The sequence below is a fragment of the Thermobia domestica genome, chromosome 5 (assembly GCF_964235325.1).
Source record: "Thermobia domestica chromosome 5, izTheDome1.hap1.1, whole genome shotgun sequence".
NCBI classification, from domain to species: domain Eukaryota; kingdom Metazoa; phylum Arthropoda; class Insecta; order Zygentoma; family Lepismatidae; genus Thermobia; species Thermobia domestica.
Genome location: NC_137458.1, coordinates 35,373,885 through 35,905,543, shown reverse-complemented (window position 1 = coordinate 35,905,543; position 531,659 = coordinate 35,373,885). Strand labels below are relative to the sequence as shown.

Below are 531,659 nucleotides of genomic sequence, written 5' to 3'. Positions count from 1 at the left end.
GCAAGAGAGTATAGATAGCCAAGAGAACTAGTTTGATAGAAGCTAGGATCATTATTTGGTAAGTGTAATTTTCTATTTTTACGACCTTTGTCCTGGAACTTTTATGACAAAGGTTGTGCAAACTGTGTAGTTTCATCCTTTTATAGTTTTCTTTTGAGAAATATTGATGCATTGTGTTTTATGTAGAAAATAATACTGTTAAGTAATACACATATATAAATAGATACATGCAATAATAATCTTTTTTCAGTTTGTTATGAAGTACATTGAAACCATTCATAAATTTGATTAACGTAAAATTTCAGATACGTATAGGTGTACGGAATGCATTGTATTACTTTTGTACGTCGGAGGTTTCAGTATATGACACATGCATATATCATATTGAATTTGTGTATACAATTGTTACTTACTAACTTATACAGGGTGTTTCTAAACAACACCGACAACGTATTGGAGGTGATTCCTGACACCAAAATAAGACAAAAAGTATAGACCAACCTGGGTGCACAAATGCTTCCTTTCGAAGTTATAGGCTACCGAACACATGGAAAAACGAACTTTAAAGGTCAATAGCTCCAAAACTATGGGATCTACAGTAGTCGGGTCAAGATTTCAAGATTTCACTTAGGAACTATTTTGCGCCCTATCCAAATATCCATGTTTCAAAATATTGCTGTACTTCCTCAACAATTTTTATAGAGGGAGTTTGGTTACGGGCATTTATTTTGAAGTACTCACCACCTACCGCTGTAAAAAACTGTTGCGGAACTGTTGCGATTCTGAAAATTGGATATTTGGATATGGCACATACTAGTTCCTAAGCGAAGTCTTGACTCGACTACGATAGGTCCCATAGTTTTTTAGGTATGGACCTTTAAAGTTCGTTTTTTCATATTTTCGGCAGCCTATAACTCCGAAAGGAAGCATTTGTGCACCCAGGTTGGTCTATACTTTTTGTCTTATCTTGGTGTCAGGAATCACCTCCCAAACGTTGTCGGTGTTGTTTTGAAATACCCTGTATATGCAAGCTTTACTTGCTTCTTATATATTCATAGCATGAATAAATTTGATTGCAAATAGTTTAAGCTCACTGATAAATTTTACTGTACCTCCACAACAGCTACTTTGATGACTGTTCGCTTCAAATTACGTCTTCTCACCCAGATGTATTCGTTACTACACTCCAAGCCATAACGAACACTCCACTCACCATACAGAGAAACTGTTAGACTATGTTTGGGAGACACTTGATAGACTTCAAATAATTGCACGTAGTCATTTCCTCTTCTCTTCAGAACAAACACTTTACTTTCGAACGGAATGAATTGTAAATTGATCGATGAAAAGTCGTTCCCAGTAGAGATAGCTGTGTACAGAATCCATGTTGTTCTGGTAACTACGTACCTGTTCTGTAATACCTGCAATCGGTGTCGGAAATGATATAAAATTGTTGAACGATTATTTTTAAAGATGCATAAATCAGAAAGTACTCTAAAAGGAAAACAATACAACTAAAATTACGACATTGGTAACAATTGATTGCCTAGAACCGTGTCGAATTTCTGGTACCAGTACCTTAATTATTCTTCAATAGATCTTGCACATTAACAGTAATGTAGGGTCCCAACCGACCCCATTCAGACACTGTTTACCCTTTCAAATTAGTTTTCTTATTTTCCTACTACTAAGAATAAATATATACTTCATTGTTTACCTGCAGAAAAGAATAGTATAAATCAGGGGTAAAAGTGAGGGAGAACGCGGGGGGCGTCTTCTCCCACTTTCGAGATACATCTATTGCCTTCCCCCAATTCCTAATTAAATTACAATGGGCAAAGATAGGCAGGGGGACGCCATAACGTCATGCGTCTCCCTACCTTTTCAGATTCACTTTTACCCCTGGTATAAATCACGTAATGCTTTGATAATATCAATACTGCAGGCTCAAACTTCTTGACATTCAAGGTGTGTCCTCTTTTCTTTTTGCAATACCCAATGAAAGTTATATGAGTGCTTGGCAGAAATATTTCATTGTAAGATTGTTTCTTCATGTACAAGTCAAGCTAAACCAGTATTTATTTTTTCACCTTCTCGGTTTGAAGCGTTTACTTCGTTCTCCCGTCTGTGTTTCACGGAAGAAACGTCTTACGTTGTACTTATACACGAAAGGAAAAGAAATCCGAAAACGTCGCTCTTACATGCCATTGACTTTCGCGAAACGTCAAGAGGTTTGAGCCAGACAGTAATATCATATCAAATTGTAAACAATTTAGGCTTCCAGAGTTATGAAAGAAACATCACGCTTTCGTCATCTTAATAATTTGATGCGAATTTGATACGATCTCAATTCGGTTTTAAAAATTCCAGCGGCGCGCTCGAAAGCAATGCGCGCATTTGTTTGGGAACTTTTCACTAGCTGAAAAGAAAAGCTGGTAGTAGATCTATGACATTTGGAGAGCTCTTTGATTTGATTTTATTTTTAGTTAAGCGTCCCGTTCAGCAGCGAGGCTCTATGAGACGTGAACCTCCAGTTTAATGTGGAATCCGAACCACATGAGCTTCCACTAGGAATCGAATCTGGGTTTCCCACCCTAACCACTTAGCCACAAGGGAGCTCTGACGAATGTTTAAACACCGTATTCATTTCACTATGTTAGATACTTTTCTCAGAGTAAGTTTTCATGTGAAATTCAAGCAATACGGTTGTCCATGGTCTTGTAAAACTAAGTGAATTAGGAAAGCACAGGATAATATTGAGACAGTTTTCATGGAACGATTACATTGTGTATAAAATCCTTAACACAGTATTTTGCCCAAAATGTGCATTGTTTTGTTCTTATAAATAACATTACTGAGCTCAAAACTACTCGTAAAAAAACTGCCCTTTTGCACAATGTTTCAATTCTGCACAAGGCTATGTCTACTAACTTGGACCAGTAACGTGTCATTCAAGTTTATTTTAGACTTCTTCTGAGCCATATTTTGTGTCTTTAGTGAGAACTACAATATATTTGTATGAGCTTCTTAATTACTTGCTCTCAAATTAAATACAGAAAACATCACCTAGGGTTCCAGAAAACAAACTTAGATTGAAGCGACATTTTCTTTCCCTCGACTTATTCCGTGAGCAATAATGAATACTCTTCATCGATTGGAATCAATTCATTGTATTGGAGGAAATATCCAAGCATTAATAGAGTGTTTCGAAATGAATATCGGAGTTTTAAGGCTTTGTAGCGTTTATTATACATCAAATAATATATCAAATGAAAGAGCAGCTCAAACAGTTTTATATGCAGGCAGCACTAGTAGCAAAGATATCGACTAGTTGCTGCATGACGATGAAGATTTTCTGGATCGTGTCGTTTTCAGTGATGAATCGACATTTTACCTAATTGGCGATGTGAGTACTCATAATGTTAGCATCTGGGGGGTCAGAACTGAATGTGCTTTGTAACATATCACGGCGGAGAATTTATGGGCCTTGTTTAGCTTGATCTCCACATTCATTAGATCTGACGTCATGCCGATCTTTTTCTTTGGGAATTCACAAATGATCATGTGTATGTGTCTCCGCTACCAGTTGACCTACCTGACTTCAGAAAGAGAATTTAAACAGTTGTTGCAACAATTACTCCAAACACATTGATCAATTTTTGAGAAGAACTCGACTCGGTGTGTGTCGTGTGACGAATGGTGCTCACATTGAACTCTTGTATCAAAAACTGTTTGAGTTGCTCTTTCGTTTGATGTATTATTTATAATTGTACGTTAAATGTTTTTTTGAGCTCTGTTAAGCCAGCAGACAAGAACCACATGAGATGACGAAACGGAGATAAGGCAACACTATTCAATTGACGTCTACCATTCTCCACACGGATACATAGCTTCCCTTTCCCATTCAATCATTGTAGAATAGCCCTCATGGAAAGGCATTGAATGTAATCAAAGTGCCCGCTAAGTGTGGCCAAGTGTGAACTATACTGTATAATGAAATTCGATTTTTCCAGGCGGAAGGGCATAATACAGCCCCAATTCATTGTGGCATGAGTAAGAATTACGGCGGGGACTTTGATAGTTGTGTGCACAAGTGCTGCAGAGAGTTTAAAGAAGAACTTACCAACGTACACGATGAGAGTACCCAAGGGTGGAAATCTGTTGCACCGGACGACTTTGCTGAACGCATAAATCGTATGGTCCGTGAAAGGCGAAGATTATGATTTCTGAACTGTCTGATCTTGGAGTTTCAGGGAAGTCAGCAGTCTCCTAAAGAAATCGGATAACGCCATCCAGTACACACTTGGTGGGCGCTTTGATTACACTCGATGTGTTTTCACGCTCGTTAATTCACAATGATTGAATGACAGTGAGGGATGGGCAATTTCCAACGAACAGAGTTACTTTTATCTCCGTTTCATCATCTCACGTGGCTTTTCTGTGGTGGCTTAATGGAGGTAGAAAAAATAACTCTCTTATTAATTTCTATCTGTTTCCAACATGAAATACTGTTTGAAGTTAATTGAAACGTGTCCAAATGACACAACTTCATAGTACCTGCCGTGGTTACTTTCGAGAAAAAAAAATGTGTGCACAGAAGAAATCACCGAAATAACTTTCCCATATTTTGCATGTTTCGAAAACTCAATTGTATGGTTGGCATTGGTTTCACGTAATTTGCTTTTAGTTTTACTTTTTATTCAACTGTCTGAACGGAAGAGGTTCTCTGCATTATTTCTCCACAATGTGTGCAATCTCGTATCTGAGCACTGGTCACTATCACCATCCGAATTTGGTCAGGATCGATTAACCCTCGAGAAGTCGCGCTGAAAAAGTAACGCGAGTAGTCGCGCGCGGTCAAAAGGACCGCACGAACATAATGTGTTGCAAATATCGTTTTAAACATTTTTCTTGTATTAGAAACGTAATTTTGTATATTTTCTGACTAAAAGGGAATAACATTTTTATTATTATAATACGTTTTACAGTAATAACTATTAAAGGAACCTACAATTAGGCATGTACTGTCTTTTTATTTCTTATTGTAATATTTTTTTTTCGTTACATATTTCTTTAGATAGATAGCTACGCACTGGTTTTATTGAAAATTCTAAATCTGATGACGATCTTTTGTTTTTGCCAACTCTGGTTCGTCTAAAATTAGGAATGCAATAGTAAATTAGTAAAAAATATACTGTATAAAGATAAAACTAAAACAAAGCTTCACAGCGCATTTTACATTCAATTAGAGCTCACTCGTAGCTAAGCGGTTAGCATACGTGCCTTTGGCGTAGGACTTCCGGGTTCGATTCCCGGTGGGAGCTCATGTGGTTCGGATCCCACGTTAAGCAGTAGGTCTACGTCTTACATAGCCTTGATGCTGAAAAGGGCGCTAAATTGAAATCAAATCAAATTTACATTGAATTATTTTACGGTCCTGTTATTTTGAAACTCCACCTATACAGCACTATATTGAATTATTTTAGGTTATCTTCAAATTTACACTGTTCTACACTTCGTCGTCGCTTATTTCGTCCTCTCCTGCTGTGACTACATTCGGGGAATTGCTGGTCATTTCTGGGTTTACGATCTTCAGACTCGCTTGCAGACTCCTCACTTCATCATTCGTGTTTATATATATATCGTTCTTTTAAGCTGTTCATTTCTAATTTTCTCTTTTTTCACACTTGGTATCAGTTTGTTAACTCTGTCGACCTCTCTTCCGTCTATTAAAATAATATGTATATTTAAAAACCTTAAAACATCTCCAAAGCAAAGGTCACGTGCAGAGCGAAACACTGAGAAAAAACATTACACGGTTAGTCGCGCGCGGTGGAAAGCACCGCAGAATCACTAAACAATCACTAGTACTAAAACTAAACAACGGATAACGGAGTGATTGAGCAGGAATGTTCGGGAAGGTGAGGGGTAAGATTAAGTAGACGGAGATGTCTGTCGGACGAACAGAATGGACACACGATCAAAAATAATTTCCCTGCGGTGCTTTTGACCGCGGCGCGACTACTCGAGGGTTAAGAGAGTTAAACTTTGTAGGAAGAAGAGATTTCTTGGTTACTATTCCTTCGTGAAAGTGTGCTGTCAGCATACAGAATATGGTCAGGAGTCAGGATTGATTAAGTGGTTTGAGCTCTGTAGGAGAAAGTGTGTATTTGGTTATTATTCTCTCGTGGTGCCAGCAATCCCACATTTGACTAGCATTTCCATCAGTTGTATCTTCGCAATTTACTGAGAATTGATTGCGCAACCCAAATGTTATGCCTGAACAACAAATATATATGAGTTTTAGAAGAATACAATTACGATCCCTTCGCTTCAATTATTTCTAAAAAAAGAAAATAAGAATCTTACCCTTTGCATGAACGTAACAGTATTGAGATCTGCCGAAATGATAACTTGCATGGTATGAGTTTCAAAATTCCTGAACATTGCCACTGTGGATAAATCGTAACTCCCTACTTGAAGTCCATTTTCTGTAAGACATTTTATTAAATCTACTGCACAAGCTTTTATATCTGAAAATAGGAGGAAAACACAGCAATAGAATTTGTATTATTTAAGGACTATATCTAAAAGATTATAGAGTAAACATAGATTAACTACACGATTTAATATTGCTAAAAGTGATTGGTTGGTTGCATTAAAGTTTAGCGTCCCTTTCAGCAACGAGGCTACATGCGACGTGAACCTACAGTTAATAAGAAAACAATCACATAATCTCCAACCAAGGAATCGAATCCAGGTCTCCGCCACCGAAGACCCGTATGCTAACCATATAGCCACGAGGGAGCTCTGGCAAAGGCGATGTTTCAACCATACAATATATGAGTATTTTCTCTCAAAAGATTTTCTCTTTGGTTTATTGCAAAAGGGAAAATCAATGACATATCTAAGATTGTATTTCAAATACATAGATTGGCATAATTCACCTATCTCAGGTTTCCGGCGGAAATTCATGTGGTTCAGATCCCACTTTGAGTCAGATCCCCGTTTCATAATTATATCCTCGCTTCTGAACGAGAATCTAAACAACAATCCAATTCACTTACTACGCCATGGTATGTTCCAAGCCCGTGCTGAGGAAGGAGAAGAAACCTCCTGGGGGCTGCGCGCTGTATGTATTGTGGAAGTCCGTATGTTGCCGAGGAGCAAATTAGAATTCGAGAATTGCATGGAAACAAGTTATTCTCGTTATGTTTGGCTTGCCCCACTCATGGATGGTTGAGAAAACCAGGACTGGAATCTACTGGTGGATTTGATGCTTCGGCTATCCCCCGAAATGGGCGACTAAACCATGTCGTTGGATCCAGAAGGATACGTGCGAAACCTCTCACAGCCTCATCGAGTAGGTAGTGAGAACTGACGCTCCTACCGGCAGAGATTAGTCTATTTCTATTCTACTAAATGGGCAACTAAATCATACCTTTCGGTCCGGGAGATAAGGCTATGTGGTGTCTCAACACGCATGAGAGAGGAGGAGTGGAATACACGAGGATGATAGATCGTGCGCATCCACACCCTATCGGGAGGATGAATTAGTATAGCACTCAAGCGCGTTTTGTACGTGCTCTTGGGCCCGGGATAGGACATCCATATCCTAAACCACACTGGAACCTCAAGAGTATATGAAGTAGTGGAATCGTTCGTCCCTGGTAGCCCATACTGGGTGTAGGATACACATCTCTTCCAGGGGAGACACTGCTCTCAAATAGTAATTGTCTTTATAGAAAGATAGTCTACATCAGTCATTGGATCTGGTAATTACGGTATACGTCTTCCTTAAATATAGGAAGTTCTGTGTTACATGAACGGGCCCTACCGAAGAAAAGTGTGGTGGTCCCTTTCAATAGTGGCCTACACGTGCACTGGATTCTGAAAGTAGATTAGCTACAACGTGTAAATGGTACCTAAACACGTTCAAGATAGGTATCCCCGTGTTGCTTGGGCGAGCCTGCCAGGAGAGGTTCCCCAACTACCAAATGAACATATTTGTCCAACATGCTCTACATCAGTCATTGGCTCTAGTAATGCACGGTGTACCTCTACCGTAGTTCTGCATTGCTTGGACAAATCATACCGGAAGAGGAATGTTAGTCTACTGCCTGAAGAGGGACAGAATAGTAACTGAGGAAATCAGCCGATCCTAGGTTCTGGGTAAAGGTTTCCGATACCAGAAGGAGGGAAGAAACTCTACAAGAATAAGAGGCTAGCATCAAACTCAAATGGTGGCTTACCATTGAAGCAAGGATGAGATATGAGAGTATCTCGACGTGTACGCGGTACTTCTACTCAAGTAGTGGTAGCCAGTGAACGATAGAGCTAGACAGAGCCAGGAATGAAAAAGCCCTCGGACGTGCCTGAGGCTTCCGGATTGAGTGTGACTCTGCCAGGCTGTGGTCATACCGTGGGATCCGGTAGTCTATGTGACCTTATCCTATGATTCTGGGTAACGGCGAGCACAGCCCTGAGATGAGCTTGTCTTACAAAGTTCGGGTACCATGTTTGCAGAGCAGGTAGGCCTTTACTCACTTATAAGGACACCTCGACTGGTATATAAATGGTAGGCACTCAGGACTCTGTCTGGCCGCGTAGTGGGCATATCCAACTCCCTTAGAGAATAGGAGTTACATGGCTAATTGTGAATCCAAGTCGAGGAACAAACCATAAAGGCGCACATTTCGCGCAACGACAGTTTGTCCAAATATAGAGGAACTATGGGTCGGATGCATCTAGTGATGCCGGTCCATAAATTAGGCCACATGGCTTCAGCTCATCGTGGGCGGCAAGTGAATTGTTGTGGTAGACCACTTCCATCAAACTTTATTGGATTTTTGGTACCTCAAAATGAGTTGTGAGGTAGTAAGGTAGTCCTTCGTTCCAGTACTTCTACACCCTCCAGATGCAGTAATTCGGGGAAGCGGCTGCTCTCAAATGATTAAGCCAGTCGACAGTCTACACTAGTCATTGTGGCCAGTAATGTAGCAGTACATCTATAGTAATAAGAGAAAGTCTTATATTGCTTGGCTGTCTACCAAGAGATGAAGCCTTGGCAGATCCCCAAATGAGCATGTCTGCGAAATGGGAGAGTTGACATCAATCATTGACCCTGGTAATGTAGATTATCCTGCCGTAACTATAGGAAGTTCCGTATTGCTTGAACGATCCTACCAGGTGAAAGGGTAGAAAGCCACTCCACTGCCTGAGTGGTGACTAAACGGCGACTGGGGAAATTTTCCTATTCCAGAAATCTGGGTAACAGTTGCTGATCGCAGGGGAAAGGAGGAATCCAACTAGGATAACGGATCGGTCCAAAACCCAAATGATGACTTGACATGTACGATTGAATCAGCGATGAGGTACGGGAGTATTTCAGTGTGTTTGTGGTAACCCTACCGGTAAAGAGGTGAAGGCAGAGCAGGCAATGATCAAATCTTCCCTCTGGATTCGCCAGGGGCCTCCGGAATTGAATTGGATTCTTCCGGATTGCTCATACCGTGGGATTCGGTAGCTGATACGTGTACTGGCGAAAAATAAGATTGCCTTATAACGATCGGGAGCCATACCTGCAGAACATGGTAGGATCTGAATTGTTAGCAGCACAGACTCAACCAGTAGGATGAACTAGTAGGCACTCAGGACTTCAATCTGGCCGTGAAGTGGTCTCATCCCATTCTTATTGTATGAGAATAGAGGTTACATGCCTACAGGCATAAAGATCGAGGAATAAACCTTGATGATATACTAAGTGCACGAGGATTCAAGTTCAAAGATCGGGGAATTACGGACTGAATGCGTCTAGCGGTGTCAGTCCATTAAATAAGCCGACAATTCGCAGCTCGTTGTGACAAGTGAAAGTGGTGGTAGATCACTTCTATCTATCCAATTCATTTACCTGGGCTAAGTAGTGGATAAAACCGGTGACTGTGGGACAGAAATAAAAGGCGCACTGCACTGGGACTTACCACTATGCAGAAATTATGGGGAATAAAGAAAATAAGTTATAGCTCTTGACACAAAGAAGAGACACGTAGATTTACTTGACTTCTCCATCTTCCTTTATGGCTGTGAAACTTGGACAGTAAAGGCTAAATACAGAAAGCGTATCAATGCTTTCGAAGTGTGTGTTGGCGGAGGTGGTTAAGAACCTCATAGACTGCCAGAAGGACAAGTACATTCGTCATCGAAGAACTGTGCATAGAAACCCACCTCAGCACTCTTGTGGGCAGAAAAATACTATAATTCTTTGACTACATAAAGAGAAGAAAGAATAACTTGGAAAAGGTATTTTTTAAAGGCAAAGTTAATGACTTGGGACCACATTGACGAATAGTAAAATGATAGATTACCATAAGACTGCGATATCACAGTACTTCCGATGAACATTACTGAGAAGAAGATCGCGAAGATGACGGAGACCAAAAAAGCCTTTGGGTCAAGATACTTAATCATGAGTGAATTATTAGGAAGATATACGAACCACTACAGTATATTAAAATACACTTAAATACTATTTAGGAAATTAAAAAAATAGGAACTTTCTGAAGTATCGAAAACTTGCCTTTTGCTTACTACTGTCCGAATTGTATGCCCTGACCGCCTATGAATGATAAGTTTTCATTCTCTCCAGGCTTTCCTTCAGAAATAATGTTCCAGGGGGGGCACACTTAGTATTCAGAGGGGCACATATTATTACTGCTCTATTTATTATTATATTATAGACTTATTATTTTGGTCTCGTCGTGGGGGGGCACTCTTAGAGCTCCAGGGCACAGTGTCCTCCAAAAACATGTCTGGAAGAAACACTGATTTTCTCCCTTCTCCTTTTATGATCAACATAATGGTTTGAACTGTGTTGGCAAACTCAACATGACATTGCAAGAGTTGAAATGAGTCAGTCTTATTTCACACTAAAACTATGGTAGACTTCCAAACCATGCGAATTTACTACTGAAACCAAAAGTATCAGTGTTGTACCTATTCTCTGCATTAGTATAATAGCTTTCTCTAGGCCTGTATCCACGGGGGTCTAGGGAGGCCCGCCCCCCTAAATTTTTACTGACCCCCTCATCAATTTTCACGGTAGGCTTGGGAAGGAACAATAATATTGTAATGAAGTAAATGAACTATAATATGATTGGATCGTCCCCCCTAACTTCTACCGGTCCCCCCTAAATTTTTGGGCTGGCTACCGGCCTGGTTTTCTCCTATAGTTTCTACTCTATGGAGGTCGATATCGAAGTGTCGTTCGGGGGAAGACGCATCTTTCGTTCTCACTGCGTGACCCTGAATGCAATTGGTAGTATGATACATTGAATGTTTGTGGAGGTGACTTGGGAAGAAAAGTTGGACGGCACATTCGCTGGTAAGTAAAAAGTTATGTTTTATTCTGTTAAAAGTAAAATTCAATCTCTTTAAAAGACACAAAAATGAAATTAGGTGATAAGAATTTGCACAGAAATATATATCATATCGGAATGTAAAGTGGTAATATGTAAATACATGAAAGTTAGAAGGGCAATTTTCCTTTCTGCGCTAAGCTTCCTTGATTTCCACGTGTACTTTGCTCACTAGACATTAATGGCATGTTCCCCCGACTGTTGGGAAAGATGCATCAAAGTTCTTTTTTTCAAAGATGCCATCGATCTGCTTCGGGGAAAGATGCCTTTCTGATTATTTCCGAAGAAAATTAATGTTAACTTTTTAGTAAAAGTACAAGCACCCTGCCTAGGTAGTCGTAGGAATCCGTATTTTCTGTGCTAACGAAATATATTATATTGAATGTTATTATTAGTAAAATAAGAAATAATTTAAAAATCCAAAATATGTTGTAGACCAGACCATTTTATAATTATCTGTGTTTGTTACAGATTGTTCTTGAGTCCACAATGCCCCGCAACTACGAAAAAGTATCCAATCATGGCCAATGAAATGCAATAAGTCTTCAGATGCCCGCTGAGTAAGTTCCTACAGAAGGAATGACTGCGTTTCAGGCTACCAATTTCTATGGCATTTCATATCGAACATTTAAAAGACGTAAAGCGAAAAGCACAAGAATCCTCGAGAAGCAGAGCAGAAACTATTAATCGGGAACATATTGGCAAATATTTTGGCTTCCAATTAAACTCCAGACCAGAAACAGTAATTGCTGCAAAAGGGCTCGAAATGAGTAAATCAGATAACTACAGTTGAAAAATGTGAAACTAGCTTGTTGATTGCGTGTTGCACGCAGAACGTCATTTTCTACCATTAAAGTATTTTGAAGGGAAAGAATAAAAAATCTGAGTGGGAAGATGGTCTTCCCATTGGTGCACAAATCGTTATGAATCAGATATCAGTTTATGTTAACTCTGACATATTTATGCATAGGTTGCAAACACACTTCATTTCCAGGAAACCTCCCGGACGTGTGATTTTGGTGTTGGAGGACACTCGTCACATCCTACTGATCCAGACATGCTGCAAACAGTGTCAGACAATGATGTAATATTATTGTTTCTTCCGAGTTATAATATGCATTCGTTACAACAACTTAACCAGTTACAACCACAGGTCGTTTCTCATACCTCTGAAGCACTTTTTTTCTTTTCTTTCTTTTTTTTGCAATTTTTTGCGAAACTGGCAACGTACTCATCCCAACACGAAAGTCACTCGGGCGTAGTTTCCTTCACTTTTGAGAGAAGCATGGAAGAAGGCTGTTACCAATATCACTACAGTGCTGCTTGTGGGATATATCCGTACAATCCTGAAGTTGTACCCGATGGAGCTTACACAATTTCAGACATGATAATTTCTGAAGGGATGTCAATCATACAGAATCCGTTTGCGAAATAGGGGTTATCATTTTCAACATATATAGGCCTACGAACACCTTTACACTCTAGTAAACCTTCATATGAAAGTAGTAGATATTCAACTCCAAGAAACATGGCTCTCTCTTCACGCTTGTTACCTGCCCTTACCTTCACTAATTCTCAGACAAACCGCAAAGGCCAAGTTAAAATTCTTATGTTCTCAGATCACAGGGAAACCCCTAACCATTGCAAGGAAAGTAAGACGAAGAGATCGTCACGGCCTCAAACTACAAGAGACATTACCTATTTCCCTTGTGAAACTACAAGTAATGGAGATCAGTGTTCAAAAGAAATTACACCATCACGTGAACTTCAAGTACCTTCGGAATATTACTGAGCTTTCTATGGGCGATGCTATTATAATTCTAATGGTCTTTCGGTTGAGTGGCAACAATGCATTGAATGCAAAGTATGGTTACATGAAACATGCACCAAACAACCAGACATTTGCGATGTTTGTTTCAAGAATAAGAATGCTGAAAAAAATATAGTGTAGAATGTTTGCCCAAAAGTTTCAACGGATTATATATTATTGTCATGGACATGAACGATAGACTCTAAAACTAAAATAACCAAACATTACGTCACCTATGCTACTTTATATGCTAGTAAGTTTCATTTATAATACGGTATTACATATTGAGGAGTGTAAGCATACTTGTTCGGAACAACAAAAATAAGTATTTTTAGTTCAGTACATACTTTCTATCACGTAATCTCTTACTGTAGTTCAACCTCACTTTGTATTTTATTTTCTTAAATTAAAAGTGAATGCAGGCATGCTTTAGTTTATTGTAAATAAGTGTTTGAATCATATATTTTTATATATTACTTCTGTTCCTTTCCTAATATGTGCGTTACACGATTCCGATTTCCGAGTAATCTTTCCCCGATTGATGAGGCATCTTCCCCCGTATAGTTGGGGGAAGTTGGCAAATTGTAATGTTGTGTTTGTCCTTATCCAGCGTTTTGACTATGCAATGTTCTGAAACGAAACTTTATGTGCAGGTTACCAAAGGACCAACCTTCAAAATTGTTCCAATTGTTTTTTTTTTTTTTTCTGTACACAATTTTCAACGAGCTATAACCTTCTAAACATAAAATTAGGGTGTCTTCCCCCGAACCACTCAAAACGGAATTTGTAGTGGTACTATTCTATCATGACCTGTTATATTAGAGAAATAAAGCTAGGGATGGAATTCATTCTTGCTGTACTGAATCATCAATATTAAGAAATACTCTTCTAACTATAAACGATCGGTTTCTTTAGTACTACGATAATCGGTGTTGAAACCAGGAATTTAAGATCTTCACTACTTTCGCTTTGAATAGAGGGGGAAAAAAGATAAAAGTTATTGTTGGAATGCGCAATCCATATCAATACATTGTTTCTCGCTGTTTCGTACAGTTTTTGCCGTTTGGAAATGAATGCTGAAATTGAGCGTAATAGTGAATTATTACTACTTCCAGGTTTAGTAGAGACAAGAGCAGAGGTAGAATCTATTCTTGAGACTACTGTTTCTTCCAGACATGTTTTTTGGGGGCACTGCCCCCCGAGCTCTGAGAGTGCCTCCCCCGGAGAAGACAAAAATAATACGTCCATAATACAATAATAAATAGAATAGTACCAGCAGAATCCCCCGGAAAATTTTTCTGAAAGAACGACTGCTTGAGACGCTGAATCGATTATTATTAATGATAATAATATCCTTGTTGCTGTCTGTTACCGTGTTTTCTGTACCGTGGTCAACGTTGAAACCCAAAATGATTTCTTCCAGTACTTTCGGCTTGAATCAGGGTTGCCAACCGTGCCGATTCTGTCAGAACTGTGCCGATTTCTGACTTATCTGTCCCGCGTCCCGACCAAACATTCGTCGGGACGCATATTGTCCCGATTTATCGACTTTCAAAGTTACTTAATATTTTACTGGGCCATTTTCACAAAGAAATAAATTATTTTTTTACACCCACAGTTTTATGTATAGAATCAATTTAACAAATTTATGATTTGACTCATGAAAAATAGATAGCAGCTCGTCTTTAATTTATAGTTATTCCCTAATTGTTTTGAGTTGATATTCCAACCGATTATGATCATAGTATATTCCATGCAGTGCTAAAATATTCTTTTTGCAAACTCTACATAAAAGTGACTGCTATCTCAGTGGCAATAACACTAGCGCTCACTTCAGCGGGTAGCCGCCACGCTAACTTTACTGAGTACCGGCCGTCTGCTACCAGTGTCGGCATCTTCTACTTCACTTTTGGTTTGGCGCGCAATCGTATTGTTTACATTAACCTGTGCTGTGCAGTATTATTCTGTTCTTCGACGTTAAGCTATAAAGTTATTTTTTTACATACAGTTCATCATGTGTTGAATATCCGGGATGGGGTGGGGCTCCTACACCGATTGTCCCGTCCCGATTTTTTCTTTATAAAAGTTGGCAACCTTGGCTTGAATAGAGGGTTAAGGGAGGATTTAGAACCTATATTTTGGACGCTGAATCGATTCTAGAAAACCATTTCTTACCATTTTTGCTCGATAACTATCGACAAACAGACAAACGGACGAACGGACACAGTAGCATTCTGACTTTCTATACTTATGCATAGTATAGTTCGGAAATAGGAAAAAAAGTTATACACCGTATCTAAAGTTAACCATTTGCGCTTCAAAGAGTGTGTGACAGAGAACGTTGTACAACAGAACAACACCTATGATATTCAAATATTTTTCTGGATGAACTGACTATCGTGGCATCGGTTGAGGAGAGAAAAATGCAAATTAGGTAAACAAGCATTGACGAAGGGTCGTATTTGAAAATCTCACTTTTTCAGACATAAAGAAAGAAATATAATTCTATAGAGGTGAAAAACGTTAAATATGTAATAATTGATCGATAATTCCAAATAATTATTATCTGGAATAGCTGACGAGTTATTACATATTGAACTGCTTTCCTGTCTACGTAATTATTATTTCTTTCTTTTTGTTCTGATAAAGTGAGATTTTGAGATACCACTCTTCGTCAAATAGTTGACAACTGGCGCGTTGAAACAAAATATGCTTTCAGTATTGCTGTTAGAATGCGTGTACAGGCTTATACTAAATCAATGAAAAATAAAAAATGCTATAAAATTACCTTGGGAGTGATCCTTGCGGTACACAACGTCTGTTTTACGAATTAACCATTTGTTGTGTAATATTACTATCAAGTCACATGGGAGGCTACATATGTTAATCGTTCCATTTGAGCATGAAATTTCTGTGCACAAGCATAGCAATACAATAATACCTGAACACGCAAAAGCCTGTATTTTGTTTGACCTTTGCAGATTATATTTATTAAGTGGAAAACTAGCAAATAGAACATGTTCCATCGTTACACTTGATTTACTGTAGTTGTTCTGTAAATATAAATAAAAATAGAAGTAGTAATAAGTAGATTTCGCTAAAGAAACACAAATGACAAATGTATCATTAATTCTTAATAGAATAAAGGTAGAGCCTTTCCATTTCAAGTATGCCCTCGGAAAATATGTGAAACATACTTCGGCCCCACCCTCGCCGTCCTCTTTCGGAGAAAACCTTCCTTTTACTTTGGTGAAAGAAGTGAATAACCTCGGCTGTGTTGCCAATTTGTCATTAAGTCATTTAGTCTGGATGAGCGAAGATTATAGCTACTTAGAACTGCTAACAAGGCAGGGCACAGCGAAGCGTGTGAACTAATTCAATATGGCAACCTTGTCTGCATCTAACCATTCAAGGATCTCGCCCACAGCAACTTGTCCCTCGTCCTTCGAGGAAGATACGGGAAAACACACACTGACAGCAGCGCCAGCAAGGGCACACTTGAAACAGAAAGGTTATATTTGTTAACTCTACTGCTTTCTTGCCGAGCACCAATAAATCTCGCTAGCAGGCAATTAACACATTTAAAATTACTGTAACGATTTAATTCCAACTTAAACTGTATTATTTTGATGTAATTATTTAACAAGTCAAGGTGAACCGAATTCAGAAGCTCCCAGTATGCAAAGCTTTGAAATTTTTGCGGTCGAATCGAGCCTGTTCCTGGCTGAGCTCTCACACCAAACATAGCAATCTTTATCCGTCAGACAATGGGCACCAATGTTTGTTCAGATCCGGCCAATAGTTACAAACAAATAAGGTACTATATACAAGACAAAACGAGCTCTGCCACCAAATATAGCGATACTTGATTTTTTAAATGATGGGCTACTTGGCCACCAAATTTTGTGCAAATTTAACCACTAGTTTCCGGAAAATAAAGTAATGTCGAACCGATCTTGTCCCTGGCTACTAAATACTATAGCGATTTTTATTCCTTAAACCACTAAATTTGGTTCGGATCCGGCCAGTAGTTACCGAGAAATAAAGTATTACACAGACACACACACACACACACACACAAGATGTGATCAAATAGTACGTTTAATCATTTTTTTCTACTAATAAAGTAATAATCTTACATAAAACATGAATCAGTCTCCATTAAAGCAGTCCCTTTGGGTTCGATGCACTTATTGAAACGTTGATTCCACAATATGAAGCACTTTTGGAACTTTTCTTTCTTCAGAGTCTTCAACTGCGCCGTCGACAACCTTACAATGTCGAGAATGGTGTGAAAACGTGTTCCTTTTAGAACGGTTTTGATTTTTGGGAAGAGCTAGAAGTCACCTGATGCCATATCTGGACAGTATGGTGGACTTGGACAGACAGGAATATTTTTCGGCCAAAAAATCGTGGTTCTAAAGCTTCGTGTCGGGAACAAATTTCGAACTCACTCTTCTCATTTGAAAATCGGCGGTTAAAATTTAAAATGCTTTCACGGATCCATACGAAGTGTTCAGTTCTTCAGAAAGCTCTCGGATAGTTATTTACATGTTTGAACGAATCATTTGTGCCACTTTTTGCATGTGTTCATTTCGATCAACTCATTGCTACTTTTGAATCACTCATACTCTTTGTAAACAGATTTCGATATTATCATTTCATCGCCATTCACTGATTTTAAAATTTCGTAAGCTTTTTGGCACCTTCTGCGGCTAAAAACAAAACTTAATGTTGACGAGCGGTGGACATTGTTAACACACCCTCATTGTTCTGGTTCTGGAAGCCAATTGGCATGTCACAATTCGTTCAAACTCGATATTGACTGTGCCAAAAGTTCAAGCTGCCAGGCTTACTAGTTGACTGAAACTATAAGCTTTGATGTGCTTACGTCGAGAGCTAAAAGTGGATAGCGAGGAAATTGAAAATGAACATGCTTCGTTGTTAATTATGAAGAAAAGTACCGAGACCATAATTAGATTTGAGCAATAATATTTGTGTAGACGAAAGCTAGTTGGTGGGCAAACTAAAAGAAAGTTAAATGTTAGCAATTAGAACTCTTAATAAGGCTCAATTTTAACATACAGTCGCGGCCACCGACAAACGTCCCTTACCCATACCCCTCGTAAGAAACAGAACCTTTCGCAAAGCAGAACCACAAGTGACCACAAAAGTCTTTTCCGCACGTGCTGAGGGACAAGATTGTCACATTTTTTTTCTTGAAAATGTGTGAACAGCATATGCTCTTCTCTTCTAGAGAAAGCTATAGAGAAAACTGTAGTAGAAACATATTTACACGTTAATTATGTGACGAAAAAAAAAAAAAATGGTCCAGGAAGAATGGTAAGTGAACCAGTGCCTACAACATAATGCAAATAGGACGAAAATATCCAAATTCAACACAAATCATTCTTTTTTAAAATACATGCTTGTATACACTATTATATATAAAAAAGATTAAAGTGATTTACTCATCAATAACTAACTCAAACTATTATAGATAGAAACATGACTTTGTACAGAATGTTCCTTTGTCACAAAATCTAGAGCTAAGAAAAGATTTCTTTGAAATATGTCCTATAGGGAAATAAAAGTGGGTTTTGCTAAGAATAGGGTATCTCACGAATCCTTGAAGTTATTTTACATTAGAAATTCCGTTGCTCAGAAGAGGAAATAGGGTCATTTTTATAAGATTATACCTAAAATTTTAGTTTCATCAAAGATAAGTTCCAGGTAATTAAAAACAAATATTAGTGCAAAATATCAGAAAATTGCAAATTTGATTAGCACTTGGTTGATAAAGCTGTCAGTAAACTAAACTTAAAATAAAATTTAAAACAGGTTATTGTGAAAACGATGTATGCAAATATTCTACTATTGTATTGAAATTAATATAATTGAATCGCTTGCAAATGTCTTACATGAAAACGTATCCTAAGGTTAGTGGCTTCTGATGGGTTTATGGTTCTCATCATTGAAGCCAATAAATAGGCGATATTAAATGTTGTTTATATTTATTATATATTATTCTGATATGTGGTCTCTTTTCATTTAAGTAAGGCTTCTGGTTTAGGAGGTGCGAAAACAAGTTAACTTAGTCTCGACTAGTGTTTCCCACGAGAAGGGACGTCTTGTTAAGTTTGAAAAAAATCTCGTCTCGATTATCAAAGAATTCTTTTCTGCCTCGTCTCGAAAGAATTTTCGGGACCGCGGTGGCTCAGTGGTAGAGCGTTCACCTCTGGTGCTTGGGGTTCCGGGTTCGATCCCAGACCCCGCCAAGTGAACTTTGTGGTGGACAAACACCGTGTGCGTGGGTTTTCTCGGGGTTCTCCCGTTTCCTCCCACTTTCTTCATTCCACCATTTCATTCATTACTCATCATCACCGTCTCCTTTAGCCTAACCGGCATAACCGTGGGACGTAAAACTTAAAGATTTTCGAAAGAATTTTCATCTTGTTCAGTAATTTTGTATTCTTGACTTTTAAAAGTAATCTTGGTAAATATTTGCATTTAGCAATAAGAAATTTAAATGCTTTATAGGGGTGGGTGTTAAATAATTAGCATTAATTAAAAAGATACATATCGCCCAGGTTTTTTAAAAACCAATATTCATTTCGAAACCAGATCTATAGCTAGGGTGGCTAGGGAGATTTTCTCCTCCTCCACTACCTTCAGCTCTTCTGAAACTTTCACTTCTTTGTTGGTGTATATATCAGATAACTGTTTCTATGTTATTTTCGGCCTTCGACTAATGAATCATAAAAGATAAAAGGAATATATTGAACTGCCAGTGGCAAAAAAATAAAACTGTCACGCATTACTCTAACTGTATGTGAATACTTCAACAAAGGAGGGCGTTATTAAACATATTACAAAAAAACTTGCAATAAAATATATAAATATATTAAACTTATTATATAATTATTAAAATTAATTAGACAAACTATTTTTAAACAGGAAATTCTGTAAAAGCGTGGGATCATGTGTTCGCCCGTTCGTGAACACAAATATTTTGAACAAGAAAAAATTTAATTAAACAATAATCAGCCAAAAAATTTATAAGGTGCATGATCTATGAAAATAAGAGAATATTAAAAAGTTTGAAATACTGTCTTACCTCGGAAATACTGTCCTACTTCTGATCTAAATCAGAATCGTCTGTTGACGAATCTGTTATTTCCACTAAAACTCTGCTTGTGTTATTGAAAACACTGAAGATCTCTGTAACTGTCTTCAATATCCTCCACGTGTTTTACGTAGTTTTTCCAATTGTAAACACTAATTCTGCTGAACGCACTATTTAATAAAGACACCAGTTTCGGTAGGGATTCGCCTTTCAAATTTTAGGATAATACCCTATCCGTTTTCATTGGGTTAAGTTAAAACAGCATGCCCATATGATGCTGTTAGTTCGTCTATTGCGTATTTTTTTCTCCTTTCGTCCACAGGCAGCTGTTCATCAATAATTTGGAGAAGAACAAGTATTATCGAGACAGGACTAGATATGGCGATATTGTGGATTCGCATATAATTAAGAATAGTTTCTTTTCTCCACGATGTATTAGGCTTCGGATTAATTACACGGCTATGGTAAGGGGCATTATCCAAAACTATAATTGATGGTTCCGCTAAGCGTTTTAGTATAGACTTTTCAAACCAATGCTTGAGAATTTCTGAGGGCCTCGGTGGCTCAGTGGTAGTTCGTGGCTGGTAGCCGAGTGAGCTGGTTCTCGGCGTGGTTCGCTCGAGGTCACTGGTGTTTCTTTCGAGCAGCTACTACTGCTAGTGTAGTGTGTCGATTCCTCTTTCTTGTGTGTGTGTTATCTGACTGAATTTAATTGTACTTTTCACCTGTTCTTATTATTATCACATAGCATTTTTTTTTGTTTTGTTTTGTTCTTTTGGAATCCAGTTGTCTGACTTAAGTTCGATATGAACACGATTCGCCTCAATACACTTCGTATCAGTTTTCAAAGTGTGGTAAATGTGCAGACTTCTATTATTTTACATGAGTGGATTAGGGATACCTTTGGGTTACCGTTGGAAACTGTGCTCAGCATAGAAATGGATTTTCCACGTAAGCTATTATATATTAAATTAAAAACTCAGGAAGATTGTGAACGCATTTTAAATGAATTTACAGATACTGTTAAGTATTCTGATGCGGTAGGTTCGTATAACCTACCTATTGATTCGGCTTCATATTTGATTAAATTGGTCCGCATTCATGCGGTTCCAATGGAACTTTCCGATTTACACCTTAAACAAGTTTTTCTCTCCTATGGGGAAATTCTAAGTCTTACCGATGAACTCTACTCTACTGGACATTTTTACCCGGTGCGTACCGGGCGGAAATTACTTAAGATCGTCCTCAAAAAGAACATTCCGTCATATGTCACAGTTCATGGTCTTCGTTTATGGGTGACATATCCTGGACAAATTAAAACTTGTGCGCGATGTGATAGTGATCAGCATTTGATTTCGCAATGTGATAAACGACTGCCTAAACGTGCTCCTGTGACTGTTCCGGTTTCTGGAGGTTCTCGACTACCTTCCGAGTCAAATTCCCGCTTGGCTCCGCCTCCAGTGCAACTTAAAACTGTTCCAGATGTTACTAACTTCAGTGTTTTTCCTGTACTTTCTACTTCTTCCCTAGTCAAGACTATTAGTGCTGATGGTGATGTGGAAAATACCCCTCCCTCACTTAGTACCCCTGGAGCTCCTTCTTTTGAGAAATCTTCTGTAACTATTTCGCCTGCTGATGTTTCCAGCAAAGGTGTGATACTACCTTCTATTACTTCTGGATTGAATCAGGTAAGTTCGGATAATACTTTAGAGGCTGCTGCTGCGATGTCGTTAGTAGTGGACTCGTCTCTTTCAACGCCCTCAGTGAACGTTTCAAGTGACCACTCAGTACATGAACAACACTCTGCAGTATCTAGTCCGGAACTTGTTACCTCTCCTAGTGTTTCTGTTATTCCCACCACAAATTTGCCTAGTGTGATGAATGTTGAGATGGTACCTTTGGATACGTCGAAGAAAAAGAAACGCCCTCTCCTTGACAGTAAAGCTCCTAAAGTTCAGAAAGTGCTTGACTCATCTCTGTCTGATGAACCTAGTATTGCTCTCCGCACGCGATCTAAACAACTTTCGCAACCACAGGTGCCCCCTGCATCTAATGAACATTCCTTTTCGTCCAACCAAAATGCTGAAACGCCGTCTTAATTTTTGGTTAATTTTTTTGGAGTTTAAATTTTTGCGGTGTGGTAATTTATCTGCTTCGTGCATAGGCTTTGCATTTTGTATATTACTCCCGTATGTTTTACATTTTTACTTTTCTATTTTCCATATTATGTATGGTGTTAGGATTGGCACTATAAACTTTAACGGACTTTCTTCCGCTACAAAACAGGATGCAGTTGCTGCCTTTATTAATGCTAGAATGATTGATATTTTGTTTGCCCAGGAGGTTAAAATTACTGATTTACACGGTTTATATAAATATAATTATACTTTTATTAGTAATGAAACTGTAGCAGGCACAGGTACTGCACTTATTTATCGCAGTGATTTACACCTCGATCAGGTTTATAGTTATCCTGATGGTCGCATTATTACTGGCAATTTGGAAACTATATACCTTTGTAATTCCTATAGTCCATCTGGCTCGCAAAACCGTATTCAACGTAATAATTTTTTCAGCGATGACGTTGCTACTGCATTGCATGCTGGTACTCGCTCTATTATTTGAGGAGGTGATCACAATGAAGTTCCCGGTTCTCAAGATTCCTTACAGAACCGTACTCCTTCCACTAATTTGCTTCATGTTCTTACTCAATTTGGTTTCGTGGATGTTTGGCGTCATTTTCACCCTCACGACCCGGGTTATACGTATGTTCATTCTCAAGGAGCATCTCGCATCGATGCTTTTTTCATCTCTGCATCCTTGCTTCCTCATGTTCAAAGCATAGAACTGGTCCCAGTCTGTTTTTCTGATCATCATTCTGTTATTTTAACTGTTAATTTACCTGTAACACAATATCTACGAAAATCTTTTTTTTTGGCATCTTAATACTAGTATTTTGTCTGATCCATCCTTTCAAGCACTTCTTCGACAAAAATGGAATGAAATAAGTAAGCAATCTTTACGTAAGCGTAACATTATGCAGTGGTGGGACTCTCGGGGTAAACCTACCCTTAGACGTCTCTGTCGAGACTATTGTCGTGAGCGAAGTAAAAACTTTCATGAGCAGTATAATTATTATTACCGACTTTTGCATGAGTACCATCTTGCTTATCAACAAGGGGCTCCTGTTTTATCACAAATTAAACAGGTGAAAGCTTTTCTGTTATCATTACATCGCACCAAGTTATCCGGTATTAGTGTGAGGAGTAAACTTATTTCGAGTCAGCCCACTGAATCTCCCGGTCTGGTTCAAGTAACTGCTGAAAGACGTCGGGGCAAACAACGGCTAATCGGTAAGATTCAAGATGAGGAGGGTCGTTTATGGTTGGGAACCAATGTTGCTCCTTGTTTTACCCGTTATTATACCCGTCTTTATAGCCGACATCCTTCTTCTCCGTGCCCTGATGATTTGTTTTCTGAGTTGACTCCCTTAGAACCTGCAGCTCAAGATGTTTTGAATGCCCCTTTTACTGAAAATGAAATCAAGCATGTTATAATGACCACGCCAAAACATAAATCTAGTGGTGTGGATGGATTTCCTTATGAATTTTATCAAACTTTTGCTGATATTTTTATTCCTTTTTTTACCGAAATTTTTAATGATTTTCGTGTCAACTTACGTTTAGGGACCTCTCTTACGCATAGTATTATCGTTTTACTTCCGAAGCAGTCTCAGTCCCCTTGTGTCACTCAGTACCGGCCTATAAGTCTTACTTGCTGTGATTATAAACTTTTAACCAAGGTTCTTGCCTTTCGTTTACGTAATTTCCTCCCAAATATTTTACATTTTGCCCAATTTGGTCATGATGTCCAACACCCCCTATATTTGGCACTAGCAAATATTCGTGACACCATCGCTTTTTTTGAGCGTTATCCCACTCGCGCCACAGCAATATTAAGTACTGACTTTTCCCAGGCGTTTGATAAAATTGATCATGACTATCTTTTCCGTGTTTTGGAAGCATTACATTTGGGCACCAGTTATTTTAATATGCTCCGTGCTCTTTATCGAGCTCGTACGGCACAATTGAAACTTAATGGAGCGCTTACTTCTTCATTTCGGCTTGAACGTGGTCTAATCCAAAGGTGTCCTTTATCCACCCTTTTGTATAGCATTGCAGTTATGCCTTTTATTAGTAAAATTTATCGTGAAATTGATGGCATTTGTCTTAATAAGGCGGTTCTCAAACTACAAACGTACGTTGATGATTTTAGCTTCTTTTTTCATTCTCAAAGTGACCTTGATACGATTCAATATAATTTGCACTTATTTAGTCAAGCCTCAGGTGCGACCCTCAATGTTGAAAAAAACAAATTGTTATGCCTTTCCGACCTAGCACATACGAGTTTTGTTTCCCCCTTCACATCTGTTTCTTGTCATAAAATTCTTGGTATTACCTTGTATCCATCCGTTAAACATACCATCTCGGTAAATTATAATCTTGTTGTTTCAAAGTTGGTTACTTTATTCTATCAACATAAAACAAGAAATCTTACCCTTTTTGAACGTGCCACTTTTGTTCAGGTTTATGCTCTCAGTCTTTTATATTTTATTATGCAACTTTTCCCGCCCTCGGTTGCTATTCTTAACAAAGTAAACAAACATATGTTATATTTTCTTTGGTATCAACATACTCTTCGGGTAAATCGCCAGGTAGTTTGCAGTCGACCTTCTGTTGGAGGCCTTGGTATCAAGGACATTGCTTTACAGGCCAGATGTCTTTTTCTTCATAGAACCTGTAATTGTGGTTGACAATTACAACGGCTGATCTCTTTCTTCATCTTTCTACGGATTTCTCCCCGGATTTATACATTTCTTGGTTATCTTATTCTCTTTTGCGTATACCTGTTCCACAACGTCATCGCTGGTTTGCTCAGTATTATCAGGCGATCTATTAATTTTTTTTTTTGCTTTAACTACTGGTATGTTTATTTTTTGTATTTCTTGTTATTAGTTGCCTTTTTCTAATTGTTATTACTGTAACTATTATGTAAGTGCTCAATAAATACTATTAAAAAAAAGTGGTAGAGCGTTAACCTCTGGTGCTTGGGGTCCCGGGTTCGATCCCAGCCCCCGCCAAGTGAACTTTGTGGTGGACAAAAACCGTGTGCGTGGGTTTTCTCGGGGTTATCCCGTTTCCTCCCACTTTATTCATTCCACCATTTCATTCATTACTCATCATCACCGTCTCCTTTAGCCTAACCGGCATAATCGTGGGACGTTAAACTCAGAGATTTCATTTTCATTTTTTTTTCGAAAATTTCTGCGTTTTTTGTCCCATGATAATCGGCAGGAGCATTAGACATTTTCTTGTGAGTTATAAATAAAGCACTATCCAAATCGGCCACCACAGTGCGTAATAAGAACGAGCCTTTTCCCCTTTTTTGCCCGAAGTTGCAATTGTGCAATTGTCAGAATCGTCGGACCAATTTTTCATAAGGCAAGTGTTGCTATCGTACCAAGTTTTGTCTAGGTATGAGTCATAGTATTCTGCGGAACGGTAAGCTTTAATTTCTTCGAGATAACGGTATCTCCAAGCAATAACTTCATTGGGCTCACATTTCGCGCTTTTCTTGACACTGATTTATACGAAACCCCACACTATGTAACAGACGACGTAATGTTCTGTGGAATAATGAAATTCATAGTTAGTCCCGGATGTCTTCTCACACATATTTCGAGACAGCGTTTTGGCAGTAGGTGACACTCCTTTCTTATAGGACTCATATACCGTACGTCGCAGCAAATCGCGAATAAAATCATCTATTTTGCAGACCGGTAACTGCTTTCTGTTCACGTATCGTTTTCTTGGTGTTCGATAAACACTGGGATCTGGAATTTGTAAAATATTTTTTATTGTTTTGAGTCCAATCCACGTAGCGTTCGATTGATAACGTTTTTGCTGGGTAAAACCAGCTTTTCGAATAACTTCACGCAAAAACTTTTGTACATTCCGCACTATAAGGACACTTTGCTTCCTCAGCTTTGCTCCACTCCCAAGTACACGAAACCTCCTTACTGTTACTTGGACTTCTCTGGCCAGAAGGACCAGGTTGTGGAACATTTGATACTCCCGAACTACTTATACATGGCCGAAAGAAATTGGACATTTTCACTCAGTGAGAAAATACTAAGACACTAGCACAAGACAATTACTTTGAACAAAGTGGCGAGGGAAACTAGAGAATTCAAATTTACCAACTGACAACTATTGACAACATTGGTAGCAGCAAACAATAAATTTAAGCGTTCTAGAGGAAACTTGAGAAAGCATTTTAAGCTAAGATTTTCCCTTCTTTCTATTTGCTTCTTTAAGTTTCAAAACAGTAAAAAAGACTGTTTTAATTTTTTTTATATGTTACTGCTTATTTATGGATGAAGAAGACCTAAATGAAAACTGTCTTTCTTTTTTCCTTTCCTTTATAAACTTAAAACAAATCATGTTTGTATTTACAACGATATGATTAATCTTATTATGGTTTGCAAAATCTGAAAAACTATAAAACTTAAGAGGAAAAAAGGAAAATCACCTTACTGGCTGCCTTAAGTTGTAAATTATAGCACCAAAAGTAAAGTCTCTTGCAGGAATTGAGAATAAATATTTACAACATTTGCACACTTTTCTTTTCTTTTCTTTTTTCTTAAATGCCATCCTGAAGGAAAGAAGATCATTTTTAAAAAATGAGACCTTTGTTAGTTCGTTTTTCGGTATAGATCTTTTATGGCCAATACATAAATATGCCACTTCATCGAAAACTTTCGAACACTAACATTATGCAAGTTGGTGTGCAGGGTAAACTGAAAAATCAGTTCGTACTTTTGCGTCCTCACATGACAATCTGGAATAGAAACCTTCAAACAGGGAGAAACAAAGTCATTCAGAAATCTGGCAGCATTGACTCCTTCGCGAACCCTTGTGAAGTTTGCGGTTGCTAAGCCACAGGAGCTAGATGAAAGTCTTTCCTATTCCAGGAAAAATAGTCGTTTATCAATGGCCCCAAGTTTTATAGTGTACAGCAGGCTGAAAGCTGGGTGGCAACAACGATTATATGCAAATACATTACAATATCATTAGTTTGGTCTAATCAGAAATCATAGGATTTATAAAAATTTGGATAAAGCAAATGGCTCCCGGTTGGGGCGCTAAAAGGTACGACAATGTACATTGGCTTTGGGCGTCCATGTTGGGAGGCGGAGGCTCTATAAATTTTCCTTAAGCACCCTAAGATCTGGACATATTTGTTTGGATCATCGCATGGATATATAACAACCAAACACACATGCTTGAATGGGTTCACACCAAATTATACAGCAATCGGTAACGCTGACGCTGGTAGGCTACTCTCACTTGTCAGTACAATAGCGCGTAACGTGTAAAAGAGGTTGAAGGGGTGCTTGTCCGACAACTCGACCTCCTGCCATTCAGCACTCAGCGACGGAGATCACGTGCTCAATGTAGCCTGAGGCTTCTGTGGTTCTGGGCTAATGGAATTCGACAACATGTGTGTAATCAGCTCACCTTTCAGTGAACGTAATCCAGTCGTCAAAAGAGACAAATCCCCGTCCATTGCCATGCTCCACTCAAGCTAACATTGTAGGCGACGCTGAAGAGTCAGTCTCGAACATGCGTACAATTTGTACGTCATGCCATTGTGTGGTCTATAGCACAGTACACTGTGCAACCTTAGCTGCATAAGGTTGTCTTCTGTTTATTGCTTTCACAAACGCATTATTGTCGTGTCCCCAATCTTGCCATGCACTTTGGGCATATCAATTTCTAGGTACGAGAAATTGCCTTGGAGTAGGGCGACTGTGCTGCCCGGTTTAAACGTAGTCGTCTGCACGTCCTTTGACATCTAGGGAACCGGAACGTAGTGACGCTTCCCACATATTTCCTGTTCACTTGTCTATGTTCTTACATAATATTCCTTTTCGTGGAGCTAGTCCTCGTACTTAACCAAGAGCACTTATGAAGTCAAGTTTCATTCGCACCTGTGCTAAATCGTTAATTGAAAACAGGGTTGGTGCCGTGCAATAATACAGGGACAGTCGGAAGACTTTAAATCTATCCTTTTGTCATAATAAAAATTTAATCATTGTAAGGAACTAACAAGTAAGCCTTATTATAATGAGTAAATGACATACACAATTAATTATATTTAATTTAATAGCTCCTAAATTTGGTTCGTTAGCCCGTAGATCATAGAATCTATGTATTTCAAACCAGTGTAGCACCTGGATGTCTGAAAAATCAACTGTATTATGATTTTCAAACAATGTTAGCGATAAAAGTTAGGAAAGCAGAAAAATAACATTAACATGTATGAGAAATTTTACTACTTACAAATAAAACACGCGTATTTGAATTAAGATAAACAGGATTACTTATGCTTCTGTACCGCATAGGCTAGAGAATCAAATAAGCACAATAAAATATCGATATGTTGTAGATTATTGTGTTTACTATTTTTTGGATTCAGTACAATGAGATATTTTTCTTTTTTAAAAAAACGTACGAACAAATGAGGAATAGATTTTGTTATCCACACATGTAACAAAGGATTGAGGAACAGGTGGTTCTGACAACACAGCATGCACTCAACACATCAATGGGCCAGTACTAATTGGAGAACGATAAAAAAAGAAACATTCAGTGGAGTTTTTCAAATATTCGACAATAAAAACTAGATTTTCAAGTTTGATGGACAGGTCTCCAGTCTTGAATGCAGCTTAGAGAGGTTGAAGAGGTTGAAGCCCACATGTTTCTCACATTATTCACATTCACAATTATTATAGGCTATTTGGCATTTATACAACAATCTGTATGTACTAATTTGCTACTTCTTCCCTTTCTCTCCTCTTCTCCTTCTATCAATAATAATAAACAGGAAAACAAACATTATTGATTTTTTTTTTTAAAAAAACACACATTTTCAAACTACGCTATGCATAAGTATCGGTGGTCTTCTAAAACTGCCATATCCGTCAATCTGTCCATTGGCTGTCGACCGCAGGACCGGCCCTAGGCAATTTGCCGCCCCGTGCAATAGCATCATTTGCCGTCTCTTTCTCCACAAAGAACAATTCTTAAAAGCCACGATTTTAAGTATGCTACTCCATCATGAGCGACAAAGGGAAGAGAAGGAACACTCGCACTCAGAAAGGCCTAAACACTACAAATACAATCTCGTTCCGCCTTATGCAGAGTCGTTTAGACTTACAATTAGCATCATACTAAACTATAGACTACTGCAGGAGACTTATGTTAGTCGAACTTTTTAGTATGGCACTAATCGCGCTTCAAAACGACTCTGCATAAGGCCCGTTCTGTTTTTTTAAGGCTAGCCGGAGGCTAGTATCCTTTTAGAGGGCTACACCCTCTTGTAGGTATAGGATGTGAGAGAATAGTTTAGGTTCATAGGAACAATGGTTGGGCTAAGTGATATTCTTTAGGGGTCCTTTATTATTCTTATTTATCTGAAACCAGGACATTATGATCTTTGGGACCATAATCATAACGTTGGGAAAGGTATTGTACGTTTATTAGACAGAACTTGCAATGTAGATTAAGTGATGTCGCACAGAAAGATATAATAACAATGACTATGACAAAATACATACAGTAACAATAACTATTAAGGTAAGCGCAACATAATGGGAGACAGTAAATGATTATTATTTGATATGAACACATATAAAATAATTAACATATAAAGTATTAATCAGATAATAATGAAGGCGAAGAATGGGATGAAGTGCGATACACGGGACAACACAGGGTTATGTTAGGAAGACGAATGAGTGTTATCTTCTGCCTAGGGGCATTCTCGTTCTGTCTGTTTTCTTTTGCTTTAAACAATAATGTACAGTATTATGTTGTAGATTATTGTGTTTACTTTTTTTTGGATTCAGTACAATGAGATCTTTTTCTTTTTTTAAAAAAACGTACGAACATACGTACATACGTATATATATATATAATTCAATACAGAGCTTCAGTCTCAATATATCAGTTTGCAACTCCAGTGCAACTAGCTCTCTTATCTTTATTTCTTGATTTTCCTTCTACATATGTTAAAAAAAAATTAAAAAAAACCTTTCCACCTTCAATGATAAGAAACTTGTTTGTGACAAAAACAAGCTAGTTTCTTATCAATACTGTGATAACTAACTAAATGGAACAGGTGTTCGCTAATGTTCGAGAATTGAGTTCTTGTATTTGACAACAATCAAGCAATTCATACTGGGATTTGTTTGATCCATTTGCTTTAGCACGGTCTATGTGACCTTAAACTAATGCCACCTAAGCATAATTTATAATGTAGTATTCAAATAGAAGGCCAGCTTAATAAATTTAACTACGACCATCATGAAGTCTGTTTCCAACAAGAAATATTTATTTTAAATAATACGTATAGTTATGAGAGATTTTGCCGTCCCTCGAACCTTGCCGCTCCGCGCAAATGCACATGCTGCACATATTGTAGAGTCGGTCCTGGTCGACCATCTGTCTACAACGATAAGACCAAATACTGTAAAAGGAAGAGCCAAACGGTTTCTTCATATAAATTCAGGATCCGAAGAATAGGTTCCATTTCCTCTCTTAACCAATTAATTCAAACCGAAAGTGGTAGATGTGACAGGCACGTAGCCAGGATTTCGTGAAGGGGGGGGGGGGTCCGTGGCATGAAATACTGTGGTCATCACACTAGGGGCTCGATCATTCTAAAGAATTTTACTGGGACATATATTGATTCGTTTAGCCAGGATTTCGTAACGGGGGGGGGGGGAGAGTGACATGAAATTCTGTAGGCCCAAGAGCTCGATCAATCTAAACTACTTTACTATCAACATGTTTGTGAGGATATGTTAATAAGTATTTTAATAAACTATGAAGAAATCTCGAGTAATATAATAATAAAAAAAGGTATTGAAAAAGATTATACAATTCAAATATAACAATTTTCCTTTCATTATGACCTCAACTATTATAAAAAGAACATATTCACTATTATAAAAAGTACATACTCAATAATGTCTTGTAAATTATTTTGCAATATCTGCGTTCTTTTTCTGTTGAATCAAATGTTAACAGAACTTTCTTTCCACATATACTTTTGTTTTTATTATTCTGTCAACTACTGTCTGGTTCAAATGACAGGTTAAAGGAGTAGTAGAAAATTGTTTTTGAAATAACATGTTTGATACTGCAAGGATGCGATGACGAAAAATTATGACAAAAAATGTCCACGCTGTTACACAACGACACTATACTTTCGGAAGCTTGAAATCTCCTTGACTAGTAGCAGAAATTCTGAGAATTCCGCAACTTTTCTAGAAATTTCAAATTCCCTGACTCTTCCAGGATATATCGCTCAGCTCGCAACCATGTATTGCAAGTAATACAAATTTCCTCATAAGAAAGATTAAGCAAAAGCTTCCTGTAGTTTATTTTTAACGCTGATCCTTCTTTTTCTCATTTCATTTTGTTTCATCCTTCCTTAATTTCTTCATTTCTGGTCTCGAAGGGGGATGTCCGGACCCCCGGACCCCCCTTGGCTACGTGCCTGGATGTGAAACTATTTCCAGTTTAAAACGTTCATCATCACAGAGCAAAAACGATGATGGATAGCGAAAGCCAATTTTCTGATCCAACTTGGGTCAATGTATTACCTCAGTAGTAGAGCGTTCACCTCTGGTGCTTGGGGTTCCGGGTTCGATCCCAGTCCCCGCCAAGTGAACTTTATGGTGGAGAAATACCGTGTGCGTGGGTTTCCTCGGAGTTCTCCCGTTTCCTCCTACTTTCTTCATTCCACCATTTCATTCTTTACTCATCATCACCGTCCTTTAGCCTAACCGGCATAACCGTGGGACGTAAAACTCAAAGATTTCAATGTATTGGTGATTCGTATAGACGAGTTATTGTTGTTAAGCAAAAGTACATAGCATATTTGTTCAGTGTAGGTCTAGGACATCTCTTTAGGTATTTTCGTTGATACGTAGTGCTAATTTAGTTTATTTACGCAATATTCCCTAATTTAATATACAGAATGATGACAAAATCCCGTTACTTCTATTATTACATAGATGTTAATAAATTCTTGTTTCTTATTGTTGCATGTGCTGAGATACATCTAAGTCATGACTGATGGGTTAACTTACACCATGGAGAAACGGATCGTAATGAGCACGTGCTCTCACCAACGCCCCCATACAGAAAAATCAATGAGAAATATTGAGCATCATTTTACTCTAAGGTTTCAGAAACCTTTCCCTCCAAAATCAACTTTTTACGGTGGGAGAAAAAGCTCTTTACAACTGGTTGTATAAAAGATAAGCCTCGCTCAGAACGACTACCAACACCACAGGAAACGTGTCTAGATGATGCAGTGCCTATCGAACGTAAAGTTCATGTGTAAACGGTGTTCCATATTCCATACTCGACATTACAAAAACACAAAGGATTTGTAGTTAAAGGCATTTAAACCTTCGTTTGTAAACTAATTAAGTGATAGTAACATGGAAAAACGTCAGCAGGCTTGTGGGTGAATGTTCGATGTCTTTAGAACTCTTCATTCAAGCGAGAAAGTGTTTTTTTCTCGGATGAGTGTGCAATATATGGCAGCGCAAAAGCCACAAACGTTTACGCCTGGAGTTAATAAAACCCACATTTGCATAAAGAACTTCAACACAACCCAGCGCATGTGATGATCTGGGCTGCAATGTGTGCAACGCAAGTGGTAGGTCCATGCTGTGTATCAGATTGCTATCTCACCATGTTACGGATTGGTTTATTCCATACCTGCAAAATCGGGGACTGTTCGATCGTGTATGATACCAGCAAGATGGAACACCAGGCATATGCTATTGCCGTTAGAGAATATCTCAATGAGGTATTTCCTGATAAAAGTATTGGACGTGGTTCTGTCCATTTCCCTGCACCTTTTTAGCGGTAACCCCGAAATTCTGATCTGTCATCTTGCAACAACGCATTATGGGGATTCATTAAACAAAAGGTTGCTGCCATACGTTACGAGACAATTGACAAACTTAAGAATGCTGTTCGACGTGCATTTATAGCCATCACGCCAGCAGTGTTGAGGAGAGCTTCACATCGTACATGGAGGAGAATCATACTCTGTTATGAAATCGATGGTGCACACAGGCACTCTCGAATAAATAGTAAAGAATAGTCGCATTACCTCTCCATGATCCAACATTAATACAATGCGATCATCTATGAATATGTGAACACCTGATAGAGATTAACGGGATTTTCTGATCACTTTCTGATATAATTTTTTTTTAAAAAATCGGTCATACCAAGTTGAACTTACTGGGTCAGTATTAACACTGGAGATCATTTCTGATGTTATTCACCTGATTATGATTTAGAACAACAATCATGAAGAACATCAGTTTTAGTATCCGTAATAATAGTACTAAACAAGTCTATGTACTCCATATTGAACTGATGAATCATCTTCATTGAACCATAATCCTTTTGTAGGAAGTTTAGAGAACTCGTTTGGAGCATATCTTTCAACATTGCTTGTGTACTAAATTTGAGAAATATTCACGTCAACTTTCATTAAAAGCTGGGATATTTTAAGAGCATCATCGTGAAACAAAGATTACACAAACTAAGAGTTGAACAGACAGTGGTCAATCGAGCCCAGGGCCGGGGGGACTTAGGCTCCCCAGTTTTTCGGGTGACAAAAATAATTTAAGCTATATTAATGTATTTTTAAAAATTTATAGTAAACACATAATATACCTATCATAATCTAGGTTCTGGCTGTCCCCTGTTTTTACCTACTACATCCGCCATTGTGAACAGACACAGAAATGTCGATTGAATCGAATAAAACATAAAAGAATTCCCGTGCCTTAGGTTTGAGTAACGCAGACAGTAATGTTAGAAAAATTTTAGTTTACTTTTGTATCCATATTTCAGTACTTACATATACGAACTATGTATCTAGTGGATCTGTATGCCCTCCATCGTGCTGTGTCCTCAGATGTATGCATCTATGTTATGGAGAATCTGTGAGGAGTTATCGTTCGACAAGCTTCCTCCGCACTTTCGCGCAATTCTTCATTTGTTATGTACTGATGAGGAGAAACATGTGATCTGATTGTTCCTCACGAGAGTTGTCTTGTGTTGTAAAGTCCGGCCACCATGGGGGTCATTAGAGTGGGGAACCCTAAAAGTCTAGCGTACTTTTTCGCTTACTAGTGTTTGATCTACTAAATTCATCTCATAAAGGTTACAAATTCATATAATATTGTTAGGGTTTCCCGTATTTGTCCTGCTCTCAGCTGGTGACTTCTACGTTCAACTCTCATGTCCACAAACAACAGGCTACGAGAGGAAACATTAACACGCTACATTCCTTATTTTCGCTTAGAACGGAAACGATCGTGTGCAGTGTCACCAGGTGGAAACGTCATTTGGGTTCATTTAACCTAATTTAAATCTAATATAATTAAATAAAATGAAACTATTCTTGTTTGTGATTCATATCACAGAAAAACAATTGACCCATTTGAAACAAACTTTGAAACCTAGTTAGTACCAACCTTCAGCTGAGTTTTTATCAAGCCACTTTGATTATAGGGTGTACTAAAGTTATAAGAATAGTAGAGGGTCCAAAATTTATACCACAAATAATACACCTAATTATCTTAGTTTTCATTATTACACTTTCATTAACATACGTACCCTATGCGGACAGGGAGGGTTCAAACAGTTTGCACAAAGCTCTTCTCGTGAAGTGCTAGCATTTCACCTAGCTTTTGATAGCATTATTCTCTTTTAATTATTTACTAAAATTCAAAACCGTTGTAGAGAGAGTAGAGAAGACTCTTAACAAGCTTTCAAGAAAACAGTTGACGTTATCATCAACAACAACGTTTGAGAGGTGATTTCTGACACCAAAATAAGACGAAAAGTATAGACCAATCTGGGTGGCCTATAAAAGTATACCCAAACTGACTCTATAAAGATTGTTGCGTTAGTACCTTAGAATTCTGAAACATGTATTTTTGGATAGCGCACATATTAGTTCCTAGGTGAAACTTTGACCCGACTACTGTAGTTCCCGTAGTATTGGAGCTGTGGACCTTTAAAGTTCAATTTTTCATATTTTCGGCAGCCTATAACTCCGAAAGGAAGCGTTTGTGCACCCAGGTTGGTCTACACTTTTTGTCTTATTTTGTTGTCAGGAATCACCTCCGAAACGTTGTCGGTATTCTTTTCAAACCCTCTCTCTCTCTCTCTCTCTCTCTCTCTATATATATATATATATATATATATATATATATATATGGTGTTCTAAGAATCGCGCCCCCATGCACAACACGGTGGTATTCATCAGGTCAAAAATAAAGCGAAAATATGATATACTAGTATACTCTCCAGGGTCTCCTTCAGCTGCTATAGGGAAGCAAGAGTTTCACTATGTGGCAACGTCACATATTAACTTAGAACCATTGTTCTACAAATTCATCAGTTACATCGACTATCGACTGTTACGCTATACGCTAATAAATGACGTTAGTGTCAACGTGTATCGACTTCAACTGCCATCTGGAGAGAATCGATGTAACTACTTGATAGATTGGTAGATCTACTCTATGGTTCTTTAACTGCGACTTTGCAACGAAGTTCAATTCGTGTCTATAAACAAGGGTTCCAATATATATATATATATATATATATATATATATATATATATATATATATATATATATATATATATATATATATATATATATATGGTTCTAAAAACTAACTTGATATAAGGTAACTCTGTTATTATCAGAGTTACAACAAAATATAAGACAGAAAACCGTCTCCAAACATGATGTATTCAATGTAAAGTGAAGGAATATTTTAAAATCGGATTAGCTGTTTGGGCTGTACACTCTTTATGAGCCCAATATTAAATGAAAATACAACGTTACATTTATCTGGACCCACAACATAAGTGAATGAAGTTACTGTCTTTTATGATAACGTGTCGATGGCCAGCCTCCATTTCAAACTTTTTAAGTTATATATAAAATTGAGAATGAATGGCTCCCCCTGCCTTGACTGATGTTAACCCTAAGTAAAAGACCATATTTGGAAGCCTAAAAGCGTCTACTTTTAAGGAAAGTCATATCGATAAAAATTTAGAGCTTGTTTCGCCTATCTGAAGAAAGGAAAAAAAGAAAGAATCAGAAAGCTGAAGAATCAATCAATACAAGAATCAATACCTTAGGTAAGCTTCTTTCTTTTAGCTAGTAGCGATAAAATTTGAATTTTTACAGATCTGAATTTCCTCAAGAACCGCTGCTACTTCAAAGAAAGCGCATGATATGTTTCATAATTTCGAGGGAAGAAATATTTCTTATTTCACTCTAAAGATTGAGTGAATCTAAAGATAAGCTCTTTAATTTAACAAAAAAGAAATACATTTAAGCTGGCAATATACAGTATTTATTTCAATTTTCTCATAAGCGTTAAATTAGTCAACTAATATATTTTAATAAGTGGTTGCAAAATTTATTGATCAAACAGATAGCAAATGCAATAAATTTGCTAAGGAAAAACGTAAATTGTAAAATAACCCAAAAAATCGATTTTTGAAAATAAGTATGCAAGGTTTCCAATTCAATTCTTGTTTCTTCAATAGTAATTTAACGAAAAATTCAAAACGTTATTTTCTTATTTACAAACATTTACAACACTAGAAGTTTTAGCATAATTGATCTGAAAACAAATTACATGGTAAACATAAAAGTCCATTGCTTAATTTTACAATTACTTACTACAAAATTGACTTCAATAGCCAAATGCGAATTTAAATTTTAAAGCACGAAGTTATGTTTATCAAACAATTCTCCGACATAATGACTAACATTTCTGTTTCTGTATAGAAACAAGTTAATTAGACCTGAAGGAAATTCATAAATAAATTCATTTGTATTACAAACGAGTTTACTTTTGCGTTTTCAGAATAATTTTCGAATGTATTCAAACTACTCCTTATAATTCTTAAAAGAATCTAGTTTGTCAAATTGGTTCCTCGCCTAATTCATTCAGGTACACATTTTAGAGGTGTGACACATTTGTGCAGACATATTTTGAAAAGTACTTATAAACGTTAATTGGTAGGTACAGAGTTAAAGTAATACGTGATATAATCACAAATAAACTTAACGGAAAGTTTATTATAAATAGCAATTAAAAATATAGTTAGTGACTCTGTGTAATGAATTTGGTATAGGACAAATACCCTCGCGGTTGAAACATCGACACCCAAAATCTTACGGACGACAATCTTGCTTCGCCGAAATCTTCCGCCCAAAATCTCGTCTGACCAAAACATTACGTGGAAGGTACTCCCCACCCAAACTCTCGCGTGACCAAAACACCACGTGGAAGATACTCCTGCCCAAAACTCGTGGGCCAAAATATCACATGGCCAAAATCTTGCAGACCAAAGTCTCGCCTAGCTACAATCTCACGTGACCAAAATGTTGCCTGGCCAAAACATTGCGGAGGAAATCTCGTTGAGCCAAAAACTCGAAGGTTGAAGGACAAAATCTCGCCATAACACTATAGCTATATAAAAGTTCAGAGTTCAAAATAGTAATAATAATAAAGTAAGAAGAATAATAATCCGAAAATTAATAATTTAGACACTAGAATTGAACAAAAAAAGATGGTTCAAAATGAATGGATATATAATCGTAAAATACATCTAAATAAAGAGAATTCCTATTTATTGAATCTATTCTTGTTAAATTATTTGGTGAAAGAGTACTGCAAATCCCAGCAGGTGTTCACAATTCATGCCAACAATCTAGTATACCACAAATCCCTTTAAACTTCTCATTAAATGTAAATTAAAGCGTGTCCCAGCGTCTTCTACCTGGTGGGGAGGGGGCAAGGAGACTCTTTCTCCACATTTAAATTGAAAATAAAATGAAATCTTTGGGTTTTTCGTCCCACGATTTTGCTGGGTGGGTTAAAGGAGACGGTGATGAGAATGAATGAAATGGCAATGGTATGAAACAGGAGAATCCCGAGAAAACCAACGCCCATGGCGTTAGTCCACTGGCGATTGGCGTTAGCTGATATCGAACCAGGGACCCCACGCACGGAAGGTAAAAGTTCTACCAATGAGCATCCGCGGCCCGAAGAAATTTATTCTGCAAAATGGAAATTCTCTAAAAAGGAAGTATAAATTGATATAAGGATTCCTTGCTCGGCACTTTAATCTTCTGAATTACATACTATTGACTAATTCAAGTGTAATTTCTTCTTGTGCAGAATTCTTAGTCTTATAAATTAGATGCTATTGATTAGCTAAAGTATGATTTCTCCTTGCGCAGCATTGTTAACTTTTTGAATTAGATATACTGACTAATTCAAATATGACATCTCTTTGCGCAACATTATTTACCTTTTGAATTAGGTGCTATTGATTAATTCAAGTGTAACTTTAATTTGTACAGTATTCTTAACTTTTTGAGTTAAATAGCATTGATTAATTCAAGTTTGACTGCTCTTTGCAAAGCATTCTTGATCTAAAGGATTAGATACTATCGACAAGTTCAATAGTGACTTTTGCTTGTGCAGCATTCTTAAATTTTTAACTTGCATACTATTGACTTTAGTAAAAGTACAGTTTCTCTTTGCATAACATGTTCAACCTTTGAATTAGATATTATTGACTAGCTCAAGTATAATTTCTTCCTGCAGAACATTTTAAATTAGATACTATTGACTAATTCAAGTATGGCGTTTCCTTGCGAAGCATTCTTAGCTTTGTGAATTACATGTTGCTTACTAATTTAGGAATATCTTCTGCTTGCGCAGCATTCTTAATCCTTTTAGTTAGATGCTATCGATTAGTTCAAGTATAGTTTCTTCTTAAATATTCTTAACGTTTTGAGCTAGACACTATTCACATACCCTTCAAGTGCGTCTTTGTATTTTTTTTTTCGTTTTTGCCGCTTTCTGTAAAGGTAATAAATAGATTTTGTGTTATTGTCCATTTTTTTAATTTATTTTAAGAACACTATAACAGGATACTACACAATTACAATATTCTAGGTTACAGTAATAATATTAATGATATTATCTAGTTGGAACAAAGTAACACAGTATTGTTAAGACTATTCATGTACGTTAGTACTAACATATAAGATATACACAAGATACTGTTTATAACATATCTAAACAAAATTTATCATATTGTACTCTTAATTTATTCTTAATGTCATTAAGAATATGTGTTGTCGATCCAAAGTAGTGAACCTAATTATAGGAAGCACATATCCGCCATGTATGAGATATTTTTAAGATATTAATTTTAGCTTTATTTGCAAAAGAATAAAACGTTATTTCAATCTTGCGTTTGTGGATGAGGCACCCTAAAATGGATTTTTTGTAACAAGTCAATATAGCCAATTCTATTGTGTAGTATTTTATGATAAACCACAAGATCATGAGTAGATTATTCCCTTTCCAAGGGTGGTTAATGAAAATTAGCCTTTAGTTGGGAACCTTAATCATACTTGGGATAGCTCTGAGTCTGATTGAAAATAAGAAATCTTTTAAGTTAGGATTGTATGTTATTAGTGTTGCGAGTGTATTTGATGTATTCCATATTTAAGAAATATATTCCAGTTTTGACCTGGCGTACGCGAAATAATATACCTTGAGAGATTCAATTTTTCTGAAATCCTTACCGACTCTTCTAGTCCACCTACCGTCCCAGCCATGTTGAAATCACCTACAACCCAGATTGTGCTTCCTGGAAGGCAATTTTTCTCCGGATACAAAAACAAATTCATAATAATCTGTCTTAGTGTCAGGTTGAAAATATACACAAGACAAAAATAAAACTTCAAGAATTGATTCAGCGCTGCAATAAAAATAAAATCAATTTCCGAAAGTGAACTATTAATTATGTTATTTATAACATCATACCTACGATCTACGGCAGAATAATCACACACCTCCCAGCCTTCATCTTCCAACTGCTTCAGTATTACCTTCTTTACATAACTTTAATGAAGCTCATATATCTCGGTAATTATTGAGTGTATTTCAAGCTAATGTTTTACTATTATTACTCATAAATACTATTTGAACTACCTAATAGTAATAATTAAACACTATCACAAGATTATTAGATGACTAGCAAGAAATAGGAGGACACATTTTACTGAAACAATTAATGTGAACGTTACCGGATAAATAATAACAAAATGAATATAGTTCAATACATTTCATGTCAAAAATTCTGATTTTTTAAATTAGAGCACAATGAATTTCTAACAATATTCTGTAGAAAAGTATATGCAGTGATCGTTTAGTTAAGATAAATTAGTACTTAACCAATCTAATTTACTAGATAAACATTGTTGACCTGTAACTGAAAAATTCCGAAATTGGTACAGTATAGTATACTTTGCAATGTCAATATGTAATTTGTCAGTGTAGTACACTATGAATGTCATACATCCGTCACACCTACTATACAGAGTGGTCCAAAAGTAGGTATACAGCACCGTACTGATTTGCATATGCCATTTTATATAGTTCCTTATTGTTATCCATACAGATATTGACTCAATTTATTTTATTGTTTATTCTTAACTTCTTTTCACTTACATCTTAATCACGAAACAGACTGAAGAAAGTAAAATTCATATTTTCATAAATTAAAATGTCATTCTTGATCAATGCATGGCTGTATACCTACTTTGGGGCCACCCTGTACTAGAAGAATAATACAAAGGTATTAAAGAAATGCATATTGTTATGTTGCAATAAAGATTTAACTTTCTTCTGTTTTGCAGGTTGAACTAGAAAAAGATGAAGAATCTGATGATATTTATGTTAATTTTTCGCCTTAATTGTAGTACTTTACTTAACCTCAAGAAGCAATCAAAAACATTTTCGATACTTTTATCTAAAAAACCACACGAATCAACCTTTAACTGCCTGCACTTAAGTTTACAACCTACTTTTGACTCTCGAGATTTACTTCGTGAGATATATGATATTCGGTATCCAATTATGTCTGACAATGCTACTTCAAATGAAAGTCAAATAATTTCTTACAAATGCTCAATTAGTGTCACTTTCATCAGCTTAAAAACTGGAACTGTAAATTCTGGTCTTGATATTACTAAACTTAATAGTAGTAGCAATGATATCTACGAAACCATGAACAATGTTCCAAATTGTCTATATAGGAACTATGAAGTACATTTTATAGTATTATGCACCTCAGCTGTATCATTGAAAAATATTGTACAATCTAACATCTTCAATATAGTTTGGGTCCAGTCTTGTAATATGATTACTGAGTATCGCATAGGTTCATCTCTTTCATGTGATTGCAAAGTTTTCAGAATAGAACCACCACAACAAGAAGAAGCAGTATTACGAGTAGCATTAATTGAATTTCCGCCACATGTAGTGGTACAAAATTCTAGCAATGGCAAAATCTACGATGGAATTGACGGAAGAATAATACAAACGCTGACGGAGAAGAATAATTTGAAGGTAACATTTCAAACTCCCAAGGACAATGAAGCTTGGGGAAGGAAATTGGAAAATGAAACTTTCACAGGATTAATGGGTGAAGTTGTTCATCGTGGGGCGGATATAGCAATCACCGGTGTGTATGTGGCTATTAGAGAATATGAAGCATACGATTTTAGTAGCACGTATGCTGCTTCGAAGTATACATTCATGTTCAAGCCAATGGTGACCACTTATTGGTATGCTATGTTTAATACATTAGATATAACAACCTGGGCGTTGTATGTGGTAGAGGTTGCTTTCATGACTATTGTTTGGTTTGTCTTTGCTCATATTGAGACAAGCATTTTAAAAGCAAGTTCTTCACCAAGATTTATGTTTCGACGCAAGTTTGAAGGTTTTCTATTGGATACTTGGGAAGTTGTTGTACAAGGACATCTGAGTCGGGAACCTTTGGAGCATCCACAACGTCAACTCATATACTGGTGGATTATCACGTGTTTCTTGATCAGTTGTGCTTATACATGCAAACTTATATCGTCACTGACAGTACCCCAAATCATTCCTCGTGTAAATACTATCAAAGAGCTTGCTGAGAGCAACATGTCAATTATAACTCGCATCCCAATGACGTATGATTTCTTCTACAACTCACAAAATCAATACAGCAAACAATTAGCTTCAAAAGTCCTTTTGGTTGATACCAAAGATCAGGCACGAAGATTGTTACAGGACAACAACTATGCAACTTGGTGCGAAGTCATGGACAACAAGTACATTATTGGAGAGACTTTTATTTCCCAAGAACATGCACATTTCCAAATCCTTAAAGAATCAGTGGCCAACTACCACGTGTCCATTGGGATGAAGAAGAATAATTTCAGATATAAAAATGAGTTAAACTCGATAATCAGGAGTATTGTACAGTCTGGAATTATTAAGTTTTGGGAAACGGATGTCATGAGATTGGTTGATGAAGGGTATATACAACAAGTTTCCTTCTCAATAGGGCCCATTCCTTTAGCCGTTCATCATTTACACGGACCTTTCATGTTACTTGGTACAGCATTGCTCATCTCTGCTTGTACATTTATAATGGAGCATGCCCACCATCGCAGACATTGTGTTCAAAATTGATTTTACGGTTAGTTTGTTGAAAAGTCTTCAGATTTCACTTTACAAGTAGTATGTGTGTGTCACTGTTAGGAAAATACGAATAACACCAGATACTCTGGTATATAAGAGTGTATTTTTAATATATGTTGTAATGTTCTGTAAGTAGAGTCAATAATATACACAGAATTTAGCCCTTTACCGTTTAATTATAAAAAATATCTTATATAATTTTTGTAAAAAAAAAAACTACAAGTTTCTCTCTAAGTCTATATTCACTCTACAATGTTTTCAGCATAGGATATAAAGAGTCCCTCGGCAAGCGATGTTGCCTCGGGTAGATAGCATGATGACCTAGCCCACAGCAGCCTCAAACAGGACCGGTGATTCCGTAGTCCATAGTGACTCAGGAGTAGGTAATGTCTCCGTCGCCCAAGGCGGCCTCAGCAGAAAGTTTGTAGATTAAGTCTTCATAGCCCATAGCGGCCTCAAGAGAAGGGAGTAGCTCCGTAGCCCTAGGTATTATAGGTGAACGATCAGCACTGGCACTGATACTTTCTTGGTCCCGTCATCCTCTTTTATAGCCGTCGGTTTGGAGGGAGAACTTGTGGAGGGGTCGTCGGATTACTTCGTGATTTCTCGTGTCCTCTTCGTTTCTTCCTGATAGTGCAGTTTCCTTCTGTCGTCTGCCACTGCTTGTTTATAATTTGTAAACACACGTGTTTATAGTGAAAACATGAGGCTTATAGTACGTGTGGGTGTACGGATGATTGCAACATACAATACATAAGCTTAAACAAATAAATGGTCTGTGGCAGCAGAATAAAACAATTTGGCGACGAATGATATACTTTGTAGCACCATCAAAATTGGGTTTTTTCCACTTTTTCAAAAAGTGCTAATGAGAATTTACTTCCATGTATTGTTTCTTTATTCAGTTTCATGTGATCTATGTTTTGATATATGTCTAATTCATGGACAATATTGTAATGAAACAAAAATTAAATTAATCATTATTTTAGGCTATATCACATTAACCATACAGTGTACTGGCGTACTGCTAGTATTATAAAGAACTTTGATGAAGATATACTTCAGGATCAACTTAATCGAAATAAGTGGCTTGGTACCCATGCAGCCTCAATGGTTAGGTACAATTCGTTTTTTTTTTTCTGTATTTTCTCGAAAACTACACACATGAGAATTTAGACTCATTTATATAAGTTTATTCAGCTCAATGAGATTGTTGGGGGGCGCGGTAGTTCAGTGGTAGAGCGTTCACCTCTGGTGCTTGGGGTCTCAGGTTCGATCCCAGCCCCCGCCAAGTAAACTTTGTAGTGGACAAACACCGTGCTCGTGGGTTTTCTCGGGGTTCTCCCGTTTCCTCCCACTTTCTTCATTCCACCATTTCACTCATCTCTCATAATCACCGTCTCCTTTAGCCTAACCGGCATAACCGTGGGACGTTAAACTCAAAGATTTCATTTTTCATTTCATTTCAATGAGATTGTTCATTGGTATATATCTCATCTTTGGTATTTTTTTTCCTGTCAGACGTTAATGTTGGATTTATTTCATGCAGTGTGCGAGCTCAACGTACAATGACTGATACAAATTCCTGCCTCCAACGAACTGACACAGCTAGGTACTTGACTGATACATTATGTCGTCCATAGATGGCATTACATGCCATGAACGGCTTATTACGTACCAGTAGTACATTTCAGTATCAGACCAGATACTTTTGGAAATACCCTGATATGCTTCGTATGAAACGAAACTATTACTAAAATTTCTCAAAAGAATAAACGTTTCAAACAGAAACCTGCTATAACCTACAAATTGTTTTATACTATATCTATAAAATACTATAGAATATATAGATTCTTACTTATGGATAGATAAGAATCTATAATCGATATAATAGTTATTACTATAATTACAGTAGGTTACCGTTTGGAATGCTTTTTGATTCACAAACATTTTAATAATCAAATTGAATGTAAAACTATTTTAAAATAAACATTCGAGTACATTGTTTACTAAATGAAGATTTATTTTGAAATTACATGCCTTGATGATATGGAACGTACTGTATAAACTAAAAAATATATATTGATTGTGCAATAATAGAAATGGCTATTATTTACTAATACTATACTTTCAATATATGTTCCGTAGAGGATAATTTTACTGGTAACTCAAATGGTCCAAGATGTCGCATGTATCGTTGTTCAGCATTGTGCTTCAATTAACATTTCATCCTAAGTTCTGTTACATGCAGATTCAGTGCTTGGTGTCCACGTGCCTATAGTCCAGAAGGTATAACATCATTGGCTTCCCGCGCTTGGACCTGATCATCACTAGGGGTGTGGTAAGAGGGTAGCCAATCACCAGCAACCATCTACTGCGCTCAGCGAGTCACGAGTAACCAAGCTGGCCACTCCCCATAAACGTCACTATAACTTTTCGCGGGAAGCCAACGACGTTATACCTTTCGTACTATAATTATTTCAAAAGTGATGCGGGACGAATTAGTGTCTATAAGTATACGGATATTGAATCAGTGATCTCTGAGGTCGAGAATTCCATGGATATATTTTAGTCTTAAATCTATAATTGAAATCTAATTTCGTAAACTTCATGAACGGGCCTCATGACGTGGCTTACTTCTGTTAAGATTATGATTATATAGGATTATTTTCCCTTCGTTCCAATAAATAAATAAATGAGAAGATGGACATAATTGTATTAGTAGTCTACAGACTTAAGTGGATAATGTTTTGTACCAATAAATCTTATTTTGATTCCTTATCTACTAACAATTAAGTTAACATTGTCAAATTGGTGTCTCAGTTTAGTTCGCAATCACAGTAAAAATGATGTCAAAGTAGAATTTGTTGATATAGTATTATCATCTGAAATTCTGATTTCTTGTGACAGGAATGAAAGGTATTTTTGATGTTAGGAATATTCAAATTGAACGATTTCTTTATGCAAACTGTACACAAGATCAAAAAAGTCATCGTTTTCTCTATACTCACTCTGATCTGAATAACAAGAAAATCGAGTGATGAAAGAGTTGGCAATCTCGACGTATTTCCTTCTATTCTTCTTCTGCTTTTCGTTTCACAAAATGTCAAATATACATGTAATATGGAGTATGGAGAATCTATTTTGATTAACTTAATGGAAGCTCAAGGACAATCTTCTATCCATTCCATCACTTCAAAGAAACTGTCCCTTTCGACTTCAACATATTTTCATATTGAAAATGAATTATTACATATATAAACAGCTTCGTGGAAGTTCATGGATTTCAGAAGAGGGAAGGCATCATTCAGCAAGTCAGAACAATATTTCTCGACTAACTTGCATCTGTTCATACAACTGTTTGGCGGAGGCTAAATATAATAGAACTGTCTGTATTAGCCTTCAGAGGTAGGTTGGTTAAAATATTATAGAGAGCGAGGTCTGACGAGGAAAATATTCTGAGCATATGTTCAAAGAAATAATTCACTAAAGGACATAATAGCAATAACAATCAATCAGCAGACCGTTCATACATTAGCATTTATTAATATCTTGTAAACATTTGTAGAAAGAATATTACCTACTGATCCGCACAAAATTTTGTTTCGTTTTAAATGTTTTTCATTCTACTCATGCACTTTGGTAACACTATACTATTTATTGGCGCAAATGTTGAATCTTTTATAGTCAATTGCACCAACCAGGCTAAAATATTTGACCATGGGTTATGATATGGTCAAGTAAAAAAGTTGTTGCATAAATCACGTTCGTCGTTGGGCCTGGTTCAGCTAGCTGTTGATCCTTGATCAGTTTAGAACGTCCGATGACATATTTCAGACATAGTAATCTCAAATTAGAAAATGTCTGACGAGATATCTTGATATTAAAACCTTTTGTGATAATGGAAACAACATAGAGTGAGTTCTATACAACATACAAAAGGCTGTGACAGCGCACATGCCATACTTTCCTCAAGAGTAATACCAATTATATAAGTTTACCCGACGTTACCACCTCCATTAGAAACCCGTTTCTAATCAAGGCGCTATATCAAGGCTGAAACCATAGAGAACTCGGTATCATTGCGGGTACAAACATATCTCCTCGAAGCTTTGAACTTCCAACTTGTTTTATATAGGCCGTCTCCTTGGAATTTCAAATGTCTTTCACACCAAGAATTTAATTAACAGAGGAGTTGTGAGTTGAAATTGTAATAGACGAAGTCGCGATTTCGTACAAGATAACTTCGGCCATCTTTGCGACAAGTTTAGAGAAGGGTGATTTTGGAGATTTGATAAACGCAGACCAAAGTGTTTCAGTTTTGAATGGTTATGAATAAATCGCCGATTCTGCAAAGAAAGAAAGTGATGAATATGTAAGTGAAGTTGCGAATCCGTCCAACTGTGACAATGACACTGAAGAATCGGATTTTATTTTGAGTTTAGCGTCCCTTTCAGCAGCGAGACTACACTGAGAGAAAAATTGCTGAATTTTAGTCTAGAATATCTGGATTGACGAATTTTAGAAGGATTCTGTATCACACAAATGATTTTCTGCACCTAGGTACGTATTGGTTTGTTGCTTAGCCACGACCAATCTGTACGGCCGCCAATAGACGTAAATCATGTACGTTCCCCGTCCGGACGTGCAGGATACAGAAAGTAATGTGTGTACACAAGAACAAGAGTCTAGTTTTGTCAAGACATTTCACAGTCACAGGCATGTCCCATAATGCTCCAGATTTTCCTTCTACAGGAAAAATGCAAATGGCGGACGTGTAACAAACAGTTTTCGTCTCGTTAATTTTACCTTGAGTAATTTTATAAAAGAAGATTGAACACTGGCAAAATTAGTTACATTGTGAAAGTTAATTATGGCTGTTGACGAAATTCTACGTAAATAGAACTTCGATCACCTTATTCCCATATTTGCAGGTATGTTTTATCTACATCAGCTTTATTGTTTTCGCTTGGTACTGTACAAACGTACGTTTTGTAATAAAGAATACTGACTAAAAGATACCAATGAGTAGAAATAGCCTATACTATTACAGTCAATCTAGCATGTGACATTCAGTGTAAAACAGTTTTCACTTTTAGCGCACCACTCGATATTATTGTTGAAAAAGTAAAATCGTTCCGCTAATTTCCTTATTGTCCCCTAGAACATCAGCGGCGGGCGACATGAAAATTTGTCACTTAGCATATATAAAATTTAAGAAGGCCACCAGAAGTAATTATTGAAAAATTACATTTCTTTTATGATTTGCGTATAAATACGGCTTCCGAATGTATGGCATAAACACTATATTGCAAAAAAGTCGACCTTTGTTTCGCGATAGGAAGCCAGCTTTTTTACCTACCTTTTTGCGATGTTCTCACATTTGGTCATTTTATGATTCGATACGTTAAATTAGGTTAGGTTACCAATATTTAATTCACACAGTATTGCCGGACGAGCGTCAGCGAGTGGAGATGGGTTAGAACCCCGCAGGGTACGTTGTTTTCTATCTTTGTTACTAATAGTTTACTTTCTTTGCAATATGTTTAGTACAAGGGGTCCAGAAGCACGTAAAAAGCACAAAATTTACAGGAGAAATGAATGATGCAAGAACTTAGACGTAACGGAATGTAACCAAATCTAACCTAAAGTAACCTAAGCTAACCTAAACTAACCTAATATTAGTAGCAATAAGCGAAATTCTATCATTTTTTGGAAAATTATGCTGGACCCATACACTATTATAACATAAACTAACCTAACAAACTAATCGAACCTTACGTAGACTAACCTAACCTACCCTATTCTAACCTAATGTGAACAGAAATTACCAAAATTATAACATTTTTTAGAGGAAAGAGCTGGACCCCTTCTGCTAAACATAGGCCCTTTCTTTTTCCACATAAGTTACTTCTACTTATCTTTACAGTACTGCCATCAGAAAATTGTGTAGGATATATTCTTGAGTAACTGAACATCGAAACAGCAATATCAACTAACGTGTCCTGCAAATCATCCTGTTTTTATCTAATTTCCCCCTCCCCCTCCTAATTTCTGGCAACGTGTTACCAAAAACTCAAACCAACCTGTACTAGGTGGCCACTAGAAAGTACTAATGCAATCTAACCGATTCAGGACAGGGCGAAGCTGGTGGCCATGGGCGGGTGTGTATCCGAAGGGCGTAGGCGCGACAGCGATGGTAGGTATACGCATAAGCAAATGTAGTAAAAATTAAAAAGTTGAGTTTTGGCAATGGTATGAGTTTCAGTAGCACTTGTCATGGGTTCATGTTAGTAACGTTCCACTTATTAACATAAAATACAGTTCTGTACATTGTGCAGAAACAAACCGCAGGTTGAAAATAGCATTTAATAGGGTCATCTTTCATACACACTCACTTATTTTATCCGCCGTAAAGCACTTGTAATGATTTTACACTGGTAACCCTAGACATGTTAACCTACAATTCAGCCGTATTGCTGTGTATTTAATTCTGTCGTCTGCAGAAATTTGTTTCTTATAAATATGTACTTTTATACAAAGTATTCCATTTTACCTATAAATCTTCGAAAATATGCTACGCTAACACTACGCCAGCTACATTACATGTATTCATGAAACAGTATCAATTGTATTTATAAAACAGACAAAAAAGGTCTGCACAACAGAGTGCGATATCTTGAGGGAATGGGTGAATAAAGTGAAATTGTGTCAGAAGTTCGCCAAATATGTACAGTAATTCGGCAGAGGTCTAGAACACTGACCCCGCTCTCCACTGAGTTATAATAAATATAGAAAACAATGTGCCCTGTTGGGCTACTAATTCGCTATCACTCGCTTGGCAATACTGTGTGAATTGGGTATTTAGCTTTGGTACAGAAAGGAACCGACCTGACTACTAACCTATATGGGGGGAGGGGGCAGCGTTCTAGAACCTACAGGAATTCGTGGAGCTCCTTTTTAGTAAGCAGTTAGTGTACGCACCTTTGGAGGTAAAGGCCTCGGATTCGATTCCCGCTGGGAGCTCATGTGGTTCGGATACCACGTTAATAAGTAGGTCCACGTCTCATATAGCCTCGCTGCTTAACAGGACATTAAACTTAAAATCAACTCAACTCGGGTAATTCGCATATAATAAAAATGGGCAAAATTTAACTTTGGGTCGCTAAGTAACTTGAACCGATTGTTGGAAGTAGAAAGCTAGAGCCCTGTGGCTCAGATGCAAACGGAATAGTGGATCAGAAGCTGTAGATTCTATTCTTCATCATCCCACTGTTGCATAAGAATGCTAAGACCAAACAAAATTATTTCTTTCCATATGTCTTCTAAGTAAATAAAGTAATTTAGGTTAATGTGGAGTTCGGTCTCGACCTCGATAACTGACCACAACTCAGTACCACTTGAGGTCGAGGTTAAACTAGCTCTTTTTCCGCACATTCGATGACTTTCATTTCAAAAGTATGCAGGCGCTGGTGATTATCTACTCTTAACTGTAGCTATGTAAACCAGATAACCTTTAAGACGTTTACGATTTTTACCTCATATTACAAATGTAAAGTAGGTTTAATTTCGTGGGAACAATCACCTACAAAATCAATCTGAATATTTGACTATTTATACTAAATTGAAAATATCAAAATCTCATATATTAATTTCCATAACTCACGGTCCCATGTTCAGAGGCGCTGCATCATTTGGTTTAGATCAAGCCTGAGGAATGCTGAATGGGCAGACTATAAATAATTCGTTTTCTACTGGTAAGTCATTTGTGGAACTGGTAGGTCTATACGACCTCGAATTTGACCGAGCTGCGGTCACTTCTCGAGGTCGAGACCGAGCTCAATTGAATCAGCACCCACAAATTATCTTTATTCATTAAGAAAAAATAGAGGTTACGGTTACTCCGCTTTAAAAAAAAAAAAAAAAAAAAAAAAAAAGCCGGTTGAAAAAGGCAACCCTGGCTGTAGACACATGCGTCATATCACCAGGCTGCTATAAGAGGTAGTAATCTGCAGTCGATTTAATATTAAGATTCCCTTATCCACTATTCAGTGAACTAGGAGTTATACTCAGTTGCAGTGGTGGCTCATGAGGGAAGTCGGTATCGGTGAGGATTATCATTTCTTCGCTATAATCTTAAAGGAAAATATTACATTATGTACTAATTCTTAAAGTTAGTAACCTCCCTTTGTGGACCGGAAGTAGTTAGAATTTCGTAACCTTACAGGAGAATTTGAAGCAGTAGGTTAGTTTGTAAGCTGAAGATCTTGAATTGCATCGAGTGTCCGGTATCATATTTTTTAGTCTGTTCATATCACATTACTGCAATATATATGAAGAACGAATATTCATTTCATATTTGCATGCTCTTTTATAGAAAATGATGTCGATGTGGAAGCATTAAAAGTGCTAACAGATTCTGATCTTCAACAATTAATTCCAAAAGTTGGATTAAGAGCGATATTCAGAGCAAAATGGAACGAGTGGTTGTCTTCTATGAATGACGAGGTACCTTCCAGTATTGTAAGATTTATTTTATTATGATGTGTATTGTTATTACGTCTTTGTTGGTCGTTTATTGTTACAAATCATTTGGTGTGATATTTTCTGGAAATGAAAATTATTTTTTGAATTGCAACATCTCCTTGATTGCACGGCTTCTGACTTATCTAAAAGAGTCAGGGAATCCAGCGTATGAATATATGCATTTTCCACGTATAATGTCTTAAACTTACGAGGAAGGAATTTTGGAAATTCGACGGCGAAGGAGTTGAAATACAGGTAACAATCATTTTAATATGAGGGCGGCGGTGGCTCAGTGATAGTTAGTTTACCTTTATTTCGTGGCGTCCCTGGTTCGATCCCAGCTGCCGTGAAGTGAGTTTTGTGGTGGACAAACACTGCGTGCGTGGGTTTTCTCGAGCTTTTTCCAATTCCTCCCACTTTCTTGTTCCACCATTTATTTCATTTCTCATCACCACGGTCTCCCTTAACTTTGGTGCATAAACATGGAACGTTAAACTACGCACTTCATTTCAGTAATTTTATTTTTATCTATGTCACCGATTCCCGTGAGAATAAGACTTAAAATTTTGTTTTTGGACTTCTCTTTTAAAATAATTTGACCTGTGTTTTAGGTTTTTTGAGTTTTTATTTAGATATGGGAACAAAAGAGGAGAGGAGATATCAATTATGAAAATAGGATACTCTATCTCAGGTTTATTTAAGTGACATGGAATTTTCTATTTAGACTTTATATATAAAAATAAGTTGGCACTGTTTCTTCGTTTTAGTATTAGGAATTATATTTCTGGGCTTTCGGCATCTACGGCCATTTAGCTCGTCACGTATAAGGAATGATATCCCTTGGCGAGCACACTATCCGGGGAAAGGGAAGGAAGAAAAGATTGGGGAAGCAAGGACCTGTATGGTAGGTACTATCCCGGCATTTGCCTGGTAAGAGTGAGGAAAACTCCATTCAGGATGGTTGGCCTGAAAAAGCCTTTTACACTTTTTCGACTTAGTGGCCTCACCGGGAATCGTACCCGCGACCGTTCACACTAAAGGCGAGAGCGTTTGCGACTACGCCACACGGGGCCACTGTTGCTTTATTGTGTCATGTTTCAATTACAAGAGGAAACGAGACAGGCATGGGGATTTCAATTATTATAATAAGGTGTTCTATCTCGGGATCCCTGAAAGATAGAGACATAAGATTTAGTACGTAGAATTTACGTAAAATAATTAAACTTTTAATGTTTTTTTTTATTTCACCGTAAACAACGATTTTGTCCATTGGCCACTCAGTCCAAAAGTACTTTTCGTGCAACTACAATTTGTCCAACGTATATTTTCTTCAAAGATATTTTTAGCATTTGTATTTCGTGATTGTTGTTGTGGAAATTACAATGTGTTTAGTAATTTGTTACTATGTTTGAAACACCATACATAAGCAGATCATATAATCGACAAAGAAAATACTGAGGTATTGGGGAAAGATGTACAAATGCTATGCACAAAAAAAAAAAAAAAAAAAACACGTCTACTTAAAATTATGCTGATTAAAGCACGAATATGTATAAAAATTGACAGTACGTTTCAGTGACCTTCTCATCTTCATCATTTTTATAAAGCACAGAATTGTATATGTGATTATTCATTTCACTACAGAAGTAAATTAATTTAGAACTCCCTTGAATCACTGCTATAAAAATTGTTTAACGAAAACCACTCCTTCCTCCTGAGTTTTTTTTTTTTTTTTTTTTTTTTTTTTTTTTTTTTTAGAACACAAACGACGTATCTTCGTGTTAATAAATAATGATGTTCGGTGATTATTCAAGAAACTTTTAAATTATTTCTACAGTGGAAGCAAGTGATCAGATATACAGTTCTACAAGGAACGTAATTAAGAAAGAAGAAAAAAGTGAAGAAGGTGACAAAAGGTCCTTGAAACGTAGTGTTAATTATCCAACATTTGGGTGCTTTAATCAGTATAATTTAAAAGTATGTATTAATATTCACCTTATTACATCATGAAGTAACAAGGGGGCTCAGTGGTAGAGCGTTCACCTCCGGTGCTTGGGGTCTCTGTTTCGATCCCAGCTCGCGCCTTGTATACTTTGTGGTGGACAAACACCGCGCTCGTGGATTTTCTCAGGGTTCTCCCGTTGCCTCCCACTTTCTTCATCCCACCATTTCATTCATTCCCCATTATCACTGTCTCCTTGAGCCTAGCTGGCATACCCGTGGGACGTAAAACTCAAAAATTTCAATTTATTTTAATATATGAGTTTGTTTTTTAAATCTCTCTTTCTCCACTTTTTTACAACGTGGACTGCCCCATCAGGTCTGAGGAGTAAAATCCGTCGATTTTCCTTACAAATTTGTTTATAAATTAAAATTATTTAATAAGAATAGAGTAGGAACCCTATGGGCAAGAAATGAGCGCTGTACCACTAACCCACTGTGGTCCCTAGTGTGGCACGTGAAGTTGGGAACTACGCTTTCACATTTCTAGGTGTGTAACACGGCGCCATGTCGTCGTGAAAAATGTCATCTCGTGTAGAAAACGATGTCTGGACCACTAGGTATACTTGCATACACCTGCTAATCAATTTCATATACAGCAACAATGGGACCAAGGGAATTCCAAGAGATTAGGTAGCTAGGTGGGCACTAACAACCTGCCATCTTTGTGAGTCGGAGAGGTCACACATGTTCACTCACCAACAAAATACCAAGAAAGTACGAATCAACTGAGGCCAGGTGATAAGTAAACACACGCACACACACACAAAAGGAAAAAAATCGCAACATGTGACCGACAGCACCCATTTCAAAAAATGCTACCTTAATACTGCTGTTTACATCATTTTCTCTACGCTCTGCACAATCTCAAGCATAATGTTTTGTCCTTAGAACTTTTCCCCACTCCTATTACACACCCATATTGTTTATTTGATCATATTTTGCAGCGTGTGACATTTATTAGGATATTCCCACCGCTTTTTGAAACATTTCTAAGAATGATACACTGACGTGTGATGATGTATTTCAAATGTATCAACTGTTCCTTTTATACGTGATTTTCAAACAGTTAATACAATGGAGAAGCTATAGATTTTTTTTTTTTATTATTATTTTCAGAAGATGATCCTGGCACCAGCTACTCAGTAGCACTTCTTCTCTTACCATATGTGCTTACTGTTCCTCCGGCTAGAAAGTGTCATGGGAAGCCGCTGTGGAAACCTTCAAGAAGTGAAATAAAAGAAGCGTTTATTCTTCACGTGTTTGCAGAATCACAAGTACAGCCAGCTATACTAGCAAGAAAGAAAAAGTTAGAGCAGTTGGGAAGGACATTTCAACCGCAAGTCATCGTAGTTGGAGAATCACCAGTATCACCAGTGTGTGCATTTTGCTGCGTAAACAGTATATACTACAAGGTAGGAACATTACTAGAGGCCGTGGACATTACGTTCAAGATTTTCCAAGCAACAGGAGCTAGTTACAGCTATGAAGCGAATCACGTATGGTTAGTTGTGCAGAGAGCACTCTACCAAATTGTAACGCCTCATGATCGGCCGAATCAGTCCGTAAAAAACTTACTTGCTGATATCGGGGTTTTAAGTTAATTCCTCGAGTGAAGTTTTTTTTTTTTTCATATGTCCTATTATTTCTTTTCCATTATGATCGTTTAGTGTGTTAAGTAATATTTTGAAGGTTTTATATGTTACATATTATATGTATATCTATTTGTTATACATTGCGATAGATCATTTAGAGGAAAATATTTCATGTTTCATTCATACAAGACAACATGTACAGGTGCTACGGTTGTTCACTGACATTTGCAACAGTTTCCATGCTGATAAAACACATTCGAAATGCATGCCCGAAATTAGCTACTTCCAGTGAATTTCACTGTGGTGAAGAGACATGCTGTCGACATTTTACAACGATAGCTGCTCTTAGAAAACATTTGAATAGAATGCATTCAGCCGAGGCTTCCACCTCTCATTCTGTGTGTTCCTCTTCGAACCCAAATCAGTTTCAAAGTGACACCGCTTGCAGTTCAGTTGAAAAGTCGGTGGACCGAGTTACTACTTGTGCCGATAGTGAACTTCAACACCATGTAGCATCTTTTGTATCTTCACTGTATGCTAATCCGACTATACCGCGTAACACGGTGCAGTTTGTGATAGAACAACTTGATAAATTTTTGGTTATTTCAAAAAACATGTTGCAGTCCAATTTGCATGAAGTAATTCGTAGAGACCATAATTCACCCAATGTAGAGGATGGCGTAAATAAAGTTTTATCTGACTATGCTGACAGTTTATCAGTAGTCAAATCTGAATATAAACGAATGAAGTTTTTTGAAAATAATGGAACATACATACCTCCGGTAGAAGTCACTATTGGTCAACGGATGGATTCAAGAGGTTCACATATTGGTGGGACGTTAGTGCCAGTTCCTTGCACCATGCAAATCATTCCAATCCGGGCTGTGCTGGAAAAGTTCATGTCAGTGAACGATATAGTAAAGGATATGTTTGAACACCTCCATTATTTGAATAATATTGGTAATAGTGTAGAAAACATCATCCAAGGAAAGATCTGGCAAAATATTGTTTCTCAAAATGCTGGGAGTCATTTGAATCTCCCAATAGTAGTTTTTTTTGATGATTTTGAAGTTAGCAACCCACTGGGCAGTCACGCTACGATTCACAAATTAGGGGCAATTTATGTATCCCTGCCTTTTTTGCCTAACCACTATGTCTCACGCTTGAATAATATTTTCTTACTAGCGCTATTCCATTCATCTGATAGAATAACATTTGGTAATAAAGTTGTATTTCAGAAAGTCTTTGATGAACTGAATGATTTGCATTATACTGGTATTTCTGTAACAACTAATGTATTCACAGGAGTTATAAAGTTCCATGTAGCATGTTTAACTGGTGACAATCTCGGTTTGAATGGAATTCTAGGTTTTGTAGAAAATTTTAACGCGAATCATTATTGTAGAATATGTATGGCTAATAGACAATTGACACAGCAAATGTACTTCGAAGACATGACTTTGTTGAGGAATTTGGATAATTATGAGACATCTGTCTTGTTAAATGATCCATCAGAGAGTGGTATAAAAGAGAGATGTGCTTTCTTTGGGTTACATGGGTTCAACCCCTTTGAACATGTTTCAGTTGACATCGTTCACGATTATTTAGAAGGATGTTGTACTTACGTAATGACTTACATTATACATAAAATCGTACAAGAGTCCAAACTTGTTGACATACATATTTTGCTCGCTACAATATCTACATTTGACTATGGCCCTGATTCTGGTTCAAAGCCTTCAAATATATTATCACATGAAGGTAGCACGATCAAACTTAAAGCCTCTGCATCGGAAATGCTGACGTTCGTGAGATACTTTGGTTTAATTGCTGGGTACTATATACCTAGAAAACATAACATATGGCAGTTATATGTAGCTCTTCGTAGAGTCTTGGACAGGTTACTGAATCAGAGAGTTAGCACCGAAACTATTTCGCAATTGAAATTCTTCATAGCAGAATTGAATGAGTTGTACCACAATCTAACGAAAACTTCATTGAAACCAAAATTTCATTTCCTTGTTCACTATCCAGAAATGCTTTTAAAGTATGGGCCCCTCACTCAAGTTTGGACGATGCGTTTCGAGGCAAAGCACAGAATCTCAAAAATTGCAGCTAGAACGTCTTGCAGCAGAATAAACATATGCAAAACTATTGCCATAAAAAATCAGCTAATGGTAAACGATTTTCTTTTTTCAAATAGTACCTCACGTTACCTATGGAAAGAAAGTAACGGTTAAAGAGAGAACTACCCAGATCATTCAAGATCAGTTTAGTTTGAATGGCACAGTTACAGACTTATTTTCTGTACGATGGGTAAAGTTACAGGGTGCTAAATTGATGATTAAGTCTGTTGTGACAGTTGATCTCGATATCACAACTTTTCTACCTGTGTTCGCGCAGATTCTAGAAATAGTAGTATCTAATGATGAGCAGGTGTTTCTTTTCTGTTCCATTTTTGAAACTATTGATTTTGATGTTCACTTTTTTGCGTTTGAGGTTCGCAAAACGAGTGAATCGTTTTGGCTACGAACTGAAAAACTTCTGACACTCATTCCCAATACGTTAACTATTCACAATGATGGTATATTATACGTTACACTTCGAATGCCTTTAGATTAGATTTCATGTGAATAAAGTTTAAGCAATCATTCCTGGGCAGCTGAAGGATTTTCATATAATGTTATTTCACGTTTTTTATATGTAAGAAGTGGAATTTTATATTTCCATAAAGTTAAGTTTGTTTTGTCTGTTACAAATTCCATAATAAATTGTAGCTCCGAATTTTCAGACATCATTGTGCCTAAGCCAGGTTAACATGTAATGAGTTAAGCGCCCTAAGGACATAAATACTTAATGATATAACAGGATATATACGAATACTTCATTGAAATTATATTAAATTAAGTACCCAATTGGAAACAAATAATATACATTTCAGTGAACCCTTGTCATCATCTTCATGCGTGTGTTTCTTAAGTGGTCACTCAAAAATTACTGGAGACTTAAGAGCTAATTTTAAACTAGGTTTTAGAGAAATTTTTGTATCACGGTTCAGTGACTGATTTATTCAAATCAACAGAGATTGGAAACGTCGGAAAATAACACAATTTTTATTAGCACGGGGACACGTCGTTCAGATGCTCCAGCATAACCTTTAGAAGAGTAAGGAGTGATTATCGTTAAAGAACTCTATAATGCTAATTCAACGAACTTTAAATTTATTCGATCAAAATATGTAGTTCTATATTAAAAAAAAAAAAAAAAAAACGAATCATTGAAACATAGCATCTAGGTAGTAATTAAAATAATAATAATAATAAAAAAAAACGCATGAGGAAGACAAGGGGTCATTGAAACATTGCATCTATTTTTCTACATATAGGGTGTTTCATTTAGTGTAATTTCACTACAGTTCCCTACTATATGCCACAGAAGAAAGAATATCTAATGAAGGTTTTTAAACATACACAGAGTGGCCCAAAACTAGGTATACAGACCCACATATATAAAACATACAGGACTGTATACCTACTTTTGGGCCACTCTTGTATATAGGCTTACAAAACAGTCTAAAAGTAAGTCTTGATTTTTCCATTCTTTAACTTGTCCGCATTCCTTTTCCATCCAAAAATGTTTCGTAAATGTATACTAAGTTTTTGTGTAGCATAATTTTTGTTTTTTAATGTATCTGTTTCACTGCTGTATGAGTTTAATGCAAAAAAAAAAAAATTGTAATGTTACATTATTTCTTAAGAATAGAAAGTATTCATTAACTACACAAGTCTCCACACAATACACAATGTAACTTTTTCTTTTGTCATGTATTTATTTCAACTTTGTACAAGTTTACTTTGAAATAAATGTAAGTGATAATGTCAGAATATCTTGCTTTTAATGTTAACCACTCGATTCGTAATTATATATATTATATTCGTAATTATATATAAACCTTACGTATGTGTTTATAAGTAGAAGTGAAACTTATGAGGAAAATGGTAATTACAGCATACTATGCTAATATCGGTGTTCCTAGATCTTGTATTCTCCAGTTTCAGACTACTATTCAAGATGTTTCTTTTTGATGTTATTCGTTTTCGTGCTTATGTTCGTTTGGTAACATAGATTAATACATAATGTATTCCTTTAATATAGTTTAGGCAAAATCTTAACACCCTCTTGGTCTGTTCTATTCATTAGTCTTCGCCTTGACCTGGGGCGGCATTCGGCTCCAGAATCCTGCTGGCTCTTAAATTTTCGAGGGGTAACTGGAACACCCATGGCAAAATAGATTATACTAGGAGACAATTGAAATGTGATTAGCCTCTTGTGGCATGAGAAGGAAGTGTTAAGATTTTGCATGAATTTCTGCTCCACTGGTTTTAAATTATTGGGCGATTTCAGAAGACTATATTTCCACTATTACTGAACATACGTGCATAATTTTAGTGTCATTAGAAAGAGAATTATTTCGCTTTTTACAGTAACAATAATATCATGTATTCATTTTCTATACTAGTGGAAATACAGCCTTCAGAAATCGCGCAGTAGTTTGTAACTACCCTGTAGCACTCGGAACACAAATGCAATCTTATTTCCAGGTTCTGCTATGACGGTGTGGATTTTTGTTTGAAGTTCCATATGTTATACATTTCGCTACAGATTCGGTACAAATTGTGGACGGTAGTCTACAATTTCTACATGATATCACAGATTTGAGACGACGGTACTGTTCTTTCTGGATGAAACATACATATACTTGCATACACATATACGGGATAATTCATAAATGAGGAATCACTTCTACATCAGAAAGAACGATTTTCAGATTCGCCTTTTTATCATGATGTTGCTGTGATTCCATATTTATGAATAACTGCTTGTATATATGCATGAAGATGTATGTAAGTTACATTCGGAAGGAGCAGTAATGTCGTCTAGGACAGCTGTGACACCATGCAGAAAATCTGGACTACCATCCACACAACATGTAGCACACTCTAGAAAATCTAGACAATAGTCCAGGCATTCAAAACCAGTGGTCTAGAAAATCTAGACCGGCATCTAACAAATATGTAGCACGGTCTAGAAAATCTAGACTAGTGTCCAGGCATTAGCAAGCAGTGGTCTAGAAAATCTGCACCAGCATCTAGAAAATATGTAGCACGGTCTAGAAAATCTAGACTCGTGTCCAGGCATTAGCAAGCAGTGGTCTAGAAAATCAGTAGCATAACCTAGAAAATCTAGATCAGCGTTTAGGATACCAATTGTATATACCTGAAATTCTAGACCAGCACCCAAACAATCAAGACTACCATCCTTAAAATCTGGAGTAAAAATTGCGCCATTTTTAACGGTCAAAATTTTCTTGAGTTCCCTCAAGAAAATCTTGTGCAGTGTCCTGACAAGCAGAAGTATCATCCAAGCCATCAGTACAAGCACCTAGAATATTCCTGGGCAACGTGGAATTCATTGAGAAAATCTGTATGTATCCTACGTACCTGGACGTAGCACCATCTAGAAAATCTGTACGGCGTATGTGTGCACCATCTAGGCTGGCATGGCCTTGCACCATCCTTCACATTACTGAAAATCTGTACAAGCGTCTAGTTTTCGCTGCTACTGCATCGGCAGGAGCAGGTACAAGAAAGCCGCCTGTAACCGGAGTCTACGTATTTTCCTTCTAAATGCAGCTAATTTTTCTCTCCGTGTATATGAGACACGGATCCGAACAACATGAGCTCCGCCAGGAATCTAACCCGATTCTCCCACGCCAAAGTCACGCATTGCTACTGCACAGCCACGAGAGAGCTCACTGATGATCCGGTCCTCTACAGAGATAAAAGTTACCAGTGGCGGACTGGGACGTAATCAGCATTGAAACTCGACGTAACGACATTGACATAACGAAAATTGAAAACTCAAAAAGTCTCATTATTACTGACAAAATATTCGTATCTTACTGTTACTGGGCTCATTAGCCAAGAAAGTTAACGTACGCGTCTTTGGCACGAGAGGCCCGAGTACAATTTTAGGTGAAAGGTTATGTGGTTCAGGTCTGTGTTAAGCTGTATGTCCGTGTCTCATTTAGCCTCGGTGCTGGAAGAGACAACTCCAAGGCAACCAATCAAACAAATCTAATCCATACCTAGCCATTAGGAATAATATGTAAATTAAAGAATTTTGCAAACACACAGAATGTATCCTTACCTTATTTTTGAAAAAAGAGTGTTATAACTTTTAAGATATATTTAGTTTCCTTAAATGTTAACTTTTTTTGAGTAACTCAAAATTTCAATTGTAAAGCTATCCAAAATTGTACTTTATATATATTTGGAAATTTGGAAGAATCAGAACTGGTGTTTCGTTAAAAGCAACAATGTGATTCGGGTCATTCAGAAGAATTTTCAACGGAATAGAGACGAACTGATTTGCAATATCGTATTTGTTATTCATTACATGGACTCTCAATCCCTATGATGGAAATGTACCAAACATGTTAAATCTTTTAACTGTAGGATCATGGATTTTAGTTGCTTAACTACTGAAATCATTTGCGAAGTGACTGGTCCGTAACCATCAATACACTTTTACGAATTTTACATTGTCCTTTACATTAGATTTCTCCAATTCATTCATGTTGCGCAATATAAGGTTTATTTCCTCGTCTGTGAAGGGGAAAATCAAAATGCTTAAAAACAGTTATCGGTCCAATTGTGCCTGTAGTTTCATGTAATATAACTTCCAGTATCGAAGTCCGACAGTTTCCAAACTATTCTTTTTACGGTTTCATGATGCAGTACAGTATTCCCTTAAAGTATTCTTACCGGCATTGACAGTCATGAACTTTTCTAGAAATAACTTGAAGGTTGGATGGTATGCTCCATCGCGTTCACACACAAATCAATATTAAATTTTTGCGAATTTTGTCTTCAAAAATCTGACTGCTTGAACATAATTCATAATACCGGTAGTCGGATGTTTTTTTTTTTTTCCTTGAAGATTATAGAATATAGCAATGAAAAGGAGAGAAAACGGGATTAGGGCTAGGTTAAGGAAGAAAAGATTCAAAAAGGAAAAAGAATAAAGGATCCGAAAAAAGGAAATGGGTACTGCAATATTATCTCTATTCCCATCCGGAGCCAGTATTTGGTATACTTGCCAGTTTAAGTCGTCCCCAGCCGGTTTCCCTTATACTCAACCAGAAAATCTACCCCAACCGCTAAATAACACTCTAAACAAGCCATAATAGGCGCGAAGGTGGTGTCTAAGGGCAACAGATATATTTTGCTAATATGTACCAATAATAATTATAGTATTAATAATATAAATAAACACTAAAGTAGTCCTTTAAAAAAAACAAAAACAAATCAACATATTAAATATCAAAATATGTATCTATAAACATCAAACAACGTGTTGATTAAGTTAGTACATCACTTTCTATAGAAGATGGCAAAAAAAATGAAACATGGCCTTTTTGTCAGCTAGTCAACCAGAAGGTCACCCTCGAAAAGAAGGATTTATTGTGGAATATCCCTCTCATGTATCAAAGAACCATATGAGTTACTTTAATAGTGCACCGCTTCCATTGAAGTCGTCTGATAATGATTTGGACTCGCCGACTTTGCAATGGGTACTTTATGATAATCCTTTCGTGCTCTAAAAGGAAAAGGCGTGCACCTAAAATGCCTAACTCTAGTAATGACACTTCGCTGTTTCAATTTGAAGCAATCCTGTACGAGTGTCAGTCCCAACTAAGAACAGCTCTAGGATGCCACCATGAAACAACAAACACTCATATTTCAGACTTCTTGTGCAACTTTTAAGGTTACTGATGAAATGAGCATTGTATCATCCTTTTGCTTCTAAAATATTAATTGACTGTTACATAATAGACTCCATGATCGAATGAAAGAAGAATACCAGTGTTTAAGGATAACTATTTCATCTAGCAATTACCATGATCTCATAAAAAAATTGCAATAATAGTTTTAAAAAAATAAAAGAAATATACAAACAAGTGAAAATTTATTGAATATTAGCTCGAAGACGTTTACAAAATCATGAACACACTCTATTTGATGAGTTAAACGATATACAATATTACAGTTATCTTCGATTTCATAATAAATATATAAATAAATAAATAATAATTTAATGTAGAAAATACGAAAATATGGAATTCCTAGTATGTATTTAATCCTTGATAAATAGATCGAATAAACAACTTGGGATTTTTCTAACCAAAATAAATCAAGTTGAGCTTCCATCTGATAAATTTTCCAAAGTGATATTATCTAGAAGAGAAAAAGAATAAAGCAGAACATAACATAAATATCTTAAATTTCGTAAGCAGTAAATATTCGTAGACTGTGGCTGCGTGATCATATATCTAGTCTATGATACCACAACCAGTGGTGGACATTGAGGGAAGTCACTTCGATGAACATTAAAACTTTATCTCTGAAAGTTAAGGGAACGAAGGAGTTAGATGAGTTTCCATCCCTTAGTTTTAGTCATAAAAGTTTGATTTTTATTGATGTGACTTCCCTCAAGATCCGCCACCGCGCACAAATATACCTACCAGTTATAGTAGAATATATCTATACACCTATCTATCTATCTATATTTATTTATTTATCTATCTATCTATTTATATACTACAAGTTCCATTGTCGTCATGTGTACATCGTGTGTAGGAGTTTGGATTGCATGTCAAGATATTTTCTCAATATTGAAACCAGAAGTTTTAGCATATTAATACCACTTCCGGTGTATGTAGAGAAATTATAGTGGAAATGGAATACGAGGAACGCTTGTATTTTTTGAACGCTTAATGAACTGGACAATAGCTCTTCTTGCTATATGTTACCGTGTTCACCTTATACAACATTAAAAGCAGAAATGATTAATTTCTATCTCTTGGTTCTAGTAAAGAGATTAAAATGGAGAAGGAATATGCACATTCTTGGGACAATCACTTGATTTTTTTAAAACTGTCTCTCCCTATCTATTACCATTTTTACTCTGTAGCGAGCAACGTTAGAACCGGGAGTGTTTGATTTCCCATTTCCAGTTTGAATACGGGGTTAAAAGACAAGATGGTACCTATTCTTAGAACACTAAATCGATTCTCACTATCGATCATCGTTTTTGCTCTATGTAGAGCCATATTGAAACCGAGGATTCTAGTAGACTTCTACCACTTCCGGTTTTGGTGAGAGTTAAGAACAGTGATGAAATGTATTGTTGCGACGCTTAATTAATTAGTAGGAAATCAATTCTCTCCAATTCTCTCCAATCATTCCTGGGACGCTTAATTAATTAAAAAAAACAAACAAAAAAAAAACACTTCTTGCTTGCTATTACCCCTTTCCGGATCCTGTGTTTTTGGGGTATTTTTTAGACTTTCAGTCAAGCAGCTACTGCATCGTCACTATTTATCCTAGGATCATGGTTCATACCTCATTCTCTTCAGAATAGATCTGGCTTTCAAATGGTACCAATTGCATGCTCATACCATATACCAGGAGCGGGAAAAATGATGTCAAAGGGAAAATTTCGGAGGAAAAATATTTTTTGGCACTTTGGGCCCATCTGGAACGGCCCTGTGTGAACGTAGCCATCTAAAAAATCTGATAAATAGTACTTGGTATACTGAATGTGTGTGCCAAATTTCAAGTTTCTATCTTGAATACTAAGGGCGGGAGAAATTTTATCAAGAATTCCCACAATGCCCCAAATTACCACAAAACACTATGATCCCAGGGAAAAATTTCCTGAGACATCCCTAATTAACCTAGGGTTATGTTTCGCCCATCATTCTCTTCAGAATAGAACGCTCTTTCAGGCGGTACCATTCACATGTCTCCATCATGTATCTAAGGCGGGAAATTCCCGAAAAAGGGATTTTTGGGGTAAAAATATCCCGTTTTTCAACTTTTAGCCCCTCTGGACCCCCCTGTTTTAACGCAGAGATCTGAAAAAATCTGATTAATACTACTAGGTAGGCTGAATGTTTATGCACAATTTCAATCTTCTAGTACAAAAATAAGCCCACCAAAAATATATATATACCGACAATGTACCATATTCCCGTATACAGAGGGATATTTTTTAAAAAAATCCCTTAGACATCCCTAATTACCCTAGGGTCATGTTTCGCCCATCATTCTCTTCAGAATAAAACTGCCTTTCAGTCGGTATGACTCACGTGTCTCCATCATGTGTATAAGGCGGGAAAATCCCGAAGAAATGGATTTTGGGGGTAAAAGTATCCCTTTTTCAACCCTTGGCCCCTCTGGTTCCCCCCCCCCCCTGTTTTAACTCACAAATCTGAAAAAAAAATCTGGTAAATACTACTCGGTGGACTGAATGTTTGTGCAAAATTTCAATCTTCTACATGCAAAAATAAGCCCGCCAAAAAATATTGAACAAAGGCTTATTAAATAAAAAAATATATTTTAGAATTATGACGTCATCACCTCCTATGTCTCGACGCAGGAAGATGTGAAACCATACGTAAGGTCTTTTACAATGCTTCTGGACTTGGAAAACAAAATAACCGGACGAAAAAGCTCAAATAGGAGAGTTATAACGCAATGTACCATGAAAAACGCGTATGCGATGAAAAGTAAAGCTGGAAGTAGTTCATTTCTGCGATTTTTGCTTTAAATACACGGTCAAGAGAAAAGATTATGCCTATCCTTAGAACGCTAAATCGATTCCAAAAATTCGTTTCTTGCTCTCTGTTATAGTTTCTGTTCTATGTAGAACAATATTGAAACCGGAAGACATAATGGATTTAATAGATAGCTAAAGATTGAGATAGAACGTCTTCTTCGGACGTTTAATCGATTGCAGCGAATCGATTCACGCTCACCATTTACTATTGTGTTTGCTCTATAGTGGTTAACGTCAAAACAGGAAAGTCTGGTTCGAATATGATCTTAAGAAAATCATAATAATAAAAACGAACTTGACTCAACTTTTGACCCTGTAAGTTCTGAGCAAATTTAGTTGTGATTCATCAAATAGTTCTGAGATTTTTAGTCTTTCTGAAGGATGGAAGGAAGCATGAACGGAGCAAATATATTAAAACGTGTTTTGGTCAATCAAACACCTTAATATCAATACCTCGGTATAACCAATTTATTTTTGCTACATATATTTATACACTAAACAATTCTTTCTTAACTTGCCTACAAAATTATTTTTGATATCCACCTGAATATAATCAATTTTAGTATCGTTTACAAATATTTATCATCTCACTTAAGAGAAATTTCCGTTTATGGTTTCCATTACCACAACAAAAGCACTTTTTGGGTAGGGATCTTTTGATATGATAACTGCTAGTGACAACCCATACCATCTTACAAACATGGAATACAATTGTAGATTGTTCAAAAATTTTATCCTGAAGAGAGGATATTAAATTTCACTATTATCGTATGTCTCTTTCGAATGACTAACACAAAGGGAGGAAATTTGATACAAGGATGATCTTCGTTTACAAAATACAGATATGTCATTCATTTGCGGATTCAAAGGGAAGGAGAAAGCTTGTTTGAAGTAGACGCACGAGATTTATGCATAGGTCAAGCATGGTGTACTTCTGCCATTGTATCCTGGTGCTAACAAAGAAATGTGTTATATGTGGAGCTTACAAGGTTACAAAAATGAGTCATAAATTTTTCAATATTCTGGTACACAACATACCTGTATTTATTACAGTACAATGAAAGCGAGTTAACATAAAGAAAAATAACATAGCCCCTCCTGTTGGACTGTGTGCAGCCACCTCACCTTCTTACCAGTTCCTCGTTTCAATGTCGATACCACGTCTTGTTCTTAAAAGCAAAGAAGTTAATCACTGACATTTGCACCTTCTGCTGGTTAGTGAAGCTTCGTGATTTCATGAAGTGCATCATGGACCGAAACATGTAGTAATCCAAAGAGGCAAGGTCAGGACTATATGTTGGGTGTGGTATCAGTTGGATACCATCAAGTTCCTGCACTTTCTGTTGCTTTTTTCGAGTCGAGTATGGTTTTTCGTAATCCTCTTGCAGCAAAGGTAAGCCTTCCGTTCATTAACGCAAGAAATTCTTTGCATAATGCAGCATATATCCGCTTCACCTGTTCAGAATAAAGGTCGGCATTGATGGTAGCTACGACCATTAGGAATGAACTCGAAATGTATTACCCGCTCGTAGTTTCACCACACATTCAGAGCATGTCTTTGTGCTCAAAATGGCTCCATTTGACGAGCGGTTTTGGAAATTCGTCCTTGCTGAATCACTGTCTTTGCACATTTGGAATTCGAAACAAGAACTCTTCATAACATGTGACAACCAGTTTCAGGAAACGTACATTACTTGGATTTTGGAGCAGTTATTGTAACACATCTACCCTCTCTGGGTCTGAGCTGGGTTCAACTCATGTGGCACAATGCAGCAGCTGCTGATGGTTTTCACGAGTTCGTAAAAGTGACTCACAACAGTGGGCTGGAAAATACCGGGTTGGTTTGACATGCAACAACTAGTGCTTTCAAGGACATGAAGTCATAATTAGGCAATGACAAACGCACTGTCTCCTGCTTTAGACGGTGGTGATACGTGATTGGAGAACGGTTCATAGAGAGGCTCGAATTATAAAAGAAGAAACTGAGGGCGGGCTAACCAAATAGCTTTAAACGACTAAATTTGCATTGACTTTAATAGATTCAATATGGAAAGCACAAGAGAGGGGAGGATTAAACCAAATGTATATCTATAATAACATGTTACCTTCCAAAGCATTGCTAGCACATAAACCTATACAAAAGACAACACTGCTTTATCCATCTGTTGATTGACCCATTAGGCTACGGCGTGCTTTTTTTACATAGTTTTTTTTCTTCGAAAATAGAATACCGAAGGAGGAAAGGGGAGTAAGGTCTAATTTTACAATCATAACATATTCTGCCGGGGGCGCCTGCTCCAGAGGTACTCCAGTGTTTGAGCACCGCCCGAATTTCTGTAGGAGTGCTCAGCACACACGCAAAAAATAAAAAAAATAAATAAAAATACTTAATAAGAAAAGGAAAGAAAAATAAGTTTTAATCTGTCGCCGTGTTTCTTAAATGATAGTAGCTCTCAAGTCTTTCATAGAGCGGAAGGGGATTGGAATATAAAATTTGAGCAGCGGCTTTAACAGGGATAAAAACACAAAATTTTGCAACTAAGGATCAAAAAAAGATAAAAATCCTTTTCACTGTGTGTGTGTTTTTTTTTTCGGTTAACTTATTCCTTTTAAAATTACAAATTGAAGAGGTATTTTTTCTTGTTATTTTCACGTAAAATTGTTTATTTCATATTTCTTATTTCCCAAATCCACAAATGGTCAGAGTTTAGAATACCGTAACAGCAATTAAGATCTCTGACTCGAACCTTACAATCTCCCTGGTTACGCCACCGTACTCTTATTAAAGAGTACAAATTTTCCACTGTGAGAAAAAAAAACACGAAAATATTTTCCATTTTCATTCAAAAATTATCTGAAACTGCATTTTGAAGAGGACAAATTTTCAAAATTCACGGGAACGAGCCCCAGAACACCCCCTGATCCCTCTTTTATAAACTGTGCGTAAGAGCATCTCAACTGATTTTTGAATTCCGGCGCCCTTGAATTTTTGAAATTAAAATATATTTGCTTATCTTCAATGCAAGTTAGTTACCTTATTTAGAAAAATATACCATCATACAAGCATACCACTATAACGCAAAACATCCAAGAGGAAATATGTAATTTAACTACCCTTACAATCAGTATCTTTATTCTATAAGTTGGCTAAACCTGTCTTACGCGAATGAGCGCTGGCCAACACAGATATTTACTATATACTTTTTAGCTTGTTTAATGAAACTAGCTGAACCTGCGCCCTCTACACAGCGCATCATTTACATATGAACACGAATCTCCTTGTTATTCCTTACATCTGTACATGTCCCTTTACAGACACAAGTGAAAGACGTCTTGATAAAAAAATCAGCAAGGGGTTCCGTAAAGGGGAGGCTTTTTTTGATTCTTTTTTCAATATCTCGCACCATTTTTTAAGTTTTGAACCAACTTCAGGTTGGAATTTCTAATTCATGTATAACCAGTGTTTTCTTTCTTCTTGCATGCAGTATGTAATAAGCAAATACATTACACACACAATTAATTATATAATCAGTGATATATGGTGTTTACTGGGCAAAACATTTTAAACAATAAAGATTCATCTTAGACTGGAGAAATGCGATTATTATTTGATTATTATTTGTCCATGAAACAAATGCTGGAACGATACACTAACTCTGTATACAATTATGTGCTGTTGGAATGTATATATCGTAGGATGTGATGCTTTTTTTTTATTTCAGCACTTCCAGTATATCCCTAAAAATGTAATAAAGAAATAACGGCCTGTTTTTTTTTTTTTTTAATATTCAATTAGAAATGCATAATCTACACAAAATTTGGAAATGACCAGCGAAAACGGCACGTTTCTGGCACTTATGGTTTTCAAGATCTCATTTTCGAAAAGATTGGAGACACATAAACTTTTCTTGACTACAAATATATAAATCTAACTTTTTAATATGTAGATAGTTAACAACGTTTTCGTCCAGGTGGCAGCACTTGTAAGATGCAAATGAGAAGCTGTCCCTAGATGGCATAAGCAATGCAAATTGACTTAGTCTATAAAATCACTACAAGAGGCAAGAGGGTTAGCGGGATAGCGGTGTCATTCATTCAGTCAGCGCAGTGGTTCTCAACTTTTTCCGAGTCTAGGGCTCCCGTTATCTTAATTCAATGCATTTATGCTATGCAAGGACGAATGTAAGACATGGACGAAGCAGTGTAAGATTCAGAAAAGGCTTCAATTGTTAAAATCAGCTTTAAAGTAGATAACTTACGCATATGTATAATTTGTCTTACATTATCCGTATTATCCCTCACACGCCCCATCCAGAATTTTTTGCTCTTTTTAAAAATACTCTCGCCCTCCACACTCTGCAAAAGAAAGAAACCAACGAACGTGTAATTGACTGATTTCCCTTAGAACTATAACAACCAAACTTTGTGTCGGATGGATAGTTTTGATCATTACAAAATTTATATAAAACTCAGGATTTAAATGTACAGCAAAAACTTAGGTTTATTAAATGATTGGTCGAAAAATAAATACTGTGATCCTACTTAAATCATGCGTGGGTTTTAATTGTTTTCAATGATGTTGTGAAAGAAAAAAATGCGGATAATAACTTATGGATAAATAAATTTCGTTTGACATTTCGAATGTTCTGCAATCGAATTCTCAGACTATACGCCATTCGGGTGAAACGGAGTAGCTCAGTATTACCAGGCAGTGTTGCTAGTTTGGAGGGAAATTCGCTAAATCTATGGAATTCTACTTCCAGGCTAACGACAAAAGTAAATTTTTTCGATTAACATCTTTGGTGATTTTTAAATGACGATTTGGCGATTTACTTAGAAATCTATAGCGACTGCTATAATGCGAACAAATTGTCCTTCTGTAATGAGGTTCGATGCAATTTTAATATAACTTATGTTGGTTTTCTTTATGTTCACTTGAATCAGCGCAAGCGTCGACAGATTCGGCAAATGTACACCGTGTGACTGCCCGTCTAGAATTACGCGTAGTTTTCTATTACCCGTTGCCAGGCCCGTAGCCAGCCCAAAAATGTAGGGGGGGGGGGGGCGATCCAACCATATTGTAGTTCATCACCATGTTCATATTTTAGTTCATTTGCAAGCCTACCGTGAAAATTTTAGAGGGGGCAGCAAAAATTTAGGGGGGCCCAGCCCACTGGACTCCCCGTGGATACGGGCCTGCCCGTTGCTCTCTCATGGAGAACAATTCCAAACTTTAATGCCCTTTAGTTTGTAGAGCTTCCGTTGAGAGTCACAAATTATAGAGCAGAAAGTCGAAGACGATTAGCTGCAGAAGATTGAAATAAATTAAAGTAAGTGTACGATATTTTTTCTTTCTAGACTTCTGTCCAAATTATTTTTCTAAACTCATTTCTGATCTCATAAAAGTGAAATTGAACCTAAAGTAAAAAAAAGAAAAGAAAAATGTACGAAAGAGAAAATTATTGTGAAGGTACTGTAATCTGAATGACATATTGTTAATTATATATGATTCCTTCCATTAGTTTTTTACTTATACGTTTCTGTACCGTACCTAGGACAGAATTGAAACTAAAAACTGATCACAGATATACTATCCTATATATATATATATATATATACCGTAAGACAGAGTTACTTTGCACAAAATATGAAAAGAGTTTCACAGCCTTCTGTCGGCAAAACTATGAATAGAAAAGAGGAAGTTTCAACTGGCACCGTAAAATAGAATATTTAACTGTATTCTGGCTATAATGTTGGCGGTTAATGTCAGATGTAATTACCGAGAGGGTTCATTGTTGTAGAGGTATGGAAAGCAGTCACTGTAAAGGCCGCCAAAATTTGAAAGATATCACGAACAAGATTTTCCGTCGAAGTTAAGTAAGTTTCGTAGAATACTAATGTGTATAATAGGACTTTGATGCAATAATTGAAATTGAAATGTGGAACGTTTTAAAGTCATAAAAAAAAGTAAAACTGGGAGAAGGCGGTTTCAGCCTCTACCCGGGATTACTTTGCACCGGTCCAAAATACCGCTTAGAGAGGAAATTATTACTACTGGAACCTCCTGCATTCTAAATTTATATAAATTTGCTATTTAGAAAGATGTCGGAATTAATTTCTTGTTGGACAATAAATTATGAACAGTGCTGGATCCAGAAAAGTAGTTTGAGTGAGGGTTCACTCACAAAAATTTCGTTTTTTTTAAAAAAAAAAAAAAGAAATTACTAGACTTGGGGGGGGGGACTTGTAACTTAAATGCATAGGAATGACTAACATTAGATTTAAAAAAAAGAACATGCAATTTGGGTGGGCTTCAGCCTGAAAGTCCCAAATCCCGTAAATCTTCCACTAATTACGGTTGGGATGATATTCTTGGATATAAGGAATAACCAAGACAAATCAGTTCACGGGATTTTTTTTTCTGTTCCTCAGTTGGCATTTTTGTGGGACATATGCTAAACTATTAGAATGCGGTTCCTGTGCTGGTACCAGATAATACATAATTTTATTTACAAATATCGATAATTCAAACTAAGCACTGATACTGGTAGGCCTACCATCATTCTAATATCAATATTTGTAGACTGCTTGCAGTTTTGTGTAGAAAGTAAAATGTATAATGTATAAATATGTATAAATACTGAAGGGAAAACATTGCACAGAAACGTTATGTTCGTATGTTGAACAAATTTTTTTTGTACGTTGTGCAAAGTAACTCCAGCTATGGGGTTACTTTGCACCAAAGTTTATACTTCAATAGCTATGGTTATACTGAATGTTTACTAATGAACTTGCCCTAATGTTTTCCTTATATATTTAGCTATTATATGTTTAAAATACAGTGTTCTAAATCATTACGGTTGTAAGTTACATGCGATTTTCGTTAAAATTGCTTAAATCTTGTGCAAAGTAACCACGTCTTACGTTATATATATTACAGAAAGAGAAGCGTAATTTGACGAATAATTTTTAACGACTTTTTATGCCAACTTTTTGACAATACTAACCGGACGAGTCCTTCATTTTTTCGGTGCTATAATGACTACCGTACGTGCCTGTGCAGTTGGTAACGGTCGATTTTTAGTGAGTAGGTTTTGAACGCATTACGATGAGTTGGATTCCACTTAAAATGTAGATCGATGTCCCATATAACCTCGGTGCTAAAAAGGGACGCGTCCACATACAGAAACAAACTCAGAGTATCCTGAAATGACACCTTGAAGTACAGTTTTGACCGACTCCTTGTCCAAGATCCTTTGCAAGTTTCACGGTTTGTTTTGTAGTACATGAAATGAAATGAAATCTTTAAGTTTTACGTCCCACGATTATGCCGGCTTGGCTAAAGGAGACCGTGATGGTGAGAAATGAATGAAAATGATGAAATGAAGACAGTGGAAGGAAACGGAAGAACCCCGAGAAAATCGACGCACATGGTGTTTGTCCACCACAAAGCTAACTTGGCGCGAGCTGGGATCGAATCGAGAAACCCATGCACCAGAGGAGAACGTTCTACCACTGAACCAACTCGGGCCCTGTTTTATAATACAAAACGTCTTCATAGGTTTTGTGGGCTTTATTAATAAATAATATAATATTTGAAGAATGTCCAATACAATGTGATGAAAAAAATTAAACAAATACGGAAAATGCAAAGAAAAAGTAAAATTAGAGGGAAGCTAAACTCTGAAAGTTAACTGGAATCTTTTTTCCTTCCACATCTTTCTGGAAAGCATTACGTAATGAACAGGAAAGCATGTTTGAAAAGTGTACATTTCACGAAGCAATTTATTTGACTTTTAATTCTCCAAACAGTTTTGCTTATTTTCACGGGCTTGGCTCCATGGCAACATGCTAAAGGAACAGCGTGTAACTGAAATAAGAAAGAAGGAAAGAGAAAAGGGTTTTTTGTTTGTATGTACTCACGTGGGTAGATGAATAGATTAATCAATGCAAGCGAAAAATCGTTAGCAGTTCTTTGGTGAAATGCTTGGAAGGGAGTTCCTATTTTAAGGCTTTGTTCATTCATATACAGGATGTTTACAACTTCCCAGTCACTAGTCAATTGAAGGTGTTAATAATAAAAATTCAATGAATAATCTTAACAACAGGAGTGTGGACAGTAATTTTCCATTAGGGAAAACCAGTGATGTTATGCTAGATTTTTTGGTAGATATGCGCTCGACCGTTTTCAAAAATAGAGCGTGTACCCACCCCCCATATAGGCTTGTTTTTTCGCAGAGTATACGCTGGACTACAAAAATGTTAGGTGGGTATACGCTGCATACTGCTGTTTACTCTCCATTACATCCCTGGGAAAATATTATTTCAGCAGGAGGGTTTGTTTATACTTCCAAACTGCCCTATGTATAAAGTATAGAAAGTCATATTGCCTACTCTGTCCGTCTATCCATCTATTTGTAGACAGGTATCAACGCAGAAACAGTGATACATAGCGAAAATAGATTCCATCTTAGCCCTTACCATTCTTAGCAAATGGACGTGATAGGAATCTAGTGGGTTTGATTCCCGGTGGGAGCTCATGTGGTTTGGATCCGACGTTAACTTGTACTTCTACGTATCATATACCCTCTCTGATGAAAGGGACACTAAACCCAAAATCAGAATCAGAAATCTAGTGCTGATGGAAATGGTCCCCATAGAGCAAAAACGATAAGATTTGATTCAACTCCTCAAGAATGGATTCTATCTCCTGCACTTGCCTCTGTTCGAACCGGAAGTGGTATTGATTAGAATTTCCGGATTCAACATCTTTAGCCATACAGGGTGAGTCATAAGTTTCCATACAAATTGTGAAAATGTTTATTTTCTTTTTACAAATGGGATTATATTATGCCAGAGTTAAAGGATAGGTTCCATCTCCAATGATAGGAGCTCTAACCAATGCGCATGACACTACATTGATTTTAATTTTCGCGCGGAGGCATCGGGTCTCCTTTATCGGACTCCTTGTCATTGCTGCCAGCACCATTTTTGACGTACCTTCGTCTGTTGCTGTCTTTGGTCTTTCAGATCTGCGTTTGTTGGCGACCTGCGACGGAACCTATCCTTCTGAATTTCTTGATAACTTTGGTCACGTTGCCATGGGTAATCTGCGTTCTGTTTGTTTCATTGAATCAGTGACAGTAAAAACTGGAGAGCTGCCAATTTATCACTCAAAAACCTGGGGGAGCTTAGGCCCCTCCAGCCCTAAGTTAGATCCACCACTACATTGAATGTATGTGCTACATGACAGATGGTACTATTTCCAGCCAAAAAATGATGTCAATCCGTTCTTCCTTCTTAGTGGTGTCTTTTTTTCATTGGATCACTTTCCTGAGACGGACAAATAAACATTATTCACTATTTTCAAGATTTGTATGAAGACTTATGAGTCAGCTTGTAGGTCAGAAACAGTAAGAGAGAAAGAGAGAGAGAGAGAGAGATAAAGAAAGAGAGCAAGAAAAGTACTTGACATGCGTTCAATAACAGAGTATATTTTCTGCACTTTAGCCGCGTTGCATAATCGTGGGACGTTAAACTAAATAATAATAATAATAATAATAATAATAATAATAATAATAATAATAATAATAATAATAATAATAAAATAAAATAAAAAGTAATAGCTCTACCACCTTCAGTTTTAATATTGAAATTCCACACTTAGGAAGTCTGCTATAGTTTTATAACCTGAAACGTAGCGTTGTCACCTGGTCTAGTGGCTAGCCGAGAATCTTTGATGTACGTGGTCCTGGGTTCAATGACCGGTGCGAGAACACTGAATACATTACAGTGGTTTGGATTCCATCTTAAACTGTAGATCCACGTCTCATATAGTCTAGATGATAAAAAACGACGCGGTACGTCAATAAAAAGACAAACAATGTGAAACGAACCCCACACTTTCCTCATTATTATGGTGTTCCTAAATTAATTAGCGACAATGTATAAATGCCTATGAAAAAATATTGTGACTTGATTCTGATGGCGGTAAGGATAACGCAGTGTGCGAATTCACGGGGGCAGACGTGCCAAGGATTTCACCCCTGACAAAAAAAAAAAAAAAAAAAAATATTCCCCACTCATGAAAATTTTCATCCCTGGAAGGGATAAGTTATTCCAGCTCTATAATGTTTTTGGATTGGTCATGCAAATTTGCATTTTTCTGTCAGTCCATTTTTAGTTTGGATACACAAAGTTGTTTCTGGCTGGGTTGGTACATGGGTGAAGTTCATCCCCCTGGAAAAAATATTCAATTGGTACTATGGCGAAACGCGTTGTATTTAACCTTAGTTTTCTAATAATCTTTTGCTCTCTGCTGGCAATCTTCCTGAATTGTACAGTTCCTATTATTCCAGGGGTGTACATAGAGTCATGGCACGTGTAAATTTGTTGTCAATACTTTTATTAAAACGTGTCTATATTCAAACTCGCAAGCCAAGTTTTTTGGGCTCAATCGGCCTCGAGCTGAATACTCGAGCACGAGCCACTATTAGCACGAGTTTACCAACCTTCATGTGAATAGCATAGCAGACCCCGGGTCCGAGTGAGCTCGAATCCCAATGAAAGTAATGAACGGGAGCACGAGCGAGTGCAAACCTCAAACCTATTTTTCATTAATGATTGCGAGCCAATATTGCCAACTGTAGGAACATATTCCTAAACGCATGAACATTTAGTAATTGTTGCTAACGAATTTCTTAAATTGGTGGGAAACGTACGAATTTTTAAAATTGAAACCTAGTAAGTGAAAATAAAGTTTAATTAACCGTCATATTCGTTATATTGGTAATTAATTCATCAATGTTAGCGTGCTTTACACTGTCCTAACAAATTGTACCAACCCTGGTCGATCGATTCATATCCTAACTTCCGAAAAGAAAGTAGGGAAATACCATAGAATTTGAGTTGGCTGCGACGAATTTTCTCCATATTGAGTGTCACTAAATCAAAGTTAAGAAACAAAATTGGGGCGGGCTTAAGTAGGGATGCGCACGAGACAAGATCTGTGGCTGTCTCGTCTCGAAAATGTGCTGTAAAAGCGATGTCTCGACTCGAAAAGTGTATATTTCTCTATTGGAAGAGCCGTGTCCCGACTCGAATTTTGTCAGGAAAATCCTGTCTCGACTTGTCTCGTGCGCATCCCTAGGCTTAAGTTCATTTTAGTTGTAATTTCCCTTTCTGAAGACTGTAGAACTCTTGACATAACGGATCAGTACATATCTTTCCACACACAAAATATTATAACCTACTGGTAAAGGTTCACTTGTTCTTTAGGAGATCCGAACCCAGTGATAGAGCGTACTGTAAAGAGCTACAGTATGTGTAAAATACAAACTTGTCTCTCAATACTTCCAGAAAAGCCTAATTAAAGAATAGATCTGCATGCATAAAAGATTTCTGATGTGTAAAAGCACATATTAGATACATAATTTTATGGAGTGAAGTTATATGTAAGGATATTTTTAATACATGGCAGGGGTGCCCACAAAGGTGTCTTCCCACTTGCGACACTCCTATTAGCGACAGGAACTGTTAACTGTCCTATGAGCGACCGATTCGATCTGTTAACTGCCCTATGAGTCACCGATTCGTTCATACTAAGATAATGGAAGAAGATAATGTTCTCTCTTCTTTAACTTGTATCATGCTGTGATTTAGAACCGAACAAAATGTACTATGAAAAATTTCGCTCTACCTGATTTTAATACGTGAGAATGCTCTCATTACATTAACAATCTTTTATACGTTTTTGCTAATATTATATTTTTGAATTAATTTCTATGAATACATTGACTATCAAGTATCAAGGGGAAAACTAACTAAATATTTAGAGTAATGTATATGATTCTAATATACGTAGGGTATAATTAAAATTTTCATATTAAAAAGATACGGAGCATAAGTTTAGATTGAATATGTTTATGGCATAAGAAAGAAATCAGAAAGAGGTAGGGGCGCCCGAAGAAAATTTTCTAAGGAGGTGCATCTCCATGGTTGCTGTATCACGTCTGGTATATCTGGTATTTAATATACGTGGTTTGCTATATTACCTATACATTTTTGTGAGCCAGGAGGGCGATCCCTGCCTTCCCATCGGGCGCCCATGGAAAGAAAGGTGTTCACCATTTGATTATATCAAAGAAATCTAAAAACACGATGTATTCGAAGAAATTATTACACAAGTTGCAAATTTCTCGCAGGACTTAACAGTTCGTCTGGTTATAAGAGATTATTTCAGATTGCTACACGACAAGTTTTTATTTATAAGTCAAAACAAGAGAGGAAGGCAAATGAAGCAATTAGTTTACGTTTTAGTAGGTTACAATAGGGGGGAAGGTAGTTTAAAGAATTTGTTTACCTTTTGGGTTGTTTAGAGTGAACTGCATTGTAATTGATGGGATTGGTTGAGATTAGCCAATTAGATGTAAGGGATCTCAAAAGCTGTCTTCTATCATTTTTTTCATTTTATTCATAGTCTTAGGAAGTCTAAAAAGTAGATAGTTGGAGAAACTGTTACATGTTTAAGTTTTTCAAAATAAAATATATTACTGTGCTTAGTGAGTAATTAGATTTGAATCAAATTAAGTACAGAAAACAGAGCTTTTGAAGAAAGGGGATGTTACAACTGGATTTTCAATAATTACATAAGAATATGCTTTTTATGGAAAATCCCTGTTGTCTCGTTAAGTTATTTAATATGTTTTATGTCAAATCTAACTCAAAATTAAAATAAGTTTTATTTGCACTCACAGTAGAGGAAAAATGTATTTGACGAACAGTATCACTGGCCCGTACATATTTCATACCAAGGTTGTTCCGGCGCTAATAACGCCAGAGGCATACATATTTTAAGAGAAGGAATCATATCATCTTCCGTCATCTCAATGCAAATGAATCGGTCGTTCATAGGACAAATAACAGTTCCTGTCGCTAATAGGACTGTCGCTTCTGGGACTAATTCCCCACAAAGGGGGGCGATGACGCAAACTGCGTCATTGAAATATTAGGGGGGGTAAAAATCTATATAAATATGATTGAGGGGATGTAAAAATTAATCGAAAAGATTTTTTTTTCATGGAAGAACACCTACGGATAGACAATTGATGGGGGGGGTGCGTCATGGACATGAGGGGGATGGGCACCACTGTACATGGTAATATATTATCTTAAAATTTCCCGTAGAGACTATTGGGTGTAAAGTGGAGACATTTTAACTGAGTTATAGAAACTTAGACAAAATATTGTTGGCATCACTGTTGCGAGTATGAACTCAAGTGAATACAAGTCTGAACTAATGCAAAGCTTATTGAGATTACTGGGCGCTAACTTCATCGATTGATAGTGAGCCTAGGTCCACGCAAACCCTGATTTGAAAATAGATACTTTTGGCGTGGAATGTCATTCACTTTACTTCCCTCACCTGTCACCCCACACCATTGCTAACTTTTCCTGTTTGATTCATATCAGAAACGAATTCAACCGTGACTAAAGCAACATATAATTTATTACCAGGTGTTCTGTTCCTGCTTATAACAGACACATCACGCATACAAACAGATATTTAGTTCTTCGGCCTTGGAGTCAGTATTGCTACGACGCATAGTGGCCGGACACTTGAAAAAAGCGGACAAAAATAGTCTATTCCGAAATAATGGAAGTTGACGGACGTCTGCCATTCGTTCTATACGTAATTGTCCCTTCTAAATCGATTGCAACTACAGCGAAAGTGATTCGAAGAACCTCTGCTACAATACATGCAGTTATATATATATATATACAGGGTGGTCCAAATGTGTGGAATACCTCGCATAAATGTCAAATACTGCAAAATATAACGAAAGGAACAATGTAGGGGAGTAATAAAGGTGAGGAACAATTGGGGAGGACATAGAACAATGAAAGTCGCCATCTTGAAATCCACCATCGTGAAGCATATCATACATACAGTTTATAAATTGAAAACATAACATGTTGACGCCTTATGTGAATTGGACATCGGTAGTCAGTACGAAGTTATGACAGAAGTTAATATGCATTCAAGAAGTGGTTACAGGTTCAATGTGCTCTCCCTCTAATTGTATGTGCAGCTAATAAAAAGGTGCAGTAAAACAAATGAATGTTTGGCCTTAGGATACAAAATTAAAGTTCGCGGTTTTTCACCCGCACCATCTTCGAAGAAACACTAATACTTACCGGAATGTAATTTAGTTCAGGATTATGTTGTTTCGTTAAAATTAAAAAAATCAATATAGAATCTTCTTATATACTACTGCACTGATGTTTAATTTACAGCATCTTCACATGACTGATAGTTTATCACTGCAATATGTATGAGTTCACTACAACTTTGATTCAGGGACGAAGGACAATCCAAATTACGTACAAGACAATATCCCTTTTCCCTTTGTAAGGCTCAGATAATAGATCTCAACTGTGATCACAACATTATTCATCACGCATTTCCAGTTAGATGGGACTGAGTCCTTCAGGAGCACCTGGGAGCAGCTATTTCCAATGCTCAATCTTTGCACTACTCATGGTCAACACAATAAGCCTTATTTTGTAGATAAGGAAGGATAAGGTTAGACTGTAGAGCTAATAACATCAGCGTATATGTAACTTTTTGGTAACACTAACAAAGCCATCATATAAATGATATGACAATGGATAACAAATAAAATTCTTCACTAAACACACAGTATTTGAGTCCAAGGTACTATTCAAACGCTTTCATCGACCTCAAAAACAATATAAATGGTTAAAACATATCATATTGTTTGTTTCATTTTATACTGATTTGTCGGCTTTTTTATTTGTTCGTGTTTACATGCTTTTTTGGACAGCGAAAATATTCCTATGTCCCGAAACTCCGGGTTTGGAAGCAAGAGAGATACTTATAATCAAATATCAATACCGATTTCATAGGCGGCGAAGTTGACAAAATCGATTTTTGACCGGTTTTTCCTAGTTTCCGACCACTGTGCGACGGTATGAGTGAAAAGGTCTAAAATGGAAATATTTTGATAGAAAAATCTAACGATCACACCACCAGTAAAAAGAGTCCACATTTGGATAAATTTCTTACTGCGCTTTATATACTAATTTGAGGATGGCGAAATCAACTGTGCTATTGTTAAACAGACGCGTGTATGTGATGCCTGAAAAGGTGATATACAGGATGATGCAAGGAAACAGAAAAAATTAATTAACGTGAAATGCACTAATAAACAGGAAAAACAATACATTTAATGATGAATGCATGTATATCGTGTTTCAAGGAAAGTTAGTGATTTCTTCTCCAATCTTGTTTCAGTCAGCAATAGTTACAAACCGTGTGCTGTATGCTTTGGTTTTGAGATGTCCTCACAGATATACCACAGAAAGAAATAGCAAACTCTCAAATTCAGATCTCGGAGGTCACGAAATATCATCACTACACAAGGGCAGAGTGGCCAGGACTATTAGGCCGCAATTGCGGCCTAGGCCCTCTCAGAAAAAGATTAATGAAAACAATAAAGAAAGAAAGGAAAAGAGAGAAAATCTAAAACAGAAGAAAGCTAAATAATTCGGTAGATCACTGGTTATTATGCTGCCAATACACACACCTCTTCCATCCTTTCACCAGCAAGTTAATTTTTTCAATAGGTCCCTTTTGTTACTGGATTTGTGGCTAGGCTCATCTTTCACTATGGTCTTTTATTATTGGAAACTGTGATTTAGTTTGTGCCTGAGGCCTTGGGCCCATCTTTCATTACATTTAGCAGTTGAGGCCCTGGGCCTTTTATCTTTATGTTAGGCAGTTGGGGCCCCGGCCCTTTTTTCATTATGCTGGGCAGTTGGGCCCTTTCATCGTTAAGACTAGGGCCTGGTTTGTAGCTGGGCCTATATTTAACCACAAGCTGATTTGTCCTTTATGTATGTTAACACATCTTGTAGGTCTATATTTGATAACTCAAAAATGGAAAAGCAGTGCATTTATAAAAATGTATTTACTTTTGCCTAGTCCAAATATCGAGTTCATTTAGACAGAAAACATGCTTCGTTTTTGAAATTATTCACTGGAGCTTATGCTACAGTGCTGACATGGAATATTTTCGCCAGCATAAATACCATAATTCTATCCAGCACTGGAATAAAAGTGCTCTATCACAATCATATCCAGTAGACGATAATGCAAATAAAGTACGGTACGAGATTGAAAATAGTGGTGTAGATAATTACTACAGTAGGCCCAAAATAACGTGATTGCTAATCAGAAGACAATGCATGACGTTTTAGAGTAGGGTCGTGTTCAGAATAGACATAGCCCTGCAGTGAACAACGCCTCTTCCTTAGCGGCCGTTATTATTTTTGTGTCTACTATATGAGGTTGATTCACGTTACGTCACAGAGGTGTTTTGCTCACGTGTGGATCTGGAAAGGTAGGGGGACGGTAGGTAGCGGCATGACGTCACGCCGTCCCCCTGCCTATCTTTGCCCATTTTAATATTTTAGGAACTGGGAGAACGCCATACATATTTTTTGGAGGTGGGGGACGACGTTCTCCCGCCTTCCCCTCACTTTTATCCCTGGTTTTGATCACATGGTGGCGGTAAAAACATCCAAGGTACATCAGCAGCATTTGAAGAATTTTATACAGGTTACCTCAAACAATGTAAACAAATGACGTCATTGTAGTCTCAGTGAAATTTTTCTATCGATCTTGGAATGTTCGATCTATATTTGAAGGCTGACACAAGGGTGAATATTTCAACGTCAAGTATTTGAGAGGCTATTAGCAGTTGTCGTAAATAGTGACACTACAGGACAAGGAACTTATAATGAAATCAAAATGAAAGAGTATTTTCTGCCAACAATGTTTTGATGTTTGATATGGTAGACTGCTCTTTCGATGGAGCTGCTAACGTGAATGGATGTTATAAAGGAGTTAAAGTATTACTGGAGAAGGATAATCCAGAAATCATTTAGACCCACTCCATGGCTCATGCTCATAATTTGGTTATGACAAATTCGACTGAGCAGATCCCTGAAGCTGTAAATTTATTTGGCGTGGTTCAAACCAGTACTGTGTTCCTGTTTGAATCCTACAAAAGAAAGGATGCTTGGAAGAAAATGATTGATGCAAGCCACGAGGAACATGACGGACTACGAAAACTTCAAAAAGTTGTTGCAACGCAATGGAGAAGCAAAAACAAGGCACTGAATGCGATAATCAACACTAACGAGTGTTGCTACGAAACAGGAAGCCAAGACGAAGACGATTGTCCATCATCATCACGATTTCTTACATTTTTATTGTTCCTCAGTGATGTTGTACAGGACAGACGCTTTGACGCGAAATCAACATTTCAAGCTGAGACTTTGCTGAATAAATGGACAGAATTTAACAATGTAAGGATGTGCTCTGTGTATCAGGACTTGTTTACAGAAACGGAACCTGTTTTAAAACATCTGCACTATCACGGATTGGACTATCTTATGGCCTGGAGACTTGTAGACAATTTGCAGAAGCAGCTTCAGAATTAAGTAGAGGCAAAAAGAAGATGTCTGTTTAATGTTTTACGAAAATACAAAAATATTCTGTGAGAAGATAAATGAACATCTTGCGCAATCTGGTGTAGAGATAGAAATGAAAAATTTCAAAGAAGAAGAAAATGCCAGGAGAGCTTGCCGCAGATGAACTGGAAAAGAATATAAATGTAAATGAATATGATTTCTTCAGAATAAGAAAAAAACTTCCACGAAATTCTGAATACAGATGCAACATGTGTCAGTGGTAGATTTCAGCAGCGCAAACACTTACTGTCTGAACTTCAAATGCTGGATCCCAAGCACTTTTCGGAAATCAACAAGAATGGTGTGCCTGCAGGAGTTTCCAGAGTTCTTGCGAAGAAACTAAATATAAAACACGATTAAATATGCAAAGCGCTCCAGCAGTTATGACACTCTGCCACAAAACGTTCTGCTTTTTGATGATACTGAAGAGAATGATGCCGCTGAATCCGTAGAAGAAGAAGATGATGATAGTGATTATGCATTCTATGCGAGATGGAACATCTTTGGATGGGATTCGCGGCAAGAGTGATAATAATGCTGCGAACACCTTGTGTAAAAATTGTTTGTCATGTCCAAGGAAAACTTTGTACTAATTTCTATGTCAGTCTAGTTGTTTTAATAATTTATACATTGTATACAAATATGAATTGTCTTTACCACACACACAAATGACATGTGAAAGGTACTTCTCAAAGTTAAAGTTGGTGAAAACAACATTCAAAGCTAGTTTGTCTGAAGGCATTTTGGACACATTTTTACTAATGAGTATGGAAAGAGACGTATTTAATTTAGTGTCTGTGAACGAAGTTATTCAGGAACTCTGCCATTCATAATCTGAACTGAAAAGAATCTTAACTTTTTAAAATTATTAGTTGTTTAGTGGTTCAGCAGTGTTTTCCATTTTCAGTAAAACTGTCGTGTTCATTCCACAGTCAAACGTTATTAGAAGTTGAGTGTTTCAATTTTCAGTAAGCTCTCCTGTCCATTCCACAGTAAAAAGTTATTGACTATTATTTGTTTAGTGGTTCAGCTACTATATGGCAATACAATAATAATTATAAAATATTCTCTCGAGAGTTTATGTTTCTGGAAATCCTGTACTTTGCTGTTTTATTAAAACTTGCTGTGACATAAAATTTCCAATGACCAATGATAAATCATAGCTTGCAAAAACTACCAAGTAACAACAAATTTACAACCGCATAATGCGATAGCCCATCGAAAAATGTTCATTGTACGCTATTTTAGAAATTTGTGTTATAGTCTGAGGGCCCTTCTTGGTAATCACGGCCTAGGCCCTAATATACCCAGTCCGCCCTTCTCACTACATGAAATGATCTACAGTGCCTTCCACAAACACGTGTTTCGTACCATTCCAGTGTTCGATTATTATTAAATGGCAGAGCTTTATCAATGATGCCACATCGGTCCCGAGCAAATGCAGGCGCTACAGTGTTGCTAATCCTAGGTTCATTTCCTGTCTCTCTACGCCACCCTCCATGAATATCTCACAAGGAACCATTGCGATTTGATGAATTCAATTGCTGAAAATGATTGCTAGCACTGGATTCAGTACTAAAAGAAACAAAGAAAAAGAGAGTGTTTAGTGGCAGACCGTATACAGGGTGGGAGATAAGTGAGGGCAAAGTGTGAAGATAGAACATAGAAAAGGTCTAGAAATGCCATGTTAATTTTGGAACGAGTAGTGGGATTGAGGTCAAATATTGGATATGAGGAATGCATGTAGAGCTCCACTCAATAGGCGTAACGTGAATCATACGGGACATCTGAAAAGCCGCCATGTTGGAATTAGCGCAAGAAGAATATACGGTAAAGGAATCATGTGACATGTGGCTCTTGACGCACATCGTCTATTGAAATCAATAGTCGCTAATACAGTTGAAGACCTCTGTAGCAGAAGGCATTCCACGCTATGGTAATATATCAATACTGTCGTAAAGGTGACGTGAATGATGAACTATAGGGAGCCTGTAGTATGATTCATTAGCACGTTGTATGCACGTGGGGTAGAAAGAGAGAATCAAATGCTGGAACGTCAAGAAGAATGTTTGCAACGTGTAACAGAATGAGAAGTAGTTCCAGTGGATGAATGCTGGTCTGGTACGTTGCACAAAGGCACCTGTCCCATTCAAAGTTCTGATATATTAGTTTCTAGACCAACAAAACGTGCCGGTTGTAACACTGGTGACTCTTCTCACAACCAGTTACATACAATTGGCAGTTAAAATACTTCATATTACACCTCTTCAGTAGAGCCCTACATGTATTCCTCATATCCAAGATTTGATTTCAATTCCTCCACTCGTTTCAAAATTAGCATGACATTTCTAGACCTAGATATTTTCTACGTATGGCATTTCTGGACATTTTCTACGTATGGCATTTCTGGACATTTTTTACGTTCTATCTTCGCACTTCGCTCTCATTTATTTCCCGCCCTGTATATGGTCTGACACTAAACATCCTCTTTTTCTTTGTTTCTTTTGGTGCTGAACCCAATGCTAGCAGTCATTCTCAGCAAATTGAATTCACCAAATCGGAATGGTCCCTTATCAGCTTTGAGACAATTTTTCTCGGGACACCATGGATGGATAGATTTGGAAATACATGTAGTTTCATTGGATTCATCATCTTCAATCTACTATAAAACACACAATTTATCTAAGCGTGGGTAATTTTTACTAGTGGCATGATCGTTAATTCTTGGACAGATATTTCTCTTTTCCTTTACTTCAGGTAGGACATAGTACCGAAACGCACTTGATACTATTTTAGCACAGTCAATTGTAATTAAAATATGAGGTGCAACTATAGTGATCGTGAGAAGTCGTGAAGCTTGACCTAAATTTACCAATTTCACCACACAATAAGAACGTGAGAGTGTGTCCTGGTCGTGAACCCTCACCCATGAAATTTTGTCAGTTTTGTCTCACGCGCAATACGGAGAACATCTCCTGAGGGTACAGTGTTGCCAGATTTGCGTTAAGTTTTGTTTTGTTGTTATCATCGTTCTCGTTATTTTATATTTTTTCTATCATTATTGTTACCGTCTAATTCGAATAATTGTTACTGTTCGTGTTATTGGTTCTTAAGTGCTGTTTCTTCTTTTTTTTCGCTCGTTTGCCATGTTTTCTAAGTTTGGCAACATTGTTGGTGAAATTCTGTTGTTTCACGTTCTCTCAAGTGTGTGTTCGGAAGGCAGCTCCACGAGTCGTACCGAATTCTGTTATACCTAATGCACGTGTACGTGGCCCTGTGTTTGTTCGCTGCTAGAGAGCATTAAATGCATTATGATGATTGGGAATCCACCTTAAAATGTAGTTCCATGCAAGGGCGCCGATTTTTCTGTAAATTTGGAGGGGGGGCATTCAGATGCAGAAAGCATATATGAGGATTTTAAGACAAATTACATTCAAATTATGACAAATATTGTACATTTATAAATACAATAAGGGGCCCACATGAGCTTTTGGGTTCCCCGGGCCCCCTCGGCCCCCCAGGATCGGCGCCCTTGGTTCCATGTCTCGTATAATCTCGTTGGTGAAAAGAAACGCTGAATTTTAACGATTAAACTAAACCATCAAATCACAGCTTGAGCTACAGGTACAGAGGGTGTACGTACTTTACCGAAAGCCAGTGGCTTAATTAAAAAAACAAACGTGAAATTTATTTCACATCACCAATTGACATTAAAATTTAGCGGTGAACATTTTACGCACGCCACCAAACACCTTCCTGAAATTATCAATATACTCAATGCTCTATATAAAGAATCTATATCAAATTCTCCCTGGTTATATTGTTAGCGTAGTACCTTCAGCGAAAGATATCCGGTTCGATCTCCAGGCAAATTCATGCAAGTCCAATCCAAAGTTAATATTCAGGTCCATGTCTCATACTAACATAAGTACTGAAAACAAAGACTTAAAAAGGAAACCTGTTCTCTTTATCTCTAAAAATCGTAGATCTCGCAAGATCTCGTAAGATCTAAGTATCATTAGCTAAATTGGTTTACATTAAAATTGGTTTGCAAATTTATTGGAGAACCACTGAGTTTTATTTCGGGGTTTTGGCCACCAAATGTTCTCTCTTGGCTACACAAGTGCTTAGAAAACTAACAATTCTATAAGATTTTAAAAGGAAAGTGTATGTGTTTTTTATCAAACAATCTCAACAAAACTTTGCAGTCTCTCCTTTGTTGAACTATAGAGGCATTTGATTGAATAGTGTTCATGCATTTACGTGATATTATTATTACTAGCATTATTGTAAATTTCGTTTTTACTGGTATACTCACAAGGGAAGATCTTATATTGATAGTAGTATTGCCCAATCAAACAATGTGTAATCGATAGAGGAGTGAAGAAAAGTGAGAAGTCCGAAGTTTTACGGGCCGACACCCAAAAATACAGGAGATACAGAGGAAAGAAGGATCTAGAATCATGTGAAGATAGCAATGTAAAACATACACTGACACAGAAAGAAGTTCAAAATTATTAAAGTAATCAAAATGACATTTACACAACAGTATAGTAAGGAACTATTGTACCCACAGACATGCTCAATAACATCATATGTAATTCAGTGTTGCCAACTTAGCACAAAAAGAAGTTTTGTTAGATGACACGGAACACAAATTATAACATGTATAAAATCTAAGTATGTGTAGAACCATACTTATAGAACCATACCCATATTTAGATTTTATACATGTTATAATTTGTGTTCTGTGCCATTTAACAAATCTTCATTTTGTGCTCAGTTGGCAACACTGAATTACATATGATGTTATTGAGCATGTCTGTGGGTACAATAGTTGCTTGCTATACTGTTGTGTAAATGTCATTTTGATTACTTTAATAATTTTGAAGTTCTTTCTGTGTCCGTGTATCTTTTGCATTGCTATCTTCACATGATTCTAGATCCTTCTTTCCTCTGTACCTCCTGTGTCTTTGGGTGTCGGCCCGTAAAACTTCCGATTTCTCACTTTTCTTCACTCCTCTATCGATTGCACATTGTTTGATTGGGCAATGCTACTATCAGTATAAGATGTTTCCTTGTCAGCCTGGAAATATAGTTTCTAGGTTTAATTTTTTTTTGTGACCAGAGGAAATAGCTCATAGAGATTGGCAGCATCGGTAACGCATATCTATCGAGTGATTGGACCAACTTTCAATGCTCCAGCATTGAAGTCTAAAGCTGGCCGTACAAATCCAGCCAGCTATTGATCCATCTTATTGATCAGAGGATAGGACAGCCGAGCCCAGGGTCAGTACTGGAAGCAATGCAACAAAGTCTCGTACCGAATATTTATTTGAACACCTGCTAGACAAAGGCTCTCCAACGTTGTGAAGACTGAAACACACAGTCAATGTACTCAAACCATTCTCTGAATAACTTATTCTCTCCAGCCTCCTTCTGCTTCAGCTTTGCTGTCCTTCCTCTGGTTAATGTGCGCCCAGCCTAACTGCTTCACGCTGTGTACTATCTTGGTTGTATCTTTATCATGTACTAGACTACTGCAATAAAGTTTTGTGTGCTAAAGTTGATTAAATCAGCCACGGGAATTCATGACTTGCCACAAAATGGTTACGATCATGAAACATTGTGTAGAACAATTCTCAGTCTGTACTCATATATTTCTACTAGAAATTCTATTGAAAATTCTTTGTATGCATTTACATTATCACATGAACTTAGAAATACTGGAAAGAGCAAAAATTATGCAAAACGCCTGAAAGAAAGAATGATGCGCATTGGTTGTATATTTGAAATAGAACAAAGCTGGAATCTTCTTTACCTCCATTTTCCCACAATCTTGCTTGATGCTCACCCAAAACCACGTCTTCCACTGCTTTTACGCTATCATATGTACGTTGAAGATCAGCGATCTAGAATTAGAAAGGAAGTAGAAATTAGATGTTTTGTTTCAACATTTACATTTCAGTATGCTATACGATTAGTAGATCATAACAACACATTGAGTAACATTGAGTTTTAAGTTAACTCAAAATAGAAGATACGTTAGGGGAAGAGTAGCATGGTTTTATAAAAGGGAGATTGAGCTCTATCGTCGCTAAGCGGTTAGCTTATGTGCCTTTGGTACGGGAGACCCTGATTCTATTCCCGGCGTGAGTTCATGCTCGGATCCCACGTTAAGCTGTATATCCACGCCTCATATAGCCTCGCTACTGAAAGGGACGCTAAACCCAAATCAAATCGAATCAAATCAAGAGAAGGGAGCTCAACACGTGAAGGATATACTGATAGTGTTTATCAACATCGGAAAAGCGTACGATACGATAAAAGGGGGAAAAGTGAGGCGATACGATAACCACGGAAAAAGTGTGTCGTGAATGAGAACCAATAGGATTAGATAATAAGTACATAGAGTGCATAAAGAAACAGTATAGAAAACGTAATGGAGCGTGGAAACAAAAGCAGGAATAACAGAATGGTTTAACATAAAGAAAGACCTAAAGCAAGGTAGCATACTGTCACTAATATTGCTCAATATTATACTCAGTGGTGCTATTCTAATCTTTCAATAACCGGTTTTCTCTCTCTCTCTCTCTGTATAGATAGATAGATAGATAGAAAGATAGATATAGATATATAGGGTGTCCCACCAGGAAGGTACCATATTTTGAGGAATGATATTATTGGTCATGACCGGCAATCGATATCGTTGAAAAGACCACTTTATTTCGTACATATTGCTTCGAAGGTACATATCGTCCCTTTCCGGCATTAATGCAGTAAGCGACATTTTGAAAATTTTACAGGAGAGCCGAAAAACTGAAATTTTGACGGTTTTTCTTGAATAACTTCTTTGTTTTCTGGACTATTTTCGTAAGAAAAATACAGCTAATATAATTAAACAAGCTCCGTGCTCAGCGGCGGCATATCCGGGAGTGAACAAGATAGTATTACAATAGTGGACAATATTTTCGAAGAAACTCATAGGCCTAATTTTAATTTCTTTAATATGCATTATATTCCAGTTTCCGAGTATTTCTCATGTATTGGCGTTTTTTTTTTTTTTTTTTTTTTTTTTGTGTGTGTGTGTGTAGTACGTTCATAAATAAAGCAATTTGTACATTTCGAAATGAAACTTACACATTCTTTTCTCTCAAAATACTGGGGTACGAAATTAGGAACACTTTTTTTGAAAATCAAAAATTCGTACTTTTTAATATTTTTCAGTAGTTCTTTTATTTCATTATTATCTTTCCAAAATCCAATACGGCATTTCTTAACTAAGTGTCCAAACTACAATAGTATGTTATTTCTATGTGTCTAAACCTATTATTGTTCCAACAGCAGTAAAAGAACCCATGGCGGACGAAAGTTGGGTACTTTCCCCTATCGTTCAAATGACGGGCTAAATGGCCATAGATGCCGAAAGCCCAGAAATCTAAATCCCACTCCTACTCCCTACATGCATTCAATACGATAACTCTAGAACGAAAGCGAATTTTTGAACCCGCGTAAGCTCGTTATTGAAGTCAATCCGCTAACATCTTAACGGGTAACGATGACTTTATCGGTAGTTATCCATATTTCATTTTCTTCTATTGAAACAAAGGTAATGCAAGTTACACATCTTGCCGTTAGATGGATGCAGACATCGTTCAGCAACTGACATCTACCGGACGTAATTGAAACTTCTTAAACTCTTTTTACTTTCTACCACAAAGTTTTTTTTTTTTTTTTAACCTACTATACAGTACTCACTCCTTAATTTCTTATTATCTCCTTGATATTCCTTGTTCTGTATTAAAGATTATTTGCGCCATGTTTCATTTTTTTACTTTCTTTTTTCCATTATTCAAAAGATTATTTATGTTTGTAGTATGGATTATATCTAAGTCTGATCTTTTTTTATTTGATTTGATTTTGAGTTTAACGTCCCGTTCTGCAGCGAGGCTATGTAAGACGTGAACCTATAGCTAAGCGTGAAATCTGAACCACATGAGCTCCCGTCGGGAATCGATTCCAGATCTTCCACGCCAAAAGTGGGTACGCTAATCACTTAGCCACGAGGGAACTATAAGTCTGATTTTTAATCCTGTGTATAGGTAAATATGCAATATTCTTGGAACATAGTATGGTTTATAGCATTATAATACGATTTTGAACTGACAGAAATAGTGGGCCTGTTTTATTTTACTTTATTTATTTATTTATTTATTGGTTTCGAATTGTAATAGGAAATCGTTCTTTGTATTTTAACAAATCGTGTTACGCGTATAAAAACCTTAAGGTACCGGTATACAAAATTAATTACGATATTAAAAATCATAGCAACTACAAACATTTAAAAAATATTCCGTATTGTACTGAAGTATACTTAAGAAATGCCTATTAGTAACACAATTTAGCTAAAATTTGGCTACTGGGCAAAAAAACTAGTAATGGTAGCAGCATTAGCTCCTGAACGTTCTTCACTAGGAAAGTAATCTTACGAATTTATTTTAACAAAAAGTTAATATTTTATGAAGAAAGAAGTCAATGCATAACGAGATTAAACAACCAAAGAAACTTACTAGATACACGGGATGCTGGGCTCTGCTAAACTCTTCCAATGTTAAATCAATCAGGGCTCCCATTTCTTCAATCTACAGATTAGAAGAAAACAAATAATACTATGAATAAAATGCGCCTATAGAAGATACAAATCAAGAGGGAAAAAATAATAATTTATCGAAACCTTACCAAATTCTAAGCTACAATATTAAGAAAACAACATTGAAGATTGTCTATAATAAAATAATAGGTTCTAGTATCTAGGATTTGATTTCAGTTTAGCGTCCCTTTCAGCAGCGAAGCTATATGACACGTGTACCTACAGCTTAACATGGGATCCAAACCACATGAGCTCCCGTCAGGAATCGAATCCGGGTCTTCGATGCCAAAGGCGCTTACGCTAACCGTATAGCTACAAGAGAGCTCTATCTATGATTTGTTTTTCTTTAAGTGGTAGAGCGCTTATCTGTAGTGTATGGGGTTTCTGGTTCGATCCCCGTTCAAATAAGTTTGTGGTGGACAACAGCGTGTCCGTGGGTTTTCTCGGGATACTCCTGTTTCTTATACTTTCGCATTCCACCAATCATTCACTTACTTTAATCATCATCTATCTTAGCCTAAAGAGCATAATGATGGACGTTAAACTCAAAGATTCCCTGCACAGACCTTCGGTTTCTGAATTATTGGCTGTTAATGGTAGGATTTGGACTTTAATATTTTCTTCTATATGACCCCAAAACTTCTATTTATAATAAAGATTTACTAAAACGGTAATGAAGAATTTTTTTTCTCGCAATTGGGAAATTTACTATTTTTTTTTTCGTTTTGAATTACCTTATACGTATAACATGATAATTGCCTTACCTTATTTGAAAGCATCTCCACATGATTTGCGCATTGCTCTGCCTGTAAAATAAGATACAGAACAATATAGTGATTATTACATAAAAATCATATTTCCTAATGATATTTCAACACTAAAAAAAAGTTTTTTCTTCAACAAATTAAAGAAATATACTATGCATTTTCAGGAAAATTAGATCAGGCATTAACGCAAAAAACAGAAAAAAAAAGAAAACTGAGGAATGAACAGATGTTTAAATTCCAATATAACGTATTTTTCATTACTTGTATACCTTCGTAAATCCTGTTAGAAATTTACTCTACCTGGCGTCTTTTTTTCCCGCTCGAAGCCAAAAGCACGGCAAACCTGATAGGATCGGCAAGAGTTAGTGTTTGATGAAGCCAAAGTGGATAGTTGGCGAACGTGCTATACATTATAATAAACGTATTATTTTGCTCAGGGAGTAACTCAAATCAGATTTGAAAACTCAAATTCGTGAGATCCAAAAACTGACGAATGCAATCTACATTGTTTCAACAGAAAATATTGTCTTACAACTTAAACGATTTGAAACACGAACGGGGTTCTGAAGCGGATGAAGTTGAGGATCCTAGCATTATAGACGAGTAAAATTGAGGTTGAACCTAAAAGTAATTGTAATAAAAGCTATTTTTATTGTTTCTGCTCCTATTGAGTGTCCTGAATAACATACAAAAATCTGACTACGGGAAAGCCGCCATTTTGGGCCGCCATCTTGCATATTTTCATAAACCACTTTGATAAATGTTTCTTGTAATATCTTCGCAATGAATCAAGCTAGAGACCTGTTTCTTGTCCCAAATCGAAACTAATAAACAATACAATCACCGAAATGTACAATTGGTATAATCGTATGAAGGATTGTTTAAATATTGTTACTGTTAGGATGAAAACGTTGTTGAGTTTGTCTTATTTTGTCACTTTCATGGGTAATAACTATGAAATGCTCAGAGATACTGGAAAACACCCCGAAATAAAACTAATAGATCCCAGTTTTACCTTTCCATCGACACCAAAACTGTTTATCTATGTCTGAAAGTAAGGGAGCTATGTGGTTTTATGTGATGAACGGTGTTATATTTTGAGTCGCTCACATACGCAATTCAGGTACTGTGGTTAGACATCAAAACAAGAAGGAAGTTTGTAAAAACAACAAATAATATTTTGGATCTCTGGATTAAAAAAAAAAAGCTGAAATACTGTGGAACATTTCACGTCTTCTAAAGTCAAGTGTACCTGACTGGCAGCGCGTGAGTCAACTGGTTCACAAGAATGAACATCATACTGTATCATCTGTGGTTCCTATTATCAACATGGATCCATTCTGTCAACGCTGTTATTTATAGCAAAGTATGCAGCACGTTACAACCAAGTTCCCATAGTAACATTTGATCAGCCGTTGTAATTTTGTACTTGAAAACAGTTGCAATCGTAAGCAACGAATCACAAAGTAGTCTGTTAAAGGTATGTATCATCAGACAGTAGCGTACGCAGGAATTTATTTCGGGGGGGTCTAAACTCATTATGAGGGTATTTTATATTTAAATTCCTAAAATTGCCCCTAAAATTAGGCTAAATTTACACAAAAGTCGAAATTTCAGGGGGGTCCGGACCCCCAGGACCCACCCCCTGCATACGTCCCTCTCCTTAGACTAGGAGGTATGCACACGATTATCAGTTTCCTTGGGTGCATTGGTTTGGTCATAACAGGATCCGGTTTGGCTGAAATTCTTGAGGTTATGTATGCAGGAAACACAGTGAAGCATATGTTGTCGGGCAAAGCAATTGCCAGATGTATTAGTGGCCACATACTGGTGTCATCAGTCCTTAATACTATTCTAGCTAATTAAGCAGTAAGTACAGAACCTGAAAGCACTGAAATAACCACAGCACGATTAACATTTAAACGACTTCTGAAAGAAGAAATGTTGGCTTCCGAAATTTCTAATGATGTAATCAGCAGGCTTTACAAACAAGTACAGGATAAAAATGGTACTGAATAAAACAGAACAGCTGCAATGTGGATGGTGTACATTGAAATGGTGGATATTCTGAACTCATTTATTAAAACTGAAAGAACAGGCAATTGGGAAACGCATTTACATACGGTAAATGAAATGCTTCCTTTTTTCGCATTATGTAGCCATAATTCGTATGCATATTCAGCATGAATATACTTACAAAGCATGTTAGAACTTGAAGATGCGGCTCCAAACGTATACGCAACTTTCATGAGTGGATTATATGTTGTAAGGCGGAGTAATAGGTTTTTGGCCTTACTCTCCGCGGATTTGATAATTGAGCAGATACTAATGAGGAACATAAAAGGCATCAGGAATGGCTTAACATATGGTAAAAGGATGATCCAAGAGCAGCAGCTCGTATGGGTAATGTCGCAACCCAATTGTGCACTCCTCTACCAGGAGATACAAGAGTTTGTTGGGATTCAACAGGCGATGACTGAGCAACATATAACTCTGACTAAATCCCGTGTGAAGAGGGACTGCCCTGACATACAAAAAGATATGGAATTTGTGGAACAACTCAGCGCTTTCCATCCTGACCCAAATCTAAGAAACGCAATTACAGGCATCACATATTTTGCAGAAACAAATCATGAAATGACTGGTGAAGTATGGAGTAGAATTCTTGTTGATATAAACAATAAATTGGTTATACAATTTTCGTTCAGGGGGGAAACAAAATGGTGAAACCAATTAGGTCAGTACAGGTAGTTAAGCCGAAGGACAAGGCGTTTTACATAGACCCACCCTCAACTGCTTTTCCAGAATCTTCTCATTTGCACAGAAAGCAGTGAATGCGATTTTAAAACATGTTTTCCATTACGAGCTATGTACTGTACATACTCAGCTTCGATATTTGACACAGCTTCGACATCAATGAGAGATTCTGGAAAGGCCTAGCTTACAACATACTTGTAGTGATGAGCAAATGCAAGACCAAGACCAAGATCCGGGTGATCTTGGTCTTGGTCTTGCACATCCAGTCTTGATCTTGGTCTTGGTCTTGGTCTTGCTGCAAGAGTCTTGCAAGTCTTGCTTTTAAGAAATCTTATGCCTTTCATAGGGAAATTTTACTCTGGATAAATTCTACAATGTGCCAATAGTAGCGGAAATACAGTGTATGTTTCTAAATGAAATATAGTTTACCTTCGTGTAAGTATGATAATAATATACAGCATAGCTGATAACCTTTATTTTTTTTCAATGGGTACCCACGTTTTACTACTTATTGGGTAAGTTACAACGTTTCGTAATCTTTTTATATTTTTTAACAGATTCAATACTCCACTGGCTCCCAAATTGGGGAGACGCATAAAAAAAATCAAGACGGCACAGATTACTGAAATACCATAAATTACTAAATTATATTTACACTCTAAGGGCGACAGATATATATATATATTAACAACCTTCCACCGTCGTGCCTATTTAGCCTGGGGATGAAATGTTAAATGACGGTCGAAGATCGCTGCTACTCACCATCTAGAATGAGTAGGTACAGGATGACGGAAAGAAACCACATTGAATTAACTTTGAATTAAACTTTGTATTTTCATTAAAAGCTTGTGTACTATTGTTGTTGATCGTAGACTGAGTATAAACGCAAGATCACATATCTTTAAGCAGCTAAGAAGTTAACCACGAACAACTCAAACATAGCTGAGATACACGTACCTTTATACAACTGTTGTCTGGAACTGATGTCGATGCTCGTCACAGCGAAGTAACTACTGTGATATAAGTCGCAGTGGATCTCTATGTGAATACTCGATGTATGATGGTTCACCTCTGATCCTGTAGACTGATCATGGAGACTGATCTCTAAGACTGCTCCAAGACTGATCCCAATCTCTAAAAACCATGAGGTTTTATACTAAGATTCCAGACATCCTGGAATTCATTGTCGTTGACTTTCTGTATACCGGTATCTCAGCTATTGGTAAAACGTTGGTTTCACCCGAATTACATCGTGATCAAATTCTCAGACTCACAAATTTCTGCAAACTCAACGATTATACCACAGTCAAAGTGTGTCAATGTTACGATGTTACAATCTGATGACAATTCAAAAACATTACAAATACAAATTACAATAGCTTACGAACTGACGACCAAGCGTCTAGCCGTAGCGAAACATCACATACACAAAACATTGATGTCAACACATAAACACACACACACGTGTTTACGTTACATGATAACATTGAGTTTCTTAACATTCGATTAATTAAATATACTTCCTTTACCAAAAATAATATCTTTCTGAATAATATCAATGACATGTATCAACATGCCCTACCTTCAAAATGAGAGAACTCCGTTCTCGACTCAATTTCTTCCCTGAAATTGACCGTAAAACAATTAAGTATATTCATCCATCACCCTGTATATATCTTTATATTCATTTATCACATTTAAAAGAAATCATAAAAACATTATTTATTTACATTCATTGTTTTCTTTTTTTAAAAAAATACTTGTCAAGAGTCCTCATAAAAGTATGGGCTCCTGCCATCTGTTGAGTTATCTATCTAACTATTTGTAATTGTCTAGCACATCCTGTGCTCTTGAATACACATACATATATTTTCTCGCTCTCGTTCTCGGAAACTTCCACTGTATTCGGTCGCAAAGTCCAACTCAGTGTTTATTGTCTCCGCACATTTTCCACTAGTATCAGTGTCCATATCACTGATGCTTTCAATATATATAATGCACTTCATTATACACTATATATGCTGTTATAAACCACTAATACACTAATGAACAACGTCTCTTGTCGTTGCGAGATTTTAGAACACAAAAATAAAATTTGAAAATATTATTCACTTCACTTATGGTAAGTTTGCTATCTGTAGAGTTAGCAACTCTGATGCACTTCCTTCCGCAAAAATGTTATGTCAGCAACGTTTCTGACACTGATCTTGAAAATCTCCACGTCCCATCCTGTTTGCTGCGTTGCTTGGATGGTTAAAGTTAACTTTGAATACGTGCTCCGCACTTTTCGTGAAAATTTCGAAATCGAACCTAGGGCTTTCCACCATTTTCAAACAGGGCTTCCAACAATCTCCACCAATATCACAAATGTGCCTGCCTTAGAATCGAACCTAGGGCTTTCCACCATTTTTATGGTGGGTTACTAAGAATTTTTCTAAATATTAAACCTCCCGGAAATCGAACCAAAGGTCGCCTCCACCATTTCAACCTCCCTGCATCGGGTCTATAAGTTAATGAGAGCGTAATTGCTTATTTCGATGCAGTTCGGCCGCTTCTGTCCACTATCCGGAATGGACAGGAATCACCATAATTTCAGCGAGAGGTTAATAACAAAAGAATGAAATCAATTAGCTTTAAATATCAAATATATTCTGATTAATTAATTTAAAGTGTATTGTGTGATGTTTATGCTTTTGGATATAACATGACACTCTCAGTCGCAGAACCTATAAACCTCTGAGAATTTAACATAGGCAACAACACAGCCGATGACATACCTGTTGAGACTGTTGATGGACCATGGACGATGAATGAACTGGAACTCGTTGTCTGGTATTCAGTTGTCACCCGACAACTGAACGTCGGCTGGTCTCGAACCTGCGACCGAGGTATCGTGGAACCTCGTGCAGCTTCTTCTTAGGATGTTCGCACTTCCAACGCTCTATTCGAACTTCCTCCTTCTGACCCTAAATCCAACCAAGAATAGGTTTTTATTCCATCTTCCAGACGATGGAATGTGTCCCCTCAACTTTGGAATGACGTCAAAATGCCACAGCTGTTAGAAACTTTCATTTCTCGATTGTTGTGCCATGTCCAAAATTCTCAGACAATTCATTTCTGCTTAACTGCATATTATGTCATACCCGAAATGTGTTTTTGTGAACAAAGCTGAGTACACAAACTATTTTATAACAACATAGAGCTTACACGCTCTTTTCTTAAATTCTGTCATTTCATCGTTATTAACACATTATGTCTAGACGACATATAAACAATAACAAACATCATGTGTAATTACTTACAGCATGACATTGTTTACTTTTTCTGATTCTGATTACACACAACATAATTTTATCTTATTAAGTTTTTTTGAAAGAAATTAACTTTTACAAAAATAACAATAAAATGATATTAAATATTGATTACATATCGGATCTCTCTACAATATATATATATATATATATATATATATATATATATATATATATATATATATATATATTACTTTCAACCAAGAGTAGCTAATCTTTGTATTGAACAAACTTCCAATTAAATATTGAGAATTTATTTTATTTATTCCAATATGTATTCTATAGGGCAAAAACGTGGACATTACGCAAAAGCGATGAAAAAATATTGGAGGCTTTCGATAAAAGGACAGAATTGTGTGGAACGGAAAACGAATGAGGTGTTAGAAATAGTAACAGTAGGGAAGAAAAGAAGACTTTTAGATGTAATTAAGAGGAGAAAAAGGAACTGGTTGGGACATCGGCTGAGGAGGAACTTTATTATGAGGGACATGCTAGAGAATTTGGTGGAAGGAAAGAGAATGAGGGGCAAAGGAGATTGTAGTTGAAGGCAGGTATTAAAACAGAAAATTTCTACGTCAAAACGAAGAGATTAGCTGAGAACCACCGTATATCGAAGCTTCTGAGTTGCAAGAAGTGACCTGCCAATAATAGCAGAATAGCTATGATGATGATATGTTAGCAATATTGGCCAAAAAAAGAAAGAAAGAAAAAATAAAAAAATAAAATAATAACGATGATAATCAAACCTCTTAATATTTTAGTATAATTTGAGTAAAAACTGAAAACGACTCAACTGTACATGTCTTTTGTGTAAATACTTTTGACATATATTAGAAATACAAAAACACAACATCAAACTCCAAGTTGTTTGAAACAACTGTACAAAATCACTCTCACTTGTGAATATAGATTATTTATTGTTGTGTAATGTTATATCGCTCAATCCTCGTGTGCCATATACCTGAGGAGGCTAAAAGTAATATTGATAAACAATTATTCAACGTATAAGCACCCGCCCATGAAATCAAACTTGCGGTCACAGACACAAGTTTTTGTCAATGTCATGAAAATATTACAAGTACAGTGGAACCTCTCTAAAGCGGACAGCCATGGGGAATAAAAAATTGTCCGCTATAGAGAGGTGTCCGCCTTCAAGAGGTTTCAGTATTTTGTTATGTAAAATAGTGAGCAAGGTAATATACAAGTAGAAAAAATATTTTTGCATGAATCACGTATTTACGAATATTACATACATTATCCTCTGTTATCCAATACTCTATGTTCGAGGCATAACATGAAAATAACATGTTATAGTTCTCTGCACTTTACACGTATCAGTACTTACTTCGTTTTCAGTATGGCGCTATAATTTGTGGGGCAATTGCAGTCCTGAAGTGTCCTTTTTGAGACAATATATATACCTGAGGGCAAAAAATACTAAACTTATCTTCTGGTTGGTTAGGGACTCCAACGAGACAGTAGCATAACGTGTCATCCCTAACGGCGGGCAATTGTCAATCACTTTTGTGTCTAAAACAGCTTGGGTGGGAGTGGGATGCAGGCAAAGGACATAAGAGTGTTGTTAAACAGAGAGAGCAGACAGTTGAGGAGGCAAAATGTTGTCACAGTGCTTCCTTGGTGACACATGTATGAATTACTAAAAATGTATTTTTACTACATTTTCAACTTATTTCTAGAGAAAGTGTCCATAATACGTAAATAATAACTATAAGAGACAGAAAAGACTGTCCGTGTCCGTACTAGAGAGTGTCCGCTTTAGAGAGGTTTGCCAATGTTTTTTCCTATTACAGTGTTTGGGGATTACAAAATATGTCCGTTAAGGGAGGTGTCCGCTTTATAGAGGTGTCCGTTAGTAGAGGTTTCACTGTATTTCGATATTAATTTTTTGAGCATAAATAATTTTTTTTAACGGATCCTTGATCCTTGATCCATGTAGACGGCACCTATGGTGTACGGAATTACCCATGTTCAATACTACATTTCTCTTTAGTTTTAGAAGAAGAACACCACTAATATATTTTGAAATGATGTAATTTCTACCGTAGTTTTACGTGCCACGATTATGCACCGAGGCTAAGAAAGATAGTGACGATGGGAAATGAATGAAATGGTGGAATGAAGAAAGTAGGAGGAAACGGGAAAACTCCGAGAAAATTTACGCACACCGTCTCAATCCACCAAAAAAGCTTACATGTGCAAGCTGGGATCGAACCAGGGACCCCAGCACCAAAGGTGAACACTCTACCACTGAGCCAGTACTTGTGCAAGACTCTTGCGCAAGAGTCTTGGTCTTGGTCTTGCAGGTATGGTCTTGGTCTTGGTCTTGCACCCCTTGGTCTTGGTCTTGGTCTTGGTCTTGCATGCAAGACTCTTGCAAAAACTGCACGACCAAGACTCTTGCGCTCATCACTACATACTTGCGCGTCCAATGCCAAGCTACCCATACAATACCAGGAAATTTGTACTATATCGTCGTGGGTGGTTGCATAACGTTCGCCTTTGAGTAAGCAACAAATATTTGAAGCATTATTCCTTTCATATGTACAGTATGTTAAGTCAAAGTTCGGGCAAGCAACTATAATATTTGATGCCTACCAAAGAGAACGCTTATCCACAAAGTCGGAGGCTCAATACAAACGCAACAGAGGTCTGGAGGGACCAAAAGTGCATGTAACTCAGTCGACGGTTCCCGTCATCTCCAAGGACACGTTCTTGAGCATCAAATAGAAGAAGCAGATTTTTGTAACACTGTTGGCTGAGAAGTTTACGGAAGCTGGATATGGTATCAAACATGCTCCTGATGAAACAGATGTGCTGATTGTAAAACAAGCTATTAAAAGATCGCAGGTATGCCCGACAGCAGTTATTGTTGAAGACGCCGACCTTCTAGTCCTGTTAATCGACTACTTCTACTACAAACTCAGTGATGTCTTCCTGTGTTCTGAACCAAAGAGAAGTTCCAAAAATGTGATGGTCTACGACATTAGGGCAATTAAACAAACGATGAGTGATGCCGTGTGCTTTCACATACTCTTCGCTCATGCACTAATGGGATGTGACACTACATCCAAACCATATGGGTTAGGAAAACTGCATTCCATTCTACTCTTGCGGAAGAACGAGTGTTTCCGAGCACAGGCCACAATCTTCATTACTGCAAGGAGAACACAAGAACAAATCTAGACATCTGGTAATAAAGCTATGGTATGTCTATATGGTGTCGAATTGGTGAAACTCTCAATGACATTCGCTAATACAAGTTCATCTCCAAAACAGTTAAATCGACAGTTCGAGTGACGCCTGAAGAATTGCTGCCTACTGAAGATGCCTGCAACTATCACTCTTTACGTGTATATCTTCAGGTTCAGGCCTGGCTTTGCAATGACCTCGATCCGCTCCAATGGGGTTGGGAACTCCGTGATAGACATCTGTTATGGATGAAGATGGTCCAACTCCCGCACCTGAGCAGTTGTTGAAGTTCATAAAATGTGGCTACTCTACAACTCTGTAATGCAACTGCAAGAAACATGAATTTGACTGATCAAGTGCCTGCTCTGAATGCCATTGAATCACATGGTATAACTAAACAGATGCGACAAAAGTGGAACTGGAAAACAATGATGACTAATTCTGGAGTCACTGCTTCCCCTGCTGCTTCCTGCAATTGTGATTGAAGAAAGATACTTTCGTTTGATTGTGTTTTTTTCCTTTTCGATCATAATAAATTATGAAAATAGTTTATATTATTATTCATGTATTCACTGAGTTACTTTTGTAATTTTTAGTTCATATCAAAGCAACCACAAAAACTGGTTTGTTCATTTGAACATATTTTTAAGTTAAATAAGAAAGCTCTCTTGTTGTTCATCTATATTTGTTATAACAATTGTGTATGTTAATAAAAATATTACGTATATAAATTAATCATTAGTAGAGATAATGTTGGTGGCCTTGATAAACGTACATTATCGTTGGACTACTCAGCTTCGTAGTGCAATATATGCGAAATGCGAAAAATATGTACAAATTAACTTTATCATTGCGGCATATAAGTTTTCTACATGATGTTTCGTACATACAGTGTAATGAAACATATTCAATAGCACATGTAATTGTAATTTATTGAAAATCCATGTTTATTTCTTTCATCTATGGCTTATACCCTTTACTTCGGCACCAACTAGATGAAAATCGGCCTTATGGAAGCGGAGTTTAGTTACGTTTTTTAACCCAGCGATCCAAAATGTTAAATGTTGCAAACTTCCTTCTTGTTTTCATATCTAACCACAGTACCTGAATTGCGTATGTGAGGAACTCAAAATACAACACCCTGCATCATATAAAATCACGTAGCTCCCTTACTTTCAGACATAGATAAACAGTTTTGGTGTCGATGGAAAGGTAAAACTGGGATCTATTAGTTTTATTTCGGGATGTTTTCCAGTATCTTTGAACATTTCATAGTTATTAGCCATGAAAATGACAAAATAAGACAAACTCAACAACGTTTTCAGACTATCAGTAATAATATTTAAATAATTCTTCATACAATTATATTAATTTTACATTTCGGTGATCGTATTGTTTATTAGCTTCGATGTGGGACAAGAATCAGGTCTCTAGCTTGATTCATTGCGAAGATATTACAAGAAACATTTATCAAAATGGTTTATGAAAACATGCAAGATTGCGGCCCAAAATGGCGGCTTTCCCGTAGTCAGATTTTGGTAGACTTTTGATATGTTATTTAGGGTACTCAATAGGAGCAGAAACAATAAAAATACCTTTTATTACAATTACTACTACCTTTTTTGGCCTAAATTTACTCGCCTACTAAGGGATTGGCTGATCGGTGCCAATAGACATTAAGAGACCGGTGTATTTTGCTTCTCGCCGCAGCATCGTGTTATACATAAGACATTAATAAACACAATCAGAAAACTATTCAAGTTTCAGCATGAAAAATACGCCTCAGTCAATCAGCGAGACGTAGCAAATACAAATGCGGATATTCTATTAAAAATGAAGTATGGATTTTTTTTTTTTTTTTACATGAATCATGCACATGGTTGCGCATTGCGTCGTGAATGCAGGATTGTACGCAGTTTGATTCGCTTTCTTTTATCTCAAGAGTCCACTTGTAGCGTATACATATATACTTATCTCTTAGATAATTTGAACTTCTCGATCTTATGACTATCAATAAAGCTGATACGAATAAGTATACTGTAAATAGATAACTTTATATATCAATTGGAGTCATCCAAAGATCAAAACAAGTTTACAAAAGAGGACACTTCATACATTTGGATTATTGATGGCCAATTAGGGAATTTTTACTTTCCGGAAAATAAAATCGAAAAAATCCGGATTTCAGGAAAATTCCGGCATTCGGAAAAATTACTGATTTTTTCCGAAATCGGAATTTTCTAAATTCCGGATTTTTCAGAATTCCGAAATTTTTCCGACATCGGAATTATTGCGAAATCTGGATTTTCTCTGAATTCCGGAATTTTCCGAAATCCGGAAATTGAAATTTCCAATTCCGGAATCCGGATTCCGGAAACTTTTAGCCATCCCTAATTTGGACTGTTACTGAAACTGGCTAATAAAAGCTGGATATTAACATTTATAAGAGTATTATAAACAACAAATTCTATTTTGGTGGTTTTCAAACACATCTATATAAAAATGAACTTGACTCTAATGCTGAATGCTCTCCTGGAACGGATCTCAGGCAGGGGCGGATCCAGGGGGGGCGATCGGGGCGATGGCCCCACTTCCCCAAGAAGAGCAAACTTTTTCTTTTTTTATAGATAAACAAAACCCATCCCAGAGTTTGGAACTCTCAAAAGTAGCTTTAAGTGGCAGTATCACAACTCACCGCCCCCCCCCCCAGAAGTCCGTCCTGGATCCGCCCCTGATCTCAGGGAAGAGTGGATAACAATCCAGAATAGATTCTCTTGGCATACCATATAATCCATTGCTAGGTCTTGTTTTTGTGACGTGTTAACCTTCGGAGTACCTTAAGCCCAAGAGAATGTTAGAATATGAAATTGTGGCTATTTCTGTTGGTGAACGACTATTTTTTTTTTTTTTTTTTTTTAATTTCCACATTCATTGAAGCATAACTTTTCAGGTCAAAGACTTTATCGCGTGTTCGTAAGCTTCCTAAATTTTATTTATAGTACGTCTGTGTTCCTTAATGGTCTCATTCTGTAGTGTTTCATTCTTTCCTGACAGCTTCCGCTTTCGTAGTAGCCTGCGATCTTATCTACCTATCCGTGATTCCTTTCTCTCTCTTCAGAGCTGCTTTTTCAAATTGTGTTAACAAAGCAAAATGCTGCACTGATTCGTATTTCTGAAACAACAAGCTGAAGTACTCGTGCTTCAAATAGGCACTTTAAAGTGTAGACAGTAAGTGAAGCCATTTTAAAGTGTAGGGCAAAATAGTAATGAATCATTAATTATTAACATAGCACTATATTTTATTTGAATAACCATCGCATTATTTCAACGTCCCTACCTCACATCACCTAGGATGTCTCCAATTAAGTGTGCTGACATGGTTTCGAAAGATATGGCTTTAAGCTTGCTCAACAGCTGCTATTTTCAGCTAGATGATCTGTTAGCCGCCGCACATTCACCAGAGGAAAGGACAACCAATCCAACATTCAGTAAGCCTCATACCGGACAGTCACTCAAACATGTGCTAGACAAGGGCGTCTCCAACGTTGTGACTGAGGGCTCTCTCACCGCATCTTCTTTTCCCTCCCCTCTCCATCTGCTGGTCCGTCCTGCCTCTGGTCAATATACGACCGTCCTTATTCTTTTTGAAAAATCGAAGTGAACTGAATGTTGACAAATACGATGGTTATTAATTACTGCTTACAAAGTCAGAAATAGTGTAACTATAATTCGATGTGCCAATTATACTTCAACTAACTGAAAGTTGTCTGGTAGGTCATAGTCCCTCTTGGGATACGAAGATTTAATACTATTATTGAAACTCCGAGTCAAGAAGATCCGAAGAATTTAAGCCAAATGCCCGCTGAAATGAAAATATCTTTCTCAATTTTACATTTCCGCTTATACTGTATATTCTAAAGAATACAGTGATAATTATAATAAATGAAACGCTGCAATAAAGAAAATGGAATAAAACAGAAAACCCAAACATGCACACGGTGTTTGTCCATCAAGTAGTCCAATTGGCGCGAGCTAAAATTGAACCAGGAACCTTACAGACCAGAAGTGAGCGCTCTACCACTGAGAAGTTGAGGGGCATGTAGTGACCACATCAAGCGTGTACCATCGCCGTATTGTTATTTTTGACCAGATTATTATTATTATTAACACTACAACGACAGAGGACCTTTCTTACAAAATGCTAAAGTACTATTGTACTACCAAGTTCTGTGATCCAGATAGATCTGGAGACGACGAAATTTCATTACATACGTGGAGAATATCTATTAAGATACAACTGTACTTATATATGTATAGTAAATCTAAAGGAAACGATTGTCTCTTTTCTTCTTTCCTCACTAAAACGATAATTTTCTTAATTTCTTGTGTGTATGTGTATATGTGCTTGTCAAATTATTGCATTGAAAAGTAGCTACAAGATCTATCAGAGTACAAATGTGTGGGGATCGCAAAAATGAAACTCCCAGCCATAAGCTTTCCTTTAAGAGGGATAGTCGAAATTTAATCACGCGAGCCTGCGAAACTTAAGATATGTATCTGCCCATATAGTGTTACGTTGAATCTGACAAGTCTTCTCAGTGGTAACAGTGGTAGAGTCTTACGTTGTGAGTGTATATGACAGTCTGTATTGAATACCATTGCATTACTATTCAGAATGGGAAAACGAATAAACACGTGGTTATATTTAAAAAAATCGATACATAGTATGCCTTAAGAAATGTCACATCGGGAATCAAACAAGTGAATATTTGAGCCCGTGTAGCGGAAATAATTAATCCAGTACAAAATTTTGCAGTTGTAGAGTTGATATTTTAGCTGCTTACGGGTCATCTGAAATATCCCGGTTGCCAGGTATTTCCAGGTTGCCGGGTCTGAGAAGTGAGACCTAGATCTGAACAAGGTCCTGACGCAAGTGATCCGGTGACCTGTGCTACCACTGCTCTTTATTGCTGATAAGGTTTAGTTAATTGTTTCAATGTTTTTTTAGTTAGGAAAATTTAATTTTAAATTGAATGTTTGGATGTATATTAATTAACTGATAACATTTTGGCTATTCTTCCTCACATGTCCAGTTATTATCGTAACTGCCAACGTTGGCCCAGCTGTAATTGACCGCTTTGCCGAATATTGGCCAATCAAATCAATTCTTAAAGTAGCACTTCCGAAAGGAGTCAGATTGTGAGATTGGAAGAGCGAGATAAAAATTGTTGAATAAATGACTGCAAATTGTTGGTTGGACAACGTGCACTTTAAATTATGTTGCTCAAACATATTTTCTAGCTTTACGTTGCAATTCAAACCATACGGACTATTTGCCAACATGGAGCCACAACATTCCTTTCGAAATTGCCAGCCACACGGGCTATTTGCCAACATTGAGCTACAATTTGAATTCTGCAATTCAAAAACATGCCGATCATTTGTAAACAACAGCCACAATTTAATAATTGCAATACCCAACCATACCGATCATTCTTCAACATAGTTTCACAACTATATTTTCCAACATAAACTCTCTTGAATTTCCCAGCCATACTGACTATTTGCCAACCTTGAGTGACAACTATATTTTTGCAATTTCCAAACACGCCGACCATGTCAACGTAAAGAAACGACCTAATTTTTGCAATAGCGACCATTTGCCAACGTAGAACCATTTTTGCAGTAACCAACCGTGCCGGCCATTTTCCAATATAAAGCCACAACTTTATTTTTACTATTCCCATCCATACAGACCATTTTCCAATGTACATCCACAACTTAATTTTTGCAATACCCAACCATACCGACCGATTTCTAATGTACAGCCACAATTTTATTTTTTCAACTTCCAAGTATGCCGACCACTTGCCAATCTCGAGCCACAACTTCATTTTTACAACTTACAACCATATCGACCATTTGCCAACGTACAGCCAGACTTTACTTTTGCAATTTCTAACCGTTCCGACTACTTGCCAACGTAGAGCCACTACTTTATTTTTGCAATTCTTAATTATCGACCATTTTCCAGAATAGAGCCACAACTTTATATTTGCAATTCACAACCATATCGACCATTTACCAACGTAGACTCAATCAAGTGTGAAGCCAGATTATAACATTAAATTATATTTTAAAAAAGAAATGTACAAAACTTAAGTGAGCAAATGGTTCCCTGTTATTACCTTATATTAAGCACTATTAAATAAATCCTAAGTAAACGTGTTACGTAGGGAGATGAATACTCAAACATTCTCAGTTAATCTTTCAGATATTATAGAACAGAAATATTTGAATTAATAGTTACAATATTCATAATGTAAGAAGTAGCAGTGTCACGTGTAAACCACATAAAGAAGTTCGAAGTTTGGTTTGTATGGCAATTTTTTCTCAATTGATATTGAACTGAAAGTACTAGAAGATTTCTACCATTTATACTTTTACTAGAGATTACACTGGAAGTGGAATATGTATTCTTGAGAAGCCTAATTGATTGCACAAAACCGCTTCTCGCTACCTATTACCGTTTTTACTCTACAGTGATCAATACTAAAACCGGAAGGGGTTATTTGCTGCCACCTCCAATGTAATTATATAGTAAGAGAAAAGATAGTGCCTATTCTTAGAACGCTAAATCGATTTTTTTAATGTTTATCGTTATTTCTTATTATTTTTGCTTAATGTAGATCAATGTAATATTTTGAAACCGAAAGTTGTATTGAATTTCTATCACTTCCAGTATTAGTAGGTAGTTACGAATTGAGACGAAATGTATGATTAAGATGCTCAGACGATTGAAGGAAATCGCTATGCTATCTATTACCGTTTTTGACTTACAGTAATCTGCATAAAAACCGGAAATTATTGATTTAAAGCACTTCCGATTTATACGAGGTATGTTTTTTAAAGCAAGTACCGTTTAGAAATTAAAAATATATATATATATACTTTTCGTAAAAGACTTATTTTTACATAAAAGCCTGTTTCTTATTCTATTTTTCTACATAGTTTCCACCAATATTAAGGCAATTATCGTATCGTACAAGCTTTTGAATACCATCCTCGTAGAAGTTTGCTACATGATTTGGCAAGCAACTACAACACGTAGCGTGATCATAACTCGCAATAATTTGTGTTGTCACAATTTCATAGAGAACAGCTCTTGAAACCTGAGGAAACTTATCAAATAACGACGAAATCGTAAAGCGTCTGTTCTCTTTCACGTTTTAGTCAACTTTCTGCACCAAGCCTTCAGTGATGATAGAAGGTCACTTAAAGCTCTACCATTCTATCGCTTGTAATGTTTTCTTCATATACTTCACTAATCTGGCAACGAATATCAACCGCTTTCTCGCCTGAAACACTAAGAAAACGAATCACAACACGTATTTCACAGTCGGTGGGATTCTCAATTGGCGGAGGCATTTTAACTACTTACAAACCTACGTAAATACTGTCGAATGTTTCCGTAATAGCGTCTGTAGATTGCCAACAGATGTACGTACGTATCGCGCATGCGCCGGATGCCGACCGCAGCGATGCAGCGGTCAGGTTTTGAAATAGTACTTACTTAAAAAACACACCTTGTATATCAGCTCGTTCAACGAAATGGATTTATAACGTTTGACCCTCTACATTCTGGCTGCAATTGATGATAAACCTTTAAGAGGCTTAATCACTGCCAAATTAAAATACCATTAATTTTACAGTAATTATGTGATATCTTCAAATAGATAAAATATAATCGAAATGTGGAACAATAGCGCGCTAAACGCTTTTGTATGAGGTACTGTTATCACGAGTCACCTAATAGCTATTCGTTTCCAGCCATTTAAAACGCGAAAATAAATGCTGATTTTCTAAATGGCTGGAAATCGAAAGAAGATAAATGAGTCGCGATAGCGGTATCTCATGTAAAATAATATCGTCTAACGAGCTCTTGTTCCACTTTTCGATTATATTTTATCCATTTGAAGATACAGTGAAACCTCCCTTAACGGACACCTCTCAATAACGGACACTTCTATAATACGGGCAGAGTTTTTCGTCCCGGCAAATTTATATGTTCTCTTATGGAACAAAACCCTCCCTTTAACGGACACTCTGAGATACGGACGCGGACAGTCCTTTTTTCCCCCAAACTTTCAATAACCTCTTCATAACGGACAGCAATTATTCTCGGTTCCGTAATATATTACAGTAGACAGAAAAGTATTTTCCCCTAAGTGTATCTATCATGAGTCTAGACCTGGTGAACCATCAAACAGAACAGCTTCAAGCTGAACTTGAAATTCTTCTTTGTTTATGCCCGCAATAAACTGCTTTCTGATGGAAATCCTAGAAAACCTTCAATAAGTAATAACACTCATGCAGGTCAGTCGTAAGGCCAAGAATTCTACGCGAAAGATCTTCCCTTCCCTAACAAATTTAGCCGTTTTTCATCTGGGCCTTGTATCTTTCCCGACAATTTCTTAAATAACAAAATAATGTTTGTTTTACAATAACATTTTCAACTAGCAATGTTTCCTCTCTTACTTTTCTGGAAAAGTAAGTTTTCTTTTACTTATGACACTGGAACAAGTCTGGGTTTGGAGTTTTCCCGGCTTTCTTTTCACTTCCACTAAGAGGATATTCCTTGTGATTGGGACTGGGTCAATAAACATATGCACTTCCAATAACTTGCCTTTTCATCCAAAGAACGAATATATTAACACATTCCATAGTAATAATATTATTTAACAGAAATGAATTTCTCCTTCATCCCTCCCAGTAATTTAAATGCGTACTAAATAGAATATTTTCATATTTAATTTTAAGTATCTACGCTCATACAAAATGCAGTTACTGTATATTACTGCATACAATTACAATTGTGAGATTACATTTCTGTAACCTCTCTGTAACGGACACCTCTCAATAGCGGACAAAAATCCATGTCCCATTAGTGTCCGTTATTCAGAGGTTTCACTGTATTACATAATTACTGTAAAATTAGCGGTATTTTATTTTCGCCGTGATGGGGCCTCTTAAGCAGTTTTTGAGATGTTTTGTCTCTCGCGGATGGAAATATAGGGGAAATAGAAAAGGAGTTTTGGTAAATCAAAATCCTCCACCTAAACATTATTTATCCCAAATCCTGTTTGAAAACAAAATACAATAATCTTACTAACATCTCTTCCCCTACAGAGGGCGTAACCATCTTCAGTAAATTGCTAGCATGAGCTAGCGGAAAAAAACCGAACTCCTTAAAAATAGTTCTACAACTAGAGAACTACAGTTTAATTATAATTCTATCGCTCTCGAAGCCCTATCATAAACGAAACACCAGCGGATTTCTTTTTGTTGGAAATATGAACTGCAGAAGTGACACGAAAAATGTTCACTTTATATGGAGTATGCCCTTAATATGCACATACAGTATATTCATTGCTAAAATCCCAAGAAGCTGAACGACAATAGTCAATAAAGGCACGTGTATTACACTCACACGACATTCAATTGATTCCAATGCCAGAAATAGCTTATCAACAAGTTTGTAACTTTTGCAATACCACTTAATATTGATTCTTTCTCCATTGTCAAGACCAATATCGAACATTTGTTACGTATTTTGTAACAGATGGAGATGACAAATATTGGTTGTTGGCTCAATTCTTTTCTGTCGCCCTCATATGGTACGAAAACTATATTATGATGTATGTAACTTAAACGAGTCATGCGCTTATGAGGAAATAAAGGAAAGATAAATGAGGACAAGTGTGTATTACAAAATATAATATTTGGTCTAGGAATTAATTCGTGCGGTTGGTACGCACACATTGAAGCTGTAGTACAAACACAAAATACATAAATACCTTAAGAAAAATATTGTCCATCGCTAGCCACCACTTTCGCCCATCTGTCAGGCAATGTACGGATTCCGTGGCGAAAGAAGTCCTCATCCTTGGAAGCGATCCAGTCAGAGACCCATGTTTCGATATCTTCTGAAGAAGTAAACCGCTGTCCAATCAAATCGTTGTTCATGCAATCGAACAAGTAGTAGTCCGAAGGAGCAACGTCTGGTGAATACGGGGGTTGGGGTAAAACTTCCCATCCGACATTTTCTAAATAGTTTTTGACCGGTTTTGCGACATGTGGGCGAGCGTTATCATGTTGAACAATAAGTTTATCATGTCTGTTCTCCCATTCTGGTCGTGTTCTGGCCAGAGCTTGCTTCAAATGCATTAATTGTCGTCGATAACGTTCTCCATTCATAGTTTCACCCGGTTGCAGCAGCTCATAGTACACCACACCTTTCATATCCCACCATATGCACAGCATAACCTTTGCACAGTGAATATCTCGTTTTGGTTGTGATGGACCTGGTTCACCTGGTTTCACCCAGGCCTTTTTTCGTTTAGGGTTCTCGTAATGGATCCACTTCTCATCACCCGTAATAATTCGATGCAGAAACCCCTTTCTGCTCTGTCGTTGAAGCAGCAATTCGCAAATGGTTTTTCGTCTTTCAACGTCTCTGTCTTTCAATTCATGTGGAACCCAATGTGACATCTTTTGAATCATTCCCATGGCTTTCAAGCGTTTGGAGACTGTTGTTTGATCAACGCCTAATGCTGCTGCAAGTTGTTCCTGCGTTTGACACGAATCCTGCTCGAGCAATGCTGTCAATTCTTCGTCTTGAAATTTTTTTGGCTGTCCAGCTCGCTCTTGGTCTGCCAAGCCGAAATCACCACTTCTAAACCGTGCTAACCACTTCTGACACGTTCGCTCAGCTAGAGCATGGTCACCATACACTTCCACCAAAATACGATGACTTTCAGTCGCACTTTTCTGCATGTTAAAGTAATGCAGCAGGACACCCGGCAAAAACACTTTATCAGGCACAAATTGCGCCATGTTTACTTAACTACAAACTGGTGTTGTTGACGCTTTAATCCACTGCCCTATACTACGAACGATACGCGATGACAGGGGTTTGCAACACATGTGTGGATACATCCCAGATAGCATGTAAGCTTAAATCAAGGGTCGCTTTCCCTTGATTTTGGCTTAGCAATGTACAGTTGATGCGACAAGCGACAATCAACGTTTATTTTAGCTTGTTTTTAACTTGAAAAGAAGCTTGAATGTGACAAGCGACAATCAACGTTTATTTTAGCTTGTTTTTAACTTGAAGAGAAGCTTGAATTTATCAACTTTCTACTAAGCCTATTTCAAGCTTGATTCAAAACGCTTGACGTTTGTCGATTGTTTAGAAAATGGAGCCATCTGTAGGATTGGTGAGTAGTCTTAGATATTTGGTGCTTGATTTCTTCCAAAAGGTAAACAAAGGTAAGCTCTGTGTATAAAATGTAATAGTAAGCCCTAATTTAGTTTTAGTTACAAAATAAAAAGGTGATTTTTGTTTTAAACTGGCGCGCTGAGCGCTTTTAGGATAATTTTATACACTAGTGTTACTTCATTACTTTCGAAATATGGATGGAATTTTATGCTTATACTTTTTTTTTTTGTAAGTATGTGTTCATCCGTATAATGTATACAATTTTTAGTCATTGGATTCTTTAATGTCAGTGATGGCTCTTGACAATTAACATCAGCATGGGCGCCCGAAGGGGAGGGCAGGGTAGGACCCGGGCCCCCTTCTGGCTTACAAAAATGTATACGTAATATAGCAAATATAGCATCCATGGAGATGGGCTCCTCCCTAGAAAAAAAAATTTCGGGCGCCCCTGAACATCAGTACAAAAATTAGAGGGTTAACTTCAGCAGACGGCTTTACCATATTAAAAATTAGAGGTGGAATACTTGATAACATGTTAAGGCATTACTTTAACAGACGGCTCTACCATATTTATATCGATTTTGTGGTCATTTTTCACTAGATTTGAGATAATACTGTTACGTATAGATAATTTTGGAACTTGGGGGCCAAAATCAGGTAAAATCACCGTGTTTACAGGAGAAATGAGTTGGTGTTACGTAACTGTAATTACTAACATAACTAACCAAACCTAACCTAAATCATCAAAAACACAGAAAATATAGGAAGAAAGTACGAATTCAGGTAAAATCACCATGTAAAAATTATTGCGGATATTTTATGTATTTTTTCACTTTCCTCGTTTATGTGCATATCCTCCGTCACTGACATGCCTGCTCTCTACGGACGCAGCCCCTCGCTCCGCTCGGGACCCCCTGCTGCGCTCCTGCCCTGACTCGGTTAATGACATTCGTGCTTTTTTTGGGCCACCTAGCACAAGTTGGTTCGTGATTTATGCAATAGCTCCTCATTTAGTAGATATTCTAAAAAAAGAAACCGGAAAATGCAATGTGTGAACATTTGGTAGAACCGTCTGCTCGAGTAATGCCCAAGTATCTTAACCCAGCCTAAGCTAAACTAACTTAGCCTACGTAAACAAAAAAAAATTACAGAATATGTAGTAAGAAAGTACAAGATTTAAGCAAAATATTGCCCCTCCCCAGTTCCAAAAATATGCCGTTACATAACACTTTACGTACCATAGCTGAGCGAGCGAAGGGGAATAGAAGCCCCGCACGGCTCGTTTTTTCCTACTTTTTAAGTTACACACGTTTGGCATTGCAACCATTGCAGACGGTCATTTTCCAAAGCTTCATATGTACTTATTGCCATCTCATTCCTTGCTTGCATTCATCTGCTTACCGCCTTGTCAATTAGATCCAGCAAAACATACTTAATTTCCCATTTCGTAGGATTCTATATAACAGATACGATTTATTAAGTCTAAACACATTAAAATAAGTTATTTAATTAGGTAGAGCCATCTGCTAAAGTTAACCCCATATTAATAGTGAAGGTAGTTAAATGATAATGTAAGTGTTTTAAACTCAATAAATTATATGTGCAAATTAGTATACATGGGAAAGTAAGTATATTATGGTGGGGCTATTTGCCAGGGCGGAAGGCGGTTGAATACAAGCAAGGAACGAAATGCCAGTATTTGTATGTTAAGTTTTGGAAAATGACCGTCTACAATTGCTGCAATGCCAATCGTGTGTAACTTAAAAGATAAGGAAAAAATGAGTCCTACGGGGCTTCTAATTCCCTCCACTCGCTCAGCTGTGGTTCGTAAAGCAATTGTAAAGTAGTGAAATCTAGTGAAAAAATCAACAAAATCGATATAAATTTGGAGAGCCGTCTGCTAAAGTAATGAAAATTACGTTTTATCTCTACAATCGAGAAGAAAACTGCTTTGAATTAATACATTGCCTAAGCTTGCTTGTTTTAGCTTTCACCGATACACTACAAATTTTAACTGATGTGGCTTCCCCAAGAATCGGTACGGATTATATTTAAATACAGCAAGCCTGGACATTTCACTCATTTTAGAATGCATCATGCCTATTTTCGTTCCTTATGTTCTTCCATATTTATTCGGAGGTTGGTGGCAAAATTGAAATAGTTCAAATGAAGAATATAAATACTTATGTCCGACTTTATTTGGTAACAATTACTTATTCTAAGGTATACTTCATCAATCTTAGATTAAATGATATCACTCATTTCATCGCTTCACAATAAGTGCAAGGAAAGGTTCGATCAGGTATGGACTTTTGGGTTTAGGGTAAAAGAACGATGAATTTCGAAAAATTACTTATTAGATATTAACAATAACTCAAAATGGATTATTACGCGAAAATAAGTTGGCATATTAGTTTGAAGTTTGTAAGGTAAGAAGTCGAGGGTGTAAGTTTGAGGAAAACTAGGTTTTTCGTTGCTTACATTTTAATCTTTTTATCCTCTAAAAACAGTAACTTCTGTCTCTTGATTGAGTTTAGTGGTTTTGTTTACTTTTTTTTTCTACCAGCTGAAGTCTGAATCTAAAATCTCAGAAAAATATTTGCAATCTGAACGGATGTAATAAAGAAATAATGCTATTTTTCAGGATTGGCAAAAACCGTGTTTTTTTTAAAAAAAAACTTTTTTTCACTTAAACCGGAATTTTTGCTTCAAACCAGGTTTCTTTTATTTAAATAGGTTTACCTTAGATTAAAATAGAGTAACAGTTGCGCCCCCTTTTTTTAAGAGTAAAGGTAATTTGAGGCTAATGATTCGATTGAACAAGGTCGCAACCTCGAGAAATGACCTCAACCCGCTCAAACTAGAGGTCGTAGGTCAACTAGTTCTGCAAACGATTTACCAGTACATCATAAATTATTCAGCAGTCTACTCCTTCAGCATTGGTTAAGCTTGAATTTTCCTTGTCGGAGGCATGATCGTCCACAAGTTGAGTGGGGGTGGAATTCGTGAAAAGTACTTTTTTAACTTGTCTCTTTAATTGTGATTTTATTTTATCAAGTTTGGAGTTCCCGCCGAACTGCCTCTAGTGTCTGTCACACTAGCGGACGGTCACAAAACTTTTCCACAGAAGCTGATCAAGTGTCTAAATTTATAACATTGGAAAGTAGATCGACGAAACAGAGATTTCTGTTAGGTTTGACTGGTTTGTTAATAATAATAATAATAATAATAATAAAGGTTTTATTTAGAAAGATAGTATGAATGGTTCAAAACTATTAGTCACTTCTGGTATTGATTAGCAAATTAAATTAAGCCTATATTTCTGACTTTGACTAAATTAGATCTTCTGTACTATGTAGTCTTTTAAAATTGTCCATTGATTTAATGTGTATAACTATAGAGTGATTCCACTTTGCAATTCTTTCCCTTTTGGTTCTTAAGTGGCTCCTAAAATATTCACAAGTATGCAAGATCACTGCAACGTATTTCTATCAGTTGACCTCCGTGGATGATGAGTCTGTGGATTTATCATCTTTGTTATCAAGGGATTCTGGTTTCGAGTTCAAATGAAGAACAATATCTCTCGAGTGCAAACTGAGTAGTGGTTCGGATCTCACTTTAAGCTGTAGGTCCCGTTCTTCATAACCCCGCTGTTATGTCCTTAACCATAGAAAGACGAAGGTTGGTCAAATTTACCCGCACTTTCTTTTTCTCTTTGTCAACGTTTGAAATTTTTTGTATTTTCTTCTGTAATCTAAACTTAAATTTAGTTTTATTAGAAAGCACATTATTGTGGTAGTTTTTTTTTTTTTTTTTTTTTAATAGCGCAGGTGACTAAATACATCTTTTTTTGCAACTTAGAAGTGTTAAGAGAAGTACAGTTTTACTTTAAAAGGATCATTGTAAACTTATCTATTCTTTGAATGGATGACTAAATTAACATAATCTACTTTTATACATTGAGCAAACTTAATACTCTCAGGTTTAGTATAGTAACTTGTCTACACAGGCTAATGTATTTAAAGCTACTTCATGTCTGCTAACCAAATGCGGTAGTAGTCTGTACTGGGACTTATATTTGTAATATTTCCTATTAAAATAAAATTTCACAAGTCTTAAAATAATTTTACAACTCACATTTATTAGTAGCAGCCATTAAATAACTTTAAAATACATTAGTAGGGTTAAAATTGGAATTTACAACCGCGAGCAAAATTGCCCCCCTTAGTCTTTCACAGGGACGGCGCCAGGAACGCTTGATGGGGTGGGCGGAAAGAGGCGGACCTAGTTGCTGGGTGGGCGGACAACGAAAATGAGAACTGGGCAATGTAGACATATTTTGACAATAATTAAATTTCAATTTTTATACTCTTTAGTTAGCTAAGGCTCAGACCGAAATAGGGGAGAAACAAGGATGTGGAAAACAGCTGTGTTGGCCTTATAGAAGGTGCCATTCCAGCATTCACCTGGTAAGACTGAAGAAATGCAGGACTTAGGATGGGCTGCGGGAGTTCGTGGCAATATGCTCGACCTACCGAATTCCGCGTGGCACACACACTACCTCTACTTTCAGCTTTTTAAACAATAATAACGGTGTGTTCTGTGTAGTCGAAGAAGTTCAAGACTGCTTTACCTCCTCTCCCTCCATGAATGCATAGAAATAAAAGAAGGTTCAAACAACGCACACTCTCAGATAATACTCTACTTTTCGTTAATAATATAAAATACACAATAAGTAGGTAAAGTAAAACAAGGATAAAATAGGCTGCTGCAAACATTTTTATCTTTGAAGTATTTATTACAAGAAAGCAAGAGACAAAAAAATATAAATGAGTAACTTCAGAAGCAATGCTTTTTAAACAATAATAACGGTGTTCAGAAGTCTTCGCTCTCTCCAACATCTAGTTCATTTTCACTTTCCTCGAAATCGAACACTTCAAATTGCGAATCCTGGTTGTCACATGTATTTGTATTTTTTGTCTTTTTCCCCATTGAAGAAGGATTATCACTAACATCAACGGATTGAAAATCGCGCTTCTTTGAACACGAGAAAGACACCGAGCCTGAGAAGAAATCGCTAAATTTTTTCGACATATTAGCTGAACAAGCACCGACCGCCAAGACTTCTGAACGCAACAGAGATCAACTCAACAATGCTATAATAAGGGTTTTTACAAATCTGTTTAATGCCACACGGGTAAGACATGTGGTACATTGCTGTAAACAATTGCAAGTTGGAAACCTCTTATAAGAAGCTATCGCGCCAACACAAAGCAAGGGCGCCGATTTCTCTGTAAATGTGGAGGGGGGGGGGCATTCAGATGCAGAAGGCATGCATGAGGATTTTAAGACAAATTGAATTCAAATTATGCCAAATATTGTATATTCATAAATAAAATGCGGGGGCGCACATGGGCCCGGGCCCCCTTGGGCCCCCAGGATCGGCGCCCTTGACACAAAGCCCTACTCTCCTCCCTCTCTCAAAATGAGACAATAGATAATACTGGCCAGCTCTGATCATTATTTAGTTGGCTTTTTAAAAAGCACTTTTTTTTTTCAGTGCAGCACATACAAACACTGGTGTTTCAATAGCACGATTGTGCGTGTGTGTTAAACTTCAATTCATTAATCACGACTTTTGGCATCATTATATTACTACAAGTATCTGTCTTAAAATCATTGTCCATTGCAGAGTTAAACAGAGTCATAGAACCTATTACATTACAATCGAAAGTAATACCTATTGCTTGTGAAGTACAGGATGTCACCTTCAGTGCCGGATTTGCGTATAAGCTAAACAAGCTATAGCTCTCTTGGGGGCCCCAAAAATTTTAAAGAAAAAGTGGCTGTAATGTCATTTCCAAATAATAAGAAAAAGCAAATAAGATAAAACGCACATACAACAACGGTGTTCTGTACTGTTATGTATTAAGCTCTCATGAAGCAAGTAATAGGGCCCTGTTTTCCAACCCGCCTGCAATGGGATTTCTGTTGCCCAGCCCCGCTTATAATGGAACCCTCGTTTCCCAGCTCCGCTTGTAATGGGGATTTTGTTTCAGAGCCCCATTTGTAATCGGGACCATGTTTTCCAGCCATTACACTTAGCTACTTTAATAAGACTTCACAGCATAAGTGATACAGTATCTTGTATGCGGATAGAACTCTAGTGCTACCCTTTCTTGTACTATTTGGAATTCGACAAGAAATTGAGTCTGGTAACAGTGGATGCTTAAGAAGGCATGAAACGACAAGCTCGTGAAATAATAGTAAAATATAAAGGAATTACAGCCCTAAGCGGCAATAATCTTTACATCGCGAAATTATAGCTATTTTATTTCGCTGTACGTAAGTATGAAAAGTAGTTTGCAGAAGTATTTTCATAACTTTCAGAACTTGGCACTGATTTTCATAGTGATCTATAGAGTTGAGTTCATGTTGAGTTTAACGTTCCTTTCAGCAGCGAGGCTACATGAGACGGGACCTACTGATTAACGTGGAATCCGAACCACATGAGCTCCCACCGGGAATCGAACCCGGGTCTCCCACGCCAAAGGTGCGTACGCTAACCGCTTAGCCACGGATGAGCTCTAAAGGCAGGGGCAGATTCAAGGGGCGATCGCCCCCCAGAATTGAATGTTTTTATTTTAAAAATAAAACCTATTGACTTCGAACGACTGCCCCCCTAAACATTCAGAATGGATCCGCCCCTGACTAAAGGAAAGAATAGGAGCACGAATCGTAGTGATTTCATCCATTCGTTCTAGGCATATGAGTCGTTCGTTTGTATATATTAACAGTATTTTATGTATTGTTACGTTCAGAACTGCCCGAATTTACCTTGTGTAAGTTAGTATGCAACAGGCTGAATCCAATAGGTTATCGGCACTAGTTACTACCAGTGGCGTATTTACGATTTTGTTTCGGGAGGGGCTTTGCTAACTTTCGGGGGGGGGGCTTTGCCTGGAAATGTGAACATTCTGCAAGATATTTCATTTACTTTACTATACTAAGTGGTTTCGGGGGGCTTAAGACCGGAAGCCACCCCCTTAAATACGCCACTGGTTACTACATAGCAAGGCAAGGTACCAACATCTTTTCACGTCGCAGTAAAAAGATGCTACCTACATTTATAGGTCTTATAATAATTTTAGTGCAACAGTTAGGTTTTTTAACGATGTTTTTATGATTTTCAGCCAGAGACGTATCTAGCCAGGGGCCGGAGAGGTCTACGATCCCAGTTTTTTGAGTGAAAAATAATTGAAGCCATTACTTACATATTTTTGAAAGTTTAAAGTAAACTCACGATATATCTATTATAATCTGGGTTTTAGTTGCCCCTTCTCCAGTTTTAACCTTCTAAGTTCGCCTCTGGTTCCAGCGAATTTGTGTCGTATTACACCTTGTGTAATCTTCGAGGGTTGCATTCCATTTTGAGTTACTCCAGTAACCTGACCTGGAAAAAGCTCACACGATTAGTTGAGCTTCAGGCAGTAATTACCAACCCTGGATGATATTTAGACTGTATTTACTTACACGGATCCCTGGAAACGTTTCAAACTTTACCCAACTGAATAGAAACAACTTGAAATGAGAAATGTCGCGGTCTCCACATATTGTAGAAGCATGGCGTGCAGCGTTGATCATAGTTGGTGCAAAAAGATCGGCAAGGGACTTTATTGGTACCAAATTAAACTACCGCTAATTTTACAAATTTTACAGTTTTTCTGTAATGTATTCAAAACAGTAAGTTAACGAAATATACACGAAAACGTATTTACTTAATAGATATGTATTAGGTCCATAAATTACCATATAGCATATATTCAAACAGAAAAGGCGAAATTTTGTCGCTGTAAAAGAATGCTAGAAATAAATTGGCCCCATTATCTTCAATAGCTTAGGGCCCCATCAAACCTAAATCCGGCACTGGTCACCTTCATTATTCTACTTCTGTTGCAGGGGTGTCATTTCAGACTTCGCTTGAGGGGGCAAGAACACCAACAACATAAGACTTTCACAGTTTGCACTAGTATATTAGTAGACAATCGATAAAGTATATGTATTCCTCAAAATCTTGCGGGGGGGGGCAATTGCCCCCTCCTGTCCCCCCTTAATGACACCCCTGTTCTGTTGGGGTGGGCGGATGGGTGGGCGAGGCCATCCATCGGGTGGGCGGTTGCCCACCCCCGCCCACCCTTAGCGCCGTCCCTGGTCTTTCACGTGACCAATTATAGTTTAGTCTTCCTAGGGTTAATGTTAAGATACACGGATGACTAATGATAGTGAATGATTATGAAGGAATTAGTGGCATGAGAACGGGAAAACCCTCACGAATATGATATTGTCCATCATAAACTCATGAGGCCGGAGATTGAACCAAAGATCCGTCGCACCAAAAGGCTACGTTCTACCTCTGAGCAATCAACCCTTTCCTTCCGCAGTGCTAATGAATGACGTCATACTCTAATGACCTGGTCATAATTCTCCAACGTAGTGGTCTTCTACACACGTGTTCCTAATTGTTCCCCACTCCCCCCCCAAGATTTCTAATTAAATGAACAGCGAAATCATATTAAAATAAAATCTTTGAGTTTTGTCCCACGGTTATGCGGGGCAGCCTAAAGGAGACGGTGATGATGAGAATGAATTAAATGATGGAGTGAAGAAAGTGGAGGGGAACGATAGAACCCTGAGAAAACCCACGCACACGGTGTTTGTCCACCACAAACGTACACTCATGTCCAAAATTATTGTCGCATATCTATAAATATGTTATTTTACGAATAAAATTTGATAACGAATTCGCCCTGTATTTCTTATAATGTTGGTATGTGCATTATCGGCAAAGACATGTATATGGCAAATTTCATGTCAAAAGAGCAGTAAATAAGAATAATAAAACGAAAATAAAACTTTCTTGTCCATTTGTTTTACTCATTCTAATTTACGTGCTTATAATTCTTTCCCTACAAAATTTTCTACAAATATACATTTCTCGATTATACACATAGTATCGGTATTAAAAGTATCCTGTAAAATCATTATCAAATTATATTCTTACAAGAAGACAGTTATAGATATGCGACAATCATTTTGGTCATGAATGTACATTTTATTGTTTCAATGATTTGTGAAATAGTATATTTTCTAGTTATATTAACACCTTCAAAACAATATTTCCTAAAATTTATTGCAGATATCAGAATGGTATTTGGCCAAATGCAATCTACTTTAGCTGACCTTAGTGAAAGAGTATCTTCCGTCGAGAAGAAAGTCGACACACTTCTAAGTAATGATGTGAGTGTGAAAGCAGAGTCCATAAACGAAGAATCCGAACTTCTTGGCCTTCTGCCTCTGCGAACGTTGGATGATTTTCAAACATTTGAGAGAAAGCTTGAAGTTCCTAACTTCGGAAAGAAATATGTAAGTGTCCTATCAAAACTGTACAAGTTATGAAGCAGGTTTCAAATCTTTGTTATATCTTTTAATTTACGTCTTTTTCGAACATCTCTTTTTTTGACTAAATGTTAGCATCAACTCCATTTTGGCCAATTTAGCCATTATCATGTGTATTAGCTATGGACTATAATTTTGGCAGTAGCGGGTAGTAGTCTGTACAAGCACCGGTTGCAATGTTGCAATATCAAAGGTATGTAGGTACGCGCAAGTGTCCCCCTCCCCCCAAAAATATTCAGGAAATATGAAGAGGAAAGTTTTTTAAGCTCTATTTATATATTATTGATTAATTTGTTTCTCTAATATTGATTTAATATATAAGCTATTTCCTTTTTTTCAAACAACCACTATCAATGTACGTTTATACACTATTTATATACAAAACCTCTACACTCATGTTATTGAACACGAGATAAATCGAATATATAGTAGGTGCTGTAAGCCATGAATGATGGCGTTAATCCGAAAAGCAGAAAAAAAGCAAGAAAATTGCATGCACGCAGTTAAACAAAATTATTTAATTATATAATCTATGCATTATTTTAGAATGGAAGGTCTTTCTTCGATCTTTTGGGCTTCAAATTTTCTATGACTTTATTGAAATCTGAAATGCTACTCGCCAAGTTTCTCTGAATAGAAAGCATCGCTACCGCAAATATTTTCCGCTTTATTTTCTTTATGGTCCAGAAACACCTTTCTCCTCCGACAATATGCATTTTGTTAGCATTTCTTTGTATAAATATACGGTACAAAAAGTCCACTTTCAGAAACCACGTATTTTTGTCTGTAAAGAAGCATGAAATCTAAGATGTTTTCCTTCGAAAATGAAAAAAAAAATATTTTAACATTCCAGCAAATTAGGCTAAAGAAGACAGATGAGTATTGGAAGTGAATGATTTGATATTAATTTATGCTCTCCGCCGGAAATCGAACACAGAATCATGTGCACGAAAGACACAGAGCTAGGAATTAGACCAGTAGTAAGACATTTTCTTCTTCGAGACTCGATCGATGTCCCCCCCCCAGAATAGGTTTTTTAAAAAATAAATCTTATCCCAAGAATTTTCACTTTTGTATTATAAATGTTAAATAAAATCTATTGACTTCGAACGACCGCCCCCCAAACTTTCAGCTTGGATTCGTCCCTGCTACCACCAAACTTATATTTGTTCTTTGCGAGTTTGTTTTGTGAATAACTTCTTTTTTCCAAGCGTCTGTATCTCCCTCACCCTATGAATTGAGTCAAGCGCTGCTAAGCGGAGGAATTTGTAACTATTACAGAAGCTGACCAGTTGCGGAAGAAAGGCAACCACAAGAAAGCTATACGGGAAGATAGGAGCGATGCAAGAATAAATCCACTTCCCCATGTTAACAGATAGGAGCTTGCTGCCATATGCTCGATATTACTGCTTCCAGTGGCAACGTTCGCTGCCACCGGAAATGTAAATCTCTTTCTTTCTTTCCGTTTTTTAATTTACTTTTTTCAGAAATGCATCAATACTGTTTTTGCGCTCAAGAGCAGAGGTTTATTTTTTTACTGATACACTACATTAATACTTAAAAATAGTTTTAGTATTAAAAAATATCCGGTTGCACAACCATGCAACATATAGGGGAAACTGTTGTACCTTGAGCATAGTGTACCTTGGAACATTCGCATGTTTCTGAGTTGCTATACTATCTTGTGGTGATTGAATGAACTATATGATGCTTTGACATTGTCAGACAGTCCCAATATGGCTTTCGTTGTGCTCAGAAGCATATGTGATTTATGAAAGTGAAAAAAAATTTTTGTGGGATAAAACGAACTATTTAGAAATTGAAATATTGTATTTTAGTGCCATTACTGTTTGTTGTTTGTTTAATCTGTAATAATGTATTAGTTCAGGGAGATTAGGTGAGCATTTTTGTGACTTGTTTTTCTACGCTGAAGGTAGCGTTAACATTATTGCGGCATTTTAGTAATTGTCTACAGCCTCTTGTACCATGAAACAGAAACACATCTTGTACCTTGGAACATGTTCCAAGGTACATGAACTCATTGTCAAGTGTATTTTTTGAACATTCTTTTATTATCGTTGCAGGAATCGAAATGCCAAGAGGCAAGATAGGAAAGAAAAGGCTTGCCATTAACCCAAATTCAATCAAGAACACAATTAAAGCAGTCATTTCCGAGCCTGAGAAGCGTATTTCCATTCGTGAAGTTAGCAAAGTTTACCAAGTGTCTTTAGCTATTTTATCCCGACATCTGAAATATTTTAGACAGTCAGAGGAAGAAACATTTGAGCATAGTGTGAAATGTGAGGACGGAGGGGAGAGATTAACTATATACATAACAAATGTGGCCAATGGCCACATCGATAACCATGAAACTCACTTATCTCTCGAGGCTGTTGAGATGACTGCTGAAGCTAAGGTTGTCATGCTGACTTCCCATTCCCATACTTCAGGGCTACAACCACTGGATGTGGCTGTTTACGGTCCTTTAAAATGTTTTTTATAACTAAGCTGTGGAAGAATGTTTACATAATAATCCAGGGAAACATTTTGATATTTATGCTGTGGCCGAAGTGTTGGGAATTATTTATCCGCGCGTGCCTTCAGCATATCAAATATCACCAGTGGTTTTCGTTGTTCAGTGATTTATCCTATAGATACAATCATTTTCTTGGAGTTAGACTTTTTACCAGCTTCACTAACAGACCATCGGCCGGATTGTCATCTAAATGATATATGTGAAAAGGTCAACATTCTGTTGCATGAACGAAGCGAAACAATTGTGCAACTCGTGCAAGTTTTGCCTTCTACATCAGTTTTTAAAAGAGGAAGCACATTCAAACCAGAAAGCACAAACTCCGTAAAGTACAAAATGTCGAAGAAAGACTCTCACAGGTAGAAGTAGAGTAGTAAGAAACACACTTGCAAAGCAAGAATTGAAAGATAAGAAAGAGCACAGAGCCACACAGAAAGGAAATAAGAAGCAAGAACAGCAAAGAAAAGGAAAAAAAAACAAATCCAATAGAAAAATTAGTTTCGAAACATCTGATGAAGAATCTGAGAACATAAGCCTGTATGAAAATTATGATAGTGATGTTATGCTTGCAGAACTGATGAGCACAGAAGTTGAATTAGACGAAAGCATTGAAGCCATAATGTCAATCCGGATGACTATGTGTTGGTGCAGTTTAAGAAAAAACGAAGCATTGAATTTTATACAGGAAAGATTTGTTCAGTTGAATCTAATTACAACGAATTTAAAATCAAGTTATTTAATCATATTTCAGGTACTGCAAATAAATTTTATGAAGAGTTTGCAGGACAGTCTGAAGTGAATGCATCTGATATTATAGTGGTACTGCTACCACCCGTTCGGCCAATAGGCTCCAGTAGAATGTCTGAACAATTGTGGTTTCAAGTGGATTTGGTTCGTATAATTGAGCAACATTGAGGTACATAAGTAATAGATCACGCAGGCCGAGACCGTTTCCACGAATAAGTCAATATTTCCTAATTTAGCAATTCCATATGTTATCTTCTGATAGGCCTGTCTACTTTACGTGCAAAGAATTAGAAAATAGTATGCTCAACATATGATCAATTTTGTAACTGTTTTAGAACCTTTATTCTTTATTTTTTTTTCTTCTTAAGGATTTTAAGAATAGACTAACAAATAGAATATTGTTATAGTGTCTTTTTCATACTTTAGTTATTGCTAAGCTTACGAATTTTTCAATAAATAAATAAATAAATAAGGTTAACCTTCCGATTAATATTAGGTTCAATATGAAGGTAAAAGCCTGATTAGAGTAAGTATTAAAATTTCCATTCTTTTCTTTCATACGCTTCTGTATATCAAAAACAACAAATCTGGATATGCAAAATAAATCTTAGAATAATTATTTGTGACTTTATCTCTGTGAATTACCATATTAGAAATATATGTTTCAAGGTACATGAGGCTGTGTTCCAAGGTACATGAGCATTTGTACCATGGAACACTTTCTTGGGAATTTTTGAAAGCTTAAAAACATAACGAAGAACGAAAATAAAAACTTAAATAATGACACAATTTCATTCAGAAAACATCCAAGTTTAAATGCGCTGCAATAGAATTGCAGAAATAACTGTTGGTAAGATTATATCTTGGAAACCGCAAAAAGTGTTCCATGGTACAACAGTTTCCCCTAGTACCAGCCGCCGCTGAATTTTGGTCAACTTGCCATTCATACTTGCTAATATAGTCATTTAGGCGGCAATTAAATCTTTTGCAGTCAATTTTTTTAGAACATATGAAAAACCTAAAAAAAGTAGTTTATCTTGGTATTTTTCTAATTCTTCTGTTTACAACAGCACTTACATTGTCACAGTAGATTAGATATCTTTTATCAGTCTCACCTATCCGTCACGGTAAATTGGGATTCCTGAATCTGGTTTCTCCATAGTCAGTTGTTTGATTAGTTTCTAGTGTATTTTTAGTTTGGGTTGGGTTTTTCTTGTTAAGATGCGTGCACGTGTATGTATATATTTTTGTGATAGATCAATAGTGTTATCAAGACATACCCAGCATTTGAAGTTGAAAATAATTAAAGAGATTTTATTACTTCTAGTCAATGAAGGAACAAATTATATTGTGAAACTGTTTGATTTGAGGATATCAAAAGATAATATTAGAACATCTATGTAAACTAGTAGACAAAAAGTACCAAAATTTTACTTTCTTTGTTCCTAAATTCTGTTACCTATAATTTAAGGTAAGTTGAACCATTATTATCTATTTTTTGTGCGTCATTTAGCTATTTTCTGACACTACTTGTTGGCAGCACTGATTAACCCACTGTTTCTTGTTACTTTTGGAAGTGTATGTAATTTGCATATACATACACACACACACACACACATATATATATATATATATATATATATATATATATATATATATATATATATGGTATTTTTTCTAATTCAAACGGACAATGGTCCTTTTAAATAACCGCAATTCCGATATAAAGCTGAAAGTTACCAAATAAATCCCAGGCAAACAGTTTTTGTTAGTCACGTAGCCCATTTGATACGGCCTTCCATGAAACTCAGAACTCCACGCCCTTTTTTTTCACACTTCACATTACGGTATTTAAAAATTAATCTAGTTTCATTCATGCTTCGTTTTTTTTCCACTGGTAGAAAAACATAACAATACGGACTCTTATATATATTGTTTTTCTTTTCGATTTCAGCATGCATTAGATCTAAATAATTTTCTTCTTTTCAGGTAAAAGTATTACTGTCAATTGGTGGTAAGGATTTAAAAGGTTTCGCTCACAATGCAATAAGAAGAACTTTGTGCGACAAGCTCGCAATGGAATTCTCCTACTCTGGCAGGAAACCAAGGATCATGAAGCAAAAAAGCACACCTTTGGGTCCACCCAAATGTGCAAAAAGATCCACAGTAAGTTGATTTGAAAAGTTGTACTGAAATATTTAACTTCATTTATTTATTTATGCTAGTAACCATACAAAATTCCAGTTTGCTAATTACTAAGTCTTACTTCTCTCGTACTGGACGTGTGTTCTCATATTAGTATGTCCCGAGCAATCAGAAGTAATTCTTCATGAATAAAGTATGCTTTGAGTATTTTAGGATGCTTTTACTGTCAAGTAGTATAATATGTAAATGTGTTCACCCTTACTGGGTGAATATAAAATCTGTGTAGAATATATAGGAAATTCAATAACTAATCCAACACTCTATGTTGTAAACAAAGCTTTACTGGCAAAGTACAATTTAAACAAATCTTTGCTTGAAAAAGCATTCAAAAACAATTTGTAAGGTGTACGGAAAACCTAAAACCAAATAAAATTCCAATGTAGGAATGATTCCAGGGCTAAATAAAGTCAATAGTGTCAACGAATTTAAATTGAAGTACAGTGTAGGAATCACTATGTGAAGTATAATTTTGCACCAGACTTTTCGTGTATACCTGTAAATTTGATACTGTCTACCACACGAATATAACTTTATTGGGTTGGCAGCACTGGTAGCCTGGTAGTATTACATAGTATTCCAAACTGTGTCCCCTGTCGATATTTTAAAGGTGCAAAATTTCAGAGCTCTTTGTCTAACACTAGAACGCAGATAAAACACTAGAAGAATATAGCTTTCGAAGTTACCACAATTTCAGTATAAAAAGAGAAAAGTTGCAGGCTTTCAAGACGGCGAATAGTCAAACTTTCGTCTTTTTGTCGTCTTCGTCTTTCAAATTTTCGTGACAACGAAGTTAGCCAAAACCTAATGGTTTTTTGTAGTGTTATTTAAGGTGACTTGAAACGTTGATTCAAAACCATATCACCACTAACGGAAGAAAGTCTTGTTACACTTGTATAGAAAAATGTAACTTTTCCATTATATAATATACCAAAAGTGTGGTGAAAGATAACTTTCTATAGTACCCTTACATAAAAATCACAAAATAGGGGCCTAGCTTAGGTGACTTGAAAAATAATATAGGAATTAGTTTCAGCTCTAGGTATCCACGTTTACAAACCATACCATAATTCCGTAAAGCTATTTAAGAGGGAAATTTATTTCAAATGACTTTTTTTAAAAAAAAGAATAAAAATCGCTAGTATTTGCTTGAAATTCTATCTTTCTTTTCAGCTGCTGTTCGTAAGATGTACACCGACGCAACAGAAGAAACGGTGAAGGAAGTATTGGGTCTTTTGCTGCAGCAGGCGAAGCCTAGACTACTGCGTAGGTAAATATAGTTTTACCTATTTTCCTTACAATCACGAGAGAGATCGGAAAGTTCTTACCATCACTAAATAAGCTAGGGATCTGCAACTTAGTGAAATGAGATAAAATGTTTACCTTGTATGTCCTTATTATTTTATTATCCCTTATAATTTAGCAACTTGCCTGTTACTTTCCTCGGAGGGTGGAAATTTTAACTAAAATCGAGATTCATTACTGTTTACATTTTTATTTTCTTGTCTTCTGGAAGAAAGTACCTCTGTTAGTTTAATTTTATTTTTTGATTACTCCTATCTGCTGATGAATTTTTTTTAAGACTAACGTTTATTCCTTGATTAATTTTGGTGTTGACTACTTCTTTTCTATACTGAAGGAAATTTCATTTTTTTGAAAACTGCGATGTCACAGTAATGGAGAGAGAGACACTTACTGTTATAGTTGCCTTCTAAAAACATTTCCCACCTGCTGCATGAAAAACAGAAAGCAACTAACCTCTTTTTGTCTTGACTAATTTTATTGTTATTTTACATCTTTTCTATCTACTGAACGAACTCATCTCTTGAGAGAAAAACTACAATACCACCCTCTTTCTTGATTGATTAGAGTTAATTACTTCTTTTCTATACTAAATGAAACCATCTTACATTCTGGAAAACTCTGCAATGCCATTGTAATAGAGAAATATGCAATTGCAGAATCTTTCAGACGATAAGATTATTTCGTTTAGTATAGAAACAAGCAATAAAGCACTATAATTAATTAAGATACAGAATGGTATTGTAGTTTCTTTTCCTTCTCAGAAGATAAGGTTTCATTCAGGAGATAGAAAAGAAGTAAAATAACATTAAAACTAATCAAGAATTTTTTTTCCTAGAAGATAAAGACTTCAGCAGTTAGAAAATTTTGTTAAAAGACAAAATAATAGTAAATGCACATTTCTCTCTTACAAAGACATTCCCGAGTTTCCCGGAAGATAAGACTTCATTCAGTATGAAAAAGAAGTAGTCAACACCAAAATTGAACAAGAAACAAAGGTTAATGTTTTATCCACAAGATAAAGACTTCATTCAGCAGTGGCAGTAATAAAACTAAATTTAAAAAAAAAAGTAAGAGTAGTTTTTTCCCCAAAGACAAAAAGATTTCAATAGGATGGAGCACGCCAAAGTATGCGTATGCGTAAACACTCAACAACAAATTACCAGGAAAATAAATAGGGAGACATAGGTCTTAAAATGCATTCAGAATTTGACTGGATTGAAGTAAATGAAGTGATTTGCCTGCTTTGTGCCATGTACACTGAGAAATGTTTCTGCTTTCAAAGATGGGATATAAAGAACTAGGTCGATAAGTTGCAGGAGTATTTATTACTTCTCTATAATGAATTGTGAAACGACGCTAATGATTCCGACACGACGTTCCATGAATATGGGTCAAATAAACTTAGTGTTACAGTTACGGTAATGAGTCATCCCTTCTTCATTTGATATGTATGATGAAGGCAATATGCATGTCTTCCTATCAGTGATTCTTGTGTTTTGAAAGAATGAAACGTTGCAAAGATGTATTCCTCCGCTGTAAGGCTCAGGATTGAAATCCGTTTGTTTTACTGTCACAAATAAATCCAGAGAATTGTTGCTCAACACCTCCTTACGTTTTAGTCACCAGTAACTTTTTTTTTATATTTTTAAAGAGAAATATTTCATTGAACCTCTAAGGTATGTTCCAAACTCGTTGCAAAATGGTACGAAGTTGTCCGTGTACACGGTACCTATTTTAGTAAATTCTTACGCTTTTCCTGTAAATTGCGAACTACACTTTCCCATGCGTTCTGTTGTACATTACGCAGGATAACGCCTTGTAGGTCATCATCTATCATTTGTGTTGCTCCGTGAAGAATACAAGGTATATAGGTTCACACGCTTATGGCCTATCTTTCCTGTGAATCGTGAGATCAGATTGCATTTCATACAAGGCATGGAGAGAAAATTAAAGAAATAAGTAAATATTTGTTCTTCCATCCCTCAGTGATTTCTTATATCAGTGGTCACTTCGTTTGTTTTTCGTAACGCCGTACTTATACAACAGTACCGAGTGAGTCAATATGACATTTTCTGGATTTATCTCAATTGATGCTCTCACAGAACAATGCACGTTTTCAGCTAGGAAAAAACTTCTACTGAAAATTTACTGGCACTAGAACATTGAAATAGGTAAAGTGAATAAATACCATGCAGTGGTACCAGTGATGAAACGGGTCACATACTTCGTGACTCGTGATCACGAAGTATCAGATCCCTGACCCTGTTTGACCCAGACATATCCGTGCGATCCCGAGACGACTAAATATCAGACTATGGGAGAGTATGTTGTAATTGTAACAAACGCGATTCTTTCCTTTCAAGTGTTTCTTATGAGTGATCGTCAAAATTTAATCGAATAAGGCTGTAAAACGTAAAATGTAGAATATAAGGGACTCCGCTGAACCGAAATAGTGTTTGCGTAATGTTTGTGTATAGTAGTGTTTAAAATTACTTTATTAATTTTCAGTATGAGAAGATGAATTATATTTTATTTGACAGTCAAGACACTTTGAATAAGAAGTGTCACACTGCAAATCTAACATCTGAATAGGTGAGCTCGATTAGGGAATATTAATTCACTATAAAAATTCTAACGTAATGCTATAGAGATCATATTTGGAGTGCTTCCAAGCCATATATCACCAGATCTGAGAAACGAGTGCCAGACTCTGTTGCTTTGTGTGGCACTTACTTCAAAGAATAATAATGTATTTTAATGAAAGCGTATTTATAAGGTAAACAATATGAATGTTTTCTTTTAACTGTGCAATCAATTACATGTTTTTCAGTACGTATTTATGATCGTTATTTTGCAGAGAACGAAGAAATTCAAAACCTGTAGTGGAAGGTGACACCGTTGAAGTTGAGGAACCCAATTAAGGAAATAAGTTAGAAATAATACAAAAAATGTAAATAAGTTCAATAAATAACATTGTAATACAAGCTGATTGTTTTCATGAAACCTTATATCAGTTATTGCGTAGAATGTAGGGATAATTTATTTCAATTATGTAGCAGCAGGATGCGAAATAATAACAGTTATGATCGGGGAGAGAGAGGAGTAGATAAATAAGTAAAAAAAAAATGCACTGGAAAGTTTTGAAATGAAGATTTCATATATTGAACATCCAAAATTATTGAACTATGTAAGGTTAGGGATAATGCTTAACCACTAGGTTGTCCACTAACTGCACAGATTTACTGTAAATAGTTTGTATACTTCTGACAGTGTCAGTGTCACCATATCTCGCCAGTAAATTATTGAGGATGAATTTTCTTCCAAAATTTTGAAGTGTGGAAATGGCCATCCTCAGTATTTCGCACCCTGTGTAGCAGTGGTTCTAGGATTTAATTTATATTTCTTTCCTGAAATCTGATAATTTAAAAGTTTGCTTAGCCCTTGACGTTTGTCTAGTGGTGTACGTCTTTGCTGCGCCTGGGGTCGTGGTTGATTCTCAGTGGAAGACCTTACAAACACTGAACGCATTACTGCGGATTCTACAGGTCAGTGTCTCATATAAAGCTTTGTGCTGAAACGGGACGCTCAACTTCAACATCAAACTGTGGTTAATGGTAAACTAATTGGATGCTGATCTGCCAGGTCGCATAGTATATTCACCAAGGAACTCAGGAAAAGTGTTGCTTTCTATATTGAGATAAGATACTAATTTCAATAGACTGGAGTATGGGGTATATATTCAACACCAATGTTGTGTGAGACATGGATTTATAATTTAACATGATATCTCAATAATGTTACTCAACAGAAATAAACCTCGTGCTGCAAAGACGCATAATGGACGAAGGAAAGAAGCATAATACAGATTGTGAAAGTATACATATTTTGCTTTCATTTTGACCGAACACAACTATTCTTTTTCAGAACATTGCTTATGTAGGTTTAACAGTTCTTTCGTCCTCACCTTTACGTTTATTTTTGCAGAATTGTTGTATATATGAGCTTGATTTAATTTTGTATAAGGTTTGAAGTGAGGTCCAGTAGTGTCAATCTTGATACATATTTATTTCTGCACGTGAGAAAATGATTCATCTGGTTGGCGTCATGTATAATGTTTGATGTGAAGGTTAGTATAATGTTCAGTGTGTAAGTTACTTAAATGATGGTGTGTGTTCTTTTGCCATCTGAGGGTGTTTGGATATTGCCACCACTTTATTGGCATTCTTTTAAAAATATTGCAGAAACCATAGCCTACTACTATGTTTACTATTAATAGTAAGTATGGTATGGTTTTCCCTATATATATTTAAAAGAATGCCAATAAAGTGATGGCAATATCCAAACACCCTCAGATGGCAAAAGAATACACACCATCATTTATGTAACTTACACATTGAACATTATACTAACCTACAGATCAAACATTCTACATGTCGCCAAGCAAATGAATCATTTTCTCACGTGCAGAAATAAATTTGTATCAACCTTTACTGAGAAGCTTGCAATAAACGAGACATATTAAGCATGTGCTAAACTTGAAGTGAACAGCTTGAAATAAGCTTGAGGTGACAAGCCTGTAGCAAGCATTATGTACCAAGTTTGAAATAGACTTGAGGTAACAAGCCTGTAGCAAGCATTATGTCCCAAGTTTGAAATAGACTTGAGATAACAAGCCTGGAGCAAGCATTACGTACCAAGTTTGAAATAAACTTGAGGTAACCAGCCTATAGCATGCTTTATGTAACAAGTTTGCAATAAGCTTGAACTGACAAGCTTGAAACAATCTTGCAGTACAAGCCTACAATATGCTTGTCGCCTGTCAACTTCGTCGCTTGAATCAGCCTTGATATACGCTTACAAACTTGTCGTAACAAGCTTGGGACAAGCTTATATCCTTGTCACGACAAGCTTATATCATGCTTGTGGCAAGCTGTTTCTGCTATCTGGGATGGAACTGTGGGACGCTCCGTTCGTTGCGCCATCTCTTGTCCACCCGCACGAATTAATTCCTAGACCAAATATATTAGAAATGAAAGAGGGAAGATATGTTAAAACCACTTTCTAAAATATGGTATGAGTTACATTACACACTGATAGCTGTCATGATGGAAAACTTTCATACATGAGCAGGAATGTACGCAGGATTTCTTCCAAGGGGACAAAAGACCGACAGACACGGAAAATCGCGAATACGAACACCTTAATGGACATAATATTACATGTAATTCGATTGTTATTGAAGCACAATTTATAACTTTATTAACTACAATAAAGGTAGGAAGTGATGTGTAAGCCAATCTAAGTGTATGGCTATACGAAGATGCGTTTCCGATGCGTTACCCCCTGCAGCGAACGCGCCCTAGGTGACTACTCAGTAATTTTACTTTCGCCAGAGTTATATATCATACTGTGAGCCAGTCAGGGTTTCCAGACCTTACTGCCACACCGTTATTCTGATTCATGCGAATCTCGAGAAATAACCCTATTGTGCTACATAGATTTTTCGGTGATTAGCTAATTTTTCGTAATTTTCTTGTATTTTTGTGAATTTTCTTTTGTTATACACGCACATACTTTATAATAGCAGAGCTCCAATACTCTACACAAAACATCTTCCTAGCAGCTGTTTCTTGTTAAAATCCCCTTGGCTGGCAACACATCTTCCCTTTTTTCCCTTCCTTTAGACATCTTTCACTGATTCCGAAACAGCAGACGATTTTGTTCCGAAAACGCACCAAATATGATCGAGCCGACGTTTTCTACGCGTTTTTATTGCTTTCGCGTTTAGAGCGCATTGTGATCAGCCGTCCACATTTAAATACATGGTCAGCGTATTCCAAGCGTACGCATGAGCTAGAAAAAACGTGTTGCGAACGCATAGAATAGCCGTGCACTAATATGCTTTGACATGGACTTCCAATTTTGAAAATCCAGTATAAGTACCGGTACTTGCCCTTTTTTGCCTCCAGCTGCGGTCGCCCATTAATATTAGTACTTATTTTCTCCAAGGTTATTCGAGTGGAAAAGACCAAACTTAGCGTATGCCAGTGATCGTAATGTAGATAGTTTTGAAGTAAAATAATTGCCCTAGTAGTAAGAAATGTTTCGGCCAGTTGGAGCGTGCTTGGCTTTTGGCTTCCTACACTTGCACTTGAAACGCATGCTTTCATACAATCTATCTTTTGTATGTAGAGCGTTTGTAGAGCGTCATTGGCCGTTGATTGGCTATTGACTTGATGACTTGTAAACAAACTTGAATGGAACACTGAATACAAGGTTGCCCGAATGTAACTTCGTTACTGGAATCCAGCTTGCGGCATGCTTGGACGTTTTCCAATCAAGCTGGATGCAAGCTTAGTCGACTTGCAATTCAAGGTTACAGCAAGCGGTTTGCAAGTTGTCTCTGGTACTAGGGTGCTATCGTTCATGCTTTTGGGGAATGGTGTCTGAAAATATGTCCCATCTGTTAAAGAGAAAGCATTAGCATTTCCTGATCAATCTATTCCGAACCGATTTAACTTACACTGACTAAAGTTTGTACGTTGATTGTAATAATAGGTAGGGGTATTCAAAGCAAAATGCTTATGACCAATATAAGCATCATGTATCTTCAAATCATCATTCAAGATTAACCCTTACTTTATAGGCCGTTTCTCACCACACTATGTCGCCTCCAAGATAGATAGATTAAAAGAGCATGCTACCAGCCAGGGATTAACATACAGTTTCCTTCTTTATCATACTTATTTTCGAATTTTGTCATTGTCTTTTCATATGACAGAACCTTCCAAAAACAGATCTGTATTAAAATTATTACTTTAAAACGTGGAAAACTGAACTTTGTGCATTGTTCGTCTGAGATTTACAAATATCATTTTATGAGAAAACAATTTTTTTCCTAATAAAAATTATCATAATAAATGTATTCTTACCTTCTTTTGCTTTTCCATCAGATTCTGTTTCAAATTTGAGAAATAATTCTTCCTTCTTCCAACCTGGTAAAAGATTATTGAAAGAAAGTAGGTTAGTTAAACTGCATTTGAAGTGCGTAGCTAACTAAATAATTTTTAAAAAGTAGAGGAAAATACAATGAATTTGAACTATTATATAACTATACCGGTTGATCGGTTTAGATATACGTATATGTCACCAATGTGGCAACACCACTTTCTCTGTATAGTTACGCTAGAAAGGTGGAAGCGATATAGTTATCAGAGAGCGGTGTCTGAGCTTGCAGGTCTCAGAGTGCCGTGTTGGTGGTGGTGATAGTCAAAAGCCAATGAAAATGAACCGTTCTTGGGAAGAGTACATCACGGTTCATTTTCCGCGCACATTTTTTGTCAATGAATAGTAAAACAGCGTCGGGAAAGTGTTTAACCATCGAAGTGACCGCAGGTGAAGATACCGCAGCTAGGCAAACATAAATGAGGTCAATGCATAAACACTTACCAACACAAAGGCCCCATTGACGGTTTTGCTTGCGAAAGTGTCTCCTAAAGTACTTCGTAGTAGTTGTCAACTGGCAGGCTCCCGAACATGTCTAGGTACTAAATCTGGCACAGTCCACTCTCAATCACGTCATTTGTCGCCATCTTGGCCAGCAATCCGTTCATAAAGGGCCGGATTGGCAACCTCCTCCTGTATGACTGTTGTTTCGAGTTGATTGTAAAGCTGAATCACATTGGCTGCTGAAAGAGCTCCAGCGCGTGAGGTATCGTTCATGAACAGGATGGAATCGGATGAAGAAAGCTCGTATCGCAGCTACTTGCAACCAGGAACTTGTGTTATGTCGGGACTGGAAGCAGTTTAAAACATCGATGGTTATGCTACCAGAAACATAAACATCGGTGTGCTTACAATGGCTGTGAATCATCTAACGAGGTAAAAGAGATGACTGTGTAGGCTGAAAATGAGTGTTCTGCAAGCAGATAACATGTGCTGAGCGGTCACGGACCAGCTTTTTAGCCATTAATGTTCCATTGTGGAGGAAACGTATCTGAAAAGATTAATATTTAAGACAAATCTTGCCTCGTAAGCTAAGCACCGTCCAGGCATTTCGCTGTCCAGCTCGACTATATCAGATTTCAGTGAAATTGGAGCTTCCGAACTGATGGAGATTTCAGTTTATTCTAAGAAAGGATAGGATCATTAAGACGTCAGGAATGTATTGCGAGTGGCGATACGGTGGCGTTAGCTTCACACCACCATTACGAACACAAGGTGTTTTGCAAGATTCAATACATAACATAATAACTGAGGTTTTCGATTCAGGGCTTTTACAGCAAGCGTGTTGAGTGAAAACGTCAGATGTCTGGGTAGCAAGAAATTTCCGATAAATATTGACAACGGAAGGAAGGTTAGAATGCTCTATTTTAGATGACATTTATCAATCTGTAACAAAATCAACAGTACAATTGAACCAGGAATCGTGAATGAACACCCAATTACGTCTTTGGTTTGTGGAATTATGTGCCAGAGACATATTGTTAAAAATAAGTCCCGTGGCTATTCACCAACAGCATGTTCTGGTTAGCTCCTTAGAATTACGTGTAAGTGGACCTTTGGAAAACGTGCAATTGTAGACGAGTTAGGGATACAACACGTATTGTTGATTAAGAGCTACGTGCAGGATAAGAGGAAAAAGTTGAAGTCATGAGTGCCGCGTAAGTTGACCCCGACCAATAAAATCACCATATCGAGGAGTGCGGCGGAATAACCGGTAACGTTTCCTGCATCGTACTGACACTTCTGATTTTAAAAAAATGGAATGTACTACGACAGTTGTAAACGATTAGAACAATAGTTGGATCGCGATAGTGTCCAGGATGACTTGCAAAACCACCCTTCCACCAGCGAAAGGTGTTGTTGTTGCTGGTGTGGTGGTCTGTGGCCGGGATGATATAACATGCCTTTATTCGTCAAGGCGCGAAAGCATCATTGGTAATTGCGGACGTTACAATGCTGAACCTCACGAAAAACAGGACAAATTTGTCCACAAATATCCAAGAATTGCCAAGAAAACCTGTATACTCATGTTGCATCTAAATGTATGTCCAAATATCACCCAAAGGACAATCCTGACTCTTCATGAATTGTAGTATAAAATCCTTCGTTACTCACGGTCTCCTCCAACGGCAACCACCCCTTCTGGCACCGCGATGGCCTTTTATATAAATACTAAGCCGCTTGGGTAGACGTTTCGATGCATAGTACAAGATAAAAAGTAATATTAGAATTACTTACCGCATCGAGTAGAGTTTCAAGTTCTTTTTCTGTTGTTCGTCTCACCCGGAACAATCTCGACCTCTGTAACGAAGAACAAAAAGTAATGTTTGGAGAGCTCAAAAGAAAGTGATCATGAGTACAGTTATGATGTGTGTGAAGAAAATTTTTATAAAACATGAAGTGAATAATGCTAACGTATAAAAAGAATGAAACATTCATACGGATTTTTCGTGGGTCAATTTAAGAGGTCTGTATTTTTTGAAAAATGAAATTAAGAAATATTTTCCAGGCAGATTATTGTAGGAAATGTATCAGTGTCGCTATCTGCAACTATTACTGTAGTGGTTACACAAATTGTATTGCCTAAAAATGCCTAAAATATTATTCAAAGAGGGGCAAAATGTTATCGGAATGGGGCAATGCTGAACAGCGGGGCAATTCTGAACAATAATAATGTATTCATAGCTAATTTACTTGCCCAATTTTGTGTCTGATAATGGCGCATAACAAAACAATTTACGTAGAAAATGGTATTGATTGATATTTTTTATGATGAACATGAAAATCGTAATGCATTAAAGTTGGACAGTGGTTATTGGTTAAATACTTAGGAAAGAAATCAGTGGAGAATTTTGTTAGCCAAGTAATTCAAGTAGTTGATTCTTTTTATGATGTCAGAATTGTTCGCAAAAATATGATTAGTACTATGTTTTACTGGCCAGAACGAGAGAAGGTGAATACTGTTTCCGCTGATGATGTGGTCCTGCTGTTGCCTCAGCCTGTGCTAGACAGAAGGCACACTATTATGTCTTTTTCCTTCTCATTTGAGGGTCTGAATGTACAGTAAATAAATGTGCATACAGAAAATAGATGCTCATACACTAAATAGATTATTTTTGATAGGTAGCTCAACGTTTTTGTGGCAAATCTGTATATTTTGTTTCAATTATGCTTCTGTTAAGCATTGGTACTTTTTACAAGCACTGGTATGCTGCTTCTTTCACTTACTGTGTGAACTGCCTATTATATATATATATATATATATATATATATATATATATATATATATAAGGTGTTTCAAAACAACACCGACAACGTTTGGGAGGTAATTCCTGATACCAAGATAAGACGAAAAGTATAGACCAACCTGGGTGAACAAATGCTTCCTTTCGGAGTTACAGGCCGCCGAAAACATGAAAAAAATAAACTTTAAAGCTCCAAAACTATAGGACCTATCGTAGTCGGGTCAAGGCTTCACTTAAGAACTAGTATCTGCTCTATCCAAAAATACATGTTTCAGAATACTGCGGGAGTTTCATAACAATTTGTATAGAGGTAGTTGGTAAGTGCTTCAAATTATATGCCCATAGCCAAACACCCTCTACAGAAATCGTTGCGTGAGTAACTTAGGGTTCTGAAACATGGATTTTTGTATAGGGCACATATTAGTTCTTAAGTGAAGTCTTGATCTGACTATAATTGATCCCGTAGTTTTGGAGCTATGCACCTTTGAAGTTCATTTTTTCATGTTTTCGGTAGCCTATAACTCCAAAAGGAAGCATTTGTGCACCCAAATTGGTCAATACTTTTCGTCTCATTTTGGTGTCATGAATCACTTCCCAAACGTTGTCGGTATTGTTTTGAAACACCCTATATATATATATATATATATATATATATATATATATATATATATATATATATATATATATATATATATATATATATATGCTACAGGTATTGTACATAACGGCTCAACAGCAAAAGTACATTACATTAATATGTGTACTGCATTCACAGAAGCAAAATAGTTGTATTTGATTTTATTTCTTTTTCACTGTTTAAAGTTTTTTTTTTTGAATGTATAATTTTTGTCAGATTTTATTTTTTGGAGAATTGTCATGCTCTTTGGTACAATAAGTTCTCATGCTGAAAGTATTTTGGTTCAGTTACACTATTTTGTTACCCAATTCGCCTAATAAAAGTTCTATCTTGCACAATTTCCATTTTTCATGTGACCCAGGGATAAAATTGAGGGGGAACACAGGGGGACGCCGTCCCCCTCCTCCAAAAAGTATGTACGGAGTCCTCCCAGTTCCTAAAAAATACAATGGGCAAAGATAGGCAGGGGGACGGCGTGACGTCATGCCCCTACGTACCGTCCCCCACTGTCCCTCTACCTTTTTGGATCCACTTTTACAACTGATGCGACCTATATGTAAAAGGAAAAAAATTGTCAGAAGTATGTCATGTTACATACAGAATAAGCTAAAAGAGTACTTTCTGCTGTGTCAGTATTGCCCCACTAACAGACACCTACGTCAAGATAATGGCAATTTAACTGATTATGCTAATTATTACTATTTCTGTAATATGTTACCACTAATTAATCCCATTTTGTATTAATGTGAAGATCTAGGAAGGATGTACATAAAATAATTTTCTTTGCAATCCCAGCTGTAACCATTTTGAAATTACGTAACTTTTTACTGAAAAGTGTATGAGCATTGCCCCGTTTGACAGTAACATTATTGAACTCTTTCGCCCGCTCTTTGAAGTTTGGTGTTTTGTATTTGTATTTATTTATTTACTCCATTTGAAACCAAGATACATTTGGTGTTTGGAGGGTTCACACATTCCTCTTTCTTGTTTCTGATACACTTTAAAAAGGAAACATGTTACACTATTTACTACACATTATTGCAAAGATAATCTTGTACGCTGCAATATACTTTATGCACCAGGAATCTCTTGAGTTTCTTTTTAAAAACATTTATATTTTCTTCATTTTTTATTTCTCTGGGCAGCTTATTGTAAATTTGTACTCCCATATGGCTTGGGCCTTCCTGTACTAATGTTAGTTTTGTAAAATATTGTATTCTTTCATTTTCCTGTCTGGTATTATAAACGTAACTTATTTGGGTTCCATCTTTCAATTTTGCTGCATAGATTGCAGTTTCGTATACATACAAAGATGGTAGGGTAAGGATGTAGTACTGTTTAAATTTATCTTTCATGATGTTCTCATGTGTAGACCAAGTATTACCCATATTGTGTGCTTCTGTTTCATGAAAACTGCTTTGCTGCTTGAAGATTTGCCCCGGAAAATGATGCTGTAATTTAGTATAGGGTGTATAAGCCCGTAGTATACTTGGAACAAAGCTTTAGTGTTAATGTTTCTTTTAGTATCCTGAGTGCATGAAGTCTGAAATTTAATTTTACTATTATTTCTTTTACATGGGTTTCCCAAGTAAGATTTTCATTTATATTTAGTCCTAAAATTTTAATTTCATGGGAGAAATCTAGTTTTAGATCAGTCAATTTATTTTTGGTTTCTTTTATTTTTGTTTTGTTTTGTGTGAAATAGTAGGTATTTTGTTTTTGTGTTGTTTATGCATAAGCAGTTACTTTCGAACCATTTTTTGGCTTGTTCTAATACTCTATATGTGTTGTTTCTTAGCTCACTTATGGTTTTACCTTCCACAATTACGCTAGTGTCATCTGCATATAAAATTACTTCAAAATTCTTCAATATTCCAGGGAAATAACACTGTTTTTGTTTTTTAGCACGTGGTGAAAGTACTATTCATCGCAAGTCGCAGCTTTTTATACAGACAGGAATATTTGATATTTCTAGTAAAAACGAACAAAGTGATATTGATGTTCCCTTAGTGGTTGCGGAGGAATATTTCTTTTTAATGATTAGCTTAAAAATATCATCTTACCCCACATATTGGGGCAAGGTTATATGGGCAACTTGATACAATATTAATGCTTTACACTAAAATACAATTGCTGAGCAACGCAACGTTTTATTATAAAACAATAAACTTATAAATGTGACAGTTTCGGATACTAACATATCCTTCTTCAGGCAGATTTTAGATAGTGTCTGAAGGATATGTTAGTATCCGAAACTGTCACATTTATAAGTTTATTGTTTTATAATAAAACGTTGCTTTGCTCAGCAATTGTATGTTAGTGTAATTTATTGAATAAAGCAAACTTAAATGAATCAGTTAAATATTAATGCTTCCTTTACATATAAATAATATATAATTTTGTCATCTAAAAGTACAAATAAACCTATATCGAACATTTTAAATTTATATTAGTGGTAAACACAAATGTTATACTGAGAGATCTCAACGATGCAGATAAAAAATACTAGGTCAGTACTGTATTTGTAATTTGAAAATAAATACCTGAAAAGGATTAGTCCACTCATAGTCTATATTCAGATTATTCTTCTAATCTTGTAACTTTAAAATAAAACTGTCATTACATACTCTTCGTTGGCTAATAATTTTGATGAAAAGCGAATTAACTAATTCTGAAGTAATATACAATGTAAATGATAACAATAAAACTAAAATAAAAATTAAATGGAAGGTGAAACTTGAGGTGTGCCGAATTAATATTTCTAATCATTCACCACTTATAGATATCATTCATCACTACAGATAAAAGGACTAACGCCTTTATAATTTGTTCAGTTCTTATGAAACCACTGTTTGCAGTCACAACACTCAATCCAATGAGTGGACGGCAGATCGACATATTTTTCTGAACATATTGGACAGTAATATCCACGTTTGGGTGCTGATGTCTTCTTGATACTTTTCCACAGAATGCGTTTCCCCTTCTTATCCTTTGATGCAGTTCTTTCTCTATCATTTTTACTAGCTATTAAAATCGCGTACAGGGTTATATGCCCTCAAGGAGAAAAGCATAAGTTTCCGAACTTTAGATACGCTCTTCTGAATATAATTTACAGAGTGTCAATGTATTTCTTCCCTTTACCCTTCATATAAATAATAATGGGGCAAGATGATACATGTACCATTCCCCCCCACGTCTTTCTGTATTAACTTACCCCGAAGTACACTTGCAAATATTTTTCGTTATTTTCAAAAACACTGCTTTTAGCTATGGTGCCATGAGTCATATATGTCTTTGTTCCCAACACAACACTCACCGGTTCTCGTTGTAATGCTTAGAATTTTCTCATATATAAACTAATTTATGAAATACTTTAGTATTCATCAACTGGAATTTATAGTCACACTACCATTTTTCTTTTATATTAGTTAAACACATTTGTTTGTAAAGCAAATTCGCCAGCATTCGTGCTGTTCCTCCGCCTTGATATCTTCTTTCTTAACTTCTACGATTGCTTACTGCTTACAAACATAGCCACTAGAGGGAAAATACCATCTTATCCCCTTTCCGTATAAATACTTTTCAGATTTATATATTTTGTTTTACGCAGTTAGAACTTTCAGAAGGAAAAATAAGGAACATAATTATTAAGACAAACCACAGAAAAGAGTTTTCAAAGTAATGCTGATATCTAATATGTGGCTCAAGTTTGTAAATAAAGCCAAGTACTTTGTTACTATACAAACAAGCAGATGATGAATATCAGCATTACCGATAGATAGGACACGTGACTAAAGAGGAACCACCACCCACAAAGAGGATAAAGAAGTCGCCGCAGAACCTCAATCGGCATCAATCTACTCTGGGACTGATCATTTTTACCTGCTTCCTCCTGGTTTTACTGGGCCTCGAGAACTACCATAACACAATCTTCTGGCTGTGACTGGGTCTTGAGATTACACTTCTCTCTTGGTTGCGACTGGGCCCTGGGAGACATCCATCCTTTCCTCTTGGCTGCGACTGGGCGCTGGGAACATCTTTCTTTTGGCTGCAGCTGGACCCTGAGAATTCCTTTCTCTCTTTCTCTCTCGGCTGGGACTGGGTCTTTAGAGGCACCATATACCCACCACTTGGCTACGACCGGGCACTGAAATTCACCCTAACCAGTTCCTTGGCTGCGACTGAGTCCTGGGATATCTTATTCATCAACAACCGAATTTAAGGGACACTATTGGTTTACGATCCACAGTCAGTTGTATTATATTTGTGCACAACTAGATTTTGATAAAAGGTTGTGGGATAAAAGTCCAAATCCCGTATAATAATTGCTCTACCTACTGCCTTAGCAGGGTATCTTTACACGGTAGAAACTTAAGACTCAATCCAAATCAATTGGATTGGACCGAGGATCTTATAAATAGAGGATCTGCCCTTACAATAAAATCTTGAAGCCATACGTCACAGTTTCGCCACCCCTACTCTGCCCACTCCGCCCAATAGGATCGCAATGTTTTGAGCCAACAAACATGGCGGAAACGAAAGTAGCCAATCAGACGATGTAGGAAACGAAAGTAGCCAATCAGACGTGCCGATGATCGGTTGTTTTTTGGCTTCATTATTTAATAGGATGAAGATATATATGGGGCAGATCCTCTATTTTATAAGATCCTTGGATTGGACACTCATTTACAAGATGTTTTTTAATAACCAAAACCTATTAGATACGTGCCATAGACTTTTGCTTTGTTTTCTTCTTCTTAAAAGTTTAACTTAAACTGTCTGGCAGGACTTTATGCCACCGACTAGATTTAGAAAGCCCACTTATAAATACAATACCGAAAATATGATTGAACACGGTCCCAGACTACCATTCAATATCCCACATTTAACAAAATGCTCCGGACGAATAACCGAGAATCCTGATTGTTGTTTTTTTTTTTAATGTTATTTGATCATTTTGGCACTACTTCAGTCGTCGACTATGGAGGAAAAGAAGAAGTTACTTTCTCTGTACTTAGAGGATGTTGCAGTACTGGACTTAGTTCTTCCATTAAAAAATCAAAATCAATTGGATAGTCTTACATATGAACAGTTAGAAAGCAAATTAATAACACTAAGTAGTTCCAAATTGCCGACTTACGTGGAAGAATTCGAAATATATCGAATACAGTAGAGTGCAAATGAACCCATGACGCATACTTTTTTAAAAAGGAAATTACCCGCAATAAGACAGGTAATGCCGCAAGCAAGGCAGAAACAAAAGAACCATTATCTATCTTTAGGCCTAAAGAAAAACCTACAATTATAATAAAAACATAATACTATAATTTTTTAAAAGATTTTTTAAAAAGGAATTAGCCATTTTCTTTTCAACAATTTAGATTCGAAAAAAATGAAGTATACTTCTTACGGGAAAGAGCAAGAGTCTCCTTCCTTGGGAATAAAATGTTTTAAGGGTTTGTGAAAGTTCGAGTTATATTTCAAAAATCTGACTGTTCGAGGTGCTATTACTGCTGTATTTTGTTCAATATATCCAACAATATGACACACTTTTATTCTATCATATTTAATGATTTTTGTTCTTATATTTAATAGTTTAATGTAATATTAAGTAAAGATTTTTCTAGCACACACAGCTTCCTTCTTACTTGTATATTTACATTAAAAAAAAAATGTGACTCAATGCCCTCTTTGTTCAAAATTGCCGGGACATTCCTCCTGGTGTCTCGGTGTTAATGCTGCCACTAGTACACATAATTGTTTTGGACCAAAAAAAAAAAAAAAAACAGTTTGTCTTGCTCGACAAACGAATAAGACGATTTAATGTAAGTTGAATCTGAAGTAATACCTCAAAGATATTTGAGGCGGTAATAAATAAGTAGATCAACAACATAGAGCAGAGCAGACACAGGAGCTGGATCGGCGACAGAACACTGTTGAACACAACTTGGGAGACAGTTTTTCTGTAGAAATTGGTCTAGCGCCCACAAGCACCTCGAAATAACATTCCCCCAGGAACTTCAACAATCTCACCATATGGCTCCGAAGACACTAGTGATGTAGCTGTTTAAAGGTATTCAATCGCATCTGGCCTGAGAAGACTTCCCATCTCAATTGTGCAAAGCTCTGGTTCTTGTAATCTTAAAGAACAGAGAAGGGCAACAACAGACACGACCTACAGACCCATTGCTCTTACGAACTGCGTCTGTAAGCTTTTCGAACTAGTGGTGAATAGGCGTCTCGTTTGTTATTTAGAATCAAACTCTGTTGAGCAAGTTAGTGTGGCTTTTCCGTCTTCCGATCGACGACAGACAGTTTTGCTAACCTCGAAAGCCAGATTCAAGAATCTTTCTTCCATTGCCAGCCACTTCTTGATTTTGGCTTCCTCTGACAGAGGAACAGGGTCATAGAGCCAATTATGATCTTGGAGCGAGCTTCGACAAACAACCAGTTTGTAAAAAAAAAAAAAAAAAAAAAAAAAATCTGATGTTGGCAAGACTGCAAAATAATAGCACCAACCATTTTTCACATTCCTTGATTAATTATAGTCGTAGTACTATCTTTCTTTAGAAACTGTTAACATGTTGCAGTCAATAAATAATTCCATATATAATACTGCAGTAAATACAAAAAGTTACACAATTCTGTAGGTGATGTTAGGTGACGTTAGGGTACATACTAGGGATGGCCAATTCCGGAATTTTTACTTTCCGGAATCCGGAAAAAAATCGGAAAATTCCGGAATTCGGAAAAATTCCGGATTTCGGAAAAAATCCGGAATTCAGAAAAATTCCGGAATTCGGAAAAATTCCGGATTTCGGAAAAATTCCGGAATTCGGAAAAATTATTTTTTCTTTTTGTAATTCTAAGAATTTTGTTCAAATGCAAACGAACAAATCTCCTTTTTGTAATCCTAAGAATGTATGATGCAAGTTAAGCTGAAACTTACATCCTAAACTATACACTACTCAATCTTCCCATGGTTAATGAGATGTAGTCCTAAAGTACGATGTACTCCTAATATTTAATTTTTGTTTTACTGTGATATTGTCCAGAGGTAAGACATATATCACACTGAGATAAACAACTTGACATAATGAAGATGTTATCATACGTAGTTTTCCAGAAAATCGTGAGAAACGATTTTTTATGAAGTTAAAATATGCGTCGCTTGTTGCCAGTGTGATGCAATTGATAACTTTTATGCTGGAATAGTCTTATTATTATTATTATTATTATTATTATTATTATTATTATTATTATTATTATTATTATTAATCGTTTATGTACTGTAGAAGAAAAATATGAACCGTTAAGTAGTAGATTTTATCTGTTGTTTTTTGATATCTTCTAACAGTAATAACAAACTGCTTGTAAATACGCAATGATTATCAAGGACAATGGCATATTAATGTAAGGACTACTCTGCAGACTAGCAATAAACAATAAACAATAACAGATAAACAATAGTCCCCCCCAAAAAAAGTAACTAACTTGGGCACGTCAGAATGTTCGCGAGAATATAGGGACGCATTGAGACTAGCAAAAAACGTGGTGTTATTATTACTCAAAGGGCCGTACGATGGAGGCATTAACGTTAATGTTAATGGCACCAATGAGCACTTACTTCCTCTAACGGTTAACCTCATTTTTGAGATGATTCTTAGAAGTGGGCGTGTTGGAATGCAGTTGGAGTACTAACGATTTGCGTCACTATCGAACACTAACGTAGCACTAGCGACGTTTAAAGTCGAAATTGGAGTCTGACATAAGTGGCTTGTCAACTTCACGGACATTATATTTTCCTTGAATGCGAGAATTTTGCGCCCGGGAAATTTGCGCCCTACCACAAATATAGGAAAAAATGCGCTCGCAATATATTTGCACTGGGATGTTTGCGCCCTACCCCAAAAAGAGGGGAAAATGCGCCGGCTATATATTTGCACTGGGATGTTAGCGCCCTACAATTCAACTTATTATTGTATTGTGTAAAGTAACTTCCACTCGCACTTGAACTAGGCTTGCCTCTCATCGTCTCAGTGAGTTACTCCATCCGTTATAATATTCCGAACAAATGAAAAAAAATACAATTTTAGTTCACTAAAGGGCAATCCATACAAATACAATTTTTCATTATACTACAAAATTTACAATAAACGTATAAATTACTGATATATAATTATTTATTAATATAATCAAAGAGTATAATTTAATCTACAAAAGGCTGTTTGGCTCTACCCAGATATCTCTGTTCACAATCCTTGCGAGTTGTTTGGCTTTTCAGGTCACAAAATATAGAAAAGAAAATGTAAAGTGAATGTAAAATCAGTTCAGTAATATTATCAAGAAAACTATGTACAGTGTGTTTACTTGCTGGAATTACACTTCAAACACACAATTGCGTTCAGTCGTTCTTTCAGGAAAAATGTTCCGGGGGGCACATTTAGTATTCCGGAGGGGGGTCACTGCTGGAACTATTCTATTTATTATTATATTATAGACGTATTATTTTGGTCTCCTCCGAGGGGGCACTCTGAGAGCTCTGGGGAGGCCAGTGTTCCCCCAAAATCATCTCTGGAAGAAGCAGTGATTGCGTTGATCCGTTGTGTTCTTTTGGCTTATATTGAAGTTTATTCTCCCCTTATATAGCCACAATGAAAATAAATCACAAATGGCATGGTTGTGGGGGGAGGATTGTTTATGCTGTAATGTCAGCCCCTCCGAGCAAATGCGTAAGCTCCAATAGGTTCTTTTATTTCGCAGGGCTCAAAATTCCCGGTGGAGGTACATCGCAGGCGCAATTTTCCCTGTTCTTGAGGTAGGGCGCAAATTTCCCAGACGCAAAATTCTCGACACCGTTCGAATGACCTCGGAAGACGATATCTTTTTCAATACTTTTTAAATATTCTTTTACTCGAGATTTCTTCATAGCTTCTTATTAAAATACTTACTGATATATATCCTCATTTATTTGTCCTAACCAATCAATATGGGTATGTTGTCAGTAAAATATTTAGATTGATCGAGCCTCTGGTGTGTAACCACAGTATTTCATATCATGCCCCCATTAGAAATCTTGGCTAAACGAACCAATATATGTTGCCAATAAAATAGTTTAGAATGATTGAGCCCCTGGTAAATAACCACAGTATTTCGTGACAGACCCCCCCCCCTTCCTATTACCATATTCTAGCTACGTGCCTGACTCAGCTAATTCTCTACATTCTCTACCAAGCACACATTTTCTAAAGCGGAAAATGCTCTCTAAATACCTAAGATCATTATTTTCAGCAGATGCACAAACTGGGTAACATTCTATCTACATGAATGCTATATATGTCGATTACTGGAAACCGCTTCTCGCTATCTATTACCATATTTACTATATAATGATTAACGTTAAAACCGGAAATGGTTGATTTGTACCGCTTCCGGTTTGAATATTACATTCATCAGGGAACTCGATTCTTAACTATTGACTCTGTACATCATGGCCAAAATTGATTGGTAATCCATCAAATAGTTCTTGAGACTGTTTGTTTCACTGACGTTCAGAATGAATATATGGCTATAGAGTTTTGATAAACTAAATTCGTTAATGAGTGATGATGGAACAAATATAAGAAAGGGAACCAAGAGTACCACCGGGAAAATTTTCGAACACAAAATTAGCCATCGAAAACCCACATGTCCTGGGTTAGAATACCATAGATGAAAACTCTTCCACTGAGTCATCAATCACCCGCTTATTAGTTTTGTTAATTATTATATTAATATAAATTAATGAATGCCTGCTTATGTTAATTATTGAACAATTACATTGTATACTTCGTAAAGTCAAAAATTATAAATTTGTATTTACTGTACATACAGTGAGCACAGAAAGTGTTCGTACACCTATGCTATTGAAATGAGAATGCCTGCAAAAAAGAAACAGAAAATTTAAGAAGTGTAATAAAACACACAATATGAATAATGAAAACTAAGCTTTATGAATATATCAATAAAGAACCACAAAGACAAGTTTAATGGTCAGAAAGTAAATAAATTCCGTAGAAAATGTATAGAGTAGACGCAAAAAGTGATCGTACACCTGATGTACGAATACGAAACAAAGATACCACAACTGGGGTTCACTAGTATTCACCTGAGTATACACCTCTGTATAGCATGACGAGTAACAGAATGAGTTTAGTTGTGAATAGGAGTGAAAAAACTGCACGGTGGGCTGTCGAAATGGGAAGCAACCGAACAGAAACAAATGAGGAGACAAGAAAAGTAATTATTAAAGTGCATAAGAAGGGTAAGTCTTTGAGAAAGATAGCAAACCTCAGGGGCAGATCCAGAGGGGGGCGATCGGGGCCATCGCCCCCTTCCCCACAAGAGGAACCTTTCTTATTTTATATATAAATAAACCCATCCATAACAAGTTTGGAGCTCTTAAAAGTAGCAGTATTACTGCCGACCGCCCCTTCCCCAGAAGTCCGTCCTGGATCCGCCCTTGTATAGAGTAGCCACAATCGAGTATTTTCCGCTGTATGTTTGGAGTCGTTGTCTTGCTGAACAATAAATTGTTTTCAAGAACCATCTTCTGCGCACTAGTATGGAGATATTCCTTTAATATGTTAATATACACTTTGTGGATCATCACTCCATCGATAAGGTGGAGACGACCCACTCCTGAGGCACTCATACAACCCCAGACGAGCACGGACCCTCCTCCGTGTCTTACTTTAGGGACGAGATTTTGAGGGTTCATCTCTGTATTCACCTTGCGCCATACCATACGCCTCCCATTGGACTCGATAAAATTAAATTTACTTTCGTCCGAAAATATGACCCTATTCCAGAAAGAAGCCTGATCCCTTATCTTTATACTCTTTTTCAAACTTTAGTCTCTTTATATGATTTGTCTTGTTCACCCAGAACATTTTCCTGGCTATCCGACCATGATACCCTGCAAATATTCCGCACTGTACTGGCTGATACTTTAACACCGCGTGTTTCCAGATCCGTTGCCAATTGCACAGCACTACTTTTTGGAACTTTTTTTTTTCTTTCCCTAATAATGTAACGTTTAACTTGTTCACTCAACACTCTTGGTCTTCCAGTTCTTTTTATTATTATTATTATTTTATTATTTTTTTTATGGTTTCGCACAGTGATAGAAACATTATACATCGCAATTATTGTTTGTACTGTTGAACGAGGCCTGTCTGCAAGGTTTGCCAGGGGCGGATCCAGGACGGACTTCTGGGGGGGGGGGCGGTCGGCGGTAATACTGCTACTTTTAAGAGCTCCAAACTTGTTATGGATGGGTTTATTTATATATAAAATAAGAAAGTTTCCTCTTGTGGGGGGGGGGCGACGGCTCCGATCGCCCCCCTCTGGATCTGCCCCTGACTCTATAATACCTTGAAACAGCTTCGCACACCTCCCCAATCCCCAGACATGAACCCCATAGAACATCTATGATCTGTTCTGGAGACAAGAATCAGAAGGCACAGCTTGTCTACTAAAGAAGGCCTAAGAAAAGCTATTCAAGAAGAATGGGACATAATCAGTCCCGAAGCTACAGAACTACGAACTACTACAGGTGAAATCAATGCCACGAAGACTACAGACAATCATTAACGCACAGGGTAATCCCACAAAATATTAAATAACGTAATATACTTTATAAGCATTAATTCAAGCATAAGTGTACGGTGACTTTTTGCGTTTACAAAAAAGGAATTCTCTCTTTTCTTCTGAACAAAACAGTGATTGTGTTTGTTTGGCCTTTCTCTTGTATATAGAAATAAAATGTATGAATGTGTAGTCTTAATTCTGGTTATATATATATTTTCCACCTCCCGTTCTCATGCTAGCTGTTTTCAATATAAAGTATGCACGGTGTACGAACACTTTCTGCGCTCACTGTAGGTATGTTGACAATAAGCGAATGTTATTAGAATATTTGTTGAGATTTATTTTCCTTCACTGCCTTTCGCCTGGTTAAAAAGTAGTTTGCAGTGCTTCGGAGCAGCTGCAGGTGGGAACGCGATAATGTTTGAGACATACCGGCGACTTTTGTGTGTGTGAAAATAAGATCTTTCTCATAAAGTAGTAAATAACTGCAGTAGCAATTGTCTACGTAAATGATAAAGACATATCCAACTACAAGAAATTAATACAGTATATTCATTATTGTGTACATCGCAGGCGCAATTTTCCCTGTTCTTGAGGTAGGGCGCAAATTTCCCAGACGCAAAATTCTCGACACCGTTCGAATGACCTCGGAAGACGATATCTTTTTCAATACTTTTTAAATATTCTTTTACTCGAGATTTCTTCATAGCTTCTTATTAAAATACTTACTGATATATATCCTCATTTATTTGTCCTAACCAATCAATATGGGTATGTTGTCAGTAAAATATTTAGATTGATCGAGCCTCTGGTGTGTAACCACAGTATTTCATATCATGCCCCCATTAGAAATCTTGGCTAAACGAACCAATATATGTTGCCAATAAAATAGTTTAGAATGATTGAGCCCCTGGTAAATAACCACAGTATTTCGTGACAGACCCCCCCCCCTTCCTATTACCATATTCTAGCTACGTGCCTGACTCAGCTAATTCTCTACATTCTCTACCAAGCACACATTTTCTAAAGCGGAAAATGCTCTCTAAATACCTAAGATCATTATTTTCAGCAGATGCACAAACTGGGTAACATTCTATCTACATGAATGCTATATATGTCGATTACTGGAAACCGCTTCTCGCTATCTATTACCATATTTACTATATAATGATTAACGTTAAAACCGGAAATGGTTGATTTGTACCGCTTCCGGTTTGAATATTACATTCATCAGGGAACTCGATTCTTAACTATTGACTCTGTACATCATGGCCAAAATTGATTGGTAATCCATCAAATAGTTCTTGAGACTGTTTGTTTCACTGACGTTCAGAATGAATATATGGCTATAGAGTTTTGATAAACTAAATTCGTTAATGAGTGATGATGGAACAAATATAAGAAAGGGAACCAAGAGTACCACCGGGAAAATTTTCGAACACAAAATTAGCCATCGAAAACCCACATGTCCTGGGTTAGAATACCATAGATGAAAACTCTTCCACTGAGTCATCAATCACCCGCTTATTAGTTTTGTTAATTATTATATTAATATAAATTAATGAATGCCTGCTTATGTTAATTATTGAACAATTACATTGTATACTTCGTAAAGTCAAAAATTATAAATTTGTATTTACTGTACATACAGTGAGCACAGAAAGTGTTCGTACACCTATGCTATTGAAATGAGAATGCCTGCAAAAAAGAAACAGAAAATTTAAGAAGTGTAATAAAACACACAATATGAATAATGAAAACTAAGCTTTATGAATATATCAATAAAGAACCACAAAGACAAGTTTAATGGTCAGAAAGTAAATAAATTCCGTAGAAAATGTATAGAGTAGACGCAAAAAGTGATCGTACACCTGATGTACGAATACGAAACAAAGATACCACAACTGGGGTTCACTAGTATTCACCTGAGTATACACCTCTGTATAGCATGACGAGTAACAGAATGAGTTTAGTTGTGAATAGGAGTGAAAAAACTGCACGGTGGGCTGTCGAAATGGGAAGCAACCGAACAGAAACAAATGAGGAGACAAGAAAAGTAATTATTAAAGTGCATAAGAAGGGTAAGTCTTTGAGAAAGATAGCAAACCTCAGGGGCAGATCCAGAGGGGGGCGATCGGGGCCATCGCCCCCTTCCCCACAAGAGGAACCTTTCTTATTTTATATATAAATAAACCCATCCATAAAAAGTTTGGAGCTCTTAAAAGTAGCAGTATTACTGCCGACCGCCCCTTCCCCAGAAGTCCGTCCTGGATCCGCCCTTGTATAGAGTAGCCACAATCGAGTATTTTCCGCTGTATGTTTGGAGTCGTTGTCTTGCTGAACAATAAATTGTTTTCAAGAACCATCTTCTGCGCACTAGTATGGAGATATTCCTTTAATATGTTAATATACACTTTGTGGATCATCACTCCATCGATAAGGTGGAGACGACCCACTCCTGAGGCACTCATACAACCCCAGACGAGCACGGACCCTCCTCCGTGTCTTACTTTAGGGACGAGATTTTGAGGGTTCATCTCTGTATTCACCTTGCGCCATACCATACGCCTCCCATTGGACTCGATAAAATTAAATTTACTTTCGTCCGAAAATATGACCCTATTCCAGAAAGAAGCCTGATCCCTTATCTTTATACTCTTTTTCAAACTTTAGTCTCTTTATATGATTTGTCTTGTTCACCCAGAACATTTTCCTGGCTATCCGACCATGATACCCTGCAAATATTCCGCACTGTACTGGCTGATACTTTAACACCGCGTGTTTCCAGATCCGTTGCCAATTGCACAGCACTACTTTTTGGAACTTTTTTTTTTCTTTCCCTAATAATGTAACGTTTAACTTGTTCACTCAACACTCTTGGTCTTCCAGTTCTTTTTATTATTATTATTATTTTATTATTTTTTTTATGGTTTCGCACAGTGATAGAAACATTATACATCGCAATTATTGTTTGTACTGTTGAACGAGGCCTGTCTGCAAGGTTTGCCAGGGGCGGATCCAGGACGGACTTCTGGGGGGGGGGGCGGTCGGCGGTAATACTGCTACTTTTAAGAGCTCCAAACTTGTTATGGATGGGTTTATTTATATATAAAATAAGAAAGTTTCCTCTTGTGGGGGGGGGGGCGACGGCTCCGATCGCCCCCCTCTGGATCTGCCCCTGACTCTATAATACCTTGAAACAGCTTCGCACACCTCCCCAATCCCCAGACATGAACCCCATAGAACATCTATGATCTGTTCTGGAGACAAGAATCAGAAGGCACAGCTTGTCTACTAAAGAAGGCCTAAGAAAAGCTATTCAAGAAGAATGGGACATAATCAGTCCCGAAGCTACAGAACTACGAACTACTACAGGTGAAATCAATGCCACGAAGACTACAGACAATCATTAACGCACAGGGTAATCCCACAAAATATTAAATAACGTAATATACTTTATAAGCATTAATTCAAGCATAAGTGTACGGTGACTTTTTGCGTTTACAAAAAAGGAATTCTCTCTTTTCTTCTGAACAAAACAGTGATTGTGTTTGTTTGGCCTTTCTCTTGTATATAGAAATAAAATGTATGAATGTGTAGTCTTAATTCTGGTTATATATATATTTTCCACCTCCCGTTCTCATGCTAGCTGTTTTCAATATAAAGTATGCACGGTGTACGAACACTTTCTGCGCTCACTGTAGGTATGTTGACAATAAGCGAATGTTATTAGAATATTTGTTGAGATTTATTTTCCTTCACTGCCTTTCGCCTGGTTAAAAAGTAGTTTGCAGTGCTTCGGAGCAGCTGCAGGTGGGAACGCGATAATGTTTGAGACATACCGGCGACTTTTGTGTGTGTGAAAATAAGATCTTTCTCATAAAGTAGTAAATAACTGCAGTAGCAATTGTCTACGTAAATGATAAAGACATATCCAACTACAAGAAATTAATACAGTATATTCATTATTGTGTTTCTCTTTTAACAGCTACTAGCTAAGGATGGCCAATTCTAGAATTTGTACTTTCCGGAATCCGGAAAGTAAAATCGGAAAAATTCCGGATCTCGGAAAAATTCCGATTTTTTTCTAAATTCCGGATTTTTTCCGAATGTCGGAATTTTTCCGAAATCCAGAATTTTTCCGAATTCCGGATTTTTTCTGAATTCCGGATTTTTTCCGAAATCCGGAATTTTTTGAATTCCGGAATTTTTCCGAAATCCGGATTTTTTCTGAATTCCGGAATTTTTCCGAATTCCGGAATTTTTCCGAAATCCGGAATTTTTCCGAATTCCGGAAAGTAAATTTTCCGATTCCGGAAAACAAAATTTCCGGAATCCGGATTCCGGAAAATTTTGGCCATCCCTAGTACATACAATTTCAAAGTAAGGTTAATAATAATATCCATTTGTTTCTCAAAATTGCACATCAACCGGCTGTATCCAATAACTTTTTTTTTTTTTTTTTGTAAAACTTATGTTGACAAGTATACAAGTGACCTTCTTGTTGTGCTTTCTATTTGTGTTGTTATGCTTTAGATAGAAATGTAGGAACAGTTGATCCGTTGTTAAATACAGCCTCTATTGTATATACATCGCAACTTTATATTGTAAGTTATTAATCCATTAACAGAACAATTCAATCACAATCAAAAGCATTAAATTTACTAAGATGTCTTGGAATAATAATTCAAAACGATCCAAATATTGGTACAATGTCAGGAGTCATAATATTTAAAATTTTTCGAAGAATATTACGGACAGATGCGAATACAATTACGTAGTAACCTCGAGTACCCTATACACAGCTAAAGTACCTTATCGCTCACTGTTATCAACGCGTGGTTCCACAATCAGTCCACAAGTAATGCAGTACTGGTAGTGTAGATCATACGTACTATTACACACAACTGGAGATAGAAGATAATACCCGTGTTAAATTGTCTGCATGCTCACCATATCTCAATCCTACTGTGTGTTTGGGATGCTCTTGGAAGAGTCGCAGACTACATACCCGTCCTGATATAAGAAAATCCTGTTTAGAAGAGGATTCTGTATCCACCAAGGGTAGATCGTCAACCTTATCAAGAACACGAACATTCACCGACAGGTTACATGCTGTCTTATTTAAGTTATTGTAATTGATTCAACGTGCTAGTACTTCTCAGATTTGCCGCTCCTTATATCATACTGCAATGTCCATGTTTATTATCGTTGCTTACTGCATGTATGTAGGTAGTACTTATTAGTGTTCTTGAATCACGTGAAAACTGTTCTTTGCTTTGATTTACTTCTGTCACCTTTGAGTACCCCAGGAGCCTCGTGTCCGATTCTCAGTGGGAGAGTCTTTAAAAAATTTGAACACATTGCGCTGCTTCGAATCCCACTTAACTCTTCCGGTCTCTATGTCCATCCCAGTGGTATCGTGTTATTATTATTATTATTATTATATATATATATATATATATATATATATATATATATATATATATATATATATATATATATATATATATATATATATATATTAAAAAATAATGATATTGCAGTGAAATACATTATAAATTGTGGGATGATCTGTAAATGTGTGGTTGGCAACACTATCACAATGGTGAGGTTGGCAACACTATTGACAACAAAAGGCATGGAAATGGCGACGGTCAAGTTTCTGGTTACCAGGAGTGTTTATGATAGGCAAGAAAATGGTCGGTCGCCAGTAAGTCCAAACACGGTGCGAAGGTTGCCGACAGCCTGAAGAGAAGTCCAAGAAAATCGATTCCGCGACGGTCGTTGGAGTTGGTAATCCTTCAGTCAACAACGCACAAGATAACGCGTAAATATTTGAAAGCCAAACAACACAAGATTAAATTTGTGCAAGAACTGTCAGAAGAAGATCAAGACACGAGACTGGAGTTCTTACTGATGCTGAAATGACTGGATGATGACAGGGAACTCCTGCAGTTACTCATGTTCTCAGATGAGGCAACTTTCCATATTTCAGGGAGGGTAAACAGGCACAACTGTCTTGTTTGTGGAACTGAAAATCCTCATGAATATGAAACGTAACAAAGAGACAGCCCGAAAATGATTGTGTGGTGTGCTGTATCAATGGACCACCTCATGGGCCCGTTTTTCTTCGACGGAAACACTGTGACACGGGAGACATATTTTCAAATGCTTGTACAAATTTCCTGATGCCCGAATTGGTTAGGTTGGGAATCAAGGATTGCAAGCAAGACAGAGGCTCTCCCCCTACATTTTGCACAAGTCGTCAGGGACTACCTTGACCATGAGCTACCTGGCAGGTGGATTGGGCGCAGAGGCTCCACTCCTTAGCCCCCAGGTCTCCCGATTTGAACTCTATGGTTTTCGGTTATGGGATCGCGTTAGGACACAGGTGTATATGGAAAAACCAAAGGATTTGCAGGATGTGAAAGCTAAGATTAGTAAAGTGATCCATAACAATACTGACGACGCCAGACAGAATAGCATTCACAGATTTCGCAGGAGGTTGTAGGAATGTATGGTTGTCAGCGGAGTCCACCTGAAGGTGTGGCGATGATGGCAGGTATGTATCTAGGGATGAAACTACAAAATGTAAACCTCAATAAAGATCTTAACATTGATAAAAATAGTTATAAGCATTTGTTTTATAGCAAGGACTTTATAACAACACTGTATAGAAATATTTCTTTTAACGATTACAAGAAAATAATGTTGGAAAGAGTTAAATTGTAGGTTTACGTTTCATGTAGCCTTGATCCTTGAAAGGGATGGTAAACCTCATTAAACAAACAAAACAAATTGTTCCCTTTGAGTAGTTTCAGTTTTATTTAATATTGTTTATAAATAATTTTATGTTCCTTCATTAATAACATAAATTATAGCTGTAAAGAAGTTCAGCACAGGTTTTCAGTCATTGTTTCTTAGTAGTCATACGGTGTTATTGAAATAGAATGAAAGGCCTACCACGATTTTGTTCTTTAGGCTAAAGGAGACGGATTACTAATGAAAATGAATGAAAATGAATTAATTGATGGAATGAGAATGTGGAAGGGAACGGGAGTACTTCGAGAAAACCCATGGACACAATGTTATGCATCACAAACTTGCGGGAATTGTATCAGAAATGCCTTGTACCAAAGTAGTATTCTATCACTGAGCCACCGAAGCCCCAATAAGGTGTTATGGTTAGTATTAATGAGTATTTTACTTAATGACGAAAGTTAGATACTTTTATTTGCAAACATTACAATACTATGAAGCAGCGGCGCCAACTTTCCAAAATTTATCTGGGTGCATATCAATGGCAGGACGTGTTAGCCTATTTGTTTTCAGGGAAGCCTCGATATTTGATTAATTTATTTTTAGTTAAAATCTTTTATGAACACGGTCATAAAAGGCTGTGCTGTGATAAAGTAAAATTACTGGTACTATAAGGATAAGTTGGGGTTGCCCTAGCTCAGTCGGGAACACGGTTGTCTTAAATGCAAGAGAAACTTGTTCAAAGCCGGGTCCAAACTAAAAATCTTGTGGGGTGCGTCGCACCCGCAAGATTATTTGTGTGGGTGCCGGAGCCCCATAGCACCCACGTAGTTGGCGCGCATGCTATGAAGACTGTTGAGTATTTGAAACAATCGTGACCAAAACTATAAGTAAACTATTTTATTAAACTGTCTTCCAAAAGATCTGCAAACACATCATATTACTAGTAGTATGGGCCCCACTTTGCCGAACTTTTTGGCCCCTGGGTCCCTGCCCCAGGACCCATGGTCCCTGGCCCGGGGTCAAGGACCTAGGGGTACATAGCACCACCCCCTAAAATTTGGCAGGGGTACATAGGACCAACCCCCCAGGACCCATGGTCCCTGGCCTGTGTCAATGACCTAGGGGTACTTAGGACCACCCCTCTAGATTTTGGCAGGGGTACATAGGACCACCCCCTTAAATTTTGGAAATTGCCAAATCTAAAAATTTGGTATGGTAGCCTGGGACCATAGTATGTACCTCTATCAGTATTGGGTGTCTATGTCGTTCCCTTTTAGGGGTACAAAATTGCCAAATTTTAGTACAACCACATGTTTGGTTTTTTGGCTCATTTTATTCCCTTGGATGAGGTCCTATTACCTTATATAGTTATATGGGTGTATACAGGTGTTTATTTCCTATTGTAAGACATAGGTACATTTGTGCACCCCTTTAAAATTTGGCAGGAGTGCCTTGGCCCACCCCTTCAATTTTGGAAATTGCCCAATTTAAACATTTTGGTACAATAGTATAGAACCCTAGTATGTATTACTATAAATTTGGGTGGTCCACATCGTTCCCTTTTAGGGGTACAAAATTGCCAAAAATTCAAATTTCGGGGTTTTTTGGCTCATTTTATTCCCTTGGATGAGGTCCTATTACCTTATATAGTTATATGGGTGTATACAGGTGTTTATTTCCTATTGTAAGACATAGGTACATTTGTGCACCCCTTTAAAAATTTGGCAGGAGTGCCTTGGCCCACCCCTTCAATTTTGGAAATTGCCCAATTTAAACATTTTGGTACAATAGTATGTATTACTATAAATTTGGGTGGTCCACATCGTTCCCTTTTAGGGGTACAAAATTGCCAAAAATTCAAATTTCGGGGTTTTTTGGCTCATTTTATTCCCTTGGATGAGGTCCTATTACCTTATATAGTTATATGGGTGTATACAGGTGTTTATTTCCTATTGTAAGACATAGGTACATTTGTGCACCCCTTTAAAAATTTGGCAGGAGTGCCTTGGCCCACCCCATCAATTTTTGGAAATTGCCCAATTTAAACATTTGGTATAATAGTATAGAACCCTAATATAGATCACTATAAATTTCGGTGGTCTACCTCGTTCCCCTTTTAGGTGTATAAAATTGCCAAAATATAAACGTAAGCAATACGTTGTACCACGTGTTTGGGTTTTGACCTAATTCATTTCCTTGGATGAGATCCTATTACCTTATATGGTTATATGGCCATGTATAGGAGTCCATTCCCTATTATGAAACATAAGTACATATGTGCACCCCCGGGAATGGTACCTTGGCCCGCCCCTTAAGTTTTAGAAATTGCCAAATTTAAACATTTGGTATCATAGTACTGGACCCTAATATATATTACTACAAATTTGGGTGGTCCACCTCGTTCCCTTTTAGGGGGCATTTTGTTCCGCTTTAGGAGTGAACATGGATACCTTGGAATCGTCCCGAGTTTGATTCTTGGAAATGTTGAATTTAACGTCCCCGCGAAAACGGTGATAGACCGAAACAGGGAAAACATGAACTTACTTGACTGAGGATTGAAGCAGGGACCTCATACAGTAGAGACAAGCACTGAGCCATCGTACACGTGTGTTGATTACTATGCAATGGTCCCGAGTTTGATTCTAGGTGTTAGTTTCAGGAAATGTTAACGTTCCCTTGAAACGATGAAATGAGAAAACATCATAAACTTACTTGCTTGCGGATTGAAGCAGAGACCTCACACATCAGAAAAAAAACGCTGAGCCATCATGCCAACTTCAGTGCGAGCAGTTTTGCGTATGAAAAGAACATGAACAGATTATGTTACATTACTACACATTTCTGCTCGTTGTTACGCATAGAAGCTTGTTATTGTGAAATTGCAGAATCTGCTTATACTACATCAGCATTTTTTTCTCAGCTGACGGACTTTTAAAGCTCAACTTTACATTTATGTCAAAGACAGTTTCGTAACATATCGATGAGTGTTACATTTTTTCAATCAAGTTTAAGAAAAATGAATCACATTTTAGATGTGGTAATTTGAATGTCGTAAGAAACTAACGAGTCAACGGTATGATGTCATTATCAAAATTGCGATACTAGATGTCGTAACGATTGATGTGTAAGGAGAAAAAACGTGAATAATGTCACAACCAATCAGATTGCTTCTTACATCACGTTTCGGCTCATGATACATGATGAAAGCTGTGTTTTCATTGGTTCTCCGTGATGTCATTGATTCATTTCCTCGTTTCTGATTGGCTGATAGTGTTGTCACTTTATAGTTGAACACGTTTCAGACCTAAATAAAATTCTTAATTTCATTTTCAAATCCTACTTCCACGAAGATCTTGAATGAACGTAGATGTACCTCTAGTGACAGCGTGACTTTACTCCGTTCCTTGAATTTGAGGTAAGTATCAACCGCGTTTTCTTAATATCAATGGAGTGTTTTTGCATGAGGATAACATTGTTATCACTGTTTTTTTTTATTTTAGCATGAATTATTTAGCAAATGGAAGAATAACCCTCACTTACTTGACCGGGGATCGAATTAGGAATCCCACACATTAGAAGTAAGCACGAGAAAATTGTTGATTTTGGTTTTAGCGTCCCTTCAGTAGTGGGGTGCTAGGAATACAGCTTAATGTTGAATCTGATCGCATACTGGGTGTTGAACCAGGGCCAGCGTTGCGTAACGTTAACCACTTAGCTCAGTTTCTGAAAGTAAACAAAGAAACTACGCACGATTTTGTTCCTTACAACGTGAGACGTGGACCTACAGTTTAATGTGGGATCTGATCTCCCGCCGAGAAACGAATTCGAGTATTCCTTGTCTAACCGCTTGAAAAAAGCAAGCGCATGAGATGTTGTTTTCGTTTCATGTTCGTCATACGTTTAAAGTTCAGTGTCAGAGGAAAAAATGCTTACTACAATGATTCTTTCAGCACAGTTAGAAAAACAATTTCATTCATTCTTTTTTATCACTACAGAAACTTAGGTCATTTACATGTTGATGTTGGTCCGGGTTTGATTTCCAGTATGACGACAATAAAAATTTTAACAGTAAAACTATTTGAGATATCATCATTCTTTTAGGATTGATCGTGTAGTCATTTTGATAATGTAGTGATCTCTGAATTCAATTTTAATTCGTGCTTTTTTTTCTCTCTCGTTTTAGATATTTGTTTTCTTTGCCTATTCCTTTTTTTTGCTTACCTTACCTTTTTTCCCTATTTGAATATGGCTACTTCTGGCTTTACTGTCTTGCGAGAAATCAATAGACATTATCGGCGTTTTAATCTTGAAGGACGAATGCTGGAAATTCAAATTAATGCTCCGACCAGTGGCACCGATATTGTGGAGTGGGTTCAGGCCTCCTTTCAACAGATGTTGGATTATTTATTGGAAAACGTCGACGAATCATCGATGGTTGGATTATCGATTTTATCCCATGATGAGAAGAACAAGCCATTTTATCTATCTTTCCGGCATGCAAGTAATTTGACACTGGAGACTTTATGGGCTTCCTTTGATCGCATCCTTCAAAGTAACGATAGTTTTCTCATGAACGAACCGTTCATTGTCCATTTTCATCATGTGGATGTGCCCCGTGGATTTGGAAGAATGCGTCGAGGTCTTTTATCAAACGACGAATTATTAAAACGCAAGAAAGGCATTTTACGTGTAAAAAACACCGACAAGAAATGTTTAGCGTATGCAATTGTGATTGCTATTGGCCTAAAGAAATATAAGGATACGAACAAGAAACTGTACAGACAATACCAGGACCAGAGCAAGTGTGTCGTTCTCCCAGCCGTACATGAACTTTTGTCTCGATCCTCAGTGAATTTAGAGCATGGGGGATCCGTGGAAGAATTACGACAATTGCAACGCTACTTGACAAATTATAAACTTACCGTATACACTAGCTTTTCCGGAGAAGATATTCTGTATGAAGGACCGGGTGGCGAAGACAAGATTCCAATCAATTTAATGTGCATCAATTCTCATTATGACATCATCACGTCATTAACAGCCGTTTTTTCTACTAAGTACTATTGTGCTGCATGCCACAAAAATATGATCATCTTAATAGACACGTTAAGAACTGTTCGGCCATGTGTGAGAAATGTTTGCAGAAACCGCCATGCAGTAAGACCAATACGGAGAAGCAGTGCCTAGAATGCAATCGTGAATTTTATGGTGAAACATGTTATACAAATCATCTGACTGTACCATACCATAAGGGCCAGCCAATATGCAAGATGGTGAAACAGTGTGCCAAATGTCTACGCATTTATTCGTTTGTCCGTACAGGGGAAAGACAACATCATTGTACAGATTATTTTTGTAATGTGTGTCGTAAACACGTTACGTCTACCCACCAATGCTACATGAAGCCTGATACGACTCAATTAAAACCTGGAGTTCCATCAGTGTTACATGCCAAGAAGGCTATGATTGTCTTCTATGATATCGAAGCCACACAGGATACTTTCTTCGATGAAGACACGTTCATTCATAAGCCCAATTTACTGGTGGCCCAACAAGTATGTTACAACTGTGTTCAAGATGAAGATATACATCATCCGTGTGAAGTTTGTGGACAGCGAGAACATATTTTTCAAGATGATCCGATCAATGCCTTTCTTGCGTATTTACGTCAACCACGACCCAACATCAAACTTATTGTATCTTTGGCACATAACTGTAAGGGCTATGATGGTCATTTTATTCTTAAATCTTTAGTGGAAAAACATGAATTGAAACCTACTTTGATCTTGAACGGAGCAAAAATTTTAAGCATGAAAGTGAATCACTTATCGTTTATTGACTCCTTAAATTTCATGCCAATGGCTTTAAGTAAATTATCCAAGGCATTTCATTTACCAGCGACCAAAGGATATTTTCCACACTTTTTTAATACTGCTGCAAATCAAACGTATGTGGGAAAATTACCGGACATCCATTATTATGGTGCAGATGAAATGAAAGTGGATGAACGAGAAAAATTCATGACATGGTACAACGAACACCAGAACGATACGTTTATTTTCCAAGAAGAATTGGTAAACTATTGTGTCCAGGACGTCAACGTACTTCGATTGGCTTGTATATCTTTCATGACCACTTTTGAACAAGAAACTCACGTCAATCCTTTCCTGGAGACTATCACTTTGGCGAGTGCGTGCAATTTAGTATTTCGACGAAATTTCTTAAAACCCAATACTATTAGCATTCTTCCTGCACGAGGATACCGTCACAAAAACAATCAGTCACGGATTGCTTTGCAGTGGCTTGCCTACATGGAAGAAAAAGAGGGTCATTCAATTCTGCACGCTGCGAGAGGAAAAGAAGTTTATGTTGCTGGTTTTCATCTGGACGGCTACTACAAAGATCCCAACACTAAAGAGGAACACGTGTATGAATTTGAAGGGTGCAGATTCCATGGCTGTCCTCTATGTGTCCCTACAGGCCGTGATCAACCCATTTATGAGAACTCCGAAGAAACAATGAACTATCGCTACGAGAGAACACAGCGTAAAATGAAATTATTACGATCCATGGGATATAAAGTACATGAAATGTGGGAATGTGAATTTCGTCAAGTGTTAAAATCCAATCCAGCATTGGCCTCTTCTTTAAGCACACATCCTTATATTAATAAGACACCATTAAATCCAAGAGACAGCTTCTATGGTGGCCGTGTTAATGCCATTAAATTGTATCACGTCGCAAATGAAAATGAAGGCGAAGAAATAAAATTCTTGGATATCGTTTCCCTGTATCCTTATGCGAATAAATGTGGACGGTATCCAATAGGGCATCCACGAATATATCTACAGGGAGATCCAGAAATGCCCGCCATTCAAGATGTCAACGGATTAGTCAAGTTGAAGATTTTGCCTAGCAGAAATGTGTTTCATCCAGTGCTGCCATTTCGTTCAAATAAGAAGTTGTTGTTTCCACTTTGTGCTGCCTGTGCCACAGCATTAAATCAAGATTCTGAATGTACACATTCGGACAGTGAACGAAGTCTAACAGGAACGTGGGTGTCCTATGAAATTCAAAAAGCCATTGAACTTGGGTATCAAGTCATTGAAATTTACGAAATTTGGGATTACGACATCACCGTATATGATCCAGAAACCAAGACTGGTGGATTATTCAGCGAATACATTAACACATTTTTGAAATCGAAGCTGGAATCTTCTGGATGGCCTGCCAATTGCGTCACCGAAGAAGAAAAGCAGCAGTATATTCAAGTGGTACAACAACGGGAAGGCATAACTTTAGATGCAGCAAATATAATGACAAATTCAGCACGTCGTAGTCTTGCAAAGCTCTGTTTGAATGCCTTCTGGGGACGACTCGCTATAAGAGACAATTTCAGCCAAACGACCATCATTAACGACCCCAAAGAACTGTATCAGAAATTAACTGCTCCAGATATAAAAGTCAACCAAATTTTACCTGTTAACGATTCGATGTTATACCTTTATTGGCAGTATGAAGATGATGTTCCAGTACAAAATCACAATGCTAATGTTGTCCTTGGAGCATTTACAACGTGTCAAGCTCGTCTGGAACTCTACAAATATTTAGAACTGCTGCAAGAAAGAGTACTATATTTCGATACAGATTCCGTAATATTCACGCAGCGACCATCACAGCCCACAATAGAACCAGAAGTATTTCTTGGTTCAATGTCAAATGAACTGGAATCAATTGGACCAAAAGCATACATTAAAAAATTCGTGTCTGGTGGCCCAAAACAGTACGCCTTGGAAATCTACAACCCCGACACGAAATCAACCAGTTATGTATGCAAAATTCGTGGGTTTACACTCAATTATACTGCAAGTCAAAAGCTAAATTTTAACAGTCTGGAGCAAATGATCATAAATCAATCGAATGAAAAAATCTCCATTAGCACGCCGCACAAAATTTACAGAACCCACGATCATCATCTTGTCACAAAACCTGAAGAAAAGAAGTACAGTTTCAACTATAAAAAACGCCGATTAATACCAGACACATACGAGACATTGCCCTATGGGTATAAAAAAGCCAGAACAGAATAACAGCCATATTTTTCCCTAATCCCACCAACATCACCTCCCAAAGACGGGGCAAAGAATCAACGCAACACGGGACATGCTTCAACGAGGCCACAGCGGAAACAAAACTCAGATGACATCACCTTGCAGAAACCCGTGGAGAAAAAAAAGGAATTCAGGTACGTCACATTTGCGTTTCTTTTCTCACCTCACTCTCTCTTGATCAGTTAGTTCGATGTTAATAATCTGTTTTTCTTCTTTCACAGGAAACAAAAAAAATATTACCATGTATATTCATATGTTTTATTTTCTCTTTACAGAATTTGTACCCGTCACGGACACGTCTTCCTTTGAAGAAAAAAGAAATTCTGTATTCATTTTCACATGCTAAAAATAAATGTACAAAAACATGATTCTGTGTTTTTTATTTCACATCCTAAAATCAAATTCTTTTTCCTGTACTGCGATTTCAATTTCTCTTTCTGAATCAGTTTACCGGTAAAATAAATCAGTTTTACGAAAAAAAATCAAACTAAATTTTTGTTTCAGAAAATTTTTAGTGTACGAAAATAAAAAACTGATTCAGAAAATTTTTGTATATTTTACGAAAAAAATGTTTTCAGAAAAATTTTTTTTTGTACGAAAACAAAATTCTGTTTCAGAAATTTTTTTGTGTGTACAGAAACAAAAACTGTTTCAGAAAAATTTTTATGTACAAACAAAATTCTGTTTCAGAAAAAATTTTTATGTACAAACAAAATTCTGTTTCAGAAAAATTTTTGTGTGCAAAACAAAAAACAGTTTTCGTCACGAAACTGCTCCGACTAAATGAATCGATTCATTCTGATAGTGTTGGCAACACTGGAAAAATTTCGGTAAGTATCGCTCAGACCCTGAGTTACAGCGAACACAACTAGATTCGAACCAACAACCTTAAATGTCTGATTCATCTCTAAATACAGCCAACTAAACAATAAGATTATGTGTATACGTCAATGCTTTGCACTGAGTCAACAAGGTTTTCTTCAAGGTCAAAGTTGCACACGAAGTAAAAAAGATGACAACGCAGATCTTCTATCTTTCTATATGAAACATAAACCTAGTATAAACTGCTCGCACTGAAATGTGTAATGTAACATAATCTGCTCGTCTTCTTTTCATACGCGAAACTGTTCGCACTGAATGGAGTACGGCGGCTCAGCGCTTCAATCCACAACGAAGTAAGTTCATGTTTCCTCCTATCATTTTTTCATCATCGTTTCAAGGGGACGTTAAACTCAACATTTCTTAAACTAACACAAAAATCGAACTCGGGACCATGACATAGTAATCAACAAACTGAACTTCTCAATGGGCCATGGTGACTCAGCTCTTATTTCTGATGTGTGAGGTCTCTGCTTCAATCCGCAAGCAAGTAAGTTTATGATGTTTTCTCATTTCATCGTTTCAAGGGAACGTTAACATTTCCTGAAACTAACACCTAGAATCAAACTCGGGACCATTGCATAGTAATCAACACACGTGTACGATGGCTCAGTGCTTGTCTCTACTGTATGAGGTCCCTGCTTCAATCCTCAGTCAAGTAAGTTCATGTTTTCCCTGTTTCGGTCTATCACCGTTTTCGCGGGGACGTTAAATTCAACATTTCCAAGAATCAAACTCGGGACGATTCCAAGGTATCCATGTTCACTCCTAAAGCGGAACAAAATGCCCCCTAAAAGGGAACGAGGTGGACCACCCAAATTTGTAGTAATATATATTAGGGTCCAGTACTATGATACCAAATGTTTAAATTTGGCAATTTCTAAAACTTAAGGGGCGGGCCAAGGTACCATTCCCGGGGGTGCACATATGTACTTATGTTTCATAATAGGGAATGGACTCCTATACATGGCCATATAACCATATAAGGTAATAGGATCTCATCCAAGGAAATGAATTAGGTCAAAACCCAAACACGTGGTACAACGTATTGCTTACGTTTATATTTTGGCAATTTTATACACCTAAAAGGGGAACGAGGTAGACCACCGAAATTTATAGTGATCTATATTAGGGTTCTATACTATTATACCAAATGTTTAAATTGGGCAATTTCCAAAAATTGATGGGGTGGGCCAAGGCACTCCTGCCAAATTTTTAAAGGGGTGCACAAATGTACCTATGTCTTACAATAGGAAATAAACACCTGTATACACCCATATAACTATATAAGGTAATAGGACCTCATCCAAGGGAATAAAATGAGCCAAAAAACCCCGAAATTTGAATTTTTGGCAATTTTGTACCCCTAAAAGGGAACGATGTGGACCACCCAAATTTATAGTAATACATACTATTGTACCAAAATGTTTAAATTGGGCAATTTCCAAAATTGAAGGGGTGGGCCAAGGCACTCCTGCCAAATTTTTAAAGGGGTGCACAAATGTACCTATGTCTTACAATAGGAAATAAACACCTGTATACACCCATATAACTATATAAGGTAATAGGACCTCATCCAAGGGAATAAAATGAGCCAAAAAACCCCGAAATTTGAATTTTTGGCAATTTTGTACCCCTAAAAGGGAACGATGTGGACCACCCAAATTTATAGTAATACATACTAGGGTTCTATACTATTGTACCAAAATGTTTAAATTGGGCAATTTCCAAAATTGAAGGGGTGGGCCAAGGCACTCCTGCCAAATTTTAAAGGGGTGCACAAATGTACCTATGTCTTACAATAGGAAATAAACACCTGTATACACCCATATAACTATATAAGGTAATAGGACCTCATCCAAGGGAATAAAATGAGCCAAAAAACCAAACATGTGGTTGTACTAAAATTTGGCAATTTTGTACCCCTAAAAGGGAACGACATAGACACCCAATACTGATAGAGGTACATACTATGGTCCCAGGCTACCATACCAAATTTTTAGATTTGGCAATTTCCAAAATTTAAGGGGGTGGTCCTATGTACCCCTGCCAAAATCTAGAGGGGTGGTCCTAAGTACCCCTAGGTCATTGACACAGGCCAGGGACCATGGGTCCTGGGGGGTTGGTCCTATGTACCCCTGCCAAATTTTAGGGGGTGGTCCTATGTACCCCTAGGTCCTTGACCCCGGGCCAGGGACCATGGATCCTGGGGCAGGGACCCAGGGGCCAAAAAGTTCGGCAAAGTGGGGCCCATACTACTTTACTCGATCTCCAAAGCAAATATAAAAAGCGTAGAATATCAAGCAAAGCACACATAACTTACCAAAACACCTGCAAACTTTACGGTAAATCATTGAAAACTGTTTACAATATAAATTTCTTATCCATCAAAAGCATAACTCCAGAATATAATTTAAGTTACCTTATGTTTACAACATAATAACAATATCCTCCCAACATTACTATTACTATTACTACTATTACTACTACTAATAATAATAGTAATTCCATTAATAAGGAGACGAAGACAGAGCAGGAAGGATAACCCAGCCATCAAGTAGGCCTACACACTCCCATAAAACCTTCCTTTGTTTTCTACTATAGACTATTATTTATCGTATCTAATAATATTTATGATTTTGACAGATTTCCCCTCAACATCTTTCTTCGAAGTTTTCCATACGATAAAAAAGATAAATACGAGAATAATAATAAGTATAAAGATGTAGGTGCAACATTGAGATGGTACATATTTACAGTACGTACATGTTTCTACACTCACTTGCATAAACATCACATTATTAAATATGTAATTACCTCTTAGAACATCTGTTACAGAAATAAACATTAAAATGTAGGGTGGATTGGTTTCATTCCCACTTGGATATCGAAATGCTTCATGATTTGATCCTTGTATTGTTTGTTCAACGTCTTTTCCTTCACGAGATTGGTCTAAAAGTTTGAAACTTATTGTTCCCCGAAACGGCCAGTCTAAAAGCGAATCATATTCGCCTCGCAATAGTTTCGTAGACAAAGATACTTTTCCTTCATTTGTATTTACGTGCAAGCATGTTTGCAATCGGTACCCATAATTGTTAGTATAAAATATAGGACAACATATGTTATTGTTAATGTCATTTGTTTTCAATAATCGACGAAAGTCACTAATTTTACAAAGCATTTTACCAATTCTCGTGTGTTCCAACTGTGACTCTGCTTCTTGTAATGTACTTTCAATTTTACTTGTTGCCTGTACCAATTCATTTCGTTTCTTTTCTAATTCATGAATATTCATTGATAGCTCTTCTGACTCGCGTTTCAACTTTCCAACCCTTGTCTCAAATTCTTTAGTTCTGTTTTCTTGCTCGCTAGTTATACTCTTAACTTTTGTTTCCAAATTTTGAATTCTGTTTTCTTGTTTACCATTCTCAGAGGTCATATACTTCACTTTCTTCTCCAAATCTTGAATTATAATATTTTGCTCACTATTCTCAAAGTTCGTTCTTATCCTTTGATCAATTAGTTCACTTGTTTCTTTCAAATTATTTTCGAAGTGTTCCGGTGGTGTTGCGGAGAACAATAAACGCAGCATAACACAGAATATTAAAATGACAAGTATCTGTCGATATTCACCTAGCTTGGTAAGAAAGTCATCAGGTAATTGAGGCTGCAAATATTTAATGATTTTCTTCATTTTATTGCGCAACATCCAATTTCTCTCATCTATCAATAGTAAATGATTCCAATAATCGATCAATCGGTTCCAACATATTCGATACCATAACTGTTCGTGTTTACTATGATCGTCTTTTGGCATGTTTATTGCCCACACACGTTTACTTTCAGTACACACAGTAAACAAAGCACACACAAGTATACCTAATACGATAACTTTGATTTATATACTGCATATCTCTAGTCTGCTATCGTGACTCTTCATAACTGTATTGCATCACACTAATTACCACATACAAAATCTAACTACCGATTATATGTGTGTTGTAGAGAGTTTTGGAATTTACTTCTTTCTCCAAGAAACAAAATAAAGAAATACAGCCACAATATTCGCTTTGGTCTTTAACTGACGCACCTGCTTTAATGTTATCTGTAAAATGCGTGTAATCCATCAGAGCATTTTATAGATAATGCATAAATACTACCAGTCATTTTATCTTTAAGAGCAATCTTTAAAATGAGGAGATAAGCAACTGAAGGTGGGATTGAACTTTCCTTTTTCAAATAATAATAACACTATCAAATCACATGACACTTACCAGCAGTGGTTAACGAGATAGGGGAAATACCTATCTTTTCGTCAATTATATATAACAGGATATGTGAAAATGTTTATATTGTAAACTTATTTAATTAGGTCTACATATGACGGAATTTAATAGCATACCGTCACTGTATCTCAGAAAACTGTTATATGATATTTTCCTTTAAAAATGAGTTATATAGTACAATTTGAGTAGAAAGTCTTGTTGCATCTTCTCTTATATTCTTATATGTGAATGTTTAATAGTCTTCTCGTAATAAGGGAACAAATCTGTTACTTCCCTAGTAGCAAGAAAACTTTAGGCCAGTTGGCACGTACTTGGCTTGGCTTTCTACGTTTGCACTTAAAAGGCATGCTTTCATACAATCTGCCTTTTGTTGTACTTGCAAGCGATGCTTTAGACCCTTCGCAGAGCGTAATAACATCACTGGCCGTTCATTGGCTATTGACTTGAAAAACACGTGCGTCAAGCTTTAATGGAACACTAAATGCAAGGTTGCCCCGATGTAACTTCGTTACTGGAATCCAGCTTGCGGTATGCTTACACCGTTTCCAATCAAGCTGGATGCAAGCTTAGCCGACTTGCAATTCAATCTTACAGCTAGCGGTTCGCAAGGTGTCTCTGCTACTAAGGTTATTAATAATGCAAGTGATGATAAACCACCCTTTTGCTTTTTTTCTGGAAAGTTACCAGTTTTGAATTCAGTAGTTTTTCCAGACGCAACGACAATATGTATATGATGGTTTTCTTATTCGAACAATAAAAAAATAAAAATAAAATGAAGTACACCGTGTTTCAAAAAGAATGACCTGATTTTGGACGGTAAAAATGTGGAACATGGGAAAAGCGTTTTGTGTGCTGAAGATTGCAAAGACTGAGTCAGTGATTTCGGTCCAGCGTTTTGGCATTGATCCTCTTACATTCAAAAACATTCGTCGTTGATATCGCCAATTTGAAGAGATATTATGCTGTGAACGCCATGACTGCCGTAAACGCAGATACTTTGTGTAAATCCCGGCGGGAGCTCATGTGGTTCGGATTCCACGTTAATCAGTAGGTCCACGTCTCATATAGCCTCGCTGCTGAAAGGGACGCTAAACTACAATCAACTCAACTCAACTTTGTGTAAAGTTTATGACGAATTTGCTATCTCCAAGATGTTGTTCGTGCTGTTGGTGGTAGACACATAGTGTATTTGTAATAGCATAGCTAAAACTTGAACATTTTGTGAGTATTTTGAAATTTATCCTGTTTTTAAAATATGATTTTATCAATACATGTGGACTTTTAAAATTAGGTCATTCTTTTAAAAACACCCTGTATTTAACGGCTAAAGTTTATGCTCTTTAGGGTAAAGTATACGAACAATTAATTAAAATCAAAGATTATGAAGAATTAGTAGCATGAAAATGTAGAAGGAAACGAGAGATTCTCAAGAAAACCCAAGACACATAGTGTTGTCTTCTAAAAAACTCACTTAGCCTGGCTTTGAACAACAGACTTCTCGCCTCAGAGCTGGTTGTTCTAGTACTGAGCCACTCTGGCCCTCTCTTAATAATACTTCTATTAGTTGGACGTTTAAGGTCAAATCAGTAACAAGGCAAATTGTCCCCACATAAGATCGTCCAGTGAGCAACACTTTGTATACGAACAGCCTTATTATCAGATATAAAGTACGGGACAAGAATAAACAACCAAAAATGACATTAAAACTAATGACGTTTTTGGTCGTTTATTCTTATCCCGTACTTTATATATATATATATATATATATAACTGCTGACATACGAAGAATATGTATGTCAAAATGTATTTGGTCCGTTCCGTAACTCACTGAGTATAGGATTTTGCACGCATGCTGGCATATTTCTTATTAGTTATTGCGGAAAATTTGAGTCACAAGTTTTTGGTTGTTTTCTATCTACCTGAAACTATCTGAAACAGTAAACCTTGTTGACGAAAAAAAATTGAAGCAGGAGCAACAGCGAGTGAAAAGTTTTAACGTTGGAAGCGGTTGCTTACACTGAAACAAGCGAACGTCTGCAGAAGATTTATAACGACTCTGCTCTCCACCGGACATTAGTTAGCAAATGGGCAAATGAATTTAAAGGTCAGGTAAGCACTGATGACCTAAAGATTGAACGATCAGCAACAGTTCAAAGAAATGAAGAAAGAGTCAATCAGATTGAGAAAATTGTGATGGAAAACTTCTCAGCAGTTAGAAAACATCCTGAAGATGTGCCAAATCCATTCACAGCATCATTCATGACTAACTACGGATCTGTCAGGTCTCAGGACGTTGGATTCCCAGCAAGTTGACAGATGCCCTCGAACAGGAAAAGCATAACATCTCTAGGAAACTTTTGTCTCGCTATGCTCCAGACGAAGAGACCTTTTCCACCGGATTTTGACTGGTGATTGTTGGGATGGAAACAGTTACTAAATTTGTGTAATAACGCAAATTATAAGCAAGTATAGAAAATAGCGGCAAGTGCTAGAAATTAATAACTAAATCATGTATACTGTGGTAATAGTCTGTGTATGTTTTGATGTTCCGGTGTTTTCGATAAATACATAATGAATGGAATCTAAACATTATAATTAGGCTCTCAATATTTCATATGTGACGTTTCCGGAATCTAATATATGTTAAGATTGTGGTTTCATTATCTCTATTCAGAGGTTATAATTATTTCTAATTTCATTTTGACAAATATATATATATATTAAAAAGTTGCTTTCAAAGTGGTATACTGATTGCTTATTTTTGAATAAGTAGATACAAAACAGCACTACTAACATTAAGTGTTTAACGCTACAATTGGCGCAAATACTAGTTACTGAGCTCTACATGTTAGAACAGTAATTAACCATGTCTCATCTTAATCGTGTGAATGCGTATGAAGTGAAGTGGAGCACAGTAATATTCAAAGTTATATTGAAGTAATTGAGCAAATGTATTTGGCAGCTCACATAAAGGAGAAAGAAAAAAAGGATATAGTATACGTAAAGCCGCGTCAGTTCCCGAAGGAGCTGGACGCTCATACTTTCAGGGATTATTCATTGAGTATCTACGAACTTACCAAGGGGGTAACAAAGCGACTTTGATTTACTTATCGACTGATACAAAAATAAAACAGAACGTACCTGTACTTCATATCTGCATGTGTAGTGCCCTTGTACTTTATCTATGACTATGTGTGTGTAAGGGGGGGGGGATTTAACGCATATCGCATGTCTTGTGTACATGGATACTTCTTACTATTGCACTAGTTAGAAAATTTATGGTATTCCATGTAGAAGTGGTAATAGAACACAGAAGAAACGCAGATCACGACGTTCTCATGTATACTATTACCGAAAAAAATCCTAACCTATTACAAGTATAGGTGACAGACAGGTCATTTGAAAATCTGAAATTGTTGACTTGGATGGATAAACCTGCTAACAAAACGCATAATGAACTAAAGATGTTTCTCTTTCTTTTACACACTGAGAAAAAAATGTAGGTGGCGTACTTAAAAAGGTAGGTTACATGCGTAATTCTTGTAGTTTTTAGACTTAAAAGTACAGCAGAGGTATAACTGAAAACGCTTGTTTCACAATAGTTTCCCTATAAGTGCTCCATCTATACGTACTTTCCGTATGAAACAATACAGGCGGTCAGAATTTTACATACAAATGGACGTATATCGAAGATTCTAATTTTAAAATAAGACTAATAAACTACAGAACACTTCATATAGAAAATCTTCATAAAAATTTTTGTCGCCCTCCCCACATTTATTGTGAAGTATTTTTGATGGTGCGAAACACAATCTTCTCCAACATATTGTTCAAGAATGATAAGAAATCCTTACCTATATCCTTATAATATGTTTGCTTCTTAATCGTGATTCTACTTGTTTTCCGCCATTTTTGAAGCACAGTCCCCGGTGTTGATTGGTGACCTCTAGTGCAGTGTAGAAGTGACAGACTAATACGATGTTGTTTCTCGCTGTTGACATATTTCTTCAAAAACATTATGTAAAACAAGTGAAAACACATCGCGCGGTTTTCATGTTAAAATTTTGCGTATAGCTGGATTTATTAAGTATTTATTTCTATTGTGTTTGTCTATAGCTTCAATTCGTTAGCCTTTATAATTACATGGCAAAAATATTTGGCAATCACGCAGAAAACAACACCGAAGATTCTACACTTGTGTTAATTTAACACACAGGTTGTGTGTCATTTCAACTACCGGCATTTGACACATAACTCCAAATGAAGAGTGAGTTGTTCTAACTAACTGTTTGTGTTATATTTTAACACAATCGTGTTAAAACACAGGTATGTCGTTGAAATAACACAACGATTTTTTATAGTGTAGAAGCATGCGGTCTGAAAAAGTCGCTTGCATGATACTTCAAGATTTTGCCACAGCCTGTGCTCCCATCTACTGCAGCTGACAGTAGTGCGACAGTCATTTGTTTAAAAATGGTGTCAGCACAGCAGAAAGTGGAGTGTGTGTTGGTATCATGAACAAAATCTCCCGTCAGTTCAACGAACATTCAAGGAGAGAGTATGGACAGCAGCCACTGGATGTTAATAGCATAAAGGAATAGTATAGCAAGTTTATTCCAACAGGAAGTGTTTTGGATCGTGATAGAAGCGGCAGACCGAGTGTTAGTGAGGAACGTGTGGAAGCTGTTTCTGTTGCTTTAACCCAAAGCCCACGGAAATCCTTGCGTTGTGCATCATGTGAACTGGACATCCCAAATTCAACTGTGTTGAAAATTTTATACAAATGCTTGAAGTTATACGCATATAAGGTGCGATTGTTCATATGTTAATACAAGAAGTTTAAGTAAGTTTCCCATGTGACATCACATGAGCAACTAATGGAGCACATGTGAAAATTTTCAAAATAAGGTTTTAAAAAAAAATCCTCTTATGCGCGAAGAGTACGAAAGTCTAGAAAGCACCAGTGTATCATTTAGAGCAAGAATAACGATTAATTCTTGGTCTGCGTCCATTTTCTTAATGTGCACGAATAATAGTAGTGCTGACTTCAGGCATGTTCAAGGGGTCTGAGCCTACCTTAGAATATATATTCCCCCCCTAGAATATCTATACATATGCATTGGAATATATGTTTTTTCTTGTTTAATTTTTTGGAAATAAGGGTCTTAAAACCAAAGATTTTTTTAAAAAAGAAAAGAGAAAATTAGTTTCTTCTTTTGCCCAACCTAATTTTTCTAATTGACAAATTGCTTTCTCGTATAAAGTAGAAGTTAAATAAAAACTTGGAAATTAGATACAGACGCATATAAACGCTTTACAACGTTAGAGAAAAATATGTTGGTCATTTTGTAAATATTGCACGAAGAGAGGAAGGAGAGCTAGGATTGGCATGAAATGTTGATATAAAAAGGTTGGGAGGTGAAGCACTATAGTAAGGACTTAGTAAACAAAATAAAACAGCCCCGAACAAGATTCAAATTATCTTTCATTCTTCTGACTTATTCTTCACGTATCTATTACGTAGGTTTCGAGACGTGTTGTTTTACAAGTCTTCTTGCACTGGTGGGAGCAAAGGAAGAATTCAAAAAATCGCAAAAGAGAGTCTCTCCCATGGAAGTGTAATGTAAGGGTTCTCCACACTAGCTTTTAAAGTATGGTTTCTGTGTTTCGTACTTATGCATTCCGGTATGGTGGGACTACGGAAATTCTTTGGAAAAACTTGATTTGGAATGGCCTTGCAGGACCAAATCCGAGAGTGTTTTTTAAAATGTACCCATTAAAGTTTTACTGCCCCCCTTGTACAAGTCTGAATTCAAGACTGATAATAATAATAGTAATTGAATTATATATTTCTATTCTATGTACATAATTATTTTTCAAGCCTTCGAGTCAAGTACATTATTCCTTAAATTGTTCTAGCTTAACTAAACCATATTAGGGTAGATCAGTATCTTGATGCAAATGTCCTCAGTGAAACATAATTGCAGTACAACCAGGATAACAGCGTTGTCAATCTACCACTAAGTTCTACTTTATAAAGCAGTTCTACGTCAGGTTATTTCATAATGCAAACCTACATGTAAAACGAAAACTTACAATTCCATTCTTATTATGCAGTGTTTCGGAGCAATGCCACAAACATCGAAAAACAACGAAATTTCGGAGGTTTCTACAACAGTAATGACTTACTGAGACGGACGAGCAATGTATATTGAAATCAGTTTGCTAGTGCAGGTAATAGGTAGAGCTAGGTTGAGTAGGGATGCGCGCGAGACAAGATTTGTGACTGTCTCGTCTCGAAAATGTGTTGTAAAAGTGATGTCTCGACTCGGAAAATGCATATTTCTCTATTGGAAGAGCAGTGTCTCGACTCGAATTTTCTCAGGAAAATCCAGTCTCGACTCGTCTCGAGCGCATCCCTAAGGTTGAGCGAATCAGAGTCCGAGATCGACTCCCACTACCGGTTTATTATAAAAGTCTTCTTATACTAGCAGTATTTACGGAGAAACTTAAATACAATTCTTTCTATTATGAGATAGAAATTAGGTAGCCCAAGACCGTGTGGCCAAAGATGGGATCTTTACAGAGCTCCGGACAAGCTAGGTAGAGTGGCATAGGAAACCTTAATGTTCCAGGCAAGCAGTGACAGGGTTAAAAAGTCACAGAGCCCCGAAGCAGACTAAGCAACTGAGGTTAGGATCCCGACAGAGCTCCGAGCAAGCTAAGCCAGGTAGAAGGGAAGCCAAGAGTCCCGCAGCTGATTAGAGGCTTTGTGGTTGGGTTACTCCTAGTGCTCCAGGTAAGCAAGAGAAGGGGGAGACCAATCGAAGACTGGTGCCTATCAGTGTTGCCACAGTCCTAGCTCTGAAGTGGGCTGAAAAATAGTACCAAATTGAAACAAAAAGGGCTGAATTTTATACCAGTGTAATACACGGTTCTATAACACGAAACTGAAAGAGGTAATGTTCTAGAACAACCCCTCTCTTCTAAGAGCACAAATCAACGTGTCGATATAGATCTATGAAGGCAGAAATGTTTGGATATCTTTATATTCGTCAACATGGCGTCACTAATAAACAACTTAGTCCTCTAAGCCAGCAATTATGTCAATGTATTTTTCGTGCTATTATCTTTCGGTGTAGAATCTTTGCTATGACACAAATTATAGATTTTCTTGAGCATACACTGGTCTTCTTCAGGATATTCAACATTTGATTCAATGTGTTTGTGTGGTTTTATTTGTTTTAAGGATTTGAAGATATTTCCACCACACTGCTTCCTTCTCGTCTCCTTCATGCGTGGCGCGCATGCGCCCACCTAGCGTCATTTGTATCCCAGTATTGTTCGAATTAGGAATTTTCCACACAAACTTCCTAAGTGTTAAGCGGTGCAACGCCAAAGGATGCAAGTTCAACAGCATTTTTTAAGAGTCCAACACACAGAACAAGTAACGCGAAATGCAGGAAAAGTCTTACTCACATTAGAAAATGTGACAAGTATTTGTTAAATGGTGCTGAATTGGGTAGAATTGTACCAACTTTTTCACAAAAGAGGCTGAAAATGCCAGCGTGGTACCAACGGGCAGATGAATGACAAAAAGGGCTGAATTTGGTACAATTGTACCAAGTGTGACAATACTGGTGCCTATCCACGGAATGTTTTCCAATATATTGGTGCTACAGGTGGTGGTGGCGCTGCTGCTCCCATGTTGCCATATGGTGCTGGTGGTTCGTCATCTACTTCTTGTAGTAATCCCATGTGAGATGTAGTACTCCAACGTAAATACATATGGTTGATGTTTACTAACAGGAGCAGGTGACATTATTTACAAACACTAGCACATCGTACATTACAATATCCAAAGTACCTTAATGTCGAATACTACGGTAGTCATATTACGTACTTCGAACAATTAGAAACAAAGTTAGAAGGAATTAAAAATTGGATTTTTTTCAAAGGACTTTTATTGAAAAAGGGTCTAGATAAGTATGGACATCGTCATAGGGTGGCAACGAAAATTCACTTTTGCATTTTTAATGGGCTCAGGGTCAAATTTTATTTCTTTTCATCTCAAATGTTTACCACAAAAATTTTGAAACAATTACACAATATTTAGTGGTCGCTCAACGCTTCAATAAATTCGCTCAAAACCACTAATATATGAAAATTCACATATAAATACTATGAAATTCAAAAATACGCTTGGAAACATTTTTTAGTATAATTTATGTTTTACGAAACATATTTTTTTTTTCAGGATTTAAGTTTACGAAAGTATATTCAACACAACAATTAAAAAAAAAAACTTTGATTGGGAATAAATTTACTTGGGGTGAGGAAAATTCTTTTTGTGCTGTTCTACAACTTGGAGAAGAAATTGGACCTGATCTTCCTGATTGGTCAGTTTTCTACTGAAGTTTTGAATCAATGCAATTTGTCGTTCTGCCAGATCATTTACAACATGCAGAGCTTTCACACGCTCTCGAGCCAGAAGGAAAGTATCGTTCGCTTCCCATGTTTCAGGATTTTCTAATAAAAGAAATACGTAGAGATATCCAGTGCTTCAAACAGATTTCTGGTGTTCCTGGAAACGAAGTCACTAAGGGTTTTATCTTCATGGTCTTCTCATATCTCAAGCGCATGAGTTCTTCTTTACTTCCCTTTCTAAATAACACGGTGACCATGTCTTTCTTTATTGCTGCTTGAACTTCAGGATCAAAGAAACTGAGACCAGTAAGTGGCTCGCTCAAATACCACAGGTGTCGTGATAAACTGTGCATTGCTGTTTCTGTAATTTTTGCAATAATATTCTTGTAGGATTTAATGTGCCTTAAGAGATTCAGGTCATTCCTTGTAGCTGAAAGCGGAAGAGGATAAGAATACTATGCCTTCAAATACACTGCGACGTGAAATATGTTGAAGTCCCGAAGCCTGTTCAGCTCACGAGATGTAAGGTGAAACTATGATCGGAAAAGATATATCTTTAGGCAATCACCATTTATCGTGCACAATGGTAGGCTCCAGAAACGTAGAATGTGATACCTCCTGGAAGAACTTCGCCAAGAAATATGTGAGCAAGTTGTTAAAGTTCTCTGTAATCATCTCTGGGTTGACGGTGCGTCAGTTGTGCTTGAAGAAAGATACTGGGGTCAAAACCTCTGCGACAACTTCGTCCTGGATTCCGGTGTCGAACTTCAGTTTGTCAATTGAGTTCCATGCCTAAGAGAAACGTTCAAAGAGTTTTATGTGTGGACCCACTGAACCACCAAAAACCATGTCGAACACTCTCGCCACAATTAGTTCCATTGTGTAATGCCAGCAAGGGACCCTGATCAGACCCTTCTGCATTTTCTGTTCCAGCAGGGTATAAGCTCCATTTTGTGACCCCGTGGCAGAGCCGTAGCTAGACGGGGGCCAGCGGGGCGCTTGCCCCGGGCGCTGATAGCAAGGGGGCGCCGAACGAGCAAGAAGAAAGGAAAAGTGTTGAAAATGAATAAACGACGCGGCGCCCCGTAAAAGTTCTGGCGCCCTATTAAATCGATATTGTCGGTTAGCAAAGAAATGGATTTGTTAAAAATTTTCTTGCTCGCTCCGCTCGCAACTCAAACGTTTCAATAACAGTCACAAGTTTTTTACTTATTATAGAAAGTTATTATATATAATTTATTAATAACGATGTGCCGAGTAATGTCTTATAGATTACGCAGGAGCATTTTCAAAGTCAAACGGTCAAATTCTGAACTCTGTTTTATGGTGATGAATTTGCTTAGTTAATTACGCCTTTCTACCCAATCGGGTTAATCACGATGGTGAGAATGAAGGTATGAAAAGTAGAGTAAAGACAACATGCAAGCTGCTGTTTGCACAGGAATATTAAAAGTGAAAGTAAACAAGAATAATAAAATTTTCGAACTTGAAGAAGTTGTAAAATAGGGGCTTAAGAGGTCAGAACTTACCTAACTATTTTGTCTTTTCCAAAGACTGATCACTACCAATGATTTTTAAAAATTCAATTGACATACGAACTGCTTCCAATTTGAATGTTTTATTAGAATCATTTCTCCATAAATATTTTTTCTGCATATGTATCTAGTTGTGATATTTTTACCTATCTACATACATACAAAACATACACACATTATATATCCGAACGTATTCCGTTACATTTCACAAAAATATTTTTTACCGTAAAAGATTAAATTAAAATACTATTCAAATAGAGAATAAAAATACGAAAGTTTATAATTATTACTGGAAATCAATGATGTCACCCATTTTGAACATTTTAAAAGAACATAGTTTCTAATGTATTGAAATTTCATTACTTATGGCTAGTTTGAAACGTTGTAAATAGTTGTAAAGAGCCTGGAGAAAATTCAATTAAAATCCTCCTACAATTCTGAAGCCGAGTTAGACATGGAGTTAGCGAATGCAGATGGTGGCGTTGGAAAAGTCCGGGTCTCATGAGCACAGTGCTGATATCAGAAACCGGGCCTCAGCCATGAGGCTCCAGAAAAATGGAGTCCCAAAGTTTTGGGCACGGGTTCTTTTTATACGCCTATTAAACATGGATTTGTACGTGGGTGGTGAAGTTGGAAAGGTTCGGGTCGTCTGAGCATAGTGGTAATGTCAGAAATTGTCTCAAAGGACCAAAAATGATGTCCCGAAATTTTGAGCTCGGCTTCATTCTATTTTTCTTTTAAGCATAGAGTTATTGGACACAGATTGTGGGTTGGAAAGCTCCGGGACCAATGAGGTCCCAAAAATTTTGGGTTCGGGTCCCGTTTATTTGCCAACTTAACATGGTGTTGTACTAGGGTGTTGGCGTTTGAAAGGTCGGGGTCGATTAATGAAAGTGGTAATGTCAGAAATTGGGCCCTGGTCTCGAAGCCCCAGAAATAAGGTTCCGAAATGTTGGGCTCTAGTCCACTCTATTTCTCGTTTAAGCATGGAGTTGTTGCATGCAGATGGTGACGTTGGAAAGATCCGGTTTCACTCAGCAGAGTGGTGGTCAGGAACCGAGCCTCCACCATGAGGCCCCAGAAATGGGGTCCCGATGTTTTGGGCATGAGCCCTTTCTATACGCCTATTAAACATGAATTGTTATACGAGGGTGATGGCGTTAGAAAGGTTCAGGTCGTCTGTCAGAGGTAATGTCAGAAATCGGGACCTGGATTCAAGGTCCCGGAAATGAGGTCCCGAAATATTGCTTTCGGGTCTCTTACATTCGGCTATTAAACAATGTGTGTTTGGACGCAGGTGATGGCGTTGGAAAGGTTTTGGTCCCTTGAGCAGTGCGGTGATGTCAGAAATCAGGTTCGGGTCCCGAAGTTTGGGTTGTGTTGTAAACCTTTGCAATGGCTCAATCTCAATACTTGATCGCGAGAGATAAAACCATCAATTCATCTATTAATATGGTTTTATCTTGTACAATCAGGTATTGAGATCAAATTAGACAAAAGGTTTACGACACAAATAAAAAAAAAAATGGGAGCCCAGAACCAATTCTCATCAACATTGTGTTCAAGGGACAAAGACTTCCAACGCCACCACTTTCATCCTACAACTCCATGTTTAATAGGCAAATAAAATGAACCCGAGCCAAAGACTTCGGGACCCCATTTCTGAGCCTTCAGTGCCCAATCCCCGGTTTCTGACATCACCGCAGTGCTCAGAAGACCCAGATCTTTCCTACTTTAGCATTCTCGTCCAACAACTCCACTTAAGGCAAATAGAATTGACCCGAATCCAAAATTTCGAAATCTCACTTCTGAAGCTTTGAGACCAGGGCCCGATTTCTGATGTTACACTGTACTCAGAAGTCTAGGACCTTTCCAATGCCACACCCGTGTCCAACAACTCTATGTTTAAATGAGGAATAGAAGGGACCTGGGCTCAAAACTTCTAGATCCCATTTCTGAGGCTTCGAGGCCAGGGTCTGATTTCTGAGGTTACACTGTACTGACCTTTCCAACGCCATCGCCCGCGTCCAAGAACTCCATGTTTAATAGTCGAATAGAAGAAACTCGAGCCCAAAACCTGGCCATTTCTGGGGCCTCCGGGCCTGGGCTCGATTTCTGACATTACTGCTATGCTCAGGGAAACCGGATATTTCCAACGCCACCACCCGCGTCCACCAACTAAATGTCTAACTCGGTTTCCCTGGCGTAGGAGAATTGGCTCCATGCTCTTACCATAACTATTCTGCAAATGGATTTGTATACAACCAAAAGTAGTTTTGTCAAGTTAAACAGAAAGTACAAAATAAGCATCTTGAAAGCAGCTCTTATTTCTAAAAGGTTACATAATGATCGCTTTTGGCTGTTGCAATGGTTTGTCCAAGGAGATTGATAAAAATTTAGCATAACAACAAAAGATGCTTCTCTTGAGAGCAAGTAACAACTTCTAATCCCAATGCATTGTAAGTGGACTACCAGATGGAAAAGACGAACAAATTTTAGTAGTGATTTCCTTGCGGTTCTTTCTGCGCAAATTTTCCCTCTTCTAATAGATTCCTTAACTCAGATTTCTCGTGAGCTGTGACCCAAAGCTCCCGCTGCAGCAGCTAGAACACGAGTGGCATTTCTGTTGCTGGTTTTTGCACTATCCAGTGCTGAAAACAGCTCTGGAGTAATGATTGGCTGGTCGACATAACTTTGGCTTTTTTTTTTTTTTTGTTACGGACAGCCTTCGGGATACAGGATCCGTTTCGTACGCAATTTCCGTCGATTCTCTCCAAAATTTATTACTACAAAATAATCTTATCTAAGAGATAGCGTCCATCAGCGAGTTCTCCTTGGAAAGAACAGAAATATAGCGACCGGGAACTTAATAGAATTACTTCCACAAAGTGTATTCATGATTTCTAAAGAGTATTTCACATTGTATCTGGTTTTCAAATGTCAAATAATTGTAATAGGTGCTAGATTTGAGAAGAAAATGTCAGGTAAAATGAGAAAGTCAAATGATATCCCAAGCGCCCAATGTAATATACTCGTCACGCACACTATATGTGAGACCTCTAAACATATCATCCCCAAACTTTAAAATACGTTGTGCATACATCCGCAGGTCATATACTAAAAGTGTGAAAACTGTTTCTCAAAGAGAAAGAGTTGGGCTCTTCCCGGTTAAGACACGCTGAGTTTCGCATGTAATGCTTAAGTAACGTAAACGTAGCTATAAGTTTGAGCGCATTGAGCGACCTTTAAATATTAAAATACTTACATGAAATTTTGCACGCATTCTTAAGTAACCAAAAGGAATAAATTTGGGGGATGAGAATCTGTTAAAAATAAATTTTGAAATTTTCCCATATAACTGGTTGCCACCCTTATATATATTTCTCAATAGACATAATGCCTCTTACATAAATTTGATATTTTAAACGATCCCGATTATATTTAGGGATGCGCACGAGACGAGTCGAGACAAGATTTTCCTGACAAAATTCGAGTCGAGACACGGCTCTTCCAATAGAGAAATAGAGTCGAGACATCATTTTTACAGCACATTTTCGAGACGAGACAGCTACAAATCTTGTCTCGTGCGCATCCCTAATTATATTTAAAAAATGGCAAAATTTGATATATTGCTAAAAATGGTATTTGTTGGAAATTTTGAAAACAATTTTTGATTTACTTTGCTTCTATGATATTACAACAATATTTTTAGTAGATAGTTTCAACAAGTTCTCGGAATTACTTAATTTTAAACAGTGTTGCAAACGTACTATATTTATCATATCTCCAAAACGGTTTGATATATCAAGTTATAAATAGCATTATGATCTTTACATGTATTGAAAGTCTTCTATGGAATTGGATGAGGTACTTATTTCTGCAGTTTTTCGAAATAAAGGCTTCTGAAAAAAAGTAAAATTTTCAGTCACTTGTATCGTTGTCCCTATTCATTCGAAATCCGTCATTATATGATCATAGTATTAGAAATTGAGTACGTGAGATGTAAATTGTCCCGTCCGTCTAACTTACGTTGTTACTGCTGTCGAGACCATTAAAATTTGAGTATTTGTGATAACGTGGCATTCTTAGTTTGCAACACTGAACAATAAACCTGATATTGTAAACTTTTGTTTATCATGTAGATTTGAAGTACGCAACAAACTGACAAAATGCTATTTGAAAATAATATAACTTCATGTTTGGTTGGCAATACTGTTAACGTGGTTGTATTACATACTATGTAAAAAAAAAATCGCCCTGTCAATATTTGCATGGTACAAAATTTGGGTTAAGTTCCAAAGTTGGGCGTCCGTTTCGAGCAAAATTTTTAAAATTTACAGGAAAGATATGGATAATTTGATCGTTTGTGTGCTTGATAATATATAAGGGTCTCGAAAAATCTGTTTATTTGTTATATATAAGCGGTTATAAGCAAAGGACTATATGGCGAGAGGAGGGAACTACTTGGCGCAAGGTAACCGAACAGTTGCATTGTGGGAAAATAACGAGCATTTATGTTATCAACATGGCGAATGTACAAGGGCAATGAACTAAGAGTTTTAACATTACGTTGCAATACGTTGATAACGAGCAAAATCTTTTAAAAGTTTGTGAAGAGCACGGATTAATGAACCTAATAACAAATTGCAGGAAATGTGGAAAGGAGATAACAGCGAAAAAACGTGGCGAAAGCGGACGCCCAACTTCGGAATAAATGCCCAAAATTTCAGCATTGTTTGTTTATTATTTTAAAAATTATATGGCGTATCAAAATATATGGTCCACCCTGTATAAACTTTTCTAAGAAAATAAGGGTAAACTTACAATACATGCTCCAACTATGCATCTATAAGTATTAAAGCTTTAAAAGGATATAGTAGAGTAGAGTTGTGTAGAGTAGAGTAGCGTGGGGATAGAATCGGTTATCTTAGGATTAGGGAGTTTGGACTCATTTCTTTAAAATTAATCGAGTATAATTTTTCATGTCTGCTTAAGGATACCAACTGGAGCGTGCATTGTATAGTTCACCCAAAATAAAAACTCGTAACAAACGAAGACAAATGTATAACTTACCAAAATACGAATCAATACAAGGTGTACCGTGATACACACAAGTGGAACAAACGAAAAGTAGGTTTGAAAATCCATGTTTTTGCCCTTTGTCCTAAATAGAGATACCAGCTCTTGCAATAAACTTGAAATTAATTATTGCAATTACAAAGGAAGAAGATATAAACAAAAACCATAGAGCTTACATAGATAAAGTTAAAAAGTATGAAAAACAAAATAATGTGAAAGATTATTGATATTTTTCTATCTTCTTCTTTTTTTTTAATTTTTGTACCACATTTATTATAGTATTACTCCTCTGAGCAACTTAATTATTAAATTTTATATTTGCATTTCTGACTTCCTGTAAAGTACGGATTAACTCAGAAAATAAAATGTAAGATGTCAATGTGAGGTGATTTTTAAAATTTCTTCAAAACCTTTTAAATATATGGATATGCATATATATAAAAAAGAGAGGGGAGGCCAAAATTTTCCTTTAAAAAACTCAAATTCAATGGTCACTTTACAATTGTTACATAAGAAGAATACATGACTTGGGTGAACAGTGAGAATATTTTCGTGCTTGAAATAAAAATCATCTTTATATTCTTAGGCTAGATCCAGATTAGAGTTAAAATTTCAAGAAGTTTATGAACATGTTGATCTACATTGTGAGCTCATTGCCAACCTTAGAGGTAATGCGTAGAGGATTCATTTCGTTTGGTCCATTCATTATTTATTTTTTTCTTTCCGTTGATTCTAAGGTTAAATATTGGACGGTGTTATGCATCAATTGACCAAGCACCATTTTTTCGATTTTTGAGATTTCAACATCAGTGTGTAGGAGCCAATGTAAATAATGTAAAAAAAAAATGTTTGAAATCCAACTATTTGCTTAAACGCTCAGGAAAAGCTATTAGACCAAGCGCCAAGAACTAGATTGTAATAGTAACATGTTTGTGTTTCATTCAATATTACAGAATCATGTTTTGGCGCTTCGTCAATTGATGCATAACACTGTGTGCATAGAAACCCCCTACTGTGATTAGATGCTCAAACTTTGGACCCAGAGCCCGAAATGTTTTATAAACACGACCTAGCCAGTTCACATTCTCGATCGATCGGATGCAGGGACACATTCCTCTGCATCACGCTTCCTGAGAATGCGGATAACAGAAGATCAGTTGAAAGTGACAGTGATGACGCCGAAGATTTAGTAGATGATGCCAAGGAAGAAAGTAGAGCTGTACTTCATTCCATGGAGATTGATTAGTACAAAGTATTTTATTAGATATGTTCTTATTGTATATTTTAATTAAAAATTTTGTTAACATCGCTTCCGATTCATACTTCCGCTTCATAATATATATATCTCGTTACCTTATTTTTTTCTAAATATTCCTTTTATCGGTACAGAAATGATGATTTGAACTTAGCACCAAGGGTAGATTCATGTGCCTCCTTTCCTCCATCAATATAATTTAATTGCAAAAAAACATTGGTTAAACATACCATAGATGTAGTGTGTCAGTGGATCATGAGTCAAATGAATCAAGATTTGTGAGTGAGTCAACATAACGTGACCCACTCTGACCCACCGACACACTATGACAACTTACCCACTCTGCTCAGTGCATTATAGACAGTAACTTCTGAACATTGGTGAACTTGTCTTCAAGACATTCATCTTTCTTCCTTTCTCATTTGTTTCTACTTACTTACCTAAGGTGAGTATATCTAAGTGAGGAAGAAAACTTCAGGCACTTTCGCATATTGATATTTGTAATCGTAATAATAGCAATAGAATTTACTACTTGGCTTTCGAGTTACATCGAATTTTATAGATTTTTTCCCTATACTTGACCTACTTTACCTTGATTTGAAACTCAAATTTCAAACTATTTTCCTCTTAAAGGTATCTGTCATTCAACAATAAAATAATTATATATGTTAATTAAATTGAAATTCATAGTAAGTGGCCCATAACAAAGACGTTACCATTTTATATCGTAAAGGTCAGATCCACTAATATTGTAACAGATCGTTGCTTGAATGATTGACCGTAGAAATTCAAACTCCGATTAGTGATAATTTCACAGCTTTGTTTTATTACAAGTGTAAACTCTTTATTCAATTAAGAGGAGAACGTGGATCATGGGTCAGAGTTGATGACAATGGATTTTGGTGGATCTTCCTGGGTCATGGGGGGTGGTCGACCAGAATATGTCATGGTAGATCAGAGTGAGTCACTGGGCCATGGGTCAAGTTTTCATTGACCCACGCCATCTCTGAAACTTACGTATGTCAGTAGGTATTTATATATGTTAAATATAAATATGTTAAACATAATTATATATCACTTAATATTTATTTTATCATATGAACCTAGTTTTCTAAAAAAATATTTTGCTATGTATCCAGTTTTTCAATGTTAATACATAAGAGGCGTTTTCTTTGCAGGTGTGTGTGTTGTTCTTTACTAATTGTTGCAACGAAAAACTCTCATGGATTGCTCAATCTGAGGGTATTTGTATCACCATGACTACTACAACTCAGCAATACTTTATTATTTCAACATTGTTAATTGTTTTCAATCAGTCGACGAAAGCGGATCACCATGCTACTAATTATGAGCAACGCACAACTATTTTACTTAATATGATGGATGATCTGAAAATTAAACACATTACGTTATTGTGTCCGGGCGAAAACTTTACAAGTAAGCATAGAAACAAAATCCACACTAATTTATTTCTAACTATATGAAATAAATAAATTTGTTAAACTTTCATAAAATCAGTGCAATAATTTGAAGTATATGCAAGTATAGAACGCATAACCATATAACACTGGTTCTCAAATTTTCATTTTTTTAATATTTTTTACAGAAACGAAAGTAACCGAATGTGACGGTTAAAATTGTCTCCTAGCTCACGGTTACAAGTAAATAAGGTGTTTATGTTTCACAGTCACACTTATGGTATATTATAAGAGCTACATGCAAAGGCATTGTGACAACGGTTCCTCTGCGACAAGGGAGTGAGGTGGACGCTTCCCGTACAATTTGGCAACACTGCTTTACACCATGACTCATGCGTGCACCATCCAGTCACGTGAGCATTGTCGAATGTAAAAACCAGATGTGATTTTAACTGTCGTTGGTTACGGCCGCAAGGTATAACATCGTTGGCTTCCCGCGACATCTGGTGGTGATTGGGTACCCTCTTACCACACCCCCAGTGACGAGCAGGTCCGAGCGCGGGAACCCAACGACGTTATACCTTCTGGACTATAGTTCACTTATTACTGGAATGAGTGTCATGGCGATTGGTTGTGAATGTATGTGAAGTGTTGAAATTGAAGAATTGTGTTATTGTCTGCGTGTAAGCTTTAAAAAAAACGCACCTGCTGTAACAAACCCAGTAACTTTTGTTACATTTGTGCAGATGCTATTTGTGGCTCTAGAAGGCAACCATTGACTAAAGCAGTAGAACAAGGATAAGCCTTGTATTTCAAATGTGGAGTTGGAGACCAAGAGAAATCGTGGGTTCTTCACGTGTGTTGCCCCGCAATCGTGTTCGTCTACATTGAATGCTTGGATGCATGGTAAAACTGCCTCTATAAAGTTTGGCGTGTCTGCTATTTGACAAGAACTCACAAAACATCCATCGGATTGCTACTTTTGTATGGTGTCTTTCTTGAGGAAAGCAGTCAATACCAAGACGAAGAGGAATATTCAATACCCTGACCCCTGTGGCTCATGGCGAAGGATTGCCATTTCCTGTTCCCCCACATGTCCCACCATCAAGCAGTGATAGTGATGATGCTGAACCGACACATACAGCCAAAAACGTGTAATCATCCACCAGTGAAACTGACTTTACAGTTACACCAACATCGTCATCTAGAGAACCACACAAAATCACACAGTGTAAACTCAGTGATCTGATTAGGAATTTAGATCTTCAAAAGCGTAAAGCCGAACTTTTAGCCTCACGACTGCAGCAGTGGAATCTCCTCGCTGACACAGTACATCTGTCTGTGCTTCAGGGGCGTCATAAAAAACTTGAGGATCATTTCAGTACTGAGGGCGACATTATTCTGCAGTGACATTAACGGTTTGTTGGAAGACCTGAACATTACATACAAACCGGACGAGTGGCGACTTTTTATAAGTGGCTCAAAAACAAGCCTAAAGGCAATATTTTTACACAATAATAATGAACGGCCATTCATCCCTATCGCATATGCTGCCTTAGCGAAAGAAAGTTATACCATGTTGAAATTCGTTCTAAACTTTGTTATTTACAATAAGCATGAATGGCCGGTATGTGGAGATTTCAAATTCCTTGCTATGCTTTTTGATTTGCAAGGGAGCTATACTAAGTATTGCTGCTATCTGTGAGAGTTTACCATGGTTCAGAGAAACTGAACACACATAAGTTAAGAATCTGGAGCTCAGAAAAATCCTATTTGAGGAAGCAACTTCGCAGAAATACAGAAGTTGTGTATTCCTAAGGTGAGTTGTGGGGCGGGATCATGTGTAATCGAATCATAGGTTCATTATTCTACGACTCCGGTCACCTCGTTGACCAGATACCACTTCCCTGCACTTTCTTCTATGGGACTATGTTAAAGATATCTTGTGTTGAACGAAGATACGCTACATTAATGGTCTGAAGCAATAAATGATTTTGCCGTTGCCACTACAACCTTGATGGCGCTATGCTAAAGACAACATTGCAAGAAATTAAACAATGTCTTGATAGAAGTGTACCAAATAAAGTAAATAAAAGTTCAATGTCCACTCTCTTCGTTTTGTAGAAAAAAGTCCTCACTGACTGAATGATTGATCAACGTTCAGCCCAAACCGCTTAAGCTATAAAGTTAAAATTTGAACAGTGCATGGGATTTGTGATTTAAATTCCACTAAGGAAGGATTTTTGGACATTCGAAGGGCAAGGAAGGAAAGAGGGTTGGCCATTATTATCTTAAAATGTCCAAATGTGAGAATATTTGAAGGTTTGAGACATGAAATTTGATAGTTAGACTTTTCATTTAAAATAATTAAAGATGTCTCAACGCTTTGATTCCAGTTTATAGCGATAGAGTCACACGGTTCAATTGCAATAGCTGGAGGAACTAATACATCACTTAAGCTTCATCATTACTTTTCGAGGTAGCACATCGGTTAGTCGCACCATGCTTAAGAAATATTGTACGAGGAGAAGTCAAAAAGTAAAGGGACTTGAGAAGAGGTACACGTATTCTAATTATAGAAAACTGAAACATACATTATTTTTCTACATAATCTCCCTGTACTTCAACGCACTTGCCCAAGGTTTCATTAGTTTTTTGATTGTAGGGGAAAAAAATGTTTTTCGATTGTATCTGTAACCAATTTTGCACCACACTAATGACTAGCTGATGGTTAACATTTAAATTATTTAATTTCTGGTGATGATTTCGTCCACCGTGATTCTTTTGCTTTCCATCACCATACCCACAACGACTTTCAAATTTGTCCTCCGTTGTTGACGTCGATGACCTGTCCGATCTTTCCTCGTCACATAAAAAAATTCTTCCTTGTTTCAAACGCTCTATCCATTCGTAGATCTTGCTTCGCGATAAACAGCTGTCACCGTACTGCATTTGCATTCGAAGAATAATTTCCGCAGGTTTAACACTAGGGATGGTACCGAGACCGAGACGGACTTTTATATACCGAGACGAGACCGAGACCGAGACGGACTTTTACATACCGAGACGAGACCGAGACAGACCTCTATAAATCGAGACGAGACCGAGACGAGACCACGGTCAGTCTCGAAAGTCTCGGTCTCGTCTCGAATATTGATAGTTATTTTGCCTTTACTCAAAATTTGTTTCGTTGCTGTATGAGATAATATGGGAACGGTTGACTGATGAATCTGTTCAGTGGCGTATTTTGGGGGTAGGTATCGGGCTCAAGCCCCTCCCGAAATAAATTTGTAATCATTTTTTCGCATTGCACGTACAACACAAATGTTTGTTACCCGTTCCTCAAGCCTCTACTGAAACAAAATCCACTGCTGTTGTATATAATCTTCTCTCTCTCTCTCTCTCTCTCTCTCTCTCTCTATCTATCTATCTATCTATATATATATATATATATATATATATAGTGGCCCATTTTAGTATTTCCACGGAAATATCTCGAAAACGGTTGAACATAAATGAACTGAACACAAACTAAAATAAGAAATACCATGGGGCAATCGAATGGCGATGTCATGGTGCCCCCAGGGCCGCTCTTCAAGAGCCCGAGGCCCAACTTTAAAATCTTAAATTGAAACATGGGCCGAGGGACACCTCGTTCGATAGGGCTTTAAAAACTAAAAAGCGATGTGGTAAAAGATTTTTCATATCGGTCACCGTATTCAAAATAGCCCCCAAGATATGTTACCTGCATCAGACGAACGTCTAGTAGCATTAATATGAAAACGGTTGAACATAAATGAACCAAAGAAAACTTTAAATATTAAATCCACGGGGCAAATCGAATAATGTTGTCGCGGTGGCCCCCAGGGCCGGCTTTTATGGGGGCCCAGACCCAACTTAGAAATTTTAAACGAAAATATGGGTCAAGTTATACCTCATTCGATAGATCTTCATACACTAACCATCGTTTTGGCAAAAGATTGTTCATATGGGTAACCGTTTTCAAAATGGCCGCCAAGACATGGTGCCTGTATCAGATAAAATGTCCAGTACCACTAATATGAAAACGGTTGAAGATAATAACTGATGAACAGGATAAAACTCCTATAGGAAATCACAGAGGATATTTATCATTCCAGGACTCGAAAATGTTGCAACAGAGGAGAAGATGCCTAGAGTAAAAATGCCATAACACAAAGGAGGAAATCTAGTTCCTAGAAAATCATCGTTCCAACGTCCTCCGTAAGTGGGTGAAGCGGGACGGAAAGAAACGGTGAAATTGCAAATGAGAACTTTAGTTTTTGCAAATTGTATCTACACAACAAAATTATCTGAATTGTGATTTTATAACAGATAGGTGTCTTTAAAAAAAAAGGTAGATAAAATTCTTGTTAAATATTACTTTTCATTTTGATTGCAGGCAATGATTTGTGCAAAAATGAATCAATTGAAATGCGAAACCAATTTGTCGAACAATTCAATTTTAGAACAACGTGTACAAATGTTGGTTTCTCAAAAGTCGTCTGCACAGTATTGGTTCATTACTTTATTACAGTACCAGTCACTTGTAGATCCAAGTGTTTCAGACAAGCCATACCTATTACAAATAAAAGTGGGGTTCTCATTTGAGATTTTACCATTCATTACGTTTCACCCACTTACGGAGGGAGATCGGAAAGATAATTTTCTAAGAATTAGATTTCCTGTTTAGCATTATCTCACTTTAATAATCTTTTTCTCCGTTGGAATGATAAATACCTTCTGGGATTTCCTATACGAATTTTATCCTATTCATTTATCTCCAACCGTTTTCATATTAGTGGTACTGGACGTTTTATCTAATACAGGCACCATGTCTTGGAGCCCATTTTGAATACGGTAACCAATATGAAAAATCTTTTACCACAACACTTTTTAGTTTTTAAAGATCTATCGAACGAGATATTACTTGACCTATGTTTTTTTCCATTGACAATTTTGAAGTTGGGCCCCCATATAAGGCGGCTCTGGGGGTCACCACGACATCATCCGATGTGCTTTATGTCATTTTCCTGTTTCACTTTTTGTTCTGTTCATTGTCACAACTCTGTTTAGTGTTTGAAGGTCTATCAAACGAGATATCACTTGCCCCATGTTTCCATTTAAAATTTTAAAGTTGGTCCCTGGGCCCCAATGATGGGTGGCCCTTTGGGACACCGCGACAACACCATTCGATGTGCCTTCATGGCTTTCCTATTTGAACTTTTGTTTGGTTCATTTATGTTCAACCGTTTTCATATTAGTGCTACTGGACAATTAACTGATACAGGTAACATAATTATCTTGGCTGCCATTTTGAAAACGGTAACCGATATAAAAACATCTTTTGCCACATACCTTTTCAGTTTTTAAAGATATATCGAACGAGGTGTCACTCCCCTCATGTTTTCATTTAAAATTTTAAAGTTGGGCCCCGGGCGCCCTTGAAGAGCGGTCCTGGGTGACTCCATGACATCACCATTCGATTGTCCCATAGTATTTCCTATTTCAGTTTTTGTTCAGATTATTTATGTTCAACCGTTTTCGAGACATTTCCGTGGAAAGATTAAAATGGGCCACCCTATATATATATACAGGGTGGGCCATTTTAATTAATCCACGGAAATATCTGAAAAATGATAAAACATAGAAGAATTTTTTGAAGTACACGTTATATATTGCTAAGGGGGAAAACCAATTCCGCCAAAAGTACCCCTCGCCGCCCCCCGTAAATGGGGGTAACTTTGAAATGTCAAATGGGAACATGGGTCGAGTAATACCTCGTTCGAAAGGCCTTGGAAAACTAAGTAACGCTGTACCAAAAGATGTTTCATATTGTGCACCAGTTTCAAAATGGCCGCCATGATATGGTTCGGAAACTCCAGTACCCGTAGTATGAAAACCATGGAAGGTAAATGAATGGAACAAAATTGAAATACGTAAATATCATAGGGCATATCGAATGATGTAATCCCTGTGATCCCAGTGGCTTCCCTGAAGGGGTCTTGTGGGCTAACTTCAAAATTTCAATGTCCGACCGGACAACGGTTCGGGCGTACGCTTGACCTACCCAATGCTGTTTGGAAGGCAGACTTCATGCATAGAGAATTGGTGCACTAAGTTAACGCGGATGGACACAGTTACATTTTGATTAACTATTAGCATTCATGTCATATCGTGAGCTTGAGGGACGAAACGGTGTGTACGTATATCCCCGAAATGCTTTCTGAATAACCAGCACGCATTGCATAAAAGTTTCTCTTTTTTTAGTCACTACATCGTCATCCTTACAAACAAATGTTTCAACCACACCATACCTATTTGTAAGGTTAGCCTTAATTTACGAATTAAAGTAGAGTTCTCGTTTGAACTTTCACTTTACTTTCCACCCCCATTCACATACAGAGCGCAGGGAGAGATTATTTTGCAGGACTTGGATTTTTCTCTACACATTATGGCAATTTTACTCTAATATTTTTATCTCTGTTGTATTATTCTCGAGCCTTGGAACGCCTCCGTGGTTTTCCTATTTAATTTTCGTTATTTTCATTTATGTCTAGCCGTATTCATACTATGGGCACTAGACGTTTTCTTAGACACAGTCACCATGTCTTTGCGATCATTTTGAAAACGGTGTCTCTTGTCGAAAATTTTCTTACAGAAGCTGTTTGATATTAATTTGTCTATGTAACGTGATGTTACTCGCTTCAAGCTACTATTTGAAATTTTCAAGTTGGCCCCGGATACCTTTCAGTTGGCCCTTGGAGTCACCCCGACAACACCTCTCGATGTGCCTTACGTCAGTTAGCTACTCCAGTTTTCCTTTTGTTGATTTATATCCAATCGCTTTCATACTACGGGTACTAAACCTTTTCTCTGACACGGATACTATGTTTCGGCGGCCTTTTGAGAACACTGCCATTTCACATCAATCGTTTTCTCCTGCAATATGTTAGATTTTGCAAGATTTATCGAACGAGGTACCACTCGACTCATGTTACTATTTGAAATTTTGAAGTTAGCCCCCAAGACCCCTTTAGGGAGGCCACTGGGATCACAGGGAACACACCATTCGATATGCCCTATGATATTTACGTATTTCAATTTTGTTCCATTCATTTACCTTCCATGGTTTTCACACTACGGGTACTGGAGTTTCCGAACCATATCATGGCGGCCATTTTGAAACCGGTGCACAATATGGAACATCTTTTGGTACAGCGTTACTTAGTTTTCCAAGGCCTTTCGAACGAGGTATTACTCGACCCATGTTCCCATTTGACATTTCAAAGTTACCCTCCGTTACCCCCATTTAGGGAGGGGGCGGAGAGGGGTACTTTTGGAGGAATTGGGTTTCCCCCTTAGCAATATATAACGTGTGCTTGAAACATTTCTTCTATGTTTTATCATTTTTCAGATATTTCCGTGGATTAATTAAAATGGCCCACCCTGTATATGTACAGGCGCGGATCCAGGATATGATCAAGGGAGAGGCTAAACCATTGTTTGCCTCTTTATCCAGTGTAAAGCAGGATTGAAGCTCATTTTGTTCAGTGTAGCTATACCTGAGCGTTAAGGGGGTATATAGGCCCTTTTACCCTTCCCTTGGATCCGGGCCTATATATAAACAAGCATGTTACGAACGCCAAATAAAGTTATATTTTCTCAAATTGCACTATGTAAGGTATTACCTATTTCTAATTTAGATATGAAATAAAACCACAATACCACATATATTATTCAGTGTAACAAAGGACAATACAGTATCACAAACATCAACATTTTGGAGATCTCTAATAACTCAAATAGCATAGACGGTGCAATGCGCATCATTTGTATCTTAGCGTCAAATACTATGATCATGGTGTAATGTATTTCGAATGAATGATGGACAAAGTTACAAGAAATGAAAAATTTAACTTTTTCTAAATACTTTACTTCGAAAACGTGCTCACATATCACGTCTCGTCATGTAGATGCTTCCAAAAGACTTAAGTGATCATAATGTCATTTACAAGAATTGTTATTTCAAACCGTTTCAGAGATACCAAACACATGAATAGTGATTGTTTTATTGCTTAAAATAACGCATTTGTGTTAAGTTTTTACAATGATTGTTGTTTTAGTTTGCTTCTATAACATTACAACAATAGTTTTTGGTTGTTTTAATTAAAACAAGTTGCAGTTGCAATACTTTAAGCAGTGTTGCCAACATAAATAAATTGCTAAAAATTATTCTAAATAAGTGCAAACAACGTAAGCTGCAAAATATTTTAATAACTCGTAATTTCCTTTATGGTGCAAGAATGGTTTCAAAAGATGACATTTTTCATAGTCTTTAGGCTATTTATAATGTTAATGTCAAAGTTTTCGTTACGGCAATACATGTAAATGCAAATTGTAACTGAAATTAAATGTAACTGATAACTTTTCAGTAACACTAGTTGTTCCCCTAAGCCTTAGGCCTGATGTACACAAAATCATGCTTAATTAAAAGTTCTAAATACACCTTAGTTACATTTCACTTGTTTTAGTTTGACCACCGTCTACCTCAAACTCGATCCATACCATATAGCTATATGCAATTATTCAAGGACTTACAGTTAGTAATATACATTGTGTTGATTTTTAGTTTGGTTTGTTTTAGTTTAACGTCCCATGATTATACTAGGGCCAGGCACGTAGCCAGGATTTCGTAATAGGGGGGGGGGTCCGAGACATGAAATACTGTGGTTGTCTCACCAGAGTTCGATTATTCTAAACTATTTTATTAGTAACACATTGGTTCGTTTAGTCTGGATTTCGCAATGGGAAGGGGGGAGGGGTGTGTGACATGAAATATTGTGGTTATCACACCAGGGGCTTGATCAATCTAAACTATTTTACTAGCAACACATATTGGTTTGTTAGGACAAGAAAATGAGGACATGTTCGTACGTATTTTAGTAGCAAACTATGAAGAAATCTCGAATAAAAGAATATTAAAAAGATTTTAAAAGATTTTACAATATCTACATTTCTTCTTCTGTACATTCATATAACAATTTTCCTTTTATTATGACCTCAACTATTTTTAAAAAAAGTACGTATCGAATAATGTAAAATATTATGTAATATCTGCGTTCCTTTCTCTGTTGAGTCAAATGTTAACAGAACTTGCTTTCCAGATAACTTTTTGTTTTTATTATTCCGTCAACTACTGTCTGTTCCAAATGACAACTAAAAGGAGCAGTTGAAAACCGTTTCTGTAATAACTTGTTTGATCTACAAAGAAGCGCTGATGAAAAATTATTTTTATTTTTCGCTTTTTATTTTTAATGCTGATTCTTCCTATTTCTCGTTTCTTTTTGTTTCATCCTTCATTAATTTTTTTTTTAATTCCTGGTCTTGAAAGGGGGGATCCGGACCCACCCCTTGGCTACGTGCCTGCTAGGGCGCCTAAAGAAGACGTGGAGCTAATGATTATAATGGAAACCGAATCACTTCGGTCGTTCAACTGTACCCCCACCGGAAATCGAATCCTGACCACGCGAACCGAAGTCAAGCGTGCTAGCCGCTAGACCAAATGGAGGTCTTCACATTGTGTTGATTTAAATCATTGAGTCAGTGTTGCCAGATTCGAAGATCAAAAAATAGTGTGTCTGTGCTCCAAAAGTAGCGGATTTGAACTATTTGTAGGGCAAATATATACAGTACAAATGAATTATTTGGCAACTAATGACTGGTACTAATGAAATGATTTTTAATATGGACTGGAAAATGTGCTGGACATATTGCAAGAAATTATGATCGATGAACAAAAACAATTCTAGACAGGATACCACGAGATAAAAACAGCCTAGGAAACGTCCTTATACAAGAAGGTTTGACGAAATCAAGAACAACTGGGGAGTAACCTGAAAAAGAATTGCTCAAGATAGATAGTTGTGGAGGAGACTTGGAAAGACCTTCAGCCAGCAGTGAATTGACAATAGTTGATTATGATAATGGCTATGATTTTATTATATCTGGACCTCAGAGGTAAACTAAACCAAGTCATAATTTCGTAATTTTACAAGAGAAGCGAAAAACCAGTTCCTTAAATAAGACATATAGTACTGTTTTCAAACTATACTAAGTAGTTACAAAGTAATAAGATGCTTTTAGACTTATATTGTTACACCACTAGAAAGAACATAGTCTATTAAAAAAGTATTCTTAACTCAGTTTCCACCAAAAAATTACTTAGTATAGTCTACCTCTAAAGTTCATGTATATATATATATATATATATATATATATATATATATATATATATATATATATATATATATATATATATATATATATATAACTTTCACCAGGTAAGGTAGGGTAAAATCAGATCCAAAATTTAACGAAATTCGTACAGCGAAAAACAAATTTGATCCTTCATATTGCAGCAAAACTACGAAAATTAATACTAAAGAAAAGCAGAAAGTTAAGAATCACTTGTTTTGCCGGGACAGAGAAAAGAGATACATATAGCTCGAATTACCTATATACTTACATAATATGTATGTCCATGTTTCGCAAGCAATTTTCAAGCAATATAAAATTTCAGCGTAATGAACGCATAATTAGTTTTCTCGAATAAAGATCACATGCACCGCTGAGAAAAGTGAAACGAAATCTTTGAGTTTTACGTCCCACGGTTATGCCGGTTATCCTAAAGCAGACGGTGATGAGTAATGAATGAAATGGTGGAATGAAGAAAGTGGGAGGAAACGGGAGAACCCCGAGGAAACCCACGCATACGGTGTTTGTCCACCACAAAGTTCACTTGGCGGGGATTGGGATCGAACACGGATCCCAAGCACCAAAGGTGAACGCTCAACCACTGAGTCACCGCGGCCCCATGCACCGTTGAGAACTCAGGAATAAGCTTAATCTATGTTACAGCACTGGACATATGCTTATATAATACATTACGACCTTATAAACTTATATAAGAAACAGAATGTACCTAAAGTGAAACGCGAACTATACGAAACATAAGACTTTGAATCTAACTTGTTTGGTGATCTAACCCGAGACCACAGATAGCAAAGATGAGTGCCATAGCTCCCACCATAAGGTTAAGGATATGCCTGTTTTAAAGTGTCAATTAAACACTGAGATGTGAAACGGTAATAAAGCAATTGATCAATTGGAAACAAAATATATGGTAGTAATAATTTACTCTATTCGTTAAGATAATGAACGTTATATTCTGTTTTTAAAATGACAATCAAAAAAAATTTCAATTTCGGTCCGATTAAATACATTCGTGCTGCTATGTGTTGCGTTATCCGTTAGGAGGTATTAAGCAATTGTGATTCAAAGGAAGTAAATAAACTACTGTATAGTACTGGAGTTAGTTTAATAGAGTTTAATTGTATAGGCAGTACTGAAGCTATTTGAGACAAAGTCTATTGCTGAAAGTGAAATATGGGTTACTATTAGGCTTTTATCCCAGGTATGTTGTACCCACTGATGATTGAACCCGGAACACACGCATGGAAAGCATTAACGCTAGCAAATTAGCTACGAAGAAATACATCATACCATAATTCTGTCAAGAATGAACGCAAAAAGTAAGAACAGAAAACGACAGACTGTACGATAATAATACTTTCACAATTTTAATTTCATACTATTTGTTTCGAGACTTTCGAGACGAGACCCGAGACGAGACCGAGACTTGGCCTTCGAGACCGAGACCGAGATCGAGACAAGCATCTGTTGACCGAGACGAGACCGAGACCGAGACGGCGATTTTTGACTCGAGACGAGATCGAGACCGAGACCGCTACTTATCAACCGAGACGAGACCGAGACTGTACAAAGTCTCGTCTCGTCTCGTCTCGATACCATCCCTATTTAACACCTTCCTCAAACAAAAAGCGAATCACTGCCCTCATTTTCTAATTAGTGTAGAACGACAAATGGAGCTACCATGTTTAACGGCCTGCTACACTCCAACGACTAACACGGGAATAATAGTGACACGTTACATAGAAGTGTTGCAGATGACACTAGTTTAGCACTGGATACTAGCAGTGTTACCAAACCCTAGTGCGAGGAATTCAAAAAAATCCCTTTAGTTTTTTGTACTTCTCCTCGTACTTTGTTGAGATGACATCTTGCTACTGAAGTAAGGATTTACTGTACGGATTAAGTCAGAAAATAAAATATAAGATATCATGAGGTGATTTTTAAAATTTCTTCAAAACCTTTTAAATATATGGATATACATATATATTTAAAAAAAAGAGAGAGAGGGAGGCCGAAATTTTCCTTTAAAAATCTCAATTTTAATGGTCACTTTACAATTGTTACATACATTCTCGATCGATCAGAAGCAGAGATACATTCCTCTGCATCACGCTTCCTGAGAATGCGGATAACAAAAGGTCAGTTGAAAGTGACAGTGATGACGCCGAAGATTTAGTAGATGATGTCAAGGAAGTGAGTAGAGCTGTACTTCATTCCATGGAGATTGATTAGTACAAGGTATTTTATTAGATATGTTCTTATATTTTAATTAAAAATTTTGTTAACATCGCTTCCAATTCACACTTTCGCTTCATAATATACGACACTAAATCAGCACTGGATACTAGCAGTGTTACCAAGCCCTAGTGCTAGGAATTCCAAAAAATCCCTTTACTTTTTTTTTTTTTACTTCTCCTCGTACATTGTTGAGATGACATCTTGCTACTGAAGTAGGGGTCTATATCCATTCACATCCCTACAGAATCTTACTTCTTTTTCCTTTCTTCACCAAGATTCATGTGTTAAGACTGTTCAAGGAACATCTTTGATTTCACTGAATTCCATGTCTACCAATGGTTATTATAATTAGGACGTTTATGTTTTCTTTTTCTAGGTGAAGCTACGTATATGCTTCAATCTCTGAAAAGATTGAAAAGATTTATGTCCGTACAAAGATTTGTTCAATTGGCCTCATGGAATTCGGAAACTTATTTTCATTATCAACAGGCAAAAACTATGTATGCAGTAGTGTGTTCTACATTCGAAACAGTTCACTACTTTAATAAAGTAAGTAGCCGAAACAATATACAAAGCAAAATTGGTGCTCCGTAATCTAGTTAGTAAATCTTCAGACTATCACTGAGTGTAATGTTTACTGAGAATTATTTCCTTGCTAAGAACTCATTTTTGTTCCTGGTTTTCTAAAATGACATAAGGAAAGCCACTTTGAGCATGGTGATTTGTTGTTGATTATCGATACATGCAAGCTGTCATCTTCCAGAAATTTTTGTCCGGCCGGATATTTTTCATGGACATTTGTGTTTTCCTTCCCCTTATCCTCCGGAGTAGAGAGGGTGCACTAGACGTTATGTATTAAAGGATGTCCCTGCACAAGAGTGACAGGTACCAGTAATGGTATTTTAATTTATCTTAGCTCCTGAAGCCATCTCCGGAAGCAATGGTGAATTTGAGAGGATGGCCCAGGGTCAAATTTCCTGGAGCTACAAAATTTGCCAAGAGGCTATATCTTCTATCGTTCTCAATTTGGAATCTGTGTGTTTACGTAGTACTACTTTCACCCGAAATCTGAAATCATAACTATTTCCCCTGTTCCCCATTGTTATAATGTTCAGTTATATGGTTGGAAGAAACATTGGATGTATCTTCAATTCACCAAATAGTAAAGCACTAACGATATTGATTTTATCTTAGTAACAGTCATGTGAAATAAAGGGTGTCCCATAAACAGGGGCGTCATTTCAGACTTCGCTTGGGGGGGGGCAAGAGCACCACCGACATAAGACTTTCACGTTTTGAACTAGTATATTAGTAGACAATCGATTAATGTATATGTATTCCTCAAACTCTTGGGCGGGCAATTGCCCCCTCCTGCCCTCCCTAAATGACGCCCCTGCCCATAAAGAACGCAACTTTTGAAATTCCCGCCATTTCTGTTCTAGTACGTTGGAAGGACTGAACGTTACACGACTTTCATCTGTTATCTTTGTGGTTAGGGGCCCCGAATAGCGCATGATCGTCATCTATTTTCTGTACGGATAGGAATCAAGGATGTTATAAAATAGGGGATCTGCCCATACAGCAAAATCGTGAAGCCATACGTCACAGTGTCGCCATGCCTACTCTGCCCGCTCCGCGCCACTAAGATCGCAAGGTTTCGAGCCAACAATCATGGCGGAAACGGGAGTAGCCAATCAGACGTGCCGACTCAGACGATGCTCGGTTGTTTTTTGGCTTCATTGAGTTCATAGGATGAAGGTATGTATGGGGAGGTCCTCTATTTTATAAATCCTTGGTAGGAATGGAGCTTTTCTCGATGGAGCAGCGGTCACCATGTTGCGTGGGTTTTTCGGAGTTCTCTCGTTCCCTCCCTCTTCCTTTATTTGACCCTTTCTTACATTTCTCATCATCACCGTCTCCTTTAACCTAGCCGGTATAACCGTGGGACGTAAAACTTAAACATATCATTTCATTTTTTTCATTATATATGGCGAATGTTGTACAGAGATTAATGAATGTTTGACGATGACGATCATGTCCTATTCGTTGCTCCGAGACTACTAACCACAAAGACTACAAATGAAAATCTTGTAATTCAGTGCTGCCAACTTACTAGAACAGAAATGGCGTGCATTTCAAAAGTTACGTTCTTTAGGATACCCTTTATAATTAATAATAATAGTAAGGGGAAAATTTCAAGTGACAAGATGAAAATTCTCAATGATATTGTAATTAAATGTGTTTTGTAAATAACAATTTTATTATTTAAAGATATTATTGCTTACAAATATGTCGACTAGATGCAATGACAATGACGTCACTTGTAACTTTTTTGTACTGATTCAAATGCGCATATGTGTGCTAATTCTGTGTCCGAAATATACCCAATTTTTCTGCCTTGGTTCCCCTTTGTTATAAAATTTAGTTATCAATATTAGGTTTTATTTTTAACACAATTTAGTTATCTAATTTTCTGTTTCTCTAATGATGGAGGTTTACTTCTTTTATTATGTATGTGCGTTGCAGGTACAATAATTCGAAATTTAATCTTTCACTAATCTATTTTCACTTTATTTGAGGGTACTGAAGGAGAAAATTTTATTTGAGAACAAACATTACATATTGGTAACTCTTTTTACTTCTATTTTTCAAATATATTTGAAAACATCATTTAAAGCTAAAAATATATCTCTCATTTTACAGATTAATCACCAAGACAAGCGCCATGTTTGGGTTATCTTTACTGAAGATGATAACCACCATTTATTATCTAATCTTTCAATAGATTTTGCAAGCCAAACATTTTATGTAAACAGTGAAAACTCAATTTTCGAGTTGTACAAACTAAATGCTACGTCAACAGTTATAACACGCAAGATTGCTAAAAATGGCCTATCTAAAGCTCCACTTGATAAATATTACAAATGGCGACATAGAGATAATCTCTACGCTGCAGTCTTTAATGTCACAAACAATGAGGTATGTTGATTTTATACGCATATTGTGCGAGAGACATTTACGTCTAAACTTCTTCTTTCTTAAATAATAGAAATAAAGAAACAGAAGTGTGATCAATAAGAAGTAATGTTGTCCATGAAATGAGAAATACCTTTTTAAGTTCGAGACGAGACAAGGAATGCAATAATTACCATTTCGTTTTCGAGACGAGAAATTTGAATATTTTCGTGGGAAACACAAATTCACCCAAGCCTTACATTTCAAATATTGTTTTGGTGTGATATGATTCATAGTATAAAACAGTGGTTCCCAACCTTCTTTACCCTACGCCCCCTTTCGTAAACCCTGCATACTTCTTGCCGTCCCTCCTTTCAGCTAATTGGTCCTATGTCCTTTTCATCTTACCCCTTCTGCGATTTCAGATGCAGTATTGAATTCTCAGTTCTCCATTACTACTACTACTACTACTACTACTACTACTACTACTACTACTACTACTACTACTACTACTACTACTACTACTACTACTACTATAATAATAATAATAATAATAATAATAATAATAATAATAATAATAATAATAATAATAATAATAATAATAATAATACACTGACAAAAGCAGATAAGCACCTGGAAGGAGTGATTCAACGTCGATGTAATTTTCTACATATGCGTACCATCAGCGGACAAAAATCATTAGATTTGCAACGATTACAGTGCATTAGTGTTGTCACCACCAGACTGTGTTATCATGCCTAATAGAGTATATATGTGGCGTGTCCAGCATCAGATGGTTATTGAGCACTGTGAATTTGAACCACTTCCGTTTTTGCTAGAGTGTTGGGTATAGTTATAGTACGTTGCATTGAGAGGCTGAATCGTTTGGAAAAGAAAAATTCTAGATATCTGTCTGGCGGTTTCTTTTATGGCTATAAATGTTGAAACCGGAAATTGTTAGTTTTAACCACTTCCGATTTGAATAGAAGATTAACGAAGCAGATAGAACCTTTCCTTGGGACGTTGGATCGATTGTATAATAGAAAACCGCATCTTGATAGCATTAACCGTTTTTGTTCTACGGAAATCAGTATTGAAGCTGGAACTAATAGTATATTTGACCCATTTCCGGTTCTAGTAGACTTTTGTAGATAGTTATGATATATTGTGTTGAGACGCTGAATCGTTTACAAGAAACAACTTCTTTCTATTTGTTACTGTTTTCGTTTTATGGTGATAAGTGTTGAAAACCGGAAATAATAGTAAATTTGAGCCACTTCCGATTATGATAGAGTTGTGGATAGTTATGAAATATTGAATCGTTTGTAGAAAATCATTTCTCAATACCTGTCACCATTTTTGTTCTATGGAGATAAACGTTGAAGCCGGAATTGACTAATTTGAAATAGTTCCGTTTTGAGTAGAGAGTTAAAAGAGGAAATGGAACCTATCCTTGGAAAGTTGAATCGGTTAAAAAAAAAGAAAACAAAACAAAAAGAAAAAAGAAAAAGAATGGAAAGGAAAAAAGAAAAAAAACTTATCTCGATATTTCTTACAGTTTTTTCTCTGATACCTGTTGACAGACGGACGGACAAAGCTGTTCTGCAAGACTTCCGACTTATGCATAGCATAGTTTGGTTGTCTAACTGAAACATATCGTCCAGTGGCAATGGTCTTAAATGTGTTAACTGATGGGATGATTACTTCACTGTTAAGGAATTGTGTCCTTCACTATTAAACAATACTCAGGGGCGGATCTAGGACGGATTCCTGGGGGGAGGAATGATTCCTAATTACCAGCCTTTTACAGCACTGTGCCTGTGCCGCTGCTGGTTGAAAACGACCCTTCGCCCCCCTGGATCTATCTAAGACAATATTAGCCTATGTTTATTATTACAGTGTTTAATCGCCAGCAAAAAGTCACCGGTGAAACAAAACGAATGTTAGGATGAGAGAATAGTCATATAAAACTACTGACTTCCATCACAATGAATTATCTTCAGACACCGAATTGTGATTTAAAATAGGACGTCATCACTTCCAGAAGAAGCCAGTGTTGGCTATGACTATCAACACGTCTGAACGTCAAACGTCAGGATTTGTAATTTTGCATTGCTGAAGAAGTATATTATTTGGAGAATTGGGAGCTTTATTAGTTATACATAAATAGAGAATTTTATATCTATAGTGCTGCCAAATATGTATCTCATAGGCAGCATTCTCGCCTACGTGTTACTCACTGCAAATCGGGATCCCAGAAACTTTCGTCTTCTCAGAATTAATTTCAGTACCTTGTCAATTAGTGTAGATATAAGTTATTTCAATTATGTTTTCGACTTTGGCTACTTTTTGCGTTGTGCTATATTAATTATACACCAAAATATAGCTAGCATTACCGCAAAAATTGGAAATGATGTTTAAATAATAATAATAATAATAATAATAATAATAATAATAATAATAATAATAATAATAATAATAATAATAATAATAATAATAATAATAATAATAATGGATTTTAGTACTAATCAATGACTGAGGAAAACGTACTGTAAATAGTTGATGTGTAGATGATGGAAAGAAGTATTTGATTTCAGAATATTCTTAAAAGCACCACAGTGTATGTAGCTTATTTCAAGTTAGTACTACACTAAAGTTAGGAAATGTTTTCCTTATTTCATTTTTAATTCAGCTAGCTATAAATTTAGATATATTTAGCTAGATTTTGTGTGCTATTTAGCTACTTTCTGAAGATATCTATTGGTAACACTGGAAAAATGACTGATAATACACATAGTTATTGTATGAAAGTACTTGGCACTAAACATTTTGTAGGTAGTGAATTTGATATTATATATATATAAAAGTAGAGAGGAGCGTACTGACAACTATTGAAAAATCTATACAATAAACTGAGTAGGACAATACAGGTATATCAAATTCATTCATAATTCAACAGTTTTCTTTATTGTATAAGGTAACAAAATACTAGCTTTGAAATAGGATCATGTTCCAATGAACATATAGAACTAACTTTTCTTGGTTTTAATACCTTTTTTCTTTCATTTATTTTGACAGTTCCCTCCCCTTAGTATGTCTAAACGTTCAAGAAATTCGAATGTAGATCTTGAGGGATTTGTACCTGATATTCTACGCACGCTTGGAGAACGACTTAATTTTAGGTAAGGTTTCAGTTGGATGTAGCCTAATTTTTGTCAAATAAAATTATTGATCATGTAAGTTGTTTTCACAGACGGAAATATTTTGAAAGTATATACTTTCAATATTTCTTTTCTTCAAGAAATTCAAAGAAAATACCAATCAATACAACCTCGCAACATCAGTGAACGTCAAATTATGGGCTGCCCATATTACAACTTTTTTAAAATTTAATGTTTTACCTTAAAAGAAAAGAGTACAGCTCACAGATGACGAGAAGAACCCTAGCAGAAGTAGTGTGACTTAGGTATGGGCTCGCCCACTTTTTGCACGGGGATTTCAAATGACACTACGGAATACCACACAGATAACTACCCGGAATAGCAGACGACATCTAAGTATAGACCACACCTCAAAAACCGAAAATGTACTTGACCGTGTCGTTGACCTTTCAACGCTTCCCCTGTTTTACGGTTCTTCTCGCCATCTGTGAGCTGTACCTACGTATGAAATTAACGTCTCAACATTTTAAGTTGATTAATTAATTGAAGGGTTTAACCTCCCTTTTAGAAGCTGACCTCCTTGTAGAAGAGTTTAATCTCCCCATGGTGCATAATAATTGGCCAGCATCAGAGGTGGAACTTCAATTTGCCCAAGCAAGAATTTATCTCAGAACCATTTACAAAAATTATTCTGAACCTCCCAGTTACAAAATTTTCTCATGGCCCGTGTGCAAGTTGAGTTTTACAACTTGTGTTTTGTTAATACACGAAGATTTGAAAGTTCATCATAATTGTCACTAGTCACACACATCACTAGACGAAGCTCTATTGACTGCATAACAATGCTCCAGCCCACACGGCTGTTGTTGCGAACGACTGCACTGAAAGACTGTAACTTCGAAGAAATTCAGCATCCGCCTGTACATTAAGACTGGTGCAGCTAAATGATTTTTTAGGACTTCTGTCGGTTAGAGCTTATGCCTTCTAGTACTTTCATTTACTTGCTTTACTGAATAGTTCTCAAATTTGGTACGCTGACATAAAATACAACAGTACAGTTGTTGCCCCAATGCTGTTACGAACGTAGGTTATTCCAACGGTAACAGCTATATTAGAAATACTAAAACTGTTATTATTCAAATTTGACACAATCTACTTGTAGGTCTAGTATAAATGTTCTTTAGAACTTTCCAATTTTTACCGAAAATACCATTACTTATACAAAAATTATGTATAGGATATTTGAAGCGTAGGTTAAGACCCGTCATTTCCCAAAATATCAATAATGAGATTATACAAGATGGCCATAATTATGTATGATGTTTCAAAGACTGCGGTAAAGAATCTAGCAACATAACTTAAACATAAACATATTACTCTCATACCTTTCCTTACAAATTTTAATCTCTGGACTCCATGGCATGGTTCACCAACGCATCATCCAAATCGATACATGCCATGGCAAGGTCCACCAATGCATCATCCAAATCGATACATGCCATGGCATGGTCCACCAATGCATCATCCAAATCGATACATGCCATGGCATGGTCCACCAATGCATCATCCAAATCGATACATGCCATGGCATGGTCCACCAATGCATCATCCAAATCGATACATGCCATGGCATGGTCCACCAATGCATCATCCAAATCGATACATGCCATGACATGGTCCACCAATGCATCATCCAAATCGATATATGCCTGGAGACGAAGAGCAGGTTGTAACAAGCAACTTGATAGACTCGTATTGGTACCCTGTGGTACTCTTGTGTGACAGTTATCCGCAGTTCGGCCAAATTGTGAACGTGGTGTTCATACACTTTCTCCTTTAAAACACTGCAAAAGAAAAAGTCAGTGGTGTCAAATCGAGGGATCGAGCTAGCCAATCCACAGACTCACATCAACCAATCCAGCGGTTCGGGAATGTTTCGTTCACCCAGTCTTGCACGGGTTTAGTGGCGATGCTTCATCTGCTAACGGTTCTAATTCCAGTGACCGTTATCCTTACTCTCAGGCTACACAGTGTTGTCATATCGAAACTTTTTGTCCAGAATTACAGTCAAACATCACATACATAATTATAGTTCACCCTGTATATTTAATTATACACAAATTGCTATCGCAGAATGTTCTCCTTTATTTTTGGTATACTCCTTCTTCCACACACCGATTCAATTGATAAGAAACTTGGCTTGACTTGAAAGTAAAGAAATCAATTAATCAGAGAATTGAAGAAAGCAACGTAAATGAACTAGGCAATATGCTTCGTAAAAAATGTATGGCAAAACTTTATTTTGTGCCGTGGACCTTCTCGATTCGAAACATATATGCTGGGTGATACTTCATCAATTTTTGTTGAACATCTTACATTTATTTTACTGATAAATATTTTATAGGATTATATTATCATATGTAGGCATAAAGTTTTCTTCCCGAAAATGTTGTCCGGGGGAGCAAAATCAAACCGTGAGGGACTGCACTGGAATTTGTATTTGCTCTGTACCAGAGTAACATGTAATCCTAATTAAATCTATCTTAGCTCTGAGAGGAGACCCTCCTGGGAGCATACATGTAAGAAACGCTGGTAAGAATGGAAAGATTTTCGGATCATTTTCTACGTTATGCTTATCAACTTTATATAACTATTGTAATAACAATATATTTCTCTTTCCATTTAGCTATAATTATTTTCCCTTGAAGAAGAACAAAATTGGGCATAAGCTCTCTGACGGTAATTGGAGTGAAGGAATGATACGCACACTCGTAGAAGGAAATTCTCAAATAGCTGTTGGCTCATACGCTATGACTCTGGACAGAAGCTCTGCAATACAATATGGTGTTCCTATTATATTCTCCGTGTAAGTTGACTGACATATCAGAATAATAAATGTTTGTTTGTTTAAATATATACAGGGTGTTCACTTATTATGTAGCCAAAATTCACTGGTGAAATCCTCACACCTAAACAATGAAAAAAAGTCCATGTGAACATAGGGCGAAAAACGCGTTGTTTGAAAGTTATGAGATGTCGAAATCGAGAAAATTGTAACTTTGAGGCTGCCTAGCTCAAAAGCTATGAGAGATATCAAAGGCGGTTAGAAACATATTAGAGGAACTAGTACATTGTCTATCTAAATAACCATGTTTCAGAGTTGGGACATATCGGCGCAACGAATTTTATAGAGGGAGCTGCAGTATACGTTCTGCTCTTCTTCCTCTCTCTCTAAAACCATGTATGCCGTTACAACCCAACCCTGAAACATTGGTATTTAGATAGAAATGAAATGAAATCTTTAAGTTTTACGTCCCACGATTATGCCGGTAAGGCTAAAGGAGACGGTGATGATGAGAGATGAGTGAAATGGTGAAATGAAGGAAGTGGGAGGAAACGAGAGAATCCCGAGAAAACTCACGAGCACGGTGTTTGTCCACGACAAAGTCTACATTTCGTGAGTTGGGATCGAACCAGGGACCCCAAACACCGGAGGTGAACGCTCTACCACTGAGCCACCTTGCCCCCAAGTATTCAGATAGACAGCGTACTAGTTCCTCTAATATTTCTTTAACCGCTGTTGATATCTCATAGTTTTCGAGCTAAGCAGCCTCAAAGTTACAATTTTCTCGATTTCGGCATCTCGTAACTTTGAAACAACCCGTTTTCCGCTCTATGTCCATATGGACCTTTTTTTTTTATTATTGTTTAGGTGGGAGGATTTCACCAGTGGACTTTGGCTACAAAATAAATCAACACCCTGTATATTGTTTCTTCTGCTTCCCTTTCTTATTGGAGGGGGGGAGGTAGGTGTGGGAATAACAAGTTTCACTTATTATGTTTTAAGATATCTTATTATGTCTTAAGATTATGTTTTAAGATGAAAATGAAATGAAATTTTTGAGTTTTACGTCCCACGGATACGCCGGTTAGGCTAAAGGATAGTGATGATGAGAGATGAATGAAATGGTGAAATGAAGAAAGTGGGAGGAAACGGGAGAACCTCGAGAAAACCCACGCACACGGTGTTTGTCCACCAGAAAGTTCACTTGGCAGGGTTTGAACCCGGGACCCCAAACATCAGAGGTGAACGCTCTACCAAAGAGCCACCGCGGCCCCCTATATGTTTTTAGATGAATCTTAAGATGCATCATTAGGAGTGTATTTCTGCTTTCTATTTATTTCTTTCAAGTGTAAATTTTTTGATTGTTTATATACGTATAGGCTATATACAGAGCGAACCATTTATCAAGAAACACACTTGTAACGATTTTAGCTAATTAAGAAAAAAACACGTTTATATTTTGTATCCTGCAAATCCCAGCAAGGGGATACTCTTTGCCATACTATGCTATACCAACAAATAACACTGATGCCAACCCAAGATAAAATTATATACTTTTAAAAAAATGGTACTGCAATATGTTATTACAAATTTGAAATCTACGTATTAAACAAAAACGTATCATATTAGATCAAACTTATTGTTCAGTGTGGAAAACTGAGGGTACTACAATACCATAAACATTCACAAATGTCCAAATTTTACAGGCTTATACAACAGTAATAACGTAAATGAGAGTGACAGGGCTATGAACATCCGGAGTACCTTAGTGTCGAATACTATCATCATAGTATGAGACATTTTGAATAAAAAGCAAGAGAAGTAAGAAATAAGTTGAAAATTCGATTTTTTTTCGAAAGGTTTTCTTTCGAAAGAAGTGCGTAGAAAGCACCACACCCAAGCACGGTAAATAGCTTCGGGAAAGCTTGCAAGCAGGAGTGGGACGATATAAGGTGTTCCTTAGTACAACTGTAACGTAGTCTGCTGCAGTTGAAAGTGCGATGTAGCGCAATGGTCCATACAGATGGTCATTACATCGAGCTTGATCGATGATGGAGAGGTGGAATATCGTAGGAAAACATCTTCAATATTTTGCGATGGAGATGGATTACCCTCTATAGTTCTATCATACTTAATTTATTTTTTAAAATCAATCCTCGCTTTCCTGAAACACCTCTTTTTTCGTATTTGTTGTGGATCAAGTGCAAACAAATTTTAGAGACGATTAGAAAACAGATTCAAGAGAATTTTAGTTTAGAATCACTCCTTTAGTTCAGAAACACACCCTCTTGTTCATAAATAGTACTAAATTAAAAGAATAATATTTTAATATACGAAATAAATACATGCATTCATAATTATAATGTTTTACATTGGATTCTGATTTCCCAATAGTGGGTAACTCACACTTGTATGGTACAGTGAACGATGGTTGTAAGGGATTATTCCCATGAGAATCGAAATAATTCTTTCGGCAAGCGGCTTTCTATCTGTAATCTTTCAGCACCCGAGGTTGGTTGGCATCTATTGTTCTAGCAGTTGTTGCAATTGCTTCCTGTCGAAGCAGTGAAAATTAACCACTTCCGGTTTCAATAATTCTATGATACTAAATTTATATCACAAAAGAGATTTTTCACTATTTCTTACTGCTTTTCTGTGATTCTTGTAAATTGACAAACAGAATCGAATTATGATTTTGAATTTTCATGTTTAGAATGAAGTTGGAAAGGAAATCTACAGTGCTCTGAATCGAATCAAGGTTTTCGACTTAAACCTGCTTGGAACCCACCGAAACCTTCAGTCAGATTTAATCAAATCTGGAACCAAATCACTAACCCATTACAACATTTAGGATTTTGATATGAGATGTAAGTTTCGAGTCATGTAAACATTGTATTTAATTTAATCATGTTAATCTTTTTACGTGTATTTAAAGTTAGTTATATGTTAAATAATTGGTTCTAAATAATACACTGACGAAATTTGTGTTTTTTTTTTCAGTACTAGAATAATATACAAGCAACCTGAACCAAATTTTACACTGGATTCATATATGAAGCCGTTTTCAATGAGTATGTGGATAGTTATAGTACTAGCTATGTTTATATGTTCTTCGCTGTTAGCCGTTGTCGCAGCCATGGTAACACATCAACAGCTGACACAAGATGGAAGGCATTTCTCTTACAAAACTTCAATCATGGCGGTTTACGGAACCTTCTGTCAACAAGGTGAGTTATTGTTTCCGGGTGAGTCCTTAGTGAGTGAGTCAGAACTAAAGGTGGTCACGTTGATCCAACTTCACTCTACCACGCTGTTATTCCGACACCACGTTCAGTCCACCTCAAGCTTTCATAATCGTTTCGACATTGCGCTCACTGAACCCAGGACCGGATTTCCATGTTTTGGACCCATGGCTCCTCGTAAAATTGCCGCCTCTAACCACACCAAGCGATCGTTCTCTAAAATGTTACTTTTACGTTTGTTATTAAATAATAATTATTACAATTGCTAGTTATTACTGTTCTTATTTTACTTAATACTTATTTTAGTAATACATTTTAATTCCTATATCTGGCCAGCATTTGGAGTATATTCGTCAAAACTTACCTGCCTTCTACCTAACCTATTCAACATTACAGGTGTAAAAGACAGCAAAATATAAAACAATCTTAAATGACATAAAGAGTTATAATATATTATATATAATTATATCCATATTATATGAAGAGTTATATTATATAGAGTTTTTATATTATTAAAACTTTACAACATCACGTTTCTAAAACTTTTGTGTATCAAAACTGTTTACGTCTTTCTTTGGCGTTAGTAAAATCATTAATAACGTCACTAAAATCAAGTTTAACGGTCAAGTCGTTTTCGATGGCTAAAACAGCTAGATGAACCAGTCTCTTCTGAGAAGGAGTAGATCTAAAATTAGATTTTGATTCTTGATAGTAGCAAATGATCTTTCCGCCGCACACTTAGTTGTTTGTGTACATAAAAACACTTTAAGGCAAATACGTATGTTAGGATATAAGTCCTGAAGATTCTCAATATGAGAAATCGTTAAGTTACGATTTCTTCAGCACTTTCACACCAACTTATGAAAGTACGAGTGTCGAACTGCCTACTGCCGCCCTTTTCAGCAGAGCCACCAACAACTGATCAAACCACCATAATAACAACTGACTTATGACAATATTTGCTACGACTAATCTGCTACAATATTATCATAGTAGCGGCCATTTAAAAAAATCGCTTTCGCTTATTTTATTGAGCCATTGGAGAAATATGTATTTTCAATAGTTTTATCACTTTTTAAAAAAATGCCGCCCTGGTTCCGTGCCCATGTAGCCCATGCCTAAAAACCGGCCATGACTGAACCTCATGCTCAAATCACTAGTATGACACCACACTCATTTGACCGCACACTGACGCCATCAGTCTAACATCACGCTCACAATATGATTTCGATACCACACTCATGTCCCCACACTCATCACACTCACTCGATCTCAAACTCATATCACCAGTTTAATCTCACGCTCACACTATTTTTGCATAACACTCACTCGATTTCACGCACACATCACTAATTTAACATCACTGTCACATCTTTTCAACATCATACTCACATTATTATGACATCAAGCTGATTCAACCTCATACTCACTTTGCGAGGTTGAGGCAGCTTTAGCGTGAGTATCAAACTCTTGAGTGCTAACCTCGTGAACTCGGGAACCTTTGATCAAAACCATGTCCCTTTTCCCCAGGAAAGTTCTCAAGCTTCGAAAACGTTGGATTTAGAACACCACGTCTTATCCAGGAAAGAGAGAAGGTGTTTTGTTACTATTTTTTTAAAAAAGTATGGAACATTGGCATTTGTTTTCATATAAACAGACCACAAGTGGTCCTCAAAGTGTGTACTTGAAGGCGGTCCTCTTAGAAGTAGTACTGGGTCATTTTGGCAACTTTAGTGCCTCAGAGTCCCAGCCTCAGGAGCCACGGTCCACGGTGCATATGACTACCCCATGTAAAAATTTGACAATGAGTACGTTGGTCCACCACCCAAAAGGAGTGAATAGGGTGTACCTCAAAATGTTTGGAGGTCCATCTTGTCCCCCTTTATGAGTATAAAATTATCAATAATTCAAAATTTGAAGGTTTCTGACCTAATGTATCACCTCTGACGAGCATTTATTATATTACTGATAAGTATAAGGTCCATTGTTACATTAACGCCTCTTTAAAATTTCGGGAGGTAGATGTATAGACTCATTCTTAAACTTAAGAAATATCCAATTTTTAAAAATTGATATGTTAGTATATGAGCTGGTATGTATCTGTAAATTTGAGTGATCTGCCTCATTCCTTTTCATGGGTAAAAAATTGCTAAAAATATAAATTTGGATAGTTTTTGACCTCAAGGATCATCTTTAATGAAGATTTATTACGTTTCCTTGGATGAGTATAGGCTCACATTGTCTTTCGTACAGTAGGGGTATATTAATGTACCATGTCAAATTTTCTAGAGCAGTGTATCGGCTCACCCTTAAATTTTGGAAATTCCCAAATTTTTAAATGTTATGATAGTAGAGGACTATAAAATGTACCTCTTCAAACTTGGGTGATCCATTTCGATCCCTTTCATAGGTAAAAACTTCCCATGATCAAAAACAGTGACTGCCCGAAATCATGAATAAAATGCATGACAGTATTCTTGAAAATCGCAGAATTTCAGCAAAATGTAGGCAGAGATTGTGGAGATTTCTCGGGAACGCATCGGCATAATTCATAATGACTTAGGTATACGCAAGCTCTCGGTAAAATGGGTTTTTCCCCCAAAATCTCACCAGATCAAAAGCATGAAAGAGCGAGGGCAATAAATGAGATTATCTCCCATTTTGACTGCAATGTCAACCACTTTCTGTCATGAATAGTAACTATAGATGAAGAATGGCTGTACCACTACGATCCTGAAACAAAACAACAATCGATGGAGTGGTTGAACTCAGGTTCCTCTAGGCCTAAATAAGTTCAAGTGTGGAAGCTGGGCAAGCTGGGAAAGTATTTCAACATTCTTCTGGGATAAGAATGGAGTCGTGCTCATGAAATGCCTGTCCAAGGGTCAAACATTTAATACAGAGTATTATTCCGCATTACCTACAAAACTGAAAAACTAATTGTAAGTGCAACGCCACGGAAAATCTAAAAAAGGAATTATGTTCCTTTAGAACAATGTCTCTTCCTATCGAGCATTGCAAACACAAGTGACATTGAATGATCTAAGGTTTCAGTTTCTACATCCCAAACTCAAACAACAGTTCATGTGGACTTTGTGGTGGTCAAACACCGTGCTCGTGGGTTTTCTTGGGGTTCTCCCGTTTCCTCCCACTTTCTTCATTCCACCATTTCACTCATTTCTCATCATCACCGTCTTCTTTAGCCTAACCGGCATAACCGTGAGACGTAACATTAAAGATTTCATTTCATTTTTTCAAACAACGCTTGAACGGACCCCATTTGGATCTGACAAGATGGTGATTAGTGATACGGAGCAATGGTGCGAGGAACACTCTTTCCAATTTTTTTAAACAATTGATCTGCAGAAATTGAAGCACCGTGCAAGGAAATGTGTTGAACTTCGGGGGAAGTATATAGAATAACTGTAAAATTTCACTATTCCACGTGCACTCCCTCTGGGTTGGGCTTTGAACTTCTCAGCAGCTTCTTGTATATTATCAAGTACCCTTTTTATAAACATTCTATCAAATAATTATTCTGCTTGTAAGTTCTTCTTTACCCCAATGGTGATCCCAGCACTCATACGTATTAGGATAATAGTTCATTTTAAATAATGACCATGTTGATAATTGATCAAAAAATTAATATGCACTTTGTATAACGTTTCTACTGAATAACTTCACGAGTGAGATAATTTCTTTATGTGGCGTTGTTGCTGTCATCCCAGTTTGTAAGCAATAAAACATGATTAAATTTATGTACACTAAAATCCCTGTTCGTATATGCCACGCCCCTACAATCACTGCTCCGAAGCATTTTTAAAATACTGAATTAACTATTTTTGTATCTTCCTCACAGGATTGGACCAAATTCCCTCATCTTGGTCAGCACGACTTGTCCTTTTCACATCACTGGCGCTTGGCTCTGTTCTGTACAATTCATATTGTGCAATATTGGTTTCCCGTTTAACTCTATTTGTTGACGGATTATCTTTCAGTACTTTACAAGGAATGTTACAGAAAAAATCATATAAACTGGGAACTATTGAAGGATCAGCTTTCTTGGATATTTTAAAGGTAAAGAAAAAGTTCAAAAGATATCGCTAAATTTTAATCATAAATTGCCATACCAACATCTGGAAGTACATATTTTAAAAAATTTACAGAATAAATATGTAATGTCATGTTAATAGAACATTGTGTAGCTAATCAAAGTGTGTAGGAATCTTACCTCTCATGTAAATAGTAATGTAAAAATTGGTGAACGACAGTGAAAGGTTTTAAGCACGTATTCCTTCATAAGGAAACTATTACGAAGTAAAATGAAGTGAAGTGAGAAGGAAGCGTGTTAACTCGTAATGTGTAATCATAAAAGTGTCCGATAGAGAATGGATCTCGAAGTAAAAAAAAAAAAATGTCGAAAATAGTTAAGTACATTCTACATAAAATATTAAATTATAAGCTAATTTCTTTTTTCTATTTCTTTTCCCATTTGGTTTCTTTTAGGCGCATTATGTATATACCTTTCTTTTCCTGCATTTTGTATTATTTGGTATGCATATTTCAATCGTAGCCTTACTATGGTATATTTGTTCTTCTGTCATTTCTTCCTTAGTGTGATTCCTCCATGTCTCATAAAGTGTCCAATCACTCTACCTCTTGTTTTCGAAATATTTTTCAATATACTCCTTTTTCCTCTTAACTATTTCCAATACTCCTTCACTTGACATCTTATCTAGTTAAATAATTTTCAACAACTTCTATAATACCACATTTTGAAAGGCTACGTTCCCCGTTTTTCTTCTAATGCCCATTGCCTCACATTCGTATAACACCACTCAATTTAAGGAGCAAAAATTAGGACTCACTCGGGGAGGTAATGCTCCAGGAAATAGGAACTAAATATATGGTTCTGATTGGTTGGTGTTATCCGTTTCTTGGCACGTAGCTTACATATAGCAGAAATCAAACGCTTGGTGCTGTCGGCCCTCGTGATCGAGCGTGCTACTAATGGAAGTATCTTTTGGCGTGGGTTCAAACACGGCTCAAGGAAACTTTTTAAAATTGTTTTCATAACACTTTTTCCATTAAAATAAGGTGAAAATAATACTCAAGAAAGGATTTACTTTTGTGCAGATAAGTAGTAGTAGTAGGTACGGGTTAGAAGCCCCACAGGGTTCGTTTTGTCCCACCTTGACCCCCATGATATAAACTTTGTGACCAACTTAAAAGATTTGGCTAGGGTAGCGCGTAAAACAGCTGGCTAGAGTAGAGCGCCAAATGGTTACTTCCGGGAGTATTATTCTCCATGGGCGGGCCGTCAAAAATTGTTATTTTATTGTTAAGAAAGGAAATGTGAATTCATCAGGTGCAAAGTGCTTGTAACATTTATAAAATGCAATTAATAGAACCTTTCTAAAAGTTCAGGAAAAGATCACAAATACCAAAGCCAAAAGTGATTTAAGACAACCAATCACAGCGCATAAAAATAAATAAGTGAAATAGAAATAAAAAAATTTTTACCGCGGTGCAGGTTATTTTCGAGTAATCTTTCTCCCTTCCTTCCTCTCCTTAAATTTTAAAGATGTGGCTTATTTTCTGTTAAATACAGTAAAGATACTCGTAATAAGATGATGCTTTTGTTACACTTTATAATCACATTTTTCAAAACTGAAACATTGAAATGTATTCCAGGAATCTCCTGTTTTATTTTATTTATTTATTTATTTTGTTTTCAGAGCGACACCGAGGGCAGTGTGTATGGAAGAGCCTGGAACGAGCTGATTTTCCCTTATTTGGATTCTGTTTTGGTAACTTCTTATGCAGAAGGCTTCAAGAAAGTGTGTCAAAGTAACAATTATGCTTTCCTCTCAGATTTTTTACTCGCCAAATACATGCAAAATGTACTACAATGTCGACTAGGTCATTTAGTGGACGAACATTTAAAAGGGTATCAGTACATGGCAATGAATAAAGAATTTCCATACAGAGAACTGCTCCATTTTTAGTAAGTAATTGTTATGTGTTTCGATTCCCGTTGGGGCACTCGGTCGAAAAAGTGTAACACGTTTTTTCAGGCCAGCCACCCTGAATGAGGTTTTCCTGGGTTTTCCTCATTCACACCAGGCAAATGCCGGGGTGGCACCTAACTTATATTGGTCCCAGACCGCTTCCTTCCTTCCCTTTGCCCGGATAGTGTGCTCGCCGAGAGACGTCATCCCTCATACGGGCTAAATGGCCTTAGATGCAGAAAGCCCAGAAATCCAAATCCTCCTCCTCCTCAATGACTTGCTATTAAGTTTAATTTGTATAAATGTGTTCGCGGTTTCCTTGTTAGGGTTTTGGTTAAGAGTCTTCACTACCGTGAAATTAAACTACTGCTAATTTTAGAGTTTTTTCTGTAATATCATCAAAACAAATAAAAAAAATATTCGGAAAGCAAAAACGTAGTGAACTAGACAATACGATTTTGCTTGTGATACCGTTATCACAACTCATCTCTATCTTCTTTCGATTTGCAACTGTAGATAGAGTTAGCATTTTTTGCGGGTTTTGTAAATAGCGGCATACCAAAAGCAGATAGGTGAATTGTGATAAAGGCATCACATGCAAGATCGTATTGTCTAGTTCACTGCGTTTCTGCTTTTCGAATATTTTTATTTGTTTTGAAGATATTACTGGAAAACTCTAAAATTAGCGGTAGTTTAACCCTTAAAGGATCCTGGCTTTTGGGGCTATTTTTTAGACTTTCAGTCAAGCAGCTACTGTATCGTCACTATTTATCCTAGGATCATGGTTCATACCTCATTCTCTTCAGAATAGAGCTGGCTTTCAAATGGTACCACTTGCATGCTCATACCATATACCAGAAGCGGGAAAAAATGTCAAAGTGAAAATTTTGGAGGGAAAATTTTTTTCTCGAACTTTGGCCCCCCTGGACCCCCCTGTGATCGTAGCAATCCAAAAAAAATCTGATAAATAGTACTTGGTATACTGAATGTGTGTGCCAAATTTCAAGTTTCTATCTTGAATAGTAAGGGCGGGAGAATTTTTATCAAAAATTCCCACAATGCCCCAAATTACCATAAAACACTATGATCTCAGGAAAAAAAAATCCTGAGACATCCCTAATTACCCTAGGACTATAATCCGCCAATCATTCTCTTCAGAATAGAACTGTCTTTCAGGCGGTACCATTCACATGTCTCCATCATGTATCTAAGGCGGGAAATTCCTGAAAAAAGGGATTTTTTGGGGCAAAATTTTCCTTTTTTCAATTTTTGCCCCTCTGGACCCCCCCTGTTTTTACGCAGAAATCGGAAAAAACTTCTGGTAAATACTGCTCGGTGGACTGAATGTTTGTGCAAAATTTCAATCTTCTACGTTCAAAAATAAGCCCGCCAAAAATATATATATACCGACAATGCCCCATTTTTCCCTATATAGAAGTATATTTTTTTTAAATTCCCTGAGACATCCCTAATTACCCTAGGATAATAATTCGACCGTCGTTCTCTTCAGAATGGAACTGCCTTTCAGACGGTATGACTCACGTGGTCCTATCATGTATGTAAGGCGGGAAAATGACGAAAAACGGGATTTTGGGGGTAAAAAATCCCTTTTTTTTTTACCCTTTTGCCCCTCTGGTTCCCCCCTGTTTTAGCATTGACATCGGAACAAAAAATCTGGTAAATACTACTCGATGGACTGAATGTTTGTGCAAAATTTCAATCTTCTACGTAGAAAAATAAGCCCGCCAACAAATATTGAACATAGGCTTAGAAAATGAGAAAAGAAATTTTTGACTTATGACGTCATCACCTCCTGTGTCTGGACGCAGGACGGTCTGAAACCATACGTAATGTCTTCTACAAGGCCTCTGGACTTGGAAAAAAAACGAACGAAAAAGCTCAAATAGAAGAGAAATAATGCAATGTACCATGAAAAACGCGTATGGACGCGGAAAAACAAATTGTACCATAGAATCCCCAAAGGGTTAATTTCGCTTTAGTGAAGACCCTTAAGTAAACAATAGAATGCATGATGCGCTTATCACAACACGACCACGCCTCTGTTGAAATAAGTCCTACTGTTACTTCTCACTACATTGAATGTAGTAATAACATAAGGCTGATTGCTATCTCGCTGCTACAAGAGATGTAGAAATATGACCTCGTATATATAATGTTAAGTCTTATGGGTAAAAGAATGATGAACTTACGATAAGAAGGTGGTCAATAATACAAATGTGTCTTAGAATATTAAATAATTCTCGTAGATTTATTATTCCACTATTTACGAGGGTGGAGAGAAAGTAAAGCCACCCAATCACAAAGTTGTTCATAGACAAGTAGGAGTCTTGCTGCTCTCAACATCTAGAGGAAAAGCATAGCTGTTCAACACATTCACTGCTGCTATAGTGATCGCGAGGAGTCGTGAAGCTTGACCTAAATTTACCAATTTTAGTACCCAATAGAACGTGAGGGTGTGTGTCTGGTCGTCAACTCCCATTCACGAAATGTTGTTAGTATTATCTCTCATGCTATACGGAGAACTCCTGAAGGTGCAGTATTGTTAGATTGTCGCTAAGATTCGTTTTGTTATTATTGTTGTGGTCATTATTTTATATTTTTGCAATTATTATTATTATTATTAGAGACCGGATATTTACTCATTAAAAACCTGAAAAATAGGCAGGCAAATAGGCACTTAAATTTTTTTTTAATTCAGTAAAATAAGCACTAAAATTTAACTCGAAATAATGAAGATAAACACTCAATATAATTAAATAATAAATTCAAGACATAGATAATGCTCATAGAATATAGAGATATATCTATTTGTTAATTTTTTTTATTTTATATATAAAAAGGAAGCAAGCTTGACATGTATTCCATGTATATTTGGAAAATAAATTCTCTACAGTACGTTATCACTGCACATAACAGTCCAAATTTTATACACTTATTAGTAAACACAGCAGTTTAAAGTTTTACAGCACTTTATCAGTACACATAGCAGCCCAAAGTTTTACTGTATTTTGCGGACTATACGACGCTACGGACTATAAGACGACCTTAAGTTTTTTTTTTTAATATCGTAACATTTTCACTATTTTTATTATTAGATGGCATAGCGGGAGGAAGACAGTGTTAGCAAGCTTGTGATTCCCCGCAACTTATGTTCGTCGCATAGGTGCACTGCTACTGCCAGGTGAATCCAATGTTTAAAGATAGAGATAGGTTTCCCGCGGCATCGAATATATGCCCATTTTTAGGACTGGCGGGAATTTTTAAATCAAACACGGGACATTTTTTATTAATTTCAAGTATAAGACGCGCCTTAATTTTGAAGGCAATTTTTCGAAGAAAAAGTGCGTCTTAAAGTTCGTAAAATACGGTATATGAGTATCTTATCACTACAAACAACACACATTTCTCGGAAAAGGCAACATCCTTTCTTGAAATACTAAATTATATATTTTCCCTTAATAAAGTCTTATTTTGAAGAAAATGCATAGAATAGGCGACATTAGGCACTGAAGTAACTATTTAGGCAGGAATGGGTGAAATAGGCAAAGGAGGCAAAATAAAATTGGCTTAAATTGAATCCCCCCCCCCCATATAAACTTTAAAACGTTATTTTTGATCATATCTTTAATATTCAAGAATAGGCATTCTACCTAACATCCGTCTCTAATTATTCGATCTATTATTATCACTTTTTAATTCGAATAATTGTTAGTGCTCGTATGGAGTCTTCTTCCCACATCCCTTAGATACACTAGTTGAGACGCATTTATAAGAGCCTTTCTGTGTATATCAAAATAAACTATGTACTATCATAGTACTTTGTGTTTAATTGACATAACTTTAGGCCATTCATTTTATTTATACGAATTACCCTATATAACGATTGATTATAATAATGGTGATGATTTTTTGGGTACAACATGACGTGATGGACAATTTCAGACTCAGCAACCCAAAATAAGCAAGAAATAACCAATATATCCCGGGTATAATTTTGGTTGAAGAGGTGACCGAGGTAACCTCGGAAGAGGTTACTGATAAACCACCATGCAATATGTTTTAGTCAATATGGCTTTTCCTACTAAACGATTTAAATGTATATATTTTGTTCCTTAAATTTTTCTATTACTCACTTACTGTCATGACCCACCATTGGGATCATCCCTGTCCTGAACAAAATGTTAAACATCGCAAATTTAGTTTTAAATTTGAGAACAAGAATAAATTATCTATACATTTTAATCTAGAAATGAGGTGAAACGAGATAGAAACTACACTTTTAGAGACAAGAGATCACTTTCATGACAACTTTCCGAGACGAAACAGTCTCAACTCATGTGTCATCAGCAGTCGTGTGTAAGCTCCTCATGTAACGTACGATGGTATTTCCAAAAGTTTTCTTCCGGACTCTATCGCGCTACTGCACTGGTACTATGTCGTTCATAACACACAGTGCCATCTATAGCAGAAATAATGTATCAGTTTCTTCTGTCTAGCACTGTTGCCAATTTAGTGACTTTGTAGCTAGATCTAACGACTTCTCGTGCTCTTTAGCAACAAGAAAAAAAAAAAAAAAACTATCCGTTATCCACAAATATGGCAACTTACTTTTAAAAAAATGCAATTGTGTCATTATCAAAAATTTCCTGTAATATGATAATGTAAAATACTGATCATATAGCACAAAAATTAGTACTAGAATAATACATCTAGAACTCCGGTTAGTACCTCTTTAATTAATAGGAATGGCAAGGATTGTGCTTTACACAAATTTAAGTTATGGGACATTTCTGTGAATATCAACACGTAATGGTTACATCGTGTTTGTTACATCATTCCTACCGCCAGAATTGATTTTCATACTTCTGACATTGAACGTCATACAAATCCATCGGGCAAATCTCGACTATAGCTTTGATTGTGCGGCCAACCCCATCACAAGAAGAATCACAGTTTGAGAAAGAGAGAAAAATAACAAAACATCGTCTTAAGTTATTCAAAGAACTGGAGCAGGGTCTTCCTCACAATGTCAGAATGTTTTAAGAAATGTCATTATACGCTAGAATGTTAGTGAAGCATAAAAACTATACAAAAACATTGAAAATTATGAAGTTGCCCAAAAACTTAGGTTTGATGCAGAGTAAATTGATAAGATTGCTCAACACTGGCGTATGTCCACTATGTCATTTCTGATATAAGTAAGTAAATACTACGATGCTGGGCATATAAGTCCATACAACCATTTGTGAAATTTTGCTTTCATACTTTTTGCCTCGCTGGAACTCAGTAGTGGAACGAGTAGTATGAAAATAGTGAAATGCAAATTGCGTAATAAGCTTGGACTGCTTATGCTAAATGCCAATTTAACAGTAGACTACGTCATTCCTTAAAATTATTTGGACAGAACCATCACACCTACGAACTGTCACAAGAAACCAATAAATTAATTGTAACGATGGCTGTTTACACTCCCTTATCACAATAATCCTCTACTTTAAATGCTATAGAAAGCAAAGATAATGAAGAATTCGAGGTTTTCTCCTACTCTAAATACTTGTCTGTACTTTATTACTTGTAAAAGATCTTGTTAACATATGTTTACTAATTATTTTTCTTGCTTAGTGACAAATCTAGCAACTTACAAGATTTCATTTGATGACAAACTAGTATTTTTTTTAAATCTATCTAGCGGTTGACTTGGTGTACTCTTGGCAGCACTACTGCCTAGAAGCGTCAGTTCATTGGGGGCACTCCTCTGAATCCAAGAATGTTATAAAATATATAATTTGCCCATAAAACAAAATCGTGAAGCCATACGTCACAGTTTCGCCACTCCTGCTCCTGCGCCCAATAAGATCGCAATGTTTTAAACCAATATTCATGGCGGAAACGAAATTAGCCAAACAACGAGAGTAGACGTGCCGATGTTCGGTTGTTTTTGGCTTCATTGAGTTAATAGGATGAAGATACATATGGGCAGGTCCTATATTTTATAACATACTTGTCTGAATCAGTCGCTGTGCGTTGAACTCACATTCTATAAATACATGATAATGCTTCAATCCACATAGCTATTGTTGCCAAGGCTACAGTGCTAAATCTGGTCTGTAGGGTGGATACTGTATTTCCTTGCAAGACGCCACAATCTTTCATGCAGCTAGACAGTTCTATAGATAGTACTCTATGTTATGATGAATGTGTAATTACTAGTGGCGCGATCTTTTGGTGTCAGACGGAAAACTTTTGGAAATATCCTCGCACGTATCAGGACAGAAATGGCTGTACTTTTTAATTAGCTGCGAGAAAGTTTGGATAATATGGTAGAATACTGAGCATTAGGTAAACAGTGTCAATTTTCCAAAATATGAAAGCCTTCTTCATAATTATAATAACATATCAATCAATATGAAGGTGAAACTATCCTTTTTTGGCTACTTGTATTTCCCTATAACTATTCTGTCAGGCCTTGTTTCTATATTGTCAAACTAAACATAACAACACACTGACCAAGGCTATGTGATAAAAAAAAGTATGAAAACACAATCACGTAACAGTTTCAACACATTGGCTGTGTCTTCTTCAGAGTTCCACTCTTTCTCTCCGAGTGGAAGCTTGATGAAGACACGGCCAATGTGTTGAAACTGTTACGTGATTGTGTTTTCATACTTTTATTTTTTTTTATCACATAGTATCGTTCAGTATGTTGTTGTGTTTGTGTTTCCCTACAGATGTAAATCTATTTTTTCTTCTTTGTCTTTAGTGGTGTGAAGCTGCTGGAAGGTGGTATACACGATAAACTGAAATCTGATTGGTGGAAGAAGACGTTGGAACCGCCAAGAACTAAGCTGAGCTACCAGTTGCAGTTGGAAACTGTCCTGTTTCCTTTTCTTTGTTTAGCAGGAGGCATCGTTATCTCTGTTACAGTTCTGGTTTTGGAACGTTTGTTGTACTATTATGTAACTATTCAACCATGTTATCACTATCGAAATTCAAAAAACAGTAACGAAACTTAATAATATTGCCCACTATCAAAAAATAAAATAATTTTATTTTACTATTATATTTGTTTATAAGTAAGTAGTAAATCCTATGTTTTACCCATTACTACAATTATTAAAAATTATGTCCATTTCATTTTTACAATATTTAACGCTTTTGTGGCAAGTGAATGAATGAAATTGTACTATTATTGTTAATGATTGTAAAATAAAATGCTATTGAATTTCATTCTCACACCAAAATTCTGACTGTTGTAATGTGTGGTGACAGCATTTAGGCTTTTAACGCCAAGGACTTCTGGAACATCTAATAGCTAAATTGGGAATACCACGTATCTGTTCGTCTAGGCAACAAAAGAACATGGAGATTGTGTAGAGCCTTTTTATTTTAAGCGTGCTCTACTGGTGCTGCTACCGATGTATGTTTTTCCGTATCTCCTCCGAAAGAGGAGGGACAAGTTGCTGTGGCCGATATGCTTCAATGGTTTGATGCGGGCAGGGTTGCCACATTGAATCACTTCACAGGCTTCACTGTTCACCGTGTTGTTAGCCATTCTAAATAGTCTGCGATCTTCATTCGCCAAGACCAGGCAATTGAATGACAAATTGGCAACACAGCAGAGGTTATTCCCTTCTTTCCCCAAAGCAAAGGGAAGATTTCTTCCACAAGAGGGCAGCGGGGTGGGGCCGAAATGTTTCACATATTTTCCGATGGCATACTTAAAATAGAAAGACTCTAACAATCTACATTACATCCTACGTTACAAATTTCTGAATACAAACCGGTAACAGACGATTAACTCCTCCTTATGCCTACAAGACTAAACATTTGTCTTCATTGTGTTATTGGTTGATTGAATTGGGATTTACAGTTCTTTCAGCATCGAGGCTATATGAAACGTGGACCTACAGCTTAACGTGGCACCCGAGTCACATGAGCTCCCCTGTGAATCAAACCGGGGTCTCCCGTGCCGAAAACACGGATACTAACCATATAACCACGAGAGAACTCTCTTCCCTAGTTTAGTGACCCATTTTTGCAAGGCCTTCCGTTCTTTCTGTTTTGGTTTCTTAGTTGTTTACAAACGTAAGATGGAGTTTGATTTGGAAAATATTGAGCTCCAAAGAATGACGCATGATGTCGCCGTATAAAAGCCAAGGGGAAAAACTAACTCCGATAATGTGGAAGTGAGGAGAATTTTACAGGATAAGGAGCTACTTCAGGGTCCCAATCCCGAGCGCCCACCAAAGTAAAAGTCTGTCGAGTGTCCAGATTCCTAAAGTTGAAGAATATAAAACGACATTAATAAACTACTTTATTACAACAACTAGATAATGATTAGCAAAGTGTATCTTTAAATCAAATTTGTTTCTTATTAGAGAAGAAGTACTTCATAAAGTTCCTTTACAGGAGGTAAAGTACCAAGAACCGACGACACGTTGCCACGTTGGATAAAAATAGCTATGAGCTGTAATAGGACAGATGTAGAACGAACTTCGCCGGCAACGCAAGAAATGCATCTCCCTGCCTGGCTAAAGGAGATTTCTAGTAATATGAAGGCTTCTTGAACCCAAAGCGCCACTAGTATCGATAGCAATTGCAATGGGAAAGATGTTCAAGGAGTTTTTTTCTTTTCGACTTCCCTGTGATTAGCAACAGTTCCAGGTAGAGGCAGGGTCGAATAGAGAGAACCTGGGATTCCGATTGATTTATTCATCACATCCACCGCAGTAGTCGGTTGAGCACCAATCTCGGCCTGTCCGTCTATCCAGCCCATTCACTTGTTATCCAAACTCTTCAATATTTCGTCAGTAAAGTGCAGGTGTCGTGGCCGCCACGTCTCACAAGACTGTCCGCTCCACATTGTTGTGTCTTACACGACGAGTCGCGAGTACCAATACCAGTGGACAGTAGTCAATACGCAGAAGACTTCGCGTTTGTGTTAAACTCTCCAGCATCGCAGTTTGGACTAGTGATAGTCCATTAATTCAACCCTCCCCTGTGTTGGATACTCGTCAGCAACATACTCCTGTGACTAGTGCCAGTACTCTTGCAAGTAACTCGAGTGTTAGCGTCGCTCTGACGTCGCAGAGTGCTAAACAATCAGTCTAAACCTAAAACGTTCGACCAGTCTTCATCTGAGTTTCTCATTAAGAAGAAAATACAAAATGGTGAATCTTCAGGTCGATCGAAAACTTCCGATTCAAGTGTTGTCTTTGTGGAATCACTCAAGACCCTTATTAAGCACATTGAAAAATGTCCCAAACACAGCAGCAGCTTCTCCAACAACAAGGAACTATGCTCCCAGGAAACCACGGAGCAACGTTCCATGTGGATGCCGCAATGGTTTACCTGCGCTCTAGACTGAACGACCCTACTGTGGGGCGCCAAGACGCCATTGAACTCCGACATATCAACATCTCTTTTAACTATCTCAATCAACTCATCGAAGAAGATAAGGCCTCCGCATTGAACGTATACGCTTGCTATGCGTTGCCCTGCAATACAACTGGAGAGTGGCAGCAGCAAATTCCACAGTCATCTCAATTCCAGGTCTCACTGTTACTATGCCGCCACAGCCCTTTCAGTCTTCGGCCTCGACATCCGGTGCGGCGAAGAGAAAGACAACGCCTCAGAATGCAAAGAAGTCCGAAAAATAAAGTTGTTGATTTTTGTACGCCTCTTCCCGTTGAAGGTGTGGGGCCGCGGTGGCTCAGTGGTAGAGCGTTCACCTCTGGTGCTTGGGGTCCCGGGTTCGATCCCAGCCCTCGCCAAGTGAACTTTGTGGTGGACAAACGCCGTGTGCGTGGGTTTTCTCGGGGTTCTCCCGTTTCCTCCCACTTTCTTCATTCCACCATTTCATTCATCTCTCATCATCACCGTCTCCTTTAGCCTAACCGGCATAACCGTGGGACGTAAAACTCAAACATTTCATTTCATTTTTCCCGTTGAAGGTGCCCCAGAAATCCTCTGAAAGATGCTCCAGATCAGCCTTGATTATTGAGGGCCCCACTTGCTGATCTGATAGCAGAATTGGATCTTCAACCACAAAACGTACGTTGGCCACCGGAGGACCCGAGAGTGCTCTTCTTATACATTGCTCAAGAAGGCAATTCGGATGCATTAAGGGACTTCAGAATACAAGAACCGTGGTATTAGTTACCTGATGATTGGGACTTTTCGCGTGAATTAATTAACCAGTTAAGTGTATGCCTCGGCATGATACTTCCGATGAAGAGGACGAAGAGGATCAGGCTAAAGACACCCAACACCAGCGGGATTTTAGTGATAGTGGACTAACTAAAAGTGACTTGAATGAGTATATGTATGAGCGCATGTAAAGTCCCATAATAAACATTTACTTCTCATCCATTTAACCAATAACATGCCAATGGCTCACTTTCCATCCGAACGACAGCAGTCAGAGGGTTTCCGTATTGAAGGAATTCCAGCAGCGTTAAGGGCTCGTAGTTTTATATCATTAACAGAAAAGTGTCGTACGTTCATACATGAAAGGCCATGCAGGCCAAGTTGGTCAAGCTGGACAGCGATGAAACTGACAAGAAACTAAACCTAAACGTTAGGCAACAGCAATCCGAAAGCTTTCATTTTACAAATGAGAACCTGAAGGCGGGAAAGGTGTTGCAATCAACCATACATCCGCTTCGGGAGATGAGGAAGCAAAGAGCCTGGCTTTATCTTTCGAAACAGCAACAATACATTGTAACATATGTATGAAAGTGAGATGCAATTGATGTATACAAAGATGACTGATAACGTCTTGTTAATTTCTGGAAGGTTTGTGTCTGGTAAACTTACCCACCTATTAGAGCCTGCTTGAACTGAATCATCTGGGTTCAATCAATAACTCTGTGAAAGGAGAGCTTTGACTAAACAAAAGGATACATGATAAAACGCCAAAAATGTAGAATCACCATTTCCACAGCTTATCGACTACCAAGACCACCCAAGCCAACAGATAAACGGTCTTGTATCCAAGAGTCGTCATTTAAAGAGTGATTCAAAATTGATTCAAGGCCATATTTCAGCAGCAAACAATAATAATTATACTTCACACATAATGTATAAGCGATTTCTATCATTTGCTTCTCCAGCTTCAAATTCCATTGTCTAATATTCCTTTTAAGTGCTTTGGTCGTACGCTTCATTTCAAAAACAACTGTTAAGAATCTGAAAGTTGTAATGAAGTAGGTTTGGGTAGGAAGGATACTAGACATGGATTCTTAAATGAGTAATGAACTCTCAGATAAACTGAGACCTTAGTCTCGAGAAAGTGTGAATTTAAAAAGCAATTTGATATAGAGAAAAATGATAAAAGATATATACTACGAGTAGTCCCCTTTAAATACACGAGAGAGAAACTTGCCTCCCAAATTTAGGGGGAGAATCACCAAGTTGGCAAAATTGTTTCAGTTCTTGGAGCCAAGAATAGTTTGTTGAAGTCATATGTTGTGCAATTATACTTAATATTGTAAAATTCTTCTGAATCAGTTTAAGACGAAGTCTATTGCTTTTGTAATCATGTTGCACTACGAAATACATTTTCAGAAGACAGTAGATAAAAAGAATATAATCATTGAAAATAAATTAGAAGATAAAAAATTTTCACTTGAAGATTCTTCAGCGTTTGTACGATTTATATCCATGTCAACAGTAGGTGTACGATTGACTCAATACGTTTGATTTACCACCTTGTTCATAACATTTATCACTTCCTCCTGATAAGATAAATGTAGAACACTAGTCTGAAAGTAGGCCAGTAAACATTTCACTGATTCTTTGAAATAATTTTGTAAATTGCGTATACAATATAAGATCTCATAATCTCTTATTTTATCTTTAAAATATTATAATTGCAAAATATAAAGTTACCTTTTTCCTCTTGCAAACCTCTTTCCTTCCCCCAGTTCTTTGAAGCAAACTCCTAGAGAATACCTTTGATACACCTACCTATATTTATATCAACATATCTATATCTTTCTTTCACCGGTTTAAAGCATCTTTCCATTCTTCCTTATCCTGAGCCAAACTTTTCATTTCTATGTACCCTCTTTTCACTGGCTTAACGCAGCTTTCCATTCTTCCCTATCCTAAGTCAGATTTTTCATTTCTATGTACCTTTCTTTCACTAGTTTAACGCAGCTTTCCGTTCTTCCCTATCCTGAGCCAGACTTTTCATTTCCATGTACCTTTCTTTCATTAGTTTAACGCAGCTTTCCGTTCTTCCCTATCCTGAGCCAAACTTTTCATTTCTATGTACCTTTCTTTCGCTAGTTTAACGCAGCCTTCCGTTCTTCCCTATCCTGAGCCAGACTTTTCATTTATATGTACCTTTCTTTCACTAGTTTAACGCAGCTTTCCATTCTTCCCTATCCTGAGCCAGACTTTTCATTTCCAAGTACCTTTCTTTCACTAGTTTAACGCAGTTTTCCGTTCTTCCCTATCCTAAGCCAGACTTTTCATTTCCAAGTATCTTTCTTTCACTAGTTTAAAGCATCTTTCCATTCTTCCCTATCCTAAGCCAGACTTTTCATTTCTATGTACCTTTCTTTCACTAGTTTAACGCAGTTTTCCGTTCTTCCCTATCCTAAGACAGACTTTTCATTTCTATGTACCTTCCTTTCACTAGTTTAACGCAGCTTTCCGTTCTTCCCTATCCTAAGTCAGACTTTTCATTTCTATGTACCTTCCTTTCACTAGTTAACGCAGCTTTCCGTTCTTCCCTATCCTAAGCTAGACTTTTCATTTCTATGTACCTTCCTTTCACTAGTTTAACGCAGTTTTCCGTTCTTCCCTATCCTAAGACAGACTTTTCATTTCTATGTACCTTCCTTTCACTAGTTTAACGCAGCTTTCCGTTCTTCCCTATCCTAAGCCAGACTTTTCATTTCTATGTACCTTCCTTTCACTAGTTAACGCAGCTTTCCGTTCTTCCCTATCCTAAGTCAGACTTTTCATTTCCATTTACCTTTCTTTCACTAGTTTAAAGCATCTTTCCGTTCTTCCCTATCCTAAGCCAGACTTTTCATTTCCATTTACCTTTCTTTCAGTAGTTTAACGCAGCTTTTCGTTCTTCCCTATCCTAAGCTAGACTTTTCATTTCTATGTATCTTTCACTAGTTTAACGCAGCTTTCCGTTCTTCCCTATCCTAAGCTAGACTTTTCATTTCTATGTATCTTTCACTAGTTTAACGCAGTTTTCCGTTCTTCCCTATCCTAAGCCAGACTTTTCATTTCTATGTACCTTCCTTTCACTAGTTAACGCAGCTTTCCGTTCTTCCCTATCCTAAGTCAGACTTTTCATTTCCATTTACCTTTCTTTCACTAGTTTAAAGCATCTTTCCGTTCTTCCCTATCCTAAGCCAGACTTTTCATTTCCATTTACCTTTCTTTCAGTAGTTTAACGCAGCTTTCCGTTCTTCCCTATCCTAAGCCAGACTTTTCATTTCCATGTACCTTTCTTTCACTAGTTAATGCAGCTTTCCGTTCTTCCCTATCCTAAGCCAGACTTTTCATTTCTATGTACCTTTCTTTCAATAGTTTAACGCAGCTTTCCGTTCTTCCCTATCCTAAGCCAGACTTTTCATTTCCATTTACCTTTCTTTCACTAGTTTAAAACATCTTTCCGTTCTCCCCTATCCTAAGCCAGACTTCTCATTTCCATGTACCTTTCTTTCACTAGTTTAACGCAGCTTTCCGTTCTTCCCTATCCTGAGTCAGACTTTTCATTTCTATGTACCTTCCTTTCACTAGTTTAACGCAGCTTTCCATTCTTCCCTATCCTAAGACAGACTTTTCATTTCTATGTACCTTTCTTTCGCTAGTTTAACGCAGCTTTCCGTTCTTCCCTATCCTAAGCCAGACTTTTCATTTCTATGTACCTTCCTTTCACTAGTTAACGCAGCTTTCCGTTCTTCCCTATCCTAAGTCAGACTTTTCATTTCCATTTACCTTTCTTTCACTAGTTTAAAGCATCTTTCCGTTCTTCCCTATCCTAAGCCAGACTTTTCATTTCCATTTACCTTTCTTTCAGTAGTTTAACGCAGCTTTTCGTTCTTCCCTATCCTAAGCTAGACTTTTCATTTCTATGTATCTTTCACTAGTTTAACGCAGCTTTCCGTTCTTCCCTATCCTAAGCTAGACTTTTCATTTCTATGTATCTTTCACTAGTTTAACGCAGTTTTCCGTTCTTCCCTATCCTAAGCCAGACTTTTCATTTCTATGTACCTTCCTTTCACTAGTTAACGCAGCTTTCCGTTCTTCCCTATCCTAAGTCAGACTTTTCATTTCCATTTACCTTTCTTTCACTAGTTTAAAGCATCTTTCCGTTCTTCCCTATCCTAAGCCAGACTTTTCATTTCCATTTACCTTTCTTTCAGTAGTTTAAAGCATCTTTCCATTCTTCCCTATCCTAAGCCAGACTTTTCATTTCCATGTACCTTTCTTTCATTAGTTAATGCAGCTTTCCGTTCTTCCCTATCCTAAGCCAGACTTTTCATTTCTATGTACCTTTCTTTCAATAGTTTAACGCAGCTTTCCGTTCTTCTTTATCCTAAGCCAGACTTTTCATTTCCATTTACCTTTCTTTCACTAGTTTAAAACATCTTTCCGTTCTCCCCTATCCTAAGCCAGACTTCTCATTTCCATGTACCTTTCTTTCACTAGTTTAACGCAGCTTTCCGTTCTTCCCTATCCTGAGTCAGACTTTTCATTTCTATGTACCTTCCTTTCACTAGTTTAACGCAGCTTTCCATTCTTCCCTGTCCTGAGTCAGACTTTTCATTTCTATGTACCTTTTCTTCCCTATATCTTATATTATTTGGTCAGTATATTTCAACCACGACCTATCTCTGGGTGTGTTTCTTTTGCCATTCTTTCCGTAACAAATAGTGTGTTTCCTTTATATCATATAATGTTTCAATTATAATTACTTTTTTCTTTTCGAAATAGTTTCAAGTAGACTACTTTTTTCTTTTACAATTTGCATCACTCTTTGGTTTGATACCTTATCTACCCATCCAATTTCCAATATCCTTGTATAACTTCACGTTTCAAAGACTTGTGTTCTCCGGTGTTTCGTTCTCTTTGAGGCCATGCCCTACATTCATACAGCACCACCTCCATACATATCTTTTTATCAGCCTTTTTCTTCAGTTCTATGTTTCCGGAATTAGAATCTTTTGTTTCTCTTTCGAATACCTTCTTCGCTTGCGATATTATGGGTTTTTCATCATATTTGTATCTATTATTGCTTGTCATTTTACTTACTAAATAACAAAATTTCTGCATATCTTCCACTAGGTGATCGATTTTAAAATTATTATTTTTTTTATTGTTGTTTGTTTTCTTGTGCATCTTATCACGTTTAGTTTGGCCTTATTAATCTTCATCTTTAATTTGCTACAAAGCATCTTTTGCATTACATTTAGAGTTCTTTTATTTTTCCTCACTATCCTCTCCAAATCCCAAAATATGTATTTTCTGTCCATCAAACTCACCTATTTACATAGTCTCCTTTCCCTTCTTTGTAATGTGATTTCCAGCATTCATTCAATAATCGCGATTCAGAAAATATTTCCCCATCATTCTATTTTATATAATTATTTTTTCATTTTTATGATGTAAAGATGAAATATTAATTATATTATATATAGCGATTTAAAAGTAACCTGAATCATGATTATTTAACGAATTCTGAAAATCCCATCACGATGGAGGGAAAGCGGATATTACACTAAAGTGACATGTTTCTTTTGAACTGTTGGACAACAAAAAAGTTTGTGGTAAATAGTTTTCTTCTTTTTCACAGATACTTATGTATTAATAGAAGTATGCCATTAATTTGTATGTAGTCAATGAAGGACACAAAATCTACCTATTTACTGTATCATCCCCACATTGTTACTCTCTCGTCCAATAATTCTTCCTAAGACATCTTCTTCCCGGAGGTCCGATATGTATTTCGGGAACCATATTTTGAGCTACAAAAGAATATATGTTCTATTTCTATTGACAGCAAACTAGTCAAAAATAGTGTGGTGGTTTCCCGTTGCTTTCCACCCCGCAGTATCCCAGCCGTTAAAATCACTCTGACCACGCCTGGGACTAATGTCCAAGTTGCCGTACCAATCACTATGATTTCCGCCAACTTGACTACTGGAGAACTACTGCCTTCCCTCAAAACACACTTCGTCTGGCTTCTCCATTCAGACTAATTCGCTAGAGGGTGGCCCTTGTGTTAGTGAACTACCGCCAACATAACCCTAAATTTCACTGTAGCGTGCAATCGTCCCCACCCGACATATATGTATCTTTGTATAGGTGATGTTGATCGGGGAGAACGCAAAATATTAACTGCAATAATAATTCACATGAACATCTGTAGCTCTTATTAAATTATCTTGAGAAGTAAACACTAAAGTGACTAGAGAGGAAAACATATTAAACTGTGAACGGAAACAGTAACTAAATAGTAATGAATACATTTAAAAACCATCGAAGTAGTGACTTTACAGAAACAATAAAGGGGATATTAATGACACTTATCAACTGCTGACATAAACTTACCATTTTACTTTTTGGATAATCGTTCCCCATGACGATGGTACAGCTTTATTTTCCCCTTCCAGAAGCAGCAGATAATCTGAAAATTGTGATGTCCATCTTTTAACCACTCAAATTACCCAACCACCTTTCGAACACTTTGAACACGGCGACAGGATCCAAACTACTTGCATGTAGTCCAATCAGCCATTCTATTATGACCTCATGGAACCCAGTCAGATACAGAAACACGCCATACCTATTCTTCTTCGCGATTGCACTCAAGGGGGGCTCAACGAGGTAGTACCACCCCTCCTTATCCGTTCCGATGCAACGTCCAGAAGTCCCGCCATCATCAAACTGTGAGAAGAGATCTTCCAACGTTAGAACTTCAATTTTGTGTCTTACTAGGGATGATTCCATTCCGGGACCAAATACCTGGGGAAAACCTATATATCGTCTGAAAGCTCTTGCCATGAGAAGTACGAAACCGTTTTCAAATCACGGGCAAACCCACAACCTGATCCTATAAGGGGTCAGTTTTTTAGTGTTTGTGATCCTATGCATTGCATATTCGAGGGAAGAAAAAATGAATGTTACGATGCATCATACGTAAACGCCAGAGCCCATCATGTTCCTTTTTGGCTCATTGCTAGAACGTAACTCGGCCAAGGGTTTCATAATATCGCTTTGCACCCATACATACCTATTTTGTCAGTCTTGCTAACCAACTGTAAATACAATGTGGCAGATGGTTCCTGTACCACTGGATATATATCCATGAAACGTGGCATAAACATCATTTGTCACTAGAAAAATATTCTGTGAACTCATTTCTCTTTCAAGGAGCCCAGTTTGTCAGTGTTGCCAACCAACTGTAAAAATGAGAATGTGTAAAGCAGGTTTCGTACGATGAGATGTTTATGCGCCAAGATTGGCAGAAACATCACACGAAATATAATTCATACTATTAGACAATATAAAAATACCACGAAGCTGGTATACTACTATTTGAAGAACTTCTATTTTGAAAACGTTAGCAATACTGACAGACTGGGGTGCTTGGGGAATGATAACAACCACAGATTGTTCGCTTTGTGTCAAATGATTTTTATGCCAAGTTTTGTCTATGCATGCAATGATCAGGCAACCTTTCGAGAAAATATATTTTAGAATGGTTGGCAACACTGCTAAAGTGGAGTGCTTGGGCATACTCACACCATGTTTTCCATTGTCCAATGCTACTTCTGTCACATTTATTCTATATTCGTTCAATGGCACGCACCCCATTTGCAACATTGTGATGTTTACATTTTATTGTCAACACTGACAACCTAGAATGGTTGGAATATGGCCACACTCAACGTCTTTTTGCTATAATGTAGTGTGGTGCTTCTGCCAATCTTGATGCATAAACGTCTCATCGTACGAAACCTGCTTTATACCTTCTCATTTTTACAGTTGGTTGGCAACACTGACAAACTGGGCTCCTTGGAAAAGAAATACATCCACCGTATATTTTTCTAGTGGCGAATGATGTTTATGCCATGTTTCATAGATATATATCCAGTGGTACAGAAATCATCTGCCACATTGTATTTACAATCAGTTGGCAACACTGACTAAATACGTATGTCTGGATACAAGAGATATTATGAAACCCTTGGCCGAGTTATGTTCTAGCAATGAACCAAAAAGGAACATAATGGGCTCTGGCGTTTACTCGTGATGCATCGTAACATTCATTTTTACTTCTGTCGCATATGCAACATATAGGATGACAAACACTAAAAAACTGACCCCTTATAGGATCAGGTTGTGGGTTTGCCCGTGATTTGAAAACGGTTTCGTACTTCTCTTGGGAAGAGATTTCAGACGATATATAGATTTTCCCCAGGTACTTGGTCCCGGAATGGAATTACCCCTAATTAGTGCTGATTTAGTGTTTTCTTTTTTAATTCAAGTGTTCAATTACGGATGCATACATCCTCAGTGATTTTCAATATCAAGTTATCATTGTGTAAGCAGTGGGCAGTGAATCCGATGAAGTGCACAAATTTTATTTGCTGTTCTACTAAATTTGATATATTTTGATATCTATTCCCTACACGAGTTCTCAGTATTCATCGAATATGCAAAAAACGTAAGCAGTTCACAACTGTGACCGACATCCGATCAAACGTAATACTGCTTCGTCTAGATTTTTTTTCTGTGTTTTCACTAACACACATTTGAGACAACCATCATGGTTATCTTGCATTATTATGATTTCAATGGTAACTTTTCCATTAGAAAAAAAAAAAGAAAAAAGAAACAGCATAAGAACTAGAAACATTCTAATAAAGAGCTGAAAACTTTATTAATGATCAATAACCAACTTCGATATTATGTCTTCGTATACATATTGTATCTGTATTTCTTTTGTATATTTTAGTATGTTGTAATTATATTTTATTGTTACAGGGTGGTCCATAATAACTCTAGTAATATGTTTTGTAAATAAACCGGATTATCATCCGATTTATTTTCTGAAGAATAGGCAGTGTGGTGGATACATACATTAATAATTAACAGGTCAGACAATATAAGAGTGTACGGAAACTAACTTAAGAATCTGTTGCATTGTTTGAAGCCAGACTTCCGTGTAAAGAAATCTTTATATGCACATTACTCCGTAGACTTCACAATCAAGGAAATATATAAAACATTTGTAAAAGTCTAGAGTCAGGTATAAGGAAGTCTTCCTACAGGGAAAGACAATTCAGTCATCTGCTAAGTACTTGTAGTGGCAGGAATCTAAAATATTGCAAGAAATACAAAAAGTAATTTTCAACCTGCATGTAGAACATAAGGAGAGCACTCTCGGTTAAATTCTCATCTCACGAGGGAACCTATTCAAGTGCAACTCTGACTTCGAGTCGAGACTATGGTCGTTGGATACCTTGTCCCAAAAGAACATAACACGAAAAGTGATACATCCTCGATCGCAACCGTTGCAGAGATATAAGCGTGAAAAGTTAGAAATTGAGCTCCATACTATACATTACAAAGTCAGCTTCCGGGTCAGATTTTTCGGAAACGGTCAGGTAAGGAAACGCAGCGAATACATATCAAATTTGTGTTGGGAGCCCACCACCTTTTGAATGAAAACAATGTTGCCCCCGGGGCACTCGCAGGGTCCCAGGCGGGGTCCAACTCAAAATTGGCAAATGGAACCGGGGTCAAGTAGCATATTGTATGAAAGCTATTGTTAAATAAAAGAAGATAGAACAAATCTCAACTCTCTATGATGACCCTGTGCAAACGGGCAACTGGTCAAAATGTCAATACAACCTACATCAGAAAATCTATGGCCACGCTTCTAAATCCGTTAAGTTGTGACAATAACAACACAGCAGAACACGTTTAAAAGTACAAGGTTTTGAAGTAAAACAAATTGCTGCAGAGTCTCTCTCACAAAAGCATCCTCCGATATATTTTATTTCTGCACCATTATTCCAGTTTTCCCCAACCCTCCGATAGAAATTTCACGGTGCAATCTGTGAATCTGGGGTCCCGATGCGCGAAGCATATACGTTGCCTTTTGACCTTCTCACCCTCCACGACGGTTGCGATTTACAATGTATCCTTTCTCTTCTAGGACACGAAATCCAATGGTCATGGTCATTCTATGGTCCATTGGTCATTCGAAGTCACACTTATACTTGGATAAGGTTCTTTGTGAAATTCTGTGAGAGACTGAAGCAATTTGCTTTACTTCAATAACTTGTACTTTTAAACGTGTTTTTCTGTTTTGTTATTGTCACAACTTAACGGATTTAGAAGCGTGGCCATAGATTTTCTGATGTAAGTTGTATTGACATTTTGATCAGTTGCCCGTTTGCACAGGGTCATCATAGAGAGTTGAGATTTGTTCTATCTTCTTTTATTTAACAATAGCTTTCATACAATATGCTACTTCACCCCCGGTTCCATTTGCCAATTTTGAGTTGGACCCCGCCTGGGATCCTGCGAGTACCCCGGGGGCAACATTTTTTTTTCATTCAAAAGGTGGTGGGCTCCCAACACTACTTTGATATGTATTCGCTGAGTTTCCTTACCTGACCGTTTCCGAAAAATCTGACCCGGAAGCTGACTTTGTAATGTATAGTATGGAGCTCAATTTCTAACTTTTCACGCTTATATCTCTGCAACGGTTGCGATCGAGGATGTGTCACTTTTCGTGTTATGTTCTTTTGGGACAAGGTATCCAACGACCATAGTCTCGACTCGAAGTCAGAGTTGCACTTGGATAGGTTCCCTCGTCAGAAAAATCCCGGGAATTCGGCTTCCAAATTTCTATATCTTTAGTGATTATAATTCCAACACCTCTATAACAGGACTGGAATACATCACCAGCAACCAGGTCAGTAGTTTCTCTTGAGATGTTTAAGTTAAGCAACTATTGTCAGAACCAAACGATCTTTAGCTTCAACCAAGGTTAACTATAATTAAATATATGTACTTGTGTTCAAACCGTAAACTTATGATTTTTAAGAAAGAAATAGGAAAGTAGCTAATAGTCACACTGCCCATGCAAGGCCGTAAGTCATTATTGATTTAACTGTTATGAGGATTAAGAATAAACGATTTAATAACATACGTTAAGTGTAGTCATTTAGTTGGTTAAATTATGATAATATTAGCGGCCACTGATTAACCTCTATTATAAATTATCAGCATCGAACTGTAACCATACGGTTCAGCTCAGTCACTTTTTAAGGAGAAAATTTTAACTTTTTAAATGAACCTCGTATAATAGTGCTTCCAAGAATTTTTCTCTCAGCCAACAAACGAATGTGCATATATGTATGTGCGTTTCGACTGCGACGGCGATCGCAGAATTCCCCTCTCCTTCCCATATAAGGAACTAAAATTCAGCACAATGGACAAACGTCGTCTCTAAAAATTCCAATGCAGGGATTGTCATAGTTATTTTTAGCTCTTGACATCACCAAACTGCGTAGCAAACTGATTCTTTTGCCTAGCAACCAGACGAGACGGAAAGAAAAGGTGCTTTAGTCTGACTTACGTACACGGGGAAGCAACCACGAATGAATTAGCTGGAACAAATATACGACAAAAATGAAGTATTTGTTACATACGTTTAGTAAACTTCTACTTAGATACTAGAACGAACTACCGAAATGAACGAGCGACGTTGAATAATATCGTTAACAAGTACAAATAAAGTGATTTTGGCAGTATGGAATTGGAGAACGGCATGCAATTCAATTCGCCTTAAAGAAGATGAGAAGAAACCAACCCGCAACCTTCTGGACATACCCTCAGGAGCCGCCAATGGCAATTCCTTTTCAATTGTCACAGTGAGTAAACAGTGCTAGTGAATAACAAAATCAACCATGTGACGAAATATAACGAATAATTCGTGTCTACCGCGACATCCGCGTCTTTCGTATTAAATGGGCCTATATTATTGGTTATTAAAAGTGAAGTGCCACTGTTTATGTATTATATGTTCGTAAAGCTTTAGTGTTGTGAATTAAAAGCAAAAATCCAAAAGTTGAGTATCCTTTGAAAATAATAGTTATAATTTAAATTTACATGTGTTAATTTTAAGGAACAACTTAATTCATTTTTCTTTACAGCACGAGTGATTAGCGCCTAATGCAACTTAGTAATACATACATTAATAAATTGCATTAGCGCTATAGAATACAATTGGAGTTAACTTTGTGCCGGTTTCCCGTAACGTTCTGACCGAACTCTGAACCTGTTGTCCGACGGCTATATGGTCAGTTGCAATGGTCGATCAAACCCACTAGATAATGCTAAAGAAGACATTCGAGCGGTGGAGAATCGAACCCCAGACCATAGTAAATGCGTAAGCCCACTTTGGGACCGTAGGACACGAACCACGTACAGTAATAAAAGGGTTTATCCCGAAAGGGAGTGAGTAGAGTTGACCTCAATACTCTAGTATACGGTTGATCCCTATGTGAGACGTACCTGGATCGAACCCAGTACTGCTATATATAGAGAACAGACAGGGACAGACGAGAATCGAACCCAGGACTGTAATATATGGTTTTCTCACGGGAACGTACCAGGAATCGAACCCTGATACTGTCATAAATGGCGCCCGAACAGGGACGTTCGGTAAAACCGCATAAAAGCAACGTTAATTGTATTTTATTGATTAGGTAAATTGTAGTGCCTTATTAGTGTTGTTTAATTTTGTTGTTCTGGCATTAGTAAATTAATCATCATGTCCGTAAACAGAGAAATAATTCCTGTCTTGCATGAAATGCGAAAAATATGGAAATAAACAGAGTACCTAATAGTAGAAAGTCAGTTCAGATATAGAAAAGAACCTTTTACATTGTTAGAAGTCGAAAATGCTTTAAAAGTAGATCAGGAAGTTTGCAAAATTCGTAAAAGAGCTAAACAAGAAATTGCAAAATTTCTTTTGAAAAGGAACATAGAATATAGGGCCGAAATTGAAGATAAAGTTGTTGCTAAAATGTGTGAATTACGCAAATCTGATTTCTATCGAAAGGTCAAAGATGAATGTGTTCTTGAATCAGAATTTATTTCCTTGTCAGACATTAAATGTAAATTGAAAGCTCACTATGAAAATTCAGACATTGTACGCACTGCAAAAGAAAGGTTAGCTGAAGGGATATACAAAAGATATTCAAAGCTTTACAATGTTAGTTGTAACAGGGATTCCAGTGATAATCAGAAAATAAATTGTCAAGTTGTACCACCGAAACGGGTTAGGTTTGCTGATCCTCTCGAAACTGCAACTTTTGCGCATCCTTCTGTGAAAATTAATGAGTTAAAACATTTTCAAGATCATGAGAATAGTAAAAGTAAAACAATACCATTAAAAATAGAACTTGCTGAAAGTAATTTAGAATTTGTTGAACGTGAGTTTGAAGGTATTTTGTGGGACTTTGCCCCCGTAGCTCAGAAAGCATACGCACGAACAGTGAAAAATGAGTGTGTTGAAACTTGTACAATTTTGCCATGTGTTAGGTCTCAGTCACCACCTATTGTAGTAAATCAAGCTAATATTGAATTTCTTGACAATGAATTTGAACAGGTTGAAGAAATGTCTGAGAGTGAATTAAAGGTAGAAAAACAAATTATTCCTGTTGTAAGTCACGTTAACATTGAGTTAGGCCAAGCCAAAGAGTTTGTTTTGTCTCTGTCGAATAGTTTTGTAGGAAGAAAAAAGAATAACAACCCAGCTGTCTTGCAAACCCTACCAACCAAGTTGATCACGTCTAGCGTAGCTCTGTGTGTGAGCGAGCGATCAGCTGTTCCAGCTGTCATTTGTTTGTTTTGTAAGGGGACAAAAGGCATTCAGGGATGCGATGCGTGCTTCACTACAGAAAGGTTTACTAAAGTGGTAATAAATTGCGTTGAAAAGGGGAATGAAAGTAGCCCATATGCGCAACCTTGTAGTGTGATGTATTTTTTAGAGGAAAATTGTTTCTATGGCACCTTCCTAACCAGTAAATTAGAATGCGTTCCGTTTCACAAAACTTGTTTATTTTTTGCGTCTGTTAGGGTTGTAAAGATTTGTAAGGTGAAGAGTAGTTTTTTAAGCTGTGAGTTGAAAGTTCCAAATATACAGATAGAACAAATGAATTACGTCATTTTTTGTATCGTTACTTGCACTCAAGTTGTGTACTTAGAAGATAGTACAAACGGCTTTACGCCAGATAGGCCTAATGGTAATGAACATAACTCAATAACGTGGGAAAAGAAATTGAAAACCTGTCAAGAATATTTTAGTAAATTACAAAATGTTGTTTGTCAAAGGGCAAGAAAATATAGTTCACAGGTTCAATGTGGCAAAAAGCACCGGCAACATAAAAAGAAAGTACGTAAAGTCAGACGAAAACTAAAAAGAATTAAACGTATGCTGTATTGTTTTTCAAAATTTTCCAAGTTTGTTCATAAATGTTCTTTGAGAAATAAGCATTACAGTCGCACCAATGCTCTGGCAAGTAGTTGTAAATGTCAAGTTGTGTCGTCGCATCACGGTGATCAAAATTCCAAATCAAATCACACTAGTAACTTAGCGATCCATAACGTAGTAAAGGGGTCAGGTGCTGACCACTCATCACCTGCAGACAAACATCACGAACCTTTTCAGGAAGAATGTGGTAACTGGGTGAATAAATCTTTTACGTCTAATCGATTTGAGAGTGAATGTGACAGTAAAATTAAATGTCAATCACCAACTATTGTCAGTGATGTGCCGTCAGCTGATCGTGACGTCGTAACAAAAGCTAAGCATACAGGTAAATGGAAAAACCTAGTGAATCAAAAAATGCAATTTAGGATATACTCTGAATACCGTAAAACTGGTGCACAGCGAAAATTATCACAAAAGAAAAGTAATTGCAACTCAAAAAGTGATAAATTAGTCAATTTCTTGTGCTATGCAGCAGTCATACATGTTGAGAAACCATTCACGCTATTTGTTTATTGGCAAATGAAACCTTTGAAAATTGTTTTTGTGTTGAAAAAACCTCGAGTAGGTGTAGGATAAACGAACAACTTCGTTAACCCGGACTGCTTGTACCGTATGAAACCGACACTTGCAATGGTTTTGATATTTCAAAAAAAAAAAAAAAATCTTGATATTTCAAACATACGTAATATGAAATTACTTGTAATAGTATATTTTTTTTTTGTTAATGCCTTCACGACGAAATTTAATTTTTTGAATCATAGAAAATATAGTGTTTCTTTTCGAAGTGCAAGAGTAAATTTGCGTAGTGAAAATTCTCAAATACAGTGAAAGGAAATAAGTTTAAATGGTGAAGACGTAGAAAATCTATATAAAAATATTTCATCACAGTGTTGCAATTTTACAAAATTAAAATGTTTTGAACCACAAATTTATATATTTTGGTAAGAAATCTTTTGGTAATAAAACCTGAATAAGCATACTTTAAATTAACGAATTAAAGATTTCAATTTTAAATAACAAGCGTGCGTCAATTAATGATAATGTATACTTACGATGTGTTACGTCAATTTCTTTGTTTTAACCAATCAGTATGCCTCTGGGATTATTAATCAGCTGAGGATACTTGAATTTTGGTGTGGTAAGTTATTGTGGTAGTATGGTTTTATACTTGTACCCACCTTCAGGCGCGTTGTTAAGTTGAAAAGAATATACAATGAGACATCTTACTATAAATAAGTATCAAGTAAGTTGTGTATGTAATAATTGTTAGCAACCATTGTTGCATTTACTTTGCATTAATTTTTTCGTTGAATACGAAAACATTTCAAGTCTTAACTTGAAGACATTGAAGCAAAGGTTCCTCCAATATTTTGGGTTATTCATATTATGTAATGCCCGGAGTAGGCAATTTTCTTATTAGTCCCTTCTATATTATTTTTGAATTTTAACTAAATATACTATCTTTTCACTTTGCTTCGGGGATGGAAATAAATGATATTTTAATGTGGGTAGGTATCTTCGAAATTTCGGAGGGCAGACACTTTGAAAAGTGTAATGGTTTGACAAACCATCCACTGCTCAGTCCATTCTTGGTTAATTTTTAACCGGAATGTAATAATTGTAAATATTATGATATTGAATGTTGTTGCAGATTTAAGTAAGAATTTTCATACTGTAACCAATATTTTAAAAATATTTACGTGTGCTGATACTTGAATTTAATTTGTGTGTTATATATTTGATTCATAGTAGTAATGGTAATTGAAATAATACTACTAATAATAATAACAATAAATGAAAACAGATATACAGTTATTGTATTAGTTTTCAAAAATGTCGGAAGTTGTTTTTAATGAAAATAAATATTGAAAATGAATGCTTTTTGAAAATAGTAAGAAAATAAATTCATGTTACACTTAAAGGTACAAGGCACTACATTAGTAAATATTTTAGATTACAATAATTATTAAATATATTTGTAAAGATAATATTTTGTGTTTAATGGTAAACAATGATAGTAATTAGTTACTCCAATTATTAAATATGTTATTTTAAAGGAAAATACCAATAACTTTGTTTATATTTTGATGTGTTTGAAATTGTGGCACTTAAATATTTTGAAACAACAAATAATAATAAAATGAAAGACATTGATAAACTTTATTGAAATTATGGCCCAACCGTAATCCGAAATTCGTTTCGTATGGCCCACGTGTTCGTTACCGTATTTCCGAAAGGACTTTGAAAATTTTTCGTTATATCGTCACGAGAAGAGTTAAGTGATGTTAACCCTTTGAAGACCAGTGGAAGAAATTTGGTGACACTAGTGAAGTGATCAGTGTTGCAGGGTTCTATTTGTTTTTCTCTCTCCCTCAAAACAAATGTCCTGTCGAGCGCCAATGTAACCATACGGTTCAGCTCAGTCACTTTTTAAGGAGAAAATTTTAACTTTTTAAATGAACCTCGTATAATAGTGCTTCCAAGAATTTTTCTCTCAGCCAACAAACGAATGTGCATATATGTATGTGCGTTTCGACTGCGACGGCGATCGCAGAATTCCCCTCTCCTTCCCATATAAGGAACTAAAATTCAGCACAATGGACAAACGTCGTCTCTAAAAATTCCAATGCAGGGATTGTCATAGTTATTTTTAGCTCTTGACATCACCAAACTGCGTAGCAAACTGATTCTTTTGCCTAGCAACCAGACGAGACGGAAAGAAAAGGTGCTTTAGTCTGACTTACGTACACGGGGAAGCAACCACGAATGAATTAGCTGGAACAAATATACGACAAAAATGAAGTATTTGTTACATACGTTTAGTAAACTTCTACTTAGATACTAGAACGAACTACCGAAATGAACGAGCGACGTTGAATAATATCGTTAACAAGTACAAATAAAGTGATTTTGGCAGTATGGAATTGGAGAACGGCATGCAATTCAATTCGCCTTAAAGAAGATGAGAAGAAACCAACCCGCAACCTTCTGGACATACCCTCAGGAGCCGCCAATGGCAATTCCTTTTCAATTGTCACAGTGAGTAAACAGTGCTAGTGAATAACAAAATCAACCATGTGACGAAATATAACGAATAATTCGTGTCTACCGCGACATCCGCGTCTTTCGTATTAAATGGGCCTATATTATTGGTTATTAAAAGTGAAGTGCCACTGTTTATGTATTATATGTTCGTAAAGCTTTAGTGTTGTGAATTAAAAGCAAAAATCCAAAAGTTGAGTATCCTTTGAAAATAATAGTTATAATTTAAATTTACATGTGTTAATTTTAAGGAACAACTTAATTCATTTTTCTTTACAGCACGAGTGATTAGCGCCTAATGCAACTTAGTAATACATACATTAATAAATTGCATTAGCGCTATAGAATACAATTGGAGTTAACTTTGTGCCGGTTTCCCGTAACGTTCTGACCGAACTCTGAACCTGTTGTCCGACGGCTATATGGTCAGTTGCAATGGTCGATCAAACCCACTAGATAATGCTAAAGAAGACATTCGAGCGGTGGAGAATCGAACCCCAGACCATAGTAAATGCGTAAGCCCACTTTGGGACCGTAGGACACGAACCACGTACAGTAATAAAAGGGTTTATCCCGAAAGGGAGTGAGTAGAGTTGACCTCAATACTCTAGTATACGGTTGATCCCTATGTGAGACGTACCTGGATCGAACCCAGTACTGCTATATATAGAGAACAGACAGGGACAGACGAGAATCGAACCCAGGACTGTAATATATGGTTTTCTCACGGGAACGTACCAGGAATCGAACCCTGATACTGTCATAGAACCAGATACCACAATAATAATAATAATAATAATAATAATAATAATAATAATAATAATAATAATAATAATTTAACTCCTCACCCTATCATTTTATGCATCACGCTAATTTCTAATGGTAAGCAATCACGCTAATAGGTATCGCTAGCTGCCCAATCGCTTGTCTGTCTCACGCTGTTGCATGTTTCAAATCAGCATAATGTTGTGTAAAACTAAGTTCTTAAACAACTGCTTGAATATAGTAAGGAGTTTGGGAAGTTAGTGGGCAAACTTAAAATACAAATAAATAAAATAGAGAAATCAATAAATAAATCAATAGAATAAAAAATAATTAAATTTGTTAAATAGAAAGCAAGATGAACGGAACTCAGAAACCCCCGACGTGCAAAGCTATAGAACACAGCCTCTGTTGCTGAACTGAATCTGTTCCTGACCGAACTCGGTCACCAATTTAGAGGTCTGCACGGGCTCGGACCGAGCCCGCGAACTTAGGCCGTAATTTTTAAATATACAACCATATTTCTCGGACCTCTTCGGGCCTAACTTTGTAAGTATACTGTACAACGATGTTTATCGGACTGTTCTTTCTGGAGAACTTTTAAAACGCAACTACAAAATAAAACTTCTAATTGATGTAAATAAAAATAGAATTTTGCGTTAATTATTAAGTTTCTGTAATTCGAACTTATTTCGAGCTCATTTGATTATCACACGGGCTCGGTCCTGAAGGCTAAAACATATTTCGGGCTCGGGTCGGGCCTCACATTATAAAATCACGGTCCGTGCCGGGTCCGTGTAGACCTTTAAACGATCTTAAATTGAAAACTGTAACTGTTTAATAGCTTTCAATGTGAGCATACGAGAGCTTATAATTTTGCTCTATGTGTATGTATGTATGTATGTGGTTAGTGTACTGCAGGCCGAAGGATAATGCATAAATTTATGTGGCTTATGCATGGATAATAATTTGTCACTTGGCATATCACGTAAGCTATTTGTATTATGAAACCTTTGTACGTATTGTGCGCCATCTTCAAACAAACAATTCAACTAACAGTTGGTTTCGCAACGCTAGAAATTATTCAAAAAGGTGACAGAGAACTGAATGACGTTATTTATTCAGTTGTCTCCATTCATGTGACATATAACCCTCTATGTTCTGTACTTATTGATTAATTTGTACAATGGAAGATGATATATGTACAGGTGTTGTGATGTTAAATTGCTGTTTGCTTAAATACACACACGACATTGACACGGTGAGAGTTCGCCACATTGAAACCATTATGACCAATTTCTCATTTCGAAACTACAGTAAACAGTTCACCTAACGCTTTAAAATGGTCAATTAAACGGTTTTAAAGCTCCTTTGTGAATCATGAAAGGTTGTTGGGAACATTTGAGGACTTCGTCCTTTCAGAAAAGACCTGAATAAATATATAGAAATGTTGTGTACTGGAAATATGGTTCTCTCGGTCAGTTTCTGTAATTTCTTACTTGGTGCTGTGATCCTATCTTTTTCCATTCTTGCCTCTGATTTAACAGATACTTTATCTTTAAAACATAAAAAACGAAATCTTAACGATATTACTATCGTATATAGTGATAAAATATTTCCAGGTAATGTTTGTTTCTGTTAAAAGCATTCTCATCGTATGTATGTATGATGAATGATTATGAGTGTCTACGATATCACTCAAAAGTGTGATGGTTATTTAACAAATATTTATATTTAATTGATAAGCAAGAATAACTAGTTCTTGATAATTATTTGAGTCATAATTAAGTTATCAAAGATCGCCTACAGGTCTATGCGTATTATCAAGAGTTTAAGATATTGTTAAACAAAGTAGTCCAGCTTCTAATAAGCCCCTTTCCAGCTTTAAATGTTGTACTGCTTTTACATCTGATGATTAGGTCCCAAGCTTAAGGAAGACTGTATCGATGTTAATGAATGAAATGATATAGGATTGCCATATTTCAGCATTTATGTGGACATGTCCGCATTCTGACAGTAAAAATTTCCATCTGCATACATTTTCCGTAACTCTCTGATCTGCCTGCATTTTCACGTTTAAGTGTATTGGCAATTCAATTTCCATACGCGCCTTTGGCGTGGGAGACCCGGGTTCGATTCCCGGCGGGAGCTCATGTGATTCGGATTCCATGTTAATCAGTAGGTCCACGTCTCATATAGCCTCGCTGCTGAAAGGGACGTTAAACTCACAATCAAGTCAAGCAATTCAATTTCAGACATTTCACATGTAAACATAAGTTTGGCTATTTGTTTTCAAAGAACGAGCTGTCAAAAAAAGATCAGATCTCTTTAAAAATTTGAATAGAAAAAATTAACATGATGTTGTGTAGCCGTTATACATTTCAACATATTTTTTACAATGTTTTAAATACGAAGTTTAGTGATAAGGCATATCACTTTTGTATCAAAAGTTAATGTTTGTATAAGGAATTAGCCAGATGTACATATGCTAACATCTTGGCATTTGAGAATGCTGTAGCCCTAAAATGGTGGAATGAAAAAGTGGGAGGAAACGGAAGAACCCCGAAAAAACTTATGCACACCCTCCTTGTCTGCCACGAATCAGGTACCCATGCATCAGAGGTGAACGCTCTACCACTGAGAAACCACCCATTTTCATAGTTTCTGTGCCTGCTATCGCTAGGACACTGTCCTTCTGGTAGAACGCTTGGAAATTGTTTCACTAATGATAAGCAACATTTTGATCAACATTGAGGTAAGTCCATAAATAACAACTACATACAAGAATCTTTATGTGGTAAAGGGATCGAAGTAGAATAATGTTATTTAACAGCAGTGGCATATTTAGGGGGCTATCGGGCTCAAGGTGCTCCTTCCCCCCTGAAATAAATTTGTTAGTTTTTCGCATTTCACGTATAACAATAATCCTTCTTACCATTTCTAAGAATTTCATTGTCTTTCCATTTTCTTATGCTCTTTGTTCAGAAATAATACTGTATTTGTCAAATTTCATTCCGTGTAAGAATTGCTTTCGTTGTTTCTTTCGTCCATTCTACTCTTCTGTTTCTATTTCTTAGTTGTTACTTTCTTTCGTTTCTCCTATCATACTTTCGACCGATTTTAGTTGTGATTCAAGTCGGCCGTCATCAGTAATACCAAAACTAAGAGGAGCTGATAAGCGGAACTGGTGTTACACACCAACTTGCACGGATATCAACATTACAGAACTTTAGTTATTATAGCAAAGGAATATTTACATCGTTTAGTTAAAAGAAAGGTAAATATTTGAATTAAAGAAAATCAAGAGGGGAGGAATAAGTAGCCCGGGAAATTATGTAGTCCAAGAGGACGCTTCCTTTTTCTTCTATGAATAGAATAAAAGGTTAGTTTCACTGCTAAATTCTTGTGTGTATCATATCACATAAGATTCACCAGTCTGCAATTCTTGTCATTAAAACTGCAATCAGAATATTTTAGCTTCAACTTGTCCCGACATTTTCTTTAGGTAAATAACATACACAGATAAAATTGAATATTTCCATTTTTTTTTCTAAAATGAAATCAGTTAAGTTGAAATGAGATTACAAACATTCAACGTGTGTTTGCAGGAGCATCATTTCAGATTTGCCTGGGAGGGGGTGGGGGTAAGATCCTCCACCGATATACGAGTTTTACGTTTTTTCCTAGTGTATTAGTAGACAATCGATTAAAATATATTTAGTTGTCAAACTCAGGTGGTCAATTACCCTCCTCCCGTTTCCCCGTGTTGTGCATATCCCACTCCCGAAACAAAATCCTAAATACGTCACTGTTTTACCAGAGACATAGTTGTTTATGATTGCAATTTTCTTAATGTATTTATGGGCTCCTTAAACTAGTTTCTCTCAGAAATAAGATTTATGCACTTATAGCGTTATGATATTGACTTATTGAAATAGTAATTACAAAAAATAAAATTTGGACTATTACAAGACGAGAAAAATAAGAAACAAGTTCAGGTGTGAAAAAATAGGCATCTTTCTATTTTTTTCTTTTTACGAGTTGCTGCTGAAAAATTCGTAGCCCAATCCAGAAGGAGTGCAATTCAAACGATGAAATTGTAGTTTTAAAGAACATATCTCTGTACAATTTCAAATTTTTATGTTAATAACTAAATTATCATTGTGTTTTTCTGGTCTCGGAAGTGATCGCGTGTGCCAACCAACAAATTTCACGAATATCGAGATCAGATCTGTCATCAAATTTTTGTTCCAGCAAGAAAAGTGACCGAAGAAATTCATGAGAAAATCAGTGAGACACTACGGAACTCTCCTCTCATTTGCAGTGGTGAAGCAGTGTTGGCACAGTTTAAACATGGCGATTTCTCAATAGATGATATTTCATGTGCAGGAAACCAAAAACAGGTATGTCCCCGAAATCTTGGGTAAATGCATGACATTATTCTTGAATATCAGCAAAACATGTGCCTAAGAATATGAGTATTTCTCGGGAACGAGTCGGTAACATAATTCAAAATGACTTGGACATACGCAAGCTCTCGGCAAAATAGGCTCGCAAAAATCTATCAGCAGATGAAAAATATAAAAGAGTGAGGGTATCAAGGGATGTATCTCCCATTTTCATGACAATGCCAACCAATTTCTTTCACGAATAGAATCCATGGACAAAACATGGTTGTACCAATACGACTCTGAAATGAAACCAACTAATGGAATGACGGCACTCATGTTCCCCTCGTTCCAAGAACTTCAGGAGCTACAAGTCAGCTGGGAAAATGTTTGCAACATTCTTCTGAGATAAAGTTGTAGTCGAATTCATAGACTACCTGCCCAAGGGAAAGACATTTAATTGGGAATACTCTTTGTTGCTCACAAAACTGAAATCGCAAAGCCGCGGAAAATTGAACAAAGGAATTTTGCCCCTGTCCATCAAGCACTACAAACACAACTGACATTGCATGACCCAGAGTTTCTATTGTTTAGATCATCCTCCTTATTTCTCAGATCTAGTTCCGTCAGACTATTTATTCGCCAAACTCAAACAACACTTGAAAGGATATGATTTTGGATCTGACAAAAACATGATTAATCTACGGAACAATGATGCGAGGAATAGTCTTCCGAATTAAAAAAAAAAAAAAAAAAAAAAAAAAAAAAACTGGTCCGCAAAAAAATCGATCAGCGTGCAAGGAAGTGTATTGAATTTCGGAGAGAGTGTGTAGAATAAGTGTAAAACTTCATCATTCTACGTGCACTCACTCTGGATTGGGCTACGAACTTTTCAACAACTCCTCGTATATATGGCTGGCTATGACGTATGGTGATATGAACACGAAACTTCACGATCATGGTCATAAGAAACATTGCTTTTTATTTAATACAAGCTGCACAATCTGATCCTTGTTTGACTAATATAGTCTATTTCTTTTAAAATAAATAATATTGAAATCCTTCAGTTTTTTAACACACAATATGATTGGTAAGAAAGATTTTTATTCTCCAAGCTTTGTAACAGAGATCAGTTGTTGGTAACTGTTATCTCTAAACTGTCTTTCAGAATGTGAATGTCGTAATTTCTGGTTGTCTTCTGCTCAACTGGTTGCGATATGGAAACTGGGCCTTCGAGTCTCTGTTGTCAACAGCCGAACCTTTCAACAAGAGCTTAACAGCAGCACGAAGTCTCTGATAAGAGATTATCTTCTTTTTCTAGACCAGAGAAACATGAGTGCTTCAATCAACGAGGTAGATATGCATATTATCTCATACAGTAGTTTGGTTCGGTTAGCTTGGATAAGTTTAAGAATAGCGACGCTGACATACACTAACCAAATATATGATTTTGAAATTTAAAAAAAAAAATCTCCGATGATGTGTTCGGAGGTTCTACCCTATTAGAATTTTATAGCCCCTCTTTCCACCTGTAGGTTAAAACAGCGGCACCACAACTCGTGGATTTTCTCAACTTTCCCACTAACCACATAAAAATTTCGTTTTTTATACAGGGTGTCTGAAAGGTCCCCTGACATATGGTAACTCTGTTATTATGAGAGTTACAACAAAATGTAAGAGGGGGAACCGTCTCCAAATATGACGTATTTAATCTAAAGTGAAAGAATTTTTTAAATCGGACGAGCCGTTTGGGCTGTATACTCTTTATGTGACCAACGTAATATGAAAATGCAACGTTGCCATTTACCTGGACCCACAACATAAGTGAATGAAGTCTTACTATTTTTTATGCTAACGTGTCGATAGCCAGCCCTCATTCACCATACTCTTACAAAATTTATCCACCTCCCAGTAAATGGCAAAGTTGTATTTTCATTTAACATTGGGCGCATAAGGAGTGTACAGCCCAAACGTCTCGTCCGATTAAAAAAAAAAAAAAATCCTTCAATTTATATTGAAAACATCCTATTTGGAGGCAGTTTTCCTTTTTACAATTTGTTGTAATAACAGTTAACAGTTAACCTATGATAATAACAGTTAACCTATGTCAAGGAACTTTTGAGACACCTTTTATATAGTTATATTTTAGCTAGTTTCTAAATTTTAAAACTTCTATACATCGTATCGCACATACGATATAAACTGCTTAACGAATGTACATATACATGGTGATTCAAAAAACACCGCAATGTTTTGGAGGTGATTCCTGACATCAAGATAAGACGAAAAGTATAGACCAACCTGGGTGCACAAATGCTTCCTTTCGGAGTTATAGGCTGCCAAAAACAAGAAAAAATGAACTTTAAAGGTCCATAGCTCCCAAACATTGGGACCTACCGTAGTCGGATCAAGACTTCACTTAGCAACTAGTATGTGACCGATCCAAATATCTATGTTCCAGAATCCTAAGGTAGTCACGCAACAATTTTCATGGAGAAAGTTTTTCTGCGGGCATAAAATTTGAAGTACTCACTAACTACCCCTATGAAAATTGTTGCGGAAGTACCGCAGGATTCTGAAACATGGATATATGCATAGCACACATACTAGTTCCTAAGTGAAGTCTTGATCCGACTACGGTAGGTCCCATAGTTTTGGAGGTAAAGACCTTTAAAGTTCATTTCTTTATGTTTTCTGCAGCCTGTAACTCCGAAAGGAAGCATTTGTGCACCCAGATTGGTCTATACTTTCTGTCTTATCTTTGTGTCAGGAATCACCTTCCAAACCTTGTCAGTGTTGTTTTGAAACACCCTGTATATAAGAGGTATTTTCATTTGCATTTGATACTATTGATATTGAAAATATTGATAGAAAGGCATATAAGAAAAATTTACTTACTAATTTTCACTCCTGGTATTTGTCAGGATGAACTTTGTATTTCAAGGTTTAAAATAGGTCTACAATTATTTTCAGCTGTTTTGAGATTTTTTAAAGGTAAAGGATGTATTAAGGTTAGTAAAAATATATTAAAATTATTAACACTTAATATAATTTCTAATTTCTTTCGCTGTGTATATTTAATCCTCATTAGTGAATTCAAGATACTTCTTGTCACGTTCCAAACTTTGTGTACTTATAGGTCCGAACTGATGACGCCAATTGGTAATGTCTAAGTTTACTCGTATTTTTCAGAGGTGATAATCTTCAAGAAAAGAAAACAAAGAAAGGAAAGAAAAAGAAAGAAAGAAAAGAAAAAGAAAGAAAGGAAGAAAGAAAGAGATGCATTTTGTTGTATGATTTAAAAATGGTTCAAAATATAATGAGTATACAGATTATACAATAATTTAGCAATATCATTCCATGCATATGGCAATGAAATAAAACGAAATGTTTTACATAGTTTGTTTTCAATGTCCACTTCAGTAAGATTACCGATAGTTCTAAATAAATGTCTTGCTACTGCAAGACACCAAGAATGGGAGTACTTTTGGGTTCTCTTGGGGCAAGCATGTTTGAAACACGCCCTAAAGTTCACACGATTATTGTACTTTCTGCCTCTTTCACAAGTAGGGATGCGCATGAGACAAGATTTGTGGCTGTCGTCTCGAAAATGTGGTATAAAAGTGATGTCTCGACTCGAAAAATGTATATTTTTCTATTGGACGAGCCTTGTCTCGACTCGAATTTTGTCAGGAAAATCCTGTCTCAACTCGTCTCGTGCGCATCCCTAAGGGATACTCAGAATTATTTTTAATTAATATTAACAAACAAGTAGAAGGGTGACGTGTACACCACGCGAAAAAGATTGGTTTGTAATGTGTGATATTGTCTCAACTACTATTCAAACTGAAAGTGGTAGTAGATTTTTATCGCTTCCGGTTGACTAGAGAGATTAAAACGCAAAGGGGATATATTCTCAAAATGGTTCATTAGTTGCAAAAAACTTCTTCTCGCTATCTAGACCCTATTACCATTTTTATTCTACAACGATCAACTTGAACACTAAAAGCGTTCGATTTCTATTACTTCCGGAAATGAAATCTGAGTTTCTACGAGCTTATCCCGAGTAGGCTAAATGAGACCGTAATGATGACAAATGAATGAAAGTGGGAAGAAAGGGGAATGAAGAAAGTGGAAGGAGCGGGAGATTCCCGACAAAAACCACCACACGGTGTTTGTCCACCACAAAGTACACTTGGCGTGAGCTGGCATCGAACCAGGGATCTCATGCACCAGAGGTGAACGCTCTACAAGTGAGCTACGCGGCCCTTTGCCACTTCCGGTTTTAATATAAAGTAGAGTGGGTAGCGTACGCGCCTTTGCCTTGGGAGACCCTGGTTCGATTCCCAATGGGAGTTCATGTGGTTTGGATTCTACGTTAATCAATAGGTCTACGTCTCATATAGACTCGCTGCTGAAATGGATGTTAAACTCAAAATCAACTCAGTAGCGGATATATTGAATATATTCTTGGGACGCTTAATTGATTGAAGAAAACCGCTTATCGCTATCTATTACCGTTTTTATTCTATAATGATTAACTTTAACAAAGAAAGCGTTTGATTCTGCCATTTCCGGTTTTAGCAGAGAGATTAAAGTGCAGATGGGATACATTCATGGAACGCTTAATTGATAGCAGAAAACAATTTTTCACTCTTGAAACGCTTAATTGATAACAGAAAACAATTTATCACTCTTGGAACGCTTAATTGATAACATAAAACAATTTGTCACTTTTGGAACGCTTAATTGATAGCAGAAAACAATTTTTCACTTTTGGAACGCTTAATTGATAGTAGAAAACAATTTGTCACTCTTGGAACGCTTAATTGATAGCAGAAAACAATTTGTCACTCTTGGAACGCTTAATTGATAGCAGAAAACAATTTGTCACTTTTGTAACGCTTAATTGATAGCAGAAAACAATTTGTCACTCTTGAAACGCTTAATTGATAGCAGAAAACAATTTGTCACTATTGGAACGCTTAATTGATAGCTGAAAAATTTGTTACTCTTGGAACGCTTAATTGATAGCAGAAAAGAAATTGTCACTCTTGGAACGCTTAATTGATAGCAGAAAACAAATTGTCACTCTTGGAACGCATAATTGATAACAGAAAACAATTTATTATCGCATTTTCTCTATAGTAATCGACATAAAAACTAGAATGGCTTATTTGTATATACCTCTTTCGGTTTGATTATCACCTCCAATTCCTAACGTTTAACCCTCTACACCCTGGTCAAAGTTGAATGGTGATCCATCCAGTAGCTCTTGAGGTTTTTGTTTCTCGAACAGACACACGGATAAACAGAGTAAATATATAAACAAAGTTTGGTTGTTAAACCAAGCTTTTTAAAAATTAACATTAAAATTGACGCTACTATTTTTAGAGGTGTATTTTATTCGGAAAGATCACAATAAAGAAAATATTCGAAGGTAATTAATTGCAAATACTGAAAGTTATCGATCCTTCTCAATAAAATATAGAAAGAAAACAGGGCCATAAAATTCTGTCTGCATCACAACGCGATTATTTCCTTGGATTTCAGCATTTTTTTTAAAAAAATGTATGTTTCCTAGTTAATAAATTTTGTCAGAAAATTCCCTACATTAGGAAGATTTTGCAAAATCTCAGAAATTAAACCTTCCAAAGCTTAATTCTTCTCAATAAAATATAAAGAAAACAGGATCATAAAATTCTGGTAGAAAGTCAATGCAACAATTTCCCTGGGTTTCAGTATTTTCATTGAAAAGTTCCCTTTTTTCTCTATTTGTTTAATTTTGCCATTAAATTTCCTACAATTGGTAAATTTACCTTAATCTATTTTACCTTAATATATCAATACTGAGCGGCACATGATGGCGATGCAAGGAATGATGTAAACAATTTGCTTTGTAGTTTTGGAACTGAATATACGAATTGCGTATACGAAAGGAAATTAAATACAATGTTAAGTTGTGTGGTTAAAAAGAAAAAAAAACGAACGATGTCAGAGTCTCATTACGTGAACTAATGTAGGGTTAGCCTAGATGATTCATCGGGTTTCTAACCACTGTTTATTTACAAGTATACGACGTGCAAAGACGGATGATACATGAAAAGATAGATACGCTCACCAAGTTTAAAAGCCACCCTCGTGGCTCGCATGCAAGCTAAATAGCAGGCCTGTGACAACACTGTACAAAACGACGGCAATGCAGGAAAAGAGTTTTTGTGTGTTAGAATATGCGAAGTGTTCGTCTAAGTGTGCATTCGTACACAAATACGGAAAAGATGCACCTAGTCACTAAAGCATTTTGCGTTGGTTTCGTCAATTTCGTGATGTTGGTTGTCTGTATAAACGGTAAAAAGCACAAGGCGACAGTATTTTCGCAGAAGAAATCGTGGAGCGCGTGAGACAGAGCTTTGTGTCCCCCAGGTCACCAGATCTCACACCATGTGATTTCTTCCTATGGGATTATGTTAAGAACAAATTTTGTGTACTTCCAATGCCAACAACGCTGCAAAAACTGCAGGAGCGCATCACTGCTGTTGGACAGACATTGACGGAAACATTCTAGTGAACGCATGGATGACATTGGATTACCGTTTGGATGTGTACCGGGTGACCAAGAGCGCACACATTGAAGAAATTTGTAGAATATATCAGAAACTTGGTGAGTATATATACTTTTCCATATATCACCCGTCATTGTAGGTAGTATCCTTGTAAATAAACAGTGCTTTGAAACCTGATGAATCATTTAGGAACCCTTATATATATATTATTTTACTTTTGCAGGTATTTACTGATTTCTCTTCAGATATGGCAATGCGGTTATGCTTAATGCTTTCAATTAAAGATTTAAACGAAATCATCAAAGTGTTTGAAGGAGTAGACATTCCATTTGGAGTGCAAGTGATTGCAATTATACAACAAAATGTATTCCAAATTCATCAAATAAGCGGAAGCATGCCACTTGCGATAGCAATAGAAGAACAAGATTCTAATATCCCTGATAAGTGGAAGTATCTTTGGCAAAGAAAATTCAATCTTCAAGAGATGCACATTGTTGCAGCTACTGAAGAGGTAGAGTATTATTTAATTAAAGATTTCTCAAGGACAGTGACGTACACAGAAGTTTGTCAGGGATAGGAGGGGAGTTCAAGCTCGCAAGTTTATATACTGGTTGTACCGGTTAATGATGCAGGTTTTTGTCAATAGATGAATTTATAGTAGAGTATTTTAGATCTGATGTGATATGTATTCTATATTGTTGCTGTGCCAACAAGCTTTTTAAACCTCATAAGTGAAATGATCCGAAGATCTGAACATCATAGATATTTGTACTGTAAAACATGTCGACGTTCGTGAAAAATTCATTTACGGGAAGTGTAAATTCTTATTTCATTTTGAGGAAAAGTGCTGCTGAAAGTTCCCGTATGCTTTATGGAAATGCTTCATCTCAGATTCGTATTGAACGCTGGTTTCAAAGTGACGATTTCGAAGTTAAAGAACAGAAAACTCAACTGAACAAGTTTGAAGACCAACACTTACAAGTATTATTAGATGAAAATGCATGCTAATCTCAAAAACAACTTGCAGATAGATTAAATGTTGCGCAGCAAACAATTTTCAATCGTTTACAAACAATAGAAAGCTTTTAAAGGGAGGGTAATAGGTGCCATGGGTGCTACATCAACTGACGGAAAGATAAAATTGTAAAGACATCAATAACGAGATGAAAGAAAGCCCCTTCTGCATCGAAAAGATATTGATGAAAAAACTGAGTTCATTTTGAAAATATCAAACGCACAAAATCATCGTTGATCCAGATCAGCTACCAAAGTCAACTGCAAGGCTAAATAGCATCTGAAAGAAGAAAATTCTTTCTGTATATTGGGATCGGGAAGGTGTAATGTATTATGAATTTCTAAAACTAGGTGAAGCCTTAGTAGTGATCGCTAGAGACTACAAAAATAATCAATTTAATTTACGCTTTGGTCGCAAAATGAGCACGATGGACCAGATAATACGGAAAAGTAATTTTGCTTCATGGTAATGCATAATCACACACTTCAAAACCAGTTAGATACACTAAAGCATCTTGCCTGGGAAATATTAACCCATCGCCGTATTCTTGCGCCTTTGGATTAACTCTTATTTCGATCGATGGAACACGCACTTTCTAAGCAGCAGTTTAGAACGTAAGAAGTGGAAAAGTGGGTCTCTAAATGCTTTGTTTCTAAACAAGCAATGGTCTTTTGAAACAAGCAATATTTATTTGGTTATTTTCATTTAAGATCAAACTTGCATGTTCCAACCATAGAAGCTCCGGTAACTTTTTTTTTCTGATATCGCCTACATGATACCAATCATTCGGTATGTTTGTTGTACTCTTTTAAAGATAGAGTTACAAATTTAATAGTGATTTTTAAAATTTTGGGGTAATTTTTCACAATTTTTAGGCCATTTTTCCTTGCTTTTAGGGTATTTTATAAGTAATACATCCATATTTTTAGACTATGAATTTCCGCCTCCTAATTATAAGCAAGAAGGACATACGACATATATATATATATATATATATATATATATATATATATATATATATATATATATATATATATATATATATATATATATATATATTTACGTAATTCATAGAAAAAACTCTCTGTGGTGTTTTAAAGTTCTGTTTAACTTAGAGTTTTTGTCAGTCTTTTTTTCTCCTACTTGTATGTGGCAAATATCCCGTTTCTATTAATATCCAGGACTGACGTCACAGCACGAAACCGATCACTCGCCCTAGAGAGTTGCTGCTGATATCCGGAAGGTAATACATCTGCACATGCTCCCCGAAGCGTGCGCCAGTTGGAAACAAGAGCTTGGCTGGGAAAGACGCGTGGAAACGTGTCTATTGCAGTGTTGTTGTCGAAGTGGTAAAGTGGTGTTGTGGAAGTGCAGAAATGGAGAAAAGGGTGAATATCAAATTCTGCTTCAAACTGGGCAAAAGTGCGACAGAAACACATGAAATGTTGAAGCAAGTGTATGGGAGCAAGCATTATCCCGTTCCCGCACATTTGAATAGTATGGACATTTTCGGGACGGGCGCGAAAGTGTTGAAGATGACGCCACACCGGAAGGCCGATTTCCGTGCGTACGCCTGAAAAAAATGAGAAAGTTCGCGAGCTTGCAACATGGGATCGGCGACTGACTATTCGAATACTTGCCAGTGAACTGAACATCGACAAAGAAATGGTTCGCCAAATTCTGACGCAAGACCTACGGAACTCAAGGTGTGTTCCAGATTTGTTCCACACTGTTTATCGGACAAACTAAAGCAACTCGGAATGGACACGTGTGATGAACTCATCGACAACGCTGACGCTGATCCTGCTTTCCTGGATTCGATAGTAACAGTTGACGAATCTTGATGCTACCAATACGACCCTCTAAACAAGAGACAGAGCTCAGAATAGTGGTCTTACAGCTCCCCTAAACAGAAAAAGTTTTGAGTTCAAAAATCAAAGGTCAAAGTCATGTTAATCGCTTTCTTCGATAGTGAAGGACTTATTCATCATGAATTTGTTCCGCCTGGCACTACAGTATTACGCAGAAGTTCTTGCCCGACTCCGACAAAAAATTCGCAGAGTACGTCCCCGTTTTCGACAGAATGGGAGTTAGTTTCTGTTGCACGACAATGCCCACCCCCACATTGCGTTGTCAGTGAAGCGGTTTTCGGCCAAGCATGAGGTTGTGGAGCTGCATTATCCGCCATACTCTTCTGACTTGGTCCCGCAGACCTTTTTTTTGTTCCCACAACTCAAAACTGTGATGAAAGGAACATGGTTTATGGATGTTGAAGACATCAAGAAGCACGTGACGTCGACATTGAAGATCCATCCGAAAGAGGACTTCAAAAGTTATTTCCACAACTTATACAGCCGAGCACGGAAGTGTATTACGGCAAGTGGGAATTACTTCGAAACATAATCTGTTCATCGACATCATTCTTAAAAGGGTACGCTTTTCACATAATCTGTTCTGGTGTTATTAGAGCAGTAATGGAAATTAATAGCCACATCTTGTAAAATCAAAAGTTAGAGCCGCAGCCTACATGTCTTGTAATTAAAGAGTACTTTAAATGTAAGAAGAAACGTGTAGAAGCCAATAAAGGGAAAGAAATTAACATTTTTACCTCAATACTCTTTACTATTGGCAACACAGCACTTTATGTATTGATACTAAGCAACAAATACCTCTATTCACGAATGCTTGCGAATTTGTGACTCAAACTAATGCTGTACTTCTTGGTCTCAACAAAAGATGAATTCTTAAGAGTTTTCATCCCGGCGAAATTAAAATACCGCTAATTTTACAGTAATTATGTGATATCTTCAAATAGATAAAAGATAATTGAAATATGGAACAAGAGCGCTCTAAACAATATTATTTTGCGTGAGATACCGTTATCACAAGTCACATAGTGGCTTTCCGTTTTCAGCTGTTTAGAAACGCGAAAATAAATGCCGATTTTCAAAATGGCTCGAAATGGAAACCAGATAAGTGAGTCGTGATAACGGTTTCTCATGTAAAATAATATTGTCTAGGGCGCTCTTGTTCCACATTTCGATTATATTTTATCTATTTGAAGATATCACATAATTACTGTAAAATTAGCGGTATTTTAATTTCGCCGGGATGAAGACTCTTAAGTTTTTCTTAAACTCCCCAAATAGACATAGGGACCCGTAGAATGCATGATAAGGTTCTCCCAATGAAGAATTGTTGCTGTATGGGATCAAGTGTTATCGAGCAGCAGGATAAACCTTCCTCGTGAGATCACACCTCTTCATCTTGATATCCTGCCGCAACAATGCTAATGTGCTGATATACTCGATGTTTACTGTCACACCTTACTTCATGCCTTCCTTAATAACAGGACACGGAGACAGAAGAATAGTGTTATTTGGCCAGTTTCGATAGAGTTCCGTCTGACAACGTTATATAGAATATATAAACTATGGTAGCGGTGATTAAGAATGTTAGTGCTAAATGAAGATCAAATTGATTTACTAATTTTTTCTTTGCATTTTTGAAGTTTCTGTGCAAGTATACAGATGGATACATACCTAACCTTTTGTTCCGTTAATTTTGAGCTATTCTCAGCAAATAAACATTAAAATACGTCATAGCCAATTAACAAAAGATCAAAATAATGCCTGTACGGGAGCATTTTTGTAGAAACCTAGATAAAAAAAATAATACTACATCTTATATTTGTACGCATTAATGTGATACAGTAGTTACATTTGTCTAGATACGTAACTTTAAGTAATTAAAATTTCTTACCTTAAAATTTTAGAATTATTTTTATGTACTTCATTAGGATTCTCCACTTGTCATGCTGGAAGAGTCAAGTGATAGTCTTCAAGTTTTCGGTTATATCCCGGATTTATGGCATGTCCTTGAGGAAACTTTGAATTTCACGTGAGTAAATTGGTTGTATACAGATGCAAATAATGTAGGGGTTATGTAGAGGACTGAGAGCAAGGGAACCCGAACTCAACTTTTATATGGCGAGATAATGAAATTTGTAATTTTCAAATTTTCATTTAGCTATATCATTAAGATAGTCGTACATAATCAGGAACGCCAACAAACTTCTGTTTGTTGGAACTTGATACTATAGTTTATTGAGAAAACAAAATGGCGAATCCAATATGGCGTCTTGGTCTTAGAATAAAAATAATTCGATTAACATGTTTCTGATTTAATAAATTAATGACAAAATAATCTTATTATTGCTTTCTTTTGCATAATATTTTTTTTTTACTATTTTAGCATCAAACGAAAATAAAGCACGAAATATTCACTTTAAAGCGAGTTTAAACATGGTCGCACAACAAAACCGATAGCACAAAATGGGGGAAGCGAAGCAGCTACCTTTTCTTATACACAACGATTTAAAAAGCTAAAGAGAGCTTGAGAGTGAGATCTTGTAAGACTTCTGACTTCTGTACATTTCACATACTTTTGTTGATGCCATAATGGTTTCGATTGTTTGTAAGAGGATTTATATATTGGCAGCAACACGGAATACTGTAAAGAACCCACTGGAGAATGTTAAATTTGGGAGTCACAATGAAAAGTGTGGGGTAGAATGATAATTAGGGGAGACAATGGTAAATTTGGGGATTTCCTCCACTTTAACTTATGTGGAATTTACTTCATACCATTTTTCAAGTAGAGGTGTTGATGATGGTTTCTACACTGCAATTGAATGTTTATGCATACGACTTACATTATGCTTAGCCATTACATATCTGTATAGTTGTCTTGAGTGTTTCGTTGTCCATGATTTGTAAATATCCCTACGCAATGCATTCTGAGTGAGAGAGATAATCGTTATTCCTGAATTTGTTTAACCACCGTTCATTTAGCATATCCTTACCGAATGTCTGACAATTTTTCCTGCTTCATTAGTGTTTTGTTTCCATTTTAAAGTATCAAAAGAAATACAGCCCCGTATAATGGTGTTTGCGGTTCCAGTGTTTGACGTGTGCTCTAACTGACGTTCATGTTAACTGAGACGATTATAACCAGCACGCCACGAATGGTAACAATCAGTAATGCATTCCTTGAATCGAAAGGTATAAATAAAGAGAGCGTCCAAAGCCAGATCCTACCATGTGAAAATCTGAAAGAATATGTTTAGGCACCTATGTAAGTGAAATACTGCAATAAACCTCACTAATAAAAATACAATAATATTAATGCTTCACTCACAAGTCACTGAGCATCTATAGACAAAACAAGTAAAAGTGTCACGAGTGTTAAACCCCAATAGCATCAAATCAGATTTTGCTTGGGGAGGGGAGGGGAAAATCTCCAATACAATTAGTTTTTCATTAGTATATTATTGATTAAAATGTATAGGTATCTCATCTCAGTGGAACAATTGTCAGCAGGGAGGCCCAAATGATACCATTGTTTAAAACTACCAGGTTACTGTAAAAATGAACTTATTTAAAATGTCCAAATTCTACTATTACAATAGACGACACTATCTTGCTATTATTTGTGCACTTTTAGGACTACATATCGTAGATCTGTAGACGGTCTCTGGGGAGAACAAGAGGAAAATGGTTCCTGGTTTGGGATGATAGGAATGTTACATCGTCGCGAAGTGGACGCCGCAGTAGTGGGTATTACGAACAACCCGGCCAGGCAAGAAGTAGTGGATTTCACGACTCCAATATATTCCAGCAGGTAAAACACATAAAATAAACTTGCTTCTTTCCTAAACTATTGGAACATCTTTCACATATACGAGGCGCATCCTGAAAGTAAGTTTCGAAAGTGACACAAGATGATACGAATGGTCAGAGCGAGATGCGCTTATGCAAGAGTGCAAGAAAAACGTGTAGCCATAACCTGACATGAGTACAGTTCTGTGAAATCAGTGGCCAGGGAATTGTGGTACGGTAAACATGGCTGCACACATGCAGTCTTCCGTTGACTGCGAGGTATGCGTGGTAATCAGATTTCTCGATGCTAAGAAGCTGTCGATGTATGAGATCCACCAGCAGTTGTGTGAAGTGTATGAACTTGGTGCCATGAGTGAAGATATGGTCATATGGCGCAGACAATTCACAGCAGGCCACACTAATATGCACCGTTGGTTGGGGTATGCTTGGCCATTCCCCTTACAGTTCCAACCTCATGACTTCACCTGTTCTTTCGCCTGAAGTGATTTCTGGTGGACAACGTTTCAACAGCGCAGATGAATTGAAGATGGTTCTAACATTGTAGTTCCAGGTCTTTGGCGACAGAATTCTTTGACGCAGACATACAAAAGCTTTTATGATAAGTACCTCAACAAGGATTGTGCATATTTTGAAAAGTAGGTTATGTAGGGTTTATCATTTCTCCACAGTAATAAAACTAATTTTCTTCTGATGTTAATATTCCATTGTACAGACAATGACTTACTTTCTGGATGTGTCTAGCATCTATATTAATGAAGTTTCTTCTATTTTAATAAGCATAGAATTTAGAGCATTGAATTGTGAATGTTTCTCCTCGAAAGTCAAGGTCTATAGATGGCATTATTCAAACAAAGAACAAACCTGTTTTCCTTGCTATTTCTGATTCCCGGCGGGAGCTCGTGTGGTTCGGATTCCACGTTAATCAGTAGGTCCACGTCTCATATAGCCTTGCTGCTGAACGGTACGTTAAACCCAAAATCAAGCTTGTTATTTCTGGTGGCGATAGCAACTGGCTAACCCTTTGTAACCTACATTGGCTCTCCTTACTGAGACTCTGCTCGTGGTCGCTGATGTCTCTCGACAGTTTTACTGTGAATGAGAAAAGTTAGTTCAGTTTGTAACTCTAGTTACGTCATTTTGTTTGTAGTAATCTATATTTATCATGAACAGGTTCATAATTAGGTATTTTATGTGCCTAGACCCAACAAAAATTTGCGCACTTCCCTCCCGTTATTGTTCATATTGAATGTCTAAGCAATACGGCCGCGGCCGTTTACATTGAGCCATCAGTAACGGGAAAGAGAGTACAGAAGCAAATTCATGGATTACGCTAGTAGCCAACAAGAAATAGCCCTAGATGCTTTTTAGCGTTGTAACGAAGAAACTCGGTTGCAGTAGTATACCTTTGCTCGGGCGTAAATACGGGTCTGACGTTGAGTATATAGAATATTCAAAGCAGTTGTAAAATCTAGATCCAGCATCACTATAATAAGCAGACATTGTGTTCATTTATTGATATGATATTGGAAGAAGTGATCCTGAGGAACAATCAATTCCATACAATGTGAAGATCGGAAATACGCTTCCCTTACCGGGGATAAAATTAAAACAAATCTTGAATTTAACGATCCACGATTATATCCATTATGCTGAAGGAGACAGATGATTAACAAAATTGAATGATTATGGATGAATTAGCGGAATAAGAATGTGTAAGAACCCGGAGAAAAATCACGGACACCATGTTGTCCACCACAATCTCGTATGGCTTGGAACCGAACCTAGAGACCCTTCACACTAGAGGTAAGCGCTCTATCAATATTTATCGTGGTCCCTACTTCACCTTTGGGAGGGAATAGTCACTGCCACGGCTACTTTAGGACCACGTATGTTGATAAGACTTCAAATAAACACTGAATCATTAAAAGAAATTGCGTTCAAAGAATGGTACCAGACGTGTGGAACTTGTTCTCTATTAAGATAATTTAATATCCACTAGTCTTTAGAATAAATCGAGATTTTGCAGACACCTTTTATTTTAAAATGATTCAATTTAAAATCTACAATTTAAAAAAATGTTCGAAACAAATTTTGATTTTAATAATTGACATTTTCAGCTATCGACTATACTTTCGTCAACCAGATAAACTGATAACACTGTTTGCCTTTCTGTTACCCTTCTCCTGGGAATTATGGGTAGCAGTATTATTTGCCATCCTCTGTCTACCTATGATTATTGCTATTATTCTACATCTGAATGGGAGATACTTACGAACTTCATCTGGACTGGGTGTATTTAGCATTTATGTTCTAATCTTCGGAGTATTTTGCCAACAGGGTAAGTATTTACAAGTGTATATATACCTCAACTACATGAATGCTCCGGGGTTGAAGCACTCTTTCCATATTGTTAATTCCTACTTTTAATTGATTAGCACCCATTGAGGTTTGAGGTTAAAATTAATGCCCAAATTTATTTTGAAGTTGTGAAAGAAGAATTAGTGCATATGATCTCAGATTTGATTTCAGGTAGGGACGTATATGCATTCAATAAATATTTATTAACATTTATTTTAAACTTTTTAGTATACTGATATTTTAAATATAGGCCCCTATATTTGACGTGTAATGGGATTTAAAATGCACAAATTTATTGAAACTTTCAATTTGATTTTTTAATTTTTTTTTTTTTTTTTTTTTTTTTTTTTTTTTTTGTAAAATGCTCCATTGACGTTTTGAATTCGTTAGTTCTGGGATGGCTCGAAAAAAAATAATGAAAATGACTTTCTCAAATGAACAAACGAAATAAAATATTCACGATCACATTTATACTCTTGCTTCTTGTATTGTTGATTTTCTTTTTTCTTTGTTTTAGGCAATGTAAACATCCCTCAACCTTTGTCAGCTCGTTTGGTTGTTTTGGCATCTTTCTTAACTGCCATTGTTGTTTACAATGTGTACTCGGCTGTTCTAATATCCAGATTGGCAATCACAAGATGGGATTATCCATTCACCACTCTGCCAGAACTTCTAGAAAACAGAGATTATTCTCTCGGAATGGAAGACGGAACAGTTTTCATAGATTCCTTGAGAGTAAGTCTTAAGCATTAATATATTTAATTACAACACCTTATTAATAAATTTTTAAAATGTGTTTCAAAGGAAATCTTTACTATACTCGGCCACATGTATAGATGTAGCTAGAGTGAGCCAGGGAGATTCAGGTCATTTCTTCGGAGACCATAATTTGTAGTTCAACTCTGTACTGATGAAATAGAGATAAACGGAGAAGACATTAAGTTTTCTTGTTAATTGTAGAAAGAATCAAAGTTGTTTACTTTGGAACCTCAGACATATTCTATATTCCATCTCTCTCTCTCTCCTACTCTGCTTTTTCTTTTCTTTTTTCTTTTTCTCTTTTATTTTTTATTTTATTTTTATTTTATTTTTTTTTTTGCGTCAGCACAGTGAAGTTTCACTAATCACAGGGCTGCAAATAAAAAACTATTTAAAACTTGTTTTCGTGTGGACAGATTAATTTAATAGTTTTTGACTTCCTGATTCCGAACATGAAATCTATTTTTCCTCATCACTCCAGGTTTTTCCGCAAATTGACGTTAGAAATCCAATCTTATACCACAAAATCTATATGTATATATTATATACCTAGGTATAGGAATTATGCAGATGCCTACACACAAATATTTATAAATTTATGCGTAAATGTCAATATATTCAAGAATAAAAGTATTTTATTTCTTAGATAGGTCTATATCTCACACATACAACAATACATCTTATGAATATGCAAAACGAAGAAATAATCATCATAAACCATGCGATTTTTTCTCGTATATTTTCCGTTGTGATCACAAATTTGCGTGAAGAAACCATAGCTTATAATGTCCTGTCCTCATTCAAAATTTTCTCGCTAGTTCCGCTCTAGCCCCAATCATGAAGAAGTTAAAATCGTTTGTTTGTCATTGCTCCTCCCGCTTTCACACAAACCCAGGAAAGTAGTCTACTCATGAACCCAATTTAAACATGTTTAGTGAATGTAATATTCATTCCATTTAATTGTTAACGTCAATCTTGTTGTCCATGCATGCAAATCCTGTTTTAAAATGTTTGCGGTATTTGGGAGTATACTCATGTGTCAATAGTCCGTTGCTGAAGATATTTAATATATCTAATTTTAAGGGCATACACAAGGACCAATGCCCGTGCGAAGAAAGGATCCTTAATTTCACAACATACTACAACATACTTTTTTCGAGTATGCCTGCAGATCAGAGGTAAAAGTGGATCTGAAAAGGTAGGGGGCCGCATGACGTCACACCGTCCCTCGTGCCTATCTTTGCCTATTGTAATTGTTTAGGAAGTGGGGGTATGACGATCCTCCTCGTTCCCTCTCATTTTTACTCCTGCTGCAGATGCTTCATACCGATGTGGATTGCTATCCAGTTTTTCACTCGTTCATCTTGGCCGAAAAGTAAAAGTTTGCCTTATTAGTAATCTGCACTTTAGTCTTGCGTTCAGGTTCCTTAGTAGACAAGACTTCAAACTGTCGTTTCGTGAAAGCAATGTCTTTTCTGAAAAAATCCTGTCTCGTCTAGCATCTCGGTATTAAAATTACGACTTCTTGCCGAATTTGCTCTGTGATCCATTTCGGTAATTTTAATCAGAATGATCTTCAGAAAGGAGAAGTTGGAGCTTATAGAGGGTACCCGTTATTCAAGGACAAGATATGCATCATCGAAGTGTAGCTAACACTATTTTCACAGGTTACACGCCGAATGCTTCGTTTAAGACTTTGCTAATATGATCAGCACTGCTATTGATATTACATCATCAATCGATACGTAGCACTGCATCTTTATTTGGGCCAATTAGCATATCGATTTCAATAATTTTTGCAAGTACTTCAGAAACGGTACCATTACTTATTGAGTCTCTGTCTGAACGATGGCGGTTGAAATCATTTTTGCGCTTTACTATTCTGAGATCAACACAATACCAATTCGTTTCGTGTGCCTCATTGCCTTTCTATATTAGTACGCCATGAATAACGATACATGAAAATCGCTCCGTGGTTTTTTCCCGTAGTGGTGATTGCCCGTTCGTGACTTTCATGGTTTTTCCCCGAAAGAAGTATGTTACTGTGGCTTTCGTTCGGAATGAACTGGTCTTGGTCAAGGGAACAAAAATCAATTATAAGAGAACGATCAGTTACATTTTGTAATATATAATTTTAATCTTCACTGAATTTAAATCTTGCACTATTAATAAGGGCCTATGATTACGGTTTAAAGTTAACTACAGCCGATAAAGAATTTCTGCACGCTGGAATGTTGAATGTAGCAAAATTGCGCAATATAATTCCTCCAATTTTTCTCACAGTACTTAAGAACAACTATGATGATAGTAGATATCGTAATAATTTATAGAAAAGTGAAAGGACAGTTACTTGGATATATGGCAAAGGATTCATCTGAAAAATGTAAACAAATGATTGGTTGTGGTTGGCCAAAACTGGAAAATTTGAACAAACCATTATCTCTGATTGGTTGGTCTCCTGTCCACGATTTTTAAAGATAACTTCTAGAAAATTTTATAGTTTTCCATTTAACTGCCAATAATTGCTCAAAGGTGAAATATAATATTCTCCCTTCTTTGCTTGTATGAAATCTAGACACTTGATTATAGAATTAACCATCGAACAACTTGCCAGCGTCAGAATTAAACACAAAATTACTCATTTTGATCACATTTGTACATTGTTATAAGCAATTTTAGGAAATATTTGTGTCAGAACTGGTTTGGAATCTGCACAAATTTCACATGAATTAAAATTATAGAGAATAACAATAAAATCACTTATCATAAATAAAAAGTACAACAAAAGGATTGAAACTGGAAAGAAAATCATTGAGATAAGGAAAACTACAATAAAAGAACTCATGTCGCAACCAGTTTCATGTTTTTTTAAATCACTTGGTAGGAGGAGGCACGAGGCACTATCACCAAACACACTAACCATATCAACGAGTGTCTCCATCGATTTTAGGCCTTTCATTAGGACTAACTCGGGAGAGTAATTCTCCCGGAAGTAGGAACGCAATTCTGATTGGTTGGCTTTATCCATTTCTTGCCACGTAGCATTCAATAACAGAAATCAAACGGTTGATGCTGTTGGCTTTTGTAGCCGAGCGTGCTAGCGCTACTTGCTAATAACGAACATCGCTTTTAGCTTGGGTTCAAACTCGGCCCAAGGAAAATTTTTTTTATTTTTTAAAATTTTGAAAACACTTTTTTTTTCAAAATAAGATGAAAATAATACTCAAGAAAGTGATTTACTTACTTTTGTGAAGATAAGTAGTAATAGTAGTAGTAGTAGTAGTAGGAGGAGGAGGAGGAGGAGGAAGAGGAGTCAATGGAGTAAATACGCCGGGGCTGCCGGGGCGGTGCCCCAGGGCTCCAGAGTTTTTGGGGTGTTTGGGGAGCCCCGGCTCCGTCGAAGTAAATGAAAAACTCAAATGCGAAATTCAGTCTGTCACAAAAGATATTTTGGGAAAACGAAAAAAATATATACTGTAAAAACGTGATAATGATGCTACATTTAGGGCCGCGATGGCTCAGTAGTAGAGCGTTCACCTCTGGTGCATGGGGTCCCGGGTTCGATCCCAGCTCCCGCCAAGTGAACTTTGTGGTGGACAAGCACCGTGTACGTGGGTTTTCTCAGTGTTCTCCCGTTTCCTCCCACTTCCTTTATTCCACCATTTCATTCATTACTCATCATCACCGTCTCCTTTAGCATAACCGGCATAACCGTGGGACGTAAAACTCAAAGATTTCATTTCATAATGATGCTACATTTCTCGACCTCCCTGCTCAGTACGTAATAATTGATCCTCACGTTTACTCGGAATACGGCCTTGTACCTCTTAAATCCGCAATGATACCAATTTTCAAGTTTTTTTTCTATTTCAACTATCTAAAAGATAAGATTTTGTATCCCAAGAAAACGCCCATTTAAATAACATGGGAATTTCTTCATCCCTCTTTTAGACCCATTAGAAACTAAAAATATTCACTTTTGGCAATTTTCCTGTAGGTTAGTCCCGGAAGGCTACAATCATGCGTAATTTTATTAACCTAATCCTGCCGGAAGTGCCTAAACATTTTGGGGTGTAGAAGATGTCCCATATAATTACATGGGGAATTTCTTCATCTCCCCATATATATATATATATATATATATATATATATATATATATATATATATATATATATATATATATATATATATATATATATATATATATATATATATATATATATATATATATATATATATATATATATATATATATATATTAACAACCTCCAACCGTCGTGCCTAAATTGCATGGGGATAAATCAATGTGTGACGGTTGAAGATCGCTACTACTCACCATCTGTGATGAGTAGGTTCGAAGCGGGAACAGAAGAAAACCACATAAATTTAACTTTCATTTAAATATTAAACATTTTGGGGTGTAGAAGATGTCCCATATAAATAACATGGGGAATTTCTTCATCTCCCCATATATATATATATATATATATATATATATATATATATATATATATATATATATATATATATATATATATATATTAACAACCTCCAACCGTCGTGCCTAAATTGCATGGGGAAAAATCAATGTGTGACGGTTGAAGATCGCTACTACTCACCATCTGTGATGAGTAGGTTCGAAGCGGGAACAGAAGAAAACCACATAAATTTAACTTTCATTTAAATATTTGTATTCTATGAAATATCATGTGTTAATGTTGTTAACGTAGACTGTATATAACGCATCAGATCATATATCGTAAGCATCTAAGAAGTTAGTCACGAATAACTCGTGCATAGCTGAGATACACATACCTTTTAATAGATGACTGCCTGGACTGGATGTTGAAGTTCTTATAACGATGAATAGCTCGTGCTGCCAATAGTCTATCCTCGCCGACTATTGTTCAACCATAATCCAAGTTAATGGTTGTACTGGATAATGCTAGATCTTCCTAGATCTACTCCTGGACTGGACTCACAGTTGACTAATTACTGTGATAAGAGTACAAGTGGTTCTCTCTGTTGATACTCCACTTCTGATCCAAATCCTTTCGGACCATAGGTTTTTATTCTCAGTTTCCAGACATTCTGGAATTCATGTTGTTGACTTTTTGTATATCTCAGCTATTGGTAAAACATTGGTTTCACCCGAATTACATCGTGATCAAATTCTCAGACCAACAAATTTCTGCAAACCTGACAGTTATGCCACAGTCAAAGTGTGTCACTGTTACAGCATTACATCTTGATGACATTTCAATTCTTCAACCAAAACATTGCAAATCACAACACATACAAACTGACGACTTAGCGTCTAGCCATAACAAAACATAACATTCAACGCATTTACAAATTATTGACGTAAACAAATAAACACAAACACGTGTTTACACTATATAACAACATTTCATTATTATACTTTGATACAACATTTAATGACTGAGATGCTCTCTCTCCAAAATAATATATTCCAAAACCGTATATATCCACAATATATATATATATATATATATATATATATATATATATATATATATATATATATATATATATATATATATATATATATATATATACAGATGGTGATCAGGAAAATGGAAACACCTGTAGTTGGCAACACGTCAGATGTATGGGTTGGCAGTGGTGTCGTGGCGCCCGCAGCGCCGGACCGCTGGTGGTGGTGTGTTAGGTCGGTCTCCATACTACGTCAGGCGCAGTGGAACAGCAGTGTCCAGTGGCTGCAGCAGACGGAGGTAGTGTAAAACGGGAGACCTCTCAGATTTTCAAAGAGGGCAAATTGTTGGTGCGCGGTTATGTGGAGTGAGTGTGACGGCAGTGGCTACTGTGTTAGTTGTGTCGCGTGGAACAGTGTCGAAGGTGATGACGGCTACACAACACATGGGAAAACCACATCGGGGAAGCGGAACAGTGGGCGGAAGAAAATCATGAGTGACAGGTCACACCGGGTATTAAAGCGCATTCTCATGCAGAACCGTTGTGCCACTGCGGAGCAAGTGACGGAGGAACTCAATCAGCACCTCCCCCACCCTGTTTCGACAATCACAGTCCGCCGCGAATTACATGACATGAACTTACGGGTACGGGCCAAACCGCTCATCAGGGACCATAACGCTTTCGCACGCCGCAAATGGTGCCGCGACCATGCAACTTGAACCGTTGAGGAATGGAAACGTGTGATATGGTCGGAGGAGTCATCCTTCACCCTATTCCCAACCACGGGCCGTGTTTATGTGTGGAGAACGCCCTAAGAAGCTTATGATCTGCAGTGTCTCCGCCCAACTGTGAAACATGTCGGCAGCTCGGTGATGCTGTGGGCCGCAATAACATGGTTTTCATTGGGTCCTGTGGTCACACTTAGCGGATGAATCACTGACAACGATTATATCGCAATTTTAGGAGACCACTTGCATCCTATGGTCCGGATGGTGTTCCCGGACAATGACGTCATCTTCCAGGATGATAATGCACCCATTCACACAGCTGGCGTTGTTGCAGCGTGGTTTGAGGAACATCGGGATGAAGTTCAACACCTCCCCTGGCCCGCTTAATCCCCAGATCTCAACATAATTGAACATCTGTGGTCCGTCTTGGAAACGACTCCGGCGACGATTTCCAACTCCATCCTCTCTCACAGAACTGGCCGATGCCCTGCACGAGGAATGGTGTAAAATTCCACTTGCTACCATTCACGACCTCTATGCCTCCATCCCACGTCGCATCAAGGCTGTTCTGAAGGCGAAAGGTTGCCCGACACCATATTAATCTGGTAAGTTGCAATTTCGTTAAGGTGTTTCCATTTTTCTGATCACCATATATAAATATATATATATATATATATATATATATATATATATATATATGTGTGTGTGTGTGTGTGTGTGTGTGTATAAAATTAGAAGGAGGATTTAGTTTTCCCCTGTATATAGTTCTTTTTCTTTTCCCTTTTCCTTTCTTTACTGTTTTTCATTATTATTATTATTATTATTATTATTATTATTATTATTATTATTATTATTATTATTTGTTAACTCTTTTTGTTGTTTATGTTGGTATGAGTCACAAGCTTGGTTGTTTAACTATAAATGTGGTTTTTGTTTCTGTTTTTTGCTATTTTGTTGTTCTTTCCGTTTTCTTTGTTATGTTTCGTCTTTGGTATTTTTTTCTGTTATCATTGCCGATTTACTTGCTTTTTGTTCTTGTTTCTTTCATCTTTTCCAGATTAACCAGAGCTAAAAACGTATCAGAATCACAGAAAAATGAAGCTGCACGGTTTCCTTATGAAGGTTCGTCTAAAGTTAATCGAGTGAACCTGTAGAATATAAGAGATGCTGCTGAGTGCAAATAGTCTTTTGTGTGTGTGTGTGCGTGTGTGTGTAGAAGTCTGTTCGAAAGCAGTGAAGTTTTCAGTATAAGATGAATAATTATAATTGAAATAGCAAAGACATGCTTGATTTATTGAGAAATATAACACAGAAAAATAAACATGTTGAACATTCAAGCTCAAGTTCTGAGAATCATTAATCCATCATATAATTCTGCAGTAATACTATAACGTCGATATGATAGCATATTCTTGCTTAATCTCGGGCGTCGTTAGCGAGGGGGGTCGGGAGAGACATGTACCCCCAGATTTTGGTCAACTATTTTTAAAGAAACTATACTACTTTGTGTGTATATATATAACTTTTGTCGGAAAGAGGATTTTGATTTTGATTCATCCGACCTCCCCAGATTTATAAAGCTAACGACGCCAGTGGCTTAATCCGTCTGTTCAGGTCAGAAAAGGGAGATGTAGACCCGGGTAACTCAGACAAAAGTCGTGACACAAGCGACCCTCGATCGTGTAATCGCTGCTAGTGTCTTCGTTTATATTAAGTAAGTGAGCCAGAAACAAACTTTCAGGCAGAGTAATTAGGCAAGACTTTTATCACCTAAGTTACATTATAAAAATTCAGGTAGAGCAATCAGGTAAGACATTTTATCAACTAAGTTGCCTTATAAAACATCAGGCAAGACCTTTATCAATTAACTTATATTAAAAACTTTAGACAGAGCAATCAGAGAAGACCTTTTATCACCTAAGTTATATTATAAAACTTCAGCCAGAGCAATCAGGCAAGACTTTTATCAACTAAGTTATATCATAAACTTCAGGCAGAGAAAGCAGGCAAGACTTTTATTAACTAAATTATATCATAAAACTTCAGACAAGACTTTTACTAAATTATATCATAAAACTTCAGGTAGAGCAAGCAGGCAAGACTTTTATCAACTAAGTTATAAAACTTCAGGCAAGACATTTACTAACTAAGTTATATCATAAAACTTCAGGCAGAGCAAGGAGGCAAGACTTTTATTAACTAAGTTATATTATAAAACTTCAGGCAAGAATTTTACTAAGTAAGTTATATCGTAAAACTTGAGGCGGAGTAAGCACGCAAGACTTTTATTAACTATGTTATATCATAAAACTTCAGGTAGAGCAAGCAGACAAGATTTTATCAACTAAGCTATTTCATAAAACTTCAGGCAGAGCAAGCAGGCAAGACTTTTATCACCTAAGTTATATTATAAAACTTCAGCCAGAGCAATCAGGCAAGACTTTTATCAACTAAGTTACCTTATAAAACTTCAGGCAGAGCAAGCAGGCAAGACTTTTATCAACTAAGTTATATCATAAAACTTCAGTCAGAGCAATCAGGCAAAACTTTTATCAACTAAGTTATATCATAAAACTTCAGGCAGAGCAAGCAGGCAAGACTTTTATAAACTAAGTTATATCATAAACCTTCAGGCAGAGCAAGCAGGCAAGACTTTTATCAACTAAGTTACCTTATAAAACTTCAGGCAGAGCAAGCAGGCAAGACTTTTATTAACTAAGTTATATCATAAAACTTGAGGTAAAGCAAGCAGGCAAGACTTTTATCAACTAAGTTATATCATAAAACTTCAGGCAGAGCAATTAGGCAAGACTTTTATCGACTGTTATATTTTAAAAAAACTTCAGGCAGAACAATCAGGGATGACTTTTATCAACTAATTTATACCATATAGAACTTCAGGCAGATTACTCAAACAACACTTTTTATTGTTAGAAAAAAATAAGTTACATTATAAAATTATCATATGATCTGTTTTGTGTTAATAGGATTCGCGAGATGGAGTTCTTCAGGCAACTTGGAGAAAGATCTCGGAAAATGTAGCCAATTTTGTTCCTAGCGTGAAAGACGGTTTAGATAAGGCTTGTACGAATAATTACGTATTTCTAACTACGTATGTGGAGAATGACCAGAAGCCTTACAAGACTAGCTGTAAGTTGGCCAGCATTACCATCAACGAGTGGAAAGACCATTCTTCCGTGGCTCTTTACAAAGGATTTCCATACAAACATCTATTTGACTATTAGTAAGTTTATTCAATTATTTCATTCACACGTTTCATTTTAATGCACAACTTTTAAGGAATATCTAATTAAATTATGACTTTTAATAACAAATTAAATTATAACTAATAGTTAATTAAGTTATACATAATTGATTAAGTTATATAAGTAATTAAATTATAACTAATCAATACTTCAATTAAACCAAATCAATGACCAACTGAATTGTTGATTGAGTTTCTTCGTGGCTAAGCGGTTAGCGTACGCGCCTTTGGTGTGGGAAATCCTTGTTCGATTTCCGGCGGAAGCTCATCTTGTTCGGATTCCACGTTGATCAGTAGATCCCGTCTCTTACAGCCTTGCTGCTGAAAGGGACATTAAACTCGAAATCAACTCAACTCAACTCACCTGAATTGTTGATCATTGGGTGTAAAAGTAGCAATGGTTGTTGATTTGTAGACATATGGTAACTGATGTATGGTCCATGTATTTGGATATTTGGTCATAAACGTGTGGCTTTACCTTGACCAAAAGCTAACTGACAAGAGAACATTTTATATTGATAGTAGCATTGCCTAATGAAACAATGTGCAATCGATAGAGGAGTGAAGAAAATTGAGAAATCCAAAGTTTTACGGACCGACACCAAAAAACACAGGAGATACAGAGGAAAGAAGAATCTAGAATCATGTGAAGATAGTAATGTAAAAGATACACTAACACAGAAAGAACTTGAAAATGATTAAAGTAACCAAAATGGGATTTGCGCAACAGTATAGTAAGCAAACATTGTACCCACAGACATGCTCAATAACATCATATGTAATGCAGTGTTGCCAACTGAGCACAAAATGAAGTTTTGTTAAATGGCACGGAACACAAATTATAACATGTAGAAAATTAATTATGAGTAGAACCATACCTGTGAAGTCTTGATGTACAGTGTTGCTAACATTTGAAGATAGACCTATATGAATACCTACATGAATCTCGGATGTAGAAGAGTATATACAGTACCAATACACTGCGGAGCGCTTTATCAACAGCAACACTGAAAAATTGACTACCAATAATGTGTGAGGTGATAGAATATTACGTGCATCAGAAAAGTAAGCCTGCTAATCAATTGTCAATCCAAGAGCATACATCATTTCAGTTTTGCGTGTTGTGTTTGATACTAATTTGATTTTCCACGTGGGCAAACCTGCTTCGACACTGCGCTCCGTCCCTTATTTTCGTATTTCAGTGATTATATTTTTGTTTGTGGTCTCATATTTTGGTTTTAACTAGTTTGAATCGTGTACTGTATGTTCTCTTCTACATCCAAGATTCATATAGGTCTACCTTCAAATGTTGACAACGCTGTACATCAAGACTTCACAGGTATGGTTCTACTCATAATTAGAGTTGTTAGATGTTATAATTTGTGTTCCGTGCCATTTAACAAAACTTCATTTTGTGCTCAGTTGGCAACACTGCATTACATGTGATGTTATTGAGCATGTCTGTGGGTACAATGTTTGCTTACTATACTGTTGTACAAATGCCATTTTGATTAATTTAATCATTTTCAAGTTCTTTCTGTGTCAGTGTGTCTTTTGCCTTGCTATCTTCACATGATTCTAGATTCTTCTTTCCTCTGTATCTCTTGTGTTTTTGGGTGTCGGCCCGTAAAACTTTGGATTTCTCAATTTTCTTCATTCCTCTATCGTTTGCACATTGTTTCATTAGGCAACGCTACAACCAATATAAGATGTTCCCTTGTGAGGTGCAGATGAGGTCTCCTCAGACAAATGCTAATAAGGTTCCGAGGAGACAGAGATAGATAAGATCCTAGGTTGGTGAGGTATCAAAAGGGGGAAGGGACATCAGCAAAAAGGATGGCGAGATATCGGAGGATAGAAAGATAGGAGGATAATCGAGATTACAGACATCATCGAGTAACACATTAAGAATTATGTCCAATACTAACTGAAGTTCTTGTGTGGACTTTTAATTGATTTATATATACAGTAAATATAAGTATTCGAAATGAAATTTCTCAGTTTAACTTTCCACAAATATGCACATTAGGCTAAGGAAGACTATGATAAAACAAGTGAATGCTGACGCAATTGAGGAAACGAGAGTACTCCCAAGAAAACCCATGTTGTCCACCACAAGCTTACTTGGTCGGGGATTGAACCAGGGTCTCCACGCAACAAGGATAACAGTTCTGCTATTAAGTCACCGTGGTTTCCCTGTCACATATTCAAATATTTACACATGAGTGAATGCAGATATTTTGACCAAGATGCAACAGAATGGATATATGGAAAATACGATTATAATTTTCAAAAGAAGAAGAAACATTTTAAAAAAATGAGAAAATTATTTAAGGCACGAGTGGATTACAGTAGATTCCGACTATCCAGCTAATAGCGAAGGGGCATGCCGAATAACAAAATCGAATTCTCACTTCCTGCTTCACCCAATGGTGCTAATTCAGCGGTTCGTACTCTACAGGTTCGCTAGAACCGGTTGTTAAAATATTTCGAGTTCGCAGAATCGTTTGTTATACCTAAACATAACAGTAAACTTTATCCAATTATACCCAGGAACAATATATTTAATTAACTACTTTTGCTTCTAGAAGTTCTTACAGCTACAGGGTTAAACATATGATCTGTCAGAACAAGACATAACATAAGCGTTTATTTCTTAATGTCTAATGCTCAGATATCACGAATAAGGACTGGGATCATATGAGTGTAGTGGTGAGTGTTATTTATATTTCAAACGCGTACAGACCATTATCAACATATTGTTGATCCATTGCTAGATTAAGGTCTTTCCAATACTTTTTCACAACCATCTATCTTGGATAATTAGTTTCCAAGATATTTGCAGTGCTACCTAATTTCATCACACCACCTTGTATTAGGATGCTATGTAGATCCCTACTTGTCACTTGTGGTGTCCAGTAAAGAAAACAAACAAACAAACAAACAAACAAAAAGATGCTTTTGTCTACCTTGCGTGGTTTGTTACCTAACAAGACCCGCTCTTATTCATATTTCCTGACCTGTTATCTAATGTACTGTAAGTTAAAAAAAAGAAAAAAAAACAGAAAACATAAGTCGAAGAATAGAAATACGTACACATTTAAGTTTTATAATGTCTAACTCAATTATAGAAAAATAAAATGACCGACACTGTACGTACACGCAATTTTAAAATAAACAAACCATAATTGTAAAGCATAGACCTAGTTTTTTTTTAAGTTAAACTTATATTACTGTTCATTAATAAATAATTACACAAAGTGAAAAGGTAGGCACAAGAAGAAACAAAAGATTCAAAACTTACAGTTTTTAATGCTTTAAAAAGTCATTGGTTGATGACTGCTTCTCCTTAGCGAAATGTCGCTTTTATGAATGCAATGTAAGTTGAAAAATTACTCCAAAAAGTATTTCTCTCTTTATTACGGGGACTTTTCCGTTAACTGAACTGGATAGTCGAGAATTTACTGTATTGGTATTATCGGATAATATGATACAAATGTTAAAAATTTATTTACGAGAATGATTCAAATGAAAACCTTAAAAGTGCTATAAAATGCCGAAAAGTTGTATGATGGAAATGGCATTTGGCACTACTGTTCCTTGAGTTTCACAAAATGACCGACAGGTGACAGAGACAAAGATTATGCTCACTCTCTTCTGGGATAAGAAGCGAATCATTTTGGAACATTACATGGAGAGAGAGGCAACAGTCAAGGGCGCCCATCAGGGGGGCAAGGTGGGGCGCTCGCCCCCCCCCCTTCCCGCTAAAAGGAAATCGTACTTGGGAATATCGAAAGCCCAATAGAATTTTTACATTAGTTATAGCAAAATTTGAAACTATATATGAAACCTCGCTTATATTTGCCCCCCTTGGAAACCACAACATGGGCGCCCTTGACAACAGTAACCAGTACCAGTGATGCCAACCCGTGGGAAAAATCCCATATTGTGCGATTTTTTGACAAAGATTTCTCGAAATAGGATAAAGGGAATTTTCGTAAAAATTGCTAGGATTTATGGGATTTTTCTATTCCATTAACACCAAGAAAATTTTATATAGGTGAGAAATAGACAAATGAATTTTCAATAGACTTGAAATTTATGCTAATTGTCAAATTTTGTTACTATAAAATGCATGTTAGTGTTAAAGTGATATATGCAATGACTTGTAAATTTCAAAAAGCAAGTACCAATGAACATTAATTGTATTCTAGTATTTAAAAAGAGAGAGAGAGAGAAATGAAAGAAAGAACTGAATTAAGGGAAGAAATTAAAATGAGAAACATCTAACTTCCAAATCGTTCCACACGAAATAACTGAAGAATGAAGTGTATCTAGTTTTATTACCTTAAGTAGAAAATTACGGCCCAAAAGCGCGATGGCCTTTTTACAAACAAAAATGTAGGCCTACTTACTTTTATAAGCATTTTGTTTCTTTCAATTGAGGAAAGTACTTGTTCATGAACTGTTTAATAAACATAGACGATTGAAAGTTTTGAATAAATTACTCATATATTGCAGAAAATCACTGATATACACTAATTTCACTGTTCATGTTTTTCTTTTTTTAGTTTAGAAAATTTTGTTATTAGTATAACGTGGGAAATTCAAGAGCAAAATGGGAATTTCTGCCTTTTGAGGTGGGATTTTATAACGTTTCAGGTTGGCATCACTGACCAGTACTTCTTAACTATTCATATCTGCGCATAAACTAACTTCGCCCGGCAATTCGGAGTAGACGAAGAAGACTTATTTTCTTGTTTTAAATATCTGAGTACACTTTACGTTCCTTAATGTCTCTTTTCTTATGATACTGCACAATATCACTTCCATACTAGCATGCACCTTTTCGACAACAAAATTTTACAATTGGCACTGATTTCAACCTTATTCAAGACTCATTAGTCTGTTTCTCACCATTAGAGAATACTATTGGAGTTAATGAAAACATATATCAGGGGTACAGAATTGAGTTGATTTTGAGTTTAACGTCCCTTTCAGCAGCGAGGCTATATGAGACGTGGACCTACTGATTAACATGAAATCCGAATCACATGAGCTCCAGCTGGGAATCGAACCGGGGTCTCCCACACGCTAACCATACGCTAACCGCTTAGCCACAGAGGAGCTAATCAGGGGTATAGAAACAAAACCCTGTTCAAATCCATTTTTCAATTTTGTCACGAAACGAAACAAAAGCGACTCCCTTATATTTCAGAATTGTTGAACAATTCTTTTGTTTAGTGTTCGCTACTTAATGCAGATGAGTGAAATCCACCACTAAAGAAAAATAATTGTTCAATTCTGAAACATAAGAGTTAGGTTTTTTTTTTTTTTTCGTTTCCTGACAAAATTGACAAATGAATTTAGCAGATTTTGCTTCTATACCCCTGATATATGAAAAATCCCACATACGCTGCCAACTTGGACAAAAACTCCCTTTATCCCTGTTAGAGAAATTAGCGTCAAAAATCCCTCAGAATGAGATTTTTCCTACGGGTTCGCATCACTGAGCAGTTTTAAGTCTGTAAATTGCCTGCATTCTAGCGGCATCTACAGGAATCAGGCAGGCAGGTAGTACAAGTAACGATATCTAATAGCTTGACTGTACTTTTACTAATTAGTGTTTCTGTCTAATAAATAGGATACTGCTATTTTTTATGTAATAAATAGGATACTTAGGTAATTTATTTTAGAGAACTTCATTACAGCATTAGCACATATGCATGAGAGGCAGTCAAATTAAAACCGAACATACGCGAAAATGTACTAATGGTATGTTTTTTATTCGGAAGTAATTGCCAAAGCATTAATACAGTTATCTCACTGGGCGACGAGACAGTTAATTCGTCTTGTAGAAGGAGTTAGGTCGCTGGCGGATCCACAACTTCATTCCTCTTCCTCGTTCGACTGAAACCGACATCTTCGAACACCTTCAGGTCGTCAAAAATGTGAAAATTTCAAGGGGAAAGATCAGGGCTATACGGAGGACGTTGAAGTGTTTCCCAGCCAAAGCTATTCTGTCAATCTTTTCTCCCTCCGTCAGTTGATGCGAAACTCACTTCGCGCAAATTTTTCGGAACTGCAGGTGTTCTTTGATAATGGCATGCACGAAGCTAATTCCGACTTCGAACACAAATTTCTTCTTCTGTGATTCGTCGGTTTTCCCGGATAAGACCATCAATCCTCACAGTCACATCAGGATAATGGCTCGGTGGACCTGCTCTGGGAACGAATCGACTTGCAATGATGTGCTTCCTTCTCGGAATCTCTTATGCCTCTCCTACACACTTGTCAGCAGTGACATGCAGTGTTCGCCATACACAGCAGACATACGACGATGCGTTTCGCGTGTTCCAGCACCCTCAGCCACCAAAAAACGAACCACCTCTTTGCTATTCTTTACTTGCCTCCCTTTCTAATGCAGGACGAACACATTTTTCACTACGCCCACCTATAGAACAATAAACGAACAACTGTTTGTATCTTTGAGTTGTCATTTGGAATTTTTCCTCCCAAGAGATGGTAGTATCGATAAGTAACAGCAGTGGTGCCAACTTTTGCGATAAATTTGTTTTATGGAAAGTGTCGGGTTTTCATTTGACTGCTCCTCATTACCCATAGACACCTTAACCCGAGACGAACTAGGCATATCTCTTTCTCCTTCTTTCTGTGGTAATTCTGCTCATAGAATATTATTGCCTTTGATTTTAATCATTTCTTTCTATTTCATTCATTCCTACGTTATTAATAATTTTGTCTGTCTTTCTTTCAGCTTAAGAAAGATGCAAGAAACCGGTCACTTTCAGAGATTTTTCATGAAATGGTTCAGAGAAACAAAAAATCCTAGTAGTAAGATTCGAACACTTGAACTAAAAAGTGTATTGGCATGTTTTTTAATATTAGCCATCGGAATATTGCTCTCCGTGCTTATTATGCTCATTGAACGTCTTGTGTACAACTCTCAGCGTCCGAAGAATACTTTGACTAACAAGTAATTCCACGTACATTGCCTTCCATTATTAAGGAAATTCAAAGCCGCTGATTAGTGATCAGTTAGTAATGTGTAGTAGGAGAATTAGTAATAGAACTCTCAGCAGGGGCGGATCCAGAACCGACTTCTGGGGGGGTTATGATACTGCTACTTTTAAGGGCTCCAAACTTTGGGATGGGTTTTATATATATATATATATATATATATATATAAAATAAGAAAGTTTCCTCTTCTGGCGATCGCCCTCCCCCTGGACCCGCCCCTGACTCTAGTGTGGACAAAAATGGCAGTTGTCCATCCTTTCAAAAAGCTCCAGGATTGACTAGTCGATTATGTCAAAACTTGCTCGTGGAGGGTTGTTTGAGTATTTAACTTAAAATGCTGTGTACGAACATATATAAACAATATATATATATATATATATATATATATATATATATATATATATATATATATATATATATATATATATATATATATATATATATATGTGTGTGTGTGTGTGTGTGTGTGTGTGTGTGTGTGCACTGGAATTGCGCAAACTTTCACTCTCTTATCTGTTCACACAGATAAAACCTTAATGAGCAGGCAACAAAATTGGAAATTGCGCAAAAAAAAAAAATTGTGCAATGTTGCCACCATTACCATATAAGTATTTCGACTAATAAAAAGTCACCAAAACGCAAGTCGTATTAGGGAAAAAATTAGAAAGTAATGGAAGACAATAGCATTTTCAGTTATCGTTATTATGTGTGTGCACGGATGTCGTTAGAGAGGGGACGGGGAACATATTAGTATGATCTTGAAGCTTTGCTGGCGTCTACTATTAATCCAATGTTCTCGGGATTGCTGCCAGAGTGAGTGTTGTTGTGCTGAGCTTTCGTTACCATACAGCGGCAACATCTTCAGAGCTGTATGTTACCATACAGCGGCAACATCTTCAGAGCTGTATGGTAACGAAAGCTCAGCACAGCAACACTTACTCTGGCAGCAATCCCGAGAACATTGGATTAACATATTAGTAGTTAGAGAGGGGACGGGGAATAATTTTCTGTATCGTGTCTAACCAGGGGCGGATCCAGGGGGCGGCGATCGGGGCGATCGCCTTCTTCCCCCAGAAGGGGAAACTTTCTTGTTTTATATATAAATAAAACCCATCCCAGAGTTTGGAGCTCTTAAAAGTAGCTCTAAGTAGCAGTATTACGACCTACCGCCCCCCCCCAGAAGTCCGTCCTGGATCCGCCCCTGTGTCTAACTGTAAAACTACCTGTAAGAAAATAGTTATTGGAAAATTGTAATGAAAACAAACGTATAAGAAAAGAAAGCTGTATAATTTAAATTCTAAGGATTCAAGCTGTAAATGTGAAATGTTTTGTAAATATATATGTTGCTTTGTGAATATTAGAATGCAATACAAGTACAGACGTGTTCTAAGTATTAGACTCAACATTCAGTTTCTGAATTTTTTTACTGTTCTTACAATATTATGTGAGAAAACACGTTCGAACTTAGTACAAATTATCGCTTTGTAACTCTGTACTAATTGCTAGTGGGTGTGGCGCATGCTTCTCAATATCAATAAAACAAATGCGTACGTGGCATTCAAATAAATTACTATACAGTGTGTATATCCAAATTGGAAACAAATATGAAATGGAATACTACAAGAAAATGATCTGTCACACAAAGATTAATATTTCGTATGAAATCCCTTATTCTTTATTAAGTCTTTTATCCTTTGTGGTATAATATGTACGAGTTCAGCACATTTCGCCTTCAATTCAGCATTATGATACAACAAATTATTGATTTCCTCGATCAATTGATATTTGGTTGTAATGTGTTTCCTCTTTAGCTTTCCCTTAACACGTTGACTGCCAAGCTTTCCGATGAAATTTTTCCATTCAGGCCATTATTACCATAAGTTCCCATTCCTTCTAAAACGTTTATTTATTATCTTATTTGTTCACGTAGAGTGACCGTTTCGAAGAAAAAAAATTTTTTTGATTGTCGGTCACGCGTGCTCGACGCGGCGTAGAACTTAAAATTCCTTTGCTTGCGCCGCGTCGGGCAGCCTTTCGGTCACCGTCCCGATTTGCGTCTTTATTATTCTCTTCAACACCTCACGGGTTCTGGTGATTTTTTTTGTTTTATGCTATTACTCTAGCCTGGTATGTAGAAAATATTGAAGTATTAGTTTTGTCTGTTTCATCAAGAACTCATTGTTGATACGAAGAAATCATTTTTCGTTTGTTGGAATTATATTGCGTTGTATATAAAACTGCAATATGTCCAAACGTAAAAGCACTCTGAAACCACGTAAATTGTTTGTACCACCATCAAAAATTGAAAATACACTTTATGAGGACATGTCTGATGAGAACTTCGATATATCTTCCGACGATGATTCAGATTATATACAAAGTGTTTCGGATGAGAATTCTTGTCATCAAGTGACAGCGAAGCTGAAAGTGGTAACGTAAAGAAGAAACTACATATTTCTCCTCCGGATGGATGTGATCTCTCTTCTGCCTCTACATCTCAAGGAGAAAATATACGCAGTATATCGCCCAACAGTTGTATATCTTCAACGCCAACAGCACATAATCTTCCACGTTATCATCAACGAAGTTAGGAAGTAAGACCTGGTACGTACCAGCAATGGACACAACCTACGGGATGCCAAGCGCAAGTAATACAATTTATGGAAAACGAAGGTGTGAACCCAACTTTTGCTGCAGCTTCAGCACAGAGTGAACCCGGTGAGTTTTTCTCTTGCATGGTGGATGATAAGGTGATAAATTTGATAGTTGATCAGACTAATGTGTATGCCACTCAAGTGTTAACAAGTGTCTATGATGTAGGACCGTCGTCAAGATTACACAATTGGGTACCAACTGACAAAAATGAAATCAGAAAATTTCTAGGTCTAGTTGCGTATATGGGAGTAGTGAAAATGCCATCGTTGTCAGATTATTGAAGCCAGGAAGACATGTTCAGAAACACTTTCGCGCCTTCTATCATGTCAAGGAACAGATTCGAAATGCTTCTTCGTATGATCCACTTTGCTGACAACAATGCGTGTCCTCAAGGAGACCGGCTTCATAAAGTTCAGGGCCTGATTGATTTGTTAGTTGACAATTTTCAGAAAGCTTACACACCATCTGAAACAGTTTGTGTGGATGAGACTCTTGTACCATTCCGAGGGAGACTTATTATGCGGCAATATATCAAACAAAAGAGACACAAATATGGTATTAAAGTGTTTAAATTGTGTTGTGGATCTGGTTATACATATAGACTTTCCGTATATGCTGGTAAAAACTTGGGACACACCAGAACAACTCCTACATCTGTTGTTATGTCTCTTTGTGAACCCCTTTTGCACACCGGAAGAACAGTTTGCACGGATAATTGGTATACAAGTACTGAATTAGCAAACAAACTTTTAGATGCCGATACTCATTTGATTGGGACGCTGCGTTCAAACAGAAAGGGCAATCCTCAAGATGTTGTAAACAAGAATCTCAAAAGAAATGAAGTTGTAGCTAAACAAAATGAAAGAGAAATAACGGTGTTAAAATGGAATGATAAAAGAAACGTCCTAGTTTTGTCGACCAAACATTCAGATGAAGTTGTAAATGTGCAGTGCAGATGCGGACAAATCGAGAAGCCTAAGATGATAGTGGAATATAACAAAGCAAAATCGTCTGTAGATATGTCAGATCAAATGGCGGCGTATTCATCTCCTCTAAGAAAAGCTTTGAAATGGTACCGCAAGCTGGCCTTCGAATTACTACTTTCTACATCAATGGTGAATGCCCTGATTTTGTACAACGAAGTTACTGGAGATAATATAAAAGTTGTGGAATTCAGAAAATCAGTAATCCGTTACCTGGTCGCTCAAAACATACAACCAGCAGAAAAAGCAATTCCAATGTGCAGGCCCAGAAGATTTCGACACGAATTAAGAAGACGACAAGGAAAAGCAAAACAAACAAGACAATACTGTAAAAACTGTTACAAAGAGAATACTACAGTGATGTCAAGGAAGTTGGCAACAAATCGAACGAAGAAAGTAGTTACCTACTGCACAGGATGTGAAGGTGAACCAATGTTTTGTTTGAAGTGCTTCAACAAATGTCACAGAGATCTTTCCATGTAAATAAATGTTTATGTTAGGTTTACAAACATTCATAATGTAAGAGACAATTTGCAATATATAAAACAAAATTTGATACTAAACAATATACTGTATGTAACCTTTCCTACGAATTTCACATAAAAATATTTTTTCCATTTAACATGTATTACATCATAATTTAACCAATCAAAAACCATAATCTAACCCAATATAACACATATGTTATCACCTACAGGATAATATATATGTTATTTCTATTTTATGTAAGCATTATGTAACACAATATTGCTTCAAATATGTAATACAATATGTAAAACAATATTTGTATATTGAATAATGTATGGAAAATATAAATATCTCGCTCCGAAATTTATTGTGTTCTTGAAAGCAAAAATAGTAATTGGGGGGAAAGTTTAGTAGTGCACTTTCTTCTACAATCCATTGTGTATACTCAGAAGCAAATTTAAAGCTTGTGCAGTAATTCAGTTCTATTGTAGAAATAAATAAAGAAACTATTGTTGTGTCGGTCACCAGTGACCGACGCGGCGGGTAGGGATTTCATAGAATCGGGCACACGTGCCCGACGCGGCAGTCAACGTGTTAATGAAGTTCGAAAAGTTTTCAATCGGGTTCATATCAGAACTTTTGCCCAGCCACGGAAGAACATTAATTTGGTTGTCCTCGAAGAATTTTGTCACAGCTTTGGCTCAGCGGCATGGAGCTACATCATGAATCAAGATGAAGTCTGCGTCAACAAACCAGACTGCAGTCTGGGGAAGCAGTTCTTCTTGAAGAACTTGTAGATATTTTTCGTGCCTTATTGTTCCCGCTACTATATACATATGTACAGTCTCCCAGGTCCGAAGACAGACATCACACCGCAGACCATGACTGAAGTAGGATCCTTCCTTCACGGTTTGTTGGAGACATTCCAACGTGAATTTCTCCCCAGGTCTACGTCGTACATATTGTGAACATTCATCAGACACACAGACACATTATTTATCACTAAAACACACTATTCTATAATCATCAGCAGTCCAATGTTCTAGGTCTCGTGCCTATTCGAGGCGCCTCTTTGCTATGAGTGGAATTATTTTTGCTTTCTTTCTTGGGCTGCGTGCTTTTATTCCCTCAGCACACAGAATCCTTTGAACACTTTCGACAGAATCCTTCGAAATGTCTGCATCATACTCAGCCATTTTTGTGCTCAAGTCTCTATAATTTGCGCTTCTGTTTCCCAGCGCCAATCTTTTTAGTTTTCTGATACTTCTTAGCGATAGCTTTGGTTTTCGCCCATACTTCCCAGCCCTATTTTGCTTATACATTTGCTTCGTGCTCGTTGCAACAGACTTTGCCCCACCTCAACTCTACTAGCAATTTGTCATTATATATATCTTTTTTATTTTTTTTAGCCAAAATTGTTATGATAACTTCCACTTTATGCGGAGACAGGTCTCTGGCTTTTCTCATTATGCTGCGATTACAGAAGTTCACAATAAAGGATTAATACACAAAACACTTCACGATCACTTTAAAGTGGCCTATACGAACTGTTTAACGCTTTGAATGTTGTAACTGCTTATGACTGCAACCACAACACTTCAAACTGTAATTTGTTAATATAAACCACAATAGTTGACTACTACTGAAACATTACCTTCAGAACTTCAGCCCTCCACTAATGCCATCTATTGTTCAACGATGATATCACTACTTCAATTGTACAAGAAACAAATGGAAGATCCTATATTGGTGATTTAACCAATAAATTACATGTTCTAGGGTTCCAAATTATGACTGCAATATCAATTTTGCATTTTTCGAGCTTGAATCTAATAATTTGAACACGTCTGTATATACCACAAAGGAATGACGTTTATACGCTTTATTTTGGTGTAAAATTTCACAGATTTTCCTGAATCCTGTTGCTGGCAACGTCGCGGTGGAAATGTGGGCAATTTCAGCACTTTCTGCTTCTCGTTAATAAGTCATAGGTTACAGAGATTATCAATGATCTAATCCTTAGAAAAAATTACGCCATGCCGTTGCACCGATGTAGGCTACGAGCTTTTAGTTTTAGCCGACTTAAAAAAAAATCTGGATTTATTGTATATATCATAACTATATATATTGTATGTATGTTTGCATATAACTTCAAAATGGGTGCACCGATTTGATTTTTTTTTTTCAAGGAGTGGTCCCGGTGTTCTCAGATAAAGGACCTATCCGGTAGCAATGGTGTGGACAGACTATGGGAGACATGGCTGAAATTCAGCTGAAGTAGAAAAGAGACTATGTAGATTCAATATTCCAAAAACAAATTATCCTAAAATGGATGGAACATAGTCAAAAATAACGAAGCATGGACATTAAAGTCAATAGAAAATCAATGGAAAAAAATAATTCGTTCACATATCTCAAAAACTATAATAGAGAGATGGCTGATTGAAAGCTTATTGCAAGGAATAATGAAAAGCTCATAATCGATGTATAGGGCGTAAAGTAAATATGGATGGAACATTATCAAAATCAAAGTGTTTGAGTAAAATCAACAATAATGATAAAGTATATACAGAGTGTCTCAAAAGTCCCCTGACATACGGCAGCTGTGTTATTATCAGAGTTACAACAAAATGTAAGAGGAGAAAGCGTTTTCAAATATGGTGTTTTCAACCTAAAGTGAAGACATTTTTTAAATCGGACGAACCGTTTGGGCTGTACACTCTTTATGGGTCCAATGTTAAATGAAAAATGCAACGTTGTCGTAATAGAGGGGCTACGGGAGGGCAGGGAGGGACGGGAAGTGCATAAATTTTGTAAGAGTATGGTGAATGGGAACATGTTTGAAATGGGGGCTGGCCATCGACACGTTAGCGTAAAAGACAGTAACTTTATTCACTTATGTTGTGGGTCCAGGTAAATGGCAACCTTGTATTTTCATTTAACATTGGGCGCATAAAGAGGTTACAGCCCAAACGGCTCGTCCGATTTAAAAAAGAATCCTTCACTTTAGATTGAAAACATTATATTTGGAGACGGTTTCCCCTCTTACATTTTGTTGTAACTCTGTTAATAACAGAGTTACCCTATATCAGGGGACTTTTGACACACCCTGTATATGCATCTTCTTCGAATTACCCACAGCGCCCTACGCGGAGGTAAGAGGCAAGCTTCCTTGGTGTCATTCAGAGGGAGGTACTGCTACTGTATATACATGTGATGCTATTATCGACAATCTATATATATAAAAGAGAACGCACAAAATCCTTTGTCCGCTCATCACGCTAATACGGCTGAACCGATTTCTTTCATTTTTGGGGGGTTGTTAGGATTTGGACCCTAGATGGTTTTTATCATATCACTTTAATTTTCAATTACCAGTGTCTTGAGATAATTGACCAATCAGGTGTCAATACGTACAAAAAATCCTTTGTCCGCTCATCACGCTAATACGGCTGAACCGATTTCTTTCATTTTTGGGGGGTTGTTAGGATGTGGACCCTAGATGGTTTTTATCATATCACTTTAATTTTCAATTACCAGTGTCTTGAGATAATTGACCATTCAGGTGTCCATACGTACAAATCCTTTGTTATTAGTTCATCATAGGTATAGAAATAAACGTATTTATATGCAACCCGCATGACCCTGTGACTCGGCGGGTTAACATAACTGACAGGCGCTATAAATCACTTGAAAGCGAAAAAGTAAAAATTATCTAAGTAACAAAGTTTATTGCGTTCCGGGATGACCGCAGCGAAGCGGGGCGGGTTGGGGTGACCGCAGCGAAGCGGGGCGGGTTAACATAAATGACAGGCGATATAATGTTAACATTAGTGCAATCTTCTATGGTTTTTATCATATCACTTGAAAGCGAAAAAGTAAAAATTATCTAAGTAACAAAGTTTATTGCGTTCCGGGGTGACCGCAGCGAAGCGGGGTGAACGCTGCTAGTCGACAATATAAAGATTAGGATGGATAAGTACAAATGACGTGCTGATCAATTTAAGTGTTATGGATCTTCAATTTCACCTTCCGCTTCTTCTTCAGATGAATCGAAATAATGAGCAAGGAAATGTAATCGTGACTTGGCAATAGGCTGATATCGTTCATATCCGAGATACAATATGGCAGTTGAAACATGAGCACAGCTCTTGATGGTACGAGATCCAGCAGGTCATTGACAAAAATGTCCAAGTACTGTTTTTGAAATTTACATGTCTACATCTCGTTACGTGATTGACGTATCTCACATCTGGATTTGGAATCTCTCTAGACTCGATTTAGCTCGCAACGTGACCTTTTACTTGATTACGTGACACAACCTTATCCTTATGACAAACCGGGTAGGCCCTTTCATGAGGATGCCATTATAGTCTTCAGAGCTACAGGAGATACCTGAGCGAGCACAGTGAAATCGGGCAATATTTTGTTTACACACACAAAAAAATGTTCGTATAATATTTGTTCGGAGTATAGAGTGTAGAATTATTTGCTTCCTACTTTAGGAAAAAAGAAAAGGATGCGGTTGCTTAGTGGTACAGCGTTCACCTCTGACGCGAGGGTATCTTTGATTCTATCTAATTGTGTGTCAAGTGAACTTTGTGGGGGATAAACACCGTGAGTTTTGGCTTTCTTCTACTTTCTGCATTTCATTCATTCTCATAATTACTTTTTTTAAAAGCCTGTACGGCATAACTATAGGACACAAAACTGAAATATTTCATTTCTCCTTTCTTATTACTTTAGAAAAAGGCTTGATATACATCTCCTCAGTTCTGTTGATTCTTCGAGTCCAGTCGAGAAAGGATGTGGTGATACTTATATGAACAGTTATTCGAAATAAAACCTTTTGAAAATATCGAAATTTTTAACCTGTTCTAACTTCAGTGGCGTATTTAGGGGGGTGGCTTCCGGGCTTAAGCCCCCCCCCGAAATCTTACTTAGTATAGTAAAGTAAATGAAATATCTTGCAGAATTTTCACATTTCCAGGCAAAGCCCCCCCCCCCCCCGAAAGTTAGCAAAGCCCCTCCCGAAACAAAATCGTAAATACGCCACTGTCTAACTTTGTTCCAATTCATTTGTGATGGGTTACATTATGATCAAAGTATTCGATATTAATGTTCTCCTAATGATTTCGAACTTAAAACCATGCGCTAGCTTTCACACTATAACAGCAAGAATGGTTACTTGGAAAATTTTCGTTTGCAATTCAAAGAAACTATACTTCCGATTGTTGTGGGGTCACTGAATGGACTTAAATAGCTAATAAACTTATTCCCAGCGTTTGATGCTTCTTACGAATGAGCTTTTTTCTTTTTTTCTTTTTTTAATGAGCTTTATACAAAGGAACCTAGATCAGTCTCCAAAAATAAACTTATTGTTTAAATTTAAGGGTGCTTTACCGTTGTATATAGCCTAGATGTCGCTTCCGCAAGGCTGATCAGAAAATAAGATTCGAATTTCACAACTGTTATTAATCTACTCAGGAATATACTACATGATAAAGTGAAAAGCTCTGTGACTCACTAATACACTCGATATTATGGAGGGAATAATTATGATGTTTTTATTCATGCTATTTGCGTTGATTCCCTACGGGTTGCCTACTTATAGAATTGTAATTGACTTGACTATTTATGAATTTTGTTAAACTTTAGAATTTTATTGAATAACGCACATGTTTCTAAATCAAGAGTAATCAGGCTGTTGGATTTAAAGTAGTTATCCCAAGTGTGGGACCCTTTCATGCACATGACTCCGTGCGATTGCCTAATTCGCGCTATGTAACGACAGTCCAAACTGGGGACAGTCCAAACTATGTAGATTCAGTTTGGCTCGAACTTCATGACGTCTGTCGAAAGCCAATCGCATGCATGCAAATGCGACGTTGATATTTTAGTGTATATGCATAGAATTGTACTTATTTCCCCCCGCCACCCTTCGAGTTCAGAAACGACTTTCTTTCCTCTTATAGTCCAGAAGGTATAACGTCGTTGGCTTCCCGCGCTTGGACCTGCTCGTCACTGGGGGTGTGGTAAGAGGGTAGCCAATCACCAGCAACCATCTACTGCGCTCAGCGAGCCACGAGTAACCAAGCTGACCACTTCCCATAAACGTCACTACAAGTTTTCGCGGGAAACGAACGACGTTATAGCTTCTGCACTATAAACATATGCTAACATTTTATAAAGAAAATTTTTTTCGAGCGCAGTTAATATTTGTCCTAAACATCGAGTGAAACAGACCATATTAGACAACGTCGCACAGCTTGCATTGGATATTGTGGAAATGACACCAATTGAAATGAAATGAAATCTTTGAGTTTTACGTCCGACGATTATGCAGGTTAGACTAAAGGAGGTGGTGATTATGAGAAATGAATGAAATGGTGGAATCAAGAAAGTGGGAGGAAACGGGAGAACCTCGAGAAAATCCACCACAAAGTCCACACGGCGCGATCTGGGATCGAACCAGGAACCCCAAGCACCGGAGGTGAACGCTCTACCACTGAGCCACCGCGCCCCTCTAGGACACCAATTGAATGGCAGTAGGTTTGAGCTGGACTTAAGTTGTTTAACTCATGTTCTCATGTATTTTTCTTGTAATTTTTTCCTAAATAAAAAGATCTGGCAATACGAAAGGGAGCGGGAACACACGATGCCCCTTATGGGCGAGCATGCTTGAATACCTTTGATTGGAGAATCTTCACAAAGAAGAATAAGTTCCCCTTGAACCCGCCTCTGTTCGTTTACATTCTTAAATAGCAAAGATATGCTTGGCTTTGGCAGTGCAATAGTTTTGCTAGAATAAATATACAGTAAAGGTAGCTAAGAAAGTTCTGTTACCCACCACCTTCGAACATCGATATGTAACCTAAGAAGTACCTGGAAGATCAAAAATAGTTTTCATCAGGATCGACGACCTTCTGCCAACGTTCTGCAAGGTCATGGATTCTATCGCAGAAGAACTTGACGGGCCATGAAGCGAAGAAGGTATCAAGTGTATTTTGCACTTCTACTAAGGATTTGAACTGGCGTCCTCTAAGGTGATTGTTCAAAGAATGGAACAAGTGATAATCGAACGGTGCAATGTCCGGGTTGTATGGTGGATGCAATAGTTTCCCATTCAAGGCGCAAAATGGTGTTCTGGGTCATCCTAGCCACATGGGGCTTAGCGTTGTACTGTAACAGGAGGACCCCTTTGCGATTCAGAACTGCTGGCTCCAGAGTTTTAAGTTTTTCTTGAACACGGCTCAATTGCTGACAGTACACAGTTGCATTGATGCTCTGACCAGCTGGTAGCAGTTCGCGGTGCACGATACCGCGAGCAGTCAATCAAACACACAAGAAGACCTTCTGGTGCAGTGCTGGTTTAGGCTATTTTAGAACCGGTTCATGGAATGGTAACCAATGATGACGGCGCCGTGGAGCTTCGAACAGGAAACACTTCTCATCACATGTCAACACTCTGTTCAGAAATGGTTCCTTCCTCAGACGAGACAGGGATGAAACACAGGTGTTTGCTCGCGTTGCCTTCTGGCCCGGAGTGAAATCATGTGGGAACCATCGACCCAACTTGTAGTGCTTCCCAAGTTGACGGAGGTATTGCCGAATGGTTTCTCCACTCATACTGAATTGTAGTCTCAGTTCCTCACATGTCTGGTCATTGTTCGCCTCAATTGCTGCCTGAAGATCTTCAATTTGTGCATGTGTTGGTCTTCCGGCACGTGTTGCGTCTTCGAGTGTTTTGTCACCGTCCTTAAACTTGTTAAACCACCGCTGCACTGTCTGCGTAGTCACGACACCCTCACCAACGGCCTTGCATATCTTCCGTCTCGCTCTAGTGGCGTTTGACTCCAGTTTGAACTCGTACAGCATACACGTTCTTATGACGCGCTGTGGAGGTCGCATGTTTACTCTGTCCTTACGCAAGTTCACGGTGTAACTGAACTCCCATAACCAGCTAGTATATTGGATATACCCACACCAACAACTGACCTTCGCCTTATCTCCATTATTCGCATTCAACTCACGGTGTGAGGGCCAATTGAACATATACCTCAACAAAAGCGACAGAACTTTCTTGGTTACCTTTATAAATTAAGTTTGAGTCTTTGTGTTTTACGAAGGGAGTCCGATTCCCCAGGCGACTGTGGCCAGAGATGGAGACGCAAGACCAAAAGTAGCATGTGACATTCAAGATCAGAATTACCGTTATTTTTCCACATGCGTACCACGTACATTGAGACATTTATCATACCGGTCTATAAGCTTCAAAAACCCTTCAAGGAAAAATTCAGGGCTCTGCATACGGAAGAAGCGTCGAAGAGCTTCTATGACTTCAGCACTTCTTAAAAAAAAAAGCCTACTGACGAGACCCTTCTTCAATGCCTGAAACACATGGAAGTCACTGGGTGCGACATCAGGACTGTATGGCGGATGCGCTTTCCCCATTTCTGTTTGCTTTCCTGGGAAAAACGAGAGAGAAAACTTATTTCCAGACTCCTCCTCGTATATCCTTATGCAACACCGGAGTTGTGAAGGACGGGTCCGTATCGTACTATTAACATGGTATCCGAACCACGCCGGGGCTTAAATCCGGTGCAGTTAGTGGATGCCCGGACCTTCGTATACTACAAATTAGGTTTGTTCAAAAGCATAGTTGTTTAGGTGAGACTAAACTATTGGAAATTTCCCGATCAAGAATGTATCAAAGGAATAAATTCACACATCCATGGAGGAACTGAGAATTTCTTTGGATAATAGACTTTCGTTCTGTAAATTTCGAACTGTAATTTCAAACTACTATATATATTAGACAGAACTTCGGCATTAGCCAATATATATTAACTAATGCCGCAGTTCTATCGCTACTACGTTCAAGAACCGGAACGAAGTTTTTCACCCATTCGTTCTTTTTAATTTAACGTACCACGATTAAGCAGCAAAACTAAGGGAGAAGCGGATAATCAGTGCCGTGCCATAGGAGGGGCGAGCGGGACGATGGCCCCGGGCGCCGAAGTAATGGGAAGCAAAATTAGAGAAGAAAAATGAAAAGAAAAGAAGGAAAGAAAAAAGATAGAGGAAAAATTACTTAGAATATTACTACTATGTATTTAAATCTTTATCCTGCTTTAGGAAATGGTCCTATAATGTTAGTCATATTAGGAAAATGCATGTTTACGTATATAAAATGGAAGGAAAAAAGTAATTTAAAGTGCTCAAAATCAAGGAAAAGCAGGGTTTATTTCTGAAAATTTTCTTATCTTCGCGCCAACCCTAGTGGCACTTCGCGGCTGGTCTGTCGACCTCACTCATATGTACGGGGCCACCGTCGTATACTCTCGCCCCGGGCACTGATTTTCCACGGCATGGCACTGATGATGATGATAAAATGAACGAAATGCTAGAATGAAGAACGCGAAAGAAAACAGGAGAATTTCTAGAACCCATTGTTGGTCCATTACAAAGCCCACTTGGTAAGGGCTGAACTCTAACCAGGTACCCCAGCTTATTCCAGTCATTACCTTATTATTTGACACGTTTCAAAATTTATTCGAGAAGATACACTTTTCTTTCGCTTCAAAACTTTAGAATTTTAGACGCCTCTGAATCGTTTCCATTTTAGATATTGGCATGCTTTAAGAAACAAATTGTATTTCTTAACTGGGGACGGAGCAAAATTACATGTTAATATGATTCTAATCTATTTTCCTCCATCACGGAATTCTTAGTGGCGACAAGGCAATCGTGTTAGTTCAGAAAATGCCTCCATGATTTCGCGTCGTTCCTGAGCAGATTTCAGTTCGCCAGGGGTCCTCTAAACTTTCAAAACTATACCCGTAAAACAAAAAGATAACTTTTGAGAGCTAAAGAAATACACATTGTTAGTAATTATGTTCCTATTTAATGTAAATAATTTGCAAAATTATTTGTAACAGAAAGCATGTGACAAAAAACATTACTAATCATTTTTTTTTTCGTAAGAGCAGTAATTTTGTACCTCCTCATTGGTTCAAGTGAAGTTTCGCTCGAAGTTACATTTTCTAATTTATGTGATCTTATGGAGAATTATTATCAGTATTATTACTATTATCAGTAAGTTCGAAAATTTCAATCGTGCGCAGCAGTTTCTACCACGATTATAAGGTACATGCGGTTCTTCTTTATTCTTGTCAATTGTTCCTGTACCATTGTTCCTTGTTCCTGTATCATTTTTCACATCCTTGTTTCCCACGTTGCCTGAATTATCGTTTTCTCTATACTGCAGTGTACTTGTAGCAGGAGGAGGAGAATGTTCCTGCATTGTAGTTTTAATCCATTCTCTATAACGACCTACATTCACGTAAACTCCAGGACTCAATTCATCGCCACATGCTGCATCCATACTGGTTGCCAATCCGACTATATTATCACTACAAATCAGGGGACATCCGAAATCGCCTTTACATATTCCAGAGCCTGGGTCCCCTACGGCACAGATATAATCAGGAGGCACATATGTTTCCAGTATCTCGTACTTTTCTCGACACTCTTCTCCGTTCACAATTTTCATAGCTGTCTTCCTCAATGTATCTGGCAGTCTGCCCATTTCGTTCCTACCCCAACCTGGAGTAACGCAGACGATGCCGGTGTCTGGAATCTCTTCTTCAGCGGGAAGACCAATGTAAGCCTCAATTTGATGCGAGCTAAAAGTGAATGGTTCGCTGACTCTCAAAAGAGCTAAATCAGGATATGACAAAACAGAAGGGTTATAAGATGGATGAACAATAATAGTATCGACCAGTCTTCGTTCTTCACCTTTGGTAGAGTTTACCCTTTTCAGATTGCCAGCAACCACGAATCCAATTTCGTTAGGAGTCAGTTTACGAATTGTCTCTGACTCACTGTCTGAAGTTTGAAACTCGTAAGCACATCGTCCGACAGTTAGAACCCAAATATCGTTTAGAATGATTCCACAACACACAATACCAGTAGGGTCGTAGTTGTAACCAACGCTAACCAAATAGGGAAACTCCGACTCGGCGGCGTCTTCCCCACCGGCTATTCGTTCCTTGGCAAACACATCGTGGCGCTTAGATGCTGTAATTTTAATAGTGATTAAACAACAAATTAGTAACTTATTTAATACCATTATTTGGCACAATTTCTATCCGCTTTTCAATGAGAAACCATAATTAGTAAATAAGTGTGCTACAATTAAATCATTTCCAAGGAATTTTCGTGTGAGAATAACTTCCAACAATACATAGACGAATAATGAGTACTATTAAATGAGTTTCGAATCATATTTTGCATCGTGAACATACCTAATGAAGTAAATACGTTTAAATATTTACGTGTACTCCACTTAATTTGACGAATCATGCTTTTGCTTTGTATTCTCAAAGGGACGGATCAGAAATAAGAGTGAAAGGTTGTGGAATCATTTGTAGAATAAGAATGTAGATGGAGACAGAACTACGGACTAATATTCTTAACTTGTCCACCATATTCTTACATTGTCTGGGGTCGAACCAGGGATTTCTCGCATCAGAGGTAAGCGCTCTACTATTGAGTTCCCATGTAGCATTTGGAAAAATAATAACGAGATTAGCGATGAAGTTGAAAGTATATTAATAACGGTCAATCTACATTACTACTCAGTTTTTTTTTTTTTAATGGTCCTCATGCTAGTGTCGAAGAAGTTAAAAATAAATAAAAATGTCTACAAAAGCATACTCCCACACTTTGTACTTTATAAATGTAAAAATTGAAGTTAGCTCTTTGTGATGAAAATACATCAAGTGTTTTTGAAAAGAAAGTGAAAAGAAGTTTTTCAGTTTTACGTCCAACACTTAGGGAATATAGTGGTAATGGGGATCACCAAAGTTTCCTACAAACTAACTCTATGACCTATAGAACCAGGGGCGTACGCAGGGGGTGGGTCCTGGGGGTCCGGTCCACCCCGAAATCCCGATTTTTTTGTAAATGTAGTCTACTTTTAGGGGCAATTTTTAGAAATTTTCATATAATTTACCATCAAATTGTATATTGACCCCCCGAAACGCTTTAGACCCCTCCCGAAATAAATTTCTCCGTACGTCCCTGTATAGAACCCGGGGGTTCAATGCCGAGTTCACAAAGTTCCGAAGTTCCGAAGTTTTCCATTGAATTCTGTCCTTAGTCAACTGGATCCAGTTTCTACTTTGTATTCATATTATTGCGAGATCCATCTTAATGTTGTCTACCCATTTGCGCCCAGGTCTTCCTAATGGTCGTTTTCCGATTGGTCTTCCAGTTAAGACTTTGCAAGAGTTCCTACTTTCTTCCATCCTGACTACATGACCTGCCCACCTAAGTCTCCTAGACTTGACGACCCTAACAATGTTGTGTAAACCGTATAAATTATGTAGTTCCTCGTTATGAAGTTTCCGCTATTCTCCATTCCAGTTCCTTTTCGGTCCGAATATTCTTCTTAGGATCTTGTTCTCAGACACTTTTAGTCTGCGTTGTTCCCTCAGAGTAAGCGATCATGTTTCACAACCACAGAGCACAACAGTCATGATTAGCGTTTTACATATTTTAAGCTCGAAATTCTTTGACAGAATTCGCGACTACAAGAGATTTTGAACAGAGTAATAACACGAATTCATTCCTTTTAATCAACCTTTAATTTTCTGTCCATAATAACACTAAAAACTGCATAATGGCGCTGTTGTATCAGTCAATGGCGAGTTGTTATTGAAGATAATTACTTTTCTCCAGCAGTGTGCTATAAATGTATGATGTCTTCTTCATTAAATTATGTTGCAACACACATACGTGAAAACAGCACAGACAAAGGAAAGAAATGTAAATAAAGATAGTAATGGAAAGTCCACGCAGACTTGTTCATAGCAAATAAACTGTAAAATAAAAAATCCTAGGTTCTGCACTTTCAAACCAGGACATAACATTTAAAAGCCATGTCGAGCAAGTGTCGACGCCAAGGAGGTATTCTATGCAGAAGCAAAACACATAAAAAGAGACCCATAGTAGAGAGTAATCTCTAAGGTTGTTGTAAATGCAAATGTGCTTGGTACAGTGTAGATTAGTCTCTGTTTGTGTTTTTGCGAAGTATCAGTTTGAAGGTGTATCAGACAGCAAAATAGGACGAAAAATTGAGGAAACAACTGTAGAGGAAATAAATATAGCAGCGAGCCACAAACAAAAGTGGAAATCATTTAAAGAAACAGGCCAATCGACACAGTAAGAAACATTATATACCAATCTAAAAACTAGGGATGGGCAAAACCGGTTTTTATAAAAACCGAAAACCGGTTTCTATAAAAACCGAAACCCGAAAAACGACATTTCGGTTTTCTCCAAAGACGGTTTCGGTTTTCTCCCAAACCGGTTCGGTTTTCTCCCAAACCGGTTCGGTTTTCTCCCAAACCGGTTTCGGTTTTCACCGAAACTGGTTTCGGTGAAAACTTTTCGAAAACACATAAAACTATTTCTGTGGAAATGGATTCGGTTTCCGGAGAACAACGAAACACCATTCTGGTCAGAAATAGAACAAATTTTGGAAAAAAACCGGAATCGGTTTTGAAGAAAACCGAAACCGGATCAGGTGAAAAACCGAAGCGGTTTTGGAGAAAACCAATAACCGGTTTCGGAGAAAACCGAAACCGGTTTCGGTAAAAAAAAAAACCAAACCGGTTTTGAAGAAAACCGAAACCGGCTTCGCTGAAAACCCGAAACCGGTTTTTTGAAAATTTTCAAAAACCGGTTTCGGTTTTTCTAAAAACCGAAAAACCGGTTTTTGTGCCCACCACTACTAAAAACAAACAAACTAGCGTAAAAAGCAAAGGAAGAACTGCCACACCGCAGTCCTGTTGAACAAAAAGACCGCGACGGGGCTCGAAAAGAGAAGACAAACCGAAAATTGAGTGCTCCAAAAATTAGAGATGAAGTAACATGAGAAATGGGAAAGCATGTGAATCTACGAACTATAAAAAGTGTATTTCATGAAACTGATACGATGGTCGTACAACCCGTGAAAACCATATAGGCTATCAAAAATACGAACAGAAAAAATAAAACAACTAGTGTATGAGAAAGAACATTGAAACAACTTCTAAAGTAGAGGTCTGCGCAGATATATACAGGGTGTTTCAAAATGAATATCGGGGTTTTAAGACTTTATAATATTTATTACATTTAACGTTCAATTATAAATAAAGGGTGTGGGGCAAGAACATGGTAACCCACAATTTTGCAATTGCTGCGTTTTGCAGCATCCGATAGAGAGCAGCGCATACCACTTCGTTTAACCTTGTCTGTTTATTCCTTCATGTATAGTCTTATGTGAAAAATCAGCTTTCCGACTTTGAAGATGAATTGGGCAACAGAAAACCTCTAATTTCTTCAAATAGTAAAATTGTAGGTTACCATGTTCTTGCCTCACACCCTTCAAATAATACATCGAATGAAAGAGCAACTCGTACAGTTTTTGCTACAAGGTTTCAATGTGAGCATCTTCCGTGAGCACCATTCCATGGAACACATCGAGTCAATAGGCGAGTTCTTCTCAAATCTTGATCTGTGTATTTAAAGTAATTGCTGCAACAACTGTTTGAATCCTCTGCTTAAATTCCTCAATCTCCTTAAAATTCTCCATACAGACGTACGTCATTGGAAATGCTAATTCACGATTAGCCTTCCAAATTGATTTCTTCGGGCTACGCATGAAAGACTCTTTCACTCGTTCAACATGTTCTTCAGTCAGTCTTGGTCGTCCCGTACTCTTCCCTTTGCACAAACAGCTAGTGTTTTCAAACTGATGACACCATCTACGGATATTATCACTTGATGGATTACAGTTGAACTTAATACGAAAAGCATGTTGCACTGTAACTGCAGATTCAGTCTTTGCAGCAAAATGTAAAATACAAAAAGCTTTCTACTCACTATAGTACTCGCGCCGAGTCATGAAGCTTGGGCTCTAAACCAATCATAGAAATATTTTGCTTGAGCTCCGACATATCGGAAAACTTCGGTACAATTCGTGGAGCCGCTTCCCGAGTGAACACTTGCGGAAACGACAAACAGCTGAAATTCACCAACAATGTTGCCAAACTTTGAAAACATAGTAAATGAGTATTAAAAAAAAACCTTTAAAATTTACCAATAATAACACTGCACAACAATAACCACTGTAACAATTATTCTAAAACAGTAACAATAACACGAATAGTATCAACGAAAACATAATGCAAAATAAAATTCACAAAACGAAACTTGGCGCCAATCTGACAACGCTGTACTCTAGAGAGATGTCTATAGAATCACACATGCTATATCAACATTTTAAAGGCGCATCTATCTAATAGTGTTAAAATAATAAGGCTTACCGATCACTATATCTTAATCCAGGACAATGATCAGAAACATAGTCCTAAACACCAAACTATGGTTATTATACAATACGTAACGTCGGATGCAAACACCTCCGCAATCACCGGACATTAATGCATTGAGAATGTATGGCACATTCTCGAATAGTGAACTAATAAATAACCTATCTTCAATAACAATAATCTCAAGTAGGTTTTATTGGCCGAATGGGGGTGATTAGCCGACAAACAAACAAACAAAAAAAAAAAAACTTTGATGAATCAATCCCACGGTGATTACAAGAAACGATAAAGAGGAAAGGGGCCCTACTTGGTACCACTCCTTATCTTTTATGAACAGGTATTGCAGCTGAATACTTTTTGAGGTCAATTTTATGCATCTTGTCTTTTATTTGTGCTATGTTAATTTCACTTTTAAAGGAATTCGGGAGTTCTAATAAATACGTGTGGATATAGATACGTTTATCTAATTTTTATTTGTTATTCTATGTGCTTTAGTGCTGCACTTTGTTATTGTTAGCTGAATACTTTTTTTTTTTTGTCTGTACGTAAATAGCAAATTTCTAAAATCTGTCTTCATATGTTAACATAAACCAACAAATTAGCCATCAAACGAAGTGAAAAGACTTGTGCAGCGGTAAAATGGCGAGCAAACGAAATTAATAAAAGTATAAATCGATAGTTCGAATCCATTGCAGGGATTTTTTTAAAAGTGAAATTATAAAATAACAAAAGAATAACGGTTCATTGAAAAAGCTTCGGCAAGCTTGAAAAGAACAATATTGAAATAGTGATACAATGTATTCAGCTAATACACGTCATACACGCCAAGGAATGAATAACACTTCATACGAAAAGTATGGTTTGGACGAAATAACAGCTGTTAAACTGCCAGAAGTTGAAATATAGGTAAAGAGACCTTGATCCTTGAATGCACTTCTTATTTTCTGAAAACTTTCGTTTCTTAATTGATTGCAGTAACTGCAAAAGTATTCGATTGGAAGTGTAACGTACTTTTTTTTATTACATACTCCGTAACAGTTTCAAATTAATAGATAATGTCTTTGCGATCAATAGGAGCATCCTATACAATGCTGATTTTTTAAAATTACATTGTAATTATTTTGAATTGATCATATGATTTGAGGATCTTGAGGGATTATCGCTTCAGAAACAAAATTTATGAGTGAATTATATTCTACAAAAAAGTTTTTAGAATAATTATCTAATCTGTCTTATAAAATAATGATATCTATCTTACGTTACTCTGCTTATCTCTAGGTAAAATCAATGGTATTTCTCTCAAACCCTTCCAAACGAAAAACGAGGCGATGTTAGACATCTCAGTCCACAAACTGTACATATTATATTTAGTGAAGCGTGAAATCGTTTAAAATTATCAATTATAAATAAACATGCCGAACAAGATCATTGACACTTGTAGGTATGCACTCGAGATGTAAAGTAAATTAAGGCTTTCTGGTCTTGCGTGTTGTTACCATAATTTTTATGTTGTTACCGACATTAAGCAAGCAAAGTTAAGTGGAACAGCTTATCACAAACTTACAAACGAAAATCAAGACAGAGAACAAAAAGTATCTTTAAGTTTTCGTCCCACGGTTATGCCGGTTAGGCTAAAGGAGACGGTGGTGATGAGAGATGAGTGAAATGGTGGAATGAAGAAAATGGGAGGAAACGGGAGAACCCCGAGAAAACCCATGAGCACGGTGTATGTCCAACACAAAGTCCACACGGCGCGAGCAAGACAGAGAACAATCTTACAGAAAAAGCTTACCACATTGAATACATTTTTTACTAGTATATTAGTAGACAGTTGAGTAAAGTATATTGTTTCTCAAACTCAGGGAGGGGAAATTGTCCTCTGCCCCCTAAACGACGCCTCTGAAAGGAGGTCGTGATTTATTTTTGGAAAATACGGGAGCACATTAAATGGTTAAATATCTTTCTCAATCCTCCAGACCACAATTACTTCGATTCTTATCTTTCTAATAATAATAATAATAATAATAATAATAATAATAATAATAATAATAATAATAATAATAATAATAATAATAATAATAATCTCCTACAATGTATGCAACATATTAATCTTTATAGAGCTTGGAGTTTGTGTAATCTGAATTCGAACAAGACAAAAATCATATAACAGCAACCTATCTAATCTTTTTGAACTTCCCCCCCCCCCCTGCGAAATTTTCTACGGACGCCTCTGATTCAGTGAGCTACCGTGAACTACTTAAAATCTATCAATTTTATGTTGCAATTCCAGGCAGTAATGCAGCGACTAGAAGAGTTGAGTTGATTGAGTTGATTTTGACTTTAACGTCCCTTTCAGCAGCGAGGCTATAGAAGACTACAAGAGTTGTTTCTCTGATTAACGCTCAGTGAAGAAAAAAATAAGAAGATAGTAAAAATCTCGGACTTTTTAAAGAAACGTTCAGCATTTTCTGAAGAAAAGAAAAATGCTTTATTCAATAATTTAGATATATAGTAACCTTCCCATCCTCCCCACTTGATTACAGAAAAGTGGAATTGGGTAAAACTCAATTCAAGGGTACACATCTGAAGAATTATTTTCATCAGAAGATTTGCTTCTTCCCTGGGGATCGTTCCACGTGAATGCCCACATTACCCTCTGGTGAGTTCGTCATACTTGAAGCGACCACTTTCACATGATAATTGTTAGTGCTTGTCATAATTGTTAGCAGCACTTGCCCGGGGCGGTAAAACTTATACGATCCCATTTCAAGGGGACACATTATTAGAAATACGACAATTTCGTACAATTCTGAATTTTGGCAAAATTCCTATTTAATCTCTTTAAAGTTGAAGAGGCAATAACGAAAAACTTCAGCAATGTGTTTTAGAATCAGTTTCACTCTAATATAGGTGCCATGTTATTGAGTCTGTTATTGTTGGCCATGGATGATATTTTTTATTATCGTAACATTCGCTGTTTTGACATTTGTACATTTTCTTTTATAAAAACTACAAATGAAGAGATTTACCCTGACGTCATTTTGTTCTTAGGGGCCGCGGTGGCTCAGTGATAGATGGGGTTCTTGGTTCAATTCCAGCTCGCGCCAAATAAGCTTTTTGGTGGACAAACCCCGTGTGCGTAGATTTTCTCGGGATTTTCTCGTTTTCTCCTACTTTCTTCATTCTACCATTTCATTCATTTCTCATCATTAGCGTCTCCTTTAGCCTAGTCGGTATAATCGTGAGACGTAAAACTTAAAGATTTCATTTCATTTTGTTCTGCTTAATGAGTTCTATCGATTTTCCCCATCTCTTTTGGATAATTAACAGATATTAATTCTTTAAAGTATTTAAAGAGGTATTAGAAATAGATACATTAGTGCGGACATTTAAAAAAAAATCATAAGTGTAGAACTAGATTGTTATCCGAAAGTATTGTTGTAAAATTTGTTAATTAGACGCTTCTGTGTTGTTAACGTATTACGTCTACTGGAACTTTTTCAGAGTATACGGACTAAATATTAGTAATGAAAGCCAACTCAGAAAAAAAATACTCATATTCTGAGTAATTTTAATGGAAAAGTACTGCTGCATCCGTGAAAAAAAAAAATCAAACGATATATTTGCTCATGCTTCATACAAACTATATTTCCTTTTACAAGTTGACCTTTTCTTTAATATCAGATATTTTTAAAAAAAACTAGGAAATTATAAGTTACTTCTGAAAAAACATTAATTTTTCAAAAAAAAAATAGCAAAACAGGTAAGAACGTCATACAAATCAATCAACAGGAAATAAACTACCAAGCAGCAGTAGCTATAAAACTTGTTACTTCCGTCTTATCATGATTAAAATCATTACAAGAGAAAGTCACACATCGTTTTAGACTTATTTAATGAAATAACTGCAATTATTTTTCACAAGTGATACAAAATTTTGATTTTGATACACCTTATAAAATAAATATTATTTACAAAATTCTGCCTTATCTGAAGATCTTTGAAAAGCTACTTCCTACATTTCTTTTGCAGTAACATTATATTACAATGAATTACAATGTGCCATTATAGTGCAGTCAAACAAATAAAAAGTAAGAAACAAATTAGTAACAAGCTGAAAATTGATATAGATGTTGGAAATTATGTTCTAAGCAACATACTAAAAGTCTCCTGCAATCCCACCCGATCTTCGCCCGCCATTTTGGAAAATGGCCGCTGTAAATGTCAAATGAACAGTACCCAGATAAAATAGCAATATCATCGTTATCCTTGGATTGTGGTAGATTGTATATAGCCTAATTATTGTTATCCTTCAAGTAGAAATATGTAGAATGGGAATATGTATGCGCATAGGAAATACAAATTCAGTACCGAATTATCTTCTAATTGTAACTTCCCTTCACACTTTACTCAAGTTAGGACTGATTATGAATCAATTGTTTCTACCAAACTAGAAACAGTTTTTCCATTGGCGTGTTTAAGGTTGCGAAAACATCTTATATCTCTTGTCTGTATATGGTAATGGTAAAACAACTCATATCCTTTTTATCGCCGTCTACTTTTCGGGGGAGTTGTTAAATTCCTTGTCATTATTTTGTTTCATTTAGTTCATAACTTTACTATGGATAGAAGTACTGCATGGCACGTAAAAAATCTGAAAAAGTTCTTTAGTGGTGTGAAGTCTACTGCGCCATACATATTCTGTTAAATATGACTCAGTTTTTCTGATACTCATCCTCCCTATGAATCGTCGAATGTCTCGTTTTACTCTCGCCCAATAAAATTCAATCATTGATGTATGTGTTGTATTGTCATTCGAATGAACAAAATTAATGCTGTGATTTACTGTATCATGCTGGTATCCTAAAGCAGATATATGTATGTGCTATATCCTCTCCAGCAATCTGTTTTTATAATTGTGACGTGTAAGACATTATTTGATATAACGTTTTCTAAAGTTGCGGCATTTCTTGATTACACCAACACCACGAAAGTTCTTCTAGTTCGTTGGTCGATTCCTCCAACAACTCGTTTGGTGCACTTCATACGGCCTCTGTTGTATTTGAGTTTGCCAAACCCGCTCCTGTCCACTTTAACTTTGTGGCCCTTACCTCCAATTTTGGCACTGAATTCTAACAGCCAAATTGCAAGGAGCTCTCTAAATTCATTTAACAGTTTTGAAATTGTATTTTGACTGAGACTCGTTTCACTTGTAATTACCGAGGCTGGGTATCGCAGAAACCACCCAAGTGGAACGTCACAAAACAAGTCAAGTTTTACTTTTGTTATCGAAAGAAAGTGCCATGCCAAATAGAAGACTTCTTTCTAAAGTTCCTATCTGTAGCTGAGTTCTTTACCTATTTAAGAAAAGTATTGTAGATTGGTTGCTATTATAATTCTAAATTTGAGTTTTCTAACGAAAAATTAAATAAATACAGCGGAACATATATTAAATATATTGACAAATATGTTATATTCAAAAAGAAAATACAGCAGATTTCTAAAAGTGGTGCTGCTTTTACATTTATCTTTTGTTACTTTTTATAGTCACACATTTTTAAAGAATATGGTGGAAAATGAACATAGTACGTACATAAATTTTGCAATTTTCCAAACATCATGTTTAGATTTCATTAAAAAAAACTAATGTATCTTCTGTTCATAATTAAAAAGTAAATGCCTGTTATGAAAGTGTCATCCATAACAAATGCTAATGCACAGGGTGCGAAATCCCGGGGGGGACGGGAGGGATTTCCCCCCACCAAAAATTTTATACTTGCGTTTTCCCCCCACCAAAAAATGTAAGGGGGGACACCTTAATATGAAAATATAAGTAGGTCTATAATGAAAATTTTCAAACAAACAATAAATTTGAATGCATGCTTGTTTTTCAAAAACGTAGTTTAGTTGTAAAGATATCAGGTGTTTAACTTTGTCGGCTGTTTCGTTGTGACGAGATGGAGACCTTTATAGTCAAGCGTACCACTTGCGTGAAAAATTGGTAAAATTTCTTAAACAGTTGACGAATCTACAAACAGGTTTGCGGATAAGCACTTGCTGTTATATGTAACATATGTGGACGAAGAAAATAACCATTGTTGTTGTTTTTATAAATTAGTGCCTGTAGAAAATGCCGATGCAAAATTCCTTGAAAAGAAAATTATTCAAGCGTTTTCCGAAGATGGCATATTTTTAATCTTAAAGAAAAGCTTGTTAGATTTCGTTCGGACGGCGATATAGTGTTTACTGGGAGAACCAAGGTGTTGCTGCGACAATTAGAAGAAATGTCGACCAGTGCCTAATTAGGTACACTACGTGGCACATCGAATGGATTTTGTATCTGAAAGAGTTTAGATGTTGTGAATGCTGTTCACAACTTTGAATGTTTATTAGGCGAACTTCATGCAGCTGCAAAACTTAAAAGTATCGCGACAGTCACAGATGCCGCAGGACTGCTGCAAATCAAAAGATTGTTTCACATACGTTGGATTTCAAATGAGGAGCATGTATTATTTGCAATCTTTACATATTTTTCTTGTATAATGCAATTCCTACTTTTGGAGTATGAAAATGCTGACCATTTGAACAGAGATAGTTTTAAACTGAGTGGTAGTTACAAAAAAAAAAAAAAAAAAAAAAAAAATCTGTTGGAGAAAAAGAACATTCTATTGCTCGGTTTTATTCTGGATATTGCGTCCATTCTGTCTAATATTACTAAAAAGATGCAAAAAGAACCAGTTTCGTACAATGAAATAGAGCAAGAATTGAATCTTTAATCCAAGCTCTGAGAGAAATGCGTATGGAAGATGATGTCTACCAAAGTTTTTGTATTAGTGCACTGCAGATAAGAATCTGATACAGGGAGTGGTGATAGTGAGTTTGATCAAATAAGGGGGCAGGCAATCCAGGGTTTAGTAGAAGAAGTGGAAAGAAGGTTTCCTTTTAATGATGTCGCAAAGTGCTTTTCAGTGTTTGAAAATAAAGGTCGTAATAACATGAGTGGTTTATACGGTAAGGTAGACGTAATATATAAAGAAGCTCAATTGTTTGGATTAAATCCTGATACTGCAGTGTTAGAATGGCTTGGTTTGATTTAGTTTAACGTCCCACGGTTATGCCTGCTAGACTAAAGGAGACGTGGACCTACTGATTATAATGGAATCCGACCACTTTGGTCGTTCAACTGTACACCACTGGGAATCGAACCAGGGACCACGTTAACCGAAGTCAAGCGTGCTAGCCACTAGACCAAACGGGGGTTCTACAGTGTCAGAATGGAGAAAGTAGAAGTCAAGTTCTAAGTCGGTAAATGATTTTCAGGTTCTTAAAGACTTAACGCGGAAAGTTCGTTCTGTGCCATTATCAACTGCTGCCTGTGAACGTGGATTCAGTGTTGTTCATAAAAGTTTCAAAAGAACCCGTATGTTGGCGAGTACCTTTCAATCTTTATTAACAATTAAACTCAGTGGATCTCCTTTAAAATTATGGGATGCTGTTACTGCTGCTCATACGTGTTTTCTTTTTGGCCGTCACATGTTCAACTCTCGTTACACACGGAAAGAAAGTGAAGTTTAATCTTAAATTTTTTCTCTAAGGTAAGATACGTTATTGCAAACTATATTTTAGGTCTATAAATACAGTAACACAATCATTCATTACTCGTATTATCTCAGCTGGTCTACTGGCTAGCATTCACGCACCATCTCCGGTGCACGGGGTCCCGGATTCGATTCCCGGTAGAAACGCCTTACAAAAATTTGAACGATTACTGTGGTTCGGATTCCACCTTGAGCTGTAAGTCCACATCTCATAGCTTCGCTGCTGAAAAGGGACACTAAATTTAAATAGGCAAATCAATCGTATTGTTGTATTTGTGCTTTCATTTTTTAAGGTTTAACGTCCTACGAATATTCAGTAAAACTAAGGAAGACGGTCATGATGAGATAGATAATAATGGTGGATTAAGATAGTGGAAGGAGGCGGTAGGACCCCGAGAAAACCCACACACAATTGTTTGTATACCACAAGCAGAATTTGGCGCGAGCTAGGATCCAGCCAGGGATTCCACGCACCTGAGGTGAGCGCTCAACCACTGAGGCAGCACGGCTTTTTGTTGTCTATGAAGTATTTGTATTGAAATCATATCTGTTATTTATAATATTAGACTTACATAAGTGACCGGATATCTGAGCGACCAAACTGAAATACTAAATACTTAGCGAAGAAACGGGAATTTCATAAATAATAAAAATCTATGCTCTGACTCTACTGCTCATGGAGATCTATGGCTGGCCAGGTGAAGCGCTTCAAGTTAGTAGTTCTAATGCTTGGTTAGGACATTGGTTCTCAAGGACTGTTATTTCTGACTTATAGATCTCTACCGCATTTTCGTGAATGCACTCTTCAATATGATGGTAAACACAAGGGTACTGTGCTCCCACGGGACTCTAACCCTGGACCATACACACCGAAGTGTATATTAAATGCAGTAGATATGTTATCAATTTTGGTTAAGTGAATAACTAACATTAAAGTATTTTTAAATAATAATGTCGACTAGTTTGAACATTAATTATTATTATTATTATTAGTAGTAGTAGTAGTAATAGTAGTAGTAGTGGTAATAATAATAATAATAATAATAATAATAATAATAATAATAATAATAATAATAATAATAATAATAATAATAATAATAATAATAATAATAATACATTAATATTTCAACTATTTGGAGGCTCCACGAAGCATTAGTGTGGATCGCTGAACTTCTTCCCCCCCACCATTTTCAAATGATTTCGCACCCTGCTAATGCACAGTATGAATCTCAAAAAGTTTCGATATTAAAGAGATTACCATTTAACAATACAAGATAATTTGTAATATTCTACATGAAAATCGAACTCTTCATTATTTATGACGTTTAGGAAAACATACTATATAATTCATATTTCATCGCATTGACAAACTTCCACAAATACTCACAGAGCCGCGATGGCTCAGTGATAGAGTGTTCACCTCTGGTGCTTGAACTCCTGGATTCGATCCCAACCCCCGCCAAGTGAACTGTGTGGTGAACAAACACCGTGTGCGTGGGGTTCTTCAGTTTCCTCCCACTTTCTTCATTTCACCAGTTCATTCATTTCTCATCATCAGCGTCTCCTTTAGCCTAGCAGGCATAACCGTGGAACGTAAAACTCAAAGATTTCATTTCATTTCATTTTTTCCCCATAAATACTCATATATTTTAAGAGACCTAAAATAACTTACCATTCCCATTTTTAGAAATATTAGGGTCTACTATTGCCTCCGCATGTACCACAGAACTTCAAAGCTTGAACCAGATGCCATTGCAAAAGAAATTGTTTCAGTCCATAAGTGGCGATAGTTCTACGTAGCCCTGTAATTCTTTTAAAGGGTGTCCATGTTGACTGGCCTGTAAACTAGTTGACAACTGATTAAAATGTGTACCCTTGAAATGAGATCGTGTAAGTCTTACCGCTTAGGAGTTGGAGCTGATAACAACTATGGCAACTGAGGGGGAAGAGTCACGTAGCATCTCGCGTGGGAAAACCAAGTATGACTAATTGGTCAGGTGAAACGATCTCCAGGAAAGAAGCAAATCTTAAGAAATAATAAACACTTCTGACCAGAGTATATACACTTGTTTATTAAAAACTAAATTCCAGTGTAACAGTTTCGACAACGTAACGTTGTCGAAACTGTTACACTGGAATTTAGTTTTTAATAAACAAGTGTATATACTCTGGTCAGAAGTGTTTATTATTTCTTTAGTGAGTTCCAGAGTCGTGATGGATAGAGAAGCAAATCTTCTGATGAAAATCACGATAACAGATGTGTACCCTTGAATTGAGTTTTACCCCGATAGAGCAAAGTCTACTTTCCTAGAGCATATTTCTTTCCCAATAATTTTCCAACGATATTCTATTCCTTGTATCATGAATGTGATAACTAGAGCAACGCACATTATGTTTTATTTTTTTGTTAATTATGCTTTATTTTTTCCCAAATTATGCTTTATTATTAATTTCAATTATTGTTTTACATTAATCAGGTATAATGTATAATATTTACTATACATTAAATATTCAAAATATTTTGATCTATTTATTAATATTTTATGCAACCAGTTTCTTTCATATTTAATGAACTTTCTACTTCATGCACTGTAAAGAGATATTCCTTACTCGAGTCAGTTTTTCTATCACTTGTGTGCGCCTTAGAGGTGCATAGGGCCTATACTGTATACAGAAAGGGAAAGTAAAATATGCCACCAAAAACCACAGAAAGTGCTCAAGTTCAAGAGGTACACATAACAATATAGTGTGGAGTTCTTGTGTACTATTCATTATTGGCTGAAAGTTTTCTTCTTTTCCTTTTTTTTTTTTTTTTTTTTTTTGTTTTCTCCACATCAAAGGATTATACCGGAAAGTTTACAGAAATAAAAATAACCTTTTCATTCTTGAATTGTCATGTTCTCAATAATTTTGCCTTGTAAATATTGTTTTTTAAAAATATTAATACAGTATGTTAAACTTGCAGTTAAGCAGAATTTTGCAAGAATTATGCTATATATTTAAATTATGTTTTATTTTCTAAAATTGTGCTTTATTATGCTTTTAAAATTAGTTTCTTCTGGACCAAGGTGACCAGACGTCCTGTTTTAGCCGGGACAGTCCCTTATTTTCAATCGTTATCCCGTTTTTTTCTGATTCTCAAACGGGACGCCTAAATGTCCCGTTTTTAAGCAAACATGACCCAGGTGTCCCGTAATTATTATTCAAAATATAAATGGTCAATGCTAATTCTACACTCTTCCGTATCAACCCTCATTGGGAAGGTTCAGCCGTGCCTAGAACTACTGCATATTCAAATGAGAATCGAGTGTTCTGTGGTTCAAGTGGGAATTGAGTGGGAATTTTGAGTGTTGAAGTAGTCAAAAGTATTGTTGGGTAGTACTTAAGTTAGAAACGCTGTTATTATTCTTACTTGTATATTTTGTAAATTGAAAACACGGCTGAGTCCCAAAATGCAATGTGGAAGTCACCCCCCCTTCTGTCGCCGATTCGTATGCGTCCCGTTTTTGAAAGTAAAAGTTCTGGTCACCTTGTTCTGGACCCTTAGACAACCACAACCATGTTCAAGGTAGCAACCATATGTGTAAATTGCTGTTATGCTTTTTATGCTTTTGGATTGCCCTAGTGCAGCGTTTCCCAACCTTTTTTCAACTTGCGGCACACTACAGGTGTTACTTGGATTCTCGCGGCACACTTATAGATATTATTATTTGTAAATATAAAACACAGTGGTATTTTTTCTGTGATTACTGATCTGTTTCTCACAGAGAAGAAAGCTAGATCACTGGTTTTCCCCCGTGGTAAGTCATTATGCTTATTTTTTTTTTATTCTAATCTAAAAATAGAAAACAATTGCAATGGAATATTGGACTCAGGTTTTTAAAAATACGCTTTCATTTTAAAAACTGTATCGAACCTAAGAAGGAAGATCACTAAATAACGAATGAACAAACAATTATCTTTTACTTTTAAAACACAAATTTAGGTAATTTGTCGAAAGGATTGAATGATATTTTAAATTTTCAAGTTACAAATTAGCCTGTAACAATAAAGAAGCAATAATGGTCATAACAATTATAACAAATACTTTTTTCAACATTAGAAATGTACAGAACAATAACCCGGTATGACTACTTAAAATTGTAAATTCATTGTAAAGGTTCACAGTAATGTGAAATACAAATATACATTTTCCCCTACGTTTTGCAATTCGATTACTATGAAATTAATAATTTTGTTTCGATTCCTCGCGGCACACCAGCAGCCCATTCACGGCACACTTGGGAAACTCTGCCCTAGTGATAACCTTCAGGCTAGTGAAGAAAACTTTTTTCATATTGTGAGTTGTCAACATTGTGCAACTAAGCATGCCGAAAGGAAGTGACGACGCCCTCAAATCTATGACGTAACGCATTACGTCATCATCATTCTCGGAAGAGAATGTTTTGAAGGGGCGTGTTCAGGAGCTGCATTCGAAGCAGCAGGCAGTAAGCACAACGACGGCTTGTATAAAGTAACGTTACTTTACTTCAGTTAGTGAAGAAGAAATACAACACGAAATAGGTGCCTGTAGCAGGTGAGTACATGAACTTTTGTTGTTATTCTGAAAATCGGTTTCCATGTTGAAACAACTAGCAAGCGTGTGCAAGGTTATTCAGACAAAAACAAGTTCCGCTTTGACGTTTTCTACGCCGTTGTTTTCAATGTTACCGGCATACGATTTTTTTTCTTTAACTTGAGTAGTTTTATCGGGGACAGCATTATGTCTACTTGTCACGTTAGATTATTGGTGTAGCTGTCATTATCGTGATTACTTTTTTAAATACGAACACACGTTAAATGGGTCAAGTTAGATTCTATGCCGAACGTTTTTAAGTCCTGATTTAACTGCCGGCCGGCGTCATCTAATGTGCCAAACTGTGCAGCCCTTCAGCTAGGAGATGCACCTTTTAATACCTGCATCCATGTGGCCCCGCGTACTGAAACCATTGACGCTCTCATCTTTGGTGCGAGCAGTCCCGGATTCGATTCCCGCTGGGGATACTTGGTCTAGAAAGTGTAAAAGCTTGTTCATGCTAAGTTTTCTTCATTCAAAGCAGGGATGGTATCTAACATAATCGTCCCATGCCACCACCTTTCTTCCTCACCAATTCCCCGGGTAGAGTGCTCGGCAGGGGCGGATCCAGGGGGAACGATCGGGGCGATCCCCCCGAAGAGGAAACTTTCTATTTATATATGTAAATAAAACCCATCCAAGAGTTTGGAGTTCTTAAAAGCTGCTGCAAGTAGCAGTATTACAACCCACCGCCCTCCCCCACAAGTCTGTCCTGGATCCGCCCCTGGTGCTCGCCGAGGCTAACATAACCATAGTTAATGAAAGTCCAGAAATTTAATTCCGAATCCTAATCTCGCATCCGAAGACAGCTCCGGAGAGTTTATACAAACACTGTATCTCACACAGGGCCGGATTAAGAAGGGGGGCTTACGGGGGCTGTTGCCCCGGGCCTCCAGTCTTAACAAAACCTCAACTGACTATCTAAAAAGAATCATGTATAGGCCAGGCACGTAGCCAAGGGGGGGGGTCCGGACCGGACCTTCCCCCCCTTCGAGACGAGAAATGAAAAAATAAGGAAGGATGAAAAATGAAATGAGAAAAAGGAGGATCGCGTTAAAAACTTAAAAAGAAACCAGTAAGCTTTTGGTTACTCTTTCTTAATACACAATAACACACTGAGCAAGGCTATGTGATAATATGAAAAAGAAAAAAAAATTATCACGTAACAGTTTCAACACAATAACTGCGTCTTCATCACTTATATACTCTCCGGAGTTCAACTTTTAATTATCCGGAGAGTATATAAGTGACGACCAACTCCCAAGCAGCCAGAAGGAGTGGAAGTCTGATGAAGACACAGTTATTGTGTTGAAACTGTTACATGATTTTTTAAAATTTTTGGTTATAGTTAAGGAGCCGTACTTCCCATTTAGGGAAGGACGAGAAACGCCATACTTTCAGGAATTATTCAATGACTATCTAGGATGTTAAAAAGTAGGTAATAGACTGAGTTCTTGCCCTTGTACTTAGGGTGTTTAGGTAGTGCAACAGTAAGATGTATCCTCGTGCACGGGAGATGAGAAGTAGCTGTTCTTAACTATTACCAAATTTTTTTTTACATATTATCACATAGCCTTGTTCAGTGTGTTATTGTGTATTAGTACAAACTGGAAACAAGGCCTGATAGAATAGTTACTGTTTCTTAGGTGGAGATTTGTATTGCTTGAAATATATGGTGGCGAGGTGATCGAGATATCCTGGAAGAGTCAGGGAATTTGAAATTTCTAGAAAAGTTACGGAATTCTCAGAATTTCTGCTACTAGTCAGGGAGATTTCAAGCTTCGGAAAGTAGAGTAACATGGACATTTTTTATCATAAATTTTTGTCATCGCATCTTTGCAGTATCAAACATGTTATTTCAAAAACAATTTTCTACTGCTCCTTTAACCTGTCATTGGAACAGACAGTAGTTGGCGGAATAATAAAAACAAAAATTTATATGGAAAGAAAGTTCTCTTAACATTTGATACAACAGAGAAAGGAACGCAGATGTTATAAAATATTTTTCAAGACATTATTGAGTATGTACTTTTTTATAATAGTGAATATGTACTTTTTATAATAGTTGAGGTCATAATGAAAGGAAAATTTATATTTGAATGAACAGAGGAAGGATGTAAATATTGCAAAATGTTTTTCAGCAAGTTTATTTTTATTATTATTATTATTATTATTATTATTATTATTATTATTATTATTTTACTCGAGATATCTCATAGTTTGTTATTAAAATACTTAATAACATATTCTCATTTTATTGTCCTAAGAAACCAATATAGGCCTATGTTGATAGTAAAGTAGTTTAGATTGCTCGAGCTCCTGGGCCTTCAGAATTTCATGTCATGCCCCCCGTCCCCCCGTCCGTTACGAAATCTTGGCTAAACGAACCAATATATGTTCCAGTAAAATATTAGTTTAGAATGATCGAGCCTCTGTTGTGATGACCACAGTATCTCATGTTACGGACCCCCCTCCCCTTCACGAAATCCTGGCTACGTGCCTGTATAGGCTATATAATCAGTCAGCATAAAATATGACCAAAAATATAAAACATACTATTTCCTTAACTTTCTACTGTACTTTCACAGACGTGTATTAAGTGGTCATCAGGGGCCACATTTTTTTAGCCCCGGGCATCAAGATGGGTTAATCCAGTCCTGACCTCACATCGGATATTCTTTGCTAAAAGCTCTTATATTATCCATATAGTGGCAAGCAGTGGTGTCGTTCAGCGGGTTGAACTGGTTGAAATTTCTCAGGTTCCTGGAAGTCGCTCTGCACCTCTATATCAAATACGAACGAAATAATACTCTAGTACTATTCTTAAAAATCAATGATACAAGCCTATGATAAAAGATAGGCGTATCCAAATGCTATATGACGTAATCAGTCACAAAGGGCGCCCATTAGGGGGGCAAAGTGGGGCGCTCGCCCCCCCAAAGAGAAAATCGTACTTGAGAATATCGATAGCCCAATAGGATTTTTACGTTAGTTATAGCAAAATTTGAAACTATATTTGAAACCTCGCGTATATTTGCCCCCCCCTTGGAAACTACAACATGGGCGCCCTTGCTAGTCACTATTGGAATAAATTAGTATCAATGGAATTATTATTATTATTATTATTATTATTATTATTATTATTATTATTATTATTATTATTATTATTATTATTATTATTATTATTATTATTATTATTATTATTATTGTTGTTGTTGTTATGTTTCAATTCAGTGTAAAACTATGGTAACTTCCAAAATATGCGAATTCAGTATTCAAACCTCGAGTAGTATAGCCTATCTATAACTGCTGGTTACAATAGATTAATAAGATCAGAGATAGAATATGTTCCTCGGACACTGAATCCGTATATACCGTAAACAAAGATATATACTCGCTATATCTTATTGCTTCCGTTCTATGTCGATAGAGATTGAAACCGGAAACCATTAATTTAAACCAACTCCGGATTGAATAGAGATTAAGGGGAAAATATACTCTTAGGAAGCTGAATCGATTGCAAAAGGCTGACTCTCGATCTCTTATTGTTTTTGGTAGTCCTATATGGAAATCAGTATCGAAACCGGAAGTAGTAGTAAATTTCAGTCTCGTGGTTTTGGTAGTATTGAAGGTTGTGATGGTATGTTCTCTTCAGACCCTGAATAGTTTCCAGAAAACCACTTGTCGCTATCTAATATAGTTTTTGTCCTATGGTGATAAACTTCGAAACTTCAAATTAATTTGAACCACTTCCGGTTTGAATAGAGGGTTAGCGTAGAAGATGGGACCTATCCTTAGGATCAATTGCAAAGAAACTGCATGTCGCTCCTATCTTACCATGTTCGCTCTGCGAAAGTCAGTATTAAATCCGGAAGTAATATTAAATTTGAACCACTTCCGTTTTTCGTAGTGTTTATGATAGTCATGGTACGTTGCCTTGAGACTCTGAATTGTTAGCAGAAAACCACTTCTCTTTATCATTTTTAGTGTATGGCGATAAAAGTTGAAACCGGAAATGGTTAATTTGAACCACTTCCGGTTTGAATAGTTAACAGAAGATGGAATCTATCCTTGGTATGGTGAATAGATTACAAAAAAATGCATCTCGATATCACCAATTTGCATCTCTGATACCTGTCCAGACGGACGGACAAAGTCGCTATAAGACTTCAGACACTTACGCATAGCATAGTTCCTAAAAAATAATAATAATAATAATATAATTATTATTATTATTATAATTTTATTATTATTATTATTATTATTATTATTATTATTATTATTATTATTAGTTATAATTACTAGCAGTATTTGTAGCAGTGCTACCAGTTACGTAACAGCAAATTTCCAGTCCAGAGACATGTAACTTTCCAATTAGGTGCAAAATTCTACCACCAATTAAAATAGCGTATTTCTTGTGGTGTTGAAACAACAGCGATGCGTGTGTCAGTTAAAAAAAAAAAAAAAAAAAAAAAAAAAAATCTGGGTTAGCGTCACCGAAATTCAGTTTTAAGTTTCAGACTAGAAACTACACATGTTACGGATCATGGGCGCCGGAACCGGGGGGGCAAGGGGGGCAGTTGCCCCTCCTGAAATTTTCAGAGGGGGCAAGATACTCGTTTTGCCCCCTCACTTTCAGACTGTAAAAAACATCACACAACACTGAAAGAACTAAATTTTGCTTTTTATGGTAATGTGAAAAAATTCTCTATTCCAGATTCATCTTTCTCTTTGAAACAAGGGACCAGGCGCTTTTTCTGCCCCCATGTTAGACAGAAAGAGTTAGGAAAAAGAATTGAAAATTCTCTTTATTTCCATTGGTGTACATTCTCAAAACACTGTAAATTCTTTAAAAATTGTTGTTTAAGTAATCGTAAGTCTGCAATATGAAACGAGTCGCCGAGCGAGATTTTAAAGTTTGAAAAATATAACAGTTTAAATGTAACAGGACATTTAGGGCCTAAATACATTTTCCACAAAGTGAAATTAATGTTCTTACAAATAATATGCAGAGTGCAGTAAGTTTTAGAATGAGGAGGAAAAATGTATAAGGTAGGATTAAGAATTCATAGCACATGAAAAATGTGAACTCCATTGTCGTTCCGTTCGTTTAATCCTTTCACTACCATCTTTTTCGGAGTGAGAAACATTAATATATGGCTACTTTAAGTTGTTTTCAAACATATATATATATATATATATATATATATATATATATATATATATATATATATATATATATATATGAAATGTAAAATATATATATAAAACATTTTCCGCAGTTTCGTTTTTCGACGTGGGAAGGGTGGGACATCCTTCCCCACTGATATTTTTACGTGGGATCTATATGTCCCAGTGGTAGTGACATGAATGATCATCTTGTATTTTCAATTATGATACGTATATTGTCAGAAAAAACAGTTGGGTCGTATTTATGATTACAAATATTTTACATTTCAGCATCCGTTTCCAAATGACAGTACATGCAACTACTGCTTTATCACTAGCACCTTGTTCTTCAGTTTCATCTGTTCCATTATCACCACGTTCACTTCCACTACTATCTATTTGATAATGTTCATAAGAATTCTGTGAACCATTAGCAGGCTTCTCTTCACTAGTGGAACATCGATTCATAGCAATAACATGCGGTAAATTATCACGGGTCCTCTGAGAATGTATCGTGGGACACATATGTCCCAGTGGTAGTGAAAGGGTTAAGATTGAATGCAGGAACGGAACATCTGTTTCAGCTCTCCTTTCAGACCAAGCTCGTAAACAAGAATAAGGAAGACAGTGACTGCTTCTAATAATTAGTAGTCTTAGATATTTAGCTCGCAGTGGTCAAGCAATCAGTGGACATTCGCATAGTACGGATAATTTGATGTTGCTCCTGGCTTAAAGAAAAATGGATGTGCCTGTTTATTTTTTTTTCTGATAGTCAGTATACGCGCTTTTGTACCTTGCGGACAACTGGCGAAAGTGCTTCAAAATTCTGAAGCATCTGCTTCTGAAGCTAAAGAGCAGCCATGATTCTATCTAGAGGATACTCTGAGAAACCTACGAACGGACAGTGCATTTGAAAACATCTATAAGTAAGCAAACGAAAATGCAGACAGACCACACTTAAAATTGCCCACTTCATCAAGATCAAACAGACCACCAATCAGGTTGGAGCAGACTGATAACCCTTCTATAGCACCTACCCTAGAACCTGTATCAGTTCTTCGAAAAAGTACATCGAAATCATTGACTATTTGTTGAATGAAGTACAGCGTCGTTTCAATCATCCAGGCCTCAAACAACCTATAAAACTCTAGAAGATACTTTGTGAAGGAGCTATATGTGTTGGTGGCCCTCTCTCAAGAGATTGTTTGAAGCAGGAATTGGGAGTTCACGCGTCGGATTTTAACCTGGATAGATTATGAGCTCAGTTCAGGCTGCTTCCACCTACTTTGATGACGACTGAGTCACTGACGACCACTAGAATATTAAAAACTATTAGTGCTGAAACCCCAACTGTTCGCAGCCTTTTCGACCAAATCGTCTAGGGACTGTCGTTCTCACTATGCCATCTTCTTGAGCATTTGCGAAAGATCATTCAGCTATTTGCGTCGTCTAAAAACATATGAGGAGGTCCATGACGCAGAAAAGATTGGCTCATTTGCTGTTGTTGCACATGTGTAGAGACCAGACATATATTTAAACATCATTGCAAGAGAATTCATACCAGACAAGCGAAAGAAAAGATACAAATACAAATAACTCTGAATAATTAGTGTAATTGAATTTTGTATATAAATTTTATGAAGTCTTTAGTGAAAATTCCATTTTTCCATTTCTGGCACGAAGTCAAGAAGGTAGAAAAATATATTTTCTTATCTTTTACTTGATTATGTTGCCTGTTTTATAATGTTCAAGTTACTTTCTACTACAAAGTGCTACAAAGTTTGTAGTTCTAAATAGCAATTTCTAATATTACAGTGTACTGCAACACTAGAACTGGATTTTTAATAATATAATTTTAATTTTCTCGTTTCCAAGTGATTTAAGCAGCTTTAAGATTCTTTAATAGTGTCCGTGTGACCTTGTCCAATACAGTTAAAGATATGTACTAGTATTTAAAATGGTAAAAATTGTACTTACAAATAGTCATTGTGAGCAGTACAAATTTTACAATTTTATATGTTTTTAATTCTGATTTCAGTGGTTGAAAATTTCTGCACCAGACCAAAATCCAGCACAGAACTGACACGGGATTAATTAATCTAAAGATGTAAACTAAGATGCCTCTCATAGATGGAAATTTCACTCTCACGAAACTGTTTACAGCTTCATTATATTATTATTATTATTATTATTATTATTATTATTATTATTATTATTATTATTATTATTATTATTATTAACCAATCAAATCAAATTATTGTTACATTACAAACACATATTCATATTATCTTACCTATGTTACATTCCCGTGTCTATTTTCAAGATAGCAGTTTGCCCCCCCAGCTGAAAAATACTTCCGACGCCACTGTTACGGATACTGTGTTCGCAATTTGACAGTTACCTTTCCATTGATAAGGTGCTGTAGAAGAATATTCTTGTCATGTCTCAATGTAGGATGTCTTTGTCTCCTGAAAAAAATCTACACTAGATTCTCAAAACTCACTACTATAGATTTTTTGTCTGTAACTACTAGATTTAGAAGTGGAGACACTTGTAACAACCAGTTCCGATAACCTGTGAAGCAGTGTCCCGCCCCAATGCTGAAAACTTTTGTTAACGTCCGTGTTTTTCTCCCTCAAAGTACAATTCTTCTTGCTTCACTAACGTGTATAGGGGCTTACTGTGTAAACTTGTATAACTGTATATATCAAAAAAAGTGATTAAAAACCTGCTGGTTAAGTAGTTAATGATTACGAATCACCTGAACGTAAGTGAACCATGTACCGGAAACAGTAGACAGATAGCAGTGATGCCAACTTAGAACCTTATAAAATCCCACCTTTAAAGGCAGATATTCCTATTTCGCTTTTAAATTTTCCACGCGCCATTCTAATTACAAAATTTATAAAATGTGAAAATTGAAATTGTCATTTTCTTCAATATTTGGGTGAATTATTCGTAAATTCCGATCTTCTCCATTCCTAATAAGCATTTTTCTTGATTAAAAGAGACTATTAAAGTTGTTGATGAACACAAGTGTACATCTTATCAGAACTTAGTATTACTATTAAGCTTTTGTGCCATAATCTCTACTGAATGTAGTCAAAACTAGACAAACTTCATTCTTCAGTTATTTCGTGTGAGATGCCTTAGGAATTCACTGTTCGTCATTTGGTAATTGACTTTCCTCCGTTCATGATTTACTATCTCGAGGGTGCATTTAACGTTCCTTGGTGCTTGTTTGATTCATAAGTTCTTGCATAAATCAGTTTCAGCCTATATGGATTTTCCAACGACAAAATTTGACAATTAACACTGATTTTGTTTATTCAAGCGTCATTAGCCTACTTCCCGCGTATAGAGAGAATATTATTGGCTTCGATGAAATACATATATGAAAAATTTCATATATGCTGTCAATTTTGTTCCCTTTATCCATATTCGAAAAACTCAAAAAACAAGATGGATTTTTCCATGGATTGGCATCACTGACAGATAGTCGGCTACATGGATTGAAGAATGAACAGGTAGTATTGAAGTACGAATTAGTTATTTCTACCAGGGAGATCTATAATGTAGCTAAAGTCACGTGTCTCCCCAATTGATACAAAGGTACATAAACAATTACGGATATTTTTCTGTATGTGAATGAGGGATATCCGAAGAAAATTTAGTAACATTTTTTATATGGAAATTGCAACTCTGATTGGATGTCGTTGAGACATTTAGCAAAACAACCTGAAAGTCCCTATGCTTAATATTACCCTCTGTTAACGCGTTCTTGTTTGAATGTTTGACATTCGCCTGTCTCAAAGAACAGTCCTTTTGAACGCCTATTCTTACGTACAATGTAAGGACAATTTTACCGGGAGAGAAAACTTATGTTGTCTTATCTCCTTGCAAGAGGCGAGAGATGAGGAAATACGATGGAGTCTCTTGAGCATATGCTGATGCGCACTGTACATGAAGAGGGTAAGAGTATTTTTTTTTTTTTTGCTTTTTACTGAAAAAGTACTGACACATCTTGTTTCGAAGTCAGGAGGGACTCCAACAGGTAGATTTCTGTAGAAAGTTGCGGGGGAAGGAGAAAGCTAGATTCGCCAGATATGATCTACAAGAAATCAGTGCTCCGCATAGATTTGTGAAACATTATTTGCTTTGCGATGCTTGTATAAAAAATATGAAGGAGGTAAACACTTCATACACTTCAGCATTTTGGAATTTAATGATCCCCTTGATGTACGTTTGTCTTTTTTCCTACTGTTTAAGAAACGAGTGAATTTCTTGCCAACTCCAGCCAAAAATAGTAACATTTATTGTAAGAGATATTTTTCTCCTTCCAAGAAAGAAGCTGGATAACCGATACATCACCTTATGTTTCTTGCATAAATTCTATCTTCTGTTTATGGTCTCACAGAACAAATTTCTTCCGGGCCTCGGTGCATGGGCTTTTGGGAACCTCTAATCAGTGAGTTGACACAAATGTGGAAGAGTATTTGTGAAATTTTCCAGTCAGCGAGTAACGTTGGGGAATTCTGGACTCCTTTCGCAGAAACCGCGACAATGGGAGATTTGTATTGATTTATATACTTTCCCGGTTGGTTCTGCGAAGTTTTTTTTGTCGTCAGGGCCCCTCGATGTAGCAATGGCTGGTCCTCTTATTCTGAGTTCCATGAAAGTTTTACGCCATTAAAATAAAACAAGTCAGCCTAATAGATCGTCCGACTTTGACAAAGACATATTATGCGTGAAGTTTTGGTTGTGTTGCACCGCCGGTTGTTAGGATTCTGGCCCTGTAGTGCCTGTGTGTTAAGTGGTTATGAATGTTTCAAGTTTAGTATTTTTTTCCTTATTTCAATTATGGTTCTTAACTTCAAATATATATTATGGTGAGAAAAATACATTAATGGTGGAAGGATCACACTTTCTTGTAGAAAATGAAATAAATACTGTAATTCCTTTTATTAATCATCCGTCCTATGGAATGTAGAGTTGTTACCAGATTTTTCAGAGGAAATAAAGGACGATTTTATTAATTTTAAGGGGGGAAAGGAAAATGTATGATATTTGGAACTTATAAAACACAAACATGGTTTTACATAGTAATGTTGAATAATTGGTAACGGGGGCAGCTTTATTAAATAGTGTTGGTCACGACACAAAATTTGGAGCTTTGTAGTCTCGTAAGTAACATTAAAAATAATTGCAATATACAAAACACTATACAAAACACACAGTATATTACAATCCTTGATGGGAGCTTATAGGATTAGAATGCCATATAAAGCTGTAGACCCTATACAGTTCCGGTGCTGTAAGAGACGCCAAACTCAAAATGCAACCAAGTGTATTACACAAATCTTTGTCGCCTTTTAATTGTATTTTAAAATACACATACTTTGCATCTAAGTCCTACATCCTCTTTTATAGGCCTACGTTCAAAAGATCTTTGCAGGGCATATCGAAATTTACAACTACTTGGGAGTTCTGTTTTAGTTCACAGTAGCTTCTTTTTCTGACATCGATATACCACGAGCGATAATGTTCGAGACGGTGTCGACAGGCGAAGAGGTTGAGGTGGTTAGATAGAATATAAACATGCAGCCTGTTGAATCTTCTATCAGAATATTAATTTATATCGTTGGATTGCGTTAAGTATTTTGAAATCAGTTTCTTTGATTAAACCCTTTTATTTCGTGCTAACCTACAAGAACATTGTAAATGTCCAGGACTATAACTTCATTTTTTTTTTTTTTTTTTTAAGTGACGAAATTGTCTTACGGGGAAAATAACTTACAACGTAAAAGATACCACAAAAACATAAAATCTGGCAACTCTAGTGGGATGTAAGACTTGAAATTTAATTTTTTAATCTCCGTTCAGGTGCATAGGTCATATGAATTTGAAGAGGTCAAACTTCCAGTGATTTATACCCTCAACAATTTTAAGGTTCAATGTTGAAAACAATTAGAGCTCGCTCTATTGTATTTTACAAGATGAGTCAAGTGTATACTTCATCATTAGGAAGAGACAAAGCAATAATCTGCTGGTTAGCAGTGCATTTTGATACGTAGAGTGGCGCAAGAGTACACAGTTTTTGAATGCTGATATCTCCGTTGTAGATAGAAACAGAAATTTACACCTGACTATATTCAAGCATTCTTCTTCTAGCTTAAGTATGTTTCATATTTAAAATTTTAAAAATATGGTTCCAATAACGGCAAGAAGACCTAAAGCCTGCTATACACCGAGATAAATCCTAGGAAATAGCCTATCTTACAACTTTTCCTAGATTCAAAATCTCAACGTGTATGGCATCAGATCACATGTCATTTCCTATGTTCTGAATGATCCCATGAGATTTCTCTTGTTTAGAGCACGCTCTATTTCGGAAAGAAAATTCGTAAGATTTCGATTTAAGCGCCATCAGGTGAAAGAAAGTGAAAACAAACTTGCCGACTCACTCACGAAGGGCCCCTGATAAAAATACATTGTACTGATCTTTACATACTTGTTAATATAATTGTCAAGAGTGATTCCAGAAGGACAAAAAGATAAACAATTGCACAAGTGAAACCATTATACAGATTTACATATGGACAATTTCAAATTACTACAGAAGACCTAATTTAGTCTAAATTAGTTCACTACGACTTTTATTAGTCCAAGTTACAGAAATACGACGACTTAATTTGCATATCAGTAAGAAAAGTGAATAAAGATAAGAATTGAGTCCACTTTGGCTCTGACCCATTTTATATAGGCCTATAAATAGATACCAAAGATACTTCTGATTTCAATAAATGCCTCTCGTGGGGTTTGTATGACCCGTCTCCCCCCCAAAAAAAGTACGACACTTCGATGTATTTTATCAATAGTAAACATTATTAAAACGAAACAATATTTTGAATTTTCCTTTGATTACAATTGCATAACAATAATAATAAACTATGAAAAAAATCACAAAAGAAACATTCATAAACTTACAAAAAAATTAGGCCTGAATATAATAATAATAATAATAATAATAATAATAATAATAATAATAATAATAATAATAATAATATACGGGAGTACGTAATAACCACAAATGTGTGTTTATCAAGATTTTACGAACACTTGCACTTATACGAACATTATTAGTTTTAAATAATGTGTGTGTGTGTTGGTTTAAAGCAGTCAACCCTGACAATGTTTTTTTTAAGCAAAAAAAAAAAAAAAAAAAAAAAAAACTGTCATGGGCAACAAACTAAAAACATTTTAGCAAAACAATATATATATATATATATATATATATATTCGATTTTCTCAAATTGCACATGAGAATTTACTCTGAGGCATGTAGTATTGAGTTTGATGTGATCTATCGAATGATGGGTCTTCGACCATTTCAAGTATCTAGGAAGTATTTTGACGAGAGAAGTTTACTGTGCCAAAGAGATCCGGTCAATAAATGCCGTAGCCGAAGAAGCATTCGACAAGAAAAGATCTCTCTCTCAACTAGCAGGCTTTAATATTGGACTAAGTAAGAAGTTGGTCAAATGCTATATATGGAGTATTGAACTGTATTATTCAGAGATTTGGACATTACGGAAGTTAAAGAAATATTTAGAGAACTTCGAAATGTCGTGTTGGAGGAGGATGAAGATAAAATGGACATATAGTAACAAATGAAGATGTTTCAAAACAGATAGGAGAGAAGAGACACTTTCAGTGAGCATTCTCCGTAGGAAGGCGAATTGGACAAATCTTGCGAAGAAATTGTCTTCATTCAGCCATAGAAGGAAAGACGAAAGGAAATCTAGGGTTAGGAAGAACTAGAGATGCAAGGGCTTGGAAAAAAGTTTTCTTTTTTTAATTTTCTGTTTCGCTTTTTTGCTTGGGAAATTTTGGGCTTTTTTTTTTTTTTCAAAATTTTGCTTTAAATTGATAAAGTAAACTTTGTTTTGCTTCTCTATAACACAAAAACTAATTTAATTAGTAATTGATGCCGATAATAATAATAAACCTCGAAAATAAACCATGAGTTTCGAAAAGACATTTCAAACAATTTTAATTCTTAACATATTTGCATTATGAATTCTAAAGGATTAAACAATGTATATAAGAATTTTTTTAATCTCTTATATACAAAAGTAAACGGGTTTGGCAAGAATCGTGGTTGTTTTTGAAAAAGCCAAAAACCCTTTTTGTGTGTGTTTAAACCAGTTTTTTTTTTTTTTAAACCAGGTTTTTGGTTTTAAAGGTTTTAGTCTGTGTATTTATATTACATATTGACAGAAATAAGTTTGTTTCGCCTTGGTGTTCAACAAAAGGGTTATGCTGGAAGGGGTCACATAAGCTTCAAGAAATCCGGTCAGTAAATTTCTTAAATTCGGAAACTCCCGTCTTAGCCTTCGGAAAAATCCCATCATTACTTTAAATGCAAAACAATAACAGAAAAATCTTGTTATTGCTTTGCGTTCAAAATTTAAGGTCAATGTATCATCAGTACGCTAAAACTGAGGTATTAAATTACAAATTTAGTATGTATATATCATTGAAAGTCCAATCCAAGCTAATGTTGGAAGCTACGTAGGCAGTCGATAAATTTTGCCAATTTCTATCAATATATTTAAGCAACCTTGGCTTCTTTATAAATCAACAGGCATTTAGGCAAGCACAAATATATAATTTGGTTTCGTTTCGTATGTTTAGGCTTAACATCCTTACGTAATACCGAGGTTATCAAGGAGAAGACTTTCGCTTAAAGTGCGACATCCGAACCACTACTTGGTTTGTTCGACCAAGAATTGAACATGGGACACCTTGATTAAGAGGTGAAAAGGAGATAAAACTAATGATGGTGGTTTGATATGTAAAAACGTCACCATGAAGTTCACGCCTTTCATGATTCGCCTTTTTCGTTCTTATTTTTTTTGTTTAAATTAACAACAACAACAACAAAAAAAAAAAAAAATAAAAATAAAAATAAAAATAAAAAAAAGCTGGTGTAAACCAGCCAATCCTGAAAGTAAATACTTCTTTAGAAAAACGATACACAAATAACAAGCAAAATTGTATGTAGTATTTTTACTTCAAAATATTCCATACCCTCTTTTTGAAACAAAATAAAATAAGACCTAAGAAAATAATACTTAGATTTATATGATACATTTAAAGGCTGCACACCTAGAGTTTTGTTTTGGGTGGTTCTGTATATTCTTGAAATTTTAGTCTTTATATAATCACCATCACGGTTTACCCAGCCCTCAAGGTTTCTGAATTTTTAATCAAAGGAATTTAATATATGAAGGGTGTGAGGCAAGAACGTGGTAACCCACAGTTTTACTATTTTAAGAAATTAGAGGTCTTCTGGTGCACCATTCATTTTCAAAGTCGGAAAGCTGATTTTTCACATAAGACTAGGATACATGAAGGATTGAACGAAGCAGTATGCGTTGATCTGGTGCTGCATAACTCAGCAACTGAAAATTGGTTGGTTACCATATTCTTGCCTTACACCCTTAATGTCATTACGGAACCCCCTCCGCCCCCCCAAAAAAACTACGAAATATATTTACGGAAGCCAAACATAACTGCACAACAAACATGACTGAGTGAACGAAATATCTATTAGTTACGCCTTTACTCATAAACTTTAAGCTTGCCTCAAATGGAAATTAGGAATTTTTAGAAAAACTAAACATTAGTAAGAAAAACCCCTCCCAAAATACTTTTCTAAATCTGCCACTAATCCTCATTATAAAATGATCTTCAAGGTTGCATCCGGAAGATTATTGCTAAATATATAAACAAAACTAAATGAGTTATGCCTGTACTCATAAACTTCAAGCTCCTCCTAAATAAAAATTACGGATTTTTAGAAAAACGAAACAATCAGGGGAAACCCCTCCCAAAGTACTTTTCTAAATCCACTACTAATTATTTGAATAAAATGGTATTCAAGGTTGTATCCGGAAAATTATTGCTAAATCATTGCACAGGTACAGTATAACAGAAATGTGGAAGCACGCTTTGACGGATATATAGAAAAACGTAAGTTTAACTTTTGCGCTAGGAGCTAGTGTTAAGCTCTTAGAAATGAAACTCAGATGGCAAACTGAAATGATCCAGAGAAGAAAAAGTAAAGTTAAATAGTCTATAAAATTGCCCTCAAATACTACATTCTTCATGTCAGCTTTAATTCTTAAAACTTGCTCCATCCATCTTGAAGGTGAATTCGAGCGAAATATGGCGTTTAGGTCACGGAAATCTTATCTAACTATGGAGTATACTATAAGGAAGCTATTTAGATAGAAAAATCTTAAATGAAAAAGCCAAAATTTCCAAAATTCCCGTTCCCCCCTCAAAAAGCCGGCTTTTTTTTTCATCTCTAGGAAGAACACAACTGATCGATGATTTGAAAATATTGCGAGTTAAGAGGAAACTGCAAATCAAGAAACTTGGAAGAAACATTTCCGGAAATTAAAAAAAAAGTCTCAGGACATGTCAAAAGGCAAATTATTATTATTATTATTATTATTATTATTATTGTTATTGGACAGTGTTAGTTGAACAATTAAAATTTGAATTAATGATAACGCTTAGCATATTACCTCATTGGACATATAATACACTGTCGTTTTGCTAATGTCATAATGAAGAACTTATAAGGATATGTTTCAGTATCAGTTTCATCTCAGTAAGTCATGGTTGTCTTATAGCGTAAAGTTTTTGACTTATAAATGGATTTCTCATTATTTTTTTCGAAAACTACGCATGAGATTTCGTACTCGTACTTATTTTGTTTAGCTGAATAAATTGTCAGTTGGTGCCGTATGTCTTATCTTTGGAATCCCCCCCCTCCCTGTTAGAATCGTTATTTTAGAATGCAACTGGTTTTAACAAGAAGTGAAATTATAATCGCTATTAATCTCTGAAAGGTGGTTCTCTGAACGTGAAGGAATTAAATGCAATTTAGTTTCGAAAAGTGATAAATTAGAAAAAATAGGAGAAACGTCATATTATCGTATTGTGACTTCTGACGTTACAGCAATCTTAAACAAAATGCCATTTTCGCTTTTTGTTTAAAGCTTTGCTTTTTCATTTGTCACAACCTGGGCTCTGTGAGGAGAAAAAGATGGTAGTAGAAACACTGTGGGTAACATCCCGCCCATCTGGAGCCGGGTTAATTGACCAGCAAAGCAAAACAGTGATGCTAACCTTTCTCAGTTTGACGTGATAGTGAATATACATTGTTGTAAGACAGTTTCATTTGTGTCAGGGTTTGCTACTGTATTAGTACTAAATACTTCTCATCTTTGTTTCTTTAACCTGGCTATAGGAAGAATTTGATTTATAGAGATTTTTTAAAAATGTAATTGAAATAAAATTTCTGTTCATTCAATATCTTACAGAAAAGTAAGTCTCCATAGTAATAAAAAAAAAAAAAAAAAAAAACAGACGGCCCAGGTATTCTGTACCATTGAAGTTACTTTTTAAGAATGGAGTTTATTCATTGAGGCAGAACCTTATCCTGCCATGGCATCACCAGGTCTTTTTCACAGTTTAAACTCAATAATTTAAATACGAGGGGGCATCAAAAAGTAATGCCTCCTGTGTCACAAAAAATGTGTTAATGAACATAGAACAAGATAAGCTATTGCAGAGCATAGCCTGAATTGTCCTCTACAGAATCCTACCCTTCAACATAGTCTCCATGAATTTGAACACATTTACGCCATCTTTGAACCCAGACGTCAAAAACTTTTTGGAAAAATTCAGGAGGTTGCTTTTTGACCCATGATTTTACAGCTGTTTTAACTTGATCCAAATCATTAAATCGGCAACCAGGTAGTTGTTCTTTTAAAGGGCCAAACAGATAAGTCAGAAGGGGCCAAATCAGTGACCAAATCATCTCCAGTGACCACATTTTTTAAGAAGTATAGATTTTCAACTGCAAATGCGTCCAGGAGATCTTGACAAATGTCCACTCGCCTTCTCAGATTATCAACAGTCAATTGCTTAGGTACCCACTTAGCACACACTGTGATATCCCAAGCCAGCAATTCTTCCTTGGGCAGAGCCATACGAGATGTTCAAAGCATCAGCAACACTTTGAACTGTAATGCGCCCGCCTCCTCGAATCAATTCCTCAGCACGTTCTAGATTTCAATCTGTGATCGATGTCGGCCTGCCGCTTCTTGGTTTATCAGCGATTTCTGTTTCTCTGTTGCTAAACTTCTTCACCCAACGCCGTACATTGCTAATGTCCATTGCCGCATCCCCGTCAACATTCTTCAAGCGCATATGGCTTTCCTTAGGTGGACAACCTTCTTTCGCCAAAAATTCGATGACTAATCTCTTTTAGCTTCAGATCCATGGTTCTAATAACTCAATGTGAAAAAGAAGGGACTACATTAGTGGAGGAATGCTACCTCTATAACGTCATGCATAGATAAGTCAGTAGCTGTAATAGAAAAATGAGGAAGGAATTACTTTTTGATCCTTCCTCGTATCGTGCACCCCTGGTATTAAGAATATTTCTAGAGAACTGTCTTATTACTGAAAGGGGGGGGATTCTCAACCCTTTAGGAAAGAGAAAAAAGCCCTAAAAACAATCCAAACCTATGATTTGGTATTGAATGACTTACTTGACAAATTACTCAAATTACAAATTATAACCACACTCTTCTACGCAATGTTGAATTCAGACTTTTGTACAAGGGGGGGCAATAAAAATTGAAAAGGGGCTCTGTTTTTGATTGCAATAGAGCAGCAGGAATCTGTCGCAACAAAACTCTTATTTGCTCGGTTGCAGTAACCAACATTGCTATTTTTCCCTAACGTTCTAGAGAGTTTGTGTGCGTTTGTATGTATCTAATATCCAAGTTTTTATATAACTTCGACTTTATACGAAAACTGTATAACTTCGACTTTAAACGGTTTGTTAATTAGAACAATAAAGTTGGGCAAAAGAAGAAACTAATTTTCTTTCTTTAAAAGAATCTTTGCTTTTAAAACTTTAATTTCCGAAAAAAATTAAACAGAAAAAAGCAAATATTTCAATGCAAATGTATAGATATTCTAGAAGGGGCGCATATATAAATTCTAAGAAAGGCTCGGCTTCCTCTTGAACATGCCTATATTCACTGCTTCTCCGTTCAGATCTTTATATACCATACGCGTCTTCATCGGAACGATCGACTGTGTTTTTATAACATGCGTTCTCAACGGAACGCAGTGATTTATCCAGAATTTTGAACTTAGGGGGTGTTCAAAAAATCTTAGGGGGGTGCAATCTTGCATTGAGGTCGTATACTATTAGTTTTTTTTTTTTTTTTTTAACTTGATGCAACGAACGATTGCATTGGATTTACTTCCTCAGCCAGGGTCAATTAGGGGCTACTTTCTCCTGCTTGGTGTGACGTCGAGATGAAATCGTTTGGCAATAGATTGATCAAAGGTTGTTGTGACGATCAGTCGTGTAAAGGTTGATTTCCATACAATCTTGCATTGCGTGGTTTGCTTGAAAATTTATCTTGTCGAAAGTAAGTTGTATTATTCTATTGGAACTTAAAAACAATAATTAAAAATATTTTAAAAACCAAAATAGCAAGATATTTAATGGTGTCTTCCCGTTCTGTCTAAAGGCCCTCTAACACATTGTAGAAAATATTTTAAATGATCTTATCTTTAGGCAGAATGGGAATTACCGTTCTGCCTAATCTTTCAAGACGAGGAATTCTGTCCAGGGAAGGATTTCTTCAAAAGAATTTTTCTTTAATAATTGTATCTCGGAAGAATGACTAGATACAGTTAGTTCTGTTATTCACATCTATTTCAGTAAAAAGATTTTTTTTAATAAAAGCTACCTGTAGGGAAATGGAAAATTGACTCTGTTCCAAGAAAGACGTTTGACATGGACCTGAAACGAAGATAAAACAAACTTCTGTCTAGTATAGTCATTTGACAAACAAATTGTTGTTGTTTTCCAGTAGTTCACCTTTAACATGCTAAGGCTCGCAGTCACGGGCGACTTTAGGATTTTAATTTTGGGTAGGCCCGCTCCCTCGCGTATGGATACATATATGCACATTTGATTAATGGCAATAGGAAATTACTTTTACAGTAGTGGTTGATGCTGTTTATTAAATAATTATTTACCATTAACATAAAAAGTGGGAAATATATTTACTCTTAATTGTATCTTTTAGTGTTTATATATTTTTCACTTTTTGGGTAGGCCCCTGCCTACGCGGCCTACCCGCTAAAACCGCCACTGCTCGCAGTACGTAAAAGGTGCCACAGTTTACATTCTCAAGACATGTTTCCCCATATATTAAGCTAACAATGCAAAAGGACGCGTAAGACTGTCCTTATGCCCGTTCAAACTACAAAAAACATATAAGTATTTCAATATTGATATTTTGTATTGCTGCTATTTACATTGACAATATAAATATGAAAATAGAAGTATATGATACTATTGCATATAGTATAGAATTATGTAAGACAAATCATCTAATAAAATGATGCCGAAAAACTAGTTGTGATGCAGAATACTAACATTGTTTCTTAAGAGTCGCCTTATGCATCCTCTTTCATTGTTTACTTAATATATGGACCAACATGTGTTGAGGATGTGAACTGTGGCACCTTTTACGTACTGCGGCTCTTAGCATTTTAGACATGAACTACTGAAAAAGTAAATAAAACCTTGATGTGAAATAATTTGTTATTATAGAGTTAAGTTTATTTTATGTTAGTTTCAGTTACAATGTCAAACGGCTTTTTGCAACTGAGTCAATCAATTTTCTATTTGCCCGCAGGTATTTTTTTTTTTAAATCACATTAATCTTTACCAAAGTAGATGTGAATAACACTGCTGATGAAGAACTGTAATCCTTGTAATTAACAAAAGGAATAACATCTAAAATTTACGATGAAACTTGAAGAAATAGTAATTCTTCTTACAGCCTCTGTTAGAATTACCGTACAGATTATTACGAATGCAGGACAAAATTAAAGAAGACCCCAAGGAAAATTGAGACAAAACGGACTAAATTCAAGCGATAGAATTATAGGCGCAGGTTAATATAAGAATGATTTTTTCTTCAACTGTTATGCAGGTGACTTCAACTTTCGCCTATTCAAGTTTCGCCTAATAACCTCAGGCAATGGAATTTACAGGTGTTAACTCAAAAGAAAGTGTATGTGAATCTTGAATTCAAGATTCGCCTTTCCAGATTTGCCTACTGCGAAATTGTTGTAGTAGTACTGACAAAAAATGACACAAAAATTTGTAGTTCTTAAATTTATATATATTTAAAAGGTAATATTAAAATAGTGTAAGCACAATTAAAGTATGAGACTAGATATTAAATATTTGTCATTGAGATTTGACAATGTTACATGAAATTACAAAATGTATTACGGAAAATATAAAATGAAGTAACATAAATTATACGAGAGTTTGCATAAATCATAAAATAAAATTAAAACACCAAGAATCAGCATAAGTCTGAAAAGTACTCACAGCGCGAGAATAGTTTCAAGAAGAAATGTTAATTTTTAATTAAGCTCAAACTTTTTAGTCCAATATATAGGAGTCTGATCCCTGAAAAAATTAGTACCTTGATGAAACTTGCAGAGCAGCTTCTTTCCCTCAAGTATAGGCATACGAGGGCTGTCTAAAAAGTATCCGACCTTTGGCCAGAAAAATAGTTGCGAATACCTGACAGATTTGGGACCCTAATCCCCTTCAAAGTAGGCCCCTTGTGCTTCCACACACTTAGCCCACCGATCCTTCCACTGCTGGAAACACCGCTGGAAGTCTTCTTTTGGAATGTTGTTCAGCTCCGTCGTCGTGTTCCGCATTATGTCTTCTCTACTCTCAAAACGGGATCCCTTCAGAGGCGTCTTCAATTTTGGAAACAACCAGAAGTCACAAGGAGCCAGGTCTGGAGAGTAGGGAGGTTGGCGAACGGTTGTAATTCCATGTTTGGCTAAGAACGTGTGGATCAATTGGGATGAATGTGCTGGGGCGTTGTCATGATGGACGTGCCAGTTCTTCGCTGTCCACATGTCTGGTCTTTTGCGCCGGACTGCGTCACGGAGTCGCCTGAGAACATCTTGATAGTACTCCTTTGTCACTGTTTGTCCTTCCGGTGCGTACTCGTGATGCACAATTCCACGGGCATCGAAGAAAACAGTCAGCAACACCTTGATTTTGCTTCGCACCTGCCGCGCTTTCTTCGGCCTTGGAGAATCGGGATGTTTCCATTGAGACGATTGTTTTGTTTCTGGGTCGTACCCGTACACCCATGACTCATCTCCAGTTATCACGGTATTCAGATACCCAGGATCAGTGTTGGTGGTGTCCAGAAGGTCCTGTGCAACGTCAAAACGGGTGTCTTTTTGTTCCTGAGACAACAACTTGGGTACAAATTTAGCAGCCACTCGTTTCATGTTCAAATCGTCACGCAAAATTGCATGTGCAGAATCTTTACTCACTCCAACATCTTCTGCAATCTCCCGCACTGTCAAACGGCGATCTGCCATCACCATATTTCGCACCCGCTCAACAACAGCTGCATTCCGAGCAGTTTGGGGCCTGCCGCTACGCTGCTCACTCTCGACTGATGTGCGGCCATCTTTGAATCGGTTGAACCATTGTTTAATTTGTGTTACACCCATCGCATCTTCTCCAAACACCTGCTGAATCTTACGAATTGTTTGGCTTTGAGAATCACCCAGCCTTTGACAGAATTTGATGCAGTATCTTTGCTCAATTCGTTCAGTCATCTTGCGAGAAACACTAAATCCGACGAACACTACCAACAGCACCTCACTTCGCGACCACCAGTTCACGACTGGCACACGCGAACGCGGTGAAAAAATTCAAGCATGCGCATTAAGGTTCCTCCTTCCACCGTGCACGGTGGCGCCGCCTGAGAATCACTACTTTGCGTGGAAAAAATTAAGGTCGGATACTTTTTAGACAGGCCTCGTATTCTAAAAGTGCCCAGATGCCTGCCTTAAGCTTAATCCAATATGGATGCTATATCTAATTTAGCCGCCACCGTCTATAGAAGAATGTTTTCCTTGATTTTCCTACCTTAGGTTCAATCACACGATCTTGGAATTTATAACAAAACATTTTGTAAATGAAATTTCCTTTCTTTCATATATAATAAATTTCTGTAGGTTAGGTAGATATAAAGTTACAAATGATAGAATTGGCTTGTGTCGCTTTTAACCTTGTCTCTGTTCCTTTCAAGTGGATTTTTGATTTTTTAAACTCTTATATAAAGGAGGTAGATTTCTCAACCAGCCGAAATGTTTAAATACATGAAAATACAGGAGGAAATATGGATGATATGATACTGTTTTTACATGAATTTTCAGGAAGTGACACTACTTTGTTTCTGTTCCAGAAAGGGAAGCGTACTTGTTAGGAACTGTTCAAGAGATAGTTAATCGCGACAGGTTGAGAGTATATTCAACAAATACACTACAAATCCTGAAAAACTAGTAAAAGTGGTAAATTTCCAATTAGTTTTATGCATCGCATGGTGTGATGCATTGGCTTTCTGATAATTGTATTTCACATACAGAAGGCCTATTTCACACCAGTCACTTCTCCCTCAGTTTTACTCATAAGAGCAAGTGTAAGCAGATGACACATATTGAAGATGTAGGCTTCCATCAGGAACAAACTTTGCTCGAGCAAGATATTCCAACAATTGATTACAAATATAAAACTCTCATGTACTTAGTCAGCTGTTCATGTTCGAAGTGCATTAATTGTAGGGAAATCACATTTTGAGAGTGAAGAAACAGGATGAAAATGGCATGTTGGTGTTTCCTTAGTGTCGAACTACTCCCGAAATGCGTTACTTTTGTAAGTTCCTTTCTTTTTTCTGTTGTTTAGCATAATTGGTATCTTTCCTCTTCTGAAAGAAGCCGAGTTTATTATATGAAACTTAAATTACTAAAAAATAAACGCGCTCCTAAAACTAGTTTTTCAACGATTTTTTTCATCTGAAGAAGCAGTGGGCTATCGAACCCAACCGTATCGTTTGTCCCAACAGTGCACCGTGTAAGGGATGGGTTAATTTTTGCGTCTTTTATGTACTATAAATTATTTCTATCGTTTATAAAAAAACTGAATTTTGCTTAAATAAGGCTTTCTCTATGGACTATTTTGCTAATTAAATTTATAGAAACTATCGTATAATGCTCCATTATTCTCAAATGATCCTATTTTATATATAACAATTTAATGACACGTTGACATATTTTCTTTAATTTTCTTATATAAATGTTATATGTATATTTAAAAAAATGGAAATCAGATAAGTTGAGTTGATTTTAGTTTAGCGTCCCGTTCAGCAGCGAGGCTATATGAGACGTGGACCTACTGATTAACGTGGAATCCGAACCACATGAGCTCCCGCCGGGAATCGAACCCGGGTCTCCCACGCCGAAGGCGCGTACGCTAACCGCTTAGCCACGAGGGAGCTCTGGAAATCAGATAAACACGCTTGAAAGAAACACAAATACCAGGTTAAGAGATACAAGCCTACTGTATCATTTGTAACTACCTGATCTACAAAGATGAATTTTATATATATATATATATATATATATATATATATATATATATATATATATATATATATATATATATATATATATATATATATATATATATATATATATATATATATATATCTCAAACAAAGAATTTTATTTACAAAATATTTTAAGTTCCAAGACCGTAGAATTGAATCTAAGGTAAGAAATCAAGGAAAACCTAACTGTTCTATAGACTGTGGCGACCAAATTGGATATGGCAATCATACTGGATGAAGCCCAAGAGATTTTCGGGGACTGATATACTTGATGAAAGTAAACTATCCTACAAGTTTCATTAAGTTACTAATTTTTGCTGGGTTTGTCAACATTTCTCTACATACTGGACTACTTAACAAGAGCTCGAAAATAGTTTCAAGAGGAAATGTTAACTATCAATGAGGTGCAGGACTACCAACGTATGCGAGCTAAATAAAGTTCTTTAAATAATTCACCTTTCGCCTAGTAAGAAAATTAACTCTGTGTCATCGCTTTGATTGACATTTGCATAGCTAGGAGGTATTAGGCGAATCTTGAATAGGTGAAACTTGAAGCCCCGGTTATGCATCTAAAATGTTATCTGAAATTCTTCACTTTACGGAAATAACATTTGTTTTTTAAAATTCAGAAAACCCAATAAAAGACGTAAGACTGTTAGAGTATATATATTTAATATTTAATGTAAGTATATATTTAATATTTTGATCTTTGCTAAAAAAAAATCTTGATCAGTATTTCAGAATTAAAATAAATATTTAAACATTACTCAAAATAAGACTACTATATGCTACGACAGAAAAACTACATTTCTGAAATCAAATAGCATCAGTTACTTTTCGTAATTAAAATAAATTGTAATGAAATATGCTAAACGTATTTCAAATGTATTAAAGGTACAATAAATAGGAATACCCGGAACTTTTCATGTGGGTATGTGTGAAAGGAATTAAAGCTAATCTGTCCTTTTATTGCAAAATTTTTTACTTTTTATTGAGTTTTCAGCATTTTAAAAGTTTTTTTCAGTTGAAAAAAAAATACAGATAACATTTTAGAATATATGACAAATGAAGGGGGGAAAAAAATCGTATAGGATGTGCGCTGGTAGAATAAGGGACACTTTTGGATGGAACAATTTTGCCGTAAATTTCCATATGGGTGTAACATCCAGAAGTGTCCCTCACCGTACATCCTATATATATACTCCTGTGTTTTTGTTCCTTGGATTTTGTCCTTGTCAGAATTTTCCTTGCATTTTGACCGCTTGGCTTTAGTTCCCGCCCTCGTTATAGAGCCATTTTGAGTTCCGATCTGCATACAAACACGCTAGGAGTCAAGCTTTTCGGTGCTGCGTTTCTCTAAAAAAATTTCCTCCTCGCACAGAATTCTGCCTCCAAAGATTAGGCAGGGCAGAAATTCCCGTTCTGCCTAAAGATAAGAACATTTAAAATATTTTCTACAAAGTCCTGGAGGGCTTTAGACTGAAAGAGAATGAATCTTTTTAATATTGCACCCCCTAGTTGGGGGAATGTAAGGAATTCATTTCCGGGGGTGTCCGAAAATTTTAGGGGGTGCTGGGGGTGTAGATAAATCACTGACGGAACGATAGATTGTTTATACTAGGTATACCACGTCCTCAATGGTAAGACGGTTCGATCGACTGTGTTTATATAACACACACATCCTTAACCCTTTGAGGATCCCATGGGCGGATTTGTACCATACGGGGTTTCATGGTACATTGCGTTATTTCTCTTCTATTTGAGCTTTTTCGTCCGTTTTTTTTTTCCAAGTCCAGAGGCCTTGTAGAAGACATTACGTATGGTTTCAGAGCGTCCTGCGTCCAGACATAGGAGGTGATGACGTCATAAATCAAAAATTTCTCTTCTCATTTTCTAAGCCTATGTTCAATATTTTTTGGCGGGCTTATTTTTCTACGTAGAAGATTGAAATTTCGCACAAACATTCAGTCCACCGAGTACTATTTACCAGATTTTTTGTTCCGATGTCAGTGCTAAAACAGGGGGCGAACCAGAGGGGCGAAGGGGTAAAAATAGGGATTTTTTACCCCCCAAATCCCGTTTTTGGTCATTTTCCCGCCTTACATACATGATAGGACCACGTGAGTCATACCGTCTGAAAGGCAGTTCCATTCTGAAGAGAATGACGGTCGAATTATTATTCTAGGGTAATTAGGGACGTCTCAGAGATTTTTTGAAAAATATACTTTTATATAGGGAAACATGGGGCATTGTCGGTATATATATTTTTTGGCGGGCTTATTTTTGAACGTAGAAGATTGAAATTTTGCACAAACATTCAGTCCAGCGAGTAGCATTTACGAGATTTTTTGTTCCGATGTCAGTGTTAAAACAGGGGGGGAGGGAACCAGAGGGGCAAAAGGTTAAAAAAGGGAAATTTTGACCCAAAAATCCCGTTTTTGGTAATTTTCCCGCCTCACATACACGATAGGACCACGTGAGTCATACCGTCTGAAAGGCAATTCCATTCTGAAGAGAATGACGATCGAATTATTATTCTAGGGTAATTAGGGCCGTCTCAGTGAATTTTTATCCAAATATACTTCTGTATAGGGTAAAAGTGGGGCAAAGTAGGGAAATTTTTCTGGCGGGCCTATTTTTTCACGTAGAAGATTGAAATTTTGCACAAACATTGAGTCCACCGAGTAGTATTTACCAGAAGTTTTTTTTCCCGATTTCTGCGTAAAAACAGGGGGGTCCAGAGGGTCAAAAGTTGAAAAACGGGAAATTTTGCCCCCAAAAATACCTTTTTTGAGGAATTTCCCGCCTTAGATACATGATGGAGACATGTGAATGGTACCGCCTGAAAGACAGTTCTATTCTGAAGAGAATGATTGGCGGATTATAGTCCTAGGGTAATTATGGATGTCTCAGGAATTTTTTCCCTCAGATCATAGTGTTTTATGGTACTTTGGGGCATTGTGTTAATTTTTGATAAAAATTCTCCCGCCATTACTATTCAAGATAGAAACTTGAAATTTGGCACACACATTCAGTACACCAAGTACTATTTATCAGATTTTTTTTAGATGGCTACGATCACACAGGGGGGGTCCAGGGGGGGCCAAAGTTCGAGAAAAAATTTTTCCCTCCGAAATTTTCACTTTGACATTTTTTCCCGCTTCTGGTATATGGTATGAGCATGCAAGTGGTACCATTTGAAAGCCAGCTCTATTCTGAAGAGAACGAGGTATGAACCATGATCCTAGGATAAATAGTGACGATAGAGTAGCTGCTTGACTGAAAGTCTAAAAAATAGCCCAAAAAGCCAGGATCCGGAAAGGGTTAACGGAACGATCGACTGTATATACCACACACGTCCTCAATGAAATGATTGGTTGTGTTCATATACCACACACGTCCTGAATGAAATGATTGGTTGTTCATATACCACACACGTCCTCAATAGAATGATCGGCTATGTTCATATACCACACACATCCTCAATGGAAAGATCGGCTATGTTCATATACCACACACATCCTCAATGGAAGGATCGGCTATGTTCATATACCACACACATCCTCAATGGAAGGATCGGCTATGTTCATATACCACACACATCCTCAATGGAATGATCGGCTGTGTTCATATACCACACACATCCTCAATGGAATGATCGGCTGTGTTCATATACCACATATATCCTCAATGGAATGATCGGCTGTATTTATATACTACATCTCTCGTTAAGGTACCGTCTCGAAAGTAGAAAAACTTAATTTGTCCTCATTAGCATAGTGTGATAAGGAAATTTTTCTTACTCTGAAAAATCATCCTGTGCCATCCTGTTGTGATTTACTTACTTTCTTAAGATCCAACTTTCTATTGTGCTTAGTTTCGGGTTCCATTTCCATGGAAGTACCAAACATTGAATAAAAGCCCTTGTAATGAGTGATCAGGATCCTACTTAGAGTAGATTCCATCTCTTAGTGTTGATGAAACTTCCACCGGTCATAATTTCTTTTTCTACCCTAAGGTTTTTCCCCAACGACTTTCAATTATCGCTCTGCAGTTGCACGTATTCATGATGTACATGACGTGCCTCAGTCCCACATTCAGACGGCTTTAGGATTTTAATTTTGGATAGGCCCGCTCCCTCGCTTATGAATACATACATATTGGATTAATTAATGACAGTAGTAAATTACTTTTACAGTAGTGGTTGATGATATTTGTTAAATAATCCTGTACTATTTATATAAATATTGGAAAATATATATACTCTTTATTTCATTTAATTATTTCTGCAAATGCCGGCAATCGAGAACATTGTTGAGATTCCATTATACATTGTAGAATCATTGTTTGGAATAGAACTTAAATATATTTCATTGTTATTTGACGTTAAATATGAACACTATTGAATTTTTAAATTTAAATATGTAATTATAACGTCAAAAGAAACTATTGTCCAGGAACTATTATATATAAAATTCTTCTCAGAGTATAAACACGTCATCCAGTTCCTTGCCAGATGGTAAAGTGCCAAGGACCGAAGAGACGTTACCACATTGGATAGAAACTAATATGCGCTGTATTAAAGATGTGGAGCGAGCTTCGCCAGAAAGACAAGAAATGCGTCTTCCTACCTCCCTAATGAATTCAACACTTCTTGCACCCCAAGCACCACTGGTTTCAATAGCGATTGGAGTGAAAAGAAACTTTTCGATAAGGTTGTATTTTCTTTGCTTTTTAGCTTCTCTGCGATTAGTAACAGTTCCAGCGTTCTTTACTGACAGAGGGAGACTTGAATGAGCGTATGTATCAGCGCATGTGAAGTCCCACAATAAACATTTACCTCTCATCCATGGAACCAGTGTCATACCATCTGGTCGCTTACCATCCGAACGACAGCAACCAGAAGGTTCCCGCGTTGAAGGAAATCCAGCTGTGTAGAGGGCTCGTAGTATCATATCATTTACAGAGGAATGTCGGGCGAATCGACCAGCACTCTTCATGTAATGAAAGGCCATGCAGGCCACGTTGGTCAACCTCATCCCCACAACCTGAGCAGCGATGAGGCTCACAAAGTGCTAAGCCTAAACATGGCTACAGCAATTCGAAAGCTTTCATTTGACGAATGAAGGCCTAAAGGCGGAGAAGGTATCGCCATCAACCATGCATCCGCTTCGGGAAGCCTTGCTTTATCTTCCGGAACATCAACAGATTGTAACAAATGATTATGTAATTGACATGGAATTGGTGTATACCAAGATGACTGATAACACTTTTTGCTAATCTCCGGAAGGCTTCTATCTGCTAAGCTTGCCCACGTATTAGAGCCTTCTTGGACTGGACCATCTAGGTCCAAACAATAACCCTGTGGAAGGAGAGCTTCTATTAAACGCAGAGATCCGTGGTATGACGCTAAGAATGTAGGAATCGCCATATCCACAGCTCGTCGAATACAAAGACCGCCCAAGCCAACAGGTAAACATGCTTGTGTCAGAGTCGTCATTTGAGCAGTTCAGAATTGATTCAAGGCCAGTTTTCAGGGCAGTATCATATTTTTCCAGCAAAGAACTCTCATGCCAAGATGGAATGAATCGTAAAAAATAGGTTAAGCGAGGGATTGATAAAAATGCTCGCAAAAGGAAAAAGGCTGAATGGGCTGAAATTGAGGGAAGTCGAGACAAGAACAATTCTAAATTAGATATTTTATTCAATAGCACGTTAGAGAGTGCTTCCGACGTGAGAGCAGCACCTAGAAGACAAGCATTCTGAATTGTTAGAGGGTGTATGCCTGGTGCAGCCTAATTAAATCTAAAGATTTCGTCGAATGCGGTTTCATATGTTTCAAGATAACCAACCTCGCATTTAGAAAAATTGACGCAAGCCAAGAAGTGATGCCTTCTTATTTATTTCTATTAAAGATGAAAGAACTATCTCGGGTTCACCACCAATTGTTCCATCGTCTAAGTACCAAATGTTTAATTCGGTATCCAGTGATTTAACTAAAGAGTGAATTGTTATAGCGAAAAGTGCTGGGCCCAGGGGATCACCTTGTTGTACACCTCTTTGAGAAGAAAGTGTTTCCGTTGAAGAACAGGTCACTTGGTTGAGCACAACATTGAGCATACGAATAAATTGAAGGAAAATTATTCATCACTGCAGCAAGCATAGTATCCCGGCGAAGCTCATTCAATGCGTTACGAAAATCCAACTTTACAACCGCCTTAGTAGCACTGTGAATAGAAGAGAAATAAACTCGGGCTGCATGAAAAGCTACCTCGGCACCATTAGGAACACAAATACCAAGCTGATGGGGGGATAAAAAGTTCTTAACTGGCTCACGTATTCTAAAGCATACAATTTTTGCCGATATTCTACGCCAAACATTCCCAACCGCTATGGACCGAATACCACCATCCTTTTTTCTTAGTGCTGTAAGTTTGGCACCGAAAAACAGTAAGCGAACTTTCGTTGGTACTTTTCCAGAAATGATTAAATTGAATAGATCACGTAAGGATTTTAGTTTGTCCTGAGATTCCAGTATTTGACAAGAAAGGTCTTTAAGAATTGAAGGACGAAGCCCATCTAGATCTCCCGCTCTGCCTGACAGAAAGGAGTTGATTGCTTTTTGAACCTCCACAGTCGAAACTCCTTGAAAAGTGTGTTGACCATCAGGAAGATCCGGCGCAATGAAATTGCCAGGGTGGGCAGGATGTTCCTCCAGTCTCTAATACACAGGTATCCGGAGCCGCAACCGTATCATCAGAACTTAAAAGACGTGCTGCTCCACGGATGTCACCATCGGCAAGTTTATTCTCTACAACCTTCAAATTAGAAAATTTGTGGTTTAATCGAGATTTGTTCATCTTCGTTGAAGACCAGGTTAAGGCGTCATGGTTAATATTGCACCAGAGGCGAACTCGCTGCTTCACCCAAGTAGTCAGATTCTTAACTTGATCTGATCGTTTGGGAGCACTTAAAGCAACAAATGGAAATAGGCAAAGGTTGACCCAGTCTTTTGTATCATTTGAAATTGTTATATGGTTTAACAAATGTTATATGTAAGATGGATCTCGCAGAGATTGGAATACAAAGTAGAAACTGGATGCAGTTGGCTAAGGACAGAAGTCAGTGGAGAGCTTTTGTGAGCGCGGCATTGAACCTCCGGGTTCCATAGGCCATAGAGTGAGTGAGTTAGTTATATGGTTTAACACCTCTGCGAGTGCATCAGCCACCGTTAATCGAGCACCTCTTGGAACACGTCTTAATATGTGTCGAGCACCTTAGTGACAGTAATATCTTGCCCAGGTTAGAAATCATCTTCTGTGTTACTGCTGTTAGTGCAGGGGCGGATCCAGGACTTACTTCTGGGGGAAGCGTTGGGTTATCATACTGCTACTTTTAAGGGCTCCAAACTTTGGGATGGTTTATATATATATATATATATATATATATATATATATATATATATATATATATATATATATATATATATATATAAAATAGCTTCCTCTTCTGGGGGGGCCATCGTCCCCCCCTGGATCCACCCCTATGTTAGTGTCAGTAGCATTTGCAGTTTTACTCTGAAGGCAGGCATTAAAGGTAATATCAGAGCAAACATCATCACACGCAACCCGATATTTCTTACCAATATGTATAAGCCTCTGCCACTCACATAATGCTTTCCGCAATGAGGACAAGGCAATGTATTAGCACTTTTAGAAGCATCTACCATCAAACATCTACCATTGCTAGCACTTGGCACTGAATTACTGTAAAACTCTGGCCTATCACTGAAATACTGGTTAAGTTTACTCTTTATTGTATCTTTCAGCGTTTATATATACTTTCAAAATTTTTGGGTAGGCCCGTGCCTACCCGGTCTACCCGCTAAAACCGCCACTGTTCCCACAGCGTCTCGATCTACAATAATACTAGCTTTGTTTCGCGGGATCTCGGGTTCGATTCTAGCAATTGAGAGATCCAGCATTTTTCATCAATCATTTTCATCAAATTTTACATTAAAATTACCATGTTACGGAAGATACAATACAGAACTCAGTGGTGTAGGTGGTTGGGACGTACCGCGTACGTTTCTACTTGAAGATATAAAAACTTCAATTGATGTCGAGAAAGAAGAGGAAATAAAATGAGTTGTGTAGTCAAAAAAGAAAATGGCTCTTTAATGCTTCGTGTGATAGTGGCCACGTATTTTTAACGTGTTCGTAATATATGTATTTAATAATTACAGGGAAATGGATGCAAGAACATACCTAAGTAAGTTATCAGTCACTAACAAGGAACTTGGAACGAAAATATTGTTCTGGTATTTTTGGGTGCAGATTTACTTTACGTTCTCTTAATTACAATAGCCACAGATGGTTATCAAAATAGTAAACACCTAAAGTTGGAAACACGTCAAATGTTAAGGTGGTATTGGTTAAGAATGGTCCTTCATAAAACTAGTAATTTTAGGTTAAAATGAGTAACAGATTATGAAAGGACTAATAAATTTCCAACGTCGGAGTATTTCTGCACAATGTAGAGCTTTATTTTATGTTCACAAGTGTAGGGTTACACGTCTGAAACATGACAAGTGTTGTAGCACGGTTAAAATGATAGTACACATAAAAGACTACTAGGTAGGTATTATTTTCCGGCAGTAGATTGCCTCTGCACAGTGTAGGAAAATCTGTATTTTATGTTTACAACCAGCTTTAGAAAAAAGTCGGGTTAAGTTTAGAGTTACCCCTCCGCTTTTTATAAAAATCAGGAAAATTTACAGGAGAAATGAGGTAAGAAATGATAATTTGAAGTTTTTATTTGATGTTTAGGAATATAAGTTCGGCACGAGAGTTATGTTTAATGCGAGAAAAGATATGTGGAAGTTAGTACTATTTGCCGAATGCGGCAGCATTCGCGGAAGGTTTCAGCAGCATGGTAGTTGTAAAATATGGCGAATATGGCGAACAGGGGTAACGAATGCGCAAAAATAATGAAGAAAACCTTTTAAATTTTTGTGAAGCCCACGGAGTACTGCAGTTACGTGAAATGTAACAATTTTCAGGGTTGGCAAAAACCATGGTTTTTATTATAAAAACAAAAAAAAACCGTTTTTTTTGGTTTAAACCAGGTTTTTTGGTTTAAACCAGGTTTTTTTGGGTTTAAACCAGGTTTTTTTGGTTTAAACCAGGTTTTTTTGGTTTAAACCAGGTTTTTTTGGTTTAAACCAGGTTTTTTTTGGTTTAAACCAGGTTTTTTTTGGTTTAAACCAGGTTTTTTTTTGGTTTAAACCAGGTTTATTTGGTTTAAATAATTTGCTCTATATATTCATATCATATATGGCCAGAAATAAGTTTGTTTCGCCTTGATGATATTATGCAACAGCCGGCTTATGCTGGAAGGGGTCACATAAGCTTAAAGCGGAATAAAAACTGCTTCTCGAGTTACATCCGAGAGAAATTGTCCTCCATTTGAACTCGGAACCAGGACTAATTGGCCACAAATGCGATACGTCTGCAGACTCACTCACGAAGGAATCCTGATAAAAATACGTTGTACTGATCTTTACATGCTTCTTAATATAACTGCCAAGAGTCATTTCAGGAGGACAAAAAGATAAACAGTTGCACAAGTGAAACCATTATACAGAGTTACATATGGACAATTTCAAAGTACTACGGAGTACAGAAGAACTAATTTAGTTCAAGTTAGTTAACAACGACTTTTATTGGTCCAAATTAAAGAAATACAACGACTTAATTTGCATATCAGTAAGAAAAGTGAATAAAGATACGAATTATTTGAGTCCACTTTGGCTCAGACTCATTTATACATAAATAGATACCAAAGATACTTCTCATTTTACTAAATGCCTCTCGTGGGGTCTGTATGATCCCCCCCCACACACACACAAAAGGACGGCCTTTCGATGTATTTTATCAATAGTAAACATTGAAAGGAAACAATATATAGAACTTTTCTTTGATTGCAATTACATAACAATAATAACAACTACAAAAAAACATTTATAAACTTATATTTAAAAAAGTTGCTTTTGTAGTATAATCTTTTTGAGTAATGAATGGGGAATTTAGGTCTGAATATAATACGAATAATATACGGGAGTGAAACGTGATAACCCACAAATGTGTGTTCATCAAGATTTTACAAACACTTACACTTTTACGAACATTTTTCGTTTTTTTGGTTTAAACCAGTTGGTTTTTTTGAAAAAAACAGCTGGTTTAAACCAGCCAACCCTGACAATTTTTAATAATTTAAGCATTGTTTTTTGGGATTGAGTATAGCCCGCTCCCCCCAGTGATGTTTAACGAATCATAGTGATTCTAACGATTCATACTAGTTCATAATGAATCGGAATCGCATGTTATAAACATTTAAGATGTAAATGTTGTGGTAAGGAAGTTTAGTATAAGTAGTAGTAGTAGCAGTAGTTAGTAGCAATAGTAGTAGTAGTAGGAACGGGTTAGAAGCCCCGCAGGGGTTAGTTGGGTTTTGTTCTCGATATAAGTAGTAGTAGTGACTCTTCCAGTTCCAGTGACAAAGAACTGGGGGGAGCGGGCTATACACAAGCCGTTTTTTGTATGTTGCAAAGTCCAAGGGCACCTTCAGACTGGAGGGGCAACTCTAAACTTAAGCCAAAAAGTCGATGTAAATAAACCCATCTAAGTACCAGTGGGTCGATGACCAGTGATTGGTTGTTGGTCTCACTACACTAGTATCGGGTTCCTGCTAGAATAATTTCGTGATAAGAAACGCAGTATATATATATAATATTTAACAGATGTAGCTTTATTCCAACCTCACCCGTACTTAGACATATAGGACCGTATGCAGAGTCGTTCTGACGCGTGATTAGTACCATACTAAAGAGCTCGACTAACATGTTTCCTGCAGTAGTAAGATCTTTAGTATGACACTAATCATACTTCAAAACGACTCTGCATAAGGCCTATAATATTTACTGCGCATGCGTGTGCATTCGCTTGCCGACCCCGCTCATTTGAAGTTGTAGAATGCAGTGTTCCATGGCGGCGATGGGTCACAATATTCCATCTCGTGTTATAAAACACAAAAGGCAACAGGAACAAAGACAATCTCGTTTATGTAACGATTTAAGAAAATACATATTTCCAACATAGCAGTAGTCAATATCAGTGCGTTAATTATTTACCAATCAACTGTAGCCTTACACTGGAAATTATGCGACGACAGTAAGTTAGCAGACAACTTTGTTCGTCTCTCGCTGCCGAAGCACGTGTGAGCCGCGCAGTAATACATTTCGCTTTGTTCTAACGCTGGAAACAATTATAGAAACTCATATAAATGCTTGTAAATACAACATACAAGCACTAACCTAACGTAACCTACTTTACTGTACCATAACGTGCTACTGCGTGTATTTTGCATCAGTAATAGTGGCCCAGCAATTGTTTCTGAAAAATATTACAATTACATTCTGTTCACATTTGCTTACTTTAGGTTAGCTTAGGCTAGGTTAGGTAAGTTTGTTACATTGTTAGTGTAGGGGTCCAGCCAGGGGCGGATCCAGGGTGGCGATCGGGGCGATTACCCCCCCGAGAAATTATTTTATATATGTATAAATAAAACCCATCCCAGAGTTTAAAGCTCTTAAAAGTAGCTCTAAGTAGCAGTGTTATAACCCACCATCCCCCCAGAAGTCCGTCCTGGATCCGCCACTGGGTCCAGCCTAATTTAAAAAATTTCGCTTGTTTCTACTAATATTAGGTTAGCTTAGGTTTGTTTAGGTTAGGTTAAGTTAGATTTGGTTACGTTGTGTTAGGTCTAAGTACTTGTATTATCTAGTTCTCCTGTACATTTTGAAATTTTTAGGCGCTTCTGGACCCCTTCTGCTAAACATAACCCATAATAATTTTCATAGCACATCACAGCATGCACATTGTCAATCTGTGCGCAGTTGCGCATGCGTACCGGTTAAGTGCAGAATGCCTTTAAAGCCATAAAAGTATAAGAGAAATTGTTTTAATTGTACGACCCGTTCTCAATCTGCACGACTACTCCTATTGTAACAAACAATTTCTAAGGCACAAGTGAATTTCATTATGAAATAATTGAATATAATACGATAGCAGATAATAAGAAATAATGTAATCATTTTAAGGGCACACTAGTTTTGCACACACATTATCAATGGGATTATTTGGAGATACGCTAGGATAATAGGTCTAGAATGTCTTCAGGAATTGTTTAAAGCAGGCAAAATGAAAGAAAAGTGATCTCGTTGTTGCGCGAATTATCCTTAATCTACAGAGTTTGTGTTGACAACGGTTAAGCTGCGACCGCGGTTGTTGGTTGTGATGTATTACGGTATAACCTATACTTCGTGAGCAGCACAGTAAAACGGTAATCTGCACTAAACTGAGCAGACAGTGATAGTTTAAGATAATTTTCAAAGAAGGTATATGGTTGCGCTTAGTGGTACAATCCGCGGCAAAAAACCTGCAACATGAGCATATAAGTTTATTTTGAAATGACGAAGTCTTTTGCTCCAAAATAAGTGTGCACGGGAGGAGGCCGAGGTTTATCCTGGCGTGATTCGTTCCACTTAGACGTTATGTTCATTCCCTGTGCTGTTAGGCGTAGTTTCACAATAAACTTACATCCTCATGTTGCAGGTTTTTTGCCGCGGATTGTACAAGCGTGACGATTCAACAAGCAGTCGTTCTTTCAGAAACATGTTCCGGGGGGCACTCTTAATATTCTGGGGGAACACTGCTGGTAATATTCTATTTATTATTATAGACTTATTATTTTGGTGTCTCAGGAGGGCAGTCTTAGATCTCAGGGGGGACAGTGCCCCCCCAAAACAAAACATGTCTGGAAGAAACATTGGTCACAAGTGTTCGGTGTGTCACGCTAACATAGTCTTATAGCACGACTTAGAACAGTCGTGCGACTGCGATGGAGGTAGAGAAACTGAAGCAGTACATCTCAGCGTGCCTAAAATCATTCAGCCGCGAGTGACATGAACATATATGATCAGATTGCACGGGCGGAAAGGAATAATGCACTACATCAATGATGCCGCATATATTCATCATGGACCGCTGATGGTGTAAGTCATGTGATATGGTAGAAAGTTCACTTGATATCAAACCACGAAGTGTTTGTGTGACGGAAGCCCAAAGAAGTGTATGATTGACAGTGTCTCCGCCCAGCCGTCAAACTTTGACGCGTCTCTGAAATGCCGAGGGCCGTAATATCAGTTTTCAGTCTGTTCCGTGCTGACTCGTAGTTACCTGTGATTATGTCGCTATTTCAGGGGACCATTTATAGATGTTTTCGGGCACTTCTGTTCCAGGAGGATAATGTGCCCATTCAGAGCTGAAGTTGATATTCGAGGAACATTAGGAGGACGTTAAACATCTCCCTTGGCCCGTCCGATCTCTGGATCTGAACATAATTAAACATGTGTGGTTCATTTTGGAGACGTGAACCCGGCGTAAATCCCCCCTTCCCATCATCTAACTGTACTTAGAGATGCAGTACTAAGGTAATAATGTAATATTTCACTTGCTACCATCCACGACCTCTTGATTCCATTCCACGTCGCATCAGAGTTGTTCTGAGATGAAAGGTCGTCCTACGCCATATTAATCTGGTGATTTGCACTTTTCAGGTGTTTATATTAGTTTTAAAACTATCTGTATATGGTTGGTGGGAGGGAACTTTGGCGACTATCGAATATTTGAAGAAGGTACAGTCTGTTGGATTTGAACTGTTGAAATAATTATTAGGTATAGCCAGTGCCGGACTGGCCACGTTGGCTACTTGGCAATTGCCAAGGGCTTAAGGCCCGAGGGGCCCGCAGGGATCACGAGGTGAAAGATCTGTAGGCCTTTGTCCAATTTTCGCGATCGCAAATGCTTTCTTGAATCTTTCTACCAAAAAGGTTGCGGAAGCCACGGGCGTCCTTAGCGAGGTGGGTCGCGTCCCCTCCAGATTTTAGTCAAATGTATTTAAAGAAACTGACAACTTTGTATATATGACTTTTGTCGAAAAGAGGATTTTGATTCATCCGACCCCTCCCCCCCTAGATTTCAAAAGCTAACGACGTAAGTGTGGAAGCATAAATTAGTCTTTCCGAAAGAAGTCTTCTCGGGAGCTCTTGCTCATATCAGTAGGGGTCTATGGCTCTTTGAGCCAGTAAAATTTCGTATTTAGCAAAGGCCCCGTCTGGTTTGTAACGGGGAGCGTTTAAGGACCTGAGCCAAGGGCCTTTAACTTAACCCAGTCCGACACTGGGTATAGCTAATTCCTATAGACACTAAAATGTCTCTCAAAATATAATGAATAAATAAATGTCTACTTAACTATTAAAGAAAAGGAAACTTTTACAGTACCAATGCAATGTTAAAATGAGAATACAAAATCAATATATATTACTTTGAATAAAACTATTCGTTGACCTAACTGACGTAATGTTTTCTACATGAGATGTAGGGAAGGTATTTTCTTTTGAATTCCAAGAAAAGCCCGAATTTTTAGATACAACATAAGATTACTGTAGTGTGTAGCCATTCATTAAACTATTACTGATAAAAAAAAAAAAAAAAAAAAAAACTGCGACATTCCATTATTTCCGCTGTTAATCTAAAATGTTGTTGTAGCTGACTGAATCAAACAACTGGTATAGTTCTAAATCTTACGTTGTAGAGGCATTAAATTGCCGAAGCTATATAGTTCGTTTCAGTATGTAAACATTTCTTTCTTTCTTCCAGTATAAGTGACATCCCTACAATATATTCGAATATGGCAGCTAAAGTGCTGGAGAAAAGCGACCTAGCAAAAGTAATAGGGGAAGGAAACCAGAAATTTGCCTTCGAAGTGTACAAAGTAAGTATAACTACATTTCACTTCAGCTGTGTATATCGTAAAGTTAAATCCGTAAGATAATTTTAGTTTGTGATGTAGAGGCCTTTAAAGTTAATTTTATACAATTCTGTATTAACTCGGCCTCGTGAATCAGTTCCAAACTTGCGGAGTTTGACTTTGGTCGAGGAGGTCAGTGGTAATGGCGTTAGGACCTGATAGTTCAACCTTGTTTCACACTGTTGAATATAACGCGATTTCGAGTGTCTTAGGGTAGGGACATGCCGAAGATACCTCGCAATCGAGGTTGAGGTTTAAGTCGCGGTTGCTACCCCGATGTTTAGGTCGCGATGGATGAAGGGCGCACATAGCGAGGAGGTCGTACCTTCGCTGTTAAGTTCAGTTTAAGGAGAAACATTGCTGTGACGCGTGTGAAATTATTCCGTCAGTACATAAAAATCACTGCGAAACCACATTTTGAAATTGAAAGGACCAAACAGTTTATAAATAGGGTGGGACGCGAGACGAGATATGAGAAATGCCAAAGTCTCGTCTCTTGTTTCGCAAAAATATTTGAGTCTCATCTATTGTTTATTTCTATCAATATTCTAAATCTAACTTATCTTTTATTCAATTTTACGTGAAGAAATGCCCTCTTTCAGCACTCAGGCGAGAAATAGTTTCTCAGTGAAATTTAATAAATAAATCAGGTGTCTTCAGGTTTCGAGTTGGAGGGGGTATTAACTACAGCAAATGAAGTTTCGGCACTACAATTCCGTTATTCGAAGTTTCCTTCCTACAGATACGTGCCTGTCTTTACAGGTATTTCTTTACCTTATATCAATAAGGAATTTAGAAAAAAAAATTATTAATCTCGGAATTGAGGGGGAGGGGCGTGGAGTTTATAAACATAGATATGATTAACAGTAGCTTTGTTGTTGTTGTTGTTGTTGTTGTTGTTTAAAAATTCTACAATTTACGGAATTCAGCCCGTGTGACCACCACTACCTTATATAATAACAACAAGGTACAGTATAATTTTCAAGTAACTTTTCTGACATTCCCATTTCAGTTATTTTTTTCCATTCTCTATTTAAAACTTGCCTATTATGATGTTTGTGTTTCTTATTCCATATTGCTGAAACATTCTTCATTAATTCTATTAATGTCTTTCATAATCAAATATAATAGTGCAGCAAAATCTGGACAAACGAAACAAGTGAAGATTTTATTCCGTGCAGCGCTTCAGGGAGAGACAATGAGAACACTAGCCACAGCGATGCTTTCGCTGAACATCGATGTAAAAACAAACTCGGTTGTTTATCATCGCGACCACTAATTCACCCTCACGGTCGACCTCTAGGTCGCGATGTAGCATACATCTTCGGCATGCGCTTACCCATTTGAATCCATGTGTTTGTGCCAGTATCGAGGGTGCGACCACGACTTAAACCTCGACCTCGATCGCGAGGTATCTTCGGCATGTCCCTACCCTTGTGTATGAAGTGCAGTAGTGCTCCGTATTAAATTTTAATCTTTGTAACTTTTATCCATTTATTCACAGAAATAATTCTAACTTTGTAATATCTAAACATTTACTATTTAAACGTTTAATTAAATTCACAGAAGAAACATGCTAGCTGTTCCTAGTTAAATGTGTATGTGAATCCTAATTCTTTATTTTTCCGCCCTGGGGAAACTATCAGTTCATGGCTTCATCAGAAAATAAAAAATAAAGAAAATAAACACTTTACATGTTATTATACAGTCAAAATAAAACTAACATAACAGCAATTATAGTATGAGAGCTTGAATAATTTTTAAACATTAATTACTGTATATAATAATCTTCAGGGTTCCCACTTGTCCTAGATATCCTGGAAAACCTGGAAATGTCCTTGAAATTTACAGAAATACTAAATGTCAGATTTTTAAATAATTATAGTGAAGATTTGAATTGATTGCTATTTTTGTTTGCTATTCCTCTTTTTGTGCTGAATAATTTGTCATGATCCTGAATGTGTGGGTGGTTGGTGGACTTTCTTTCTTCCGATAGGTTGGTTGGCTGGGAGTTCTTCCATCCATTAGTCTGGCAATCTGTTCTTGGATGCTGTCTTCACTAGCACTATCCTCCATAAACTGCTTATCGCTTTGAGATTGGTGTATGATATAACATTTCCCATAAAGACCAATCATCACAAAAGAAATGCTGCATCATGCCTTCCATGTAAGGCAATGCTATATGGCAGTTGGAGAAAATACGGACTGTTTAGGGATGGGCACGAATCGAGCTAAAACTAGACTCTACTCGAATTTTACTCTAGTTTCGAGTCAAAGGTAATTTTCTCGAGTAGAGTTCCGTGCCGAGTCACTGATTTTGAGGTCGAGTTTGATAAATGGTTCGCTCGTTCAGCTCGTTTTAACTAGTTTTGAAATCATGGCCTGATTAGACTGGAAAGCAAAAGCCATGAGAAATATATGCAGTAATATGGAATACTTTGTGTTGCTCACAAGACAAAACTCGCATCGTCTCGAAAACGAGACAATAGATTATAACTAGAAAGCCTCAAATGTCGTGAGCACCAATATAAGTATATATTGTAGTTGTTACCATCAAGGCTGAGACCTGCACGGTCGAATTTTTGAGTCCAAGCAGAAGACCAACCCGGTTAGTGATTTCAACCGGCTCAGCTCTGTTCAGCTCTGTTCAACTGAGCGTTCAGCTCAAGCCGGGTCGGTTCAGGTGAGCAATCGGCTCGAACCAGTTCTGTTGAAACTAGTCCATTGGCTCGGTTTGACTCGGCTCCACTGGGCCAATGGTTCGAACCTGCTCAGTTGGGGTGAGCCATCACTTCGGTTTGGTGAGTTATTGACTCGGCTTACTTATCTGTTCAGCTCGGCTTGATAGTGAATGAGCTGAGAGCCGAGCAGCTCGAGCCGTTCATAACACTAAACCCGTGCCGAGCAGTTTCTAACATGTTTGTCCGGCGCCCTATAACTTTGGCTCGAGCCCGAATATTTTCTCCTCCGGAACTCAAACCCAGAATCTCGTGAACGATGTCTTATGCCTCCTGGAGACTTCTCGACAACCTAAATCTTCACTCAACTAGCTTTTAGTATTCAGATACAAACCACCTATCTTTTATGTTATATATGATATTATAATAATAATTATAATAATATGATAATTATGTTGTCTATGTAGGATACTTGAAGAGAGTACTTGTAACTACACACAGGATTCAGCTCGATGGCTCGTTTTGGCTCTGCTCGACTCTACTCAAAACTCGACCCGAATTCGAGTAGAGTTGGAGGAAATTTTTCGAGCCGAATTCTCGAGTCTAGCTCTAAGATGTCTGTTTCGAGTCGAGTCGAGTTTCAAAGAATACTCGCTCGAACTAGCTTGTGTTCATCCCTAGGACTGTTGAAAGAGTAAGTCGAGTGCAGGGCAGGAGGAAAGAGATAAGTAACAATTTACAGCAGCTGCAGAGAAAGAAAACTAAATTGATGGAAACAAGTGAAAGTTTGGAGACTGAAGCAAACCAGTTTGCACATGAAGCAGAGCAGAAGTCTTTATTTTATTGACAAAATCAAATGCTATCCGAAGAGCAGCTTCTCTAAAAGAGATTGTCTATAGCTGAAAAAATCACACAACTCCATACTTAGTTGAAAAACTTGTAATATTCCTTTTTTCCCCATAATTATGTCTGTCACACTATCAACAATAAAGATACCATATACGAAAAATAGTTTTTTGTTGTTTGTAAAATTGTTCGGTGCACAATTAAAATGTCATGTAGAAAAAATGAAAATACATGTGCTGGATGTGGGTGGATCGGGTGGCTGTAAGGGGAGTTGGGAGACCACACAAAAAAAGCACATTACGCTTCACTTTGTGTATTTAACTATTGTATATTAATACTGTACTTGCATTGATATTCATTGCATAAGCTTCTGGACTTTTCATTTCACTGTTGAGAGTTTTGAACCTATAGTTGCAATCCTGATATACCTTCCCTATGTATCAGTCCTGGAAAATGGGCGATTTGTCCTGGAAACGTCCTGGAAATTTTGGTGGGAAAGAGAGTGGGAACCCTGAATCTTGCCCGATGCAAATTAATTTTTAATCTAAGACTTACACAAATACCTTTTTGAAGGTATCGTATATTACGGAACAAATACAATTTTCAGTTGTTTTTGTTGCGCGCTTGAAATTTGCTTAATAGAATTTGGAAGTTTAGTATATAATTTTATTCCTGTGTGATGTATAAAGTTTTGGGTTTTGGCTAACCTAAAATTTCGTATATGGATATGGTCGATGGCTCTCGTATTCAATTGATATATGTCGGAACTTCATTGGAAATTTCGCTTATTCGTATATATATATATATATATATATATATATATATATATATCTCAAATTCCAACTTATATCAATTCAATACGAGAGCCATCGACCATATCCATATACGAAATTTTAGGTTAGCCAAAACCCAAAACTTGATGCATCACACAGGAATAAAATTATATATAAAATATGCATATGCACGGTAGTGGTAATATATTTAGCCGCTGACAGTGGTCTGCTGGATGTAGGAAAGGGAACTGTATCTTTTGCATTATAAACGCTTTTCTGTCATTGTCATTGCCCCAGAAAATAATTCTGTAAGAAATTAAATTGGATCAATCCAAAGAAGGTAGTTTTTAATGCGTCAAATGTTAGAATGTTGCTGAGTTTCCCAATGAGGTTAATTCGTGTTTTTCTCTAAGCCATTAATGTGTTCCTCCCAGGGTTAAGTTTGAATCTACTATCAATCCTAAAAAATTGTAATTACAGTAGAGCGTCGATTATCCGAAATAATTGGGGGACATGGGTGTTCGGAAAACTGGTTTGTTCGGATAATCGAACTGTACATGTTTATTTGCCAAAAAGAAGTGCTGTACAGTAAATTTATTCATAAAAAGAAGTGCGCTGATTGTTGAAACACAGCGACTGGTGGCTTGGCCGGTCAGCAGCGCCTTATGAAGGCCCCATTAGAAGCAATGTTCCGCCAGCGGTGGCTCACAAGTAAACCTTACGTTTGGGTGAATCGAGTTGCTGACTGAGACACATATGAGAAAGTAGTACTAAATGTGGTTAGTATTTCAGTGAAGTTGTAGGTGCGAAGCTCCAGGGGTTTAGGAGATACAGCTACCAGAACATCACATGGAAGTACAGAATAGTCTTCATACAGTTGGTGTTAAAAGCTCTGTAAGACCTCTTGTAAAGACAAAAGGTGAATAACAAATATATGGGTATATATTAGGACTAGGGGAAGTCAAGTAAGGGTATACCGGACGGCGGCCATCTTGAAATCCGCCATTTTGAATTAAGGTTAAGTTTTTAAAACAGGAATAGGGTCACGTGATACATGATTTAAGGCGCAAATTTAATCAGAAGAACAATGGTCACGTTAATTTTGAGTTACGCACAATTGGTAAAAAGTTACAGGGAAATTAAATATTGTTGTAGCATATGTATTGGTCCTTTACCCCACCTTGTAAATTTTGTTTTAATGATAATAAGGTCTATGGTAAGAGTTGCCTTGATGGCGGCCATGTTCAAATCCGCCATTTTGAATCAGACAAAATTTTTAAACAAAACGCATAACAGTGATACCATATTAATAGCAAGTTTTACCATAACTCCAACGGTATAACCATTTTTGCTTTATCATTAACCAGCACAAAATTAAACGGATCGCTCCTTACGACTACTGCTTTGACGGAATTGTTAACGACAGATGTGTCAAGTGTAACTCGATTGCTTTTGTCATGTGTGCTCACTGTGAACAGAGCATTTGTGCAAGTCATGCACTCTTTTCTGAACTACATATTGATTGTATTAATTGAGGACTTTTCTGGAAAAAAGACCCAAGTTCAATTATGAATAGATTCCTCTTTGGTCATTTTTCCTTAAATTAGCAACTTGTTTATGCGATAACAAATGCTGGTTCATGATAAAGCAAAAATGGTTATGCCGTTGGATTTATGGTAAAATTTGCTATTAATAAGGTGTCAATGTTATGCGTTTTGTTTAAAACTTTTGTCTGATTCAAAATGGCGGATTTGAACATGGCCGCCATCAAGGCAACTCTTACCATAGACCTAATATTTATCCACCTGCTTTTTATTTAATTATCATCATTAAAACAAAATTTACAAGGTGGGGTAAAGGACTAATACATATGCTGCAACAATATTTAATTTCCCTGTAACTTTTTACCAATTGTGCGTAACTCAAAATTAACGTGACCATTGTTCTTCTGATTAAATTTGCGCCTTAAATCATGTATCACGTGACCCTATTCCTATTTTAAAAACTTAACCTTAATTCAAAATGGCGGATTCCAAGATGGCCGCCGTCCGGTATACCCTTACTATATGACTTCCCCCTAGTCCTAATATATACACCCATATATTTGTTATTCACCTTTTGTCTTTACAAGAGGTCTTAGAGCTTTTACCTCCAACTGTATGAAGACTATTCTGTACTTCCATGTGATGTTCTGGTAGCTGTATCTCCTAAACCCCTGGAGCTTCGCACCTACAACTTCACTGAAATACTGACCACATTTAGTACTGTTTTCTCATATGTGTCTGTCAGCAACTCGATTCACCCAAACGTAAAGTTTATTTGTTAGTGCGGCGACTACTATGGGGAAACTAGGTTTGGGAGTGAGGGGGATGATGGACGGTAGGGTGGGAGAGTAACAGGTGCGAGCGAGTACACAGTTCGGTTAAGCGGTCGTTCGGTTGACCGACGTTCGGATAATCGACGCTCTACTGTATTAAATATCTGTAAGAGTTTCCTCATCGAAATTAAATTCCTGGTGTCTACCACTGGGGAGTTTTGAATAAGTGACATTTTGCTTCAAGCACTTTCTTGGTTTATCTATACCTTAGTCACTTAGTTATTTCGGTTTGCCTTGGTATGCTTGTCTTATTCGTATGGTATACATCTTAGTTTATACAACATATTATTACTGTAGATCCAACAGCAAAAAGATCCATTCTATTGAAAGATTTGTACTTCTTTCAAGTCTGTGGTTTTTGAATTGAAGTAGAATTAACGTGATATATTTGCTTAAAACTGTGTAAGATTTTCAGTATCTCGTTTAAAATCCACGCAGTTGATGGATAAGAGGCAAGCTTCCGGGTTATCTGAATTTTCATATATTCATTTAACTAAAAACCCTTTCAAACAAGTACAAAAGGTTAGTTGATCTTGTTGTAGCAAACTATTGGACCATTAACGTAAATTCCCCGATTCACAGAGGACGAATGTCTGGTTATAATTAGCTATAATTACATGGACAGACAAAATTTAAGGGGTGGTTCTACCCGGGTTCCTGCTTTTGGGTGTCGATCTTTGTCAAAGATTTGGGATAGAGAAAATGTTTTCTGGTCCTTCGTACTCTGTTAAATCGCCCAATCTCCTGTTATTTGGTAACAAGATGATATATAAACTTTATATTTAACAAACTTGTACATTGCAAACTATTGTTTACAAAAGCTAAATAAAGCTCTGTGGAAACCACATTTAAGTTTTTCAAATGCTGTACAAATATAATTTCAGGTTTATGGTAATGAAATTTACTCTTTATCGGCTTTATAAATACTGCGACACAATCAACGGTTGCGCTCGATGTGCAACCCTATCTGTGGGCTATCACCTTATTTTTGTTTTTACTGAAGAAGACTACATTGAAGCACGATTTATTTCTCTCGACAAAAATTTTCCAAAAAAAAAAAAAAAAAAAAAAAAAAGTCGAGTGGGCGCTGCTATCGACGGTGCAACGCTCATTTCAATAATAAAACCCGACAAAAATCCATGAAGGGTGCATCATGGAATTATACACAGAAAGAGGCCAGGGCGTACTCCCTATGCGATGCAAAAAAGCATTTATAATGCCACCTGAATTGATTTTAGCCTTTTGTCCACTTCCCGTAGCGTAAGTTTGCCGTTATAACTGTAACCACTACCAACCATAAATCTGTTGAAAAAATTTCCGCATATTCACGTATCCCGTCAAAACGGCCTCTGGAATCAGGGAGACAATAGAAGATGGTCCTCTTTCATCACATTCAGACACATGTCCATGTCTCGTCCACGGACGCTACAAACTTCTTGTCTCTTGCAAAATGGTGTTTGTACTCTTCCTCTTCTGAATAAGAGCATATGAACTGAGTCTTATTCTATTTTACCCTATCCACTTCTTGCGCATTTACGCAATTTGCGGTCAGGGCAGACCGTTGTACTGCCTTTGCTATTCTTGGAGAGATGTTCTCACGGTGCATCATGAAATCCAATTTTTGCATCGTATCTGCGTTATGCTCTAGCCTCCAGTACCTACGATATATATTAGAGAACTCAGCAACACAGGAATGACACTTTTGTTGCGACTCAACACAGCTTTGATCCTTTTGACACTCGGAAACTTTGTTATACACTGTGCACTTATTTGGCTGTAACTATAACAGATGTCGGAAAGAGTATAAATGAGTCCTCCTAAAAGGCCATAACTTGGTCCTTTCAGAACAGTTATCCTTCCGGCAAGTCAGGATGTAGCATTTTCGAACGGCCGGCAATAACTTCTTGCGAGTGTTCAGGCGTGCTGCTACCTAGCAACCAAATTCTGTACTATGTCCCATAGTTCTCAGACTAGAGTTATTGCATTTTTCGTTCCATTCTGTAGCTCATTTGTCTCAAAATAAGAGCTTTACTACCAGAGGATTTGCGCCTTTATTCTATTTGCTTAATTTGAAACTCGGTCTAGTATCACTTGATACTATTTTAGCACTAATTTAAATAACTAGAATAAAAATTGTTACAGCATTTTATTGATTGCTTAAGCAATCAAAGGAAATCAGCATTTTCTTAACCTGCAACGTAGTAATTTGCACTAAAATTTAATACAAAAGATAACTAATTTGTCAGTAGTTATCTCACATATGTACTCGTTTAGAGTTTAGTGTTGAGTATAAAATGTTACACACACATTGAATTAACTTCTAGATTCAAAACACTGATTTAACTTTACAAGTTAAGAAATTAACAACAATTCGGCTAAATATTGCTTCCAAAGTCTACAGTGGCAACCCAGCAATAAACTTGCAGATGTCAGAGTGATAATAAGGATCATTTGTTGAAAACAATTGCAACCATACTTTATCAGTTTATTTCGAGAGAAAATATATATCTAATATATATATATATATATATATATATATATATATATATATATATATATATATATATATATATATATATATATATATATATATATATATATATATATATATATATATATAATATCTGTGTGGCAGACTACAAAGATCTACAATAGCAAATAATTCCTTATAATTCTGTGTTTTCCTTTCAGGTCTTATCTCGTAAGGAGGGTAATGTATTCGTTTCTCCATTAAGTGTTTACTTGGCTGTGGCGTTAGCTCACGCAGGAGCCAGAGGAAAGACTGCAGCTGAAATATCAAGCGTTATGCACATTCCCGAGGATCTTAAAGTGCTGCAGGAAGGTGTATTACAAGTTTTAAAGAACCTAAAAGTTAGTACCAAAACCTTAACTATTTTTGTTCGTATGTATGTAAAAAGAAATTTAATATCAAATTAAACCGAATAAGGTCTATAGACAAAGTACGTGAATAGTTCAATTTGCATACACGATAATGGATTTATACCATAACACATACCATACCTTCTTTTCAACTCTGTAGCTGAATACGTAAAAACAAATGTTAGCCATTGCATCGTTCATTTAGTTTATACTTTGTAACAGTTTCAGTAATATTTCCGTAAGTACTCCGATATGTTGTAACATTAATTTGACATGTCCAATATTAAACATGTATGATCTAAGGACTTACTATAAACAATTTGTAGTCAGCAAATCGATAATAGGTGATTGTAGTTGGGAGTTAGCTTCGCCAATATAGAAGGCTGGACAAATAAGGTGAATTTAAGGATGCAGATCTAGGTTAGCAGAATTTCAGCTGCTCGGAATAATAATGGTGTACGTCATGAATAAAAATGAACGTCCATGGATAAAATATATGAACAAAAAATATCCATGCGCATACGCAATAATGGATTTGTGTTAATTGACGTAATTTATCAAGAGATTAAACTTCCTTCTTAGTTTATCACATTTTCCTATTTTAAAATGATTTATTCATTAATTTTCATATTTTGATCACTTTCTGTTCATTCAGACCTCCCCGCTTCATTTGTTGTCTTCCCCAAATAAGCTTAATCTTTTTCCCTTAGAGGAACATGCTCACCTGAATGCTTCTCATCTTGTTTCGTTTGTTTTTTTCTTCTTCTTCAAATGCTTCCTTCGTATCTGATGAAGTATTTTGCGAAAGTGCTCAAAATATACTCCTTGTGATTTTGTGAATTTGCAAATTGTAGGTACTACAAATAGCAAATAAGTATGGATGGCTAAATATACTCTCGTAGACGGTAAAATGTATCACGTAGTTTAAAGTTCGTGCGGTAGATGCCACCACTACAGTTTTGGCTGCCTTTGCCATCTAACTGCGCGATGTGTAACTACTACTACCACCTCTGTTTCAATAGTAGGAAATAAGGTATAGATAGCTAGTGTTACTTGTGAAGATGGTTATAGATTGACTCCATTAACTCTAGCTCTAGCTAAAGCTAAATTCAGATAGCTAAATTCAGCTCTAGCTATCTAATACGAAAAATAGAATTTAAAAATTCTTTCATTCAAGAGTTACCTGTGAAATAACGCGTATTAACAGTACTATAACATGACGAGAATTAATTGCTGAAGGGAAAAAGATATTTAATCATTATCATAACACTGTAAATTATTCATAATTTAAATGGAAAATAAAATTCAAATTCCAAACTGGTGCTGTAGGTCATTCACGTATCTTTAGAACAATTAAGGAAATAATGTTGTAACATCTAGTAACGTACAAATAGAACATTCCTTCTAATAAGGAATATAATACTAATGCTATGTAGCAATATGTTGACCAGAAAACATTAACGCTTCTTACTTGAAGCAACTAGGAAAATTCTTGCAATTGCTTAAGATAAAGGGAAGAATAATCACGCCACCAAAACTAGGAAGAGAAGGTAGGTGGACTGAGATGGTCCATGACTTGTCTAATACAAGTAATGCGTTTATCTATAACCAAAAATCTTTTCTATCGTCAGAATCTTGCTTCTTGATTATGCCAAGACATTGTCTAAATGATAGCCTAACAGGCCACAGCACCAGTTTTGGATATTAAACTAATCTAGTTTTTATTTAATGAGTTAAGATAATACCTACTTGAATGCATTACCTGCAATTATCTAAGAATAATGGTTAGTTCATTAAGAGCATATACTCAATAACCCCCTTGTCTAAGATATGCTCATTAATTTCTGGGCTACAAAAGTGGGTATATGCATGGTGCAGTGTCCAGGTTCGATTCCAATTTAATAACATTACAGTCTTATAAGTCCCGCTGCGTGAGACTAATCAATCTTCTGTTAACTTCAAAACTAAATCAGTTTAGTAAATAAGTCATCCATTTCTCTTACTGAATCATATGTACACTCATGTCCAAAATTGTCGCATGTCTATAAATTTGTTGTTGCAGGAATATAATTTGATAACGAATTCGCCTGGTATTTCTTATGTTGGTATGTTTATAATCGGCAAAGACATGTATAAGGTAAATTTCATGTCAAATGAGCAGTAAATAAGAACAATAAAACTAAAACAAAATCTTTCTTCTCCATTTAGCAACATTTTGTTTTACGCATTCTAATTTTCGTATTTATAATTCTTTTCCTATGAAATTTACCCAAATAAACATGTCCCGATTATGCCCATAGTATCAATATTAAAAGTACCTTGCAAAATCATAAAATTATATTCTTACAAGAAGAGTTATAGATATGCGACAATCATTTTGGACATGAGTATTCCTAGGTAAAACCTAAAATTTCCGTACAACTCTTAAGAGCTCCTTCAGAAGGTAATAGTAGGAAGTTGTTGAAATTGTTAGCCATAACAGTGAACAATATAAGGATAGTTTAATTGTACGTGGGTATTTTTTCTTAATATCTTAAGTTGTTGGAAAACTAAGTTACCAAAAATATCTAAAATTCATTTTATTTTATTAAGGGAAACACGAGCTACAGGCTTGATGTGGCAAACAGAATTTTTCTGCAGGAGGATTTTCCAGTTCTTGATGAATACCAGTCAATTGCAGAGAAGGCTTTCTTGTCCAAAGCAGAACTTTTAAATTTTGTTTCCGACGCAAATGCAGCCGCTTCTGTCATAAACAAATGGGTGGAAGAAGTCACTCAGAATAAAATACGGAATCTCATTCCTCAAGGTAAATCTAGTTTTGTTTAACTTTTCACAATACACGCACGCACAGACGTTTATAATATACAAACTTACTCTTATTTATTTATATATTTTATTTATATTTGTAATGATATGTAGTGTTACCTCCCACCTATCTCTTTTAATACCTATCGCTGGTCTCTTCTTATGTCTCTTCAGGCTCCTCTAGGAGATATTAACAATTAGGAACACTAACATAATTAATAATAACCAACTCACTCAGGTGAATACCCCTTAATAAAAGCTGTAAAGAAAAATCTATATTCAGGAATTAAATCAGAATAATTTTAAACAAGATGAATTCTCCAATTAGCAAAAAAAAAAAAAAAAAAAAAATAATCTTCAGGGCTCTTTAACTTCGGAGCCCTGTCCCTTAAGTATGAGGCGCATCATTCAGCTCAACAAACTCCTACCAGTCTTTAATCGGTCTTCGCTGATCAGTCATTTCTTCACAGCTCCGTCTTACCCTAAATCTGAGGAAGGCCTGACTCCAACCTTCCGTCCCAGAAAAATGAAGTTAAGAATAACCAGAAATGTCAAAGAACATCACTCAGTCCAAAGACTGTTATTCATTCCAAAGAGAAAACCATAATTTAGGTTTCTCTGGCCTAACAAACATACAAACAAATAAATGAACAAACAAAAAGTACCTTAATGGTTTGCCTGAGGTTTTATTTATTTTTATTTATTTATTTATTTAATATTCCTAATTTCCTAGTTTCTCCTAGCTAGAAGATTACGGGAATCATTCATCCCGATAAGCTATCACTCATATTGATTTCTATCTGAAACTAAAATTCCATATTAACTACGGTCATCACTCAGACCCAAGGAATTTCTTCCTAGCTCTAACCACCATTTAGGTTAGTCCCTCAAAAATGCCCAATTTAAAAAAAAAAAAAAAAAAAAAATCTACAGCTATCATTCAGGCCTCAGAGAACTTAATTCTCCGTCATTGGGTTAACACTCAAACCGATCCCTAACAGATAGGAAAGTTAAAATCCAGGTGAGGCAATGACCTAGACCAACGACGGGAGGCTAACAGCCAAGGTTACTTCCCAAATCCCACACAATGCAATGGCCCCCTTCCCTTATATATCCTCGAGTAACCATATCCTTTTTTCTGCTGTTTCTTATTTTCGCTAAAAAGAATCCGCAAAAAAGTTTGAAAAGGTTTTGTAACCGTCCTTACCCTATGGAATTTTCCCTCGCATACTATAAAAGATATAAATGTATGATTATATATATATTATAGTACATATACGTCTGGCCAGACTTACCTTTTTAATTCTTGACTGCACAATTAATATTCACTGTTTATTTAATAATAAAAATATACACAGTAAGGGCGAAAACTCGTCCGTAAGTAGCACTCAATAAATGCTTTAAAAAAAGTGTAAATTTGGCCTTCTTAATAGTACTTTATGCCTGTCAATAAAATTTACTGTTTACCGCGTTCTACTATTTTACTATTTTTGGTAGATTCGCCTACCATAAGAAGTTGAGTCCCTTACTGGAAAATAATCTTGCATTACAAAATCGCGCCTTTGAAAGCACAGGATTGAAGGGTGAGGTCACAAATCTTAATAAACAAAATTCTTGCTCTTCAGTAACTACTAAATTGTTAATTTGTAGTAATTTGCCACCCTCCTGAGGGTGAGAGAAAAAGTCGATGCGAACTACCGAAAACTAGTTACCAGTTCCTTTTTCTCTGCCCTTCATAGTTAATATAGAGATTCACTCAAGTTACTTTTAGTCACCTTGCAACATGTTAATTTCGATTTAAATTTTTCAAGAAAGTGTCCGTAAATGCAGAGCATAAATACCTAAGTCTTGCACCTCGTACCGAAATACTGTCTCTATGTAGCCTAGTTGAAAAACATTGCAACTTTGTGGCTGTTTCATAAGACTTGCTTGTGGCAGGGAAATTCTAAATATTTTTTTGTTGCACAATTTTTAAGAAATAAATAAAATTAAATCTTTAAGATTAACGTCTCACTATTATGCCCTTTAGACTAATGAGACTATTAGGACAAGCGAAAGATGATGGAATGTGCGAGGAAACGGGAGTACCTCGAGAAAACCAGACACTGTTGTCAATCACAAACTTACTTGGACGAGAATGAAACCAGGGACCTCACGCACCAGAGGTAACCTGTCTACCACTGAGCCACCGTGCACTCCAATTTTTAAGAACGTGCACTAAAAACTAAAGATGATAGTAAGTTCTGAAAGAAAGAAAGAAAGAAAGAAAGAAAGAAAAAAAATTCTTTCTTCAGAGATGTTGAAGGTGGCTTTGAATGAATGATCTAAGCAAAAACATTCCAAAATATAACATTGAGCTGAGTGTGAGGCTAACTTACAACATGTGTATGGAACAAGGATGCCGAATTTATCTTTTCATGCAGTGGGGATTAGACGTCATTTATTCATTCACTGGGAGCAACGTCTAAACATAATCGCAAAGTGAATGACGTCTACTCCCACCTTAATTCTCACTGCAACACTATAATCATACATTACGTGGTTGCCTGTATCTAAAATTTACAGCTAACAAATTATATCCGAGTCCATATTCTTCAAGGAAATCTCGAAATGGAAAAGTCTTATCATAAACCTTACAAATGTGCTTTGATCACTGTGCAATATTTAGACTTACTCTGATTTTAGGATCTCGAGTCACAAATTGTGAATGAAAAATAATGAAGGTATAAGAACTGAGAGAGTTCAGCGCTTTCTCAGACTGAATGTTGGGTATTTTTTAAAATTTATTTCTTCAAATACTTTTTACACTGCAGGTTAATTTACGTATTGATGTATTTATTTTTTCTTAGTTTTTTTTTTTTTTTTTAATTTATTAAAAATCTGAGCTCCCTCGTGGGTATATCAGAGTTCCTACTGGTGAGGGAAGTCAGGGAAAATTGTGCAGGTCAGAGATGATCAGAGAAAAGGACTGTAAATCAGGGAAATTTTATAAAATGTTTTTTCTAACATTAATTATACACCAATTTCAGCTTAGCCAATCATTATATGGGACGTTGCTCAGATTTTTATGCGAGGTAATTGGAATGTATGTATGAGCAATTGATTACTATTTGTCTCTATAGAGTAAATGTTCTAATATATAAATATTCAGTTATTTATTCCTTATTTATATGCAGGGTGTCTATTGGTCACGAAAGTCATGAAATGAGAAAACTGTCATGAAAATCAAGAAAGTCACGAAATTTAGCTTTTGGGTCACGATTTTTTTTTAATCTCTACAAATAAAAGTAGATTGTAAAAAATTTGTTCTATAAAACGTCAAAATTCACCGCCAACAAGGTCTATGGTCGGCTTTAGACGCTTCCAAATCGCAAGTAAAGCACACTTCTATTACATATATGAAAATTTGGCCTAATTCATACCCAAATTCGCGAATATATATATACATCATATGTATTTAGATATGTAATTTTAAGAGTAGTGGATTTGTGAGTGTTTGCTGTTGGTTTGGTTTGTTACCGACCAAATAGACTATATACAGTAAATATATTTTGAATATACAGTGAATATAGAGATAAGATCTAAGTGTTAAAGAATATAGATACTGGTATTAGTTTTTTGAATACTTTGAAATTTTATGGTTCGTTAAAGAAAAGATCACGAAAAAGTCACGAAATTTTATTTTGGAATTTTACTACACCCTGACATGCCAACGTCATCTGACACCTGTCATGAAAGTCAGGGAATTTCCTGCCAAAAGTTGGGAAGAAGTCAGGGAAATAGATTTCTCCAGAGCAGTAGGAACCCAGTATATGGTTAGCATACGCACCGCGGGAGACTATAGTTTAATTTCCAGGGAGCTCATGTGGTTCGGATTCTGTTAAGCTGTAGGTCCATCTGTCAATACTGAGAGACTCGAATAGCCAATTCAATTAATAATAGAACAATATTTTAGCCACATATTTGAATATTTTTCTGGTCGTTCGCTCCATAAATCTGTAAACTAAGAGATACGTATTTTTTTTTAACAGTTGTAATATTCATATTTGTCTAAAATAGGTATATTACTCACAATTGCACTTGGTCTTAGGTATCATAAGATAAATGACGAAATTAATATTATCAAGTTATTTACTATAAAGTTGGCTTTCTGATTCTCATTACAAAGGTTCCTTGGGTACTGACACAAGGCTAGTGCTCGTAAACGCCATCTACTTCAAAGGCACATGGCAAAACAAATTTAAACGGCACGAGACAATAAAGCAACCATTTCATGTAAGACCCGGAACAGATGTAGAAGTAGACATGATGCAGATAACTAAGTTTTTCCCCTACGCAGAAATCGACAGTTTAAACTCTCAAGTATTGGAGTTGCCTTATTTGGTGAGTTGAATTTCTTTTAGATTTACGTAGAAATGACAATTTTCAGTAAATTTTTGGGTAATCTCGAATTGAACATATCTCGCTGGCTTTCAACTGTTATCTCGTTTATGTATTTCTGAATCGATAAGTTTCACTGGCCCTGTTGATAGTGTCTGTATCTCTCTCTCTCTCTCTCGATCTAATAAATGAAATATACAGTGGCGGATCCAGGATATGATCAAGGGAGGGGCTAAACCATAGTTTCCAGCTTTATCCAGTGTAAAACAGGATTAGTCAATTTTATCCAGTGTATATCTAAGCGTCAAGGGGGGGCTATGACCCCCCCTTGGATCCGCGCCTGTATACATACATACATACACTCTGAAGACTGGCGATAGGGCCAGTGAAACAATCGTCGAGAAATGCACCATACGTAACGTTAGTATCAAATAACCAGCGTGATAAGTCACTCTTGTTTAATTTTCTGATTTCATTTATTTACTGTCATAATTTCCTGTTTTACCAAAAAAGCTTGGAAATATAATAATCTTCGATGCTCGGATTCTGCTGTACTGTCGTCATTATTCAAGTTCTCGCGACATACATTGTGATTACAAAGTATTATTTTATAGAATTGTTTTAATAATCTGAATCACCGTATGTAACTAACTTAGACAATTTGACAGCGGAGAGGTGAATGCATGTATAGAACTGGAGGATTGTTTAATTTAGTCGATATCAAGTCTTTTAACCTTGTTTGTATCTTTGTATTTTCATTTCGACCGTATGTGTAAGTGTTTTCCGATCGTACTTTAGAAAATAATTTGTTTGATAAATTCTGACTGCATATTTAAATATATATTTTTCCAGGGATCAAATCTAAAAATGTTGATAGTCCTACCGAGAGAAGTCACAGGAATTACCCAATTAGAGGAAAGGATTTCTGAGATTAATTTAAAAACTTTAACTGAAACACTTGAAGGAACGTCAGTCAAAGTAGCTTTACCTAAATTTCGTCTAGAAGAGACGACAGATTTTACTTCAGTATTACCGGAGGTAAGTGTTTTTAATCTAACTTCCAATGTAACAGATCTGTGTACAGTCCCTGTAATAATTTTCTGATGTCGTCAATTTTACCCAATTTGTCTGACCTATACGTTGCAGGATTTGACATTCTTTCTGGTGGAGGGTATTCATATATCACAGTCTTCAATATTCCTGAGAGTTTTGTGAATATGTATGTAGGAAGTATGTACGAAGTATTTTGACGTATATTAGACAAATTTGATTTTTTTTTTTTTTTTTTTTTTCAGAGCAAAAAAATCTTGCATAGTGTTATGTTAAGCGAATGTGTAGAAGTCCTTATTAGAAGCTGATTACGATCTAGATTAATTTATTAGTGAACAAGCAGCACGTAGTATTGTAAATGTTGTTTAAGGATTAGTGTATTTGTTGCTTGTATGTTAATTATTATAATTGTGCTCAACACCGTAAATGAGTATCATTTCAAATAAAAGGCTAAGGCTTAAAGTATGGTTAAGGCAAACTTCTTATGAATAGTGGAATCATTAATATTACGCCATTATATCAATAGTATACCAAACACATAAAATTATAAAGCAAATTCGTACTCACAAATGTGTCCAGTTTGAGACGTCAATTCCATATTTTACTCTTTTTAGTTCAAAATTCCTTCATTTTTGTTACAATACCGGTATGTAAACATTATAAACTCATCAAAACATAATTGCTGTCTTAAGTGGAACATACAATCCACTAATTGCAATTTTAAGTGATGTATAATAATATTTTCATATCTAATTCCCAGATGGGTCTAAATACGATGTTCAGTGATTCAGCTGATTTCTCAGGCATCTCAGAAGCTTCGCAGCTTAAGGTATCCAAAGTATTGCATAAAGCTTTTGTGGAAGTAAATGAAGAAGGAACAGAGGCAGCTGCAGCTACTGCTGTTGGTAAGAATTTTTGTGGTAACTTGGTGTAGTCTGTATTAGTAGTGGATTGATAATTTAATTTGTGCTCAAGTCACTAGTAACACTCACTCCTTTTTTCATATTCTCATTAAATCTTTGTTACATAACGTAGCACTAAACGCACGAAGATAATACTTGAGAAAGAAGAAAAAGAATTGTTAAAACTGTGCTATGCTACGTTATCAGGTGGAAAAAAAAAAAAAAAAAAACACTAGTAGCATACTTTATATATAATATAAAATGTAAGTAGTAAACTGTATATTTAGGATATACTTTTCGGCATTTTGGGTTTGTTTGGAATAATTTTCACGTACAGAGCTTGAAATAAGACTATTATGGCCGTGGAAAAGGTGCAAGCAACTGTGATAATGTCTGAACGTCATTCCGGTTGCCGACTTCTTGGGGTCGTACGAAGCGTGGCAGAAACGCTGATAATGATGTATTGACGCTGAAGTATCTTATTCTGAAGAATTTTAACATTGTACATACATCTCCAATAATTGCTTTTGTGTGTGTGTGTGTGTGTGTGAATGCAATCCAAATACTTTTCGAACACACTGTATATACACAAATTTTGAAATTGGGAGTTTGAACCTCTCTGCTTTAATAAAATTCTGTGTACGCCACTGAAAGGGGATGAAAAGAGAATGGAATAGGCAGGTGTTGGCAATGTACACGCACTTCATACATCCTAATATGCCTGCAAAACAATCGTTAGCTGCTTTTGAAGTTGTGGTCACCCAGTCTTTTGCTAGCATCAGATTACATGACAGTTTCCCTTCTGCTGCGTATGAGTTCAGGCTGGCCGAACACTGAGGGAGCAAACGGGTGGAAGCAAATATCATTTTCAATCCATTGAAACAAGGTCTACATATCAGAAAGTGACAAATTATAGAGAAATTGTGCAAAATACTGTATGTTGGCAGCGTTCAAAGCTTTTGGTTGTTCCATGAGCTTAAAGATTCATTTCTTGCATTCTCATGGTGACTATTTTCCCGAAAACTTGAAAGCTTACAGTAAACAAGGGGAGCGGTTCCATCAGAACTTACGGTCGGCCGCACACTGAGCGAGCACATGCTCCAGGGTTACTTGCAACGCCATGCGGCACTTCAAGCAGTCGGACGCCTATCTTAATGTCTTTTTTTGCGAGTAATTTCAGTCGGCGCATTTGCAGACCGAGACTTCAATCTTTTCGTAGTTTTCTATTAGTGTTTTACTTGTGAATGTGAAGCTATCCTGTACACTGAGGGAGGAGGAAAAAAAAAAAAACTAAATGGCTCCGAACAAAGCTGACTTGTGTGGTAGTTCAGTGGTAGAGCGCTTACATCTGGTGTGTGGAGTTCCAGGTTCCATCTTCAGCCAAGTAAATTTGTGTGGTCCATAAGTTTTCTCGGTACTGTTTCCTTCCACATTCCCATTCTACATATTCTTCCATTATCATTCACTTGCTTTAATCATCAGTCTCTCTCAGCCCAAAGGGCATAATATGGGACGATAAAATATGTTCATCGCAAAGCTTGTTTGTAACCTTTGCTTCTACGCGTTTGCTCCCGAAGAGTGTATGCAGTCAGGCTTAATGAAAAGCGAAGCTGCAGACTGACGTCACAGATTGTTTCTTAAATGGAAAGAATTGTTTTGCTTTTTATCTGATGAACCGGGGGTATCAAATCAATATTTTCTGAGTAATTTACACATATGATTTCTTTGAAATTTGCCGGCCAACGAGAGGTGCGCGAGAAAGTTTTACCCTAACCCACTTCCAAAGATCGTAGAGCGATGAAATTTTACATGTGTAATCCTGCGTACCAATGTAGGTCATGTGGTAATGTACAGCTCGTAACTCTGCACCGTTGCTGTGTTACAGGTCCGAATGTGAAGTAAGGTGTTAGTGGTTCAAAATTCATTAAATCATCTCAGAAAGCAGCGTGGCAATATCGCAGAAATACTTGCCCCTAGGAAATGATTGCATGGTTCAGAAGAGGTGGAATGAAAGTGGTGTGTGGTCAAGAGAAAACGCGAACTGACTGATTTCATACCCAGGGTCGTGCATCTGTCTGGCCAACACTCAAGCAGTGAATCGGTGCGTTGTTTCCCAGGAGGTGGCCACCTTTTGTCAGCATGCCAAGCTCTGGGATTTCAGACTCGTAACACACGGAAGCAGTGAGGCATAGCATACATATCCTGGTAATTGTGGAAACCTTGGAAAGCAAGTAGTAATACTCTATGGTGATCCTAAATAAATGTGATCACTTTGGTGGCTCAGTTGAACACAGACTTCCTTTGGTGGTGGTACGTCGCCATGCACGAGTTTTCCCTGGTTTTCTTCACTCGTACCAGGCGAATGCCGAGATTGTACCTTCTAGAAGGCCAGGGCCAGTTCCTTCCCAAATCCTACACCCACCTAAAAGACCGATGTGACCCCGGAGTTGGAGGTCTGGACCCTTCCTTGAATCATTCCTTTGAATAAATACGTAAATAAATAAATAAATAAATAAAAAAGGAAAGAAAGAAATAGCAGCCGAATACATCGCTTTAATAACTCAAACCTGAACATCTGTGATCAACTCTGAGCCACCAAAGTGATCACGTTTATTCGGGATCAGCATGGGCTATTACTACCTGCTTTCTAGACAAAAGGTACCACTATTACTAGGATATAGTATGCCTCACTGCTGGATAAGTTGCGAGATTCTGTGAAATCCCAGAGCTTGGGATGCTGACAAAAGGTGGCAGCCTCCTGGAAAACTACGCAACCGTTTACTGCTCGAATGTATGAAATCATAGTTCGCGTTTTCTCTTGACCCCACACAATCTTCACTCCACCTCTTCCCAACCATGCAGTCATTTCCTAGGGGCGAGTAGTTCTGCGAAGTTGCCACTCTGCTTTCTGAGGCGCAGTAATGGATTTTGGACCAATGCACCTTACTTCACGTTCGGACCTATAACACAGCAACAGTGCAGAGTTACGAGCTATACATTACCACATGACCTACACTGGTATGCAGGATTACACATGTAAAATTTCATCACTGTACGCTCTTTGGAAGTGGGTTAAGGCAAAACTTTCTTGCGCATCTCTCGTTACCCGCCAAATTTAAAGAAATCACATATTTGCATATTACTCAAACTATTGATTTGTGACCCTCCAGTTCATTTAGGTGAAAATGTTCCAGAGTACTTGTTGTGGAATATGCTTTTGAAAGGAATGCATGGAATTACCAGTCACCATAATATAATTTTTTGTTGAACCCGCAACACAAATCGTGCAATTAACAGCCTAATGCCTCAGAACGCCCGACTGCTTTGTTTTGTGTTAATAACGTGTTAACTACCTTCTGGTAATCTACTTATAATAGAGAAGGCTCTGCATGTGAATACACTAATTCTTAAGTTACCAATCGTCGCTTTGCTAGGTCCCCTACTTACGTGCCTGCCTTTATTTGAAAATTGATAGCGATTATGGTGAACATAAATGCGCTTTACTGTTTATTACAAGGGCCGTATTGAATGTAAATAAGATTGTAATTATATAAAAGCGATAATTATTCAGCGTCAAGCATAATATGATTAATTAACTAAGCGACACGAACACAGTATAAATTAAATAATTGTTAGTTTTCCACTAATACAGTGCATTTCTTTTGCATATCTTTGTCAAGGCGAGTCTAAAACCTTCAAACCATCCTTGTGTGTACGCCACTGGTATAATTTTCACGTTTTTATACTACCGTGCGAGCATAGCAATTTTTTTTTTTTTTTTTTTTTTTTTTTACTTTAAACAGTATTACGAATTCAAACAAAATGAATTTTTTTTTATTTCAGAGATCATGCTTATGTGTGCGATGATAAAGCCTCGAGATCCCAAGATTTTCCTAGCGGATCGTCCATTTATATTTTTGATTTACGATCAATCTACAATGACTGTACTTTTCATTGGTAACCTTAAATGCCCCAATACTTTGTAATTCCGGAAAGGATTTTTTTTTCTTTGCTTCACAAGAGTTACAGCACAATTTGAATTGGTCTTATTGTTCTACCTTGATTATGAAATGCTGCTTTAAGGAATGAATGATTGTCAGAATGTAAATAAAAAAAAATCTCCAGTTTGTTAGCTTCCAATTTATGCAATGTAGTAAAGGGAGGAGAGAAAATATGAATACGAACTCAGGTCGATGAAATATTGTAAGCACTTAAGCACATGTCACCATTATATGCATATTCAATCCTGAGGGAGGAAGGAGGGTTCTGGGAGGAAGGAGATTTATTCTGTTTGGTGTTACAGCCTTTCTTTTTCAAGTGTGCCTTTGGAAAATATGTGAAACATGCTTCGGTCCCACCCCCGCCGCCCTTTTACGGAGAAAACGTTCCCTTTGCTTTGGGAGAAGAAATAAATTCTCTCGGCTGTTGCCAATTTGTCATTCAGTCGTTTAGTCTTGGCGAGTGAAGATCGTAGGCTACTCAGAAAGCTAATAACACAGTGTACAACGTAACCCGTCAATCTGACAACCTTGTTTACACTAACTATTGAAAGATCTCGGCCAAAGCAACTTGTCCCTCTTTCGATTGAGGTACGAGAAATCAGAGACAGCAGCGCCTGCAAGGGCACGCTTGAAATAGAAAGGAAACCGAAGATTTTTTGTTACTGATCGACCCTTTTTTTTTGATTTCTGATAAAACCAGAATGACTATATCTTTCATTAATAACCGGAAATACCAGAATACTTCGTAATTCCAAAAATAAATTTATTCCAAACTTCATTTTTTTTTCTTTCAAAGTACTCGAACAAGTCTTTCAGGGAAGATGAGTGCATTCGAATTAGTGAAGATCTTCAGACATAAAAGAAAAGGCCAGAAAGTAGGTAGTAAGGGGATGCCATGTTCTAAGGGTACTTGACCTAAAATTTTTTTAAGAGTGGCAAAATATAGCAATCTTATATTATTAGTAATTTCGCCATCCTTAGATGTTTCTCCTTTTCTTTTAATTTTATGCATGAATATGTACACTGACATTGAACGTAGTGATCTGTATTGAGGGACTTAGAGATGCGAGTATTTTGAAAAATATTTTAAATCCTGCACTTAGCGTGTTTTACACAATACAAAAAGCATTTCCTATTACTGTACAATTCGAATTGTCCGTAATGTTTTCTTTGTTGGTTTTATCCTAAAATGTTGCAAAGGTGTTCCAGTGCTCATGCCGGCGAACAAAAATTACGAATGTATGAAGTGTAAATAAAAGCTTTTTTTTGTTGAAAATGTTTGTTAGTCTTCTGTTGTCTAAATACAAGAGAGAAAGGAGAAATAAAGATAGTGATATCCTTTGATATGGGTACCCTTATAAGTAGGCAAATAGTGACATAAACCCTCCTTCTGAGCTGTTAACCGGAGTTATGCACTGGCAGTCTATTATATTTGCCTCTCCCAGTCTTCTGGCAGCTAAAAGTTTATATTTTGAAGATGATATTGAAGATTTGACAACTGCAACTCGGTTTATCACGCTCCACTAATCATATGAAATCTAATTATCACCCCATCCCTCCCCTAATAACATGGGCGAAAATACTCAAGGCACGTTTGAGAAAAGCTGCCAGACAAGTTCTTCTGGTAAAACTTAACATTTGACTAAACGAGCTGCTAGGTGGAGAGAGACTCGGGCTGAATTATACATAGCAATCTGATTTAAGAATATTATTTACTTTTTCTCGGTGCTGGTTTTGATATTGTTCTTAGTTTTCACTCATTTTAAAAACTTCCCACTCTCTGGAAGATTGTAGGCTTCCTCTGGAAATTGAAACATAGGCTCCATTCTAGCACGATTGTAATATCTTCGCTATAAAAGCATCTTAAGTTTCTAATAGTATATTCGTATTAAGGTTAAAAAAAAAAAAAAAAAAAAAAAAAGTGTTAAATTAGAGAACATATTAACTTACGAAAGTTTCATAGAACCTGCATTTTCCTATAGAATTTGTATTACTACTGAGACTTGCCATCAGCATATCTTTAAACTTGACTGCATTGAAGCAAAGAGTTATTTCTGTTAACTCACTCTATGGTTTATGGAACCCGGAGTTTCAATGCCGCGTTCACAAAAGCTCTCCACGGACTCTGCTCTTAGCCAACTAAATCCAGTTTCTACTTGTATTATATCTGCGAGATCCATATTAATATTTTCCTCCCATCTGTGTCTAAATCTTTCTAATGGTAGTTTTCCGATTGGATTTCCAGTTACAACTTGGAAAGCGTTCCTACTTCTTTCTATTCTGGCTACATGACCTGCCCACCTGAGCCTCCTAGACTTGATGACCCTAACAATGTTTGGTAAACGGTATAAATTATGCACTTCCTCGTTATGAAGTTTTCGCTATTCCCGTTTTTCTTGGGTCCCAATATTAGTCTCAGAATTTTATTCCGAAATACTTTGTCTGCATTGATCTTTGAGTAACCTACCATGTTTCGTAACCGTCCGGCTATTTCTATGTTATGAATGTAAAATCCACGTACATTGAACACAGTATTGGACACAATACATGAATTTCATTTCTTGGAAACTTTTGTTCGACTTCTGTACTGTTAGATCGTCAGTGAAGTTATGGGAGAAAAATGTCAAAAACTTGTCCATTGAAAGGAACCTCTACACACGAGAGACAGTGGTACTGTTCATCGCTTTGTGCAAGTGTGTGAACAGATCTGCACCATTTTTTCCCCATCATATTTTACATTGTAAGATCTTTGATAGTATAATTTAAAACTGACGTTTTCTTAGTGTTTCAAGGGATCTTCCTTCTGGAAAACGTGTAGGTAGTCTGTAACAAATGATCAGTCTAATGTTACAAAGTGGGATTGGGGTGAGGGGGAAAATAGTTCAAGATCTTATTTTCACCAAAAGGGTGAATGGAACTATCTGTAAATTTAGGAGTAAATGCTGTTTCTGGTGCTTCGCTATTTACAGGGATAAGACGCTAGTTTCCAGTTTTAAAAAATTTTTTTAATTTTTTTTTTTTTTTTTAAATTAAAAAGTGAAAGCATGAACAAAGAAGGTGCCATAATATTTTGCGAATTATTAGCACGTTGGAATTACTTGAATAATATTGAGCGAATGGCACTTTGATATTTATTAAAGGATACTTTTATATTGCAGAAATAAGTTACCATATATAGTGTTTACAGAATACAAATTAATATGTAATAAATTAAAGCATTCAGAAATGCATTTGTTACGTTCTAGAGTTATTCTTGCTGTAAAATACGAGGGTCATACTGAGTTGTAAGTAACATTTTTCACAACCATAATATTTATTTGTAAGTGAAACCAAACCTATCATCTCAATCTACAGACCTTTCTTTCACTTTTCCACATGGTCTTTTTTTTTTTTCCCCTTCACATTTTTCCCATCGTTCTGAGAGTTTGAAAATACCCTTGCGACAGAATTCAGTTCCAGCTGCCTGTAGAAACTGACTCACTGCTTGCCTCCAGTGTCTCGTAGTGATGGCCTCACATTTGTCCCTTCATAAAACCGAAAAGATGGTAATCGTTGGGTGCCATGTCGGGGATGTATGGGAGATGTGCGTTCCGCACCCAAATCTCCTGATCTGCTCCATAGTGGCACGTGCAGTATGGGAACTCGCATTATCCTGTTGAAGGATGATCTTTCCAGGACGTTTATCACGCAAGGCACTACGGAGCTTCAAAAGCGTCTGGATGTAGCGGGCAGAATTTGATTTGTCCAGGCTTAAGAAAGTCAACCCGAATGCAACCCTGTGCATCCCAGAAGACTCTTCCCATAACTTTCCCTACCGATTGCAGTCTTCGCTTTCTTCTTCGGTGGCGAATTCGAGTGGGTGCCATTCCATACTCTGTCCTTTTGTTTCAGGTTCATAATGATAGCTTTTATCTCCAGTCACAATACTTGTCAAAAAGTCCTCACCTTCATCGAAATCTCTGAAGAAGGGTTTGGACAATGGCTAGTCTCTAACATTTGTGGTCCTCGGTTAATAAACGTGGAACCCAACGGGCACAAACCTTCCGATAACCTAAGCTGTGAGTCATTTCTTGCACCGCACAATGTCCAACACAGTTTTGCAGCGATTCCATTCAGTAATAAGTCTCTCCCCTGATCAGCTCATTAACCCTTACCTTGTTGAGTTCCGTGGAGGCGGTTCGAGGGCGCCCGCTGCGAGGCTAATCTTCGATACTTGTGTTTCCATCCTTAAAATGTTTCACCCACCTCCTAACACTGCTCGCACCCATGCACATATCTCTATAGGCGCGCTGCAGTCTGCGGTGAATTTCAGAAGCAGATTGTTTCTCTTTAGCAAGGAATTCAATCACAGCGTGCTATCGAAACGAAACATCGCTGCCCGCCATTTTGGAAATCCTGCCTGTGGTCACGTGCTAGCAACAGCGTCAGTCTGGAAGGAAAGAAAGCTCTGTAGATTAAGATAATATACTTGGTTTTGCTTACAACTAAAGATTACAGTTGTGAAAAAAAAATTACTCACGACTTTCAGTATACTCCTAGTACATACAGTCTTCTAGTGGGCTAATCCTTAATTGAGCAGATGGTGCCAGACGTAAAAGTTGCACTGAAGCAATACACTAACTGGGTTTGATTTGTCGAAAAGTGTTTCAGTGGTTAAATATTAATAAATGGCATGAAAACATTGATTTTGCTTTGTTTTTAGAGGACTGTAATTTGAGTGTTAATGTAAGAGGAAGAGTACGCCTGTCCCTTTCTCGCTTCCAAACTAAATTTTAAACCTGCCATTCTTGTTGTAATAGCTAAGCAGTAATTTTTGGTGTGAACGATTTCCAGTTCAAATAGGGAATAAGTTGAAAACATTGTGCAATGACAGTGAATTGAAGATATTCGTGACGTTAATGGAAATTAGCACCAGTTGATGTTTTTCCTATTAATTTGGGATGAACTTCACAAAGTTAATGGGATAATATATATAATATACTGGTCATGAAGGTGAGATAATGGCAAGAGGGCAGACTGAAATCTCATTCAAGATAGTCCTGATTAACAATTGAGTAAAGACCAATATTGCCGACGCAGTACTTTGAAAGAACTTACGGCAACAGCAAGTCATCAAAGCTTTTAGTGGAATCTTTTCGGTTCTTTATATGGTACAGACAGCTGGCTAGTTGGGATAATCTGTGACACTCAGTATTGGAAGCATTTTATGTATTGGAAGAGTTATATCAGAAACTAATTTAAAACGAGCACCTTTCCAACTTTTGTCAAAGACACTAACAACTTTTGTCAACTTCTGTGTATCATGGTGTAAAAGTGTTAGTCACAGTGATAGTTTAGGTCTGGGTTAATGGAATAGGCATAAACTGTTGATTTTACATGTCCACACAATTAACAGTAATATCATGTACGATGTGCTGTATTGTTTCAACAGCACATTGCAATAACATTGCTCATGTAATGTTCTTTTATCAATCTCGGGACTCATACGATATGTCGATCAGTTTCCATATCCAGTAATCAAAATTTCTCTAAATTTTAGCATTTCAAGTAAATTGGACAATGTTTTGGCCGTATTAAACTACTTGCAGCTACCCTTGTCCAGTTACGTGTCTAGATAAACAAAAAGTTTCGAAATATTCATAAAGAAAGGGCTTTTTACTTAGTGGTGATTATATTGGGCTAAAGAGGAAATTAACTGTCAAAATTCTAACCAACTACAGCACAAAGCCACTTAATCACTTTAAGCGATGTGCACATGCATGGCAACAATATATTCAGATTTTTAGCCGAGAAATTATGCCTCATGTAGTTGGTTGGTTGTTATTCAACCACAATAATGTATAGAACAGAAAACTTCAACATCAACCTATCGGATTAGTGTTGACGTATTTATTCTAGACCAGCCAAATGTCATGATGGAACGTGGGTCAAGATAATTTTGGCGAACATGTCAGAGGTTAATTATTCACATCAATTTCCGTAGCTAGAAGGTGGCCAGGGAGGACTCAATCTCCCGTGATTTTTTTTTTTTTTTTTTTTTTTTTTTTTTGTTATATGTATACTCTTAAATTACTGTAAATGTTTGTGTGTGGGTCTTGTATATTTTCAACCTGAATCTAACCGTCTGTATATCAAAATTATATTGATCATTTTGTGTAGTTTTTTTTCTTAACCTTTCTTCTAATAGACAATAACCAGAATTGATTTTTGTTTTTTAGTTTAATTTTACAAATACTTGCAGAGAAGGTATAGCTTTATTAATCTAGACAATTTTAAAATGCTAAATGATACATTAAAAATAAACTTGGCAGAACGTTAGAGCTAGTTCTTCCAAACATCATTAATACTGAAGTGAGACACGAGTCAGTCATTGGTCTGAGATATCCCCCTGCCTTATTTATTGACTTTTCTCTATAGTAAGTGTGTCCGTACTAAGTGTTTATATTAAATCATATTATAACTTCCACAAAGCTAATTACGAACGTTTATATAGGGAAATAACGTCCGCTAGTTCGGGAAAGTGTGGCTAGCAGTTGTACGGTTCACGAAACTGTTAATTCTTTCTTGAAAATGATTTTTGACAAGTGGGTACCACGTACGAAAATTAATCAGAAATATTCTTTTCGTTCCACGCCTAAAAAGTCAAATTAATAAAGAGTAAAGACCATCCTCGAAGAAAATGGAGGCAAGAAACTGATGACATCACTTACCGTTTAAAGGAATTGGGACTGTAGCCAAACGAGAAATTTTAAGCTCTAATGATAGATACATAAGTGATTGCGAATCCAGTATTCTTGTAATTCCAAAATTCTTAATACATAAAATATATACATCTTTTTAAAAAAATAAAGTAAGTCTGATAGCAATACTATAACTTGTGAACAATGTCAAATACTGAAATAGGTTTGTAGTGGATTTATGGAACACTTTCAGATCTCGTATAACAAACCTGAGTACTATCTTGAACCTTTATTACTTCATGTTAACTCTGATCTGCTCATTTAACATTTACTCATGTTCAAATGGAAGTCATAAATGCTATCAAGTCTTAGTCCTAAACTTCTCCAAAACTTGACAAAATCTTACCATATAGCATCAAGGTTTGCTTCTAATCACTAAAATATCAATTACAGACTATATTTCAATAGTTCATTAGCCAGTTTTCATTGTCTAAGTAGGTAAGTGTCCAATTCGTAAGGCTAACGGAAATACAGACATAAAAAGTTAGACCAGTAGCAGTAATCTTAGCATTCAAGATATTTGAAATTATTATTTAAAAAAAAAAAAAACACATTTACCCAATTGTTTCAGTCAGCATGGTTTTCTATCCAGAAAATGCACTGTAACTAATCTTGTGGAGTTCACTCACTAGCAACGTAATTGATAATAAGAATAAAGTAACACGCTTTATACAGACTTCAGTAGAACGTTTAATATCATAAATCATGTTCTTACCAAGGTTGTAACTTAATTTTTCACACGCTACGTAAATTTCTCCTTTTATATCTGCGCGAACGCAGACATCGTGTATTGTATAGAAATGTCCTGACTTCTGAACTTTATAGATCATTTGTTCTACAGGATTCAAATTTAGGAACTTTGTTGATTTTCGATGTATAATAATGATTTACCTGATATAGTAGTCACAAAATCTGTTATATGCAGATAATTTAGTTTTGCCGTATCATAGGTTCAGAAAGGGACTGGATCAGTCTGCAAATTGACGTTAACACACTTTCTAATTGCTGCAAAAATTATAATGCTCATTAAATACTGAGAAGTGGAGTGTTATTGCCTTATACAAAGAAGAAAATACAGAAAGCACACCACTGTGTAGTTGGCTGTATAATAAGATTAAATCTCTCGTTCGGTATTCATCTGAACCGGATTGTAAATCAGGCTGACAGAAATCCCTAGTTTCTGATCCGACTGAGAAGTGAATTCAAGAACACTGATGTTAAAATCCCACGTGGTACATATGTATGTTCCAAACTAAAGTTCGCGACGATAATTTGGAAACCTAGTGCACAAAATATGTATGCAGCATATCTAGTCAATTCAATCCGAAAGTGTGCGTTATTTAATATGAAAGGATACAGGAATATATCGGTATGAAAAATGTTGCACTTCCACGAAATTATATATTGCAGTCTCTTGAAGAAGAGCTTATTTTCTTTCGTGCTCTTTAAATGGATTTATACACTAGATTCATAAACATTACGGTACTATCTGAAATCTATGAAGGAAAATGAGCTTGCGGTAATGAACATTTCTCGAAGTATTACAGCCTACGAATGCATTGAGTATATGACCTATTAGAAAAACGTGCACTTTATATAATACTATCCAAATAGGTCCTACAATAGATATATAAGACTGTATGTAGAACTTTATTACATGTGAAAATACTTCGAACATATAATTTAATATTTCAGAATGGTGTATATATAATAAATATATATATATATATATATATATATATATATATATATATATATATATATATATATATATATATATATATATATATATATATATATATATATATATATATATATATATATATATATATATATATATAATAGTGTTCGATGTACACTCATGTCCAAAATGATTGTCGCTTATCTATAACTGTCTTCTTGTAAGAATATAATTTGATAATTTGCAGGGTACTTTTAATACTGATACTATGTGTATAATCGGGAAATGTATATTTGTGGTAAATTTCATAGGAAAAGCATTATAAATACGAAAATTAGAATGAGTAAAACAAAATGTTGCTAAATGGTCAGTTTAATTTTCGTTTTATTGTTCTTATTTACTGCTCTTTGACATGAAATTTGCCACATACATGTCTTTGCCCATTATATACATACTAATATTCTAAGAAATACCGGGCGAATTCGTTATCAAATTATATTCCTACAACATGTTTATAGATATGCGACAATAATTTTGGACATGAGTGTACCATAAAATTTTTTAAAAAATGAAATAAAAATATATAAATGTAAGATGTACGTAAATTAGCCCATCCCCTTCCCCTTACTCTTCTGCTCACGTCTAACCCAGTGACCAGTCTACCCTATGAAGAAGCATCTTCTATTTCAAACCATATATTTTATCCTGCGATTACGAGTAAGTATTACTTCCCTACCGCTGGTGTGTTTATATAGTTTACCCATTTCAACACCAGCCCTATGAGACTTACGGCAATGATTAATTGTGGGATCGGAACACACACAGCCATTCGGGAATGAATGTAGTTCCTTCACGAAAGAGGATGTCAGCTTTAGGCACGAGGGAGCTGGACATTTTCAGCTGACGGAAATTGTTTTGAATTTGTTTTCGATTAGGTCGAATCTCTTTAGAGCGACTAGTATTAGATTTTCATTTACAATTAATATTAACCATTTGCATGCATTACATTACTTGTGGTTCTCTTCTTTGGCTTTGGTGAATGTGTGAGTTTTCTCTCTCATTCAATTGAAATCTTTGTTGGATGCATTTATCTCGATGAAAGTTTGTGACGCAGTGCTATAACTTTGTTTCAGTAATAGTTAAACGCAGTTTAGACATATGTCCTGAGCCGCAGAAGACCTTTAACGCTGACCGCCCGTTCGTGTTTCTGATATACGATGCAGTTGTATGTGCAGTGATTTTCATCGGTTGTATGAAAATACCGTCATCATAAGGACAAATCAGTGAAAATAAGTGCTCTGAAGGTTCTCATGTATTTTGTAAATGTTGCTATTGTTACATTTAACAGCTTGTGTTATTTTGGTAATAAAACAATGTTACTCAAAATGTTTTCTTTTTTTTTTAATATATATATATATATATATATATATATATATATATATATATATATATATATACTATAATCATATTAAGCATTCGATGATCAAAGCAATCCAAAGCTGTTGTGTTCACTTGCATTGTAACGTGGTGATTTTTATTACCCCTTTTTGCTTTAATGCTTAAGTTCTGTATTTTGTAACCCCGTTATTCTCGAAGGAATGGAACGGTGGTCCCAGGCACTGTAACTTTGTGGTAGACAACTTCGTGTCCATAGGAGTTTCCGGGGTTTGTCTCCTGACACATATTCTTTCCACCAGTTTTCCGGGGTTTGTCTCCTGTCACATTCTTTCCACCAGTTTTCCGGGGTTTGTCTCCTGTCACATTCTTTCTACCAGTTTTCCGGGGTTTGTCTCCTGTCACATTCTTTCCACCAGTTTTCCGGGGTTTGTCTCCTGTCACATTCTTTCCACCAGTTTTCCGGGGTTTGTCTCCTGTCACATTCTTTCCACCAGTTTTCCGGGGTTTGTCTCCTGTCACATTCTTTCCACCAGTTTTCCGGGGTTTGTCTCCTGTCACGTTCTTTCCACCAGTTTTCCGGGGTTTGTCTCCTGTCACATTCTTTCCACCAGTTTTCCGGGGTTTGTCTCCTGTCACATTCTTTCCACCAGTTGAGAAAAAGACTCATAAAGTGCTTCTTGTGGAGTATTGTGGTGTATGAGTCAGAAACATAGACATTACGCTAAAAGGATGAACCGACTGGAAGCTTTTGAAATGTTGGTGTGGAGAAGAATTGAGAGAATTAGCTGGGTCGAGCGGAAAACGAACGAGAGGGTGTTGGGAATGCTAGGAAAGAAAAGAACAATTTTAGACATTGAGAGAAACTGGTTGGGACGTTGGCTAACAGTAAGAAGGAACGGTATCATGAGGGACATTTTAGAGTGTATGGTAGGAAAGAGGGGGGGGGGGGACGAAGGAGACTACAATCAGTGGACGATATCAAAACTGAGAAATCGTACATAATGACGAAGAGGTTAGCGGAAGACCGTGGAGAAATTGCAGCAAGTGACCTGCCAATAATTGCAAATACGGATGATGATGATTTCTTTCATAATCATTACTTACGTGAATCATCAATTTTTTTTTTTAGCCTACAGAGTGTAAACGTATTTAAACTAAGAATTTAATTTGTTTACGAATTATGTGGCTGAGATCTCAAGCTTCCGAGTAGAATGATGTAATATATATATGGACGTTTCGGTGGACTATTCCGTTAAATGTCGAGAAGTCGGTATATATGTACGAACAGTTTTTCTCTAGTTTATTTATCTTGTGCAATAAACAGCAAAAGTATTTTCCAAATACTAAATTTTCTTTCTCCAATAACTTCGGGAGTAACTTAACAGATTTGAATAAGAATTTCGGCAACGTATTTTCTATACCGTAAGAACTAAGTTAAATTTAAATGTTTCTACGGTTATTTTGAAAACATTTGCGGAACACTGTGTGCCCTTCTGTTGGTAATGTCATATCATGGCTTAATTTCAACTTAATTTTTTTTTCTGCAGTTACATAATTGTCCAGTTTATGTATCTTAGCCACGAATTGTTCAATGGTGTCGGCGCTGCTTATTGTATCTTATTTTTGGTACTGTAACTGTATTATTGTACTGTATACTTCTAAATTATTTTGAAAAAATGTTCAAATTATGACAAACTATCTTTTCATGTAGTAAAGTCTTCTAGATAACTATAGCTTCTTATGTTCGCTTTGCTTTGCTGTCATTTTTTACCAGTGTTACTGTTATTATTTTCATGTCTCACCTGGTTGATTCTTGGAAATTTACATGTATTAAGAAAACTTATTCAACAGAAGTAATTTGCAAGGAAATAAATTTCCAGTGTGAGGGGGGGGGGAAGGAATAAAAAGTGAACAGACTGAGTACTCGAGTGTAAATTGAAATAAGGTAATGTAATAAGAAACTTATTGCCCCTTTGGTTAGGCAAACTTATCTTTTTTTTTTTTTTTCTCTCCATATTTCAAAGATACTATCGTCACAGAATATACTGAAAGTTAAAGCTGGCCATTGGTTTGAATTAAGGAAATCGCCTAAAAATGAATGTTATTACTACCATGTAACTGGACGAGTGGATAAGTCTAAGATACTTCAGTGTGAAATTTTTGCTTAAAAATCTGTCATCATCAACTAACTAACTAACTCTATGGCCTATGGAACCCGGAGGTTCAGTGCCGCGTTCACAAAAGCTCTCCACTGACTTCTATCGGTCATCATCAATATAAGAAAAAAAAAAAGTTTGGCCAAATATTTTCACTAATATTTTCTTCCTCACTTTCCAATTAACCAAAAAGAAATAGTATTATTATATTACTGTATTTGCGTAAATACGATATTTTGCCGTCGAAGGTGATAGTCTGTATACCGTATAGGTGATAGTCTGTAGTACGTAGAGTCGGGTAGAATGGAGGCATGCGTTGAAGTGGGCAGACTGCTGATGCAAAATGGTAGACCTAGGAGTTTGAAAGACCAAATTGTGGGAGCACGATTAGTTGGTACAAATGTATCTAAGATGCCCGGTGTTAAGAGTTTTGCGAGGAACGGTGTGTCAGATGATTACCTACAGAACTTAAGGCAGCACATCGGCCAGGAGTTAATAGTGGACAAGAAAGAAATCTCAGTGACAGGAACCGCAGAGCACTAAACAGAATTGTCACGAAGGTATACAGAAGAAATACGTCAAAAGTAACTGTCAATCAACCAACAGTTGGAACAATCAACACGACGTGAGTTAAATAACCTGAACATCCACGGTCGCGTCGCAATCCCAAATCTCTAAACGCCAGTAAGACTTTAACGCGAAGAAAATGATACCGAGAAAATAATGGCCACCGATGATCGGGAATATGTAGTATGGTTCGGTGAGCCATTTCATCTAGTTTCCAGTAACAAGCCGTACTTATGACAGACATCCAAAAAGCGTATGCTCCTATCTTGTCCCAACCGTGATACATAGCGGCGGCTTTTGATGTTTGTACCGCACTTTCATGCTATTTCATGTTCTGAATTACGCTCATAGTATGCATTACTGCCAGTGTTATTTTAGATGAGGACGTGTATCCTATGGTTCAGGTGTTTCTGTTGATGAAACAAGGATGACACTGCTGAAACTGTTAAGGCTTGGTTTCACAAAGATGGACTAAATCTTCCGTGACGCTCCCAAACCCAAGACCACCACATTATTGGACACCTTCGGTCAGTTTTGAATCATCTTCGAAGTAGGCATCTTTCATTCTTGTTGTTTGAGGAATGATATCCTGGAAACTTATTGAAACTTGTCCCTTTCCAGAATAAATCAAAGCTGTTCTGCAAGCTAACTGTAGTTCCACTCTCAGGTGTTTCCATAACTTTGATTACTGTCTGTGCATATGATATGTAATGTAAAACTAGAATGTAAATAAAATGTAGCGCTCTTAAAAGAACAGAATAGTTTGGCATATGCGTAGTTATGTCGATCTTCAGAGCAGAACCTCTCATTAGGTGAATTCACACACAAATATTTTGGTCAATTAAACCTAGTAAAATATAAGTGCTTTAGATTTGGAAAGCTATGGAGGCACTTTATTTCACTTCTACGTGCTGGGAACTTCGCATTTGGTTGCAGTGGAATAGTTCCTTTAATAAATTAGGCAGCCGTTGGAAAATGGTCAACTTGAATAATAAAAATAGTCAACTGATTGAAATTTGATATGTTTCAATACTCCATATGCGAAGTCATGCTTCTAAGAACTTCCGAGCGGATCATCCGTTCGTGTTTCTCATTTACGAAGCAACTTCAAACACCATTTTATTTATTGGTTCTATAAAGCAACAGACTGCATAAAGAAAGCAGACGTGATGTGAATGCGGTAAAAATATATCGTAATTTTGGCACCGGGGTAGTCATGAAGTGCACAATAGAATTTCACAATTTAGGATACAAATGTAGTATAGTAAAACTTTATCACTCAAGTTGAAAATAGAATAATTAAATTCAAATTAACATTTTAATTAGTCTTAAAATAATTATCTGTGAGGGCATTCTGAAGAGTAATATATCGTATGTTTTATCTAAACGACTGTAATTCTCCGATGCATGTCAATGGGAGAGACCTAATGTGGGAATTTGGAAGCGCAAGTGCTTCACACACACATACTGTTACATGTCGCAATGTTTTCTGTGTGATCTGTGTGAAACCTGCAACGTATCAAGAGAAGTCGTTAATACAATACAGTGATACTCAAATATTTACGTCCTACAAAACAAATAGGAGATATTATTTTTCAAAATGGCCTCATAAATTCACTTGGTGATAATTAGTACTTAAATTTCTGTACATTTTACAATTACAGTAAAAAAAAAAGATATATCACTATTCAATTTTAATACTGGGTGTTTTTTCTGGTCAATATGTGGGTATTATATTCGGTTTCGAAATAAAATCTGTGACGAGTATTCAGTGCTTCAGTCAGATTTAACTCTGAGTCTAAAATCCATGATCTGAAATCGACCGTAAGGCCTCCACTGCTGTCACAATAACCAACTCGTCCACCTTGAAACGTCGTGTTTTTTTTTTTTTTTTTTTTTCAGTGACAAAAAAAAAAAAAAAACCCTCTGGAAATCTCCATACATATATTTGTGTGCGTTTCATAAGCTCATATGTACCTGATCGTTATTGTCTGGGAGCAAATTGTTCCTTCACAGGTTATGATGCTTCTGAGAGTTCGATCGACGCAGGATACCCACATGTCGTCTTTCGGTGACTTGCTCCATCGAAAAAGAATTCCTTGTTCTCGGGTTTTCTGGTATTAAAAACACTTGCATTGTGATTTACTATGATGTTAACGTTGTTTCTTTTTCACATGTGGATATTGCAACTTTTAGATTGCAGATTGGCTCATAATTGTAGAGAAAGGATTGTGATCAATTTGTAGTAACATTTTCGATTTGGAGATGTTTTATTGTCCTTATTATCAATTAAGGCCTCAAATGATTACCACGTCTTCCTCTATTCGTATAACTTCAAAAGAACCACTCTCAACAAAACGTATGTGCAAATTGTCAGAATGGAGTCTGTCTCCGTAATGTCAATCTTATTGGAATAATTTTCAAGGACAATCTTTTGAGTTTCCAGATACTTTCCTCTGGTCCTGATTGACAAGGTCGTTCTGCATACATGTCAATAACGAATTACCTGCTCTGAGACAGATAATGAAGTTACTGTTTGAAATAGAGGCTGACCATCGACACGTTAGCGTAAAAGACAGTAACTTCATTCACTTATGTTCTGGGTCCAGATAAATGGGAACGTTTCATTTTTATTTAACATTATGCGCATAGTGTACAGCCCAAACGGCTCCTCCGATTTAAAAAATTCCTTCACTTTAGATTAAAAACATTATATTTGGAGATGGTTTCCCCTCTTACATTTTGTTGTAACTCTGATAAGTTACCCTATCTTAGGAGACTTTTCAATCACCTTTTATCTGCATAAATACTGCTGTCGAAGTATGTTATAATTTGTAGTCTAGTCTGTAGTACGTCAGGTCGAGTAGCATAGAGGCATGTTGAAGTGAGCAAACTGTGGTGATGCAAGATAGTAGACCTAGGAGTTTGAGAGTCCAAAATGTGCATGGTTAGTGTATTTAAGGTGCCCAGTTAGTTAAGCGAGTTGCGAGGAACAGTGCGTATGATTACGACCTACCGAACTTAAAACAAACCATCTGTGAGAAGTAATAGTGGACGAGAAAAACTCCTCGGTGACAGGAACCGCAGAACACTGACCAGTATTTTCACCAGGGCTACAGAGGGAATGCACCAAAAGTGCCTGTGTCAGTCAACAAACACTTGGAACTATCAGTCCGACGTGAGTTAAGCTGAACATCTGCGATCGGGTTGCAGTTCCAAATCTGATCAACGCTAGTAACACTTTAACGCGAAGAAAATACCGAGAAAATAGTTGGCTGCCAATGATTGGGAATACTTAGTATGGTGCGGTGAGCTTTATTTCATCTAGTTTCCAGCAACAGGTCGTACTTACGTATGACAGGCATCCAAAAAGTATTTACTCCAAACTGTCTTGTCCCAATAGTGAAACGCAGCGGCAGGAGGTTTGTGCCACAGTTTCATGGTATTCCATGTGATCTGCATTACGCTTTACGCGAAGACTTATATCTTACGGTTCAGACGTTGTTTCTGCTTCATGAAACGAAGATGAGACTGTTGAATCTGTTAAGGCTTGGTTTGATAAACAGATTAACTTAATTTCCGTGGCTCACCCAGTTTCAAGACCTTCACATTATTGGGCACTTGTGGTCAGTTCTGAAACTGCTTCGGATTAGGCATCTTTTCCATTTTTACTGTTTGAGGAATGATACCCAGGAAACTATTGATGACTCATGACTCCATTCCATGATGAATCAGTGCTATCTGCAAGCTAATGGTTTCGTATTAAGCAGACAAGTTGCATTTTCTTCAGGCGTTTCCACTACTTTGATTACCTTCTGTATATTCTAAGGATTGCCACTTTTCAGTGTAAGCACATGTTATCCATACATGTGCCATTGTTTACAACCATCAGTACAGCAGACGATCCACATAAAGTAACCAGGAAGACATAAAGTCAGCACAACGGAACCAAAGGTGGAACGAGCCAGCAACAAATCGCCTATAAAAATGGACCCGAAAAGGAAAGAAGTATCAGTTAACCACTGATCACTTAACCTACACCTGCTCCTGAGGTCACCCTGGATGAAGTGTTACATTGCCCAGATCCCTGGACGATGTCATGAGCTAAGGGGATTCCTAGTCACAACCTAAACCTCGGGAGGCTGCCATTAGCTAAGGGGGGCTACTAAAGTACCGTATCCTGAGGTCGCTACAGACGCCCCTGGAGGCTGCCATGAGATAAGAGGGCTACTAAAGTACCGTATCCTGAAGTCTCTACAGACGCCCTTGAGGGTGCCATGAGCTAAAGGGTTCCCGTACAGAAAATTTCCCTCCTTCACCTCGCTTATTGTAAGGGGCATTCTGATATTATATTTGTAGATAGATATAAAGACTGTTTCGTAATATTTTATAAAATAAATTAGGTGAAGGGATAAATGCCGGACTGTTATTGTCTCTACCACAGACATTACAATATGTAATGCAAAACTAGAATGTAAATAAAATGTATCGCTCTTAAAAGAACAGAATAGTTATGTACATGCTTAGACATTTCGATCTTTAGAGCAAAACCTGTCTTCATTAGCATGAATTCAAACATAAATATTTTGGTCAATTAAACCCAGTAAAAATATAATTGCTTTAGATTTGGAAACCAATAGAGGCACTGCAGTTCACTTGCACGTGCTGAGAAGTTAGCATTCGGTTGCAGTGGAAGCATCCCTTTTACTAAACTAGCCGACGGTTGTAAAATGGTAGAATCTAATAATAAAAATAGCCAACTGATTAAACTTAAAGGTTTCTGTAATTCCTGAATCTTTAAATTTCCAAGCTTTCGACTTTCTCCTGGAATCTTGGTCACGGAGGTTAAAAACAGAAAGAAAAAGAAGAAAGATCGAAGAATAAATAGGAACGGACTTACCAAGGGGAAGAGCTGTGTGCCAAACATTAGAAACTCGAAAACGGAAAGTCCGATGCCAGATTTACCGAAACATTTAAAAGAAACGCAACACAGGGTAGATTATTCAAAAATTTTATTTGGAGCTAGAAATGAAGTATACTGGTTTTTGAACATTTATTCATGAAAAAAATATAAATAAATTAAACAAATCTAGACAAGGGATGGCAAGTGACGAATGGGAGGCGGTTATCTCAATTTTGACAGCATGGCAGTCAGTTTGTGCGCCTTGTCTCTTTTCGTTAGAAGGTTGTAAACTCATGTTATTTTTATCATGCCAATGCATTGGCATGATAATAAAAGTAACATGAGTTGGATACCTTCCAACAGAAAAGGAACACAAACTGACTCCGCCATATTTGTTTGCTTCAAGACCATCTGCATATTGCTGACGCACTTGGCAAACTTGTTTTGCACACAGTTCTTTCCCTTGGTAAGTCCGTTCCTTTTTATTCCTTGATGTTTTTGTTCTTCCTGTTTTTAAGCTCCGTGACCAAGACTCCAGGGGAGAGTCGAAAGCTTGGAAATTTAGATTCAGGAATTACAGAACCTGTAAGTAAAATAATACTTAAAATTCCTGAGCGTGGATTTGCAATGTCTGAAATCAACTGATTGAAATTTGCTTTGTTTCAGCAATTGCTATGCGAAGTCTTGCTATTCCTCTTGAAACACCGAAGAACTTCCGAGCCGATCATCCGTTCTTGTTTCTCATTTACGAAACAACTGCAGACTCCATTTTATTTATTGGTTCTGTAAAGCAACCGACTGCATAAAGAATGCACACATGGTATAAAACTTGCGGTAAAAGTATTTCCTAATTTTGACACCTGGATAGGCATGTAAACTAATAAAGAGCACAGTAGAATTTCAAAATTTAGGATTCAAATGAAGTACATGGATGTATATTTGTATCATTTATATTTTGCATGTATATTTTGAAAATAGAATAATTAAATACACATTTATATTTTGAATTAGTCGTACAATTTCTTTGAGGGCATTCTGAAAAGTAATATATATTGTTTGTCAAACCAGCTGAAGTTACCGATATAAAACACTTATGTACTTTATTTTCACGTAAACGTTCTGGCAAGTAAGAAAAAATGCTAACACGTGAAGTTTCATAATAAATCATTGTAAATGTATTTATTTTGATGACTGAGCCACAGCCTAACTTCGTGCTTCAGTTCATCTTAAAAAATTGAAATTAGGGAGGTCAGTGTACATAGAAGTTTCCGAAAAATATAAAAATATGATGAAGCCAGATATGAACTGTATGCCAGATGAGGTTCGACAGTGAAATCAAGGCGCTGAATCTTCTGTTGGCACTGCACTGATGTGAAGCGAGTATCGTCGTGCTGAATAACAGGCTTAATTTGTGAAAAAACTCATCGAATCCATGATTCGAGTTTTGCGCTTCATTATTGATTAAGATTGATGGTAGTGAATTTAACCACGAATTCCATATTACTATACGACAAATGTTCCAGAACACTATCAACATGGTTTGGTGCCAATGCTAGTCAAACTAGGTTGGTTTAGGCGTTATTCCATGAAGATGGTCTTCTTCCGTTTTCTCGAATGCGTTCAACGTTATTACGATGTAGTTTAATAGTTACGGTGCGTTATAGTACAGTCCGTTAGTCTTTCTCTAACTTCGTTGTTTTTCAACCAAGGCAAGGTTCACTCCCTTATAGTTTCCTTTACGACTATTGTCTTACCGAACTGATGTCTACAGGCCTCCCCATAAACGGCCGTCAATCTCCGATGCATGTCAATCGGGACAAACCAAATGATGTGGGAATTTGATCACCGCATGCTGCTCCAACCATATCGAGATGGTGTTGCATGTCACAAAGTTTTCTGTATAGCTTTTAGGTCCCAATGTGAAACCTGCAACGTATCAAGAATAAAACGTCATTATTACCATGTACTGATACTCAAATATTTATTTATGTCCTAGAAAATAATTATTTTTCAAAATAGCCTTAGATTTTCTTGTTGATAACTAGTACCTAAAATTTCTATTCACTTTACGATTACAGTAAAAAAGAACAATTTACTGCATCACTATTCAGCTTTAATGCTGGGTGTTTTTGTCTAGTCAATATGTAATCCCTATTCTTCTGTTACTCACGTTTGTATTCCAAGTAAGATCTTGGCGAGTATTCAGTGCTTCCAAGCCCGATGTAACAAGAATGAGTCTAAAATCCATGGTCTGGAATCGACTGTAAGGCTTCCTGTCGCTGTCGCAATAACCACCTCCTCCACGCGGAAACATTAGTACGGCAATACATTTTTTTTTTTTTTTTTGCAATCTATGATAAAAGTCGAAGGAACATTGTGTGTGTGTGTGTGGGGGGGGGGGGGGGAGAAGAGGCTCCGATGGGTCATAAGCTCAGATGTACATGATCGTTATTGTCTAGGGGGAGCAAACTATTCCTCCACAGGTTATGATGCTTCTGCGAGTTGGATCCACGCAGCCGATATAGAATGTTCACATGTCTTTCTTTTGTGACTTGCTCCGTCAGAATAAATTCCTTGTGCTTGAATTTTCTCGTGTTAAAAACACCTGTGTTATGGCTTCTGGCTTATTTTGACCTGCCTTTACTTTTTTTCTTATGTGGAGATATTGCCAACTTTGAGATTGGAGATTAGCTCTTAATTATAGATCGTAGGAAAAGGATCATGATTAATTTGCAGTAACATTTTCAGTTGAATGTTGTTTATTGTTCGCATCAGACTTCAAATGATCATCACATCATCCCCTATATGTCTCTTAACTTGTAAAGAACCACTCTTAACGAAATGTATGTGCAAATTGTGTAACAACTGCCTTTGTAATGTGAGCAATCGTATTGGAATAATTTTCATGGACAATCTTTGAGTTTGTGCATGTTTTCCTTTCACTTCTGATTAACACGGTTGTTTTGCATGCATGTGATTAACGAACTCTCTGCCCTGAGAGAAATCCACCTGAAAACATTGACACACAGCCACATCTCCATCACGTGGCCAATCATCTGCAGAATTTCAGGGATTGCCCTCGTGTTTTGATGAAATTCAATGTGCTCCTTTTTTTGATATGGTACACATACGCCTTTCACACCACCACATTATACAACCAAATTACTGCTGCATTGTTAGCTACAGACGACAAATGAACAGTATGCAGAATAATGACAAACCTGGAAAAGTTGTGGAATTTGAGAAGACCGGGAATAATCAGAGAAATCTGCTACAAGTTAGGAAATTTAGATTTGCTAAGTATGAGATTTTAAAATTGACATTTTTAATAAGATTTCAGGTGGGATTGAGGACTTGCTTCTTAATTGGCAACTTAAAACTTCAGCCAACGTTTTTCACAAGCAATGTGTGAAGAAAAAAAAATGTGCGCATTTGCTTTTGCTTTTACTTGTGCAGTGGAATCATTCACAAAATTCAGTTGGATCAACGGCCTAATGGGAAATTCATTTCGAGCACACGTAATTCCAAATTTCTTCGTTCCCAGTAGTTTCGATTTTATCGGAGTTTTCTGTCCTGCATTAAATGAGGATAACTTATCACATAATTGAAAGGATTTTGAAACACAGTTACTCGTAGTTGAGTTTCTGGGTTTTCATTGTAATGTATTTTAATTTGGAAAGAAGTTAATTTCGGAAGTGCTTAGGAGTTCACTAAAATATCTGAGAAAATTCTACATCAGTATACGCATTGAGTCATTACTCAGTACATAGCCGGCCTAATTTTATTGAATTTTTAACCTTTAAAAATGAGATACGTCTATATATATACGTATCTCCCCTCCACACGTTTCTCTACACCAAAGTGTACTATCTGATTTATGTTTATATAATATTTATTGTTGTACATTTGTCGATACATATATTTATTTTTCATCAATAATTGTATAGTTGTAATAATTTAATTATGATTATTCGTCTCGTAAGTTTAAAATATACGAGTTGTGTTCAAATAATATCGAACCTTTGCTTTCTGCGGGCCGCAAAAAATTTACGACTGCGCATGAGTTTCCCCTCTACATCTACACTGAAGAATTTGCCGTGCTTCATTGGTTTACACGGGGAAAAAAATAAGGTTCGATAAATTTTGAACACACCTTGTATTTATTTTTGAATATTGTTCATTATAACATTGAAAATATTCAACATTTATTATTAAAACAAAATTAACCAAAACACTAAATATATTATTACATGTGTAACATGCAATGTACGAGGGAGGTTTGATAAGTCCGTGCAAAATTCAAAACTACTGCATTTTCAGGGATAACATTATTTTATTTTTCAACATAGTCTCCTTTGAGGCTGATACACTTCGTCCAACGCTGCTCCAGTTTGTTGATCCCCTCTAAATATGATTGGTCCAACTCTGCAAAATAGGCACTAGTTGCTGCAGCCACCTCCTCGTTTGACGAAAATCTGCGTCCCGCTAACCATTTCTTCAGATCGGGAAACAAGTAGTAGTCCGAAGGGGCCAAATCTGGCGAATAAGGGGGATGCGGAAGGAGTTGGAATTTTAATTCCATCAATTTTGCGGCTACAATGACAGATGAGTGCACTGGGGAATTGTCGTGATGGAAAAGAACTTTTTTGTGGGCCAATCCTGAACGTTTTTCTTACATCTCAGTTTTTAAACGGTCCAATAACGATGAATAATATTCACCTGTAATAGTTTTTCCCTTTGCTAAATAGTCGATGAAAATTATGCCTTGAGAATCCCAAAATACAGTCGCCATCACTTTCCCGGCTGAAGGAACGGTCTTCGCCTTCTTTGGTGCAGATTCCCCGCTGGCAACCCATTGTTTGGACTGTGCCTTGGTTTCAGGTGTGTAGTGGCGTATCCACGTTTCGTCCACAGTGACGAAACGACACTTAGTTTTGTGGATTCCGTTGAAACAGCCGCAAACCGTCCTGGGAACACCTCACACGATTTCGTTTTTGATCCACTGTGAGCAATCGCGGCACCCATCGTGCGGATAGCTTTTTCATGCCCAAGTGTTGATGCAAAATATTATGTACCCTTTCACTAGAGATGCCCACAGTACTAGCCATCTCACGCACCTTCACTCGTCTATCATCCATGACCATATCATGGATTTTCTCAATGATTTTTGGTGTAGTGATCTCGATAGGGCGTCCAGAACGTTCACAGTCACTTGTGCTCATATGGCCACTCCGAAAATTTTGAAACCACTTATACACTGTTCTAATCAAAGGTGCAGATTCACCATAATGTTTATCTAGCTTCTCCTTCGTCTTCTGAGGCGAAGTACCTTTCATAAAATAATGTTTGACCATACGAAATTCTCTTTCATCCATGTTTGTGAAACTCACTCGACTTACCCAATTTAACCGCACGCCAAACACAGAGCACTAAACAGATCTGGCTGCCACTTGGTGTATGTTCTTCCAAGAGATGTTACTGACAATCACCTCGGTACGCACCAGTGTTGCCCTCTCTCGGACTTTGCACGGACTTATCAAACCGCCCTCGTAACATAATCATTCATTTATTAAACTATTCGCAGCGAAATTAAAGAAAAAAATGCAATTGAAATTATCTTAAAGTATTAATTTTTAAACTGTTGGAAGTAACGAAGTTTCATGATTGCAGTTCTTGTTTTAATGTTAACATCTTCATATCTTTACTGTTAGAAAAAAAGGTTGAGATCTCCATATTACAATATCGCTATTCTATATCTTGTTTTTCGTCAAAATCCTTAGGTATTGGAACTAGGGATACAAACAAGTTCCTTCGTACTGGCGGCTCACTGTCACTTGTTACGTTGAATGAAGGAAACTGATCCAGGCGATCAGTTTTACTTCAGATATCGGGTTTGAAATATTGTGCATGTTGACACTAATTTAAGCAAAATTGGGTGGCATGGTCGGTAGAGCGTTTATTTCTTGCGCCAAAGTTGGTGCATTCAAACTGCGGGTTTTGTGGTAATTCAACACTGGACGGGTTTCCTCAGGATTCTTACAGTTCTTCCCCTATTCACATTCCTTTTGTTCTTATATCATAAACTTAGCAATAACTACCTAGTTTGTGTGACGTTGAACTAATGCTTTAATGTAAAATATAAATGTTAGTTATTTTTTGTCTGTCAATAACCATAAGTCACCTTCGGGAACAGTGAAACTACGGTTGATGCTATGATTGACTTCTTTCAAGAAATATTAAAAATAGTTCTGCTAAAACTGTTGGAAATCCCTAAACACTACTGGAAATTCTACTTTAACCTTTTGGGGATCCGATGGTACAATTTGTACAATCCGCGGCAAAAAACCTGCAACATGAGGATGTAAGTTTATTGTGAAACTACGCCTAACAGCACAGGGAATGAACATAACGTCTAAGTGGAAAGAATCACGCCAGGATAAACCTTGGCCTCCTCCCGTGCACACTTATTTTGGAGCAAAAGACTTCGTCATTTCACAATAAACTTATATGCTCATGTTGCAGGTTTTTTGCCGCGGATTGTACCATACGGGTGTTTCATGGTACATTGTGTTATAACTCTCCCATTTGAGCTTTTTCGTCCGTTTTTTTTTCCAAGTCCAGAGGCATTGCAGAAGACCTTACGTATGGTTTCACACCTTCCTGCGTCGAGACATAGGAGGTGAAGTCATAATTATATATTTTCTTTTATTAAGCCTATGTTCATTATTTTTTGGCAGGCTTATTTTTGCACGTAAAAGATTGAAATTTTGCACAAACATTCAGTCCACCGAGTAGTATTTACCAGATTTTTTTTCAGATTTCTGCGTTAAAACAGGGGGTGATTCAGAGGGGCAAAAAGTTGAAAAAAGGATATTTTTACCCAAAAATCCATTTCTTCGGGATTTTCCCGCCATAGATACATGATGGAGACATGTGAATGGTACCACCTGAAAGGCAGTTCTATTCTGAGGAGAATGATTGGCGGATTATAGTCCTAGGGTAAATAGAGATGTCTCAGGAATTTTTTTTACCTAAGATCATGGTGTTTTGCGGTAATTTGGGGCATTGTGGGAATTCTTGATAAAATTTCTCCCGCCCTTAGTATTCAAGATAAAAACTTGAAATTTGGCACACACATTCAGTATACCAAGTACTATTTATCAGATTTTTTTTTTTTTTAGATCTCTACGTTCACACAGGGCCGCTCCAGAGGGGCCCAAAGTGTGAAAAAGAATTCCCCCGAAATTTCCCCTTTGACATTTTCCCTCTCCTGGTATATGGTATAAGCATGCAAGTGATACCATTTGAAAGCCAGCTCCATTCTGAAGAGAATGAGGTATGGTCTTAGGATAAATAGTGACTATGCAGTAGCTGCTTGACTGAAAGTCTAAAAAATACCCCAAAAACCGAAAGGGTTAAAGGGAATACCAATCAGCTATTCTAGGTATCTTTTAAAGAAATAGTAAGAATTTTTTTATATTAAATATACAAAAAAATGTATTATTGAAGGTTTAGTATTTCTGAAGATCAAACTCTGAGCTTGAAAACAAACTTGATATGGTTCGTCATAAATTGTCGAAGTATAAAGTGAAAAATAAGAGAATAGTAGACTGTAATATCATACTACTTACACATTTTTAATTTCATTTGTATTTTTCGAGACTACCAACATATGAGAGATTTGGTTCCGCCCAGATGTATAGACTACTATCATTTTAAATTAGACTAAACCGAGAGAAATTTGTCTGAATCAAGTCAAAAATGAGACTGCACATATTTCCGCCTCTATTTCATCTTTATCATATATTCAGTTAAATATACACAACATTTCAGAATTTTTGAAAGTTAATTTTGCAACATATTATATTGCACATAATATCCTTGTTTACAGAAGATGCAATAGAATGAGTTCAAGGGTGACCCTGAGAAAATACTTTCCGCAAGGGAAATAAATTCCCTCCGTGTAAATTTTTGAAGACTTGAATTTAAAATGTTGAAGCAAATATATTTACAGGAAAAAGTTTCCTTCCCTTGAAGTGTTCATATGCCACGTTCAGTGGAAGCTACCTCCTGATCACTCTGACTAGCCATCTATGTAAACTTTTGGACAACTCGCTTAATCTGGTTTCTTGAAGACAACTGACTTAATGTCCAATCTCCAATGTGGCTTTCTGTGCTATCGTTCAACTACTAATCATATGCTTAATCTTGAAATGGCTATTCACGGTGCCTTTCTCCATCAAGATGATCTCATAGCTATTTTCTTTGACCTAGAAAAGGCATATGACACCGCTTGGCATTATATCATTTTGCGCCAACTGCATTTCTGGAGCTTATACGGTCACTTGGCTCTTTTTTTCCAGAACTTTCTCAAAAAAAATCTATTTTCAAGCCAAGCTTGGATCTGCTATTTCTGCTCTCTTTCTACAGGAGAATAAAGCTCCGCATGGCAATGTGTTAAGTGTCATTTGTTTGCTGTGGCGACGAACTGTGTGGTGTCACATGGGTTGTTTTATGTGGATGATTCTACGATCTACTGTCGCTCTCGTGATTTCCGTACTATTACTCTAGTAGTAATCGCCCCACTTGAGGACAATTTTCCGCCCCCTGGAGCATGGCGCCCGCCGCCGCCGCCAAATTTTGCGTCCCGGGCGCCCGGGCCCATTTTGGGGTTACGTGGTATGACGTCGTAGGATCACGTGATGTTAGGCCTCGCCTTTTTGGGTCATGTGGTGTTAGGCCACGCCTTTGAGGCCGAGAGGTTGATTTTCTTTCCTCCCTTTTACGGCATAGAATTTTTGGAGATTGTTACCTTTTGATGGAATACAGGTGTATGTATGGCCCACCTTGCGGTATCTAATTTCAACTTTTGCGCCCCTAGGCCACGCCCCATGGTTTATGCTCCGCCTTTATGGGTTTATTTTGTTCCCTTTTACGGCATAAAAATTAGGAGATTGTTATTCCCTTTTTACCTTACAATAAACTTTGACAAAATATAAAAATGACATCTATAAGATCCTCCAATTCTCATTTATATTTACCGTGTCCCCTAGCAGAAAAAAGTCTGGCCCCCCAGGAGACAATTCCTAACTCCGCCCATGATTGATCGGAATTGGCAGATTTTTAATCGAAGATTCCGCAATATGTTGCGTTTTAAAAAAAATACAAAATTTTAATTTAATACAGCGCATGTCACTGGATTTAAAATCAATCAGGGATTCCTAAGTAAATTTAATACGTCCCCACCTATTTTTAGCCCTTCCGTTTAAATGTGCTGTACTATAGTTTTTATTTTAAAATATTCAATTTTGACAAAATATAGCGATATAAACAAGGTTTATGAGACGAGAAATCTTTCTAGTCTTGTAGAAAACACTAGTTCAGCTAAGACTTAGATCAAGTGTTACGGGATTCATAGTATAAAAACTATAAATTAATAAAGCTCTTTGTACAAATATAATGAAGAACGTTTATAAACTTTTAAACATACACAACTCATTACACAATATTCTTGTATTATGCATATTACGTCACTGCACGTAACAATCTAACTCGAATAGTTAATAAGCAAACACGATCAAACTATTTGGTCCAATATTGATCAATTTTTCTTGCAACGGATTGCTAACAAGTTAACTGCTTAGTTTACTTACAAAATTATGCGTATTATGTCGCTACGCGTTGGATGTAACTGATTCTTGGCAATCAAACTATCTGGATTAATTCCAATCAATTTGGCTTCAATAGGGGGCTTAAGCTGTTAGACCCCCTAGAAAACTAGATATATTACGTCACTCAGCATGGCGATCAAAAGCGATTTGGCTAAATTCCGATGAGTTTTGCTTCCATGGAGAACCAGCGGGTTATTTGTAGGTCCTCTTAAAAATATCCTTATTACATCACTACACGTGGCGATCAAACTCTGATTGTTGATCAAACTGTGATTAAACTATTTGGCCAAATTCTGATCAATTTTCCTATAACTGGGGCTAATAGTTGAAGGTCGGACAAAACGAAGAACTTAATGTATTTGCTATTATTACGGAATAAGTAAGCAAGCTATAAACTAAATATTGACAAGACTTCTCCTTGCTCTTGCTCTTTCTAAAACAGAAGGCATTGCTCTTTCTAAAGCAGAAGACGTTAAAATTATTGAGGGTACGAATGCTGGTTCGCAACAGGAAGTTCAGATCTGTTGTATTTTATCACTTTCCAAAAACACCCGGGCCAAGTGGATAATGTTGTGGGCAAAGTGAAAAATTCTTTGATAAACTGAAACTTAAAGACGACAAAGAAAATATAACAGAAAATACATCCTACCATAACATGCTTAGTTTTAATGTAATACAATTTGAAAATTAATGTAGCACAAACACAATGTATCGATTTTCACTACAAGATTTCTGTCCATGCCTTGAATTATTCGTATCCTGTAGCAACTTGGTCCTTTGGTCTAAAGATAACACAGATTACAACGAACTAGTTTTCACTTTCATTTTAATTTCACTATTCATGACACACATCACAAAAATGGGACCCAAAGCCACTGTAGGATGTGCATCCTTCATGTGCCCATGCTTCACAATCGCCGCATTGGATCCAGTCTTCCCTGCACAAACGAAACAGTAGTCTTCTTTCTTGTTTTCAGTCACTTTCTTATACCTTGCTCGATCAGAATCTTGAAAGAATGATTTTATCTTAATATTGTTGAGTCTTCTCTTGAAATGTTTCACTTCCTGAGCTACTCTGATTAAAGTAGAAGGACCTCTGGCTGTTGGCAACTTCTGCACTTTCGAGCACTTGTACCGATAAGGAATAGAAGAATAACAAACCTTTCAAGGTCCGTGAACTCCTCATTGTGCTTTGCATTACATACGGCGAACCTAATTTCCAAACTTACACACACTCTCTCTCTCTCTCTCTCTCTCTCTCTCTCTCTCACACACACACTATATATATATATATATATATATATATATATATATATATATATATATATATATATATATATATATATATATATATATATATATATATATATATATATATATATATTATATAAAATCCTGTGTATATAATATAAAATCTTACTCATCATATACACAGACGCTTACGCAGGTTTTTTAAATTTTCGTAGAACTAATATTAACTCAAATTATTTTTTTTAATCTATACGTATGTAATTATCTTCACAGTAAGCGTTTCCCCTGCGATCTGGTACTTAATCTTTTAGTTCAAAGCATAAAACTTTGAAAATATTTATTTTCATCGGTTTTAAATAAACAATTTTCTTCTATAAATATTTAATTTTGCCAGATTCAATCTGACAAGAAGTTTTAAATTATACGGGCGACCGTCAAGTCTATTTCTGTTCAGATATCTACGGGATTCTTATTAAAATCGTAGTAGTATTCGTGACGAGGGGAATTAAAAGCTCATACATCAGTTCAACTTAAAGACAAACATCAAAATTATGTAAAAGCAAATTAATTAACTAACTCACTCTATGACCTATGGAACCCGGAGGTTCAATGCCGCGTTCACAAAAGCTCTCCACTGACTTCTATCCTTAACTAACTGCATCCAGTTTCTACTTTGTATTCCAATCTCTGCGAGATCAATCTTAATATTGTCCTCCCATCTGCGCCTAGATCTTCCTAATGGTCGTTTTCCTATTGGTCTTCCGGTCAAGACTTTGAAAGCGTTTCTACTTTCTTCCATTCTAGCTACATGACCCGCCCACCTAAGCCTCCTAGACTTCACGACCCTAACAATGTTGGGTAAACCGTATAAATTATGTAGTTCCTCGTTATGAAGTTTCCGCCATTCCCCATTCCCGTTCCTCTTGAGTCTGAATATTCGTCTCAGGATCTTGTTCTCAATACTTTCAGTCTATGTTCTTCCCTTAGAGTAAGTGACCATGTTTCGCAGCCATACAGAACAGGCATGATTATAGTTTTGTATATTTTAAGCTTCAAATTCCTCGAGAGAATTCGCGACAAGAGATTTTGATCCGAATAGTAACACGAATTCCCTGCTTTTAGTCGACATTTAATTTCTCCGTGAATATGATTTTCCTCTGTTAATATTGATCCTAGATAGTTGAAACTATCCACTTTATCAAAAGTGTTATTTAATATTTTAACGCATCCATAATTTGCTGTATTCCGGTCCCGACGCACTTCCATGTATTTAGTTTTCTCTGTATTTACTTCTAAACCCATGTCCCTGCAAGCGTTTAATAAGATCTGCATTTCTTTCTATTGTTCTATCATCCCCTATTAAATTTACATCATCAGCATATGCCATAACCTGGTGAATACCGTTCAACTGCAGGCCCTGGTTGCTATCTTTGATTTTCCTTATAGCGTATTCCAGAACTAAGTTAAATAATAATGGTGACAACGCATCTCCTTGTTTCAGGCCATTTTCGACGTGAAAGCTCGTGGACAAAAATTTTCCTTCCCGGACTTTACTTTGGGATTCATTTAAACATATCTTAATCTAATTGGCTTTTTCGGTATTCAAATTCTGTAAGAACGTTGTACAGTGTTTCTCTCCTAACCGAGTCGTACGCCTTTCTAAAATCAATAAATAGTTGATGTACCGGGGTATTGTATTCCCATTTTTTTTCCCGAGTATTTGGCGAATGGTAAATATTTGGTCGATAGTTGATCGATTTAGTTTAAATCCGCACTGATAATCCCCAATAATTTCATCTGCGTATGGGGTCAGTCTTTCTAATAGAATATTTGAAAGGATTTTTATAGGATGTTGACAGAAGAGAAATGCCTCGATAATTATTAGTCAGTTTTGTCGCGTTTCTTGTGAATTGGAACAATGATTGATTCTTTCCACTTTTGTGGCAATTCTTCCTTGTTCCAGATAAGGAGAATGAGTTTGTGTATCCTTTTCCACAATTTTTCGCCTCCAGCTGAAATTAACTCAGCCGGAATTTCATCTACACCCGGAGATTTGTATTTCTTTAATTGCTTTATAGCGGTTTCTACTTCTATTCGATTGGATTCTGGAATATACGGTTCTGCGGTGTGTATCTCCTTTTCTCTACGCACACTAGTTTTTGGTTGCGTGTTAAGCAAATCGTCAAAGAAATCTTTCCATATAAGAACTTTTCAAACACGCCTTTTTGCGTTTTTCTCACACCATATGTCTTATACCACGATCAGAACAGTGTTTGCACTGACAAATGAGTCACCTTCCTTGCTTCTCACATACTTCTCGCTTGGCGCGCTAGTGTATGTAACTAAGGAATTAACATTATTCGCTTTGCCCGGGTTATCCACTTTGCCTGGGAAGCTTTTTTTTTTCTTTTTCAGTTTAGCACCTTACAAAATTATAAATACTACGTTGCTACACGTAGCGATCAAACGCAATCAAACGACCCCGATCAACAAATCTAGTCCAAATATGAGCAATTTTTCTTGCATGAAGGGCTAACGGGTTAACTTGCTAACCCCCTACTGAATTGCGCGTATTATGTCACTACATATGACGATCAAACGCTGATTGTTCCGTTGGTTACATGACGAATCGCAACCAAATGACAATGGAACTATCTCACCCACTTTCGATCAATTTTCCAACAATGGGAAGCTACCAGGTTAACTTGTTAACTCTCCCTAAAAGTATGCGTATTACGTCAGTATGTGCGGCGATGAAACGATGATTGGCGATCAATTGTTAACAAACCATAATCAAACGATCTGACCCAATTTCGATCAATTTTGCTTCCGTAGGAGTAAGACCGATCGAGTTAACTTGTTAGCCCCGTATAAAATATCCTGATCAAAATTGAGGACGATCCATCAAGTATGTATTCCGGACGAACGGATGCATGGACAGATAGGGTATTACGTCACTACGCGTGATCAAACACAATAAAAATAATCTGGCCATGTTCCGATCAATGTTGCTTTCATGGAAGGCTAATAGGTTAGCTTGTTAGCCTCCCTACAAAATTAGTTATTTCATTTTTCGCTATAAGAACTCTTCGGTCATAGCTTCAAGAGATACGTTCTTACAATTAATAATGCGTATTACGTCACTATACTTGGGGATCAAACAAATCAGTGGTCCAATTACGAACAATTTTGCTTCCATGTGTTCTAACAAGTCACCCTTAAGATCTTAACATACTTTCTGATGATGCTGCCCTCATTGAGTGGGTTAGTAGATACACTAACCGTCCCCCACCCACACTACTGTCCTAGTCTTACCATAGTAAGATCGATTTACACATGAGTATCACTGTGAGCTTATAAAATGTGCAATCTCACTTTCTTGCTTTGATAGAGGTGAGAAGTGAGTGTAATAGCAATTTGTCGCACATTTACATATTCTTATTGAAACAACTTGTCAGCCGCATTTCTTAAAAAGCTTTCTTATACTATATGGAATTAAACCAAACAATTGGGAATCTCCATTGGTCAAGTCAGGTCCTTCATTAATACGTGCTGCAGACTCTTATTTATTTATTGTGTGTGTGTGTTAGTGGGTATGTAATTGAATGATTTTGCAGAATCTGTTGAGAAATTCGAACGTGATCAAATGGAATTAGCAATGTTAACAACAATTGTTTTCCGCCAAATCCGGGAGACCGGGTTCGATTCCCGGCGGGAGCTAATTAGGTTCGGATTCCACGTTAATCAGTAGGTCCCGTCTCATAATGCCTCGCTGCTGAAAGGGGCGTTACAGCGTTTGCACGTTCCCGGCAATGCCGGATCCGGTTTCGACAATGCCGGCAATGTAACCAAATGGTAGTTTGCACACGCTTTCCGACCCGGCAAAAAAAAAAAAAAAAAAAAAAAAAACCTGGAACTCCCGGGACCGGCAAATGCAGTCGGCCTAGCCGCCGATAATGTTGGTGTCGGCTCCGGTTTTGTCGGCGGCAATTCTTTGTGTGGATGGACACACAGCCGGTAATGACGGAGCCGGCTTGCTGATAGGTTTCTTCAATCTAGCTACAGTGAGTGTGTGACAAGGCGTTGTGTATTCTTGTTTTTTTTTTCTGTATTTGGATTTTTTGTTTACTTCAGTTTTTCCCCTATTTTCTTTTTTCACATCACTTCAATATATAATGAAGAATGAAATAATCAAAATGGCTGAGATATACCACAAATATAGCGGCTTGTTATTTATATAAATTCTCAGCAAGGAAATTCAGATCTTGTTTGAATTACCCAACTACGGCAACGCGGAAAGTGAGTTGTGCATATGTTTTCTTCTACAGCCGAAACTTACTAAAACGACCGTCTTAGCATACATGAAGTTAAATTATGAATCTTGGATAGTTGCCCAGTGTTTATCCTGTTAATTATGCAACTCAGTATGTCTCGTATGAATAACCTTCATAAGAGAACAAGAGTTTAAATCTCCATCATAATCGAAGAAGTAGGCATTCGCAAGCATAAGAAAGGTTGTAAATAAAATTAAAGTAAATAAAAACTAAAACACAACTACAGAAAGAACTGAAAAAGCACAAGGGGGCGCGGTGGCTCAGTGGTAGAGCGCTCACTCCCGGTGTTTGAGGTCCTTGGTTCTATTTCAGCTCGCGCCGTGTGGACTTTGTGGTGGACAGAAACCATGCTTATGTGTTTTCTTGGTGTTCGCCCATTTCCTCTCACTTCCTTCATTTCACCATTTCATCCATTTCTCATCAGTCTCCTTTAGCCTAACCGGCATAATCGTGGGACGTAAAACTTAGATTTCATTTCATTTTTGAAAAAGCACAGAAAGAACAAGAAAATTTCCAGTCTTGTGGTTGCATGCAGCTTTACCTTATAGCCCATAATAAAAATATTCATGTGCTCTGTGTCTAGTCTGGCATTTGTTCCATAGAACGATTGTGGAATGAGCGAATATGACTGAGTGAGATATCGTTTGTTTATTGCTGAACTCGTGTTCTCTTCACGCTCAAACTCAAACTATTTCTCGGCACCGACATTACCGGGATGTGTGTGCAAAGCAGCGCCGGCACCGACATTGCCGGAGCCGTCACCGGTTTTGCCGGCCGCGTGTGCAAAGCAGCCCTTGTTCCGGCATTGTCGGTGCCGGGGACGTGTGCAAAAGCTGTTAAAATAAAGTCCACTCCGCCAAATCTGGTAGTTTTACTTCGAGTAGTTTGAATTCTTTCTGCTTATTAAAGAATGTAAATTTAATCGTGTGTGTGTATGTGTGTGTGTGTGTGTGTGTGAGAGAGAGAGAGAGAGAGAGAGAGACAATAATTGCGCAATGGGAAGTTCATGGTTTTATTTTCGTCTTGTCACTTAATCATCTTCACTGATAATGATAATAATAATAATAATAATAATAATAATAATAAAAAGCGAAAGCACCTTGATTCAAAACTATTTATGTACGAAGGAAATACAAATAGAACTATTCGTACATCAAATTACTTTTAATTTATTAGCATGAAGCAATAAAATTTTTTCACCCATGTGACTTTTCTCTTGTGCAAATCAGTAGTAGCTACTTACGCGACTATCTTCATACTGTGGCCAGCTCTCCTATGGGCTTGCCACAAGTCTTACGTTAGAAACTAGATTTGTAAACCAGTATGGGGAAGCTTTAAAATAGAAGTGTTTAATTTGTGAACTCCTCTTAGCGGAAGAAGGAAGTCTGCTATCCCAAACACTAATATGAAGAGAAGACTGTTCTTACATTCAGTTCAAAAGCTTACTAAATTTACAAGAAGTTTAATTCCATAATTTTAAATCCTATGCACTGCATAGCCTATAGTGCTTACACAAACACTACTCTGTCAGGAGCATACATGCACTGAGCACTTAATTACACGGAGCACAGCTATAGTAACAGCAACGATTCGTGACGCCTGAGCTCTACACCAATCATAGAATTACCGTATTTTGCATCACATGAAATATCGGAAGATTTCATACGATTCGTGGAGCTGCCCTCTAAACGCACACTTGAAAACGTTACATGCAAGAGGGACACCAACAGTGTTGCCAAACTTAGATACGATGAACGTACCTCTAGGGAACAGCACTTAAAGAACTCTCTCTCTCACACACACACACACACATACACACACACACATACACACACACACACACAAAATTGCTCGTACTAAACAGTAACTGTTTTAACAGCGAAATTAGAACAATAACGAAAATAAAGAAAATGAAACTTATCGGCGTTCCGACAACACTATACCATGAGATGTTCTCCGTAAATCACAAGAGACGACACAGTCAAAATTTCGTGGATGAGGGTTGAGGACGGGAACACACTCGCGTTCTTTTGGGTGTTGAAATTAGTAGATCTAGGTAAAGCTTCACGAGTTCTTACGTTCCTTTATAGTCACTCTGAGCAAATCTAACATTTTAAATACAGCCCTGGATCTGGTTATTTTATACTAGAATTATTGATTTTTAAATTAATCCTGGTATTGTTGTATACCAGGATTATTGACAAATTCCACAGCAGATGACATATTTCAAACACCATGCATGATCAGCATGAATATCGTGCAGCACGAGATTTCTTTTAGCAAATTTATTATGCTGTAATTAATTTTATAGGTGATAAGTCATCTATGTTCAAAGAATAAAGTAAAGTTTTATCATTTCAGAGCTTGTGCCGTGTTCCTTAATAATGTATTCTGAACCTCCAAAGAATTTCATTGCCGATCGGCCATTTCTGTTTCTTATATTTGACAACATTACGAGTACAGTTCTCTTTATTGGACGTTTGAAAGCACCAACTGGTGCTCCACGGATAGACATTGCACATAATTTGGTCAGTGTGTAATTTTTTTGTAGTTTTGAAAATACTGGTTTGAAACACACACTAGTATCTCATGTTAACACACACAACAAAGATTTGTTTTTATTTTAAAATATATAAATTGTGAAATTATATTTTGTAACTTAGAAAATAAACATTTTGACAAATTATACATTTGTATTTTTTATTACTTAATACAATAAAACTAGGTATTACATGTGCGTTTTATTACTAGTCTGAGTTCGCCACCTTGGGCTACACAAAGTTAGGCTACTAAGCCTTGCAAAACTTTTCTTGCAGAAGAAAATAAGTTCTTATGAAACCTTTGCCATGATAGCACATAGAAACTTCTGCAAACTAATCGCGTAATACTCGTAAATAATGTTGAAAACATTCCACTTTTTTGAGACCATTAACACTTAGTCTAAACACTGTGTACGAATTGTTTGAACTAATAAAAAAATTACTGCGTATATATCATTCATAGTGTTTTACAATACAGAAGAGAGTTGTACCCTATATTTGAAAGAACGGGAGCTTTCTTCATATTCTTTCAAGGTTTACGGGGAAATTACATTCGTACATTGTGTTATATAACACGTTGTGTGAATGGGATCGTATAGATACTCGCGAGTTTAGGTACATCGAAGAAAGAAAAAGAAATGTTGGGACTCGAATCCACAAGTTATCTTGACGAAAGGAACATATCCTTAGGAAAGTAATCGCAGAGCTGTTTGCAGATGTTGCTATGCACAAACCATGAGTGTATTTTGGAAACAAGAGCGTGTGAGCGGAGTGAGTGTGACGCACATTTGATGTTTTAAAGGGACAATAGCAATATGGGATCGTCAGAGTAGAAAGAAAGCTACCGTTTCGGTATTCTTCAAAGACTTGAACGCAACTGTAAAAACAACTCGAGTATCATGTACCTCTTGTTCGGTTATTCTGTCGAACACGAGACAGTTTGGTTTACCACCACTTCTTAAGAGTCTTCACTACAGCGAAATTAAGCTACGGCTAATTTTAGTTTTTCTCTAATATCTTCAAAACAAAATAAATATTCGAAAAGCAGAAACGTAGTGAACTAGACAATACGATTTTGTATGCGATTCCTTCACTACAATTCACCTATCTGCTTTTGGTATGCCGCTATTTACAGAACCCGCAAAGAAATGCGAAATCTGTGTACAGTGGCAAATCGAAAGCAGACAGATGAGTTGTGATAACGGTATCACATGCAAAATCGTATTATCTAGTTCACTAAGTTTCCGCTTTTCCAATATTTTTGTTTTGAAGATAGTACAGAAAAACTCTAAAATTAGCGGTAGTTTAATTTCGCTGTAGTGAAGACCTTTAATACATTTAGGGGAGACCGGGGCTGGTTGGCGAACTTTTCATTCTTTATTTTTTATGAGCAGATTGTGCACTGTATTGCAATGGAATGGATGTGTACGGACAGACCAACGTTTCCTCTAATAAATTAAATTTTTGTTTTGCTTAGTTTTCGAGAAATAAATTTTTCTTTCTTTTAAAACGGAGTATGCTAACCGACCCCTAGTAAGAGGCTGGTTGGCTGATATTCTGGGGCTAGTTGGCATACTTTTTAAATATAGCAAAACACAAACAAAAATTGGATTTATTATAAATAAAAATTATTTTTGTAAATTCTATTATATATTGCAATGAAGTAGGCTATTTGAAATTTGAAATGACTTTTATTCACAACATTTAAAAGAATCAGCGATATGAAATATAACTTCTTTCTTTCTTTCTTTCTTTCTTTCTAGCTTGGTTATCATGACATTGAAAGCTATAAGATTATCAAACCACATCAGTTTTAATATGATTTGGTGTAGGTTAATTCTTCATATTATTTCAAAATGTAATTAAAATAACTGAACTATCAAGAAAGGTAGTTTATTTCCCGCTGTTCACAAAGTAGCTAAGAGAAACTAAGATGTTTTAGCTGAATTATCGAGAAATGCAGTTTATTTCCTACTTTCCACAAAGAAAGAGAAAGCAATAGCTAGACCTCTATTTTTGTAACAAAAGAGCAAATACAAAATATTCTTGATCCTGAGAATTAGGCCTGTTCAGAAAATTCAGAGTCCGGCATACAGTCTTATCTCGATTTCTAAATTTTAACAGCAATCCAATTCGTGCATGCTATATAACATTGAAGTAAAAGATTGGTAGAACTGTAAACAACATAATAATAAAACAAACAATGTAACAATAAAAGTAAATAGAAATAAAATTTCACACGAGGTTGTTTGGCGCACTTGCCAACCAGCCCCAAATGCTATGTCAACTAACCTCAAGCCCATGTTGTGCAACAAAGTCGTAATTACTCAGCAATTGTTTGACATTTACGTTTTATTGTTTGAATATCCATAAAAACAAAGTTCAGATCTAACTAATGCTATATTACTTACCTCTGACTCCAAGTAGTGACGATTCTGTGATTTTGTAACGGAGAACTGAAAAAAATACTTCAGACTGGCTGCATTCCATACGTCGCTCTTTTATGACAGCAGCAACAGCTCATTATGTTAATTAATGAAGGAGTTATATGCAGTTCGTCAACCAGCCCCTGCTGCCAACCAGCCCCGGTCTCCCCTACTCTGTCCGTGTCTGTCCAAGACAGCAATATCAAAAACTACTTGATGTGTCAATTTTAGGTACGATATAAAGGGTCCAAAGTTAGAATAGTTCGTTAATGCTTGTAATATTCAAGCCGGAAGTGGTAGAAATAAACCATTTCTGGTTTTTAACGTTGATCACTATAGACCAAAACTGGTAATACATACCGACAAGTGGTTTCCTGCTATAATCGATTAAACGTCCCAAAAATACATTATATTTAATCTCCATCCCTAACTTTGTAATAAAAACCGAAAGTGAGTATCTACATGGAGCAAAAATGATAAGCGATAGCAAAAAGCAGTTTTGTGGGAATCTATTTAGCGTTCTAAGAATAGGAACAATCTCTCTGAACCCTTTATTCAAATCGGAAGTGACGGAAATCAACCACTTGTGGTTTTAACGGACTACAGACTACAAACTGTAATGCATAGCGAAAAGTGGTTCCCAAGAATAACCTTCACTCTAATCTACTAAAGCCAATCTCAGCCGATCTTGGTTAGACGTGCCTGTCAATGTAGTGTGAGAGCTCCGAGAAAATCTCGCCCAAACTGAGCAGCTTTCGGGAGGAGTGCGTGGTACAGCTTTTCCAAGTGTATATATTTTCTTACTTGATCAAAAATGCCGGCAAAAGTAGATAACTTGTGGGAGAGTTACGTTATAGTCCTTTACGACGCAAAGTTTGTTTCAATAATCAGGAAGCAATGGAAGAGCAAGGGGGGGTGACGTTAGCTTGACTTCCATCAATCAGTATTGTGATTAGCAAGTGTGAGGATATTGTGATCTTCCAGCGTTCGTTCTCGAACAAAGGGAACGAGAACACGGCAGTATACAGAAACCAGCACCACCGTGCAGGCGAAACATCGCAGAATTGCCGTGCAAGAGAATCCCCGACCGAAAACAGATGGAATCGTCTGTGTCTTTAGAAACAGTCAACCGCACCATGTATCAAGCACTGAACCTTGTAAAAGTTGCGTCGCTACATTCGATGAAGCGTTTTATGTACCTTTCTAACTGCGGCAGACCAGGAACCATAATGCACAGAGAAAGAGGCGCAAAGCGCTTCACGACATTGGTCAGAGCATGCAAAGAAGTTTCCCTGAAAGAGTTCATAATGGTTCCCGGCTACTGTCACAGAGGCACAGGAGATTCATAAGGTAAGAAGTGCAAAATCAACCAGAAGATGATTCTGAAGCCTATCTACAAGCCGAAAATGGAGATCAACACGCCCCGCATATATCAAGGCAAAGCTTCATCACACATCTTAAGGTTACTCCTCGTATTTTACGATTATATGAAGAAGGCTACTTGATTAGACCATACCTTTGAGATACCTATTAAGTTTCAAGACGCAAGTTCAATCGAATTTTGTGGACTTTATGGTTTTGGGCAAGAAGCGTGTGACAACTTGAGTGGAGTATGCAAAAAATAATGGAACGATATCCTCTCGTAGTTCCCCAACGGAGCGTTGTGCAATGGTAACTACGTTGCTGGGTCACCGTTTGGAATCTGGGGAGACACGTCTAACACTGATGCACACAGCGCTACAGATTTTCGTACCTCTTTGGTAAGTACAATTTGGTCATATATACGCGGAACAGCATCTGTAATACTATTTAAATAACATGCAATTGATGATCGAGGAAAGTAAATACTTGTCCCAAAGTGAAGTAGTTATTTGTTTGAACAATTAGAAAATTGTTGTATAGAGATAAGAACCTGAAAATAACATACTTAGGGGTCTGAGCCACAGGTTCCAGCACATGTGACCAATAGTAATCATACATTCAAAGGTAATGATCCATTGGTACATGAAACCCCATTCCTTTTGATACATTCATCGCCCTGTTCATAGAGAAAACAAAATTCTAAAAAAGCAGTGCATAATAAAAAAAATCTAGATGTAGAAATGGTAGATAAGTGTCTTAAATATACTCCAGTACTTTCGTATCACTTCTAGTTGTGTGCAACAAGAAAGATCTTTTCAAATATCGAAAGGAAAAATTACTTTTATATACACGAAAAACAATTCTTTCGAGTGGCATGTAGTGACACAATTTTTTGGCATTTCAAAATCGTTAGAAAATACGTATATCTATCGTCGGTAAGTACCTTCAATATTCTAAATAACCAAAACGATAAAATCAGTCAGGTATACTTATTCATAATAGAGAGGACATATTCATAACTATGTTCCAGTTTAATTGTATATGAATCAATTTTCTTGTTTTGGGCAGCTAATTTCTCTCGTCTAGACTATTGTATATTGTTCACTAATTTTCTCTGATGTAACAGATACACTGAAATGATTCTTAATTGTGACATTCCTTTATTTTCTTTTATAATATTTAATATGGCAACATATCTTTCATTTCTAAAGTTGACATTGGAATAGTTAACATAATTTTCGGGAACTTCGTTATGCGTCGGTAGGTTCATAAAGCCCCAATATCTTCCTACGAATTCACCATAAATTTCACGACGGTTGTCTCATGTATTTGAATTGTCGGATATATTGCCTTTTAACTTTCTGAGATACTATGACTTCTCTATACTCATCCCAACTTTTTTTTTTTTTTAAATTCAGTTAATAACTTACGACAATCAAGTATATCAAACATGTAGAAAGTACGGTGTACTGCAATGACAGATACAGCGGCAGTAATTACAACCACTAACCTCAGTAAAGTAAAAAGGTAACCAAGAAAGTTCTGTCGCTTTTTGTGGAGGTCTGTTCAATTTTCCCCTCACACCGTGAGTTGAATGCGAATGGAGATAAGGCGAAGATAAGTTGTTAGAGTGGGTATATCCAACATGTCACCTGGTTGTGGTAATTCACTTACATTGTGAACGTGCGTAAGGACAAAGTGTACACGGGACCTCTACAGAGCGTCATAAGGGCGTCAATTCTGTAAGAGTTCAAATTGGGGTCAAACACCACTGGAGCGGAGCGGAGCGAAAGATCTGCCAGGTCTTTGGTGAGGGTGTCGTGACTAGCGGTGGTTTAACAAGTTTAAGGACGGTGATGAAACACTCGAAGACGCATCACATGCCGGAAGACCAACGCATGTACAAAATGCAGATCTTCAGGCAGCAATCGAGGCGAATAGTGGCCAGACATGTGAGGAACTGTGACTATAATTCAGCGTGAGTGGAGAAAACATTCGGCAGCACCTCCATCTACTTGGGAAGTACTAGAAGTTGGGTCGATGGGTCCCACATGATTTAACTCCAGACCAGAGTCAACGTGAGCAGACACACGTTTCTTTGCTTTCTCGTCTGAGGAAGGAGTCATTTCGGGACAGTGTGTTGATATGTAATGAGAAGTGGGCCTTGTACGAAGCTCCACTGTGCCGTCATCATTGGTTAGCATTCCATAAACCTGTTCCAAAACAGCCGAAACCAGCACTGCACCAGAAGGTCCTCCTGTGTGTTGTGTGCACTTTTCGCAGCATCGTGCATCAGGAAATGCTACAAGCTGGTCAGAACATCAATGCAACTGTGTACTGTCAGCAATTGCGCAGTGTTCAAAAAGAACTCAAAACTTTGGAACCAATACTTCTGAATCACAAAGGGGTTCTCGTTATATCACAACGCTAAGCCCTACGTGGCTAGGATGACCCGGGACATCATTCTAAGTCTTGTATGGGAAACACTATTGCATCCGTCATACTCCCCAGCCATTTCACCGTCCGATTATTACTGTTCCATTCCTTGGACAATCACCTTAGAGGTCGCCAGTTCAAATCCCCAGTAGAGGTGGAAAATGCACTTGATACCTTCTTCGCTTCACGGCCCACAAAATTCTACCACAATGGAATCCATGGCCTTCCAGAACGTTGGCAGAAGATCGTCGATGCTGATGAGGACTATTCTTGTAACATAGGAGTTAAGTGTTCACATACTTTTGCGTATTTGTAGTGATTTTAAGTAATAAGCACAACCTACCACTAAAATCCATATTTTTATTTGTAACTTTCTACAGTAAGCGTGCTTCTGAATAGCTCTGAAAGTTGCACCTGCATTTGGGTTTAAATCCCGTTAATGACATATTATACTACCTCTTGTTTACCACGAACAAGACGTTATTAAAACAGCTTATCCTACGGCAAAACATACTAGGTCTTATACAGTCGTCCTGACGCGTGATTAGTGCCATACTAAAGAGTTTGACTAACATGTTTCTGCAATAGTCAAGCCTTTAGTATGAAGCTAATCATAGTTCAAAAGACTCTGCATAACGCGGAATGAATTTATAAGTTCTTTTCTTTGTTTTGTAATCTTTTCCCAACCATGCAGTGCTTAAACACTTTTTACTCCCAAATAGTATGGATCATTTGTAACTAAGTAGGGTATGAAATTAAATCTTGCTTTCTGGCAAATGATTCCTGACGGAACATTCAGTAAATAAACTCTTATCGCTATGACAGGGTGATACATGGGACCCACTCAGAGCCAACCTGATAATTCTCAGGCGCGAAAACCCTGGACAAGATGACGGATAAGCACCCTGCATAATACATTCCATGAGTTCTCATTGAATAACACTTTTTGCCGCACTAATAATATAGTCAGGGCATCAAGCACAAGTAACTATCACACACTGATACGGTAAACATTAATAACTATTCAGGAAAAAGAGTAGACAAGGAAATGATAGAGCAACACAATCAATGAAACTATTTAGAACACAGGATTTTTTTTATCTTCCTGTGACTCCTTGTTCAAATATAACTTCATTACTATTTGTTCATATCTCGATGCTTGTATAGACATAGATAAAACACGACACATAGAACACTAAACATACTAATACACAAAATGTGAGACAGTACTATATACAAAAATTGATATTATCTTCACCTTAGTAGGTGATGCTGGTCTGCCGTGTCTATTCATTTATGCTTAAGTTCAGGCGGTGGTTTCCAAGCATGACCATTTTCCATGGATTCTAAGGGTAGGGGAGAGTGCTGTACCTACGGCCAGTGCTCATTAAGTCGTGTATTGTCAGGAAAGATCGCGAATTGGTCAGAGAAGATTCCGTTTCAAGCCCTTCAATTCTATACGTGTCAGTGTTTCGAGATCTTGGTCTGGTAAATAGCTGTTTATTCTTTTGTTTTGGGGTGTTCAAAGTAAAAAAAAAATGTGGACACAAACTGTAATTTTCCTCTCCCTACAGTGCACGCAAAAATAGCAACAATTCCTTATAACCATTGGTAGTGATTCTATTGATTGATTCACGATGTTTTATTTCGATGAAGCCACGTCTTGTTTGTCACCGTCAACCGGTAAAGTAAAGATGGCTAAGTGCTGTACTTACGGCCATTGAATCAGTTGTACCTACGACCACAACACTAAGGCCTGTAAGCAAGTAGCAGATGATAATGAAGCATGATCATACTCGAGGAACAGGTGTGAACAACATTTAGAACCAGCAATAGGCACAAATCAGCAGGAGCCTCATATCTCGGAAGCCACCATCATGCCTGAAGGTCCATCAGCATCCTTGTTGATATTGCAAGAAATTTTGAGGCCTTATATCAAGGCCCTGTCCGAGAAACGAATTGGCGGGGGCGACAGAAAGGCAGTTCAAGGATTCTGACAAGCTCACAAGAGATTAAGAAACTAGAAAAAAAAAACCTATCAGGAAAAACAGGAAAAGCTGCTGAAGAGAACTTCAAAAGGAGCACCACCAAAACTAGTAAATAAACAATGACTAAACCGGCCTTGACATTCACGACTTGGTATTTTAAGAAGCCGCCATAACTAAAAGCTGAATCCACTGCACGTCAGTCCTATCTTCTCTCGTTTTCAGTTGGTTTCAGCGATTTCAACTTGGGTTTAAAATGAAAATTGCATTTTTCAGACAAATATGTGCAATTAACGAGCATAACCCTTGATAACTTTTGCTCAAATATCTGTTTCGTTTACTACCTCTTTATTAACTCGCACAACCTTATTTCTGGCCTATTCCTGACTTTTTTTTTTTTCAATTTCAGCCTGTTCTTGGGTTCAAATAATAGGTGGCCGTAGGTACAAAGTGCTGCTATACCTACGGCCAAAAAAGGGGTCTTGGGAAAATAAAAGTAATTCTTATTTAACAACATTTTGAACTAGAGACAAATTTTGTGTATTCATGAGACCCCAAACTATGTGCCTAAATTTTATATTTGTGAGAAAATGCATTGCAGGGATCAGAAAACATTTAAATCCAAATTTTGGCCGTAGGTACAGCACCCTCCCCTATAATATTCCCTCCTTCTGAACCTATAAGTAGCAATACCTTATCGTTGAACACGTTCTAGCACACAAATGGCCCGTTCTGTCGAAGAACTTGATCGTCAGTTCTGCCAACTTATTCAGGCGATGTTCTTTGACGAAGACAGTTTCCCAACTTGTATCTTCCTTTGCCTTCTTGACGTAATCGATCATTCTTTTCCAGCTTCTTCCGTTCTGCCATTAATAACTTGTTGCTTCAATTCAAGACTTGGAATTTTCAGTGTCATCCAAGTTTCAAAAATATCTCTTGAGGGCTTGGTGGTCACCTACACTGAGCATAACGGGTGGAGGCGAGGCTCCAAAGGAACTAAAATTACTATGGTTCATGAACCATCTGCATTGGTCATATACTATTTATGCTTATCTTCACTGGTGACTGTTATAAGATGATGTACAAAATCCAAATGCTGTCTTTTAAATTGCTATAAGGATACTGTCTTGTAATATAATGGATCTTGATCCCAAACTTTTGCATCTAGTCAGAGAACTTACGACTTTCAATATAGAGGATTGTCACAGACTATACTTCCCGCCTTACCAGAGTTCTTGACCTATTCCTGGGAATTGTAATAACTTGTGAATTAGTCATTGTGTGGGGATATGTTACCAAATATCGGTTAGGACTTACCGAATACATTTTAGGATGTTGTCCAAGGACGAGCTGACGAAATTAAAGGATAGGAGCTGACTAATCTGCTGAGGGTGTTCTGACTTCAATAACTTCACCATGGAGTGGTAGTCTGGCTTGACCTCCATACAGCTGAGTTGGAGTTGTTTTAACATTCCTTTCACCTGCGAGGCTATATGAGACGGAACCTACTGATTAACGTGGAATCCGAACCACATGAGCTCCCGCCGGGAATCAAATCCTGGTTTCCCACGCCAAAGGCGCGTACGCTAACCGCTTAGTCACTGAAGAACTCGGACCTCCATACAGCGTTCACAAGTGCGATGTCTCTCTCTCTATCTTGGCGCAGATGTTTCCAATGGAACACCCTTTGTATTTTTCCCACGCTACGGTCAAATCACCAATGTCTGCCTGTTCATGATAGACTTTTAACTTTACCTAAGACCACGGTTCTTTTTTAAAGATTTCATATATCTGGAAAATGGTAGTCTTTGATATGTAAGATATCGTGGTAAATCTTTTGAACTTCTCCAGCTTTCTTTTATGTGGTTCATCTGCCAGGTCTTCACGTCAATATGGACATGATACAAGAGATATCTTCATCGTTCTGGGTTTCAATCAGCATGGAAGGTTTGATCTTCGCATCTCATCCTGAAAGATGAAGAATACGTGGATGCAGTGCTGCTCCTCTGGCTTAGAGCTACGCGTGATATTGCGGCTCATTCCGGCGTTAGTTTTTCCTGTGTATGCACGACGTGATACATTGACCAGCATAGACGAGAATTCCAACTTTTCACTGACTTTAACCGACCTATAATCTGGTTGTCTCATGGGATTTTAAATCGATGTGCGAGCATCAGCATCGCCCCTTTTTATTACCCCGAAAAGGATTGCGAGGCATTTAATTTCGGATGAGCTGTAATACTTTTCTGATAGTTAATATATGGCTAGCGTACTATATACTCGAACTACACAGCTGTTGTTCTAGGCTGCAGTGATGGATATGTAGGAAGCATCGCTCCTGAGAATAAATTCCTTGTTTAGATCCGGAAATGGAAGCTTAACGTCTTCGCATATCACCTGCTTTAATCAGTTAAGCGAGGCTTTGCATTTTGAACTGCATATCCATTTGCTTTCTTAAGCAGCTCATTTAGTGCCACTGCACTTGCAAGATCCTTCAGAAAATTGTGTTGATACTTTTTTTTTAATGCCTCCACTTCCCCCTGCCTTGGCCGATTACTTTCGGACTTATTTATGGCAGACGCAACTGCCTCTTGCCTTTATTCTCTTATACTTGATGTTTCTTTATTATCTCCGTCTTTTCGGCTGTCCAACCTCAGCAGATTGAGGTGAGGCACATTTCTTTTCAGCATGGCACCTAATATTTAAAACCATGCCCTTATATTTCTCTTTTTTTTTTTGTTTGTTCGTTTGTTTTATTTTCCTTTATTTATCCTTTTACATGCAGAAAATAACCTGAAAGAGGAAAGAAAATAATTGATTACTACATAATATAAATGATTGGGAAGCAGCGCATTCACCACCCTGAAAAGTAAAAATTTAAAAAGAAAAAATAAACAAAACACAGTGTAAAAAAACATCTTCTCATTTGGTGTTAACTGTCTTGTAGTTTCTTCCTTCTTCCATGATTCTCTCTGCTTTTATCATACTGTTTCTCATATGTGTTTATTACACTAACACACACAACACTGACACACACACAATGTTAATAGAGGTTATAGAAATAAAAACGACATAAATAAATAAATAAATAAATAAATAAATAAAACGTAAGTTTGTACTATAGTTCTGGGTGTTTGCCAGAACTTTAAAATTGTTTCTATTAGAATTTGATTTTTTTTAATTGTATCTTTTCATAGTGCTATTTGTTCAATTACCTTCTTCGTTGGGTTCGTTCATTCCATGGGTTTTTCACTATATGCTCTGTTATTTTTTGAAAGTTATCGAATTTTGTTTTATCCTGCCGTAAGCTACTCCAATCTACATCACTAAGTTCATCTCTGAGATTCCTTATTCCTTCACTAGTTACGTAATTTTCACAATTCCATATTACTTGTTCAGGTGTTTGGATTTCTCCACATGAACACATTTCGTCATTTTCAATATTTAATCTTTTCAAATGTGTTTTGAAGGGTCCATGTCCCGACAGCGCTTCCATAGTTTCCTTCTTTATTTCACCAATTTCTTTCCTTACTTTTATAGTTGGTATGTATTCTTTGAGCTTTTCTCCTTTTGTTGTAGTGTACCATTCCTCTTGCCATTTTCTTTCTATCAACATATTTAGTTCGTCTTCGTTGTTCGGATTTGTACCTAGAATCTCTATTATTTTTATAGTTTCATTATTTGTTTTCCATCGTTTTATAGCTTCTCTTAGTATTTGGTAGTGGATTGGTTCTTCTAGTGCAAGCACCTGTAAGGATTCTATCGGTAGTGTTTTGATTATTCCTATTGTTCTAATTATAACTCCTCTCTGAACTCTGTTTATTTGTTCCCTTAATTTTGTATTTGCAAATATTTTGTGAGCCCAGATGCTGGCACAGTATTTTACTGTTGGCATTATTACAGCATTGTTGTACGTTTGTAGGGTCTTTTTGGGTATCTTATAGTCTTTTCTTGCAATTGTGAGTATTTTATGTGCTACTTTCTTTCCTTTGTCAGTTACGTTTTCGACATGTTTAGGATAGTTCAGTTTATCGTCAATCCATACTCCCAAATACTTGAATTCTTTCACTCGTTCAATTTTTTGGTTGTTAATCTTTAATATTGGATCTCTTTGTATAGATTGCCCGAATATCGTATATTTAGTTTTATTTCCTAATAGTTTCAGTTTATTTCGCACCATTTTTGAAGCGTGTGTAAGACTTGGTTCCCTTTCCTCTCAATTTCGTCTCTTGATTGTGCTGATACGACTATTGCGATATCGTCTGCATAGCCGACTACTCCTTCCGTGTCTTCCGTAATTTCCAGTGTTTTTAGGCATGGTTCGATAACTATATCTCACATCGTTGGACCGCATATGGATCCCTGTGGACATCCCTTTGTTGTATATGTGGTAATGTTATTATGTGGTGCCTTGTAAATGACCTGTCTTTCGTTGCAGTATTCTAACATTAGTTGGTATAGTGATTTAGGTACTTTCATTTTTTTAAATTGTTTGAAGAGTGATGGCCACCACAAATTGTCAAAAGCTTCACTGATATCAACATAGATTGCTACCTGGTACTTGTCTATTTTTCCATTTTCTATTAATTCTAAAAGCCTCCTTATAGCTGTCTCCGTACTTTTCTTCTTCCTAAAGCCATGCTGTAGCTTATCTCTTTCTATGTTTCGATATTTGCTAAGTCTGTTAGTGATTACTCTTTCGAATATTTTTCCTATTATATTTAAGAGACAGATCGGTCTATACACCTTAGGGTCATCATTTCTTTTATCTTCGCTCTTTTTTATTATTACTAAGTTTGAATGTTTCCATATTTTAGGAATTCTTTTGCTCTTGAGGCATAAATTGTAGAGTCTTGATAGATATGGTGACATGTATCTGCATTTTCCAGGAAAATTTCTGATTTTATCATGTCTGGACCTGCTGCTTTCCTCTCTTTTTAAACATTTTTATGTAATTACTTAATTCTTGATTGGTTGTTGCTTCCATAATTTCGTCGTTTATTGGTAACATTTTCATTTGTTTGTGCACCTCGTCATCGTCTTCTTTTTCGTCCTTGGGTAAAAGTTTTTCCATTAAAAATTTTATGGTGCTTTCCCATCCTTCAGTAAAACTTCCGTCATCTTTTCTTAAGGTTGAGAGAGTAGTTGGCTTCTTTATTTTCTGACTAATTATTTTATATGGTTCACCCCAAATGTCTAGGTTAGTATTTTCTTTAAGGTAATTTTTCCAACTATTTACTTTCATTTCTTTTATTTTGTTTTCATATAATTCTTTTTGATTTTTGTATTTTCTTAGTCGTATGTGTTGATACTGCAAGAACCTAAGGAAATGCCGCAAACTTTGATATTGACACGACCCGCGCGGGAGAGTACTACTCCCGAAATAACTTTTCGGGCGCTACCTTAGTCAGTTGTTTTAAATTTGTCACAAGATTTATATCATGGAGGTCAAGGTGGAAAAAAAAACGAGCCACTTTCCGTTCTAAATTGAAGACTACTTTTTCGCAGTTTTTTAATTATGCTAGAAAAATGTACCATAGCAAACGTGTTGCGGTACTGGAAGGCGTTCATCTAGAGCAAAAAATACGTATTATAACGGTACGAAATGATTATCAGTGATGATTCCATGGAGTGACCCAGGGAGTCCTCACAAAGTTCCACGCGGGAGCATATATATATATCCTATCGTGCTCAATATGAATTCCCAATATTTTCGTAATACTACTTTTCCACCCCTGGTGTATTAAAATCCCCCGGGAAAATATTCTGAAATCATCACTTACTGATTTATGTCCTTTCTCCCTCATATAAAATGTCGATAGGGAACGTGCTGTGTAAAACCATCAAATTAAGTGTTGCGTGTTCAACGTAGTTACATTTTTAAAAACTAAGGATACTACAGTAGCATCCAAAAATAAACCAAACTTTATAGCCCTCCACAACAGTAACAACGGAATTCAGACTGACGGGGCAATACCTATCCAAAGTACCTTAGTGTCGAATATTGCGATCATAATGTGATGTTTTTGAAATAAATAGAAACAACGCTACAAGAAGTCTAAAATTTTACATTTTTCAAAGGACTATTTCGAAAAAGTGCCTAAACAAGGATTACACTGAATTAAGTAGATGATTTTCAATAGACCTAAAGATCATAGTGCCAGTACAAGAATTTTGATATCTGAAACAGTTTCGGAAGATGAAAAAAGCGGTAAAGATAGCTATACTGATTAAAACAGCGTATTTATGTGAACTTTCTAAAGGAGTGCTTTTCTTTTGTGTATAATATTACAACAACATTATTATAGTTTTTGATAGTCATGATTATCAGTTGTCGGAATTACATAATTTCTAAGCAGTGTTGCAAAACGTGCCAGTATTTACAATAATTTTAGTTACCAATTTGCTGTAAAGTGAATTATATCTATGTACTAAAAGCTATTTATGTGGTTGGAAGTGGTACTTATTACTAGGTGCTGTTTCGAAATAGTCCTTTGAGAAAAAGTAAAATCTTCAATTCCTTGTAACTTCGTTCCTATTATAATATCCTACACGTAGTTTGTAAACATGAACACGTGCTTCTTATTTATTAACAAAACTCATATTCTTCTACTGCAATTACTACAAGAACTAGATGACAGGCATCCTCACCATATGGTCATGTGACAGAAGAGGAACAGAGCTTCTTCGTGGCTAAGCGGTTAGCGTACGCGCCTTTGGCGTGGGAGGTCCGGGTTCGATTCCCGGCGGGAGCTCATGTGGTTCGGATTCCACGTTAATCAGTAGGTCCACGTCTCATATAGCCTCGCTGCTGAACGGGACGTTACAATCAACTCAGAAGAGGAACACCAGTGCCACCACTATCCAGAAAAAGATATAATTAAATATCCATGTAACGTTTCATCGACATCAGTTTAGGTTGGTCAATTGCCCTCTCTTATCTTGATTGGAGCTCTGACACATCTAACCAAACCGAAGCCTCCTAGCTTGCCTGGAGTTCTGAGGCCCCCTACCCGCCTAGCTTGCCTGGAGCTCTGTGGGACTCCGAACTCTCTCTGCTCGCCTGGAGCACTGAGAATTAATAAACCACCTCCACTCAGCTTGCCTTGTGCTTTTTGGGAATTTTTCCTTTGGCTGTGTGGATTTAGTGTCACCTATTTTTTCAGACTACTTGGTGAACTTTGTATTAGTCTTAGGACCACAGTGACTTTCTGTATTAGTCTTAGGACCACAGTGACTTTCTGTATTAGTCTTAGGACCACAGTGACTTTCTGTATTATATTGTATGTAACAGGGATTTTATAATAAAAAAAGTTGTAGAAGAAAACCAAATCCCGTGTGCTAAATTGCTTCCTACTATCATCGTATCAATGTAATTTTAAGCTAGCCATTCGAAATATGCCCTATCATGATTGTAGTATTAGATACTAAAATACTTCGGATGTGCATTGCCAATTCGTCTCAGTCGCGCTATTACTGTTGTAGAAGCTTGCAAACTTCTGTTGTTTTTCGAAATTTGTGATACTATAGCGTCTTTAGTTCGTAACTCTTAAATAATAAATTGATATTGGAAATTCTCACTTAATACACGTTTGAATTACAGTATGTAATAACCTGGCTTAGTGGCATTTTTAAAAAATACAACTTGACACCAATGTTAATTCGGTAGAAATGAAGGATATATCAAAGAATGTCTGTCAATATCTGCATGGTAAGACATTTCTGCGTCTTTTATGTATTAGCTTAAAAGTTACAAGGGCGTGTCATGATAAGTAGTCCACCAAAGCTGTCCTATAATGTTAAATACTTTCCTGCTGCTTTTATAAATAATATTACGCATTCTACCTAGGGTTGCCAACCTTTGAAAATACCGGACACCTTCCTGGAGTAATACTAAGATTGTGACATCATTGCACGTCAAAAATGTAAACAACTTGAAAATGGTTATTTCACATAAAATTGAGCGATTCGGAGTTCGAATTTAAAAACTTCAGTTACTTTTGAACAATTTATTAATCTTACTTATTCCAGTTTTGGTTGAGTCGGAACATACAGTTTTTGTAGTCTACGTCAGTAATCAGGGCCGGATTTCCCAATAGGCCCGGGCCTATGGGCGCAAGCTCCTAGGGGGCGCACGGCCGAGAGAAAAAAATAAAATAAATAGCCATAACTTAACATATATTTTGAATTGATTAAAAAAATCAGGCTAATAAAGCATTCTGATTTTGAAGTTGATTGGAACAAATAATTGTTGGTAAAGTTCACCAATCTTTTGTTAATACATTAACGGTATTTTGTCAAGCCCAGAACCAAGTAAATTCCTCAAAAAACTTGCAATGAAAAAATTGCATCGTGGAGTGGTGTTTAAGCAATTAACATATAGTCCTCATATAATTTTTTAATAAAGGTTTTTAGGAAAGTAACTTTAACCAGACTAGGGGGCGGAAAAATTTATTGGGCCTAGGGGCGCCAAAATGCTAAATCCGGCCCTGTCAGTAATACATTATATTTAAGGCAAATATAATTAGCAATATAATTATGACATGCACAAAATATAGGCCTACTTGAAAATTGTCTTATCAGCTTCACTGGGGTTGGTAATGTCTCATAATGTCTACTTTTACTGGATCTGAATGCATTATTTATTTGGAAGATATAGATTTGGATGAAGTAGTACGAACTGCGCTCTTGAAAATGTACTTTTGTTGATCTTTATCAATTTTGATAAGTTCAGTAAATTTCCCGCCTTCAACTCTTCAGGAAATTCCGCGCACGACAGGTCGATATCAAACCGAATTATAAGCTCTACTTTAGCCATGTTCATTGACAAATGATTCCTTTCGTTACTCCAAAATAATCTGAATAGAACAGAAAAAAGAATAGTAAGAGGGGAAAAATACCAGACATTTAACGTCCTGTATAATCGTGGGACGTAAACCTCAAAGATTTCATTTCTTTTTGGTCGTACCAGACACCAGACAAGGTCAAAAACGAAACTGTCCGGTAAAATACCGGTCGGCAACCCTAATTCTATGCAACCTCTTCTAAGATAACCATCTGAATTTGTTCAGCGATTATTTTATAATGTGGAAAATATGGATTTATACTAGACGAATAAAACGAAAACCTTATCGTTTCAGAAATGGTGCCGTATTGTTTAATGATTCATTCTGAGCCTTTGAAGAACTTCGTTGCAGATCGTCCGTTTGTGTTTTTCATACACGATGATTCTACCAGTACAGTTCTTTTCGTTGGGTGCTTGAAGACTCCAAATACTCTGAAATAATTTTGTTGATGTAGGTACATATGCGCCAACTTTCGATATTTTCTTTTGGTCTTCATGCTTAAATACTTATACACCATGTTTCAGAATGAATGACCTGATTTTGAACGGTAGTAATTACGGAACATGGAACATGCCGACAAGGAAATGAGTGTTGTTTGAATGAGCGTGGTCTACTTTCAGAAAATCCCTGTTAGATGTCAGTCAATGCGTCCTCTCAGTTTGCAGTCAGTCAGAAGTAAAATGGCGCCCGCTCAATAGAAGATGTTTTGTGTGCTGCAGTTTGTTCGGTCCAGCATGCTTTTCGTCGGCGTTTTGGCATTGATATGCCTACACCCCAAACCATCGCCTATTTGGAAGAGACAGTATGTTTATGCAAAGGTAAGAGGCTAGGTCAGCCTCGCTGGAAATGAAATGCTGAAAACAATTCGGCAAACGTTTGAGTGGAGTCCGCGAAAGTCTACTCGCCGCGCTATTTGTAATAGCATAGCTAAAACTTGATTTTTTGCGAGAACTTTGAATTTATCCCATTTTTTATAGTATGTTTTTATCAATACATATAGACTTCTAAAATCAGGTCATTCTTTTTGAAGCACCTTGTACATAAGATTACAATCTTGTATTGTAATATTTGTAACATGAAACAGACCAATGGTTCCGAAATTGGGTAGCTCTCTCTGAGACGTGAAAGGTCATCAGAAAGGGCACAGGCTACTAAAAACTTATTGTCCAGCTAAATTATTTTTAAACTGCAAAGGCATCAGATTTTATTTTATGACAATTACCTAACTTAGTATTGAATAGATCTCAAAGTAAAAACACTGAAATTTTGGTTTTTCCATTCGAAATGTATTAGGAAGATTGGCCAAAAGACACAGAAAAATAAAATGATAATGATTACAATCAAAGCCATTTAAGGATAATTCGAGTGAAAATTGAAAATGGCTGAACTGTCTTCAAATTTATAGAAAGGCATTTTACACTTTTTTTTATAGAAGTTCAAAATAGCGGCATCATTCTCCAAGTTAACAACATTACACTTATGGATTATTTATATATATATATATATATATATATATATATATATATATATATATATATATATATATATATATATATATATATATATATATATATATATATATAATATTATAGCGCACAGAACTAGAAAAAACTTGATACTCCCTGCTGGTCAGGTGGTTTGCACATGTGCCTTTGGTGCACGTACCCCCGGATTCTATTCTCGGTGGGAGAGCACAAACTATTAAATGTCACAATAATTATCTTGCAGTGATCATCCGTCTCCATAAGTCTAAAGGGAATTTTAAAAAATCATTTTATTTTTGAAAAAGAACTTGTTTGATTCTTGTTATTCAGTCTTTAAATAGATTTTTAAGTCTATAAAGATTTTGTCTATTTAAATAGATTATATTACTTTCAATTAATAGTTCACATTACGTTAATTTGTTTCACGTCATGAAAGTGTAGTTTCGAAATTAACCTCAATGCAAAAATCCAGTGGATACTTGATCTCCGGAGTATTCATGTAATTGGTGCTTATACCTGTGTAACCTTAAAAACATCTTTTTTGCCGAACTTCTAAAGGGAATAGCTGTAGAACCCTGTAACTATTCGAACTAATTATAATGTTACCAGTAGAAGTTGTCCATGATTCAATACATTTCTAATTTCGCTTTTTAACTAAATTTGAGGATGTGTGAAATAAAAACTTCTTTAAAAAAAAAAAAAAAAAACTTAGGAAGAGAAACTGGTTGGGACATTGCCTAAGAAGAGATTGTATCATGAGGGACGTCCTAGAGGGTATGGTGGCGGGAAAGAGAGGGAGGGGCGAAGGAGACTACAATTAATGGATGATATTAAAACAAAGATCATACGCGAAGACGAAAAGGTTAGCGGAGGATCGTGGAGCATGGAAGCTTCTCAGCTGCGGCAAGTGACCTGCCAATAAAGGCAGAATACCTATGATGATGATCTTCCTTACATGTAACAATCTCAGTAATTGTTATATTGGTTATAATGAGGTTTTATTTTATTCATTTACTGAAGCATGTGAACGTTAATCTAATAACTACAAATAATTCTTTGGAACTAGAAAATCCACTGCATCGACTAATTTGCTCTTTTCCTACCTGTCGACAGGCACGTAGCCAGAATTTCGTGAAGGGGGGTCCGTGACATGAAATACTGTGGTCATAACAGGGGATCGATCATTCTAAACTATTTTACTGGAATATATATTGGTTCGTTCAGCGAGGATTTCGTAACGGGCGGGGGGGGGGACGTGACATGAAATTCTGAATGCTCAGGTGCTCGATCAATGTAAACTACTTTACTATCAACATATATTGCTTTGTTAGGACAATAAAATGAGGATATGTTGGTAAGTATTTTAATAACAAACTATGAGAAATCTCTATTAAAATAATAATAATAATAAAAAGTGCTGAAAAAGATATTACAATATTTACATCCTTCCTCTGTTCATTCAAATATAACAATTTTCCATGACCCCAACTATTATAAAAAGTACATATTCATTATTATAAAAAGTACCTACTCAATAATGTCTTGTAAAATATTTTACAATATGTGCGTTCCTTTCTCTGTTGAATCAAATGTTAACAGAACTTTCTTTCCATATAAATTTTTGTTTTTATTATTCCGTCAACTACTGTCTGTTCCAATGACAGGTTAAAGGAGCAGTAGAAAATTGTTTTTGAAATAACATGTTTGATACTCCAAGGATGCGATGACGAAAATTTATGATAAAAGATGTCCATGTTGTTACACAACGGTACTATACTTTAGGAAGTTTGAAATCTGCCTTGAAATCCCCCTGACTAATAGAAATTCTGAGAATTCCGGACCTCGTTTAGCAAGTCTGAGAACTTGGCTACGTGCCTACTGTCGAATGGTCGATTTTGTTTGATTCTTAAATTTTTTCAGGACTATTTTTCAGTATACCTACTAATTAAATGTTTTGTCGTGTTATAATAGGAAAATTCTGTTCTCTGTCCACTAAAATTTCAAAATTTTAAAATGACTATTTCCCAGGCAAAAAAAAAAAAAAAAAAAGAGAGAATTGAGTTTTAGGATCCAATATATTTCAGGCAAAATTTTTCTTGTAGGCCTTATGTCTGGAGAACTACATATAGTATAGCCAAACCTAAATTGTCACTTAACTCAGTATAATGTGCTTATTCCGTTAAAAAAAAAAAAAAAAAAAAAAAAAACTCTATTTAGGAACCGTTCATCAATTTTGTAGTCTCTGTTCGAAAACTAATCATTAGCCAAGATCACAACCTTTTGATGCATTTTTTGATCATTCCTAAAATTCTAGTTATACCTGGGTAAGTTTAATTAATGGATTTATTTTAAAGTTATCTTAATATTTTGTATAATTAATTATTTTAAAATTATCTTAATATTCCGTATTCTACCCCATTTCTTAGTAAGCCAACCTTTTGAATTTTAATTTGTTCTGTGATTACTTCGTAAGTGGAAAAACAAGGATTTATACAAGAATTGAAGTTTATCGTTTCAGCAATGCAGCTACAATGTGACTGGACCTACAGTGAACCTCCGAAGAACTTCGTTGCTGATCGTCCGTTTATATTTATGATATACGATAGTTTTAGCAGTACAATCCTTTTCATTGGATGCTTGAAGACTCCAAGTATATGAAGACATGTGAAATATCTTAATCTATATTCGAATTAAAAAGAGAATAATACAAAGAACGAATCCACGAGTGTCTGTCTTGGTTTGAGAAGTTCTACAATATGTACTTAGAATTACAGTAACCAAAGGCGTATATTGACTCCAAGAAAGCTTAGTTGCAAAATTGTATTTCAGAATATGATGTATTGTTCAAGATTTCTTAACAGGAGGAAGTTCATAAAGTTTTTTGGACATAATTATACAGCCCTTTTATGATTATTCGAAACTCGAAGGAAATTGGAATCTTGTTTATTTAAATAAAGTCTGTAAAAATGTAATGGAAGTTGTATTATAATATTTGAATGATGCATTTGTATATAATAACGTATTGTTTTCTTAATTTGTATGTATTAATAAATGCTTGCAAGAATATGACAAGTATATGTACAGTTACGAAATAATTTTGTATTACAAGTTACAGAAGAGAGGGAGAATATTCCTAACCCTGTTCACGTGATTTAACTCCATCGAAAGATTTACTGCTTTCACGTGAAGTCTGCAAACGGCACAAGGCGTAAACGACACAAGACCTAAAATTTGGGTCTAGTGCTTATATTTTTGGGTCTTGTGCCATTTAGGTCTTATGACTGTTACCCAAAATTGCTACGATTCTGTTGGTGTAAAACTTTTTTTCGTTATTGTTATTGATTTAGCTATAGCATTGTCATAGAACAGTGCTATTAAACATTTTTTTCTCGCGTACCCCTAGACGCAGTTTGCCATCCAATTATGTATCCCTGAAGCTGTTTAAAAGATATTAAATTGAAATGAACTTATTAAACTTAATTCACAAGTTCTGTTGATTAAAAAGAGTGGCAAATAGAGCGCAACGAAAGGACAATCAGTTTGATAAAAGACTATTTATAGGGGGATAAAGTGCACATCCGGAAAAGTTAACATGGGAAATTTCAAAACATAGACACCCAATTCCACTGGGAAGAATTTTCTCCAACTATGATCATTCAATAGATATTGGAAATATGCTTTATTTTAGAATTACATACCCCTAGAAACATCTTCGCGTACCCCCGGTAGAATAGCACTAGAGAATACTATACTTCTGCAAACTACCCAATATTCGTAAGAGAAAACATTTTACTCTTCATAGATAATTTATACCAAAATATATTTCATTCTATGGTTGTATAATTTTAAAAACCAAAACACCTAATTCGTATGGGAGAAAATGTAATTTTAGTTTTACATCCAACAATCATGGGCGGCGATTAGGGGGGGCAAAGGGGGGCAGTTGTCCCCTCACATTTTTCTAGTGACACAGTAATGTATATAGATTAATTTCGAAATGTAAAGTTATTGTATGTATTACTGATTCATAGAAAAAAATATGACCCCTACCGGTGCGTGACTACGTATTGGTTGTCTTCCTGTGAAGTTAAGAAAACTGCAGGAATTACATTTTAATTAACACAGAAAATGGCCGAAAAATAACGTATCGGAGCGGAATAATTCCAGCGATTTTCACTTACAAGGTTTCGATATGTTAATCACCCGCTTTAAAACTAATTGAGATGATATTTCGCAAAAAAGGAAAAGTCTTTCACAAGTTATTCTTTAATTGCACAAAAATTGACAGTTCCTAAAATGTGTTTTCTTCTTTCTAATAGTAAGGAATATTGATTAAAAAGAGAATAATAAGAAACATCATCAACTTTTCCATTGTTTTCCAGTGTAATATACGAGTGGAGTGGTGTGTACGAGTGTATATACAATTAAATTTAGTGAATTCAACATAATTGTAGGTTTTAGGATTTTAATAATATATAAAATACGATATAATTAAGGTATTTTAACTGAAAAAGATAGTATCCTATTAGCTATACAATCCTCCGTCAACAAAGTGTTAGTATGAACCAGGGAAACTGACATTGATATACAAATATTCAGATCATGTCTTGCCCCCCACTTTTAACGTCCAATCGCCGCCACTGCCAACAATGATGCCCTGTAGGTTGAACGAGAATGATTTATTAGTGATAATGAGTCATTGATGGAATGGTGAAAGAAATGGCAGAATCCATCCAAACGATGTTGTCTACCACAAACTCACGTAGACTTAAATCGAACCAGGAAACCCCTCGCATCAGAAATGAACGTTGTACCATTGAACCACCTGAGTCTTACCAATTCGTAAGGATAGGCACTTACGGTATAAATTTACCTGAAAGTCACTGCTCTCTCGACTGCAAACATTGCAAACAAAATGCACACAATTTTACCTCTTTTCAAAATAATTGCAAAAGAGAGAGATTAAGAATCGTACTAAAGTGTAAAAAAAAATCTTTTCATGAAAATTACTTTTTTTATGAAAAAAGGAATTGTTTTTACTTTTTTACTATGGTTCTTTTTGTTTATTTTTAAAGAGAACCAATTTTTTAAATGTTTGTTTTATTTTAAAGAAAACATGATTTTAAAAAGTTTTATTTTCCTAGTTTTCTTTTGTACATCGTTGAAGAGACTGTGTCTTTCGACACTACAGTCTACCTGAAGAGATGCTAAATTACTTGATATGTAACAACGGAATGTTGTATTGTCACTCAACTTATGTTGTAAAACTTCCATGATCGTATAACGTCAGAAAATGTGTTAAATTAAGGACGTAACATTGAGGAAACGGTTGAACCATTGTCACTTAAAGAAAAGCATATTGTAAAATTTCTTGGGTAGAGCAATAAAATGTACTCGGGATTTGGTTGGACTTTCCCTTCACCTTTTTATTATAAAAAGTCTTCTTATGTACACAAATTATAATAAGTAATTTCTCTAATATTTAGGTAAGATTAAGATAGGAGCCCGGTGACTAAGCGTCGTGGGCTTTGAGGTGAGGTACTCTCAGTGACCGTGCGTCGTGAGAGGGGTTTTAGGTGTTCCGATCAATCCGGGAAGATTGATGTTGGTCGAGGCGTGCAGGTCCCTTTTATCCTCTATTGTCGGCTCCACTTCGTTGATTCTCGTCCTTCCGACTGTTGGCGATGGTGAGCGACTCCTCTTTGGGATCGTCGTCTGCTTGTTTATTATCGACACGTGTAGTACGCATGGCTATTGCATGGTACGGCGACGTGGGGATCATACAATATAATGTAAAATTTTGAAGAATTATATTCTAGTACTTGGGGAAAATTTACTTATGTTTACAGTTGACAAGAAGCCTGCAGGTCACAATGTTATAAAGTAATCTCTTTCCAGCTGTATATAACATGTCAGAAAATATTATTACAATGCTTTCACGTAGAAGTAGAGAAAAATTATGAGAAAACAATAAAATACAGATAAGAACATAAAGGGGTGCATCGCATTGGCGTCTCTGGCATGTAAAATTTGGGGGACATCAAAGAAATTGATTTAAATGGTATTTCCTAGTTCAACCTGTTTATTATCTCAGATTCCATTTTTACCCTTCTGCTTTTCTTCACGAATCCTCTGAGGTATATCAAGAACTGTTATAATCGTTTCACAGCCTGAATATTATATTCCAAATAAAAAATTGTTATTCTATCATTAGTAAATAATTAAATTAAAATAAAATATTGAATATTTTGTACTTCAAAATATTGGAGGGGACGTGTCCCCCTTGTCCCTCCGCCAGAGACGCCTGTGGGTGCATGTGCAATTGTAATGGGAGATTTCAGTGCAGTTTTGGGAAAAGGTCAGGACAGATTTCAGTGCAGCAGCGTAGACAAATATGGTTTAGGTAGAATAAATGAAAGGAGAGGGACTAGCCGATTTCTGTAGACAGAATTCTTTATTAATCACGAACACTTAGTTCAATCAGCACGAGAGATGATTATATATGTACACCTTGTCTCAAAAAGGTTGAGCGCATTCTTTACTGGTGTTTTGAGGCAATAATTTTTTAAGTCCAGCTTCGGGTATTTTCGGGAAAAAGTAAGCCAGGTTCGAACCTCCAAGCCAGCCTTTGCAATCGGGAAAAAGTTTGCAGATGTGTTTTTCTTCTTTTAAATATAATAAGACTTGTTACCAAGTGTTTAAAAAAGCAACATTGATTGAAATACTTAATGATACAATATTTCGAAACTTTTTTTTTTTTTTTAATGTCAGCACATGCTTGTTTGTCATTTAGCTCTCCATACGTAATGGAACATTTAAATACGTTAAAGAATCTTTCCATATGTAAAAGAATGCTCAAAGTTAAGAAATAGAACATAATTATCGCCTGAGTACTAAAATAAAAGTCAAAGTAGAACAGAAACAGCGTTTGTAATGGATATGAATGTCATAATTATCTTGAGATCCGTTATACATCGCTAGAAGCATAATTCTAGAAGTCCTTGTGCTAGCTCATTGGTAAGCTGTCGGATTTCAAATCATAAGGTTTTGAGTTCGAATCCCGTTTAGGTTAATCCTTTTTTAAAATTATATTTTCCGCAATGCATGAAAAATTATATAAAATAATTACATTAGAATACATAAGTTGTGTATATATAACATAATCATTGCAGAACATAGTAATTATTATGTTTAAAATATAACATCTGAGAATTTTCACAGTAGGTCGGTATTATATATGAGGATGTAAATACAACTTAAGAAACTCGTTCAATAGCAATAAATAAATCATGTAGTGTATTTATTTGCAGCTATTTGTCATATAGAGGGTAATTCTAAACATTCATAATACAGAATGTCATTTATGTTCTTGAAAAGTTATTTGATGCATAAACAGAAGGTATAAACAGAGAATCCAAAGTCGGAACGCTCACAAAAAAATTCATGAACCCCAAAGGTCACGTGAGCAGACTGGAATTGTCCTTATGAAGCATGCCACAGCAGAAAGTCTTTACATAGATTTTCAATTCAATTCCTGATATATGCTTTTGCAATGTGGAAGTGGTGATGCCTTCAGTCGCCCTCTCTCGCTCGCTCGCTCGCTCGCTCACTCTCTATTTATACAGAATATAAAAGTGGATTTATGTGTGTATTTCAACATAATTCTGATATATCTAGAGCAATTTTAACTATATTTCTTACAGTCTGGAAAAAGAGTACTGTCGGGATACATATCAAAAATGCTAGAAACGGGTCGATATTAGTATCGAATCCATAGTTTCGTGGTCGCTTAGGTGAATGGTTCTACTTTCAATTAAAGTCTAACTAAGCTCCCATTAGCACCCAGGGTGGTTACGTAGCGACATAAAGATATCGACATCATTCGATATTAGAATCGAATCGTAAGTTTTCAGCGCCGCTAACAGTGCAGCATTTCCCATTAGTCCACAATAGTCCACATTTCACATTAGTCCCATTGCCTAGAGGGCAACATATTTGCAGAGTGCAAAGTTTAAAACTTGAATAATATTTTATTTTTTTCCGTATGAAAAAGTTATAAATCAAGAGCAAATATACTATTTCACGAACAATCCTCTTTTACTATTCTAATATGTTTAATAATAGCGTAAGAAATCTAATAGTAATTCAGAACATGTTTCACATTTGTTATTTTTTGTTACATAGTTGTAGCTGTAGCATGTAGTGAGTGGAATTTAACTGTAATAAATTCACTAATTAACCATATTCGAATTAAGTTTTATTTTTAAGTTCGGGATGAAGGGGCGGAGAAATATGTAGTTATTGGGGGCACCGAGCTTTTCTACATTTTACTTTCAAGATCTCCATTTTTCTTTTGTCATTTGTTCCTAATAAAATCAGTTCAGTCACTTTTGGATTGTCATAGGATAGTAGGAGTTGGATTTTGGGATGCAGCCTGTGAGATTCTAGAGGAGCTAACTGCTTGAAAAAGTATTTTTGAATCATCTGTAACATATGAAATAAGGATATGTATCATAAAAAATTGAAAGTAACTATGTCTGCGTAATCATCACGGTCAAATTGCAAAGTCAAATAAATTGACGTTTGGTATATAATCAGGCTCCAATCCTAACTGGGAAGTTATCATACGCGTGTCACTTTCATTATAATACATATCCTTAGGGGGAGTAGAAGTCCGAATTTTTGCGAGAAATTGAGTTGAGTTGAGTTTAGTTTAGCGTCCCTTTCAGCAGCGAGGCTATATGAGACGTGGACCTACTGATTAACGTGGTATCCGAACCACATGAGCGAAAAATTGAGTATCTCACAAGCCGTTCAACTGAGAGCTGAAATTCAGCATATAACTCTTTATTAAAAATAAAGAGAATATGTCCTGGCATTTTTTAAAATTATCTTTTATGAGCGGGGGGACGGGGGTGCATTTTCTATATATTGGAAATTGGTAGTGGGTTGATTTGTAAAAATAATCGAAAACGATTGCTATTAATTGAGAAACAAATTGAGTAATGCAAATTAAAGTTCTTTTTGAATTTTATACCCACTGCTTTCTATTTATAATTGCTGAAGCTGGTGTTTAATATATGGAGCATTCCGAGCATAAGGCAATCAAGCCATAAAGTTAGAGAAAAATGGCCATAAAATTTGTATTCTAAACTTAATTACATGGGCATTTTCAATTAGTACGGCATGCTTAATTATATAGAAAATTAGTTTCTCTCTCTCTCTCTCTCTCTGTTTTTTTTTACGTTGGTCTACTTTTCCTTGATTTGAAACTTTCAAATTTCACCCTATTTTCTACTGAAATGTGTCTGTAAGGCAACAAAGAAATAATTATATATGATAAATTTAAATTCATTTTAATTTGGAAGATGAGAAACACTTTGCCATTATATATCGTAAAGGTCAGACCCACCAGTATTGTAACAGAGAGGTGCTTGAGCCATTAACGGTAGAAATTCAAACTCCGATAAGTGATAATTTCAGTCTTGTTTTATTACAAGTGTAACCTCTTTAGCCAATGGAGAGGAGGACGTGGGCCATCGGTCAGAGTTGATGTCGATGGGTTTTGGTGGGTCGGAGTTGGTCACAATGGTTCAGAGTGGTTCATAGTTGGTGGTGGGTCAGAGTGGATCACGATGGTTGATGGATCAGAGTGGGCCAATGGGGCATTTGGGTGGTGGGTGATAGTGGGTCATGGTGGGTCGTGGATCAAATTTTCATTGACCCACATCATCTCTGGTTAAAATTGTACTAAAGATAAGAGGCACCGAAGATGCATGTCGGCTATTATGCTCAAATTTTGCTCATGGATAGTACTCCACCACGAAGCAATAAATCTGAAACGGTTCACGGTATCACCTTCTAGAACTCGAGATGTAGGGGTTTGTCTGATTGGCTAAATTAAGACGTCAATGATTTATCCTTCAACAACCAAGCTTTTTATGATCGTTTCCGTGGGGAAGTCAGAAGAACACGTACCTAGTAATCGTAATATTGATAGTTTGCGTCCACCCCGGGTATTTTTGTGTTTTTTGATTCACCTAAATATAAACAAATCACACATATAGGCATTTTGACATATTTTGGGAGAGTAATTTTGTGGTTCGTTGGCGTTTCATCGCGTCTCTGCTGCTGGTAGTAGTTTTCAAAATGGAACTTGGGCCACCACGGATCGTCGCTGCGGGGCCACCAATTTCAGGCGAGAGGTCAATAGTTGACCATCTGTAGTCCACCGACGCTTACAGCTTAGAGTTATGAACGATGTCTTTGCCTTGTCGAGTTCATGACTACCGACGTCGGCAGTCAACTAGCTTTTAGCATTCCTTTACTAACCATCTATTGTTCATGTTTGTACACGGTGTTGTCATAATAATAATAATAATAATAATAATAATAATAATAATAATAATAATAATAATAATAATAATAATAATAATAATAATAATAATAATAATAATATTATTATTATTATTATTATTATTATTATTATTATTATTATTATTATTATTATTATTATTATTATTATTATTATTATTATTATTATTATTATTATTATTATTATTATTATTATTATTATTATTATTATTATTATTTGTAGTAATAGTAGTATAATTGATGATAGAATAATTATTGTCTATGTATTGTCCAGGTAGGACTACACACAGGATTTTGTTCGTTTTGGTTCGACTTGACTCAGTAGTAAGTGCATGACTTGGCCTAACTTTGGATTATCCTCAATGAGGGGCCCCAAGGCCAGGGGTCAATGACCTAGGGGTACCTAGGACCACCCCCTCTAAATTTTGGCAGGGGTACCTTGGCCCACCCCCTAAATTTTGGCAGGGGTACATAGGACCACCCCCCTTAAATTTCGGAAATTGCCAAATCTAAAAATTTGGTATGGTAGCCTAGGACCACAGTATGTACCTCTATCAGTATTGGGTGTCTATGTCGTTCCCTTTCATGGGTAAAAAATTGCCAAAAATTCAAATTTCGGGGGTTTTTGACCTAATTTATCCCCTTTGATGAGGTATTATTATCCTATATGGTTATATGGGCGTATACAGGGGTCCATTCCCTTTCATAAGACATGGGTATATTAATGCACCCCTTGAAAAATTTGGGAGGGGTACCATGGCCCACCCCTTAAATTTTGGAAATTGACCAATTTAAACATTGGGTATAATAGTATAGGACCCTAATATGTATTATGATAAATTTGGGTGGTCTACCTCATTCCCTTCTAGGGGTACAAAATTGCCAAAACTATAAACGTAAGCAATACGTTGTACCACGTGTTTGGTTTTCGACCTAATTTATCTCCTTGGATGAGGTCCTATTACCTTATATGATTATATGGTCATGTATAGGGGTCCATTACCTATCATAAGACATAGGTACATTTGTGCACCCCCGGGAGGGGTACCTTGGCTCACCCCTTTAATTTATGAAATTGCCCAATTTAAACATTTGGTATTATAGTATAGGACACTAATATAGATCACTATAAATTTGGGTGGTCCACCTCGTTCCCTTTTAGGGGTACAAAATTGCCAAAATTTTAGTACAACCACGTGTTTGGTATTTGGTACATTTTATCCCCCTTTGATGAGGTTCTATTACCTTATATGGTTATATGGTCATGTATAGGGGTTCATTATCTATCATAAGACATAGGTACATTGGTGCACCCCGGGAGGGGTACCTTGGCCCACCCCTTAAATTTTGGAAATTGCCCAATTTAAACATTTGGTATTATAGTACAGGTCCTCAATATGTATCATGATAAATTTGGATGGTCTACATCGTTCCCTTTTAGGGGTACAAAAATTGCCAAAATATAAACGTTGTATCACGTGTTTGTTTTTTTGGTCCATTTTATCCCCTTTGATGAGATCCTATGATTACAAGGGGTCCATATCCTATCATAAGACATGGGTATATTGTTGCACCCTTCTTAAATTTTGGCAATGGGGGTCCACTGAAATTGTCCAATTTAAGCATAGTACAGGACCTCAATATGTTTCGGTGGTCCTATTTTCAAATTTTTAAGTACAACCACATGTTCGGTTACTGACTCAATTTATCCTATTTGATAAGGTATGGACGGTATCTCCTTTCAATTTGGTAGTACCCTTCGGTGTAGTACGGTCACGTGATGAATGATTTGGTTTTGATGCGCGACGAGGTCCCTGGTCAATGTTCTCTAGGAATTAGGCGGAAACTTTGAACAAGATTCTTGGCATTTAAAACTTTTTTTTTCAACTTTTCAAACTAAAAAAAATCAAAACAAAAAATTGAAAACGAAAACTTTTAAACAAAAATCTTGAAACTAAAAAATTTTTCAAAACAAAAATTTGAAACGAAAAATTTTGAAACGAAAACATTTGAAACAAAAATTTTGAAACGAAAAATTTTCAACAAAAGAAATTTGAAACGAAAAATTTTCAAACAAAAAATTTTGAAACAATAAATTTACAAACAAAAAAATTTCAAACGAAAAAATTAAAAAAAATTTGAAACAAAAAATTTTCAAAAAAATTTTTGAAACAATTTTCAAAACAAATTTCAAACGAAAAATTTTCAATTAGAATTTAAATCAGTGATCAGCTTTCACGGTTAACCGTTAAACTTTATCCGGTTTTTAACTATTCGATTAACAAATAAACGGTTTTCAACTATTCGATTAACAAATAAACGGTTTTCAACTATTCGATTAACAAATAAACGGTTTTCAACTATTCGATTAACAAATAAACGGTTTTCAACTATTCGATTAACAAATAAACGGTTTTCAACTATTCGATTAACAAATAAACGGTTTTCAACTATTCGATAAACAGATGAACTGTTTCTTTCCTTTTCACACCAGTGAGTGCAAGAATTTACAATCTAAAACAAAAAGAAAATTTGCACTCTCTTTAAATACGCATAATTTTTGAAACAAGGTGTTAGTGTTCATCATGGATACACAATGGAAACATCCATTTACCTGTATTCTCGCAGGGCCTAGTGGGTGTGGAAAAACGTATTTTGTGAAGCGATTACTGTCACATCTCCCAACCATGATCAATGCAAAATTTCGTAAGATATACTGGTATTAGGCAGAATGGCAAGACGTGTATGCAACAATGCCAGTTCCAGTAGAATTTCACGAAGGACTTCCACGAATGAAAGATTTTCAGCCTCAAGATGGACCACATTTGATTATTATTGATGACCATATGCGAGAAGTGAATAGTGATATTGTTGATATGTTCACAAAAGGATCACATCATCGAAATATTAGTGTGATTTTTATAACACAAAATGTATTTCATCAAAGTAAAGCAAATAGAAATATGAGTTTAAATTGTTCGTATTTGGTGTTGTTTAAAAATCCACGTGACAAGTCACAAATCAAGCATATGAGTTATCAAATCATGCCTGAGCATCCACTGTTTCTACAAGAAAGTTATGCAGACGCAACAAGAAATCCACATGGTTATTTACTGATGGATCTTAAACAAGATACACCCGATGAAATGCGATTTCGTACAAATATTTTTCCCGACGATTTGCATCATTATGTTTACGTACCAACAAAACATGTTTAAATTATTGTGCATGTGAAAAGAATGACTTAGTCTGTCACGATGTCTCCTACAGTGAAACACGCTGATCTGCTACGTGCTCTGCACAAAGCTAAACCAAGATTGCGTAAAGCTATTATTGCCAATGCAGACGCTTCATTAATTCATAGTATTTGTGAATGTTGTTATAATGTCTTAAAAGGCAATGTTCCACTGACAAGTGCGCAGAAGTCAAGATTAAAGCGTTACAAGAACAGGCTCCGCTATCTCGTAGACAATACAAAATCATTGGATAAAAAGAAGAAACATTTAGCCGTACAACAAGGAGGATTCTTACCTGCATTACTTGCACCTATTGTAGGAAGTGTGTTATCCAGTATTTTGTTTAAACAATAAACTTCATGGAACATAGCAAGAAGATGGTTTTAGTGCCACCAGAAATGCTTCAACGAATGCATGCATCATCATCCCGTGTGAGTGAAAATCGAGAATCTAATCTCGATCGTGAAATGCAATCTATATTGAATACATCGTATCCAAGTGATGAAGAAAAATGGAATCAGTACAATAGAATATTACAGAAATATCTTTATGTGATACGTAAACAAGAAGAACCAATACCACTTACAATTACATCAATGAAACCTGATGGTGACGTCCCGAATGTTGACGATAGCACGAAACAAGAAATTTTAGCCGCAATACCACAAATGTATCGTAAGAAAGCCGAACTACTATTCCGTCGTTTAAAACAAGATGACGCAATTACGTGGGATCATAAAGGAACAGTGTACATCAACGACAATGAACTACATGGATCCAATATTGTAGATTTAATGTGCGATGTGACTCGACCGAGGAAACATTCTAATCCTCAAGGCTGGGAATTGTTTTGCAACTACCTTGCATCGTCAAACACACCTCAAGAATTGATTGGTAATCCACGAAGATTAAACTATATTGTCAAGCATAATAGTACAACAGCATCTGAAGGATCTGCACCACCAAAACCGGCACCTGAATTATTTTCTTCCGGAGAAGAAGAAGAAGAAGAAGAAGATGATGATGATGATGTTTTAGAAGTCCGACCAAAAAGAAAACGTATTATTCCACAATGGTCAACGTACAAACCATGAACAAAAAGCTGAAATCCATATATTACAATCCAGCACATCCTGCATCGTTTTCTACTGCAAAGAAATTATGGCAAGCCATAGGAAAATCTATACCTCTAGCCAAAATAAAACTTTGGTTAAACAAACAACCTACCTACACGTTACATCGTCCTGTACGTCGTCGTTTCCGTAGAGATTTTTATCTTGTCAACAATATTGATGATCAATGGGAATGTGATTTAAATGATTTACAATCACTTCAAAACTATAATGACAATTACCGCTATATTCTTACAGTGATTGATGTGTTTAGTCGGTACGGGTGGGCTGTACCACTAAAATCAAAAAGTGCCGAGGATATAGTGAATGCATTTGAAATGATTTTCCAGGAAAGGAAACCAATTGTACTACGTAGTGATCAAGGAACTGAATTTACCAACAAGACAGTACAAAAGTTTCTCAGGAAACACAACGTGCAACATGTTACAACAACGGATCCAGATATTAAAGCCAGCATCGCAGAAAGATTTAATCAGACATTGAAACATCGTATGTGGAAATACTTTACCAAATATCAAACATACAATTACATCAAAGTATTGCCTTTACTTGTAAAAGCATACAATGAAAGTCGGCATTCCAGTATTAAAATGGCACCTGCAAACGTTTCTCAGGACAATTTACTGGAGGTGTGGCATAACTTATACGACAAAAAGCTACAACGTTCAAAACAAGATACGGATTTATCTGTTGGTGATACTGTTCGTATAAGTAAAACAAAACGTATCTTTGACAAGGGTTACCTCGAGAACTGGACTTGGGAAATATTCAGAGTAAAAGCCATTGTACAATCCGCGGCAAAAAACCTGCAACATGAGAATGTAAGTTTATTGTGATACTACGCCTAACAGCACAGGGAATCAACATAACGTCTAAATGGCACGAATCACACCAGGATAAACCTCAGCGTCCTCCCGTGAACACTTATTTTGGAGCAAAAGACTTCGTCATTTCACAATAAACTTACATGATTATGTTGCAGGTTTTTTGCCGCTGATTGTACCAAGAAACCCACCAGTGTATCGACTAGAGGATTTAAATCATCAACTCATCGATGGTGTTTTCTACAGAGAAGAATTACAACCAGTACCGCTCCCTTCGACGTTCCTCATCGATAAAATATTACGTACAAGAACAAAAGGTCGCAGAAAGGAGTATCTCGTCCAGTGGAAAGGATATCCTTCCTCATTCAATTCGTGGATCCCTGCAACTTCATTGAAGAAGAAGAAGAATGGAACCTGATCAAGATTTTTACGTTACACTTCCCAGTAATAGTTCCATGGATTATTTTCCAGAAAATACATTGACTTCATATATTACGAAATTACAACGACGTGTAGTTTCGCCAGAAATGGGATGTGGCAATTGTAGAGATTCATTATCCACATTCTTTGCTGAACATTAACAGTGAAAACAATAAAATATATTACAAATCATCAAGTAGTAATGATCAAGAACCGTGGAAGGTTGTAACGATCCCTGTTCGCTATTATAACAATATACGGGATCTTATTCATGCAATTAATATACATCATAAAGAAACCAATTTATTTATATCCCATGATGCAACTAATAATATATGCCTCATAAGACATCCCAAAAAGGAAATCCATACTTCTGTACAAATCTCACCAAGTGTTAGTTTAATGCTTGGATTTGAACCGAAAAGTGATTTAAAAGATATGGAAAAGGGACAATATACACCGGATGTACGATTAGGCTTACCATCACAAATGTACGTCTATTGTGACATTATTGAATCTGTCATTGTTGGAGATACAATGATACCCTTGCTACGAATTGTCAACATGGATCCTGTGAATCATACTTTTGGAAGTCATGCAGTACAAATCTTTAATCCTGCACATTATGTTCCGGTGGAAAAAATGAATTTTGAGCAAATACAAATCGATATAAGGGATAGCACAGGTCATCGGATGCCATTCACCTTTGGAACGGTGTGTACAAAACTACATTTCCGTCGTCGTCGTCATGACTGATCCGTATTTGCAATACTACCAAAAACAAGCGTTGTCCGGTATCGGCAACGTCTATGTGGGAAGTCCCTATCAAGCAGGACATGGCATTGGAAGTTTCCTTGGTGGCTTATTTCGTTCAGTGTTACCACTTGTGAAGCAAGGAGCTAAAACTGTGGGAAAAGAATTATTAAAATCAGGTGCCAATATGATTAATGATGTTGTGATCTCGAATCAACCGCTGGAAGAATAGTTTCATCAACGTATGCAAGAGGCAAAATCAAATTTACAAGAAAAAGCTAAAAATAAGTTGAAAACTATGCTGGGAAGTGGATATCATAAACGAAAATGGGATGACTGCTCTCAGTTTGAGGTTGACCTTCCAACGATCAACAACACCATCAATCCTACAAAGAGACGTAAATTATCACATAAGAAGAAGAAGAAATCATTGGCATCGTCACCAGATATTTTTGATTAATTCAACGATGGCTTTTTTACATCATCAATCCTGTGAATGTGTAAAAAGTGAATTGGACATTTTTTCAACGTTGCCCACGCAAACCAGTGTTCTGGACAATCGTATTATAGGCTACAAACCAATTAGTTCAATAGCTGAAAATTCACCAATAGAATTTGTAGTGAGTGGTAGCAGTGATGAATACATTGATTTGCCACAAACCTTATTGTACATCCAAGCACAAATTGTGAAACCAGATGGTTCCTCCTTCACCGAAACGGATAAAGCAATAATTGCACCTGTCAATGATTTTCTAAATGCTATGTTTAGTGAAGTACAAATCTACTTGAACAATAAACTGATTTCATTTCCGTCACATAATCATCCATATCGTTCGTACATGGAAAAACTGCTCAATTATAGTGATGGAGCTAAAAATACACATTTACAAACAGCAATGTGGTTTCAAGATACGGCTGGTCATATGAACGCAACCACCAGGGAGAACAAAGGATTTCAACAACGCTATGAACTGACAAAACAAAGTATGAAATTCGATATGATTGGACATCTTCATTGTGACATTTTTAATCAAGATAAATTTTTAATTCATGGAGTGGAATTACGTGTGAAACTTATTCCTGCAAAACCAAACTTTTGTCTCATGGCCGGTGAAAGTGGTGTCAATGCAAAAATCAATATTCTAGATGCATCGTTGCAGGTGAAAAAAGTCAGCATCAGCCCTAGTGTTAAATTGGCACACAATAAAATTTTACAATCTACACCGGCAAAGTATCCTCTGACAAGGGTTCAAATGAAATCATTTACCATCCCGAAGGATATACAATCCAAAACTATTGATAACCTGTTTATGGGAACATTGCCAAATCGTATTATTGTAGGATTTACATCGAATGAAGCATCCAGTGGAACTATTACCACCAATCCATTTGAATTTCAACATCTAAACATTAATTTCTTTACACTGTACGTGGATGGAAAAGCTGTACCTTCAAAACCATTGCAACCCAACTTTGAAGAAAATCTCTACATTTCATCGTACCACACATTGTTCTCAGGCTCTGGCATACATTTTACCAATACTGGAAATACAATTTCAAGAGCCGACTACAAGAATGGATATACACTGTTTGTATTTGACCTAACTCCCGATTCTTCTGCTGGAGATTGTCACTATTGGAATTTACAACGACATGGCGCCATCCGATTGGAAGTTCATTTCCAAGAGAAATTAGCAGCACCTGCAAACTGTATTGTGTATGGAGAGTTTTCCTCACTCCTAGAGATCGACCACCAGCGCAACATTATCCTGGACTTTTAAATTACAAGGTACGTATACGTTATGTATCATTTCCATTCACGATGTTGAATACATTACAATTAGTTAGTGCTTTAAACGGTAGTCCATTATTCAGAAATCATTTTACCGGGGTATTTGCAAGCGATGAGTTGCCCTCACGGATTTCTCTTCCTCTGGCAATCATTGTAAATACAGATCCATCTACAAAATTAGGAAGTCATTGGATTGCAATTTATATTGATCATCGCAGTGTTGGAGAATATTTTGACAGCTATGGCCTTCCTCCTTATGTACCACAACATGTTGCATTCTTAAAACTTCATTGTATGTACTATAAATATAATAATAGCCAAATGCAAAGTCTTGGTTCATCCGTATGTGGCTATTATGCTTATTTTTATTTGTGCTGTAAAGCCCAAGGAAAATCTCTGCGTGAAATTCAATACTTGTTCACAACAGTACCCACGGTTAATGATCGTAGACTGCTGCAATATACCTTCCAGGTAATTTTATCATATTTATCATTGCAAATGTATTGTTTAATCATCATCTATTTCTATACTAATCATCTTTTTCCTCGTTCTTTTTTACAGAATTCACAATACGAAGCTTTGCAAACGGGTGCTATGCTGCAAAACATGGAAACAAATCATCGCAATCAAGAAGAGGAGGCGGTCTAATGAAGAAATCCAGCTCAATATACAAACATTGTCAATAAGAAAGAAAAAGAAGAAACCAGAAAAATGAATAAAATACAATTTATACTTATTTATGTGTTTTTATTGTCCATTCCATATACAACGTTATCAGATTCTCCTAAAGAACTGTGCGATATAAGACGAGAACCCTGGACAAAGTTTCCACCTAATTCCTAGAGAACATTGACCAGGGACCTCGTCGCGCATCAAAACCAAATCATTCATCACGTGACCGTACTACACCCGAAGGGTACTACCAAATTGAAAGGAGATACCGTCCATACCTTATCAAATAGGATAAATTGAGTCAGTAACCGAACATGTGATTGTACTTAAAAATTTGAAAATAGGACCACCGAAACATATTGAGGTCCTGTACTATGCTTAAATTGGACAATTTCAGTGGACCTCCATTGCCAAAATTTAAGAAGGGTGCAACAATATACCCATGTCTTATGATAGGATATGGACCCCTTGTAATCATAGGATCTCATCAAAGGGGATAAAATGGACCAAAAAAACAAACACGTGGTACAACGTTTATATTTTGGCAATTTTTGTACCCCTAAAAGGGAACGATGTAGACCATCCAAATTTATCATGATACATATTGAGGACCTGTACTATAATACCAAATGTTTAAATTGGGCAATTTCCAAAATTTAAGGGGTGGGCCAAGGTACCCCTCCCGGGGTGCACCAATGTACCTATGTCTTATGATAGATAATGAACCCCTATACATGACCATATAACCATATAAGGTAATAGGACCTCATCAAAGGGGGATAAAATGTACCAAATACCAAACACGTGGTTGTACTAAAATTTTGGCAATTTTGTACCCCTAAAAGGGAACGAGGTGGACCACCCAAATTTATAGTGATCTATATTAGTGTCCTATACTATAATACCAAATGTTTAAATTGGGCAATTTCCAAAATTAAAGGGGTGGGCCAAGGTACCCCTCCCGGGGGTGCACAAATGTACCTATGTCTTATGATAGGTAATGGACCCCTATACATGACCATATAATCATATAAGGTAATAGGACCTCATCCAAGGAGATAAATTAGGTCGAAAACCAAACACGTGGTACAACGTATTGCTTACGTTTATAGTTTTGGCAATATTGTACCCCTAGAAGGGAATGAGGTAGACCACCCAAATTTATCATAATACATATTAGGGTCCTATACTATTATACCCAATGTTTAAATTGGTCAATTTCCAAAATTTAAGGGGTGGGCCATGGTACCCCTCCCAAATTTTTCAAGGGGTGCATTAATATACCCATGTCTTATGAAAGGGAATGGACCCCTGTATACACCCATATAACCATATAGGATAATAATACCTCATCAAAGGGGATAAATTAGGTCAAAAACCCCCGAAATTTGAATTTTTGGCAATTTTTTACCCATGAAAGGGAACGACATAGACACCCAATACTGATAGAGGTACATACTGTGGTCCTAGGCTACCATACCAAATTTTTAGATTTGGCAATTTCCGAAATTTAAGGGGGGTGGTCCTATGTACCCCTGCCAAAATTTAGGGGGTGGGCCAAGGTACCCCTGCCAAAATTTAGAGGGGGTGGTCCTAGGTACCCCTAGGTCATTGACCCCTGGCCTTGGGGCCCCTCATTGAGGATAATCCAAAGTTAGGCCAAGTCATGCACTTACTACTGACTCTAATCCGAGTCGAGTTGGAAGATATTTTTCGCGCCGAGTCCAAGAGTAGACCTCAAAGATGTCTGTTTCGAGTCGAGTCGAGTTTCAAAGAAAAGTCGTTCGTGCCCATCCCTACTAATGAGAGCTTAATCGGAGTTAAGCGAAATTGAAAGTCTCACTATTTATCTAAGCGACCCCGAAAACTATGAATCTAATATCGATCATTTTCTACCAATCTTTTATATGTATCCCCCTCCCATTCACTATAGGTAACCCAACAGCACTCTTTTCGAAACTATAAGAAATGTGGTTAAAATTACTCTAGGCCAGTGGTTCTCAATCTAATTCCTATCACGATCCCCTTTTATCACACGCTCTTACCAGCGACCCTTTTATAATTTGTTTTATAATAAGCTTGTGTGGGATTTTTAACATACCTATTTCTATAATAGTAGAATCCGTTTTTTTGTTTGTAGTGAACAGTGCCATGGAAAATCAGCGCCCGGGGCGAGAGTATAGTACGATGTCACCGTATATATGAGTGACGTCGACAGACTAGCTACGATGCGCCACCATGGTTGGCACGAAGCTCAATAACATTTTCAAAATAAACCCTACCTTTCCTTAATTTTGAGCACATTTTATTACGTTTTTCCTTCTATTTTACACATGTACTTTCCTAACATGAGTAACACACTTCCTCCGAAATGTGTGGCCCCTTTTTTCGGCGCCCGGCACTGACAGTGGATACAGTAACTGTAATATCTATATTCCCAACGACGAAGGTGCTGGCTCAAGATGGATGTTAAACTCCTTCATTGAAGAGGCCATTAACGTATCCGATCTAAGCCCACAACTTCTTGACCAAATAATAGAATGATCATGCGACAAGTCTTTGCAGCTGGTTTTTTGTAACGAAGACTTGGACAAGTTCTGCCTGATGAGGAGAGAATATCCTGGTCTGGGGATTGCTGCTTTAAAAGTAATAATTCCATTTGCTATATCGTACTTGTGCGAAAGTGTGTTTTTTATGGTAAACATTAAAACAAAGATAAGAAATCGCTTATCAGTTGAAAATGGCTTGATAATGTTCGTCATGAAGATTGAACCGGACATTGCTGAACTAGTGAAATTACACCATGCTTAGGTGTCTCATTAGGTTTTAATTTTAATTGTATTTCAATGTGCAGGTTTTGTTGCATGTGTATTTTTCTAGTATTTCTGTATACAGTTCTCATTAGTTTTATATCATACCTCTTTGATTTAAATTCATTTTTAAACAACTCTACTAACTAACTAACTCTATGGCCTATGGAACCCGGAGGTTCAATGCCGCGTTCACAAAAGCTCTACACTGACTTCTATCCTTAGCCAATTGGATCCAGTTTCTACTTTGTATTCGTATCTCAGCGAAATCCATCTTAATATTGTCCTCCCATCTGCGCCTAGGTCTTCCTAATGGTCGTTTTCCGATTGGTCTTCCAGTCAAGATTTTGAAAGCGTTTCTACTTTCCTCCATTTTAGCTACATGACCTGCCCACCTAAGCCTTCTAGACTTGACGACCCTAACAATGTTGGGTAAACCGTATAAATTATGTAGTTTGTCGTTATGAAGTTTCCGCCATTCCCCATTCTCGTTCCTCTTGGGTCCGAATATTTGTCTAAGGATCTTGTTCTGAAATACTTTCAGTCTATGTTCTTCCCTCAAAGTAAGCGACCATGTTTCGCAACCATACAGAACAACAGGCATGATTATCGTTTTGTATATTTTAAGCTTCAAATTTCTCGACAGAATTCGCGACGACAAGACTTTGAACCGAATAGTAACACGAATTCTACACCCTTTGAAAATGTTCAGTAGACTTATGTTTTATTGTTCTTCACAGTGTGTATAAAAAACAAAAGTATGCCTATCAGAACAAAATTAAAAATAATATTTAAAAATAATTTCTGGTATTAGATTCTAACTATATTTATCTCTTCCGCCTATCTTCGCGATCCCCTAGGGGCCGCGACTCCCAGGTTGAGAAACCCTGCCCTAGGCATACATGAGTTATGTTGGAACATACATACATACACTTTTATGTGTATAAATGCAGATAAGAGAGAGTTGAGAGAGAGCGATTAAGGAATTACCGCTCTCAATCTCTTCACTTTACTTTTGCGATTCGCGAATTTCTTACGTGACAGTTTGGGGCTAGCAAGTTTTTTGTCTTGGACCACGATCCGATTTTCGATATGCTCTACCTAAATGCTGTAATGCGAATATTGAGAAGTTATCTGCGATGAAAGAAGCTGCAAATAAATACATTACATAACTTATTTATTGCTATTACACGATTTTTTAAATTTGTATTCAATATTCACACATAACACACCGACGTTCTGTCAATAACTCAGATGTTATATTTTAAAGATAAGAATTACTTATGTCGTGAAATGATATGAATATATATATATTCAACTGATATATACAACTGATGATATGAATATATATATTCAATTGATATATAAAACTGATGAATTGTAATGTAACTATTTTACATAATTTTCATGCATTGAGGAGAGTAGAATATCAAAAGAATTTCACCTGAACGGGTATCGAACTCACGATTTAAACGCTCGGTGGTGTACCACTGAGCTAACATGACCGCTTTTCGGAAGCTGCTTCTGAAATATAACTGAGCTCATACGTAAATGCTCTTTTCCGTATGGAAATCACAATGACGAAACGAGAGTGTGAATACATAGTCTCGAAATATTGTATCATTAAGTATTTCAATGTTACTTTTTTCTACACTTAATACCATTTCAACATGTCTTATTATATTTAACAGAAGGAAAAACATATCTGTACATAGTTTCCCGATTACTAAGGTTGGCTTTGGAGGTTCGAACCAGCAGCTTTAGTTTACTGTTTTCCGAAGATACCCGAAGTTGGACTTCGAAAGAGTTTGTCTCAAAACAGCTATCATCATATCGCTCAATCTGTTTGGTATATGGTATATGTTTTTATACGTGTAAAGTCAGTATAACAATTCATTCTTTAAACAGCTTTTCGTATGTATTAATATTCCTTTATAAAAACTGTTTTTGATATTATTATTACGGCACACCATTTTCAGATTTCTTTCGCGAGTCGTTGACCAAGTCGTTCCCCACCAGCGTAGCCAGACTCACAGCTCGGAATTATTCCAAAACCTGATCGAACTTATGCTAGATTCGGTCAAATTATGCTAGATCCTCATAATTACTAATTCAGGAGTTTAAAAAAACGAAGTTGAGATACGATAACGTAACTTAAAATACACAGAGAGCAAGAATGCAATACTTCACGCACCAAAATTTTAACTCAGCTAAATTAATGCAGTCGTTGCCAGACTCAATGGCGTATATATCGTATAAATGAATGCAAAGTTTTTGTTTACATATTTTGAAAGAAAATTACTTCGCAGCATAAGGGGAGTTGGGAATCGTCTGCTGGGGGGGGGGCGGCAGATTTTTGGTCGGTCTCGGAGCTGTCATTTCAGGAATAAATATGATCATGAAGTCAGAAATAAAGATGGTGAAGTTGTCAAAAAGTTGGGGGGAGAATGGCCCCCATAGCTCCGCCCATGCCTCGGAGTTAAAGGATTGGAAAACCCTGGGTGGAGCCACAAAAAATCCCAAAGACGTTTCGAACTTACTTCGGAAAATAAGACTGCCTGTATGGTTTACCGACTGTATGAATCAATGGAAGAGGATACATTTCTGCCGTTCTTTTTCTTCCCACGACCAACTTCTTTCTCATCTCCAGGTTTTACGGCTTTCTGATAAACTTGCTGAAATTGTGCTAGATTTGGGCAGGATGCTAAAAGCTAGATGCTAGAGACATGCAAATTATGCTAGATCTAGCATCATTAAGCTAGATCTGGCAACGCTGTTCCCCACAATAGGCGTGTCGTGCAAGTAATCAATCACACGTCAGGTACTAGCTTTTACCTATTGCTTCCTTCTCACAGCTCAGAACATTGGTAACTATGGATAGACGTACAGCAGTAATTACTTTATGGGAGTTGGAAGGTTATTCTGCAACTGCAGCTAGCAGGTGTCCCGGCCTCTACAGGAAGGCGATGGATTCGGAAATATGGTGCTACAGGTCAGACTGATAATTTACGATCTCCTGGTCGTCCGCATGTGTCAACCGAAGCCCAAGATGCGAGATTAGTAAACGAAGCCCGGTTAGACCCACTAAGGACGTCTAGACAGCTAAGGGAAGTTTCTCTCTTTCCTGGTAGAAAGCATACAGCTCTGCGAAGGCTTCGTCATGCTGGGTTACGTGGCCGTGTTGCTGCTGTGAAGGAAAAACTCTCAGACGACCACAAAATTTACCGTCTCGCGTTTGCACAGGCGAATGTGGGTCTCAATTGGGAAAACGTAGTTTTCTCAGATGAATCCATATTCACAACATCAAAGGAGGGACGCCGTTTTGTGTATCGTCCGAGAGGCACCCGATATGACCATGGATATGTGGCTGCTTGCAATCGCAGTGGCCATGTATCTATTTTATGTTGGGGTTGGATTTCCAGTCGCGGAGCAGGACAGCTCATAGAATTGAAGGACATCTGGACAATGCTCAGTACTTAGACATTATCAGTATTATCATGGTGCTATCTGTACGAGTATTTCAGCTTGATGGTGTAATTCAGTTCCAGCAATACCAGTCGCCAATACATACTTCCCGTGTGATTCAGGAATGGTTCGCAGGGCACCCTGAGATTGATTTAATCGACTGGCCGCTCGTGGAGCAGACCTCAATCTCATGGAAAATATGTGGGCAGAAGTGAAGCGTACTCTAAGGGAAAGTTGGCCTGAGGCAGATAAACCAAGAACTCAGGATGACCTGTGGCATCTTGTTTCCGAAGCATGGCTGGAGGTAGGGGAAGGAGATAGATTTGTCACCCATGTAATAGATTCCATGCCCAGAAGAATGTAATGTACCATTACAGTTGAAAGTAATGGCAATTTTTTTTTACGCATCCTGTACCTAGTAATTTTTTTTTATTCAATTTCGGTTTAGTTACACAATTTATTTACTCTCTTTACTTCGAATTAAATATAATGAACCCAAAGGTTTCGTTAGTAACCATATTCCCACTGTATAATATATTTATTTATATTTTGATTAAGTGTAAATCCCATTTACGGATATATAACTTGAATAGTTACAAGGTTTACCATTCTGACGTCATACCGAAACATAGTTCCGTTATTGGATATAAATTTCCTTAATTTCAGACCAATGTAGAATTTAGCCAGGTACCTAATCTTTCCCTCACCCCCTCTCACTAGTCCATAGTCACTTTCAGATCCGGTTATATCTGGATTTGCCAAATTTCTATTTGCTTTGTAATTTCCGCGGCTAAAGTTTTCGTTCTGATTGGAGGAATTCTCCTACCTCTGGCTTTTTCGGCGCAATGTTATCAGAACAATCGAAGACACCTTGCAAGGAGCAGCTTGTGAATTTTGTGCTACATATTTTTCGGGAAGAATTCCAATTTCCAAGGACAACTAAGGTAACATATAATGTAATTCAATAGTTAAAGATTTACAACGGAATAGGAGCCCGAAAAATCCGCAAATTTTGGTAAAGAAGCTGCAATTCAGTGAAATAACAAATTCCAGTTCTGTTTACTAGGAAGCCATGTTTGCTGCCTATCGAGAATAGACAACAGTGAAAGAGTGACTTTATTTTTTTATTTCAAACTCAAGTAGGGATTAGGGAAATTACGACCTGTTTGGTGCATGTTGTTCGTGTATTAAGTAAATGTGACTTTCTATTATTTATTCAGTAATCGCATGTACGTAGGTTTGATGGTTGTAAAGTGAATAATAATAATGGCAGCTTAAGTTAGCTTAAAAGGGCTCCTATCCCCTTTTCCAAATTGAACCAGTTCTAGCGGGGGAATGGGTTAGTTATTGTTCGTTTTAGGGCCTTTTCCCCTTTCAGGGGAAGGGTCCCTCCATAAACCTCGTTAAGGTTCCCCCAGGGCATCAATTTTTGGCAATCATTATGTAAACAATTGGTCAGGTCAATTAGACCTAGTGTTTACCTTTCTCATTTTACCCCCTTTAAATTAAATAGAGCCGACTATGTATATATCGACGAGGGAGTAATGTATTTTAAATTTAATGTGTTAGGTTATTTTCGTCAACATGCATGTAACTAAATGGTGCATGTTTAGTTTAGTTAGTTGTCTTTATGTATAGTACTAACAGTGGTGTATGTAGTTAGTAGTTTTGTGTGAGTGTGTGAATTTTCGATTTGGACAGTGTATAAATATGCTTTAATTTAGTACCATTTTTCTAACATAAATAAACCAGAGTAAATATTAAATTTCTGATTAATGAGTACAAGTATACATTTCAGTACACGGTAAATTATGCCTCCACTACAGCGCCATAGCGTCAGTTTTCGGTAGTCAATTGTTTGTTGACAGTACGACATCGCATGACTTAGTGATTTAGATTGTTTGATTTTGGACAGTTATTCTCAAATTACTTCCCGTGGACATGGTTTTCGGTTCGGATGAGTATACCTTCGTATAAAATAGCATGAGATTTTACTGTGCTGAAAATTTCAGCTTGCTAGGTCCAGTAGTTAATGAATAATCCGCTGAAATAAAGAACACCTATTTTCTTAATAGAAGTAAAGCCCATATGCTGTTACTGTTTGTTTAAAAATGTAGTATTAAATTCTTTTTTCCCGTGGCTGTAGAAAATTCCATTGTTGCTTCAGTTTTATCAACAAATCAGAAATAGATTAATCATTGACAATTTAACTTTCCGTAAATACATGTATGATTTTTTTTTTAAACCTGCAAGGTAAATACAATTTGGGTGCTTCGAAATAAAGAGTACGTGGTTCGATGAATGTGATCGTGTGGTGGTTTGAGCGTGATAGATTGTGATAGTTATATATATATATATATTTATTACTGCGTAATGTAGATATGTGTATGGCCTGCGTGTAAAATGTACGAAATAGGGTGTTTATAAAATATTACTTCGTGCGAAAATTAGTAGATAATGAATGAATGTAATGATATGTTAATAATATGATATATAATATGAACGAGATGACGACCCCTATATTTAAATGGATAGGCCTAGTGAATTTTATATAGTGAAAATATGAATATGTTTACGAAAAAAAAAAAATCTCTCGCGTTTTGACTTCCACACCAGTGCATTCATCCAACCGAGTTTGCTACTTGAATGTAAATTATAGTTGGGAATTGTGTGTTACTTTGCATTTATGTACCTCATAATAACAGCCCCAGATCTTAAGCCTTTCATCAGATAGGGTAGCATCATGTGGGAATTACTTCTAAAGGATGACAGAAATGATAATTAAGAAAACCGACTGCTATATCCTGTGATCATCGAAAAGTACAGGTTTCGGTCATTTGTACCTTTAACATTCATAGCCTCTCCGAGATTTTTTTTTGTTGCTTACCTTATTTATTTATGGTGCAGTGTTCATATAACTCAGTTCGGACTATCCGATTAAATTAACTGCTACTAAATTAATATTTATGTTAGCGTACCCGGATGTCGACCCCTAGTCCCCTTAAGTATTTTCGTTTCTTTCCTTAGTTTAATTAGATGAGGGAAATTAACGACATCCCAGACTGTGGCGTGTCTGCGCAGGGTAGCTATCGGTGATGTTTTGGTTATTGAAATCACCGATCCAAAATTCAGTTTATTTAATTTTTTTTTTAATTTTGGCAAATCACTAATTAGGGATATCTTAGCTATTACTCTAATTTCATTACTATTCTGGAATCTTCTAGTTTCCAAGTGGTCGGATGATTTTTTTTTTCTTTGAAATCCTAAATTAACGCCTACTCCAACCTTCCGGACGATTTTCGGGACCCTGTTGGTTTGGGCCGGATACGGTTACTAGATAATAATTTTACAAGCAATAACTTGTGAAGTTATTATTTACAAGACACAGACTTGCTCCTTGGCAGCAGGGCGCTCCTTGAGTCTACGTATTTGAGTAGACCACCCTTTTGGCATTTTAATAATATTTTGGCTAAGGATTTGTTGAGAGTGAAATTCGACTTCTGTCTTTGTAGCGTTAGTTATTTCTCACTTAAGTCTTTGGCGCCCCTATTCTTCGTCTTCTTTCTTTTCTATCTCTCTCTCTGTCTTCATTACTTAGAGATTTTTTTTTTCAAATTTTTCAACCTTCCCCCCCCCCGGTTTCTGAAACTCATGAAAACATACAATATTTATATAACTTATTTCGATCGTATGTACTAACTGAGACATCGAGGGATGCAATTCGTGGAGGTATTGCAGCACAACTCAGGACCATTTTCGCGATATTCAATCCACCACGGGAGAAATTGACGGGAAGGTACACTATGCTTTCAGATTCCTAGAAACCTTCGTTATTCATTGATCATACAACTTATATCAATTGATTACTGATTTCTGGTTTTTAATTCTATTGATTGGTCATATAGTGTGTATGTATTAATAGTTTGGGCCCACTAGTTTCGAATAACATTGATTTTTTTTTATATACATATATATATGTACTTACATAGTTTTAAGAGTTACGTGCCTGCTCTATTTGTTGCATTTTCCACCTCTTATATCAACTCATTAAATAACACCAGCTATTTTTTTTGTATATATACGCGGATCTTTAGTAAATTGAAAATGATTATTGATTATCGGGTTTATTCATATGAAATACAATGTTGCAACCTTATGAAGGAAAAAAGGTGAATTTTGATAGTCAGGGTTTTTGTTTTGTCTTTGAGCCAAATAAATATAAATATTTATAAAATATGAATACTTGTCGAATATGAATGGTTATGTAGAATTTAAACGTCGACGAAAGATAGATATTAAGATAGATATTAAAGTGAAATTTATTGTATTGATTAATATGAATACATATATATATATGCGAGTATGTATGTAATGGGCTCGATATTTACCCTGGTCTTGTTAGGTTGCCATAGATTTTTGACACTCGGTATTAATTAACTATTTGTGATATATAGTATTCCCGCGTAAATTGTCATAAATTACTTTTTGTTGAGTTGTTATTAATTTTTGTAACTATTAAAGTGGAATATAATGTTAACTACTGCATGTGAATAAAACAAGTAGCGGGTCGTAAGATAAATAAGAATAACCCTAATCCTTACCCAAATTTACTTTGCGAGTGAAATTAGCAACCTACGAAACAGTGCGCCCCTCCAACGACTTTTTCCATCAGTAAACATGAAACAAATCCTTCCCCTGCGATCGGAAACCAAACTATTCAATATTTAGAATCTTTTGACTACAAGATCTATACTAGGAAAAAATTAGTGATCTTAAATTCAACGAACTGAAAGCTGTTTAATAAGTTAATGTGAATACCGGAACATGGAAATATGTTCCCAATATCTGTGACTGGATTTGATAATTTTTCTTTAATATTAACAAACTTTGAAATTTTAGATCAAGTGCGTCGAGTGACAAAGTGAAAAATATAAACATATATGTGATATGAAGCAGTTAGTTGTCTATAGTTAAAACAAAACCAATTGAATACTCTCATGGACACAAACCACAGTGCGTAGAAAGAGAGTTGGAAAAAGAAGCTATTATCGACGTAAAAACAAAGACTCATAAAACTGTCGATATGTCTCCTATTGAGACAAAGACTCAATAAAATATTACTAAAGTGTTTTTTTTTTGAATGATTAACCAATTATTTTTTCTCTTTTGCCTGCAACGATATGTATTCATTGCATTGAATTTTAAATATATCTTGACCCTTGAAGTTTTTTTTTCTTCTTTTTTCTTGTTTCGTCTTTGGTTTAATTCTTTTTCATGTAATTCAACTTTTAATATATATATATAAAAGGGAAATGTGTTATTTGATCTTGTTGCAAGTAGCGAATTTCTGTGCATGTTTATGAAACATTCTTTTCATGTATTAAATTTTTTTTGTTATGTCAAACTAAATCTTCTTCTATTGAAATGTAATAAATGTCTATAGCAATATAGTTAGGTTAGTTTAATTTAACTAAATACAACCCGAAGTATACATTGTCCTGTATGAATGTGTGTGTGAGTGAAATGTAGGTTTAGTATTAAGTGCATCCATTATCTTGTCATACATGTGTAATTTATTATAATTATTGGTAGTTATCAATTGAACTCATTGAATGTTAATACTAACTTAAGTTGGCTCTATGAAGGAAGTAAAAAGGACTGAAGTAGCCTGAACGAATGATCATCATGAGAGAACTGTGAAAGTCAAAATCTTCGACACATATGTGATACTCTGATTTTTTTTTCCTGTGGTCGTTTCTAACATGCCATCAACTTCGTCGTTCATTTTTCAAATATTGAATATTAGTCTAAACCTTCTGGAAATATTGAATAAACGGTAAAATTAAACTTTCTCATCTATCTCCGAGCTAGATTGGGATAATTCGGTAGTTGGGGTCAAATGGATCTAGATCGGGGATGTATGGGTTAACATGTGTCTATCTTTGATCACCCTAATACCAGACATTTACCCAATAGCTATTGGAAATGATCACAATTAGATAATTATTCACTTTCCTTTACCATATTCCTCAAAATATTTAGTAACAGCTTCCCCTTTATCACCTTCTTACTTTACATCTTTCCTCTTCTATCTTCTTTTTCTTTTCTTCATCTTCTTCTCCTCCTTCTAATTTCTTTTTAATAAAACTGAAAAGGGGGTCGTGACTGGGAATTCTATATGTAATAAACACGGTCATGTATTTATTTATTTTATTTTATTTTCTTTAGAAGTCCGATAAAAAGTTTTCTCGTTTCGATCGAACCTAGTATGTTTCGAAATTAAGAAATGGAAATTATATTCCAATATAATTAGGCATAAGCTGATAGCTTCATGAACATCCCTACCAGGGGTGAAGGGTTCCCACTCACGACTTATTCTGTGCATCACTTTTGTTGCAGATTTTTTTTTTCAATCAGTTTTAGATTGACGAGCGGTGACAGGATTCGTTGTTATGGCAACAGTGGTTTCTATGACAACGGCCCCTTTTTCCAGTTTTAGAATGGCGACACGTGACAAGATTGTTGCCATGGTAACCATGTTTACTGTGGTAACGGATCTGAAAATGCTTATTGAATAATACCAGTTATCATGCCAATCAGCTTGAATTGGTGAACCGCGACAAGAATGTTTGTCATGGCAACGTTTGTTTCCATGGCAACGGATCTCCGTTTAAATGGCGACCGATAGATTTGAAATTTTTTTTAAGAATGTCAAAGAGTGAGGTTGAAGGCATGTTGAATTGATTACAACATTGAAATTAATACGAGAAATTTTATAGTCAAGTGAAACAAGTAGAGTCGTTGGCTACTTTGTCATTTTTGTTTCCTTTTCTAAGGGGGAAAAAGAGAAGGAGTGTCAAAATTTTTCTAAAATAGAACTAAACGCTAGAAGGGTTTCAAGGAAGGAAAGAGAATGGGAGTCCTTTAATTTATGAATAATACTTGTCTGGATAGCGAATAAGTATTTTATAGTATATGTGTATTTCTGATATATATCTTGTCTTTTGTAAAGTGTAAAGTGTCTCAAAACTATGGCAACAAAAAAGGTTGTTGTGTCACAGGACGAGTGTGATGTCACGTGCACTCAATGCACATTAAACGAAAAAGAGAAAAGATCTCGCGCCCCGCGGAGACCTATAAGATGTACCGGTTGTGGACTAAAATGGATCCACTTTGCTTGCTCCAATTTGGACGATACTGCTGAAAATGCAGAAAAAGTTCAAACCGGCGAAATAATGAAATATTGTGAGGAGTGTGAAAAGGACCGAGGCCAAATATCTCCAGCGGAGATATCTGACCTCGACGATGAGGAAAAGAGTGAAAATCAAAGTGATTCTCGGGATCAGACGGCAAACCCGAAGGAAGGAATGTCATCTGGAGGGTCTGACACGTCTGCATTAATTCGCCAGATGATGGAAATGATGCATGAAAAATTTTCTAATATGAACGAAAGATTCACTAACATGGAACAAAATAATACAGAAATGAGGCGTGAGAATGCAGAAATGAGACGTGAAATAAATGAGAAGTTTGATACCTCGAAACGAGAGACCGACGCTCGATTCGAGATATTAAACAATAAATTTGACCAGATTTGTTTAGACTTTGCTTCTTCGATGAGCAAATTGAAAGAGCAAACGTCTACGGAACTAGAGCAGGTTAGATACCGGGCCCAACAGTCTACCGAGCAGCTCAGAGACGAAACAAATAAAAAATTCAACGAAATAGATATAAGGTTTGAGAGTACAAACAAAAGATTTGGTGACATCGAACAAAAAGTTGAACAGCAGCAGGCTGAAATAAGTAGATTGAATGTTGTAATATCCGACCTATCAATAGAAACTAAACTAGAGTCGGTTGACCAAAGAATTAGTCGAATTCAAACCGAAGTAGACAGTATTAAGGGGAATATTACTAAATTGCAAATCGCCAAGTCTGATATCTCCTATCCTTTTCCTGATGGCGATTCTCCAGGGAAAATTCTCCCAGAAACAAGTAACGTCCTCCCGGGTAAGAGTCAAGTGTTGCCCGATGCACGGGACACAGCAATGTATTGCCCCCCGCATCAGCCAACCTCGAAATCATGGTTGAGTAATTTTGATGTACCGATGCAGTCGAGTGTTGTGACTACAACAGTCACTAGCGTAAATGCTCACTCTACCTTTGGAATGGTACAATCGTACAGCGTGCTGCCAGGAGGGGAAAGGAGATGTGCCGGACCGTCGGTTACTACCGTGGTGGGTCCTAAGTTTGAACCTTACATGGTCAACACAAATTACAAAACCTCTCTTGGTCATATGGGAGCGTTCAGTTCAGTGACCACTCCGTCGGTGGCAAATCCGGTGACAACCCCAACTGCTCAGGATAACGCGTTGATTCCACTGGATTCCTTTCCTGCCCCGTATAGTATGAGCTCTAAAGTTTCCCTCCGGGATATTGAACGTTTTCCCACTTTCGATGGGAACATTACTAACGGGTTACCTCGAGTTTTCCTGCGGAGACTGCAGCAATATTTAGACATGTATAAACTTACTGATGGGGAACGCCTGCAGATAGTTGAAAAATGTTTGATCGCCGCTTCGGGCGCATGGTTTGCTTCGGTTAAATACCAAATCCGGACGTTTAGTGATTTTTTGATTCTTTTCAAAGAAGAATATTGTAATGAGCACATCGAACGGCTCCAAAAGAGAAACTTACAATCACTCCGGTATGATCGCTCCAAGTATGGGTCCCTCTTGGACTATGCTTGGAAAATTATCGAACTATATTATCAGATAGCTGAACATCCCTCTCAGGCTGAACTTGTAGATATTATAGTTAACGCTCTTCCACCCGATGAGTCCCGGGCCATAGCGTCCCACTTGTGCCAAACGGTGCGAGAAGTCACCTCACGTTTAGCTGCCTTGTGCGGCAAGGAAGTTGGTGGTCCACCAAAACGATACTTCGCCCGACAGGCAAAAATTCTAAAACCGACGAAGACGAAGGTAACGGCAAGTTGCCAGACAGATTTCCTGAGTTATACCCAAGCTGGATCTCGTTATCCTAGTGGGTATGGCTCAGAAAACAACAATAATGGCCGGCGACTATTTAGGAATCGGCCCATGTTCAACAATCGCCGGAGTTATCGTCCCTATGACCGTACCAACATGGAATCGAACCCGGACAGGGGCGATAACACCAGGAGGAATTTTAACAGGACGTACGGAAGAAGGGAGAACGGTAATAGTCAGAATAATAGTAACAATAATGTAAATCGACCCCAGAATTCAGTCCCTTCGCAAGTGCGTGGTAACGGTGAGCCTAGAACAATATTAAATGGCAGTGATAGACGGGAAACTGCGGACTAATGTCATCGGATATGCTAGTCGACGGGTAAAGCCTTACGAATTGTCTCTGTCGATCTCTCAGTTGGAACTACTGTCCGTTCTGTTCCTATGTGAGCACTTTGAACAACATATTATGGGTCGTATCACGCATGTTCATACCGACAATGCAGCAGTTACTCATGCTTTCACTCAGAAGAACCTTGAACCAAGAACCACCAGGATCCTACTTAAATTACAGAAATTTGATTTAACATTTCAGCACTGTCCAGGCCGCGAGAACATTATCGCCGATACACTTAGTAGGTACCCGCCTGAGGTATTGCTTGAACCCGAAACCCATTATGTGCATTTCCTAACGAAAACACAATATGCTGACATTGATTTAAATCATATCAAGAAAAATCAAGAAACTGATGAATTATGTCAAACGTTCTTAAGGCAATTTGAAAATAGTGGTAATCAGAATAGAATCGCAATGCATTGTGGGTTAATGTACATAAAACCGTTGCGAGTTCAAAAATGGCTTTTAGTAATACCTCAGGCTTGTATTCACCAAATTATCAGTATTGTTCACTCCACAGGTCATTTTGGAGTTCAAAAATGTTATCGCTTTTGTCGCGCAATCTTTTATTGGAAAAATCAAAAAGCTACCATAAAAAATTTCATCCGAAACTGTATCCAATGTGCGGAAACAAAGTTCGCAAACCGAACCATAGCTCAGCAAGAATATCACATAAGAGCAAATGTACCCCATGAGACTCTGGGGGTGGACCTTATTGGGAAATTACCACCTAGCCAGGGATACTATTATATTTTATCATTAATAGATATTTACTCTCGTTTTGTTACTTTTCTTCCGCTCAGAAAAGCTCATACCAAAGAAATAATAACGGTACTAGAGAGAAGATATTTTCACCTTTTACCATATCCTCAAGAATTCTTAAGTGACAGGGGCCCACAGTTCCAGTCCAAACTGTGGCAGGATTTCTGTGCTAAGTATAAAATTAAACACAAGAAAACAGCTAGCTATTCTCCTCAGGGTAACAGCATAACAGAGCGCAGCCATAAAGAGCTCAATAGGTTAGTTCGGTTATGGTGTAATGAAGATCAAACCACCTGGTATAGATATCTTGTAAAAATACAGGACCTTCTTAATAATTCTTATTGCTCAAGTATTGGTTGCACGCCGGCGGAACGTTTTCTGAGTTACTCTGCTGTTGGCAACTACCGGAAGGTGTTCCCATGGCCAAAACAATTAGATTCCGTTGAAAATAGGTTTAAATTTACGGAGATAGATATAAATTCACGAAATTCTAGTAAACGGTCAACACATTCTGTTACTCTGGAGGAAGGTCAACTAGTAATGCTGAAATTACACAACTTATCGTCAATAATAAAGCAGGAATCCGCCAAATGGATGAAAATTTTCACTGGCCCGTTTATCGTGAAAAAATTATTAAAAAACTGCGCTGTTTTGTATAATCTCAAAGGTGAAAGTATCGGAACTCACAATTTTCGAAATTTAAAGATTTTCAATTGTACAGAAGATAAACGTAGTGAATTACTTGCGCAATACCCCAAGTAGATATAATACACTGTCCTAGAGTGACTGGTAACGTTTGAATGGGATGAATGAGTGTGTTAACTTAACAAGCATCATTAGTTAGTATTCCCAATTAGCAAAATTTTGTTATTCTAACAAAATTTTGTTAATGGGCCGGGGAAAACTGTAATGTACCATTACAGTTGAAAGTAATGGCAATTTTTTTTACGCATCCTGTACCTAGTAATTTTTTTTATTCAATTTCGGTTTAGTTACACAATTTATTTACTCTCTTTACTTCGAATTAAATATAATGAACCCAAAGGTTTCGTTAGTAACCATATTCCCACTGTATAATATATTTATTTATATTTTGATTAAGTGTAAATCCCATTTACGGATATATAACTTGAATAGTTACAAGGTTTACCATTCTGACGTCATACCGAAACATAGTTCCGTTATTGGATATAAATTTCCTTAATTTCAGACCAATGTAGAATTTAGCCAGGTACCTAATCTTTCCCTCACCCCCTCTCACTAGTCCATAGTCACTTTCAGATCCGGTTATATCTGGATTTGCCAAATTTCTATTTGCTTTGTAATTTCCGCGGCTAAAGTTTTCGTTCTGATTGGAGGAATTCTCCTACCTCTGGCTTTTTCGGCGCAATGTTATCAGAACAATCGAAGACACCTTGCAAGGAGCAGCTTGTGAATTTTGTGCTACATATTTTTCGGGAAGAATTCCAATTTCCAAGGACAACTAAGGTAACATATAATGTAATTCAATAGTTAAAGATTTACAACGGAATAGGAGCCCGAAAAATCCGCAAATTTTGGTAAAGAAGCTGCAATTCAGTGAAATAACAAATTCCAGTTCTGTTTACTAGGAAGCCATGTTTGCTGCCTATCGAGAATAGACAACAGTGAAAGAGTGACTTTATTTTTTTTATTTCAAACTCAAGTAGGGATTAGGGAAATTACGACCTGTTTGGTGCATGTTGTTCGTGTATTAAGTAAATGTGACTTTCTATTATTTATTCAGTAATCGCATGTACGTAGGTTTGATGGTTGTAAAGTGAATAATAATAATGGCAGCTTAAGTTAGCTTAAAAGGGCTCCTATCCCCTTTTCCAAATTGAACCAGTTCTAGCGGGGGAATGGGTTAGTTATTGTTCGTTTTAGGGCCTTTTCCCCTTTCAGGGGAAGGGTCCCTCCATAAACCTCGTTAAGGTTCCCCCAGGGCATCAATTTTTGGCAATCATTATGTAAACAATTGGTCAGGTCAATTAGACCTAGTGTTTACCTTTCTCATTTTACCCCCTTTAAATTAAATAGAGCCGACTATGTATATATCGACGAGGGAGTAATGTATTTTAAATTTAATGTGTTAGGTTATTTTCGTCAACATGCATGTAACTAAATGGTGCATGTTTAGTTTAGTTAGTTGTCTTTATGTATAGTACTAACAGTGGTGTATGTAGTTAGTAGTTTTGTGTGAGTGTGTGAATTTTCGATTTGGACAGTGTATAAATATGCTTTAATTTAGTACCATTTTTCTAACATAAATAAACCAGAGTAAATATTAAATTTCTGATTAATGAGTACAAGTATACATTTCAGTACACGGTAAATTATGCCTCCACTACAGCGCAGGCCCGCAACTAGGGTTTCTGTCACCCGGGGCAAACACACAATTCGGCGCCCCCCTCCCCCCAGGTTTAGTCGAAAAGTATCACTTACTTATGGATTACATGTAAATAACATTCTTAATGAAACCAGTTATATCGATTTTTAAATACTTTAATCAAACTTACTTTAACCACAAAAATATATTACATTCGTTATGTGCTCACAAGTTTTAAGAATAATTTTGTACATACATTTTGTTTTAATGTTGTATGAAGAAATCAAAACAAAATGAACTAGAAAATATTTGCCACATTATACAGTTATTAATTGAAATAACACATTTAGTTTTAATAACCCGAAGAATAATTATGAACATACGCTTTCATATTAAAATAAGAAACTAATACAAAATAAACTAGAAAATATCTAGTACATCATAAAGTTATAATTGAAATAACATTTAGTTCTAATAAACCCAAAAATAATTTTGTACATAAGCTTTCATTTAAAAATATAAAAACAATACAAAATAAACTTGAAAATATCTGGTATATTATAAATAGAGCAACCCAAAAGCATAAAAAGCATAATAGCAATTTAGACATATGGTTGGTACCTTGAACATGGGTGTGGTTGTCTAAGGGTCGAGAAGAAACTAATTTTAAAGAATAATAAAGCATAATTTTAGAAAATAAAGCATAATTTAAAATACATAGCATAATTCTTGGAAATTCTATTTAACTGCGTTTAACATATACTATATTAATATTTTTTTAAAAAATATTTACAATGCAAAATCATTGAGAACATAACAATGCAACAATGAAAAGCTTATTTTTATTTCTGTAAAGTTTTCGGTGTAATCCTTTGATGTGGAGAAAAGAAGAAAAGAAGAAAACTTTCCATCAACAATGAAGCACACAAGAACTCCACACTATATTGTTATGTGTACCTCTCGAACTTGAGCACTTTCTGTACTTTTTGTGCACCTTTCTGTATACTTTCTCTTTCTGAATATATGCATCTCTAAGGTGCACACAAGTGATAGAAAAAACTGATTCGAGCAAAGCATATCTCTTTACAGTGTATTAACTAGAAAGTTCATTAAATATGAAAGAAATTGCTTCATAAAATATTAATAAATAGATCAAGATATTTAGATTATTTAATGTATAGTAAATATTATACATTATACACGATTAATGTAAAACAATGATTGAAATTAACAATAAAGCATAAGTTGGACTGATAGATAACAATTCAAAATGCCTCGAAAAGCTCTCAAGCAAAACTAATAGATAAAACTTTATACAGCCTTCACTCGCAAAATCCCTTAGTAGGCGTACAAGAAACAATTAAATACACCGAGGCGTGTAACTTATCTTTTCCGCCACAAAACTGCCCTCTAGTTTAAAAACATTACAGCAATTGCGTAACATTACAGGGGGCGCGTCTGAGCAAAACTCTTCAACCACCAGCAAGCAACAAAAATCGGTAACTTTTCGCCCCCGCCCCTATTGATAACAGCGTTTTAAACTTCAGAGCTGTTCTCAATGGAATTATAGAGCTTCTTCGTGGCTAAGCGGTTAGCGTACGCGCCTTTGGCGTGGGAGACCCGGGTTCGATTCCTGGCGGGAGCTCATGTGGTTCGGATTCCACGTTAATCAGTAGGTCCACGTCTAGGGATGCGCACGAGACGAGTCGAGACAGAATTTTCCTGACAAATTTCGAGTCGAGACACAGCTCTTCCAATAGAAAAGTATACATTTTTCGAGTCGAGACATCACTTTTACAGCACATTTTCGAGACGAGACAGCCTCAAATCTTATCTTGTGCGCATCCCTATCCACGTCTCATATAGCCTTGCTGCTGAAAGGGACGTTAAACTCAAAATCAACTCAACTCAATGGAATTATACAGACAAACAGCTCCTTGTGGTAGGAAAAGGAAAGGGGGGGCGGATTCTCTGTGGTCACCCAAGGGAACAAATGCATGCAATATTAGGTTTTTAATGTATGACATTACACCTATTTAGATGAGACTCTCTCTCTCTCTCTCTCTCTCTCTCTCTAAAAGAGGTCTCATGGAAAAGGCCAAGTAAACTTTTGATTTCCTTTAACCTCTAGAAAGAGTTCCTCAAGGGAAAGGGTGCGATTTTTAAAACAATTGATATACTATCTTCTTTCTGGCGCCCCCTCCAACCACGCGCCCGGGGCACGTGCCCCCTCTGCCCCCCCCTAGTTGCGGCCCTGCTACAGCGCCATAGCGTCAGTTTTCGGTAGTCAATTGTTTGTTGACAGTACGACATCGCATGACTTAGTGATTTAGATTGTTTGATTTTGGACAGTTATTCTCAAATTACTTCCCGTGGACATGGTTTTCGGTTCGGATGAGTATACCTTCGTATAAAATAGCATGAGATCTTACTGTGCTGAAAATTTCAGCTTGCTAGGTCCAGTAGTTAATGAATAATCCGCTGAAATAAAGAACACCTATTTTCTTAATAGAAGTAAAGCCCATATGCTGTTACTGTTTGTTTAAAAATGTAGTATTAAATTCTTTTTTCCCGTGGCTGTAGAAAATTCCATTGTTGCTTCAGTTTTATCAACAAATCAGAAATAGATTAATCATTGACAATTTAACTTTCCGTAAATACATGTATGATTTTTTTTTTAAACCTGCAAGGTAAATACAATTTGGGTGCTTCGAAATAAAGAGTACGTGGTTCGATGAATGTGATCGTGTGGTGGTTTGAGCGTGATAGATTGTGATAGTTATATATATATATATATTTATTACTGCGTAATGTAGATATGTGTATGGCCTGCGTGTAAAATGTACGAAATAGGGTGTTTATAAAATATTACTTCGTGCGAAAATTAGTAGATAATGAATGAATGTAATGATATGTTAATAATATGATATATAATATGAACGAGATGACGACCCCTATATTTAAATGGATAGGCCTAGTGAATTTTATATAGTGAAAATATGAATATGTTTACGAAAAAAAAAAATCTCTCGCGTTTTGACTTCCACACCAGTGCATTCATCCAACCGAGTTTGCTACTTGAATGTAAATTATAGTTGGGAATTGTGTGTTACTTTGCATTTATGTACCTCATAATAACAGCCCCAGATCTTAAGCCTTTCATCAGATAGGGTAGCATCATGTGGGAATTACTTCTAAAGGATGACAGAAATGATAATTAAGAAAACCGACTGCTATATCCTGTGATCATCGAAAAGTACAGGTTTCGGTCATTTGTACCTTTAACATTCATAGCCTCTCCGAGATTTTTTTTTGTTGCTTACCTTATTTATTTATGGTGCAGTGTTCATATAACTCAGTTCGGACTATCCGATTAAATTAACTGCTACTAAATTAATATTTATGTTAGCGTACCCGGATGTCGACCCCTAGTCCCCTTAAGTATTTTCGTTTCTTTCCTTAGTTTAATTAGATGAGGGAAATTAACGACATCCCAGACTGTGGCGTGTCTGCGCAGGGTAGCTATCGGTGATGTTTTGGTTATTGAAATCACCGATCCAAAATTCAGTTTATTTAATTTTTTTTTTAATTTTGGCAAATCACTAATTAGGGATATCTTAGCTATTACTCTAATTTCATTACTATTCTGGAATCTTCTAGTTTCCAAGTGGTCGGATGATTTTTTTTTCTTTGAAATCCTAAATTAACGCCTACTCCAACCTTCCGGACGATTTTCGGGACCCTGTTGGTTTGGGCCGGATACGGTTACTAGATAATAATTTTACAAGCAATAACTTGTGAAGTTATTATTTACAAGACACAGACTTGCTCCTTGGCAGCAGGGCGCTCCTTGAGTCTACGTATTTGAGTAGACCACCCTTTTGGCATTTTAATAATATTTTGGCTAAGGATTTGTTGAGAGTGAAATTCGACTTCTGTCTTTGTAGCGTTAGTTATTTCTCACTTAAGTCTTTGGCGCCCCTATTCTTCGTCTTCTTTCTTTTCTATCTCTCTCTCTGTCTTCATTACTTAGAGATTTTTTTTTTCAAATTTTTCAACCTTCCCCCCCCCGGTTTCTGAAACTCATGAAAACATACAATATTTATATAACTTATTTCGATCGTATGTACTAACTGAGACATCGAGGGATGCAATTCGTGGAGGTATTGCAGCACAACTCAGGACCATTTTCGCGATATTCAATCCACCACGGGAGAAATTGACGGGAAGGTACACTATGCTTTCAGATTCCTAGAAACCTTCGTTATTCATTGATCATACAACTTATATCAATTGATTACTGATTTCTGGTTTTTAATTCTATTGATTGGTCATATAGTGTGTATGTATTAATAGTTTGGGCCCACTAGTTTCGAATAACATTGATTTTTTTTTATATACATATATATATGTACTTACATAGTTTTAAGAGTTACGTGCCTGCTCTATTTGTTGCATTTTCCACCTCTTATATCAACTCATTAAATAACACCAGCTATTTTTTTTTGTATATATACGCGGATCTTTAGTAAATTGAAAATGATTATTGATTATCGGGTTTATTCATATGAAATACAATGTTGCAACCTTATGAAGGAAAAAAGGTGAATTTTGATAGTCAGGGTTTTTGTTTTGTCTTTGAGCCAAATAAATATAAATATTTATAAAATATGAATACTTGTCGAATATGAATGGTTATGTAGAATTTAAACGTCGACGAAATATTAAGATAGATATTAAAGTGAAATTTATTGTATTGATTAATATGAATACATATATATATATGCGAGTATGTATGTAATGGGCTCGATATTTACCCTGGTCTTGTTAGGTTGCCATAGATTTTTGACACTCGGTATTAATTAACTATTTGTGATATATAGTATTCCCGCGTAAATTGTCATAAATTACTTTTTGTTGAGTTGTTATTAATTTTTGTAACTATTAAAGTGGAATATAATGTTAACTACTGCATGTGAATAAAACAAGTAGCGGGTCGTAAGATAAATAAGAATAACCCTAATCCTTACCCAAATTTACTTTGCGAGTGAAATTAGCAACCTACGAAACAGTGCGCCCCTCCAACGACTTTTTCCATCAGTAAACATGAAACAAATCCTTCCCCTGCGATCGGAAACCAAACTATTCAATATTTAGAATCTTTTGACTACAAGATCTATACTAGGAAAAAATTAGTGATCTTAAATTCAACGAACTGAAAGCTGTTTAATAAGTTAATGTGAATACCGGAACATGGAAATATGTTCCCAATATCTGTGACTGGATTTGATAATTTTTCTTTAATATTAACAAACTTTGAAATTTTAGATCAAGTGCGTCGAGTGACAAAGTGAAAAATATAAACATATATGTGATATGAAGCAGTTAGTTGTCTATAGTTAAAACAAAACCAATTGAATACTCTCATGGACACAAACCACAGTGCGTAGAAAGAGAGTTGGAAAAAGAAGCTATTATCGACGTAAAAACAAAGACTCATAAAACTGTCGATATGTCTCCTATTGAGACAAAGACTCAATAAAATATTACTAAAGTGTTTTTTTTTGAATGATTAACCAATTATTTTTTCTCTTTTGCCTGCAACGATATGTATTCATTGCATTGAATTTTAAATATATCTTGACCCTTGAAGTTTTTTTTCTTCTTTTTTCTTGTTTCGTCTTTGGTTTAATTCTTTTTCATGTAATTCAACTTTTAATATATATATATATAAAAGGGAAATGTGTTATTTGATCTTGTTGCAAGTAGCGAATTTCTGTGCATGTTTATGAAACATTCTTTTCATGTATTAATTTTTTTTTGTTATGTCAAACTAAATCTTCTTCTATTGAAATGTAATAAATGTCTATAGCAATATAGTTAGGTTAGTTTAATTTAACTAAATACAACCCGAAGTATACATTGTCCTGTATGAATGTGTGTGTGAGTGAAATGTAGGTTTAGTATTAAGTGCATCCATTATCTTGTCATACATGTGTAATTTATTATAATTATTGGTAGTTATCAATTGAACTCATTGAATGTTAATACTAACTTAAGTTGGCTCTATGAAGGAAGTAAAAAGGACTGAAGTAGCCTGAACGAATGATCATCATGAGAGAACTGTGAAAGTCAAAATCTTCGACACATATGTGATACTCTGATTTTTTTTTCCTGTGGTCGTTTCTAACATGCCATCAACTTCGTCGTTCATTTTTCAAATATTGAATATTAGTCTAAACCTTCTGGAAATATTGAATAAACGGTAAAATTAAACTTTCTCATCTATCTCCGAGCTAGATTGGGATAATTCGGTAGTTGGGGTCAAATGGATCTAGATCGGGGATGTATGGGTTAACATGTGTCTATCTTTGATCACCCTAATACCAGACATTTACCCAATAGCTATTGGAAATGATCACAATTAGATAATTATTCACTTTCCTTTACCATATTCCTCAAAATATTTAGTAACAGCTTCCCCTTTATCACCTTCTTACTTTACATCTTTCCTCTTCTATCTTCTTTTTCTTTTCTTCATCTTCTTCTCCTCCTTCTAATTTCTTTTTAATAAAACTGAAAAGGGGGTCGTGACTGGGAATTCTATATGTAATAAACACGGTCATGTATTTATTTATTTTATTTTATTTTCTTTAGAAGTCCGATAAAAAGTTTTCTCGTTTCGATCGAACCTAGTATGTTTCGAAATTAAGAAATGGAAATTATATTCCAATATAATTAGGCATAAGCTGATAGCTTCATGAACATCCCTACCAGGGGTGAAGGGTTCCCACTCACGACTTATTCTGTGCATCACTTTTGTTGCAGATTTTTTTTTTTCAATCAGTTTTAGATTGACGAGCGGTGACAGGATTCGTTGTTATGGCAACAGTGGTTTCTATGACAACGGCCCCTTTTTCCAGTTTTAAGAATGGAGCGTGTAATAAATTCAGAAGGGTCTTGGACACAATATTAATGTCCCCGCCTTAACTCCCGAAAACAGCCCTTTTCAGGGCTACCTAAACGCTTCTGAAAATATTTTTAGAAGTAAACCACTCCTTGTATCCGATTTCTGTGCAATCCTACTAACAAAAGAATGATAATTAGCTGTAGGCTTTGAACTCAAGACCTCTTTATTGGCAAGTCCGTACTCTACCAGTGAGCTAACATGAACACGCAAACCCAACCTGAAGAAACACGATTTTCAATTTCTGGTATTCGATGACAATGATGCTCATATACTTGGCAAATGTTGTATTCAACTTGGGATATTCCGCAACACACACACACACACACACACATAAACAAAGCGAAGAGAGAGAGAGAGAGAGAGAGAGAGAGAGAGAGAGATGAATATACAAAAGCATATTCAACGTATTCGAATGAGATTCTAAGTAACGACATTCCGTTCTAAAGAGAGTTTGTGTTTCTTCCCGTGACGTTAAGGGGATCCGGAAAAGTTATGTGTCTTGAAGCAGGATACGACTTTGGATACTCTGTTTATACACTTTCTATATCCGTAGGAATATATTATATTTCACGAATGTAAATGACATGCTGTAATGAGAATAATGAGAAGTTACATCTGTATGACAAATAGATGCAAATAAATACACTACATAACTTATTTATTGCTATTGAACGAGTTTCTTAAGTTGTATTTATATCCTCATATATAATACCGACCTACTGTGAAAATTATCTCAGATGTTATATTTTAAACATAATAATTACTATGTTCTGCAATGATTATGTTATATATACACAACTTATGTATTCTAATGTAATTATTTTATATAATTTTTCATGCATTGCGGAAAATATAATTTTAAAAAAAGGACTAACCTAGACGGGATTCGAACTCTCAACCTTAAGATTTGAAATCCGACAGCTTACCAATGAGCTAACACAAAGACTTCTAGAACTATGCTTCTAGCGATGTATAACGGATCTCAAGATAATTATGACATTCATATCCATTACAAACGCTGTTTCTGTTCTACTTTGACTTTTATTTTAGTACTCGGGCGATAATTATGTTCTATTTCTTAACTTTGAGCATTCTTTTACATATGGAAAGATTCTTTCACGTATTTAAATGTTCCATTACGTATGGAGAGCTAAATGACAAACAAGCATGTGCTGACATTAAAAAAAAAAAAAAAAGTTTCGAAATATTGTATCATTAAGTATTTCAATCAATGTTGCTTTTTTAAACACTTGGTAACAAGTCTTATTATATTTAAAAGAAGAAAAACAAATATGCAAACTTTTTCCCGATTGCAAAGGCTGGCTTGGAGGTTCGAACCTGGCTTACTTTTTCCCGAAGATACCCGAAGCTGGACTTAGAAAATTTTTGCCTCAAAACACCAATAAAGAATGCGCTCAACCTTTTTGAGACAAGGTGTACATACAAATCCTGAATAGAGGTAGCAGATATCAAATAGACTATATTATTATTCAGGACAAGTATCGAAATAGCTTCAAAAAAATGCAAAGAGCCTTCCCAGGCCAACATTTTCTCTGGTCATAATCTTATGCTGGCCGAAGTGAATATTCAGCTGAAGCGTAGCCAGACGAAAAGTAGGTATTAATACTGAAAAATGGAAAAATGAAGAAATATCTTTGTACAAAAATTCTAAGGAAAGTACGCGAACGAGAAAAGAATATTTGTAGATAATAAGACATTGGGAGCATTTTAAATTTTGCATAGAACAGGCTGCAGAAGAAGTAGTAGCGCGAACACAAAATGAATAAGAAACCATGGGCTGCAGAAGAGATTTGCAGCATATGAGAGAAAGGAAGGCGTGGAAATAGGTTACTAATAGAAAATGGCAGAGATGTAGTGGAAGTTAAACAACGAATTAAGAAGAGAAACAGACAGAGCAAGGAATGAGTTTTACAAAAGGAAATGTGAGGACATAGAAGAATTAGAAAGAGTTAGGAAATATACAAAGAGTAGATATCTATGGAACTTAGAAGAATACAAGGATATATTGCTATGGCACTTGAAAATAAGAGTGGATAGGTAGTGAACGGGACAAAGGCAAGAAAGAATTGTTGCACCTCTGCAATGAAATATAGGAAACAGGAGAGTGACCAAAAGATTTTCTGGAGACTATCATGATACTGTTGGCTAAGAAATCAAACTCAGAGAGATGTCAAATCTATAGTCTCACATCAAATGCAGCAAAAAGAGGAGGAAATGACAGGGGGTTCAGTTGGAAGAGGTTCGACAGGGATCTTCATTCGCCGACGTTATTTAACATTTATCTATGTAGGAGGACAGTAAAGGAGAACCTACATAATTAAGATAGTATTTCGATAGGGAGCTAAATGATTCGGTGTATAGGATTTGCAGATGATATGGTACTTGTTACAGAGTCTGAAAATAGTCAATAAGATTTTAGGGAACTTGAAGAAAATGGGATAAAAATAAATGACATAGATAAAAAAGCATGGTGGTTACAACTAAGAAGTGGGTGTCAAATATAGAAGTAGGAGGGAGAGAACAGGTGACTAGTTTTTCGATACCTGGGTAGTAATGTTAATGCTGACATGAAGTGCGAACGTGGACTAAAAGCAAGAATAGAAATGGTGAAAGAATCAGATAGGAGGAAGAAACTTCTATTTTGTGGGTCCTTGAACAAAGTTAAGAAAAAGACACACAAAATGTTTCATGTGGAGTATTTTACTATACAGTGCAGAAACATGGACATTGCAAAAGCGTCGAGAAAGATTAAAAGCCTTTGAAATGAGTGTATTGAGAAGAAGGGAGAAAATTAGATGAGTCGAACGGGAAACCAAGATGTTAGAAATATTGAGGCAGAAATACAAATGTTAGAAATAGTCGACAATTTTAGATATTTTTTTGGAGTGTGTAATGACAGCAAAGAAAAGGAGGGAGCGAAGTAGTTACAGCTGAGGACGGTATCAAAACAGAAAAGTTGTATGTAAAGTTAAGAGTCTTCATCCCGGCGAAATTAAAATACCTCTAATTTTACAGTAATTATGCGATATCTTCAAATAGATAAAAGATAATAGAAATGTGGAACAAGAGCGCCCTAGACAATATCATTTTACATGAGAAACCGTTATCACGACTCACTTATCTGCTTTCGATTTCGAGTCATTTTGAAAATCGGCATTTATTTTCGCGTTTCTAAACAGCTGAAAACTGAAAGTCGCTAGGTGACTTGTGATAACGCTACCTCACGCAAAATAATATTGTCTAGGGCGCTCTTGTTCCATATTTCAATTATCTTTTATCTATTTGAAGATATCATTGTAAAATTAGCGGTATTTTAATTTCGCCGGGATGAAGACTCTTAAGAAAGGTTATCTGAAGAAAGTGGAGCACGAAAGTTTCTCATTGCAGTTTGCTGTTTGTTTGTTTGTTAGTCAAATCTTACAACTTATATTTCACGCACTTTTACACTAACTAGAGAAATTTTGTACAAATGCATAAATCCAATGACACGACATTATTTTGACAACTTTCTCCTCTAGTTTGTTGTTTATGTGTAAAACTATTTATTTAGACATAATTATTGAGCACCTGATGCTTATACAACCTTAACATTCACAGAAATTTGGTTGCTCTCAGGTAATTAGGAGTAAAAATGACTAGGATGTTGAATAGACTAAAAAACTATATAACAGCGATCAAAAAAACACTTTTTGAGTACAAGCTTTTTATACAATACATTATTTTATTTTAATTGGTGTAGGAAATTGAAGAAAGTGAATAAAAATTTGAGACGTGACTCCTAAGCTTTAATAACAGTTTTAGTTTCTTCTATCTGTTTCACCAATCAATTCTCTTTTTATATATATGTAGGTTAAATTTATTTACTTATGTGTATTTATTTTAAAGTTATGTGTTCTACACCATTTCTTGCTGAGGTAATATTTTGAATTTGTTCTGTGATTTCTTCATAAGTAGGAAAGTAAGAAGGGATGACATAGTCTTATCGTTTCAGGAATGGAGTGGCAGTGTGACTGGACCTACAGTGAACCTCCAAAGAACTTCGTTGCTGATCGTCCGTTTGTATTTATGATATACGACGTTTTTAGCTGTACAATTCTTTTCATTGGGTGCTTGAAGACTCCAAGTACATCAAGATATGAAGACAGCTGAAATAACTTACTCTACATTTCGATTAAAAAAGAAAAACAAAAATCCACGAATGTCTGTCTTGGTTTGAGAAGTTTTACGATATGTGCTTAGAATTACAAAAACTAAAGGCGTATATTGACTGCAATAAAGTTTAGCTACAAAGTTATATATCAGAATGTTATATATTGTTAAAGATCTCTCAACAATAGGAAGTTGGTCAAGTTTCCTTGAACATAACTATACAGCCCGTTTATAATTATTCCAAAGTCAAAGGAAATTAGAGTCCTGTTTATTAAGATAAAGTCTGTAAAGTGTAATGGAAATTGTATTATAATATTTAAATGATCCATTTGTATATAGTGTTTTCGTAATTTCTTTGTACGTGTTAATAAATGCTTGCGAGAACATGACAAGTATATGTACAGTCACGAAATAATTTTGTATTAGAAGTTACAGAATAGAGAGAAATTATTTCCAATCCTGTTTACGTAATTTATTTAACTCAATCGAAAGATTGACTGCTTCCGCGTGAGGTCTGCAAACAATTTTTGTTGTTTACTAAAAAACAATTTTCGTTTCGATACTAAGCTTAGTGCTTTGATATAGAGAGGGAACACAGACTATGAATTTCTTTGACAATAAGAAAATCAGCAAAATAATTAATAGGCTACAGAATAGTTTATACAGGGTGGTCGCGTATCAATGACGGAAAATTCGGGAGATGAATCTACAGGTAAAAACAAGCAAAAAATGTCACATGAACATTGGATGAATGCGGCTTCGTTTGGACGCTAGAGGCGTCTGAAATGTCACCTTCCGAGGCGGCAATTTGCTATATCGCAAGAACGAAGAGAAATACGAATGTTGGGTCAAAAGATATCAAAGGAAACCCCATCCGAAGAATCCAATTATGCATAAGTGATGGCGAAACAGTGGCGGCGCTAGAGGGGGGCACAAAGAAAGTGAATGAAACATGGAGAAAAGTGAACAATTTACACTGAAAAATTGTAGGAGAGGATGTTACTTTGAACATGCAGTAACAAATGTTAATGAACAAAGGCAACAATGGCTACGCTGTAGGGACACTATGGGAGGCGGAATGTAAGAATACAGTATCTGTATAACGGAGAGAAATAGGAATATCGGGTAAGAAGATTTCAAAGGAACACCCATCCGAAGAATCCAATTTTGCATAAGTGATGACGAAGCAGTGGCGGGCCAAGGGTCACAAAGAAAGTGAATGAAACGCGGAGAAAAGTTCTAGCACAGATGTTGTTCTCGAATGAGAGATTCATACGGGATGGCATCACAAATGTCCGCAATGACCATCGATGGACACCCAACAACCCGTATGCAATTGTAGAGAGAGACGAAGCATCATCAGCGTTTCCAATTCCATGTGTTGGCTGGTATTATTGATGACGACGTTGTGAAACAACACTTCTTACCACAGCGATTGAACGCAAGCAATATCGTATCTCCAGTTTCTGACCTAGGGCCTACCAATTCTACTTAAAGATGTGTCACTGAGGACACGACAGTGTATGTGGTTTATTCATGATGGCATCCCTTCCCATTCATGCCCCACTATTCGTGCATATCTGAACGAAAAATTTCCACGCAGGTAGATAGATCGTGGAAGCAAAGGAGTATGGCCCCCACGTTCACCCGATCTGAATACCCTAGCCTTTTTCCTGTGGGGTTGCTTGAAGAATGAGCTGCATTTGCCACACTACGGCAAACTCCAGCGTTACTGCCAAAAGTCAGAGAATCCTTACGCCATTGTGTAACTGTCTGTCTCGAAGAACAAGGAGGACATATTGAACACCTTCTTTAAGACAGCATTATGTTGACCACGGTAAGTACAATACCTTTTGTTTTTACAGTACACTGGGCCTCATCCTCCGTACGTGTTTTGTACAATTTGCACTAAGAGTGTGTAACAGTTTCTTTGTAGCTCCTATGCGCCGCCACTGTTTCGCAGTACGTGTGCATAATTGGATTCTTCGGATGGGGTTTCCTTTGATATCTATTGACACGATATTCTTATTTCTTTCCATTACAAAGACACTGTATTCCTACATTCCGCCTCCCATAGTGTCCCTACAGCGTAGCCATTGTTGCCTTTGTTCATTAACATTTGTTGCTGCATGTTCAAAGTAACATCCTCTCCTACAATTTTTCAGTGTAAATTGTTCACTTTTCTCCATGTTTCATTCACTTTCTTTGTGCCCCCTCTAGCTCCGCCACTGTTTCGCCATCATTTATACATAATTGGATTCTTCGATGGGGTTTCCTTTGATATCTTTCGACCCGAAATTCGTATTTCTCTCCGTTCTTGCGATATAGCAAATTGCCGCCTCGGAAGGTGACATTTCAGACGCCTCTAGCGTCCAAACAAAGCCGCATTCACCAAATGTTCATATGACATTTTTTGCTTGTTTTTACCTGTAGATTCATCTCCCGAATTTTCCGTCATTGATGCACGAGCACCCTGTATGTGTCTTATTACTTGTTCTAATAAATTTATATGTAAAAATATTAACATTTTGCCCCAGTCGTGCCCAATCTCTCCCAAGTGCTTGATGCAATCCTCCAAAACTTACCACCTCCACCTATAAAATGTATAGGAAACTACTTCATTTAATAACCTCTGCTTCGTTTTAAAGCAAAACCAGTCTGACCGCTTGTACCTTCCGCCACAGATTTTGTTTAAGGTCCCGTAATTATGCACAGAAGCAAAGGGAGACGCAGATAATGATAGAGAATAAAGGGTGGAATGAGGAAAGGGGAAAACTCCGAGAAAATCTGTGGGCATGGTCTTTGACTACCAAAGCGCTTCGTTAACGCGAGATGGAATCGAACCAGAACCTTATTTACCAGAGATAAGTACCTTATCACTGAGCCACCGCGACCCCAAAAAAGAAGTTATTCCTTGTTAAGACAAATAATTATACTTAATTATACTTCCGAATTATGTTCTTCGAAGACTCAGAACAAATTTACACTACATATGAGCGAACATTATTAAGAGCCCATGTACATATATAGACATATTTTCAATTGATACATCTATTTCATGCAGTCGGAACTTTAAGGAGAGACAACAGGGAACTTAATTAATAATACAAACCATAAATAAAAGCATAGATTTTCTAAATAAAAACATTTACTTTCATGTATCTCGCTCCTTCTAAAAATTATCCTCAGTTGGACTTGGAACATTTTTCAGTTCAGAATAAAGACAATAAGTACCTCTAAATTTAAAAGCTAGTACAATTAATATAATATAATCTTTGATCACAAAGATAACCATTATAATAAACCAAATTTGAAGAATTAGTTTGTAGGAAAATATGTAGTTAATGCTTAATTCGAATACTAAGTTGGGGGGGCAAGGAGGCTCAGTGGTAGTGATGGGCAGTGGGAATATTCCCGGTGGGAAGGTATTTAAAAATGGGAATATTCCCGGGTTTTTCCCCTGGCCTATAAATTCCCGGGAAGGAATTTATTTTCATTTCTTTACTTTATCCTCCAAATTATAAGAACCATATGACTAATTTCTTTATTTTAATATATATTATGATTTACTTCTAGGTATTAAAGAATTTGGAGGTTAAAAAATTTAAAATTAGTTGACGGTACTTTATATAATTAATAATATGATTTTTTAAGTTCCATTTGCACTAAAAAGTAGGGTAATTGTTTAGTATTGGAGGCCAAAACTAGCAAAAAGTAGGATGATTTACGGAAGAAATGAGTTGATAGTGACGTGCAAGTAGTCAAGAAAGTATCAACCATGTTTTTTTAAAGGCAGTAAGGGATTTATACAAAACGGAAAGGTAAGTGGAAGTGATTTATTTGAGAAAAGAAAGTCAATTGTTGGCAACGAAGATAGAAAACAACGTGCCATGCGGGGCTCTAACCCGTCTTCATTCGCTAACGCTCGCTCCGCAATGCTGTCTGAATTTAATGTTGGTAACGTAATTTAACGTATGAAACCATAAAATAACCGCATCGGAATAGAATATCGCAAAAAGGTAGGTGCAAAAGCTGGCCCCCAATGCTAAAGTACAGCCAAAATTAGCAAAGTACTAATTTACAAATGATGAAAAGGAACTATTTTGTAAACTAATTTAGAATTATGTAGAAATAGAGATGAAGTACTATTAATAAACCCTGAACCACCATTAGTAATAGACGTCGGTCTGTCTCCTCTCTCTGTCTCTAATTTCTGAAGAGGTACTCGGACTTCTTTTACATGTGAATTACGCATGGAATTTCAAGAAACAGGTAGAATGAAAGGTCGTGTATGGCAATGTTACGTGCTAAAATATAAAGATAAGTAAGTATCTTGCAGATTTTGTGAACATAAATATGTATGCGCAAATGTTGATAAATTGGTGAGACATGTTTCTTCTAGCATTTATCCAATTGAATTGGTTTATAACATTTATAAATTTAATGTGTTTATAATATCAGTAATAGAGTCAAGTTGAGCAAATACACTTACATATAAATTTAAACTGTTACTATATAATTTTTTCGCACATATTTAATTGATAGAACATATTGAAAATAAATATACATTTATGCGTACTCTTTAAACATAATAGAGTGTTAATAAAATAACATAGTACCGTTCAGAATATACATTTTAAAGAATCTTCTGTGGACAACAGTAATAATATGCTGTGATATAAAAATTAATTCAACTCTGAAATCATAATACAGTAACAGAATGCAATTTTCTTTCTGATTGTACATAAATTCCCGGATAAATTCCCATTTTGGGAATCTTCCCGGGAATTTACCCATCACTACTCAGTGGTAGAGCGTTCACCTCCGGTGCTTGAGGTCCTTTGTTTAATCCCAGCTCGCGCCGTGTGGACTTAGTGGTGGAGAAACACCGCGCTCGTGGGTTTTCTTGAAGTTCTCCCGTCCTCCCACTTTCTTCATTCCACTATTTCACTCGTTTCTCATCATCACCGTCTCCATTAGCTTGACCGGCATAACCGTGGGACTTTAAACTTAAAGATTGCATTTCATTTTTATTTTCGAATACTGAGTCTTCATTTATAATCGCCTAATAGGTTGTAACCACTGTATGATAACGTGCTAACACCGTTGTGTGTATTTCATTTCCAACTACTACTTATTTTATGAGATCCTGTTTTAAGAACAGTAACTAAATGTCGTAGATAATTTTAGTGTTAGAACTTAATTCAAATTTATAGGCAATAGCTCTTAATGCAAGCCAGATTGAAAGTTGGAAGGGTTAACTCCAGTTTAAAGAATTCTTAATCATTCCGTTGTTTAAATATACGGATGAACCTATCTCTCAATAAACCCTTCACATGTGAACATTTGGCACTTCTGAACAACGTGTAAATCAATGTGAAAGGGAAATTTTACTTTGATTATCATAAAAAGTTGATCAGATCCGCATAGTCAATATATTAACGCAATATATTATCGGGATATTGTAAAGGAATATTAACACATTAAGTTTAAACTTCGGTGCACAATCTTTCAACGGTGTATAATTTGTTTGGTGTAAAATTTCTTTGGTGTAAGCTTTGGTGTAAAATTTCTAGTTGAGTGACGGTGTTATTGAGGCGAATAAGTGCCATTTTCTCTATACCTTGAGGCCAGGAAACGTTTGCATCCCCTAAACCTCAAATTCGATTTTTCACGACCTTTATACATTGCATGATTCGCACTAGGTTTTGTTTACAACCATACGAAATTGAATGTGTGGTGGTTAATTTGGGAGTTACAGTTCCTCCAACGTATAAACGTAGTTTTCGAACAAGTAAATCTTTGTTACATCAAAGAAATAATTGATATAAACAAAATCAGTTAACTAAGTCAAACTAATAATAATAATACTAATGCTATTATTATTATTATTATTATTATTATTATTATTATTATTATTATTATTATTATTATTATTATTATTATTATTATTAATAATAATAATAATACAATAGCAGTTGCCTAATCAAGAGAACTTCTTGTATAAATTAAATATATACGATGAATAACCCAGTTCTTCAAATTTTTCAAGTAAAGCTGACAAATTAGAATTACTACCGGTACTTATACCAGAAGTAAGACGTTTCTTAAGCACATTTTACTTTGAAAGATATCGAAACCTGTCCTAGCAGTCTTGATTAAATGTAATGAATTACAAAATAATGTCTGGTAATTTTTTCTTCCTACATCTTCCTTGACCACGGAACTAATATTAAAACATCAGTCTCAACTAGTTACATATTATTTTACGTCACTATGTCATATACAAAATATAATTTAGACGCTGTTGTAGGTTTGGAATGATTCGTAATGATAATAGTAATAATTATAATAATAATAATGGGACAATATATTTAATAAAACAGTTAAACCAACAATTAAATTTGATGAAAAAATAATTAGCACGATGGGACTCAAATCCGGTTGAGCCACTCTGTTGTTTCGTACGATGCCACCATGCTACAAGCTCTTAACCTAATGTTGTCAAATTTTAGTACTACCTGTGGAAGTAATGCGCTTTCTAATCATATTTTAATTTAAGTTTCTCTAAAGCTAGAGAATATTATGTACGTCTTAATAACACTTAAGGAATTAAGAAATAATGTCTCCATTCTTTCTTCTTTCAAAACTGCGATGCCTAGATGAACACCCAAGCTTTAACTTTAGGAACCTTTGAGATATTTTACTAATTAGAAAAGATTTATTTGACCTATTTCTGAGTAATGAATGTATTGATGAGTAATTCAACCGATAATCATCTCTTTGTGCAAACCTTAGTATCTGGACTCGTTTTAGGTAAGAAAGTTTTCAACTAGTTAACACATTTTGTGCAACGTCAACTAAGTGGTCGGGATAGGGAAGTAGTTATCGCTTATTTTTCTTAGATGGGCCGGGTTCGAATCCCTGCTGTTCGAAATATGTAATATGTTTCAATTTCAAGTCATACTCGGTATGATATGCAAGATGTATTGCAGAGAATGAAAGAGATGTTCGAAATACGAGAATGACATCTAATACTATTAGCTCCATGAATAGAGGGAAGGATTTAAAATCTTATTCAATCCTTCCGGGTTTGATATTTTCAGTAAATTTAAGCAATTTTCTAGCTCATAGGCTATTTAATCAGTGTTTCCTTTATTCTCATATTCAGTGTGTAGTGAAATAATGTATCATTTTCACAACAAACTATAATAGCATTGATATATCAAAAATTAGAGACCAAAATTAGATATTAATCTTAAAACTTAGAAATAGAAATTTATTCGTACATCAAGTTTCATATCATACGCTTGTTTCAGTGCAGCCGAGGTTTAGCAACTGTCTTTAGTACTTAGAACTGTCGCGTACAAGGTGGTTTGAATTTGTCCAAATGTTTGTAATACCAGCAAAATTCTGGACCCTGCCTAATTGAGTTATAGCATCAGGTAAGAAATCCTTTTGCTTCGGACTGTACATTATGTTGAAAATACCACGCTTAAGCTGACCCCCTGAATGTGAAATGACAAAGGTCACTGAAACCATGGCGGAACTGATCATTTTTATCTTTATGTTAGTTATAAAAACTTTGGGTAATATTACATTGTTTTTTCAAAAGATCTAGAAATTGCTAATAAATAGAACTACCGGTATTAGAACATAAAGTAGAATGGAAAATTGCATGTATCCAGAAAGTCAGAAAATCAGAATAAAATATCAATATTATACAATTAGTTGATATTTGTTGATGACAAAATAATTACTACTTTTAAAATAAAATACCTGTGACGATCATATTAAAAACTCATGAAATTCCAAGTTACTTTAAGTAGGAGGTCATATCAAATGAGATCGGGCTAGTAGAAGAAACTTAGTAATTTAGTTATATCTTTAATGGTCAAGAAGTTATTTCAAATGTTGTTAGCAAATACGCACAAATGTATTCTCGTACACAAACCAAATACGACTTGTTACGTTTTCTTCAGAGACAATCATTGGACGACTTCACAAGATGCAGTTTCTGCTCATGCATGGCGTGTGCGTGTTGAACCTTGTCATGAAACATATATTAAGCAGGGTAGGTATTTATGAGGTCCATAATGGCATTCAACTACCTGAGATTATGTATTACATAAGTGTGAACCATATCTCATCCTTAGTCTTTGAGTCTGTGAAATATCAATTGAAACTAGTGCCATTTAAAAAAGTTATTTACAGATGTAACCCCTTCTTGAAGTTTGGCCCACCCTGTAGAAGCAGACGCATCTGACGTCTCCTGTTGCCTAATACATTTTACTTCAAAAACATGGGAGTTGATATTACGTTTTGTATTCATGTCTTGTAGTTAAACTAAACTTGTTATGACTTTCAAATTAAAAAGTCATAGGTAGTTTCAAGGGGGAATCCTCGGACTCACTATCCTATTCAATAATTAATTTCTTAGCTAATTTGTACATGACTTTAGCAAATTGCCTAAGTAACCATAACTAACGAATAACTAAGAACAACAACTGCCCTTTAACATTTTGTTTTATATTTTCTTTACTGAAATCTACAATTAACAATTGTTAATTCAATTAATATAAAGACGAACATGAAATGCGAACGCCAAATTTATGGACGGCATACTGCAACATTTTTTTTTTCTGGTATTAGTGGATGAGTATCTATTGTATTTTATGAAATGGTGGACGTTTCAGGCACAATATTGGTACGATTTTGTCATCTTTAAGAGATAAATAGTATTTAATGTTAACTAATTATGAGACAAGGGCGGGAAATGACATTTGACAGTCATTTAGGAAACATAGCAGACATCTTACAACTTACAACATGGATACTTTCTTCCCTCTTCAGAAGAAATTACTACACTATCCATCTGCTTAAATTAATTAACGAAACTGTGTTAAGCGTTCGGATTATAGTATACATTCTGGAAGTCAAAAATGAACGTTATAATGCAAAATAATGATTGATTTATTTCCTTACAATAAATATATTATTATGTTCAAGAGAATTAACCCAGGTATCCATAACCTCCGACTCCAGCGTGAAGGTTACCACCAACTCTTCTCACAATGGCGTTAAATCCATTGATGTCATCAGCTCCGTAAGTAATTTGTCTCACACTACCATCAGGTTCAACAAGGCTGTATTGCCCTCTCACGACTCCACCATCACGAACTTCGGTCTGTTGCTTGTTGTCTCCTGTAAGGCGGTCACTCACTGCGTAGCCAAACTGGTATCGTGGGTAAGCCTTAAATACAACATATATATATATATATATATATATATATATATATATATATATATATATATATATATATATATATATATATATATATAATATATAATATATTATTGGAAATATTACTTAACTTTATTTATGCTTATTTTTAGTTGACGTCGCTCTTATTCTTACAAAGTATTATTTAAATGTATAGAAGCAGAAAGGTTACTATATTTTGATTAATGTTTGAAAATAAATTACACAAAGTAAAGAAATTGTATTCTAAAAGCTATTGTGGTTTATATTATGAAACAGGTATAACTTTCTTAGAAAAGATTTACTGAATTTTATATTGAGTTAGAAATGAAATTGGTAATATTTGCTTAATATCGTTATTATATTGTCTCCTAACAGAAGAAAAAAAATATTAGTTAACGATAAATACTTCGGAACATGGTTCAAAGTAGCTACGAGAATGTGTAACCGCTGTTCTTATAATCTCTCTATTTAACCAGTCGAAGATTTTCAATGTTAGATACCCTCAGTTTGGATGCCTTTGGTGGACTTATATTTTGAAATGAAACTCACTTGCTCGAATACAAAGTTGGATCCATAGTGACGTAAGCGTTGTTTTTGAAGGATGATTTTGGAATTAAGACATATTTAGCTTTTATGCCACCCTTTGGTTGATTAACAAAAGCGAACAATGATGAAATAACTATCGGAATGAAAATATATGAGAAAAATTTAGGAGAGATCTTTAAAAAAAAAAAAAAAAACATTGACATATCGCTGTCAATCTAATACTCATTTGGCGTGGGATCAAACCAGGAATCCTTAGGCACAGATGTGAGGAAACTACCGCTGAGTCACGCTGCATCAGAAGGAAGACTTTTTTTCTAATCTAATATAGAGCATTATTTACCAAAAAATGTATAATGCATCTCGATTCTCTATTATGAAATGCCATACAATGTAACACTAAAATATACACGAAAAATAATGTGATATTCACTATGTATGTAATAACACAATCATTGCTTATTATTAAGTACTGTTATCCGTAATTTCAACTTTTAATATTCACAATTCTTCATTGTGATTTCTTGATTTTAATATTCTTAAGTCAGAGCGGAATTAAACTGCAAGGACGACTTTACACATAAAATTTTCGTCTAACGCCATTTAGTTTCAGAGAAAAAACACCTATTCAGACACAAAACATTGGATCTCTTAAATTAACTAGTTGGTATTTAGATAAACCACGTAATTAAATCCATTTTCATTATTTTCTTAGTTAATAAAAATCTTTTAATTGATTTTAAAAATTTACTTACATGTATTATCTCCTGTGTACTCTATTAATATAAAAGTTAATCCTTTCGAAATCCTTCCTACGGCTGTATAACCAATACATAATAGTTTAATTGAATTCTGTTTTAATATAGTTAATCAAAGTTAAGAAGAAATAAAAAAATCTCCGCAATTTTATTCATTATAATTCATAAATACAGATTGTACTGATTATAGTTGTAATATTTTTTAATCTTATACAAATTTATTTATTTTATTTATTCTAATAGTCCGCTACAGAGCCAAAAACAAAATTATTTTTCTACTTTAATCATTCTTTTCTTAACCAAATAACAAGATTATATGCGGTTTCCATGTTTTTTTTTTATTATTATCAGAGATTCATTGCAAAAGATGAAGATGTTATGTACTGCCGTTTCAATGGTTGAAAATAAGAAAGTTCGAGGCAGTTGGTAAATTAGATTTATTTTCTATTTGTGAATGCAACAATGAGTTACCTACAACCTTTAGTAGACACTAGCATGATAATGAGCTCCTTCATGACTAAGCGGTTGACATACGTGCCTTTGGTTGGGAGTCCCGGGTTCGACTCCCGGCGGGAGCTCATGTGGTTCAGATTCCACGTTAATCAGTAGGTCCACGTCTCATATAGTCTCACTGCTGAACGGGACGTTAAACTCAAAATCAAGCCAACTCAACTAACATGATAATCTCATTGTTGGAGTAATCAAATCTAAGAGGCCGAGGTGGGCAAGTCATGTAGCCAGAATGGAAGAAAGTAGGAACGCTTTCAAAGTCTTGACTGGAAGACCACTCGGAAAACGACCATTAGGAAGACCTAGGCGCAGATGGGAGGACAATATTAAGATGGATCTCGCAGAGATTGGAATACAAAGTAGAAACTGGAAGCAGTTAGCTAAGGATAGAAGTCAGTGGAGAGCTTTTGTGAACGCGGCATTGAACCTCTGGGTTCCATAGGTCATAGAGTTAGTTAGTTAATCAATGGAAAACTTTAGTGAACATGGCATTGAACCTCCGTTTCATAAACCATATAGTTAATTGATTAGTATATTAAGATCATTATTCATATTGCAGAAAACCGTATGTTGTGTTTATTTTAATTGTGTTAGGTCATCATCTATCCGTCAAATTATATCTAACATGAAAATATTATTTATTTATAACATGCATTTTGACGTTTAAGGAGTTTAAATTACACAATTGACAAAATAGAATAGTTGTAGTTAATTGTTCACTAAATGCGATCACCCTGAATTACATTAGACATAGTTAAATATTTTATATATATATATATATATAGGTCTATATATATATATATATATATATATATATATATATATATATATATATATATATATATACCTGTAGTTGATCGTAGTAAAACATATTTGCTTATACCTTAAGCGATTTAAGTTCCCCGGGTGGCAAACGAACCAGATGCGTCGTTTGTTATTGCTAAACCTTTGATATTTGACCCCGAGTCATTTTGAACCCAGTATCATAATTATCAAAAGGGAGATCAGCAAAGAAAAGTGACACCAAGAATAGGACGAAAACTAGCTTTCTCCAAAATAAATCAAAACAGAAAACAAAACAAAAAAAAAAAAAAAACATAATGGTATATATGGGTTAATAGTCACATGAATCCATAAATAAATAAATAAATATTCAGCATGTACGTTATTGTATACGAGTATCATTGTTAGAAATATTAATATTGTTAGAAAATATAACGCTACTTACAGTAAAAGCGTTCATCTTTGTTGTGCTTCAGGTGGAATTATCTCACACTGTGATTAAAAGAGAAAATGTTGTCAGTTTTATTCAGTAATGAACGGAAAGAAAGTTGAAATCAGAGTTTCTTCTCCAAGGAAATTGCTCATTGGTTTCGGAAATATTTTATTTAATGTCAGTTTTTAATGTTTGAAATATGTCCAAACCACAGTATCATTATAACCATGTAGGAAGGGTTTCTGATCAAATAGAAAAAGTAATGTTCTTAAGAAAAATCGTGAAATCTTGATGCAAGAAAATCTTGATACAAGATTACATTTATTTATTTATTTATTTATTTATTTTAATTAACTTTTTTTACGGTTTCCGTAGACGTTTGTGTATAAAGTGAACATGATGTTCAGTTATTACAGATCATTCAGAACAGTCATTCATCACAGCAAAATGGTAACGTATAAACAGCTAATTTTCAGTAGGCTTGCACATAAATATATTTTTATGAGATGTTTTAATTACACCTTGTGAATTAGATTACAAAATTATAATTGTGGCATATTTGCATTGCGCTTCTTTTTTGTATGAAAAATAATTAAGAACACTTGCCATTGCTAACGAAAGGACCTTAAATATTTTTCTGTGTTTGTATCTTTCTACTTTTATATTCTATATAAACCATAATTATTTAATCTTTGAAGCACGGTGGTATATAAAATGTGGTATAATACTAGTACCACCGTGCTTCTAAGAGTTAAATCGTAATTTGTGCTGGCGTACCAAAGTTCAATATCGTTGATATTCGAGTGAACTGTTTTTGTATATACTCGTTGCTTCACAATGTGTATTCTATTTTAATGAAATTTCAAATATGTTTCTTCTTAAGTTCCATAAATAACTCCTTTGTTTGAAGCTGCAATCCATTAAAAATAAGGGGTAAAATACACCATTACTGCAAATTTCTACATACATTAAAAATTTTCTTAGTATAAATCATGTGAGAAAAATAATCGATTTAATAACATATTATGTATCAGGCAAACAACTAGAGGGGGGGAGGGGCTATGAGGACCTTGTCCCTAAAGTTTTCGTGACCACTTCAGATATCAACACAAAATGCTATTATTAATACAAAAAACACAATTTAGATATTTGTAAGATAATTTTTAATGGCTTGAACCCGCTTACATATTCATAGCCCCACAAAGTTCTGTGGCTTGTTTCAGGCCTGTTCTGTATATTTTCTCTACGACATTCTGATCGTTCTCATTGATTACCTTGAAATCCGTCAAGATTCGTAACTTACACACTGCAAAAAAATTCCCCTTAAATTTACTGACCGATTACTCTAAATTTTACGGATCATTCTTTTTTCATAAAAACGGCAGACCGTATATTTAGAAACAAAATAATATTGACCTATTTAGAAACAAATTTGGTACCGTATATTTTACGGTGATTTACCGTAATATTTAGGGGTCGTTTTTTTAAACAAAAGCACAGGTGTGTTATTACTGTAGAAGATTTACGGTAATTATCACACCGATTCCGTATCTAGAGGTCATTGCCGGTCCAGCATGCCCTCTTGCTAGATCCAGTAAGAATTCTTGCTGGGCAATATATATTGACCCAATTTTCATCGAATTGCTGGAAACTGTATCAGTACACACACTGGCTAGCAATAATTTTTGCTGGATGGATGCAACTAGAGTGCACACTGGTCCACTTGTGTTAAAGACTACTTAACTAAAGAAAACACAAAAGTGAACGAAAGAAGCGTTGCACCTACGACGTGCATAATATCCATAAGAATAAAAGTTGAAATTCATTCTTAGTTTGTAATATCGAACCCTTGTTCTATCATCTTGAACATATATTGCTTTTTTTTTTCTTCAAAATTACCAATTTTGTCATGTTAAACAGAACACCAGAAGAGGCGTTCGATATTACATACCAGAAGAAAACTGTATTTCTTGAATTTCATAGCTGCGTTTTCGCACGCTTTGGAGATGTAGTTGGAACAAACATCCATGTCCTTTTAAGATATTCATAAATTGGTATTCTGTTGCAGTGTTAAGACTAGCTTTATTGCATGTATTTTCTCTATGAGTACCAGTAGACTAATAGACCTCAAATATTGTAATCAGTGAATCATTAGATTAGTCGCATTATTATGGTTTCATATAACCAAGCAGGCATCCGCCAACATAACTGAGAATGACCAGAAGTACGACAAAACAAGTATAAAACCATATGTCATCTCACAACACTGCCTACAGTATCCAGTATCTGCTATCCCAAATTAATAAATACGTGTTTGCATAATTATGTTACAGTGGCATCAATGCTCAAAAAAAAAAAAAAAAAAAAAAGTTACCAAACTTCCAGAGTATCAAATTTTTGCATATTTATTACACGCTCAAATGTATTAACAAGACACCACAACAGATTATAGGTACTCAGAAGAAAATTATAGATAAAAACAACATTTACAGAAATATTTTTGAAATCTAACAATTCATTTATCCAGAAAAAGTAGTGCCAGCATGGGCACCCGATGAAAATTTTCTAAGAGACTCATCTCCCTGGTTACTATATACCCTATTACATGTGGTATTTTTTTATTTCTATTAAGAAATTTAATACGTTTTCATTAGCTAGGGGAGCGACCCCTGCCCCTCCTTCGGGCGCACATGAGTGACAGTATGCTTTTATTTCTGTAATATGAAAAATTCCAGTTGATGCAACACAATTTATGTAATGCTGTACGACGAACTACGAAGCACTTTTTCTTTTCTTTTTTCTTTTTTTTCTTTCTTTCTTTTTTTTTTTTTTTTGTATTTCAACATTGTGATTCTAATTCTAGCTTCACCACCATGCGTAGTTGACTACATTATCATAAGAACTTTAATTTATACATCCAACAGCTTCTTGGTTTCGCATCGTTGCACTTTGGAGCGATCTGCTTGCCACGATAGACAACTAAAGTTTTGTTTACATCGAACAAAGTTCCAAATATTAACATGGTGCTTTCCCATACATTACCTTGCTTAATGTTAAATTTCCAGGATATCTTTAACTCTAGTACTGTATATATATATCACACGAGAGAACCACACACTAAACAAACAAACAAACAAACAAACGAAAGAAACAAAACAACAAAGCACAACACATCCGAAACTAGGCGCCATCAATCCTCGCTTCGAATATGTGCTTTTTCTCTCCAATGCTCATGCCCGACACAAATATCTGACAGGAAAACGGTCTTCTACCATTATTTTAGAAGAACGGTAAACCGTATATTTTTATGGTAGGAGGCACTTATTTTCATGATTATTGGTTACAGTGCAGATTATATAAAAAAAATCCTCGGTAATACTCAAGAAATTTATTCCAATGCGGATGCAATTTGGTTGTTTGTTCTTAAGATGTTCGAATAACTCAAATTACATACTGCCAGAGTCTCGAAAGTAGGAAGAGTTGAATTTTTATAGACCTGCAAGGATGAGGCTATTTTTCATATTAATATACAATAATGATAGAATAAGTTATTGTTTTCTTCCACAATGCAAATGGTCACATGCATTTCACAAGGACAAAGACAAAACTAGTAAACGTGTACTGTTTCCTTAAGTGTACTATTTCAGTCAAGTTTCTATTTTATCATTGATAATTTACATAAATTACTCGCAAAATTTAACAGTATACAATAACTTAATACTTACAAGGTATTTAAATTTGTTGGACGAAGATATTAAGATTTTGAAATACATTTTAAATGATTGAGACAGCTTTGAGTACTAAGGAGGCACCTCTGAAATGCCAATAACTGTTTTTCGTTGATATCTGGTAACCTTTATGAGAAATATACTATGTTAAGGAGTTTAATTAGGAATAATAAAATACCCCAAATCTTCATATGTTTTAATTGCACTCTTAATGTAGATTTAGTCAAATATATTTGTTTTACATTTTCAGATGTCATCGACTCTCGTTTTGTGTTTCGCCTTGTTCTTCGGAACTTCTTATGGTATGCATATATTTAGTTACAGTACAACCCCTCAAATCCGAACCCCGGAAATCCGAAAACCCGGCAAATCCGAACACGTTCTCAGGGGGAAAAAATAACTACAACTAGAAAAAAAAATAGATTTAATCGCACAAATTTAGTTTTTTAAAAGGTTTTAACATGTTTAGACTTAATGCTTATTCAAAACGTTATAAAATACAGTTAAGTTTAGATAAAATAGGCAATAGTTTACGTCTACTTACATATTTCAAAACATCCAAAACAATGAAATCATTTTAGGTTAACTGGATTACGATTCACACGAAAAATTGCAATACAAGATTAAACAAACACTGATTTTTCACTTGAAGTCAGTTATCTTTAACTGTCGAAGATTAGAAATTCAGTGACGAAATAAGTACGTAATATTATTTCCCGGGTAATCCGAACAGGCTTCAGCCCCAATTAGTTCGGATTTGAGGGGTTGTACTGTATTTACAACGCGGTAGTTATCTAAATTTTTAACATAAACATTAGTTCGATATGGAGTATTTTTCAGCAAATCCACTACAAAAGTCACTTGCAGGAAAAAGGTAATTTTACGCTCTTGCTTTCTACCATAAATATTACTTTTGACTATTTCTAGAATACCGTTCTTGTTAAACCATTTTTGAAGATGGTTGGTTTCATTAGTTTTTCGGTTTTGACTTAATTCCAACATTAAATTAAATTTCTTGTTTTTTCCTGGGTATGTTCAAATTTAGTGTATTTTTGTATCACCAGAGTTATACGAAACTTATATCTGCAGTTCAACCCAAGCAATAGTAATTCGTTTCGTTCTCTTCTAGCAACATCTAAACTCGGGGCCACCTGCTGCATAGTGCACTCAATACTCACTAGATAAGACGAAAATACTTAAACGAATGTTTGTAGCAGGACAGCAATCATGAATTCATGTACCGAGTACAATTCACTTCCTTTTGTTTTGGATTGTAACAATTAGACTTTCGAAAAGAATGGCCTTATGACTTTCATAAATTAGACATTCATTTATACCCTGGTATTTTTCTTCCTTCTTTTGGGAAACCGGAATATATAAAATCAGAAAAAAATCAATTAAACTGTATTACCATCATGGTGATATGAATGTAACCATAAGCGAATTAGAAAAAAAAATAACGTGTCATAGTGAAAATTTGATGGAATATTTCATACACATTTTTCTAACAATATGTTTGTTATTTACTGGAGATCTTGAGTGAATCTACAGTTGAAACTACTCGACTAACTATTGTATACACTTACAAAATATTCAGAGGTCTACGATTAAGGTATTTAAAGGTTAACCTTTTCTTACATTTGGTTTAATATTTGCTGTAATTTATCATAAGAAGTACATTTAAGTTTAGATTTTGCATTTATTTATATATTATCATAATTATATATTATTATAATTCGTTGATACAATTATCATCTTTTATTCTATTTAGCTGTCCTTTATAGCAGTGGTCTAAGCAGCCAAAATAACAACCGTCTCTCCCTCGCCACAATCCCCGTAGTCGGTGCTTATGGTGGCTACGGACTTGGTGCCGGATACGGCCTGGGTGCTGGATACGGTCGATACGGTCTTGGTGGTTACGGACTTGGTTTAGGATATGGTCTTGGCGGATACGGTCTTGTAGCTTATGGACGTGGTTTATACGGACCCTGGGGATATGGTTCACAAGGTCTCCGTGGAATTGGTTATCTTGGTTAGGAGTTTATGAATTGTTTCTTTGGAAAATAAGGTAGAAAATAAATACATTTCAAGAATCAAATATATTTGATTTTCTCTCTTTCTGAAAGTTAAGATACTGTCTACGTTGCTACTGGCAAATAACAATAAATTGTTTAAATTTCATTGTTTCGTAAGGTAATTAATTTTAGTTCAGTACTAAAATTTTTAATTCTCTGACTATGGTAAATCATTAAAATGTTCAGTAGGTCTATTTGTTACGTGATACTATTATATGAAACTGCTAGATCTGTGAAAGATTACTTAGTTTAGTAGTCTGTTTACGTGTCAAGTAAGTGGTTCGGCGAATTGTGTTGTTCAAAACCCATTTATTAGGCATTTTTGTCAGCAGTGTTGACAGAATGTGTAACACATTTTTCCACATGGCAAGTGAGACATATAAAGCTAGAAATATAAACAAAGGGTGTACAGATGAACGACACATTCCTTTTAAGACTAAGATGATATTTCGTTTGAGATGAAGTAAACGATATGGAAATTTCTTTACATAGAAAATAAGATATTCATTCTTATTTGCAACGAACATTTAAAATTGAATAATAATTAATGATACAAAAATTATCTTCAAAAATAAGCGTTTCTTTTGTTTTTTTAAATTTTATTTTATAGCGAGTTGCAACAGTTCTGACCATTTGTGCATTGCTTGACATACAATCGGCACTTGAAGTATTGTGAATAAGCATATCATATCTTTCAGGACCCTTACAAGATTTCAAGATAGGCCGTAGTTTGTTAAGTAGTTAGTATCATCTGAATGCAATATATATTTTTTATTATTGTGAAGTTTATGATTTATTTTCTGGGTTCCCTCGACATACTTTTATCACAAGATTGTGTCCTAAAATCTTAGCTTTCGTTCCTCTTTGCCAGTAAGTGAACAAGAATTATGATTTTGTTCTTTTGCTATTAGCATTTGCGATAGAAATAGCACTAACATTTAATGAAGACTTAAGTGTATTCTCGCTATTAATTTCTTTTACTTGCACTTCATACACAAACGAAACACATTAATGCACTATCAAAACTTATTCTCAAAATTTTCTTCTTATTTTTCAAAAATGTGTCTGAAGATTGAATGTAGGTTTAGGTATCGTCTCTCAACTTGTATTAGTCATTCCGTGATTTCATGAATACGGTTTTATAGGGTTTCAATGTGATCCATATCGTCGACTATGGATGTTGAATGCTTTGTATACACGTAGCACCTACTTCGATTCACGAACTTGGTAGTTGCCTTGGAAAATTCTTAGTAGTGATTTAAGTTTCGATACGAAATTAAATGATAAAAAAGTATGTTGATCGAACAATACGTTCTCGGTGATAAAATGAGACATTAATTCAAATTAGTAAATCACAATTAATAAGGTTAGTTTTCCCTTTCTAATAGTCACAACAGATCATCTTCTACTAAAATATTGCTACAGCAAGCTCTCTTGTGGAAACGTTTATAACACACGTTGAATTCCTGTGGGCGGGTTATATTCGATTCTCAATTAGTGCTCATGTGGTTCAGATCCCAGGCTAGTCAGACACTCAAGTTAAAAATAACCTTACTAAAATGGAAGTGAACTATATAATCACAATCAAGCAAAATATATAAAGTAAGGAATAAGGTAAAGTACTCCTAAACGTCAAAATATATCTGAAAGTAGTGATAATGGAACGAAATATTGAATCTATAACAAGGACACCTTGTCTACAATAGTTTTAAACTTGCGAATATAAAATCTTTTCTTGGTAACACCACTAGATTCCTGAGTTGATCATCTCTCTCATACAAAGTTTTTCAAGCACAAGTAGTTTTTCTCTTCCCTTAAAAACAAGCAAAAATACATATTCTGCCTGGGAACATTTTATAAAGTACTACTCAACTGTAATTCGGAGGGGAACGGAACGCTTTTGTTATTCACTTTTTGAATGATTAGTAAGAAAACTGACAATAACCGCTAAAGAGACTCCTTATTCTTTTCTACAGTAGAAATGTGAAAGCTGTCTTCGCAAAATTCCAGGTATCACTACATTCCTGGCCTGCCCGTTCGCCTCACGTGTTGACCGTCGAGTATGTCTGAGATATGGTTGGACACAAATTTCTTCTTCGTCACTGTCCGCCACCGCCAAAGGTTTTTGCTAGGTGGACTGACGAACACACTCGGTGGAAGAATATCTACCAGGCAGACATCCAGCACTTTCTTGATTGCATGTTAGGACGTATAGATACGCTAATCTTAGCACGTGGTGAATTCACACGATAATGATCTTTTCTAGGTCATATATTCATGTTTATGAAAATTGCAACACCCAGAACGACATATCCTAGAACAATGTAACTTACTCCAGAGATTTGATACATGGCAAGACACAAGTGATTGGTATTGCAGAACTGTATGTCACTTGTGATCTTGGAAAATCAACATCATGTAAATCCAGTACGGCTGAGACTAGGGTATCTATACGTCCTGGCATTGAATCAAGAATTCACTGGAAATCTTCCTGGGTCATATTCTGCAACGTGGTTTGTACGTGAGTCCACAAGGCATCCTCATGTGTCGGTGACGGGCCGTTACGACGAAGAAATTTGCGTCCAACCACATTCCAGATATGCTGGATAGGCGATACATCGGGTGAACGATCAGGCCAAAAAAGTATAATTGGTGTTCTGTGAAGAGAGCTTGCACAATCCTTACTGCATAACACTTGTCATTGTCCTGTTGAAACATGGCGTCTGAAGTTGCCTAAAGGTACGACACCACCCAGGGCTCTGAATCCTCAGCAATATGCATAATACCCGCAAAAGTAGCAATCTTTACTATATTCTCTCTAGAACCTCGTTGTGTTGTCCCATGCAGAAGTCTTTTCCTCGGATCACAATTCCTTGAATGTTTCTTTCGATTTCCTCCCCTTCACTACTACAAACCAGCCTCTCAAAGGTAGATCACAACTTCTTTGAAAGGAAGACCCTAGGGTGACATCTGCTGGGCTATAGAATTGTATCCTTAGTGTTTGTTATAGGTAGGAACTGTTGACGACGCTGTGGACGTATTTACATCTTTTGTCCATTCAGCCATAAAGGACTTTGTGCCGGTGAAAGCATCAACACGATCATATTTCCGGTCTGGTACGACAATGAACTTCGTGAACTTCTTAAAAACAAAAAGCTAGCCTGGAATCTATGGAAATCACATCCGAGTGACTACATATACAAAACCTTTGCTAAAATTAAAAGCCTTGTCAAGAAGGTACAGCGGCGTAAGTATTTTGAATACATGGACTCAATCGGTGATTTTATTGTTAGCAACCCTAAACTCTTGTGGTCTGTAATTAAATCTATATCAAAATCTTCAGGCATACCGGCAACAGTTCAAGATGATAATACTGAAGCGAGTGATGATCAAAGTCCCGACTTCTTCAATAACTACTTCTGCAAAACATGTATTTCCCTTCCCTCTACAACCCATCTTCCCCCTCTCCGCCCCATCTGTTCGGACACCTTATCCAACCTCTCTACCACCCCGGGCGAAGTTGTGGCTCTCTTTCAATCGTTATTTGCACATATATCACTTGGACATGATAGCATTGGTCCTCTCTTTCTCAACAAAACTGCTCCAGTTATTGCGGTTCCTGTATGTATCTTATTCAATAGATGCTTCAAGGAAGGGTATTATCCCACCAGTTGGAAACTAGCTCACGTGACCCCAATATATAAATCAGGACTTAAAGATCATGTATCCTCATAGAGGCCAATATATCTTCTTTCTCTAATATCAATTATATGAGAAAAATAATCAAAGACAAGCTACATAAATTTACCTCACATTACATCCACAGTTCTCAGCACGGCTTCCTACCTGGAAGCTCAAATCTCACAAACTTAAGTACTCTTCTTTCCTGTGCTGTCAAATGTATGAATAACAATACTCAATTAGATGTTATCTACTTTGATCTCTCGAAGGCCTTTGATTCTATCAGTCACATTCATCTTCTTCATAAACTCTCCAATAGATTTAATGTACATGGCAAACCAGCTACTTGAAGGACCTAAACAGAGAGTTGTTCTTTCAAGGGCGCCTCAGTGAAGTGTACTTTGGCCTGTGCTATTTGTCTTCTTTATGGATGATCTCTACACGCACTTATCAGCTCAGCCTAGTGACCTTCTGCTTTTTGCTGACGATTGTAAGTGATACAGAGAAATATCTCGTCTTCATGACCAATTGCTTCACAGGAAGACATAAATTATCATGTAGGCTGGTGTGAAATGTGACACGTGTAATTCAACAATAAGAAATGTGACAGTCTCCTGTTCCCTCCATATACCATGTCAATGCTTCCCTATCACACATTCTGCTAGTCATAATGATCTTGGTGTCATCTTTGATTCAAAACTCGCATTCTCTGACCACATCTCCTCAATACTTAAGCATTCAATGCGCATGTTGGGACTAATTTATCCATTCACTGAACTACGCACTGTTTCGTCATTAGCAACTTTATATAAAACTTAAATAGCGCCCAACATCGAATACTGCTCTCCCGTCTGGGCCATGGCAGCACCTACATATCTCTCCAAACTTGATTCTATTTTTAATTTCTGTATCGCTATAATCCGTTTTCGTGTTCCTGCACTTCGAATATTATCTAAGAAGGAACTATTTGACATCTGGATATCCAAACTCCGGAAGTACATAGCATTATCTCTGACCTCCTGAAATATCTTCATAAAATAGTGAATGGAGGCTTAAGATCAAAAATATTACTTCATGAACTATCTTTAAGTGTCCCTTCCCGCATCACCCGAAATTTCCAGCTATTCCATCTTGCCCGTTCTAGGTTGGCAATTATACAGAGGTCTCTTTTCTACGGAATACCAAACTGTTAGAATCAAGTAACAATTGATGGTGATATTTTTTTCGAGCCACCCGGTGTTTGATAGAGCAATTGAACGAGTTTTGACGGAATAATATTACTTTTACACTATTTTTTGACACTGTTCTATGCTGTTGTTGTTTTTTTGTGTTGTTCTTTCTTTCTTTTGTTAACATTTCCCTGTGTAAAATGGCAAAGTTATGCTATATCTGGGAATTTGTTCAATAAATAAATAAATATACCGGTTGCTCCTTAGATTGGAGTGGATAAGGACGAGTTGCGATCGTATGTTTTAACCAGTGATGCCCCACACTACCATACTGGGTGTTTGTCCGCTATGACGGTAAACAATGCAACCTACCAGATTGCGCTCATCACGGTTGCGTCGTACGTTTATGATGCCATCGCTGTTGTAAAGGTCAAAATGGGACTCATCCGAAAACATCATATATTGCCATTCTGCACGACAGTGACGGCGTTCGAGTACCCATATTAGTCTGTCGGGTGTGTGGTTTCTGCTCAGGAGAGCCATAACATAGGTATGCGAGCCACTAGCCCAACCTTCACCAAAGGACGTCGAACAGTAGAAGTAGATATGGGAATGTCCGGACGGTGTTTCAGTGTTGATGCAGCACTATGGGTGACAGTCAATTCCGTTATGGCCGTCCAGATAAGATATATGCTATAACATGGTATGGTCACATTGTGTCATCCTGTACGTGCTTGTCGCTTTGTGGAACAATCTTCTGTACACTGCTTCTGCACAGACTACTATTATGGCAGTATGTCCTGTGTGAGCAACAATTTCGCGGTACAACAAACACGCTACCCATTGCCAGATCATTCTGCCTCGTTCGAACTGACTCGGTTGAGTATGTTGTGCCCTGTAGCATGCTTCCACTTGCCTACGTGTTTCTGCTTTGATTCACCTCTATCCACTGCCTCTCTGGAACATGCACAGATCTTGTGCGGCACCACTCCTTTCACAAATGAGAGGGCGCTGCCTATCAATCACGTCTGTCAAATCTGTCAAAACTATAACATTTAAATTAAATATTTCTTGTTGGAAACAGACTTCATGGTGATGGCAGTTAGTTAAATTTACTAACAATTTACAGAATTTCTATGTTTATACTTTATTCATAACTCTTGTTTAAGTCGCATTAATTAACATGAACAGTCGTAAAGCAAATGGTTAAACCAATCCCAGCATTAATTGCTTGAAAGTTGTCAAATACAAGAAACCAGCTGTCGAACAGTAGCGAACATCTGTTTCATTTAGTTAGTTATTAGAGTTTTGATATGACAACCTAGCCTTGTCTTTATCGCAAATACGTTACTTATCATTGAAGGTGAAAATATGTATCTTTTTCAAAATTGTTTTAACAGATGTAGAAGGAAAATTAAGAAATAAGATAGAAAATTTGTTTCACTGGAATTGCAAACTTACACATTGTGATTGAAGCTTGATATTGAATTCTAAAATATATATAAAAAAGTATTATCATCTTCCCTGTACAGACATATTTGCTTTATCTTACATTTATATAATAGGTGATTATTTAAAGAAGAAAACACAGACTGAGATTTACTAGCGTAAGAGTAGAAAGTCTACAAATTAATTGTCGACAACTTATTGTCGACAATTTGATACAAATTGTATACTACAAGACAAATTGTATTTGTCTCAATTGTATACTACAAGTCTACAAGACTACAAAGACTATAAAGACTACAAAGCAATTAATTTGACAACTTTCAAGCAATTAATGCTGGGATTGGTTTGTTTAACCATTTGCTTTACGACTGTTCATGTTAATTAATGCGACTTAAACAAGAGTTATGAATAAAGTATAAACATAGAAATTCTGTAAATTGTTAGTAAATTTAACTAACTGCCATCACCATGAAGTCTGTTTCCAACAAGAAATATTTAATTTAAATGTTATAGTTTTGACAGATTTGACAGACGTGATTGATAGGCAGCGCCCTCTCATTTGTGAAAGGAGTGGTGCCGCACAAGATCTGTGCATGTTCCAGAGAGGCAGTGGATAGGGGTCAATCAAAGCAGAAACACGTAGGCAAGTGGAAGCATGCTACAGGGCACAACATACTCAACCGAGTCAGTTCGAACGAGGCAGAATGATCTGGCAATGGGTAGCGTGTTTGTTGTACCGCGAAATTGTTGCTCATACAGGACATACTGCCATAATAGTAGTCTGTGCAGAAGCAGTGTACAGAAGATTATTACACAAAGCGACAAGCACGTACAGAATGACGCAACGTGACCATACCATGTTATAGCATATATCTTGTCTGGATGGCCATAACGGAATTGACTGTGTCACCCATAGTGCTGCATCAACACTGAAACACTGTCCGGACATTCCCATATCTACTTCAACTGTTCGACGTCCTTTGGTGAAGGTTGGGCTAGTGGCTCGCATACCTATGTTATGGCTCTCCTGAGCAGAAACCACACACCCGACAGACTAATATGGGTACTCGAACGCCGTCACTGTCGTGCAGAATGGCAATATATGATGTTTTCGGATGAGTCCCATTTTGACCTTTACAACAGCGATGGCATCATAAACGTACGACGCAACCGTGATGAGCGCAATCTGGTAGGTTGCATTGTTTACCGTCATAGCGGACAAACACCCAGTATGGTAGTGTGGGGCATCACTGGTTAAAACATACGATCGCAACTCGTCCCTATCCACTGCAATCTAAGGAGCAACCGGTATATTTATTTATTTATTGAACAAATTCCCAGATATAGCATAACTTTGCCATTTTACACAGGGAAATGTTAACAAAAGAAAGAAAGAACAACACAAAAAAACAACAACAGCATAGAACAGTGTCAAAAAATAGTGTAAAAGTAATATTATTCCGTCAAAACTCGTTCAATTGCTCTATCAAACACCGGGTGGCTCGAAAAAAATATCACCATCAATTGTTACTTGATTCTAATAGTTTGGTATTCCGTAGAAAAGAGACCTCTGTATAATTGCCAACCTAGGACGGGCAAGATGGAATAGCTGGAAATTTCGGGTGATGCGGGAAGGGACACTTAAAGATAGTTCATGAAGTAATATTTTTGATCTTAAGCCTCCATTCACTATTTTATGAAGATATTTCAGGAGGTCAGAGATAATGCTATGTACTTCCGGAGTCTGGATATCCAGATGTCAAATAGTTCCTTCTTAGATAATATTCGAAGTGCAGGAACACGAAAACGGACTATAGCGATACAGAAATTAAAAATAGAATCAAGTTTGGAGAGATATGTAGGTGCTGCCATGGCCCAGACGGGAGAGCAGTATTTGATGTTGGGCGCTATTAAAGTTTTATATAAAGTTGCCAATGACGAAACAGTGCGTAGTTCAGTGAATGGATAAATTAGTCCCAACATGCGCATTGAATGCTTAAGTATTGAGGAGATGTGGTCAGAGAATGCGAGTTTTGAATCAAAGATGACACCAAGATCATTATGACTAGCAGAATGTGAGATAGGGGAAGCATTGACATGGTATATGGAGGGAACAGGAGACTGTCACGTTTCTTATTGTTGAATTACACGTGTCACATTTCACACCAGCCTACATGGTAATTTATGTCTTCCTGTGGAGCAATTGTGTCATGAAGACGAGATATTTCTCTGTATCACTTACAATCGTCAGCAAAAAGCAGAAGGTCACTAGGCTGAGCTGATAAGTGCGTGTAGAGATCATCCATAAAGAAGACAAATAGCACAGGCCAAAGTACACTTTACTGAGGCGCCCCTGAGATCACGGGTTGGGGTTAGAAGTCGCCCCTGAAAGAACAACTCTCTGTTTAGGTCCTTCAAGTAGCTGGTTTGCCATGTACATTAAATCTATTGGAGAGTTTATGAAGAAGATGAATGTGACTGATAGAATCAAAGGCCTTCGAGAGATCAAAGTAGATAACACCTAATTGAGTATTGTTATTCATACATTTGACAGCACAGGAAAGAAGAGTACTTAAGTTTGTGAGATTTGAGCTTCTAGGTAGGAAGCCGTGCTGAGAACTGTGGATGTAATGTGAGGTAAATTTATGTAGCTTGTCTTTGATTATTTTTTCTCATATAATTGATATTAGAGAAAAAAGATATATTGGCCTCTATGAGGGTACATGATCTTTAAGTCCTGATTTATATATTGGGGTCGCGTGAGCTAGTTTCCAACTGGTGGGATAATACCCTTGCTTGAAGCATCTATTGAATAAGATACATACAGGAACCGCAATAACTGGAGCAGTTTTGTTGAGAAAGAGAGGACCAATGCTATCATGTCCAAGTGATATATGTGCAGATAACGATTGAAAGAGAGGCACAACTTCGTCCGGGGTAGTAGAGAGGTTTGATAAGGTGTCCGAACAGATGGGGCGGAGAGGGGGAAGATGGGTTGTAGAGGGAAGGGAAATACATGTTTTGCAGAAGTAGTTATTGAAGAGGTCGGGTTATTGATCATCACTCGCTTCAGTATTATCATCTTGAACTGTTGCCGGTATGCCTGAAGATTTTGATATAGATTTAATTACAGACCACAAGAGTTTAGGGTTGCTAACAATAAAATCACCGATTGAGTCCATGTATTCAAAATACTTACGCCGCTGTACCTTCTTGACAAGGCTTTTAATTTTAGCAAAGGTTTTGTATATGTAGTCACTCGGATGTGATTTCCATAGATCCCAGGCTAGCTTTTTGTTTTTAAGAAGTTCACGAAGTTCATTGTCGTACCAGACCGGAAATATGATCGTGTTGATGCTTTCACCGGCACAAAGTCCTTTATGGCTGAATGGACAAAAGATGTAAATACGTCCACAGCGTCGTCAACAGTTCCTACCTATAACAAACACTAAGGATACAATTCTATAGCCCAGCAGATGTCACCCTAGGGTCAACCTAAGCTATTAATGTTTTAAACATGGATCACGAAGGGCATAATTTTAAACAGTGTAGAGTAAGAAAAAATATTTTTCAGAGTTGATAGCTATTCAGAAATAGCGCCTTAAAAGAAGCGGTCATTATTATTAGAGCTTTAGTCAAAATATATCAACTTTATTTACTTAGTTTTCTTTTTTAAAGAAAGAGAATATTTTGATTAATTGATAAACCGACCGATAAATGGGTATAACAATGCGACAAATCAGATCCATATAGAACATTGCACATTTTAATAATTCCCGATATGAACACCTGGCACCTATATAGGACATTATTACTACAGTCCTCTTAAATTGTAGTTGGATCACTACTTAAACTCAATTAGATGTACTATTATTTTAGTAAAATTTGGAATTCAAATGTAATAGCTGTAACGTGAAACATTATTTTAATTTTATTTCCTTAGGATACATATATGCTGATGTATACAGAAAGTTAATTAACCAAGATATCCATAACCTCCGACTCGAGCGTGAAGATTACCACCAACTCTTCTCACAATGGCATTAAATCCATTGATATCATCAGCTCCGTATGTAACAATTCTACGACTACCATCATGTTCAATAAGGCTGTATTCCCTCTTATAACTAGGTCATCATGAACTTCAGTTTGTTATTTGTTGTCTCCTGTGAGGCCATCACTCACAGCGTAACCAAATTGGTATCGTCGGTAAGCCTTAAAGGGAAATAGTCTATTTATTTTCTCAAATGTTATATATTTTTTGTCACTAAAATATTTAGAAATTTATTTCTCTCTTTTGTATTGTGACACTCTGCTAGAATAAGTAAAAGTAAAAATCATCTACTTAATTATATGGTATTACCTAAATATTATCTGATTATATAGATGAAAAAGGATCATATTTATAATCCAACTCAATTAACCAACGTTGTGAAATGTCAAATAAACGCATACAACTTTCTTAAATAAATATAACTTTATAACTATTATTTAGAAACAAATATGCAAAATCAAATGCCGGAAAATATTTGAAATTATAAATGGCATGTTGATGAAAAAGTTATGCTAATTCAAATTAACTATCTCTATTTAATTGACTTCAAATGAACGATAAATTTGTTGTCAGTAAATGACGTTGCAAAGTAAAGGCGATGTACTTAAGTTAATTTCTAATGCAAGGAGTTTACGAATGTTTAAGAAATGTCTATAATCTGAATTTTCATTATACTTACATAGTAATCAAGACTTCCGCCAATTCCAAAAAGAAAACCAACTGCATTTGCAGAGGATGGAAGAGCAATGAGGGGAAAGATAATATTGAATAGAAGAAAAAATAATATTTTTAGTGATTCTTCAATTTCTATGAAATACCCAAATGATATATGTAAGAAGTATTTAATCACTAAATAATTTATTTTCGTTTTAAAATTAATTTTTCTTCATAAGTAATACTGAGTATCTTCGAACTCTTGACAGAAGAAAATAGAACTTTCTTGTTCATTTAGCAACATTTTTTTACTCATTCTAATTTTTGTATTTAGAATTCTTTTCCTGTGAAATTTACCACAAATATACATTTCCCGATTATACACATAATATCAGTATTAAAGTACCATGCAAAATCATTATCAACTTATATTCTTACAAAAAGACATTTATAGATATGCGACAACAATTTTGGACATGAGTGTATATATTATTAAAAATGTATACATTAAAGGTGTAACTAAACTTAAAATGTAAAATTTTCTTATTGATAGAATCGAGACAAAACTGAACTAGACTGTATAGAATGGGACTGGTTTGGACTTACAAATAGTAGTCTCTATTTCTTCAAATCTTCAGGTGAAAATTATCATTTCGCTCTTGATCTCGCCTAGATCTATACAAAATCTTACAAAGTTTTATCTCGATTTTCAAGAAATAATTAGAATGAAATTGGAAACATACAAACGGAAATTATGTTTATTAATTTAGTTTACGCGATTCATGTTTACGTAATTTAGTTTACGTGAAATTGAGAAAAGCACCATTAAGACAGTATTAGGAAATGAAATATGTATGTGGAATGACAGCACTGTTATAAAGATGTTAATACCTCATTTTTAGCCGGATGTAGGAAAATAATTGCTACAAATATTCTTGCCGAGTCTGGAGTGTTTCTTATATGGCAACTTCTTGTAGCCTTATTGCTGCCTTCTTGTAGCCTTATATGGCAACTTCTTGTAGCCTTTCCTTTCTAGTTCTGTGAAAGATAATTAGGGTCATTTGTTCAAAGACGACACCCCTAAAGACTTTGTTCTTGAATAACAAGAAAATATAAATTTTGAAGAAAAATAATTTAATAATTAACACTATTGTTATTTAGGTTATCGGAAAATACCAGATATCCTGTTTGCACAATAAATCGAAGTAGCAGGTAGTGGAAAGTAGGCTGTTTTTACAAACATATGTCATAGTCGCCCTACAGTTAAAAAGTTGGTTCTGAAAAGATGAACCCTTAAATTGTGCTCCGATATATATAAACAACTTAAAGTAAATGTAATAAAGGAGTTTAAAATTAAACTTAAGCATGTGCATTCCATATTCCATGTACCCCACTATAAACCACCACTAATCACCACAAACAGCACATATTCCAACCTGGACTCTATCTCACCCAAAAAAAGTATTCTTGGAACAACCCTTGCAGTTGTTATGCTGAACCAAACCTTCCCATCAATTGCATTGTAATAATAACCGCCACACTTATTACATTGGTTTCCCTGGCTCTTCACAACTCTTTTACGCCTGTTTGCCTTTCTTTCTTGACTGTTCATTTCTCTCTCTTGCTTTCTATATGCATTCAAGGGATGTCAACTCTTCACAAGATATACATCTGCGTTTCATCGTGTGCCCAGCAGTATCAAGAAGAGATACCTTCATTAAATCTGTAAACTGTACCATGCTTGCATTTCCATTCGTTGTCCCACGAGATGTTGAAGCCATGGGTTCGAAGGGGCGGGTTGAGACAGGTGAGTTAGTCTTAGCTCTGACTGGAGACTGAACAAGGTCAACATCGGCGTTGGGACCAGTGGATAGAGTGGTTGCACCTGTAGAGAAGTTGTGGCATCGTGTGCAGTACACCTATGTCTGTTAGTAGAATCAGCGATGTTGAAGTAATGTGGTGGAATTACGTATCTGTTCACGGAGTATAGACCTGTGACCGAGAACCCGGAAACAGCCACGTCTACACTGGCACTTTGGTTCCACGGATGAGTAATTTTTTGCTTGTCGCTAGGGCATGCTTCCGACTGAATCATCTGATGACAGCTAATTACATGCTTATGTTATGCGCATTCATGAAAATGGAACACGTAGGCGAGCCTTGTAACTCTTGTACTGCAAAACAAAAATATAGTAATCTAAATTCACGACATATTTAACTAGCATAACACTATTTGTGGAATCCGTCATACCCCACATCGCTTATGTACAGAAGGAGCCATCTTACCCCAACACATATCATGCAGCGAAAATTACATAGGACATGCTTGTACTTTATTGCATTCAAACAAGGAAGCAGCGTTGTATGCTCGACACTTCATCTAATAATCCCATTCATCCGACTTTTATATAACTCCGGATTCGCTTGTTTATCTCCAGTTTTTGATTGAGCAGAGAGTTATATCAGCCATTTTGATAGTGGTATTATCGCTTTGATTTATCTCTTCCCTTTGTATTTAGGAGTATGTAGCTGGATGTCTTCTTTTATTGACACGGCACTTATGTCATTTAATTTCAGAAAGCCTCACTCCGTATTGGAAGAGGAACCGTTAGTTCCAAATTTCGCGACTCGTGGCGCTGCGAAACAAAACGTGGAGGTTAGGCCAGTTTTAACAACTATCCGTTTTTGAACAAATGGCTCTATAATGTAGTAGGGCTAAGTGTCAACTATAGTCATATAGGCCAATAGAAATAAAATATCGTTCTTCACAAGCTTAGTGGTTTGCCCTTAAAACTAAAAATGGTTATTTAAGGAAAAAATGAAATTAAATAATAAACAACATAGAGAGGGAAAAAATAGTCAAAATGTTAGAGAAAAACTCGACTTCACGTCAAATTTGATATTCCAAATGAATGTAACTCAAAAACATTATGTTTTGATGCGTTAATGTTAAATCATTAGAAAAGAAAATTCGATTTAATTTAACATTCTATCTGCTTAATCACCTACTGCATATTCGATATACTTTACCTAAGCTTTCACTCTGCACGTGAACTACGGAAATTTGTTTTTAATTCTAGCTAGCTAGCGTATATTTTGAATGCAACGTCTATTTTATTGTTCTTAATTTCCTTATTGCGCAGAGTTCTTCATTCTTCAACAAAATATCATCCTCGAAAACAAATTGAGCTTTGTATATGTCTGCTAGTAACCTGGAATTATGATCTTATGTATTTCATTCCTTTTTCATTGCTGATAGCACTATGGGTTTATATATTGTTCTATCTGTCTTTTCTTTTGTTTTTTGATACGAAGTAGTTGGCTACATTTTTTTACTAATATTTCGTTTTTAGTAACTGGGAAGCAAATAAATAAATAAATAAATAAAATCCAGTGTCATTCTTCTCAACGTGACACTACTAACGTCTAGCAGGTTTGCGTTTAATCATTCAAGGAGTTCATATGCAATGAAAACTTATTAATTCGTTCAATAAAAGAAACAATACTAACTTAATCACAAGAAATCAAAATCAGTGTTATTGAACAAAAAATTCGGCGTATATCAGACCTCACAATTGTAATTTATTTTCACCAGAGTTATTGAGGACTACTTTTCCAGACTTGCATTAGTCAACGTCGTGTTCCATAAATATCGTGTTTCGAGTTGATTCTTTTATTATATTACAACTTCGTATCTAATGAGCATGTTGCTGGGATAAATAAACAATAGTAATAATAATTATATTTAGGTACCAAGCTTAGTACACATTCATTTGATTGTAAGCCAGAACTACTGTGTCATACAGCCTTATGCTTAAATAGAACATTAACTAATATCAGTCAGTCAATTTCTGATGATCTTTTCTACATTATTTTCCAGTTCCATTATTTTGTGCTGTCATTAAGATATTCCGTTTTATTATAAAAAAATGTATTTTTCAAAGTTTTCACTCGACACAAAATCTAAGATATTCTATTCTATAAAGAATGAGTATGATCTGTTGTAAACTCAATTTACCATTCGCAAACTTCGGCAAAGATTCATGAGAAGATACGAAACTTGCTGAAAAATTGTCAAAATAGTTGAAACATCTATAGGAACCCAAATAGAAAAACATCTTATATCATATTATTATTATTATTATTATTATTATTATTATTATTATTATTATTATTATTATTATTATTATTATTATTATTATTTCATTATCATTTCTTTATTTGTCGGTACACTGAGAAAATCCGTTATCCGGACCATGGTATTTTGTACAAATATACGGAAACAATATGCTTACTGCGGAAATCTGCACGGACCATACGTTATCCATATGTTACATACGTACTGCCTTTTTCTCGTTTAGATATCATAGCATGCTGCTACAGGATGTAAGTCTATGACATCTAACACTCTTCCGTTATTACATACACATAAATATGATATGTACGCCAGCTGTATGTCATCTACGTCCATATTTATATTAGATCTTTACCGCTTATATACAGTTTTTTTTCATTCATAGTTTCCAAGTATGTGTACATGGATTAGCAAAATATTATAAAATATAGGTTTTCAGTTATACGTTTCATGTAAGACTTTATATATAGCCGTTCGTTAAGACCAAAACTCCAGGATTTACGCATGTAACATACTTTATTTTATATATGGTACATACCTCTGTTTCCTCTGTGTATCTACATTCCACTCTCATAATATTACAACTTAAATGCAACATAAAATCTTATTTTTAAACAGAAAACAATTTTAGCTGAATACACTCCCAAATGTTACTACTTGGTATGTTATTGAATATTCAATGTACCTGAATAACGTAGTCCCTCACGCTCTCACATTCAGTGTGAGAGGTCCAAGCTTCGTTTACATGTGGGAACACTCGAGCGAAATGGTGTAACAACATTTTCACTTCTGCAATTCTTACAAGAAAATCCTGTGAGCAAGGATTTTCCTAGGTTTTTCTCATTCTCACCACCCACCACCGATATGGTATCAAACACACAAGCCCCAAGCTACTTTCATGCTTTCCTTTTGGAACTTCGTTTGTCAATGATTTTTTTCAACTATTGAGTTGAAATTTCAGTATATTTTTAAACATACTATAGCAACCGGCAGACTAATATATAAATTACAATAACTATTCAAAAATATTGCAACATAAGATAGTGATGTCATTTCAGGACTTGTTCTAAGGGAGAGGAGAACTCTAAGATATATGTATATAACGTTATATATAAAATTGTGAAACATCATATAACTCTGCACTAATAAAAGAACTAATTTTAATGAATAAATTCTAGTAATCTAGTGTAAACCCTTCTTGTTGTAAGTTAAATGTTATTTATTATTATAATTATCTTGTTGAGTTATCGTCTACATTTGTCAGACATTCCTGTGTAAACTGGCGTTCAGCTATATATGAAAATTATGTTTAGATAAACATACATACACACACACACACACACACACACATATATATATATATGTATATATATATATATATATATATATATATATATATATATATATATATATATATATATATATATTGAAGAGGAGTTAGATTTAGATAAAGTTATATTTTCAAAAATCTATTAAAATTGGTTAAAATAAAGACAAAAATGTAACAGAATTAAAGACAAGAAATTGCAAAATTTAAAATTAAGTAAAAGAAAAACATTAATAAGATATTTCAAAATTATGATGAGATTGTAATGTCCAAGTTATTGTTTTTGTTTTATGTAAGCTGTAAACACAGACATGTGGATTTGTAATGTTATGATGACGAAGGACAACAAATAAGCAAGTTGCAGAGTAAGAACTATTGTAAGAGTTATTGTAAAATTTATTTGTTAACATCAACACAATTTTGAGATGTGACAAAACTGTCAGATTACGGAGATAGACGTCTGGAGATTTTGTCTATTTCATGATCATTGCAGAAATGTGAATTTCGGCAATGAGATAAGCAAACACGTGGAATGACGTGAATTAAGGTAGCAGTTTAGAAATCGACGTGTTCCAAATAAATACTCTACCAAGGATGGAACTTGATCATGAATTCAGAGTCCTTCATTCAGAGAGGATTGACCCATTAGTGCCTAGAATTTCCCAGTATTATTTTGAAAAGTTTCTTTTCTCCTATTTGGTCTTAATAGTACTCTAAAATAGAAATTAGAATATTTTTTAAAAAAAATATTTATTTTTTCTTGTTTTTTAGGTCGGCAACTTAAGTTGCGAAATGGCACAAAAATATTAAAAAATGAAACATGGGAGAAAATACACCGCGAAAACATAACTATTAAAATCAAGTTAATCCTTCCTTTACAGACCTTCACTAGTTCCTTCTGGAGTCTTTGAAATCAATCCAGTTCGGTCTCTCTCCTCAAAACGCATTGTAGCCCAAAACAGTGCTAATCTTGTGTTAATATATCATACAAAAAATGCGACGATGCTATGAGGAAACAGACTCCAAAGTAACTTCATGGTTCAAACCTGCAACGGCAATCCATGAATTTCTGCGCTATAAAGAAAAATTGCCGTGACAACTTAAGTTGCCAAGGAAACACAATGGGTTAAAGACAATCAGCGGACAACGAGAGTATTAGACAGCGAATAGTTACTAGTCATGGTGGACTATTCTACATTATAGCTTCTACCATCGTTTAAAGTTCTAAAAATCTTGGTAGTTACATCGTTCCAAGTTGTTGGAGTTTACTAAGCTGCACCTTGTTTCAGAGGACAACCAACTACATCAATTCGAGAGGTATGTGTTTGCTATCTGATCATCGTTATCAAATAGAGAAAATAATCAGGCTTTTCGAGTTGTGATCTGATAATGTTTTGCATATTCCTTACACACAATACACATTACACTTTAATGAAAAATCACTTTTATGAAAATACAAATTCTTAATAATGAAACTTGGCATTGTGTTTGCTTTCCTGAAATAAAGTATACTAACTTTTCCTGGACATTTTAGAGAATGTTCAGAGGAGAATATCCCTCAGTTTTGAGCTACGCGATTGCAATAAAAGGCACACAAGGGGGGTTGACATGCTGGAGACGCCGTTTTGTTTGATTCCCGGGCGGTTTGTTGTTTTAGAGTACTAACCCACCATTGATATGGTGAAGGCAACCTTTGGTTCGATTCCCGGAAGAACTAGCAGTATAAGTTGTAATGATATATTGAAACATGTTAGAAGCATTTTATTTTATTTTTGTAGAATATTAGAATTTATTAGACGAAGTTAAGGTTGATTATTTTTATGTTGTGTTATTTATAATTTTAGAGTAGTAAGATATTATTTATATACGGGAACTAGGTAGTTTTATAATAAATGAATGAAGGAATTATTAGAACTAGAGCACAAAAAGCCAATAAGGGAATACCATTAGAAGTAGAAAATTTGTTTGATTTTAGAACTTCGGAAAGAAGGAGGCAAGATAGAACAGGAACACAAAGCGTAGGAAGTCCGAAAATAGTGTTTCAAGAAGGACCGGTTGAAATTTTCCCTCAAGTTCGGTGCCACAATCATTCACAGAAGATTTTCCATCTATTTTACAACTAGATGAGGAATTAGTAAAAAGGGAGAAAAGTTGTTCTAGTAAAGTAGAAGAACCTGTAGGATCTAATAATAGTAATAAGAAAATAGAAACAGAGTTCGGAAATAAGACAGAAATGGCATCTAACGTAACGGTTTATGCGGATATCAATAAATTACCGAAATTTGATTTAAAATCGGACAATGACATAATCGGATTTTTTGATGAATTTGATGACGCATGTCAAATGGCAAGCGTAACAGAAGAGGAAAGGGAAGAGCTACTGCCAAGCGTTTTTCGTGGAATAGGTAGAAAATGGCTTGTTTCTTAAACGAAAGAATCTAGCGGAAATTTCGTATAAAGACTTACAAGAGCAGATGATTAATGAATTTACCAAGACGAATGTAACCCTAGATATTGAGGAGAAGTTAAGGGAAAGATTACATCAGGAGGACGAACGTATTATCAATTACATTTATAACATGCTAGTAATGTGTGAATGGTTAGATTCCAAGATGACGGATAAAAAGAAAGTAGGTATTATTGTTGGTGGATTGCAACCATATTATATGGCGAAAGTTGGTACCAATGCATACTCCACAGTAGATAAGTTTGTAGAAGACTTGCAAAGAATTGAAAAGAATAAATGTAAAGTAGATAAGAGAATCAAGAGAGAAACGGGTAAAGTTACTATAAAAGATCTAGTTAAGAAAATCAAGGAACAGGCAGATAGTGAAGACAGCAATTCGGATGAGAGTAGAGTTATTCTTAGAAAAGAAAAGCGTAGTAAATCGGAAACGAAAGTGAAACAGGAACCACGAGCTTGACCCAATTAACACAATTGGAAAAGAAACTAGAAGAACTGCAATTAGCATTGTCAGCTAAGGACAATGAAAAACAATCAAGTAAACAAAACGGTGATAGGAATCAACGGTTTGAAAACAATAGAGGATTTTGAAATCGCGGAAGAAATCAGTATCGAGGAAACAATGGTAGAAATTGGAATAACCAAAATAGGAATCAGGATAGAAGTAGATTGAATAATTATCAAGGAAACGGCAATTATCAAATAGTTACCGTGGTAATAGAGGTAATGGCTGGAGAAATAATCGGGGTAGACAGACTAATTACTGGCAATTCGTCTAGAAATATGTGTCCTCATGGTTCTTGACAACAAAATGAACAACCACGACATGTTCATGTTGTTCCTACCCAAGTAAATGGAACAACGTTTTATCAACCAATTGCAAACTAGAATTTAAACTAAATACTACTGTAAATGGGAGAGGCACAATTTACAGGAAACAGGAACGGAAAAGTTAGAGAAGTAATAGCATCAATTAGTCAAGATAACATGATTTATTTTCCGATAGATATAGAGAATAGAGAAGTTAAAGCTTTGATAGATAGCGGTTCTCAAATTTCAATTCTAGATGAGAAATTAATTCCACCTTCTGCAAAAGTAATTACCATTTCGAGTAATCAAGAACTTCCCGTATCAAGTTTTGATAGGGAATGATTTCTTGAGAGCTCAAAATTGTAAAATTGATTACGGAAATAATAAGTTATTGGTTCAGAGATTTGGCAAACCCCAAGTAAGAAGAGAAAATAGTGCAGAAACGGTTTCAGTTTCGGATAATGCTGCAGTCGGTGTAAAATTTTGTATGAAACCGAAATGGATTTTAAATCAGAAAGTGATATTATGTCCAAGGAGCCGAACGGTAGTAGAAGTTAATTTAATAAATTCTTGGAATGGAAACAGAGAATTAGAGAAGCAATTTAATATAATAATACCACGAGTTCTGTTGTCTAAAGAAATAAAAAATTAGAAATTGTAAATCCAACTAATAAAGCAGTAACTTTGATATGTAATTTAAGAATTGGAAATGCAGAAGAATGCAAGGGTGAACAAGAATTGCGAGATGAAGGGTTATCTCAGGAAGATATTGAAAAAGTATTAGAGGCTAGACAGAATTTTGATAGATCACGGATAAAGTGTGGAAGTTAGACCAAACCTGTAATTAAGAAAATCTGTGCCATGAATATGCCGATGTTTTTGCATGGAAAGAGAATGAATTGGGAAGAGTTAAAAATGTCGAACATCACATTGAACTTGAAACAAGAGTTCCCTTCAGGAGTCAGCAATATCCTATATCAATGGCATTGAAGGATAAGGTTAAGGAGCAGATCATAGAGGAATCTAATAGATCGTATAATTCGCCCATGTTATTTTTGAAAAAGCCATCGGGAGCGATAAGAGCCTGTTTGGACTGTCGCTGGCTCGACCGCCATGTGAAGTTCCATAGCATCGGATTCCCACCCATATACCAGATACTAACGTGTATGGGGGCAAATATATTACTCAATTTTAGACTAAAACCGGCATATGATCAAGTTCCCATCAGGAGGAGTCACATGACTGCAGTGCGTTTAACATTCTAGGTGTTGGAGCGTATGCCTATAAAGTTTTACCTATGGGATACGTGCCTTCACCGGCAGTGTACCCGAAAATCATGACAATGACGTTAGCAAATGTTAGTCCAGAGGCGGTATCGTATTACATGGACGATATATTTGTATACACGAACAAACAGGAGAAAATGGTCGAGATGTTAAAGTCAATTTTCCAGAGATTAAGCCATTACGGGTTAAAACTCTCAGTAGAAAAATGTCAGTTTATAGAAGAAAAGGTATTGGCGTTAGGACACGTTTTGAGCGATACTGGATACGAGTTAAGCCCGAAAATTGTTTAAGCAATCAAAGTTTACAAGCCACCGAAGTCACTGAAGGAGTTGAAATCGTTTCTTCGGTTGACTAATTACGTCAGAAAATTTTGTAAAAGCTATGCTGAAATTGCTGCTGCTTTTCAACCGTTGTTGAAAAAAGGTCATAAGATCGTGTGGAGACAAGAACATCAAGAAGGTTTTGAGAAGCTGAAACAGGCATTGCTTGAGGCACCACTTTTAGCACCACTTCGTGAAGAGTTGGAGACACGTGTGTACACAGATGCTTCGATGAACTCAATTGGAGCGGTATTAATGCAGAAACAGAAAAGTGGAGAGTTGACCCCGGTAGCATATTACAACAGATTTTTGAGGCAACAGGAAATGCAGAAACACATTGTTGAATTGGAAATCCTTGCGGTAGTGGACTCGTTTCGAGCCTTTAACTACTACTTATTTAATAAAGAGTTCAAACTTTGGACCGATTGCCGTTGCTTGAAATATTTGAAAACCACACCAATATTATCTCCTAAGTTATTGCGTTTAAGTTTGGAACTTGCCCAATATAATTACAATCCATTGTCCGGGGGAGAAGAACCCGTGTGATGTATTGTTGCGTAATACGACAATTAAACCGACTGAGGACATAGAAGTAAATGGATTGCAGATTAACCGAAAAGAACTTCAAGTGAACCTGACGTTTGATGACAACATAAATGTGGGAAAACTACAGCGAAAAGATGCATTTTTCGGCCCGATTATGAAAGCGATTGAAGATCCGGATGGAACCGACGCACAGTGAGGCGAAAACGCAAAAAGCTGGCCAAAAGGAAAAAACGAAAGTTAGTAATATAGGAATTTTTTTATGTAGTTGGCTAGAGTGATGTCAGAAGGGCACAATCCATAAATAGAATAGGGTTGTTACTTTATTCCGACTACCTGAGCCACTCTTAAGTAGACCCTTCAGCAGGTCAAATACGCAGAGAACAATATAAGAATTGTGACGCGTCCGTTTAAACGGTTGTAACTTTCGAACGCGTTCATAGTTTTTAAATCTGTAAAGTTTTCCTATATCGTACTGATAAGTAGAATAAGTGTATGAAGTGAAAACGTAATAATAATGATGTAATAATTTATAATTTGAATCGCAAGTCAGGCAAAATTTTCACATTGTGTATATATTTTATTAACTTAAAGCGTTGAAAACATTATGTGCACCCTCGTGCACCACGTTCATATTTTGTAGAATGGTAGTCTGACAATTAGTTAATGCTGTCGACAAAAACTTAGCTGCCAAAACGTGCCAATCACGAAGCGTGTTGATGTTAATTATTGCTCATTAATGTTACAGTGACAAGCCGTTGCAGTTATCATAACCGAATCAAATACCAATAATTTGTGTCATTTAAGTAATAATACATTTCTAATAAATAAGAATGTAAGTAACAAGTAATTGTTCATCAAAATATGTGAAAAAAGTTAATATTGTTAAAGGTACATTGTGAAAATTACGAAGTATGTTGACATTCTTGTTATTCCGCCATTTTGGATCCGGCATTTTGTTTTTTTCAACTTTTGTTGCAGAATCGTAATCAGCAACCTCAATAACCCCTTTATCGCCACTTTTGAGAACATTTCTACGACTTTTTCGACTTTTGCAAATTTTATTTCGCCATTTTGGATCCGCCATTTTGTTTTCAACGTTATTTGCAGAATCTTAATCAGCAACCTCAATAACCCCTTAATACTAAATTTCATTCAATCTGAATATAGTTATCATATTTTGTCCAGCTTTTTGCGTTTTCGCCCCACTGTGCGACGTCAAAGCTGAAAAACACTCTAGATGGTATAAGATAAAGGATGGTATACTTTGTCGAACCCAGAAGATGGCATGTGGTATGAAGTTATTATTATGTATCCCGTTTTCGCTTAGGGAACAAATGTTCAAAAATATTCACTGTTCCGTATACGGTGGAGGTCACTTTTCCTATGGCAAATGTTATAAGAGAGAATTAAGAACTGTTTATTTCCCCAATATGAAAAAGTTTTTTTATGAAAAGGTAAAGGAATGCATTAGCTGTCAAGTTCAGAAGAGGAAGTCAGGAAGAACTCAGTTTCATGCACAGACCTATCTTAATTATGCACCATTTCAATTTGTAACCCTTGACAAGATTGGACCATTTAAAAGATCGAAAAATTATTGGAATACGTATGTTTTGGTGTTTGTAGACAATGCAACACGATACGTAATAGCAAAAGCAGTTCCGGCAATAACTGCAGAAATTATTGCACAGGTCATATTTGAAGAGGCAATTACAAAGCATGGGGTTCCCGAATTTCTTAATGTCGACAGATTGTCCAGCCGCCGAAGTAAAATAATGGAGGAGATGGCTGAGAGATTCGGAATGAATCTTCATTTTGCTAATACTGATGCACATTATTCCGTGGGAGCAGCGGAAAGAGCAATTGGAACCATCCAACAAATCATGAAGCATTACATTAATAAAGAGTACGAATTGGGATGAGGTCCTAGACAGTATAATTTTTACGATGAATACTCAGATACATGATGAAACAGGGTATTCACCGTATTATCTGTTGACTGGAAAGGAACCTAGGACATTTTTGGAACAAGATCTGGATATACCGTGTGAAAATATGGATAATGAGACTAGGATACAAACCGTTAGAGAAGCAAGAAAGTTGGCATATCGGAATTTACAAAACAAGTTTAAAGCACAGAAAAAACAGATCGAGAAAAAGTATGACGAACCAAATTTTGAGATCGGTCAGCAAATTCTGATCAAAGAGATACCACGAGCTGGGATTCCGGGCTGTTTTGGTGGAAGATACAATATAAGAGGCACTATACTAGAGAAAGTTAACAATAACTCATATAGAGTTAGATATAGAGTTAGATATGAAACATCGAAAGGTGAGAAAAAAGTAGATACAGTAGATATTAGGCGAATTAAACCATTTGTAAGTTCGAAGGAAGAAGAAGTAGAAGAAGAGATGAAGTAGAGGAAGACTATGATTCGGATACTTTGATTAGGAATGGAAGTAGGATATGGAGAAGAATGGAATTTCGGATTTTTTAAGTAGGAAATATTAGTAGAAAATAAAAAAATAATCTGTGCACAATGCGCGTTTATGGGTGCCCAGTCAGTAAGGCGGCTGGTACTCAACCAAAGCCTCATCAATATCTGAGGAAATGCAGATATTTTAACATTCTGAACCGGTAAACATGTATTGGTCACAGAAATTAGTGATTTTTTTAGAGTATATGAATAATTAGAGAATTTTATATTTTTTCTAAAAATTTAGCAACAAGTAGTCCTCAGGTGTAGCTAGGTAAAGAAGTAAATAATCAATTAAATAAACTCTAAAAATAAAATAAATAAATAAATAATTAAATTGAATAAATAAATAAATTGCTAATATAAATAAACGGGAATAACAGTAGTAATTCGATAATTTAAATTAATTTCAGAGTTCATTTGGGAGTCAAATAATTAAAAAATACGATGCTAAATGTTTAAAGAATATAGTATTTAACAAGTCATTAGCAAATTGTCAACAAAATTCAGAGAAATATTTAGGCGAAGTTTTATTTTGAATATACACACGCTGGAGTAATATATTCATCATTAAAAGAAGGATATCGAACTAAATTAGAAAATCATCAGGGGATAACATCAACTAAATTGGAATATGGTAATAACAGATCCTATTTTGTAAAATACAAGGATATTGGTCGTGTAATTATTGGTGAGTTGGCAATACCGACTAAACAAATCATTAATGTAAAAGATAAACATGTAAATTTAATGGGGAATTGGTCAGAGAAACAATTAAATTTTTCATTACACACGCAAGAGCTTCATACACTAACGAAAAAATTTGTTAAAATTAAAAGTAAAGACTACTGTGAAACAACTTGTTGTTACAACAGAGTATATTACGTATTTAATCTTTGGAATAATGATTGTATTAATACTGACGATAATAGCATTAATAGTGTTGTACTGTAGGCTATATAAAGCAATTAGGAACTATAAAATGCAAAAAGAAGACGCATAAGACATAAAGAAACAACAACAACAACAACAACAACAACAACAACAACAATAATAATAATAATAATAATAATAATAACATAAAATGCACCTCAAGGAATAAATTAGTTGATATATTGCTGAAAAAGAATAAAAATTGATTAGAAAAGTAAAATTGAACATATCCAGGTACTTACCTAGCAGCTAGGAACAAGTTGGCTTAGGGGGTATCGATCCTAGAACCGTAAGTCAAGAAGCGTAACCGTTGAGAAATGAACGGAAGAGAATCGGAGACCGATTGTTGCAAATCAAGGATGAGTAAAAGAAAAATAGCGAAGCATGGTTAAAAATAGATAATAGATAAGTATAACTAGGGTAGACAACGAAGTAACACGATACGAATAGACAAATAATAAGGAAAAGTAGGAAAATAAAAGATCAAAAGAGGAAAAGTGAGAAGAAATATCTAAAAGATCTATGGTTAATAATTTTAAATACATAGAAATAGATAACGAAATAGATACTGTAGAATATTAGTAATGAAGACTGAATAATATAGGTTCAGTGATAAGATATTTATATAAATGTTAGTAAACATTGTGTGCACGAGAAAATAATTTAAATAATTTTTGTACTAGTTAGTATCATAGTATTATAGTATTATAGAGAAAAGTAGAGACCGAAAAGCATAATAGAAGAATAGGATTGTAGATTTTATAATTATGTATATTTTAGATTAGTATAAGAGGTCGTTTAATTTTAATAAAAATAATATAATATAGGAATTCAGGACGTTTTTAAAAGCATTTGAGTATTGACTGCATGTATTGTTTCGAGCGCATCTCGCTGGATACGAAAGCGAGAGAATTATCGAGCTAAGTCGCTGAAAGTCGCGGATGAGTCGCTTGGTGCGGACCTGGTGACGTACTCGCTGACGTAATGACGATAGCCACGCCTACAATGAATGAGAGAAAATGCGGCCAGAACGATGATGCATAGGAAGGATACATTTCTTGCATGCAATATTAAAATTAAAAGACACGATTAAAATAATCTAAAATAATGCCAAATGGATAATTATAGTTAAGATATACTGTTAGATACCTAAATACAAGTTTAAATAAAGAATATTTAACATATAATAACATAAATTTAGTGTCATGATAAGGATGAAAAAACGACGGATAGAAAATAGGAAAATAAATATGTAATTCAAGGGACTATTTTAGTACGGTACTATTAGAGATTACATATAATAAATGAACGATAGACAAATCATTGCATCTAAGAAGCATACTTATGCATAAGAAAATGCACTGAGAAATTAGAACAGATGTGCCTACGATACGTATAACGGGATTGTAAAATACAGTCAAAATTAGTTGGTTGACAAAAAATAAGAGTAGTGTTTTTATTAGTATCTTAGAATATTTGACAGTACCATCCAGTCAAGACAATGAAGCTTATAGTTTTTCCTTTGTTTATTACAGATTATCGTGAATAATGGATAACGGCAAATTATATTTTTGTCTTGCGATTTTAGTACTGATTGTACTAGCAATTATAATTAGCTTAATTACTGGTTATATCCTAGTTAAAATAAAAAAGTTAGACAGAAAAGAATGTAAGATAGTTAGTACTAGAAGTGAAAGTAATTCTGAGAGCTTTGATGAGAAGCCAATTATAGGCCTACCTACAGTATCTAGTAAACATTACTTGTCTGTGTCGATTTATGCCAAAGTCAATAAGAATAGTAAAAAATTCACACAGAAGTTAACGACACATGAAAATATACATTCACACACTATTTTCACACACAATAGTAATAACAATAGCACAGATCACAATTCATTGAGGACGATTATTTCACATAATAACGAGTTTTCAGATAGTAAACCACAAAGCACAGAGAAAGAAGACACCACTGACATTTCGGAGAGTGCAGGTCCAGCAGATTCCACGAGCACGTCAAAACACGATGATTTTGACCATTCACGGACTGACAATACGGTGAAAGCACGGTCAACCGAAAAAGACACAAAAACAAATAAAAAGCACTGTACGTCTTGATAAGATTTCAGATATTAAGAGATAATATCTCTTCCATTTTTTCTTCTTCCAAGACTGCGGCATCAACATTCATACCTAGGCTTCATGTTAAAGAACTTTTTATGCATTTTTTTCTCATTATGAAATATTTATATGACCTATTGCTGAGTGCGGAAGGGACTGCTGAGTCCTTCTATTGATAATTATATCTTTATACACGTCTTAGTATCTGGACTTATCTTACAAAAACATTTTCAACTAGTTAAACATTTTTGCAATGTCAACTAAGTGGTTGCCCTATTGGTTCTCTATTCTGCAAGTTCGAAACACTAAAAGTGCTTCAATTTTGAGTTCAAGTCATAATTCATGTTCACAATATGTGATACATAAAATCTTGTATTGTAGCAAAGAAAAGGACGGCGTTAAGACGAGAATGATGATGTATAATATGAGTAGCTTCATTAATAGAGACAAAGGTCTAAAAAATTATTTAATTCAGTAGTTAGACTTGATACTTTCAGTAAATTTCCACATTTTTCTAACTTATATATGATCAATGTTTTCGTCTTTCGTCTTATAAACAGTGTGCATTGATATATTATTTTCACAATAAATAGAAAGATGATTGATATGTTGTACTCTTTGTATATACAACACGCAAGAAAGATAGACATTAATCTTTAAAAGGCGGTATCCTCAGACCCACTACGAATTAATTTGTACTATTTACTAATTAATTTCTAAATTATTTCTATATGGTATGGAATATTGTAACTAATTGTATTGTAAGTAATTATAACTAACGAATAATTAATAACAACTGACTGGTAAGATTTTGTTTCATTTTCGTAACATAAACTACCTTGTTAATTCAATAAACCTTCTTCTTGAAATTCCTTGGATTACGGATCAAAAGTGGAAACCTATATCTCACTATGAGTAATTCAATTAATGTAAAGACGAAGATGAATTGAGAAAGGCAGTTTTGTGAACGATATAGTGTAACATGGGCAAGCAATGGCAGACAAATGGGATTTCACTGTCTTTTAGGAAACATAACATACATTATAGCACTTACAATCTGCATATCTACCCCCTACCTCCGAACACATTATTATACTGTACTTTTTAATAATTAATATATAATTAATTAATTAATGGATCTGCTTTAAGTGTTTTGATAATAAAATGGTTTTAGAAATCAAAAATAAACCTTATATTGCAAAATAATAACATTGTTTTATTTCGTTAGAATAAATAATTCATTATGTTCAAGAGAATTAACCGAGGTATCCATAACCTCCGACTCCAGCGTGAAGATTGCCACCAACTCTTCTCACAATGGCGTTAAATCCATTGATGCTGTCAGCGCCATAAGTGACTTGTCTAACACTGCCATCGGGTTCAACAAGACTGTATTGTCCTTTGACAACGTCGCCATCTCTCACTTCAGTCTGCTGTTTGTTATCTCCTGTGAGGTGGTCACTCACTGCGTAGCCAAACTGGTATCGTGGGTAAGCCTTAAATAGAGATAGTTATATTACATAATTGGAATAGTTGCTAAAATTAGCATTATGTTTATTACTGGTTATTTGTTTCGGTATGGTTCTGATAAATACTATATAAATAAATAGAAGTAGAAAATGTATTATATTGTGATCAATGTTTAAAAATAAAATATAGAAGGTAAGTAAGACCTTACAGTAAAACATAGCGAGATTAATTTTATGGGAGAGTTTAACTTTCATAGAAAATTTTAACTGAAATATGTTTTATTAGGAACGGAATTTGTTAGTATTACTTAATCTCGTTTTTATATTGTATTCTCATTGAGAAAGAGTATTATGAATTAGCAAGAAAGACTTTCCAACTTTTCTTAAAGCAGATAAGGGAGAATATGTAATACATAGTCTTATAATTTCTCTATTTAACCAATCGAAAATTTTCCATATAACATTCTCTTAGTTTGAATCCCGATACTGAATTCATATTGTAAAATAAAACTAATTTGTTTAAACCCAAAGTTGGATCTTTAATGATTATATCCGTAACTGCAGTTTCTGAAGAATGATTTAGAAATAAAATGAAATTTGGAATCTTTTGATCTCATGGATATGTCCTTTGGCTGATTAATGAAAGTGAACAATGATGAAAGAACCGACAGAATTGCAACACATGAAACCTAGAGATTTCATTTTATTTTCTCACGGAAGAAATAATTTCGTTGTATACGTATTTCTCAAATCAAAAACCATGCATCCAGCTACATTTTTAATGCTACATATCTACTAAAATTTTAGTAAATACATTATACGATTTTTCATTGTACTTACATAATAATCAAGTCCTCCACCAATCCCACCAAGAACACCGACTGCGTAGGCAGATGATACAAGGGCAAAGAGAGCAAAAATAATCTAGAAAATAAAGAAAAAACAAATAAACATTATTCAATTTGAAAAGAAAAAATAACGAGTTAAATAAATCGTATGTGGAGAAAGTATTTAGTTGTTAAACAGTATACAAATTGATGTTCTACATTCAAATGTATGTTTGTTTACAATTTATTGGAATCTCTAAGCGCACGACTTGTAAAAGAAAACAACTACTCTAACTAACATTTTAAAAAAATACTAAAAATCTAGAAAAATGTTTTGAGCTATTGTTCAAGTTGTTCCTCATTTATTTATAAACGCTCATAATTTAAATGTGCAACTGAACTTTTAGGTGATTATGCAAATTTTGTGAGAAGGTTGTACGATTTAGAAAGCGTATAATATATTTCATTAATAAGGTGGTCAAAAGTTTTGTCCCCAATAAACGTCCGTAAGAAAAATTAACTGAGTTAGTGATACATAAGCATTTCTAATGTCTCGACAAGGAATGTTCAGACTTGAAAATTCTATTCATTTTAGAAAAGGAGAATGTCTCAGTTTCTGTATTATGGTTTTTCATAAGTTTCATAATAACCGAATGAAGTAGCTCAAATGGTAGAGCGTGGGCTTCGCTTTCGGGAGGTCGTGGGTTCGAATCCCGCTGCCGACCATCCTGACTGAGATTTTCCAGGGTTTCCCTCAGTCCTACCAGGCAAATGCCGGGATGGTACCTACTAAACAGGCCCTGGCCGATACCTTCCCACATCCTTTCCATTGTTATTGTTGTTGTTGGATATCCAGTGTAAAATGGCCTCTGAGCTGTATCCGGTAATTGTTAAATAAATAAATAAATACTTGCTAGGAATTTAGCTTCGCGAAAGCCCCTGGGGTACATTTTGTACCCTAACTTATGTGTTTTACCTTAATATTGGGGAAAACCTTTAAGATTATTGTTTTGCTTGCTTGCAGAGTTTTATTAATAATATGGAGAGATTTAGAAAAAATGGTGCATGTTCAAAAGCAAAAAAGGAATTAAGATTATTTTGATAACAAGATATTTTATTGGAATAGAAAAGCAAATACTAAGAAATAAAAACGCAAACAATTGAAAGATATATCAATTTTAGGGGCGTCACTTAGGGTGACAGAGAAGGGCATTTACCCCTCTTGAGTTTGAGATTTATATAGATTTTATGAATAGAATACTAGTTAGTCAGTTAAAAACGCGAAATTTTACTTATATCAAGTGTACTTGCCCCCTAAGCCAAATCTGAAATGACGCTACTGATCCATTTACATTAAATTTTGTGAAGTTCTCAAAGGTTTCCATTACTGGCGAATAACATCATACTAATATAAATAGCCAGGCCACCTCTTGCCAAAAAGGATATTTTTATATGGAAGTTAATAGGGGTATATTGTGGATTCGAGTA

General features: G+C 36.4%; 6 protein-coding genes and 2 pseudogenes across 16 annotated transcripts; 4 read left to right on the top strand and 4 right to left on the bottom strand.

Moving 5' to 3' along the window:
* The first annotated feature begins 41,778 nt into the window (after positions 1–41,778).
* LOC145685047 (glutamate receptor ionotropic, delta-1-like) lies at positions 41,779–43,104 on the top strand. The gene has a single exon (XM_081757389.1). The coding sequence runs from the start codon at positions 41,779–41,781 to the stop codon at positions 43,102–43,104; it is 1,326 nt and encodes a 441-aa protein (XP_081613515.1).
* A 20,145-nt stretch (positions 43,105–63,249) lies between these two features.
* Positions 63,250–315,262, bottom strand: LOC145684629 (uncharacterized). 2 transcript variants are annotated; one of them, XM_081757020.1, is made up of 7 exons: positions 315,111–315,262; positions 138,943–139,005; positions 136,632–136,694; positions 92,895–92,936; positions 92,051–92,122; positions 89,302–89,392; positions 63,250–63,535 (listed from the first exon to the last, which is right to left on the bottom strand). In XM_081757020.1, exons 1-7 carry the CDS (start codon positions 315,117–315,119, stop codon positions 63,492–63,494), a joined length of 384 nt encoding a protein of 127 aa, XP_081613146.1. In that variant the 5' UTR covers positions 315,120–315,262; the 3' UTR covers positions 63,250–63,491. The 2 variants fall into 2 exon arrangements, with proteins under 2 accessions (XP_081613146.1, XP_081613145.1); XM_081757019.1 differs by lacking the exon at positions 315,111–315,262 and adding an exon at positions 187,294–187,522.
* Positions 113,486–132,730, top strand: LOC145684628 (uncharacterized). The gene is made up of 5 exons (XM_081757017.1): positions 113,486–113,506; positions 122,653–122,879; positions 128,182–128,358; positions 129,568–129,664; positions 132,557–132,730. The coding sequence occupies exons 2-4, from the start codon at positions 122,661–122,663 to the stop codon at positions 129,610–129,612; spliced, it is 441 nt and encodes a 146-aa protein (XP_081613143.1). The 5' UTR covers positions 113,486–113,506; positions 122,653–122,660; the 3' UTR covers positions 129,613–129,664; positions 132,557–132,730.
* On the top strand, positions 188,351–227,826 carry LOC145684543 (glutamate receptor U1-like). The gene is made up of 9 exons (XM_081756938.1): positions 188,351–188,510; positions 202,880–203,052; positions 205,207–205,482; positions 208,537–208,640; positions 211,306–211,485; positions 214,465–214,691; positions 218,566–218,783; positions 220,445–220,713; positions 227,499–227,826. Exons 1-9 carry the CDS (start codon positions 188,351–188,353, stop codon positions 227,749–227,751), a joined length of 1,860 nt encoding a protein of 619 aa, XP_081613064.1. The 3' UTR covers positions 227,752–227,826.
* Positions 300,351–301,658, bottom strand: LOC145685856 (kallikrein-6-like). Its single transcript, XM_081758494.1, has one exon. It carries the CDS (start codon positions 301,589–301,591, stop codon positions 300,509–300,511), a length of 1,083 nt encoding a protein of 360 aa, XP_081614620.1. The 5' UTR covers positions 301,592–301,658; the 3' UTR covers positions 300,351–300,508.
* A 2,595-nt stretch (positions 315,263–317,857) lies between the features above and the next one.
* Positions 317,858–482,761, top strand: LOC145685855 (leukocyte elastase inhibitor-like). Of its 10 annotated transcripts, XM_081758485.1 has the most exons (9): positions 352,933–353,073; positions 356,623–356,737; positions 366,139–366,318; positions 368,920–369,133; positions 373,301–373,515; positions 374,365–374,550; positions 375,323–375,467; positions 432,056–432,211; positions 435,764–435,901. In XM_081758485.1, the coding sequence occupies exons 1-8, from the start codon at positions 353,063–353,065 to the stop codon at positions 432,199–432,201; spliced, it is 1,212 nt and encodes a 403-aa protein (XP_081614611.1). In that variant the 5' UTR covers positions 352,933–353,062; the 3' UTR covers positions 432,202–432,211; positions 435,764–435,901. The 10 variants fall into 10 exon arrangements, with proteins under 10 accessions (XP_081614617.1, XP_081614618.1, XP_081614610.1 ...); XM_081758491.1 differs by lacking the exons at positions 352,933–353,073; positions 432,056–432,211; positions 435,764–435,901 and adding exons at positions 317,858–318,014; positions 414,528–414,793; XM_081758492.1 differs by lacking the exons at positions 352,933–353,073; positions 432,056–432,211; positions 435,764–435,901 and adding exons at positions 349,976–350,113; positions 414,528–414,793.
* On the bottom strand, positions 401,040–404,099 carry LOC145685854 (histone-lysine N-methyltransferase SETMAR-like; annotated as a pseudogene).
* Positions 482,762–529,131: 46,370 nt separating the features above from the next.
* LOC145685045 (cuticle protein 19 pseudogene) overlaps positions 529,132–531,659 on the bottom strand; it is a 6,777-nt pseudogene continuing 4,249 nt past the window's right edge.

Coding starts and splice junctions, on each gene's coding strand:
- LOC145685047 (XM_081757389.1), top strand. CDS start 41,779: ATGATTACTGAGTATCGCATAGGTTCATCTCTTTCATGTGATTGCAAA.
- LOC145684628 (XM_081757017.1), top strand. CDS start 122,661: ATGGTATTTGGCCAAATGCAATCTACTTTAGCTGACCTTAGTGAAAGA. Junction 122,880..128,181: donor CTAACTTCGGAAAGAAATAT/GTAAGTGTCCTA, acceptor TCTTCTTTTCAG/GTAAAAGTATTACTGTCAAT. Junction 128,359..129,567: donor AATGTGCAAAAAGATCCACA/GTAAGTTGATTT, acceptor CTTTCTTTTCAG/CTGCTGTTCGTAAGATGTAC.
- LOC145684629 (XM_081757019.1), bottom strand. CDS start 187,368: ATGGATTTTCAAACCTACTTTTCGTTTGTTCCACTTGTGTGTATCACG. Junction 139,006..187,293: donor TTGTATTGATTCGTATTTTG/GTAAGTTATACA, acceptor TCTTCGTTACAG/AGGTCGAGATTGTTCCGGGT. Junction 63,536..89,301: donor AAGATTGTGGGAAAATGGAG/GTAAAGAAGATT, acceptor TTTCTCTTCTAG/ATAATATCACTTTGGAAAAT.
- LOC145684543 (XM_081756938.1), top strand. CDS start 188,351: ATGTTTTATAAACACGACCTAGCCAGTTCACATTCTCGATCGATCGGA. Junction 208,641..211,305: donor GGAGAACGACTTAATTTTAG/GTAAGGTTTCAG, acceptor CTTTCCATTTAG/CTATAATTATTTTCCCTTGA. Junction 214,692..218,565: donor CGGAACCTTCTGTCAACAAG/GTGAGTTATTGT, acceptor TCTTCCTCACAG/GATTGGACCAAATTCCCTCA.
- LOC145685856 (XM_081758494.1), bottom strand. CDS start 301,591: ATGGTATTAAATAAGTTACTAATTTGTTGTTTAATCACTATTAAAATT.
- LOC145685855 (XM_081758483.1), top strand. Junction 373,516..374,364: donor TATTGGAGTTGCCTTATTTG/GTGAGTTGAATT, acceptor ATATTTTTCCAG/GGATCAAATCTAAAAATGTT. Junction 375,468..414,527: donor AGCTGCAGCTACTGCTGTTG/GTAAGAATTTTT, acceptor TTATCATTTCAG/AGCTTGTGCCGTGTTCCTTA.